General features: G+C 44.1%; 1 protein-coding gene, 3 long non-coding RNA genes and 1 other non-coding gene across 8 annotated transcripts; 3 read left to right on the top strand and 2 right to left on the bottom strand.

Annotated features, from left to right (window-relative positions):
• The first annotated feature begins 113,451 nt into the window (after positions 1–113,451).
• Positions 113,452–113,588, top strand: LOC127690354 (small nucleolar RNA SNORA48). The gene has a single exon (XR_007979074.1). It is a non-coding gene; the product is annotated as a small nucleolar RNA SNORA48 (small nucleolar RNA).
• Positions 113,589–245,493: 131,905 nt separating this feature from the next.
• Cadm1 (cell adhesion molecule 1) lies at positions 245,494–563,878 on the top strand. 3 transcript variants are annotated; one of them, XM_052188418.1, is made up of 11 exons: positions 245,494–245,656; positions 499,658–499,804; positions 501,411–501,563; positions 509,007–509,144; positions 510,935–511,093; positions 521,978–522,077; positions 525,655–525,827; positions 530,523–530,609; positions 541,059–541,091; positions 559,341–559,472; positions 561,448–563,878. In XM_052188418.1, the coding sequence occupies exons 1-11, from the start codon at positions 245,524–245,526 to the stop codon at positions 561,564–561,566; spliced, it is 1,374 nt and encodes a 457-aa protein (XP_052044378.1). In that variant the 5' UTR covers positions 245,494–245,523; the 3' UTR covers positions 561,567–563,878. The 3 variants fall into 3 exon arrangements, with proteins under 3 accessions (XP_052044378.1, XP_052044379.1, XP_052044380.1); XM_052188419.1 differs by lacking the exon at positions 541,059–541,091; XM_052188420.1 differs by lacking the exons at positions 530,523–530,609; positions 541,059–541,091.
• LOC127689122 (uncharacterized) lies at positions 259,008–269,009 on the top strand. Its single transcript, XR_007978841.1, has 2 exons — positions 259,008–259,149; positions 268,654–269,009. It is a non-coding gene; the product is annotated as an uncharacterized LOC127689122 (long non-coding RNA).
• On the bottom strand, positions 361,196–369,696 carry LOC127689120 (uncharacterized). The gene is made up of 4 exons (XR_007978838.1): positions 369,548–369,696; positions 368,966–369,031; positions 368,225–368,292; positions 361,196–364,058 (listed from the first exon to the last, which is right to left on the bottom strand). It is a non-coding gene; the product is annotated as an uncharacterized LOC127689120 (long non-coding RNA).
• Positions 415,093–425,776, bottom strand: LOC127689121 (uncharacterized). 2 transcript variants are annotated; one of them, XR_007978839.1, is made up of 3 exons: positions 425,684–425,776; positions 421,415–422,283; positions 415,093–415,337 (listed from the first exon to the last, which is right to left on the bottom strand). It is a non-coding gene; the product is annotated as an uncharacterized LOC127689121 (long non-coding RNA). The 2 variants fall into 2 exon arrangements; XR_007978840.1 differs by lacking the exon at positions 415,093–415,337 and adding an exon at positions 416,075–416,137.
• Positions 563,879–576,716: the final 12,838 nt, after the last annotated feature.

The following is a 576,716-nucleotide window of genomic DNA, read 5'->3' as shown; positions in this document are numbered from 1 at the left end:
GAAATTGCTTTGTTGACCCGGAAAGGAACAAAGGGGTGGGGGTGGGGGATTCAGTGGAATAGAGAGGGAGTTAATCTTTTCTCTCAGAAAACCAAGGCAGATTTCCCAAGTCTCTTCAGTCTTAATCAGATTATATTCTCTCTCTCTCTCTCTCTCTCTCTCTCTCTCTCTCTCTCTCTCTCTCTCTCTCTCTCTAACTTGGCTGGATAAGGCTTGAGACAGCGGTTGGAAAGCCAGTTGTACCTAAGCCTCTCTATAACAGAAGCTCCCAAAGAGACTGATGGTGACATCTGTTAACAGAAGCCCAGAGTCATGGTGCTGAGGCACTGTGGATTTGTCTTTTCCCAGCAGAGTTTCCTTGAGTCTCCATACAGTGCTAGGCACTATGGTTTCAAAAATCATTCCACAGAGAGGGAGCTGCACCCTTGTGGCCTCCTAAGAAAGTCAGGTGACAAAGTGGCTACACACATGATTCATGTTATAAAAGTATGAAGAACTCTCTGGGACCATAACTCAGAGACACTTAGCATGATGCACAGGGCCTTCCCCTCCTGACATGGCTCTGGGGCCAACAGGATGACTTTCAAAGGACTGTGCCAACTCATATCTCCCTTCCAACCCAGAGCAGCTGTGCTCTCAGACCAGCCCGGAGCCCACAGCTCTGATTTCTCTGCTCATCCCAGAGGAAGAAAAGGCTCCAAAGAGTGGGGTTGGCCCTGCCAGGAGAGCCTCTCCGGCCATGAGGGCTACATCTTCTTTTATATCTCTTCTGTCAGACGTCTCTGGTCTCCTGCCAATTACATACTCTTCAAAACTAAATAAATAACAAGAATAATAATTTCCTTACTGAGGTCACACTGGTGAAACAATGCATACTGGAAGAAAAAAGAAGTTGGATCAGACTAAGTCTTCAGTCATCAACTAGACTTGAGTATTATTGGGTACCATAATCCTCTCTTCAGGATCTAGAAAACAAAACTTACTGAAAAGAGGAAGGATGAGGGGAGAAGACAAAGAATCTGGGTGGACAGTCTCCAAAACACACATAAGCAATCAGAACATTCCCCCAGAAGACCCAGGACGGCTGTGGCAACTCTATTCCAAATCCTAAGAACAGAAAGAGGACAGATACAAATCCATGACAAGGACAGCAAAGGACAACCAGAAAACAAAAGTTAAAGGACCATATGTATGTTAGTCAATCGATTAATATGTATAACTAACATATAATAATTAATATACTAGTAAATTAATTTGTTTTTACTGTGTCTATTCATTGTAATAGTACCCTGTTATATAAGAACATCTTCATACAAGTAAATATTGCATGTTGAATATATTCCCCCACCCTTTCTCACCTTCACCTTTCTTCCCTCCCCCTTCTGTCACATCATTGTCCCCTGATATATAAGCAGAGACACAATGGCCACAGATCAGGGGTGTTTTTAAGAGTACACAGAAACAGATTAAAGAGTTAGCTTGGGGTCCTGCCCCTGACAATGCAGGGTTTTCTGTGTAACTCAAATCATGTTGCCTTCTCTTCCATGCCTTGAGTCTTACCATTCCTCTCTCCCAAACCCTCAAGACTAAGGAGTAGTAGGGCCTCTCCAGGGAATAGTCAAGAACTTCCCTGAGTAAGCCCTAGACTGTTCTGCCCCCTCCACCCCATGAGCCTCATGCTCTTCATGGTGAGGGCTGCAGTGTCTTCTCTGAGGATGGGTCCTATATGCTTCTATCTTGTTGAACTCAAGAAGGGAGGAAGGAGGGAAGGAAGGAAGGGAGGAAGGAAGAAAGGGAGGAAGGAAGGAAGGAAGGGAGGAAGGAAAAGGAAGGGAAGGGAAGAGAGAAAGAAAGTAAAGAGGGAGGGAGGGAAGGGAGGAAGGAAGGAAAGAAAGAGGGAGGGAGGGAGGGAGGAAAGAAGAAAGGAAGGAAAGAAGCAAAAGGAAGGAAAGAGAGAAAGGAAGTAAAGAGGGAGGGAGGAAAGGAGTGAAGGAGGGAGGGAGGGAAGGAAAGAAGGAGAAAAGGAGGGAGGGAGGGAGGGAAGGAGAGAAGGAGGGAAGGAAATAAGGAAGGGGGGAAGGAGGGAGAGAGGGAGGAAGGAAGGGAGGGAGAGAGGGAAGAAAAGGAGAGAGAGAGAGAGAGAGAGAGAGAGAGAGAGAGAGAGAGAAGAAAGCCAGTTGAATTCCTCTGTACATCCTTTGTGTAATCTACATGGAATTTGCCAATTGCCCCTCTAAATTGGGGGAGGATCTGGAAGGATTTGGAGGAACAAAAAATGTGATCAAAATATGTTGTATGAAATATTAATATAAAAGTGTTCTGCTTCCACAGTCTATGATGACACACGCCTGTATCCCAGCACTCTGTGTTTCAAGCAGAAGAATTAGAGGTTTCAGGCCAACCTGGGGCATATAGTAGGGTCAAATATAAATAAATAATTGAGTAAGTAAGTACATGAAACATCTGGAGAATGACTAGTTTGGGCTAGCTTGGTCTATCTTCTGAGATCCTGTCTCAAAAAACAAAAGTTAGGTCTCCAGCCACTACCAACCTCCCTTGCTAGCACTGTCTATGGGTCCTGGAAGATGATTATATACCTCAGACTAAGAGAAAGGGGTATTTCCAGCATTCTGACCTGGTTTCCACTAATGTTCCTTCCTCTGTAGCAACCTCTCATGGCAAACGCAGCAGGGCCTTCAAAGTCAAAGCCAAGACAAAACAACAAAAGCGGAAAGCAAAATGGATTCCACCCAGAATTAACCCCGAAATATCACAATCTTCCGCATGAGAGTGAGGATAAACAGATGCCTCTCATCTTGACAAATGACAGGTCCCCCTCAGACAGCTCAGTGTAATTATTAAATAACTTCCTCCATTTGTTCAGGATCGGTTGCGACCTCATTACCTGGATCTGAAGATAATATCTCTAAGTCCTGGGCATAAATCCAAAAAGGTCATTATTAACAGAAGAGTCCCCAAATCTGCAGGAAAAGGAAGAGTAGCAGTAATTGAGGAGGCAAAGTGCTCCACCCAGACCTTTGCTTCCAGTCACCGTGGCAATGGCAGTCTGTTTCCCTAGAACTCCTGGCTGGTGGACACACAGCCACTAATACTGTGGATTGCCTCTGGCCTTGTGAGCCTCAGGACTTCACGGGCAGGGTACTAAGCTGACTTGAAGGTGATCTCCTTATTGTCATTTCTTGTGAAGTCAGGGCAGAGACAAAGGGTCAGATCACTGGTCCCTTGCACTGACAACTCATTAGACTTTAGGAAGAGCCAGGGCGAGGATCTTGGTTTTTGAGAGCCCCCTGGATCTGGATCATAAACCAGCTCATCCTGAGGCACGGGATTAAGAGGGTGGTCCTTCTCCTTATGCCACCTTGAATTAATCCATCTATCAACAGGCAACTTCGAACTGCTCCTTCCCAGCCGAGTCCAGCTGACTGGGAGCCCGTCCACCCCTAGAGAAAGACTAGACTTCTGCTAACTGTCAGAGGAGAGCCAAGTCTTAGCCTCACTTCCCCACCTTCTGTCTTGCTTTATCCCTGAAGCCATGAAGTACAATAGCAAAGACGTTAAGGTTAGGCTTGGGAGCCAAGCCAAGTAGAACCTGCCACTCACCCACTGGAAGGCTCAGGCAAAGTTCCAAGCCTCCATCCCCCTTCTGTGAAATGTGTCGTCATCTTTGCCCTGCTTTCCCAACAGTGCCAAAGGATGAGCAGTGGCCAAGATGAATGGGCTGTGTGGGACTCATCCATATTTTGACCCTACCTCATCTTCTATCATGATCCTTAATCATCTTCTTTCCCAAACCCAGTGTGATGGCAGCCTGTGAGCTCCGGGGTTTCTGGAGATAGCTAACTAACATCAAACCATGCCATACAAGCAAAACTATCTACAGTCATGAAACATCCTAGAGAAATAGTCTATCACAGCAAGTCCAGAGAGTCATGACAGGGCTCCTCTCAGGTTACACCCATGAATGCATCAGAGGGATCTAATTAAGCTCTGGCCATCACATTATCACTTGCCCCCAAGCACTAGGAGCACCAGCCTAGACCCAGGTTGGCCCCCCAAATGTATCTGATAATTAAAGCAATCTCTGCCCTGCCTGATCCCACGCACACACCATCAATCTCTCCCATTACTGGAGAGGCAAACAATAAATAATTTAATAACTTGGGTCGAGTAGAATCTGGTTCCAAAACAAAGCGTTTTAATTCTCCAGTGTGCTGGCTTTCAGCATTACTGTAATTCCATTTCCCTTCACTTGACTGGGCCTTTTGCTGCTTTTTAGGCTTCTCGGATTTCTCCCCAAGTTTTCCCCATGGGGCCCTGACAGCTGCATTATAGCAGGGCCTGGCAGCCAGCATGACATCACTTGCTGTTCAGATCAGCAGCGGCTGGACTCATTAGCCTAGCAAGCTGCCCTCTTGCCTTAAAGGCCATGAAGACCTATCCATGAAGCAGCAGGCAGGAGGGCTGTGCTGGACATCAGAGCCCTCTTCCTTTCCCATCATCCTCTCCTGACTATTCCTGAGACCTTCCAGTCTCTGGCAGCCCCAGTTATGAGGAAAGGCCTGGAAAGGGGGACAAAGGAAGAAAATACGACCGGTGACCAGTCCTTACCCCCTGGCCTTTCAGAGCTGTTTCTAATTTTCATCACTCTCCCTCTTTGGCTCTGAGGCTTAGATCTTCCTGAGTCTAGGAGACACTCTCAAACTCTAAAGAGGGATTTGCCTTTGCTACCTTCTGGAGATAGCTAACTAACATCAGGATAGCCAGGACTATGACAAACATATACCAAGGAAAGTCTCTCTGCCAGCTCCTCTCGGCCCCACCCCCCCATCCTCCATCTTTTTTTCTTTCCCAGCAGCCAGTATGGAATATGCTGATTCGAGAATCTGGTGCCCTTGCCTGAAGCCAGGGGGCCAAGGAACCACAGCTGCTGGGGAGGAGCAGGGGGAAAAGGAACCGCACCAATGGAGCCTTCGTTTAAATAAAGAGCAGGGGAGCATTGTGCTCCATTGATTACAATTTTTTTTTCTGAATGTTGTGACATTTGCAGGAAGGCTAATTTATTCAAGCATGGAAATCTTTAAAAACTTAATTAAGTTATTTCTGTGATTTTCCATGCCTTATTGTTTCGAGTTCACATTTACTTTCATCCTTGTTAATAAAAAAATAATAATAAAAATTGGGGAGGGAGTGGAGAGGAAGGAAAGAGAAGCAATGATCCCTCCAGCACCTCCCGGACTGTGTTTGATGCTCTGCTCTCCAGCATGAGGCCTCGGAGCAGCAGGGCTTATGGAGTAGGAATGTCTTTTTCTGGGTCAGGATTCGGGCCCGGGTCCCTTGGAGATGGGTGTTGGACCATTGGAGAACCCAGCTTCATCCTGAGGGCATTGGCATAAACCTAGGTAAGTATAAACCATGGTGAGTTTCCGCTGACATCCTGCCATTTGATGGTTGTCCTCTAAAGTAAACTTGGTACTGCACTCTGGAGGGTGTTCTGGGATGGAATGACTCCAGTAGCATGACAAATGGCAAAAGAATGATCCAGGAAACAGGACCCCATCCTCCAAGAGCCAGATGTCATTCATACAGGAGTGACTACAAAGAATTGCTTTTCTCTCTACCCTGAACCCAAAGTCCCTTTGTCCATTCCTATCTCTAGCAGGTAGTGCCAAGGATAACCAGGGGCCCTCCCTCACTGATGGATTCAATGTAGATCCTACATGAGTCACTAGGGGCAGTAGGGATCTCAGATGCTGAGGAAGGTATGGGAGAGAGCCAAAAGAGACTTAAAAAACAGTCAGGATTCCTACCAGGAAAATAAAGTCTATGCTGTCGAAGAGAATAGGTAGCTCTACCAATACTCAGCTTTCGTTTCCACAAAGGCACACCTGACAGGATTCTGGAGTCAACATGGCTCCACACAGGAGGAATTGTGCCAGTGGATTGGCTGGAGGCTGAGTTGGAAAGAAGGCCTCTCTAGAGTTTGATGCTGGGAAAGGATCTGGATAGGTCAAGTGGAAGCAATTACTCTCAGCTGCCAATGCAGAAAGACAAAGGAGAAGTATTTAGGCACCAGGCAATGGGGAGATTTTGGGCTCACAAACCCGTCATCCCTGGGTTTGCGTAGGGAAAACTTTCATGAAGGTTTGAGCAGACATGAATCCAGACTCATGAATCCAGAGCAGACAACATCAGTGTTCTTTACTGGAGGCAGGTAGGTTCTTGATGTCCTTTTCCTCACCCACCCTCACATCTCTTAGAGTTCCCACTCTTTGAGAAAACATAAAAAATATTCCTGTTATCTACACAGGGGCTATGCATTCTGCCCCAGTTGCTAAATGTATTCTCTGCTCTAAGTCATAAGTTTGATTTCCTCTGCTGGGACCAGAACCCAGGTCATCTGTATGCCGGTGACATTTGCATGTATTATTTTTAAGTCATTAGTCTCTGCCTGATATTCTGAGTCAAGGAGTTTAATAGGAGAAATTTATGGCTTGTCTCCTCCAATCAACACAATAATTCATGGTTGTGTTGCGCGTGCTACACTAATGGAGATTGCTTTCAACTGGGTGTAGGGTGTTTTAATCCCCCTTCAATTCATTAGCCAGCTCCTCCCGAAGCAGTGAGAAGAACAGCAGCTATTTCTGTCTACCCAGGCTGGCTGCTAACACAGTGGGTCTCCAAGTGTGGTCCCCTAAGAGGCCTGCAGGTGGTCCGTGTGCTAAGCCAAATGGAAAGTTATACAAAGTGCTTTTTCTTCAAGCAGATCCCCAGAGCAGATTTGAATCTGCATTAAAAAGGCCCGAATTGAACATTTTCAAAACTATAAGCACCTTAATGGTTATTTTTACATTTGCAGAAGTTTCCTGAGATGATTTTAAGGTGTTTGTACAGACAAGAGTCTGTAGGTGTGTAATACCTGGAGCCCAGGCCCTCCGCTGCTGAGAATGGCTGAGAGTGGGGTGTTCAGAGTCTGCCTGTGTTAGGTTGTCTGGGCATTTATCAGCTCAAGAAAGACAGTCAAAGTGCCAGGGTTCAGCTCTCAGTCCCTCCATCTCTTTCTAGGCTCAAGCAGTAAATAAAGCACCTCACCTCCAGCAGACTCAGAGTCTCTCATGGGTAAACAGTGTAGATTTGTGTTTATGGTGTATCACTCCATGCTTGGACATTCTGCATGGTGCCCAAGCTTACCTGCTAAGAGCTTGACAACTAGAAGATACTCTGCACATGTTAGCCTCTGTAGAATTTGCTTGGTGAGAAGGGGATGGGGAGAAGGGATCTATGTCCAAGTCCATTGACTCCCCACTCTCTGTCATGCCCAGAGCTCCAGTGCCATCAACAGCATTCATAAACCCTTTCACTAGATGTTTAGTGCTTGGGCTGGCTCACTGGATCTCAGGTAAACTGTTCTTGCTTCCTACACATTCTGCCTTGTCCCATCCAGGATTTTAGGCCATCTGGTAGACCTCCAGACTCTGTATATTATGATCTCTTCACATTAGAACAAAATCTGAGTCCTTTGTCTTTTTATCTCCTCACCATTATAAGTAAGCTAGACTCTAGAATTCTCCACCATCTTGATTTGACCCCCCTCTCCTTGATTTGACTCCCCAGTCCTCTGTTTTGGTGGTTCTTAAACCATGGCATGCACTCAAACTGTCTAAGGGTTTGTAGAAGCAAAATGTTGGCCTAGGACCAGAGCTGTTGACTCAGGGGGTCTTCGGAAGGACCTAAGACTGTGTTTTCCTAACAGATTCCCAAGTGAGGAGGAAACTCACTCCCTGGCAGGAGTCATGTCTACTCCAGGAAGCTTTTGAGCGAGCACGCTTGCAAGCATTCTTCTGTGTTACACACCCAGGGCTACTGAGGTGGTGATGATCTCCTTATCCCCGGTGCAGAGGGATCCCCCATTCCCACTGAATGTGAGTCAGGCTCGGCCACTCCAAAGCTTCTCTTCCCTCCAGGCCTGTGGCTTTTTGTCTCATCTGTTCCTCCACTCTCTGTGTCCTCCACAGCCTTCTCTGTCTGCCCAATTCTCACATCCAGGCTTCCCCTGGCATCTCTCCACCATCCTCATCCATCTAACCACATGGATATTTACCTTTCTAAAGCCCAGTGTGTTTTCATGGTTCTTCTTCCATCAGCCAAGTAAGGATTTTTCCTCTCAACTCTACTTACAGGCTAATGGGGGTGGGGTGGGGTGGGGTGCTGTCTCCACTGAGGAACCTCCCTTGAGACTGTTTTTTTTTTGGGGGGGGGTTGTTTTTGTTTTTGTTTTAAGAACAAAGAATGGCTGTAGCAGGGAGTGGTAGCAGGCAAGCCCATACCTTTGACCACAGATCTCTCTCTAGCCTGCTTCTTCTTACTCAGGGACAGGCTAGAAAATAAACAGGCCATTTGGTTTGGTCCTATTGATCCTTTGTAATCATACAAGGCTGACTTGGAAACACTCCCAGAGGCCCTGTCATCAGCATTTATTTGCAATTCTTAATGAAAGGGTATATATTATCATATATTCATATATCATATTCATATATATATATTCCCTCCCTGGAGCATACAGCCTTTAAATTTTTTATTTTATTCATTGAGTTAGTGTAAGCTACCCCAAATTCAATACATAGAAAAAGACGAATGACCTTGAATGTTCCTGAACCACCTGCCCCGACTTCCTCGGTGCTGCATCTCAGCAAGCAATAAGCCTTTGATCCATGAGAATTGGGATGATGGACAGTAGAGGTGGAGAATATGGACCCTGATCTGGAGTGAGCCCCAGCTCTACCTGTCCCTTGTGAAGTGTGTGGTCTCATATATGTACCACATCTCATTAAGTTTTAGTGTTCCCATCTACAAAATGGGCATGGTACTCCAATGTCCAGAGAACTAAGTGGAATGGTCACCCAGCACTTAATCACACTCACACCTCCCACATAAATGGACTCAGTAAAAGCTGCATCATCACCCTCCTTGCATGCCATGCCCTTGGAGCCTCAGAGTCTGGGGACAGATCGAGATGAATCACTTTCTAGTCCCCAGACTAGAGAAGCTGGAGTTTCTTAGGTAGTCCTTCTCCATTTTGCTCGGAGCAGTCAATCCCAGCACTTAAGTTAAAAGCTTTGTGCCTCCGGTTTTTGTCTTGTTTTGTTTTTTAAATAGAAAAAAAAAATCCTATTCTTGTCTGTCCAGTGTTTTTCCAGCAAAACAGCAAGTCAGCAGTAAGATTCTCCGTGGTCAGCAAAATGCCTGTTTCAGTGGGAGAAAGTAAGGGACTTGAGGAGACGCTAACAAGAGGGGAAGTGAGGGTTTGCCTGGGTGCTGTCAACTTTCTAGGTTGCCCAGAGATGCTGGATAAATTTCTTCCCTTCTGTGTTCCTTCTTCTTCCTCCCCACAACCCTGTCACCTCCTTAAAGGCAAGCCAAACATCTCCAGGAGACCAGAAAAGGATGCACATGTAGGAAGAGGGCTTAATGAAATCCATTACTGTGTATGCAAACCTGAAAATTAAAACAAAATATTCAAAAATGGAAAAAACAGGACAGGGAGATAGCTCCATCAGTAACACTCTTGTTACACTCGGATAGGGACCCTAATTCAGTCCCTAGCCTTGAAGTTGGAAGAGCTGGGGATGGCAGCATGAACTGTGGCCCTAGCACTGGAAGGCTGGACTGTGCTTAAGGCATGCTGACCAGCCGGCCTAGCCTTACCAGTGAACCCCAGATATTTATGAGAGATCAAAATAAGAATAACAGCCGGGCGGTGGTGGCGCATGCATTTAATCGCAGCACTTGGGAGGCAGAGGCAGGTGGATTTCTGAGTTCGAGGTCAGCCTGGTCTACAGAGTGAGTTCCAGGACAGCCAGGGCTACACAGAGAAACCCTGTCTCAAAAAAAACTAAACTAAACTAAAATAAAATAAAATAATAAAAATAACAAGAATAAAAAACAAACAAAGAAAGAAACCAAGGTGGATGACTCCTGAGGAATAATACCCACCCCCACCTGAGGCTTACAAGCATACACATGCACAAAGAAAGAAAGAAAGAAAGAAAGAAAGAAAGAAAGAAAGAAAGAAAGAAAGAAAGAAAGAAAGAAAGAAAGAAAGAAAGAAAGAAAGAAAGAAAGAAAGGAAGGAAGGAAGGAAGGAAGGAAGGAGGAAGAGAGAGGGAGGGAGGAAGAAAGGGAAGAAGGAAGGAGGAAGGAAGGAAGGAAGGAAGGAAGGAAGGAAGGAAGGAAGGAAGGAAGGAAGGTTGATGCTAGCCATAACCAGGAGTCTCATGGACACTCTGATAGAAGCTGTGCTGTATCTTTGAGACGTTACCTCCCAAGACCTTGTTATCTGACTTCCATGGCAGAGAAAATAAGGGTTACATCACCATCCACCCACGACCAACAGTATGATTTCTGGGAATGTCCTATCCAAAAAAGATTAAGATCACCAGCCACAAGGAGGAGCATAGCGAGCCCTGGTGGCCATTTTTTCACCCTGAGCCAGCCTCACTTGTTTGCTGGCTGTGTCACCAAGACTGTGGAAGCATACAATGAACAGTGTAAGAAGTCTACCAGCCAGGGTAGCTGACTTCAGTATGACCGCTGGACAGCTGGGTCATTCAGGCCCCGGGATTTTAAGTATTCCTCACCTCTTTCTCAGCCTCCAAAGATCGGGACATCAGGCCCCACAGAGACATTGGTGTGGAGAAAATGCAGGTCCTGGACCAGACGGGACTGATGTAAGAACTAGATCTCCTGGTCCGAATAAGCAGACATTTTATTAAATCTCACAACACATCCATTATCTCCTTGAGGAGAAGTAGGGACAGCATGGTGCTTACTTCATCGCATGGTTAGTAGACCTTCAGCCCTAGAGGTCTTTGATCAATGCAGTGTGGCTCTTACCATTATTTTAAATGGCTGTACTGTGGGTAAGTCCATCTCATTCTGAATTCCAGGCAAGGTCATACTCAATGCCTCCAGCACCTTCAGCCAAAACTAGCACCAAGATGTGGAAAGCCAGCCCCAAGTGTCTGATAGCATGTGCCTGTTCCTTCTGGATAATCCCCAACTACATTTGCATTCTTCCGTCGGCGGCGGCAAGCGGTGCATATGGAATACATTTTCTTTGGGTGTCTCGCCATTAAGGTTTTCATTTCTGCTTAGCGTCAGGGACTTTGCACATGGCTGGCCTTCCACTGCACTAAGCCTGCCTTTGTGTGGTCTCACTTTGTTCTCTCATTTCCTGATCAGCCAGGAAGCATTCCTAAGCAAGAGCTCTGGGAGGAGGGGTTTTGCCTGGCAGCTTGCTATGCTGAGTTCTGGAAAATGATGAAGTAAACACCTTCTACCACATAGGTCCCTCTCGCCCTGCCTGGTATCTATGGCTGCCGGATCAAATTCAACTTTCTTTGTCCAGGCTCTGGCTCTCCCTATGGGTGAATCTACTAAGCCCTTTCAATATACACAAATAAATTAGCCTCCGTGTTTGAAGTTTATGTCGTCAGAGAGCTGAGCCTAAATCCGATAAGGCGGTCTTCCTGCCTTGAAAGAATATATAACACAGCATTGGCAAAAGTGTAGGACGGATGAAGTCACTGATTAACAGAGGTGTACATTAGCCTAGCATTCTGGCAGCAGGGCAAATGAAATGCAGAAGAAAGTTGGGGGAGGGATTTGACCAGTGTGCAGCAAGAACCCATAGAACAATGGTTCCATATCTAAGAAAGTACCTTAAAATGCTAAGGGGGGTGGTGGATTCGTAGAGTCTCAGCACTCAGAGGCTAAGACAGGAAGAACTGTGAATTCTGAGATAGCCTAGAATGGTATCCCATAACCTTATGTGCGTGAATGCTTGGCCCATAGGGAGTAGTATTAGGAGGTGTGGCCTTGTTAGAGAAAGTGTGTCACTGGGGTGGGCTTTGAGGTCTCCTGTGCTCAAGTCCACTGTGGCACACCATCTTCTTCTGCTGCCTGAGGATCAAGATGTAGAACTCCCAGCTCCTCCAACCCCACATCTACCTGCACACTGCCATGCTTTTCATCATGATGACAATGGACTGAACCTCTGAAACTGTAAGCAGGACCCAATTAAATTGTTTTCCTTTATAAGAGTTGCCGTGGTCATGGTGTCTCTTCACTGTGATAGAAACCCTAACTAAGACACTTAGCAAGACCCTTTTCTCAAAAAGAAAGAAAAGAAAAAATAAAGAAGGAAAGAAATAAAGGAAGAACAAAAACACATTAATAAAACAATTTAAACTGTTTTTAGAGATTATTATTAAACAACGATGTCTGGATACAATGGCCACATTAATGGTCCAAATTTGCAACTGATCAAAATATGCAATAGAAAATCACTTCGATGTGCACAGACAGACACCCATAGAACTGAAGAGTACGAGACTCCTGTTTAAAGATGCTGTAGAAATACATTGAAGGGTAAAAGTAGGCTCATACTATACTCTTAGGTGAAATGAGACCATCACATATAAGCATGACAAAACATGAATCTTGTATTAGAATGTACACACATAGAAGAAATGGGCTGGTGGCAATTCCTGGAGTATCTACGGCGGTTCCCTTCAGTAGCATAGCTACACACGAGATTTACAGTTTTCTGTAGGTCTCTCACCTATTTTACTACAAACACAACCCAAGAAAGACAACCTGAGCAAATAAATGTGCTTCTTTCCTCTCCGGGGCCCTAGACCATAGTTAGAATAAGCAGGCTCACTCCAGGAGATGCTTCAACGTTAGCCTCACAGGGCCTTAGTACTGCAGGGGAAAGGCTTCCCTGCCAGCTCACCTTATACTGGTCACTCCTTGACAGCACCTGCTCATTCCTGACCAAGTCTGGCTGTGCAGATAGGCAAAGCTTCCTGGCCACCATCCCCAGCAACCCTGCACTTGTGTGAGTCTTTTGTAGGTCTCTATCAGCAGGCTGTTCTCCTGTCTCTTAGGTCAGCACAGATTGATTAATTTCACTCCATTCTGTTTACAATTTGACCTTCTTGAACCTCACTTGCCCCCCTTGGTGGCAGAGCCATGACCCTATAATACCAACAAACCGATGGCAGCAAGCAGAGCACCAGCCCCAATCCTTGTGTCTTCCTGGCCTCCCCAGCAGGCTGCTCACCCCTCTGCTTCCATTCTGGCCTCCTCAGCATCCCAAGAGACAAGGCTGCTTCTTTAAGGAGCTGTCCTTCCCAAGACTGCTGGGTATAGGGAAAGAATATCTGCTTCTTGGCCAATTCAAATTCAACTCTGCACCAAAAGTCATAATTTCTGATCTGGCTACTAAGAGACCCCCCTGCAAGGTCTACTGGGTTTGAGACTTTATTTTGTCTTCCATTGCAGAGAAAACGTTGAGTTCTTGCCCCAGATCACCACACTGGGTGAATACCAGGCGTTAGATGCCCTAGGAGGTGATACCAAGAGGAAGGCTGGAAGATTAACCCTTGGAAAATCCTTTAGTAGCATGTGTCTATTTATGTGCACAACTGTGCACGCCAGAGCTCAAGGGTAGAGGTCAAGGACAACTTCTCAGGAACTAGTTTTCTTTCTACCATGTGGGTCCCGAGATTGAACTCAGGCCATCAGGTTTGGCAGCAAGTTCCCTTATCAGATGCAACATCTTGGCAAGCTCAAGTAACCCCTTCCTTTTAATAGTATCAACTGATCCCCAGGCCTCATACAGCACAGCAGCCTCTCATACATTGCCCTTATTGCCAACGTAAACCCCAAAATTGTATCCACTTGACCTCCAGGCCTTTTGCCCAGTTGGTCCCCACAACTTTCTCTATCATCTATCTTTCTTCTCTCCAACCTGGATCCTTCCCTCCAACATATTTTTCAGTTTCCGCTTTCTAGCCCTGATGATATAAGCATAAAAGCAACTGAACACACAGCGAGAAATGATCCTCATCTGGGATCTTCCATTCCATAGCTAGAAACCTCAGCCAGATATTCACCACCACCATCCCAGTCCCAAATTCCCAACCTGAGAAGAACTTAGTAGTTGCACCAACTGTGGGAATACTTCTGAGTTGTCCCAGTCTGTAACATTTCTCAGAAGCATCCTTCTCCAGAGGATCCACTCACAGGTTTAAGGACTACAGCTACTTTGTAGCTGAGTCCACCCATACTGCTTCTAAATTTCTGCATGGGTTGCTCCAGGCTGGTGCCAGGAGCATTTGTTTGTTTTGTCCCAAGCAGATGCAAAATGCCTTTGAAATGATGGCTATGTTTCTTTCTGCACCTCCCCACACCATATTCTAAATGCAGGAAACAGGAAGGAGAGGTCTTTAGCTCTCTGACTAATGCTACCCCCTGGGCAGACTGGAAAAGGGACTCATTTAAATTTGGTTTCCCTGCCAGAATTGTCAGGCCTCAGTGGCCTTGGGAAATCACCAAGGAGGAAAGTGGCCATTTATTCTTAAACCTTGGCAATCTGCAAGACCTGCCATGGTCTTCAAACCTTTGTCTGGCCCTCTAACAGCAGCAGGAACTCCCTGGTGTCTTTCTCAGGATTATGGTATCTATAGAGAATAGTAGCTCTCTCATCTGAGGTGAGCCATTTGGGGATAAAATGCCAACGTAAACCCCAAAATTGTATCCACTCCACCTCCAGGCCTTTTGCCCAGTTGGTCCCCACAACTTTCTCTATCATCTTTCTTCTCTCCAACCTGGAGAGAGGAGGTTAGTCTAGAAGACCACCACTAGAGAGGAGATGGTTTATAAGTAGGCCACAGGTCTATAAGAATGAGCTACGTGACATTCTGAGAGGAGTAATACTTTCCTGTATGTCTCAGTCAAGGTTTCTATTCCTGCACAAGCATCATGACCAAAAAGCAAGTTGGGGAGGTAAGGGTTTATTCAGCTTACACCTTCCACATTGCTGTTCATCACCAAAGGAAGTCAGGACCAGAACTCAAGCAGGTCAAGAAACAGGAGCTGATGCAGAGGCCATGGAGAGATGTTACTCACTGGCTTGCTTCCCCTGGCTTGCTCAGCTTGCTTTCTTACAGAACCCAAGACTACCAGCCCAGGGATGGCACTACCCACCATGGGCCTTCTCCACTTAATCACTAATTGAGAAAATGCCTTACAGCTGGATCTCATGGAGGCATTTCCTCACCTGAAGCTTCTTTCAATGTGATAACTCCAGCCTGTGTCAAGTTGACACAAAACCAGCCAGTACACTGTGCGATCCTGGAAAATCCATTTGACACCTCTAAGTCTCAGACCACGTTTCTCTTGGACAAAGCTAGAACCCTTTATCTTGCAGGATTACTTGACAATACTCTTGGAGCTTAAATAGGCAGCGTCTTTCATAAGGCTCGTGTATTGAAGGTTCTGTCCCCTATTCAAGCAGTGTGCCAAGTGGGGATTGAGGAATCAAAGCTTTCAGGATAGACTAATCCACTGATGGATTCAAAACTTATTGAGAACTCATGGAAATGTTGGAAGATGCGACCTTGGAGGAATTAGGTTTTGGGAAAATGCCTTTGAAAGACAAATCTTATCTCCCATCCCTTCCTTTCTGTGGTTTCTCTGCTTCCACACTGCCGTGAAGTAAGCAATGTAATTCCACCCATCTCCTTGCTGTGCTGTACCACAGGCCCACAGCAAAGGAGTAGGGCGAGTCCATTGAAAACTCCTTAAACCATGAGCAGAAGCCAATAGTTAATCCCTTCCACTTGTTCTCACAGAATCTCACAGAATTCTTCACAATCATGAAAACACAAGAGACACAGATGGAAACAATAAGGTGAGCCTACATTTATATGTTTAAAACTTAACTTCTCTTTACATATTGTTTTATAGCTATTCAGAAATATCTGACCCCCTTATTACCCTCTTCTTCACCCCCTTCCCTCCCACAAAACCTTATTTTTTGTTTTTTGTTTCACAAGCCACTGTCAAGAGAACTATGTAGATGAGGAAGAAACTGTGGTCTCAATACACAGTTAACACCACCTATGTTCTCCCCTAACTAATGTCATAGGTAGCTCTTGGGTGTCTGATTAAAGTGATCCAACGTTCAGCTAGTTACATGTAGATTGAATAGACTTGAGTTCCCGGGGGGAAACTCCCACCCACATCAATGCTTCTGCAATGTAGAAAACATTCCCCATTCATAAAAGTAACTTATGAGCAAATGTTTGGAACACTGCCCATCCCTAAGTAGGATCCTACCTGTGTTAATTCACCTTTGGAAGCAGATGTTCTGTGCCGACCTGGTGGGCTAATGACATATTTGCAGATCTCAGCATGCCTAGGATATCACAAACACAGGTGTGGTCTCCTGCCTCTTCCCTCACTGAGGGGGAATTTGATAGGCGGGAAGAAAAACAGCAACTTCCTGGGCCCTGGCTTCTGGCACTTTGTGTGAGCTCTGCACCAGACCTCAGGGCTGGCTCCTTCCTTGTAAAACAATGTCTGCAAAAGACACATGCATTGGAGCAATCTCAGGTGAGAGAAAATTTTAGAATAGACACCTACTCCCAGACCAGAGACACAAAAGCAAAGTCTGAATCCTAAAGGAAGCTGTAGGTGGCAGGGGGAAGTATCCAATGACTTCAAGGCTAGCAGTACATTACCAGCATAAGGCAGAACACCCCTGCTAAGTCAGGAAGAATGTGAATTGGGCATGCCAGGTCTGTACCAGTCAACAGACCAGCTAAATATGTGTAGAGGTGGTCAAACATGTCAGCTCAGAAATACCAACTGGACTGCAGTGATAGTCCCCAGCCTCACCCTCCCAGGCAGTCCCGAGGCTCCTTTTTTGTCTTCATCTCCAGCTACCCTGCTCTGTCTACATCTTCTTGGGGTGCAGGGTAAACTATCTACTTTTCTCACTACTATGAGGATCTACCCTCTGCTCACAGAGAAAGGTATTTACAAATCAGAGGAGTGAGGAAGAAGACAGAAGGTAGGATAGTGTAAAGTGAATTCTTGTGTGTGTGTGTGAGAGAGAAAGAGAATGTATCTATGTCCATGTGGGCATGCATGTCTCATGGCATAGCTGTGCAGGTCAGAGGATAACTTCAGACATTGGTCCTTGTTTGAGATGGGGGTCTCTCACGATAGGGTACATGGTCTTCTAGCTTCTGAATTCTCTGATCTCTGACTCCCATCTTTCTGTAGAAATACAGGGATTGTAGATGCATGTCTTTCAGTGTCTGTCTTTGGCTTTTGGGTTCTAAGAATCTGAATCCAGGTTCGAAAAATCAAGTACTTTACCTACTGCACCATCCCTGTTCCCCTATTCAATGACACATTTCTACCCAGCCTGGTCACACCATGCTTACCGATTCTAGTTCCTGAACTCAAACATGTGTGTATATTGTGCCTTTATAATGTACACATGTATGTATGAAGGTCAGATGTCCACATCAACCTTCTTGCTCCATCTGTTTCCCATTACTGGGAAAACTCACCAATTCAGCTAGACTGGCTGGCCAGTGGACTCCAGGAATGCTCCTGACTCTGTTTCCCCGGTTCTAGGACTACAGCCACACACCAATATATCATCTTTTGGTGTAGACATTAGAGATCCAAATTCTGGTCCCATGCTTGGCAAACACTCACCATTTGAGCCATCACTCCTGTCTCCATCCAGCTCTGGATTTTAAGGGCCATGAAGTTGAACCAACAAGGGTATTCGTTTCCAATCCAGTTTCCTTTCAGTGGTTGAAGAGCATCAGCCCTTTGCCTTTCCTTCATTGTCTCCTGCTCTCCATTCTATGCCTAGTCTCGCTGAACTTCCCATCAGAAGCCATTTCTCACCAGTTGCAATGCCCATTCTTAGACAATCGCCCTGGGTCATAGGTGTACACGAATGAGTTCTATTTTTGAATGCATAGTACTGTGCTAGTTGCTAGACTCACATCATTTGCAATGTTCAGAATTGCCATGTCATTGTAACCATTTCCACTTAAAGATGAAAGAGGTGCAGCCCAGCTGGAAGTGACTCATCTACATCAGGCAGTTAGGACAAGGCAGAGTCAGGATGGAGCACTCCCTCCACCTGACATACTGGCCTTGCCCTTTCCACTCTGATGAGAAAGTACAGCTGGGAGTATTCACAGATGTCGTGAAATGCAACTGAAGAGGATCACCTTTTCCCCCAACTCGTATTACTAATAACTAGAAGGCATGAAAAAAGAATGACATAACCCGTTGACAAATACAAAAATCCTTTGACTTCTAAAGCTGAGCTCTGAGCTCCGACTTGGAAACGTGTGTCTTAATAATGACTGAAGAGCAGTGTAAATACCTTAGGAGTCTGGGGCCTCTCTCCAGTGTGTGCTTCGCTAGCACTTCCTGCTTCTGCTTCTTAGCACCCACCAACGTGAACTTATACCATCAGTGTTTGATGAGTGGCCTTTTTCTGAATGCGACTGAAAAACAGCATGACTATTTAACATAGTGTATAAATAGGACCACATCTCATGTAGCTCAGGCTGGCCTTTTAACACCTTATGTAGCCAAGGGTGACTTTGAAATTCTCATCCTCCTGCTGACTGCTGGGATGGTAGGCTGGCACCACCATGCTTAGATTTGGTACAGCTCTGGGGATGGTAACCATGACTTTTTGCATACTAAGCAAGCACTCTATCTACAACCCCCATGCCAGGGACACGTTTTAGAGTAAAACCAGATGCTATCAGCAATTATAACAAGAAAATAACTGGAGCAAGGGTTAACCTATTCAGGAAGTAGGCACCAGTTCTAGGTTGCTCATCATTAGTCTTGGTACCACATTCCATACCCACCATATAACAAACACTGGATAAATAAGTGAGCCGTGGCTACGCAGGAATCTGTGGGCCCTCCATCTTCCCCTTGCCAGGCCATTCATGTTCTTCTAAGTCTTTTAAAGGCTTTTTGTCATCTTGCCCCAGCACATATTTTAGGCTTAGCCTGTTGCATCTCCCCAAAGAGCCCATTCTAGACATCTACAGGGGTCTCTATTTAGCTTTGAACAGTTAAATTGTCATGAATCCATCATCTCTGTTCAGTATGTTCTTCTCTTGCCCCCACCTATCTAAGCCTCCTACCTTTAACACAGTCCTCCACTTACTGCCTCTCATCCATAACCTCCCTCCTGTGTGCACCTGTATAACACCACAACCCTACTGTGTCACCCTCATAAATGAATCTTGGCCAAGACCACAGTAAAAATCTGTTCAGGTTGGATCCACCCTTTCCAGTGTCATATACACAGTAAGTATGAGATAAGTGCTTGCTGAAAGAACATAAGGGGTTGGAAGCCCGTGTGGATGTCAACAGTCAAGTATTAAGAAGGAGTAAGACTTTGAACTCTAAGATGATGAGTTCTATGTGGCTAGGAATAGGTATTTCCTACTAGGCTTGTGATAAACACACAGTCAACCATTGTTCTTATTGTTATGAATTATTCACATTATCAGTCATTTATTTTGGTGTGTCCTTTCACTGTGCTTCCCCAGGCTTTGGCAACACCAACGCCAATTCTCCAATTCTCTACTATTTATTCAGCCTCAGTTCCCAATAGCATTTTCTTCTATTCAACCCAACTGTCTCCTGTCTCCCTGCCTTCTGTCTGCCTGGGCGTACTTGGGAAGGCCTTCCTTGACAGACAAGACATCCTGGCATGTCTCACCATGTCCCTTGAGGTGCCTCTGATACTCCAACTGCTGCAAGACTTCTTGGATCCTCTACCCACCCCTTGGCCAGACCCTGGCTAGTCTTTAAAGACCTTTCACATAGTATCTGTGCTAATATTTACATCTCTGCTTAACTAGGCTGGCCTCAGCTGCCCTGGGCATTTCTTCCACTCAAGCAAGAGGGAGCTGCAATCTTTCCAAGCTACTCAGTTGCTATGTCACCAAAACGTGCTAAGAACTGGAAGTCGCTTATTGTACAGCCTGCCTGAGGGTTGGGATTCATCCAGTGAAAGATGTGCTGGGTTTAGAGTACTTTGATGGGATGAAGATTTATAAACTGCAGGGGGTCAGTCAGCACCCTGTGTAGAATCATGGGGAAGGTCTGATGAAATTTGGGGTTGTGAAAAATGTGGCAGCATCGAAAGAATGTCAGAATGTACAGCAGCTAAAAATGTATTTGAAATTCAGAGCTATGATGGATCCAAGGTGTTTCTGGATCCATCACCCATATAGCTTCAAGTGACTTCACCGCAGCCTGGGTTCTGAACAGATAACATGTGCAGTCTGCATACTGCATGCTGCCCTACCTCACAATGCCAAAGGATGTTACCTGAAAGCCCCGTGGCTCAGATGCCAGACTATTGTGTGCTGTGCTTTTAGTTTTCAGGATACGTATAGCCTTTTCTGTTCTTATAGAAACATAAGGTTTAATTACAGAAAACAAAGACTTTTAATGTTTTCCCTACCATCATTCTTTGCATGCACCAAATTAATGTACCCTCGGATCAGAATACATTAGACAAACAAGCAAATCTGTCTCATTAGGATGCAAATCTGTCTTCATTTTTAATAAGTGGTAAAAGTATATGTATGCCAAAGAATAACTTTAAAATAATTCTTGTTATGGTTTACCATCAGTAAATGCTTGGCTTGTGTGCCTATATACTGTAGGCTATTTAAAGTTTTCTGAGGTAAAACAGGTCACAAATAGCAAAGTCTGAGATGCACCTGGTACAGACAGACCATGGGCTTTGGGTAAACCCCACCATTTGTGGCTACACTTGGCCACTGATCAGCTGTATGTCTAGGACATGATTAATTCTCTCTAGAGACTTGGTTTCCACACATACCAAAAGCATATAAAGGGGATGGAGAGATGTCTGAGTGGGTAAGAACACTGGCTGCTTTTCCAGGGAACTGGGGGTCAATTCTCTACACCCACACAGTGTCTCACAACCATCTGTAACTCCAGCTCAGGGGATCCAACATTCTCAGCAGGCATGCATGTGGTGCACAGCCTCAGGCCATCAAAGAACCCAAATATTTAACTCTTAATAAGAAGACAATAATATTATTTCATAGGATTATATAAAGATTAAATATGACAATGTACAGATAAAGAAGGGCACATGATAAATGCTCAGTGGTATCAACTACAAAAATTATTAAACAGTATCCTATGCCTACTATTGCAGTGCTAACTTCCAGAATTAGAGCAAAGCACATCAAAAGAAGAAAAAGATGAATCTCTTCCCTCTTCAAGTTCAAAATCAAAACTCAGAGCAAACTATGATAAGCACTAGAAGAGATGAAGATGTTGTGGAGGGTGGGGGTTGGGTGCTCAGAAGGCAGTTCTAGAAGGGACAGGCTCGAGCTCAGATTCAGGCCTGGAGTTTGAAAAGAACCTTGGTTGTTGGCTTTGACGAGGGAAAGCTTTGAGAACACAATCATTCGTGCAGAATGTCGGAGGGACTGTCCTATTTCATCTTCTCATCACCAACCAGACTAGAAATTCTCATTCTGTGACACTGAGGAAGAGAAGAAACGATTTGCTCAGGATCGTCCAGCAAATAAGTCTTGAGTGCAGTTTTCTCCATCTGCAAAACCAGAACTCTTAATCACCCTAATTTAGGTCCCAGGTAGAGATGAGTATGGTTCTAGAAAAAAAAAAAAAAAAGAAAAGAAAAAACCAGTGGGGCTGGTTTATAAGTAGCACACATACAAGTGTGTGTGTGTGTGTGTGTGTGTGTGTGTGTATGTGTGTGTGTGAGATTTCACCTGAGTTCATACATGTTCAATACAGGGGCAGATAGCTCAGGGGAAATCAGAGAAGACTTATGGAAAACTGATGAAGAGAAATCTAAAGCCTGTTAACTCTTCTAGGAGGCCAGTTCTCCTGACTTCAGACTAACCCCATCAGGCCCCAAGGGTTATTAATAGTAGCAAAGATCAAGCTAATAATGATCACAGGAAAGCCGGGAAGCACAGTGAGCCAGGATGCACTGTGCTTCCTTCTCTAGGGAGGAAACAGCTTCTCCACATCCTGGTTGTTTGCAGACTTCAGAGCCAGACCTGGACTTCCAAATTGACCTGACTTCACAAGAGAACTCAGCAAATGCCGCAAAAGCAAAATACCCGGAGGAATATATCTCCCCCTCTGGAGTTTTGGCAAACTTATTATCCCAATCAATATCTTAGTAATTACAATCCCTTGAGGGCAAAGGGGCGTGTTTTTCCTTTCTCTGGCCTCTTTACAGGCCTCTCTTATCTGGCAAAAGATTTCTTAATCTACTTTCCCTAAATGCCCTGCAGGTGTGGGTGCTCCGCAGTTCCAGAACTCCCTGGTTGCTGGTGTTCCCTTACTCCTGCCACCTCACCCAGCTCACTGGCAGCCCTTAAAGGGATCAGTTTTTAGCTCAAGGTGCCCCACCGAGTCTCCGAGGGAAAAGCCGAGGAACAGGGCCTGCGGCTATGAAGAATCCGGAGGAATTGAGGAAGTTCCACTTCTCTTCTCCAGAGAGCAAGCAGGAAGGTTCAAAGGGGAAAGCAAACCTGCTGCCCTGTCTTCTATTATTTCTCTGGTGCACCTCACTCACTCCACCAGACTCTGCACCTCTCTCGAGTCCCCAGAATGGTCAGGGGTGAGGGAAGGGGCAGGTGGAGAAGCAAGCAAAGGGAAGGAATTACAAGAAGGAAATTTGTGTTCCATTGTCTCAGGACTCTCAGATTCTCATCCCGTTGCCCCACTATTTGTGGTTGCTTGTCTCCTCCTCCTCCTCCTCCTCCTCCTCCTCCTCCTCCTCCTCCTCCTCCTCCTCCTCTTCTCCTTCTCCTTCCCCTTCCCCTTCTCCTCCTTCTCCTCCTTTTCCTCCTCCTCCCCTCTTTCTCCTTCTCCTCCTCTTCCTCCTTTTCTCCTTCTCCTCCCCTCCTCCTCTCCTTTTTCCTCTTCCTCTTCTTCTTCCTCCTCTTCTCCTCTTCTTTTCTATGCCTATTCCTTCCTTTTTCTCTTCCTCTCCTTTCTAATCTTATTCTTCAAGACACAATGTCATATATCCCAGGCTGGCCTCAAACTCCTTATGTAGCCAAGGTTGATCTTGAACTTCTGATCCTCCTTCCTCTACCTTCCCAGTACTGGGATTACAGGTGTGTACCACAATACCCAGATCACTCAGTGCTAGGGATTGAAGGCAGTGCTGTGTGTGTGTGTGTGCACTAGATAAGCAATCTACCAACTGATCCATTCACAGACCTGGTGGATAAATGTATTCATGGGGTCAGGGTGGGTCTCCAAGTAATCTGTGGGTCTCCAGTAAATCTTCCAATAATCCTATGGAAGTATCAAGAAGGGGTTTCCCTTTGCGGACAACCTCTGACTAGGGATAGGAGGAACAGCAGAGCAGGCATAGGAGCTCAGCCCAGCTGATGTGGTCCTTTCTGTGCTCAGATTTAAGAGGTATCTGCACTCCAGAAACCTAATTACTCCAAAGATTTCTGTTTGGTCTTCTCAGCTTTGCTTTGAAGAGGCCCTTCCAAGAACACCACAGGATTGGAGTTATTTCTTTGCCGACCACTTGCAGGGCTGTTTATTGTATTTTTATGAGAAGAATGCAGTGCTGCCGAATACATTTCCCAGGAAAGCCTCTATAAGGGGCTCCTGGCACCACAGTTTCTGCTAGGGACGAGGAAAATCAATGCTGAGGCATGTCCCCATTCATGTCTACACAGGCATGTTTGCACATGACATGCCTGTCATGTGCACATCCGCAGGAGCACACAACTACAGCCAAATTAAGCTTACACACCAGACAGAGGGGTAAGCAGGCTCCACATAGGCCACCTGGCATATCCCAAAGAGCATTCTAGACCATCCTGTAGAGCCTCCTGCCTCCAGGCAGATGGGTTCCAATTTACCGTAGCCAGCATGGGTCTCTGCATCTTCACAACAGGCAATTTTACCATTCTACTGGAAGGCTTTTCTAGTGTTTAACAGCCCTCCCCCAATAGAGCATTTTCTTCTGGGATTAGTGATATTGAGCTTGAAGGAAACTTGGAAATTCCATAGACAAAAAAATCTCACACAGGAATGATGGGACCTCTACTAGGTACAAGAACAGCCACTCTGTCTATAAGACAGACACTTGTAGGCTAGCAGGAACCAAATACCCTGCAAAGTCCTCCAGCTCCACTGAGCTGAAGTGATAGGGACACTCCTGATCCAGCCCCGTCCCTGTGAGGTCTGCCAGTATTCACAGAAAAATGACAGCCCTACCTCAGGGTGGACAGAGCTCAACAGAGCGTGTTTGTAAGGCATATGGGTCTGTATTTAATTGGCAACCCAAGGATGTCACTTCAGGTATTTGGCAGGGAATGTGGTCCAGAAGTCTGTGCCACACAGTGTCCATCAAAAACCCAGCTGAGAAAAACAAAACAGATGAAAGACAGCCCAAAGGGCATGTGGTTCATCCATCCCTATACAAAGATTAACACCCGCTCTGGGACTCAGCCAGGTCAGCAGAGAGCTGTCCACTGGACCATACATCCCTGTGGTCTCCACACAGCTGTTTGTCTGAGATGAAGTTGGACAGGGTTTGAAGCTGTAGGGAACAACAGCATCCGCCATAAGGTGCTATCTTTAGGAAGTTCCCAGGAAAGAATTTTCCTAGCTGAGGAACAGAGGAAGCTGGACAATGCCTCAGCACCTCCAGGATTCTCTCTTCTTCCTCCTGTCTTTCCTTTCATGTCCTCTTCCTTTTCTGTTCTTCCTTTTTCCTTCTATCCATCTCCCAGATACCTCTTTTTTTCTTCTTCTTCTCCTCTTATATCTACTGTGAACTTTGAGACTGGCTGAGTTGTGTTTTCAAGGTTTGCTACCAGAATTTTAAATTCTAAATGGTAGGCCTGCTTTAAGCCCTACATCCCAGGCTCAGCCTTATTCCATATTTTCTATGGAGTTCCTGTGGTTCTTCTGATTGCTTTTCCCACTTGTTTATAATATACGCATGTCACTGCTCAGGATAATACATATCAGGGTAAGCTACCACCGTGGCGGTTTGGCACGAGTTGTGTAGAAGTTAAGTGCATTAATGACTTAATTACCACTACTTAGACTGTGCTGCACAGAGAGAGTACATTTTCAAAGGAGGGCATCTGCCATGCCAGAGCCAGGAGGCCCCCAAGACAACATGCACCTCGAGCTAAGAATTATGAATATGGCGGAACTGAAAGGAGAACCGAAGTTCTGCAGACTCCTATCCCTGGCACTGTAATCGTCTCATCTTCTCGTTCTCTCCACATCTGTCACAGGTAGCCTTACCCTGCTCAAAATCTCTTCATGAATTTAAAGACACCATGAGAAAATCTGAATTATAACACAGTAGAAGACATACACCTAGATCAATCTGAGAAATCGTTCCATCAGATTCTCTACCTTAATAATTAAAAAAAAAACAAAAAACAAAAAAAAAAAAAAACGTGAAGACCCAGACAAAGGTAATCTAAATTCTGGGCCACTTAGGAAAATATCTGGATGGAGAGCCCAATGGCTCTAGTCTCCTGCAAGTCTGGGCTGGTTGCCATGTTCCGTGATGGTAACTGTGGCCGTTGCCTTACTCTAGGCTTACATCTGCATCCATGTCCATAAGCAAAACAGAGGGAAGGTATCCTAAGTGGTGGCGCATGACAATCATGTCAGTACTCACTAGAGAGGCTGAGGTAAGAGGATTGTCATGAGTTCGAGACCATCACAGGCTACATAGTGAGTTCCAGGCCATTCCCAGCTACAGAGTAAAACCTTAACTCACAATTAGTGAATTAATCAACACAGACAAGAGGGAGGTGGGACTTCCTTTTGTGTTAGTCATTCTGTTCAGGAAGTTGTTCAGGGTTAGGCAAGAGTGGGTGCAATCCTTAAATTTACTGAGTCTTCACTTCTCCTGGAAAAATAGACACGCTAAGGATGTGTTATGGGTATTAAATGAGAAAATGTGTATGAAGACAAGGCTAGCATTAAATGATCACCACATGACTGGCGATGATGGCTGCTCTAGCTCCCATTTCGTAGATGAGAAACAGTAGCCCAAAGAAATATTAAAATACGGCCAAGAAAATGCAGTACAGTCTAATCTATGTACTGTGAAATCTGTGCCCTCAGCACCTGAAATCACTGGAGGGCTAAATTTCTTGGATGCTTAACCTTTCCACCCACTCCATCCCGGGTTCCCCAGTCTTTAGCCTCCTGTCAATTCTGCCCTCAACCTGCTTCTGCCCATCAACTAGCTACTTTCCACTTCACTTCATAGATAACATAGGCACCAGTACTTCAGCCAATGCCAAAACAGAGCTGGATACATGAGTTAATAACCAGAAAAAGCTGAGCCACCTCTTCTGGGCTCTTCTCCCTAGGCATCTCACATGAGATTCTTATCAGATGCAAAGAGATGGATTCAGTTTCTTGACCAAGCTTAACTCCTTCAAGTCTGTGGAGCTACATAATTCCAACCCCCACTAGAAAATTTCCACATAACCGTTCAGGCTACTGTCTCTAATGAGTCTAGTTCCTCTGTGCCCCAGTGTAGGCATCTAGATTTGTTCTGATAATGGTGTTAAGCCCATTCTTCACTATCTTGGAGCTTTTCCTTACACACCAGCATAAACCTCCTCTTTCTTTATATCCCTCCCTCCAATTCCCTGGCCCTGGACACTAGGACTTAGGGGACAACATGTCAAGTTGGTGGAGAAAACAGTGAGGCCACTGCCATCTTCCAAGTTCTGTAAGAACAGCATTGATCTTTAGAGTCAGGAAAGGGGGGAATGCAAACAGGCTGTGACTAGGGCCTCTATGGTTTGCTTCCACTAACATCCACCATCTACTTTCACCCATTTTACCCCTGTGTCTCTCAGAAGCACTGTTTGAGATCAGTGGTCCCTCTTCTAATGGACACACCCATAGCCAGGAAAGTGCCATCCTGTCTCCAACCCAGTATCTACTGTGACCAATAAGTTCTTAAAACTCCAGCCACAGGTCTTATACAACGAAGCTAACCCCAGCATATCTTTCACTGGACTTGTCCCAATCAAGGCCCGGAAGTGATTCTCATGAAGCCACTTCCAGCTCCTAACATGCTTTTCTCTGGCACTCAGACTGGGAACGGTGTGGCCCTAAAGACTAAGACACCATCCTATATGAGTTGACGAATGCCCAGGGCAGCAGAGGCCAGACTAGCTAACTAGGGATGTAAATATTAGCATCACAGACATTAGGTGAGAGGTCTTCAGTGGACGTGAACAGCTGTTCTGGAGCAAGGTAGGAGACACAGAAGCTCAGCTGTACTAATGCCAGCAGGGGCCTCTACCTCACCCCATACCACATACACAAACCTAAACATGTACTAGCCCCGAGATGCTAGTACTGTAGGAGAAAATACAAACAAAGCCTCATGATCCCAGGTTAAAGATTTCTTAGATGTCACACCAAAATCATAACCTCTAAAAGGAAAAAAAATGACAAAATGCATTTTGTCAACACCTAGAAAAGCCTCTTAACAAACTCTGATTGGAAGAATTAGCAGATAACTTAAGGAGTGGTAAGAAGTATTTCCTAAATCAGCATCTAACAAAGAACTCGAATCCAGGACACAAGAATAATCCCTAAAGCTTAGTACTCATAAAGCAATTGGGCTTTAAAAAACAAAAACAACACCATGAACAGGAAACACTTTACCAAAGCAGCCACACACATAGCAAACATGGAAGCTGGTCAGCACCGCTAGGACCCAAACAAATAGGAATTCAGATTACAGTGAGAGATGGTGCCCAAGAGTCGGTGCAGCTGAAATTAAAAAACAGGGGCGAGAAAAATGGCTCAGTGATGACGTGTGCTTGCTGTGTTTGAAGAAGACCTGCAGTTCAGTTTCCAGCACTCACATGGGCGGCTCACACCTGCCTGTCGCTCCAGCTCTGAGGGATCTGATACCTCTTCTGGCTTCTGCAGGCTCTTGCACTCATGTGCATACACTCACGCACAGACACACAAAACTAAAAATAAATCTTTAAAATATGTGAATAAATAAACACTAAAAATAAGTAATAGTCAACTACAACAAAGCTCTGGGTTGCCTATGAGGCAACTGGAAACTTTTGCACAGCAGAAAGAATGCAAAATGATGTGCAATTTGGGGACATAGCTTGGAAGATCCTTGTAAAGTTAAATTCATATGTGTCATATGATGTAACAGTGTGTGTGCCTAAGTGTTTACCACATGGAATGAACTTAGGTTCAGGTAAAACCTGCATGTCTATAGAAACATGCTCAGAACATAGAGTAATTCTGGACATGAGAGGCAGTGATTTCAGTGTGATGTCTACAATCACAAACTCTGGGGTACTTGCTGATTCCTGTCACAGTTCTACTTCTCACTAACCACTGAGCAGTTAGCAGATCCTCTTCATTCTTGATTCCTCCATCGGTAAAATACGGATAGCTCATATATTCATGATCGCCTGAAAACAACTAGGTTGGGCAAAACATGTATATCATAAAGTAGGATCCTACCCAAAGATAAACGAAATCCTGACATACTCAACAACACGAATAAATCTCAAACTGATTACGCTAAGTTAAAAGAGCCAGACTTGAGAGACTACATATATATTCGATTTAGAAGACATTCTGTGAAAGGCAAACAGATCCATGGTTACCAGGGTCTGCAGAGCGGAGCAGAGCGTTGTTAAAGAAACAAGTAGCAAGGTAGGGTAGCAGATTGATGGAAAGACCCTAAATCTTCACTGTGAGCATGGTCACATGACTTATAACTGTAAAACTAGAGTTGATGTTACTGATTATAAATGTTATCTACATTTTTAAAATTGAAAACGTTCTTAGGTTTTGGAAGAGTAACCTATGTTCTATATAATGTAACTTACATTATATATAGTAAGATATATTTTAAAAGTGCTATCCATATTTTATGGACACGGGAATGGAGAACGAACAAGATCTGCTAATGGGTCAATGGGGAGTAAGAAACAAAGCTGTAACAGGAATCAGCCAAGTCCCCCACAGTTTGTGATTTTGGATACCACACTGCCACCCATGTTCAGAATTATTCTATATTCTGAGCATATTTCGGAGCATCCATGGGATTGAAACCAAACCAAAGGTCTAGTCCAAATCATACAGCACCAATTTTGTGTTTCAGACACATCAGTGATACTGAAACATAATGTGTCTTTAAAGCCATTCAATCAAGATGGAAGAACAAAAGCCCCTTCTCTCCTGCCCCCATGGTGTGTGTGTGTGTGTGTGTGTGTGTGTGTGTGTGTGTGTGTGTGTTGCTAAGGCTGAAACCCAACCTGACACGTGCAAATCCAGCACTTTACCAATAAACTCCATTGCTACGCCCCCAAGGTAAGCTTGCTCACAGTTGTTAGTTCATGTCCACTATCTTTGCCCTGCAGGTATATAGTTACATAGGCACATGACTTGCCTTTACAATGACCAGTTTAGAGGCTGGGGTCCTGGTCATGGACAGTAGTACATCATGTAGAATCCAAAGCCATAGGTTACTACACTTGCTTTATCATAGACTAACTGCATGATCCAAAGGAAGTGAAGTCACCACTATGTGCCATTTTTAAAAAAAAATAAAATTCCAGAATATAAATAATGATGCCTATTTGAACAAGGACAGACCCTAAACATGTAATAATACTCTTTAGTCCTAAGGTGTGTGTAATTGAGTTGCTGTAGATGGCAGCCCAGACTGTGACCACCAAGCCTCCTTCCCATTTAGTCAACCCCACTGCACTGAAGGTAAGTCAAACTCAGATCTGTCTGAACACAGCAAAGGGCCCCCTCCCCAAGAAAAATTAACAATGACACAACTAACAAGTGACTTGGATCCCATGCCACTCAAAGCATGACTATAGGAATTGAAAGGACAGGCAATGCTTAGCCTGGAGATGCGAAGGCTCTTCAGGGATGTGAGCATTGGTTTCAAATATTTGAAGAGCTGTCATAAGGGAAAGGAAGTTAGATTTGTTCTCAGTTGCTTCAGGGCAGAGCTGGAATTAAGCTGGATGCAGATTTTGTTATTATGGAATAAATTTGTCCCGCAACTTCTATTAGCCAGAAAAGCAAGAGTTACCCATGAGGCAGTTGGTTTCCACCTCTTCCCAGTAATCAAACTCGAACTCCACAGTCATTTGTCAAGAAGACGTAAGACAAGCCCCAGCAAGCAGGTTTCAGGGGTCCTGCATTTCTCAGGAGATGGGCATACATGTTCAGAATGTATGTAGGTGTGTGGGAAGGTTGAAAGAGGCCAGTGTGTCCCACACATCTTTCATCCTCCTCACAGGTAAAAGGTAAGAGGTTATATCGCAGGGGTGAGCAGTGTCAGATGAACCCAGGAAACCAAAGTGATATTTAATAGATGGTCTTATCTAGTGGTTCTGAATTTAGTTAGAGGGGGGAAAGGAGAGAATGTCCTGCCCTCCAAAAATGCAGACCTATTTAGATCCTCTCTGAGGTCCCTTGGCAGCTGACACACATGCCCATCTGCCATGCTGGCACAGTGCCCCAGCAAGGGGAGCTCTCTTCCTGCTGGTGGGCATAGGTGCCAGGTGGTTGCATATGTCTGCAGAGGGGGCTTCTGTCCGGAGCATCAGAGGGCACTCACAGTTCCCATGCCCATCCCCTGCCATGTTCATCAACCCCACTCCCACCAGAGAGTATGGAGGTGCCCTGGAGCTGTGGAGGATGGAGTCAGAGAAGGCAGGCACTAGAGAACTGGCACTGCCAGATGAACAGGCCCTGCCACATTGAGCCTGTGATAGAGCCAAGACCACCCAAGGCACGGCCAAATGGACTCTTGGAAGGAAAGTCTGGGGCACAAATAATATCAACTCAAAGGGCATTGCAAAGGGTCTGGGCCCTTGACAGTGCAGTGGAGCTACCCACCATGGCTTTTCTCTGTCAGTCTCTAACAATGAGGACAAGCATTGGAGAGGGACAGACTCTCACCTCTGTCTGTGTCCAGCCTTGGTGAAGCACTCCTCTTGTCTATGAGTCTGTGGCCCTCTCTGCTGAATGGCATGGAAGGGTCTCCTTCCCAGCCTGTGAACGAGCATGTCTGGGTATCCCTGTGCATGCCCGGGTCCGAGGCAGGGCTGCAGCAACTGCACATTGCTGATACTGCAAAATCGAATCGAGGCCAACCAGCTAATCCAATCATTCATGCTTCCCTCGTTCCCACTCTTGGATCTGATAGATAAAAACACCCAGGCAAATGACCAGTTTCATGGACTGTTTCCTCTTTTGTCAATACAAGGAATTGTGAGCTGTCATCTTGTCCCTCCTCTCCAGAGAGAGAACTCAAATATTTATGACCAGCTTTTACAACAGTAATTGTATTTCTAATTGTTTTTTCCCTTTCAGCCCTGTTGCTTTGCTCGCCCCAGCTACGATGGACAATTCTGGGGTTTATAAAGAGTAGTTTGTCACAAATGAAATCCAGGAGAGGCTCTGCACCAGTCAGCCACGTTTTCTGCTTATCAGTCCTCCGTTCTGAAGCAGGAGTTCTGGCTGGAGGCCAGAGTCCCTCGTGTTCAACAGCCCTGGTAAAAAAGGACTGGATTGGCTGGAACATCTCCTCCCCAGAGATCTGCAAGTCAGGGCAGTAACCAAGGATGCTTCCTCTCCTCTGGCTGGGTCTCCTTCAACAGCAGTGCACAGCAAGTTTCTGCCTTGATTTCTCCACCTGGGCATCTCCTTCCTCCCAAGCTTTCATTTCCTGATTCTGCTCAGCAAAAGGCCACTGATCTGTTTTGTTAAGATCTGGAAACTGGTTTTAGAATTTCAGGGTCAAAGAATGCACAGGAAGCAGAATGGTGCACTGGGGAGTGGGGTGGGGGGCAGGTTTGCCCAGAAAATGGAGAGCTTGGCTTTCATCATTGAATTATGCATTCATTCATCTCAACCTTTCTAGAGCCTTCTATATGCATAGCACTGATCTACACCCAGGAAAGGGGGGGACCCTCAAATCCCCCGACCTTTAAGCCAGAGACGGTTCTTTCAGAGAGGGTTCTTTCAGAACACCATGGACCCCCCCCCCCCAAACAGCTCACACTAGCAAATCTTTGGCTACTGGGGAAGTAGGTAACCCAAACACTCTTAAGATGTACTCTGACAACATTCCCAATAAAATCACAGAAGAGCTCTGCTCTGCACAGAAAAGCTCTTGTCCCACAGAGCCCAGACTTGCCACCTCCTGCAGATCTTGGTCTATTGCTTTGCAGTTTCAAGCCTGAAAGCTTCAGGTCCATTTTCTTCAACAGTAAGATAGAATTAAAGGTAGCCTGCTTCGTGTTGATTCTGAATATCTGGTGAGATGCCGTGAGCTGATACTGTCTATTAACCCACTGTGAAGCTGTCTTAAGAAGTTCATGTTAAGAAAAAAAAAAGTTAATGATAATCTGAGAATTCTAGAATTCTTTCAGTCTTACCCATTCAGGGTATAAAATGGAATTTTAGGAAATGGGGTTGAGGAAGATGTGATCTCTATTGAATGCCCCCCACCCCCCCCCCCGCTTTCAAAGCAAAGAAAGAAATCTCCATCAAGTAAATCTTAGGAGAACTTTTCCCTTAAGACTTGGGTCAAGCTAACTACAGGTGCACAGGGAAGGGCTGAGCCTCAGCGATGACTATTCATCCTCCCTCAGCATTTAACTCCACACTTTAGGGGACAGCTTTTGGATACTGGTGAAGTGGGGAACCCCAACCTCAGGTAACCTGAAGGGCAACATAGGCCCTGTTAAGGAGATCTGCAGATGATCTCTGTAGAGGAACCATCAGTTAAAGGGATCACCATGGCCACTCTTGAATTATTGTCCCCCAAACAGAAATCCTGAGACAAGGGAGGACTGTTCAGGTGAAGCAGAGAAACAGCCAAAAGGAAATGCTTCCTCTAAGCAGCCCCACTAGAGGTATTTGGGTTTTTGACAGTAGAAGTGTGGAAAGAAAGAGATTCTACAGGATGATTTGTTGGGAAGGCAGATGAGCCCATCCATGGTAGTTTGAATGAGAAAGGATAACACAGATTTGAATAGTCACCAAGGAGTAGCACTATTTGAAAGAATTTGGAGGTGTGACCTTGTTGAAGGAATTGTGTCTGGGGGCAGGCTTTGATATTTCAAAGCCCATGCCAAGCCTAGAGTCTCTCTTTCTCAGGCAGTGGATCCAAATGTAGAACTCTCAGCTACTTCTCCAGCACCATGTCGGCCTGTATATGTATGCCACCATGCATTTTGACATGGCAGAAAAAACAAAAAACTAAAAAACAAACAAAACCAGACCAAAACTCTAAACTCTAAGCCAGCCCCAATCAGATGCTTTCTTTTACATGAGTTGTTGTGACCATAGCATCTCTTCACAGCAATAGAGAAATGCGTAGAATGCCATCACTGCATCCATTGGGGCTGGCTTACAGTGTCCAAGGTTCAGTCCATTATCATCATGGTGGGAAGCATGACAGCATCCAGTCAGACAAAGTGCTGGAGAAGAAACTTAGGGTTCTACATCTTGATCCAAAGGAAGTAGCAGGAGACTCTCTTCCACACTGGGTGGAGCCCAAACATAGGAGGAGACCTCCAAAGCCCACCCCACAGTGACACACTTCCTCCAATAAGGCTAGGCCTCCTCCAATAAGGCCACAACTTTCTAATAATGTTCCTTCCCATGAGCCAATCTATGACCAAGTAAGGGCATCTGACTCTCAAGGTATAGAATAACACATATGACCTCAGACTAGTCTCTTAACATCTTTGAAGCTCAGAATCTAACTAACTGGCAAAATTGTAGTGACAATAATATCTGCCTCACAGTGTTAGATAGATGGTATTAACTGTCTAAATGCTTCAAAATGTGACCTAAAGAAAAGCATGGGGGATGTAAGATCAGAGGACAGAGATTAGGACATTGTTGTTCTAACTGTTATGTGGTCTTGGTTCATTCATTTCAATGCTTTGAGCTTCATCTCCCTGATCTGAGAAATAGACATAATGATAAAGATGGTGGTTATCAAGTGAAGTCATGAAATCCCTTGGTGGATCATGAGTGTCTCTCCATGCTGGTGATGCCACTTTCAAGAAGGGACCAAGGGAGGTCCTCTGACTTGCTCACAGCCCACAAGTACAGCGGACTCTGAGCCAGCTTTGGCATCTAGGGGTAGGAGAAGTCTTTGAAGTCATCCTTTGTCCACAGTGGTTCTCCAAGGAGGAGCTTAACTCCCACTCTCCAGCCTGCTGGCATCCACCCTCACCCTGTGTGGTAGGGGGAATTTTACATCGATTTGTATTCTGCTATCTATAATTGCCTCCTCTTGAGAGTTAACTGAAGTCCTTCTAGCATTGATCAGCACTATCTAGTTTCCTAATGGAGTAAACACAGAGACCCTTGGATATTGACTAGGATTTAACAAATATACCCCTTCCAACAGCAGAACAGACCATAGGATGGGGTGTTTACCCTCATGGCCCACTTCTTCTGAACTCCCAACTGAAAGGCCTCATGTCTTCCTCAGGGAAGCAGCATGTGTGTGTGGATTCTCACACATCAATGGGGGTAGTGTTTAGAGTTTCTCCATTTTTTTTTTTAATTTTGAAGCAGAAGTGGTGAATTAGAGCCCCACTGAAGCGAAGCAAAGGATAAACAATATGGGAAGTCACTGGAGGGTTGAGCTCCTGCCAGCTCCATGTCCAGGCCACCCAGACACACATAGGTCTAGACTCCCATGGGCCCTTCCACCCTCCAAACCCCCTTCCAGGGACTCTTCTGCATATCAGGCAGCTCAGCTGACAGACAGATGCCCCCAACTGACACTGAACCCCTTTTTTATTCCTTCTACTTAGAGTTCCCTCTTCTTACAAGTTAGCCTGGATGTTCCCTCCCTGCCATCCCCTGTCTCCCCTCTCCAGCTTTGGACTGTGCTGAGTTCCATCCAACTTGTCTGCACAGGCCTGAGCTGCCTTTCAGTTGCTTGTTCCTGGAGGAAGCCTCCTAACTTAGCCCTGTTCTCCTAAGAAGACCAGAGCAGAATTGAGGAGAGCTGAAGGCCTGGTGAGGCAAACTGGGGTATCTCTGCCTTGGGCCTTGGGTTTAATCTGCTCTGAAGGGAATTGTCAGATTAGATTGTGGGCGTGGTGGACACTGACCTCTTCAGCAGTCTGAACCAATCTTTTTTCATTATGCTTTTGAGTTGCTTGTGTGTATATGTGAGAGCATGAACATGTGAGCATGTGTGTGAGTATGTGTACATGTGTATATGTGTGTGTGCATGTGTGCATGCATAAGTATGTGCATGAACATGTACATATATGTGAAAGTATATGTCAGAGTATGTATTATGGGAGCATGTGTATATATGTGTATATGTATATATATATGTGCATATGTGTGTATGTGTGTATGTGTTTATATGTGTGTATGTATATGTGTATGAGTGAGCATGTATATGTATATATAAACATTGTATGTGTGTATATGTGTGAGTATGTGTGCATATGTGAGCAAGTTGGTATACTTGTATATGTATGTGTGTATATATGTACATATGTGTGTATGTATGTATGTGTAGTAATTGTGAGTGTGTATATGTGTATATGTATGTGTGTGAGTATTATGTGTATGTATTTATGTATGTGTGCATATGTCTGAGTGTGTATGTGTGTATGCATGTATATGTGCATGTACGTGTGCATGTGTGTGTGTTTCTATCCCTGAATAGAAATAAGTCAAAATAGAGAACATAAAACAAAACAGTAGCAGAATATTGGGGAAAAAATCTGCCTTGACTCATTAACAAAATATAGTTGGCCTAGGAGATCTGCCCTCTTTTAAGGAGCAGAATCCTGTACCCTCACTCAGCTAGCTAAGTCCTTCCTTGCCAGGGCTATCCTGTCCCACTTTGCTGTAAGATGAAAGACCAGAGTCAAGTTGCTCATCATTCTCGAAGGGACCCAGGTATCTGGCCTCCTTCTGTAAAGAGGCCCAGCCTGGAGGAGAAGGGAGAAGGAGGGACACCTGCTGCCAGACTTCTCTGCCTATGCCTGCCCCGTGGGGGTCCCTAGCCCACTTGGGTTCCTCGTCTTCAGGCTCCCAAGCAATCATCCTCCTCCATGGCTTCCTGAGGAGAGGCACAATAGCTTTATTGAGCGGACTGTATATTTCACCAAGGCTAACCGGGGAAGGAAGCAATTACCTTGAAGGAGGCTCCCTCTGGACTGCTCGCCTTCCACCCATCACAAGGGGGTCTTTCATAACTGCTGAGTTTCTGGGCCATGGGTTTGGAGTTCTGAGTGTGCCTTTGTCTACCTCATCGCCCTATCCCTCACTCCACTCCCAGCCCCCAATGTCAAGGGCTGGGCAGCTGCCCCAAAAACAAGCACTTGAGCTCTGAAGAACATTCCATGGCCGCTTCTTTGTTTCACTTAAGTGTTGGCTTCAGCCCAAAATTAAGTCGAGAGAAGAATAGAGAAGAATAAATAACTGTTTCTTGCAGGCTTTTTTAGAGTTCTGGAACACCAGGAGAGGTGGAAGGAGATGGGGGAAGAGGAACAGGGAGGAGGGAAGGACCTTCTTATTTAGGGGAAATGCTGCATTTTCTAATAACATGTCACTAGGAAACAGCTGACCCTTAAAACTTCAGACATCACTCAAAGTCACTCTCTGGGAAGAGTGGGTGGCATGGTAGAGGCTAAGCAATCTAAAAGGAAACAACCAACCAATTGCTCTGTAATTAATCGAGATATTAATATATGAAAAAGCAAAAAGGAGATACGCCATACCTGGTTGACTTTAGAGCCCTGAGTCAGGATCTTTTCTTTGGGGTTAAATGGTTCATGACCCTGAGCTGCCATAGAGCTGCACTATATAGAAAGCACTTCCCCTTCATACCAATCAGCCAGGCTACCTGCTTCACTCCCTCCTGTCCCTCCTGTCCTCGAGGGCAGGACAACTGCATGGGTGGGGACACCTGGGCACTCTTGACTGACAGCTCCAATCTCCAAAGGGACTTGTTGGAAGGGGACTGGACATTTGGGTGCCCCAGGGCTATCAGGTCATTACCCAGCTCCCAGCCCATTTATGCCCACGTATGGGTATTCCCATGCTACACTTGAGTGCTCGTGCCAACTCTCCATGCAACCCTATAGACAGCAGATCAACATGCCAACCCACTGTGCAACCCTATAGACAGCAGATCAATGTGCCAACTCACTGTGCAACCCTATACACAGTAGATCAATGTGTACAGTTTAGGAACACAGCAAAGACTTGTGGAGGGAGAGAGACTGGGGCCTAGTGTCTGCTCATTACCCACCTCCTCAGCCGCTTTCCTGAAGCTCCCCCTTTTCTCCCAATGGTCCCATAGCATGGACCACCGAGCTTTCTGAAGGAATGGGGTCTTTCTAGCTGTGGGCACAGAGAAGACAGCCCTCTCAAGTTAATCCCAGCAAAGAGAGTGACTGTTAGCTAGTTTCTCATGGCCCTCACGTTCAGAAGATAGTGATACCGTATGTTCACAGAAAACACCAGCTGTGTCCTGCCCTGAAGGGCACACCTACAGCACCAGTGTCCTGCACCACTCCCCTTACCCCAGGGAGCTAACAGCTCCTTGGCAGATATACTGACAAACTTGGGGAGAGGCGACTCAGTGTTGAACAAATACAAATGCTATTTACCTTCTAGCTACTTTCCCGACTATTCTTGGAGGACTAACAGAAAGTTGATCTCAGTTCTGATGTGGAAAAGGACTGCAGAACTCTCTCTCTTAAAAAGAGTAGCTCTCACAGCCTTTGGGAGCCCCACCCCAGCGAGAGCGCGTGCGCGTACACATACACAAACACACACACACACACAAACACATTTCCACCACCTCCTGCCAAGAACAAAATGGACTCAACTTTACTAACTGATGTGAAAATTACCAAGCTAGAATTGATTTGCGTAAGATCCCTAGCAAACTCCCTCAATCCCAGAGTTAGGCTTCATGGCAACCTGCACACAACCTGCCTGAACATCGTCCCTTTTCCACCAAAGATGCCCTCAATGTTTGTTTTCATTCGATTCTCCTGGAAGAGTGACACGCGGCAGGGAGTGTGGTAAATTCTGCCCTCCTCTCCAGCTCCCTGCTCAGAAGGGCGTTTGTGGCTAGTCTGCTTTAAATGGAGAACCGGCACACGGCATTTGTTGAAAACAAGGCCTCAGGTCACATGTGCTATGTACACTATCAGTCCCGCTACCACGGTCACCCTTGCTACTCTCACTAAAATCCCTTGAATTATATATAAGTCAAAAGACGAAGAACTACCTAGAAGAGCGCTTTCCACAAGATCATAGAGCGTGAATGACAGAACAAGGACTCAAAGCAAGATTTCTGAGCTCTGACGTTAGAGCTTGTGCCTTAAAAGCAACAGGATGTGGAGGGAAGATGCGCGCAGGGTCTGAGTGACTCCCATGTCAGCACAAGCAGATGAGGCCTCAGACAAGGCTCCTTTCTGTATGTCAGCTTCCTCCGCTGTGGTGGAGGATCTGTGTGGTAGGGTGGCTAGGAGGATGACAGATAGCTGGCTGTAACAGACCTGAAAGGGGAATACACAAACAGATGTCTGCTCTATTTCTCATCATTCGTGCCTCTGTGTGTGTGTGTGTGTATCTGTCTGTCTCTATTAGTCTGTGTGTCTGTGTGTCTATGTCTATCAGTCTGTGTGCCTGTGTGCCTGTCTCTATCAGTCTATGTGTGTCTGTGTGTGTGTCTGTCTTTCTCTGTGTGCCTGTCTCTCTCTATCTCTATCTCTCTGTTTCTGTCTATATCTCTATTTCTCTGTGTCTCTGTGTGTGTGTCTGTCTGTTTCTTTATCTCTTTCTGTGTTTCTGTTTCTGTGTGTATGTATATGTGTATGTCTCTCTCTCTGTCTGTCTTTCTCTGTGTGTGTCTCTGTCTCTGTTTCTTTGCATGTGTGTGTATGTGTGTGTGTATGTGTGTGTGTGCGTGTATGTATGTTCTATGCATAAGCATGTTTGCAGGCTTATGATCCTGCAGGCTCATATGCACAGGCCAGAAGAATATACCCAGTGTGCTGCTCTGTCTCTCCCCATTTTCCTCCTGTGGAACAGGTTTTCTCTCTGAACCTGGACGTAGGCTGGTGGCTTGCATGCCCCAGTGGCCCTGTCTCCATGCTCCACAGCTCTGGGGTTATAGGCATACATGTTGTAGCCATTTCTTACATGGATGCTGGAGATTTGAACTCGTGTCCTCATGCTTGCACTGCAAGCGCTCTTACCCACTAACCTGTCTCCTCAGTCTCTCCACTTACTTTCTATATTTTTACAAGAAGGAAAAAAAAATCAAGGTAGACGTGAAAAGCTGATAGAAATGCTCCAATCAGCAAATATCGCCATCTGTGCTCTCATCCATGGGCCCAGAAACTAGACCAGGAAACAAGACTCAATCAGCACCTCCAGTGGTCACCTCCGGTCCCTCTCCTGCCACCATGTTCCTGCATGGATAACCTCTGTCCTAGTGGCTGAATGATGATGCCTGCTTCTGACTGTTGTGTGGGTTGTGTTGTTTGCTCCTGTTGTAGCCTGGTTTCACACAGCTTAGGAGGCGGCGACACATCCATGTAGCTGAGGCGGCTCTAGCTCACTCACTATCCCCGGAGTCCCCTTTGTGACTGACTCAACTTACTTATCCACTTTACTATTCATGACAACTAGTGGTGGCTTCTATGATTTACCCTGTACAAAACATGCTGTTCTGAACATCTGTGTGTGTGTGTGTGTGTCAGTGTGTATATGTGTGGTAATAAGTATGCATATACTTTTTCTATGATGATCATAAAAATTGCTGGCTTATAAGATATATACATGATATATATTACAAGATATGTAGTGCAAAATATATGTACACTATATGCAAAATGGTTTGGTGGTATTTGCTAGTGATATATATGTGTATATATCACTATGTGTATTTCTTAGGGATACATGTGGTATTTATCATATCACTAGCTAGCATATATATATACTGATGCCATTTATATTTGTACCTTGTGTTTGAGAACTCTGATTTTCCTGTGTTCTCAATACCTGTTCCTTTCACTGTAACCATTTTGCTGAAAATGTAATATCTCACTGTGGTTTAATTCACAGACCTATGATGATCAAAAGGTTTGAGTATTTTTTTCATGTGGTTTTGGTTACTTGGAAGTCTCCCTTTAAAGGGCCTTATTCAAGTCTTTTAGCACATTTTCTACCAACTAAGACTATTTACATGCTCTGAGTGTGACTCTTTTGATAGATGCTTTGTAGATAGGTTTATCTATTCTGTGAGTTTAATGTTTTGCTCTTTAAGGTTTTTTACTCATTTACGTTCTTAATTTTAATGCAATGAAATTAATTCACTTTTCCATTGTGATCTTTGGTAACCTATACATGAAATATTCACCTCCATTCAATCATGAAAATATCTTCCGGCTTTTTCCAAATGATTTTTTATCTCTTATTTAGGAATATAATTTATTTTGGTGTGAGGGATGGATAAAATTCCTCTGCCTCCAGTCCTATTAGCCACTTATACATGGCTAATCTGAAACATGGGTTTCATGTCTGTAACCCCAGCATTTAGGAAGCTGAGGTAGAAAAATTGCCACAAATATGAGCCCCTCAACCCTCAGGGTAACATAGTGAATTCCAGGCCAAACTGGGCTTCACAGCAAGATCTTGTCTCAAACACTAAAATAAATAAAATAACGTCCTATTGGACTGGCATCAATTATTGAAAAATTCATCCTAGGGTTTTGTGTTACTTTTATGATTGAGCTGATCAGATGTCTGGGTCTGGTTTTAGACTATACTCTGCTCACTTGATCTATTTCTGTCTTATCTCTTCATGACGATCAGATTTTTTTTGTAGTTTTTCTAAGTCTTGAGGGTGTTTTTAAGGAAATATTAATGTCTTCCAAATCCAGAAAGTAAGAAAATGTTTCATTTTATATTAGTCAGCATTTTGTTTGGCTAACAGAAAACCTGGTATAAACTACCTAGGAAGAAGCTGACTTAGCTGATGGACTTGCAAGTCCAAATGTTAGTTGTGGTTTGAATGTGAAGCCAACGCCACAGGCTCGTGTGTGCCAACACTTATCTCCAGATGGCTGTGCTGTTTTGGGAAGCTGTGGAACCTTTAAGAGGCGAAGCTTAGCTGGAGGAGGTAGAAGCCGGAGGAGCAGGCCTTGGGGTTATAGCCTCTTTTTGCTTCCTCTCCTGCCTCTGATTCCTCTTGATGATGTGAACAAGCAGCCTCATTCCCTTGCCCTTCCGTTCCTGAGCTATTCCTTCCTCACACCTTTCCCACTATGACGGATGGATGATTCCCTCAAACCATGAGACAAAAAAGCAAGCCTCTCCTCACCTAAATTGTTCCCTGTCAGGTGTTTAGTCACAGGAATGATGGGGAAGTGACTGATATACTGTGGCAAGGGTTGACATTGCCTCTGACACCAATGGAGTTAGGGTTCCACATGCAATCATACCTCAAGCAGAAAGCAGAAAGAACTGGATAGGGCTGGACTTGCTTATTTTACAGCATCCCCTGTTGAGAATGCACGGAGTTAGAGATGAGAGCATGAGAACCCTACCCCCAAAGACCTCCGCTCTAGGCTCCACCTCATAAGTACTTCACCATCTCCCAAGATCATGACTCTGCTGATTAAGCCTTTAACTACACGATACATTCTAGAAGTTTAACTAAACCCTACCCAGACCATAGCACAGTGGTTCTCAACAAGTGGGTCTCCACACCTGGGGGTGGGGAGCGTGTCAAATGACCCTTTTCCAGGGATCACCTAAGATCATCAGAAAATGGACATAATTATATTACATGTCATAACAGTAGCAAAATTACAGTTCTAAAGTAGCGATGAAAATAATTTTAGGGTTGGGCGATGCGACAACATGAAGAACTGTGTTAAAGGGTCACATCATGAGGAAGGTTGAGAGTCACTGCATTGGCACCTTCCTTGCTCCAACATAGCTATATTAGGTGCCCGGCCAGTGGGTGAGAAGTGGTGAGAAGAACCAGGGTGACAAGGGTTCCCTCTTTAGACCAAGTGAGATTGGAAGCTGCTCTACGTTGTCATGACAAGAAGAAGCCTAAGGTACACATCATCAGCTGCACTCAGTGTGTGACAGTGACAGCTGAGTGACCGGAGCAGCCTGATTCCTCTTTGTATACCTCTTCTTGCATAAAGAGAAGGGCTAGAACTACATTCCCATCCCCAGCTCTTCTGTCTCAAAGAGTCTACAATGCGACTCTCAGCCAAGAAGAGCAGTTGTTTATGGAATGGCCCTCTATTAAAATAGAAGCATTTTACGCTTGCAGGATGTCTTAACTGCTTTTCTGCTACTGTGATCAAATGTTGCAACTAAGGCAACTATAAGTGAAGGCCTTTAATTTGAGGTTCAGGGTTCCAGAAGGCTAGCAATCATGACCACCATGGGGAGGAGCATGGCGGCTGGAAGGCAGGCAAGGAACTTTAGCTGTGGCAAAGAGCTTAACTCTTAATCCACAAGCAAGGAGGCAGAGGGAAATAACCAGGAATAGTGTGGGATTCTTTACCTCAAAACCCAACTCCAGTCACACACCTTCTCTAAGTAGGCCTCACCTCCTGATCTTTCCTAAACAGTTCACCAACTGAGAACCAAGCACCCAAACATATGAACCTATAAGGGGCATTCTCATTGAAACCACCAGACGGCCTGTTAGTATTTGCCCCCAGTATGGGAAGAAATACATTCTTCTGAACTGGATGTCTCTTTCCTGATCAGGATAGAATCGCTAATGCCTTCCTCTGAGCTGGGGATTAGCCTGGAGCTAGAGATGTGTTGTCTGGGTGTCAGACAAGCCAGATTCAAATCCCATCTCTCTCAGTGACTTGCTCTGTGCAAGAAGCTACAGAGCAAATCACTGAGAGAGAAGGGAAAGTTCTTGCACCTCTCTTTAGTTGCCTTACATATAAAATGAACCTAAGAATGTTTCCCTTCCTCGTGTAATTTTTACCAGCCTAGAATGTTCTAGGACAATTTACCGCTTGTAAACTGCATGGTGTTGTTACGGGACTTAAACCATGTTGTCAGGTGTCCCCTAGCTTCTCACCTACATGGTCACCTTACTGCTTATTTCATGCTCACCAGCATGAGCAAGTGTCTCAGTTAGCTTGACCGTTGCTGTGTCTAAAGCAACCTGGGAGGAACCATAGTTAGATAACCACAGGATACCATCCCTACAGCAACTCTGTGTGTGTGCGTGTATGTACATATGTGGTGTGTGTCTGTGTGTCTGTCTGTCTGTGTGTATCTGTCTGTCTGTGTGTCTGTGTGTTATTCAGCTTTTGCTTTCACATCACTGTTCATCACTGAAGGAAGTCAGGACAGGAACTCAAACAGGGCAGGAATCTAGAGGCAGAACCCGATGCAGAGGCCAAGGAGGAGTGCCTCTCCTCCCCATGAATTGCTCAGCCTGCTTTGTTATAGAACCCAGGACCACCAGCCCAGGGATGGCACCACCCACAATGGGCATGGGCTGGGCCCTCCCCCATAAATCACCAATTAAGAAAATGCCCTACAGGCTTGCCTACAGCCTGATCTTACAGAGGCATTTTATCAATTGAGGCTCCCTCCTCTCTGATGACTACAGCCTGTGTCAAGTTGACTTAAAACTATTCAGCTCAGTCAGCCAATAAAGTCATCAGCAAATTAATAATTCACCCAGAAATGACCCTAAGTACCACAGAGCTGCTGGGAAATGACCTGGGTTTATTTTGAGCAAGAGCTGCCAGGAGTCTTTGATCCTGGGCACTGTTTTTATGGACAGGACTGAGACCAGAACAGTTAGTACACACAGCAAGAGAAAGAGCCGAGGCCTAGAGTCAGAGATCCTGACGACCGGGATTAGCTATGCACTAGCTACATGTGAGAGCTAAGTGGTCTGGGACAGCCCAATACCTCTTTCTAGACTTCCTCCTGTGCAAAAGAAGGGGCTTGAACAACATATCCTTCAAGGCCCTCTCTGTCTCTCAGAGTCTATACTATGACTCTTGGATCGCTGAGTTCAGGACTGTTGGGAGACTGAATGTGACCCATGCTCTCTTAAGCAATGAGCATAGACATGGATATTACTCCTTCTGATCTGGAAAAAAAAGTGGCAACTTACCTCTTCTGTAGTTAGATAACCACAGGAAGCCAGCACTGCACCAGCTCTGTGTGTGTGTCTGTGTGTGTGTGTGTGTATGCAGGAAGGAGGGTTGGGACCACATGTATGTGAGGTACTCTTGTACACATGAATACATGTTCATGTGCGTGCAGAGACCACAGGTCAAGCTTGGGTGTTTCTCCTCAGGAGGCAATCCATCTTGATTTTTGAAACAACAAGGTCTCTTACTTTTACCTAGAACTCACCAGTTAGGCTAGGCTGGCTGGTTAACAGACCTCAAGGTATTTTTTTTCTCAGTGTTTAGATGACAGGCATGGGCCCGGATGCCTGCCTAGCTCTCTTTAACACGGGTTCTGCGGGTTGAACTCTGCTCCTTGTGATTGCACAGCAAGCCCTTTACCAACTGAGCCATCTCCCCAACCCCAAATGAGTGGCCTTTGATTTAAACAAAACCACTGTCTGCTAATCCTTTGGCTGGAAATGTAGAAAAATAACTAGTGGTGAGAGGTACCTTGTCATTCGCTCCGTGATTCTAGGGGGTCCTTCCCTCTCCTCAAAAAGGAAACAGGGCTCACTGTACCTATACTATTAATGGCCCCTGTGGGGACAGAGCAAGCCTCTGGCCACCAGCCCCTAGCTTCAGTAGGGTCAAAGAGTAGATCACTTGTTGTCTCTTGCTTAATCACTGTGTCCTACAGAGGTGACAGCCTGCCACTCCATGGTGTCTGTGTACTGGAACTGTTCCCCAGACCCAGGCCAGCTGCAGCCTTCTCTGATGTCCTCCTCCTGTGTGGCTGGAGGGGAGCAAGCTGGGCCCTCCATGGGAAGTAGCAGCAGATCTGTGCCTGGCATTCGGTTCCTAGCACATTTGTTTGATCCGTGTCCAGGTCTCTTAGCCATTTGCTTCTAAGCCGAGAGTGGAACATAAAAAGTAGTCCCAAGTGGCTGTTTTCGGGTCTTCAACATCGGTTAGCTGCAGCTGGGAAACCTTCCCATACCCCTCCATGAATTATCATGTTAGCGAGGGGAAGCTTTGGGGTGGTCAAGCCGTGGTAACTCTATTGCTCCTCCTCTGACAATCCATCACCCAAGGAGCGGGTTATTAAGATGTTCTCAGCCTGGGAGTGTGAAACCATCTGCAGCTCTGTGTCATCTCAAAGGGACATGAGACAAAGGCCTCTGGGGCTACATACCAGGAACCACTTCTCCAGTCCACCAAGGAATTCTGTGCCCTAGCCCCAGCCGACCCCCTCTCAAGACTTACCCCCTCCCTGTCACTGACTCTCACACCAGTCCATATGAGGAAACAGTTTTATTTCTTTTTTATTAATTTTTTTTTATTTCATTCGATATATTTTTTATTTACATTTCAAATGATTTCCCCTCTTCTGGCCCCCCACTCCCTGAAAGTCACGTAAGCCCCCTTCCCTCCCCCTGTTCTCCCACCCACCCCTTCCCACTTCCCTGTTCTGGTTTTGCCCTATACTGCTACACTAAGTCTTTCCAGAACAAGGGGCCACTCTGCCGTTCTTCTTGTACCTCATTTGATGTGTGGATTATGTTTTGGGTATTCCCGTTTTCCAGGCTAATATCCACTTATTAGTGAGTGCATACCATGATTGATCTTTTGAGACTGGGTTACCTCACTTAGTATGATGTTCTCCAGCTTCATCCATTTGCCTAAGAATTTCATGAATTCATTGTTTCTAATGGCTGAATAGTACTCCATTGTATATATATACCACATTTTTTGCATCCATTCTTCTGTTGAGGGATACCTGGGTTCTTTCCAGCTTCTGGCTATTATAAATAGGGCTGCTATGAACATAGTGGAGCTTATATCCTTATTACATGCTGGGGAATCCTCTGGGTATATGTGCAGGAGTGGTATAGCAGGATCTTTTGGAAGTGACGTGCCCAGTTTTCTGAGGAACTGCCAGACTGATTTCCAGAGTGTTTGTACCAATTTGCAACCCCACCAGCAGTGGAGGAATGTTCCTCTTTCTCCACATCTTCACCAACACCTGCTGTCTCCTGAGTTTTTAATCTTAGCCATTCTGACTGGTGTAAGGTGAAATCTCAAGGTTGTTTTGATTTGCATTTCCCTGATGACTAATGAAGTTGAGCATTTTTTAAGATGTTTCTCCGACATCCGAAGTTCTTCAGGTGAGAATTCTTTGTTTAACTCTGTACCCCATTTTTAATAGGGTTATTTGGTTTTCTGGGGTCTAACTTCTTGAGTTCTTTGTATATATTGGATATTAGCCCTCTAGTCCACCTAAGTGACCCAAAAAACTCCACTAGAGGACTCCTACAGCTAATAAACAACTTCAGCAAAGTGGCTGGTTATAAAATCAACTCAAGCAAATCAGTAGCCTTCCTATACTCAAATGATAAGCAGGCTGAGAAAGAAGTTAGGGAGCTGACACCCTTCACAATAGCCACAAACGGTATAAAGTACCTTGGGGTGACTCTTTCCAAACATGTGAAAGATCTATATGACAAGAACTTCAAGACTCTGAAGAAGGAAATGGAAAAAGACCTCAAAAATTGGAAAAACCTCCCATGCTCATAGATCGGCAGGATTAATATAGTTAAAATGGCCATTTTGCCAAAAGCAATATACAAATTCAACGCAATACCCATCAAAATCCCAACTCAATTCTTCATAGAGTTAGAAAGAGCAATTCTCAAATTCATCTGGAATAACAAAAAACCCAGGATAGCTAAAACTATTCTCAACAACAAAAGAAATTCTGGGGGAATCAGTATCCCTGACCTCAAGCAATACTACAGAGCAATAGTGTTAAAAACTGCATGGTATTGGTACAGTGACAGGCAGGCGGATCAATGGAACAGGATTGAAGATCCAGAAATGAACCCACACACCTATGGCCACTTGATCCTCGACAAAGGGGCTGAAAACATCCAATGGAAAAAAGATAGCCTTTTCAACAAATGGTGCTGGTTCAACTGGAGGTCAGCATGCAGGAGAATGTGAATTGATCCATCCTTGTCTCCTTGTACTAAGCTCAACTCCAAATGGATCGAGGACCTCCACATAAAGCCAGACACACTGAAACTAATAGAAAAGAAACTGGGGAAGACCCTTGAGGACATCCGTACAGGGGGAAAGTTCCTGAACAGAACACCAATAGCGTATGCTCTAAAATCAAGAATTGACAAATGGGACCTCATAAAATTACAAAGTTTCTGTAAAGCAAAGGACACCATCAAAAGGACAAATCGGCAACCAACTAATTGGTAAAAGATCTTCAACAGTTTTATTTCTAACAGAACATAGGAAGCTCCTGTTCAGGGACAAAGCCTCACCTTACCCCCTACAACCAGTTCCTCCTGCTGCCCTCAGCCTCCGGCCCATGAGAGGGGGATTAGATTGCACAGGAATAAGCAATATTCACTTGGCTTTCTGAGCCTGGAGTAAATCCCCCGAGCTGCAGTACAGAGCGCTGCGGTATTTCCCATCTCCTCTCCACCAACCCCCTCCCTGCCCAGCTCCTAGTCCCTGTGAGGACCTTTCTCTGGAAGGTACTTGCGTGGGTACCTGTGCTAGAATACTACCCTCGGGGCATGGAATTCAGAGTGTGAAGTGGATCCCCAAGCAGTGGCTCAAATGGACCAATGAGGAGAGGCGAGCGGAGAGGGGGTGAGAGAGGAGGTCAGGTCCCTTTGTCTCCTACATGCTTGTCAGTTGCATTGATCCACCAATAGCACTGGGTAAGGTTACCGTGCCCTCCTGAGGAAGGAAATCCTCCAAGGCAGTGGTTCTCAGCCTTCCTAACGCTGCGACCCTTTAACACAGTTCCTCATGTTGTGGTGACCCCCAACCATAAGATTATTTTTGTTGCTACTTTGTAACTGCAATCTTGCTACTCTTATGAGTCATAACATAAATATCTGTGTTTTCTGTTGTCTTAAGTGACCCCTGTGAAAGGGGTCAACTTTCCTGAAGGGGTCACGATCACAGGTTGAGAACCGCTGCTCTAAAACATCTCTTGAGAGTTCTGGCCAGAGCCTGCCCCTTCAAGGAGATCTGGAGAGGTGAGGTACCCTCCTGAAAGGGAAGGTCAGGCCATGCTTTACCTAGCCGTGTTCAGTGCACCTGTGTAAGTCTAGTCCTGCCCCTCCATTTGTGTGAGTGACAAGTTGCTCTGTTGCTGGGAGCCACACTTTCCTCACTCTGGGATGGAAAGTGATGGTCACACATGAGATGTTTGTCTCAAGTCTCAAACCTGGTTCATACTGTCAACAGTGTGAACTGTAGCTACTGTTGTCCCCTCCAGAGGCCTGCTCTTCCCAGGTGGTGCCAAATCCCTACAGGAACACCAGATACTGCAAAACAACATATGCCTTTGATGGAGACAGACCCATGACTGTTCTTTGATGCTTGCCTGGGCCTGGAAAATGCCCATTACCTTACAGGTGTCTGTTGCAGGGCAGGCAACACATCAATTCATGTGGTTTTCCTCAGGGGAATAGGAAAAGGAGGATTTGGAGGAGGAGGATTTGGAGGAGGAGGATTTGGAGGAGGAGGATTTGGAGGAGGAGGAGGAGAAGGGGGAGGAGGAGGGAAAGAGATCAAAGTCATGGGGCAGAGGGAAGGCCAAGGAAGAGTTCACCATGAAGCCAATCCCTGCTCTCCTGACCACCCTTCCCCTGCTCCGGTGCTCCCCACTCCTCCCCTCCCCTCATGCTCCCCACTAACTTCCTCCCTCCACTATTGTGTTCCCCACCCTCACACCCCCCACCCTTTCCACCTGGGCTCTAGGGTTTAAATGTAGCATCAAGCTCAACCTTCTCTCGCAGGTCCCTTCCTGCAGCCTCTCACGCCCACACACCCACCCTGATTCTCAGACATCTTCCGTAGGGTTCTGCTATGAAGTCCTTTCCTTTGTTCTCCACCCTCACTACAATTCAGAGCTTTGACTGCTCTCACCAAAGAATGGGGTCCTCCTGCCTCTGATCCATTTCATGGCCACCCATTCTGTCAGATAGTTCAAGCGGAGCTCCTTGGAGCCTCACTGTCCTGAATGAGGCTCCATTTTCCTTGTCCATGACCTGCTCCACTCTGCCTCGGTCTCCCTGCCTCCTTTACATAGACCCTCCTCTCAGCTTAGCTTCTCCTCTCTCTGCATAGTACACGTAAAACAAATTTCCGTCACAAAGATTCTTAACTTTGGGATACAGCAGCTGCCAATCACAGACAGACACCAAGCACCTTAAGTGGCCAAAGCTATCAAGGATCCAAATTTTATTTCATTTTATTCCAATTTGAAAATGAAAGGAGCATATACCTGCTTTTCATAGTAGACACTTCATTGCTTAGCTAGTTAGTACTACATTTTACTTTAAGTAGAGCTTGGTGTAGTAAGATATTGTTGTGCGGTAATATATGTGTCAGAAGTGAGAGTCACTTCTAATATGAAAAGCGGATCAAAAGTCACTGACCACATTGGTGTCAATGGATTGGCTTAGTTGGAGTCATTTTGTTCTAAGCGCCAATGTACTAGTGTGATGTGATTCTTTAAATATTTTATGTAGATAGCCTTGTTACAATACCTGTTTCTTTTTATTTTTAATGGGTCTACTAGAATATGTACAATCTAAATGTAGCTTGCATTATATTTCCATGCTATCAGCCTGTTACCTCCGGGTGATGACACACTGGGGCTCATTAATATAGGAAGCATGAAACAGGTTCCTAAGAGATGGTCAGGACCACCTGCAAGACCAAGTTGGGGAGCTAGGGGGACGGTTCAGCCAGGAAAGAGTTTACTGAGCAAGCATGAGGACCTGAGTTCAACCCTCAGCGCTCACATGAAAAGCCAGGTAGGCACCAGTAATCCCAGCCCCGAGGAAGAGACAGGCAGAGATCCCTGGACTCTGCAGGCCAGCCAGTCTAGTCAGATTGCTGAGCCCTTGGTTCTGTGAGTGACCCTAAGTCAAAATCAAAGTTGATGGCTGGATGGCTCTGGTGGAATGACACCTGGATTGACCTCTGACCTGTGTGTGTGTGTTCATGCACACAGGCTATCTATGTACTTACATACATATGCATGCAGAACACTCAGGCACACAAAATACTCTCTCACACACACACATGCCGAAGCTGAGACAGTGTGCAGTGGCATCCAACAGCCTGTTGTGACTCCAGGCTCCTGTGGGCCTCCAGCACAGCACAGAAGGCCATCGGTGATGCAGAATAAGAAGCTGGCCTTAGTGTTCAATCTGAAACTAAATTTGTATTTCAGCTCTGTCAACTTAACAGTTGACTTTGAGCCTTAGTTTTTCCATCAGTTAAAACAGAATAAAAACAAACATGAAGGGTGGTTGGGAGAATTTTGCAAATAATACTCTTAAAATGGTGCTTGCAGATAATGAGTGCTCAATAATTGTTAGCTATTAATCAATTGGATTTAATGGAATCGAGGCAAGAGGTATATAAAATTACCTCTGGAGGCCCATTGATTCAGCATCTCTCGGGTTCCCAGCCACGCGGCTGCAGAAGATGACCTTCTGACTTGGAGAGATGAGGTTCATTGTAGCAATAAAATTAGCTCATAGAGAAGTATTTTTGCCCATAGACTCAGCATGAAATGCTTCTCAAATGTCCGTCAACTAACCACAATGACCTGCCCTTGTATGTTTTCTGTGACCGGCTCTGATATCCTCTAACTTGCCTAGGCTGGAATGTGGGACTCGAAACTGCTTCTAGGCAGCTACTAGATGCTGAACTGAATTTGTTCTTTTCATTCAAAATCTGTCAGTTGAAATCCTTAACCCCTAGGGCAATATATTCAGAGGTAGGGTCTCTGGGAGCTGATTAGGTCATGAGATCAAAGCCCTCACAAATGGTATTAGTGTCTTTATCAAAGAAGCCCCAGGGGTCTCCCTCTATGAGGGCACAATGAGAAGAGAGTTGTGTGTGAACCAAGAAGCAATCCTCCCTAATCACTGAATTAGTCTTCAACGTCTCAGCCTGAAGAATTATGAGCAATGCATTTCTGGTGTTTGTAAGTCACCCTGTCTATGGACTGAAATACTGCATTTACCAAAAAAATAGTAATAGAGATGGCCAACTCTCCTCTCCAGACTCCACGGTCATCTGAAACCCAAGACAGGATGCCATTAGTATAGGTAACTATGCAGGAAGAATCCAAACAATTCTGCACCCCACCCATTATTCCCTCCTCATTCTCTGGGAAACTGAAAGAGTATGTGGTTCTTTGGCACTCTCTGGACAGTCTGTTGACCTGGAGACACTTCCGAGGGCCCAGCAGGCAAGAGAGGAGAAAGCAGTTTTACAGTTTAACTCTGAAGTTCAGTTCTTCTCCCAGCATCTCAGAGCAAAGGACAGAAAAGGCAACGATTTCAGACAGGACTGAACAAGCAAGGAGACAGAAACTAACTCCAAGTCCTCTGCAGTGCTCTAAACCCAGGGACAGAGCCAGAGAGCCTCAGGTTCGCAGCTGAAGGAGGAGCTGCTAATGTAAATCAGAGGGCAAAAGGACACCACGAGCGTGAACCCCTATGAAGACTGTGGCCGGTTTAAAGCCTCCAGTTAGCCCACTGATCTGGTAGGGCACCACTCTGGTCCTAATGTCATTCTATGAGCACTGAGGATGCTGGCAAAGATGACAGGAAGCCAGAAAGTCTATTTGCTAAGCCCAGGACGGCATAAAGCTCTCAATGTGTATGAGGAAAAGCAGGGCAACTGTTAATTGTAAACAACAGGCTCTTCTTTTAACAAAAACGAAGAAAAATTGATTAATGGAATTCGTATTATTTTCTACAGCCAAACAAAAAAATTGCAAGGATTCCACGAGAGACCAACAGTTTCTCTGCAGATGGCTTAGCACACACCCCAGAGATTACTAGTAAATGTATCTTGTATTTGTTTTTTCTTTTTTATCCTAAAGACAATATCCATTTTATTCAGGGCAGCAATGGTTCCCAGCTCAAAGACTACATTTCCCAGCTTTCCGTGCAGTGATACATAGCCACCTGACCAAGCTTCGGCCAATGAGATATAAGCAGATTCAGCTAAAACAGAGCCTTTTACTTTCTTTTGTGCTTCTAGCTGCCTAGTATGCAAAGAAATCATGGATGAAGTCTTGGTGCATGGGATAGCTGAGGGTGGGAACTGTGCATTGTGGATGGAGAAGCAACAGGTCAGAAGTCACGGACTCCTGCTCAGTCTCACGTAGTAACCTCTATTCTTCTACTGCATATGTATTCTATTTTGTGTCCTGTCATTCGTAAGCTACAATTTTCTGTTCAAGTGTTTAGGTACGAACATGGGGGCAAAGGCAGGAGGGTCAAATGCAGCAGAATCTGGAAATTTCTCAAGACCTTATTCTATGCATTATCTTGAGGCAAGGCAGTTGCCCACATCCTGGAATAATAATGGATGCCACCCACATTTGTGGATGACAGTGTCATTGCAAAATCCAAACGTTGGACAGCCCTGTTCTATAGGAGTCTTAACCATAAAGGAATCTACCTGGGTTTCTTAGTTCTGGCTTTTTAAATTTGAGAGAAATTCTTAGATCTATATAGCTTTCATGAAATACGAACTAAAGCATCTGTGATTCAGGGGTGTATCATAAGAAAATTTAAGAGGAATGGGGAGGCAGGGCAGTTCTCATGCAGTGAACACTAGCAGAATTGATGAGGAGAAAATAAGTTGGTCAGAGTCTCACTGTGAAGGATCGTAATTGGCCTCAAGGCAAAATGTAGATTCTACACACCCCTTGCACCCAAAGATGCTGCTGAGATGACCTTTCCATATACTTCCAAGGCTTCCATCTCACCCAGCAAAATAGACCCAGCTCTGTACTTAGGATGTGGAGAATACAGGGAAAGAGATAAAATCCACAACAGAACTATGTACGATTGCAAAGCATGAAAGGCACTGTGAACTTAGTGACCCTACAGGAGGGATGGTGCTCTGAAGTCAGGACTGGTCAAAGAGGACGCTGTCATTCAGGGAAGTTTCCCACGATGCTGGCATCAGCCCAGAAGAGCTCCCTTACTGGCAGCCGAGCCGAGAGAACAATATGTTTAGTGGGACCTTTTAAAAGCAGAGCTTTTGATTAGCCTAAAACATTAGTGTGACTTATCTTCTCATCTCCAGTAAATATTTAATTATAAAAAAAATAATGGTGTCCTTTTATATTTTTACCTTTGTGAATCCAAATCACAGCAAGAATTTATTAAAGTTCTCTTGGCAGTGAATGGCATCCTAGTGTGGCATCTTTTAACTGACATCCTATAATTAGAAGGAATTGTCTTTTCATACCACAGATCTGAACTGGCTAATTGCTCAATGAATATTTAGCTTCTTGTGTAGGCAAATAGTATGTGAAGAGAGGAATTTCATTGAGTAAGTATTCAACCCAGAAAACTTCCTAGGTGCCAGCTCCTGCCTGTCTGTTTGACATCTTCTCCAGCACCCCTTGCTTCATTCGCCATCCCTACCCCATCATGGTGCCTGTAAGTACACACACACACACACAGACACACACAGACACACACACACATACACACACATGCACATACACACACAGACACATACACACACATATAAACAGACACACATATACAAAGACACACACAGATACACACACATACACACAGACACACACAGACACACACATACACAAATACACACACATGCACACACACATACACACATGCGCACACACAGACACACACACAGACACATATAGACACACACAGACATACACACAGACACACACATACACACACAAACACACACACACACACACACACACACTACATTATGACCCTTCTAGGAAATACAAAAGGAATCCTTAATTGTCATTTGGTGTTTTGTACTTTAATTTCTTATAAAACACTTCAATAATTCAAAAAATTAAGCAACATGACAATTATCCTCACATCTACCACATAACACATGTGTGTGTGTGTTTGTGTGTGTATGTGTGTGTCTGTGTGTATGTCTGTGTGTGTCTATATGTGTCTGTGTGTGTGTCTGTGTGTGCGCATGTGTGTATGTGTGTGTGCATGTGTGTGTATTTGTGTATGTGTATTGAGAAATAAACCATTATGTATAAACTCCAATGCCCAGATCTTGCATATCCTCCCCTTCCAAACTCCACCTCTGGTATATTCTTTCATCTTTTCGAATATGATTGTCTTGAATTCAGTGCTTATATTCTTGTGTATTAGTCATAAATTCTCCATGGTATTTTTTTCATGGTGCACAGTTTTCAAAAAAAAATACTATGAAACGTTTGAATTTTATATTGTGTGTATATATGTGTGCATGCACATGTGTATATGTGTACCATGCATGCATGGTACATGTGTTGGGTTCAGAGGACAATTTGCAGGAGTCAGTTCTGTCCTTGTGCCTTGTAGGTCTCAAGGACTCCACTCAAGTCACCAGGCCTGGAAACAAGCACTACTACCCACTGAGCCATCTCACCAGCCGAAGGGCAGAATCAGTGGCACAGACTCTATTCTTCTGCAATTTGCTTTCCAGTTCCCTATTGCTTTTGACAGATTCTCACAGGTTGTTATCTATAGAAATACACTATACCTCATTTATTTTTATTACTATCAAGAGTTCCATTGGGGCTGGGGAGATGGCTCAGAGGTTAAAAGCATGTGCTCCTCTTTCAGAGGACACAGGTTCAATCCCAGCTTCCACACAGGAATCAGAACCATCTGTAACTCCAGTTCCAGGGCATGTGGCACCCTCCCATAGCCTCCCTGAGCACCAGACACACATAGGTTGCATAAACTTACATGCAGACAAAGCACTCATACACATAAAATAAAATATATAGATATTAGGAAAGAATTCCGTGAATGAATATGACATAATTTCTGAAATTCCTTTTCCTCTAGATGGACATTGAGGTTGTTTGTTGTTGCTCTTACAAACCTCACGGCTCTGACCCCATGTCACTCTGCGCATCTTTAGGAGAGTCCCCTATACCTGAGTATTTCCTAAGGAGAGTGCAATATAACGGTTTCAGGAAATTGTATCTTTGGCTTTACTAAGTATTGTCAATGTGTTGTTAGTTCAGAAAGAAGAGATAAATCACACAAGAAGAGTTGACTGTTTTACCATGCCTGGTGGTTTGAAAGCCATGTTAGCAGAATTCCTTTCAACTTTCTCCCAGGACCCCAGTGAACTTCCAGGACCTTCCTACTTAGACCCAAAGGATCCTGGGTTCAAAGAGTATCCAAAGCCATACCCACAGGGAAGAGACTGAATTTACTCGCTTCTCAGACAGCCTGCCTGTACTGGCTCCCTCTCACCTGACCCTCAGAGCCCGGCAGCCCTGCCCAGTGCCACTGTGACTACCAAGGATCAGAGACTTGGCTGAAGATTCCCCATAGGCTGGTCAGCTTTTATCAGCTTGACACAAACTAAAGACACCTGGGAAGAGGGATCCTCAATTGGAAAATTGTCTCCATCAAACTTCCCTGTGGGAGTTTGTCTGTGAGACACATTCTTGCTAATAGAAGGTGGGTCTAGCCGGCCATGAGAAGTGCCACCCCAGAGGAGATGGTTCTGAGATGTATAAGAAAGCAAGCTTAGGGAGCCATAGAAGCCCTCTATGGTCTCTGCTTCAGTTCCGGCCTCAGGTTACTGCCTATGACTTCCCTTGCTGGACTATAATCCGTAAGCTGCAGATTGAAATAAACCCTTTTCTTTCCCCAAGTTGCTTGTGGTTGATGTTTTATCACAGGACAAAAAAATGAAAACAAAAACAAACAAACAAACAAAAGAACGATAGCACCACAGGACCAAGCAGGGAGGCCAACGCCTCAGGAAACTCAAGCCAGCCTTTGGGTAAAAACAGATCCCTTCGCTATACCAAGAGGTAAGCTGACTAGACACATCCTGGCTTGAGCTACACGGAGGGATTTCACACAGCGAGAGAGAGACAGAGACAGAGACAGAGAAAGAAGCAGAGAGAGAGAGAGAGAGAGAGAGAGAGAGAGAGACGCAGAGAGAGAGAAACAGAGAGAGAGAGACAGAAAGAGAAGCTTTAGATAGGAGAAGAAGAGGGGAAGAAGGAGGATCACAGACCCACGGAGAAGTCGTGGAATTATTTAGAGATTGGGCTGATTCTGTAGGACACCCTCTATAAAACACCACTAAGTTAACTCAGCATGTGTGAGGAAGGACTCCTGCTTGCTGAGTCAACAATATAGTGGCAGTAATGGCAGCCCCCTTGCAAGGGTCCTGAAATCCCAGGCTGGTCAGAGCATGCTGGGAAGGGTGGCCCTTCCAGTCTATCACAGTCAGGTTCAAGAGATCTAGGGAGTCCAGGCTCCTAGCTCATCCCCTAATGACTTCGTGGGTTATGCTAACCTCAAGGAAGCCTTCCTTCTCCCCAGCACACCAGTCCAGGAGGAAACAGCCCAAACCTGACTGCAGAACAAAACCCTGAGGTCCTTCTTCCTGACTGCCTATCTTTGTGTCATTACCCTCCCCACCCCCCACTCCCACCCCCCTCCCCCCGCCCCACCCCCCACCGCCCCAGACCCCTGGTTGCATGTTGAGAAGCGAGCTCTTCCTGGACCTGATGGCGTCATACAGCTGCTGCTGTATAACCTAGTACAGTAGGGATGCTGCAGCCCTTGCAAACTGGGCATTCCTTTCCAACCAATGCTTTTCTCATCCTCCCCAGAAACAAGACCTGCTCTTTCTGAGGGACCAAGTGGCTCAGAAGAGATTCCAATCCCCAAGCTACATGACCCATAACAGGGCTCTGCCCATTATTTTCAACAAGGTGAAAAAGGTACCCCAATGCTAAAGGCCACAGGAGCCTCTATAAGGGGCCTCATGCATGGCCCCCTAACTGTGCAGTGCCTACCCCCCAACTTAGTTCCAGCAACAATGCTAGAGCTAATTTCATTCAATTCTTCTTTAAAATAGAAAACCCAGGAAATAATTACTTCAGTCAGACATTATTTACTTAAGTAATTCTTTACTCAAACGTCTTTAGGCTTTATTTTACTAATACTACATAATTACGTAATTGTGTAATTAGGAAGAAATTAAATGACAAATGTTTGCTGAGAACAAATGGGAGAAAAATAGATCCTTTATTTCCCGGCACGCCTCCGTTCGGTACACCGCACCTTCCCCTCTTCTTGAGGGTCTCCCTCCTCCCCTCCCCACCCTTCCCCTCATGGGCTGTCTCCCCCCCACCCCCACCCTGTGGAGCATCTAGGACACAGAGTACTTGGACAGGTACTGCACTTTCTGGGTTCCTTAGTCCCAAAGGCCTGTTAGAGTGGACTTGTGTCTCTCTGCACAGCCAGGTCAGCCTTCCCATTGGCCACAGAAGTCAAGTCTCCTGCGATTTGCTCCTTGCTCCTTCCATCTCTGAGGGTCCCTGAGCACCAGCTCACACCAGGCCTGAAAGATGGGGAAGAACAACTGACCAGCCCTAAGACAGTTCTGCTGTCCTTCACACCTACTCCTGCCTGGAGCTGCCAGCTTCCTGGCCAAAGAGAAGAAGGAAGAGTCCACCAGGTAGAGCCCAGGCTCCCATAGTGCCTACCTGAGGAGTCTACCCAAAGCGCAGGCATGGCATACACAGCGGGACTGAGGTACCCATGGGAGGGAGTCATCCTCTCATACACAGCACGGCCCCTCCTTCCTTTCTCCAACCTCGGAGCTTGGAGAAGCCAGCAGAGCTCCCTGCAGCCAAGAAGAAATCAATCAATCAGCCACCCACCCAGCAATCAGGGAGCGTGGCTTTTGTTCAGGTGCTAAGGTGGACGTAAAGCAGGCAGGTCCCAGCTACGCTCATTAATAGATCAGCTGTTTGCAACTTGGATTATAGAACTCTGCTATTCAGGGTAGGAACTTGTCCTAGGCCAGCTTGCCAGAAAATAAATAAATAGATAAATAAATAAATAAATAAATAAATAAATAAATAAATAAATGCAAATATCTCTCTCTCCCTTTCTCTCTTTCTCTCTCTCTCTCTCTCCCTCTCTCTCTCTCTCTCTCTCTCTCTCTCTCTCTCTCTGTCCTCTAAATGTCTCCAGTTTCTAGTAATGACAGGTAAGAGTACTAGTCATGGCCTCAAGGTTTTTGGGGCTCCTCATGACTGTGTCTGAGGTATGGCTTCAAACCCAGCCTTGTGGACAAGAGACCTTTCTAGACTTGTCATTTTGGGGTCAGTTGTAGAAGAAACACAGCTTTCTGAAAGCCTTAGAATTGCTTCTGAAAATCTCTCTTTCTCCAATAAGGATAATAAATAAGACTTCCTCTGATGTCCCTTTCTATAATGAAACTATGACAAAGAAGTAGAGAGATAGAAACAGACTCACACTCGTACAGAAGGTGGGTCTTTGGTTACCACCTTAGGGTGGAGTCCAGGGGCTGGAGAGAGGGTTCAGAGAACATGAACCCATGCTGAACATCCTGAAGTCTTTGGGAAGCAGCTGAGTATTTAACTATCCCAGCTCCCCGCAGTATCTGGACTGGATGGATGAGGATGAGTTCCAACATCATCACACACACACACACACACACACACACAAGCCACTTGCCATTGAGGTGACAAATGGTGCTGTCATTCTGAGCCTTAGTTTCCTTGCTTATAATCAAGTCTTAGAAAAATCATTAAGCTATCCTTCATGAGATTAGTAAATAATAAAACTATTGTGAAGTGCTTAGTTCAGGGGCCCTGGCTTATACTAGGAATGCAATAGACAATAACTCATTTATTCATTATTATCATTATTATTTTATGGAACCATTACTAGGCCACTGCCAAGGAGTAGCTCTCAGCAGGTGTTAGGCTTGAGAATTTAGGGAAGGGGGAGAGGGTTCCACGCATTGCAGACAGCAAGGGTCAACAAAAGTGGGGGCAGTGGGTGGGGAGGAAGATATGAAGGAATTCTGAGGAGCTGCAGAACTGAGGCAGATCAGAGCCAGTGTAAGGCCCGTGGCCAGTCAGCCAAGACTGCTGTCCCCATGCCCTGCTGGACGGAAGGGACAATTAGGCTGAGCGTAGCTGAGAGGGTCTGTGTGAGTCACATTTCCACCTGTTAGGAAGGACATTTCAAACCCCTTTCCAGCCTTCCTCACCCAGATACTCATTTCTAGGCCCCTTGAGGTCTTTACATTATCATCCACAGGAAAACTCTTCTCATAGTCCATGAAGGGTACACTCGGAGAAAGGAGGGTTGGAGATTTCCATTGACAGTGACCTTCATGCCCAGTCACAGTCTTCCCACCCTTCCACTGGGTTCCTATTCCCTCACAGAGCTTGGTCTTTTGTGTTTTATGTTAACCAGGGTCCTTGCTCCAGCATCTCCCCAAAGCTTTCTCTCTGCCTTCAGTGACCCATGCAAGCTCTCCCAAGCCCGGATCAGACTTTGCATCTGCCTAGGTCCCCTTTAGACTGACCTCTGCCCCCCCGCCCCCCACTTTCAAGGCAAGCACGAGACAAATCACCAGAAGGGCTAAGACAGCCGGAATGAGAACAACCCTGTTCCCTCTCTCTAATTTCCATTTAGTTCAGTAAGAAAAATATTTTCAGTGTCAACTTAGGGAATGGAGCTCAGAAACAAGTGTGTGCACATGCATGTGTCTGTATGGGGGGGGTGCTATGATGAGATAAATAAGAAGGGGTTGTTTGGGAGCTTTCTTATTTTCTTTTATTTTTTTTTTCAGCTCATTTCATATCTTTCCAAAGATGAGAATGCAGGACCGCCATGAATGTTCTTTAGGCCACATTGTAGGCAATCAATACCGATCGATGAATAAGCTGAGTTTTTAAGTTCCAGAGTTTTTTCACAAGTTGAGTCCCACGGTCCAGAGGCAATAGCAGTCCCTCGGCCCTCGAGCTTCCCGATAGATCCTTGGTGCTGCCTCCTACAGCTGGTGAGCTGAAGGCCTGTAGAAATAATCAGACCTTAGCAATTAAGAAGGGCCGCTCCCCTCCCTTACCTTAGCAAAGATAGGAAGAGCAGAGCCCACACCCCCGCAGGCCTCTGTTCTGTGCTGTTTGTTAACCTCACAGATTATTATGAGAGGCACAGGGAAGCTAATCACCTCCCTGGTGGACACCAGCTTCCCCAGGCTCCTGTTCCAACATCATCGACACTTGACCTGCCTCCCCAGAAGCTTCCAGGCTACCTACCTACTGGCTACTCAAGGAGTAGCAAAGTGGAGTCCACAGGGGCAGGCTTTACGGAATCATCTTTCCCAAGAGGGTGAACTCTGCCAAGAGCCCCCCAAGGGCAAACAGTGAAGAGGGAGGGGGAAGGAGGGAGCAGGAGGGAGGAACAGACAGAGGAACGTTTGAGAAGCATTGTAAGCTAAGGCTACCCCGGAGCTGACTGGACTCTGGTTAAGAAGTAATTAGCACACCCAAGAGGAAGTACACTGGAGAGGGAGGAAACCTCAACAAGGCCTAGCTCCTCTACTCCAAATCAATGACAGGTAATGGAGGAGGGTAATTAGCATTTCTCCTTCCTTCCCTGGAGACTGAAGAAGAGAAAACAAACTTCAGTTGCAACAAAGGGACTGTTTGTAGCTCCCAGGGAGGACTTTCTCTTCGTGCAGAGGCTCTGTTCCCTTCAAACATTCCCAAAGGTACTTATGAATCTCACACAGCCTCGCTCAAACCCTAAGGCCACCATTGTGTGGGAGACCCCGGACCTGTCAGTGGAGGTTTCCCTCCCGTTTCCAAGGCTACAGATGTCCCCTCCTTGTTCTGACCTGGCATTCAGGTCTGTCCCTCCCCAGACTTTGCCTGCTCAGGGCAGATGTGTTGCACACCCTCCATCCGCGTCACCTCACCCTGGTATACAGTCTAACATAAAGCATGTGCTCAGTAGACACACTTGCTTATGCAGAAAGGCCAAGGAAGAACCGGTGTTCTCGCCATTTGTGGGATTATATCAAAATCGTGGGTTAGCAAGGAAGACAGAGAAGAACGCAAGAAGGCCAGGGCCTAGTCCCTTCCTCCAGACCAGCTTGTTAGGTGAGCATTATGAATACCTTTTAAAAAAATATTTGCAAACAGTCTGACTGTTTGCTTTTCCTTCGCCTCTGGCTAGAACCAAATACCCGACAAGCAACTTCATCAAGAGTGAGCTGATTTGGCTTGGAGCAAATAAGGAAAAAGTAGTTTTCAATCTTCCTAATGCTGCAACCCTTTAATACGGCTCCTCGTGTTGTGGAGACCCCCCCCCCCAACCATAAATTATTTTTGCTGTTGCTTCATGACTGTCATTTTGCTACTGTTAGGAATGTCAATATTTTTGGAGATAGAGCTCTGCCGCCCAGGGGGTCGGGATCCACAAGCTGCGAAGCATTAGTTTAGAGAAGGCGGAATACAACCCACAACAACAGCAGAGGAGGCACGGACAGTCACATGAAGATGAGACAGCTGGGCGCACTGCCTGCTGTCAGAGAGCAGCGACCGACCGGCAGGAACTGAAATCCGATCATAAGCCTCAAGGCCCACCTCACACTGCCTCCCTTTCCTTAGCGGAGTTCCCCAACCTTCCAAAGCAAGGCCAGCCACTCGGGGACCAAGTGCTCAACCGCATGAGCCTGCGGAGGACATAGGACCTTCAAGCCCCAACAGACGTCATCCCCTTCCCTCCTCCCCCCCCCCGCCCCCCCGGACATTTTAACTAGCTGGTGACAGGCAAAGCTGTGGGATGCGAGTGTTCCGAAACCAAAATTTCCTTGCCTGAAGCACTTGCTCTTGGACAGGATAATCTGACTTAGATTAATAATAACAAAATACTGTCACAGAAGGAGGAGAAATGGCAAGTGGGAGGACTCCTAGCCTCACTAAACACCAAGGAAAGACAAAGCCAAGCTACAATGGCCTATTACCCCACGGCCTTAGGAAGGCTCAAAGGAAAGGAAAGGAAAGGAAAGGAAAGGAAAGGAAAGGAAAGGAGGGGGCGGAGATAAAGAGAAGCTCTAATGAGAACAGAGACAGCCAGAGAGCAGAGCCTTTGCCCTACCCTGCTAGAAGGGATGAAACTTTGTATCACTGCTCTAGAAAACAACACAGCGTTCCTCCAAACACTAAAAATAGTCAGCCTAGGATTCAGCAATTCTCCTCCTGGCTATGTTGCAGGAGAGTTTGAAATGGATCTTGAAGAAAAATTACACACACACACACACACACACACACACACGCCCCAGGTTGATTCATAGTCCCATTATTCGTGGCTGATGGGTAGAAGCAAGGGTCTATCAACAACAACAACAACAAAAAAGGCTAAGGAAAACTGAGGCTACTCCTACAGTGGAATAGTGTGAGGCCTAAAAAGTGAAACTCCTGGACTAGGGTGTACCTCACTGACACTGTGCTGTCCTACACAAGACCTTGGGCTCTATGGTCAACACTGAAAATAAAGCAAGCCAAGGAAGGGAAGGAGAAAGGGAGAAAGGGAGGGACTGGGGAGGGATGAAGGCATTAGCAATGTAAGCCAGCCATGCCACACACTTGTGTGAAGTATCTAAAGTCATCAAATTAACAGAGGCAAAACACGGAACACTGGTTACCTGGAGTCAGGGAGTGAGGTGCTGGTCAACCGGCACCGACTCCCAAGCTTTGCAAAATGAAAAGTTCTGGAAAGTGGTTACACAGCTGGAGTCTATTTAACTACCGCCCCATAAATTAGAAGCAGCCTAGACGGTGAAGTTTATGTTATACCGGTTTCGCCACCATTAACGAATGCCTACATTCTTCGAGTCTACACTCTTGCACTCTGGAAGGTTAGTTTACATCCCTGTTGGTTTTCTTCTCCTGGGCCCCTTTTTTTGGTGTGGGGGGGGGGGTGGGTTTTTGTTTTTTTTTTTTCCGAGACAGGGTTTCTCTGTGTAGCCATGGCTGTCCTGGAACTCACTCTGTAGACCAGGCTGGCCTCGAACTCAGAAATCCACCTGCCTCTGCCTCCCAGAGTGCTGGGATTACAAGTGTGCGCCACCTGGGCTTCCTGGGCCCTTTCTAAGAGTGAAGCACTATCTCCTGCAGCCTTGTACCCAGGCCCTTCCTTATGCTTAGCTTCATTCTGGGAGGCAGGGCAGGCCAGCCCTGAGCCTAGCCGCTACCTTTATTCTCACAGGCGCCCCCTGAAGGGCAGTCATGGTAAAAACAATTAAAGCACTCCCCAGTGGCTTTCATCCCAGGAACACCAGGGGTTCTCGGCTCTCTCTAGACACTCCTGAGCAAAGGAGCTGTTGGTTTATCCCAGGCCAGCTGAGAGACATACATGTGCATATACACATGTGTCCAGGGGCATGGCGAGGAACTTCAGAAAGCGAGAGCTAATTTTCCAGCATAAACCACTGCGCACAGCCTCCTCTCTGCAAGCCACCTCATGGTCTCACCTCTCCCAAGACAGCTGCCTGGCGCTAATTGTTTGCTGTCCGGCTGCAAATTTGGCCTTTCCACCACAGTCCAGATGTTGTCATCGGCCAGCCCCAGACGGCTGGGCTGGCCTAGGGTCTGGCTCTCGCCTGTCTGTCTTGACATCTTCAGTGGATAATGGAACGCGAGGATGTGAGAGGCAGAGCAGGTGCATGCTAATGAGGAGATCAATTTTAATTATGATTTTAATTAAACACCCGATCCAGTAGGAAATATGACAAGACCTAGGCTGGGGCTGTGCAACCTGGAAAGAGGGAGGGGAGCCAAGAGAGGAGGCCAGGGGAAAGGTGAGAGCCTTCCAGGCCTCCACAGGCTTTAAAGGAAGTAAAGGCCAGCACTGCTGGGAAAGAATCCTGTGTTGCCGGCCATCCACATCTGGAAACATCTGCCTCCGCGGTGCTTTCAGACATGCAACCTCTGGGAAGAGAAAATCCTAGCAAGGGTCCCTGACACACCCCCACATCCTATGGGGGAAACTGAGGATCACAGAGAACCATGCCTTTCTTTGACCTGCATGTTCCTCCCTCAACAGACTGGCATCCCTCCAATGAAGCACTTACCACACTACACAGCCATGGGCGTATCACCGCCTCTGTGTTTACGGCAAGGGTTCTGAGGTCTGAGAGTTGGCTTCACAATCCCAGCCCCACATGACAAGGCACATGACCCTCACATAGACACCACTGCTGAGCCGTCGTCTGGTGCTTTCTCCACTTCCAAAGAGGGACATGGAATACAGAACCTTTCCCAATGCCACACTCCTCCCACACCCAGAGCAATGCCACACAGACAGTAGTAGGTACTCAGGAAACAAGAGCATCATGAGTAACTTCACTCATTTTAAAGTCCATAACATCTTATGAGAAAGGAGGAACAGTGCCTACTAATAACTCAGTGGTCCTTTCTCATATTAACTTCTTTTTTTTACATGTGTATTTATGCCTATGTGAGTATGTATGTATATATGTATGTATGTATGTGTGCAGGTAAAGACCAAAAGTTGATGTTAGGTGTCTTCCTGATTCAGCCTCCACCTTACATTTTAAGGCAGGGCTTCTCACTTGAACTAAATCTTACTGATTCGGCCAGTCAGGTTTCTCTGGGGATCTCCTAGCTTTAATTCCTGTGTGCTGGGATTACAGGTAGGCCACTCTGCAACCCAATATCTCATGAAGATGCTGAGGTGCCGAGCTGTGGCTTTGATACTTGGGTAGCTTTACTCACTGAACCAGCTCCCTGGTCCTCAGTCTAGCTTGGGTGAAGCAAAATGAAGAAAAATTGGGTATATTTAAGGTGTTTTGATGGCTGTTTCTTAATAAGGTGTACTTTGAGTTGAATGAATTATTAATTGTAATTACCTTGTTGATCATTAGCTCTCTAGAACTTCCTTTTTTATAGGGGGAGGAAATGTATTGTGGGGTGCTGGGGATGGAGCCCAGTGCCTCTTGAATGCAAGGCAGTCCCTTGAGCTATAGTTCTAGTCTCTTAGAACTGAAAGTTTGTACCTCAATCCTACTCCCTGCCCCCCCCACCCCCTCTGTTAAGCACCTTCTTCGTTTCAGTGAATTGGACATTCTGTGCTCACGCACACAGGTGAGATCATGAGACAGGTAGGGCGTCTCTGCCCGTGCCTGTATTAACTCACTCGGTGTGATGTCCTCCAGGGTCATCTGCTTGGTTACAATGGCAGGTGGCTTTCTTGACAAAGATGAAAGGATCCTTGTGTGTCTGAACAATGTTTTTTTTTTTGTTTGTTTGTCCACTGGTGGATGGACCATACCTTCATTCCTCGGCTACCATAGGCTTCAATCAATGTGAGAGCTCAGCTACCCTTGTCTAATGTGCTTGTGATTTCTCAACACTGCCCTGGGGGAAGATATGCATGTGCTTGCATGCAGGTGAGTGAGTGTGTGTGTGTGTGTGTGCACATATGCATGTGTGTGAATGTGTGTGTATGTGTGTGTGCACATGTGTGTATGTGTGTATATGTGTGTGTGCATGTGTGTGCATGTATGGGAATGTGTATGTGTGCTTGTGAATGTGTGTGTGTGTGTGTGCGCGCGCGCGCGTTAGCAGATGCTAGGAGATGATACGAGAGGGACTTCAGAGACTATGGAATTACTCCCATAGGACTACCACAAAGGCCTAACTGGAAGAGATGTAACATATGACCTCTGTCCAACACAACTTGTAGCCAACAGAAATGCTTTGTACCACCTCTGTGTGACCTGGTGACCCAGAGCCACGTACAGCTCTGGAGCATTTGAAATGCTGTACTTTGACTGAAGAGCAGAAACTTTCAAATTTTTCATTTTAATTAATTTAGACATAAGCATCCACATATTGCTAATCACTACCATAATGTCAATGTAGCCAAAGACCCCCTGGTCAAGTTCTTTCTTTGTTCAGTAGATATGTAGCCCTTAGATATTCCCCAACCTTATCCATGGGCTCCTGGAGGTGGCATCTCAAGCCTCCACAGTTTTACGGTGGCCTTTAGGTACAGGAAAGAGTGCTTATAAAAGTTAGCAGAGTCCCTAAGCCCTAAAAACAAAGACCCCAAAGTTCAACCCCAGTTCCCAGATAATCTCACCATGGGAGAGCTGGGAACAGGATCCAACCCTTGGAAAACTGATGTAGCAGCAGCAGCTGCCTCTACTGATGCCCTGGCTGAGTGAGCCCACCTGGTCCCTTCACATAAGCAGTGTAAGGGATTCCCAGCCTGGTCCCCAGCAACTACCATCTTGTCACTGGCACTAACAAGAGAAGCTGAATTGGAGATGGTGACAGAAGTTAATTGGGATTAGATGTGCTAATAACAGCACAGATGCTTCGGAGTCTCATCTCAAGCCAGGCTACCCTCTGCACTCTCTCCCCCCACCCTCTGCTTCCTTCCCACCTGACCCCCAGAAATCCACTGCCTCCAGGTGTCCCCAGGAGCTATCCATCGGGCCTCTTTCTCCCTCCCTCGAGTTATGACTCAATATCAGTTGACCCTTTTTCATATGAACGAGGTCGTTTGTGGGAGGAGTGGAACAAGCAGCAGCTCCTGGCCTCGCTGGAGCGCTCATCTCGCCTCCTCACCTCCTCTCATTTCCTCTCCTGCTCCATTCTTCAGGCTGTCAGAGGGAAAGGTGAAATCAGGGTGGCCACAAATCACAGCCATAGTCAGAACACAAAGGATGTCTCTGTCCGAGCATAGTGTAGGCTCCCAGATCGGCGAGGGATGAAGGTCCCTAGAAAAATTTTCCCAGCATGCCACCATGGCTTCTTACTGTTGGGCAGCTGAATTCCAAACTTCAGACAGACCAAAGTTCTGGGAGCTCAATCGCCAGGAGCATCTTCTTAGAAAGGATGTGTTCTGAATTCTCTGTTCCTTTCTAACAAGAGTGGGACTATGGGGGACAGACACTTAGGCAGTAAGACATCTCCATCTGTGATTCTGAAAGCAATCATGTCCTTCCCATCCCTAATCCGAATGGGTTCCGTGTCAGCTGTGCCCTAGCATGCAATCACATTTCCCCCAATCTCAGACTCAGACTCATATACACAGGACTCAAGGGAGGACAAAGGCAGTCTCCTCACTGTGGGCACAGTCGTCTTCCTGGGAAGGACCCTGCTGAGCCATGCCTGCCTGCCTGTCTGAGACCTGTTAGCTGAGACAGATGAAAATGTAAGAGACAGCCTGCTGACCTCCTCCTGGAGCAGAGGAGAAGTGGCGCTCATGCAGAGTAGGAGGAGGATGCTGGGGGGAGGCAGGCTGCTCAGGGAGGCAGGCTACACACCTACCAGCAAGGGAGTGGGTCGAGCCATAGACTGGGTAGCTCAGCTACCAAGATGGCCCTTCTCACGGGTCTCAGTTGGAAGGATGGAATTCTTTGAAATATAATTGACAAGGTGTGTGTGTGTGTGTGTGTGTGTGTACACGCGCACATGGGTGGAGACCAGAGGACAACTTCAGGAGGTATCCTCCACTGTTTGTTTTTGAAACAAGGTCTCTCATAGGCCTAAAACTTGCCAATAGGCTAGGCGGCTAGCAAGCCCTAGAGGTCCACTTGTTCCTGCCTCCTCAGCACTGGGATTCTGCATGTGTGCCATGCCTGGCTGTTTTGGCGTGGGTCCTGGGGATGGAGCTCATGACCTCATACTTGAAGGCAAGCATTTTAGGAATTGAGCACTCATCCCAGCACGCCCCCTCCCCCAACTCAGTGAATATTTTTACTCTTTTCCTTTCAGAAGGCAACCCGTGTACAAAGGCATCAACTGTCAGGGCTCTGTGGTAGGCGCCCTTGTGCCTTCTTCATGGAGTTTCAGCAATTATAGAGCACCTACTGTGTGCTCCTTTCTCCTCACCATTGACCCTTTGCTAGAGTGATGTCTATTTCTCTAAGAATGATGGCTCTGGATAGTGAAGGAAAGGGAATGGGAGGTACTGGGGGGGCGGGGGGGGGGGACAGAAAGCGAAGAGGAGGCCTGATGGGCACCAAGTCGATGAAGGCTGGAATCCAGACTCTTGCCTGCCATGGTTTTGGCCTCAGAGTTACTGAGGCTCTAAAGACCACGTGCTTAGTACATTTTCCCTCTTTCTTTGTTTCTTTGTTTCTTTGTTTCTTTGTTTCTTTGTTTCTTTCTTTCTTTCTTTCTTTCTTTCTTTCTTTCTTTCTTTCTTTCTTTCTTTCTTTCTTTCTTTCTTTCTTTCCCTCTTTGTTTCTTTTTTAAAGACATGGTTTCTCTATGTAGCCCTGGCTGTCCTAGAACTCTGTAGACTAGGCTGGCCTTAAACTCGGAGATCCACCTGCCTCTGCCTCTGCCTCCCAGGTACTGGGATTAAAGGTGTGTGACACCACTGCCCGGCTGCATAGTAACTTCTAAGATCCAGGAGGTGGGGGCCAAGCTGAGTAAAGGTTTACCAGATCCTCCCCCACACGAGGACACTTGCCACACTTAGTAAACTGCAGGTAGATCCAGGACTCACACAGGCTCCAGATGAGCACACCCACTACATCCAAACGCAAAGGACCCTGGAAGGCTGCTATTTCAAACTGCATGCCCTCACAGCAATCCTGAGCGTGTTCATAATAAGAGAGCCTCACAGCTAAGGGGACCCACATTCTTGCCCCTCAATCTGTACAAACACGTTTCTTCTGATGACTACTTCCCCAAGCCTAGCACTGCCCATCATTCTTTCTGGGCAATTAGTAAGCCCTGACCAATATACAAAGGCTTTGTTAGCACTCACAATATTCCCCTACCATCCAAAGGTCACCATAGATGCTGTAGACAAGAATCCTGTTCTGACTCACTCTCCTTAGTGGGGTTGGGGGCAGGTGGGGTGTGTTGGCTGTTCTTTGTCACACCACTGGAAAATGTTGCAATCCAGGCAAAGACTTTAAGAATAATCTGACAGAAAACAAAACCACTTTGAGCCTTGACATTCTGTTCTGTAAGCTTCTTCATACATGCATTAGAAAAACTATCGGCCAACATTTAGTGAGCACCTTTTACATGTGAGGCATCACAGAAGACTCAAAGACATGTAAGGTGAAATCTTGGACCTCACTTAAGGAGACTTACACCATTTATTTTTATGTAATGCATCCAGGGCAGACTGATAGCTACTCAGATGAGAACCCCTATATAACCATACTGGAGAGCACAGAGGTCCTGGAGGTATTGGCCAGGAACATGTCATTCTCAACAGAGGGAAGTACAGACCAAGTGTTAAGGATAGAGCAGGGAGGGCTGCTGTGTAAAGACCAATGGAGTACTTATTAAATCTAAGCACAGAGGATTTAGTTGGAAAGAAGAGGGTGCTGAAGACATTCTAGATAATTAAGTCCCATGAGGCAGAAAGGCAGTATAGAAAGACCCAGATAAAGCTCACCAGATAGAGAACAACCTAGCTGCAAGGACAGCTGATAGGCAGGGTGGGGTAGGGAGGTGTATACACTGGAACTACATACCTCTAAGATTAAACTCTAACACAGTGTCATGACCCTCAGGTTGAGAACCACAGGTCTAGATGAACTCTTTCCTACCAGAGGATTATGGTCTAGATCAATCAAGGCCTATATCTGGCAACAGTAAACAGATACCCACCCAGTAGGACCAGTGGGGCCACTCCCTTAAAGATAATAATTTGCCCAGTTCTCCTCACAGAGCCACACCCATCTTCTAATATTGAGGAACAAGGCTTTCCACCTAAAAGTCCTTCTTCATTTCCCTACCTCCAACTGTTTCACTTTCTCTTCATCTGCATCCATCTTCCTTTCTCCTTCCCTCCCTCCAAATCCAGTGGGGTGAGGGGCGATCTCCTGTGCTCTAGTTCCTGCCTGAAAACAATACTTTGGGACCTTTGTCCATTCGCTGCACTTTTTTGTTCTCAAACTTCAGATCTCCCTCTTGAATTTTCTCACCACAAAGATCAAATGCCTGAGGAGAAGCAACCTGAGGGAGGGAGTAAATATGGACGTTGGCTAGTGGTTTGAGGGTACATTCCATCATAAAAAGACCACCACGGTGGTGGGAGTTGCTCAGAGCTGGGCCAGCAGATGCGTGAGACTACATGTCCATGGAACTGGAAGCAGGGCTGGAGTAGCAGGCCTGTCTCCTAGTGACTCACTTCCTCCAGCTGGATGCCACCTCCTTTATAAATCAGTGCCACATTCAGAGGACCAAGTATTCAGACATGTGCGGCCCTGGGAGATATTTCACATCCAAACCACATCTCCCAGCTTAAACTCTCTAATCAATTGTTTATTTATACTCTAGAATATCCCATCTTAAAATCAGAGCCTCTCTTGCCTTGTTCCTCCCTCTCGTAACCACCCAGTCTCTGTATGGATGGCTTCCTAACTGTGATGGCTTGTATATGATTGGCCCAGGAAGTGATCCTATCAGGAGGTGTGACCTTGTTGGAGTAGGTTTGTCACTGTGGGTGTGGGCTTAAGACTCTCACCTTAGTTGCCTGGAAGTCAGTCTTCCCCACTAGCAGCCTTCTGCTGAAGATGTAGAACTCTCAGCAGAGGGTGTGGCCCAGATTAAAGGTGTGTGTTTCAATGCCTTTAATCCCAGATGATTTTGAACTCAGAGATCTCCTTGTCTTAATCTTCTAGAATTCATAGCCACTATGCTTCAAGATCTCCATGCCAAGATCCAGGTCAGAAATGTATATCTCTGAGCCTCCAGATTAGGATCATAGGTGAGCCTTTCTTTTTTTTTTTTTATTCGATATAATTTTTTATTTACATTTCAAATGATTTCCCCTTTTCTAGCCCCCCACTCCCCGAAAGTCCCATAAGCCCCCTTCTCTTCCCCTGTCCTCCCACCCACCCCTTCCCACTTCCCCATTCTGGTTTTGCCGAATACTGCTTCACTGAGTCTTTCCAGAACAAGGGGCCACTCCTCCTTTCTTCTTGTACCTAATTTGATGTGTGGGTTATGTTTTGGGTATTCCAGTTTTCTAGGTTAATATCCACTTATTAGTGAGTGCATACCATGATTCACCTTTTGAGTCTGGGTTACCTCACTTAGTATGATGTTCTCTAGCTCCATCCATTTGCCTAAGAATTTCATGAATTCATTGTTTCTAATGGCTGAATAGTATTCCATTGTGTAGATATACCACATTTTTTGCATCCACTCTTCTGTTGAGGGATACCTGGGTTCTTTCCAGCATCTGGCAATTATAAATAGGGCTGCTATGAACATAGTAGATCATGTATCCTTATTACATGGTGGGGAATCCTCTGGGTATATGCCCAGGAGTGGTATAGCAGGATCTTCTGGAAGTGAGGTGCCCAGTTTTCGGAGGAACCGCCAGACTGATTTCCAGAGTGGTTGTACCAATTTGCAACCCCACCAGCAGTGGAGGAGTGTTCCTCTTTCTCCACTAGGTGAGCCTTTCAATTCTTGATTGTAGTTCATTCTAGATATAGTCAAGTTGACAACCAGGAATATCCACTATACTAAGCAGCTCAGACATGAGACATACTTTCTCCATTTTTAACCTTCAGCTGCCCTCTCCTACACCCCCCAACACACACACACACACACACACACACACACACACACACACACCAGGTTGTTGTGGAGCCCTGTGAGCCCTCTCTGATGCCTTCATCTTGCTCAGTTCCTCAATATCACTTAACCAGTTAACCTCTCCTTCCTGACGCTTACCTGTCTCTGTCTGGATGGTGTAGCTGCCCCCTGGTTTCCTCCTAAGTTTCAAAAAGTCCACATTTCTTTCCTAGATGAGAAAACTAAGACACATAGGGAATTGTCTAGGCTACTTATCTAGTAAACTACAAAAGACAAGACTAGGGTAGAGTTTGAGTCCTAAGTCTATGCTGTTAAACACAGTATTACCTCGGGGTATTTTGTTCTTGTTGCTCATGACACTGTTGGTTTGTCTATTTTTAAAACATCATTAGTATAGGACAGGGCAGGGTAAAGTAGGGTAGGGCAGGTAAGGGTAGGCTGCAATAGCATTCTTTGTCAGTCCTAGCAGCTTATTACACTAGGTCTTTGTGCACTGTCCTGGACAGACCTTCAGGGAATGTGTTCAGTACAGTTGCTCAAGAACTCAAGTGACAGAGGCCTAAGAGTGTGCTGCTGCAGGGAGGGGAGAGACTGGAGAGCCACAGGTAGGTTTTTCTCTGTCATTCCTCCCCCTGTTTCCTTCATTAGATCTAGTCTCTCAGCCTTGCCTCACTTCCAGTAGGCAGAGCCATGCTGGGGAACAGCAGGTAGACTCTGCTGAGATGCCATAGGCTCAGAATTACACCATAAGTGCCAGAGTTTCTCCATTGTGGGTTCCAGGCTTTTGTCTTTCCCCAGTTTCAGCGTCCACATGCCACTTCTTACATTTATTTCTTTAGCCCAGTCCTCAAGCTCATTCATTTCACAGCACCAGTTCCACCTATAAAGCTACCTAGCTTGACACCTCAAAGGAGGCTCTCAAATGGTTCTTAAAGGTAATATATTTCAAAACAAAACGCTTGGGGCTCTCCCCTATCACAATTGCCCACCCAACCCATCTCACGTCAGTAAATGATACCTCCATCCATTTAGTCATTTTACTAGAGACCTGGGGCTTGAATTATTCCACCATCTCCCTTCACTTCCTATATTCAACCCACTGCCAACTGTAGATTAACTTATCTTCAAAAGATGTCAAATGTACCCAGTCACTGTCAATGTTGTTATTCTTATCTAAGGTACCTGCATCTCTTGCCTAGATATTACACCATTCTCCTCCCTGCTCTCTAAGATTAGTCTCCATGCCCTTCTAGAACATTCTCTAACTGGTACCAGCCTCATATTTATAAAGTTCCTATCAGATCAGATCACCTATATACACACATCCACCCCAGCCAGTGCCCACCATATTGCCTTGGCTTAGACTCAAAATCCTTAAAGGGTTCCACAAAGCTCCTCACTATAGCCCATGCCCATAGGACAGTCTTGTCCAGCCCTTGGCCATGAATGCCACCTCTAGCCCTTCTGTTGCTTTCACCAAAGGCAGTCTTCACAGGAGAATCTACTTTTCACTTTTTTTTTTTTTTTACAAACTACTGAACAAAGTCCATCTCCTACATGAATGTTCTGCTAAACGCCATTCCCCAATAAAGACCTCCCATGAAAGCTTCACTGTAAATGAGACCCACCTCAGACCTTTGAACTCCAGAACTAGAAGAGTTTGTGTTTGTTAGCTCTTTAAGTGTATGGCAGGAGGAGTGTCCTACTGTGCACTCTCAGAACACCCGACTACTCTCTTGATCCATGGCACAAAGTGCAATTTGTACTGATATACATATTAATATCTTTTTAACATTTTATTTTATGTCTTGTTGTCCTGGAGCCATAAGCCCCACATTGATCCGCCATTGCATGGCCTGTCCAGAATACCAAGAGTACAGAGCCTCAACAGTCAATAATTGTCAAATGAAAGGGCCAATGGAAAACTGGCCCGTTCCCTTCGAAGATCATCCAATACCACCTTTCTACAGAATTTGCTTCTTGTCTCTAATGATCATTCAGTCTCTGTGGACATTTATGTTCAAGTAACATTGACTTTTTACTTTCCAAAGAATGTGTGGAACTGGGTAGCTTAAGATGGAGGCTACTGAACCTAAGGACACTCCAACCACATCTCTCATGGGTAAACTACTCTGGATCATACATTCACTGGATCATATATTCACTGGACCATACACTCACTATCTCTTTGTTCACTTTTTCAAACTAATCCATAAATAGTGAACTCCTCTGTCTGGTTTGCAAGATCTCCACAAGCTGACTCCTCCTGCCGTATACTCGCAAGACTAATACAACACCAACTTACTATCTTCTAGCTCTGGAGCTCAGAAGTCTGAAGTGGGTCTTACCAGGCTATAATTCATGTTGGTAACCCTGCAGATTTTCCTGGATTTTCCTGGCTCCTTGCTACTTGCAGTATATAGAGGACACCCCCCTCTCCCCCCACCTCCATCTCTCCTGCTTCTTTCTTCCCCGCAAGAAAAGCTTAGATTTCTTTAATACAATCCACAAAAAAAACCAAAACTATCTCCCTATGTCAAGGTCAACTAACTAATGACCTTAATTCTGTCTACACCCCTTTGCCTAGTTGAACATTCTAAGGATTGAGACGTGGACATATTTGTAGAGATCCTTGATTTATCTACCACTGGTTTAACTTTATCCACTTCTCTTCCCAAAGAACTTGAGGTTTAGAACCATTTTTTCTTCTCAACTAGGGTGCTAAGAATGGGGATCTGTAGGGGAACCACACCACTTCCCTCTGCAAGTTTCCCAATGAGCTCTTCTCAGTGTGACTCTTCATAGCACAGACCACCATTTGGCACTGCCAATTGTCCCTCCTAAAATGAACTAAGGACACCTGTTGTATGGGTCACAACGTTGATTACACACATGAACATTTGCACAGCAATCTGGGAGACAAGCTTGTAGATGGGAAAGTACTTGTGTCCTGGCTTCCAAAGTCCAGGTTTAAATCTTGATTGCTTAAAACTTAATAACAGTGTGACTGTAGCAGATTATATAATCCTCATAAATTCCCTCAAAGCCATCCTTTCCTGGACTGTGAAGTGGTAATGTTAGAAATAACTCCTCTTAGAAGACACGGCGGGGATCAGATGAAGCAGGTTCTGCAGAGCATTTTACATGCAGTCGTCCATCGATCCATACAATTGGGGGCTGTGGTCATTACACGAGAGTCCCCGATAGATTGCAGCTACTCTGGATTGACAGGAGATTCCTGATAAACTGTAGCTGTCCCTCCTTGCTTGTTGTACTTGACTTCAATCCTTTATCTGGCAAACTCTTAGCTTAACCATTGTGTCTTCAGGAAAACCTTGCCTTTTTCCCCAGGCAGAGGTCATTAGCTTTCCCCACACTGTGTTACTGTAACACTCAGCATGCGTTGCTATTTTAGCATTACTCTATAATGCATCAGGTAGAGGTGGGTTTTTATATGCCAACACCAACACACACGTAGCTCCTCAAAGGCAGGCACCACGTCTTATTTTTTCTATACACGGTACACAGGATTTTGGTTCAGGCAGTGTAATGTTTAAGAAATGTTTGTTGATTTAAAAAAAAAAAAAAGGAGTTCTATGTAACTACTTATAATCTTCCAGAATATTTAATATCTAATCCACTGATTTGCCTAAACATATATCACATTGTTCTATTCCCAGTGTTGCCCTGGGAGTAATATTCACTGAGGACAGAGTAGAACCAGGCTCCTTGGAGAATCAGTCAGAAAGATTCTTCCTGGTATCCATTCCCATTCTGGGAAGAGTGCTACTTTCTGGTCCTCAGACCACCATTCACCTGCATCAGCTTAGGATCTTTGCTTCCTTGGTTCAGCAACTAGACCCCACCGGAAAACTCCACTCCAAGCAGAACAGGGCTGAAATCATATTTTCACGGGATGTCAAACCTCCTCTCCTACCTTAAATGAAAGGTATTATTTCTGAGAGGAGAATGTCACACTCCACCACCAAAATTCTGCTTCCTCGGCAGAAAACCCCGGCAGTTTCTCTGCATGGCTGGCAGCTCTCCACCCAAGGCCAATGCTGGGAAATGCACCAGGCCCAACACAAATCATGAGAGCACAGGCCCTTTGTGATTAAGACAAGGAAAGCACGCTCCACAAACAGCCAAGGTGTGGAAATGGGCTATGGAGAGGAAATGGGGTCTAGGTACCACCCCGGGACCCACCAGAGGTCCATACTCCTCTAGAGAAATTCACCCATCACTTGGCCAAATAAATTCTTCCCAGCTCAGTAACTTTGGGGTCCTTTCCTGTAACGGACAGCTTCCTTGCCTCTTCATCTTCGGTATATATAAAAATACATCCTTCCTGCCTGCCAAAAGGCTGCCCGTCCTTTGTCTCTGCCTTCTTGCTAGAGCCTGTGACCTCCTTCCGATACACACACATTGCAGCTGCCCTGGAATAAAAAGCTTTGCACAGAGCTGTGCAGGTGAGAACGGAGTCAGGCAGTCGCTGCATTTAAATAAATGGGAGACTAACTCCACTTTTTAATGAGGCAGGGCGTGTTGCTCAAGAGAACAGGTCAGAAAGTGACTTTCCGTCCCCTGGCCTTTTTGTTGTTTCAGCCTGGTGTGTGTGGCCTGTAGGCTGATCATGCTAAATTCCCCAGAGTCTCCAGAGCTTGCCCAGCTGTCAGCTGTCAGTTGAGGATACTTGGGCCAGATCTCCTCAGCTCAGGAGCATCAGAGTTCTGCTTCTTCTTTCTTCCTGCCAGTCTGAAGGGTGTCTGCTTCTTGACAGAGATGTGAGCCTGCTCTGGGCATAACCCAGATGATTAGCTCCGGTGTTCTGTGTCTTCTAAGTGTCCTGTGGCTGGCCTCGGCTTCCAAGGTATTCCAGCCTACTGATTTCTGTGTTACAGATTCCATTCTGCCACTCTTGATCTAGGCTGCCGGCAGCTTTGCCAACACCGTTCAGGTGTTGGCTTCGATGTGGCCCTCAAGTTCTCCCGAGAATACATCCTTATCTCCTCGTTGCCTCCCTGCACCCCCAACCCCAGTCTCCCAGCCAACCAGGTATGCTGTACCCTCATAAGACACTGACTGGGTTTCCTAGGGAACTTCCTCTAGAAAATTCACATAGTCCTCCTTATGAAAGATTCTCCGGATCAGGAATCCCCAGCCCTCTCCTCCATCTCCTCTCTGTTGCATGCCCAGGGGCTGTATGCAAACATTTGCTTTGATTTGTAAAATGATCCATATAATTAGGGAAAAGAGTTAAATAAAGGGACTGGTTTCAGAGAGCAGGCTCTTAATGACACTAATACCTGACAAAGGGGGTCATTATGATGGGCTAATGGGCCTTGCCTGGCCGTCAGCTCTCTCAGGACACAATCCAACACACTCAATTATCTGCTAATCAGGGCCATTTTGTCAGAGGTTATTGCCCTGAAGTATCAATTATAGGAACATTATTAATACTTGATGGAGACACCACTCACACGAAAGTGTTAAACTCCCGGGGCACACCCCTCACCACCTGCACCACAGTGCGCAGTCTCCTTCTGTCCCGTTAGCTCCAACCCAGGCGTTTCCCTGACCCATTGGGTCTACTGGGAAGGTGCCAGGGCTGTGATGATGTTCCCAAATCTGTCACCTGTGACCGAGCTGGCAATCCCAACTCTTAATGCCACCAGCTGGCAACAGTGACTTAGCCCAAAGCCAAGGCATTACTGACTCAAGATGTGGGAGGGGGGCAGAGTCATGGGCTACAGGAGCGAGACGTGTGCGTGTGCATGTGTATACTGTCTCCCTTCGGTCTCTCTCCTTCTAGCCTCCCCTTCTTTTCCTTCTCTTTCCTTCATGTGTGTTTGCTCTCACACTTTCCCGCCCCTCAGGTCTCCTCCCTTCTCTCTCTCTCTCTCTCTCTCTCTCTCTCTCTCTCTCTCTCTCTCTCTCTCTCTCTCTCTCTGCCCACGTTTCCTGGTTCTTTCTCTTCCCTTTCTTCCCTTTTTTACCAATGTAGCTAAACCAAGTAAATAAGAAGGAAAGGGAGCCGTGATCCCCTGCTTCAGAACACAATATGCCCAAGACACAATCTACCTTGCCGCCCAGGACTCTCTTAGTGCTGGAGGCTTTGTCTGCTGTGTAGAAGCATCCACAGATAGTAGAGGGACACAGCTGAAATGGAAAGGCATAGCAGGTTAGAAGAGGAAATACGAAAGGGGCTTTGAATCAAATCGACCCTGATTTCGTGCAGTCTTTGTGCCACCCGTGGCTGGCAGCAAGATCTCAGCGAAGTCGGTTAACCTCCCTCAGCCTCCATGGAGACAGAATATCTGGGGCAGGGGTAGAAAAGAGAATGACAGCTTCATGAGGCATATTAGAATGAGGCGTTATTCAGCCTCCTTGAAACTTGGAGTTTCACACGCAGGCTACCAGCTAGCCTTCGCCATATGCTAGAGCCATGATGAAGACAAATGAGAGGCCGCAGGTAGGCGAGACCACTAGGTAGATGCCATTCCCAGAAAGATTAGTAACGTTGGGGTAGCCTCTGAGGGGAAGAAACAGCTAAGTAAAGGCTTGGAGGACACAGAATCTCTCTGTCCCTCCAGACAACTACAAACAGAAGAGATAGAGAGGGACACTGGGCTCCTGCGTCCTGCAGGGCATCATGGGAAGGTGCCAGTCAGTTTGGGAGAAGCTGCTTCTTGGAGATAAATGGAATTCTCACCCTTCCATGGCCCCGCAGGCATGGACTTTCCCATCACCACCAGGGAAACCAACCAAAAGAAAATTCATCCACGTGGGAGTTCCAGGAGTCTGATTTAGAGGTAGAGTCAGATCTCATGAGGAAAAGTTCAGTAAAGAGAGGGAGGCGTTTTCTCTACCACCCACTGGCCACATCCTTGTGGAGAGAAGGTTTAGAAAACAAACAAATAACAGCAACAGAAATGTAAAACATGGCTCTGAGTATGCTCCTACCAACAGGCACTGAGCACATCCTAAGATCTAAGCCATAGGATCACCCATTGTGGAAACGGAGCTAAGAACAGATCAGTTCTGCAGGAGTTTGGTCTGTGTGGTAGTGCACATAACTAGAGCCTTCTGGCCCCCTGATCACCAGAGTGTGCACTATTCAATCAGGGGAAATGAGTCTAAGAAAGGACAGAGCATAAGGACAGGTGTCAGAAGAAACTATCCAAAGCGATAAAGTTCTAGCCAGGAGTCTTACCATAAAAGTAGCATAAAAGGAAGAAAGAGAAACCACAAATGCTTTCCTGAACATCGAAAAAACCCAGCAAATTGGAGGTGTTTATTTGACTTTAGCAGAAGCCAGTCCACCAGAGGATGACCGATGTTCCGTCCTGTAGTTCACCCAGTACAGTCAAAGAGGGGCTGTCACTTACACGCACAGTGACTTGACATCCTGCCTGGAGCAGTTTAGCCTAGGCCTTGATGATAGGAAGAGCTGGCTGAAGGGCTGAGGCCCTCCAAGTCCACCCTATGACCCGTGATTATGGCTTATGAATGTGCTGTTGGGTGAACCTGGGTAATTAGTGTTTGGGTTAAGCAGTTACAGGGTTAAGTGCTACCAGGGGTTTGATCTGGGCTGACAGAGCCTGAGCTGCAGAGTGTGGGGTGGTTGCCTAGCAACAACACCTGTAGCACATTAAGCAGCCAGTCAGCTTTGTCAACTTCTAGCAAGGGCTTTGTAGAACAGGAGATGGGGGTGGGGGCAAGTTGATAGGGCAGAGGGGTGGGAAGCTGGACAGAGGATAGAAGGGGCTCAGGGTGGTGGTGGTGGGGGTATCCAGAAATTCCTGCACCCTTCCTGAGTGGCTTTGCATCATTTGCCTCAAGCAAGAGAAAGGGAGAGACACAATCAGGTGTAAGCCTAGGTAGGTGCTCTCACCCAAGCAAGTGGCCTACTGCTCTTCCTTCCTCCCAAAACCCTAAACACCCTCCCTCTCCTGAGACGCGCTCTCCCGCTCTCCCACAGCATGGGCCTCCAAGTTAGATCCCTGGGGAGGGGCCTAAGGGAGAAGTGCTCTTGTTTTGTTTGCAGATTTGAGAGTCAGAAAGAAGAGAACAAAAGCAGACACCCCAGGAGAGGAAGACTCCGCCCCCCCCTCCGGTGGGGCTTTCCCATGGGACCTTCTAGACATCATCCCGAGTATAGCTGAGACATGGCTTGAAAGAAAGGGGGAAAAAAATAAAGAGAGATCTGGAGATGGGCGGGGTCTCAACAATACCATTGCTACCGCCTTTTGGAATTCATGGCCTAGTGAGCACAGTCTAATGTTTTGTCAGCATTCCCAAACTGCCTCAGATCAGATCGGGTGAAGCTATCTAAATATTGCCTTAACAATCAGAAGGCTTGGGTCACCTCCATGAAGCCTTTGGCCATACCTGTCCTGAGACACAATGCCTTCACCTATATGGTGGGGGATAATCACAAACTGACCCACTTCAGTGATGAGGGGCAAAGGTAGTTATTTTTTAAAAAGCCTCTACAAATGCTATAAGTACTACTGTGTGGGACTGTACCTGTATTACAAAAACGGTATGAATAAGTCTGCTCTTTTAGAATCATCTGAGCTGTTTGTTATTTGCCTCCACACACTGGAGAGGGGAGCACCCACGTGACGTGTTGCTGGGTAACTCAGTGGGGTGGACGGCACTGAAAGAGGCCTATTCATTGATTCTAGTCTAGGTTCACTGGTTCAAATCCAGCCCTGGGCCAACAATTACTGTAATCACTGGGTTTGGAACTCAGAGAGACTGACTTTCAGGAGACCTTCCACTCATCTATGACCCACTGAGTTTACAGCTTAAACTTATGCATGTGGTTACAAGGGAAGCCGAGAGGCCGTGGCACGCACTGAAGCCACAGTCCGCACATCTGCTTACCTCCCCCACACAGGTCAATGCATACTCCCTCTAGACCATCTTTCAAAGCAATCTAGTGACTGAGAGGTGATACTGTTTGCTCTCTGAGCTGGGAAATAGGTCTCAGCATGCTTGGCCATATCTGATACTGTGCCTGCTCCCCCAGCCTCCCTGTCACAGATGAGAAAGAAACTGAAGCTCCCTTTACCACACCACATCTAAGACAGTTCCTCCTCCCACCCAGAAGTCAAACCACATCTGATTAGGACAAAGGTATATAGAGAAAAAAACCAGCAGACTTCATACCCTACCAGGTCAGAGAAGCAACTCACCAACCCAGAATGCCCCAAGACTTCTGGTGTGATTTATAGGCTTTCTGTCTACATGGTTGTGGGGTCTGAGGGTGCCCTGTCACACCCAGGGTGTCACATCAGGGTGTGCATGTGTCTGCCCGTCGCTCGCTCCATGGCTTCTCTACTCTGTGTGCTGTGCTGTTATTTTCATGCTCGGGGTTATATTTAACTCAAGTCATAATATTTGGGGGGTTGGAAGCCTGCTGTTTCACCAAGAAAGGCATTTGAATATTCTCAGTTCCAGAGAATTCCAAGGGCTCTGAGAAGAGAGTGAGGCGCTTGCCCCAGATTTGTCTGACACATCGTGGTCACGTGGACTCCATTAGTGGATGACTGAGGTGTTGAGCAGGCAGCCTAAAGGAATGTTGTAGAAAGGCTGAAGAGGAGCCCTGAGTGATGTCAGGAGGAGGCTGGAGCCTCCGGGTGTCTCAGGGCACTCACCCTACACATCCCTACAGGGAGGGGAGCTCTAATTGGCAATATCACCGGCATAGTTGCCGCCCTACCTCTTACACATCATGCCAGTATAAGGGGGGACACAGAACTAGAGTCTCATGTGACAAGGAGAGGCATACCTCAGCTGATCCTGCCTCTGTCAAGCAGGTTAAAGCTTGTAAATTGAGCCCTAGGCTGTCACTAGGACTAGCCATTTTCCCCAAAGATGCCCCAACAAGGTTAGCATTAGGAAAAACATGGGTTAGGCAGAAAGCAGGAATGAAGACAATATGATATGATTCCCTACGCTGGGTCATCCTTGAGGACAGGTGGGTCCATCTGGCTGCAGATGCCTTAGATGCCCTGTAAGCTCCTCAGTTCTGAGCCTCAGCACTGTCTGAAAAATCTTTTTGAGCTAAGTTGGGAATACACTCTCCTAGGTAGAGGAAGGTTTGGAAACCTTCCAGAATATGTTAAGGTGGGACTGAAGTGGGACTGACGGATAGATGAAGAGTGAGGACAGACATGGGTGCTACATGTCTTCATTTGCTTGAGATTGGATATCAAAATGTAGCCCAGGCTAGCCTGAAACTGGTTCAGGTTCCTACCTCAGTCTCCAAAATGATGAAATTACACGTGTGTGCCACCACATCTGTCTCAACCAAATCTTTCCGTGTTAAAGGAGAGAAGGGATGGAATAGTTAACACTGTCTGAACCCTTCACCAGCAAGAAGGCTAGCTGGGACATGAAGGCTCTTCCTAAAGAGTAGGTCCTACTGATGACAGGAAGGCTCATCCGGGTAGAGGGGCCTGGGAGAAGGAGAGGAGGGGTAGTCCTGTCCCACATACTCACTGGACATCTCTACCTGAGCACTAACACCAGGATTTGCTTCACATTCATGGGAACTGACATATGGTATAATTTTTTTTAAATCTTCCAAGTTCCCTAGGCAGCTTTGACGTGAATATTAATACTAACATAATTTCATGATGATTAGAGAACACAATTAGGGGCTATTAATAATGACACAAATAATGACATTTAAGGCCTCATTTTAATTTGAGTAATATTCTGTCTGGTGGTATTTAAACAGCTCTGTCTAGCACAATTAGTACAGGGCTGGGGTATATTCACTGCTCACAGAATCTACCAGTCCCACCTCACCAACTCACCTCCATGATGAGAGAGAAATATGGAGGCCAGTGACACAATTCTGAGAAGCACCCAGAGGATACCTTCTGCCATAGATGCTTCTTGACACCAAGAAACAGTTGTCCCGGGGAAGAATTTTGGGTATGGACATTAAGAGTCCACAGTGGCAAACGTTGTGGGGCCCAGAGCTCACTAGATAGAAAGCTGTGCCACCTTTATATTCACACTTTCCCAAGAGGAAGGCGTAATGGTTCTTGACCACCAACTTGATTGCATTGAATACTGGATAAACACACTTCCAAGAGTACCTGTGGAAGTGTTGCTAGAGATGACTGATATGTGAAACAACAGGGCAAAGATTTGCTGTGAAGTGGACAGCACCATATACCACACTGGGGGCTCAGGGTATTGAAGCAGAAGGGATAAGCACGCCACTGAAAGGTCACTCCTCCAGCCTCTACTTTCTGTCCCCAGTGAGGTGAGTGTCCTCCTCGACTACATGCTGTTCCTACATAGTTCTTACTCAACATGCATGCACGGGCTCAGAAACAGTGGCGCTAGATGACTGCCCTGACACCTCTAAAGCAATGAGCAAAAATGAATGGTTCTTTCTATAACTCATTTTTCTCGTGTAGTTTTGCAAAGAGGAAAAACAAGTGAACTCATAATCTAAGAAGGAAAGCAGGTTCCATGTTTCTGGTTCTTACAGGAGTCCTCCTGGACACAGAACCTGGCTCCCTAACAAGCCCTAGAAGTCTCTGCTCTTTCCATTGGTGGCTTATTATGTGTTTGTCAGACCACAGCATCCATCATCCTTCCATAATGACCCATTAACATTCCCACAGGTTCCAGGTCCACTGTTGGCTCCCAGTAAATGCTTGCCTGGTCCCCTAATGGCCAAACTATGATGATGTTTGCCCTTCACCTCTTGGGCACTGCTGAAGTTGGTATTCCACCACAGTACCGCACCTCAACCCTCTACAACTTCTGGATATTTACAGTCAACAACAAACATCTTAGAAATGGCTACGGCAAACGGGGTACACTAAAGCAGTTGGGGTATACAAGGAGGGACCATCTGGGAAATGTTAAAAGTCAGCTTTTAAGCAGAAGTCTGTGGCTCTTAGGACCCCAAAGAACCCAAGGTCCCTAACCTAGCAATTAACCATTGGGGGAAATAAACTCTTACTCCTTGGTGTGGCTTGCAAATGTAGAATATACTTGGCAAGGAACAGTAGGTATGACCGGGCTAGATGCTAGATTTTTCAACCAATTCCAATATCTAAAAGGCAGGAACCACAAACATCCTGATAAAGACAGACTGGGTAAAGGAGGAAGCCAGACGATGAAAGGCCGAGAAGAGAGCAAAGGAGACGCCTGTCTGATGAACACTGATCATGTGCCAGGCACACGAGTGGCTGAACACCCACCATCTTCTTTGATCTTCGCAATAATCCTTAGAGCTGTGTACTGTTGTGATTCTCATCTCACTATTAGTGAAGCTCAAGAACAAAGAGCTTAACATCACGTGCTTGGTCACACAGTGCTGTGCAGCTGGGCCAGGCCACAATCCCAGGTCTGTCTGACTCCAAAGCCCAAGACTGTCACTGCACACGGCCCTGTGTGGGGGAAGGGTGACTGAGAAGGATTAGGACCATGTTAGCATGTTTGTGCCATGAGAGGAGGTTGGCCGCCTCCCAAGGTACATCATAGAAGAGGCAACCTGTTGATGTCCCCTCCCACCTAAGGATCCTGCCGTTGGGCCTGCAGGGGAAAAAATGGAAAGCCACTGGCCAAGGGCCAGCACTGGGAGCTCCAAAGCTGATGAGGGCTGGAGGCTGGCCCCCTGGAACGGGTGGCATTGGACCTGCCCAAAGACAGAGTTGGCAGGCAGCCAAGTGCAGCACAGGCTGACGGGCTTTGGCAGAGGCCAGTGAGACTGTGGAGGACAGGGCAGGGCCTAAGAGCTTCAGGGGACGTTAAGTGGAACCCTTTCTGGGTAATTGACTCTGTCTTCCCGTAGGACCCCTGCCAAGCCCAGGCAAGCCCAGCTTGACACGCTACAACCTGTCTGGAATCTGCTCTGCAGACACAGAGTGCCTGGTTTACAGCAGGCTGGTAATTTTCTTCTAAGACTCACCCCTTAGGTTGCAAGGCTCCTTTTGTCTGAATCCCTAATGTGTATTAACTCAGGGAACCATCTGAGTCCTCACCCACCCACGTAGATGTTGGCTGCAGTAATGGAGTCAGCAAACAGAGCGGCTGTGAATGGAGTATACGCAGAATACCGAGTCTCCCATAGGGGTGGAGAGTCCCAAGGGCACTGGGTCCCCAATCCAAAGACTCTCATGGTAATAGGACCCTTAATAGCCCCAGAACCCACCATATTCTCTGATCAAAATATGACTCTTGTTTTCCACAGAGTGCCTCTGTCCTTCAAATCTTTCCCTCTGCCTACTCTTCCCTTCCACCCAGCCCACCTTAAGGCAACGAGAGGAAACATTAGCTGCTGAGATGAAGAAGCCCAAGGTTCTATGCCATGACCATTTGAGAAGCATCTATGAAGTCATGCAGGGGGCTCAGGAGGGGTAGCAGAAGGTGGGACTTCCTGGGACAGGAAGCAAGTCCTGAAGCAGACACAGAAGCAAGCCCAGTGCAGGACCACACTGCCTGTCCTCTTTGTCCCCCATTGTACACCACAAACTTAACCAAGCTCCTCAGCTCCCCACTTACCTGCAGCCTTTCTCAGTGGTGTCAATGCTGTGAGGCACTGTTGTCCTTACCTACAGTTATCTGGGGCAACATGGGAATCTACCTCCACCACCAATCAGAAGTACTGTAACACAGATTCCATCCCTGAGTGTTTCTTGGACACCCATTCCCCCTAGGTAGACCACTGTTATGACAATTTTTTCTCTTTAGCCATTCTATTTCCTCTAGTCTTAGCAATGACCATTGTCCTCTTAATGCAGGGCAGCCATGATTACCTGCAGGAGTTCTCATGTGGTGAAGTCTATTAAAACTTCTTTAACATGCCAAGTGTGGTGGCTTATGCCTGTAAATCTGAACCCTTAGAAGACTAAGAAGGAAGATTATCTACTTTGAAGGTGTCCTGGAATCCAAAGTGAGTCCTAGGACAGCCTGGGATACAGAGTGAGATCCTATCATTGAAATTTTTCCTTGTGGAAGAAGTGGGAGAGCTTACACCATCCTTCTGAAGCCTCTCCCAGCTCCAAGATTCCAATCACCTCCATGAAAGATGGGAACAGTTGGCTGGGGTGGGGCGTCTTGGTGATGGAGCTGTTGCCAAGGGAACTCTTTGCTGGCACAGCTTTTCATGAGCAGCCAATGCAGTGGTGAGACTCCTGGGTGGAATAGATAGATGCCTCTAAGCTGCCCAGAGGACTGCTGTTTTTGCATCCTCTGGGTTCCTACAAGTGATCCCAATAGACTCATTTCACTGATCTGTTTGTTGGTGGCCCTTCTCTGTCTTGGGGAATACACATTGCATCTTCCCAGGAAAAGCCATGCAACAACCCCTCTTACCCTTCTTGTCTAAGCTATTATACTGGACTTCAGGCTAACATCTGAGACTCCTATCTCTTCTGTCTATACACACCATTAGGAACTAAGTTCCCGATAGGGAAAACTATAGTCAACATCTTCATGAAGAGCTGGCTATGTGCTAGGCCTTTTTCTATATACTTCACATGTGTTAATTATCTAATCTGTACAACTCCAGCAGGAACTAGACCTACCCTTCTCCTATGAGAAAAGTCAGATTCCTAGTTCAAGGACACAGTCCACCACACTGGAGAAGCCGGGGCAGCAGGAACTCAGCTCACACCAATGTTCAGCTCGGCTCCCTTTCCCCATCTGTGCATCCCAGGATCACAGCCAAGGAATGGTACCACCCAGAGCAGGAAGGTCTTCCTACAGCAATGAACGTCAATACAAACAAGACAATGGTCCATAGTCCTGCCCAGAGTCCCATCTCCCACTAACCAGGCCACATAGCGGAGAAACAACAAAGCCAAAATCCCAAATTTTCATTCCTACTTGTAAGGCTCACAATGATATGATATTTGCTTTTCCCACAATACTTCAAGTGTCCTTTCAACTCTGTCCCACCAGAACTCCAAACTCCTCAATATGCTGTGCATCCAAATGCCTGTCCTGACCTCCTCCTATTCTCCAGCATCTCCACCTTCACTTTATAGCCCAGCCCAAAGGGGTCACACTTTCTCTCCCAGGGGCCACCAGCATTAGTAATTTTGTTCTCTACGATCCTTCCCCTGGTGACACCAAATGCTACTCTTGACCCTTTTAAGCCTCCCCAGGAAAGCACTGCTAGTAAAATCCAGGACACATAAAGTCACTACAGTCATTCTTTCCCCCAGGCTCCTATAAGTGACCTCACGTGGCTGTATCACTTGAGAAAGCAAATTCACCCCTCTAAGTATCAGTATTACCACCTGGAAGTGACAGGACTTACTTGCATGAGCTGTCTGGATTAGGAAGTCATTGCAGGGGAGTGTCTGGATCCTAATGGATTCTGAATTGAATGTGATGTCCTTCCTCGCAGCTCCTCCTACACAGCACTGATCACAGTCTCCCTGACAGTTGGGCTGTTGGGGTCCTCCTAGAAACCATATGTTACTCAGGTGTATAATGAATATGCCCAGCCCTATCCACCTCCATGATCCCTAAACACTTTACTATGTGCCAAATATTGCTGGCACTCAAAATGCATTCTGTGTGACTCCATCCAGGAACCTGATGAACACAGTGTTAAAGAGATAAACCCAGATGATTTCTGAGTGTCCTTCAACCCGAGAGTCTAGAACTTGAACCATCAGATGCCTAGAAATCAGTTGTATGAAACAGAACTCTGCCTTGCCCTTTTTGTTACCGACAATATCAGCTTGAGGTCGTACAGACTCTTCAAACCACCCCTAGCCCCTCACATTTTCTTCCTTCCAATTATTTTTTCCAGGGGCCTGGCATTTCTAGTCCACACCAGGAAACTGAAGTTCTCTGGCAGCCCCAAACCATGGCTGCCACTGGTGGAGAAGTCAAACTGGCAAATAGAAATGTCACTCAATCATTTCCCAGTGCTTTCCTCTCGTTGCCCTTCCCCACCGCATATAATGAGAAATTCTTTTTGCCCAAATATTGTTTGAATTTCAAATACACAATTTCCCTGGGGGTGACCAGATGAAAAGAGAAATCTGGTTTGCAACATAAGACCTCTATGCGGAAGTTGCATTGAACGAACAGCGAAACGAAATTTTTATTGAGCTCCTTGAAATGACAGGCACATCAAGGAAGCCAGGCTCCTTCCCCCACTGTGGTATGCTTAAATTATTTTAAGTGAACACCAAGGAAGCACCCCTCAAGGGGTGAGAAAAGAAGGGAAGAATTTGAAACGCAGCGGGCAAAATGATAAATCGGCTCCTGGCATCAAGAGTCTTCCTAGAGTCTGGACATCCCCACTAGTCTTCCTATACAAACTCTGTCTGTCCACAGCTGGGGTGCTTAATGAGAGGAGTTTCCTAGGAGCCCCCCACCCAGCCCCCGACCCCGGGGACAATGACTTTCTACTGCATTCAAACCAGAGGGTGTTCTGACCAAAATACACTGATAACTCCACCCTGAACAAGTTGGTCTGTACGTATAAGTCTCAGACTTGAGAATTGTGTTCAAGAGCTTACAGATAATTCAAATATACATCCAGTGTTGGGGCTGGGCATAGATTCAGAGTGTATCATATGCTCCTCTAACCTGGAAGGTAAATTACTGTGTTTCCAAGCACAAGTATGCTTTGTTGATGTTGAGGCAAAGGACTTCCAGTAGGGACTTGGGTAGCTAAAGGGTACACTCCACAGCCATGGATGATCCTGAACTACTTACTGATCTTTCTGCCTCCATCTCCCAGGGGACGGAAACTGAACCAGAGACCCCTGAAGTCTAGGCAAGCTGTCTACCAGAGCTACATCATCAGTACAGGCAATTCTTTAAAATACCCGCAACCTAAAACGAGTTTTAATACTTGGCTTCCCTCCAGCTGGAAAACAGTACACTTCTAAAATGGAGGTATTAAGGGTTACTTGTGAAAAAGGCAAAACAAAACCCAGGTCTTCAGGGCCTAGAATGTTCCTTCTGGAACTGGAAGCCAGGTAGTTAAGAATTTGTTGACAGGAAAATGGGCAGGAAGGCTACAGATTCTAGGAGGGGTTAAAAGACCTGGCTGAAATTCAGGGTGTGGCAGTCTTGCTGGGGAAAAGCCAGTGTAAGTTGTTCCTTCAGCTGTCTAGTCTGTGACTCAGCAGATAGCTGTGCCCTGATTGGCTCCTGACTCCAGGCAAGAGGAGACACATCCATGGTAAGCAGCGATTGCCCACAGTAGTAGCTCATCCTGGGAGCCCCATCTTCATGGATGATCGATGCACCTAAGAACTACCTTGCTCGTGTGTGCTAGAGAAGCTAGAGAGAGACAGACAGGAGGAAGACTGAGAGATGGGTCTAAGTTCCTGAAGGATGTCCAGAAGACTATAGAGGTCCCTTAAGAACCAGAAGCACTACTGGGGTGATACCTGTGCAAGCTGAAAGGAAAAGGAGGTGGGGGAGGGAAAGTCATCCATCATCCTCTGCCTCCAGGCACTGGTGGACAATGTGTTATGAGTATTATGGGCCCACTCACTGACACACCTCCTTCTGCCCTCCAGGAGTTTGAGTTAAAACAACAAACAAGACAGGCCTGCTTATGCGCTGCCCTTGCCAAAAGGCAAGAGGGCCAGCCTTGGGCTTCCCAGCCCCAAGTCAGCTGCCGAAGTGCTCAGTCCTGCTTATGAAAGAGTCCCCTCTTCCTCTCTGAAAGCCTCACGCTCTAATTTATCCTTCCCTTTGATAACCAACTCCAAACACATTCCGCAGAGGCCGGGCCATCCATGCACAAAGGCCTGTGCTCTTGCGACTGAATGCTGCTCTTCACTCTTGGGGGGATTTCTATAGAAGGCAGAATCCACCAAACAAGCTATTACACTTAAATCAGACAATGCCCGAGGTGGCAGCGAGGAGACCGGCGCTAATGACTCCACCAGCAGTGAGCTCCTCTGTTTAGAAGCTCCACCTCAGCAGGAGGGAGCAGCTGGCTGCCCTTCCCGGCCTAGGCCAGATCCCTCTTCCCCTGCCTCCAGACTAGAAAGGCAAACTGTTGGCTCTCTGAATCCTGTGGCTTCCCCCAGGCCCGCTCCACTGACTCCTCATTCCCTTCTCTGCCTAAAGAAAAACAAAACAAAACAACAGATTTTAAGTCCTATTAGCTCCTGTTCTCTTCATTCTAAAGACAACGAAACCATGGTAACTATCCAAAGTCACAGAGTCAACTGGTGACAGCCAGGACTAGAACCCCACTCTCCCTGCTCACATCATCTCCCTTCATTCATAGAAGACCTCATATCAGTAAGATGATTTGCATACAGAACTCTAGATAATCCCTGACACATAAATGCCTCCCAACAAATGCCAGGTGTTATTATTTATTATTGTTGTTGTTGCTTTCCTACAGTCTATTCATCTACCCACAGAGTGCCCGTTGTGAGGCCTGCAGGTGTCTGGCCTGAGTCAGTGAACAGAGACATGAACAGGGACATGGCCTAGCTCTGTCCTCTGCAGCCTCTGTGGTATGCGGAACCATTGGAGACCATGGACCGGGTATCTGTTTCTGACTTTAGGACGCAATGCAGAGAAACTGGCATCTGAAGATGAGCCAAAACTAACAAGGGGAAGGAGTGAGTGAGGAGAAAGGGAGAGCACAGAGAGTTGTCTAAGCAAAACCCTCTTTTTGCTTATGTGAGCGAAGGTGGGCTGCATCTAGCGGAAGAAAATATAACGTTGTCATGCTCAGTGAGATGGGGTGTCATCCAGGAAAGTGACAACCCGCACACTCATCTCATTCATGACAGACAGGCCATGCAAAGGAGTCCATACTTGATCCTGAGGAGTAGGGGGTAAGGTGTGGACCTATCGAAGGTCACCAGACCTCCCGTGGGAATGTGATTAGAGGGGGGCTGCAGCAAGGGCAGGGTCGGCCATTTGTTACATTCTGTCACATTCCGTAGTTCTCATCTTGAGTCACCAAATAAGACCCATGAGTTAATAGAACTCATGAAGGAGAAAATAAGATGGGAAGGAGAGCTACGGCCATCGGAGCAGAGGAACTGAACAATGGCTTCCCCTGGCCACTTGGGTCATTACCCAAAAGGCTTGCAGCACCGTGTAGCAAGATGACGATCTTAACCACTGACCAGATATGTGACCTTGGGCAACCTCCATTTCGCCATCTGTGCAACGAGGACATTTACTAAGTAATGGGCAGGCTGCCTTGAGGGGGCTCCCATTTCGAGGCTTCCATTACTTGAAATACATCTCCTCCACAATGCTTTGCTGTGCCTTTTAATGTTTATTAAAGCGGGACAAATTGTTCTCCTCTTATGGCTGAGCAAACACAGCACACCAAAACCAGGTATCCTGCACAACGAACAAAGACACCTTCTCTTTGGGGTTCTTGTCAGTGAATCCAAGAAAGACCTGACTCTGAAACCAGCCGGAGAAACCTAGTTGGGAGGTGCATTCCTGGGCTACTCAGACCATCACTGGCAGCCTATGGAGGGCTCTAATCTTCAAGCACTTCCGGGAAAACCCTTCCCATCCTGACCCCAGGCTCTCTGCTCTCAGGCCTGCAGAATTAAACTCACTAGAGAACCCTTGTGTGCTGTCTTTATCCAACAGCTCTTGGGGCTGGCTAAGGGACGGGAGGGAGTTCCAAGGGTTTTGGGCAGGTGAACAAAATAACAAATGAGGGTGGAGACGAGCGAACCTTAAGCCTGAGCTGGTTTTGGCTGGGAAATGCTCTCCCATCCATGGCTTTCAGAAACAAGCCACACAGCATCCAGAGGTGCACAGCTGCACCGAACAATTCAAAAATTGCCTTGTTGGATCGCAACGTGCCAATTTTTCAAATCCAGAGCCATTTTCACTATTACAGTGTGTGCAGCCTAAGCCTGGAGAATTTTCTTCTGGGAGGGAAAATTGATGCCGGGGTTACCATTAACCCCCATTATCACAGCACGCCCCATTCCAAAACTATTCTTGGGAATCAAAGGGCCTAGAAGAAGCTATAGAGGCCCATGGTGAGGTTGGTGCCCAACATCACAGGTGCTAACAGCCAAAGTCCATTAGCCCCAAGTCTCAGAAGAGAAGGAGAGAGAGTGACACTGGGGGAGAAAGAGAAGCAGCATTAACAGGAAGGATCTGGGCATGTGTTTCACCAGGAATTCCTAGGCTCTGCATGTCAGCCTGCACACTGCACTTCCCTGGGTAGAGGAGGCACTTGTATGAACTGAATAGTTGGAGCCAAAGCAAAAGACCCCTCTGTTCCAACATGATGTTCTATCCAACAGGAACTACAGAATGATAAAAGAAGGTCTAAGGACCTGGCTTAGAGGCTACCTATCCCATTTCCACTCCTTCATCCAACTGACAGGGTCTCTCTATCTCTCTCATCTAGAAGGGACAGCAGTTGTCTGTCTACCCAGGGAATTCTAAATAGAAAGTAATTCCAAGCAATTATAAACCCAGTTAGAGCCAGAATCATAGCAGGTGCTATGAGCTCCCTACTCCCCAAGCCCACCAGCCCAGCCAGAAGGCGGTGACAGTGCAGGCTCTTGCCAAACAAAGAATGACAACGATATGGTTAAATTAAGGAAGCCAATGAACCACAGCTGTGGTGCCTTCAATAAGCTGTCCATCACAGTCTCAGGTATTCGAGTACCTGGTTCCCACTTGTTGGCACTGTTTGAGGAGGCTTAGAGAGTGTGGCTTTGTTGGAAGAGGTGTGCCGCTAAGGGTGGGCTCGGAGCCCTTAGAGCTTCCTGCATTTCCGGTTTTCTCTCTGCTTCGTGCTTGCACTTCAAAATGGAAGCTTTCAGCTTCCTGTTCCCGTTGCCTTGTCTTTGCTCTAGAATCATGGACTCTGAACCTCTGGAACCATAAGTCCAAATAAACTCTGCTTTCCATAAGATAGCTTGGCCATGGTGTCTTATCACAGCCAAAGAAAAATAACTAAGACACCCACCCACCCACCCGCCTCATGAGCAAGACTTTTCTATTTCCTGATGGCCTTAGCAGTAGCCACTGGGCCTAAACCTAGAAAACCCAAGTCTGACCTCTGGCTCCGTTAATTCAACCTTGTACTTGAGATTGTCTGTGAGCTTCGGGTGTGTTTGTTTGTTTGTTTGGATTTGTTTAGTTTTGTTTTGTTTTTCCTATTACCTGGAAGTAAAAGCAAACACCCCACACAGTTGCTTGTGCACATTAAATGAGGTCACATAGGGAAGTGATACACAGTCCTCAGCACATCATACACACCTGAATATGGTATTGTCCCTGCCAACGAAATGGTATAACCATCTGTGCCCTCATATACAAAGATAGGCTTATGATGAAATTTTGATAGTTATCACATATATTACACACAGACACACACACACACACACACACACACACACACACCTAGCATCCATTCTAAAATGTCTACTGTTTGTAGACTGATGCAGCCTCTTTCCATTGGGCATAAGAGTTTGCTTCAGTTTTGGGTATTGCAGCTGCACTGTTGGCTAGGCTAGCTCTGTGTGTGTTTTAGTTATAGGATACTGTATAGGTAACAGTATCCTATAGCCCCAGTTGGTTTTGAACTGCAGATCTCCCAGTTCCTGTCTCCAAAGTTCTGGGGTTACAGGCCCAGTGCTACCCTCAGCAACAACCTGCAGTTTTAAAAAAGTTCTTCTCTCCCAACCTTCACGTCAGTTCCTTCTCCAGTGTCACAAGCATACTCTCATCTGCTAAAGGACCACATCGTCTTGTTCCTGGCTTCTGGAAGGCCAATGGGAGAAAGGCCACTGTGGTGCTGAGGCCCTAGAAGGGGAAAAACATCCTGGGGAGAGGGGGGGGAGCAACTACCTTGGTCCTAGTTCTGTGCTAGACCCTGGGGTAAAGGTGAATCAAATCCTTCAGAGTCCTGCCCTCTAGGGGCTGCCATTGAGAGTGGAGGGGGAAAGGATGCCCTAGTGGCAAAAGGACGGGTGCATGGGAGGCACAGGACAGATGGGGGTCACTCCGAGGAGACCCAGAGGGACCCCGCGGAGCCAAACAGTAGGTACTCCGATGCCCACTCACACTGCGAAGCTGACCTCTCTTAGTCACCAAGTATTTAGTGCCGGAAGGGAGGGGAGGAGAACGCAGAGCTAAGTGCTGACGGGACGTCCCTGTCAACACAATGTTCCGCCTGGCCGGGCCTTCATATATAAAGATATTTAATGAATTAGTTAATTAATGAGAGGAGTTTGATTGATAGATCATATGGTGCTCGCAGCAGGGTGAGTCTGACCCTGCTATCGCCGCCTAGGCTGAAATCCGTCCCCCTCATTGGTCGGGAGAGTGCGGTGGCTCCGGCAATTTGCATGCATTTAATGTAGCTCTTTAATAGGATGTAATGTTAGCGAAAGCCAAAAGCGCAGCAGCTGTAACTTAAAAGACAGCCCCATTACTGCAAGCCTTATAATTAGGGTAAGAGGGAGACTCGGGCTGCCATATGTTAAACTCTTTTGAGGTTAATAGCTCTGTAAGATTTTTGCAATTTAAAAAAATTACACTTGAAGGATGATGACAAGGCTCATCAATGAAGCGACGTTGCACCGGAGGGAAGGGACAGGAAGATCCCATGGCCCCCAAGGCCCCTCTTCCCTGGGCAGAGCAAGGTGGCTCCTTTTCCCGACTCAAATCCCCTCCTTTTGCCATCTCTGAGCTTTCTCCACCCCAGCTCCATTAGGACAGAGCAGCGATCTGGCGTCTTGGAGTCGGGTCGCTATCTCCACCTGGCTCCCAACTTACCCAGCTTCCTCCTGTCCTCCGCTTCCCGCCCTGGATGGGGGAGGGGAAGGAGGGGCAAGTCGCGTGCGCGCGCACCAGGTCGAGAGAAGCGCAGCGTGCGCTTACCTTGCGAAGTCCCAGGCAACTCCAGAGCAATTACGGGTCCCCGCAGGTTACCTGGCATTGATTGCACAGCCGGGCCGAATCAGGGAACACGCAGCAGGCATTGCCCGAGAGTGGGGGTGGGGGTGAAGGAAGGAAATGGAAGGGAATTTGCTTGGTAATTATCTGGCATAGGATCTTGAGGGTGTTTGTCCCTTTTGTGCCACAGCCTGTGTGGCATGGGGATGTGAGGCTGGATCCAGGACCTGGGGAACTGAGCTTAAGTCCCGGCACAGCACGTGGGCCCCTGCTCCCCGGTTACAACAGATGACAGGGAGGACTCTTTCCTACTGGGTCTCCGAAACAAGATAGATCCACCCTCTCAGCCCCTGGTGCCTCCCGCCATGACTCCTTCCTTCTTTGGCCCAGAGGAAAGGAGGTTGGGCAGCCTCTGGAGCAGATCTCTGGAGGCTAGAGCAGCCTGCACCCGCATATTTCCCTCAGACCGCCTGTGCTTTGGTGGAGGAGCCTGACAGAGCTGTCCGCTTAGCAGCTCCTCTCCCCCAGGAGTTCTGTTTCCTGCATCTTTCCCTTCCTCCTCGCCACCGTGTGTGGGTGTCCGACCAAATTTCTTGTGACACTCCAGACAAAACGACAACATAGGGGGAGGGTAGAAATCCCTTTTATTTTATTTTTTAAAGGGGGCTCTTGTTGGAAAATTACAGGAGGGATAAAATTACTGCTAATTGCACAATTATCTGATTATCTCTGGTACCAAAAATAAATGAGATCTTTCCCTCCTCCCAGCCACTTATAGAAGTCTCAGGGCGGCTCTTAGAGGAGAGACAGGTCTTTCTTATCAAAACCTGCAGGGACCAGAGATGAGGACCAGAGCTGGGAAGGGGAGGGAGGATGGCAAAGTGTGGGACCAAGGACATAAAGCAGAGAAACGATTGTTTAGAGCAGGGCGAGATAGACAGGGCTAGGGAGAGGGATGCAGCAGACGAAGGGGCTTGGGAATTCTGTAACCCAGAGTTCAAAGGGTTTAAGTGATCTGCTAATTCAAGCACAAGCTTCCGGTTTACATGTGAGCTCTGTAGAGGTTAGGTCTCTTGTAAGCAGGCTTAGGAGCTGCCAGGAGGGTGGTGAGAAGAACACTGGGGTGCCCGGGCAAACCCCCATCCCTGCTAAATTCTTACCCTGTGGTAAGAGTCACGTGTGTTTCCAATTAAAAAATTAAAAAGTAAGTTTGGAGAGAGGGAGAGAGAGAGAAAGAGGAAGGAGAGAGAGGGAGGGAGGGAGGAAGGAGAGAGAGAGAGAGAGAGAGAGAGAGAGAGAGAGAGAGAGAGAGAGAGAGAGAAACCTGTTTGCAGGCTGGAGGGATGGCTCAGTGGTTAAGAGCACTGAATGTTCTTCCAGAGATCCTGAGTTCAATTCCCAGCAACCACTTGGTGGCTCACAACCATCTGTAATGGGGTCTGGTGCCCTCTTCTGGTGTGTCTATAGAGAGCAGTGGTGGTGTACTCATATGTATAAAATAAATAAACAAATGTTTAAAAACAAAACAAAACTGTTTTGCTTTGGAACATCTTGATTTGAGGTACTGCTGATAGTGCAAAAATATGGCCCAACAACATCAGCTAACTTTTGTTAGTGCCTTGGGATTTAAAACACCTTCCCAGCTATTTTCCTCTCATCATCATTGTCTTACCTATCCCGTTCTGTCTCTATCGCTTCAAATGACTCCAATCAAGAGCCAGAAAATGAAGAATTAAGCCTTGGGACATCACCCCTTCTGTCTGAGACTCCACGGCAATGCTGTAGGCTCTTCTAGAGGAGAGGACCGAGGGCTTGAAGGATGCTTCTGCACAGGGCCAGTGAAACAGAAATGGCAGCCCCGAAACTGTGCGTCATGCTTTTCTTAATCTGCAGGGTTTGGGTAACTCGCTAGCCCAGCCAGGCTTGCTTTCCGCTTGGATTTGGCCCAGTATTCTGGAGCTACTTTCCCACGGGAAGGCACTTCACTTGGTAGCCCACAGTGAAATGTCACTTTGGGGTCAGAAATAACACCTCAATCCATTACTGTAAAAGCCATCAGAAGGCCTTGGAAACAGAGTCCGCAGCACTTCCGGTTCCGCCTCATCAACTAATCAGGATTGGGAAAGAGGCCTGTGCTCCTTTCCCCTCACCCCCAGGCTCCGGACGCCATGAACCCTGAGTGTGCTATGCAAGGCTGAGGACCTCGGCAGCTTCACAGACACTCTTTGGCAGTCCAAGCCACTGCCCCACAATCACCCTGTCCTCATCGTGTGCCCTCCTGCGGAGCAGCGATGGCTGCTTCACAATTACCATCCACAGATCAATATGGGGGCGATTACTGGCCTTGTGCAGACAGCAGGGCTCATTCTTGAGGCGATTGAAGACACATGTACAGACATAGGTTCCCGTCATTACAGCAGCTTGGCCCCAGGTGGGTGCAACCCAGGGCCAGAGACTCCCAGGACTGGAAGCCAAAGCCCTTTGTGATCAGAGTGAGCTGAGGCTGGGGGAGGAAGACTGAAGCCGATTGATTGTCAACGAGCAGGCTCGCTGGACCTCTTCTCTCCTAAACAAGCTCCACCCTCCTTCCTCCTACACCCCAAGCCCACTGGAGACAAGTTAAGGAAAAGTAAACAAACTGCCTTTTTCCCACCAGATTCTCCATAATGGGAGGTCCCTTGGGCAGAAGAGGTCAATGCCCAGTCAGGCAGGGTGTGTGGGACAAGAGTAGAACTCGGGGCTATCTCTTGACAGGAGCTTCCTAGACTAGAAGGAAACTCCCTAAGACTCAAGCACTCTACTTACTCTGAAACACCATCCTGTGTTGGAGGCGGAAAGACAAATCAGACTTAGTCGCCAAGGAGTGTATGGCCTTGGAGAAATGATACGTGAGTGCACACTAGATTTATAGACTATTAGACATCTCTCAGTTCAACACTCCAGGACCAGAGAGCGGCGAGACTTGAGCGAGACGGCACAGCATGCCAGTGACAAAAGGATCAAGTAATTGCACAGCCAGGTCTCTCCATTGCACCACCACATGAATTCAGTACTTGTTACTCCATCACTTGGCCTGGGCATAGCCCTGGCAGACCTTTGATGCCTTCGTCTTCTGCTTCTTCCTTGTATTTCTAGTGCATTAATATTGGTAGCTACCCTTTCATCTTTCCAGCTAAATCAAAGTTCTGAGGAGAAACTGATACCATTTAGGTTATTAAAGTGAAAGAGAAGCATTCTCTCCAACACCATCTGTTGTCATGGAGGCGGAGCTATGGGCTAGATAGATGGAGAGGAGCTGAGGACAGGAAGAGAGGGAGATCCAAGTCAGGGCAGTGAGTGTATTCGTTACTTTTTTGTTGTGATAAAATACCCTGACAAAAGCAACTAATGGGGAAATGGGTTCACTGGGGCCTGGTATTCCAGAGAGATGAGAGTCCACCATGGCAGGAAAGGCACAGGAAAGGCACGGCACCAGGCAGGGTGAGCATGGCTGTAGGATCAGGAAGGAAGAGAGCGGCCATGTTTTCCAGCCTCCTTGCTCTGCCTCCTCATCTTGTATAGCTCACAGTCACAGCTGGTTGAGCATGCAATCTAGTTATTCATCATGGCTTTGTGTGTATGTGGCACCACTGTGGTACTTTCTAGAAAGCAAGCACATTATGTGAGAGTTCCGTGTATCCTCTTCAGTACCTAGAACACCAGTAGTAGACAGCAGATGCTCAACAGACACTAGGTAGGTGTCTACTTAACATTTTTATTGCTGTGATGAACAAAATCACAACCAAGGCAACTCAGAAAAGAAAACATTTAGGCCTGTTACGGTGGCACATGCCCTTGGTTCCAGCACTCAGGAGGCAAAGGCACACAGATCTCTATGAGTTTGAGGCCAGCCTTGTCTACATAGTGAGTTCCACAACAGTCAGAACTACACAGAGAGATCCTGTCTCAAAAAAGAAAGATAAACAAAGAAAGAAAGAAAGAAAGAAAGAAAGAAAGAAAGAAAGAAAGAAAGAAAGAAAGGAAGGAAGGAAGGAAGGAAGGAAGGGAAAGAGAGAGAGAGAAAAGAAGAAAGGGAGGGTGGAAGGGAGAAAAAAGGAAAGAAGAAAGGAAGGAAGAAAACATTTACTTTGGGTGCTCACTATTCTAGAGGGCTAGTATGTATTTATTGAATAAAATAATGAGGAACATGGCAACACACAGGTAAGCATGGTTCTAGAGTGGTAACTGAGAGCATATACCTGATCCACAAGCAGTAGACAGACAGACAGACAGGCAGGCAGACAGGCAAGCAGACAGACAGACAAGCAAAAGACAAACAGACAGACAGAGCTAACTGGGAATGGTGAGGAAGTTTAAAGCCTCAAGCCCTCCCCCAGTGACACGCCTTATTTAACAAGGCCACACCTTCTAATCCTTCCCAGACAGTTCCATGAAGTGGGGATCAAGCATTCAAATATACGAACCTATGGGAGTCACTCAAATTCAAACCATCACAGGAGGTAAAGGCATAAATTGAGTAATGAACTGAGAGTATTCAAACAAGAGGCTGAGTGAAGCCATGATGAGTATGAAGTGACTTAGAACTATCAGTTTGTGATGAAGAAAACAGAGGTGAGAGTATACAAAATTGGCTTTGTGGAAATGACATTCAAGCTAGGTTCTCTTCCCTTCTCTCTCTACTTTCCTTAAACACTTTCATATTACACAGTTGTTCACTTATGTATTCAGAAAATACATATTGAGCACTCATTACTAGTCACTGTATCAAAACTCATTTTATATTATTACCAAAACTTAAATTATCAAAAGAATCATTATTGAGAGAAAAAGTAGAATTTTGTTTTAATTTGTTTTGTTCTGTTGAGATAAAGTCTTGCTAGCTAGCTCAGGATGGCCTAGAACTCAAGACCCTCCTGCCTCAGCCTCCCAAATTCTGGGACTAGAACCAGATGCTAGCACATTCAGCTGCCATAATCATCCTCTATGATAACACTGAGCACCATGCTTCAGATACTTCAGTAAGCACTTTATACCCTTGTCTTTTTCCAGCTCCTCAGTATGATCCTTTCCTCATGCCCATTTACAGGCAATGGAGTTAGAACCCAGTGGTTGAACGGCCTGCCTTAGTTACAACACTGGAGAATGAAGGCAGCCACATACATTCCTTTGACCTTGACTTTTGTCCTAAGTTTCCTTATCTCGATTTTTTTTTCACTCCTCATCTTTCATTCCCACCTCTGGGACCAAACCAAAAGGGCCACCAATGTGGAGAAGAGTCGGCCAAGGTCACATATCCCCTAGCCCTTTTGAGGCTACACTCTCTCGCTGTTCCTCTGACCAAGAGCCCTTGCAGATTCGCTCCTCACCCATCTGCTCCTTTACTCCAAGGCCCACGCTCTGAACACTGTTCACGGTGGCTGCTGTGATTCACTGCACCAAGATGGGTCCCTAGGAAAGAGGGCTCATAAAACCTTACGGCAGTTTTATAACGCATTTTTAGCTTTTACAGGCATGCCGGGCAGCTGAGGCTGCAAACAGCCAAGTGCCTTGGGTGGATGGGTGACTCCCAGACGCAGAGTTGGTAGGAACAACTACGGGAAGAATATGGTCATGTGCTGCCTTCATGGAGAATGCAAAACCGGAAGTGACTATTTCTCTGCATCAGACAAGTGCTGATTCTATAGACAGAACCAGCCCAGGACTCAGACGTGTATGCTCTTTGCTTTCATGAAAATGAGGTCATGGCAGCTTCTAGATATGGTTGAGGGTGTTTTGTTTGTTTGTTTGTTTGTTTTTACTGTAGATATGAGGGAGAGAACAGCCAGAGAGAGGCATCTGAGAGGGTCCAGACAGAATTGAGCCATGAATGAGGGTTGCTGGGAGAGCAAGACTTTAGGAGGGGAGGGGAGGGGGGGGAGGAGAGGAGAGGAGAGAGGAGGAGAAGAGGGGAGGAGGGGAGGGGAGGAGGAGAGGAGAGGAAGAAACATGAGGCCAAGAGTGTGCTTGGCCTAAATGACTGGATTATAAAGGAATCAGAAGCTGGGGAGGGGAAGCCCAGGCCCTGGGCTGAGGAAGTTTAGAGTAAGGGGCAGTGAGCAGGGTAAGAAGTGCTGAGAGGAGCCACAGGCACTGAGTGGGCCTTGTCCCCGGTTTCGTTTCTTCGCACCCTCAGTTGCATCAGTGCCAGGTGTGCGACAATCACATGAGAACACTGCTGTCACCTTTTACGGGACTTCAGTCCAGGATCCACCTATCACCAACATATCCCAGGGCAATCTGGGAATAAATACCTCTGCTATAAAAACTCCAGGACTAAGGTAAGCGATTACCTACTCCCCCGTGTGTGTGTGTGTGTGTGTGTGTGTGTGTGTGCGTGTGCGTGTGTGTGTGTGTGTGTGTGTCCTGCTCAACTCTTTCCTTTCCCACCCCTCCCTCCCTGACTCCTACTCTGCAGACTACCCTTACCCATCACTTCCCACCCACAAGCATGTCAGCACTCACCATGCTGGCCTCCTGACTGTGATTAACAGACACCCTCTTCCTTATTGGGACCACTCCTGCATTCCTAATCTAAAATAAGCAAAGTGGGTCTTGCCGTCCTTATCTTACTGATGTAGAAGAGGGATCAAAGAGCTCTAGCAATTTGGGGTGTGTGAAATAGCTTGTCAGTGGACAGAATCAGAATCGAGAGTCTTGCCTCAACAACAGCTCTTCCCTTCTCTCTGTGGCAGGCTGCTTCTTGCTGTTCAGTTGGACAGAGTTTCGATGAGGTCCCCATTTTCTCCCTTCCTGAATGTCTTAGCTACTGTGACCTCAACTGGTGAGAGCTCAGGACTTTTCAAGTATGCGACTGGGTGGCTCTCCTTAGCTATCCAGTGTCTCATCCTCCCCTTGGGAATACATACAGTCAGCATCTCTCAGATCTCACATAGGCTCAGGCTAACACCAGGTTAATTCTCCAAAAGCCAGGACCCCTTGTCATACATCATAAGTCTCAGGAGATACCCTGGTCCTGACTAGTTTTGTGTCAACTTGATACAAGCTAGAGTCATCTGAAAGGTGGGAAGTCCAACTGATAGAATGCCACCACCACTGCCACCACCACCACCACCACCCCCACCCCCACCCCCCACCCCCGTTGGTGAGGGAGGGTACAGCACATTATGGGTAGTGCTGTCTCTGGGCTGGCAATCCTAGGTTCCATAAGAAAGCAGGCTGAACAAGACATGTGATCAGAGCAGAAAGCAGCACCCCCGCATGGCTTCTGCATCTAATAATGAACAGTGATGTGGCAATATAAGCCAAATAAACCCTTTCCTCCCCAAATTTGCTTCTTGGTCATAGTGTTTCATCACAGCAACAGAAACCCCGATGAAGACACCTGACCATCATTTGGTCTCCCTTGACTACTGAAACAGCATGCTAACCATGGAGCAAAATACCCAGTGTACATTAGACTCATCTTTCTCTGGATGTTTCCCGGATGTGGCTCTACCACTTGTGCCCTGACTCCCTTGACATAGGGACTCTGTGCCGATCTGGACCTCCTGACCTTGGGTTCTCCTCTCTCTCTGTGGTTCGAGCCTGCCAGGACCCCAGTCGCTATCATCACCAGGGTACATCCCACCTTTTATCTACGCAGACTGCTTCTCTGCCAGGAAGGACATTCCTGGAACTGGTAGATAACCAAATGCCTTCATATCTGTCAAGGGACAGTTCAGCTGTCGCCCCCTCTGCAAAGCCTTTCCCTATGTGCATCCATCTCTTTCTCCATAGAAACTCTCCACAATACAGCTCTCTCTGGTCCTAATTCACATATAAGCTGGGGGTGAGGGTTGGGACAGGGACGTAGATCAATCTGAGCAACATGCTTGCTGTGCTTGCATGAGGACCCAAGTTCAGATCCCCAGAAACCTTGCAAAAAGCCAGTAGGGGCTGCATACATCTACAATCCAAGCGCTGGAGAAATGGAGACAGGCAGATAGCTGGCATTCATTGGACAGACAATCCAGCCAATCAGTGAGCTCTAAGTTAAATGAGAGAGCTTTTCTCAAAAATAAGGTAGCGAATCAACCAAGGAAAACATTCAATGTTGACCTCTGGCCTTGACATACACACTTGAACATATTCTCTCTCTCTCTCTCTCTCTCTCTCTCTCTCTCTCTCTCTTTCTCTCTTCTCATGAGAATGAGAATTCACATGCATAAACACATACATCCATACAAATGCAGATACTACATTTAGCTGGATCTGAAAGTTTTTTAGAACAAGGATGTCATTTTCCTGCAAAGCGTTTCATAGGACATAGTCTGCTGTTGCGAGCTCTGTGTGCCTCACTGAATCCGTTCGCACATGAACAGACGAGCAACTGGCTGTGTGCATATGGAAAGAGAAGAACATTGCACCGCCACTGAGCTTAAATGGCGAGAAAAGGCAAGGCAAGTAACGTACTGTTGTGCTCTGAATGCGAACCGATCCCCAGTTTCCTTACCGATTCGAACACTTGGTTTCCAGCTGATGTTGTCATTTCTGGAAGGTTGTAAACTCTTTAGGAAGTGAGTCTTCCTTGTGGAAGGTGGGCACAGGAGGATAGGACCTTGAGATTTTATTTCTGGTTCCATTTCCTGCCTTCTCTCTAATTCCTGACTGCTGATACAAAGTGACCAGAGGCCTCATGCTCCGGCCACCATGTCTTCCATGCTATTGTGGACTGTATCCCCTTGAACCATAAGTCAGTTAGTTAAGGCTGTCTGCCCTTGCCAGGTGGTCGGTGGTGGCACAGGCCTTTAATCCCAGCACTTGGGAGGCAGAGGCAGGTGGATTTCTGAGTTCGAGACCAGCCTGGTCTACAGAGTGAGTTCCAGGACAGCCAGAGTTATACAGAGAAACCCTGTCTCGAAAAACAAACAAACAAACAAACAAAAAAAAGGCTGTCTGCCCTTAAGTTGCTTCTTGTGTCACCATTGGTCGCAGCAACAAGAATAGTAGCTAATGCAATATAAAGAAACATTCTTTAGTCTTACAAAAAGAATGCCAGTGGCCAGGAAGGACAGGGAGAAAATAAGCCAGGTGTAGAAGAATAAACTGTGAGATACTACATATATAAGGGACCTGAATCAGACAAATCCATGGAGACAGAGTAGAACTTCCCCAGAACTGGAGGCAGAAGTGGAGAGGCTGTGCCCAATGAAGACACAGCTTCTGTTTGAAAGGATAACAACGTTCTGCAGATTAACGGACAGTGGTGATGGCCATCCAACACAATGAATGTCCTCACTGCCATTGAAAAGACCTGATGAGGGGGTCAGGATGGAACACTTTATACTGTCTATACTGTGCCACCATGTACACCCACTCAGTGGACCGAGGTCTTATGAAGGTGTGGAACTGTGGCAGGTTCTCATTACTCTTTGGGCCTCTTTGGCTTGATGGAGAGAAGATCTAAGAGAGAGAGAAGGGAACCATAGGAGGGAGGGGGGCGGGGAATAAAGTTAAACACCTTGGAGCATTGCATACTTAGAGGACAGAAGCAGTCTTTCCCAGAACCCTTTGCCTTCGTGAAGCCACTACTCAAACTTGCACCGAGCAAGCCCAGGGCTTGGTGGCACTCATTGAGAGAGTGGCTAGGATAATTCAGGCTGTGTGTACTCCAGTCCTTCTATTTCCTCTGCAGAGAGGGGGCAGTGAGAAGGAAGGCCCTGACATTCCAGCCAGTGATACCCTCACATTCCCCACAGCAACCTGAGGAGGATGGGGCTGCTGTCTGGTTGCCCAGTTTCAGGGAGGTCCTTGAAGTTTCCTGAAATCACACTGGCCAGTGCCAGATTATGGCTAAAGTCAGGTCAAGGTCATCCCTCGCTGCCTTTCGCATAGACTGTGCTGTGTATCAAGGTACCCAGCCATTGTCTGTTGGGGAAACAGACTCCAGAGAGAATATTTTGGTTCCTCAAATTGGTGGGTGTGCACCTGACTAGAGTGGGGGCGGAGAGAAATTCTGCTAATTAGACAGAATGGGGCCCAAAGTCCCTGACGCCTTCTGTGGAAGCCTTTGTGGTCGGCCCCTCTTCCTTAGCCAGAGAAGCACATCCCAGTGAAATTAGTTCCAAACCATAAACACACACACACACCTTCCCCAGTACAGTTATTGACAAGTCACATGTCTGCTATCTCACAGAACAGTGTCTGAGAGATACACACATGCACACATTTTTATTCCTTAACATGCACAAAAGCACAGCTGTGTGTTGACCTGCAAGCTTTGCATTTCTGGGCCGCCCTGCTTTGTGTATCCCTTGCCCTCTCACCCACGGGGTTGCGGGAAAAACCAAAACGACAGCAGCATGCTTGCCCAGAACCTTGAACTCTTAGCAGGGCCTCCTATCCTTTCTCCAGTGGGAGCTAAAGGGAAGTGGGCAAGCCTCTTGCACACCGTCTACAAAGAAAGCCAGTATGATGGGGTCTCTTTGTCTGGGATGAGCCAAGATGTGGGAGGATATTTACACCTGATCACAATGCAACTAATTGTAAAGGATGTTTATCAGGTGTCGTTTCTGCCAGGCAAGCCTGGTGAAGAATTCCATAGAGTCCTGGAAGACTCATTTAGTGAGCAGCTAATATCCGCACCTTCTTGGCGGTAGGTAGGCTGTGGGATCCTCGGCAGTGCCTACAGCCTAGCAGGCACCTGACAGCTGACAGGGACACAGGGCAGATCAGAATGTTAAAAGATGCATCCCAAATGCTCTAAGAGTTCAACAGGGTCAGCAAGATGCTTAGACCCTAGCACCCTCTCCAGCCAGCCCAGCCCATCAGCATGAGTAGCCTGGGGACTGCACTTCCAGGAGCATTTGCAGCAGATTGAATCTGTGACAGGAACCATTATTCTTCTGAAATAGACGAGGCTGCGGCTACAGACTGTCTACTCCTGCCCAGGCAGGCAGCTGGGGTTTGGTCAAGAAAGAAGACACTAGTGCCCTAGCTAGCCTGGAAAACATCCACAGGCTGGACAGAAACTGGCCAGCATCAAAAGGTCTGGCCCTTTTCTTCAGAGCTGTGTGGCTTAAGGAGACATGTTCCAGCCGGGCGTGGTGGCGCACACCTGTAATCCCAGCACTTGGGAGGCAGAGGCAGGTGGATTTCTGAGTTCGAGGCCAGCCTGGTCTACAGAGTGAATTCCAGGACAGCCAGGACTACAGAGAAACCCTGTCTCGAAAAACCAAAAAAAAAAAAAAAAAAAAAAAAAAAAAAAAAAAAAAGGAGACATGTTCCAGTCTCTGAAACTTGGGTTCTCCACCTATGACAATCCTCCCACCAGAAGGTTGGAACAGTGACAAAATAAAGAGGGAGGTGGAAGCTGTGTATCTGATCCCAGCACTGGAGAGGCTGAGACAAGAGGGTCACGAGTACAAAGCTAGCCTGGTCTATATAGCCAAAGCATTTCTGAAGGGATGAAAAAAAAAAAATTGGTCTGGGAAGTTGGCTCCATCAACTAAGTGCAAGCATAAGGATCCAAGTTAAGTCTTCAGTACCTTCAGAAAGAGCCCAGCAGCGTAGTCTGCTCTTGAAATCCCACTGCTGGAGAGGCAGAGACAGGGCAACTCCTAGGGCTTGATGGGCAACCAGCCTAGCCTGTTCAGTAAGCCATAGGTCCCAGCGAGAGACCCTGCTCCGTGAAAACAAGATGGCGAGCATCCTCAGAGCAACAGGAGTGACACTGGATGTTGACTTCTGGCTCCCCTGTGCCCCCTCAAAGTCCTGCACACAGATGGACACACACCCAAAGAAAGAAGTGGGGAGAGAGTTAGGGAAGGGAGGGAGGGTGGGAAGGAGGGAGGGAGGGAGGAAAAAACTTTGACAAAGGCCTCTAGTGCAGCAAGTGCTCAGCAAACAGCACATGGACGTAGTGTTGTTGTTAGTACTGTTATTGTCTCCAGGAGTCGTGTGGATGCACCAGTGGGCCCCTGTTTGATTCATTTGGTGTTCAGGTAGATCATATGGACTTAGAAATCTAAGAAAAGTGATGCCATATTTTGTGAGCTTGGTACATTGGTTAGGTTGCCTCATGATCAGTGATGCACTTGATCCAGGGCCGGGGTGGGAATTAGATGAGTACCTCACAAAGACTGGCATGGAAGACTGAGAAGGTGGAATGAAGTCAAAGCACAAAACTGGCCATGGTGATACATGCCTGTCACCTCAGTGCCAGGGAAAGGGAGGCAGGAAGATCAGGAATACAGGATGATCCTTAGCTATGTAGTGAGGTAGTCAGCCTGGACTACAGAAGGCCCTGTCTTTAAAAATGGAGAAGGTGAAGAGAAGGAAGAGGGGAGGAGAGGGAGGAGGAAGAGAAGGGGGAGGAGAAGGAGGAGAGATAAAGAATTAAAATTCTACAGGAAGACTGGTTGGAACCCCAGTGATAAATGCTTTTTTAAAGTATGACCCTGAGCCACTTATCAAAGTTCTCTATGACTTGGTTTTCCCCCCTGTGGTGGAATGGGACAGGAACGTAGCCCTCACCAAGGACTTGTAGGCTCAGCAAGGGGCATAGACACAGAGCATACAGGAAGCCTGGCCCTCAGCAACCGGTCAGTGCTGTATGGCTTGGGTATAAAGTCCGGTATTGGTGTGTCTGTAGTTGGCCTTGGATTAGAATCAGAAAACCCAAGTGGCAAGAAACAGCGGGAGATACTCTGTCTCAAAAATGCACACAATAGTAATAAGTAAGATAAAAGAAGTTTTAAAAGAATAACAAATGAAAGAATACAGGTGTGGTTCAATGGGACAGCCCACTTTTAATTGAGGAAAACCAGAAGATGAATATATTCTTCACAGAATTTTATTTCATGAAAATTTGTTTTGGAGAATAATTACTAGGACCTCGCTGATGACACGGAGTTTGATATTTTATCACCTTAAATGCCTCATTACTATTTGTAATTTGGGTTGTTTGTTTGTTCGTTTGTTTGTTTGCAAATAAATTTGGTTTCTACTCATAACTTAAAGCCAAAACAGTCTTTTCCTAAAATATATTAACTCTTAATAAATTGCCTAGAGCTTCAAGTACTGTTTTTTTGTTGTTGTTTTGTTTTGTTTTCTTGACCTTAAAATCAAAATGAACAGGCACACGTCATTTCCCTTTTATCATTCTTGGGTTGTTTTTTTTTTCCCCAAATCTGGAAAAATGGGAAAATCCTTCCCTTTCCTCTCCCAGCTTTACAAAGCTCTAAGGCAGCTGTTCTCAACTTATGGGTCAAGACCCCTTTGGCAAACTTCTGTCTCTCAAAATATTTACATTAAAATTCATACTCCAGCAGCAAGTTTACAGTTATGAAGTAGCAATGAGAATAATTTTTATGGTTGGAGGTCCTCACAGCATGAGGAGCTGTATGAGAGGCTTACAGCCTTGGGAAGGTTGAGAAAGTCCCCTCTAGGAGGAATAAGTGATGCCCACAGAGGGAAAAAAAGGGCAGGGGGAGACAAAACAGAAAAGAAAAAACAAAAAACTGAAACCAATGTATTACCTCAAACATCAAATCATGAGCACCAGTGCCTGTCTGCGGTTCTCTGTGGATCCTGAGACCCAGTTCATGGTACATTTGAACATTTGAGGTACTCAAGAGTCCACACAAGCCAAGCCTCCTCCCCTACCATAAAGACTTCCAGAAGGACCAAATCCATGATGTGATAGACCTGTGCTCAAGGACTCTGAACTAGAGCAGCTCTCCAGAAGGCCCCTTCTTACCCAGCTGCCCCTGCTGTTCCAAGAGGAGGGAGGTTGGAACCCAGGCTGGGAAAGTGCCTTGAGCCCCAGTCCTTCCTCAGCCCTCCACCTCCCTCTCTACTATAGAAGGCAGTTGCTCTCCCCCAGCAGAGATGCCCTGTGTGGTCTGCTTTCCCTGGCCAGCAGCTGCTTGGTATGCATGCCATGTCACCTCTGCCCCCATTAGGAAACTTCTCCTTCTGACCTCTCCATGTGCCACTCAGCTGCCTTCTGGGGGGGGTTAGGGAGGGAGGGAAGGAAGAGAGAGACTTCTCAGCATTTACCTAATTAGCAGTAATTAGAAGGCAGGGCCCTGGTGCTCTCCTCACAGCTGCTCCGAAGGACAGAGCCAGAAGCAAGCAGCACACATTGGCTGAGAGACCCCAGGCTGTCCTCCCTCTTTACTGCCATGTCACTCCCTGGGAAAGACAGGCATCTTTGTCCCCAAAGTCATTTCCCCCAGGTGCTTTTTCTCGGTGTGAGGATTGGGGATATTGATTCTCAGCCTCCAAAACAGTAGCCTTGAAATAAGTCAACCAAACCCCCTTGGGGGCCATGTCCAGATGGCTCTGCCAAATAAAACACTGGTTCCCATGGCAACCCAAACCACACCCACAGGAGAAGGCGACTGTCATTAATGGGTATAAGCCAAGCCTTCCCAGAGTCCCAAGAACTGATTCTGAGTTAAGCCTTCATCAAGCTCAGAGCTCTGCAAAGTCAACCAAGGCCACCCCTCTCTCATTTGGGTCACAACGCCTTGTCAGCCATTTTGAGCCCAGACTAGAGGGTCTAGAATCATGAGACAACCATCAATCTTCTGGGATCTTATGGTCAGCACATCAGTGCCTCCTGGGGCTCTCGCCTCAGCAGATAGAGTGGAATAGAGTACCAATTTTTTTTTTATCAGGAACGTGGCCTGCCCTGACCCCAACATCAGACACCAGCTGTTTCGTTCTGTCCATCCTGTTGTTGCTTATTAATGATTCTGATTAACCTCTATGGAGATCCATTATCTCTAAGCCAGGAAGATACTATTAATTCCCATCTGTGCCGGATTACTTACAGTTAGTGGTTGGTACTTTTCCATGGTCTCACAACACATCTTAATCAGATGGTGAGTGGGTTTAATTAGCCGAAGTATAGGTTTTATTTTTTTTTATTCATATAACTACTTAATCTAATGGAAGCCTATTATCTGTGGCTTTTTTCCCATGCATAATTATTGCCGTTTTTAATTGATGGTGCATCAGGGGTTGAGGCTACAATATGGCAGCTGGAACGAGAGGTTGCCCGACTCCCGCCCCAGAACGAAGGTTGAAAAAATGAGTTGTCAGGGATGCATCGAGTCTCTTGTTTGCATTGGGATGTGGGCTCCCATGTGGACACTGCCCAGCTCTTGCCAAAGGAAAGAAAATGTGGTACTCAGCTGGTCGACCTCTGGGTTTAGCTACTGCTAAATGCCCTTCAGGAGCCCTGGGGTTGGAGCCAACTCTCGAACAGCTGGGAGAAATAGCTATTGGTCAATCCAACCAGATCATAAGCAACCCCAGGGCAGGGACTGAATCTTTCTCTCACCACTCCATCCCACAGGCCCTGCGTGGATGGGCCCTGACACCCCAGGTGTGTCCCACTATTGTGCTATGGACTGAACCCAGAGCTAAGATGGAATAAGGGGACCTGAGCTCTCTCACTGAGGATCATTTGTCTCTAATGTGAAGATAGCTCAGAAACTTCCCCCACAAAGAGGGATGTTGGCCTCCAAATCTAGGCAATGGCTTTCCTCTGGTCGTCCTCACGGCTCCTACTTACAGTGAAAGTCCTGATGTCCAGCAGGACAAACTGCCAAGCTCTCAGTGACCACAGGAGATGGAGTGAGACCTGTGAGATTAAGGGTCCATTCGCCCAGATTCCTAAGAGTGGGAAGCAGATGCAGGGACTGGTTTTGGCCAGAAGCATAAAATGTCAATTTTCTAATACCGTTGAAAGCCTGGAACTTTCTTAGTCATCAGTGACTTTGAGCAAAGCTCTCAGATGAATGAGAATGAATAGGACTCCAATACTTTTAGTCAAGATTCAGAGATCATTGGCCTAAGCAGGCCAGGAAGCTTCCCTGGCTCCTGGTGAGGCTGAAGGGTCAGGGTGTGGGGACTTCCTCTTCCTTTTCTTCTCTTAGGGTTTCTCGTCAGACCAAAGCACCAGTCAGAGAAAATCTGCACAGCCAGGTTAAAAGGCTTACTCCCCTTCCCATATGTGGCATAGAAAGGAGACAGAACCGTGAAGGAAGGGTGCCAGGGATTTCTGGTTCAACTGCCTTCTCCCAGACAAACTTAGTTCCTGAGGCAAGACAAAAGAACTCCCACCCTCAACCCACCGCCATGGTGGACTGTTGTTGTCGACGGTGTTGGGTTTATTCCTTCCTTCCCATTTTGAAAAAAAAAAAAAAAAAAAAAAAAAAAAAAAAAAAAAAATTTGTACAGAGACTTCTGAGCCTGACCCGCAGTCAGCAGCAGACAGGAGCCCCGGATTCCCCTTGCAGCATTTTCCAGGGTGACGGATCAGATAATGTACACTTAGCGAGTGCGCAAATAATGTGAATCAGGGTTGGCATAGTGCAGTGAGGTGTAAAAAAAGCAATTTGAATTGTTCTAGGGAAACGCTAGAGCCACTCTGACATGCCTGCTCTCCATCGCTCTGCCCTTGTGCCCCTGCAGTCGGCTGAGCTCCAGGCTCTGGCTGGAATGGCGACGCGGCTGCCCAAGACTCGGCTGCCCAGTGCCGCTGGCTCCCGAAGCTGCCCCGCCCCGCGGTTGGAGAGATAGGAGAGGACACATGTCCCTGAATGACAGAGTTCTGCTTCCCACTAGGGGGGGGTGACTCCACCTACTGATCTCTTCAGACTCTCCTGGGAGGAAAGAAGGAGAGTTGAGGCGATGAAGCCTGTGTCTCTGGACATGACCACACATTAGCAGGGGCGTCGGCGAGGTACATGTATCTACTTGGGGAACGTGTGCTCTGTTCTCTTTGGACTTCTGAAAGTCATCCAGCCTGTCCCCCTTCTTCCAGACAATAGTCCTGTAACAACTCTCCCACACTGCAAATGGCTTTAAGAGTTGTTTCAGACTCTCTAAGGGAAGATTTCTCATCCTCTCTTAGTCACCTGTTCCAGGATCTGGCTCACCACACCCACTCTCCGGAAGTTCTCCCCACTCGGCTGAAATTTAATTCTTCAGGCAGCCGCAGTGCACACGTGGTGGTGGTTGGGGGGGGGGGGGTCTGGAGACACTGGACAGGCTGTCAGCACCATGCTTTTATGTGCCTAAGCAGTAACCTAGCCGCAGCAGAAGCCCCTCCAGTTGAGGGGTGGTTATGTAAGGAAATAGCCAACTCATTTCTCAAGTCAGCATCCCACCCCCCATCCCCCATTCTCCCGCCTCTCACAGGCCTCTCCATTCAGGATGAGCCACGAGCTTGCTTTGTCTGGTTCCCACCACCTTGATGACATTCTGCAAAGGGACATAGCAGAGCTCCTCCCCGTGCAAGCACTCAACACCCTTCTTAACCCTCTTCTTTCAATGAAGCTTGTATGAAGTTCCTTTTCCAACTCAGGAGACAGGCTGTTTATCACTGTGATACCTGCCCAACAGGCCTACCTTGCAAAGCCAGGAGCTTCTGCAAACCTTCCAGGCCTGCCTCCTCCATCTCCTACCCCTACCCCCACCCCACCTCACCCTCACCAGCTCTCCAGGGAACCAGAGTTGCCCACACAGAAGATAGTCAATTAAATGATTTAGATTTATTTTCCGGGAACCAGAAGCAGATGTGGACACTTTCCTCCATCAAAGCCCTTCATCAAGTCATGGTCCACACCCAGAGTTTAGAATCTGGGTGTTTTCCAGGACCTGGCCATAGGGAAAGTGGTAGGAAATCTCTTGATTGTTTCAAATGAAAGCCGATTATTGTGAGAGAAGGAGTTTTCTGCTGGCTTGGGAAGCCGAGAGGTTTCAGGATAATGGATGACCAGCCTGCTGCCTGCCCACCTGCATTACTGACCTCGTAGTGGTCAGGAAGGGAGCCCAGTGCAGATTAAGAACACAAACAAATGGGAAGACAGGACAGGCCTGGGGACAGGCAGCCTGCTGAGGGACTAGCTAAAGACTCCAGATTTTTTTTTCCCTCATAAAATCTAGGGACACATTTCCATGTTGTCTTTGCATAAATTTATGTGGTGATTTGCATACATTTGCATTTTTGCCTTCAAAACACCCAAACTCCCAGAATATAAAATAAAATGCAATTAATTAATTAATTGGTAGGATGGATGACAAGGCTAGCCATATGGGATTGGTAAGGGGCCCTGATCAAGGGACAGATTTTCTGGGTTGTCCCCCTAAGCCATGGTGGATCTAGGGACACGGTGCAACATGTTCTGAAGTTGTCTGTCTCCTCCATTAGACACTGGGCCCTTGAGAAAAGAAAACAGACAGAGCTCTTTGATCTCCATATCCCTGGGCTCTGGCACCAGCTCCTCACATATGAGACTGTTAATCACTATTTGGAGAATAAGCAAGTCAACGACTTAGCAAGTTATTGGCTGTGCTCTAAACTTATGGTTGCAGTGCACATCAGACTCCTAGGACCCACCCAGACAAGATTTACTGGACAAGGGTCAGACGGTCTCATAGCGAGAAGAGCCCCTCCCAGACCGGCTGAATAAGGGCACGTGTGTCTTGGTGCCCAGTGGACTGGAGGGCTAGAAAGAAGTTGTAGGGCTAGCCAGCCTAGGGACAAGGATGCTTGGACTTGAGAAAGCCTGACTTGAGATCAGGACCTCAACACGGCAGGAAGCAGAGAGGAAAGTAGAGGCTGTGCATCTTCTTCCTCTTGCTGCCCACACCAGGAGGCTCAGTGGCCCTCCGAGCCTGGAAAGGACTGAAGAAGTGACCTTCACACTCTTTCCATGCCTAGTACAGGGTCTTTCTCTGAAAGAAATCTCACCAAACTTAGGAGAGGGCCTTACACAGGACACCGGTATTTGCCTAACCCTCCCCCCAACCCAGGGCCCTACTCCTCACTTGTCATTGCCACGTCTCATCCATGAAGAATGACCTCTCCACCCTGGTAATGGGCAGAGAGACACCTTGATGCTGGTGGTGTTCTTATATCAGTCAGGGACAGAGCAGGTCCTTTGTTCATCCGAGCTTGATGCCTGGCTTGGTGGCCAAAGCTGCCTTATGCCTAGGACTCAGAAAAACCAAATCAAATTCAGGCAGCGCAGAGCTGGAGGAGGAAGACAGACAGAGCCCTGCGGACCTATACCACCCTCAGACCTGCCCATCAGTGCATGCCATAAACACCCACTTGCCACCGCACCACGAAGCGTGGATGAAGGATGTCACCCAGGGGCCAGCCTGCCTCATGGCCAGCCTGCAGCTGGAGCCACCACAATGTGCAAGTGTGTGGTGGTCAGATGGGAGAGAAAGAGAAGTGGAGAGCATTTTGAAGAGATGGAACCAGAGACTCGGAGTGTGGAAAGGAACAGTTTGTTGTGAGCGGGCAACCCTGCCACCTGGGGCCATGGTGACGTCCCAGCCTGAGCTGCTGCTGAGGGCCATGTCTGAGTCCACGGCTACCCAGTAGCAGGGGTTGGTTTCAATGTCCATAGCTCATATTACCACTAGAGTACACGGGGATGTCCCTAGTTGGAACAGCTGCTGGCAACCTATGCTCATGTCCAGGGGCTGTGCAGAACTGGTCCCACCCCTTGCTGGATGCCAAGCTTTGGGGAGCTGTCCTCATTTTTCACCAGTGACATCACTCAGAAAAGCAGGCCCTGTACCTTGTCTGGGCAGCACAGTAGAGCTGACTCTGGTGGAGGAATGCAGAGGACGAGAGAGCTGGAGAGCTCGGAGCTGACACTGGGGTCATGAGAACAGGTGAGCTAGCCCTGCCTCTCGCTGGCTGCAGCATTCAGAAGACTGGCCCCTGTACCTTGCCTGGGCAACACTGTAGGACTGGCCCTGGTCAACCCCTGGGGGTGAGAACTCAGGAAGACTGACCCCAATGTGAGGTGGTGTGGGTGCAGGGACGGGATGATGTCCTCACCCCTCACCACCTGAGGCAGTCTGGAAAACTGACCCTGCGGTCATGAGAGCAGGTGAGTTGGCCCTGTCTCTTGCTGGCTCTGCACTTCATCTGGGAAACACAGTTGATCTGGTCCCGATGAGGAAGGCATGGGTAAGCCAGTTCCAAGAGTGGAAGTGGGAGAGTAGGCCCAGCCCCCTCACAGGGTACAACACTTAGGAGACTGGGCCCCTCGTCTTGACTGGGCAGCACAGTGGAGCTGGCTCAGAAGGCATGGGTGCAAGTGAGCAGTCTCCAAGGGCATGAGAGCAGGAGACAGCTCCCCTGCCTTCTGTCTATGGTGGCTTTGGGTGACCTAGCCAGAGCAGTGCTGGAGAGCTCATCCTGGAGGTACACATAAGGGAGAACCAGAGGGCCGACCAACACGGATCCAGGGTTCTGAATAGGCCGATCCCAAAGTCTATATCATCTATAAATGTTTGAATACATGAAAGGGTCAATCCTGTCATTCCAAACTGCAAGATCTCCATGACACAGGACAACAATAGGATAAGCAGGAGGAGTCCTAATGAAGATCCAATATTAATGTCATCACAGAAACCAGAGATTGCAAACCAGACCAATTGCAATAAACATTTGCAAGTGATGATGTGGGGACAGAGAGATATACTATAGGGACACACCATGATATGCCACAGTGTCCACGATGAGATGTTTTGTATGCTTTGTTCTTGGCGGCAGCATTGGTGGTGGTGGTGGTGGTGGTAGTGGTGTGTGTGTGTGTGTGTGTGTGTGTGTGTGTGTGTTATTTTGATGGGGGAGGTTGCAAGGGCAAAAGGCAGATATATGGGAACAGGGAGATGAGAGGGACTGGGGTGCATGTATGAAACCATGAAGACTCAATAAAGTTTTTAAAAAAAAAAAAAGTAAGAAAGGAAAAAGAATGACATCTGTTTTCTGAAGACCCCAAGAAAGCTACCAGTTGGTAGCTGACATCTTTCCCATTTGTAAGATGATGCAAGCTGTTTATTCTTTGAAATAGGAAGCCCCGTTAAACCCCACTTGCTAATTCACATCTGCTTTCACCCCAAACTTGGACAGCATTAAGGACCATTGCCCTTTATCTTTCACACATTTCCCTTCTCATGAGGCATGGAGAAAAGATTTGGGAGCTGTGTGGTCAGGCTGGACCCTCCCTCCACATGTGAGATATGTACAGCTGGTATAGAGACTGAAACTATGTATACAGAATGCTTACAACAGGTCATGACGTTGTAAGCTACCCCAACAGTAACTGCTACCCCAACGGTTAGTTAGTACTTCTTATTATAAAGAAGCATTGTATATGACAACACCTCACCTTGGCTTCATAGCCCAAGACAACTTCATCAGGTGACCGAAAGTTACAGAGATATGGGAGAAACCTGTCACCAAGGTGACACCCTAGGATTCAAATAAAAACATAGCAGTTTTCTTTTCACTATACAACCCCCAGGATAGACTCCCAAGGTAACGCTTAGCTTGCAGTCAGGGCTCTGCTTAGGTAAAGAAGTAAGAGGTACTCAGCATTAACCAAACATCTTGGGCAGGCAGGCTGGCACAGGTCTCCTAATCAAGTGTGTTGATGGAGCAGGGGATTTAGTGATGTCGACCAGGCTTCAAGGATCAAACTGATGTGAAGCTGAGGAAGGACAGACAAGGAATCAGGATGGGGAGGAGGACGTGAGGAGGGCGGGGCATCTTCAGGCTGAGTGTGCTCTGCACTCAGGAAGATGAAGGAGAGAAGCTCTCAGTGAGAGGAGGCTGCGGTGTGCCAGGAAGGAGTGCCACCACAGTCAACCCTCTCCCCTCCCCTTTCCTTCATTCAAAATGGACTCCAGACATGTGACCGAGAAAGTAGAAAGGAAGAGAATTGGCCAAAGAAAGCACCAGCTCAGAGCTCGGAGCTGCAAAGCTTTCCTGGGGTGGTATAAGAAGCAGGAAGAGGGAAGAGGGCAGGAAGGGACATGTGGGGGTGGGTCCCAGCTGTGGGCACAGGGCTTTGGGCTGATTTTAACTATTCCTTGCCATGACTCTGAGACATAGTTGTTGTTCCACTTTACAGGTCCTGTAAGAGAGGTGATAGGCTTGAAAAATAAATTAAGTGAAGAAGGGGAAGAGATGGGAGAAGGCATGGGGCTGTGCAGGAGCCAGGCTCGGGCTGTGTATCATGAGGAAGAACAGCACAGAAGGGGAGAAGGAGAGGGACTGAGGAAGGGAGGAGGGAAAGGGATTGATAGGGTCTGGGGAGACGTTGCATGGATCTGACATTAGGTGAAGAGTATGCAAAATGAATATGTGAGTTCTCTGTAGCCAATCGCATGGCTCCTTTTGGCGAGATTCTAGCACAAGGCACACCTCCCCAAGGTGAACAGAACCCACGCTCCAGGCTGAAGTCCCCCGAGACTTTTCTTTCACAGTCTCCCTGCGGCTTCTTTTCTCCCTCCTGTTGCCCTCAGGTCTTTGCCTTCACCAGCCTTCCTCAACCTTGAGTCTGAGGCCTTTCATACCAACACCTACCACCCAGATACCCCAAGGAAACAACTGGTCTCCTCTCAGGTGTGGAAGGAGTCTTCCAAGTTGTTTACGTACACCTGTACTTAAATAGATGGCTTGGTTCGCCTCTCCCTTCTTGAAAAAGACATGAAAAAAGTGGGCTAGCCCTTTGAACTAGGCCAACATTTACCCCTTATCCACACCTGGAACTTCTTGGAAGGGGCAATTTTAAAGCCCTGTTGCTGGGGTACATGTCTATTCTATATTTTGTCCTTGGTGGGGATGAAGAATCCATGCTTTAATTTTCATAAGCAAAGAATAGGGAAAGGGAGAAGATAACCATGGCCATATAGTGTTCAGACACTTGTAGACTAAATACTGGGCCTTTGCTTTCTCTGTCTGCTTCGGCACCATAGTGTAGTGGTCCTAGAGACCTTCTGGTTCCCAATATGGGCAAGTCATGGAATGTTGGAAATGCAATGATCTCTCTACACTTTGTTTTTCGATGTTTCCCGGGGGAGTCTGGCTAATCACTTTGTTTTTGAAGGGCCATTTGCAGGATGGACTGACTGTCTGTGGGGGAGGCAGGGATCAGGAAAAGGCAGTCTCCGCTGGCCAGAATAGTCTTAGGAGCTCACATGGCACATTCAGAGGCTGTGTTCTTTGAGAAGCCTCTTTCTCCTCTCCTAGGGTCTGGTTCAGACTCAAGAAGCAAGTACTAACCGCATAATAAATGTCAGCAACTAGCCTTGCCATCCTTGAGAACATTATCTCTAAGCCCTAGCATCACTGCTGCTTTGAAGAGAGGCAACTTTATCCTAACTTGACTAGGAAGGACTGGAAGGTCGTGGCTAATTTAATACTCCTTTTTCTCTTTGGACACCTTAGTAATTAGAAAGTCCTACCTGGGGTTTACTTAAGCTCTTTAACACAAGTTTCCTCTTGTCTTTGGCTCTGGTTGTAGAAATCCCAAGCTTACTAAGCTTCAACTACCATCCACAGTTAGAGATGGCTGAAAACCTGACCCTCCCACAGCCACCTCCAAACACTGCATCAAGCCAGACACTGGATTTGCCATAGGCAGTTGCTGGTAAACTGGTGTGGGTGTGTTTCTTCAAGTCCAGAGGAAGAGAATTTGGATCCGACCTCCAGGCTACAGCCCTTAGTGCACAGAGCCCAGGCTTTCTGGTGTAGGACAAATCACTCTGGGCCTATCAGACAAGGCTACTCCAAGGCCACCATGTCTCTCCTCTGTTTCGGTACTGTACTAAATCGTTTGTCTAGATTTTCACCGGATCAGGACATTTAGGAGCAGCTAACTCAAATCATATTTTATATAGCAAAATGTTGAGGACCAAAGAGGCCACATCGTTTCTCAAAAACCCCACACCAAGCCCATGACGGAGCTGGTGTTCTCTAAAATGTCCACTCCCCTCTCTCCATCCTCTAACAATCTACTGAGATCTCCCCAGGCTCAGACTGGGTTAGGGTTTTGTGGTGGATGCTTTGTTTTTGTTTCTGACCCTGGGCATTGAAGCTAGAGCCTCACACATGCTAAACACAACCCTTACTACACGGCCATGTCTCCAAGCCGTAACTGCTTGTTTTTAAATTTACCAATCTATAAAGGTCTCTTTCTCCTTTTATGTTTTGAGTTGTTTGTTAAAGGGTGGTTTTGTGGAGTTGTTGTTGTTGCTGTTGTTTATAAGATCCACATAGTGTAACTCAGGATGGCTTTGAACTCACTACACAGATCTTACTGGTCTCAGACTCCAGGTCCTCCTGCCTCCCAAGTTCTGGAACTTCCCAAGCCTGCCTCGTGGGACTCTCACAGAAGTGACTTAGTGTGTTTACCATCTGCATCATTCTAACACCAGCTCCAATTAAATTATGTTATTCGTGAAATATTATATGATAAAATACTTTTGATAAGAAAAAACCAGGGTATCAGGTCTGGAGTGGAGGCAGACTCTGTTACAACTCTCTGCATATTTTTCAACATCTAAAACATAAGTGGTATCTGGTAAGTGTGAATCTATGGACAGATGGGACAATTGTATGAATGCATGATAGGATTTTAAAAGTTCTTAATAAACTTAAACAAAATAATAAGCTAATTATTTCAAGTAGTTAGAGAGAAAAGAGAGAGGAGAGAGGAGAGAGGAGGAAGAGGAGGGAGAGAGAGAGAGAGAGAGAGAGAGAGAGAGAGAGAGAGAGAGAGACAGACTACCTCTCTCTTGGCCATGAAAAGTATCATTTGCAGTTCTAGCTGAGTCACAATGACACAATGAATACATGGTGTGTGTGTGTGTGTGTGTGTGTGTGTGTGTGTGTGTATCCATCCTTGTGTCCATTTTTAGGCCAAAGGGCAACCTCAGGCAGGGTTCCTCAACTGTTGTCCATAATGATTTCTGAGACAGGCTAGGCTGGTTGGCCAACAAGCCCGAGGGGTGGGCCTCTATCTCCCTCCCGGCTGCTGGGTTTCAAACCACCAAATGGCCTCTTCTTTTTATGGACTCCGGGATCCAACTCTGGTCATCATGCTTGAATTTTACCATGCATGCAAGCATCTTACCAACCCAGCCATTTTTGTTGTTGTTGCTCCTTTAGATGAAGGGATGGGCAGGAAGTGAGTCCACAGAGGATAAAGCAGAGCTCCTCTGTGGTAGTTGTCAGGAGACTGAGGGGAATAATGGCACCACTTAGAAAAAGCAAAAGACCGACATCTCCAGTACTTCTTCATAGTCGGAATTATAGGTGTGACTTGGGGATATTAATTACAACACAGCCTCATTATTTGCTTATGGAGATATTGTGTTTTGTGATGGTTAGTTTTTTTTTCTTAATATTGTTATTCTGTAAGTACCTGTAGCAAATTTTAGCATTTAAAAAAAAATCACTCCAGTCAAAATTATTTACCAGCGTGGAAATTCCTTCTGTGACAACTCTGGAAGTCATTTTTTCTTACAGTACCTCCAAAAGAGTAATTGGCTGTAATTAGCAATGACTTCGCCATCCCTCTCAGAGCCTGGCCTCAGCATCCTTGTAACAGCAGATTCTCTCTCTCTCTCTCTCTCTCTCTCTCTCTCTCTCTCTCTCTCTCTCAGCAGGGACTTCTACAAGTGCCATCCCCCTTTAGAGAAAGGAAAAGGAAGGTATTCCCCTGTGGTGGAATCTGTCACCATGTTGCAGAGATGGAGGAGGCTACAATCAGTGGGCCAATGGTTCCTCAGAAAATAGTATAAAAGGTAATTGGTAATTGAAATTAAATGAACATAAGGAAAATGAATGGTGGGGTTCATGTCGGCACACATGAGAGGAATCGCTTCAAGCCTAATCTATTTTCTTTTCCTTTCTTTCTTTCTTTCTTTCTTTCTTTCTTTCTTTCTTTCTTTCTTTCTTTCTTCCTTTCTTCCTTTCTTTTTTCTTTTTTCTTTTTTCTTTTTTTCTTTTTTTGGTGGGTGGTCTTTTCAGAGGGCAAGGTTTAAATGCAAACAGTTATAAGGAAAATCTAAAAAAACAAAACCCTTACTGAACAAGTTGAAGGTTGAAAAACAGTGGTAGGCCTGCATAGCTTTACGGTGGGACCAGAATCTGCCCTAGCGGTTCCCAGGACATTGTCTGTGCTAAAGGCCAACTCCTTCACCCTTGGGCCCTGCTGGCAAAATGTCCTTTGTATCTCTATACAGACACTGAAAGACTGTCCTCTCTCCCAAGCGCTCTCCATTCTTTCCCTCCTCCAAGGTCCTGTCTGGTCCCACACTGGCATAAGTCAGGGTCAGGTCATTTCAGAATCTACCATCTGCCCTGTCCCTGCCAGCTCAAGTGCCAACCAAACTGTATTTGCCTCACACCTTCTAGCTGGGACTCATTATACTTCTATTTGTTAGTGACATTTGTCTATCAGGGATACTTCTTAGGGTAGAGACAACAGTTCTAACGGTAGCCTTGCAGGACGACAAAGGAGCAGGAAGACCTCTTACTGCCTTTTAGACACCGCAAAGATGTTCTCTTGACTGCCTAGGCTTTGCGTTCCCATGTCCATTCCGTGAAGCTGTTGTTTAGTGGACATTGTTCTGCAAATAGTCCCGGGGCTGTGAAACCTTCCTTTTTAACACCCTCATTTCTTCCCTCTGGCCCGAACTGCACAATGTCTTATATTCAGTATTAGTTAACAAGGCACCTATACAAGTCTCTGGACGTCTGTAACATGGAAGCTCAGGGTCACACTGGTCCTGGCTCTTCTAGGAAGCCATGAGAGGGCACTGGCTGGCCAACCCCACACACTGATCTAGAATAGACACTTCTCTTACGGTGATAGTGTCAGGGATACTCAACTTTTCAGAGTTTGAGGGACACTGACTGGGTTTAGAGTTTACAGGATTAGAAGCATGAGTCTCTAGCCATTTAAAACACCCCTTCCATATTTTAAGTTATTATTGTTATTATTACTATTACCAGTATTATTATTTTTTGCCTTTACTCTTTTCTTGATGTGGGAGGTTCCACTTCCCACTCCTGGGGCTGGGGATGGGGAAACTCCCCTAGCCCCCTGGTTTGACTTTCACTCTTCAATCCAGGAGATAAAACCAAGTTCTGCAGGGACTATGACCAAACCAAAGATACTTAGCTGCTGAAACCAAGCAAAGACAAAGAAGGCCAGCCTTCTTGCTGTCCAGCCTCAGCTTTCTTGACTCTAAAATGAAAGGACCTGGAAGAGAGACACTCCGGGTTCCACATCCTGTGGTCACCGTCCTTGACCCCTCTCTAGCACCACACCCTCAAGCTCTCCTCCTCACTCCTCCCACTCTGTGACTTATAAACTGATTTTCCACCAGTGAAGAAGAGGCTCAGAGTCCAGGCCTCAGCCAGCTTCACAAAGGAGCTCTTCAGCAAACTTCCTTGGCCTTGACCAAGCGTTTAGAGCTGGAAAGATGACAGGTGTCTCTGCTCTCAGCAGACTGGGTGCTGGAGAAGGGGGCAGGATGGAGGAGTCCAGATTCAAGGTCTGGACGCAACACAGTTTACTGGGTCCTGGGAACGAGGTACCCGGTCTCTGGGAGCCTCGCTTTTCCAGTTGTCATGATAGGGAAAGAATGACACCAAGGACACATAGGTCACAAGGTCCTCATAAGACGTGAATGAGATCATTTAGGTGACCAGGGCATAGGAGTGCTCAGCGCATGGTAGCTGGTAGATTTGAACAACTTTTGCCTAAGTACAGAACTGCTCCTTATGAATCAGCCTGCTCCTGGGAATCTCAAAACCTTGGATTTAAACTGTATGCTACTTTAGCCAAATGATGGAGATGATGATGATGATGATGATGATGTGGATGAAAAGTCTGGAGTGGGCTTAAATGGTAAGAAACAGAGAGAGTCCTGAAGCTGAAGCCTGGGTCCCTGCCTTCAAAGTTGCTAGTTAAACCTGGAATTCTCATTCCTGCAGGTTTCCCCCTTCACCCCCCCTCCTCTCCCTTCAATCAAACACTTCAAAGAGATACTGGGAGAAGGAGCTGTGAATTCTTTGCTTGCTGGTTTTTCATGAGAGGAAACCAAAGATTTTTTTTTTCCTTTCGAGACGTGTCTACTCCTTCAACCAATTTTGCTAGCTGGGAGGACTTGTGTTCTGAGGCAGGCCAGGACTGATAACATTTAAATGCAAGGCTGCAGTGTCAACAGGAAGATGAGGGAAGCCCTGAACAGTCGCAGTAAGGCTAGAGTAGCGGAAGAGTGTGGTGAATGAGGAAGAAAGGGACAGCCAAGAAGAAAGGCAGATGGAGAGAGAAGAGGAGGAGACGGGGAGAGGGCTCAGGGGCGAGCAAAGAAAGCTTGCTGTTGAAGCGCGAGGATCCAACGTTGGGGTCTTCAGTATCCTCACAAGAAGGAAAAAGCCTGATGTGGCGGAGCAGTGTCTATAACTCCAGTTCACAGGCGGGGCAGCAGCGGGGCTACAGGGTCGGGGCACAGATCTCTAAGGCCTGCTGGCCGGTCAGTCTGACCAATCAATTAGCTCCGGGTCAGAAACAAATCTTGTCTGAAAAACTGGGGGAACCCTAAGGTCACTTTCTGCCTCTATACTTCTACCCAGGAGCACACATACCTGGACACACACATACCTGGATGCACACATACATACCTGGACACACACATACCTGGACGCACACATACATACCTGGATGCACACATACCTGGACACATACGTACCTGGGTGCACACATGCACGTGTGCACATGCACACACATTTTTCTCTTAATTTGAAAAAAAACATGAAAGAAAAAGTCTCAAACAAACACCCAACCTGCTTCTTCTGGCAGGAAATGTTCATCAGCTGAAGGCATTATTAGGACAGGAGATAAGGAAACCACAGAGATAGGAAGTAATTATTTTGTATCTGTCTTTATAAATGAAAATGAAGAGCATTAGCGCATTAGCGGGAATAGGATTTAGATACTCAGGAACAGAGGGGAACGAATCAGGAAGTAATCCTGACAACATAGGAAATGTTTACTAAGAGTTCAGGAGTGGGTATTGAAACTAGCAAGGTCTCCTAGGCTAGAGCAAACCTCTGCCCTGCTGCAGAGACCAGCGAGGGCACTCAATTGGCGGGGTCAGGAGGCTCCTACCTGTTTGAGATAACAGCTCAGTGGGGTGCATGCTTCACCCCAGGGCCTGGCCTGGGAGTTGGTGACCTAACTCAACAGGTGCAAGCAGATGCTCGAAGCAGCTGAGGATGAGTCCATCCTGGGTGGGCCTAAGCTCCCAGGAGAGTCTGAGGAATCTGATGGTTTTGCTTTGCCCTTTCCTCAGCCCGGGGGGGGGGGGGGGGGGGGGAGAGGGGGGATGTGGGGCATGGAAAGGCTGGATAGGACGGAAAGAGGAGAAGCCACATCAGCGATAAGGACCCATCAGCCCTAGGATCAAATCAATATTCTAGCTCTGCCTACTTCTAGCCACTGGCCATGAGGATTAATGTTCATTAATCTCAACTTGAACTTTTTGAGATTTAAAAGAAAAGATCAGTAACCATGCCCCTTTTGTAGGGCAGTTGGAAGGATTAGGTGAGATTGTACAAGAAAGTTCTTAGAACAATAAATATAGTGAGTAATACCGCTTAGTAATTATAACGTAGTGACCAGAAGCATTCTGGTTTACGTTTAATTTGCAAGCATGTTCTGACTTGTCTAAGCTCAGTCTCTCCGGCTGCCATTTGAGCCTGTCCTGATTGAAAAGAATAGCTCTTGAGTTCTTGGCAGACATGACTCTATGCCTCTTCAGCCCTGTCTATATCAACACCATCAACACCCCCCACGAAGGCTGGAGAGGGAAGAGAACTTTTCCACAGCTGAAGGCGGTGTAAGCCACTTCTGGGAATGGTTCTCACAGATACGATCTGCGGCTCGCGTTGCCCTCCTGTGCCCTGTGTTCCCATCGCTATGTGGTTGCACAAGCTCGAGTAGGCTCTCTAAGCCTCAGCATTCCACCTTACGGTAAGCACCACCCAAGGGCACAGCTCCACAAGGCTCCTCTGAGGGTCCTGAAGTCTGAACTCTCCCTGAGGAGATGGGACTGTCTCTTTGGACTCTCTGAACGCTCCATGCTGGCAGGATCTGATAATCAGCTAATACTCACCCTGCTGTGTCCTGAGCCAGGAACAGATGCATTACAATGTCGGTCAGGCTATCTTCTAAGAGCCTTAGCTAGCCCGCTTTTACCTCAGAGCATGTCTGCCCTCAGTAATTATTCCCAATTCATGCCCACAAGAAGGGCTGAGCAGCCCTGCCCTGCCACTGTAATTCTCAGGAAAGATCTCACACCGGCTCCATCAAAGGGGCAAGCTGGGTCCCGCCTTAAACCTTCTTCCTTATCCCTTCTGAAATCCTTGCACCGGCTTTTCCTACCAAGGGATGTAAGTTCCAAAGAACTCAACTCAGGGTGACAAGTTGGCTTGAAATGGACAAAAGCCAGAGCCAGGCTAGGGGTGGTAATAAGGGAGACAAGGGAGACTGTCCCTTGTTAGGAACCCAACCCTTCACAGCATCCTGGCAAGTTATCATCATCTCATTCCTTCAAGTGAATCTAGAACTCTTTTCTGCTTTTTTGGTGACATTCTTTCATTTATTTATTTGGGTTTGTATGTAGCCATGCCTAGAACTGACTATGTAGACCAGGCTGACCTAGAACTCACAGAGAGCCACCTGCCTCTACTCCTTGTGCACTGGCATTAAAAGGATGCACTACCACACCCAGCAAGGACGTAGAACACTTGCCAATGGAGTAGAGGGGGCCCAGGGGCAGTTATCTTGTCTACCAGCCTAGCAGTGTCTTCTAGAAGTGACAGTTTGAGGGACATTAGCAAGCCAACTCTTGCATCTGTATACAAAGTCAGCAGAGCTCTCTCCTAGTCTAGATGCTGTCTGAAGAGTAAAAAGAAAGAGACACACCTGGTTTGGAATCCCAGCTCTTCCTCACCTCTCTGTTGCCTCCAAGATTTCATCCTTAAATAGCAGTCCTGACCTGACTGGGATTTCCCTAAAGAAGAAACAAACAAATGTCCAGAACATACTGCCAGTGCACTGTGAATGTCTGTGGCTCCAGACTCTTTGTTGCGTTTTTAATGAATGGAACCTTCTACATGTTACAAAGCATTTTCTGCGGATTAACTAACTCCTTCCTTACTGCACCAGGTACAGAAGCCATGATGAACTCTGAGTTGTAGGGATGCCACAGGAAAGCTTACACATGTCTAATGACTTGCCCAAGGTCAATAATTCATTATTCAAGACTGTGGGAAAGCGGCGATTGCTTGCTTAGGGTTTTGAACATTCGCTTCAAGTGTCAAGAGCACACAGCTACTGAGAACCATCCTCCCCGCTGCTTGCAGTGTCTTGTCAAAAGAGAGCGAGCAGTTGAGGGGTCTCGCTCACCTGGCTTGCCCTGTGGTGTCCCTGAGCCAGGCCAGAACATGGCCCTGTCTGCTCCATCCTGGCCTGTGCAGGGCTGAGGATCGATGCATGTCGTAGTGCGGCGTTTCAAAGCCAGCTGTATTCAGGACTCTGTTGTAGCTCAGTGGAGAGAGGAGAGAAAGGGTGATGGTGTCACCCATGAATAATGCATGGAGGGTGCCCGGCTTCAGCTTCTGCTGGATCCAAATGCCTGTTTCATCTTTGAGTCCTCCTGCCTGGGCCATTCCCTATAGCCACTGATCCCAGGGACTTCTGCTGGAGCGGGTGGCTGCCTGCTAAATTGGCTGTTCTGGATAGTGAATAGAAAGAGGAGGGGGCTGGGGCCAGAGAGGGGAAAGAGATAAGTCGAGGGGAGGGATTCGGAAAGATGAAAGAGGACATGAGAGAAGGAAGCCCTTCAACAGAACTACTCTAGCTCCGACTGCTGAGGCCCCCAGAACTTGGCGAGGTTTTGTTACAGACGAACTTTCCTGGGTTTCTCACTGGGAGTTTGGCACAGACTGAACTCCAGTTTGCCCCAAGAAGAAGCAGTGATGTAGGGCCCACCCTGCCAGAGAGGGCACCAGATGATTAGGTCTGATGGTTTGCAGGGGAGTAGAGATCACAGGGCTAGATGCTTGACCACAGAGCAGAGAAACTGTTCAGCTCAAGTGCAGCTTGATGGGCCAATGAGTTTGTTGGGGTTCCGTTTAGGAATGTAGGTGAGGGGATTTCACAAGAGCATGGTTGATTTGGGCATGCGTCGTCAGCGGGAGCACCCGGCATGAGTAACACTTCAGGGAAGCTGCATCCTTGAAGGCCTCCATGAAGGGGTCTCCTCCCACGCCCAGCAATTGTTTCTTTATAACCTGGGAATATGGGGTGGAGAGTCCCGTCTGTTTCTTATAACTTTCTTGTGAGTTTTTGAGCCTCACTCATCCTTCAAGAGAAAATCTGTGTGTGTATGTGTGTGTGTGTAGTGAGTACATGTGCATATGTGTGATTATGTGTACATGTATGTATGATTATGTAAACGCGTGTATAGGTGGGTAGGCATGATTATACATGTGTGTGCACAGTAGGACTCTTTCTAGATTGATGTGTACATTATTCCTTTCAGCACTGGATTTAAACCCCAGGCCTTTTGTATGCTAAACAAGCAGTTTATTACTAATCTACCCGCCCCCCCCCCCCCCCAGGAAGACAGGGCCTCTCAGCTAATCTCAGAACTCTTCACTTCTGCTAGTGTAGCTGACCAGCTTCCTCTGGGGACGCCCTGTCCCTGTCTTATGAGCACTAGAATTACAAGTGGGACACCATACCCACCTAGAATTTATGTAGGTTCTAGGGATCCAAACAACAATGCTCACACTTGTATGGCAAGGGCTATACTTGCTAAACTATCTCCTCCCACTCCCCCCCACTCCCCACCCCCCACCCACCCCTACCCACCACAAACCCACTACCCACCTCACCCACCCCCCAACCCCCAGACCCCCAGATCCCGACCTCCTCTGGCCCCCCCACCCACCACCCACCACCCACCACTGTCCCAGGGAATGTTTTGACCTGGGGTAAATAATTACAGTATACTTGGTTCCGTGCAACCCAAAGACCCACAGAAGGTGCTGACATGACTATAAACGGGGAAGCAAATTGCTTTGCAGCAGCTGCAGATGTGGAAACTAATGAGGGCTATAAACCCCACCTGTTTGGTTTAGCCAAAGGGTAGATCCCACAGCCACAGATGTCGTCCCTTGCCATGACTGCTTCTGGCTGTAGAGGATCTCTTGCTCAGTTGTCCAGGTGATGAGGCCTCTTTAGGGTCAGGGTCTAAAGCAACATCAAAGAGAAGGAAAGACCCAGATAAGAAAATGTCACACTCAAGGGGAAGGGGTGACCTAAAGGGATGTGCTGAAACCAAACCGATCACTGCAACCAAACCCATCGCTGCTTCAGATATTTCTCCACCAGCTGTGCCCCTCTTTCGATCAGAAGGTAGACTGGCTGGGTACAGCAGCAAAACCCACCAAAGCTTTGTTTTCTTTGGGGCAGTCAGCTGAAGCAGCCGCAGCTGATTTTAATGAGACGGAATAATATTCTATCAGTTCTGTGAGCTGTAGACTGAGCCCACTGAGGGAACCTGCTCAACCCCCCAAATGATCAGGCTTGTCAAAATAGGATCATTTTGTTCCTTATTATAAATGAAAAGAAGTTATGATTTAAGTGTCATCCTCTGGGTATGAGAGCCGGATTCCCATAAATCAATCATCCCAAATAAACTCTTTGGAATGATTTCACTACAAATATGCTGCAAACAATTTCTTTAAACAAAGCATAAAAGTATTACTGTATGTCTCCCACATCAAACGGCTTTAGACATGCATTACTGGGTTACTGGGGGTGTTTTATTTTTTGCTTAAAGTATGTTATTTACAGTTTTGTGCCTGACAGAAGAAGTCTCAGTTGTGGCTCCCAGATGGTGACCTACCTGCTCACAGGTCAGGACTCCGCCATCAAAACGGTAGAAGAGAAGGGGGTCTCTAACCTTTGCAGATGGGGTACCAGGCTTTCCCAGACTGACTCTGACTGTACTGAATGCTAGAGAGTACATACTTTCTCCAAGCATAGCCCCTCCCCACATTCAAATGGGATTCCCCGGTGAATCCACACTGAATGTGGAGAATTGTGTCACACCCCCTTTATGTTAGTGTTCTGTTCTAAAACAGGATAGCTTTTGGCTTTGCGGTATGCATTTAGAACCCCAGCATTCTCAAGGTTAAGGCTGCAGGTTCTCAAGTTCAAGGCCAGCCTGGGATACATAACAAGGTATTATCTTAAAAACAGACCAAACCCATGGAGTAAGGGAGAGCGGTGAGCTCATTGGGTTGCTGGGAAGGTTTCTGCATGACTCAGTCACATAATGACAAGTAAGATTTGCTTGTTCTTTGTGCTGTTATCAATGAAACAACCCAGGGAGTTTTCTGTTCCCAAGGAGGCACCGTGGAAATCCTGGAATCTGTCTTAGCCTTGATGTTTCCATTTAATTCCGGTCCAGAGAACGAGATGTTGAGAGGCTGATGGGCCCCACTCCGCATGGCCCTGGAGCCTCATGTGCCTCAGAGTGGTCAGGATTAGCAGCCCCAGAAAAAGGACACAGAAAGTCACAGGAGGAGGAAGGTATTATGTCCACCTTCCCACCTCTCTCCACTTGCCTCAGAAGATGCTTTTTTCTCATCACCCTTTTGTAAAGTCCCAATCTTTGCACGTTTTAACAAGCTGTACCTCTTTGAGATGGAGTCTGCAAAGTTTAATATTGTGTCAAATGAGAGAGCCAATAAAACTTGACATTATTAATATGATGTCAATGGTTTTTTCCCCCCAAATGCTTAGGGGAAAAAAATACCACTGTATCCCACTAGGTCCAGCTCCTTGTTCTGAGAATATTAAGTGACTTTTCAATGACAACCAGCTGGAACTGTTCGTTCTTCTTCATAAGCACCGGAGCTGTGGCTGTTGAGAGGCCAGTTGAGAACCTTTTAGGAGGATGCTGGATAAGGCGGAGGGACCAGAAAGCTTTTAAGTGTCCCTGAGATCCCGCAGCAAGTGGGGCTGAGTATGGGAATGGGCACATCAATTATTAAAATGCTTAAATACATTTGACCAAATGTGCCTGTGCCGGCGCTCTGACACTCCCTCTACCCACGAGTCCTCAAAGGGTTGGGTAGCCTCCCACATTGACTTAGTGTGTATTACAAAACAAGGCCGAGTCCCAGAAAGAGGCAACAATAGGGTTTCCTCTCCCTGCCCACTGCCCCCTTCCCTGGCCTTCAGTGGCTTCTCAATGGGCACACAAGCTGCGAATGCTACACGCTGCATTGTTCTGCCTACAAGTGAAGTGTGTAAGGGCCCACAGCTGCTCCTGGCTCTGTCAAGATGTTGAAGGAGGCTGTCAGCAAGCTGGAGGGAGCCTCTGTTGCTGTTGGCCTGGGTCCAGAGCTCTTTCACAGCACGTGGCTTTCCATGTCAGAGTCCCTTCCCAGGAAGAGTTCGAGACTTAAAATAAGCTGGCGTAACCCATGTCTGGGTTGGGAGATGCCTCGCTAAAGTGTCGGCTTTTCAGGAATGTGCAGCTAGGGCAGCTGAAAGAAAGCTCTAGAATCTCAGGCCTGGGCTTCCAGAGAGCCAGGTGACCAGTGGAGAGCAAAAAATGGTTTCCCCTGTTCCTGACAGTACAGCTGCCCAGAAGCCAGCATCTCCTTTTAGTCTCCCTCCCCATCCCGACTCCCCCACATCTCATGGGAAGAACTTTAGGCAGCATGCTCCCTCTTCTCCACCCCATCCTAACACCATTCAGCTGTTCACCCCAGTGTCACAGCACCTTCACTCTCTCTCTCTCTCTCTCTCTCTCTCTCTCTCTCTCTCCTCTCTCTCTCTCTCTCTCTCTCTCTCTCTGTCTCTCTTTCTGTGTGTGTACATAGATACCATAAGTTAATCTTTGTGCTTTAAGCAAGCCACTTATTACTATTATCATCATTAATGACAGGGTCTCTCACTGGCCTGGAACTAACTTTAACTAAGTAGGCTGGTTACACAGGGAGTTCCAGGGATCCATCTCTCTCCCTAGAGATCCACACCTCTTCCACGCTGGAATGAGGCATGTTCTTCTACGCCTGATTTTTTTTAAGTGGGTGCTGCAAATCAAACTCAGACCCTCATGCTTTTAAAGCAAGCACTTTCCTAACTGAGCTACCTCTTAGCCCTGGATCATCTTTATAGTTTCTAGCTGTGACCCCTTTAAAGAAACACATCTGCATTTCCTGTGTCAAGAATCCAGGGCAAAAGAGCCCCGGCTTGGTGCTTATTTACATAAGGCTGCGTATTTGTGGGAGGGCCGTGTTCCTTTGGAGAGATCTAAAGGAAGAAGACACAATGGTCCTCATTTGGAGTCTTCTGATGTTCCAGTTGCCATCCTGCCCTCTTGCCCTTTGCCCTCACCCACCATACACCATCTGTGAGCTTGTGACCTCTGGGGCCAGCAGATGGAAGACAGCTTGCTCTTCTTAAGTTTCATCCATCATTTAGGGACCCCTGGAGACAAGGCCCTTAAGCTGGCTCCGTCTGGACACCTGGAGCCTCCATACTCCTCAGAATTGGAAGAATAGGCCAACAGCAAAGGAAGGCTAGGAAAACATAAGTCTTCTTCAAGTATCATGTAAATGACTGTAGCTCCTCTACACGCCCTCTATCCTCAGAACAAGAGGAAGGACAATTATTAAGATTGCTCGGTGGGCTTGCTTCAGATGCAACTAATGATCCCTTGGTGGCCAAGGTGGTGGCCATGAAGAAGCTGTGGAAATTTCTCCCGTGTAGTTGATGGCTTTACTTGGAACTCTGCCCTCCACCTGATCTCGGCTCTGACAGAATCTACTTTCCCCTTTCTGGAACATGATGTAGAAGATTCACAGAGCTGACTTGGGATTCAAAGTTGTAACTCCAAATAAACAGGAAATACTTTGCAAACCTTGGATAAGGATGGAGTGTAAGCAGGTCTGTCTCTACACCTGGGGTATGACCAGATGTGGGACAGGACGGATGTGGAGAAGGGCGGGACACTGAGTACAGGCTTCCACACTCTGTGCAGGAGCCATTCCCCTCTGTGCTCTGGCCTTTAGTGACCTTAAGTAAAGCTGAGGAAGTGAAACCTGCCTACATCTCGGTTAAAATTAGTATTAAGATCAAATGAAATAACTCACACATGTCAAGAGAATATATCATTCTCTTGTAATTATAAAGGAGTATTGTTCTCATTGGACCCCCTCCCGCTCAGAGATGTCCTTTAAAGCTAAGGCAGAATCAGCTGTGGAAGACCCTTTCCCTCTTAAGAGTCTGCTGGTGCGCTCTGGCTCCCACTACAGATTGCTCATAACAGGCTTGAGTAGGCAGGGCAAGGAAGCAGAGTGTATGAGCTGGAGATTCTCCACATATTTAGAATAAAAACAACAATCAAAGACACATGTTACAGCATGAACTTCAAAGGCATATGAGGTCAAAGGAAATTAACCTCAAATAAGATAAACACCGAAGCCGGGAGTGATGGCATACACCTGTAATGCCAGCATTTGGAGGTGGATACTGGACGCGCAGGAGTTCCAGGTCATAAACAATGAGTTCAAAACTAGCTTGAGGACTCTGTCCCAACACACACACACACACACACACACACACACACACACACACACACACACACACTGTATGGTTCCCTATATGTGAGTTCCCTAGGGTTGTAAAATGGCCTGGAAGGATTCAAAGGTTTTTCTTGGGTTTTTTTTTTTTTTTTTTTTTGGTTTTTTTCAAGACAGGGTTTCTCTGTATAGCCCTGGCTGTCCTGGAACTCACTCTGTAGACCAGGCTGGCCTTGAACTCAGAAATCCGCCTGCCTCTGCCTCCCAAGTGCTGGGATTACAGGCGTGCGCCACCACCGCCCGGCTGGAAGGATTCAAAGTTAGCTTAAGAAAATAGAAAGCATTCTGGACATGGGTGCTGGTGATGATTGCCCAAACCTGTGAATGAACCTCAATGTCCCTGAAGTGTATACTAAAAAATTGTTAAAGTGGTAATTTTACCCTTTACATATTTACCCACAATCGAGTACACTTCAATTAAGTAATACATTTCAGCATAGGCAAGGACTAAGGACTAAAATATACTTTCTTGTGCCAGAAAGATGGCTCAGTGGGGAGAAAGGTGCTTGCACAGAAATCCCGGTGATCCAGGTTCGAGTCTCAGAACCCACACAAAAATGAACAGAGAGAATCCGCTCCACACGGATGTCCTCTGGCCTCCATATTGCTCGTGTACACACACACCATACACACGATCATGCACAATAATTCAAAATAATAATGAGCGTTTAAGGACAGCGTGCTATCTTGCATAAGGAATTGGCCTGCCACCGTCCACCATTGTGTGTCAAGGAGACTCCCTATTTACTGTAGTATTGACGATAGTAGCAAAATGATTCCCATCTCAGTGAGGGCCTGTCAAAGATACCCACTGTACAGGCTACAAAAGCTGGACTTCTAAGAAAGCGAGAAGTGTGAACTATCCCACACAGGATAGTCCAAAACCATGCCGAGGCGCGGCAAGCAGACTGACTCTCCAGAGTGCAGACAGGAATTGCTTCTCGCCCCTCTTGCTGCCTCTCAACCTTCCTTCACCTTCCAGTTTTAATGTCTTAATCAAGTGGCAGATGAGAGGAACTGATCCGTGCCGAGGACAGAAGCTTCCAGAGATGTGGAACCCACAGCCGCTCTCATCCCCCACCCCACCCCCACCCCGGAGTCACCGCCCTACAAAGGGGAAAGACAGAGGAGATGGAAAAAAGCAAGAGATTTTGTACCCTTAAGCCTCCACTGCCACAGTTCAAAAGACCAATCTTTACTGAAAATAAATTTAAAGGAGAATTTTTGATGTATATTATGGTCTCTGGTGGTAGACAAGAGCGCTGCTGGCAGTATATGGAGTTATGCAAAGCCAAAGTGGGATTACTTAAAAGTGTCTGTAGTGCTTTGATTAAGTGGTGTGTATTTTATTTTTTATATGACACAATCACAAGCTACATTGATAATATCTTGCATTATTCTTCAATGCTCAAATCATTTTTTTTCCTATCACTTGGAAGGAGGGTTTATTCAGTCTGGGGCAAAGGGCAAAAGGTCAAGATGATCCCCAAAGGGTTAAAGATGTATATCACCCTATCAGATTAGAATAATGTATGAAAACCCTGGATCTTCAGTGAAAAGCTGAGAACAGGTAGCTCACACATGATGACTCCAGGAACCAGTAAAGTGCATGGGTTACAATGGAGCAAACTGTCTTTCAGGTTCCTGCTGTCTGGGGAGCCAGGGCTCCTTCTCTCTGTCAGTCTGGGGACAATCCCCCTCATCAATGCATCCTCCAAGAATAAAGCCCAGTCGGTGTTTAACCCTAAAGCTGCCTTTCTACTTCTGCCTTATGATGCTGGACACTGCCTGTTGCATTTCTCCATTGCCAGATGGTGGCACCTGTTTGGTCCTGCAGCTAGGGAATGCAGCAAGGGTTTACGCTTTCCATTCAGTTGCTGCTCCAGGCAATGCCAGGCCAACCCAGCAACTCTGCTCCCAGTTTCTAATCTCCATCTTCCTAGGTTTCCCAGTATCAGCCCCAAAAGGTCCCAGTGGCAGCCAAGGGCCACTTCCTCCTTTGTGGCCTAGGAGGAAGGCCTTTGATGCTTACAGTCTTTAATAATCGCACGGTCTCCCCTTTGCTTGCTCAAGTCCAAGCAATAAACTTCTGTTTAAAAAATGCTCCACGTACAGACGTTCCTGTTGAGATGCTTAAAGAGGGTTCTGGTGTCTTGACACAGAGGTTTCTGGCAACACAGTGGCCTCAGTACTTAGGACCAAGTAGGGAGACATCAGTGAACTAAAAGCAAAGACGATGAGAACTTGAAGTTAGACCAGCTACATTCCTGAGATTCACAGAGCCTATGTTATCACCTCACAGGCAAGGGAGAATTCTATGAGAGGTGAGGGCACCCACTTCAGTGGCCAAGCATCTTACAGAACCCTATAGATCACACTGAGAAACAAATGAATGGCAAAGAAACAAGAAAATCCACTCAATCCTTTACATTCAGAGCCCTTCTGTCAAAGACATCACCACTGAGATGGTTGGAGATGGTTGGAGAGGGCAGAGATATTTTCCTTACTGCCTGCCCTCTCCCCAGCTCCAACAGCCTGTGGGGCTCTATGGACAATTCGAGAATCTTTCTAAATTCAAGCACCAATATGACTCTCCTTAAACCTTAGTTCTCTGTAGACCCTGTTCATGACCCCTGACATGTAAGCATGCGTGTGCACATGTACACACACACACACACACACACACACTGAAGAACCAGGGGTCTTGTCTAAAGCTTGGGCAGGAGAAGTTCATGGTTGATCCATCACTCTACCTGAATCTAATAGCAAAAGCCAGAAGCATAAGCACACACTCTAGGGGCCACAGCCACGGTCCCTCTTCCTACCTATTGCCCTGGGGTTAACCAGGGGCTTTCAAATGTCATCTCACTTCTCCCTTAGCCAGGAGCTCTGTCTGAGCTTCCTCTAAACATAGCCAAGAGTTTCTACTTTTCAGCCACGACTGTGAATTCCCTTAACCTTCAACTCTGTGTTTGTACCTCTCTGTCCAAACTCCCTTTAGCATAGTGAAGTCAGAACACTCGGCTTCTTATCAGTTGCATGACTTTCTGTAAGTCAGTCCATTTCTCTAAGTTCCAATTCTCTCCTGTAAGAATCTAGGTAAAGACCAGCTTGTTGTGAGGGTCAAATATGGTAATGTATGTTGAGAGCCTTTTGTGCACAGTGGAGTCCTGTGCAAATGGGAAATATTATTGCAGCTGTTGCTGGTCCAAGCCACTCACTTCATTATTATTATTATCTAAGTCTGCCTTCTGGTGCTTTAAACTCATTTCTTTTTGCTCTGTCTGGTTGGGTAATGGTTGCAGATTTCTCCCTGGGGTTCCCACTGCACAGATGAAAGAAGGCTCAGGCGGCCGTGTGTCTCCAGTCCTGATTCTAAGAACCCCTTCCAGACTTCTGTCTTACCAGGCTCCCCAGTGCATGGCCCCAGCTGTCCCTGGGGAGGGGATGCATCTTTTTAGACCTGAGTAGCACCAACTGTGGAGCCTTCTCAGATCAGGCTGCCGGCAACCCAGCCAGCATCTGCATGAATCATAACTGCCCATGGCCCATTATGCAGGTCAAGAGGGTGGCCAGAGCAGGCCAGGCCCTGACCTCAGAGGTCTCTGGATAATTGATTGCCTTTGGCTTCATGGGCTAATTTGGGCTTTTGCCCAGCCCTGGGGATATGGCTTCACCCTCTCTCTTCCCCCAAGGGTGAGGTAAATTCAACACCCTTCATTTTTTACCTCATAGACATAAATGATGGGAGCCAGAGAGAAAGGGAGAGAAAAATGTAAACATGCCCATGTATAATGTCCTATAGTAATAAGTATGCATGCCCTACCCCAGATGGGTGCTGTGAGAGCAAATACCTGGGATATGCAAAGAATTTCATATGGAATTCCCATTACATGGCTCCAAAGCCATCAACCATTTCTGGAGTACATACATGTATACATATACGCATATACATATATGTAATTACACACACACACACACACACACTGTGGATACAGTGATCCCCTTACAGTCAGTAACACAGATACTAAACAGTTGGTGGGGCCATTATATTGTAGAAAGGATGAAGAAAGGAAAGAGTTAGTTAGAAACTACTCTTTGGAGAACATCCATCCTCCTCACTTTTTGAAGAAGCATTTTGCTGAAAATTAGAAAATGAATAAATAAAAAGAAGAAAATAAAAATCACCTACAATTCCCAAAGGAAGATAAGCACTAGCTACAGTTTGATATATGTCCTTTTGGACATTTTTCGATGCATATATTTATATTCATACAATTTTAATAAAAATCAAATTATTCTGGGTGTACTACTTTATAACCTACTTATTTCACTTAATTTCTTATGTCAATAGCTATATATCTTCATTATTGGTAATGACTACCAGGTTTCCTATTGTATGAACATAGAAGGAAATGTGTATTTATAGATTCAGGGATTTCCACTTGAGTGCAGTGGCTGGGTCTAGTACTTTCTTCTCTCTGCACATGTACGATTACTTCCTTAGGATAAACCTCTACCACTAACCCTGTGGCATCAAAGAATATATTTCCAGGGGGACTTTATTATGACCTGACCAGTTTCCCATTAAGTTTTGCACCAAGTTACACTTACGGTAAGAGAAGAGTAAGATCTAAATTAGACTTTGAAAGTATGGGAAGAGGTGAGTTGAAAAGCAGCCATGGAGACAGGTGTGGACTGGAAGGGTGAGGTTTAAACATTGAGCTGGGGTCTAAGCAAGCCACTCCTTTATCCATTGGCCCTGACCCAGGCACCATGGTCGGCTGTGAGGTTTGCCGCGGGCACCATGCTCTGAGGGCTCTGAGGTGTGCCCTGGGCACCATGCTCTGAGGGCTCTAAGGTGCGCCCTGGGCTTGCCTCTGGTAACTCTGCTATACTCCTCTTTTCACCTCTATGAAATGGGAACAATGATGAACTTTACTTCTGAACAGGGTCATGACCACTGAAAAAGTTAGTAGGTGTGAAGATTAAAATTCAGACACTGCCAGGAATACCAGAAGTGATATGGAGATATTAAATAGGGCTGAGAAGACAAACCCAAGAATGGAAAGTGGAAGAAATGTGGAGTGGGGAGCAGGAATTAAGAGGGCTCCAGGCCTTGGAGTGTGGCTCTGATGGCAGAGAGCTTGCCTGGCATACATGAAGCCCCGAGTTCAGTCCCCAACAGCGCATAAGCCAGGTGTAGTAGCACATGCTTGTAATCCCTCATTTGGGAGGTACAGGCAGGACTAAGGTCACCTGTGCTATATAGCCACAGCTCAGTCACTGGGAATGTACAACCATTAACCTGGGTATATAATTTGACTTTTAGAGCTCGTTTCTTTAGCTCTAATAAGGGCTTATGATCACTACTCCGCCTGGAGTGGTGAGGGCTTCATCTGAAGCATCCTTCAAGTGGCTCAATAACCACCAACCGTCATGGTGTGTTGACAGGAGGTAGGGGCTGGTGCAAACCTGAAGAGATGTCATGCCCCACACATACTTGACATGGTGACAAGTTGGCTTGTGACCAGCCCAGCCCATAACAGCTTTGGGCTCCTTTCATAAGGACTGCAAGGGTTGCTGGGGGGTGACCCAGTTGGCTCCATGAGAAAATAGACATAGAAATATGCCTGATGGGAAAATGGGTGAGCCCAGCCCCAATACCAGCATCCATGAGATTCTAAGGCAAGGCAGGCAGCTCCTCTACCCCAGCGTTCCTATGTTTATTGCTTACAATGACCTTCATGCCAACCTTGTAATGGCCTCACTAGAGGCTCACAGCGAGTCTCACACAACAGGTACCACTGGGCGTCTCTGTGAGCCTATGATCTATTTGTCCAGTGACTGCCTGTCAATCTCTTTCAGTGTCACTTCCAATAAACAACTCAGGACTACACCTTGATACATCAATTCCATCTGAGATTGCCTTGACAGGCGGCCCAGCTCCTGAATCATCTGTTTGATTCATGGCCCAGCAGAAGCACGAACAAAGATCCTAACATGTTAGGTGGTGTCAGCCCACGCCTGTCAGAACAGGCCAGCTTTACTGCTCCCTGCCCACTTCTCGGGGAGAGAGGAAATGTAGCTATCCATTTATCCATTCAGCAAACACATCTTGGTCAAATCGAGTGCTCTAGGCTCACAGTGGAGGGAAAAGGACGGAAGGCATTGTCACAAGGTCTGGGTTCTGAAACTGCCTCTGTCAGCCGTGTTCCTTCATATCTGAGGCTGTAACTTAATTTCTGTTAGAATAGCTGCAACTTTCCCTGCTCCACAGGTAAGAAGAAATGTCAGACAACCAGGATATGACCTCAAGGGAAGATGCTCCCAACCACCAGGGCTCACTTTATCTCCATGTGTGGAACTCATGTGTCAAGAATCTGTACCAAGGTCTACCCTGGTGTTGGGAATATTCCAGTTGACAAACTGACAAAAAAAATTTCTTCATCCCTGGGCCTTTTATTCTCATGAGAAGTCATAGAAAGTCACCTTACTAATTTGGTAAAATATATGGTATATGAGATTCTGATAAAGAGTTGGAAGAGAAATACACGAGAATGAATATGGCCAAGAGGATCATATTCCAACAGAGATCTGGAAGAGATGACAGCCATGCAACATGCTAGGGAAATGCATTCTGGCAAAGGAAACCAGAAGTGAAAAGACCCCAAGGTAGGAGCTGTCTGGTGTGTGCCTGGGAAAGACTTGAACAGAGTAAAGGGGAGGTGTGGTCTAGATGTAAAGTCACACTGGAGATGATAAGGAACTGTGCACTTCACGGTGAGGGAAAAGAAGGAGGTCCTGCAAGATTTTTGGACACACCAGTGCTGAGATTTATTTTGTATTTCAACACATCCACTCTGGTGCTCTAGCCAGGAAAATAATACTGTCAGTGACACTGTTGCCTTCATAGCACCTCCTGTGACACAAGGACTTTAAGTTACATAAGCATACTAAGCATATTAACTCATTTAATCCTCACAACAAGCTCCAGAGTCCATTGCTGTCACTATTTTATAGATGAGGACGACACAGAGGCATGATGACTTGTGAGGCTAACACAGCTGAAAAAAAAACAAAAACAAAAAACAAAAAAAAAAACCAGTCAGCTTTGAGTTAAGTCGGTTTGACTCCAAAGTCTGGGATTTCTCCTACCTTGCTCTGTTGTTGAATGATGGTCAGTGTAAAAACAGCTGGGAGCCATGACAGTGGCTGTGCTGGTAACATAAATATGATTTATGGGAGCAGAGAGTTTGGCTGTATGTATAGCTAGGGCCAATAGGTTTCACAATTAGACCAGGTATGGCATGAAAGAGTCACACTGTGTTTAACCTGAGCAGGCAGACAACTAGAGTTGCTTCACTGGAGTGGGGAAGGCCACAGGAGAACAGGAGAGGGACTGGTTTGGGGTACACAGAAGTGTCGCCAGAGCATTTATACTGTAGGGAAGAAGGAGAACAAAAATGCTGGGATGCTGAGTGTCCCAGAGGCAGGAAAATGGAAACGGGACACAGTTGGAGTCGAAGCAGCACCTCTGTTTTGTACATTCAAGCACCTATCCATTCTCTAGGAAGGGGACAAGTCTGCTATTCTTCATCCACTGCCACCAAAGAAGTCATGTGCTGGTGCCAGAGTGAGGAGCCGTCTTTCTTTCTGTCTGTGCAGGAAAATGGAATGGCCACCTCCAGAGTCTGCGGTGAGAATGGGTGTAGAAGGGGGGGGCGGTAACCTAGGTGACCGTCTTCCCCATCCTGTGAGAGAAAGGCAGCTTTGTTATTTCTCCGGGATCAAAGGGAGGGACCCCAAGACCTGTTGGAGCTTAGGTGTTGGCTCAATTCTCTGTGAGATGGTCAATTGCTGGGGTGCTGAGGCGGCCCCTGCCGGGGAGCCAGAGGGAGCTGCTGGTGTTTATTTGGATGGTGAGATGCTATTTAAAATCAGGCTTTGTTTCTGAAAATGAGACAGCTGGGGCTACATTTGGTGGATAAAGACATTTTGTTGAACTTTCAAAATGGGGTATTATTTTCCATTTACACTTATTTCACGGAGAATTGTAAGAAGATGGAATTGTAGACGTGTCTGCGATATGCCGTAATGAGTGATGGATCTTTGAAGGTAAAAATATCTCTAGAATATTTCTTTTTCTTTCTGTTTTTTTTTTCACTCCTCTCTCCCTCCTCTGAGCGGCAGGTTGGATGGATTTAGGTTTTGTTTTGTTTTGTTTTTTAATATCGAAATTGAAGAGTGTCTCTACTGGGACTGTAGCCTATGCTCTGTTCAATGTTTGTCTTAATAAAGGTTAAAAGAAATGAAATCATATTAAAAAGAATCCCAGGAGACTGGAGCACCAGATGTCTTTGACTTCCTTTGTTGCTGGGGAAGGAATCAGGAAGATAAAACTGGGGGCCTGGGGGCCAAACAGAGCCACTGACCCTTCCAGGCCATTCACCCCAAAATCTAAGCACAAAGGATGGAGGGAAGGGGGCAGGGGAACCAAGACTAATCCCAGTTCCAAGATGGCTCCCCAAGCCTCTCCTCTCCTTTCTCTCTCTCTCTCTCTCTCTCTCTCTCTCTCTCTCTCTCTCTCTCTCTCTCTCTCTCTCCTCTCTCCTCTCCCCCCCCCCGCCCCCGGGATGGCCACTAGGAAGGGTGCACATCCCAGAGAGGTCCGGTTCAACATCGTCCCAATGAAACTCTTTCTTCTCCTGATTACCATGAGAGATAACCAAGAGAGGAGATAGCAGGAAAAAGGAAAACAGTCAACTGATTTTCTTGGAGAAGAACTTGCATAAGGCTGGAGTTTATTAAATAAATACATGAGTTAATCATTAACCTATCAGCCACTGTGTCAAAGAATCAATATATGAATCAGTGGATGAATTAAGGAGCCATGAATTTCTTATAAACTCTCAGATGTCGTAACCTCTGTTACAAAAGGCAGATATTGACAAACTTTTGTGACCTGACAAGGTCACTATCCTATACCAAAAAAAAAAAAAAAAAAAAAAAAAAAAAAAATTCATGAGGCTTGGTTCCTAGCTCAGTCCGTTAACTGCTTACTGTCCAAGTGTGAGGACCTTGTTTGACCCCAGCACAGAAAAATGCAGGGGATGGTGGCATGTAGCACATATCTATGATCCCAGTGTTGGGAATATGCAGGCAAATGCATTCCCTGGGCTTGCATGTATGTATTTGTCATGTCTTTCACTGGCTTGAGGCTCACCAGTTTGACTAGGCTAGCCTGCAAGCCCAAGGTGAGTGGCTCCTGAGTGATAACACCCAAAATTAATCTCTGAATTCCACATGTATGCATACATCCTGTGTACCTATGTACACCCAAACACCCATGCAACCATACATACACACACACACACACACACACACACACACACCATAGACCACCATTATCAAGTCTTTCACCCAGCTATGTGCTAATAAAAACATGGGAAAGTATGGGAACCAAGACTAATCCCAGTTCCAAGATGGCTCCCCAAGCCTCTCCTCTCCTTTCTCTCTCTCTCTCTCTCTCTCTCTCTCTCTCTCCCCCCCCCCCCGCCCCCGGGATGGCCTTCATAGAGTCCTTTGTGCACACATTGGACTAGTTAGTAGAAACAGTTTCTAATATAATGAACTCAAAAACTCTGGATATCGGAGACTAACCCAGCCACAGATTTAACAGTTTGAATCATAACTTTTAAAGCCCGGTTCAATTATGTTTTTAACACTTCACACTGTTTCAGGTGCAACTGTTCTCCAACTTGCATTCCTATCAGGGTGGTGGTACCCTTCTACTGAACACTTCTGGGGGAAAAGCCTGTGTCTGTGTTTGTTTGAATCTGCTTGCATGTCCAGTTGCCTGGACCACAATAGGAGCATAAAAGCCATCAGTCGATACCTCTTAAATTGAGCCCAGAGCCATCATGTTGGACATGCAAGCTTTTCTCCCAAAGACCATGTGTTAAGAATGTATAGCAGGTGTCAATTGCTGGTCAGTTGCAAATAGCAACTCTATTATTTAAGGCTCAAAATGGCAGAGTCATCCTTGACCTCTCCCCAGGACATAACTCATAAATTCCACTGGCGTTGGGACTGGAGGAGCAGGCCTAAAAGACACAACAGTGATTTGTCAATTAACTCTTACTAATCCCTTAGAGTGCTGTGAACTCGGACACAGAAGGCTCCTTTGAGAGACAGTGCCCCACATTCAGAGTTGAGGGCAGTGAGATCAGAAGGAGCAAGAAGGGAAGAAACGTTTGCTTGTGAGAGTGTAATTTATATTCTATAAATTGAGAAGAGCCACCTGCAGATTAGACACTCAAGAATGGAGAAGGAAGCCAAAATAAACTGTCTTGGGCTGGAGAGAAAAAACGTATGTGAACAACACAAGACGTGCCAGCCACTCTGAGCAGCACAGAACAGATGAGATCAGGCTCTGAAACTGTGGGGGTGGAAGCAGTCTGCATCCACTCCCTGTCCTGGTGGCCTGAGAGATGAACAGGAGTTAGACAGCTGAGAGGCCGAAGATACTGATGCCTATGAAAAGCATATAGTAACAGGCTCTGTTGTAAATGACATTTAGGCTGAGCTGACACCCTAAGAGGATGTCCTTTTCTGCCTTTCCCCAACACTGCATGATGTGCAGAGTTAAATGGTGTCTTGCAGATGGGGAATATCAGAATGTCAGGAAAGGGAGGGAGGCGTTCCCCTTGCCCAGTGGCCCTGTGTTGGGGCGGGGCATGGCTGTCCTGGACTCGACCTGGAGTGTTCTGGATTCTTCTTGCTCACCTATTCTCACCAGGGAAGCAGATGGTGACAAAGAAGAGCCTGCCACCCCCTGCCACCCTTGGGGTCAGTTTGTTCTTTCTCTCTATCACCTTACCAAGGAAGCTTGGATTTTGTTAAGACCACTTCCAATCCTGAAAAGACTGAAGACTCCAGAATGGAAAGGTCACTGGGATGAGGAGACTAACTCCCAATGAGGAGTTAGTCTCTCTAACTGGGAAGGCAAGATTAACAATAGAACAATGGCAGAGGCTCCTGGATCACCTGCTTCCTTAACAGCACTCAGGAAGCCTGTTAAGTAACCTGCCCACCCCCGAAACTCTGGGCCACACAGCTATTGATCTGGGAATCTATCAAACTCCTTCAGTGATCCCCAGATCCCTAATCATGTTCTGAGATCCCTGAACTAGAAACAACTGAAGGAAGTGTGACCTCTGACCCGGTGCACAGTTGTCCATATAGGAGTGGGTTTCTTTTGTTTGTCCACAAGAAGGAAAAGAAAGTACCCATTCAATCCTCTGACGTATATGTTGTGAATGAAAACAAACAGGACCTAGGAATTAAGGAAGGCACTGAGCTTCTCTGAAGATGTTCAGTCTGCCCCAGAGTTTTATGAATTTGAGATTTAGCATTTGTTCTGTCATTGAGCCCTGTGGGGAAAGGCTGGTTTGAAATGTACTCTCCTGTGCTCTCCAGAGTAACTTTCTACCCTCCTGTCCCTCTTTGACAGCCCAACCAATACATAAACCTCATCAGCTCAGCCTCATGCTGGACCGGCCCTTGAGTTAAAGCCATGCAGGAAGTCATCATCAGTAATTGAGGATAGATCTTCTAGATGAAGATGCACTGTCACCAAGAGGGAATAAATCACCTGTTCTACCCTCCCTGCCCTCGCTCAAACCTGCATCCAGTTCAAATCAAACTGTACCTTCTTGGTATGGCACATGTAGGTTTCCTGTTTCCAATAAGTTCTTGTCATAATTGGCATTCCTTCATTGTGACTATAGTGCAACCATTTGCTTACCTTTGGTGTGGTGTGTGTGTGTGTGTGTGTGTGTGTGTGTGTGTATACACGTGATGGGGTTAGAGGACAGCCTTTGATATGTCTGTCCTCAGTTCTACCTTGCTTAAGACAGGCTATAGCTATTGTTTACTGGGCATATGCCAGACTGGCTGGTGTGAGCCTTCCAGGGAGTCTCCTGTTTCTGCCTCCCGACTGCCCAATGAATGCTGGGCCCACACACTACCATGCTTGGCATTATGTGGGATCTGAGAGTTTGAACTCAGATTTCCATGCTCGAATGGTGAGCTCTTTACCCACTGAGCCATCTCCTTAGATCCTTAGTTGACCTTTTAATTGTATATTATTTATTTATTCATTCATCCACTCAATGGCACAAGGGATTGAACCCAAGGCCTTGTACCTTCTAGAACGGTGTTCTCCCATGGATCTATATCTCCGAGGAGCATCATCATCATCACCACCATCATTATTTATCTTGAGACTGGGTCTTACTAAATTGCCCAGGCTGGACTTGAACACACTCAGTGTCCTACTCATGCCTTCTGTGAATCTGGGGTCATCCTGACTCAGTTATCCGAGTGGATGAGATTACAGGTGTGTGTCCTGTTTAACACTTTTCCTGTGCATAGAAGGCAACCTAGCCCCTGTCAATGTCTCCTGACCATTTCATTTCCTAAAATCTACCATGGAACATTCCAGAAAAGATAAAGAGCAAAGCTCCCCAGTTGGTAAATATCAACCATCATGCTTTTCTGCAGTAGCCCAGGGTTTTACATGCCCCACACTATTCTAAACTGATAACACAGATAACCCATCTGGCCATGGCCTGCTTTCCCTCCCAGGGTGGGCAAGGGATTAGAGCTGTTTTAACGCTGGGAGACTCCGAGGTTGTAAAAAGCCTTGTGCTCTGAACAGAGGGACAGTTACATAAGTCCACAGAGCTCCCGCTCTACAGGACAGCAGGCTCCAAGTGGCATCTAATTACAGGGAGGCTGATGGTCGCTGTTGAAGATCCTGTCACAGGACCCAGGTCTCAGCCCACTGATGTCCTGCCAGCAGTTGCACTAAAACGGAAATTAAGCGCAGTGTCATGGCCATTTAGGACATTAGGAACGGAAGGCGCCTGGGAGCTGCTTCCTGGCCCCTCGCCCATGTTATTAACAAGGTGCAAACGAGGACCCAGGCTGGGAGAGGGAAACAGCTGGAGAAAGGAGACCTTCACAGCAGGTGGAGATATGAGGAAAGGAAGGGGATGCAGAGAGACTGTCCCAAATCACCTTGGCTGAGGAGAAAATTGGCTTGATAAATGAGGAAAAGCCATCCATTTCTTCACGCAACCTTTTTTGGAACACTTTGTAGATTGCAAAGTTTCTCAAGTCCCTGATTTTCTGTGCTGGCTTAATACAGCACACACACACACACACACACACACTTCCCAACATGGGGAGGAGGGGAAGGCTAGGGCCGTGTGACATCCACATGCACATTTGTTGACACCCCACTGCTCATCATTTATAATTTGTTTGAAACCTTCAGGCTAGTGGCTCTCTGTAGAGTGTCGCCAGACTGCCAAATTCTCTAGCTCAGAATCTAGGGAAATCCTGGCCTTGGCCTGGGTCCAGCTGTGGCCAATGCCAGGGCTATTTGCTAAATAAAGAACACAAACCCGGGGCTGGAGGAGGGTCTGAGGGTTCTTTGTTTTGCAGCTCATTCACCCCTGACCCTACCCTGACTCAACACACCACACACACACACACACACACACACACACACACACACACACACACACAGACACTGCCTGACAAGCCTCTTCTTAGGTGATTAGGCTGAAAGACTTGGTTAACTCAGCAAAGAGACAAAGCACCATGGTCCCCTGTCTTGCTCTTCATCTGTTCCCACTGGACTGTGCAGAGGTGAGGAGCTTGACAACAGAGCTAGAAGATCCTTGGAATCCACACAGTCATCCAGAACCTTCCCTCTCATGCAGTGCTCTGCTGTCTTGTTTCTCTGCCGACAGCTGTAGCAGAGGTGAACTGGAACATGGGAAACGCCAGCCCCTTTGCCTGGGGGGGGGGGACTAAAAAGCCCGTTTTTCTGTCCTGTCAGGTCTATTTAAGTATTTAATGAGGTGAGATAGCACCAATAAATTTCACATGGCACAATAACTCTGATGATGCAGGCCATGGACTAATCAGCTTCCATCCTGGGGATAGAAATGTGTTCTTGCCTTTGCTAGATCTTATCGGGTTTGATTGCTTTGTTCAGATATTAAAAAGGTTGAGCAAGGACTTTCGGGCGCTGCCACAAATCTGCCCGTATCCTCCCGGCCAAGATAGATTGAAACCAGGCTGCAGAATGCAAGGCTGTTTATTTTAATTGACAATCAAGAGGAGGGGAATTGGTAGCGCGGAAGGTGAAGAAGGAGGCCACAGGGCCTGTGATTGGGTGGCTTCTGAGTCTACTTTCCTCTCTGCAAAGCCCACAGCAAGGCTGCTGGTCTGAGCAGCTTTCCCATGGAGTACTAGCACCTGAGGCTTTCAAGAGTCTCTTCTTCTCTATGCTTGTCCTGAGCACGGAGAGAGCCTGGTGACCCTTGTGTCACCTGCGATTTTTGTCTTTGTTTTTTTGTTTTGTTTTGTTTTGTTTTTTTACGGAATGAGGCTGGCTACAGACATTTCCCCCGGCACTCGTGTCCGGCCCTGTTTTCTCCTGCCACTTGCACAGCATGTGCATTCTGCCCATGGCCCCTGCAGGGGACAGTCCCTAAAGCTCTTTGAAGCCAGAGGTCGCACAAACTATAAGAACCCCTCACCCGACACACGCAACACAAAGCGGAGATCGGGTTTTCTGAAGTGTGTATGGGCATACATGGGGGTCAGTGACATAATTCATATGGCATGCAAGCAAGCAATTATCAGTTGATTTGTAGATTTATATTAATATTTGTTGTACCAGTAAATATAATTTATATGTCATACATGATTCCATAAACATTATTTCTCAGGATGAATCCAGGGTAGACCAAAGGTTCTTAATGCAAATTAAGTCCAGGTTAATTATTATAAAAATCTGTCGATAATGACAGAGAAAGTAGCCACTAAGTAAAATTTAGGGAATGCTCTATCAGCTCACTTGCTAATTGATTGGCTGTTTGGTTGGCAAATTATTAGCCTTTCAATGGATGGGTTTATTTTCCCAATTTTATTCTTTAAAAATTATATTCTTTAAAAATTTTATTCTTTAAAAAAAAATAAACTCAAACACAGCAGAGAAGCTGGGAGAATGTGGAGAGGTCATCCAGAGACCCATGTCCCAGGCTGTGTGGTCAGCACCAGGTTACGGTCAGCGCCACGTTACGTTCAGGACCACATTACGTTCAGCAAGTCTCTTTCCAGAGCCATTTCTCCTCATCCTACTCTGTGCCACTTAGACTTTTAGATTCATTTCAGATGAAATGCAGTCATCTGTGCACTTTACCCTTAGACACATATCATTAGAGTTCAATATTTGTTCATGGCTTTTTAAGTATGACATATATGCCACAAACCACACACATCTTAATGTTATCGTTGGAAGAATTTCAATGACTGCATGCACTTGTGTAAACTGCACACCCGATGGATTGTGACCAGCATCCCAGAAAGCTTTCTCATAGTCCCACCTGCTCAAACCCCACTCTTGTCAACACAGACCACTGCTGTTGTAATTTTTGTCAGAATATATTGAGTTTTCCAGCCATGGAAGTTCATGGAGATGGAGTAATGCAGAAGGTAATCTTTGTTTGATATAGTCACCTGTATTGATGTATGGATCACTAGTTCATTCTTTTTAAATACTGAGTAGAGCTTCTCTGTTTGTATCCAATCTCCTTTGTGGGACACCTGGGCTATTTCCAGGTTGGGGTTTTTATCAGTAAAGCTGTTAAGAAGTGCCCCCCAAATCCCTTGTAAGTGTATGCTTTCTATTGGGTGTGTTACTAATAGGTGTATTAAGTGTTCATAGGCTAGGCGTATGTTTAGTTTTCACAAACTTTCCAAGCCTTTCTTCAAAAGTAGCAATATGCTTGAGTCCTGTTACCAGGGATGTCTGAGAATTACAATTGCCATGGCTGGGAAGGTGACTCAGTCAGTAAAGTGTCTACTATGTAAGGAGCTTACACTGCAGTGGTAAGGCCACATGTTCCCAGCCAACTGCTTTAATGTAATGAAAAACAAACTGGAAATCTATCTGGGGCATCAGGAAAGGTACCGTTGAAGTCATCTGAATCGGACCAGGGGAGAGAGGAAGGCTGCTCCACTCCCACTCCAAAGTATTCCAGAATAAACAACACCTCTGGGATAGAGAAGACCAAATCTCTCAAAGCTAAAGTCTAGATACACAGCGCCGAAGCACCCACAGCATGTACCTGTCATCTCTGTATTAAAGAGGCAGAGACAGGCACATCCGTCCCGATGTTTGCTGCTGGGAGCCTTGCTGAACTGGTGAGCTCCAGATTCAGTGAGACGGCATGACTCAAAACATACGGTGGAAAGTGATAAAGGAGGACACTCGGCATCAACCTCCGGCCTCAACATGCATGTGAACACAAATACATGCATCTCCACATACATCACACACTGCACACTCTCACATACACAAAGAATGACCATGTCCCCTCCTGTGCCATTGTCTCTATCTGAGTCACTCTAATGGATAATTTACCAGCATCTCAACGTGAAGCATTCTGTTTCATGTACTTATTGACTGTTCATAAACTATTCCCTAGAGAAGTACTTATTGAAATCATTTGCCCATATATATACATATATTTGCCCATATATATACATATATTTGCCCATATATATATATTTGATTATGTTGGCTATTTATTTATATGTACTGGATTTCAATTTTTATAAGTTATGTTTTAAAAAAAAAATTCTCTCCTTGTCTGTGACCTGCCCATTCGTTTTCTTAATTGTGGCTCTTGGTGAGCAAAAGTGTCTTGTTCTGATAAACCTACTCCCTGTTTGTTTGGTTTTTTTGATCTTGTATTTATTGTTCTCACTCTCCTACCATGTCACTGCCACATCCCAGTCATAAAGACTCCCTAAATGCTTCCTCTAGAAGATTCTACCTTTCACTTTTGGCTTTGGATATAAGGTCTGGCTCAAAAATACTTTTTTGTGTGTAGCCTGCGGTAGAGGCCAGGGTACATTTTCCCCATATAAGTATCTGGTTGTTCCGAGGACAATGGTTGGGCGGCTTTTCTCTTCCTGCTAATGATTTGGCGCTTTCGTCAGGAATGAAATGATTACATCAGTACAGTGTCGCTCTGCTCTCCTGCTCTACCCTCATTGATTTTTTTTTTAAATGGATTCTTACAATGTTGACATTAAAAGAAAATTTAGAACTTCTATAAAGGTTCCTGGACGACGGCCCTTTTTAAGTATCTGATAAATATTTTGGAAAGAAATCGCAGAGAAATATAAAGGCTTGCATATATTTTAAGAGAGAGCCCATACCCTTGAAGCTTTTATTCTGACCCCAGTGTTTTTTAGAAGACAAGATGGCTCCTTAAAAAGTTCAGAGAAGCCGGGCAGTGGTGGCACACGCCTATAATCCCAGCACTCTGGGAGGCAGAGGCAGGCGGATTTCTGAGTTCGAGGCCAGGCTGGTCTACAGAATGAGTTCCAGGACAGCCAGGGCTATACAGAGAAACCCTGTCTCGAAAAAAAAAAAAAAAGTTCAGAGAAACTATGCGATTTCTCACAGGCTGCACCTTGACCTGGTGACAAATCTAGAACCCAAGGCCTTCTACTCTCCTAAACCAGACTCAAAACAGAGTTGGTCCTGTGACTCATCCTCCTGGGCAACACTACAGTGTATTCATGAACAACTCCATTAAAAAATCTTAATATAATAAAAACCAAACCATGGTGCTGGAGAGATGGTTCAGTGATTAAGAGCACTGACTGCTCTTCTAGAGGTCCCCAGTTCAATTCCCAGCAACCTCATGGTGGCTCACAACCATCTGTAATGGGATCTGATGCCCTCCTCTGCTGTGTCTGAAGACAATGACAATGTATTTACAGATGTCAAATAAATAAATCTAAAAAAACCCCAAACAAGCAAACAACCAGAAGTCTATTCTAGGTATCAGGAGGGGCTCCATGGAGAAGGAATCATTTGAATTGGACTCCAGAGATGGGGAGGGAGAGTGGGCCCTGATGAGAACATCTGTGCAGCAGGAAAGACCAAGTCTCTCGAAGCAAAGGCTAGGTCTAGGAGATATGAGCCAAAAAGATACTGTTTGTCAAAATATTTTGATTATTACAACAATATTCCTATCCTTCCAAAAGAAAAAAAGAAAGAGGAGAGAAAGAAAAGAAAGAACAAATAACTGCAAAGAAACCCTGTGAGTAGGTTTGCTTTCCACTGTCTCACCAAACCAATTACTACTAAAAATGTGAAACTGTGTTTCTCAGCACCTTTAGAAAGGCTGCCTGAACTGCCCTCTGGTAAATAAAAGAAAATAAAATAAAATAAGAAAGAAAGAAAGAGAGAGAGAGAGAGAGAGAAAGGAAGAAAGAAAGGAAGGAGGGAAGGAAGGAAGAAAGAAAGAAAGAAGAAAGAAAGAGAAGACAAATAAAGAAAAGAAAAGAAAAGAAAAGAAAAGGAAGGGATTTGTGTAGAAAGAATTTATAAGTTCACATTAGCAAACCTTGAATTCAGATCTGTTTCTAAATTTTACTAATTGTATGATCTTGCATAAACCGGGAAATCTTTCTGACCTTTTGATTCCTCATTTGTAAAATGGGACTAATCATAACTCTAACCTCGATGGTTGCTGTGATGGGTCAAAAAAATAAAACATGCGGAGACAAATCACCCTAGGCAAAGAAAGAGCTATGCAAAGGGCAAAGTTTTTATTATTTGAAAGGATTACTGTGGATCCCAGAGTTTGGGACACCACACTGCTGGGGCTCAGGGTGCCACACTTGCTGGGGCTCCGCCATGTGTCAGAGAAGCAGTTAATACAGGAGGACCAAGGAAGCTATGCGTTCAGCCAATCTGTGAGCAACACTTTCCTCCCCCAAGGGCAAGGTGTCAGGAGGAAATTCTAGCTTTATAGACATCTCCAGGCATCATTTGTAATGTGTGCTTTCAAGACCCGTCTTTCAAATGTACTGACTTGGACCTGTGTCTTTAGGGATTCTTAGGACAGGAAGGAGAAAGAGATGCCTCCCGTTACTATTTCCCTAGACTACACTGACTTTATAAGTCAGAATAAGGTAGGTTACTCTGGAGTACCCAAGTCTCAGCCATATTGACTTATAACGACAGCACAGAAGCACACAATATGCTGTAGGATGGAGCTAGGGATCCTCGCCCTTGGTCCAGCCAAATGGAGTGACAACTGTCTCGGCATACCCAGTGACTTCCATAAGAAAAGGTGACGGGGAAAAAAAGCTGAAAGTAATGTAAAGAATTCTTTTTTTGACTTATTTTATTTTTCAGTGTGTGTGTGTGTGTGTGTGTGTGTGTGTTCTATGTCTTTAATCTCTATTCCCCTAGTGTGACTTAAGGAAGAAATAGGAGAGTCCCTGGAAGCTCATGGGCCAGCTAACCTGACATACATAGTAAGGAACAGCAAAATTATCTCAAGCAAAATTAAAGGCAAGAGCCAACACCTGAGGTTGTCCCCCGACATCCACACCTGCATGAATGCTCACACATATATGTGTATACATCACACACACATATACTCTCACACACACACATACACAATCACACGCAAGTACACACACGAATTCCTATTAAGACATACCTCTTAATACTGCCTGGATGTGCCCTGCTGCTTCACATTTGGCTTTGTGTGTTTCCTTGTGTGTTTAGAGTGCTATTATCTCTTCCTGGAAAGTACCTATTCATCTTCTAAGACTCATTCAAATGTCTCCTGCTCTTGAAGCCACTCCAGAACCCCTTATCTGACAGAGCCCAGTGCAAGTCTGAGTTTGTCTATTTGTTTCCTTACTACACTGAGGACTCCTTTAGGCAACAAAATAAATGTTCATGAGATAAATGACGGAATTCTGTTATTCCTTGTACATGATAACATGACCTGAGTCACCCACCCCATCCTACCTCCTGAATTGTACTGACTATACAGGAAGGAGCAAAACAGATTTTTGCCATACCTTTCCCCAAAGTCTTTACTAAAACACAGCCCCAGATTGAATTTACCGCCCATGAATTAAGAACTGATTTTACCTATGTGAAAGCAATAAACATTCTGTAGAAATGGTACTTTGAACTGAATGTTTTCCCAGGCTAGCAATCAGATAGTCTCTCACAATGCTGGACAGCCCCATCACAAGGCTAACGGACCCAGGGTCTACAGAGCACTGTATTGCTAATAGGCTGCTTGTTCGGTGGGTTAGGTGTATCACATGCATTTCACACTTAGGATGTTTCCTATTTATTATGGGTCTATGGGGATGTAAGCTGAGAAGCATTTGCAGTTAACACTCAGCAAGTGCTTTGTAAGGGCCAGGCACAATGAAGGGTTCTCAACTAATCCTCACAAGGGGAGTAGTAGAAACTCTGTGATAGAGATTACGGTATTGAGGTTTAGAGAGTTTCCATGATCTGCACAAAAAAAAGTGAAGAAAATGTTCCTGGACCTATGTTTGTAGGAGGCTAAAATCAATGCTCCTGGAGCAGAGATTTAATAAGGAAAGCCCTTGTCAAATAAACCAGATTACATACATTTGAAGACCAACACCCACATAAAGGCTAGAAACGATAACACGCATATTTGTAATCCCAGCAAGGCCCTACTTTGAGATGCAGGGTCAAATACCAGAGGATCCATGAGAGCTCACAGGCCAGATAGCCTGGCACACATAGCACTCAGCAGTAGACCCTGTCTCAAACAAGATAGAGAGCAAGGGGAGGCAGCATAGGTTGTTCTCTGACCTCAGATAATGTGACCTGGCATGCACAGATTCCCACACTCTCTTACACACACACACACACACACACACACAGAGAGAGAGAGAGAGAGAGAGAGAGAGAGAGAGAGAGAGAGAACACACAAGTCATGATTTTCTCACGGGCTATAGAAATTGGCCACCAGCACTGTTTTACTCAAATGTCTCCAAACACAAAGCTGACAACACAGATGGGGAGTTCCTCTATCCACAGTCCCTAAACAAATTCTAGAGAGGTTTGAGAGCTTGAGGTAGAAGCCCTTCCCCACTGCAGCTCTTTGGGCCAAATGATCCAAAGCAAAACTCATCATGGAAACCAGGCTGTTCAAGCCAAGACAAAGAGAAGTCAGATGCAAATTGTTCTTCGGATAGAATTATTTAGATTTAAAAAAAAGTAAGAGTTACTTCAGAGATGTTGGTTGATGACCAGATGTTCACTAAATCCACTGAGGATAAAAAAAGACATCACTTAAAATTCAGCTTTGGGGATTTCAATTAGGCAGCAAGAAGGCTTTCTCAACAGTGAGGAATATTAAACATCTTTGACTAATGAGCAGTGATAGAGTTTTTCTTTGAGCCTCGGGTCCCTACTCAGTTATTTATACCTTTGTGTATTATGCCACTAACTCGTTCTCTCTTTTCAGCAGTTGATTGTTAGCCTTGCGCTATGGAAGGTACTAAATATGAGTAAAATATAATCCTCCACCCTGGAGACTCCCTTCCTAGAATCTTATTTTCAAGATGTAAATTTCCTTGAAAGATATACTAACTCATAACACTTCAATGTAAGTAATTTTTCCATTTCCCAGGGGGACTCTGTACTGCATGACGTTTCCTAAGGAGACATGACCAAATGTCTTTTTATACCAGATAGGGTACTGAAGGCCAAACAAAGGAATAATCCTGACCTAGTCAGAGTTGAAGGCCCCTTACAGAAGCAGGAGGGAGGGAGTTACCTAGGGGAGCAGAGGTGACTTGGCTACATCACCCCAAAGTCCACCCCAGCGTAAGTGATGAGCATGATGCTGCATCTACTGTCAACAATTTGCATCCTTGACCAACCTGGAGGAAGCTCCACCGAAGAACGACCTCTCTCCCAGCAAATTGCTCTTGTAACCTGGGAGGGGGGCCTTGAGGCTCTTAGACCTTTTCCGTACTTGGGGAGGCTTGTGAGTCTTTCGTGAGTTCTGAGAGGGAACGTTTCAATGCAGAGGAAAGACTTCTGCAGCATCCTGGTTCCCAGGCATTTGTAGATTGAGTTGGGATAACAGAGGAGAGGTGCCAGGGATAGGAAGTTGAAGAGTTTAGAATTCTATAGGTATTTTATTGATGCCTTAACAACATCAGTGTGTAGCTAAAGGTAACACCCAGAGGGCAAAAGTTTTGGGTCTGTTTATCAGGTGGTGTCAAACTCTACGTGTCTGACCAACTCTGGAGGCTCTGATGGTGGCTTCCCCAACATTTTCAAATTCCATCAGCTGCCTCCAGTCTTTGGTTTGTGGCCCCTCGCTCCATCTTCGAACCTCAGCCTTTCTGTTCCCTTCCCTGTCATGTGTCCCCAAGTCTCTGAATAAGACCTCACCTGTTTCCTTCTTATAAGAGCTTCTGTGATCACATCAATGCTTCCTCAGCTCAAGAAGTTACATAAGAGTCATACAAGGCAGCCAGGCAGTGGCGGCGCACGCCTGTAATCCCAGCACTCTGGGAGGCAGAGGCAGGTGGACTTCTGAGTTTGAGGCCAGCCTGGTTTACAGAGTGAGTTCCAGGACAGCCAGGACTATACAGAGAAACCCTGTCTCAGAAAAAAAAAAACAAATCCAAAAACAAAATAAACAAACAGTCATACAAGGCAAATTCACCAGAATGAGAGAATCTTCGGGAGCATACTTGGGGGGCCATTATCCAGCTTTTCACAATGTCAGAAAGACCTTGCAACTTCCTCTGTTTGTAACTGTTCCCAGAGCTGGCCCTGGCCTTCTATATGGCTCCAGGCCATCAAAGACTTTGGGTGACTGGCATGTCAATGTCATACATGGCACAGGCCATCGTAGACTGTGAGAGACTGGCATATCAATTTCAGATAGCTGTGTAAGACTGACAGAGTCCTGAGCTTACTCTGCCATATAGCCAGACCTGGGAGACAGCAGGAGGGGGTAGGGTGTGTCCCTGTCCAAGGCAAGAGAATGGACAAAACAAACCATTCACACTCAATCCTAGTGAATCATTAAGGCCTTCATGTGTTTTTGTTTCTATCACCATAAGCTGAATATATGGTCTTAAAAATATCAAATCATCACAAAGGCTCACAGCAAAGATTCCCATGCCTCCCTCCCTTCCCAGACATAACTTTCCCCTTTCTCGATTCTTAGTGATTTCTACTGTCTTTACTTCTGATGTTTGAAATAGCATGTTCACACTGCTATTTACCCAGGCATTAGTTGTAGACAGTTTCTTCTATGTCGCTAATGCAGATTTTTGAGAGTAGAGGGGGTCCCTCTCATCCCAGTGGGCTGACCCAGAGCTGGATGATCAACAATTACTTCAGAGTCCCTGTCTTAAAGGAGACGGTGGCTCTTGGGTGTTTTATCTCATACTGAAGAGGGAAAAAAAGATGCAGACACAGGAGAAATAAGCAAAGCAAATGCAGATTTTATTTTTTTTTTTTAAAGTGAAAGACCCTCTGAGAGTGGGAAGTGTCCTAAGAGAGGGAAAACCCACTGAACTGCTTGTCCAAGGGCTTTTCATAGGACATACAATACAAAGTAGAAAAAGATTGCGGTGGATTTTATTAAGAGTAGTTAATTCTTTGAGCATATGACATGTCATGACACATTAGAATATATTCTCTGGGTATATTCCTCCAGTCCAAACACAGAAATAATCACACACTGTCTGTGCATTTCTCATTCAATTGGGAGGCAGGATCACTCAGTTCATGAAGTTCACAGTTCACTCTGTCCACCTTTGACTTGACCTCTGCCATGTAAGTTCCTGAGCTTGGGTCATCTGCTGTCTATGGCCAGCCTTGACCAGTGTTGCCAATCACTGACCTTGCAAGCATTGCTGGTCTTTGACCTTGGTTAGTGTCTTTCTGGCTGTTAATTAAACTATGCCCTCTTTCTTCTCCTATTTGTGTGGCCGACTTGTAGTTTCCACCGTGGGCCTTTCCCTTTGCTGTATATGAGAACTAATTGCCATTCCATCACCCTCTGAAACACTGCTACTACTATCCTTTACTCTTCTAGTACACTTATACCACTGTTTGAGTCAACGGTCTTGCTAACACTGTTATGGCTATAGACAGGTTCGTTGCTGAGCCAGGTGGTTTACTAGGGATTTGCTTCATTTCTTGAAGTTTGTTTTTCCTGGAGTTTATAATTTTATGTTTTTACTCTTTATTTTCAGTGAATCTGTTTCTTTCTACCACCATCATCACCACCAAAATCTTTAACTGATTAGTCACTGAGTAATAACTGTCAAAACACTTAGATCAAATAATCCATTCATTAATTTTTTTTTTACCTCATAGTATTCACCCCATCATTCCAGTCTAAACTCAAGACTCGATCCTAGCTGTCATCCCTGGGCTTTATTTTTGGTAGTTTTCTGTACTGAATGAGCCAAGAGTTCATGAAGGCTACTTTTTAGCCCTTGGCTTTGAACCCAAATTTCTCTACATCAAAAGTTTATTCTAATTCATTCTCTCTCTCTCTCTCTCTCTCTCTCTCTCTCTCTCTCTCTCTCTCTCTCTCTCTCCTTTAAGTCAGAGTTTCTTTGTGTAGTTCTGGCTGTCCTGGAACTTACTCCATATACCAGGCTGGCCTCAAACTCATAGAGATCTGGCTTCCTCTACCTCCCATGTGCTGTGATTAAAGGTGCGTGCCACCATTGCCCAACAAACACTGTGTATTTTTAGCCACTAGACATGGCTTCTAGAAACTAAGCCTCTTAAAGGTTCTCTCTAAAGTTTGAGTGAGACATGATTATCACTTGAAGGTCATTACTGTTAATGTTAGCACTGCATTAGAGCTGTTCATGGACACATACTTTCAAAGCAGGCAATAGCTCTCAACGTTGGGGATTTGCCCTTAAAACAAACAGAACTTTAATCAGGGAGATTGTGAACTTCACACATGTTTCCATAAGAGTCTGTCGTCATGTGGGAGGAGGCCTTTCTATTACTCTAAGGCTTTGTTCAGAGGCAGCATCTCATGGCTGTGGGGCTTTTGGTTTACTGTGTTTCTATTTATCCTGTTTGTTTATTTTCTCTAATTTTCTCTGAAATCTGTGTAGACTGCCAGGGGGCAAACAGCCTACCTACCCAAACACAGGGGCAGTACAGAATAATTTTTATGTGAACCATGCATCCATGTACACATCCACCCTTTAATTAGCTACACACACACACACACACACACACTATCTCTATATCTCTATCTCTCTTCTCAGTACTTAGTCGTAACTTCCTGAGTAGGAGAGAAGTGGGTCAGTATGTCAGAGATGAGTTTCATGAACTTGTTTGGGCTGGAATTATGAGGGCATGAGGGTGGAAAGAGAGGGGAAGTAACAATGTTAAAGCTGTTTCAGACAGGGATGGAGACATGGCTCAGTGAATAAGAGTACTTGTCACACAATTGTGAGCCCTGAGTTCTAATCCCCAGCACCCATGTAAATAAATGCTGGGCTCCAGAGGTCTACCCATGATCCCATTATGTAGGAGGCAGAGGCTGGGCTCACAATAGGAAGTTAGCTGGCTAGACAAGCCAAATCCAGGAGCTCGGAATAAAACTGAAAGACCCTGGCTCCACACATATAAGATTGAGGGTAATCAAGGAAGACATCGGACATGAGGCTTGTGGGCACACATACACAGCACATATACATAGGTGCTCCCTCATACACATGCATCACACATATGTGAACACACACGCACACCACATATAGTTTTAAAAATTAAATACAGCTATTCTAAACCTTTCAAGGGCTTCTTTGTATCTTTACCCCGTTCAATCTTCCCAACTCCTCACAAACCCAGGCATATTCAGAACTTCTGATCAGATTTTAACATGCACCCAGATGAAAGCAGGGAGTCCCAAAGGCTCTAATCTGTTCGGAAGTCACGCCACTAGAGAAATTCCACTGAAGGCATCCAGCTCCGTGGCTCTCCTACTTTCTACCCTCCCCCCTTTTCTTCGTCTTCCTCCTCCTCTTCCATTTGTGCCTCATTCTTCCTGCCTTGTTTCCCTCTGATGTGTCTTTAAAAAAAAAAAAAATCCACAACACTGCCACCCTCTTGTTTATTTGCTTGAGCTCTGTGCAGGGAGCTCGGGGACCTCCCCAGAATAGTTTATTATGGCGTTTCTGTTTGGCTCAATTGCAGCATAGCAGTGGTAATACACTCGCGTCTCAGCCTCGTATGGTCTCGGAGGCTGACAAGCAGAACAACCTCTGCTTTGTTTGTTTTTACTTGTGGTGTTCTGAAAGCCACGTGGGGCTGCTGTGTGAGGTTCCTCCCACAGGACAGATGAGAGAAGACGCCAGCTTGTGCTGTGTTGTCTGTCTCCAACACACACACACACACACACACACATACACACACACATGCATTCACACACAAGAACACAGACACATATATACATAGGCACACACACATACAGACACACATACACTCTCACATACAGAGGTGCACACACATGCACTTGTACACACACATATACATATACATACATGCACTCATACACACCCAGGCACACACACATGCATACGTATGCACTCATACACACACATGCACTCATACACACACAGGTACACACCCATGCCCACAGACATACACACACACTCATACACACATAGGCACACACCCATGCCCACAGACATACACACACACATATGCACACTTGCACCATATACACACATGTACACACCCATGCCCCCCCACATACACAAAAATGCACTGATACACACAGGCACATACTCATGCCCACAGACACACAAACATATACATACAAGCACTCATACACACAGGCACATACTCAGGCACACAGACACACACACACACACACATACACACACGCACTCATATACACACAGGAACACACCCATGCCCACAGACATACACACACACATATACACATAGGCACACACCCAGGCACACAGACACACACACACACACACACTTACACACACACACACATGCACTCATATACACAGGCACATACCCATGCCTACAGACACACACACATATACATACATGCACTCATACATACAGCCAGACATCCCACACTCGCGCACAAGTGTGCTCACGCATACACAAACTAACAACAATAGTAATCCTTTAAGAAGCTGAACAGACAACAGACAAAGCATGGTCAGACTCACTGATCCTGGATAAGCCTGAGCCTTTTCCATTCAATTCCCATCCAACAACATGTAACAGCATGTAACAAAGAAGAATCAACAGCAGTTTCTAGAACTTTCAAAATTCTGACATACACTCCACAGGAAATAGTCACACTAATTGGGATTACGAGTGTTCCCCACTCTAGCTGAGTGTGATCATTCACTCTCGCCTAGTTCTTGAACCAACTGATTGTTATCTGTGCTGTTGTAAACAGCCTCTGGCATGCAGAGGCCATCAATAAATATTGGTTGAATGAATCAGCACATATTCCCAACACTAAGAAGCCAGCCCTGTGAGGTTTCAATGTGCCCAGGGCACGCACCAGGGAAGCACTGAGAGCCTTGAGTGGGCCTGGAGGTCTGGCAGTCCCCCTTACTCTTGTTCATGGACTATTGTCCACAGCCTGCATTGCCACTGCCGACTATAAGCCTGCGCTGAACCATGGAGTTCAATGTACAATTTGAAACATATGACCTTAGGACTGGAGGGATGGCTCAGTTAATAAAAGAACATGCCAGACAAACATGAGGACCTGAATTTGAATTGACAGCACCCATATTAGAGTCAGGCACAGTAGTAACCTTAGCCATGGGAAGGGCACGGGGAGACAGGGGAATTCCTGGGACTTGCTAGTCAGACATGCAAGGCCTAATTGATGATTTTTATATGCAATACGACTCTGTCTCAAAAATAAGGTAAAGAGATACTGAGCAAGACACCTGACATTAACCTCTGGCCTTCACAGGTTTGTGTGTGTGTGTATGCGCGCGCGCACACACGCGCATGCATGCATGGCATTTGTGGCTGTGTGTATGAGTATATGTATGTGTATATGTGTGTGTCTGTGGGCATGGGTATGTGCCTGTGTATATGAGTGTATACACACACACACACATGCACATATACACCAACATGCACAAGCACACACATCTCACACATGGAATGAAACTCACGACCATGCCTTATATAGGAAGACATGACAGAGGGATAGAGGTAGACAGAGGTGCTATAAGGGAAAACTGCAGAGGACACAGCAAGAGCACGAATGAAGGCTGGCCTAGCTCTGAGGGAGAGGTGAGAGATTCCACTGAGAACCCAGGAAAACCGATCCATGCTGTGGACACCACCACCGCAGGGACCCCTGTGGAGTCTGGGCATGGGGAAGTAATCCATGACATGAATTTCTCTGCTATCCGGATACCAAGCCTTGCTAAAGAAATGTCCTGGGGACTGGAGAGATGGCTCAGCAGTTAAGAATTCTTGTAGCCCTTGCCGAGGACTCAGGTTAGTTCCCAGCACCTACACGGCAACTAATAATCCTTCTCAGCCCCAGCTGGATCTCAACTTCAGTGGATCTAATGCTCTCTTCTGACCTCTGTGAGCACTGCAATGCTCACATACATGTACACATACATACATGCAGGAAAACACACAGTGTTCAATTCTCTCTTCTCACCATAGATCTGGTTGCACTAGACAGCTTGGCACCCATGTCTAGAAGCGACAATGGGTTTTAGCTGTGGCTGTGGTCATGGCCACAGTGTTGGTAGCATGTACAAGCCAGCACCAATGTGCTTGTGACTTCATATGTGTTAACTCCTTCATTGATCTACTTGATCCACTATATGAACCTCACGCTGGAGAGTGAGAAAACTGCTGTGTTAGAGTTCAAGGTCATATAGTCAGTTTCCAGTTAGGGGAAGTGTGTGTGTGTGTGTGTGTGTGCTTGTGAGTATTGTATTGGTAGGGATGTGTAGTATATATGTGTATGTGGCATATATGGCATAGTGTGTGTATGTGATATATGTGGTATATATGGTGTGTGTGTCTGTGTACATGTATGTGTGTATATTTATGTGTCTGTATTTTGTCATTTAGAAGAAATTTGCTTTTTTAAAAATCATGCTCAGGAGCTTGAACACAGGCGAATATAGGAAGGGAGGGTCTGTTTCTTGCCTTGGAAACAGTGAGAGTCCAGGGTGGGAGCTATGGATATGAGCATCTGTATTTTTTAGTACAAAATAATTGAGCCACCTGATTCTCCTCCACCATCTGTCTCTCAGACTCTCTGTCATCCTCTCCTCCCCCCTCAGCAGCCAGTCACTATAGCAGCTTAGAGCTCAGAATCCTCCTTAAGTTCCCCCATCCAAGAAGTGACTCCAAAACAGAAAGCGTGTGGCACCTAGTCTGACCACTCACTGGTATGTGTGTGTGTTGGGGAGGGTGTGTGTGTCTGTCTGTCTGTCTGCCTGTTCCCATGCCTGTGTCTGTGTGTCTGTGTTGTATTTTCGTGGGTGTGTGTGTATATGTACATGCGGATGTACCCAAGGAGGCCAGATGTTAAGTAGCTTCCTCAGTCCCTCCATAACCCTGGAGCTCATTCAATCAGTTGGGTTGGGTAGCCAATCAGCTCCAGGGATCCATCTGTCTCCACCTCCCCAGCTACGAGATTACAGAAGCAAACCTCCACGCCTGGATTTTTATGTGTGTGGATTGGAATCAAAGTCTTCATGCTTGCATAGAAAGCATTTTATCAAGTAAGCCATGTTCCCAGCCTTCAACTGATCTATTCCTATTAATTCAGTAGGTACCAAGTGCTAGGGACTTTGAAATTGCCTGAGCAGAAGAGAGAATAAAGCAAATCTCTCTCTCTCTCTTTCTCTCTCTCTCTCTCTCTCTCTCTCTCTCTCTCACACACACACACACACACACACACACACATACACAACCACTCACCCACAAGAAAATCCCATGTGCCACAGAACCCAGAAATAAAGACATCCCATAGTGTTCCCTCAGAAGGGACCTGTGATCCCTTCCTGCCATCACTTGCCCTTCGCTCCTCAACCTTTGTTACAAGATTACCAGGCCACAGGGCAGCCACTCTCCAGGAGAAACCCGGACCTCTGCTGCCCTGGCAAACTGAGCTCTTGCTCCTTCGTTGGTGTACATCATAAATGTGTAATGCCAGTCTGCGAAAACCACCCAGCCCAACCCGCTCTGCCTTGCATCGCTAACAGCCTTATCAAAGGGTTCCCTTCTGAGCGTGGAGAACAGAGAGCCCTCTAGGTTTTGATTCATGGCAGGTGAAGGATGCACGTGCGGAGAACTGATTGAAATCAGCGAGGTCAACAAAGTACAGCCGAGAGCACCCATTAATTGGGAGAGAGGCATCGCTTCCGGGTTGTCGTGGGATCCCCCTGTGCTTTTAGGCCCCCACTTCTAAAAGGAAGTCTTTGTTTTACACACTTCATTGCACTGGAATATGCTCTGTTTTTATAAACTTGAGATTTTGCTGACCCATCTGACCCTTCACTTTGTCCTGTAAACTGTTTAGCCGTCGGGTGGCGCAGGGTGAGGTGGGGGTGGAGGGAGGTGACTGGAGATTGAAGGGAAGGGATCTTGGAAACTGTTTTTGTTGTTGTTTTGCTTTGTTTTGTCTTGTTTTTATGGGGGGGCACAGCATCCCACCTCCGAGTGCCCACTCATTCACCCCATGCACACATGCACCCTTCCATTTTGTTGCGTGAGAGGAAAGCCTGCCCTCTAGCTCCACAGCTCTTTGATGCAGACAGGAGGACTGCTTTACAAAAGAAATCTAAGGAGTTCAAAGGAAATGACTGCATTCTAGCCGAACTCCCAATTCTGCCTTCCACATTTTTCCATCCTTCCGTCCTTCCGGCTCCCTCTCCTTCTCCCTCCTCTCTCCCACCCCTTCCCTTCATTCCTCCCTGACCCTCCCTCTCCCCTCCCCCTTTCCCTGTGTCCCTTTTCTTCTGCCCAGTTCCACTCCTTTTATTCTTCCTTTAAGGAGGTTCTAGGCTGCAAGTTCTTGGAAAGGAAGCATGGGGCTTCTGTTCCCTGCACCCAGAGGACTTGGCACAACACAGCGCATGGTTGGAAGCTGGCACCGTCCCTAGGCTGAGAGGAGAGGGAGCTGAGTAACTGTCTGCTCTGTGTGGACAGGAAGCACATGGACAGGAACCTCATGGAGAGGAGAAGCCCTGACTGACCCAGGGCCTCCGAGAACACCATCGAGAGAGCAGAGGCTTCCACAAAAAGTCTGGAAGAGCCTTTTCTGAGTTGAGCTTTGGAGGTGTGGCTCTGGGCTGGGCTTCATTGTATCAGAAGGAACTGAGTTTTATTTTCTATTTTTGCTGATTGTCACCCAGCTCGGAGCCCTGTCCTGTGGGTAGCATAACTCCTTAATCCTTGTCACACAGGAAGCTAGGGAAGTCAAAGCTACCACTTCCATTCTCCAGGCCTGGAGAATATCACTTGTAATAGCCAAAAATGTAACTCTTGGATTGAATTTTTTTTCTGCTGGTTTCAAAGAGTCTCTAAAGGGTATGCTGCCACCCATGGATGCGGAGAAGAGACTTTGTCACAGTAGGATCCTCACCTTCACATGTAAATTCAGAGGTTCACAATCAGTAGTGCCATCAGCAAGGTTAGCAGTTATGCCTGCTCCACTGTGGCTCTCTCTACAAGAGCTCCCTCTCAGAATCAACCTGCCTGCTTACCCTGCAGTCTGCTGCCCCAGGAGCCTCCTGAACAAACAAATATGACAGATAAGAACAAGTTTTAATAGAGATGTGTAGCTACGGAAACCTTTGTACATTACTGTATAGCTATTTGGGGAGTTTCTGACTAAAGTAAGCAGACTATCTGATCCTACACTTCCATCCTCCAGATAGACACCTGTGACAAATGCAACCCCATAGAGCATAGAGGTTCGTTCCCGTAAAGCATGAGTATTCATAACAGCAATATTCAAAACAGACAAATGGTGCAAACAAATCACATGTTTACCAGCTAATTAAGAGATTGGAAAAATGTCCTTGGCCGTGGTTGACAATGGAACATTATTCAGCCAGGAAAAGGAATGAAGCAGTAGTCAACACCCTAACATAGGGAAATGCTGTGGAGAGAGAAGATGTCACAGAGGGTCATATGGTGTGTGACTGCAGTTATACCAACTATTAGACTAGGGACAGCTACAGAGAAAGGGGACAGTCGTGGTTCCCTGGGGCTGGGAAGAGCTAGGTGAGAGGCATGGAGCGTCTACTGCTAAAGGCTCTGAGACTTCTCTGGAGTCGGTAACAATGCTTGTGGGCACATGGGAAAATCCACTGAGATACATCACTGTGTGTTTCAGTTGGGGCCACTCAAATATGCAAGTTACGCTCAACAGCAGTAGTGCTTATGCTCCCAGACAGAAAACTCACCCTGTCCATTCCCCTGCCAAGGGGCTTCTGCTGTTTCCCACCAAGCCTGAGACCCTCGGCCCCTAGAGCACTCAGCTTCCTGTTTCACCTGCTCTGCCGAGCTTCAGAGTCTCTTCTGGAACTCTGTGCTAAGCCTGCTGAGGTCCTCTGGCCTTTGCAGTGCCTGCCCGGGACCTGGAAACACCCCCCCCTCATCACCCTAATCTGCACCTGCTGAGTGTGTGTCTATTCTTTATAGGAAAGTATGATTCTCTTTTCCCTTCCCCCTCTCCCACCCTTCCCTCTATCCCTCCCCCTCCCTCTCTCTATTCATCCCTCTCTCTCTCCCCCTCCCCTCCCCCCTCTCTGTTTTCTCTCTCCGTCCCTCCCTCCCTGTCTCTTCCCCTTCTCCCCTCCCCTCCCTCTCTTCTGGGCCAAACTATGATGTTCTGTTTAGAGTCTACTCTTGGGTTTGTCACCTGTCTAGGCAGCATGTTTCACACTAGCCTGGGCCATGTACATGTTCTGGGGGGAAATCTATGCTTTCTTTGTGTTGGTGTCCTTCTCTTACCCAATTCCCACTACATGCTACTAGCTGCATGGGAAAGTGGGGGGGGGGTGAGGAAGACAGACAGCAGACAGACATACACACACTCCCCACAGGATGGGGGAGTGAAGGAAGAAAAGAGAGAGGGGGAGGGAAGGGAGGGGAGGGAGAGGGGGAGGGGAAGAAGGAGAGGGAAGGGAGGGGGAGGGGGAGGGGGAGAGCTCACTAGCTGTGGACTCACCCCTCACCCCTCCTCTTCACAGACATCCCTCTGCTTTCCCAAACTCATCTTTACTCTGCACTCCACCTGTGGGAGGGAGCAGATGAGATTTCTCTTCCAGCGCCTGGTTCACATTGCTCAACGTGGTGAACTTCAGTTCCACCATTTTTTCTGAAAACAGTGATGTGTTTCTTTTTTATAGATCTCTTTCAAAACTCTATTGTGTACAGTACCACAGTACCACGTTTGTCTATTATACAGCTGTAGGGGCCACCCGAGCTGCTTCCATATCTTGGACACTGTGACTAGCACTGCAGTAAACCCCCATGCCTGTGTACCTCTCTGGTGTGCTCGGGTGCCTGTGGGCAGACGCCCAGGAGTTGTCAGTGACATTGGACCATAAGGCAGTTCTACTTCCTGAGAGTTCTGGCGAGGAAAGTCCAGGCTGGTCTCTGCAGTGGCTATACTAATTTATATTGCCACCACTCATCAGCTAGTGGCCTCATCCTCCTCAACATTTGATGTTTTCTTAACAATAGCTATTACTGGGATGAGATGGAGTCTTGACACTTTTCTGGTATTTCTTTCGCTGATGGCTCCAGTCACACATTTTTACTGCCTGTTGCTATCTTCTTCATCACTTTGTTTCCTAAGCCTCTAGAGTCCCTCATGGTCCTCAAGTTCAACCTCATTCAGTTTCCTTGCTTCCAAACCAAGAGGAGGGGCCAAGAGTCTGAAGAAGATGTGTGGTCTCTTTATGCCCAAAGGGGTATGTGAATTCTGTCCTTCTGAAGATATGCAGAATGTGTATATGTATAGATGTGTGTGGGATGTATATATGTAATGTGTGTGGTGTATGTGTGTATAATTATACATACGTGATATATACATATGTATGTGCTAAGTATGTGTGAGATGTATATATGTATGTACAATGTATGTGCTATAAATGTGCGTATTATAGATGTATGTGAACTATATGCATCTATGTGATATATTATGGGATGTGTATTATATATATACACATGGTGTGATGTATGATATATTTTGTGTATATGTAACAAATATATGTAATATATGTATGTGTGTAATACATTGTGTGATGTGTGTATATATTGATATATATGTATGATACGTGTATATGTGTCTAATAGAAGCACATATCTAATACATATATGTGATATGTAGATGATATATGTATGTAACATATGTGTGTAATATATGAGTATAAATGATATATATGCATGATGTATGAGTGTGTATGATGTCTGTGTGTGATATGCAAGTGTGTAGGATGGATGGACGTAATGTACGAATGTGTATTATATGTAAATTTGTAGGATGGATGTGTATAAGTAGATATGATGTATACATGAGTGTTCTCAAAACAGTCAGTTAACTCGCTCCCATCTTCCATGTTCACTGTGTTTGGGGGAGCAAAGCCATGCATCAGCAAGCACAAAATTTTTATTATATTCACATTTTTCAATAAAATATCAATCGCATTGGAACAGATATAGTTTACTAGAACAGCCCTCACATTTGCACACACAGTTCAAGAAGAGCAAGGAATAAAGACAGATAGGTAGATTAGCACTCAGGCCATGTCAAGGCAGGACGGCGTGTGCCTCACTGTTTATTATATGGGCACTGCAGCTCTCTGAACTGCTGGCTCTATGCTGAGGGTGTTTACCAGCAACCATAGGGGACATTTCGCAACAACTCTAGAAATTTTGGGTTGCCACAAGTGTGGAGGTTGCTGTGGCATCTAGTGGCCGGGCTCCATGCTAAATATTCCTCAGTGCTTTCTGTACTCCCAGAATAAAGAATGAGCTGGCCTAAATATCAATCCTTTGAGAAAGCCTCAATTACTTTCTCCCTCCTGGCCTTCCAAGATTGGAATCCTGCATGGGTGGGGACAGCCACAGTGCTGGGAAGCCACCCATGGCTGGCCCCCAGGGGACCTGGATATTTGTTCATGGAGTGACCTCCTGTCCAGGACTTGTCCTCTATGCCCTAGGCAAGACCACTGAGATAATTAAGTCCAAAAAAACCTAGGCTATTTCCTGAATACCAGTTGCTGTCTCAGCTGGGTGTCCCCTGGCTGGAGGGGTGGGGGAAGGGGGGGAAGGATGACAGAGAAAGAAAGATAAACTCCAGATCAGGAGGAGAAGTGGCTCAGACAAGTCAGTGCCCAGGAGGTATGAAAAGTGCTACTCCCCACCACCACCCTGCCTCTAGCCCGCAGAGCTCCCGTTTCCACCAGCAAATGAGAAAAAACATTCTCATTACCCTTCTTTAAATCAAGCAGCGGCCACACAGGGATGGCAAGTGTGATTGGCCTTGGGTAGAGAAGTAGAAGCCATATCAGAGGAACGCAAGTCACAGGAACATGACTAAGTTCAAACCCTTGTAGATTAAAAGAGGTAAAGAGGACAGGGAGAAGGAAGGCTAAGGGGCTGAGCATATACTCTACTGTGAGGCTCAGGGTACAGTACTTGCTCAAAGCCCTTGGGTTTTAACCCCAGCATGGTCAGAGAAAGAAAGGGAAGGAGAGAGGGAGGGAGGGGGGAGGGAGGGAGGGAGGGAAGGAAACAGATGAGCTGTGGGAGGAGAATTCAGGACAAATAGAAAATCTTTAAGATCAACAAATGTGCTGTAAACGCCTATTCATAGTTGGGAATTGGGACAAAGGTCAGGAAGGAATGCTCTCTGGTCCCAACCTTTCCTGTGATTGACAAACTGACAGAAGATGCTGTGGCTTAGCTCTTCCTTTTCTCTTTAGGAAGCCACAGAGTGGGTGGGAGTCAGCCTCTGGGGGCCAAGCAGGAGATTTAACAGCAAACAGTTTGGGGGCGACTCATGACTGATCATCACTTCCTAAGACTAGATATGCAAATCTTCTTAATTTCGGGGTTCCACATGGAGAACTCTTGTTGCTGGGCTCTGAGTCATATCCTCTAGTCTAGCTTCGATTAGCCATTAAGCTGGCATTTGGAACTCTGGGCTGACTCATCTGTCTCTCCTGTAGTTGAAAGCTGAGCTGAGAACAGGTTTGTCCCTTCTTGGGCTGTGACACCCTAAGATGTTTACCTTGTCCTGTCATCCTCCCCCTCTACTTTTTGGTTGATTCATGTGTTTATCCATCTCTTGCCTGCCCCCATAAAACCCCTCCCGCTCCTAGCCAGCCCCTGCAGACTGCAAACTTCTTGAGACCAGCAAGAAGTCTTTTGTTCATGAATTTTGTGTCGACAGCAGTGTTGAGCTAAGACTTAACTACTAAGCAGATATAAAAAATGATATTTGAGGCTGGGGAGATGGCTCAGCCATTAAGAGTACTGGCTGTTCTTCCGTTAGACTGGGGTTTAATTCCCAGCACCCACGTGGCAGCTCACAACTGTCCGCAATTCCAGTTCCGTCCAGGAAATCTGATATCCTCACACATGCAATCAAAATACCAACGCATATAAAATAAAATTTAAAAATAAATTAATTTTAAAAACAACTTTTTTTAAAAAAATCATTGAAGAAATAGACTGATTAAAAGACTTTTGGTATTACATAAGACCCCAGGACCTTCCTACAACCCTAGGAGAAAGAGTCTCCTTGACAGAGCTTACACATCCCATGTTCTCAGAAATACAGGAACTGAAATATTGGATTTTGGATGACTTAGAGAAAATTTTTTGTGGCCAGAATTGTAAATGAGAGTCTTGCTCATGAATAATGATTTAAGATGGGGAAACTGAGGCATGTCAATGATACCTTTTTCCCTGAGGATTCCAAATCTTTGGGTTTCTACCATTTCTTCTATAGTCTTCTTTAGGGGCCTACAGAGACAATTTGGTCCCTGGGACTCCTTCATAGTGACAGCCACTGAATATTGTCCTCTCTCAGTCCCTATAGTTTTCTGTCACATTCAGTCAGTAGCCCTGTAGCCACATACTAGCCGGAAAGTGTTGTTGGCCATCATGTCTCACTATCAAGTTAATTTATCTTTTGGGCAAATCCATCTACCCTGTTACTGCCCATGCCCTGTTACTGTCCAGGAAGGTAGTTGGGATCTTGCCTGAACATCCAGCCATCTTCCTCAACTTCTATCTCCTTCCCCAGACCCTGCTTATAAATCTGATATATGAAACAAATATTTCCTACTAAAACCACATAAAGAGAGATCAAAAAGCACACGTGTGCTATCTCTCCTGCAAAGGCATAAAGCAGAAAATGAGTTTGGATTTTCAACACTCAAGGTAAAAACAGCTGGGTAGATCAGCAGTGAAGACTCATGGCACCAACCTCTGGCTTCCACATACATATTGATAAATAAACAAAGGAAAAGCATGAGGAAAAATCAAAGGATGTGTTTTGGGGCAGACTGGCAGCGCCGTTATCTTGAGTCTTTCCCTAAGCCTCAACCTGGATTAGACCATCAGGTGAGAGATGAGGTTCAGCTAAAATGGGGGACCAGGAAAGGCTTTATTGATACAAAATAAAGGTATGTGTTAACTTTTCCATCTCCTGACCTCAACAAGGGGAAAGAGCCAGATCCCCGTGCATCTTAACTACCCATCTTCCATCTCTTCCCCATCCTCCCCCTAAGTTCCTTGTCCTTTGTCTAATAAGCGATCTGGAGGTTTATGTTCTTTGCTTATTGTATTTAGCTCAGAAACGCATTTTGGTTTTCTACAACCTTAGGCAAATGCTCTGAAATCCATTTGTTTGCCTGAAAGCACTCTGACATCCATTGGTTTGCCTGAACTGCCGCCATCACACCTAATGTCATTTTCTAATGAGCTTCAGACGGGTCACTAGGCACAGCAAGAATGTCACTTCTTGGTGGATCCAGTGCTTACAGCCTGGTCAACTCCTGTCTTGGCCAGCAGTCTTGTCCCAGCCACAGTGATAGGCCTTGGGGACACCTAAACAGTTCCAAGGTTTTATTACGCTCATTTCTGAAGTGACTCTAGAATCCACCTGAGACTCTACTCCATTCCAGGGAATTTATATCTCAAAAGGCAATTTATCTGAATGTCAGTGGACCAGAATAAGTGACTCAGAAGTTATCTGTATCTTATTTATCTCTGCAGCAGAATCAACACAAAGATATAAGATACTTCCTTTCCTTCCTTCCTTCCTTCCTTCCTTCCTTCCTTCCTTCCTTCCTTCCTTCCTTCCTTCCTTCTTCCCTCCCTCCCTTCCTTCTTTCCTTCCTTCCTCCCCAGAACCTCCTTCTGTCCCTTCCCCAGGCTTCTGTGTTTTTAATGGTCTCCATTTCTTCACTGAGTTAGTAATAAACCACTTACCATTTCTTCACAAGCAGGTGCTGTTATTTTTGTTCAAACATAGGGACAGTTAGGAAATTCAATTGTTTATGCAGAAGAGAGACCCTGGGCTATAGGATCTAGAAAGGCAAGGGGAACATGCCTCGGACTCTGAAGAAGCTGGTGGAGTCCTGAGGAGGATAGGAAAAAGAAGAGGACCTGCCTTTCCCAGAGAAGCAGCAGATGCCTGCAGATGTCATTTGCTAGAGAAACGAAGGCCTTGGCCCACTGGAAACATGCAAGGGAAGCAAAGAGGACAAGCTCTCCACACCATGGCCTTGGTTGAAGGCCTCCCAAACAGTGCCAGCCCATGCTGCCAGAGGACTGCCACAGGCTGAAGAGACTACCAGACAGCTAGCTCACTGTCACCATCGGAGAGCTGAGTGGTGCATGTTGACTAAAACCATGTCAACACTGGCCACAATGTAGATAGTTACTGAGTTCTGTTTCTGTTTCCATTGTTCACTGGTGGTGCCAAGAACCAAACCCAACGTCTTGCTAATGCTAGGCAAGTGGTCTTCCACTGAGCAATACTCCCAACTCTCAAACTACTTTAAATTTGGCATAAGTGAAGAAATGTCCCAGATAAGTTTCTAATATAAGCTCACCACCTGAGTTGGTAACCTTTTCTCATTGCCATAATAATATATTTGACCGAAGCAGCTTCAGAACAGGAGGGTTTATTTTGGCTCAGTCCCTCATGGCAGGCAAGTTATGGAAAGACTTAAAGATGTAAAAGACATTTCCTTTCCTTCTTCCTTCCTCCCTTCCTTCTTTCTTTCCTTCCTTTCTCCCCAGAACATCCTTCTGTCCCTTCCCTAGGCTTCTGTGGTTTTATGGTCTCCATTGGTACAAAGGGCCTAGTGTTGTTGTAATACAGTCAGGAATTAGAGAGGTGAATGCTAAAATAATGGTGCTCCCTCACTTTCTTCTTTTTATTCAGTCATCCAGTCTGTTGAATGGCCCTGCCCACATATGAAGTGGGTCATCCAGGGTCAACCCAACCTTGACTTCCCACAGCCAAGCTCAGAGATTTGGTGATTCACTTTGTCAATATTAACATCACATCATTTTGGAGTAGAGGTTGCTGGTCTTTAGAAAATCTGGCAGGAGAGGGGGAACTCAGGGGGCAAAAGTCAGATGTGCATTCAGAGGTTCACCCTGGCTCCCAAAGGGTTTCCAAAGCAGGTCTGCAGTCAGAACTCCCTGCATTTTGCTAGACCAACTGCTGGGCAACTGTACTGTTTCTGAACTGTACAGAGTAAAAACATTCCACCTGTCAATAAAAAGCTGATTGGCCTGCAGCTGAAGCAGGAAATAGGAGATGGGATTTCCTGTAGGAAGAAAGGATTCTGGGATCAAGAGATATCTGTTCCTTCCTACCCTAAGGAAGACAGATGCACGGAACCTGAGCAGAGGTAACTGGCCATGTGACTTACCTAAAATAAGATAAACAGATTATTAAGTTATGAGCTAGTTGGGGAACATGTAAAGCTTTGGCTTGGGAATTTGTAAATATATAAGAAGTCACAGAGTCATCATCTTGGAGAACAAAGTGGACAGATGGGAAACCACAAGGTTATATATGGCAAAGGTAAGCACAAGTACCCTTTAGTCTGCTGGATCTCACCAGTCACTGGCCCCCTCCAGACCTACTGCAGACTCTATGGCTTTGTTCCCTTTGATCTGTAGCTCCCATTTGTGTCTGTGATCCTATTACCTCCTAGGTGGGTGTTGCTTTGACCCTGGCTTCACCCTACTGGCCTTCAGGAATGAATACATTCTTGTGTTTTTGATCCTGCCTCTGTGCGATTTTAGCTATTCTCATTTTCAGCCCTTGGGGCCATGCTTCAGGCTGGAACCAGTAGCTTCCCTTCTTGAGCCTTTCGAGATCCCATACCCAACTGCAATGCAGCCTGACCACCACCACATACTGACCTTGATCACACCCCACGGACCCTTCTAGACTTTTCCTCCAGCTCACAGGTCATCGCACCAGATCTCTAGCATCATCCCAAATACCTCTAGTCTTCTGGAGGACAACTCAAATGAAATCTCTCAAGACTTGCTGTCCTTCGTTTCAGCCCATGTAACCAGCATTTCATGATCCACTCCTGTCCTCCTGAGAGGCCCTTCTGCTTAAACAGCCCAGGCTCTTACCTGCTCATATGTGGCTCCTTCCTTACAACTTCCAGTCTCTCAAGCTCTGCCCATCCTCAGTTAGCCAGATCGTATGGTCCATCCTTTACCTGTGAAGTCAGCTATCTTAGGTGGGGTTTTATTGCTGTGAAGAGACATCATGACCAGGGAAACTCTTATAAACAAAAACATTTAATTGGGGCTGGCACACAGTTCATTATCATCACGGCAGGAAGCAGGGATGTACCCAGGCAGACATGGTGCTGGAGAAGTAGCCGAGAGTCTACATCTGGATCAGCAGGCAACAGGAAGAGAGAATGCCACTGGGCCTGACTTGGGCTTCTGAAACCTCAAAGCCCATCCCCAGTGACACACTTCCTCCAATATGGCTATTCCTACTGCAATAAGGACACGCCTTCCAATAGCACCACTCCCTCTGAGCCGATGGGAGTCATTTATTCAGACTACCCTATCAGCCACGTGACCGTTTCTCCAATAACAGAGCAAACATGTAGCATCACATGACAGTTCTCAAAGGACATAGATGTCTATCACCTTGTTCAGCAGTGTCCAGATAAGACTGAGAAAGTTGTCTAAGGCCTCTAACCAGAGGCCGTGATTTAACCAAGAACAGTGTATAATTTCTGGATACCTGTGGCAGGATGGAGAGTGGTGAATCAGAGTTCCTTACTCAAAACCCAAAGAAATCTACCCTAAAATATTGATATGTAAAACTTTATTTGAAAAAAATACCTGCATATATATATGGATACCATGTGTATGCCCAGATCCCCTTAAACTGGAGTTACAGGCAGTTGTGAGCTGCCATGTGAGTGCTGGGAAGGGAATCTTGGTCCTCTTCAGGAGCAGAAAATTCTCTTGACTGCTAAACTGTCTCTCTAGTTCCTAAGATGTCTTTAAAATGCTGTTTGTTTGTTTTACAAAAAACCAGAGAGATGGCCCAATTGTTGAATCACTTAGTATATACGCATGAAGACTTGGAGTTTGGGTCCCAGCACATATGTAAAGAGCCAGGTACTGTGGCACGCAGCGTCTGTCATCCTAGTGCTGGGGATGTGAAGACAGACAGACCCCTGGAGCTTGCTGGCCATCAATTCTAGCCAAATCTGAACTCTAGGTCCAATGAGAGACCCTGTCTCAAAACATTAAACTAGAGTGATTGAGAAGACATATACACATATATCATGCACATTTAAATAAAACAGTAAAAACTATCCAAGTGTGGTTGACCACACCTTTAATCCCAGCATTTGGGAGGCCGGGGCAGGTGGACTTTTGAATTTGAGGCTAGCCTGGTCTACAGAGAGAGTTCTAGAAGAGCCAGGGCTACACAGATAAACCCTGTCTCAAAAAGATAAATGAAATCTTGCATTACTTACAAGACACAGCAGGAGTAAACCTCATTCTAAGTCAGGTTAAAGTTATAAGATACTATCATATATTTTACTTTTATTTTTATATAGTGCAATGCCAGCTTTAAAGGCAAATATAAGCACATCCCACACACACAGAATCACAGAGAGTGGACAGCTTGCGCATACATTTGTATGTGTTCTTGCCATAACAGGGAGAGTTGTCACAGCTTGGTTTTCTTTGGATTTTTGTTGTGCTTGCTTTCCACCAGCAACTCCTTCCGCTCAGTTCGGCAGTGAATAAGGAATGCCAAAAGGAAAGGGGTGATGTGACACCCTACTTTCTCCTGTCCTCTGCCTCATCATGTGCATCATAAATGATCTGCTGGTGCAGGAAAGCACTGAGAGCAGAAAGGCTATCCGTCAGGTTCTTTGATTCTCTGTACTTCCTAGACAGATGTGCACAGAAAGCACGTTCCGGCCTGCTTCCATTGTGAGCATCTTGCTCCTTCAGTGATTTGACACATGCATGCAGAACTCAGTGTGCATGACCCATGATGTCTGAGAACTTAGCATAATAAACATCAGTTAAGTGTGGATGGAGGCTGTACGCTGACTGTATTCCATACCCAGGCAAGACTACCAGGTTCAAGGGACACACAGATGCTCTGTTACCCCTGTTCATGTGCATGCTGCACGGTCCTATTAGATAGGGCCAAAGTCAAGTTCAAAACCAAGATTATTAAGGCTTTCCAGGGAATACCAACAGGGATCTCAGACTAATGCAGGACCCTTATGAAAGCAAGGAGTCAGGTGCCACAGCAAGGGCTGTGGCCTTGCTGGACATAACACTTTTCAACTAAGGTCATTCTAAAATAGAGGATACACCTACCCATTGGAGTGAAAAACCATGCAGTCCTAAAGGGTAGAGGAAAGAGGCTCAGGCCTGCATTCAAAGCACTTTCCCTCTGACCCAGAGTGGATGCTCCCTTCTTTCTGGACAAAGCCGAAAGCACTGTCCCTTAAACTCCTTCCTTTCCTTCTCCCCTCAATCAAAACCAGTTGATTATCCCCTTTCCTTCACCTCTTCATTTGTTTTTGCCTGATGATGGCTGCTTTAACAACATCAAAAATATTCCAGTCTCATATTTATTTCACTTCTGCCTCAACCAAGAGCTACTGTCTTCCTACCAAGATTTCTCAAAGAACAACCTCCAGTTTCTCTCCTGTGCATTCTCCTAAGCCAGGCATCTAACCACTGCTCCTGCCACCTCGCCTGCTAAAAGCGTCCCAACCTGCCCGTTATGTATGTCCCGCCATTCCCGCTTCCAACTATGGCTTGGATTACAGTACAATGTAGCCTTTTTTAAAGAGTTTTGATCAATTTCGGTCTTGGTCAGAGGCTACTACTTGTTCTTGTCTACCTCATTTCCTCTAGTCGGTACTACTTGGACCGTGTCTCTGGATCTCCTTTTGTCAGCTCAACAGTTTTGTATGCATAGGTCTGGCCAGCCTTCTGCTTTCTGTCTCGACCTGCCCCTTCCTGTGCCCCACCCCCACCACACACACACACATTTAATCTCCTCTCCTTTCACCTATAAGCCAATGATTTCCAATTCTTCAGCTTCGGTACTCATCAACTCCTTTCATTTTGTAACAGTAATCTTGATCACCCAATACTAAAATTTTAAATTACTTTCTAAAATTATGCAAGTAATACATGGGTTTTTTATGGAAAAAAATCAGAGATAACAAACAAAAAAATCTAAAAGGCAAAACGCTGAATTTCCACGTTCTAGAAAGAACCTTTTAGAATTTTCCTAGGAAAATATACTGAATTTTGGACCAAAAATTCATCTCTTTTCACTAAATTTTTGATCCCACTTTGAAGATTAGTGGCTAATTCTTTTTTGATGTGGTCTTCCCAAATCACTAAAGATAATTCTATATAATTTTAATGGCTGTACAACATTCCATTTTTTCTAATGTCTATATATTAGCCTTCTTCCTATATTTAATCTTGTCGTAAACATAGCAATGAGCATGCTTGTGGCTAACCTGTTGAGTTCAGGTGGGTAAACATTTTAACTGTCAGATTACCTTCAGAAACTATTCTACCTGCCTATATTTTGACCAGCAATGAATGAAAATACCAGTTTTCCCAAGCCTTTATAACAATAGTTATTAGTGGTTAAGGATGTAACCCAGTTAGAGGAGTGTTTGCTGAGTACAGTGAAGTCCTGGGATAGGTGCCCAACACTGCAGAAAATAGGCATAATCCTATCCTTTGTGGGTAGAGGCACAGGGGAGAGGCCCCAGAAGTTAAGAGTTTGTGCTGCCATTTTAGAGGACCTGAGTTCAATTCCCAGCACTCACATCAGATGGCTTACAACTGCCTATAACTTCTGTTCCTGGGAACTCACTGTTTCTAACCTCCCTGGGCAACTGAACTCATGTGCCAAGAAGCACATACATACATAATTAAAAATTAAAATAAATCTTTTAAAACTTAAAACAAAATAAAAAACATTATGGCTTTTTTTGCTTTATTATTTGCATTCTTGTTATAATATATTTTCTTCTTTTAAGAATGACATTTGTTTTATCTATTTTATCCTCTAAAAATGTTCTTTTGTTTAACAAACACCTACAGTTCCTGAGTACTTATAATTAGATCTCTCCTAGAACACTTCAATATAAAAATTTATAAATTTGGAGAGATGGCTCAATAGTTGAAAGCACTGACTGCTCTTCCATTGGCCCTGAGTCCAGTTCCCAGCAACCACATGGTGACTCTTAACCATTTGTAATGGGATCACATGCCCTCTTCTGGTGTGTCTGAAGATAGCTACAGTGTAGTCATAATAAATAAATAAATAAATAAAATTTACAAATTATGATTAGTGATGGTAGCTCACACCTTTAGTCCCAGTACTTGGGAGGTTGAGACTGGTGGATCTCTGAGTTCAATCCCACCCTGGTCTACAGAGAGAGTTCTAGGACAGTCAAGTCTACACAGAGAAACCAAACAAGAACAAAAAACACAGGAACAAAAACAAAACAAAACAAAAAAACAAAAACAAAAAACAAAAACAAAACAAAAAACAAAACCCCACAATTATTGTCTCCATGCAATACGCTGCCCTGTCTTTTCTTTATTTCTCATACCCAGTCCTTTCAAGGAAAATGTTTGAGAAATCAGGGAGTCTCCTCCCTCCCAACTCATTACAAAGTCTTGTCCATTGACTCTCAGAGAACCCTCAAGTCTGTCATCTGTCTCCTCTTATCCTTTGAGCCAATATACAGGCTCCTATTGATCTTTTGTCTGAAAATATTCCTAAAGGTAGGCAGTCTCCTCTCCTCTGTTTCATACTTATACTAGCCAAGAATGGTTTTTCCCAAAGAGCACATAGTTGGTCATGCCTGTCCCCACCTGAAAAACTTCAGGGGGATCCTGGTGACTTTCAGTTAAGATTGGTCACATTCCTGTTGCATAAGAATCCCCATGGGGATGGAGAGATGGCTCAGCGCTAACTGCTCTCCCAGAGGTCTTGAGTTCAATTCCCAGCAACCATATGATGGCTCATGACCATCTGTAATGGGATCCGATACCCTCTTCTGGTGTGTCTGAGGACACCTACAATGTATTCATATACATTAAATAAATAAACCTTTAAAAAGAAAAGGAGGAGGAGAGAAGGAGTGGGGGAGAATAGAATAGAGGGAGGAGGAGGAAGAGGAGGAGAAGGAAGAGGAGAAGAAGGAGAAGAAGAAGAAGAGGAAGAAGAAGAAGAAGAAGAAGAAGAAGAAGAAGAAGAAGAAGAAGAAGAAGAAGAAGAAGAAGAAGAAGAAGAAGGAGAAGGAGAAGGAGAAGGAGAAGGAGAAGGAGAAGGAGAAGGAGAAGGAGAAGAAGGAGAAGGAGAAGGAGAAGGAGAAGGAGAAGGAGAAGGAGAAGGAGAAGGAGAAGGAGAAGGAGAAGGAGAAGGAGAAGGAGAAGGAGAAGGAGAAGGAGAAGGAGAAGGAGAAGGAGAAGGAGAAGGAGAAGGAGAAGGAGAAGGAGAAGGAGAAGGAGAAGGAGAAGGAGAAGGAGAAGGAGAAGAAGAAGAAGAAGAAGAAGAAGAAGAAGAAGAAGAAGAAGAAGAAGAAGAAGAAGAAGAAGTCCTATCCAGTGCAGCTCTGCAATGCTTACCACATTCATCAATGCTACTCCAGCCTCTGTACCACAGCTTGCCCTGCTGAAAATGGCTCCCCCCAATGGCAAATCCCAATACTGTGGGATTTTTTTTCTTTTGGCCTGGAGGTACCTGGTCACCACTCAAGACTTCCATAGCACAATTTCTGTAAATGCCTAAGAAACAAGTCAAGTATTTGAACTTTGGAGTTTTAGCTAGCTGGAAACAAAACTTTAAAGTACTAGTGTGGGAGGGATGGTCCAGCTGGTGAAGGCTCAGGCTCATGCACAAAGGGTAAGAGTTTGGTTCCCAGCACCTACAGGAAGCTCTCTAGCTTCTCTTTCTTGCCTCCTTGACACTTGTACACAGGTTACACATCAATAAAAAGAAAAAGAAACAATTTTAAAAGTTGACACACACATACCAACCCTGCTGCTGTCAGGGCCCTTGAGAGATGGCTCAATGGTTAAGAGCAGTTGCTTGTCTTGCACAGGTTCCATGGCCAGCACCCAGTGGCAACTGACAACTGCCTTTCCAGGGCATCTGATGCCCTCTTCTGTTTTCTACCAGTACTGCATGCACATACGTGCATCCCTGCATGCAAAATACTCACACACGTAAAATAAAAATAAATAAATCTTTAAAAAATATGTTAACCCCTGATAGCTAGGAAACATCACCCAAAACATAAGCGATGGAATCTCCTCAACAAAGCATGAGATCTACAAGACAGACGAGCTGGTTCAAGCTCCATCTTGATATTCCACAGTTCTGTAATTCAGGGCAAGTTACTTAACCCTCTGTGTCTCAATTTTCTTATCTTTGAAATGGTGATCGTAATTATGGATCCTTATAGGTTCTCATGAATTAATATATGTAAAGCACTTAGAAAAATGCCTGCCATGAATAAGTTATTTAAATAGATGATATATTTGGGGTAACTAATGTGGGTGCCATCTGACTATATCTGAGTGGCTAAGTAGATAGAATGTCCTAATGTGCGTACAAGCTCTTTGCAAAATTCAGCCCACTATGGCATCACTACCATTCCTGTAATTTGAAGCAAGATGAGTTTCAACACTTCTAAGAAAATAGATACGGTTCTGTAACTTGGATGATCGCTATAAAGTCGAAAGGAGACTTTTAAAATAATCGTATACCCCTCGCTTCATTCCAAAGTGGTTTTGAGTAAATTCAATCCTGAAACTTGTACAGACTCAAGACAGTGTAGCAGTAAGAATACACAAGATTAGCCATAGCAGAGAGTAAATGCAGGGTCTCCTATTTATTAATACAATGACTTCTCCAAGACCCAGAGATACTTATAAAGTGGTACCGGAAATGATCATTATTGTCATCTGGTTGAAAGAAGAACACATCAAGGCACTCTTGGCAGGAGGACTGAGGCAGGCATTTGGAAGAAAGATTAAAGGTTGAGTTGTATTGAGTTAGTTCAGAAGAACTGGAGGACAAAAGAAATCCTTCTCAGGTAGCCAGCGGCTCAGCCTGGACTCAGCCAGCCACAGATTGAATCTCCAGGCAGAAGTCATTTCAAATGCTGCTATTTAGCTCTTATTCATTCAGCCTTCTATCATAGTTAATTATTTCTGTCTGTCTCCTGCATTAAATTGTGTCTTCCTTACAGTCTGTGACCTCATCTTCAGAAACCCAATACCTGCACAGTACTTGGCATTCAGAGTCAGGCCTGGATAGTTATGAATGAACGTAAGAACAGACTCCATCTACTCAGTGAACTCTTAGGGACACGTGAAGACCCTGTTCCAATATCATTTTTCATCAAAAAATGAGCTCAATTGAAAAAATAATATAGATTTTTTAAAAAGAGAGAAGTAACAAGGGACCTGGGCAGAGAATCTCAATCTTAGAAAGCTTTCTAGAATAATGGAGATGTATGAGTATCACCCAAGGAAACTGCATCTGCATCCACAGTAGGACTTGTGTGCTGTGTTGCCCACACCCATCCTCATGGAGAATGGCCATTGGAAGGAGCTGCCTTGTTGGGAGAGCCAGTGTGAAAGCCTTCTATGGGTTGAACATGGCTGTCACATGAAGCTGGCAGCCCAGGAGCTAAAATGACCCCAGAGACAGGCCACTACAGTTGGAAGGAGCTTGGGGGACTCACTGGGGTCCAGCAGGAGGTGAAAGGGGGCTCTACTAGCCCCTCTTGCTCTTCTACCACCTGCTCTTTGTGATGTCATCTACAGTTTCACGTCCCTTGGACATCTGATTTCTGCCTCAGGAAGTTTGAAAGGATGGGAGTTCCAGTTGCTACATCCTGACTTCCGGGTACTCCTTTCTCTTCTGCTAATGTGGTGTGGAGACTGGAGAACAACTCAGATGTTCTTTTTGAATTAGGGTCTCTCTCTGGCCTGCAGTCCACCAAGTGAGATGACCAACCAGCCAGCAATCCCCAGGGACCAGCCTGTTTTCTATCTTCACAACACTAGGATTACAGGGGCGGGTGACCAGATTCAGTATTTTATCAGAATTTTGGTCCTCTCTAGGACTCATGTTTACAAGGCCAAACAACAGAGCCACATCCCACAGTCCCTTACCTGTGTGTTTTCTACTAACCCTGTCCAGCCAACCGCTGACCTGCCGAGATTTCGTCAGTGCTCAGAAGCAATGTTGTTAAACAACAACTGGTGACTGAGGCAAAGGGTTTGCGTGTTCATGGCGGGCAAGGAGCTTCCCTCACATCCAGAGAGCATGCGCCCCTTGCCTGAGCCATCAAAGCATGGAGCAGGTTGTTCTAAACAGAGTGGGGGTGACTTTAATGCCACAGATGGGTTTAGAATGCCAGCGTCCTCCTGGGTGTTTACAGTGGCTTCTAGAAGATATGTCTCCCCCAGGAAGCTCTGTGTAGGTAAGGGCATTCCCCTGCAGAAGAGTGGAATGCCCTGGAAAGCTTGCCCGGACTAGAGAGAATGGGAGCCCAGACCCACACATCCATGCACGGGGCCGTCTTTTCCCTCTCTTCTTTGTTCCTTTTTCTCTGTGAATATTTGCTTTCTTGGACCCGGGAGGAGTTGAAGAAAGCCAGCAAACTGTTATTTCCTCCAGTACTGTAGCTACTTGTGTTCAGATTAGGCCTGCTGGCTTTAATCAGAGGCATTTGCAATTCCTGAAGCCTCTGGGTCCTTGGAATGCCAACTCCAGATCTCATCTCTGCAGTCTGCTGGTCTCTGTGGAGAGTGTGTCAGGACAGGATGGGGGCAGGGAGCCATATCCGAGGGTGAGCTGGAGGAGGGAGCCACACACAGAGGACTTTTGTCCTAGGCTGTGTGTTAAAGCAGGTACGATGCGAAATCAAAGCTCAGATAGAAGGAGGAGGCTGTGCTATGTCCCGGTGTGAACAAAACAGTCTGCTCTGAAGTTATCGCGGCTCCGGAGACAATGTAATTTCTTCTCGGGCGGTGCTCTGATAGCCTGACCAGCAGGAAGGGCTGGAAGCTTTGTGCATAGGCCATCCAAAGAAGAGGGCGGGATGAGCGCCATACCAATGCGCAGGCTTCATTTTCCAGTCCTCATTTGGAGCACACATGCCGCACTGGTGCCTACATGTCGGGCTGAACCCAACTTCCAGCCAAACGTATCTCTCACCTTCACCCTACCTTGTCATCCCAAAGACCCTTCCTCCCTTTTCAGGACCGTAAAGATTTCCCTAAGCCCACAAGCTAATACCTGAAGTTATACTTTTCTGCAAAAATGAACCAAGGTGTTGCCAGTCGGGGAGTTCTTACCAAGACAGTTCTGTCCTGGGTAAGCCTCCTGTCTATCGTCCCCTTCCCAAATCTGGGTCCCCCCCAGTTAGGAAAGCCTCCAGAGAAAGCAGTTTGTATATACAGCTGTCCTTCATTCTGATGTCCACAGACCCCACTATAATCTTCCTAATGTCATCCCACCACTGAGCTGCAGAAGTCAGACTGCCTCCAGGACACAGCCTTTCTACTGTCTTTTGCTGGAGCCTGGGAACCTAGGGAACTGAGGTAAACCTAGGCACTGATATATGCAGCCCAGGACTGGGTTGCTTAGTGAAACTTGAACTAGACTCAGTGGGTCATCTAGGCTCAGAAAGGCTTATTTTGGGTATCTAGGTCGTGATGTCCAGGCAGCTATGAGAAGTGACCTTTCTGTCCCTGCCAAGACATGAGAGAGAAAATACGGTGCTGGCTGTGTCTCCAGGTGTCTGAATGGGGACAAAGGGAAAAGACTTAAATGTCCTTTCCCAGGCCTGAGCCTTAGAAGACGGGTCCAGTTATGACTCCCCACAGGAAGTGGGTTATGGGAATGTAGGGAGAGAGAAAGGGGCGGGGCCCATTGTTTCTTGTTACACATTCCCTGAAAGCTCTCTGTCCGAGTAAGGGAAAGGGCTGTGATGTGAGGGTGAAGGACTATGGGGCTGAACAGACAAGGAAGGACGGATTGGCCATGGGCAGTCCACAATTTTTCTTAATTAGCCATGGCATCTTGCCCATCATCGAAATAAATAACAGGTGTCCCCTAAGGACATCACATGAGAGGCGCCATTTATCGCACTTCTGAGAGGAAACTGACAACGTGACGGGCGACACAGCAGAAATAATGAAGAAAAATGGCAGCGGGGGAGAAAGAAGAGGCCCCATCAAGGTAGCCTTGCAATCCTTCCCCAAAGGGAAGCTCCAAGCCCCGCCCTCCTTGGGAGAGCAGCACCTCCCACGTGGCCCTGCTCGCCAGGCACAATTTACCTCTTCCATTAGCACTAGGCAGGTACCATGCGGTAGCATTTTAGGGTCACTGATTACCATCACCGCTTCTGTCCCATCACGGGTCACTGTGAATGTGTGTCAGAGCCCCTGAAATGCCACTTTCAGAGTTTCATTATTTCAGACATTTCAAGTTCAGGCCACCCTAATTTGTCTTTGTGGATTGTCTCTGCCAAATGTTAGATGGTAGGCTCCTGATCTGCCGCCCAACGGCCTTCCGGTCCTTCTCATTGTCTAATGATTGGTTGCTCCATCTAGTTTAAAGGCAAACGGGGGTCTCTCTCCTGTCAGAGGCTGATCTTATCACTTGTATTTGGCATCCACTGCCCTGCTGCCTCATGGGAGTTTCTCCCACCGATAATCCTTTTCCTACCCTTCCCTTGTGTACTTTCTCTGAGAGTACTATTCAAGTCTCTTCCATGAAAAATAAAACAATCAAACTGGCTGTGATGGTTAATTCTGTGTCATTTTTTTTGACCAAGTTGAGAAATGTCTAGACATCTCATAAAATATTATGTCCAGGTGTCTCTATGAGGACCTTTCTGGAGATTAGCGTTTGACCTGGTAGACTAATAAAGATTTTGCCCTCAGCAACATTAATGGTCAACATCCAATCCATTGTGAGTCCAAACAAACAGAAAAACAAGGCAAAGGAAGGCTAGATTTACGTATTTCCTTGAGCGGAAATACTGTTCTCAAAATTCAAATATTAAAGACCAGGTTCTCTAATCTTCAAACCCTCAGAATTAACAGGTTCTAAGGGTCTCAACTCTTTGGCTCTGGCCTTGGAGTTAGCCCATTGGTTTCCCCAGCTCAGCCAGCTTTGGATTCAGAGTGAGGGACACTTTCACAGGCTTTCCTGTGACTCCACCCTGCACACACCGTATTGTGAACATGTTTAGCCTCCGGGAATCAAGTAAAAACAAACAAAACCTCCTATAATAAATCGAATGTGTGGTCAATACACACACACACACACACACACACACACTCACACTCACACACTGTTGGTTCTATTTCTCTGGAGGACTCTGGCTAGTACACCTGATCTCCTTGTGTTCTTAGCTACCGCCCTTACATACTTTTTCACGCCAACATTTTCCCAAGTGTAGGGGTTTGAATGAGAAATGTCTGCCGTAGACTCAGGCATGTGAACACTTGGTGTCCCATTGGTGGTGCTGCTCGCAGAGAAGGGAGTGGAAGATGGAGCAGTACATCACTGGAGGCCAACTCTGAGAGTTTACTTCCTTGGATGTTTTCCAGTTCTCTTCTTTTGTTTTGTGTCTGTGGTTCAGGATGTGAACTCTTAGCTTCCTGCTCTGGCTGCCATGCCTACCTGCTGCCTACACATCCCTACCAGGAAGAGGAAGCCAAAACAAAGTCCTTCTTATACATGTCGGCTTGGTCATGGTGTTCTAACACAGTAACGAAGTAGCACCTAACCTCACCCTCGTCTGTGTTAAGGTTTACATGTAAAATGCCCGCTTAAAAGGCTCATTGTCTGAACCCTTGGTCCCCAGTTGGTAGCAGTGCCCTGAACGATAGTAAAGCAGGACGTGAATCACTGGGGGTGGATTTTAAAGATAGGACCTCAGTATCTGTCTGCTTCCTGGTCAGTACCGTGTGAGAGAGAAGCAGCTGCCACCAGCTCCTACTAGCCTGGTGCTTCTGCCTCGATGTACCATAGATATAATGAATCCTATAGTGTAGCTAAAATAAATCACTCCACCCTTGAGTTGATTCTGCCAGGTATTTGGCCACAGTGATGAGAAAAGTAGCCAGTGCAAACTCCAGAGACTACATGGATAACACCTGCTGGGCTTTTGCCCCAGAATGCTAAAATAGCTCGTTCCAGAGTCACCAGTACCATCTGCAACTACATCCGATGTGTAGTTTAAGCTGTTACCTTATTGGCTGCTTCTCATTCTTGAGGTTCTTTTGTCCCTGGGCTTTGAACAGGCTGCTCTCAGGAATTCTTCCTGCTCCTGCCAACATTTCTTCTCAGACCCTGTCATATTTTGGATATTAGTTATCCCTCCAACCCCCCAAACAATCCTGTGTTGAAGGTTTGTACTTAAGATGTAGATTGTTGACCAGTAGCTGGATTGTGAGTGGGAGAGCAGTGCTAAGATCCACAGAGTCATACACTTCTGAGTTTGTAATATGGTGACATCATTCAGAGCTAGAGGAAAGTAGATGGGCCCAGTCACTAGGAGTGCCCCAGAAAGATATACTTGGTCTCTAGACTTTTCCCGATGTTCTCCAACACTTGGCTTCTGAGATGGCAGGAGGCGTGTAAGTCCATTCCACCATGTCCTTGTGCTGTGACGTTCTTCCACACCACAATCCCAGAGCACTGGAGCCACCCGACTACCACAGACTGAAACCTCAGATGGCGTGAGCCAAAATTAGTCCTGTTTCCTCTCAAATTGTTTCCCATCTGGCACAGCTGTGAAACCGACAACCGTAAGTTCCACAACAGCCTTTTCTTTGCTTTGGTTTGCTTTTATGATACTTTTCCTCCCAGGCAGGCGGTGTCACACTTGTGTGATGTGGAGATGTGGAGGTCAGAAGACAGCTGTGGAAATTGGTGGAATCTTTTTCCATATGAGTCCCAGGGATTGAACTCAGGTTGTCGGTCTTAGCGGCAAGCGTTTACCTACTGAACCATCAGTCCAATGGCAGCCTTTTCTTTTTCCTTTTCTTTTTTTGATTGGGTATTTTCTTTATTTACATTTCAAATGTTTTCCCCTGTCCAGGTCTCCCCTTTGGACATCCACCCTCCACCTGCCTTTATGAGGGTGCTCCCCCACCTACCCGCCCACTCCCATCTTCCCTCTCTGCATTCCCCTACTGTCTTAGTTAGGGTTTTACTGCTGTGAGCAGACACCACAATGGATACAAGTCTTAATAAAAGACAACATTTAATTGGGGCTGGCTTACAGGTTCAGAGCTTCAGTTCATTGTCATCAAGGTGAGAACATGGAGGTATACAGGCAGGCAGGATGCAGGAGAAGCTGAGAGTTCTAGTCTTCATCTGAAAGCTACTAGTGGAAGACTGACTTCCAGGCAACTAGGGTGAGGGTCTTAAGCCCACACCCACAGTGACACACTTACCTCCAAGGAGGTAAGGCCACACCTCCTAATTGGGCCACCCCCTGGGCCAAGCATATAAAGACCATCATACCTACACTTGGACCTCAGGCCCAAGGGCCTCTCCTCCCACTGGAGTCAAACAAGACCATCCATCGCCACATATGCAGCCAGCGCCATGGGTCCTTCCATATATACTATGTGGTTCGTGGTCTAGTCCCGGGAGTCTTTGGAGGTCTGGCTTGTTTACACTTTTCCTCCCTCCATGGAGCTGCAAACCCCCTCAGTTCCTTCAGTCCCTTCTCTAATTCCTCCACTGGGGACCCCATGCTCAGTCCAATGGTTGGCTGCGAGCATCTGCCTCTGTATTTGTCAGGCTCTGACAGAGCCTCTCAGGAGACAGCTGTATCAGACTTCCATCAGCAAGCACTTCCCAGCATCCACAGTAGCGTCTGGGTTTGGTGGCTGTTTATGGGATGGATCCCCAGGTGGGGCAGTCTCTGGATGGCCTTTCCTTCAGTCTCTGCTCCACACTTTGTTTCCATATTTCCTCCTGTGAGTATTTTGTTCACCCTTCTAAGAAGCACTGAAGCATCCACATTTTGGTCTTCCTTCTTCTTGGGCTTCAGATAGTCTGTGAATTGAATATTGGGTATTCTGAACTTTGGGGCTAATGTCCACTTATCAGTGAGTACATACCATGTGTGTTTCTTTTGTGACTGAGTTACCTCACTCAAGATGATATTTTCAAGTTCCATCCATTTGCCTGAAAATTTCATGAAGTCATTGTTTTTAATAGCTGAGTAGTACTCCATTGTATAAATATACAACATTTTCTGTATCCATTCATCTGTTGAGGGACATTTGAGTTCTTTCCAGTTTCTGGCTATTATAAATAGGGCTGCTATGAATGTAGTGGAGCATGTGTCCTTATTACAGTTGGAGCATCTTCTGGGTATACGCCCAGGAGTGGTATAGCAGGGTCCTCAGGTAGTCTATAGCAGCTTTTTCACTCACCTCTGGCTAAACACTGGGAGTCTTCCAGGATCAAAATTCCACTGTTACTTATCTGCAAAGTTTTCCTAGGAAGAGTCATGGACTTAATGACCTTGCATAACTTGGTGGTGCTAATATCTATGCTTGTCACTTAGATAAGTCTCTTGAGTTTTACCATCAGGTAGCTAACCATCTGCTGGAAAACCTCTCTGGGTAGGTTCTATAAACACCCTACCTTTGCATCATCTAAAACTGGAATCTCCTTTGTGTCTTTCTCACGCTCACATGCATTTACACATATGTGCACTCAGCAAAATCTAAGTGCTTGGTCATTGCCCATAACTCACCCTTGTAAGGGACAGAGAAGATAGCCACAAAGCATTTATACTTTTCTAGTTCCCAATGCTCCAAGAGCAACTAGGAAAAATCTGTCTGGCTGATACCGTAGAGAGGGGCCAAAGATTCTAGTGTGTCTACACTTACCCACACCAAGTTAAGGAAGGAAACAAGGGCCTGAGTAATTCTAAAGTTCAGAGGTCTGATGAGGCCCAAGGGAAGAGAGAGCATTGACAGTCTAATTCCTATACACCAAGATATTTGCATCAGGCAGAGGGGACCATCTCTAGCAAAGAAGACAAATGCATTTCCTTGGTGAGTTTAAAGCAGCAGTCTCTACCACAAAAGGCATGCTCATGCCAAGCATGAAGCTCCTAAAATTATACAGTGAGGAAAAATTTCTAGTAGCACATCGAGGTAGAAACGTTGACCTGAAGACTGAAGGATAGAAATCCAAGACATGCTCTAAGACATTTCTCAGATACCTGGACTTCATGCATGCATGCTAAATCCTGGGTCATAGAGAACACAGCTTACTTCTAATTCCCACTCAAAATGTGGAGGGCAGTTCTGATGTCAAGCCTAAGAGTCTGAGAAAGAAGAATAGGCATTAGCTTCCATTTGAATCTCTTCTTAGATCTGTATCGTAGGAGGCACATGGAGGATAGCAAATGAGAGGGTCTGAGGGCCCGTTTTCTACACAATGGCACATCTGTATCAGTAGGGGTCAGCTCTCTGGTGAGCCAGTCTCTTCTCTGGGTGCAATTTTGTTTGGTGCTGCATGTTTGGGCAGGCCAGGATGGCCAAAGGCACTTTGTGTGGAGCAGCACAGTAGGGTATTGTCCTACCAGAAGTTTAGGCCTTAGACACACTGGTAGAGCAGAAGACATTCCCTAGTGTTTCAACTGAGTCTATTGAAGACAGGAGTGGGGGAAAATAGCCGTGCTGATGTAATAAATATATGCTGCATGCCTGCTAAATATAGATTCAGAGTGGGTCTTAATGAATTGACTAAGAATATCTGTTTTTAATAGGGACAAGGCTGTGCCCTGGCTTTCAGGCTTTCATCCTAATGGTAACATGAAGGCAAGTGTGGAGAGGTAAAGATGGAGCAGAAGAAAGAAATAATGTTGTTTACTAAACAGCTACAGAGCCAAGCCGCTGACTTGAATGCTAGAGAAAGAGTCTCCACTCAGGAGAGTTCAAGATTGGTGAGACCAGACACAGTGGGCTACTCTAACATTGTAATGTTGCAGACACAGCAGTGGGGGTAATGACGATGTGTGGCATGGCCTGACACTCACTCACTACAGACCAAGCACCATGTGAAATGCTCTATAACATTATGTTCTGAAAACTCTGAATCCTATGAACAAGACACCCTTATGTCCATCTGACAGACAAGGAAGCTAGGGCTTCTGAAGGTAAGTTAGCTCAGCTAAACTGTGACATGTAGACCTTACATAGGCCCCTCTACTTGCTGCTTGTCTAGTGAATACAGAGGAAGACAGGAAAGGGACTGATCAGTCATTCTCTAAGAGCTCAAGGCTGGATTCAAAGAGCCTCCATTACAAGCTGACTCCTGGTCAATTACTAGGAGAACATGGAATAGGAAAAGTGAGAAGGAGGTGCCAGGCAGGAATAGAAGTGTGAACAAAGGCAAAGTCTGCCTGTAGAGCTAGTTACCCTGTATACCCCAACTGAAAAACACGGCACACGCTTGCACATACATGTACACATTCACATATTCCTTTACTCATATATCCATGCACATATACATAGAGTCAAACCCTCCTGATCCACATACACATACTTATATCATAAGCACACCCACATTATCTGGTCTGTGGGCTATCTCCCTGGAAGGCGTGTTCATTCCATTCACCTTCTGTCTTTAACTCCAATGATCTAATCATAGTAATGGTTTCCCACACTGAGTGCCTCCGAGTACTGTTTACTTGTCCTACCTGATCCTTAGTGCTCACAAGAAACCAGTAAGACAGGTACAGTGGCTTCGTTTCAGAGATGTGGTTTCAGAGCTTCATCCAGGCCCCACAATCTTGCATTCCACATCAGTCGCTTGCCTCTCTTTCTGAAGCTTGAGCTCTTGGACCCATGAAAATACTTTGGCAAATTCTTAAAACTCCCTGGAGCAGAGTTTGGCCTAGAAGGGACCAGTCATACTGGTATGCACTAGATACCAGCAGGTTAGAGCTAGGACCACTGTGACAGCCGCAAGGAAGCATCCCTTTCTCCTTGTAAGTCATGGAGCCTTAAGAATGGAAGCCAAGACATGGCAGAGTCAATGAGTGAAACAGAAATTCTTCCCATCACTGTTCTGACAGATGCCATGTCACAGAACCTCAGCTTTCAAGCTCACCTTAAAGGATAGGGAAACAGAGGAACTAGCCCAGAGATTCAGAAAATGGCCAGTCCAGCCACACCCCAGGCCTCTCTCCTTATCCACCATACTGCCTCCTAATCCTGAGGGTGCCTCGTAGAATTCTTCTTCCAGTGGGTTTTAATAATTAATTGCAGTGAGCAGATAGGTAGGGTTTGTATAAATGGCACGGTGGAATTTGTTCTGTTTCTCTGCAAATGCTGTAGTTTCCCAATTGCAGAAAGCTGAGGGGGAGCAGGGTGGGATTCCACCTCAGCAGATGGCCTACTTGTATCCCTGAGGGATTAGCTGGAACAAGAAGCTTAGAACTGCATCTCGAAGATGAGATCCGAGATCCCCTTTGTCCTAGATCTTGCCCTGCTAGGATGCTGTGATTTTATCTTTCTACGTTACTTCCTCAAAAGATCACCAAAGCTTCTTCCTCCACTTTCTGGGTGTTAGACTGAGGATTGTATCCTTCCTAAGTGGCTATTTTCTTTACTACTGTATCCCTTTCTTGATTTTTCCCACTCTACACCGAGCTGATTTATAGGCCAACATCGTCCCCTGGGCTGGGCAGAAAAATAGCAAGGAGACAGATTAATGATCCCCTCAGCATTGCTCAGGAAAATGCCAGTGGAGGAGCAAGAGTGTGGTACAGCAGAGGCTGCAAACGCCTGCATCCATCTCCTGTGCAGAGCCCGTGGTGTTGAGCTAAAACATGCTCAGCTGTGCTCACCGATGCTTGGAGCAGGGAGGAAAGGCTTGGGATGCAGCTAGCCATCCAATACAACTACTGTTTTCCTTTTGACTGCTAGAATGGAGGGTCTGTAGGAGCCATAACATAGAAGTAGAGAGAGAGGGTAATACAAAAGGATTTCCTTGAGAATTTGTACCCCAGGAGAATGCATACTTACATTTATCAATATGAACTATATATGGATTACTAAGGAAAAGCATGAGCTCTTGGACTTAGTTCCTCCCTGGTGCTTAGCATCGGGCCCAGTGTGTTGACAGGGTCTGTGGTAGGGAAAGGAAAAGAGATATTGAAACCTTTGCAGCCCTGGGTCCCCAGCACGCAGTCCCAGCTCCCTCTGAAGCCCTGATGGACTAGGCTGGCTCCCCTCCTTCCTCCATTTTCTAATTATGACGGGCCCCAGGGGGCAGAGCAAAGTAGGGAGGGCTGAGAGACATTGCAAGTGGGAAAGGAGGGCAGAGAAAGGAGGAAGGGAAGCAGAGGGGGAGGCAGCTGCATTTTCTCTGTTATGGGAAAATCAAGTATATGGCTAGACTTGAAGGAGGCCAGGTTGAGGGTAAGCACACACTTATCTCCTTCCTTGAGGCTCTGAACCCATGAAGACACCATTCCCATGCCTGTAGCGGATCAGGTCAAGAGCAAAGGGAAAGACATGTTAGATCTGAAATTACAATAGGAGGCTGATTTGTCTCCACACTATGGCCGGGTATGATATCATTTATTGCCCTCCACGAAGGCAGCAGATAGTAGGTGGGGGTTGTCATTATAGTGTGTGAAGGGGAACCTGAGGTTTTAGGTCAACTTAACTCAAGCTGAACATACGAGCCTCTTTGTGTTTAACCTCTTTGTGTTTGTATTTATCTTGTAATAAGATATACATTTTATTTCTCAAAAAAGGACTGGCTTCTGCTTCCAATTCCTAAGGCTAAAGGACATTAGTAATAACTTCTCCTAGGTGACCAGACAAAGATGAACCCAAGGAACTTGCAAGCTTTTAATTTAACTCAACAGATTTTTACTGCAGTTCTTCACATAGGGCCCTATGCCTAGGACTGAGAAGAGGGCATGAGTAATTCCAAGCCTCGACTCACAGACTTCATGGTTGAGTAGAAGAGCTGAGGGGACGGTAATAAGACCGTGTTATTTCATGCATGAGTCTAAGAACCCTGTTAGGAAAAGGACCATGAGAAAGAGGAAACCTTCTGCTTACTTGTCAACCGAAGAGAGAAGGATAATCCCGAGGCAGAGGAAGTGTCCATGTCATTGACTTCTGGCTCTCTCAGCAGCTCCTGTTTAATCCAGTTTCCCAGGCTTCTCCTCTGCAAGCCTCACAAGGAAGCTAAAATGTCAAGTCCTTTTCTCCATGGGGTAGAATTTCTTCTTTCCTCAGATCTGTTTTGTTAGGCTTGTGAAGACTGCCCAGCCAAGGAGTCAAGCTAGCAACTATTCTAATTCTGTAAAATGTGATTAAAGGAAGTACCATAGCCCTTCACATGCCCCTTCCACTTAATTCTTGCCTTGCAACCCTTGGTTGGGCTGACAAGCATAATAGATCTACTTGATACATCTTGTGCTAAAATAAAATGTCTAGTCAAAAGTGCTTAGGATCCCTCTAGGCTGGGGTTGGCTAATGATGTCATTACTCCACAGGGCCTGGTGCTATTTTTAGGATGGCCATTTCCTCCCACATTAAGACTCATTAGGACTTTTGTCCCCATGTAGTACTCTACCCACACAATAGAGGTCACACAGAGAGGAGGCATGGTGTGGGCCTTCAAGGCTTGCTCACTCTGACAACTGAGTTCCAAAAGAGAACATTTGAACAGGAAGGAAGTTTATCTTGAGTGGTGAAGATCAAATCAAGGTCAATGGGCTAAGCCTATGTCAATATAGTTGGTTTGCCCATAGGGTGATGGTCAGTCTGATAGGTCAGTCTGATATTCTCTCGTACCCAATCTACCTCTTGATTGTTTATAGCTTGCAGCTACAAGGCCATTTAAGACACAATGTGGCTGGAATTGCCTTGCAAATAGTCTATCACCCACAAGACAAACTGTTTGAACTCCAGCTCAAGTCAACCTCTACTGTGCCAGGAAGAAACCCAAAGCCATTTTTATCACTATAGATTTTGCAATCAAATGAATATAAGTTCAAATCCTAGGGTGACTGGTGCCTGCCTGTGTAACCTGCAGGTAGGCTGTATAATTTCCCTAAACCTTGGTTTCCCCATCACTAAAAGGGAAATATTAATTCTAATATCCTAAGACAGTTAGAGGATAAATATGAACATCTATGGAAGGCACCTAGTGACCCTAACACAAGGAAAGTGATTAGTAAATGAAACGGTTACTATTTATCATTATCTCTGTTACTATTATGAATCAACCGGGTGCAACTTTAAACTTTAAAAAGCTCTGGATACTTAAGACATTTCTTTTATGACTCATTTGGCAACAAAACTGTCCTGACCTGAATTTCTTTGTAGACTTCATTTATCCCAATTAAAAATGAATAGCTTCCACAAATATCTGATTTTTTTCTCTCATAAATTAAGACCCCTGACTTGGCATCGTGTACACTACTTTTGATTAGTCTTCTAAAATCTGAAGAATTCTGAATTCTAAAATAAGAGTTGAAAAAAGGAATGTGTCTGTACCCTCTTCACATCAAACTAATCCCACCAGGCCTGGTTTAGGCCAACATCCTCCCTTCCTGCCTAGATAAATACAAAAAATAAAGAGTGTTTACTTCCCCCCGGCTGTGAGGCAGCCAGCCACCACCCTGATATGTCACCTCTCCCTCTCCAACCCCCGCAGCAGGATATCACCCTATTTGGCCTCAGACACCAAATCTGTTCCTGAACCCAGATTGCTAATCCTTGGCAATTTTAGCCAGAAAGGGCAGCACCAAATAGCCAATGATCATGTTCTCGCTGAAGCTGTGACCCTTCCAAATACCTAACCTCAATGTTCCCAGTATTGTTGTGTGTCCGCTCTATTCAGATGATAGACTCTACAATAATCATGGTAGAATTCTTTTTATCCCCACGTCACAGATGTGTAAATGCTGCGAACTCAGAAAAACTCCAACCTGATTTCCTTCCGCCAGCTTGCTCCTTCCTCTAGAATGCAGCAGGCTGGCTCCTGTAAAACCACAGATGAGGAACAAAAAAGACCAAATGTATTTTTCTATTTACTTTTTATTTCACTGAGTGTGGAGCATGATTTGTTTTAAGACCCAGGCCCTGTTGGGATCGATTTACAAGTCTGGGAAGTGGCAGCTTTGCCAGATGCCAAACATACTCTAAGTGCTCGTCCTCTCAGAAATTGACATCGAACTATATTACCTAGCATCCTCTTCCTTTAATCCTTCCTCCATCTCTTGTAGCTGTACAGGCTGGGTGGAGTTTTAAGATGGCCGTGGTGGCTGTGAGCCCATTTGTCTTCTTGGGAAGCTTGTTTTGAGGCTGTTTGCCTGGTTTGATCTTCTGAGATCCTCCAAGTAGGAAGGTCAAGAAAGGAGAGGTGGTCACCTTGTCCCTGAACTACCAGTGAGTGATTAGGGTTAAGGCCCCTGCAGCACACAGAAGTCCCTCCTGAGCCCCACACAAACACTTTGCTGGCTTCCCGGGAAGCACAGACTCACAATCAAAGACAGCTAAAAAAGATTAAAAAGGACATAGCCAAAAAAACAGGGAGAGCAACTCATCCTCCCTTGTGACACCCGACACCGGATGAGACAAAGACCGGGAAGTTAAGGTGTCAGTGCAGCAGGCAGATTAATCTGCACTATGCAGAAGTGGTCAAAGCCTTCCTTTCCCTCATAATAGGATGCCTGGGAAGCCTCACAATGAATGCTTCAGTCAACAAGATAGCAAGAACTCGGCCTGGCTGCCAATACATTGTTTAGCGGCCTCCTAGGGCTCTGAACTATGAAAAGATGTTTGAAAGAAACTTTGTTATCTCCTTGTGCTTCTGCAAGCCACCACTCATTCCTGCCAGTGCCACTCCTCCTAGAAACCCCTGGCTTTTGAGGATTTGAGGATGTGACTGCTCCCCAGAATGACAGTAGGTGGCTTAAACCCAAAGGGTAGCCTGCAAAACAGAGGTGCAGCTGGGGCTACGGACAGGCACTGGTGAGTTCCAGGCAGCCTGCCAGGGGACATGGCTGTCAGTGATCCATGAGCCCACCAGGGTACGAATCAATGTGGGTGGTATCCGTGGTTGCATCCACAATAGAGATGGCTCTTATAGTGTGTGTGTCACAAGCCTGTGAGAAGGTGACTTGTCTTAAAGGGGGTCTCCTATCTATCTATCTATCTATCTATCTATCTATCTATCTATCTATCTATCAATCATCTATCTATCTATCTATCTTTCTATCATCTATCTATCTGAGTATCAAGCCTATTTGGGAACCTCTGATGGTGCCTATGAAAGTGGTTTAAATTCTGACCATATTGACCTAAATCTCACCTCCACCTAGGTCACAGATCCCTAAGGCTGTTCCCTGCCCTGCTTCCTCAGGGATCACTTACAGATAAGTTACAGATTAGTGCTAGAAGAATCTTAGGAATTATCCTGACCAATCGCCTCATTTTACAGACAGGGAAACTGATGGCCAAAAAGAGGTAGAATTTCAAGGTCACAGATAGACAGGATTAAAAAAAAGACAGAGGCCCTTTCTAATCACCACACAAACACGTTCCTTACCCACTCTTCCCTCAGAAGCAAAGCCCCCAGAGTGTTTAATCCTAGAGGAAACAACCTCAAGAAAAAACCTCCTCTAGAAGGCTACCAACACCAGCAACTACAGCTGACTTAAGTGTTGAGATAGCATGATACTAACAAAATCAAGCGCTTGGAGTCACCGACTGTGATGTTAACAGACAAGTCTATGCAATATATTTTTCATGAGCAAATGAGGGGATATGAAATATACATTATGCAAGATGGTGTTAACATCTCATTTATTTGTTAGGCAGCAATCAGATTTCCTTAACATTACAGGCTCTCTTTGACTCAAGTTGCGATTCTCAGAAGCTCGGAGTTGTCGCCAGACTTTGCATGGATGGGATTGGAGGCCTGTCATCACCCTTGCTGCCCCTCCCCCTCCACCAAAGGATGATTTCAAAATATGAGACTTCATTTAACACACTGATGAGCAAATAGCAAATCTGCCTTTCTCTTTGGGTGATACCACCTGACACGTGGCTAGGTGGCATTTGGCGTTGGTACCTTTCCCAAGGACCCCCATAACCATACTCACACTTTCAAGTAACTCAATAACGTTAGGTGTCTGTATATATAGCACAAATCAGCAATGAGCATCAGGTTAGAATTCTTGCACCACACAGACCTCCTGCCTCAGGTGGGAGGAGGGGCAACTTCCGTTCATTTGTTGAGGTCTTTGGCAGTGGCAGCAGCTCTCTACTAGGATGTCCCTCTCCATGTCTGGCACGGAGGAAGGCAAAGTTAGACTGACATCAACACTAACAAAGATTAATTCTTGTGTCTGATGAGAGTTAATTTCTCTGATTAGAGGATTCTCAAAGATGTGCAGCGACTAAACCTTGACTGGAAATATTCAAATGGCATAACGGCCAGGCAAACAGCCCCAGTCACACACCCCAGCGCTTTCAGAGGATTTCTGTGAGATCAGGAGCAGCCTTAGTCAAACCAATTCAAGGAGTAAATATCCAGGGCAGGCAGTTCAGGTAACCTCCATATGTTAGTATTTATCTGTTTCCTTCCATTTATTTATTTGCGCTTTCCCCCCCTTTTCCAGGACTTTCTGGAAGGCCCTGTCAGGAAGAATAAGCATTAGGGAAAGAGCAGTAGGAAGAAGGGAGATGTATTTTTTGATGGAAGCTGTGCCCCAGGGCTGCTATACTGCTTATCCACCAGTTCTCAAGAGAGGTGCTTTGGTCCATGGAAATTCCTAGAACCGGATACAATTGGGTCAGTCCCCTTTGAGATTGCTATCTAACAAAGGGCATGTGCACATGGTGAGGGCAGGTGGTAAAGACCATCTGTCTAAAAGTTTGATGTCCAGAATGGCAGCCTTCCTGGACTCTTGGTCCAGAGGGAAACAGGAGGAGGTGTGGGAAGCCAGCTGACTCACATTTGAATTCTGGTCTTACCTCTTACATCTTTAGAAAGCTTGGTGAGTGAGTGAGTCCTATGACTTCTGAGAGGTTCTACTACCTACTCCAGAACATGGAGACCATTCCTGTCTATGCTGAGTTGCTGATACCTACCTCTTACAAAACTGCCTGGCATTGCTTCCCATCCTCCGTCCTCTTCATACCAATTCCTCACATTTGGTACCTAACAAGGGGAGGGTCCCCAGCCATCTTCTGAAGAAGACACGGGGCATGTCTTTTGGTGTCTTCTGCTTGAAGAATTCATCAAGGAGGGGTAGAATGAGCAAGTCAGTTTCCTTTTCCTGTACCCCATTCATTCTTCGCAACCCCCACTTGGACCTGTCATCCATCCACCTCATAACTGTGTATTACAGACTCACCAAGGACTGGGAGCCATCTCAAAATGTGGCACTGCAGCTCCTTTTAGCAGATGACAACCTCCAGACTTGTTCATCACTTCCACAAACATCGACTGAGAGTCTATTTTGCCACATGCTAGGCACTTGGTAGAAGAGATGGGGTCTCTTTTCTAAGGAGCTCAAAATGTGTTGATAGAAATGAAGCTGGCTTTGGTCAGTCGGTTTGTTTGGTGGGGTTCAGGATACGCGTGCCCAGCACTCCCCTCCCCTGCACTGGGCTAGTACAGATGTAAAGCCGCAGTCAGCACACTGCTAATGGGGCTTTGAAAGTCTCTGCTTTATTAGGGCAGCCAGGAAAGCCGATTTCAGCTGCAAATGCCTTCATTGCCTCCCCAGCAGAAATGGCTAATACCTGCTTTCTGGGACGTGCTCATCAAAGGAGACTCTCAAAGCCCCATTAGCAGTGTGCTGACGCTGGCTGTACATCCTGAAAGGGCAAAGTCCAGCCGAGTGAAAGGAATCCAGCCTATTTGTCAACACAAGAATGAGTCAGATCTCCCCCTCACCTCCCAATCAATGCCCCCCTTCCCTTTCTCCCTCTTACCTGGCCCACAGGGCTGGGGAATTATAATTTCTTAGCAGAGGCTCTTCAGTCAACCCACACACACCCCTCCTTCCTCCACGCTCATCTTCCCTTCTCCCCATCACTCTCTGTTCTCCCACTGGCAGATGCCTAAAACTCTACCTCGGTGCTGAAGACCTCTCCACTGTCACTTAGATGGCACCTGGAGAAGCTTAGTCTCTGCTATCAACAGAATGGCCACCTGGGAGCTTACCATCTTAAATCTGAAAAACTACCCTAAGCTCATCTGGCCCAGTGTGACAACCAATAGTTTATCACTGTCACCACCAATCGCAGATCACATGGTATCCCAGAAGTAAAGATAGTCATTGGACCTGAAGAGGCTTCCTAGACATATCTTGGGCCCTGCAACTGCACACTGGGTTATCAGGAAGACTCATTACCCCTGCCCAAAGATGCCGTGGAGACCAAGAGGAGGGTTTCTAGCCAGCTCTCCTAAGACATTTACCACCTAGCTACCTCTAGCCCATACTTAATGGGACCTCATCTTAATTTCTTCAATGACTTAGTCTCAGCATAAAATGACATTCACCACCAAGAAGTCCTTGCTTCCCCATTCCTTAGGGTCCCCTACCCTAAGAAGGAAGGGCAGGGCAGGAAATGAGATTCTTCCAATGTTGTTTACTGTCTCTTTATTCAATAGACAAGAAGGGTAAGGTGCCACCAAAGGCCAGAAGACAACAGTGTAGAAGCAGAAATGATACTTGAGCAGCACTGAGTAAGGCCTGCTGTGTGACACCCATGTGACAGTCCCCACCCAGTCTATGATGCTGTATATCATAAACTTCCTCCTTTGCATTGATGGTTGATGGGTGGCAAAGAAACAAATAGGAATTCTATGCAGCTGACATGTGCTTCCTTGGCCATGGGAGCAAAGGTTGTTTTTTTGTTTGTTTTTGTTTTCTTTCCATCTCTACCCCATGTTCCTAGGTCACTTGTGTTAAATGCTTCTCCTTTCTCAGTTCTCTACCTACTTGTCCTCTGACTTTCTTTCTTCCTGGGTCACAATCCTGAGTTTTCTGAATTGATTTCATTCCTCCTGCCCACTCCCTACATAGTGGTAGACCTTAAAGTTTCTATTTCTTTCCACTTTGCTGATCAATCTGCAGCTTACAATCTCTCAAGAAATTTGTCTCTAGGCCTGGATCTCAACAAAAGGCTGATGGACCTTAAATTCAAATCTTCTACCTGGTCTCTTCTTGAGTGACCACTTCAGCACATCTACTCTTCAAAAGAAGTCCTTCAAACACTATGTATGATAATATTCAAAGCACTTTATAAAGAGCAGCCCATTTAATCTCCAAAATGACAGCTCTAGGAAGTAGTTGCTGTTATCTTTGTTTGACAATGAAGGAAATAAAGACCAAAAGAAGTTAAGTAACATTTCTAAGATCATACAGTTTATGAATACCACAGCTGAGCTCCAATCACAGATGATCTGGTCCTGGGAGTTACCACTACAAGCAGGCCCTCTACCCATGCCTATTACAAGCACACAACACATATAACAAATATGAATTTGGGCTCTTCTCTCCAGGTCTGCTCTAACATTTGCACAACTTAACCCTTCACCTTTGTTAATAACATCTTTGTCTAAGCTCTAAGCAAGTTCCTCAGACATTAAAAAAAAAAATATATGCAGGGACGTTTCTGAACTGAACTGTTGGGAGCTAAACTGAATTGAGGCCTAAAAGTCACTCAGGATGAAAATTTTCATGATGGAATTGGGGGAGATCGTCAAGAGGAGGCATTGGTGTAAAGCAGGATCGAGCACACTGCACAGAGCCTTACAGTTCAGTACTGAGAAGGACTTGGATGCTAGGTCGCTCCATGAGCAAAGGAAACAGACCTTGAGTCTGGGTCGGCAAGGAAGGAGGCAGTTGGGGCACAGGGAATGAATGCTACATCTAGTAGAACCAACAAGAGTGGGGGAGATAAATACTGTCAGTCATTAAGGGAACCCAAAATGAGGCAGGGTCTGGGTCAGCAGGGAAGGAGGCTGCCGAGGCTTTTGCACAGGGGATGCAAAGCCTGGTAGAGACAGCGGGGAGGACTGGTGAATGAAACGAGCCACTAAAGAAGACCTCAGTGTGGACAAGCCTAGTGCCTAGTGGAGAAGTCCAGTTCCTTGGATCTCAAAGGTGGTTTACACATGGCGGAACAACCAGGGGCATAAACTTTTTCCAGATCCTTGCTCTCAGGTTATTCCACAGACCTGTTAAATCAAAATCTGCCTGGTGGGATCATTTTCTGACCCTTAAACTTTAAGAAGTATTGTTCTAAGCTCTATCTAAACTGACCAAAGGACACATTGTTTAAACAGACATGTAGAATCCAAATACGTCTGTCCCTCTAAATGGAAGGAAATACATCTCTTTCTTGCTCTGTGCCCTTCCTTCACTATTGTTTTGTTTTGTTTTGTTTTTTGAGACAGGGTTTCTCTGTGTAGCCCTGGCTGACCTGGAACTCACTCTGTAGACCAGGCTGGCCTCAAACTCAGAAATCTGCCTGCCTCTGCCTCCCAAGTGCTGAGATTAAAGGCGTGCGCCACCGCTGCCCGGCTCTCCTTCACTATTTCAAGGGGATTAAGATAAATTCTATGATTCCAGGCACACATATGTAAAAGGCCTTGTCCTTAGAATATCAAAAGAGACTTAACAACATTGGTAAATGTCCAACAGTTTGTTTCATTGAAGGGCAAGAAGAAAGAAGATAGCTTTGTTCATGTTATAAATCTAACCCAAACACCTGAGTTAGTGAGACCAAGACTGTTTGGGGTTGGCAGTGGAAAAGACAGAGTTGTTTGACTATCAAAGCCAAGTGTGGGATGGAGAAAGCCTTTTTTCCTGTAATCATAAGATGAGACAGGCCTCCAAGTGGCAATGGAAAAGGGATAGAGGTTTGAACTTTGTCTGGAGGTCCAAGTGAAAGAAAGCCAAGACGCTGAAGTCTAGTTATCAAGAAAGGAGTTTACTGAGGCATGAGGGGTGATAGGTCTGGTATATCTCACAGTGGAGGAGGGCAGTAAACACTATTAGCCACCAAGGGACCATGTAAAACTACAGGCTATATGTATGAGGAAAACGTGCGATAAAATAAGACAAACTTTATCTGTGGCTGAGAGCCATTTGACAGTTGGACATAGGATGCAGCCATAGAAGAGCTGCCATGGAAGGTGAAAGAAACCCCAAAGTTAGTTTCTTCCCATCTAAACCTATGACATTCAATAAAAGCCCATCTACAACATCTGGGAAAGACATTCATGGAGATTGTGCAGAGGCATTTTATTACAGAAGGAATTCTTTGAACAGGTTGGTAGCGGAACAAAATTGTACCCCCTGAAATTCCTGCATTCACACGAATATGGGTGAAGCCAATAGAAACAGAAGAAATAGCTATAGTAGCAAAAGACACACAGAGACATCTGTATACTTGGGGAGTGAACAGCCATAGGCACACTACAGTTCAGCACACACTACAGTTGGTCTATCAGGCAAGGAAGTCATGGGTCCATATTATACTCAGCAGGAGCTGAAGAAGGGTTTTTATTGATCAGCACTGGTCCAGCAAGGTAAGGAGAGGGTACAGAGAGTTTCAAGACCAACTGTCTAGGGGAATCTTGCCCATAACTGAACCAGAGTACTACTGGTATACCAAGTATAGTAATAAGCTAGAACCATGTTGTTCATTAACCAAGCCGGGTGAACCATGTAGCATTTGAGGAAAGAGAAAATGTGAAAAAGATCACAAGGGAAGAAAAAAGACCTTAGGAGAAACTGAACTGAGAACCTCTCTCATGGAGAAATGTGGAGCTTATAGTTAAGAGTTCTTTGGATATTAGCAGGGGGTTGTGAGTACTTAGATGACCAAGATGGTGGCTTGTATTTACAGAATATCTCTTCTGCTCACAACTCCAACTTCCTTCCACAGCCCACCACATCTCTTCTCATTCTCCTTTTCACCTTCTTCTGACTTGCCTGGCTACAGTGAAGCCTGAGTCTGTGCTTTATTTTTTAGTGCAGAGAATTTTTTGTGCTGTGATCTTAGCTTAGAAAATGTGCAAGTGTAACAGCTTAATTATTTATGCATTTAAATAGACTAACTTGAGTTTTGTGTTTTATGTATTTGCTCACACAGCCTTTGCCCTAAAAGATGGGTATTCTTTGTGCCTAAATGGCACCACTCCAGGTCTGTTCATCATTCAGTATCATGAAGGCTGTTTACAGAGAAATTGTGTTGTGAATTGCTCCTGTGCTTGCCTGGTAAGCCTAGCCCTTCAGAAGGTATCAAAAAAAAAATCTCTTATCTGACACAATGGACTGGGGATAGAGCCAAGACATAAAGATAGACAAGTCATATAGAGTTTCACCTGTATCTATTGCTTCTGGGCTATCTGTTTGAAGGCCACAGAATTCCTACCTGCTCACCTCTTAAATCATGTGCTTCTGTCTGCAGGAGGTGACAGAACTAAAATAGTCATCTTTCAAGGTTAACAAGGAGCTACTTAGAAGCCCCAGCATGACTGTCAATAGCCAATCAAAGGGAGCTGTCAGCCTCTCCCCTGAGGAAGGGCTTCAGCTAAAGCATGAGGAGCACTGGGGTGACTGCATCTGGAGAAGAACCAGCTGCTTGGCTTCTGTCTTGGAATCCAAAGCTGAGGGTGAGTGAGGTGGGGTGGTACCATTCTCTGAAGCAGAACAGACCAGAATGGTCCCAGTGGGATGCCTGCAACCAGGGAATACCTGCTGCAATCTGGGGCTCATTCCATGAAATCCATTGTCCTCTCCCCATGAGAGGGGTTCTCAATTAAATTTCTCCCGAGGTCCTTTTACTCCCCTAGTGATCTGTTTCAGGCAAGATTTCTTTCTCCTCAGATACTGCAAGGTGGAGTTAAATGAATATTCTAATTCTAGTTTGGGATTGGATTTAACCCCACCAGCTACTGCCAGGGACTTTTGTAATGGAGAGAGCAATTGAGATATATTGGTTACTTTTCTCATGGCTGAGTCCAAATAGCTGACAAGAAACAACCTAAGGGAAGTTGATTTGGGCTTGTTTATTTCGAGGGGCTCTGAGCATTCACGGTAGGGGAAGCATGATGGTGGATGGCACCATAGTGGTACAGGTGTGATGCTGAGTCCCTCCCCTCCTCACATCGCAGTGGGACAGGAAGTAGGGGCCCATGACAAACCTCAAGGCCTCCTCCAGCCCCAGAAAACCACTTCCTCCAACTAGGGTACCACCTCCTAAGGTTCCACAACTTCCCAAGAGATGTCCACTAGTTGGCAGCCAAATGCTTAAGCACATGTGGACATTTCATGTTCAAACTGTGACTGGAGACTTAAAAAGTAGAAAGGTTCTGTTCAATCCAATCCTCTACCCTCCTCTAGGGTAATGTAAGAATTAAAGACAAGGTTACTATTTGCAGCATATGACTAGATGCTACGGGTGCCATGGAGCAGGCAGTTTCCTAAGTCCTATAACATGCATGCTGTCCGCCAACAGAGCAACAACAAGACCCCTAGTTATCCACCTAGGAAACAAGAAGAGACTCAGGTAGGAACCTGAAGAAGCCCATGGTGGATGGAGAGATAGACAGAACTGCAAATGAGCCCAGGGCTTCATGCTCCATTAGGATACATTGTCTCTCAGGCAGATGGGACTGTGGAGCCAGTCTGTAATCCTGGGGAAATCACGAAAAAGAAACACCACTGAGAGACTGGAGATAAGCAAGTTCATCCCAGTTGCTAGAGTAAAAGTTACATTTTGGAAACCTAAGCTGGTGAGCATCATAGCAGCCTCTACAAAAATCTAGGTTGCAATATTAAAGAGACAGTTGAAAACACTTAGGAAAGAAAAACAGGAATCATTGAAAGCCAACAGTTTATAAATACAAATTCAATCTGAAATAACATTCTAATATATTAAGTTCAGAGAGAAAAGCAAGATTTTTAAAATATGTATGCAAAGGGGCATGTGTTTGTGCCCACACTCACATGCATGCATGACTCTGTTTGTGTTTGCATGCCTGTGTGCATGTATGTATGTGTGTGTGCACTTGTGTGTGTGTTTGTGCACATGAATGTATTTGTGTGTCTGCTCATGTACATGTGTGTGTACACATCTGTGTGCATTTGTTTATGTGAGCATGGGTATGTATGCATGTCTGCTTTTGTTGTGTGTGTGCTTGTGCACGTGTGTATGTTTGTGAATATGCATGTGTGCATGTGTATATGTGAGCATGTGTGTACATGTTTGTGTGCTTTTGTGTGTATATGTGTGTGTATGTTTGCGTACATGTGGGTATGTATGTATTTGTGTGTGTTCACAAATGTGTTTGTGAACATGTGTGTGTACAGGTGTATATATGTGAGCATGTGTTTGTATGTTTGTGTGCTTTGTGTGTATATGTGTGTTCGGGTGTATGCTTGTGCACATGTGTGTGTTTGTGCATGTGTGTGTGCATGTGTGTGTGTATATGTGTGTATGTGGGTAGACCACAAGTTAACATCAGGCATCTTCCCCCATCATTGCCTTATTTTTGAGACAATGTCTTTTATTGGACTTAGAAGTCATTAATTTGGCCAGACTGGCTGGACAGTGAGCTCTAGGGACCCACTGTCCTCACACCATTCCCAGAGCTGGGCTTATAGATGCAAGCCTCCAAGGCTGGCTTTTCACACTGATACTGGGAAATGTGAAGTTGAGCTCTCATGCAAGATCAGCAGGCACTTTACCAACTAAACCATCTTCCCAGCTCCAAAGCAAGATGTTTTAAAGGTACCTTTCATCAGAAATTGTATTTATTTGTTTGTTTTTCTCTACAAAGATATAAGCTCCATCTGGGTAGGAATTTCAAGGAGGCAAGTCTTTTGTTTAGTGCTGTGCTTATTGTAATGTTCCACAGAAAGTAATGGATATTTTTAAGAAAATGAATACATGTGCACAATGAAAAATGTCGAGGAAAAAATGAACTGAAATCTCTAAGTGGTCACATTCAGGGTGGTTTCCATTTTTTTCTCTAGATTTTTTTCTATCTTTTCCACATTTCCTATAATTAGCATTGGGTTTCTTTTATAATCACAGAAATAAAGTACTCACTTGTTTGGTTTCTTTTCTTCAGAAAAATGAGTAGACAGGTGGGCCGAGGGAATGAGAGTTTCCATGAAGTGTTTCCAAAAAACCTCTCATGTTATCCTTTGACCCAGATGAAGGGTTGGGAGCCCGGAAATGACTCGGGTCTGTAGCTGTGTTGAAGGACTAAACCAAACAGTACTGATTAAAAGATCAATGCCAATGTCACGGGAAGTCTCTAGTGCTGTGACACAAGCAGTCTGTCTCATTCAGCATGTTCTTCAGAGGCCCGAGTCAGGACAAAGAAGATCTACTGACTTAAGTCGTAGCTTGAGTAAGTATAACACAGAGCTGGGAACCCTGGCTAAGAGGGTGGCATGCAAGATTCAGCTAAAAGAAACTATCTCAGCACTCTTTAACTGTAATCCAAAATCAATTCTGTTAAACTTCACAGGCCCTATATTCAAGTCTCCCAAATGTCAACAGCCTGAGCATCAAATAGGGAATATCTGAGTATTGATAGTTAAATGGAAACAAACCTAAGCATTTAACCAGACTAAAACTCCAGTGAGTCAAAGAGTCACTTAAATAGTGCACATGACTCAGGAACAGCATGAAGGGAGTTCTCATAGCCAGAATTAAGGTTGATTTGAGATTCAGCATCCTAGGATCTATAACAGGGTTCTATAAAACATCACCCAGACTGTTTCATGCACCTTTGGGCATTAGATCATACTTACTTCCTCTTACAGAGATGCACAGTTCATACTAACATATTAGGCATCCTCATCTGGCTCTGGATAAAGAAACTTGTTTGTTTTTTTTAACACGTCTTCCCAAATTACTTGAGTAGGAAATGATTTTAGTTTTCCAGTTTATTTTGCTTTTGCTTAACATCTGTTCGAAGATGCGCTGGGGAAATACTGCTCCGCCACAAGCTACCCTGGGCATGAAGAATATCCCCACATTCCACCTCTGTCCTCCTCAGCAAGTGGAGCAGGGCAAAACACAGGAAGAGCCTCAGCCCAGGCCTGCTCAGAGGAATGAATGTAAATATCCCCCAAAATACCACAGTGTCATTAGCTCTTCAGATCATGTCATGAAAAATGTATGCAAGTAATTGGCATGTGTTGCAAAAAAGAATAAAGAGAGATAGTCCATTTGGATCCTTGGTTTTCTAAGGGAAGTTAGAATGAAATCCTGGACAGCAAGAGCATGGGTTGGATTTAACCTTGGCATGGAGAAATATTCACCAAGGGGGTGGGGACAGACTATCGTGAGATATCTATCTTATGATAGATATCCATAACTATCATGGTTAAGTTCCAGGACTCACGATTCTGAAGTATCCTGATCAAGAGATCATCTGTCTGCTATTTCCCAATCTTATTCACACATATTAACTCCTTGCATTGTATTAAAGATGTCAATATTTGGGCCCCTTCCTAGACCAAGTAGGTTAGGATCCCCAGTGGTGTAGCTTTGGTACTGGCAGGCCTGGAATAAGAATGAAGCAAGGCAGGCTCTTAGGGCACATGATGTATGGAGATAGTCACTCTCAGCATCGTACGTGTACGAACTGCCTCCCAAGAGGGATGTGTCATGTTCTCATTCTACCATTTACCTTCCACTGCTCATGTTGAGGTTTGATCTGTTGATATGTATTATAATGCTAAGTGCAGGCCCCCAAGACCTGCTTGCCCCAGAGATAAGAGAGTCCACATGTAGACCCATGTGATACTATGTGACATTGACCTCAAGTTATCTCTGATTACTAAATAAAGATACCTACAGCCTTTGGGCAGTATTGAAATACGTGGAGCTTGGTGTTCTGAGCCTTGGGTGGGTGGGGAGCACAAGGAGAGGGAGAAGAAGGCAAAGAAGGAGGGGAAAGACTCAGTGAGTTATGAGTCCAGGAAGCATGACCCTGAGGGCTGGCCAATTGGAGGTAAGAACAGCCCAGGCAAGACATAGTAAGTATTAACTTGGGGTTATCAATAAGAAATAGATTTTAATAGCATAGGAGGTAGATATCTGCCCAGCTTATTAAGGCTTATTGTAAATAATAGATGCCATGTGTCCTTTGTCTGGGGACTGAATGATCAAAGGCAGGGTAGACTGCCAGACTGGGAATAAATATTTTTACAACACCTCATCCGCAGTGTGGATCCTAGGATAGATACAGATCCAATATAATGTTTTCCTGAAGTAGCTTCCAAGTTGAGTCTAGTCTTTATATCCAACAATACACTCATATCCATTCAATCTGCATGCTGCAAAACAGGGAATCTGAGGTCATGCAGGCAGCAAGTACCCAAGGCAAGAGCAGAGTGGAGTCTGACAGCAGGCAAGAGTCCAAGGAGGCTGTAAGCACAAGGACTTGGAATCAAATATAAGGTAGTCATCCACAGGGACAACGTTTGGCTCCACTCTGAGGGATGCTTTATAAGGTAAAACAGGGTCCCAATTCAAGGCACTGATGCCAGTCAGGAACTACAGAAGAAATCTAAGTATGTGAGAATAAACATGGTCCCAACCACAAGCTGGACCTCACACACTGAGGTCTGTTACCATGAGCCGAAATGGCTGGTGATAAGGTCACAAGTTGTATAGGAGTAATACCAAGCCTCCCCTCTATGCAGGGGCCTCTTGTGTTTTTTGGGGGGGTGGAGGGGGTCCCAGATCTGTTGTGTCTAAGCTGACAGAGCAGGGATCCATAGCAGAGAGGAACCCATATGCACTGCCAAATCAGATGCCAAGTGGACATCTTCAAACATAAAGATGGAAAGCCCAGGGGAAAAAAAAACAAACTAGATTTACTCAGAGATTTTGAGAGGCAAGACTTGAACCAATGAGAGTAGTTACAACTTTGCTTTAATATCGGTCATTTGTACTAATGGCAGTTTCCAATAATGGGGTAGGCTAGGGCTTACCCTCTAGCTTGAAGACTGGGGGATAGTAGAGGTATGTCTCTGGGAGGGGGCTACTTTCTCTTAAACTAATGCTCTTGCCCTTCAAGCTAAAGACTCACAGTTCCAAGCTGGGGTAAGGGCCCAGCAGGCAAAGCACCTGCTGTACAAACATAAAGAGCTGGCTTTGGACCCCAGAGCCTACCATACAGCCAGATACAATAGTACATGTCTATAATCCCAATACTCCTACCCCTGAGTAGAGACAGGAGACTCCCAGAAGCTCTCAGGCCAACTAGCCTGGCATAAACAGCTGCAAACAACAAGAGACTCCGTCTCAAAGATGAGAGAAGGTAAGGACTGACACCTGTGAGTGCCCTCTGACCTCCACATATGTACCATGGAACAGGGCCAGTTCAACCCATCCCCAAAAGAGCAGGGTTTGAGCCTGAGACTTGAGGTGTGGGGAGGAGAAGACTCTTCCCTGGCCTAGCAGCTCTTTATTTGCAGATTGCTAACTCTGGAGCCAGGGCAAGAATGTCATAAAGCTTTTCCTGAGTGGTCTAAACAAACTGGAGTCAGAGGCCCAAGGGAGTCCATTCACTTTCTCCAGAATACTCCAGAATAATCTGGGTATTCAAGATGGTAAAGAAGACAGACCGACCGCAGGAGTATTTGCGTATATAAAAGATTTAGCTTTGAATACAGCGTGTAGTCTATTTACGGATAATTTACAGGTTAAAATTACATCACCATTCCCTATAGTCATCATCTTTTGATTTCTCACTTCCTGTTTCTCCTCCTGTACCTATTTACATTGACCCTGATCAAACCTAATCAAGTCAGTTAATGTCTGTGCTGAGCGTTCCCTGCGAGTCAAGCATCTATTGTGTGAGGTGCAGATGCCCTCATGAATGCAGGTCCAGGGAATTATGGTGAGGAATATGATGGATGCTAAGGCCTTGGGCAATCCTCCTCCAGTACCCAGACACTCACTGCCTAACCACTTAGGCTCAAAAGTATAGAATTCCTCAAGTACAATCCCTATAGCCTCTAGAAATTAAAGTCAAGACAATGTACCATAAGGCTTCCATGACAGGATGCAGCAAAGGGAGATTTTCAGGATAAATATGTTTAACAATTGGTTCCTGGGTAGCTATCATGAGCCATGCTGAGCTCATATGAAAGACTTAGAAAAGCACCTGCTGACCTCAGGGCCTCTGTCTATAATGCTCCCCTGAGCCAGAAGCATTCCCCATGCACCCCCTCTCTTCCCTTCCCAGAGTCTCTTTGTCTTGCTGCTTCTGAAGGACAGCTCCAGAAAGCACTCTCAAATTCACTGGGAGGAAGCTGGCACCTTTTTGTAGTGTCCGCAAGCTTGCTCGTGTGCCCAACTGTACATACCCAACCACTGTGTCTGTCACTGACATCCCTTCAAACTATAATAAGCTCCTTGGGAGAAGAGAAATTGAAAGAATAAATCAATGAATAATCAGGGCAAGGAGGGAACCCAAAGCAGATAAACTGAGGCACCACAAAACGGGAGGCTTGTCATGAAGGGAATGGAAAAGGAGATGGTAAAGTTAAAGCCTAGAGCAAGACCAAGGAACAGAGAGGCTAGCTGATAGGACAAGGCTTGTCATGAAGGGAATGGAAAAGGAGATGGTAAAGTTAAAGCCTAGAGCAAGACCAAGGAACAGAGAGGCTAGCTGATAGGACAAGGCTTGCAAACGCTAGATTTCAGCATTAGCCCTTAGGGATAGGAGAGGTGTTCCCCTCTCCGGCACAGTGCCCCTTTCCTCTAGGGCAGAGGGCTCCCATTAGATACCTTTGCATCCAACACAAGATAACCTTCTTATGGCAGAACTAAGTATCCAATATAAACTAGCATATCGCTTTATGTGACATCTGTCCCTCAGACCACAGGGATTTGGGATCAGTACTTGGCAAGGCTACCCTGTCTTACATACAGCTGCCCTGGCCTTCTGTTGACAGGCTTGTTGTTGTTGTTGTTGTTGCTTAGGGTTTTCTTTCCCCACCAACTGTAGCTAAGGGGACTCCATCATCCCCCTTTTATACCCTAGAAGCTCTAATGTCTTCTTGATTATAACCGAGACCTTGTATGTGGTGTGTGTGTGTGTGTGTATGTGTGCAGGATTTGAAAGAAGACAGAAAGACAAGGAAAGACAGAGTCCTGTCTTGGAACAAAGGTGTGCATGAACTGATTAACGGCATTAGGACAGGAAAGACAGTGGGAGTTCGGAGGTCTGGGATTAGAATCTTCTAGTCAGATGGAAGAGGATGATCTGGATAGGAAGAGGAGCACAGTCACTGACAGGAGACCACAAGCAGGGGGCAGGGGGCAGGGGGCAGGGGGCAGGGGGCAGGGGGCAGGGGGCAGGGGGCAGGAAGTTAACTTCAGGACTTCAGTAGAAAACAGTGGAGGTCATCTGTAAAGGGGCCGGAGACAGAAGTGTGTGTGAGAAATAAGGCAAATGTTGCCAAGGATGTCTGTTTGCAGGTAGCAAGAAAGGGAAAGATGTAATAAGGAGACTAGAGGTCAGGCCAGACCAATCATCTAAGGAATGTCCTTAGATTCTCAAGTCCTGAGTACCAAGGAAATAACTAAGGCAAGGACTTAGAGACAGAGGTGTATGTCAGACTATCCACTTGTCAAAACGAGTCACGAGATTAGGGACAACAAGCAAGCAGTCGGGTGACAAGACTGAATCAACACCGCTGGACTGCAGTAGCTTAAATCCTCCCTGCCTGGAGTTGAAATTGATCCTAGAGCCTGGGGCCCAAGCTGAGCCTGCAGATCTGGCAGCCAAGGAGATTGGGCTCAGGGAGACAAGGGGGCAAAACCTGGGAACCAGGTAAGCGCCTGACAGACGGACACAAATGAGACCCGGTTCTGCTCCAGCTGTTTTTGATAGCCTGACTTCTTGCTCAGAGGTCCAGGAAGGATGAAGAATGAACCGACATGGGCCTCGGAGAACAGCTGCTTCTTGCTAGGAATGAAGAGGAGAGGGGGAGGAGGTGTGTGGTGGTGATTTGCAGAGCATACCTGAGAGAGTGAGGGGACTTCTTGGTGGAAGAGAGGCTTACTGTCTTCCATTTGCAGCCAAAATTGGAACCTCGCTGTGAGGACTCGGAAACCCCTTCTCATTTAATGTATTCATTGTCTATGTGGTCTTGAGGGTTTTCCTGTGATTTTCCAGCTGTCCTTTTCCTTATTCAGGGCCCGTTCCCCTCTGTGTCTTTGTGTAAGGAACAGAGAGTGTATCAGTTACTTCTCTGTTGCTGTAATCAAATGCCACGACCAAAAGCAACTTATATGCGGAAGGGTGGATTTGGGCTCATACTCCACATGGGAGAGACCATGATGACAGGGAAGGCATGCAAGCAGGTGACCAGGGAGCTGAGAGGTCACATCAGCATCCACACACTGAAGGTCAAGGAAGGCAAGACTATAAACTCAAAAAGCTCAGGCCCAGTGATACGCTTTCCCCCCACAAGGCTTCACCATCACGTGAACTTTCCTAGCTAGGAACCATAAGTTCAAATCTGTGAGCCAATGGGGCATTTCTCACTCACACCACCAGTGTGAGGAGCCCCAAAGTGTTCTTTGAGTGAATGAATTCTTGAAGAAGTCAGCCAAGTGCCTCATGGTCTTACAGTTACCATGATGCGAACTCCCTCTCAGGATTTATAAGAAAGGGATGGCAATGTGACTCAGCATACAAACGCACTGTTGTACATGGATGACAGTCCCAGTTCTATCTATGGGACCCACAAAAGCGTAGAAAGAGAGAACTGATTCCACAACATTGTCCTCTGTCCTCCACACAGGGACAGGGAGGTACACACCCTCTCCCCCCACATCATGCACACAAACAGACTCTAATGACAAGTTAAATTTGGAAAGGGTTTGTGTTTCCCAGGAGGCAGCTGATTGCCAAGCAGCCTAACAGGTTTTTTAGAAGTGGATCCCTGTCCTCACCTATCTAGCTACCCTTTAAGCAAGGACATCAGGGCTCCCATCAGGTCAAGTGTCCCCATGTTCCCACACTGTCTTCAGGGTCTTGAGTTTCAGTTCTAACTGTCTAGGGATATTTGTGAGAACCTGGATCCAGTGAGGAGAGAAGCTGATGACCAGTCAGTGGGCAGGACTGGGTGTGTGTGTGTGTGTGTGTGTGTGTGTGTGTGTGTGTCTTTCAAGCTCACATGTATGGAGGTGTACACAAACATACTCATTCATTAGGAGGTCAAAGGGAACTTAGTACTTTGAGACAGAGTGTTTCCCTGAGCCTGGAGATAGGCTGGCAGCCAGCAGGCCACAGCAATCCTCCTGTCTCAGTTCTCCACAACTCTGGAGTTGCAGACACATACAGTCATGGCTGGCTCTAGGAACTAACATTTCATGAACTCCATGGCCAGTCAACACAAGCTAGGGCGCCTAATTCTGAGTGATGGATTTGAGGATGATTTATCATGACTTGGGAGAGCCACTACTGTTCATGAAGTGTCCCAAGAAAAACAGACACATAAAGAGTAACAACAGCAGCAAATCAGAAGTCAGAGGTAGTGATGGAAAGTCACTGACACTGCTCATGGTGTGAGGGCAACTGGGTACAGCTGAGCAGCAGGGAAGAGTAACAGAAGCTGCTGTGCAGGCAGCAAGATGCTAGCTGTGCCTCACCCATTTGCTGAGCCCTCACTGTGACCCCAGGGTGGGGCCAGATGCTAAAGACATAACGACATGCCAGGCAGATCCAGTGTATGTGATGCATATAGACCCCCCAAAAGGTAAGCAAGCGAGGAATGAGGGGTAAGTGGGTCAGATCATGAAGAACATTCAAAGTCTTCTAAAGACCTTAAGGCATTTGCCAATGTGAGGCAGCAATAGGAAAAGGTGCGAAAGCCCAGTACAGTGCCTTAGGGAGAGCAATGTTCTCAGAAGGATCTCCCTCCACCGTCCTTAGAAAGGTTCTCTGATAACGCATCAGGAGAAGCTGTCTTCCTGTTTTTTTTTTAACAAAGGTGTCCCTCAAGCTTTCCATGGCAGGGACACTGTGCCCACCGTCTGTGTTCCTGGTGCAGTGCCTGGCACTTAATAAATACTCAACACACAGATGCCCGTCCCTTTCAGGAGGACCACAGCAGGATCTAAATGGCAGAAAGGATGAGTCCCTTGCCATTGTCCCCTCACCTCAGAGGCATGGTGGGGAGGAGGCTGGCATCATAGGGATGGCTCTGGGGCAGTAGAAGTGAAAAGACTCTGGCTGTGTTTGTGCCCCGCTTGGGGCAGAGTTTGACACATGCTCATAAAGCACACTTTGTTTTCTTCCTGGGTACACAAGTGGGTGGCCTTCTCCCCTTCTCTTGAGAATGCTGTGTGACTGACCCTCAAACTGAGCATAGGCCAAGGACAGAGAGCTTCTTCCCTTATAGACCAGGCCCACAAAAGTCCCTAGACTAAGTCCACATATTTCTCTCCCTTCTTCCCATTGAATGAAAAGGAGTTTATAGATTAGAGGAAGACAGACAATAGGGTACGAAGAGTTTTAGTCTCTGAGTAGACACATATAAAGCCATAGGCCTAGAAAAGCATCACCAAGGTTAATGTGAGGAACAAATTCTGTTCAGAACTCTGGGGGACCTGTGAGGAGTGGGGGGCATCTCTCTGTTAAAGTAAGCAGCCTTATTTGTCCTAAATAATATATGATATGCTTAGCTCTGCCTTCAACTAGTTTATTCCATAAAGCCCAAACCCAAAGTTCTATCTCACCCAAGCTAAGCCTCAGGTCATGGGAGAAACAGGTCAGGCAGAAATGTAGAAATGCAGAAAATGCCAATCTCTCTCCAATAGACCACATCCTGTTCTTGGGAGAGAGAACACAGATCCTCCCATGGAAACCAGTTTCAAGCCCTTGTCAACTGTTTAGATGACTCATCCTCAAGCTCCATTTGTGGGATTAAAAATATAATCTTGGGCAGGAGGATGGCTCAGTCAGACCTGACGTTGATCCCCAGCACGCACATAAAAGCTGGGTGTGGCAGAGTCTGCCTATAATCTCTGTGCTCGGGAGGTGGACCACCTGTCAATCTAGCTGAATCCACAAGCTCCAGGTTCAGTAAAAGACTCGTTTCAAAATATTAGATAGAAAGCAGCGAAGGAGGAAAACTGGCCTTAACTCCTGGCCTCCACTCACAGATATGCACATAGACTCAATCATGACATACACATGCAAAATAAAATTCCATCATTTTAAAATCTGGATCCTTCCTACAGCATACATGATCCTGCACTGATGTAGTCATGAACGTGTAATTATGAAAGGGATCAAGGGAGTAAGGTGGATATGGTCTAAGACTTCTCTAGGTGGCAAACTTTTCTGATCACTTCTTCAATGAGAGATTCTCTTGTTACCCACCAAATTGGGGGAAACTATGAAACTCTTCCCAGGGCTCAGAGCTCTGAGAAAACACAAAGCAACAAGACAGAGACAAGCTATGGTCTATAAAAAGATAATGTTCTTGGGGTTATATGTAATTGCATAGAAAATTCATAGAGCGAATACACAAATGGTTCAATATTGCATGGGCCTGCACAGTAGCTATTATAAACAGCAGTAGCTGGAGCTGCAGAAATACAGTTAATGGAGAATCTGTACTTAGCGAGGAAACTTTAAGAAATTGCTGCCAGAGAGACTGAGAATTTCTTACAATTAGTTTAAATGGAAGCAACCATTGAAAAGTAGGTGTGCTATCCATAACAGCAGGGGGTTTGGTGAAAGATACAGAATTAAGAAGATGAAATATGAGTTCAGACAGAAACATCGCTGGCTCTGCTGAACGTCTTCTTAAATCCCCAAGTGAGATGGTAGCAGAATCTGAACCACACTGGATATGACACGGGTTCTGGTGTATCTGCACTCTACTCTATCAGATGTCAGTCAACACAGACACCTGAACGAACAAAGCCTGGTTCAAAACTGCAGTCATGTTTCCTATATGCCACAGTGGGGACATGAAACACGTGGCCCTCAGGAGAAAAAGAGAAAAAAAAAAAAAACCCTGCAGATCTAATAAGGTTTTATTCTGGGAGTATGTGTGCATTTTACAATATTTCTTAGAGAGTTTCTTGGCCTCATCAGAGCTTCTGCACCCACAACCCACAACTGTGGTGTTCCCCTTACATGCCCAGTCGACAGATGTGACTTAGGTGAACTCTAAATTCAGGCAAAGCCACCAACAAACCGTCATTCATTTTGCTCTCTTTTCTGGTTGCAACCAATCCAATCTCAGACTCTCTTGCTGCCCTGCCCACTCAAGTTTTCCGCTTCCACGAGTATTTGCTGTGATGAAACATCATGACTAAAAGTAAGTTGGGAAGGAAATGGTTTATTCAGCTTACTTTTCCTAGCAGGGTTCATGACTGAAGGAATTCAGGACAGGAACTCGGACAGAAACAGAAGGCGGGAGCTGGTGCAATAGCCATGAAGGAGTGCTGACTGGCTTGATCCAGTCTTCTTTTGTAGTATAGAACCCAGGCCTGATGCCACCCACCATGAGGTAAGCCACCCACATCAATCACCTCTTTTAAAATACTGTATAGACTTGTTGAGGTTCCTTTCCCTGGGATGACTCTAGCTTCTGTTGGGTTGGCACAAAACCCAGCCAGCAAAAGTCACTCTTCTTCTTTTTCTTCTTCTTCTTCTTCTTCTTCTTCTTCTTCTTCTTCTTCTTCTTCTTCTTCTTCTTCTTCTTCTTCTTCTTCTTCTTCTTCTTCTTCTTCCTTCTTCTTCTTCTTCTTCTTCTTCTTTCTCTAGCGACTAGAAAGAATGAACACAGAAGCTGAGCATAGTGATATGTTTTTGCTATCCCATTTCTAGGAAGGCAGAGCCCGGTGAAAGCCTGGGATTCTGCAGGCTCTGCCTAGCCAGCCATGCCCACGTCACGAGTTCAAGGCCAGTGAGAGATGCTGTCTCAAAACAACGAACAAACAAAAAAGGTGAATGGTGCCCAAGTTTATTCTCTGGCTGCACATGCATGCACACACACATACCCACACCACACCACACCACACCACACACATACACTCCCCCCAAACACACACACACAAGAATGAAGCTAGGCTGCTAGCCTACACTGAATTGAATATGTCTTCCATCTACTTTCCCCCTTATTAGCATCTTTCTGCCTGAAGAGGATAACTGTCCAGGACAGTACCTCCTCCTTATGACCTCAGCCACAGCTTACAAGAGAGTACATTTTGGCATCACAGGGCCCAGCGTGTGAATACCAGCAACTCAGCAGGGCCCCAGAAACACTGAGGAAAGTTGGCTGCTGTCCTAAAAAAAAAAAAGAAAAGAAAAGAAAAAATAACAGCTTATGGGAACAGAAGGAAAAAGCAAGAAGGAGGCCAGGGAGACTGAGGGGAGGGGTCCTCGTGATAGAACCTTGCAGAAACAGCAGTTCTTCATAGGTGGAGAATGACCCTCCTCCGAGCTTGAGGATACGGGGAAGCTCTGGCCCTTCCTTCTACAGCAGAAGGATTTCCACACTATCCCAGCACTTCAAAGCCACCTCCAGTTAATTACTATGGAGATGTGTATTAATTGGGTGGCTTCCACAGCCTCTTAATACTCGCTGTATGGCCAACTTAAAAAACAACTCAGAAAAGAATCCAATTGTGTTCAAGGTGACTGGGGGCAGAGATGGGGGTGGTGAGTTAGGGCTGTTACCAGCTCTCAACGCATCAGCAAAACAAAGCCAAACAAAACAAAGCCAAAAAGTCTTCCTTCAGAGTGGACCTATACTAACATCACTGTGGAAAAAAATGGATCTAACAAGTTTTCTTCTGTTTTTTCCATATCCTTCCAGCGTCTCAAAACCAAGTCTCCTGAGGTGAAATAACAGACACAAAAGAACCAATATTACACGATTTTACCTCGGCCAAATATCTGCACTAGGTAAGCTCATAGAGATACAAAGTGGATTATAGATTGCAGGGAGTTGGGAGGAAGGAGGAAGGGGAAGTGTTGCTTAACTATCACTGCATGTGAAGTGATGGATACTTGTGGGAGATGGATGGATGGATGGATGGATGGATGGATGGATGGATAGTGAAGATGGCCGTGTGATGCTGTGAACATAATTAATGCCAAGCACGTAGGCAGAAATGATTAAAAGGTTAAAATTTCTCCTACGTACACTTTACTCCAATTTTAAGAATTAATAATGATATGTTATTCCAAAGCCATTGAGTTGTACACTAAAATGGATGAATTATATAACTGTATATCGATTAAATTATCTTTAAAAAGACACTAAATCTATTAAGGATCCTTACCCACAGGCAGTTTCAAGCCTGACACATCTTTCCTCCCTGCTTACTGAGAATCTTCTACTTGGTAGGTATCTGCAGGGTCGGTACTGGTGCAGAGTAGGCACGGCAAACCTGGGTAAGGGGCCTCAGTCTTTCCCCTCAGTCATCTGCTCATCTCAGCACGGAGCATCATTTTATGCCCTCTCTCAGGTGTACTCTCTCAGTGCTGAGCCAGAGCTACAAGGCTTCAGCTTGCCCCAATGCTCTTTCAGTTGTAATGCTAAGTCTGGGTTCACAGACAGCTCCTGATTCTGTTCACAGACATCTCAGTGTTAAACTCCGCCCTAACCTCCGGTTCTATTAGCTTGACCAACATGCAATTGTCCTGGGAGCCTTGGCTTTATAGTAACAGGTCTTTTTCTAAATAACCTCAGGGCAGTGATTCTAAACAAAATTCTATTGCCCTGTCTAGGAACTTGACGCCTCCTAGAGACTACGTACCCTCTGACCATCTATCTGAACTTCTGGTTCCACTTCCCCAAACTCACTTTAACTGTTTTCAATTTATCTTTCCCTCCTAGCAGATCAGTTTTACAACTTTCTCATCTATGACCTATACCTCCAACATTATAAATTTCATATCTGTGCCACAGCTCCAAACCCGTCCTTTTGCCATTCTTGCAAATGGGTCCACTTCCCCATCAAGTGGTCCAAGTGTAATCCTTGTTCCTCTGAAAAAAATAACCTCAAGACACGTCAAGCACAGTTACTGCTATGTCTCAAACACATGCATATCCCTTCCTAGAGCAGGAAGTCATGACCAAAAAAACACAGCGAATTCTAGACTGGAAACATGCGAGAATCACTGGGGAAGGTCTTCGTAAAACACTGACTCTCTACATTTTACACCTAAAGATCTTGACTTAAGGATGGGATAGGATCTAAGTGTGGGAAGATTCCTTAAAGTTCTTTGGTGACTCCAAAGAATAAGATAATCTGTTCTGGTTGGCTTTCTGTTGGTGTAATAAACACCAGGACCAAATCAACTTGAAGAGAATCATGAACGATATTATAGTCTATCCTTGAGAGGAAGTCAGGGCAAGGACTCAAGCAGGAGCTGAGGCAGAAAATCAAGGGAGAAAGCTGGTTCATGTTCATCTAGCTTTCATACATAGCTCAAGGCCACCTGCCTAGGAACGGTATGGTCCACAGTGAGCTGGGCCCTCCCACATCAAGCATCAATCAAGACAGTCTTGAGCAGTTTTGGTCATAGTATGACCATGATTGAGACAGTTCTTCCATTGAGGTGCTCCCTTGCCAGATGATTCTGTGGTGTGAAGTTGACAATAAAAACAAACCAGCACAATATCTAATGGTAAAGCTTCAGATGGGGATGAAATGTATTGAAAATGAATAGCGGTGCTGGTACTGGTGCTGGTTGTCAAACGTTGTGAATATAAATAATACCAAACACACACACACACACACACACACACACACACACACACACATATACATACATACATACATACATGTGCACACATGTACATTGTTATGTATATATGTATATTAAATATGGTTAAATTGACAAGGTTTTATTATACACATGTTAACATGACTTAAAAAAAAACTAGTATCTGTATATTATACCCCAAATCACTGAATTGCATACTTTTAAAGTCTATGGTATATGAATTACAAATATAAAGGAATCTACTCAACAGGCATCTACTCCAACAGGAGCACAGCATCTACCATGCACCACCTGAAGAGTCTAAAATGCCCTGAACAAATCAGTAATAAGTCCAACTTGTGAACCTCAAGGAGATTTGATCATCCAAGGTGATGCTGGTTCACTCTGACCTGGTTATCTTTCACCTTGTCCAATGAGTCAGAACAACCCCATACATAACAAGTTGTGTGAAGCTGCTGTAATATTGGTGGTGAGGAATAATAGAAAGCCAGGATTCACGATTAGCCAGTTCTCCAGGGTTTGAGATGGAAAGTCATCTGCAGACACTCCAGTGACACTACAACTAGGGTCCTGTGTGAAATACCCACCCTGGGTTTTTATAGCCCTAGGGACTACATGTTGGGCTAAAGCAATGAGAGTCATTTGCTTCTGGGAGGCTACAAGAAGCTGGAACAGAGTCCAGGCTCCTCCCGTCGGTCCTTGGCTAGATCAGGATGCTATGTTCCCAGCATCTTCTATAATTACTCTTGGGAACTAAAAGAGCTACAAGCAAGAAAAGGGAGAATAGGGTTGAACTAAGGCTGCCTGCAGAACTATCTAGTAGATGTTGAGTAATGAAAATGAAAGTAGAGGAGAACAATGGCTAAGGTCAGAGCAGGGGTAAGGTTAATGTTTCTTAGGGCAGACATAGTGTCAGGACCCCTGGTAGAAGTTTTCAGAGCTTGTGAATCCATAGCTGCTAAGTGCCGTTGGGATCAGCTGGATCCCACAGTATTCAGAGTTTGAGAGCAGGGACAGGAGAGACCCTTCACAGAGTTTCTTTCTCCATGTCTTAATGAGCTTGAAACCATTCATAAAACCAAAGTAGTAGTGGCAAGGCCAAGTAGCCTTGCTTCTGTGGGGAGCAGGGATCTCTTGGGAACAGGACTTTTAAAAAGGGAAACAGGATAAACAGGTTCAGCCAGCCCAGTTGTAGAAGGCAGAGGAGATTGAGCCCTCCACTTCCATCTTTCCACAGTCCACACCACATGGTCTTTTCTTGCACTTTGAGCAGCTAAAGAGGAGAACAGATATGGAGGGAGCAGCACCTCATTGTTCCTGCCCTGAACTAGTAGGGTTTTGTATAGTGACCCCAGGAGAACCAGGCTGATTCAAACCTGTTTGCCTTAAGCCCAGAATGAAGTATGGTAGTATAGTACTTCACAAAGCTGTAGGTAGCAGGTCTGTGGTCAAACATGGAGCCAGTATCCAGGTCTGCTGTGACTGCTTTGGGAAAGTCACTGCTTTAGGGCAGGGGACATTTTGGTGGGAATTGGCTCTTGGAGTGTCCAACAGAGCCTAGTGTATTTGCAAAGAAGTGACCAGCGAGCCAAGCAGCGAGCTCTTTTAGATGATATTTTCAAGAAAGCTTTTTCTAAAGGAATGACATTTGGGAAGGGACCTGAGTGAAATAGAAGAATGGATTCCTAACTCCTAATAAATAGGTAGGCTAGAATGGGTACAAGGCTGGCAACCTGGTTCAGCCCCAAGAACCCACATATTGGTGCAAGTAGAGAACATGGCAAAGTTGACCTCTGACCTCCAGAGTCTCTGTGGCGTGTGACCTCATCATGCATTTTATTATTGTTGTTGCTGTTGTTACACATGTAATAATGAACAGAAATAAAACAAGACTAATTCTCCAACTAGCTCTGACTCAACCCTCTTCCCAGGACATCACCTTCTAATGTCTCTGGTGATAAACCAGTGGGATCTGGGATCTTGTTACTGGTTCATTCCTCCCTTCTTTAGTAAACCAGTGTCTGCAATTTACAATTCCTGCTGCTGATTCGAGCTTCCATTTAAAGTTGCAATGCTTCAACCTGAAGCCATCTGAGACCTCAGGCCAACTTTTCCTGGAATTTATGGAAGCAACTAGAAACTTTTTTGAAAAGTGCTTGGTTTCATCCCGTGTCACATGTAACTAGGGCAGGCTAGCTTCTTAGCAGTGATCACAGTCAACCTTTAGGTTCTTCTACAAGCCTTGATGGATATAAATGGGATGGGAGGACGGCAGGGAGACCTCTAGAGACAGCCATCAGACCGGGTAGATGAAATTAAGGTCCCTTCTGTTCCCTGTGTGGACTGATGGAATGTTCTTCTCTGGGCTTGTTCTAAGTCCCTTCTTCTGATATCACTGATCCTATCTTTGCTCGGGGTTCAGCAATGAGCCAGACAGGTAAAGGGAGAGGACTTTCCCAGACAACATTCACCCCCAAATTTCTGCTTCTTCCATTAGCGAAGAACAGACTCGAGTGTTCTAGAAGAGTAGGGTAGTTCCAGGTCACCCTGCTGCCTCTTCCTGCAACACACGAGTCCAGGGCTGGTAGGAGAGTCACTGCCAGAAAGATGATAGAGACAAATTGGATAAAACTCAGGAAAGAGAAACATACCAAAAAAAAAAAATGATGAAGAGGCTGGAGGGATTGAATGATGAGGAAAGATTAAAAGAACTAAATATGGGCAGACTTACTAAATGCCGATTAGAAGCAGCGATCAGAACTGTCTGCTGTATCTGCGCGCCAGCAGGCAAGAGGGGCCGCCCTGGCAGGTGTGGGGTCAGGCAGGGAGGAGGGAAATGGGCTGTGAGTAAGTGAAGAGGAGATGTTAGTGGCAAACTGCTGGGTGGTAAAGGATCCTGTATTAGCAGAAGAGGTTGGGGATGTCGGAGGGGGTTGAAGATACAGGGCACGGAAGGAGGGACTGTTTCCATAGGGCTCTTCTTGAGACTTTGAATAGACAGTGATGTTGAGAGACGCACCTCACAGCCCTGTGAGGACGTAAGAGGTGTGCCCTAGGAGACCCTAGGTGTGTCACATAAGCTATGTCCTTAGGTAACATCTAAAGCCATCACAGCCAGTTCCTACAGGCCCAGAGCCAGGATGGCGAGAGGTCAAGAAACCTAGGGCCATCCATCAGAATGTGGGGATGACAAGGATCTGGCTGCCCAGCTGCTGTTGACCTCTTATGCCCCTTTTTGTTTTAAAAGTAAAATTCTGGCTTAGAATTGTGCCTCCTCTCCCCTTCTGCAGAGAGTGAGGCAGCTGGTCAGCTTGACAGGCGGAAACTGCAGCTTTCTTGTTAATGTGCAAGCCTGAAACGGTGATGTATGGCCGGTGATAGATCATGTTGGGTTTCCGGAGAGCAAGGGAAGGCTAAAGCCGGAGCCTAATTCATGATGCATGAACGCATTGATCTTCTTGGCTCTGAAAATACAGTGTAATGAACCCCCGCTAACACATCATTTTTATTCCACTGCACCTCGCTAATATCTAATGATTTCACCTTCTACTGTGATCAAACATAATTGTATGGGAGTTTCAACTTTGTTCTTTGATACAGGGACACCACTGGCCAGCACTGTTTTGTTCTCTCCTATTGGTAGGGCCAGTGTGAAATTTATACGTATGATAATTAAAATCCTACGGGTGACCCATGCTGGGACCTTTGGAGGAGCCCTGTGAGTTTTCATGAACACAAACATGTAGAAGAAGGGAGTAAACTCAAGCATGTATGCATTCATTAAGCCAAAAGCTAATTGAAGGCAGGGAAGACGCCTCAGAGGCAGGGATCTCCTCTGAGCAGTGGCTGCGCCTTCTCCCATCAACTGGCTCCTGGGAAATAGCAATTACTTAGAATAGAGATTACCTTGTAAATGTTATTGTTTGCAGACTCCCATCTGCTGATGGAAATCACAGTAATAATTTGGTTTGAAGTCTGTGAACCTTCCTGAGGGCCCCTTGCCTTGCTGTCCTTGACAGCATCCCGTCCTGTGCGTACTTCCCGTCTCTTGGACAGAGCTTTCCACCGCACTGCTTCGTTTTCCATTCTGAAAGAGCTTTTTTGGGGAAAAAAATTAATATTAATTTTATAACTCTAGCCATCTGGCCTGAAGGTGGTTTGTTTCTGACGAAGGAACAGGCATTGCCTGTCTGTAGCTGAGCCTGAGCTCGGCTCTGCCAGCTCTCCACTCGGAAGCAGGGCGCTCTGACATTAGCTGTGTGACCTTGGGTAAATCTCTTCATCAGTGCCCTCACCCGGATCTCTTTCTCCAGCTGATCAAAAACTATGCTGTTTTTCTTTGTCTGAATGCAGGCCGCTGAATCAGCCAGTTCTTTTGAGCGAGTGTGTTTATTTATTGTGCGTGTGTGTGTGTGTGTGTATGTGTGCAGATGCACATGCACTTGTGTGCATGGGTGTGTGGCAGCCGGTGGACAATCTTCCTCAGTCACTCTAGCTTGTTTGTTGACATGGGGGTCTCTCACTTTTCCCAGGGATTCAGGGACTCTGCTAGGCCCTAAGGATCCACCTGCCTCTCTCCCTAGCACTGAATTCTTTCAGTTGAACTCAGATCCCCACTTTTGCATGGCAAACACTTTCAGATGATTTTTTTAAAAAATGTCCCCTACCACTCAAATGATTATGACTGTGATAGCACACACACACACACACACACACACACACACCCGCCACCGCCGCTGCCTTTTTTTACTACTGACTGCCTGAAAGCCCTTTTATTCCTAGTGCCTGTAGAGTTGGCATTCCTTAAAAATCCTCCCCTTTCTGCAAGAGCACAACCTCACAGCTTCAGTGAAGAGACAGATTTGCACTTTGATGCCTTTTTAATTTTTTTAATCTTAGTCTTTATTTTTTTTTTTAAAAAGAATTATACATATGGTTGCCCAATTACTTAGATTCTTTAAACAATCTGTAGCAATATTAACTGAATATGACACTTAGTGCTCAGGGTCAAGCTTCAGCACAGTTTAATAGGTAAAACTTTGACCCCTGTCCAGGCCTTTGATTTTGGCCTATGCTCTGTTCCATGGGGAGACGGTGGGAGGTTAATACATAAAAAGCCAGTATTCCAGAGAAATACAGTCCAGAGCTTGTGATGCAGGTCATGGTACAGTATCTGACTGCAATCAATATGCACTTAAATATTTGGATCATCTAAACCTCCGCTTGGCACAGAGGATCTCCAGAGAGACCTTTCCTGGGAGCAGAGAAATTACTCTTCCAGGTCTTATCACCCATTTGTGTTTCAAGGGAGATGCTGGTGAAAGGGGCAGGGAAGGTCCCTCGGGGACAAAGTGGCTGAAAGTAAGCAGCTTGGTTGGGGTAGACAGCCTTGACTGTGATCCTGGCCACCACTGCCGAGGACAACCTGGCCCAGTGCCTAATGCTAACTCTATTTTCTGCCTCTGCAATGTGGGTAATTATTGTGATGTGTTAACAAGATATGCGGAGACCACTAGATGGAAGGCAAATAGTGTTTATGTTCACAGACTTGACAGGGATGACAGAGAGAGCTTTGAAGTTCTAGCCACCCATTGTTCTAACACTGAAGCTGCAGAAGAATGGAAATGTTATCTATTTATTTAATCTTTGAACTTCCAATCCTAGTCATTTCATAGTCATGGCTGCATCCAAATTCTTTATTTTAGCTTCTAACCAGTCTTAATCCAAAGCTTCTTTAGAACAGAGTCTTTTTTCTTATTATTTGGCTAACTTCTTGAGACATCAGAAATGGACAGTATAAAAGAAGCAGATAGGCCCTCCAAGGAACTTGGAGCCGGTGGACAATGCTGGGCAGCAGCAATGCAGAGCTCGGCTTGTGGCCGAAAGAGGGGTGGAATATCAACTCCTATTTGGAAGAACAGAGCACAATGTATGTTTGATGTACATATTGCCTGTAGATTTCAGCTCACATACACCCTTAGAAGAGTAATATGAGGAAGAAGTCTGGTTCTGAGGACACCTTAGCAATAGTCATTATTCCAGGAAAGAGCAATGCTGGTTGCAGGTGATTTTGAAAGACAAGGGCGAACTCAGTGAGTGACAAGGTCTTAAACTGTAAGGCAAAAGTTGGATAATATATAAGGCTAGTTTACTGGTCTTGCTCAAATATTGAATAATACTAACTTGAGCAACTGATGAAGCCGCAAGTTTCTCCAAACAAATGAAACCAAATTACCACCAACAACAAAAAAATAAACAACTCCCCAATATCCCCCTACCCCCACCAAAACTGTCTTAGAGGATCTAGGAAGATGGCTCAGGTAGGTAAAATGCTTCCCATGACCTCAGTTCAGATTCCTAGCACTCAAGTTTAAAAAAAAAAAATGGGTGTGGGTATGGACAACTCTAATTCCAGCACTATGTGGCTTCTCTCCTGGGGCCAGCCAGAGGCAGAAGGTGGGGCTTGCTAGCCAGTTGGGTTACCCAAATTAATCAGTGAGTTCCAGGTTCATTGAGAGACTTTGTCTCAAAAAAAAAATTGAAGAATATCAGTGTGGGCTTTTGGCCTCCTGTGCACATGTGCACATGTGTATACATACATGTGCACATGTGCAACACACACATGAGCACAGAGAATTTTCAGAATGAGATGCCCATTCCTGTCAAGTTTGTAAGTGTTCTTACTAGATAAGCAAGTGATCCGATGAGCTCCCTCACAGAGTCAGTGAAGGTTAGGTCTGGGCTTAGATATCTGAATTCTTTTGGTAGGTTCTCTTTTTTCCAGCTACACATCATTTGGCTTTTAATATACTTTTACTCTACAAGAGTACTAGATGCATTAAGGAAAACATTTAAATGTTAATGCAGAACCTGAGGTGGGACAAAGGATGTCAAACAGCTAAGTAACACTCTAGAGGCATCCTATCTTTACTGAAGGATTTGACCCCCGTAATCGAATTTGCTTTGAATTTGACATGATCCTTCATTCTCTTATTATAAGGCTCCATGTCGTTGGCTCATAAAGATTACAATTTCTTTTCTCCCAGTCGTAATAAATCTAGTTCAAGCACCCTCTTGACTTGGAATTCATCACAACAATATGCAGAGGGCAAGGCTCCCCAGTGTGCCTCTCTGGGGAGGACCTGTTCTGCTCCTCCACTAGAGAGAGAGAAGATGCAGAACTATAAAGTAAGACTACCTCCCTTCCCTGCCTCCCTCGACCTCAATATAATCTGAGAAAAGAATACTGTGTCTAAATTATGGCCGATTCCTCATTATCCGGTAGTGAAAAGGTTTGGCGAGCCAGGAAGCCAGCCTTGCTGCAGCTTTAGGTTTTATCTTTCCGCCTGGGAACAGTCCGGTTTCTCAAATCCATTTGAAAACACTTCAGCTCATTTCATCCAATCTAGGGATTTTAACCTTTTTCTTCCATTCTTTTCTTCTGCTTTTTGAAACCGGCAGCTTAGAATTATAACTGACCAGCCCCATAGCCCACTTATCTGTCTATCTGTGTATTGATCAGTTATGGGTCTAGTGTCTTAGAACAGAACTTGACTTTTGGATAACATTTGCTATTGATTCAGAGCTAAATTGGATAGATCTTTGAAGGACTCTGTTGTACTATTGAGGACTTCTTGATTGATATATCATCATGATAATTACAGTACTTGTTATGAACTTAGCAATCATGGGGTCTCTGACACCCAAAGATAAATTTTTGACAGTTAGTAACTATTGTGGCGAGAATGAAAAACTTGAGCTCCAAACTCCCACAGTTGATTACTTTAACAATATAAAGTTAAAGAAGAGCCCGAGGATGGCAAACAAAAGACTAAGAATGAATATGAGTGCTGTGGAAAGTGTCTCTCATCTATACTATATAGTTTAGCTTACAGGCACAATCATTACTAACAAAGAAGATGCAACTCATTGGCAAACTTCTAAATCATATGCATCACTACCAGACCTAAACATACACAGATAGGTCTATAGTTATACCACCTTCACTATGCCTGATCTCATCTCACTTGGAAAGCTAAGCAGAGTCATACCTAGTTACTACTTGGATGGGAGACATATACAAGCAAAGAGAATATGTAGACCAGACAGTAGAGAAACTAGATAGACCCTAGTATCTCTCATATATATGTATATATGAATATATGAATAGTATTTATAAGTATATATTCAGATATATGTATAACTAGAAAATAAAGACAAAAAGGGCTGTAACTAAAATAGTACTAAATACCACACAAACCACACAGAAGTTGCCTAAATAACAAGTAAGAACTTTAAAATTTAAAATGCACTATTTCCATGATGCAGAAGGAAGCGGGAGTTTGGGAAAGAGAGACTAATCTTATGAGAAGACAGGCAGAAGAGAAGAGACAGCACCCTAGCTTGGTTCTCAGCACGGGCTATGCTTTAAACACATCTGTGGAACTTTTAATGCACTCAAAGTTTTCCTTCCCAGTTGTTCCTAGTCAGGAGGTCTAGGAGAGTCTCCCTCCACTAGAAACTGTGATGCCCATGTAGGGTAGGCAATCAGTTCACTAGACCAAGAGGAATGATGGAGCAAGATCCGCCCCCTCAGCATGGCACCTCTGGTGATCAATGTCGAGCTTCGCACATGTAGCATGCAGCAAAGTTTGTTTTACTGACTGGATAGCAGACTGGGAAACAGGTGAGAGAACATTTAAGTGTCTGTGAGGTGAAGGCTTGGTCCTGGGAGTCTTGGAATTGCATCATCACCACTCCTGACGAAGGTGATGTTCTGCATACTCAAAATTAGAGATGGACCAGAGATCGCGCCCTCGGTTAAAGAGCACTTGGCATTGTTTTAGGGAACACATTTGGTTCTCAGTACCACCCCTGGAAGGTGCACAACTGCCTAGAGCTCCTCTGGCCTTGGTGGGCACACTAAATAAAAGAATCTATAGAATATTTGGTTTGGTTTGGTTGTAAAAAAAAAAATTGTAGAGCCCAAGTCTCATGAAGGCTAAGCCACTTGTCCAATTTCATGTGCTAGACTGAAAGGAAGAACCTAATCTCTAGTCAAGTCAAAAAATAAAGAAGGAGACAGGCTTCAGGAACATTGTCACTATTGAAAGTGCTAGGCTAGGAGTTCAGATACCCAGGACACACGTGTGCATAACTACAGCTCTAGGTTGAGCAGAGACAGGAGGGACCCTGAGGCTTGCTGGCTCTCAACCCGGCTGAAAAACATGAGCCTGGGTTCAGGGAGAGACCCTGCCTCAAAAGGATGAGGTGGAGAGTGAAAGGAACCTAGTTTCCTCTTCTGGACCCCAGCATACACTCACCCTTACAAGTAAGTAAGCAATAAGTAAATGAATTAGTCAAAGTTCTCTAGAGTCACAGAACTTAGGAAATGTTTCTATATTAAGGGAATGTATTGTAATGACTTAGAATGTAGTCCAACTAACCCAGCAATGGGCAGCTGTGAATGGGAAGTCCAAGAATCTAGGAGTTGCTCAGTCCCACGTCTGTTTCACTTGGTCTTCTGTATAAGCTGGAATGACAAAGAAGTAGGTTCCAACAGATGTGCTAGCAAGTAAGTACAAGCAGACAAAGAAGAGTTAGCTCTCCTTCTTCCAATGTCCTCATGCAGGCCTTCAGCAGAAGGTGTGGCCTAGATTAAAGGTGTGTCCCACCACACCTTGATCTGGAACTTGCTTTGTCCCAGGCTGATCTTGAACTCAGAGATCTGCTTGTCTTAGTTTCCCCATGATTAAGGGCCTGTACTACCTTGCCCGGGCCTAAGCTTTTCATAGCCACTATGCCTCAAGATCTCCATGTCAAGATCTGGGTCAGAGGTGTGCCCTCCATTTCTGGACTGTAGCTCATTCTAGATGTAGCCAAGTTGACAACCAGGAATAGCCGGCACAGTAAGTAAGTGAGTGGGTGAGTAAGTAAGTAAATGGTCTTTTTAAATAAAAGAAGAACATGACTTGGGAGAAAGGTGACAATTCCAGGTTTCCATAAATAAAGGGTCTGGAGATGGCCCTCTGCTAGATGCGGTTTGATGGCTTGCCATAAAATTCTGTTTGTAATCGATTTCCCTTAGATATTGACTTGAAAAGTTCTGTGGGGTTGTCTGTGGATGCTCTGGGCAACCCTCCTCATACCCTATCCTATCTATTCCCCAATAGGTCACTGGCATGGAAGAGTTTGACAGTCCAGATTTATCCTCCTAATAAATCAGGGCAAAAAGGAAGATATCCGACGCTTCTCTTAACTTCCCTCATTTTTCTCTGCCTTCCCAGATAATGCCCAAGTTTTACGTTAATGAAGAAAAACTATTAGTTCCATAATTCAATAAAAAGGACTTACAATGCAGTTGTGATTGCATATTGGAGTTCATTTACACTCATGTCGACCTATGAGTACGAAAGAATGACTAAGGCCCGCTTATGCAGACTAAAGGAGGGAAAGAGGATGCCTGACTTTTGCTATGGCACGGGATAAAGGAGTCTCAGACTTTGCAGATTTGCTCAGGATGAGCCCTATTCGTATCCATCTTGGAAGGAAGGGACAAATAGCTCAGAGGTTCAAAGGGTTTTGTTGTTGTTGTTGTTGTTGTTAACTTTTGTGTGTGGGGGGCAGATGTCCTGGGGAGCTCTGAATACATGCAGCTTTCCTTCAAATGGTTTGTGAAGAGTTTGTTGTTATCGTTTTTTGTTGTTGTTTGCTTTTAAAATGTGGAATAAAAGAGCTCCATTCCTAGAGACTTCATTAATGCAGGTACCACCATCCCTGAAGCTGCCTATAGAATCCGCAGTGTGCTGAAATGGTTCAAGGAGAAATCCACACCTGGAAACTGAGAAGTTAAAGGACTGGAAGCTCAGCTCTGCCTCCAGCAGATTGGGGGTGGGCTGAGCAACTCCCTTGATTTATATTGTCTTCTCTATATAGGCGGAACAAGTCCATGTGGATATTTACCAGATGTCAGCATGCAAAGAGTTTTTCCTTTATCACCTCCATGAGCTTTCATCACATTACCACGAAGAAGTCACTCTTCTTTCCAGCATTAGAAATAAGGAAATGAGTCCTAGAGAGCTTAAAACAAATTATTCCAAGTAATAACACTAGCATTTGGATAGTTGGTTATTTCAAATAAGGCATGTCAGATCTTGGAGACCACTGTCTTAGATACACTATGGTACCTGTAATGAGGATGAGATTATATGTGTGTGTGTGTGTATGTATACACGTATATATATGTATGTATATATATATACATATATGCATATATATTATATTTGTGTGTGTAAATGAATATGCTTCCAACAACCAAATATCCATATGTACTAGATACATGTGTATATATGTGATATATATCTCCCATTTAACACTGATATATGCAACCCAGATTTAGTAAACATTTGATTCTGTAGGTATAGCAATCCATTTGTTAATATCCACGGTTTTGAAAACATCCTACCCAGGACAGCAATACTTGCATCACAGGGGAACTGTAGAGATTTACAAATGCAAATTCCAGAGCTCCGCCCCAGAGGACTGAGCCAGAAGCACCAAGGTGGTGCCCTAAGTAATCGGTTTTGACAAGTCGTCTGGGTATTTGTGCTGCATGTTTGAGCCTGAAAGCCTCAGAGTAAGCTTGAGCTAACATGGTAGAAGCCACATTCTCATCCACTGACTAGAAGTGCCAAACTGCAATGCATTCAGCCACCGAGTTCTGCATTGTCCCAGCGGGGGGAAATGAGAGCTTTTCTTCCTGATGATTATTTTGAAGCTGAAGAGTTCACAGAGAAGCAGCCCAGGAAACAGAATTGTAGACTGGTGGATTCTCTTGTCTTTTTTGTTTTGCTGTTATGTAGCATATAATAAGCGTTAATGGATCCTGGGCAGGTTAACCAATGCTTCTAGGAAAAGTGGTAGAAAAAAAAGTGGAGGCGTGTTATAACATCTGCAGATCTGAAGAACTATTATAGAGATCCATCTCAAAGAAAAGGATACTGAGGAGGGAGGGAGGGAGAGAGAGAGAGAGAGAGAGAGAGTGAGCGAGAGAGAGAGAGAGAGAGAGAGAGAATTATTTACTATATAGTTGACACAAAACACTGACATTGGCTTTAGTCCAAGTTCCTAACTGATTTCTAGCAGTATCTACCACATATTAAGGGTTACCTTGAGTAAATTATTTATTATTTTCAACCCACAGTTTCCTTGACTGAGGAAGATGGACAAGAACACGGTCTTCCCATTACAGAGAATATTAGATCTGAACCTTGTCTTGTGATGCTCAGTGAACATTAGTGATCATCAGGAGATGCACTGGGAAGTACTGGTCATATCCTTACATGAAGAAAGTGAATTTGAAAAGATGAGTTTTCGCTCTAGTTATCAGAGAGAGGAGAAGAACACCTCATAGAATGCGCAACAAGGCCCCAGGAGTAATAAAGGCATAATAAAAGCTGATGTATGTCTTTTGTGCAAAAGTACACGCTTTTAATAACATCTTCCTCTTCTCATGGCTTGCTAAACATGGCCTCTTTCCTTCCAACCATTCATGAATGGTTGGAATTCACCATTCCTAACGTGTTTGCCTTACTGGACTTTCCAGCCCTGTTTCATTTTGGAAATTTTTTTTTTTCTCTTTGTCTTGCCTCTGCTCTCTGATTCCCACTATTGGTTGTTTTCAATCATGTAGTCAGCAAAGTCTCTTGAGATTTTTAAAAATAGTGTCTGGGATGCTGTTGGTGGCATCTGAGCATTGATGCTTTGGTGGAGCTATCCTCTGGAAGGCTGTTTCTGTAGGAGAAGCCAGTTGGCTTCTGTTCTCCTGGCATCCCCTGCGGGGCCCCTTCCATGAAGCTCTCGGGCTCCCTCCATCTGAGTTTAGCCCTATACAACACAAAACTCAGCATTGCATTGCCTTGTGTACTATTGGTGCTTAAAGAAAAAGTATGGCTTGAAAATATCTTGTGGGTGAAGGTGGGCATGGTGGCACATGATCTTAATGCCAGACAGAGGCAGCAGATCTCTGAGTTCAAGACCAGCCTGCTCTACAGAGCAAGTTCTAAGACAGCTGGGATCCATGAAGAAACCGTATCTCAAAGACAAAATAAAATAAACCAACAAAAGAAAAGAAGGAAAATATCTTGTAGGTATTTATTTTTTTAATAGAACATAAAGAGTAATAGGTAAAGAGGCCAGTGTTGGAAATTGGGAAAGAATTCAGAAAAGAGGAGGTACCAAGAACGATGAAGGAGACAAAATACACTCTATCCAAAGCTTTTACATGTCACAGGTAGACACCCAGAAAGGGAAATACCAGCTCAGCAGACGATGCTGGTATCCTAAAGCCTGTTCCCTGATGAAGGCTGCACCACTAGGGTTCGGATTGGGATTTATTATTTTGGCAGCTCTCAGTGTGGAATACTCCAGGGAAAAAGTGCAACAGGGCACACCTCCCAGGCTGGGGCGGAGAGGCAGCAGCTCTTCAGTCTTCTGCCAGTGGTGTCTGGGCAGCTGGCATCCCCTCCTACCATGCTGTGTGTTTGCCCGACTTCAAAGCCAGGGCAGCCATCAAAGCAAAGAAGGAAACAGAGACAGGATTAACTCCCCCATTCCCCACCCCAGCCCCCCTTTCCATCAGAAAACTTCTCTTACCAAAGTGTTAGCTAGCAGTGCACACTGTATTAGTATCTGTATGGTGATAGCAGTAACCAGGAAGATGTTTTCACTCTAGTGCTGAGTTATGGTGTCACCAGGAAAATAGGAGACAAGAGATATTAGCCTGTACCATGGTAGTGACTCCCTTAGCCAGATTAATACCCACAGGAGGGCAGGAGTGTTGAGTTTGGGTTTGGTTTTGTTTTTTTTTAAATTAAGATCTGAGAGTCTGTGGCAGATAAGTCTTCTGAGAACCTGTCCGGCCTGTAACAATGACAGACAGCCATACACGTACACTTGAAGGTAGTCATACTTCATATCAGCCTGGGTTATCCTAGCCCAGCCCAAGCAAAAGGTGCTAAGAAAATAGAGCTTATGTAAAGAAGGACTTAAAGAATGGGCTTCAAAGGCAAAAGCTTTTTGCAAATTACTGCCCTTTTTGAGTCCCAAATTCCTAACAACAGTTACGGCAAGAATTAAATGCAACATCTTATACAGAAAAACTGGCTCATGGTGGATGATCAATACGCATTAATGTCTGTATTTGTTTCTTGAAGCCACTCTATCAAATCACTGCAGAGGAGGAGCTCTGGTTGGCTACTTCCAGTCTTGAGCAGCTCCAGGAATGTCTTCATCTGTGGCCTCATCATCACAGCGTTCAAAGCCAGCGTCTTTCAATTGAGTCTCTCTCTCCATAGCCTCTTTTCCTCTGTGTGTATGTTAAATCTCTCTACCTCCTACTCAGGGAGATAATTGTGATTATGTTTAAGGCCCACCTGGGTAATCTCCACAGCGAAAGATCCTTGCTTTAATCACATCTGCACACACTTCTTTTCCATATAAAGCAACATTCGCAGGTTCTAGAAGTTGCATCCTGGATATTGGTGCTTGTGTATGTGCAGGTGCATGTGTGCACGTGTGTATGCCTCTGTGTGTGTGTGTGTGTGTGTGTGTGTGTATGTGTCTTGGGGCAATTCAGATTGTGAGACTAACTATATGTGTCCTTTAGAGAGAAAAGGATAGGAAGGCACCTTTCCCCACAAATATAAATCATATGCAAACCTAACACTGAGTTTTTAGATTCTTTTTTTTCCAAGTTGACAACTCTGAATTTGAAGTCAGCAACATAAATAGCATATTTTTTTGGATATAGAAATACAGTTATTTTTTTTGAAAATTTGGTTATATTTATAGTGAATTGGTTTGTACAAGAGCTTTTGATTTTATTACTTTAAGGGATTTAAGCTGGCTGGACATAATTATGTCTTCAATATAAGATATCATTGAACAGATTTTAATATATTTGCATAGCTTCTCCACCACTACCACATGCCACATACCATCCACTTCTCATACACAAGCTTCAACTGTTATTTAACTTTTTTACAGATCTTGTCTTTAACTGGATTATATATTTTTTGAGATAAAAGATCATGTCTTGTATTGCTTTTATCTTTCTCTGTGCCTACTGTAGTATATTGGTCAATAAATATTTGCTTGACTGATTAATTTTAAAATGCCCAAGAAAGCAATTCAGAAGGAAGATGAAGTCAGGCTGTTCACCATCTGAGCTTCACAGAGAGAGATATTAAGAGAAGTATCTGAAACCTTGGGGAAAATATTGATGCTTTTCTCTCTTATGCCGCACATCTCAGTTCTGATTAAAATGTGCGTTACCTTTGTCAAAATGCATTTCAGAGTGACCACGGAAAATAGTAGGAAAATAATAATATAGTATTTGAATACAGATCCGATCTCTCTTATTTCCTTTATGCACTGAAGTAGTCAGACAATTTGGGTCCCCTCAGCAAAAATTCAAATAATATCCCTTTAACCTTGTTTAGGATCAAAATCAGCCGATTTCAATTTCTATTTTTTGCTAGAAATGAAAAGACCTCTCATATGATATGCCTGTCGGTAGAGAAACAAAAGGAAATGCTCCTGAAATTAAAAAGTTATGCACTGAAGGCAAGCAAGCCCGTTCCCAGGCACAGTGTTCTGTATACATTTCTGCTCAGTCTTTTTGTTTCTAACGCCCTAAGTAAACATGGTTAATAATCAACAAAACGAACCACAAACTTGGCAAAATGATAATTCCTTCAGGAGCTGAGAGTTTAACCAAAGTGCAGTGATTTTTAAATAATACATTGTTACAAAGGATTAGAGACTTAAAAAGATCTCCTAAGAAAACCAGAAAGCCAGAGTCTGTTAATGGTGGGTTTATGTGGTAGAGGGAGGGGGCTGTTGTATCAGGCTCGCTCCTGTGGATTCTGGGCTGTTCTCTGCATGTCCAGTTAGTGATTCTGACTTTTGGGAAAAAATATTTATTTTAACTCTCTCTCTCTCTCTCTCTCTCTCTCTCTCTCTCTCTCTCTCTCTCTGCTTTCTTTCTCTCTGCTTTCTCTCTCCTCTCTCTCTTTGTGTGTGTGTGTGTGTGTGTGTGTGTGTGTGTGTGAGTGTGTGGGTGTGGGTGTGTTGGGAGTGTGTGCATAGGAGTGTAAGTGACCACATAGAAGAGGGCATCAGATTCCTTGAGCTGGACTTTGATGTAGTTGTGAACTGCCCACCATGAGCTACAACAGAGCACAGGTCCTGTAAAGAGGCTGTGTGTACTCTACCCACCGCGCCATCTCCCCAGCTCTGCTCTTCAGGGGGTGTCAGAGAGCAAGGATCTCAAGTTGCCCTTGAGTCTGTGTCTTTCCAGGAAGTTTATGTATTTTATATTCATGTGTGTGTTTATTTACAACATCTTTCATAAGAGAGAGGGAATCTTTTGAAAATGACAAGATTGTGGATTAGCCATGGTAACCTGATTTGGCAAGCCAGTTTTCTATTGGGTGACTTTTGCCTTGCCTCTGAGAAGCAGAAACTGGTCCCCGGGCGTCTGTAATCGGGTTGAGTTGATGTGTGCCGGATGTTGCACATTAGCTGCAGAACCTCCTGCCCTCTGAAGAGTCTATCTCTTTTTTTTTTTTCAATTATTCAAAATAGATAAATCAGTGAGAATCTGAAAAAAAAAAAAGAGGAGGAGGAGGAGCACTAAGCATAACAGAAGGGAGTACCACACCCTGCTTCTGTACTGAGAGCAGCATGTAAACCTCAGAACTCTCAGAGCAATTGTAGTGAGGGCCAAAGCCCATCTGTATGGCTTGGCAAATTAACTTTGAACATTTGAAGATAAAAAAGGCTGAGTTCCTTGGAAGGGGCTTTAGAAATCACAATCCATGGTGATCCAAGGAATTGATGGATAAAGGACTAGTCTGGTTTTTTTTCCCCCCAAATACCTTTTCCTCATTGGCTTTGAAAGATAGTGGCTCTCTGTAAAATATTGTCAATTGGGAAAAGAATCAGGTAATGAAGAAATGATGTCTCTAAGATGTCGCATCTTTAAGCTCCAAGCGGGATTTCTCCTGTATCAAAAGACTTTGTTTTTATGTCTGCATTTGAGGAAGGAAAGGAAAAAGAAGGAGGGGGGGAAGTTATATCATTTTCTTTCTTTTTCCATCTTCATAACAAAACACATACTGAATAATGGCCTCTGGATGAGCCGCAATGCAAACCCAGAGGGTGGAGGAGATAATTTTGTAAATTGTAAATTAAAAATTCTACTTGTAGTAGGTGCCAAACACGTGTAACTTAGCAGCCTAACACTGTTACCCTGAATGTAAGTGTGACGGATGGCTTTTAAGTTGGAGATGAGGGGACAGAGTTGTTTAAATATCTAGTATAATGTTTCTTTTATACTAGGTGTTGAGGTCACATTTTAGCCTCTTTGGAAGGTCATTTATGTTAGGGACACTGGCATGTTGTTATTGACTGAAGATAGAGACTTGGACAAATGACCTGAGAACCCCTCTTGGCTTGTTTCAAAATCAAGCAACTATGGAAACAGAAATGAATTGCTGGCATCTCCTGTTCAAAGGATACTTCAACGTGCCACCCTAGAAGACTAAGTCACAGCCACCTGGCCACCTTAGCATGGTTGATTCCGACTCTGAACTGACATCCAGAGACTTCTCTCCACCTTCACATTAGCAAGCAAAACACATCAGTCAGGTTGGCCATGTGAACGGAGAAGCCATACAGTTGACTCTGGTGGGAGGCTTTGATTGGATGACATGGAGTAGGATCAATGCAAAGTCCCATGGAGTACCTCTCCAGGAAGAACAGCCAGCTCGGAGGTCCCGATCTTCATTTCTCTTTCTCCTTCTAGTGCTCTAAGTAGAGGCTGTGTACTTTCCCCAATGGCAATGCTATTTCCGGGCCAAAGCTGATGCAGACAAGAGGAACACTTCAGACAAAAGATAAATAACAATTACTAGAAATCATAAGGGCTCTTTTTTTTTTTTTTTGTAATTGAAGTCACGAACTGTACTAATTGCCTCTGAAAGTATATGCGATTTACTGCATTTTATTAACTGCACTGTAGGAGAGTTTTCCCCTTCTGTGTATTGGCATCTCCTAGATATATTGAGATTTTTGCATAAATGTGTTATTCATCGTGGACCAAGCCACATAAATAAAATATATAGAGAAATATTAGCACTGTAACGAAAGTCTTAGAGAAATAGCTTAGCATGTGACAATGCTATCAGAGAGCATAAAAGACTGAAATTAAACCTTGCTTTTCTTCAAAACATGATACTTTAAACAAACTGCATTCCAGTTCTTCACAGTCTGGGGACAGGTACAAGAAGATATTCAAAGTACCTTGTGGGGTTCCCGCTGGCTAAGAGAAAGGCATCCTTGGAGAGTAGCGATAACTTTTAAAAGAGAGCAGGGTGGTTGGAGGGGTGACTATTTAAAACTGCAAACATGTAAGATGATCACTCCATCTCCAGAACCCTTTTGACAAACCCCTGCATTTTTAAAGAGTTACAGGGGATTTACTAAGACTCTAATGTATGTATGGGTTGCACCGGGAAAATTAGACACAGACTTTTTGAAATGTAGGTTTTGCTGTCTGTTATAGACCAGGAAAAGGTTTGATTACTTTAAAGTATGTATGTGTGTGTTTATTTATTATTTGTGTGCGAATGATATGCCTGAGGGCAAGTTAGCTACTAAGATTCAGGTCACTAGGCTGTTACTCTATGCAGTCACTTCACCTGACAGAAATTCAAGAAGCCACAAATATGGGCACTTTGTTGTGAAAATCCACATCTCCAATTCCACAGGCAGGGAGCAGAAGGAAAAAACAGGAATGGACTTGCCAACTTGTAATGCAGTTGGGAAAGGTGAATGCCATTTGACACGAACAAAAAAATTCAGGGCCACCCCAAGAGGCCACCCAAGACAGCCAAAGTACAGGCTTTCTAGAACATTCTACAAACTTTTCCTCTTTGAGACTTCAAGATGGATCAGCAAGAGAATTTCTATTCAGAACGTGTCCTGTTTACAACCCATATTATAAAGAGTTATATTGCCTTTGTCATCTCTGAGCAGTACAGGGGATATCATCTCATATTCATAGTGTGGCCAGTTTATATTGCAGCTTTATGAAAATCTATAGATATCAGGGTCTGCTTTTAATGGATCTTGCTGAAATCCCATTGCCTGGGAAGTTATGCTGCATGGAATTATCACAGTGCTTCATCGGACAATTATGATATCATATCAGGAAAATGTGACTTCTAAAGTATGAGAGAAAACTTTTGCAGCACCAGAACTATTTTTTTTTTCAAGTTTGGAAATAAAAACTAAGGTCTATATGTTATAATTAGCTGAGTTACCTCAGTTCCAACAATCCCTCTATCCCACCCAAGGCTGTCTGTCAGTGCCAATGAGATTGAATGTCAGATTGGAAACTCTAAAACTCTTTCTCCATATTAGAAAAGCTTCAGAAAGTTACATCTTCCTACTCTGCTGACAAATAAGAGAATCTTTTGCTATGTCAAACTCTAATCAAACTGTTTATATGGATGCTAGGTTAGCCACATGCTGGGCATCACCATAATGGTCTTTTCTCTAATGCCAACAATCCAATAACCTTTGACCTGGTTGTAGTGAGTGGCATGGGTGGTCTCTCTCTTTTTTCTTTGCCTTCATTGCTTTTCATTCTTTTCCTAACCCATGTCTTTCAGTCTCAGGGTCTACCCACATCGAAACAATCCATGTTTGTCAATAGTAGTTCTTTTGATTTATTTTTAAAAAGGCCTCTGTCTTTGGGTTTCTATTGCTGTGACAAAACACATGACCAAAAAGCAAGTTGGGAAGGAAAGGGTTTATTTGGCTTACACTTCTAGATCATAGTCCATCACTGAAGGAAGACAGGACAGGAATGCAAAGAGGGCAGGTACCTGGAGGCAGGAACTGATACAGAGAGGCCATGCTGCTGCCTTGCTCCCATGGCTTGCTCCGCCTGCTTTTTTATAGAATCCAGGACAACCAGCCCAGGGATGGTACCACCCACAATGGGCTGACCCCTCCTCCACCAATCATTAATTAAGAAATTGCCTTACTGCTGGGGAGGAATTGAGATTCCCTCCTTTAAGATAATTTTAGCTTGTGTCAAGTTGATGTAAGACTCAACAGCACATCATCCAATATACCTTTATCGACACTAATTCTCTACTCTACTACTTCCCAGTTCTGTGGTTTCAGTCCCTACCCATGATTCCACTTCAAAATGGCTCTCTGAGTTCTAGACCATCATTTCCACTGTCATATTGCCTATTGATATTGTCCTATATCCAAAAATAAAACTATCATCTTCTCCCCGGTGTCTGTCACCCAGTGAAACTTCAAAACAAACCTGAATTTCCTGAGTTCCTGTCTTCAGGGATTGTCATCAATACTTACCACAGTTCAACTCTCAAAGGCATTTATTCCAGGAGTATAATCTTTCTCGAATACAAATCTGACTGTTCAGTTTAACTAGTTGAGTGAATTCCCATTACTTAAAAACAGCTTACCAACTATGACATCGTTTGACATGTATGTGTGTGTGTGTTTCCAGTTTCTTCTCTTGATGATTCTGTCAACCTATATTTTAGCCATTCTATTTGTGTGTGAGTGCAGATGCCCAGGAATAGCTATTCTATTTATAATTTTATAAATATACATTGTATTCTCTAAGACTTTTGAAACTTACAAAGGACCCTTGTCTCTAACCATGACTTCCCTTTACCCCAACAGATTTCAGCTTTAGTCCATTGTATGGGGTCATAATTTTTAAGATTCAGCCAAAGAGCCTTCTCTTACTAGGATGTTCTGTTGATAGGCAGGCATTCATGCTTGGTTTCTGAATATGTTAAGGCCTTTCTTTTCTGTCTTGGTAGAGCTGAGTATCCAAATTATAAAAATAAGTTTGTTAATAGTTGTGCATCTGTTTTCCCTACTGATTTGTGAGTTACTGGTTACTAGATTTATCTTTTCATTAACTTATATTTCCAAAGTATAATGAACTGTTTCACAGAGACACTCTGAATGTTCCTCCTTTGCTGGGTGTGTATTTGGATCTGACACTGAAACCTGGGTGTATGCCCACAGTATTGAGTGGAACAAACGAAGTCTTGGGTGGCAGTGGTAAGTTTTCCTTCTGTGGGGGCTGAGGCTGCTCCTTCACCCATTTATGTGTAGTTTTCTGAAACCCACTTCACTACTGGCTTTTTTTTTTTTCTTGCCAGCTTGCAGTCAACTCTTGATATTCAAAAGATTATTGTCAACTCTGATTCTAGAAGAATAAACTTTTGAGTAAAGCGTTAAATTACTCATTTAGGAATATGGATTTAACTGGCTTTGGGTTTCATAAAGATTCATAGACTCATCCTCACAGAAACAAGCTGTTTAGTGCTTAGTCTTAATCTAAGACTATGAAAGCCGTAGGGCCAAGGGTTTATCTCGTCCAATTTGCTGCTAACTTACATTCATCTGTCAAATACGTTCCTGTAAGAAGTTGGCATTAAGGATACTTCAATATACCTTTGATGAGGTGCCAGATTGTTCTAGTGTACCTGGAGAGCTAAGACAAAATACTAGAGGCTATAAAATACTAGAGGCTAGATGGCTTAGACCAGGACTTCCAAATGTTTTCTGCTTGTGATTTCTATTTGTCCAAGAAATTTCTATGCAGCCCTAGGTATAGAAATATACAAAACACATAAATGAATGTGGTTTTTATTGATAAAAAGCATAAATAAAAAATTTTAAACTACTTCTTTGGTGTTCATATTGTGTTACCATTTGTTAAAGATGAACACTAACTTGCATATGAGATGAGTGTGCTTATCCATCTTTAGATAAAAACTTGAACTTTGACTGAATATTTGATACTGGAGGATACAGGATTCAATACTTTCCTGAGTTGATTGGTAGTGTCAACTAATAATCGTCAAAACAGAGAATGCTGGTTTGTAAAGAAATGTAGCATAAAATGGCAGAAGCCTGTCTGGGGCTACTTTGTAAATTATTAAAAATTCTGTCCCAATCCCAAATTATTTGAATGATTTTAAAATAATTTTTTTCTTTTTTTAGTATAGAGTTTATTCAGGGCAGAGGATGGGAGTTAATGGGGTAGTGGAAGTAGAGAAAGGCAGAGAGAGGGAGAGAGTAGAGAAGTAGAGGCCATTGTGGAGAGAGGGGGAAGGGGAGGAGAGCCCAAGAGGGGCAGAGAAGAGAGAGGTGAGAGTGCCAAGCTGTAAGAAAGGTAAGAGGTAAGAGCTTAAAATAAAATTTTAAGTTATCAATTTAAACAGTAATTTTCAAAAACAAACATTATAACCCAGAACAATCCAAAGATGTACTAATTTGAAATATGCTGAGGAATGAAGGTAGGAAAATGTAAAAGGTCTTTGTTTCTCAATCTTAAACCCTCATGCTTCTGTAAGTGCAAAAAAGCAATGCCCTGTAAGTCGTGGCCTATGATGGTTTCGAACTTGAGCTCAGGTGTTCCTGGCAAAGTTTGCTGACATTGCCTGGTGTGTGTGTTGTGTGTCAGAGCCAAGGTTGTGGTGATGTCACACAGGACAACAACAGTAAGAGCTGTCGGAAACATCTCAGATTTATCACTTTTGGATTTTGAGTTACTTTTTGATTGTTGCATGTTAAGAAAACTCACTGTGGCCAGTTTTTAAAACGACCTCCATATAACTCCATAGAGGCCATAGAACATAATTTAAAAAGCTAGAGCTTGAAACAATGCAACAAATTAATTTTCCTTCTACTCAAAGTCTAGACCAATCCTCATCCTTCCTAATGCTACAATCCTGGAATATGGTTCCTCATGTTGTGGTGACCCCCAACCATAAAATTACTTTTATTGCTACTTCACAACTATAATTTTGGTAGTTATGAATTGTAATGTAAATATATGTGTTTCCCAATGGTCTTAGGCAACTCCTGTGAAAGTGCCATTAGACCACCTCCCCTCCTGCAAGGGGGTCACAAGCCATAGGTTAAGAACCACTGGTCTAGGGGTTTCAAGTCTAAATCATGGTGCCAGCATCGCTCTGCTCCGGTGAGCATCCTCTTCTTGATTTGCCAAGCCAACCTGTCACCGTGAGTGTGCCACAACCCCTTGGTGTATGCTCATAGAACTCTTTTGTCTCTTTCTTCTTAGAAGCCTTTAACAGCATCTTGGATGCCTTATCCTTATGATCTTAACTAAGCTTAATTACCTCTCAAAGGGTCCACCACCAAATAGTATTTTCTGGCGCTTTGAGTTTCATTGTAGGAAATGTGTATGTTCTTGTATATGGGTGTGTGTGTATATTTGTGTTCATGTATGAATGTGTGTTGGGGACCACCATCTGTAACATGGATTAAAACACTTTTCTATGCATATTTAAACAATCCAGTAGCTGGGCAAATGCTGACTCCAACTACTGTTTTCCTTCTCTTAATAATTTGAGTTGCTCTTATACATGGGTATTAAAATAATTAGCATTTTAAGAGGCAAGATGTTACTAGTTGCCATTAATTATCTCTGATATATTTCCACAAACATGAATCTCCTTTAATGCTTATTTTTTATATATGTTTATCCACATTTCTCAACTCTTTTGGTGATGGCAAACAATATTCTCTCTCTTCTCTCTTGTTTCTCATTAAGAGAGAGAGAAAGACAGATAGACACAGAGACAGACATACAGAGAGACATACAGACACACACAGAGGAGAGAGAGAAGAGAAGAGAAGACAAGAGAAGAGGAGAGAGAGAGAGAGAGAGAGAGAGAGAGAGAGAGTGAGACTAGGACTTTGGTACTTCTGGCAATTTCGCTCTAACACAAGTTGTGCCCAGATTGTAATTCTGATAAGTATTTCAGTTCTTTCTTGAAAAAAATTAAATTCACAAAACAATTGATTATCAGTTATAAATGGCAAAAACACCATCTGGTTTTTAAAATTGGTGCAATCCATTTAGCAAGGGAAAAATGCTGGAAGTTGGTTGTTCCTGGCGATGAGTTCTAGTCCGCGGAGCAGAAAATGACGCGTTCTACTCTGAGAAAGCCAGGCTAGTCATAACTTGTACTTAGCGGCTGTGGGAATCCGATGCGCTCCTCGCATGTTCCATATGTTAAAATGCTTGGCGACATCTTTGGTGTGAAAGAGCTGGGGGATGGGAGGGGCTGGAAGGAGAGCGTGGTTAGGGACTAGAGGAACAACAGCTTGCTTTGTCTAGGAGCCTCACCTCTGGATCCCAGAAGATCCTGGTGTGGAAGGGGCAGTCTTCAGTTTCCATACCTGGTGAAACTGGATGTGCCAACTTCCTCCAATTCTGCATGGCAGGTGGCATTTCTGAGGGAAATTTTAAAGGCGTTTGCATTCTTCCAGTGAGGTAAGCCACACAGCATTGGCATTTCCTATAGAAATGTCCCATGTTGCTCCTTGCCAACTGGAAATTTGAGTAGGTGTTCATTTGATGTGCCAAGAGAATGAAGGGAGATGAAAACACTCCACATCTTCCAATGTCCCCATACTGCGTTCTGAGAGTGGGAGGACTCGGGCCTGGCTAGATTCTCTGGGCGCCTCAGCCTCATGAAGAATGCTTTTCCTTAGGAGTCTGCTGCAATCCTGTTATTTTCAAAAACGGTTCTGGGTTGCTGGCATATTTTCACCTAATGTTAAAAATACAGCTCTCCTTTGCTTATTATTCAGGCATCATGATGTGAAATTTATTCCTTCATTTAACACATATTTACTAAGGCACAGTGCAGCACAGTGGTTAGTTGTGAGGGTTCTGCTTCTCTGTCTGCAATGTAGATATTGTGATTTTTTTTTTTAAAGGCTAGTGTTTAATTTTTGTAACCATGCTGTATAAAAAAAACGGGGAAAATAAATAATATCTACTTGTAAGGTAGTTTCAGAGATTAAAGAAGATTATGCACAAGATTTTCTTGATAAGAACTCAAGGTCACAAGAGTAGCGGTACTATAACAAATAGTGAATATTCATTCTCAAGTGCCCGGCTCTGTGCTGTTGTGGCTGGAATGTAGGATCTGACTTTGCAGTATATTCCGTTGTCAGAATAGACAGCCTCTGAATTTTTCATTCTGATTTTGGTAGAAATCTGCTTTGTAGCAGGTCTAATCTAGGTAACTTCACTTTTGGCTTTTTCAGACTGGGTATTATCCTGGCGGTCACATGGTGTTGTTTTTCTGCCTCATATACTGTGATTTGCTTACTGGAGCTTTCTGTACTTCTGGAGGACTGCCTGCAGTTCGTGCATTGGGGCCTGTAATTACAGAGCAGAAGATCCAGGGATGTGGAGACAGGGCAGTTTCGAAAATTAGTTTATGCATAATGGATAATATGAGTCTGCTTTAATGTGTAACTCATTTGATGGGTTGGCCGATCTTAACTTCCTTTTTGATATTTATTATTTTTTTTTAAATTTATTTGCAACATGAGGACAGAGGGCTTGGTACAGATCTTCTAGACTATAGTTCAGATTCAGCAATTTACATTCAGTAATCTCTTGGTCATTTAGCCACATATAATTTGTCATGGTTTGTTTTAGCTGTTGTGATATTGATATTTATTATGCAAATTGTATTTCCTACATCTTATTGTTCTGCATCCTATGAATACTTAAATTATTATAAACCTTTACACTTAATACGGCTCGTCCTTCAATTTGATGCTTGAGCAACAGAGGGTCAGAGCGCACACAGTCTTCTAGAGGGAAGGAAAATAAGTAATTAAAAGGCAGACAAACAAGAGAGCCGGCTGCCTGGTTGAAAAGAAAGCAAAGACAATTTCGGGGAGGGAGAAAGTGTGTCCAGAGATGCATGCAAGTCCCGTCAGAGGGAGAACCTCTCCCAGACACAACTAAAGCGAGCACCTGTTGGTCTCTAGATGCCTTAGAAAGGACTGGACGCATAGGAGAGAAGGGAATTGATTCGAGCCCTGGAGGAGGAACTCGACCGACTCCCTCTCATTGCCGCCGCACTCGGTTCCCTACCTTCTCTTCCCCACAGACCTGACCGGTAGATTTTTTTTTTTTTTGTGTGTGTGTGTAATCTTAAATATATCATATTACTTATATGCTATAATCTATTAAACACGGGAAAGGACACTTCTAACAAGCTGGGAAGCCTGAGCATACCCACCTTGATTTACCTTTCCCCAGAATCTACAGCCAAACATCCACTTGAAAATCCCAGAACCCCGACTGCACAGCTTCAGTCTTCCAACTATCCCCTCGTCTGCCGCTAGGTTGTTGAGCGTGCTCTCCTGCTCCGCTGGACGTGCAAAGCACGCATGCACTGCTCTCGGATTGTTTTGTCAATCCGGGGACCTGCATTCACACTCTCCACTCCCCGTTTTCCCAAAGATCTTATTCCTTCGTGCAAGGTGAGGGAAAGGAAAATTTGTAACGTATGATTTCCACAGGCCGATGCACAAGCAATGCCCGGGCCCAGGAGCCTCGCGGTCAGACTCTCGGAGCAGGAGTCCGCCGGGGCGAGAGATGTAAAGGTTCCTAGTAAAGGTGCAGGAAAGCTAGAGACCTGCCTCCTGAAACCGCAACCCCCTCCCCAGTCACCACACTAGGCGCGGGGCAGTACTGATTCCCCACCTTCAGGGAAGCGAGGCCGAATTTTAACGTAAACATATTTGCATAGGCCCCTCCCCTCGGCCCCGCCCCTAGGTGGCGCGGGCGCGCGGCCGAACGCTAGCGCCAGGGGGCGGGTTGGGGGAGGGGGGCAAGTCCTCTGAGAGCCGGGTTGGGCTCGCGGCGCCACGATTGGTCGCTCCTGACTCCGCCTCTAGCGCATCTCATTGGCATCTCATTAGCTGTCCGCTCGGGCTCGGGAGGCAGCCACCGCCGCCAGTCTGAGGCAGGTGCCCGACATGGCGAGTGCTGTGCTGCCGAGCGGATCCCAGTGTGCGGCGGCAGCGGCTGTGGCGGCGGCGGCGGCGCCTCCAGGGCTCCGGCTCCGGCTCCTGCTGTTGCTCCTTTCGGCCGCGGCACTGATCCCCACAGGTAGGTTGTGGACACCCGCGGCTTGGTCCTGAAAACCCCCCCGGGCACCCCCAGGAGCCGTAGCTATGGAAGGGGGGACGTTTCCATGACAACCTTCCCCCACTTCCTAAATTCAAAGCGGCGGGAGCATGGCAAGGAAAGTCGGGGCTGCGATGGAAGGGGCCGAGGGGTCGGCGCCCCTTCTCTCCTGCTCGCCGGCTGCGGATGGGCGCCCTCAGGGATGGCTGCACCCACACCTCTTCTTCCTGGCGTAGCGCGGGGTGCTGAGTGGAGTGGGCTCGGGGCCGGGGGGTAGCGCGTGGGGGGAAGGGGAGCCCTCGGAGGCGCCCCGAACCTTCCGGACCCTCCGAAACTCGCTCTCCTCCCTGGAACTTGCAGGTCCTCCTGTGTCCCCGGGCTTAGCTCTCGCCCCCTCTGTTACAGCTCGGACCCCCGATCGATTCTCTATTCCCCGAAGCTTTCTCCTTCGTGGGTCCCCAGGACATCCCCACTGTCGTGTCCTTTCCCCCGTTTGCCCGCGCTCTGCAGGCAGGTCCTCCGCCCGAGAGCTGCACGCCTCTCGTGTTTCCCTCCAGCCGAACGCTGCCCCTCGGCCCCCTCCGCTAAGCTGCGGGTCGGCTTGGCTGGAATCCAGGCAGGGAAAGTTCCCGGCTCGGGGGCGGCCGCTCGTCGCCGCCACTGCAGGAGGGCTCCTGGAGCCCGCAGCTTGTCCGTGCCACCGAGGCCTCTGCCGCGAGTAGGGATCCGGGATTTCCCGACTGCGCGTCCTTCGGGCAAGCGGCCCGCAGGTGGTGGCGGGGGCGTTCGCGGCCTCTGCGGCCCCGCGTGCGCCCTGCGGGCCTCGGGGCGCTCCCCGCGTGGCCGGTGTCTTGAGAATCTGCCCGGGTGGCGGCGGCTCGGCGAGCGCCGCGCCTTCCCTGAAGAAGCTGAGCGCTTGGCAGGAGCCCCGCATGTGGCTGCCCCGGTGCCGGGCGCGTTGGCGCGGTCGCGAAAGAAGAGGGCAGTGTTTGCATTTGCTAACAAAAGGGAGTCGGAGCTCTTCCCCACCGGAGAGGCCGGCCGCGCTGCGCCCGCCTTCCCGCCACCTCGCCGTTCTTGCTCGCCGCACGGCGTCCCCGTGCTGCTGTACCGCCTGCCGCTGCCTCCTGGCGACCGGCGTCACCGAGCTGCACCGGGCGGTGGCGAGTGGGCTTCTGCGCGAGGGGATGCGCTAGGGCTCTGTGTCTGCAAAACCCCTCGCAGCTCCGAGCTGCAGGACCTGGGAGCAACAAGTGGTGGAGGATGCCGCGAGCTCATCCCCCACCTGCGGATCCCCCAGCCCGGGAGGGTGCAGCGCTGGGCCAGCCAGCCTGCAGTTCCGGGGGCGCCTTTCTGCTTGGATTGTGTCTTTTGTTTACACGCTAGAGGACACATAGTTATGTAAACACCGCAGGAGACATGCTGTTGGAGGGGGGGGGGGATGCTTGGGAACACTAGCTTCGGATTTTAGGGGATGCCAGGTTGGTTGATTTGACTCCCCCCCGCCCCCAATTCTAAAATAGGCTTGTGGAGAAACTCGGCTTGAAGGTTCTAAGGGTGGGATCCTGGCAGCACCTTCCATTCCAGCTTGAGAATTTTGCCTTCCATGCTACGTTCTGTCTCCGGATGTTTATATGTTTGTCTTCTGCGAATTCTTAATTTATGAGTTACAAGATAATTAGGTTTAACCGAAGCCGGTGTGGTTACAACTTAATTTCTGGAGATGCCACTGACTGGAAGGGTTCGATAGAGTGTTCCCGAAAGAGATCCCTCGTGCTGCATTGTAAAAAGCACCAGTGTCAGTTAAACGTGAGCGTGAGTAAAGGCTGGGTAACTGGCGCATTACAGAGGCAACAATAGACTTGTATTGGCTGCAGAACCAAGTGTGGGGGAGGGAAGCTCTGGCCCGGGATATTGCTTCTCCACTAAAAATGGGAGCCATGCAATGCCACTAAACCAGCAGAGTAGAATTAGATTATGCCTCCCCTGTCAAGCCTGCTCAATGAAGGCTCTGGGTAGTAACAACACTACTATATTTGTACTATCTCTCGAGGAGAAGTTGCCTTCCCGGCGAGGGATGTGTGCTGACTTAGAAAGGAACGGTCTGGAACTCAACCGTGCATGTCAAAGCTACAGGAAGATTCTGTTGCCAGTTACCATGGAAGCAGCTTCTTGCTCGCGTGTACATCTCTGTTTGTTCGCCGCTTATCAGATTGTGTTCAAATTAGAAAGTAATTGGGTTTGATTTGTAGTGAGGGGATGAGATGACTTTCTTTAATGTTGTGAGTGCTGTGTGTGTGTGTGTGTGTTTATGTGTGTGTATGTATGTATGTATGCATGCATGCATGTATGTATACAGTTTGAGAATCTTAGCAAAGCCCTAGATTCCTTACCGCAGGGATCAATTTCAGGTGGACACCTTAGGACTTCTTTTCCTCAGATGTTAAGTTAGAGCTTTCTCAGGGGGCTCTGCTTCTCGTTCCCTGGATTTAAAGAAACCTGTTGGTGCTGCCTTCTAACTTCATTTGTTTCATTTACATCCTGGCTGAGAGAGCCAAGTCCCTCTATTGTGTACTGGGTTCCTGGTTCTGTTTGCCTCTGGAACTGAAGCCATTCTCTCTGTCCCCCAGCCCTCACCTCCAGCCCAGAGAAAATCTACTCCCATCCCTCCTGTCGGTGTTTGGATGAAACAGACCTGTATGAAAATGCATCGAGAATAGGATTGCTCGCACATTGTTAGTCACTCCTGTCATGTTTAAAGTGCTGCTGTTTGGCATCCTGAAGGAACCTGTGGCAGACCAACTCGCTCTTACTCTTTTTGGGATTAGAGAAGATGGCTGGTGGGTGGGGGATTTGTGAAGGTGGCAGTTAGTCCTGGCTTGCTGTAGCTGCCAGGGCTTGCATACCTACCGGGACAGGGACTTTGTAAAAGTGACGCCCTGCTATTGTTGCCGTTCCTGCATCAGATTGAATAGTCACAGTAGGGACTTGCACTAGCTTCGATAAAATATCCCTCATTAATGCCACTTTATATTTACAGTGTGTCACTGGAGACGCACAAGGCTTCATTTAGTGACTTGTGTGACGAGACAAGCTTGCATTATTTGCCCGGGACATTTTGGAGGAACAAGAGACCCATTGAGCAATCTTTTGAAATGAACAAATACGAAAAAGGGGGGAATAAAAGAGCAGGCAGTTCTCCGGAACAAAGAGCTTTATTCATATGGGTGTTGTACATGCTTTATCCAGTTTTCCCCAGTGGCTTCCCTGGTAAAGGGGTATCGGGCAGGGAAGATGATAACAGGCAGGGACTCCGCTTCCTCTCTTCCTGACTTCCTATTCTTACCAGAGTCAGTCCCTTACTTACTACCTGATTCTCTGCCTTTCCACTCCCTCCAAAACCCCAGAATGTAACAGGCTCTCAGGTTTCAAAGGAGATTTTTGTAATCTGTGTTGCCATTGTTGGCTCTCTCTGGACGACACGGCTAGATAGCTACCTGTTGAGACTGATCTACATTGGACAGTGCACTGAGCGAAGGGAAAGAGATTATTTTTCTAGAATATGTGTCAAGATAATGTCAGAATAGTAGGTACAGATATCTTGTAAATATCATGTTAGTCTAACTGTTTATATTTAAGGGCATTTTAAAAATGAAAATCCAGATTTTAAAAAAATCATCATTAATGGTTCTCTAGGATTTTATTTTTAAACGTTATCCCATCCCTGGTACATTTCTACTTTATACATAAGAGATTAATATTATTGCAATTCTTCAACCTCAATTAGTAAGTGATTTTTTTTCTTTAAAATTGATAGTACTATTATGAAAATCAGTGCTATGAGATTCATTCTTATTGGGCCTGTTTTTGTGACATTTTAAAGCTAGCCATATAGAATTTGTATTGCATTTTTAAATTTTTGAGTGTGTATGTGTGTGCGCGTACGCGCATGCTTGTGAGCATTTAACAAAAGGGCCATTTTTATGTGAGGGTATTTCTTAGAAGGGGCCAAACTAATTGATACTGTAGTTTGAATAGAAATTGGCCACATAGGAAGAAAATTTAAAAGAAACAAATCCAAAGGATTAAAACGCTGTATATCTGTCTTTGGAAGAATGCTACTGACCATTATGCTGGGCATTTTTAACAGAAAATCCAGCACAGAAAGGAGAAATCACACAGCGACATCTGTTGCAGAACTGAAAATTTGCCGCTTCGAGATGGAAGCAATTAGCCCGGTGTAAGCACCTAATAGTATCAGTGTGTGTGTGTGCACGCGTACTAACACAAATATGAACCTGTGTACATTTACATTTGAACATACACGTTATACAGAAGTTTACATATTCAAATAAAAGCACTAGAATATATAACAATGGAGTACCAACATGCTTTTAAAAAATATTAGAGATTTTCATGAATATAGAACTTTTGAAAGGAAAGATAACCATGATCTTCTTAGACAATTCCATTGTCTTCAGGTGAGGCTACTGGAGCCCAGCTGAAAGGAGTCTGAGTTAGCTGTAGAGTGGATGGAGACAGGTCCCTTGATGTCCAGCCAGTGGACCTTCTGTTCTTCCTCCTGGCAGGGATACCCAGAGATACGGATCACGGGGAGGATACTTGGCTCCAACTATTTTGTATTCTGAAGGTAGCGAGATTAATTGTTTGCTCTAGGTAATAAACCCACGGATCAGAAGGAGTGACCTCTGGGAAAAAAGGACCAGCTCTTGGTACCGTTGCCTTTGGTGTTGACAAATAATTCTGCAACCTCTGGACTTTATCTGGCAGCCACCGCGCGGATGTCATCCAAAGTGCCTTCATGTGGGAGACTGCAGGGCTGTGCTGCAGTAAGCCACATAGGCCACAGCTAAGCTTCAGGAAGCTCATGTTTTGGTTTTTAAGATTTCATTTTTCTTTTCTTAAGTCTAGAACAAGAGCCTTCCTCGGTTTTCTTTGCAGGTTCTCCTTTGTCGTCTGCAGAGAAAAAGCTAAAGGGAAAATTTTCTTTTTCTTAAAGGGAAACATTTTTTTTCCTAGGATGACTTTGATATTGGCCTTATTTTCTCTCCTTTCCCCCCACTTGGTTGTGGGTAATTTCAAATATTCACAAAAGCAGAAAGAGCGTCCTATTAAACTCCGCGTGCAGATCGTCCAGTTTCAACAGTTCACCCACCCTTCCTTCATCATCTGCTCCTCTGTGCTTTCTATTCCTCCTGGATTATTTTAAATAAATCTTGGACATCCTATAATTTTTCCACAGTTACTTCAGAATGAATTTCCTCACTTATAATTACAGTATCATTATCTGAATTATACAGATTCTCAACTGGATATACAGAATCTTGCCTGCCCCTCCTGCCTCTCTGAGGAACGGAATGAAGGGTTGTCTCAGTGGGTAATGACCAAGCAGGAACTAGAGAAGCAGAGTGAACGCCTGCTTGTGCTGAGGAGACCTTTCTTGCGGTTCAGTTTATTTTGAGCAAGGTTTTGTTTGGATTGGATAAGATGAGTTTATTGTTGTGTAGATATGGTTGTATAAATATGCAGTAATTGTGGTTAATCTCCGATGTGGTCTGCACTCTTGGTGAAATTGTCCATTTCCAGTTGTTACCATAATGATTACCCTCTATCCACAGACTTTTGTAGGGAAAGCTTATTTTAGTTTGATGTCTATGAGATACCCCATATAGATGTGTGTGTGTGTGTGTGTGTGCGCCCTCCACTCCTCCATGGTATAAATGACATTGCATTTTGTGCATATATTGTTTAACAGAAAAAATGTCTTTTTCCATTTCTAACTGGCTAAGTGTTGATTTCAGTCTGTAATTGAAGTGATGAAAGTCCCTTCTGTGGCATGAGACGCCCATGCTGTTCACAGTGAGTACTTTAGTGTTATTCTTGTAGTGGGGCTGGGGGGAAATGGGAGGGAAAAGGCTCTAACTTTATTCTCAATATTTGCCCCCATTCATTTAAAAATGATATTTAATATTTCAGCTGGAAATGTTGGACAGCCTTACTGTTCATTTCTGAAATTTTTTTCCCCCAAGTTGGTTCGGTTTTCCAAGGTTTGTGACATGTGATGTTGCCAATTCTCACCTCTTCCCTCTGTCTATCCCTTTTTTTTTATTCATTTTCATAAAACATTTATTTTATGTATATGAATTTTTGCTTACATGTGTGCTACATGCACCAAGCGTGTGCTTGGCACCTACCAAAGTCAGAAGCGGTGTCATGTACATTAGAACCGGTGTTAGTGATGATCGGGAGTTGCTGTGTGAATGCTAGGAAGTGACCCAAGTCGTGTGCAAGAGCAACAAGTGCTCTTAACCTCTGACCCGTCTCTTTAGCTCCTTTATTTTGATTTTAACAAAGCTCCTTCTTGAAGGTTTCATCCAATGCAGATATAAATCTGAAGCTTTTTGTTGTTCCCAGCTGAACAAGACATTCTATGTCTTGGGGTTCAGGTGGCCCTGGCCAGGTGAAAACCTGTCTACTGATTTGACCATTGGTCAAGAAAATACTGGGGAATGTCACCAAAATGGTATAAAAAACCTTTTGTGTGTCCGGAAGCCATCGATGAAGGAAGGAACCCACTGGAATGTTTGTAATCATAAGTATGCCTCCTGGTTGGAATTTCAGAAGCCGCAGTTTCTTTTCCAGTGATTTAAATTGCAGGCTCTAGGCAGCAGCTGCTGTTGGGGTTAATGAACACTCTTTCTTTCTTTCTTTGAAGGTCTTCCAGTGCTCATCCTCCAAAGCCCTGGGGCAGTTGTCCATGGACTAGGGATACACAAAAGGGAGATGTAGGTATTCATGTGGCCAGAATGATGCGCAGCCTTGATGGTTATGCATAAGAGAAACCTCGTGTTAAAGGTTGATAAAACAGATGCCGAAAGAGCCTGTGTGTGACTCCTGGGGACCTTGAACAAAGGGGTTACCTTAAGGAAGAGCTGTGGTAGATTTTTAAAAACAATCTCTTAGTAGACGCTGCACTGGAATCTAGCTCTTTAACCCAACATTTTGATGTAGATATTTCAGAGTGTTAAGCATGAATTGAAGGCTCCTCAGGGTTTGAGGTTGGGGCTCCAGTGAGTGTAGCTTTCTCAGTGCCTGTCTTGATCTTGGCAGAGTTCTTTGGGAAGGTAGACTGTCTGATTCCTCCTCAGCTCTTTAGCACGAGACAGCACCACCAAGTTAGAATTAAGTTATGCCATCCCTGGAGAGGTGGAGACGAATCTGCTGGAACACAACGAGCTTGCCTGCCCGGGGTCTCTCCCGTTGTCCGCATCCTGTTCTTACATGGCTGCCATGGCTTTTCTGAAATGGACTTTTCTTTGTTGTGCTGCTGGTAACAGCTTCCTTCACAGTCATCTTCATTATTGGGAATAATACCGCTGTCACCCAGCCCCCGTGTCCCTAAGTTTGTAGCCCTTTCTTCCTCCTTTACTTTGTTCATTGTTATTATTACTGTTTGAGACAGTTCCCTAGGTTTCCAACGCTGGCTAAGGACTGGCTGTGTGGTCATCGATGATGTGTACCGGCTGAGCACAGGTTCACAGGTGCCCGTCAGCCGAGCCCTGCTTATGTGGCTCTGGAGACTGAGCTCAGCACTAAACCTAGGGCTTCAGGCATTTCAGGCTTAACCAAGCGCATTTCCCAACATTGAAATTAAATATGCCACCATTTATTTGTCCTTCATGACACTCTAGAAATTTAGTGCCCACCGTGTGTTGTGCTTTCCCAGTAGAAGGTACCTAGCCACTCCCCTCCCCGCATACCCTCTCTGCTTCTCAGAGGTAGCTTGAGTCTGTTTGCTGCAGTTGGAATCCCTCTCAGGAGAGCATCATGAAGCTTCCCTTTCAGAAGCCTACTCTCAAATTCTTGTTTCTTGCTTCAATCTCTGAGCTTGAAGTCAGTCTCTGAGCTGCTTTGTCTCTCGGTGTTCCTTCCCCAGTCGCTCTCTCGTTTCCTCTCTAATTGCCTTCATTTCTTATTACTTTTCAGCCCAATCCTGATGGGACTGGAAGACTGATGATTCTGCATTGAACCCGAAGAAGAGAGTGGTTCTGCCCATCAGCATCATCTGCTCGCCACGGCATAAAACGGCTCTGCTTTTCCTTTAACTGTCTGTCTTGGCTCATAGGTGAAGGATGGCTGTCTCTCCTTGGCTCCTTTGAGAGTAGATACCTTTACCCTTTGACTTTCATTTTAACCAACCTGCACTTCTCTTAAGAAGGCCTCCCTTTTCCTGTTTTACAGGTGTGTGCGTGGCTGTGTTTCTTTATGCCAATTAGAGATTGTGACGAAAGTTGTCAGTATTGCGGTCATACATTTCCATGGAATGTTTAAGCTTCCGAATATTGAAACCGCATTTTGGCTTTTTGGTGGAACCTGTTTGAATATTTATTCTAGCTAAAAACAAATGGTGACTTAAATGACAGTGTGTCAAAGTAACGCTTTGAGCCCCCAAGTGATGCGTTTTCAAAGGAGGACTGTTTCACAAGGGTGTAAAAGCAAAATCAAAGGTTGTTGTGTAGATCTGGCTTGGTATGAGATCAGCCGCTGAGAGGTGATCTGGGAAATGCCACCTTGCAGATGGCATCTTGATGCTTACATCTGGTGCATGTAGTTACTAGGAAAAACCCACCTGAGAGATGGCAGGAGAGTGCTCCCTGGCCTCGTCAGTTAGTGTTCAAACTTGGTTTGGGAGTAGAGCTGCTTAACTCAACACAGTCATACCAGCTTTGCCAATTTTGTGGCAGCTCTAGTTGCTTTTTTCGGGAGGATAAAAATAGAGGACAAGTTATCAGTGGCTCAATAAACAAAACCCTGGAGTTCTTGTTTCTCAGTCTCACTGTTGAACTTGCTGTCTGAGGGATCCTTTCAGAGGATCTGGTATTGCCATCTGCCATACTCTGTCTGTGCCCTCTGTTTTCCTTGTCTGGTACAGTTCTTGCTGGTATACGAAGGTTAGCACTGTGGTGATACAGTGGTGCAACCGTTCATTGTCTTCCGATGTTTGAGGAGTCTTGAGGGTCAGATTGTGATTGTGTATTTGGCTCTTTGCCGCGTCTGCCTGTGTTAAGTCAAGCCACCCAGTCCTTGCAAATCATCAGCTCCAGTCTTCTGAATAAAACAGGAGCATTGCCTGATTTCTCTTGCAGAAACCCTTATTTAAACAATGAAAACTTTAACGATAGAGAGAAAAAAAACCAAGTTAATTTAGAACTAAATTACTGCTCAAATGGTTTTATCTCTTAAAAGGTTCAAGTAGAGATTAGCTCAGATGACACCCACTCTCACTTTTGCTTATGCCTGTCTTCTGAGCGTGCATCCTCGTCAAGAGCCTCTGGCCCTGTCTCCAGCGTTGTTACTGATCACGAGAGTGTTAGCTGCCGTTGCCCTGTTCGCTCCTGGAGCAGACCTCTCCATCCTTGGGCTTAGCGAGTGGAAACCTTGCTTCGGGTTCTACAGAAGGAATGTGAGGAACAGCAAAGCAGCCTGCCTTACAGAATGACAGCAGTGGAAGCGGACCACACACACGGGGGGTGGGGGGGATGTTTACGCTGGAAGTATCTATGTCTATCCATCTCTTTATTAAAATATCTACCTAGTGGCGGTGGGTGATGTCTACTAATACATAATCATTTGTAAATCCCTTACATATTAGGCAGCATTGAAAAAGTATGTTGAAAGGATTAATTCAAGATGTTCTCAGTCTGCTTTGAGGAGAAGCGAAGGAATCAAGTGAGTGGAATCATGTAGCATCAGAGAAACAGCGTGATCATAATCTAATTATCAGGCCTTTAAACATAGACTTTATTATTTTAATCACCCTCTTATATTGTATTTGCTATATTGAGTAAAGACATGGTATTGCTAGCCCATAAGGCAGCTGGTAGAGAAGAACAAACATTTGATTTATGAAAATGATTATTCATTTGAATATCTGTTTTATGCCAGATACTGTGTTGGGCATTTTTCTATCCCTCAAGAAGGTAGTTATATGTGTTTTTTGATATTTGGGTTTTTTCCTCCCGCCACGTTTTTGTTTTGTTTTGTTTTGTTTTTGAAAATTTCAAAATCTCAGGGAACTTGAAGTCAGAGTACAGTGACGATGCCTGTCTGTTTCTACCCTGGAGCTCTCGGCATTTTGACCATTTGTATGACTGCCGTCTCCCTAAATAATATGTAAACATGTATTCCCAGTTTTTCTATTTCTGAATCCCAGGAAAATTGATAACAAGTATGATATGTGACTCTTGAGTATTCGCCATGGAATTCCTGGGAATAAGGTTATTTTTATGTGCGGTATCAGAAACAATTCTATGCAGTTGACAAACATCTACTATTATCTAGTATCTATGCCATAGTCTTTGTTCCATCGGCCCATTAACGTTGCTTTATTCTGCTCAGTATAGATCTTGAAGTCACCAGCAAACACACATTGGATTCAGTTTTCATGTCTCTGGGAACTTTCAGTGTAAAACCATTTCCCTCTTGTCCACCCTTCTTTCTTCTTCTTTCTTCTTTCTTCTTTCTTCTTTCTTCTTTCTTCTTTCTTCTTTCTTCTTTCTTCTTTCTTCTTTCTTCTTTCTTCTTTCTTCTTTCTTCTTTCTTCTTTCTTCTTTCTTCTTTCTTCTTTCTTCTTTCTTCTTTCTTCTTCTTCTTCTTCTTCTTCTTCTTCTTCTTCTTCTTCTTCTTCTTCTTCTTCTTCTTCTTCTTCTATCATCATCTTGATATTGTTACTACTACTACTACTACTACTATTATTTATTTGTGGTTCTAGGTATCAACCAGAGCTTCTTGTATGGTGGACTAGTACTCTATCACTGGCATGCTCCTCCCATCCCATTAAAAGGATTTTTTCAAAAAAGAGCTGTCTTTCATGGCCCTGCCATTTTAAGTCAAGATAGGCTGTTTTCTAGCATGTTCTATGGTTGCACCTTTCTTTCTGGTTTGGCTCAGATCAGGCGTCTTTGGTGAGAACACTAGATAGCTGAGCTGATGTCATCTGAGCTGATGTCATCGTGTAGCTCCTTCCCAGGTTTTCCCTAGCTCTTGGGTAAACATACCAAGTTAATCACTTAGTTTAACTAGATCACCAGTTTCCATTGTTGCCCCTTTGTGATTAATAACGAAGTCTGTAGGATAATTTTGAGAATGCCAATCCTTTTCTCATACAGCACTTGCCATTTTCCAATTCTGGGATTACCATATTCGGTGGAGATATTGCTGTGTTGAGAAGAGCTTGTTTCTCACAACTCCCTTTTTAATGGATTTTAAAAAATAGAAATTCCATTCCCATCAATGGTGGCCCTCTGAGAGCATCTCTGAACTCTGCGGTCTCACTTCGATGCAGCCTTGCTAGTTAAAAGTCTTTGTTACATTTTTCATTTTGTGTACGTGAGTGCACCTGTCTCTGTGTGCATGTGCATGCTCTAGTGTGTATGTATTGGTCAGAGGACAACTTGGAGGAATTGGTTCTCCTGTCGGAGGATCTTGGGGATTGAACTCAGGATGTAGGGACCTTTATTCACTGAGCCATCCTGTCGCCCATTCTTCCAAGTCTTTTCCACTACATCATCAGTTCTAGGCTTACCTTAAGTGAATTCTACCCTGGAACTGGATCTAGTTATTTCTCCAAGGAATCCTGTTTCCTTTTTGTGGAGGAATGTTTAGTAAGTAGAAGAGAGTTGTTGCACTCATTAGATTTGTGTTGTCCTTGGGCAGAGGTAGGACTTTTGTGACCTTCCACAGCCGCACCATAGTGTATACACCCAAGTTACTGGCCTGTCTGTCTAATATTTGTTCAGCTCAGCCATGACACGTAACACAGGTGCCTTCTGCTCTAGCCTGGCATCCAGGTTATCTTTCTCCATCTCCCATTCCTTCCTTATATCCTCCATATCAGGTGAGAACCCTAGGTCCCAGCTCCATTCATCTCTTATAACTAATATGGGAGGATTTTGAAATTACTTCACCAAAACCACTGTGGACCATAATCTTACCAACTCAATCTCAGATCTTCCCTCCCTCCCTGTTCTTTTTTTATTTTTTTAATTTTTTGGTTTTTTGGGTTTGGTTTTTTCTCGAGACAGGGTTTCTCTGTGTAGTCCTGGCTGTCCTGGAACTCACTCTGTAGACCAGGCTGGCCTCGAACTCAGAAATCCGCCTGCCTCTGCCTCCCAGAGTGCTGGGATTACAGGCGTGCGCCACCACCACCCGGCTCTCCCTGTTCTTTTTAATCATTAAAAAGATCCTACTTGTCTTGCTAGTGCTGGCATGTCTTTGATCCCAGCCCAGCATATGAGAGGCAAAGGCAGGTGAATTTCTGAGTTCGAGGCCAGCCTGTTCCACAAAATCAGTTCCAGGATGGCCAGGCTTACACCCTCCCCCCCCCCCCCAAAACCAAACCAAACCAAACCAATACTACTTGTGTAGACAAAACATGGTGTTAACAAGTTTGAGCCTGCATGTGCTCTCTCTCTCTCTCTCTCTCTCTCTCTCTCTCTCTCTGTGTGTGTGTGTGTGTGTGTGTGTATGTGTGTGCCTGTGTGTGTGTGTGTGTGTGTGTGTGAGGGGTTTGATTTTGTAGATTTATTTTTTGGGTGCATAAATCAGCCACATAGCTTTAAAACAATCCCCTACTTTTTCTGCTTCTTTAAAAATAAAACAACCTTCCAATTTCATTTTTATTAATGCTTCCTTTTTTTTTTTTAAACAAAGGGTACTATTACCCTTTTAAGATTGTTAGTGTATCTCTGTGTTCTCTTTATTCAACCCACCCTGGCTGCTTCCCATGTATTTAAATGATGTCCTGTCATTCAGCTTTGTTTTAGAAATCAAGATAGATAATTGTTTTCTTGGGTGGAATTCTGTATATATTTTTAATTTCCCAATTTCTTTCAACAAGGACTGCCTTTTTATATTGATGTAATGTGTGTCTGATATTTACCGGTTTCTGGAATGTGCAGTCTTATAGCCTCTGACATTTGACTGCATTTTACTTAACTTTTGACAATCATTTAAGAAATGCCTCTCCCCTCTAATAAGTTGTATAATTACCGCACAAGCGCCAACTCTTCCTTCTTTTTGTTACTGTTAGTTTTTAAGGAGGGTCTTGAAATTTTAGCCTGAAGCTAACTTACTGTTTAGCCCAGATTGGGCTTGAACTGGAGGTGATCCTTCTGCCTCTGTTTCCTGGGATCACACGAGCACACTACCATATCCGAATCTACTTTAAAAACAAACAAACAAAAAACATAGTTTAACCTGCACTAAAGTGTGCAGTGCATAACCAGGTACCCTTTGTATTTAAAGCTCAGACCATATTTTAAAGAAAAAAAGAAGCCTGCCTGTTGGACATCTCCATTACAGAGTCCGCATCATCCCAACGGCGAGAAGCGAGAACAGCACGTCTGAGCCGCTGTCACCCTGAAAGTACTTACTCCTGTCGATTTCTTTTCCAGGTAGGAACTGAGAGCAGGAGGAGAGAAGAAATATAAACAGAAAAAAAAAAACCAGAACCAGGACACAAACTAGATCAGTCTTCCAGCTCTATAATTCTAAACATACAATTATATGGTTTACAAACCGTGATGTCTACAGCCAAACCTCCCCTCTCCCTTCCTCTGCCTTGGATGTCCCTGTGAAGAATATTGCATCCACCCTGGAGCTTGACTGAGTGTGGCCTCAGAGTGCCACTGTCCCTCTCCTTTGCCATCTTCCCTCTAATGGTTTATAAGTCCTCAGCTTCCTTTGGCAGCTGAAGAAAGTAGATTTAAGTTGGTCTAAGGGTGCCTTAATTGGTCTATTTGCTTGTAGCCCCCTTCCCTGCAATGCATTTTTAATACTGTTTCTAGGTGGGTGGCCACTTTCTAGCTTAACGGTACCAGACCTGAGCCCCTGACTAGCTTCCTGAGCAAAATGTGAAAAAGCATTGGTATGTTCCCTTATACTGGGTACACAGCATATAGATGTTCGCATCATTCCTGCTGTGGTGGGAACTCAGTCTGGTGGGGTTAAGACCCTTAAATGGGTTCTTGGTACTTTTAAGGCAAGGCTTGCTCATTCCGGGAGGCCTGCAGTGTCTTTTATCACCTCCCGTCTGTCTTCTGCTCTGACCTCCTCCCAGCCCTCCCTCCTCACATGGACCACAGGAGTAAATGCAATCCTATTGCTCCTAGCTTGGTATGCATTATCAGTCTCTGCCTGACTCTTGTGACCTGAGACTTCAGCTCAGCACTGGCTCCAAAAGGAAACTTCCCTGACCGCTTGGCTTGGTTAGGTTGTATTTTTTGGTTCTCCTTTGTACTTTGCCTGTTCCTCCCCATCTGACGTCCTTCCTGGAATCCAGCCTCCTGTGTGCACTTGCTGTATGTTTTGTTTTTCTCTGGCTTCTTTCTATGCAGAGCAGTGTCTCATGTCTCGGGGATAGCAAATTTAAGGGACATACAGAGTGGCCGCAGTCTGCTGCTTTCTTTTTCAGGTCTTAGTAATTTCCCAGGCAGATTATAATATTGTCCTTGCAACTTTTACTGAGATGTCTCTGATTCTTCCATGCGAGCTGACATTTTACTTTCTCATGTGTCCATGTGTCTATGTGTCTTGAATAGCAGGGTGATTTCTTATTTGCATTGATACCCTTAACAACACTGGACGCACAGGCATGTGTGTAACACATAGTCAGTGTGAGTGAATTGGATATTAGGTGTCCATTACAACTTTTCTAAGTCTTTTCAGTATGCACATGAACAGGGAACACAGTGACACTAGTTCAGAGTACAAGACCAACTTGAAAGTGAATCATTCCAAAGGGTGCATTCATTCTCCAGTTTCCTATTACACAATTGAATCTCCAATAGATGTGTGTCCAACCCTTCACTCGTGAATTCTCCTAGTTGGGATATAGAATTTGTCCCAGGCTTACTCTTTGTGAATTTAACACAGAGCTAGCTTGTCCTATCACATCTTTTAGGGTTCTAAATCTTGGATGTTTGATTTTTTTTCTCCTTGTGGATGAAGAACTGAAGAATGCCCGACCATTCCGAAGCTCAGCGGACCAGCTTCTGGTGTTTGTTTGCACTTGTTGGGCAATCACTGGAGAGACTTAGACTACCAGCCCAGATAAGAGTCTAGTCCCGTTTATTTAGTCACACCACAGTCCTGGAATAGCTGGACTTTGAGTCATTGCTAGGTTGTAACGGCAAAACCAAGAAACTTATCTCAGAGGTCATCTCCTCCTCTTCCTGTCAGCTTTCAGAAGAATCTTGTCTTAAAACCGAGATATATTCTTGAAAGAGGTGGCGAACATAGGGAAATTTAAACCTCAGGGTAACAATTTTCCCTGTACTGTAATAAAGATGTATGTGGAGTCAGTGGCTGCAGAATCAAAAAATAGATCACAGTAATCGGATCACACATGAGAAATGGCTTGTTGCTGTGCTTAAAAACATGGGCAAGGCAGCACGTTTTTTCTGGAGCCTTTTCCACTCTGTGAGTACATTGTTGGTAGGAATTAAGACTGAGACAAAATGAAGCTTATAAAGTTAATTGCCTACAACTGGTCCCGGTTTAAACAGAGAGATTTCCTTTCTGTTGCCTTGGAAAGACGGGGGAGTCTGTGCACAGGAAGAGAGCAGAGTGCTTTCGATGTTACCTTGTAATTCAGGGGAAGTTTGGAGTTGGGTCTTTGCCTTGAGTGTAGAGGTGGAACCACACTAACTGGAGTTTATTGCTGTAATATTTTTTAAGTATATTTGTAGCACTGATGTACTGTGACCTTGTGAGGTTGCTGGAGAGGAGGGGGTGGCCAGCTCTCTTTCTCACTGTCAGAAGTGATGCACTCACTAGCTTTACCTCCCCAGCAGGCTGGGAATGGGGAGGATTTGTTTTTTTATGGCTTCTTTCTCCAGCACTGTCTTCATAGTTACAGCCATCCATCCAGACCCCTCTTCCCCTGCCTGAGGCTTGCATCCAGTCTAGTCTGAATCTGGTGCTTTAAGTACTTTGAGTGATGAGGATCGTAGTATTTTACGGATGCTTCTCCTGTAGCTGCGTAGGTTACACAGCTTGTGTTGCTTGGGCACTGTGAGTGGATTACACAATGAGCTGAGGCCTGGAGAGGAATGACACTTTCCCTTTAGTTCTCTGCCACGCGCCAGGCTCTCCTTCCCCGTAGATGTTTTTTTTTTTCAGGATTGCCCTTTTGAGAAATCTTTTAAGTTGAAGGCATTAAACCTTCTTTTTCTTACCATAATTCTTCAAAGACATATCCTTATCAATATGACCTACTGTCAAGTTAATAATGATTTGATGGCAATATCCAAGAAAAATGACACCTTTGTAATACAAATTTGGCCAGTGTATTAATGCATGGTATATGGCTGGTATTATCCAAGAAGAAAAGATGAGTTAATCAGTTTCGCTTTTTTCTGGAATTAGGTGGTGAATGCTTCAAGTATCTTATTTTAAAACAATTGCATCTAGATCCTGCCTGCAGGATTACTTATTTCACTGTTCTGGTCATTTGCATGAAAACAAGTTGATGATTTCTTAAATAACCTGTCGGTTCCATTTTCTTTTCACCCAGGATTATTATTCCTCGAGTGCCCTTATCCATTTCCGAAGAAGTGCAAATCAATCAAAAAACTTTGAAGTAGCAACAAAACTCTCTACTTGGAAGTAGAGTGAGGTAGCAACAGACTTTTTCTTCACCTATTTTTTGGCCAAAAAATATGATCTCCCATTTTCATATTAATTTACCTGTGGTTTACATCTCTTTATCCTCCCTTCATAAGGTGAGAGCAGACAGAGATATATTTTAATAAAACATCTTCCAAAGTTTTAGGCATTTAAAAATGAGGTCATCATCTTCAAAATTTTGGCCTGAACAGCTAGCGAAGTAAAAGAGCATGAAAGGAGAGGTGGGGGAGGGGCTTAGTATGTAATGTCCTCATAATGGCATAAACGATCAAAGCAAAATTCCTTTATCAACATTTATCTGGTGCAAAATAATTTGATCTTCGAATGAGAAGCCCTCTGTTCCTATATATGTCAGGTACTTCCTGGAGAAAGTACACCTTGCTTTTTACTTGTTTGTCTTGTTTTATTTTATTTTAAAGTTTCATACCAGTTGTTTAAATGAAATGATGCCTTCACATTCAGAACAGCAGGCCAGAGAGAGCAAAGCTGTGTACTGGGCAATCATGCTGTCTTGGGTGTCTCCTATAGGCAGCAATGCGGCGTGTGTATCTGTCGGGCATTATTTCTCTTCCTATTTGCTGTGGGCTCCCAGGAGATGTTGCTGTGGCTGCAAGAGAGAGCTAGAGGGGCTGAGCGTTTCCATCACTTGGCATGTGGGACTTCTCATTAGAAGGGAACTAGTTGGGAGCAGGAGTGTCTCAAAGGCTTTACATTGAAATGAAAGTTCAGGAAATACTTTTAAAGAGTAAGATGCTTGAGGAAGACCATGCGGCTAAAGGCTTATGGGTAGAAAAGTAAAAATGGCTAGTAAGAAATGAGATTAGCGAAAGGTAAGGTGGGGGTGTGGAAAACCTTGCAGTCTGAGTTTAGATTAAATTTAGGAAGCCATTTGGAGCTAATGAAAGCTTTTTGAATAGTGAAGTAAAAACAAGTTTCACTTAGGATGTGGATCTGAGAGTGATTAGAAATGGAGAGATTTGATTAGAAACTGAGCACTGGGTTGGGGAATAATAGTTTAATCCTAATGAAGGCTTGAAGTAGGGCAGTGTTCAGAGGTGGGAGCCAGAAATGACTGGATTTGGTGTCTTGAGTGGAAAGTAGGAATTGAGAAAAAAATAAAGAGCAGAAATGAAGGTGGACTGTGGTTCTGAATTTGAGGGACTAGGAAAATGGCTGTTCCAATTAAGATACAAAAGTGAGCTGTTGAGGCGAGGTAAGCTCGGCTTGAACATATTAGCTAAGCTGTTACTGACTCCGGGAGAAGTGTTTAAAAAGCAGTTTGAAAATAAAGGTTCTTGAGTTGGACGATGTGGATTTGAAAAACCCTGTGAAGAAATTTATTAAATATTCCTATGTGGATCAAATAATGTTAAATGTTATAGATAGGACAGGAGTGTGTGAGCGAGCCTGAAGGAGAATGGCGTGTTGAGGACAAGAAGAAGGCTTGGACACCAGAAAGGACCTGTTGCAGAAGGGAGGACTGAGGCGAGCTGGGCGGGCCTCATCGAGATGGAAGTGTCTTTGGTAAAGTGTGTGCAGTTATGCAGGTTGGTGCCATTGAAGGAAAGGCTTCACCAGAGAGAAATGCATTGTCTGGGATGTAGAGGAACACTGGAGAAGGTTGTAGAAAGGAATGGAATGAGACCCAGGGGCCTTAGCATACAGTTTGAGTGTGGCAAAGCCAGAAAGAACAAACAAACAAACAAAAAAACCAAAGCAAACAACAACAAATAAGAACTATGGAAAGCCTGTGCGGCCTGTCTGTACCCCCAGAGTGAAGTAAGAGTCTTTAGGTTGTGGTGTTGGGTAAAGGACAAGTTGGGAAGGTCGCAATTGCATTTTGTGTGACGAATGCCAGCTTTGGCAGGAACAGCATGGAGGGTGGGTGGGTGGAATCTTTGGGGCTGCTTTAACAACCACAACCAGAGAACAGAAGCACCCTGGTGTAGCCTGGGAAGTGTCTCTCACTGTGGCAGGGGGCTCTCGGTCATTAGCAGCAGCTTCCGTTCTTTAGGTAGATTAGTGTCTGCAACTCTAGTTTTTTGGCTTGTGCAGGAGTGGGAAAGATGGCTCCCATCTCAGTGCATTTTGTTGCGGTGACAGTATCCAAAGATGGGTAATTTATAAAGCAAAGAGGTTTATTTTGACTCATGGTTCTGAAAGGCCAAAAGCATGGTGTTGGCAGCTGTTGAGCTGCTGGTGCACACTCCACTGCTGGCAAGGCACCCAGTCAGAAGGAGGTAAACACATGAGGTAATAGGGCTGTCAAATAGCTGACTCTCCTGAGACGTAATCCATTCATGAGAGAACTAATCCGGCTGGTGAGGAAAGGCATCAGAGAAAGATACTGACTCCCAAGACCATTATGTCAGCAAGCCATTTTAAATATAAACTTTGGTGATGAGAACCACTTCTAAACCATAGCAGTTCCTTAGTAAGTGCATTGAATTGGCACTTTGAAGCAGTTTAACCTACAGTTGAGAGATGTAGTAACAAGCCAACTTGCAGCCTGAATTTCCTCCACATATTATGCATATTGGCAGGGGTGGTGATGTAGACGGTCAGAGCACTTAGTATTCTTACAGAGGACCCAGTTCGGTTCCCAGCACCGAGACTCACAACCACCTGCGACTTTAGTTCCAGAAGATCAGTCACTGCTAGTCTCCGAGGCCACTTTGCTCCCCCCTACCCCCACACACACACAGTTAAAATAATACAATTAAATCTTTTAAAAATGATATTTGTGGATATTTCCTGATTTCCTTTAGGGTGTGTCTGGTCTAAAAGTGGCTTTATTCAGCGGCAGGACTCTGGAACCTGCGGGCTAGTCTTGATTGCTTTTTCTGGCTGTGCCTTTCTAGTGCTGTTCCGTGGAGCATTCCGAGACGGTGGACATATTCCCTGTCTATGCAGTGTCGTGAGCCACAGCTAGTGTCCCATAACCATCAAGTACTGAAAACTGGCTTAGTTGCATTTAATTTTAATATAGATCAGAATAGCATCATCATGTTACCATATTTGACAATACCCTCCCTCCCCCCAAATAAAAAACAACAATAACAACAACAAAAATGGACGAGATGGGTTTGGTAAAGGCTGTGCTGCTGTACAGTGGTCACTCCAGATGTGGTAGGTCTCATTCACAGTTCAGCCACTGTGTGTATGTAAAACTGAATTTTTCTTGTTCTCCCCCTTTTTAGATTAAAAAACCTCTGGATTATCTGCATTGTCTTTTCTTCGTTTGAAAATTATCCTTTTTAGCCTTAAGAGGGGTGTAGGTCATTGAGTTCATGGATTAACTGCATCAGCTGTGTCCTTAGGAAGCTCATCTTGGAAAGTCACCGTTGTGTGACTGTGTGACCATTCGTCAGTTTACAGTGTGGGTTTTCCCCTTTTCTTTTCTCTTTCTTTTTTTTTTTTTTTTTTTTTTTTTTGGTGCTGAAAGTGAGTGAAATGTGAAAGAAACATTATTCATTTTAAATAGTTTTGACTGCCAGGTTAATGCGACTCTTAAGCAGAGCTTCATGAGGTCTGGCCGTAGTAACTGCTTTTAACTTGATTTAAAGTTCTTAAACATTCTGAATTGCCTCACCTAATCTTTTTATACTGAACGTACAATTTTCAGGCTCCTTTTTATTTTCAAATCCATAACTGACAGCTGCTCAACACCTCATTCAAATAGTTTTAAGAGTTTTAGAGAAAAGTTGGGACAGTCTGGATTTACTGACATCAGTTGGATTGAGATACTGTGGATTTAAAGATGATAGAGAGGGAGAGAGAGAGAAGGAAATAATTATTGCATGTTCACCGCTTGCCCAATGACAGGGATTTGGAACCTAATAACAGAGAGCCAAGAAGTAGAAGGACATTTGGGCAAACTTTCAGATCTTAACCTAAAAAGGGAAAATTCCTTTGAAAAACACAATTTGCTTCAAGTACTGTTTGTTTCATTACATTCAAACCATAAATGTTAAGAGAGGTGTGAATTCCAAACCTGACCACCCTCTCATTTCCCCCTGGCATGTAGCTCACAGATCCTAGCTAATTCTTTGGGGGATTCTGTGGGATCCAGTGGATAGTGTCTATTTCCCAGATGGAATTAAACATCGTAGAGGATTTCATCGGACCAGGCTCTTCCACCTCTGTTCCCATTCACCAAGGGACTTGTAGCTCCAGAGTGTGCTGTTTATCCAAGATTTAAAACAAACATGACAATTTTGTTCTTTTCTAATTTGATTTGAGTGGTTTGTGTGTATGCTGTGTGTGTGTGTGTGAGTGAGTGATTTACTGTGTGCTATATATTACGTTGAGTACTAGTGCAAAAATTAATTGTATGGACTCTATTCCATGCAGAGACTCACTTTGGAGTCTTGTATACTAATAACCCTGTGTGCTTGGCAGCACAAGGCACAAGGCACAGGGAAGGCTGTCTACCTAAGGATGGAGATTCAGTCAGGGAAGACTTCCAGAGAGACTTAGATAGGATAGTATAGATTGGAGTTTTTCTAGGTTGAGAGGTGATATGTCAAAAACCTTGGAAACATAAAAGGCACAGGAATTCTGGAAGCTACATGTACTTTGTTGTTTTTAAATTACTAGATCAAGAGCCTGGGGAACAGTATGGTTAGGGAGTGACAGAATGAGGCTGCCGAGGGAACCATACAAGGGCACACAGTAGTCAAATCATGAATGACAAACTCATGGGTCTGTTTGGGGGGTGTTTATTCCAAGAGATACCTGTATGGGAGTGAGAGGTGTAGATTGGATAGGGAGAGTAGTGACCAGAAATAGTTAGCAGTTGCAAGAGGCCAGGGAAGATCAGCTGAAATGCTGAGAGCCTTGGCTAAGGCACTGGCTGTGCTGCTGGACGATGAAGGGTAGTGGAAGACCCAGAATTGTGGGTGGAGATGACTGCGGCGGGGGGGGGGGGGGGAGAGGACCTGTCAGGTAATGTAGGAGTTTATCCCATGGGAGATGTGTCTAGATGTGGGGTTCAGCTGAGGTACCCTTGGAGGGAACTCAGAAGATTGCAGGGATACCAGCTGAGGTTGGAAACTTTACGCTCTAGTTTCTCCAGTCTTTTTGGTTATTGGTCGTCCATGCCTGTGCAGTGGACCAGCCCCCTGTTGCCAGGTTAGGAGGCTGCTATTGAAACCCTCTCTTCTTTAGAAGAAAGGAGTTGCTTTAGCTCTTCTTTTTTTTTTTTTAACTTAACATTTGTTCTGTGCTTGAGTATTTGCCTGCATGTGCACGTGTGCCATTTGGTTGCCTTGCGTGTGTGGAGGGCAGATAGGGACATCCGATCCCTTAGAACTAAGTTACAAGCAGTTGTGAGGCTCCTTGTAGGTTCTGGGACCTGAGCCTCGATCCTCTGCAAGAGCAACACGTGCTCTTAACCACTGACTCCCCTCTCCAGCACCACATTAGTTACTTTCTTTTGACTGTGACCAGTGACTTGACAAGTAGTGCTGTAGCAGAGAAGAAGCATTATTTAGGTTCGTGCTTCCAAGTGCAGTTTGTCGTGGTTGGGAAGGCATGTGATGGCTGGAAGGAACAGCCCTCAGCTCTGACGGGTGTGAGGATGCTTTTTCGCATGTGTGCCGCCCAAGAAGGAGAGAGAGAACTTGAAATGGGTGCTGGTTCTAAGACCCTAAGCTCCTTCCCTAGTGACTCACTGCCTAGGCTCCACTTTCTAAAGTCCGTGAGCCTGGGGGAGTGCATTCCGCGATCTCCGTTGATAGCCACCAGTATCACAGGACAGGTAGAACAGAGACTCGAGATCACCAGGGCCAACCTTCTTTGCTTGTGGATGAACAACTTTCTCAGAAAAATGAGTCATCTATCAAATAAATTCAAACCAGGTCAAAGATCCAGCTGTGCCTTGTAGCTGAGTTCTCGCTGTCCCTCTCTTTGCTGTCTCATAAGAATTACATCTTGCTAGTATAAATTCTCTTTAATTTATATTTTACCCTCAGTGATGTCTACACAGTTTTCTTTGTTTTCTAGTTTTTTTTGGGGGGGGCAGGTTCAAGCAGGAATAGCTATACTTTAGTATTCTAAAAATAAGTAAACCTATGTTTTTCCCAAGAGTAAATGGCATCTGATTTGATGAGAATATTATTGAAACTTAAAATAATCCAGATTACATACTGAAGTGTGTGAGGTTTCTCTTGTTTTAAACTGCTTTATTTCAAAGTCCTGTGGATTTATTTATAATTTATTAATTTTGACTTTCATTTATTCTGTATTTCAATTGCTTCTCTTTCAAGAGCATCTAGTATGCCGCTGGGGTCATGATGATGTAAGCAGAGTGTATTCCCTCATCTATCCTGTTGTCTGCTGAGAAATGCCACACAGAGATATACTCCTACTACCTGGGATCAAGTTTAATATCTGCGACCTGTGAACTTTCTGGACTCTGCCTTCCATGCCCTTAGCCCAGACAAGAACCAAGAAACAAATAATAGCATGGCTGCTGGATAAATAGACTTTTTTTTTCAAGGAGCGATTTAGTGGAGCAGGGGACCCTCAATTAATTATCATTGTTTATAATACATTTTCTCCTTTGTCTCTAAAAATGAGAATAATGCAGCAATATGATTGATAAATAAAACATAAAAGGTCAGTAATGGTTGCCCTGGTAACTCTATTTCTCAGCAAGTATTTTGTTTGCCATGAAATGTGTCCGGAGTGATTTACTGGATTTCAAATTCTGAATGTCATGACTTTTTGTATTTAAATTTTGTATGCACTCATTCGCGGAGGGAATGACAGTTTTGTAGGTTATTTTTGAGTAGAGTTCTAAAGCTGTATGTGTTGTGGTGTGTGTGTGTGTGTGTATGTGTGTATGTGTGTGTGTTTGTACCCTCCTTTTTTTTTTTTGAAACACAACTGAGAATCTGTGATTAAGGTGAGTCTATTTGAGATTAAGGAGAAGATCCAGGTCTATAGTAGGCCTGAAGAACACAGCCATGAAACACAGAACTCCATTTTGGTCAGTGTTGAACTGTATATATGATGGTGGCCCCGTAAGATTACAGTGGAGACCAGAGATTCCTGTTGCCTAGCGACATTGCTAAGCACATACAATTATGTTCAGGTCATCATCTTTGAATAAACAAATGTTTAAGGCTTACATGCTTATTGTAATACACCTTTTATTGTCATTTAGGCTATACTACTTAGTTCAAACATTCGGAACAATTTTTCTTTGACTTGATTTAGTCTCCCAGTTTTCTTCATCACAGCCCTAGGATGGATAAGGTGTATTTTTTACACACACACACACACACACACCACACACACACACCATCATAAACTATATAATTCGAATGCCTAATAGACCCCACCATATAGGTTGTTGTAAATTTTAGCTATGAAATAGAAGGATAAAATTAGTTGATGTATTAGTTACTGTTTCTGTTGCTGTGATAAAACACCATGATCAAGATAATTTACCAAAGAAAGTTTATTTGGGGTTACAGACCAGGGAGATAAGGTCTGTCCTTAAAGAGAAATGTGGTAGCAAGCAGGATGGAAGCAGGAGCAGGAAACTGAGACCTCCCATCTTCAAATTGAAAGCACTACTGGGCTTTTAGTATCACAGCACCCCCCCCCCCCACACACACACACCAGTGATATACTTCCTCCAGTGAGGTTACGCCGCCTCAGCCTCCCTAAATAGCATCGCCACTCTGGGGGACATTTCTCTTTCAACCACTGTACTGGTTAGTTATATGTGTCAACTTGACACAGGCTGGAGTTATCACAAAGAAAGGAGCTTCAGTTGGGGAAGTGCTTCCATGAGATCCAGTTGGGGGGCATTTTCTCAATTAGTGATCAAGTAGGGAGGACCCCTTGTGGGTGGTACCACCTTTGGGCTGGTGCTCTTGGGTTCTATAAGAGAGCAGGCTGAGCAAGCCAGGGGAAGCAGGCCAGTAAGAAACATTCCTCCATGGTTTTTGCATCAGCTCCTGCTTCCTAACCTGCTTGAGTTCCAGTTCTGACTTCCTTTAGTGATGAACTGCAGCGTGGAAGTGTAAGCTCAATAAACCCTTTCCTCCCCAACTTGCTTCTTCTTGGTCATGATGTTTGTGCAGGAATAGAAACACTGACTAAGACAACCACCAAACCTGAATATCACATTTCTTAAAACATATTTCTCTTGTCCATGCCTGTATTTGAATATTTTTCTGATAACATGAAATTTCTTCAAACGGGATTTTTTTTTTTTTATAAAAAATGTAGTATTCAGGCAGAGGACACTTTCTAATAAGTACTCAAATACATTAACTGATACCTTTTGACTTAATTTCTGTGCAATTACTTTTGAGTAGCATACGTTATCAAAAAAGTGTTAAAGCTGAAAATCAAAATAATTAAGCAATTAGTGCAATTGCCATCTTCTTGAAGATTTACAGTAGTATGAATTAAACTGAAATGAATGATTAAAAAAGTTTATTGCGTTCTTTGATCTCTGCAACAGCCTACAGTAATAGTTTTTACAAGTGCACAGATATAAACCTAGAAACTGTGTTGCTCTTAATAATAAAAATTGGAAATAATCCAATGCCCATCAGGAGAAGGCTGGTTAAAGAAACTATGCTCTGCCCACAGAATGGAATATTTTGTAGCCTTTTAAAAGAACGTGTTTTCCTATGCCCATTGACAGATCTCTAGGCTGTCTCAGTAAGTGAAAAGACCATGCAGGGGCTGGGGAGATGACTTAATGGTTAAAGTGCTTACTGCTCCAACGTGAAGGCCTGAGTTAAGACCCCATGAAAATGCTGGAGGGGTGGGGTGGGGGTGGGTGGGGGTGAGGGAGCGGGGGTGTGAGGGGGTGGAGGTGGGGGGTGGTGGTCCACCTGTGGTTCCGGCTTTGGCAGGTGGTGACAGGGATCCCTAGTGCAAAGCCAGCTTGCAACACCAGGCACAGCCAGTCAGTGAGAGCTTTGGGGTTTAATTGAGGTACTCTGCCTCAAACAATGAGAAATCGGGGAGGATCCTGGCATTCCTCATCCTGGGGTTTTCACATGCATCCATATGGATAGATGTCCATGCATTCCCTTGCACAAAGCCATGCATGCATATATGCACATACTATGTACACACATTAGAAAATGGGAAGAACATGTTACAGAGGCTATTGTAGATATAGATGATGTGTGTTGTTGTAATTATAATTTAGAATGGCTATTTAATTGGAATATTCTTTTAACATTGGGAGAATGAACACAGTCTCTTAGCATTGGTTATCTCTGGAGAACAGGATTCTGGAGGAGACTTCTGTTCACAGAAGTTATATTTGAATATAGTTGAAATTTTGTAATGAATATGGGTTAGAGAGGGTTAATGAATATGGCAATTAGAGAGAAAGAAAAGATAGAAAGAGCCGGCTGCTTAAGTCGGCTAAAATCCAGCTGACAAGGTGCTGCCTGGCGGCCTGCAGCACCACTTTCTGTATTGCTCCAGTCTGCATGTCCAGAAGGTTGGAGATGTGTTTCTATTTACCTCTCGGGCCATTGTACTGAATTTTAAAATTACATGTGTTTATAAATCTTGGGTGTGTGTGGAGACAAGAGGACAACTTGGGGATTCAGTTCTTACCTTTTAACCTGTCAGTCTTGGTGACACGTTCCTTTACCTGCTGAGCTATTTCTCTGGCTCCGTGATACTGATTTTAGAGTCCTCTGTGATCTGCTGTTTCTCTCTTTCCATGCTGTTTGCTTTCTAAGCATATCCTTTTCTTTAGGTTTTTCCTTTTGCTGACTAACCTGCTTTACTGACATTGCTTAGTTGCTACCCAGTATCCTTTGATGTTGGTTGCTTTTGGTTTAAAGTGTTATTGACTGACTACTAGCTTTAGTTTAAGACGTTATAACCTCTATATATCAAGGATCCAGGAAGAGAAGTTGTGGCTCAGGATTCCATCTGGATGTGAGTTTTCTAGATTCTGACTCTTGGACTGAATGTTTTAATTCAGGTTTTCTTTTTCATGTCTGTGTGTTTAGACTTGAGCTGTAAGCAGAGCAGGTCGGAGGAGAAGCAGCAGGCTGGAGGAGAAGCAGCAGGCCGGAGGAGAACCAGCAGACTGGAGGAGAAGCAGCAGGCTGGAGGAGCAAGACCTCTCTGCTGCAGCCAGTTTCTCTTTGCAGAGCAGTCATTGACACAGATAGGATCAGAGAGAAAGTGTGCTTGGCTGGTGGTGATGGCCATTTTCAGCCTGTGAGCTTGTTTGTTAGCACAAGGGGTGGAGCAGAAACAGTGATTTTAGCCCCTTACTGTGAGCTTTCCTCTTCACTGTTGTGAGATCTGGATTAGGCCAGAGCTGCAGCCTGATGAGGGCCTGGGGTCACAGTGTTGACACCCTGGGTATATTTCATGGATCTGCAGATGCAATATGCATTTAGACAATGGCTTTACATTTACAAATTCCCCCCCCCTCTATTCTGTCTACTAAACTGAGTAGGTAATTCTTTTTCTTAGAATTAGCTGTTGGAACCTTGTTCTTGGGAGGAAGATGGTAAATGCTCTTAAAGGTGGTTTCAATAGGGGCCTGCTATAACCTATATAAGATTCAAAACAGTGGGTTTTATGTTTTCTTGACATCACAATACAAAGCTAGGCATAATAAATTTATATGATGTATTTATCTTTTATGTGCTCATTGCACCTTGGCTTTTTTCTTCAGTGTGTTCTCATAATTTCTTCCCCTTTCCTGTCATCCAAACCAGTTCATTTTCTTTTTGTCTCTTCCGTGCCCCCTTCCTGCCCTGTGCCGCCCACCCCACTCTGTTCTGCCCTATCCATTTCTATTCTAGTTTATTAGAAAGTGCTCAATGGGAGCTAGTCACATTATTTCAGGGTACAACATTTAAAGATCATGGCTAGGAAGGGTGGCAGATTGTTAAAATTAAAACTACCAAAATGTCTTTGCTTCTGGATTCATTTGAGAGTTTTCTTGTTTTCTGCAGAGGTGAGTGTGTCATTACCTTGAGTTAGGGCCCATGTCCCATGGCTTGTTCCTTTTCTTGGTAGGCTTCGGGGACTTAAAGCACATCATTGTGAGACACGGGGAGTGCCAGAAAGCCATCTTTCTTTCCAGACAGTTTTGAAGTAGGAAGTCTTCAGCAGGCTCTCTTACAACAGTGTCAAATAGTCTGCCAGAGTAGAACAGGTGCAGGGTAAACTTGCAGTGTCCTGGTACAGCTTAGCACTACTGCATGTTCAACTCCTGCTTCCTTTCCTCAGCTCTCCCTGCAGGCTCCTTTCTCCCCACTGCAGCCATCCACTGATGTACCTGCAGAGAATGCGCGCCCATTGTGATAGAGGCCTGAGGTATGGTAAGCCTGTAAGGAGAAAAAAAGAAAAAGCAAGTAAGTCACTAATTAGCCAAGTTCATTTACAAACACCATGGAAATTATCTTGAGTATTTAGCCTTGACCATTTTTTTTTTAGTTTTGATAAATTAGTATTGGTTTGTTCTTAAATATGTCTATAATTGAATTTTAACTTTCGTTTTTGGATTCATATAACCACATATAAGTTATATTTTGAAGACTCTTGAGAGTACAGCTAGTAAAAATGTCTTGAATTTACTGTGGAAGCCAGCTCTGCAACCAGGACATAATTAGTTCTTGATAAAAGTATTGATTTGATTTGAATGTGAATTGCGTATTAAAGACCGAGGCCACAGTAATGCCTCATTAATTCAAATTATTATTCTTTTAGTTTAATGAATTGGAATAGCAAAGTTAAAAGAACAGCACAGAAGACAGACAACATAAAAAGCATGTCGTACTTGCAGGAGACCTGTGCACGTGTTGCTAATGGCGGGTGTCTACGGTACGAAGGCATGTTTCCTTAGAACATTGTGGTAGGTACACTTCTGGTTGTTATGGAGCTGAACCTGCTGAAACTTGTTCGATGACTTGTTTCACTCACATTAATAGTCTGTGCCTTCAAGTTTGTGTTAAAGATCACACAAAGGCAAAAAAAAAAAAAAAGAAAAGAAAAGAAAAAAAGAAAGAAAAAACCCTGCGGTCATGTAGTTAGTTACCTTTGACTCCCATGGAAAATATGCACAAGGTGCAGAACTACCCACAACAGGAAGAGGGGGAAAGAGAACCCTTTTATTTGTTTGTCTTGGGGATGTAGACATGTCTGGTCATGGTGGATCTTAGCACACAGATGCCGCATGCTAGCTGACATCTTGGGGAGTAATGGTTCGGGTCAGCATGACTAACACACGGGCTCGTGCCTCCAGAAAGGTCAATCAGATAAGCCTGTCTTGCTCCTAGAAAGCATAATAGCTGCTGTCTGAAGTGAAGATCTGTAGAATTCCAGAGAAATTGCTAGGGACAGACACTGGAAGGGTTGCTCAGCAGTTACCAAGTTCAGCAGACTCCTGGTAGCTTTTATTTGAGAGTAATGCAATACTAGGTAGGCCCTTGAAACGTTTCTCTATCCTTTGAGTAGAGGGCACTCTCCTGGTCCTAGCTGTTGTAGCCAGTTACTGTCTGGTCAGTCTGTCAAACCTTGTACAGCCCTCCTGGAGTGTGTTCTTACCTTGGAGCTGAGGTTCTGTAAGTTGCAGGTGTGTTAGCGTGGGCCCTGAGTGCACATTGGGATAACTTAACTCTATCGAGTGCTTACTGGGGGCAGGTGACTGTCTCCACCCACTGAGTTCACACAGCTATTCCAGAATAAATTTAGTTGGGAAGTTTTTGTCCAGTTGCTATTTTGAAGATTTTGTTTTCAAATCTTCTCAAACAAAGCTTAACTTTTCTTTTTAGGGGTGGGGAGTAGAATTCTGTGAGTTTGGGGAGTAGATTTAAGTAGCTAGCTCATGGCAGCATGACTGCTACAGTTAGCACCGCTGTTCTTCATTACCAGATCTCTTCACGCAGTCCCTGGAGGCAGACCTACCTCACAGCCTTCCCCTGTGGTAGGCACCTCTCTTGTTCTGCATTCTTACCATTCCTGATTTTTCTGAAACGCCACAGAAATAGACCGATACTGGATGTAGATGCTGTCTTTTGAATCTGGCTTTATTCACTTAAAATTTTATGTCTAAAATTCCTCATGGGTATTTTATGCATGAGTACAATTCTGTTGTGGATGTACCATGGCATCGATGGAGGGAGACTGATGTTGTTCCCAGCTTTTGGCATTTCAGATAACATAGCTGTAAATATTGATGTGCAAGTTTATATGGGCGTAAGTTCTCTCCTTCCCTACCCAAATGCCTAGCAGTAGGTTGCTGAATCTATGTAACTACAGTAAGTACATATTTAATTTTAAAGAAACCATCAGATTGTTCTTGGGGGGGGGCTGTAACATTTTACATTCCATTTTGGAATTGAACCTTACATCTTTCTTCATAAGCATTGAATATTGTCGGGTGTGGCTGTTTAATCTTGGGCATTCTGATAGATGCATTGAGATGTCTTTATGGGTCTAAGCTGCTTTGTTATCTGAGTATCATGGTGAAGTACCTATTCAAAGGTTTGGCCCATTTAAAAAAAAGCTTGTTTTTTTACTATCAAGTACTGAAAATGGTGGGCATAAGCCCTTTGTCAGATATATAATTTGTATTTGCTCAGTCTGTAGCTTGTCTTTTCATTTTCCTACTAGTGATATCTTTTGGTGAGAAAAAGCTTTTGGCTTTATGAAGCCCAGTTTTTAATTTTGTGGTTTATGGATTGTACTTTCCATGAGGTGATTTAGGATATCTTGCCTAACCCAACCATGAAGAATTTGTCCTATTTTCTTCTTGGAGTTTTCAGGTGTGTCTAGCCTTTTTGACATAGTAATTCAATGTTGTCATCAATAAAGTTCATGCTAGAAAACAGTATTGTTCAGTTACATACACAAACACACTTTCCAAAACAAAACAAAACCCTCAGTGTTTTAAACAAGTTTCTGAGTTTGTGTTGGGTGCCATTCATAGCTATGCTGAGACATTGGTTACCCTTGGACTGCATTGCGCATGTTACCTCATTTTGTTTTTGACTCTGTTAACCATTGAGTTAATTTTTATATACTTGTCAGGAAGAATTTGAGGCTCATATTTGGTATACAGATGTCCTGTTGCTTCAAAAATATCTGTTGAAAAGACTATCCCCTTTGGCTTTCAATTGACTCCACACCTTTGTGAAAGATCAATATCTGTGTGGTTCTATTTTTGGACTGTTTCTTTTTAATCAATGTGTCTATCTTTTTGTCAATTGAAGTAGTTACTTTTCAAGCCTCAGATTACTGATGAGGGAGCCTAGTCTTAGCCAAATTAAGCCTCTTGTCTAAGGTAATTCAGCAACAGATGATTGAGCAGAGCCTCATGCTAGGGGAGGGCTGTCCAGTTCCCAAGGCTGTGCTAGTTTGGGAAGTAGCTTTGGCACCTGAAATAATCTTAGTTATTTTGTTTTTGCCTAAGATGTTTGCCTTTAAGGAATGTCTGATGTCTGTGCTTTCTGGAGCATAGACTTGATGAGCGGATCTCACCGAGTCATCTGATAAGTGTGTTTGAAGTTCTTTTCTGCTTGTAAGACCATTAGTTAGTAGACTTAATTACTGTCCAGCATTTTTAACAAGGTATAATATGCTTTTTAAATATACAGGCTCCATATACCATTTTTTTTCCTTTAAAGAGAATGGTAGAAATATATGTTCTTGTGTAGCAAGGAAAAGATGTTTAGGATTTGTGAATCTGAGAACACAGATGGGCCAAGAGTGACTTCCATCCAGATGGCTTATGCGAGAAAGTTGGTAAGAGGTGAGAGAGAGCGGCGCTAGCGTGGCAGTGAATAATAAATTAGCGTTTCAATATTGGCAAACTGGAGGATTTTGAAGAATGCCATATTTAGTTAGCTTTTGATGATTATAACCTAAGCTCATGTATTTAATCTCTTAAAAAGTAGGCCCGTGTGCCTGCCTTCCTCCTACTCCTCCCTATACCTATACATATATCCACACACACACATCATGTGTGAGAGACAGCACTAGTGAGTTCAGCTTAGACAATATTGCTGCTTTTTAAATAAAACATAACCCCGGCTGTCCATGAGTGTGTATTGTCCTGCCGTTACCTCCCACATCCAGGGATTCCAGGTTTAGACTACCACACCTGGTCTATGTTAGTCACTTATTTAATATCTTCTTTCTTTGAAGTGCTGGGGACTGAACCCAGGAACTCAAAGCATGTTTAGGAAGCTGCACCCTCATCTCTATGTCATTCTCATACATACTTTCTAAAACTTTAAATCATTTCATCTTCTTCAGTGTGTATGGATGTTTTCCCTATGCACCACATGTGTGCACTTCCTGCAGAGACCCAAAGAGGGTGTTCGATCCTTGGATCTGGAATTACAGCTGGTTGTGAGTCTACTTATGGGTGCTGGGAATCGAACCAGGGTCTTCTAGAAGGGCAGCCAGTGCTTAACCATGGAACCATCCCTCTCAGCCTTCATGTATATTTTTTTTTGAGACAGGGACTCACTGTATAGTTTTAGCTGGTCTGGGACTCCTATGTAAATCAGGATCATACAGATGCCCCTGTCTCTGCCTCATCAGTGCTAGGATTCAATGGCTCCCTCGATAAGTACTTTTAGTTGAAGGAACACATTTATTGATGTAGTTCAACTCTCTTCAAGAGACAAATTCCAATCCCATATCTGTCCTCCTGTGCTGTTTCCTGAGGCTTGGATGTTTCTTAACTATTAAATATGACTCCTGGAATTACTTTTTGGTACTAGGACCTTATACACAACACTGAGCTATTTCCTCTTTTTGTTAACAACAAAACAAACATTTCCAACTTCCCTCTTTATTTCTATGACGGGCATGCTCTTTATTATCTCACAGTTTTTGACATCTCCCCCTGGCCCCCTGCTTGGTGACCGAATCCATAGGTAACTTGTGGTTGTTAGTTTATGAGGCTCCCCTTCCAGTGCTTTCTCACCCCTCCTTTCAGTTTATGCTTTCTCACCCCTCCCTTCAGTTTATGTCCGTCCCCTTAGCTCAGTGCTTCCCTCGACTATTGCAGGCCATACTGTGTCTGTCTTGTCTCATGCATTGTGCTTTCTTCCTGTTCTGCCCAGAACCTGTCTCTTGCCCACTAGTAGTTTTGCAGGTTGGAAAATAGGGCATCAACTGCATCCCCTCTTTGAATCCCTCAATGCACTGCAATGAACAAGCTCCCTGTTTCCTTTGATCTCTGAAACAACCTGCATGGGGTCTGGGCTGGCAGCATCAGCATCCCCTGGGAACTTGTTAGAAATACCCCACCCCAGACCTGCTGAAGCATGAGCTTTGGGGATGGATCCCAGAAACCTGTATTTAACAAGAATACTTCAGATTGTTCTTAGCATGCCAACACCCCTGTGAAAGCCACCTCTTTCAGTCAGATGTGTAGACCAGCTTACCTTTTACTATGTACTAGGTTTGGTTTGGTTTTTCATTCTCCACAGCCATCCATTTCTCAGCCATTTCTAATTCTTTGTTTAAAATAGGCTCCAAATTCACTCCCTGGAGGAAGACCTTCAATTTATTTTTCCTAAGCAACAGTCATTTGCTTTAGACTGTTCTCATTTCTAGTAGATGTTACTAAGGGTGGAGGTTGATGGCTGGGTGTTCTGTATTTTCAACTGGTAGAGTGATAGAATGTGTCTTTCAACCCAGTCCCGGGGATATATTTCATACAAATCTTGTCAGTTTTAGTAGCAAATTGGAGGAAAACTATTGAATGCCAAACAGTAAGTTTATCCTCAATCGAGGTATGTTCTGAGCCCAGCAGTTTAGTGGCCGAGGTGCCTCTGCTTGGCTTTGGTTGTTCCTGGGGTGACTCGGGTTTCCTAATCCCTCTCTTGAGGCATCAGAGGCCATCTTGCTTAAGAGGCCTGCAGCACTCTCGATGGTAAGGCTGGGAGTAGAACGGGCAGGCATTTTTGACTGTCGGTCCTTCATTTCTTGCAGTCATTAATTCATACTTTTGGGTCTTGTGCTATCATTTGAAAAATTAGGAACCTATGGTCTGTTTCCTACGGTTCTTCCTGTGCAAGGATTAAATGAGATTTCAGGGGAGGTCCTTATACAACCCCTGTCCTATATTCAGTGTTCTATAAATGGCACCTTTAAGTACCAACACCACTAGAACAGCACATTTAAAGCAAAATCTCCATGGGCCTAGTCTAGTCTGCTCGTAGAATGCCTTTATTGAATGTATTGCTCATAGATAAGAAATTTCATAGCTCTGTTCTGTACAGACATCCTCGTTTTTACAGAGCTTCAAGTTTTAGTGCTTTATAATTGTTAATGAATGCTAAGAAATATTACTTGACTTTTTGACAAATCTGTGCATTTCTTAAAATTTATCCATTCAACTTTAGTTTTAATGGATGATAGCTTACTTTCTAATAGTATCTGAAAGGTTTTTTTTATAGTTTTTTTCTTAGTAGAATAAATTAGGCTAGCTAAATGGGCTCTTTGACACAGTGCCCTACCAAGACTGTTGTTTCATTGTCAATGGCTGGTTTAATCAGTATTATTTGAAGGTAATTTCAGACTATTCTGGCATTTGGTTCCTTATTTAGTTTGTGCTCTTTCCCTAACACATCTAATTAATGGAACTGTCCAGTGGTCTAACGTTGAAGAAGGAGAGATGACATTGTGAAAGCTTTAACCATTGTGATAGCAGCTGACATCTGTCTGGCTTGCTACAGTCTGCAGAGTTCTTTAACCTGCATCACACCATAGTGCAGAGATCATGTGGAGCTGGCATTGCTATTTTTGTTGTTGTTTATTAATTAGAAAATCGCTGATTATTGACTCTCAACAAAACTGAGGTAAAACAAGGGACCCTGAAGTTGAGGACAGTACAGTTATAAAAAGAGCTCCAGTTCTTGGCTGATGATGGAGCTCTGTACATAGAATTCTTTCCCAGCCTGGCTGAAGCCCTGGGTTGGATCCCTACTGTAGCGTACACTGGGAGCGCTTGACATAGGCATGAGAATCAGAGGACCAAGGTCATCTTCGCTACATAGTGAATCCGAGACAAACCTGGATCCATTAGACCATGTCCAAAACAAAAGAAAATTTGTAATTCTTCTTGGGTTAATACACAGAGGACAGAGTACAAATTCACGTGATTTGAAAGTGCTGCCTCCCACAGTCCATCATGGGGTACAAGAGATAATCTGCTTAGGTTCAGATTTTGGCTTGGCTTCCTTTCTTGTGACAGACCTAAGATAATCATTTCATCTTCCTGAGCAGAGCTCAGGAATAGGGATGGGGAATGCGGAAGCTGAGAGTGTCGTCAGCCCAGTAGACAGGTAAAGACAGGCACTCCTGAGATGCAGTGAGCACTCTGCAAGCATTCGCTGCCACGGGTGTGGAGGAGTGGATGAAGTGCCTCCTGTAACATGTAAGTGATTGTACTTAGACATAATTATAATTACAGAAGTGCAGACCAGAGCGTCTGTAAGAGTTCATTCTCACACACAGGTTTACTTCTTAGGCGGGGCACTGATACGGTAAAGTATATATGTCTTTCTGAGTTTGAGTTTCCCAATTGTCTTAAGGACATTTTGGTAGTCTAGTTTAAATGAAAAAAAAAAAAACAAACTGCAGCCTGGGTATGATTTCTATTTCTAAAAACTCAAAACCAATGTCAGGACAACAATGTTCCATCTGGCAGAATGAATCATGCACACGTCGTCTATACAGAGGCGTTCTGCTGGGGTCAAAGGTCCAGGAGCCTTTTCCAGGAGAAGGGAGTTGGTGATTGTCTTCTTTAGAAATTGTAGTTTTCCTATTAGGATTTTCACGAGTGAGACAAACATCCTATTGGTGAAGCTCAGTGGTTTTCTTGTAGCTTTGGCAAATCGCCTGTACCAGGAGCCCCTTCGTGATTGCACAGAGAGCTGAGAGTCTGGCTGCCTTCAAGCTTTTCCCTTGCCTCAAAGCTTTTTTCCTGCCTCATCTCACAGGGTAGGGCTGAGGACACAAGATTGACATAGTGCTGCTATAGTCTTCATAAGTTTCTCTGCAGCTTGATTTTTTTTTTCCAGCAAGAAATGCGTTTCTTTAAATGTAGAAAACCTACTAAAATGTTGGTAAATACTAGAAACGGGATTAAAGTTTGCGGCATTTTAAAATAACATTAAGACGTGGCTATGGCTCGTCTATAGACGCCATGTGTAGAATGTTCTTGTACTCCTTGCGTCTGTGCCTCTAGCTCACAGAATCCTGGCTTTCATTATGAAATTCGTGTAGCATCTCATTTTTCTTTGCTTGCATTCCTTCCACACATTTCTCTCTCTGTCCTCTGACTCCCCCTCCTCCTTAGCGAGTTTTCTTCTACTTCAGGTATGTTACCAGGTAGGAGGAGAAAAGTCCCTTTCTCTATTAAAACCACAGGCTATGTATGACACTGCAATGAAATTAGGTACTCAGAGGAATCTATTCATTTTTAATTTATTGATGGCTATAATCAACATAAAAAGCTTTTCTTAATAATTAATGTTGGGAATCATGAACTTTAGATATATTTATGACTTCTTTCCAGAGAATGTGTGGGTGTGACTAGACTTAGAATTTTGAATTTTTTAGGCCCTTTTGATTTCTTCCCAGTATACCTATAGACTGTTCAATTCAAAAGGTGTGAGACTATTATATTTCTATTTCAGAAAAGAAAAAAATATCTAAATGTGAGTTGTCTCAGTTCATATGGTATGGTTCCCGTCTTTTCTATGCCCAATATGGCCCTGGGACCCTGGATGTGGCCCTGGAAGAAGAATTGGTGACTAGCCACTCTGTGTGTGTGTGTGTGTGTGTGTGTGTGTGTGTGTGTGTGTGTATTCCTGGATATGCAGGTGTGGATGTGGAAGCTTTGAGTGTCATCCTCAGAAATGCCCTCCTCTGAGGTAGGGCATCTTTTTTTATTTTTTTATTTTTTATTTTTTTTTAGGCATCCATCTTTGAGCGTGTTTATTTCTCTCTGCCTTGTTATGATCAGCACATGTCAAAATGGAAATGCCTTAGAAAGCTACCTCCTTCTTAGGTGGCCCCACAAGCATTTAGGAAACACTGTGAAACCCTTTGTGGTCACCTTAAAAAACAAACAAAACAAAACAAACAAACAAACAAAAAACCCAAAAAATAAAAAACCAAAAAAAAAAAAGACAAAAACAAAAACAAAAAACTGGATCTGGTGTTTGCTCCAGCTGTGAGGGTCATGGGGTTATAGCTTTCCTAAGGAAAGAACAACTTTACCCTCAGAAGTCTTTTACCTTCAGTCAGTTGGGTTTGCACGTGCTAGTCCTTTCCACTCTGTGATTGATAGCTCTGTGTTAGGTACCCATTCTGAAGCGTTTCATACTGTGTGAAAGTTCAGAGTAGTGAGTAGTTATTAGTGACTGAAACCTAATTTAGATTCCCAGATCGAAATCGTTCTTGAAGAACGCTGCCCCTCCACTGCAGATGTCTTGTGCCGATGACGAGTGTGCTCATCAGAGAACAAACTCTCACCCTGCCTTTCATAATATAAAAGCGGTTTTAATCCTTCCAAACAGGTGCTGTCGCAGTTTATTTATAACTGATGCATTAAAATGAAAAATACTGAAAGGGCCCTAAGTGGAAGGCGGCTTTTGAAATATTGCCACATTTAAATGATAGGATTTTGTCAGGCTGATTTGTGGAAAGGACCAGTCAGTGCTGGCTGGTAAGTGTGCACCAGCCTTCTCTTAAGTTCAGGCTCAGCTTTCTGCAGTGAGTGCTGTGTAGGCTGGCCCCTGCAGTTAAAATGGTTCCTCTCTCCTATGTTTATAAACATTTGGTCGGCTCCTTGGTCTTTGACATTTCTGACCTTTGTGGAGCACGCCATCTGGTAGGCTTTCTTGGCTTTCCACATTTCCTGCAGCATAAAGATGTGAACTCTTCCTTGAGGTCAGGTTAGCCCGTTTCTTCTCAGTCCAAATTTCATCTCACACATGGGGCAGGTAAAGATGTTCCTTCACACTGGCCTGAACCTGTTGATCTGAAAATGTCATGGGTTTTACATTTCCTCTGCGTTGTGCTTTCCTGGGAGAGCCGGCCAGAGACTCAAGTGTAGTTGGGTTGTATCAATGGGTGTTTACATCGTCCCGTGACAGCTGCTTTCACTAATTTGTTTTTACAGGGCAGCTTATAGTAAATGAATGGCCTGCTGAATATTTTACTGAGATTTCAGATTATCCGAAGAATATTTTCCGGTTTACTAATTGGTAGATAATGCTGAGTACATTGGTGTTGACATGAGCAAATGGATTTAAAATGATTTGAAGTGAGCTTCATTAAAAGATGCTGTAATCCCAGGCAGCAGGAAATGTCAGACCTGTTTCTCTGTCACTGGCTAGAGTGGACCAGGAGCTGTTGCAGACTTTGGGGGGTGTCAGCTTTGCTGTTTTAGTGTTGGGATGTCAAAAGGTTTGGGTAAGAGATGGAGGTTTTTTTCATTTCTTAGTATCTTTACCAGAGAGTAAATACCATACATTTCTAATTACCTGAGTGGATGAAGGAACATTTCTCTGAGAATTACAGTGAATTCTACTGCGGGAGTCTCACCATCCACTAAAGACTGAATACATGGAAATCATATTTTCTGCCCGCTCTGTACTGGAAGCTAATAAATTATGTAGTGCTCATTCCAGCAGAAGCCTGCTCTAGAATTAAAGCTAACTAATGTGTTCTTTGAAACACCAACGAAAACATAGGCAAATGCAACAAATTCCTAGGTGGATGCTTATACCACTCGCTTTACCTTTTACTTTTAATTTATTTTAAATGGTATGCAAGCTATTTGATCAAAATTGACCTCCCTGAAAAAAAATCGTAGGGTGACTAATACAGCAGTAAATATAGCAGTGAAGAGGGCAAGTGAGGAGCAAGGCTCCTCAGGCTGCAGATCCCTCTCTCGCCCATGCCAACTGTGTGACTTTTTTATATAACCCAGCTAGTCTGAGCTCAAGTTTTTTCCACTTCAGTCCTGGAGATAACAAGCCAGGACCTTGCACAGGCTAGGCAAGTTCTTTGCCAGTGAGCTGTATCACCAGACCTTTCTTTCTTTTCCTTTTTAATACAAAGTATATAAAATCAGAGATAATGATGTCTTTCTCATGTGATTTTAGGAGTATTTATACATCTTTTTCCACAGGATGCTTTTCAAGGACAAAGCAGCTGGCAAGGGCTTCATCAGTGCTGGTTCTTGACCTAAGTGAATTTATTTCCTTCTTTCAGGAAACTAAAGAAATGCAGCGGGTCTTAGTTGCTAACACATTAACCAAATACCTTATTTCTCCATACTCAAGTTTTGTGAAGGCTTGCCATCTCACTCAGAATATAGCTATTTAGAACATGAAGAGCTCTGTGAAGCAATGTTTCAGAACTTGGGATATGTCGAGACTATCCCAGATTCCTGCTGTAGGATTCTGGGGGTGATTACTGCAGTCTTCTTGCCTTTCTGTTTGACAACTATCAACTCAATTTCTCTTCCAGCCCCGATGTACTATGCTAAGGTGCTAGCCCTTCCAGGCAGTGATCAAGGGCTCATGGTGATTTCACAGTAAGACTACTATGATACAGGAGTTTATATAATGCTAATGAAATCCACTACCTGGCAAGCAACATGTTCATTTCAGGCTGCTCATTAGCATCGCATTCACCTAGATGCCCTGTAAGCATTTGTACAGTTTGTGTATCTTCTAAATAGCACCAGCATGGGTCAGCTTGACATACCAACAATCTAGCTGGATGTGCAATAGATTCAAATGCCTCATGAAAGTCACCAGAGCACACACTACCCGAGTAGAGCTAATAGAAATGGAGTCTACTGAAATGGAGGGAGTAGGTTCTGGACTACCCAAAGAACACGATTAGGTAACCACAGTTCTCAATTCAGAGCTTCTGGCTGTACTGCCAGAACAGAAAGGGCCTCCTCATCTCTTAAGTCAGGGTTCTGCAAGACAACTGTGAGTTAATTTTTTTTAAAATTTTTTCCTGAACACCTTGATGCACTTTGTCGTGAGGAGAAACAAAACAAAACAAAACTAAAAATCTTCCCACTCAAATGATCCTACTAGCTTTTCTGTGTATCCTGTAAGCCATGCTGGAAATGTGGCTTTGGGTGTGGGATACAGCCTCTGTTGACAAATGTAAAAAATGGCCCAGCAGACTGCAGATGTGGTTTGTGGGTTAGAATGGACTTCCCTCATCAATGGGGAAATGGGGCTTAAGTCAGGCTTAGAAAATGAGAAAAATGCTTAAGGGACGTGGCTAATGTCTCCAATGTGCACTACGCTACATAAACCCATTATGTGCTTTAATTTAATGTTCTCCATAAAGATTCAGGACCTGTCAGTGGAAGGAAAGAAACATGCCATCCATCTTCAGTGAATTGTGAATAGGGTTTCAGATTTTAAAAATACACATTCACCTCAACATACTTTTTCTTCATTCAGTTTTCTCCACATCTTGCCCTTCCCTTCCCCTCCCTATCTTGTAGCTCTGCTACTTTGGCTGCTCCAGAATTGTTTTGTTCAGTGAAAGTAGACTAATGTGTTGAATATTTAATATCGCTAATTGAGTCAAGGTAAAGGATAAAGGACTAGATGCAGATGGTTCGAGCCCCTGGCAGCAGTGCTCAAGACTGCAGAACAGTGTGTGTGGAGGAGGACCCATCTTAGGGGAATGAGGCCTGTGGGTAATGCAGCATTCCTTGTAGTTGTGATTGGGCCAAATTGGTGTGTGTGTGTGTGTGTGTGTGTGTGTGTGTGTGTCCCATGGTGCGGGGAGGGAGTTACCTTACACCTGGAAGCTAGAAAACTGTTTAATTCCATAGAGGGTTTGCTCCTCCCTGGCCCCCAAGCCTTTTACTTTCAGGAGTCTGGAGTAGACTGGAGATGACCAGATGGATGTGGTATTTTAGTGATTTTATGTCTTTCGCATGCTAGGAGTGTTAGCACACTTACCGCACTTCACTAAAGCTAGCCAGAATTTGTCGTGATTTTAATTGATGAGAGAGGAAATAGAAACGGCACCGGGTCAGTGTAGAATTTTCCATTATGAAAACATAACCTTTCACAGGGCACCCAATGGCAGTGAAATGTCAGATATTTAGGTTCCTCTGCACCCCCTCTCAAAGGAAAGAAAAGTAGAACTGCATTAGGCCTCCTATAATCCAATTCTAGAATGTACTTACATACCCCATTCTCTTTTTAACTTGTTTTGTTGGCTGATGTATGTAGGTGGTAGGTACTTCTGACATCATTTTTTCCCTTTCTCTTTTTCTTTTTTCTCTTTTTGGCTTTTGCTTCAAATTGTTTTAAATAGGAGAAGGCTAGTGGTGGGTTAGGAAATATGAGAAAATGTAAATTATGTTTTAGCAATTGTAGACAGGTAAGGCTTACCTATTCTTTTTTCCCCGGGGACAGGGGGAGAGACATTAGTAAACTGAGGCAGGGACAGAATTGTTTAAAGGATTAATGAGGTGTGTACAATGCTATAATGGAGTTTGATGAGCTAGCGCTGAGGGATCCGAAGGGTCAGGGTGGACGTTAGGGTGCTTGTGTGTCCCTGGGGATTACCCGGTTTCCCTTTTCCTGGGAGGGCCTTGTTTTTATTCGTTCTGAAAGAGACTCCAGTAAAGCCACTCCCACCGGCTGTCTCTAAGCACCTCCCCTTCCTGCCTCATTGCTGTTCTCTTTTCCAGTCCAGTTCCTCTCATCTTCAGTCTCTCTTCCCTTCTCTTTATCCGCTTTATCCTCTCCTCCACTGCCTCTAGTAGGCAACATGTGTTTTGGAGAGGATGATCTCGGTGCTAGCCATTTTGACTCTCTATACAAACCAAAAGGGTCTTCCTTAGACTGATTGGCTCAGCCAAGGGAGAGCCTCTAGGTCTTGTGATGCTAACCCTCTCCTTGTTGATAACATAATGATGGTTTACTAACTTCCCATGCTTTACTCCCTCCTTCTCCTCTACACCAAAAATAAATTACTTGTGGAATATTTAATAGGTTCGCAGGGCTCTGCTCTGGTGTTATCTGTTTTAATTCCTTCGGAGATGAGATGCAGCACTTGTCAGCAGAGGTGGCTGATGATGTCGGTACACCTTGCTGAGCACAGGTCACGGTGGCCTGAAAACCTAAATTGGGTGGTTCAGCGGAGGAAGCCTCCTGCTGCTGAGCGGGAGGACTGGATGCATAACCTCAGAGCTCACATGTAGCTGCTGGGTGTTATGCAGATGTTCTGCTAGGTTTCAGGCTCCCTGGCTACCTATTGCAGTGTCCTGGGCTGCTCTTTGGTCATTCTGTGGTCTAACAGAAGCAGTCAGCTTTCTGAGAGCCGTCTTGCAAAATGATATTTTTGAAGGTCACCAAGCATTGGTAGCCTGCAGTTAAGCATTATCTGCCTTGCCCGCCCTGTGGTATTTGGCACCATTAACTTCTGTTTCCTTTTACAAATTCCTCCATTTGTTCTGCGGCACTGCCTGTTTTTGGACAGCTTTATTTGGTGGCACTTGGGCTGGCTTTTTTCCCCGTTCTCCTACTAGCTAACTGTTTTTCTACATTTTATCCTTGGCCGTTTTCTTCCCCTTAGCCTGGATCTTCTGTCTTCTAGATCTTATTCACCTCCCCAGGGCTGTCTTGCATTCTATCAACCTAGACCCTGTCCCTCTTTAAAAATTTCTAAAATGCATTGTCAACTGCCTTCTGTCCCTAGGTCCACTGCCTCCAGAAAATCCTGTTGTTTAAAGCAGAATTTAGGGCTGGGAGATAGCTGTCTACAAAGCACTTGCGTTGCAAGCACGACCTCCCGACTTCCTCACTCCCAGAACCTATGTCAAAATTCCCGTAAACCAGGCATTGGTCAAGATTATAACCGAAGTGCTGGAGAGGTGGAGACCGGCAGATCTTGCTGACTGCCTGATTGGTGGGTTATAAGCAGCAGCGAGATCTTGTCTTTAAAAAAACAAGGTGGACAGCTCTTGAAGAACAGGTTGGCCTCTAGCCTCAACACCCCCCCCCCCACAAATAGAGATCACAGTTCCACTTTATTGTTCTACCCCAGTTTCCACACAAATACACATGCACACCAAAAGGCTAAAATGAGAATTGAAGGTATTGCCTCCATAGGCGCTGCCCAATGCAGACCACTGAAGCAGATGTTTCGTGTTTCTTCCTCCTCTTTTTTGGGCTCCTGATCCTGAAAGCCTCCAGACATGAATCCAGAGAGAGTCTTCTTTTTATGTTATGTGCATGTGGTACAAGGTCTTCACCTTGATGACAGACTTTCTCCATCAGGACTTCCCATTACCATCCTTAGGTCAGCTAGCGATGTGTTCCTCTAGAGCATAGACTATCCACATCGTAAAGACGGATTTGTCTTTCTCAGTCTCTGTTATCACCGCTGTCTGGGACCACAGGCCAGTTTTCCATCAGGATTCCTCACTGCTTTCTCTCCAGTGCAGATGGGATCTCCCAATGTAGTCAACTGCTTTCCACCTCTCACTCTTAGGAATTTTTTCAGCATCCATTTTTTCCCCATGTCTATGCTGTGCTACTTATAATCCTATTGGAAGATCAAGTCCTTCTTGACCGCCTTTACTTTATTGGAACTTTGATCCATGCTCTTTTTGGTTGGGGAGGGAGGCAGGGTCTCCTATAGCAGGGGCTCACTTTGAACTCGTTTGTTGCAAAGGATGACCTTGAACCTCTGATCTCCTGCCTTCACCTTGCAAGTACTTTGGTTACTGCCCTCACAGTCTAGCATACTGAGGACTGGACCAAAGGCTAAGGGTGTGGCAGCCAGGCACTCTTCCAATTGCGCTCCATCCTCACCCCTTGATGTTCTATTCCGTCTGAGGTTTGTAACTTTCACTTTGTGTAGCATTGCTTCCATTTCATTGCTCAGCTAGGCTGCAAATACTAAGGGAGTGGAAGCTTTCTTTGCACACACTTCTCTTTCTCCATTCTGTATGCCATCCAGCACAGTACCAGGTAAATGTTAGGAGCCCAATAAATATTTATTGAATGGATTAATGAACACCTACACTGAAATTCTACTTAGGTTAGCAGGCTAACTTGAAGGAACTTAAAGATCTCTTCCCACTAACGATCTTTTGTCTAATTGTTTTGCAACCTTTCTGCTTAGCCATGCAAATTAGCATAGGTTCATGAGCCCAGGGCCTGAAACAATCTGTAACAGAAAGGAACCAGGTTGTAGGGGTACGTGGTTTTAGTACAAGAAAAATCGGAAACATGGTGCCTATGCATTTCCCTACCCACCTTAAAAAGAAATATTTTTTCCCCCCAGCCCTTGGCAGTACTAAGATTTTCTTACTTCCTACAGAGGCCTGAAGAAGCGTGGCAACAGCAGCACAGGTGGATAGGAAGAGGAACTGGAGACAGATAGAAACTATGATGTCTGACCATGTTTATTACCCAACATACAACGTCATTATTATGACTGTTATTAGCACTTCTGCTTTCACCATTTATCATCTTGAAACACTGGTGACATTCTATTTTTATAAAGGTTCCTAGGGAATTATGTACACCCCATAGTAAAGGTTAATACATGGCATCTAAGCCTACAGCACTTGGTCACCTGTGGGAGACGGATTTTGTCAAACCAGCAAAGCTGTGTGTAGTTGAGATGTATTGTTCCGGGCTATTTGTAAATACTGTATTGTGTGACACACTTCTAGCACCTGGAAAAGCCTGGCCTCTGGGACTGATCTGAAGAGCTGTTTACAGCTGTGGCAAGCCAATACCATGGCCAAAGGGAAAAGGTCTGCTTTGAGAGTGGACCTCAACTGAAGGGGGATTGTGTAGCTCCCTTAGCCCCCTCCGTGGAGCCTGGCTGAGTGCAGCAGTGGCTGCTGGGAGGGAATGCTGGGAAGCTTCCGGGAGCCTGATGTGGTAGGGGAGGCTGCTCCGGATACAGCCTTCTTTCTAAACCACCTGCCAGCTGAAGGGAAGAGACACCAGGCGCTCAGGTCTGCTCGCAGGCGCATACAAAACGTAAATCCTTTCTGTGGGAAGTCAGTAGAGGGTTTAATAGAAGGTTAAACAAATTACACATAAACACATAGAAGTAGTCTGGCCCAAGTATGGAAAGGCCAGAGAGCTGGAGTGTAATGGTGAAGTCCTAGAGGTAATTTATTTTTAAAATTTATTGAACCCACTGAAGCATCCGTGTGAGGATAAGAGAAACCATATGCGCATGTGGTCCAGAATGAAATTCTTCAGATGCCTGAGGTGGTTACAACCAGTGACTAAGCCATTCTGAGTCTAGTTCAGCCCTCTCCAGTGCTGCCAAAGGGTGCTGAATGGCTGCAGCTGCTCAGTGCCACCCTCCAGCCACACTGCAAGAAGGAGACAAGGCCTTCGGCTCTCATCCCTGCACCGGGCATCTCTTGTCCAGTCTGTCTCCTTCCCCTCTGAGATGGGGGTGGGTTAGGGGGGTTAGGGGAAGGACTCCTGCAATTCTTTTCTTGGGGGAGGGTGGGTCTGAACAAATTTTATTCACTATGGAGTTTCTCCCCAGAAAAAGGGTAATCACACTGTTGTACACCTCATGTTCAGGAAGTACACAATTAAGCCAGGTGTGGTGGCACGTATATGCAATCTTGGGACTCAAGAGGCTGAAGCAGGAGGATGGTCACATGTTCAAGAGGGACAACCAAGCTTGTAAGGGTTATGAAGCAAGGCCCTGGTTAAGGGGAGAGGGAGTACAAAATTATATCAGAGGGATAGATCTCTTTTATGTGCGTGTGTGTGTGTGTGTGTGTGTGTGTGTGTGTGTCTTAAAGTGATTTGTGAAATTTGGGCCTTATTGATTAAGTGGGTACATGAGAGTAATCTACAGTGACATCTCATCAGAGGGAGAATCTGAAGGAATCAAACCGGAGACAAATCATGGGCTTGAATACAGAAGTGCATTGTGTAGCAGTAACGTTCCTTTCCATTCATTATTGCAGTTATAATTATGGAACCCAACATATTTAATTGGCACAGTGTACTCTCCTCTAGTGAATAGGTTGCATTGTTCCTGTTTAAAAAAAAAAACCACAAAACCCTTATGCACTTGAATCCCTGCACATGTTGCTCTTTGGCTCTCTAGAGGTTTCTTTGTTTACGTGATGACTGATTAACTGAGCTGCGGAGCCTCATGGCTCCTCCTGTGTAAAACTGAAGAGGAAGCTCTGCTCTAACTTGGAGAGGCTTTGGGTGATTTAAGAAAAATCTGTTAGATCTTTGGGAAAATATATGTTCTAACTTAGAAAGACATAGATGAAAATATCAGATGAGTCCGGTAGGTGGGCTGGTCTCTTCCCTCATTCCAGAGAACCTGATGTGTGCGGAGCGGAGAGGTTATTTGCGTGCATGTTTGAATCTGAACCTCCGTGGAGTCCCTGAAGAAGCTTCTGGCTCAGAAACTCCAGAAATGAGAGCAGTACTAAATGTGGTAGAAAATAAGGGGGCTCATTCATATAGGACTTTCTAGTTAGCATCAGAGATGATGTGCACACGCTGTAGCATAAGGCTAGCAACCGTCACCCCTAACTTCCAGAATGCCTGCTGCCTCCCAAGCCCTGTACTAAAGCACACATCTTCCAGTCATTGTTTCCAATTCCCTCAACTCTCCCAGCGTTCCCTCTTATCCCCAGGCTGTGGCTCCATCGCACAATTTTCTGGTTTGTTGAATTCTCAGCTAACAGAGCTCCGGGATGTGATCCCAGTGGCCTTTTACCTGCTTTTTCTGTCTGCTGTAGAAAGACAAGGCTCATTGTTTCAAAGCCTTCCTTGTCTTACCTGTGTAATTCCTCACGGCAAGTATGCATCTACATGCATCTGAAAAGTTCTGTCATTGGAGATTTTCTGGAGGAACAAAGATGCCCCAGAGCATAGGCTGTGAGGTCGAGAACGCAGCCAGAAACCCCGTCCATTGGTGCCACAGGTAGGCCTGCTCTTGGATGCAGAAGGCCTCTAGTTCAATTTCTTGCTGGAATGGATTCTTGACAAATAAGAATACTCCTTCATTTGCTGTTTACTCTCACTGATTTCTTCTGTATTCTGTACTGTCCACAACAGGCTTTGCAATTTTTTATATATTCTTGCCAGAATGCACTTATTCATTAGCTGTTTTTATTAGTGTTCCGGTTGAGATGCCATTTTCCATTCAAAACTCCAATTTTCAGTGGCTTTTAATTTTACAAAACAATTACCTACTGGGCTGAAACTCCTAAGGCTTCCTCTCCTCTTGGGGAGGAGGTCTGGGGGGAGTCTGTTCCACTTTCCCTGGCAGCCTGGGCATTTATATTCATGCAAGTGCTCTTTAAATAAAGTTGCAATTGCTTAATTATTTAAGCAAACGGGAACTGAATGATTTAGGGATTTTTCTAGCAGGACCAAAGGCTCTGGATTCCCTTTCTGTCCCTCACTCAGATAGTATGCTTTTGTGCCTGCCAACTGAGAGTGAGTGTCTCACTTGTGCTTTGGTATATTTACAAACCTGAGGCTATTTAATTTGGAGCCAGCCTTCCTTCCTTCCTTCTTTCCTTCCTTCCTTCCTTCCTTCCTTCCTTCCTTCCTTCCTTCCTTCCTTCCTTTCCTCCCTCCCTCCCTCCCTCCCTCCCTTCCTCCCTTCCTCCCTCCTTTTTTTCCCCTTCTGGAATGTTCTCTGTAGCCCAGACTGGCCTCAAACTCAGAGATGTCTGTCTCTACCTCCCTAGTGCTGGGATTAAAGGCATGCATGACCAGGCTTGGCTTAATCAGGCTAAACCAATGGATTTTTATCTCTATTACCAAATCCAGGGCCTTGAACATGCTAGCCAAAGAGGCTCCACCACTAAGCCCTTACTAAACCCATGAATTTTGGAAGTCAAGTTTGAGTTTTTAGTTTATATCTAAATGCTTATGTTGAATAATGTCTTCTTAGGTGTATCATAGATGATGTTTAAACTTGTGTCAGCTCCTTGAACACTTACTGTGTGAAAGGGGCACACACTGTGTGAGTCTGAAAGGCCTGGCCCTTGGTATTGCCCCCTATGTGGCTGCCACCTTGCTTAGGGATTTCTCCGCCTATCAGTTTCTCTTGGGTAGCCCACCTTACTTATTAGGGAAATGTGTGTGGAGTCTGTCTGCAGTACTTAGTGTTCCTAAGGAACTGTGACTGCACAGCCTGTCCAGGCACCATGTTAACCAGAGTTCTCAACTTAGTAAGACTGGGTCCCCTCTACTTACAGGGCCAATGATCTGGTAAGGGCAAAGCATTTCCAGAAGAGGGGACAGCACAGAGAGGAGTCTGTGAAGCCACAGAAGTCCCTCGGCTGTTTTGGGAACCGTTAAATGTTCCAGCGTTTCTAATCTAAACAGTAATATAAATGCAGCTGCTAAGTGGAGGGTCCTTTTGAGGTTTGTAACATACATGGCAGCCGCTATTTCATTTGATCTTTGCAAACCCCTGTGTGGCCAACAGGGATCACCACCTCTATTTCATAAGGGATTTGAGGGATTTACCCAGAATCACATGGCTGGTGCAAGAGCTGGGATTGAAGTCCAGGCTCTGTGTTTCCTGTCCGGGGCTCTGCTCTGGTATCACTCAGAGCCATTGGCCTTATCTACATATACAAGTGCTAAGCCTTTAATGGTAATTTAATGAGACTTTATAATGTTCTTTTTACTTAAACATTTTTACTTAAACTCATCTGATGAGATAAAATTATATAAAATGAAATTGAGGTTATACATTAGCTTCTCTATATATGTCACTGGTGGCTGTAATTAAAAAAAAATATTAAAGTGTAGTTATTTTTTTCCCTGAGTGTGGAGACACCAAATGTCACTTCCTCATTGCATTGTGTGGTCTTTCTTCTTTCTTCTTTTTTTTTCTTTTTGGCTTCATTGTCTTTCTTGTTTTATGGAATGGAGAAATCACACCCACTTATGTATCTTGATTCCCTGAGTATGCAATTCAAAGCCCTGTCTATTCAGGCCTTCATTAACGAAAAAGATACATTTGGGGGGAGATGTTCTTTTTCAGGATATATATATATATACATACACACACACATACATATATTCTTTTTTACTATTATTTGATTTAAACACATTGGTTTCTTGGCAAAATTATCAAAGATTATAGCTTTTTTTCTGTCATTTAAAAGCAGTGTATTTATTGATGAGTGTATATGTATCGGAGTTTAGAGGGAACCCTGCTGAGGTCCTTCAGGGTTCTGGAGATCATGCTCAGGTAGTCTCACATGGTGGCAAGCAGTCTCTCCATCCTGAGCCCCCTCACTGACCTGACCGTCAGGTCATGCATGTGTGTATGTGCTCTCACGTGTGTGTGACTGACATGTGCCTTCCATGGTATGCATGTTGGAAGGTCAGAGGTCGCCCTGGGTGCCTTCCTCAATTACTCTCCACCTTAGTTTTAGCAGAGTCTCTCAGAGAATGGGGGACATGCCTTTTTGGCCACACTGGCTGGCTGTTATCCTGGAATCTGTATCCGCCCTCGGCAGTGGGTCTACTCATGGTGACAGCATGCGTGGCTTTTGTGTGAGCTCAGGTCCTTGTGTGCATATACCAGGCATCATCTCCCTAGCCTACCTCCTTGCCCCATTTCAAAGTCACTGCTTGAACAAGGAGCCACCACCTTCCTTCTCTTGTGCTTCCAGACCCACGTCACTGTGCTGTTCCTAAGGTAGTCAACAGGAAGTGCCGAGGCCCAGTTCCACTTCTCAGGGAGTACTCAGTGAACCCCGGAGTTGTTGAGTCCTTCCAGTTGCCAACATTTCCAAATGAGTATGCAGGGCATGCCTGTGCTTTCAACTTGATTTCTGAATACTAAGTTGCTGGGCGAGGAGAGAACTGCTAATGTCCCGGCGATCTGTGAGATGCTTCTTCTCTGTGTTAGGTGCTCCACAGATCCACAGGTTTGGTTTGGTTTGGTTTGGTTTGGTTTGGTTTTATTTTATTTTATTTTATTTTATTTTATTTTATTTTATTTTATTTTATTTTATTTTTTGCTCCCAAGAAAGAGTGCTTGAAGGGTCCATCCACAGTCTTTGTTTTCTGCAGGAACAGTCTTTTAAAGTTCCTTTTAGATCCACAGGAACTTGGGTCTCTCCTCTGGCCTCATGTGTGGCTTTTCTGGAATATTCAGAGAGTTTCCTGAGGTGCTTGATTCTTGGGCACATGTCCATAGTTGAGAGCATCAGTGAACATTCCAGGGCCCTTTCACACTGGGATTCTAAGTACGTTATTATTTAAAGCTGCAGATGGGGATTTTCTACCAGGGACTGTATTTTTTTTTTTTTTATCTGTTTGTTCTGTTTATGTTTTTTTCTTTGAAGTCTTTCTATTCTTAGAGATACTCCCGCTCCTCGATGTTATTTTGTTATTTTTTATTTATTTTTTTCCTTTTATTCTTTTTCCAAAGCACACTGAAGAATTGTAAAGAATTGTCTGTTGGACTTTTCAGTCATAGTTACCTGTAGTGTTTGGAGCTTTTCTGTTTGAGACCTTTTGAGTTCTCACTTTAATTTTGCAATTGGTTGCAAAAAGGGGGAAAGAAATATGCGGGTGGAAGCTGAGGTCCAAGAAGCACTAGTTAATAAGAAGAATTTGAAGAAGAGCGTCAAGAAAGTTGACCTTTGCTCCTGAAAGACTTTTCCCTTGCCTCACTGGAGAAGATATGTCCATGAACTGCAAGGATAGTATGGGAATTCCTCTCCAGCTCTTCAAGAAAAGGGTCTTAAAAAATTTATTTATTTTATGTATGTGAGTACTCCATTGCTCTCTGCAGACACATCAGAAGAGGGCATCAGATCCTATAGCAGATGGCTATGAGCCACCATGTAGTTGCTGGGAATTGAACTCAGGACCTCTGGAAGAACAGTCAGTGGGTGCTCTTAACCGCTGAGCCATCTCTCCAGCTGGAAAGGGGATTTCTTATGCTATGCCTGGGAGGAAAGCTGACATAGACAAAAATGCTTGCTGTGTCCTGTACCAGAAGGAGAAGGTAGGGACCAGGTTGTCACTTCAAGATGGACAGGCAGACAACAGACAGACTGGTACACAATTCTAGAACCAGTTCTTAGACACATCTTTGGGCACGAAATGTAAAGGGGTGGCCTTTGACTCGTGCATAACTACGGAGGTGCTCGTGAGGATGCAGCCATTGCCTTCCCTGAGAACAGGGCCTGGTTATGGACAGGTGAAGAGCTGGGTCAGGGCGCCTGTTGGCAAGCCTGAAACCTGAGTTCAGTTCCTGGGATAGACCATAGGGGTTTAAGAGAACTGAGAGCTGAAAGCTGTCCTCTGACTTCCTCATACACACCGTGGTAACCATGCGCCCCTCTCCCCATGTAAATAAGTGAGGAATTGATGCTAAGTCCCATCTCCTGTGGGAATATGTCATTTTACATGGAGATCTAGGGATTTAGGAGGTAAGCTGTGTGGTCTTTTTACAAGGCTACAGTGAAGCTGTCCCTTGACCCTGTGTAGAAACTAGTTCCTTAAGGGTTGACTGTGTTTCAGTAGCACAAGGCTGACCTGGAAAACATCGCCTGCCAGAGAAGTGTCTGTCTGGCCTACTGTGATGCCCCAGGAGGAGCCCTCTGCTTCCACCTTGATTTACCTGGCAGGAGAGGCTTCTCTGCCCACTCCACTGCAGTTTTCCTTAAATTCCTCCTCTTTGTGTTGGGTCTCTGGGAGCCATTCATCTTTGTCACCTGCTCCACTTCTGCTATTTTTAGCCTGGTGCCAAAGACCTTACAGCTTCCTCAAGCTAAAGGATTAAGATCTGTTGTAAACAGAGACTCACCCCAGCCCCCCTTTTCTTTGGAATCAACTTTACTCTTAGAACCTGGAGCAGTCTCTAGGAGAGGGACCTTAGTCAGTTTTGACTCCAGAGGCCTTTCTCCTTCATAAGAACATCCTAGAAGAAAGGAACACTTAGTTGTTTGGTTTTTTTTTTTTTTTTTTGAGGGTTTTTTGTTTGTTTGTTTGGGTTTTTGTTGTTTTTGTTTTTGTTTTGGAACCTATATTTTCACATCCTAGTGTTAATGCATAAAATAGTAAAAAACAAGTTTTTTTTTTTTTTTTTTTTTTTTTTTTTGGTCTTGTGAGTCCCATCTGTGAGTTCATTTAAGAATGTCCCAGTGTTCGTTTAGCTCAGTCAGTTACTGTAGCATTTGACTTTGGATTTCATTGCCATAGGCGCTCGTGTACCTTATTTTATGAGAATTTGCCTTGTTGACCTTGAGTACTGTCTGAGTCCTTATCCTTTTTTGATGCCCGTGTTTGTGAAGCCAGACTAACCAGACAAGCCACAGTTTAACTTAACTGTTCAGTTTCGCAGAGCTAAGCCTAACTAGCAGGCTAGCAGGCAAGGGGGCGGGTGCCCTCACTTGTTGTTTTTGCCCTTCAATAAAACAGGGATGCTCACGCAGTCCTTTCTTCCACCCCTCAGGTCTCTCATTCCCGCTGTGTTCCTTAGAAGTTGTCTTGGCGCTGTCCTTGTAAGGCAGAGGCAGGAAGATCTCTGTGATCTGTGAGTTGGGAGCCATGCCTAGTCTGCATAGAGAGTGCCAGGCCAGCCAAAGGTCACGTTGTGAGACCTTATCTCAGAAGTTAAAAAAAAAAAAAAGTTTTGGAGACTGAAATGTGGTAGATATTTTCCATGATGGCAGAGTTCACAAGTATAAACTTTGTACCTAATTTTTAAAGATGAAGAAAACTTATGGTAAATTATCGTATGTTTTATTCCACTCTTCCAAGTTGAGTTTTGCGCTCATTTTATTTTTACCTCTCCATCTATGTTTGCAGGGCTGCCTGTTTCCCCCAAGTGTTAATGTAAACACATTTTATTTTGAGACAGATCAGCTCACTTCCCTCTGGAAATCCTTGCCTATGATGTGGTAAACCTCAATATAACTCTCCGGCCCGAATGACATTTCATAACTGTGTACAAATCAAACAGACTGTTGATATTAAATGACAACATTTAATGCCTGTGTCAACAATTCACTTAAGTCTCATTTCATTAAAATACTCCTGATCTGGGAACGGTCGCTTGTCTGGGTAGATCAAGCTCTTGACCCTCACTTCTCGTTTCCAGGTGAAAGTGTAGCTGGTGAGCCGTTAGCTGTTAGTCAGGTGGATTTTATAGGTTCTGGCCTGGGGGATTGGTACAGAAATCTAATTCTTATGATCAGGGGAGGCCCTAGCTTGTCTGGTCAAGTAAGCATCAGAACCAGCGATTCCCTTACCCCCACTTTATTTACTTCCTTTGCCGTTCAGTTCTTTTGGGTGATTCCCACATTCAAATTTTAAGTTTAAGCTAGGAACTACCATACTTTTACTCTTCTTAATTTTAACTGACTCATCAGTAAATCAATTAGGGGACAGGGATTTTGTAGCTCTGCCTGGCTTGACCGTGAACTTGTGACCCTCCTTGCCACCTCCCATGTGATGGGCTTACAGGCCAGTGCCACACCTGGAGTGTTGGACTGACTTCCTGGCTACCGGCTGAGCTACTTGCCTCTTGGAGGTTTGAGAGCATTTTAGTTGGTGGATGCCTCCTGCAGACTCTTTTTTTTTTTTTTTTAAACCTATATGGTTTGTTTGTTTGTTTGTTTATTTATTTATTTATTTATTTTTCTGCAGACTCTTTTGATGACTCTGTGGAGCTGGTTCTCCCAGAAAAAAATTATTAATTGATTAGTTATTTGGTTGATATTGTGTGTGTGTGTGTGTGTCTGGGTGTACATATGTGTACCACATGCCTGCGGGAACCTTTGGAGGTTAAAGGGCATTGGGTCCTTTGGCACTGGGTTCTAAGTGGTTGTGAGTCATCAGGTGTCTGCCAGGAGCTGAACCCGGTTCTTCGGCGAGAGCAGTGAGTGCTCTCAACTGCTGAGCCTTCTCTCTAGCCTGGGGGACTGTTCTTCCTGGTTTCCAGACTGTAATCCTAATTTATGCGATCGTCTTTTATAGGCATTGACTCCTCTGACTCCCTGTAGTTAGGAAAGAAGGGCAGTCCTGCTAGGAACCTCCTCCTAGGCTGAAATGATCAAGGGTGGTGTTTCCTGCATTTCCAAGTCAGGAGTGTTCCTGTCTTAGATGAAGGCAGTAAGTAGTCTCTGCCTGTAAGCGGCCAGCTTGGATATTTGAATAAAAGGATTATCTATTATAACCACAGTTGCTGCTGCTCCTGTGATGGTCTCATCCTGCTTCCGGCCCTGGTCCTGGTCACCTAGTACATCTTCCTGCATTGTACCTCTTGTATTGTGATCCCTCACCAAGTTCAGGGTAATATTGAGGGAGGATTAGTCTGATTGGCATCTCCGAAAGGCCACAGTGAGAAAATGCTGGCATTTTTGCTAGATATTTATATACTTTGCTAAACAGGGCAAAACTCTGAAATGACATCCTTTACCATAATGCCTCAATGGAACTGTGTCATTTGAAATAAGTGACCACATGTGTGGCTTCTTTCAGGGCCTGATAATGTAGGGAGGGCAGGTAATTAATACAACCAAGATGACAGTGGGCTGTGATAGTCAGCACACTATGGAAGTCAGACACTTCTTTTCCTTCTCAGTCTGGGAGAATTGCTCCAGTATGGCACTGGAGAAGGCAAAGGTACTATAGCAGTAGTTTCGTTTCTAGATGATTCTGAAAGCTATTTAAAAGTCAGCCCAGGGCGTGCTTCACAGAGGCGATTTCATGGCTCCTTTAGGTTTTTTTGTGTAAACCCAGATAACCAAAATGTTAGCCCTGATTGATTATTGAAAAGGAAGGAGCTACATCAAAGGTGTGTTGAAGCCCGGCTGTAGGATAATGGCTCTGGGGCTGGGGTCAGGAGCCCACACTAGTTCGTGTTCTTTCATAGAGTCTGTTGTGATTGGGAACGTACGGGCATCAGAAAGATGCTCGTTATTTGAGGGCTGTTTCTGAACTCAACTGTACTGGTTTGGCGCCCATTCACACTCACTGGCCGTGAGAGCGGTTTCCATTCCATGAGATCAGTTTGGAGCCTCAGCATAATTTTATTTCTGCTTCACAGTTCTTAAAATCCTGTTTGGAAATGTCATTAGGAGGATAAGGGATGTAATGAAAACTACATCTCCTCATGTACCAAATCAAAGTGCATAGTTATGGAGCCGGCTATCTATACTGCACAACAGTTAACAAAATGAATTGGCTGCTTCCTGCATTTGAAGTTGCATAGTGGAAAATTCAATGAAACATTCAATAACTGGAAAGATCACATCAGAACCAAAGACTCATTTAGCAGGAGTCCCCCCATTGTATTATAAGGGTGGATGTGTGGTTTAGAACCAGGCTGAAAGGCTGTGAATGAAGTTAAGGACTGTGGGAGGCCTGGAGGTGGGAGGATGAGTTAGAGGCACTGTGCCTGGAAACCCGAGCTGGATGCCAGCAGAAGGAGGCTGACAGAAAGACGGGCCTCTGGGGACCAGTATTTTATAAGAATGGCGCTCCTGTCAGTACCTTCCATTGGAGGCTGAAAGTTATTTTTCGAAACTGTCATCTGTCAGGCACTTCCCTAGGGCAAAAGACCTCAGGTTAGTGGTTGAACTTGCTTGGACAAATCCAGTGAGTCTGCCCAATCCTCGCGCTGTGTAGAAAGACACAGGGTGTGGTGAAAGGTGACTTTTTTCCTCCATAGTTGGTAATAGTGGGGATTTATTCTGTAAGTAAATGAATTGACTCTGTGAATGAAAATATAAGTGACAAGGCTTGCTTTCTTTTGGAGAAGTTTCACTTGCTGTGAAGAGATTTATCGAGAACTTTCTTTCCCTGATATACAATGAAAAATAAAATCCAATAAAACATATACTTTAAGGCATATGTGGTTGTGCGCATGTGCGTGATTGTGGTTGCCTATAACATAATGAGGCTGTTAAACTCACTAGAATGGGCAAAACCGTAAAGTTAAGCTTCTTTAAAATACTACTGTCACACACCGGCTTAACAGAATGCATGTTTCCTTATAAAACATGGAGAGCACTGCGAGATGGCATTTCGAGGAAGTGCTTTGCCACCCCAAGCAGTAGGCACACCTTTCCAGAATGCAAATGTGCAGGGCCTAGTGGAGCAGCTTACATATTCTTGAATTTTCTTCATCCGAGTTTTAAGTAGGTTGGTGGTAGGAAGGGGCTGCTTCTGATTATGACTCTTTCAGGGGGGAAACACTGACCTTAAGTCCAAGATGGAGAGTAATTCAGAGCCCCAAGGGGGCTTAGGAAACGAAGGTAGCTTATTGGTTTTGGCAGCTAAAGGGTTGGCTGGAAAGGCCATTGAGCCCCTTAGTTGACAGACAATGCTGACAAGCTGAGCCGAAAGCATGTGTGCCGTACTAAGCACAGTCATTATTTTCATTGGCAGAGTGTATTGCTCACAGTTTTGGGTAGTCTGTCCATTTTGTCAGTAATTTAATCTAGGTCGGAGAAGGCATGTGGTATGAACTGCTATTGTCACACATCCCCGCAGGCATACCTGGCAGGTTCCATTCCAGCTTTTAATGAGGAGCCTTGCTTTATGTTGGGGGTCCTGCTGGTGGCTTGCAGTATCTTTTCTGGGGTGTTTTAAAATGGAGGTTAGGTCTTAAATCGAACAAGGTGTCTGCAGGAAGTTAATGAGACCCCACCCCCACCCCCACCATATTTCTGCTCCTTGTAAATTTGATAATTAGTGAAGATTTTGAGACAGACTTAAAGTATAGATGACACAGGATCATGTATGTCTAAGGGAATGGCTCTTCTTCAGGGGTAGAATACCCTGATTTGCAATAAAGATGTTGACGATGGAAACTTCATACACTTGGAATGCGCTGTATGTTTGCCGTAGATTGATTCCACAATTTGTGCAGCACACGGTAATTGTTGGCACTGTGCATCATGGTGTTTTATACTCCTGCCCCAGGGAGTAGGCCGAGGAGGGGCATGTTGACTCCGCCCCATTCTCATCCTTCCCTCTCTGGAGCCTTCGTCTGTCTTCCTACGCCTCTCCCTCTTGCACCAGCCGTTCTCATCTGTGCTTTCCGTGATTTCCTCTTAGAATTGCAAAATGAGAATGGTTGCTTGAATGCAATCCTTTTGTATATTTTAACAGTTTTAGGATACTTTTGGAAATATTCTTGGAAAGAAAACGCAGGCATTTTCACGTTTTGGCATTCTTTTATTTTCATGCTTTTTAAATCAGCTGAGGAATGTGCAGGAATTTTTTTGAGCTGCATGCTGAATTAGTGAACAATTAATTGTGAGGCCCCCCCCCCCAGTCAGATTTTTGGCAGCAACTGTTAGGGTGTCTTTTTCTTTATTCATTCTCCATTCATAGAGGGGTTTTTGTGTAGAAATTGTTCGCTCTCCTGGTCAACATAAGGATGAGTAAGGGATTGCCTTTAAGAGTAAAGAAGACAGGAACCCAGTCACTTATAGTTATTCTAATGATGTGCTGTTCATTGAACATTAACCATATTCCAGGTGATAACCTAGGAATTATTAATCTATGTCTCTTCCAAAGGGAGAAATCAGACTGCAACAGAACAGGGACACTGAACATGGAAAACATAAGAGCTTGTTAACTGCAGCGAGGCAGCGGACTAGTGAGGTTGGGCAGCGTAAAAATAGACTAGAACTCTATATAATAGCAAATGCAAGAGGCCACCGCTGCCCAGGTGCTGAACTAGAGCACAGGGACTGCAGTCCGGACCATTGTTGGAGAGACCTCGGCTGTGCTCACCGAGCGAAGACGCTGCTCTGCCGTGTGAATCTGCTGCAAGGCAGCCTTGCAGGGATTTAGGGGAACTTTCCTGAAGTTGTGATTTTGGAGACTTGGTAGAACATTTTCTGTAGTGGGTGAAAGGGAAGTTTGCCTGGTGACCCAGGCAGTGGGGACCCTGTCCCTGCAGTTGCTGGATGCTAGAGTTATATCCTGCAGTGCCCCTCTGGCGCCCTCTATTGAGAAGCCTTCACCTGGTGCTAGAGGATAAAGGAAAAACAGTTCAAAGGACCCAGAGCCATTGTCACAGAATAGGCAAAGTAAAGGAGAATTGGTGGTTGAGAGGCAACAGCGTGACAGCTGGCACAGGAGTGACTGCTACTTATTTTTGGACCTCAAAGAGAACCAGAAATAGTGAAAAGGGGGTATTTCCCCGATTCCATTTTACTGGTGAAAAATATTTAAGCTCGGGTAGATGAGTGATTTAATGCTTCTCTCTCTCTCTCTCTCTCTCTCTCTCTCTCTCTCTGTTTATCTATGACTAGGTTTTTTTAATGACTTTTTTTTAAGAGAGAGAGGAAAGGTTTGTTTTTGCTCCTGGGTTGAGGGCACAGTCATGGCGAGGGAGGCACGGTGGCAGGAGCAGCCAGCTGGTCACTGTCTCCACAGTCAGGAAGCACAAGAGAGATTGTCTTACTTAGCTTCCTCTCTGCCTTTCTATTCAGTCAGTATCTCCATTCCACAGGGTGGTGCTGCCCATTTGGTTAGGTCTCTGCTCGGTTAACCTTTTCCGGGAAGGCCCTCAGATTTTCAGAAGTTTGTGTTTCAGGTGATTCTAAATTCTGTCATGCTGAATTTAGACAGGGCCATGTGACAAACGAATGGGAGATTCACACCTCAAACTCAGATTTGTCAGTTTCTAAGGCTCTGAATTTTCTCCAGAACTTCTTGAGTTAGATATACCAGCAAACCCTAGAAACTGGCCAAACGTTTAGGTCCCTTCTGCCTGGTCCGACAGCTGAGCAGAGCTCTGAAGATAATGAGTGCTGTGTTTTTACCACAGGCTATCAGCGTATGAGGCATTCACGAATGTGTAGTGTTCATTTTAGTCAGGTCCCTACCACCTCCCTTTACCCAGATCTTGGCTGCCCTTGTATCAGTCACGGTTTAGGCTCCGTATCTGTTGTCCTCTCAGCGTCTCTCAGAGGCTTCCAGCTAGATTCATTGGGTTGTAGCGACAGGAGATGTTGGATTTTAGATCGTGTAAGGGTGTACCTTCTCTCTCTCAGACACCCCACTCTCAGCTGCCCCCTGATTGACACTGGGTGTTCAGCATTGCTGTCAGAACGTTTTTGGTCCTGTATTTTAGTTTGCTTTTCTTTTACTGTGATAAATACCATGGCCAAAAGCAATTTAGGAGAGGAAAGAGTTTATTTCATCTTACAATCCCAGGTTTCCTCATCACTGGGGAAAGTCAGGGCAGCAACGAAGGTAGAAACAATGGAAGCTGAGGCTCACATAGTCATGTGCTCTCTTACTTGCTCCTGGCTCAGGCTCAGGCAGGCTTTCTACTACCCAGGGCTGTCTGCGTAAGGGATGGTGCTGCCCTTGGTGGGCTAGGTCCTCCCACAGCAGTCTTCAGTCAACAGTCTTCCACAGACATGGCCAAAGGCTAATCAGATTGAAGCAATTCTCAACGGAGGTTCCCCTCTCCGAGAGGACTCTAGGTTGTGTCACCTTGAGGATAGAACCAACGATCAGATCTTGTTAGCTATATATGTTTACCTCATTTTGAGTAACAGACTTATTCTTCATATTTGTGTGGCATGTCTCATTTTCATGCTGATTGACACTATGCTTTTTAGAACTACTTTATCATTTGACCTTGGGTGAGTTACTTAACCTCTTCGAGACTTAGTTCTTTTCATCCATTCTTTAATCTATAAAGGGGACGGCCTTTCTAAAGCTCTGCTCATCTTAAAAACACTCAGTGGCTATTCCCAGTTTAACATCTTTGGCAGCAGTTCCACACAGGGGCTCTCACTTGCCTGATCCGGTCCCTGGCAAGTAGTTGATGAATCACAAATAAATGGAGGGCAGCGTCCGTGATGCACTCGTGAGAATGTGACTTCTGAGTCAGACAGAAGAGGGCTTGCAGCTCAGTGTTGCAACTTAGTAGTTACAGGGCCTTGGGCGTCTGAATTGCTTTCCCTTGTCCCAGTCTTTCACTTGGTGATCAGTGGCTTCCTGCATTCTGATAAGCAGGAGGGGAAATGACTCAAGCACAGCTGGCACGGAGCCAGGGCTCGGTCAGTGGTAGGGAGTGTCCCTGCCCATCAAGGTCTAAGTCCTTTGATGGTAGAGCCTCTCTTCTTTCTAATCATGCTTGAATTGCCTGTAGTGCTTGGTACCCAACACATACTCAGTGATGTTGCCAGCTTAAACTGTGATGCCCCTGTCCACTAGAGGAGGCTTCCCAAACTTAGTTTCTTTACAAAGTAAATACTTGCCACATGAGTAATCACCCTGGAGTTTATCTTACATTTTGATTGTGTGTATTCTTTCTTCTGTCTCAGAGTGGTGCACTGGTATAGCTTTATTAGATTTCTTGTAATTTTCTGACTACATGGTTCTTTGCTGTCTTTTAAAATCATGAATACATGGTGTAATAGTATTTGTAACAGGACTAAGGATTTGATATATAGTAGCCATTATTCCAGGTGATATACACCAACCAGTTCTTTAACATTCACAGTGCTCTTAGTGTCTCCATTTTGTAGCTGAGAAACTAAAACTCTAGCAGGCTAGTGCTGCTGCCCTAGGGCATGAGCCGGGGTAGGGGAGCAACAGCTCATCTCCAAGGCCACTGCTCTTGGCTGCTCTGGTATTGCTTGCCTTCAACTCTAGTTTTATAGTACTTTATCCCAGGCCACTGATGGGAGTCAGTCAAGTTCCAATTAGCCCAAGTCTAAAATTACATGGAAGGCATATGCTTCACGGTGGGTTGACCCATATCTTCTAAAGCTTTCTAATACGTTTGGGGGCAGGGTGGGGAGGACAGCGTGTCCTTTTCTTGAACTTCAGAAATGAGGAGGAGCAAGAGCCAAACAGCACATTTGCAATGTAAGACTCGAACAGGTTCCGACACCGGAGTGCTCTGTCATAGCCATCCTCAGGCCGCTTGCCTGCGGTGCCCTCAGCTTCTTCTGACGCCTTCTCACACGCTGTCCCTTCAGATACAGCAGCAACACGAATCTTAGCAGCGTGCATTCCCTGTTCCTCACATGGGGGAGCTAAGGCTCTGCTCTCCCTTTAGTGTCTGTCCTAACTCTAACTTTACCTTGGCCAACTTTCGAACATGAGTGATCGAGCACTGATTTTCTATTAATATGTAGTTCTAGTGACTTGGTTTTAAGGTATGTGTAAGCAAAGCAGTGGGCCCAATGATGAATTTTCAGATTGCATGTAATAAGTCCCAGAGGTTGTCATCTGGCACCACCTCGACTGCATGGGAGCAGACAGAGCCGCAAGCCGCGGGACTGGAATGAAGTGTGTGTTCAGATGCCAACAGTTTATTTCATTTCTCCTTTTATTTCAGTAACAGCATTATTTTCACTGTTAGGAAAAAGATTGGCTTGGTAGACTTTAGGAACCACTTTAGTCAGTGTGGATAAATGAAAAAACACAAGTGATCAGCTTTCATTGTGACAAATGGAAACTGTCATTTAATTTTTATCCCCAATTATACAGCTCTGGGACCAATTTTTCAGGTGGAATGTTGGAGCCATTAAAAAGAAATAAGTAAACTATACTATATTCCATCATTTTTCTGGCAGCTAACCAATGATCTGTAGCCTTATTACATGTACGCCTTTATAGAGATATTTCTCTTAAGTTTGCAAAGGGCTTTATTAACTCTTTCCTGATTGCTTCTGCAAAGCATTTTTTCCCCCACTTGAATTTTATTTGCTTTCTTTTTGTCACCAAGTATTGGCTGGGATTTACCATTATTCTTGACCTAGTGATCCAGCATTTTACTAAGTTTCACTTTTTAAATATTCTTTGGTTATTGCATGTAGACCTAATGGTTGGTGTCTTTTTAATTCCAACCAAAGATATGGTAATGGTGCTGATGTTGAGGACAGTAAGGGTTTATTGGATTTCAGTTTATTTTAAGATGCTCCGCATATATAAACCCCAGCTGCCATCTCTTTTGCGCTGCTGTGATTCCGAGAAAGGTGGACATCTCCATAAAAAGAGCGCTACTGTAGTGTCGGGTACGGTGTCCTAGAGAATGAGCAATATGTTTTCATTTCTGATCTGCCAACTGTCCTCAGTAAGTTGATATTGTAGGTATCACCTTTTCCTTCTCTTGTCTTTACTTCTGGTTGTAGGAGTTAAACCTAGAGCCTTGGGAATGCTGGGTGAGGGTGAGATTCTTACCCCTAAGTTACACCCTGGGCCCGTTATGTGCATGTTTCAGTCTCTTCCATTTACCATTGTACCCACAAACTTAGAAAAGGACTTGACATACGAAGCATGAAACAATATCTAATGGCTTGTCTACTAGTTTCTATTTCCAAAGGGAATTAACGTAGTAATAATAATAATTAATAGTAACAGTATTGAAATTCAGGGTCTTCTGAGGACAAAATACAATTCTTTTAGTTGTGTGTATGTGTGGTCATTTTTGTATTATCTAGAAAATTTGCCTGTGTCAGTAGTTTTCATGGTAGAGGTCAGAGAAATTCAAATCAAGGGCTGTTATTAATAGGAAGAATCTTGGAGAGCATCATTGTTGCTACCAGAATCATTGACGTCTGTCTTTCAAGCCTACCCTCACTACGCTGCTTTGGGGCTCTGTAAACAGATTGCTCATTCTACCAGCACTTCATCACTGAAAGCATCAGTCATTTCTTTCTTGGAGCCTGGCTAGTGGACGGGGTCCATTAGCTGTGTACGTCTACTTATGGGAAATTGTTGCTTGGTGTTTGCATCTTTGCCTTTTCACCTAATTAGTTATTCTTGGGAGCCCTTGGCTCAAAGCCAAGGGATGTTTGCATCTCCCTGGCTTTAGCATCAGAATGGTTAAACCCAGTTTTCATTAAAGAGGTACTGGAATGTATTATGACCAATAAGGCACTGTTTTCCTCTGATGTGTGCCTTGGCATCTGCTCAGAGGAGGAATGATACCCTGTTGTATCTATTTAGAAGACTGTCATCTGGTACTATCACTATTCGAATATGCAAGTAAGCGTCTAAACATGCTGATGAGAGGATTCCTGTTGGCTAGGAACCTTGTTAAGTAAGAGATGTTAAATCATGTATCCAGTCCTCAGGGGTGATGGACTAAACAGCTGCACTTATCCTTATTAATGCCTGCAGACTCTTGCTTCAGGAGCAGCAAATGGCCTTTGCTAAGAGTCACTACACTGTGGAGAGTTACTCTGAGGCAAGTTCTGCATGGGGAATATGCATATATTAGTTTGGTCTTGTAGATGTGGGTGGAGGGTAAAGAAAAGCACCAGCAAATTGCATATTTCCCTAGTCTTTTTCTTTACTAGTTATGGAAGGAGTAAACCCAGTGAGCTGATGTTGCTCACGATCTGTCATAACTAATTGCACATGGTACGTATCTCTTTTTAAGGCTACATTAGGTCTTCCGATGGGAGGCAGAATGTTCCTATTTGGCTAATGTACCTGCACTGATAGAGAGTTGGTGGCTCTCCTTTCTTGGACTCTTGGGTTATAAATGAGAATGTTTCCTGTGTTTCCTTTTTTTTTTTTTTTTTTTTTTTTTTTGGTTGTGGCTGATATGGTGGGATTGGAATTGGTGAATAAGAATTTCAGAGGTGGAAGGGACTGTAGATAATAATATAGATCTTAGGTTCAGTATAGAACACCCTGACTAGTAGCTGTAATAATTGAATGTTTTTTTCCCCCTTATCATCCTTGCATTTGCTACTCTTTGTAATGTCCTTTCCCTAGAGTCTGATCCTCTGGTCGCCAACCATGAATGACATTCCTGACTATATCATCTTATTTTTAGTTCTTTTGTTTTATTAAATTCTCTTTTCTCTGCCTTTGTATATTCTGAGTCTTCAACCTTCTTTGGCATCCAACTTACTAAACCACTCACTATATAACATGTATCCCTCCAGGTGTGACCTCTCTCCACTCTGGTAGGAGCCACTCTCCTCTGTCCTTTGACTCAGTCTGCTTCCCACTGTTGCCTGCACATACTTGTGCACCACAATCCTTTGTGTGTGCTGGCTGTGAAGGCGATCTCTGATCTTAATGCATTGTGGAGTTTTGGGTGCCTCAGACAGTGTTCAGTCCTTAAGAGCTGTTCTTGACCAGATGCCTAATGTTCTATCTTATGGCTGGCTACCAGTATGTTTTCCCAGTATGTTTTCTGTGTATATGTAGCTTTTAGGTTGTCTGATTATACACTCTTCATTGAACTCAAGATAATCGAAACTCTCAGGGCTGTCAGGGATGTCTGATTTAGGGTTTGGGGGACTGTGAAATAATGAGAGAGGTGCTGAACGTGCCACAGAACAACTTGTCATTGATTTCAGAGTCCATATTTCTCTTTGGAAACATTCGCCTGAGGCGTCCAGGTGATTGGAGTGAGTGTAAGTCAGCACCTTACTCATTTCTATAAATTTTGATTGTGTACTCATATCTTGGTAGAAATGTAACAACATTATAGTTTTTTTTAACCTTGTGTCTGTCTTACAATACTGTATTAGTCAGCTTTCTATTACTATAATAAAGTACCCAAGGCAATTAACTTATAAAGAGAAAGGGATTGCTTTGTCTCATGGTTGTGGAGGTTTCCACTGGTCAGAGTCTCCTTCCCCCAGTTTTTATAATCTCCGGGGTTCCTATTTTTTAAAAACTTCATAAATACCTTTTACTTCTTTCTTGTTTTGAACTTCCCTCCTTCCTCCACGAGGAAGTGTTTCAGTTTAGAGGAAATCACTCTGCAACACTGGGGACCAAATCTTAACACATGGGCATTTGGGGGTCATTTTGTCCAAACTACCACACTATTCATTATTTCTGCAGGTTTTTTCCATTTCATATTTGAATGGTCAAACCTGCAAGACTATTGAGACCCAAGTCATCATTTTCATTGAAAGTATTCAATTCTTCCTGTAAGTTATAGCTCACCTTACCCTTTCTCCATGATTGGAGTAATGCTCAGCCACATACATGCACATGATTTCTGAGCCCACAGGGTGCTCTGAAAGGCCAGGCTTCACCTCACTGGATGTAGCCATTTGTTTTACTGTTTCTGTTTTTTTCCCTCCAAGGAGACAGGAATAAAAGAGACACCATATTCATGCTACTAAGAACAGAGCTTACTAAAATCTTGAACCAAACTTGGCTTAAATTACTGTATTTGAAGAAGGAAACCCAGAGCATCCTAAGGATCCAGTTTGCTCAGCAGCTGGGAAGGAGAATGTGGAAAAGCAGGATTATTTGCATCATTATTCTGATGATGACCTTTGGGTCTCTTCCCCAGATTCACTGGTGTGTCCTCCAGACTTCCCTCTGCTTTCTTTACATAATGAATACCCAGATATTTAACTTGTATACATGGAAGAGCATTTTGTGAGTACACTGGCTGGTTTTGTGTCAACTTGACACAAGCTGGAGTTATCACAGAGAAAACTTCAGGTGAGGAAACGCCTCCATGAGATCCAGCTGTAAGGCATTTTCTCAATTAGTGATCAAGGGATGAGGGCCCCCTTGTGGGTGGTGCAATCCCTGGGTTGGTAGTCTTGGGTTCTATAAGAAAACAAGCTGAGCAAGTCAAGGGAGCAAGCCAGTAAGGAACATCCCTCCATGGCCTCTGTATCAGCTCCTGCTTCCTGACCTGCTTGAGTTCCAGTCCTGACTTCCTTTGTTGATCAACAGCTGTGTGGAAAGTGTAAGCTGAATAAATCCTTTCCTCCCTAACTTGCTTCTTGGTCATATTTGTGCAGGAATAGAAACCCTGACTAAGAGAGTTTACTGGTAATAGTGTCTCTTTTTGTACTTGATGTGTGTGCGTGTGTGTGTGTGTGTGTGCGCGCGCGCGCGCGCGCGCGCGCGCATGTGTATAGGAGTAGCTCTCCAGAAACATTTGTGCTTAGCCTAGAGGAAGACTCTCTTCTAGCTCTGTCTGCCTTACGCCCTTGAGACAGGATTCATCACTGAATCTACAGCTCACTTAATCTAGAGCGTTCATTTTTTGGACTAGTATGTCAGTCTGCAAGCCCCCATGGACCTCTGGTCTCCACTCTTCCCCAGCCACTCCTGGTTATTTTATATGAATGGTGGTGATCCTAACTCAGTTCTTCACGATTGCCCAGTAAGCACTCTTACCCACTGAACCATCTCCCCAGCCTTGATGTGCTTTTTTTACATTCAGGGTTTCAGCAAGTGCTTATTGAGCGTATGTCACATGCCAAGCACAGTGTTGGCCACTGGGAGTACGGTCAAGATGATGGATAGAACCCTTGCCTAAGGGCTTAGAGTCTATTGGGAACACAGGCAATGAAACTATGACAGGATCTCATGTGTAGGAAGCACAGAGGATGAAAGGCTTCTGTTCAGCATCTTAGTACAGCGATTATGTATCTAAAAACTAAAGACAGCATGCCAAAGAAATAAGATTGTGGCCTTTTTTTAAAACCAAAAGCTAAATATGAATAGAAATATCAAAGATACCATTTGGGCATTCAAGTATATGCATATCTGAGACCTTGCAGTGATTTAAGAGTACAGGGGGATAGAATGTTTGGAATCAGGTCTGCCATGGCGAACCTGAAGTGTTTGCTCTACTTCATGGTCCCTGCCACTTGTAGAACTGAATTTATGACACTATTAATATAGGGAATGGGTTTAAATAATTGTTAGCATATAGTAAAGGCATACCAGGATTTATTAAAAGACTGATTTACTTTAGACATTCTGAGCCTCATGCCAGTGCTTTGATGGGGAACCATAAAGCAGAGAGGAGGAGTGATTGTTCATGTTCTCACTGCAGAGATTATTGAAAGGCCTTCTGTGCGACTGGAGTGTTATGGATTCCTTCTCTCAAGCCACCACTTGGCTGTGCTTTGTCACTCGAGGTGATCTGACAGCTTCCTATAGATAACTCTGAAATGAGCTTCCATTCCTGACTTTGCATAATAATTGTATAGTTTTAATATTGCTGAGGTCAGCGCGTGGACATCTCTGCAAAAACATTAGTTAAATAATTGGTCCTTTTAAGTTGCAGTCTTTCAACAGACTGCGTCCACTGAGGCCATGAATAGAAATAGGCAATGATTCCGTGTGTTAGTCTATGCAAATCAGAGTTTCACAGGCCAGCAAGGACCAGGAGGAGTGGGAAGTCAGAGATGTCCTCGTGACCAAACGGTTCCTACAAGAGTGGGCTTCCTGATGGACATACCCCGCTTCAACCACGACCCTGGTGACGATTGGTCCAGGATCTTTGTACACCACTGTGCCTCATCATCCGAGCCTGTCTTTTCTTGTAACCAGTACCTGGTTAGCTGTTAGGTATATAATCATTCACTAAAAGCTCTTGTGTACGGATAGATGTGAGGGCTGGTAGATGACATGTGTGACATATCCGTGTGGTTTGGGCAGTTGTGCAGTGTTGTGAGTGGCAGGTAGAAACCCCCCCCCCCATGACTCATGGCAGCCCCTCCCTCCCAGAGCCCATTCTCTGCTGGTAATGCTTCACCTTTAAGACTGCTTGACAGGATTTAACCACACATGCAACAAATCAATGTGGTCTAGAGCACAGATGCACTTGATCTATATTGTTTGTCTTCTTTTGACTGATGCGGGCAAAAGAAACCATCAGATAGCTGCTTGGTTAATACAGCTTTGTTCTGAAGGGGGAAAAAAGGAGAAGCAATGTAGTTGGGATGTAAATGACCAAGGCCTGGAATGGCTGGAGACTTGCCCACCTAGGGGTGGGGAGGATGGTCAGTGTTTAGCTGAACCACACTACAAAAAGAACTAGCTCCCCTGGGGTAAGTGACATTATGTAAACGTTCCCTAATGCTTTATTAGTATCATTGGAAAATACAGTCTACTAAAAATTCTAACCGATCATTTTAATGAAAGCCGTGTCATTTGTGAGTGGCACTTGCCTATAAATTTTTCCAGAGCAATGAAAATAAATTAGAAACAAGGCCTATGGTTGCTCTTTCTTCTTCCCTTCCTTTTCTTTCACCTCCTCCCCAACCCCGTGAACAGTTCTGACTGATTTGTTCCATCGCTTATTTCTACTGCCTGTAGAACATCTGTTGGAAAATAATGCTTGCCCTGTTAGTTTTCAGAATCGGCAGCAAAGCCAATGTGTGTGCACAAGGTGGATGTCAAGCATTATCCTGCTGCTGCCACAGGCTTCTGGAGATGGGAGGCAGGATCAATCCAATCTCGGGAAGATTCATCTAAAAAAAAAGGTCCGGGTACCCCTATTCAGGAATGGGAAGCTTATTCCAAAATGCTCCGAGCAGAACACCAGCCGAGATGTGATTTTGAATGAAAGGCACAAATTCGGGATGATTATTGCCTCTTATTTAGTGGACGATGCTTTGTTCTGAGACTAGGTTATACTCTTTTGCTGGAAGCTCACAACAGATCAATAGTAATTTTGTTATGGGCCAGATGTCAAAACAGAAATGTGCTCTCAAATCCCACTGACTTGCCATGACAACTAGTATGCTAAAATCAGCATCAGGCATCTCAACAAGGGTCTCCAAAGCTCCGCAGGCCTGTCTGCACCCATGTGTCTTAAAGTTGTATGCCATTAGTGGGCATTCTGTTTTGTTTCCCTTTTTTTTTGTTACATTCTTCTTTTGACTGAAAAGAGAGACACCTCGACAAACCTTCCCCCTTCTCCACCTCTGCCATGGAGTTAGGTGAAATCTCTACTGTAGCATCCAGTTACAGAGGTCATTTTGATACTAATGCATAAATCAAGTTTATAGTAGAAAAATAGCTCTAAAGAAAGGCGAATCACCAGGTAACTTTTTATTTTAAAAGTTCCACTGTAATTCAACTTTGGCATTTCAATTTTGCCCTGTGTAGGGTTTAGGAACTAAGTCTGTCTTTATGGAAGGTACGTTTATGGGGCATTTGCTTACCTGTTGCTTTAGTGCCTTCCTACAGCTCCTTTCCTGTGAAACTGCAGTTACCCACCCTAACAAGCAATTCGCAGGAAGAAGGTGTCTTCCTGGATTGATTTGTCTGTGTAGAAAGATCTAGAATAAATCTGATGGGAACAACCAGGAGTCTGGGGCAGATGCCGCTTGGAACTGTACTTTTAAGATGGAGAGAATTCAGTCTTGGTCTCATGTTTGTCTGGGCCTAGCCTTCTTCTGTCTGTCATTTCCATCCAAAAGCAAGAAAAGCAAAAAATGAGAGCATTTCCAATCCATCAGCCCTGGAAAGGACCTACTATGCTCAGACTAGTAAAGTGTCATGCCATTGTCCTTTTCAGTGGTTGGGTGGGGCTGTTGCTTTTCACCATTACCCCTCCTGTGAACTGGAAACATTGTCTACTTGGGAAGAACCATCTACTTGGGAAGAACCATCCCTTGTTCTTGCCAAGGGTGCGTGCTCTTGTAGGAGCTGCTGCTCTGCCAGGTTTTGTCTTAGTCTTTGCGGTTCTCCATTTGGTGTGAGGTAGGAGGCCATGTAGTTATTGAAGCTATTGTAGTTATTGGGCCACACAGTTTTGGGAGCTAGTCAGCTGACTCCAGTAGACATCCCATTCACAGGAAGAATTGCTTGGATGCTGCTGTTCTCATGTCTACTGCAGTGCTGTGCAGAGCATAGGATAATAGGAGCAGAGCAAAGGAGAAAGGGCTCAAATCTGACCAGGACCCTTCTGAAGCCATTTATCCATGACTACTGAAAGGCCAGAGCCTACTCTACTATAGCACAATAGGCTCCATGTTAGAAGCCTGAGGTAGAGCCACAATGAATAAGCCAGATCTAGCTCTTTTAGAAGCTTTGTTGTGCATACAAGCATTGCTTCTAGACCACAGCAGTGAGCTGCAACCGAAGATGAATTTGCAAGCACCATCTTCAGTTTTTTAATTGAGTCTCCTGATAACTAAGCACATAAATTGCCGCATCATCAGTCAGAGAAGCTAAGCCCTCCGAGGATTAAGTTTAAGACTTAGGCTCATGGGATGGAACTAACCAATTATATGCCTCGCCATCTTACTACCTCAGTTGTATTTCAGTTCATAGGAGTGAACGAGCGTGACAGAAGAACCTAAAAGAAGATGCTAGGTAGGACTCCCTCCCCCAAACAAAAGCAAGAACCCCAAATCCAGTGAGGGTAGGGGATGTAGAGGAAAGACAGAATTACTGGTTGAGAACAGACCAGACAGTCAAGAAAGCAAAGGGAGTGACCAGGGTTCTAGGAATGCGTTTGGGACCCCCTACCCATCTAACAGTGTTAATCTAAATCAAATATGATTATGAGGAAACACACACACACACACACACACACACACACACACACACACACACACGTGCTCACAGTAGGAATGAGTTAGTGACTAATATGGGGAAATGGGTGGGCACTGAAGGACTGATCACTGGGCTGCTTACGTGGGATTGGCTGCTCTCCTGGATCCAGGTATGGATTGCTTTGTAGCTAAGGGAAGAGGTGAGGTGAAGTGAAGTGATAGGACCACACTGGGGACTAAGGAGCAGTATGCCTCTATTAGAGATTCAGTTGAACCTTGTTGTCAACTTCTGTCTGATTAAGACAGACGCATTTCAAGCTAAAATGGAGTAATGACGAATGAAAGTTCAGAGAACGTCCTCTCCTTAAAACCAGGGCAAATCCTAGGCCTGGAGAACCCAGTGTGAAGGTCCTTCCTTCTATGCTTGTGAACTCCCATTTGATGGTGAAGTGTCCTGTCTTAGAAAGCCAGAGGAGATGTTCCTTGACTCATTGCCAGTCCTTTACTTAAACTTAAAAGATCTTTGCATTAAAATTGCGCATTTGAAGTGCTGGCAAGCTAATAAATTCAGGGGGCTATCTTAAGCATTGTCGGTCTACAGTGTAATCCTGTTAAAATAATTGAGTATTTTCTGAGTGGAGAATTCCCTCTCCTCCTGTCCACGGCTCACAAGAGAACAACATAAAAGGGATCCTAGGATGTCCTCTGAACATCATTGAAGCCACTGATGTGCTGGCACAAGGTAATTCTCTTCAGTAAAGGATTTCCTTGGCTCTATCTCTTTAAAAGGCAAAACCCGACATAATGGCCGGTTTATCCTAATAATGGGAAGTGGGGATTATATTCGGAGGGGTACCTCATCGGTCCTGGGAACGCATGGTCTGTTAATTTGTGCTCATTTCAGTGTGTGACTGAGGCTCCCACGCAACTTGAAACGTTTGCGTTTTCTTCCTTCTGTTCATTTCTTGGGCTCCTTTTCATCCAGCGGCTTGGGTTACCTTGAATTAAATTGGTTTATGGCATGCCGTTTTCGGTAAAACTCTGCAAAAGAAATGGTCACATAACTCAGAAAGGTTTGCCCTTGGAGTGATTTAGTCATGCTGGATGATAGCTGAGGAGGCTTATTGACTCTGAGCTCCCTTTGGAACCAAATTCAGAAAGCTGTGCACTTCTGTGGTACCTGTGAGGCACTCACTTGAACAGAGCCATGGAGCAGAGTGTTGCAGTTATTGGCATTTTTCCTAATGCATTTTGTATGTGTCTATACCACAGGGAGACATGTGTGGTTATTGTTGAAATATTATCTACATGCCTTTGCAGAAGAAGAAGAAAAGCTACTGCGCAGCAGTCAACAGACTATATCCTGTAGTGTATGGGGTCTGTATGTCTGTCCCCCTAAAACGCCCACATAGATTTGTGGCTTCACGACTTGGATAGCTCTATGTGACTCACCTTGAGTGTGACAAGGTGGGGATTGGGGAGTGTCATTTAAATGCCAGCTGTTCTTTCTGTTCACCTGGCTTTGACTGGGAAGAGAGGCTTTGATCGGCTGCGTACCTGTGCTGTGTGAATCCAAGCTCAGAAATCAAAGTCTCTGAAATGTGCAGGCCTTAATTTGCTTTTCCTTCTAAACAGGTAGGCTCCTGTCTAAATAAAAATTTGTGTGGATGAATTTTCATTTTTTTGTCATGTGTGTAAGTGGGGCATGTTGCGTTGGTCTAAGGGGAGCAGCTCTTAGTTGCTGGATGTGAATACCCGCAGGCTACCAGACCTACCTATTCATTTCAGCAAATCCCCTCTCATCTAACAACATTGCAGGAAGTTGAGGTAATTGATTCTCCTGAGCAACACAAATAGTGGAATTCTTAATCACGCTAAGGTCCAGGAAGAGAGGAACTGCTTTTATGCTTTAAGAAATTTTGTTTATTAGTCTGGTGTGCACATTAAACAATTATTGATGGGCAGTTAGTTCAGCCTGTGCCAGGCTCTAGGCTTAGATGCTGAGATGCCAGGAGGGAAAGAGGCAAAAGCTCTGACCTTCTCGTCCACTGAAGAAGACAGGACCCAAATGGATAATTATTATGCATGCATTCATTAAGTCAAGCGTGTGCCAGGGTATGGGGACTTTCAATAGGAAGGAGAGAGATAGAGATAACCAGAGACAAACTTAGTCCTCATGCTTCCTACAGCCAAGGGATATTACTAAATATCCTTTATAGTATTTAGGATTAACTATAAAACAATCCATTTGTCATGGATAAACCTATGGTGTAAGGCAGTCACACACTAGGATAACCGGACCTGCTGGAGAAGTCAAGAGAGGCTATCTTCCAGAAGTCACAGAGAGACAGACTGTCATGTGACCTAATGAGTTACCCAGGTTAGGCTGGACCTGAAGATCTTTCTAGAGGGAGCCACATGCCTTAAAAAAATTTCCGGGCCATAGGCTGCAGTTAGTGACTTGAGAGAGAGAAGGGACAAGAAGCATTGGCTTCTTTGGGGGAGTGTTGAGGACAGGAGAAGGTGCATCAAGGAATGGAAATGTATTTAGAAGGTTAAATTTCATTGTGTAGGGACTGACTTAGATTTCTGTAAGGGAGGCAGATCCAAGTGAGACATCATGGGCTATCTTGGAGCGGTGGTTCCCAACCTTCCTAGTGCTGTGATTCTGTAATTCAGTTCCTCATGTTGTGCTAACCCCCAAGTTAGGACCCCATACGTTTATTTTTATTGCTACTTCGTAACTGTAATTTTGCTATTATTATAACTCATAATGAAGATATCTTATGTTCAACCTGTTGGGGTCTCAATCCCCAGGTGGAAAACCACTGTTCTGGAGTGATGTTTAATGCTGACATTAAGTACCATGAAATAATCCTCATCTTGTTTCTTCAAGACAATTTGTCTATTGTTACTGTAGCTGTCAATTTGTTTTCTAATCTGAGACCCCCTATTTTTGATATTGGAGAAATTGCCATTCTTATCCTTTCTGTCCCCTTTAATGAAGACAGTAGATGTTCTCAGTTATGACTCCATAAAGGAATGTCACAAGAACAGGCTCGAGCAGAGGACAACATCGTAGTGAAGGGCTTCCAGCCACTTGGGCAGCACCTGAAGATGTCATCAGAAATGAAGCTCATGCTCCTGCCCTCCCTGCCCATTTGAATTCAGAAAACTTAAGTGATTACTTTTCATATCAAAAGTGAGCGGAAATACTAAGGAGCCTTTCATTTATAAACTCAATTCAGCGTAATTTATTTTATATGGAGGAGAGCTTTAAATTAGCTGTCAACTGGGCTCCACAGGTGGACGGGAACTCCTGAGTGAAATGACCAAATGTCCAGTCCCAAGGCATTCATTTTCATCCCTGCTTCCTGTTGAAAACTGGGAGACGTGAAATGGCGAGATAATAGCTCTAAACTTCCAAGTAATTGCTTTTGTTAGCTCCATTCATGTTTACCCCTATTAATTACTGGAATTTGATAACCCCTTTGTTTTCTACTTAGCGTGACTCTGAATGCAGAGGACAGAGCCATACATCAGGTGGGGGCTTCCACTAACGGCAGGACTCCTTTGCTTTGATGTTGACAGCTTAAGGCTAATTCTCCAAGCTTGATAGGTTTATAATTCAGGAAGATGTGATTTCATGTTAGAGGAATTTATATTCAAAAGTCTTTAAAGGAGAAAGGCATTCTAAGTAGAAAATGAAGTTTTGAGCTAAATCTTAAGCAGACAAAGACTGTCAGGGTTTTTAGACGCCTGGCATTGGAGAGCTCAGTAGGACACTTGTCTTCAACCTTTAGCTGGAAGAAAATACTAGACACAAAAAAGCCAAAGCAGACAGAAAGTGAGGGAGCTCTGGCACCCAAGGAATGTTCCTAGGGTGAAGGACAGCTACTTATTGTTTTTTCTTCTGTTTCTGACTTTGTCATTGCCTATAAACAGTAAGAGTATTGCATTCATGACATACCTTAGACGTTTTTGATATTTAACCTGGACTATATTGTCTTTGGGTTTGCAAAAATGCCTGGAATCTATCCCTACCCCTAATCTAGGTGTTTCATAAGATTCTACAAACACCCGGGTCCTCGTCTTATTTACACTGCTAATGCTGAGAGGCTGAGTTTTCATAAAGTGAGCATGCCCACAGCTGCTCTGGACAATTGGAAAGATGGGGAGAGGCCCTTCATCAGAGCCCGCAGACATACACACTATTTAGGCCCTTCCTCAGCTCCTGCACACACTATTTAGGCCCTTGCTTGGGCACACACTATTTAGGCTTTCCCTCATAGCTGGAGACACACTACATTGTTTAGACCCTGCCTCGTAGCTCACAGACGCACTATCCTCCCACCTGAAATCACTTGATCTTTATGTGTTTTGTTTTGGTTTCTTCATGACACTTGGTTGTGTTCAGCAGACAAATTTCTTGCATGATGTCTGAGAATAAAATGTTCTAAATTATAATACATACTTTTCTGCCTTTCAAAGACATAGTATATTGAATTCAGGCTTACTTAAATAAATGGCTTTGGGATCTTTTAGCATACTAATTCGTTTTCTTTAGAACCTGAAGTGGAGTTGGTTGTTTGCTCCATTCTGCACTGAAAGAATGCTGTGCGTTTCATGAGTTCTCCACAGCATTTTAAAAATAGGTATTCCTCCTTTGCTTTCAGCCTTTTATTTTATTCTTGAAATTCTGGTTTGATTCTTGGACAGGGTAGGAATAAAGGTAACTAAGCTTACCAGTAGTCAGAAGTATGCACAGATGGTACATGATCACAGCCACCGTCCTTTCCATGACTTCACCAGAGACTGGACTGTGGCATCTGGGTGACTTAGACACTGTAGAGAGCTGGGCTTACTGGATACTTGGTGATCTAGACGAGGAGTTTTAGAAACTGTATGGTCTGAGGTGTGTTCCTGTGAGAACCTTTGCTGTAGTGACTTCTGGTGCACTGTGAAATCCTTCGCGGTAGTAACCATTTGTCTTTTGCAAGTTTTGTGTGTGTGTGTGTGTGTGTGTGTGTGTGTGTATGTATGTATGTATGCACACATAAGGCACTAGCTCCCTCCACAGCTATACGTCAATGACTGGAGTCTTTAAAATAATCTGTCTCTAATCTGTCAGTTGTATATTAAGAATTATAACAATGTGAGGAATTGTGAAACTAAGAATTGAGAGCTCACAGACAATTGGTAGGCTTCTAGACTAGATACTAGATTACATGAACACACAACATATTGATTTGGTGACGAAAGGCTATATATAGTGCAGAGTCGGGCTATGACAGATGGGGTTCGCTAGCAACACATCCATGACTTCTAGGCGTCATTCCAAATTCTGAGACAAATTCACCAGATGCACGGCCTCTTGCCATTTTTAATGAATTCATTTTTATATAAATGGGAAGCATTTATATTTATATTTCTCCTATGGCCAAATACCCTGAAGGCTTTATAAGAACTTTTATTTTATTATTATTATTTTTCACTTAATGGATGTAGTGCCATATATATTAGTAGGTAGTTACGTTGCTAATAATAGGTTTTTTCAAATGGAACTGAGATATCTAGATATTTAATACTTGTATTAGATCATACACACACCCAATAAATATCTGTAGTTTTGTCTTAAAATTATGTTCAAGATGAACCTTTTAGAGGTGGTTACTCTCTTAGCTCCTAGGAGAATTCTGGAAGCTCATATCTGTGTCCTTTAAGTTTTGATATTATTTCTTTGGACTGAAACCCAGTTCATTATAAATATAGTTCATTTTTAATTTCTAATTATGAAAATAGTATATGAATATAATTTTTATCTAAAAAATGCTTTGGGTTGGGGATAGAGCCCAGTGATAGAGTGCCCACTTGCCAACCATGCATGAGGTTCAGTGATCAATGCTGCAAACAGACAAACATACATGCATACAGACATATATGCATGCATACCTTTCAGAAAACCTGGAGTCCCCATTGATGACTCTCCATCCATCTCGGCTAACACCTTTTCCGTTTCCATTTCCTTTCCCTTCTTGGCCTGCTCATTCTGCTGTCTGTCTATTGTCACCTCTTCATCTCTTCATCATGTCAATCATCGTTCTATCCTGAGGTGGGTAGAAATGCAACATCTGTAGAAACCCCTCGGTTCCTGCATGAATGTTCTATTCATGGTGGCATACTGTCCCCATTACCCTGTGAGGTGCAGCTTTTGACATGCAGTGTCCCAGGAGCTCCGCCATGTTGCATTCAGACCTCTATTTAAAGACTGGATTCTACCCCACAGCACACATTCCTGTTTATTTAGCCTTTCCCCCTGTGTTCCACACAAAATCCATGGATTTTGTGTATTTTCTCTATTTTTCTTTTTTTTTTTCTCTAAACAGTGCTTGGATGAGGTTTCTTGTACATGCATCCACACCTGCATGTGTGAGGATTCCTTTAGGATGTAGATCAAGAAATTGTGTTACTGGGCCATAGAGTTTAATTGATTCAAGTTTAATTCATAGAAACTGTTCCTAGTGCTGATCATTTTAAACTTTCTTTTAGGAACTTTTCCTCTATGAATTTATCTATTCACCTTACATCCAGATCACAGCCTCCTAGTGCCCCACTCATGTGGTCCCTCCCTTTACTCCTTTCTCTTTACCTCTCTGAGAAGGGGGAGGTCCCCCCTGAGTACCAGCTTACCCTGACCCCTCAAGTCACTGCACGACTAGTTACATCCTCTCCTACTGAGGCCAGACAAGACATTCCAGTTAGGGGAACAGATCCACAGGCAGACAACAGAGTCAGGATAAAGTCCCCCCCCCCCCCCAGTTGTTGGGTGATACACATGAAGACCAAACTGCAAACCTGCTAAGTATTTGCAAAGGGGCCGAGGCCCAGCCCCTTTCTGCTTTTCCTTGGTGGTTCAGTCTCTGGGAGCCCCCATGAATTCAGGCTAATTAACTTTTGGTGGTCTTGTTGTGGGTTCCTCAATCCTTTCCCCAACTCTTCTACAAGAGGAGCTCTGTCTAATGTTTGCTGTGGGTTTCTGCATCTGTTTTGGTGAGCTGCTGGGTGGAGCCTCTGAGAGGACAGTTAAGCTGCTAGGCTTCTGTCTAGAAGCCTCACAGAATATCATCAATAGTGTCAGGGATTGATTCTTGCTCTTGGGATGAGTCTCAGGTTGGACCAGTCACTGGTTAGCCATTCCTTCAGTCTTTGTCCCTGTAGTCCTGATAGGCAGGATGCATTTTGGGTGGAAGGATTTGTTGGTGTGTTGGTGTCCTTAACCCTCCATGTGGAGTCCTGCCTGGCCACAGGAATCCCCCACTGCTAGGAGTCTCAGCTAGAGTCATTCTCATAGACTTCCTGAATTGTCCCCATCCCAGGCCTGGCACATCTAGAGATGCACCCTCACCCTTGACTGCCCCTCCTTCTCCTAGCCGGCTTTCCCTACACAACCTCCCTCCTCATCACCAGGACTTTTTTTTTTTAAGTGAATAAAGTTGAGCCAAATAATCTCAGAACAGAAGTAAAGATGCTCTCCTCACATCTTCCTGTGTTCCTATATTTTTCCTGTCTGCCATGGAGTTTTTAAACATAAATATTTTTATTACATGTTTACTTATTTTCTCCCTTTCTCATTCTCCTCTCTCTCCCATCCCCCCATGTACTGCACACATCCCGCCTATGTAGTCCACACATCTCGCTGCCCCCTGGAGTTTTAGAGCAATGACACCGTGTTTATGCTGCTTTGATTCTCACCCCGTCCATCCTGCCTCATCTCAGTCTGTCCCTGGGAACAGCAGACATGTAGTCCTGATATTTCAACTAAAATAATCCAGATTTTGAGAAGAAAAGTAAGTTAAAGTTATCCAAGTTGTGGAAGAACCCCGAGAGGGCAAAGGAAGGAGGGTGGAGAGGCGAAGGAGAAGGCATCCTGGTTGAAACCCACTGGTGTAGTAGAGACCACAAGCTCCTGTCTCAGCTCACTATGACTAGAGCAAGTATATCTAAGAAAAGACCTGGACGCATAGCCTTTCTGCTGGAGCTACAGTGTCGGCCCCACCCACTTCAAACAAGCCATAGAAGGGAGTGTCAGCTATACTCTTGTTGCATTGAAACTTGAACAGAGGGCCAGACAGGAGAGCCAGAGGGCCAGAATCTGACCCTGCTTCTCAGTACTATTTTTTTTTTTTATTCTTTTGCTGGAGTTAGTTTCTTCAGTTTTATATCACTGGTGAGAGAGACCATTTTATTAAGCCACATAGTAGGTCAGGTGACAGAACACTTTTCTAGCATCCACTAATCATATTCTGAAAGCTTCACAGAAAATTCATGTTTGGAAGATGCCCGGTGCTGCTTGCTAAGATTGATTTTTGTTTGAAAATGTCAGTGTCTGCTGCTGTTCCCGCAGGTGGCCCCTCACCTCCTTGTCGCCAGAGTCCCTCATTCGCTCAGGCTGGGGCTGCATCTGTCCCCACAGAGCTCTCCTTTCCGCCAGCAGAAAGCTGGTTTGTTTGGCTGACAGATGGGGTTCCCGCTTTGGCCCGGATGCGCCTAGTTAAAGGGTTTCTGTTCGAAGCCTGCAGGGGAAGCCCAACTCCATATAGACCCCTGCTTACCAAGTTCCCTTCATGGTCAGGTAAAGCAGTGAGGAAGTTTTTAATTGACATTGTCTACTGTTAAGAGGGCAGAGTACGGGCATCTTTGGAGAGGTTTACTTTGTCTTTCTTTGAAATGTCAAGCTATCAATTTATTGGATAATACAGTGGGCTTACTTTTGGGCAGGAGAGACATCTACTATTGTAGTTTATCTTTTCCAATCTGGGCACATTAAAATCTTCTTAAAAGCAACAATCCCACAAACCTATGTCACAGTCTAAACCAAAGCTTAAACTGCTTGAGTGATAGGTATGGTTAAAATAACAGTATTTAATGCCCAAAGCACATCAAATTTGGGTGAAGAGGATGCATTCTGCATAATGCCTGGAGATGTCTCATATGGTGTGGTTACCTAGCAACAAGTGGAAACTGTATGAAAATGAGGCGCTTATCTGTTTTTGAAGTGGGTGCAATGAAACTTATTACGCCAGCCTGCTTTGCTTGGCATGTTATTAAAATCACAGCTAATGTGGAAAGAACTGGAGCCTGTTCCCATTCGATACAGAGGCAGTGTTAAATACAGCTACTGTAAAATGTCAATGCTTTGATCAGGGAAATGAAACCCACGGCCTCCTTAAACACTCAGCATTGAGATGTTAGAAACTGATTTGTATTATGGAAGATTTATTAATAATGAAGGAGCTGACAGGATCTGTAGTGGTGACTTTAGAAGCTGCTTGTTATTCAGATTTTTAAAAAAAAAATGCAGGGAGCCATTTATAGTTTTGTCCATAAGGGTAGCTTGGTAGAGTTCCGGATCTCATGGCCAGATTGTATTTATCTGTCTGCTGAACGTATCGATGGATTCTAACCACAGCTTTCTTAAGTTTGTTGAATTTGCTGAACTCCAAAGTATGGGCTGGATCCATAGAAATTCTATTTTTATTTAGCTGCCTAGAAACAAGCTTCTAATCTTTTATTCTAGAAACTGCCACACACTTTGATGGAAACAGAAAGCTCCTCGCCCTTAGTGTTGCTCTTGCTTATGTTTTAGAAAAGTGAGATTTATCCTAGGCCTGCCCTGCCTTTTCTTTGTCTGAAGTTCACATTGCAACTTCACATTGAAGTCTTATTTCACACTTTATAAAAACAGAAAGTCACACCTAGAACTCTACCAAAATACCCTCTCTGGTGGCTGGATATTCTAACATGAGCTAGCACTGGCTCGCCCACAGGACAAAAAAGTTCATGTGCTTTCTGTGCTCATCAAACACCTGTGATGACACACGGGAATCTGGCACACGGGACCCAGCTCCGTTAGTCGCATCCTGACATTGCTTTGGGGGTTTGGAATGTGTTTCTGTGTAGCAGATGGAGCTATTAGTTAGCCGAGCTATCTTGAAGAATTGCTTTCCCAGGTAATCAGCTCTGCTCATTTAGGATGTCGTCTCCCTACCTCGCTCGATATGTCAGCTCAAGAAGCAGGAATGATTAATCGGTGCAAGTGGACAGGGCACTGGAATAACTCCGTAAGAGGAGCCAGCCCTGGCGTCCCCCATACAGTGGGGACTTCAGAGGGCTGTGAGGCAGCAAACAAGATGGAAATGATGACCAGGGAGCTTCCTGAAGCTTACCTGTCCCCATGTAGAGTTGCTGTGGCAACCTGACGGATTTGCAATTCAGAGGCAGAGTAGATCTAGACAAAACCTTAAGTCATGGCTGTCATTACAGTGGAAGGGGTGCCACCAACACCTGGCAGTCTCTATTACTTCAAGTTGTCTCTTTTCACGCTTGGAGGAATAAAATACATAAAAGATTAATATGCATAGTAAACCTTTCGGTAAAATATGTATGTGTTCTGCATTTTAGATGAGTTGAAACTTTAAGAGTTCTACTGTGCTCAGGTCAACAATAGGTAATAATATGCAAAATGACATTTTTGTCATTGTGTCGATAGAGTAAGAACTGGGAACCAAGAATAAGCAAACCTGGATGTCTCCTCAGTTAAAAGTCCAAAGAAGGAATTGCTGTGTGGTTTTTTATTTTTTTATTTTTTTATTTTTTATTTTGGTCCCTTCTGGAAAAGCTCGTAGTTTGTTAGTGTGTCTCTTTTGTGATCTACAAGGAAAGTTCTGAAGCTGGTCAGATCTATTTGAAGGGTGGTTTTGCTTGTTTGTTTGTTTGTTTGTTATTTTCCCCTTGCTAAGTAATGGATATTTTAGGTTTGTCCAGGTGCAGTTATAATCAATGGAGATGACTGTTAAAATTCCAGTGAAGGATTCTCTTTCTAGGGGGAAGTCAACAAAGCCACTGTCATTCTGTGCACTCTGTAATGTCACCATTTAATGGAAACCCAGGCTCTAAGGTTAAACTCCCATCCTTGGGTCCTCATGGGAGCGCTGGAGGCTGCTGCCTGCAGACCTCAAGGCCTGCCCATGGCTCAGCTTTCCGATTTGCTATATTAAAATACACAATTTTTTTTTTTTTTTTTTTTTTTTTGTTAAATGAGCAAGCCCAGCTTATAGTATTTTGAAGACGTGGTGTATTTAGTAACCAGTTTTCTTTTCTTTTTTTCTTTTCTCCTTTACACAGTGTTCTGCAAGTACATTTTAAAAGCACTTCCAACCAACTTTGGAGTTTTCTTTTGAAGATCTGTTTCTGAGTGTCAGGAACAAACACAGTGACTGGAAACATGGCAGTCAGTTTGGAATTAAATCTAGAGGACTGCTGCTACAAAGATTAAATATTTAATATTACAGATCAGCTTCTAATTTTTCTGTCATCATTTTGGAGGTCAGAGCAAGCTGACGATTCACTTACAAATGTTGCCCTTGTCCAAGGATTTATTCAGTTTACACCAGGATCCCCGAATCTGGGTTATGGCTAAGAGGATGAGAAAACAAAAAGATGTGCTGAGCTGCCTCAGCTGCCTGACAGCATAGCTGCCCTGGCCTTGCACAGCCCCGGTCTGCGGCACCTGACCTTCTCCCCACCATGGTGGTGTAATTGGAGTCAGTCTTCTTGAAGATGGAGCCTTTTATTTCTGTGGCTTTCTGGGGAGTTGTAATGCCTACCTGCTTTTCCTTTTAATCAGATGTCTGAGAGCTGCAGCTTCGGGTCAAATGAGCATATTTACTCCTGGTCTTTACAGGGTTTTCAGAGACCGGAGAATTAGGTTTAAACGGAAACCTATCCTGAATAGTCCCATTTCTGTAAATGACCTGCCCGAGTACAGCTCTCCAGCGCTCGCTGGGCTTAGAGAAGGTACTGACACCTGTAATTTGTAACACAGTTAAAATTGTTTATCTGACCCGCACACACCTGTAGTTAAAGGGAAAACAGCTTATTTTAAGTTTAGCTGTGGAATTTTGCTTGTATGCCCAGATGTCCCTTAATTCATTTGGTGGAAACTAATAGTAGTAGCAAGATTTCAAAGTTAATTGGCAGCTGCTGGTGGAGAGTCCTGTGACCGGGCTGGAGGAACACCCTCGGGGCACGGTGCTGCGCGCAGATGCATGGCAGAGGACTAATTTCGAGCTCACATAATCATTGTACAGAAATATTTAAGATGGGGCTCTATCAAGTCTCATCTGTTGAGACGTGATCCTTTTGTGTCTGGCAGGCCTCATGCCACAAATTTTCTTTCTTTTAAGTGATCCCCGAAGCTGTCAAGTTCATTTGAGCGAACCAAACTTGAGGGAAACATGCACAGTGTCTCTGGCGATGGCAAGCTGCTGATGACATATTTTTAGAATTAGAATTTTTTTCTCTTCCCCCACCCTTGGAGAAACTGAACTTTTATTTAAGCTCCCTGCTGTTAACATTGGAAAGAAAAGTTTCCCGTGCCAATGTTTGCCCAAACGGAGGAAAATGTTTGCATTTCGTATGCAGTGTTCATAGACTTGATGAGTCGAACAGTTTGGCACCGCTGGTGAGCATGCCTGCTTGGGGTTCTGAAGGGCAGGCAGAGATCGTGTTGTGAAGTTCTGCTGCGACTCTATAGTGTGCCTGCACAGCTCTGTTCCCTTGCGTCAGGCTTGTACTCATAACTGATTTGCAGGGACTTGGTCAGTTCTTAGGACAGAGGTGTCTAGTTGGCTACACACTGGTGACCCCAAAAAGACATCCCTTTCCTCATTTACTCAGGGCAAGGTGAGTTCAAACCCTGAATCAATCTCATTTTTCTTGGCAAGGTTGTAAGGTAGAAAGGACCTTGAGCGTTTCTCCCAGGTGGCTGCAGTAGTGCCAACTTTGCCAAGATGAGCTGTGGTCTTTAACTCCTTCATTCTGGAAGTCTGTGCCAGCCAACGAATCCATGACATGTGGGAGACTGGTAAAGTGCTCGCCTGCCATGCATGGAGTCTAAGGCGTGTTCCCAGCGCTACTACACCCTTGGATCATGTCCATAGTCCCACCCTTGTAAAGAGAAAGCAGGAGGGTCTGAAGTTCCAGGTTATCTTTAGTGACATACTGAATTGACTGCTAGCCCGGGATACATGAAACTTTGTATCAAAATAGAAAGTAAGTAAGGTGTGTGTGTGTGTGTGTGTGGTGGTGATGTAGCCAGATGTGGTTATATACACCTAGAATCCTAACACTTGGGAATAGAAGCAAGAACTTCCTGAGTGAAGGGTTACCCTCAGCTACACAGTGAGTGTCTGTCTCAAAAAGGAGTAAACTAGCACCACCCAATTGCACTTTCACTGAACAAAATAAAAATGTTTCTATACGCAAGGTAGAGGTCAAGGAATAAAACATGTCCTGTCCAAGTACATGTACCACCGAGAGATATTATGACAGCAGTGGGCAATTCTCTGATAAGTGTATAACAAATGACCTAGACAAGAATCTGAGTGACAATAAATTGTTCCAAGAACCAGTGCAAGGCGGTTTAGGAAGATACACTTTTCTTTGGCCTCTCTCCCGCAGCATCATTGAATCAGGTAAATGATTCTGCTTTGGCTTGGTTCGTCATCGGTAAGCCAAGAAGAACATGGCATGGGTCATTAAGATTTACAGCTCAAATGTAAATAATTCAGGACCCACAAACAATAATTAAAAACCAACTGTGGCACTATGTGCCATTGGGTCCTCTGGGTCCCTTTGAACAGGCACCTTTTCCATTTTGGCTGGAGACCTGTCCATCTGGGTACAGATGGTTGTACTAGCGTTTTAATGACCTTTTCTAATGCCAGTGAACGTGTCTTTAGATACCATCAGAACCAATGGTTGAGGAGGATACAAACGGCAGGGTAGTGGCAGCTGAGGGAGTAAATGTCCTGAATTTGTTAGACATCTGTAGAAACATGCAATTTGTTGGGCAGGAAATTGTAAACAAAACAGACTGCATCAACTATCAACACACCTGTGGCACCCTGGGATGCCAGCTCCGGGAGTGTAATGGCAACTTTCAGAGTCTGTACCTGGAACAGCCTATTGAACACTGCATGAGTGCCAGCGCCCTTGGATGTTTCCTTTGCACATGGGGCCAGAGCTTGGCTGGCAGCATTAAGCAGTCAGACATGAAGAAGTTCAGCCAGCAGGCAGTAGCTGCACTAAGTTTGCTGCAGTGGCTTGACTCTGTCATCATCTCCTGTGTGGCCCTGATTTGTAACAGTAGTGTGTTGCTGAGGTGCTTAAGGAGCCAAGGAGCTGGAGAAACATACCCTAGATGTAGTGTAGGACCTGGAGATGTTCCCCTTTAGAGTTCTCCAGGTAATTCTCAAGCACACATCTGTTGAGAAATACCCTCCTGAGTATTTCAAGGTGACCCTGAAGAGGATGAGGTTCCTAAAGAGACCATGGGAAGATACTAACTGGATTTCACATTCAAAACAGCAGCTCATCTTGTAGATAAATATCCTTCAGGACATGGGCACAGTGGAGATTCAAGTGCTAAGGACAAAAATGTGTTCACTTGATGAATCTCTGTAGAAGAGCCAGCCGAGTGACGTTGGGTTTGGATGTAAGCCACTTCTGGAGTCCAGCATCTGTTCCTAGCTCTGGGTCTTCCCATTTAAGGTCCATTCTGTCATCATGCTCACCCAGTTTAACTAAGCAGATTATTGAGTCTCACAGGCTCATTTTCAGGTTCATGGTCAAAGATTTCTTAATTCTCTAGAGGATTCCATTAATTTCCTACTTTAAAAGACCAGATGGGGTATTGGTTTTATGAACCTGAACACATAGCTTTCATTAACTGGGACATTTTTGCAAACTGGAAATCTCTGGTGATCACAATTTATAATAATTATCATATGAAGTAAGAATTCAAAAGGGATATTGTCTGTTTATGGTTCATACTCTAAGGCAAGAGGCACACAGCAAAGGGAGCACAGGACACATTTCTTGGATGTTCTCTTGGGGTTGCAGAAGGCGGGGAAAGATGGCTGTTGCCCAGAGTTCTTTGTGTCTTCTGAGTGTGAGAGATTAAAGCCGGGCAGCAGAGGACATGGAACCCAAGCCCAGTGGGAGGAGTGGTTAGAAATCATCTAGGAACCAGAGAAACAAAACTGGTCAATGAGGAGTGCTAGGGCTGACTAAGAGGAAGGAAGTCTCTTGAGATAAGAGCTTCCAGAGGCATGTCTGTGAGGTAGGGTGTGCCGCCAGCAGCAGGCACAGCAACAGCAGATGCCGCTTCGACTTTTTGTTAATACATTCATATTTTCACCCATTATTTATCTTGTCTCTTACCTTGGGAAAGACAATTTTCTTTGGGCATTCAGTGATAGGCCTCAGTTCACTGTGCCCTCTCCTTTCCTCATCCTGTAATGTTTGTATTCTAAATTATGATTGAATGGGTTCCTGAATCTTTTATCTTTAGGAGATTATAATGTTGTATAGTTTATGTAAATATTTGTCTGGAGGTGCCTTAAGTACTGGCTCCTGTAAAGGCTCACATCTGAATTGTTTTATTGCAGTCACTCTGTCTAAATTAAGCCCTAATCTCTTCAATCCTACTGTCAAGGCCTCACTCTTGGCTTGGGTTTAATGGAGGTAAAATTTGGTTAGTTCCTTCATGTGGTATATTTAATTTGATTTTCAGGTAGTGATAAACATTGGGGTTTGGGCTATTGGTTCATTGGCATTAATATGTAAAAGCCTTGATCTCAAGTATGGAACAATTTAATGCACTCTGCAGCAGAAATGTTTTCAGATGTATAATAGTGTGTGTGTGTGTGTGTGTGTGTGTGTGTGTGCGTGTGCGTGCGTGTGCGTGTGTGTGTGTGTGTGTGTGTGTGTGTGAGCGCATGCGTGTGCATGCGTGCATGTGCGTGCGTGTGTGCTTGTGTGCGTGCTCGAGTGCCTGCTGCTGCTGATTCTGCTGTGGCTCTCAGCTGAAGCAAACACCCAAATGGCTCATGCTTTCTAGAGGCTAGTACTGATTTTTTTTTTTCAGTCCTGGAAGGTAGCAGTTTGATTTGTATCTTCCAGTTCTCATGTTCTGTAGGAGTTTTCTAAATATAGCAGTCTCCAACATACATAGATCACATGATGCCACAGAGATTCGACTGTCCATTTTTGTTGAGGCTAATAGTCCTACCCACTTGCACATGTCATTCCTCTCACACCTCAGGGCTATGATGTTGAAGGAATTTTGTTTTTTTAATGGATAAGAAAAGCATACAAGCTCAGCTGCTACAGTGCAAATGACTGGCATATCCCAGGACTGACAAGGCGAGTGTTCCCCGAAGATTTTACTTTAGTGCTGCAGTAAAGCCTTCCCAGTGTTTGTACGGTTGGAGCGGAGGGGAAAAACATTTCTGCACATCAAATTCAATGTGTTTGTAAGTCATTAGTGCAGTTTCTTGCCCATTTCTGAACCAGATATTGAAAGAGTCAGATCCATATCATGGTATACGGTAAGAAAACTTACAGCATCTTTTTAAATACAGATGTTCTCTGCTTTAAGACTTGATGTATTGACATCTGAGCTGTGCCTGTCAGGGATGCTCCAGTTGCTTTAGCACAGTAACGAATGACTTTGCAAAGATTCTCCACAAATTTCCTATATACAGAGAGCTCCCTTAGTCATGTAATGCATGATTCAATTAAAATGTTTTGATTTGCATTTAACTTTGCAGGAATTGACTGTCAAGGTGATATAACAGTTTAATGAGCTGCTGGGGGGAGATTGTGCAGTCTCCAGCCAGCCGCTTATCAAGTGAGTTGAGATATGTTTTCCCTTGATGGTTAAAGAAAGATAGGTACTGGGCCATATTCCTCTTTAGTGTTTCTTTTTCTCCTGTGTTTCTGTAAACACACCAATGCATACAGCTTGGATGGTTTTTACACGTCTCTTTATACATAATAAATGGCCACCGCAAAGCTTCTCAATCTACTGCAAATGCCTTTGAGTATATTGTTCTAGAAACTCCACCCCTATCTCATCTCTGCTCTCTTATTAAATCACATTTCTCATGGCTGACATGATTGGGTCTAAACGGTAACTATTTTAGTTCTCCAAAATATTAAAAAATTGCCCAGATCATTTTCTGATTTTATTACTTTCCCATTTTGATGCCCAGGGTGGAGCTCAGGACCTTGAACATTCAGAATGTGGGCTGCGCCACAAAGCTACACTTCAGCCCGATGGCATTTCTTCTACTAGCTTTTCTTATTATTGTTTGCTTAAGCTTTTGGGCTATGAGTAGAGAATGTACCCCCATCCCCAGCTCCCCAGCCCCACGTGTCTGTAATCGTTGCAGTTAAGCAGCATGGAGTTGGTCTGTGGCTATACACTGTCTTGGAGCAGAGGCTACTGCAGTATCTTAGGACTAGAGTTATGTACTGAATCTGAAAATGAGACGTTTAGTCCTGGTGCGGGAACAGAACATAGTGCCGGGGTCCTAGAGCACAGGATGAATTTAAATAGTGTGCTCTGCTTTATCTGTGGTTGTTGCTCCTAACTGTCTTTGCTGCTTAAATACTGATAAGGAACAGCTACAAGAATACTAGATGTGATTTGTGCTACTGGAGCTTACTGTTACCCGGCAGATTTATGCATTCCATGTTTACAGTGTGAGCAGTTCGCTTCATATCAGGCTTTAGTGATTCTGATGGGCAGAAATAGAAGTATCATTGTTTCATATTTTTTCACTCTGGAGATTTAATACAAGAAAGCAGAGGACAATTGGCCAAAGATACACAGCTTTGAATATGATTCCCGCTTTTCACAGAAATATGTCTTTGATTATCTCTTCATAAATGCATGACCCAGAGCTGAAGTTTTCTGTCATGGTCTTCAGTGGAGTTGAGTATTAGCGTGACTTGGCATTATCGTCTGGGATACTGTGCCATGGCACTACTTAAAATGCTCGGAGACCTGGCAGCTGGCATGGCAGATAACAGTGGACTGAGGGGTTTCATTCACAAGCCGCAAATTGCTGTCCCACCAGTATTTGTGTTTGGGGGCTCCAATTTATAAGTAGAAAAGGGGCTGGGGTGAGGCAAACAGTGATGTCTGGCTAAGTTCTTCAACCCTATGTTCATGCTGCCCAAAACCTACCCTGTTTATATCACTTGGATCAGAATCAGAGTTTGATCTTTTAATTTCTTTTCTTTTCTTTTCTTTTCTTTTCTTTTCTTTTCTTTTCTTTTCTTTTCTTTTCTTTTCTTTTCTTTTCTTTCTTTCTTTCTTTCTTTCTTTCTTGTTTTTTTTTTTGTTTTTTGTTTGTTTATTGTTTTTTTGTTTTTCGAGACAGGTTTTCTCTGTATAGTCCTGGCTGTCCTGGAACTCATTTTGTAGACCAGACTGACCTCGAACTCAGAAATCCGCCTGTCTCTGCCTCCCAAGTGCTGGGATTAAAGGCGTGTGCCACCACTGCCAGGCTTTTCTTTTCTTTTCTTTTTTTCCTTTTTTTTTTTTTAAGATTTATTCATTTATTTATTATATGTAAGTACACTGTAGCTGTCTTCAGACACTCCAGAAGAGGGCATCAGATCTCATTACAGATGGTTGTGAGCCACCATATGGTTGCTGGGATTTGAACTCAGGACGTTTGGAAGAACAGTCAGTGCTCTTAACTGCTGAGCCATCTCTCCAGCCCCTCCTTTTTTTTTTAAAACAAACCTTTTATGATCTATTTGCTTGCTCTGCTAATTCCTTTTGCATATGTCTGTGCTCATAACTTTTATAAGCTTGTAAAGTGGACTCTTGAATGCCACACACTAAGGGTTGAGCTATTTGTAGACAGAGTGCAGGGGATCTAAGCGTAAGCAACAATTGGTTGTCTGCAGACTAAAATTGCTCTTCCGGGTGTCACCTTGTTAGCTCTCCTGGGAGTTATCTCCTAACAGTGCTGTGAGGTGGAGGGAACATTCCACTTCGCAGGTGTGAAAATGATCTGAAAGAGCCTAAGAGACCTCCCCGAGTCACCGCAGCCACTGTGGGATTCAGCTGGGATTTGAAACTATTTTCCAGACTCAAAATCTCTCCTTCATTTTCACTGTGTTAGAAGAGGTGTAATATGTTCCTCTTGAAATTCTGAAGCTGAAGTTCCCTTTAAAATGTAGATCTTGTAAGGGAATCCTCTTTATTAGAAGATAATTGATGTGTAAGAAAAGGTCACCTAAGTGAACCCACTTAAATCAGGTATCAGAAACTTCATAGTAAATAGAGATAAAGAGAAGTGAATTAAACTTTACTGTGCTGAATGAAATCCAAAATTAAAAATGTTATTTTTATCTTATATTTAGCAACACTGAAATTTTAATTCCACCTCTGTTAGTTCTTACACCAAGTCAAGAGGTGGTTGTTCCCAGGGCAGCTTCCCTGACCCAGGTGGGTGGCGGAAAGCCAGCACAGCCCCTGACTTAGTCTCTTCCTGCCACTGTGATAAGGTGACCTGACAAAACCATCTTAAGAAGATGGCCGCTTTGGCTCGCAGTTCCAGGTGCAACAAGCACGTGAGGGTTGGGGAGGTGGCAGCGTGCATTTACAGTAGAGAAGCACAGTGGATGTGTGCATGCATGCCAGAACTTTCCAGTTCAACACAGCCCCACCCATAGAAAGCTCTCAGTGAATGGTAGGAGGGCTGGCAGGGTGGTCCTTCAGTGGGTAGGAGAGTATGTGGTTTCTGAAGAAGAAAACCTGTTGGAAACTGCTGTAGGCTGGGACCAGAGCATCACAGCTCTCTGCTGTTAGCATAAATAAATACATGGCAAAAATGAATAAGTAAATAAAACAAGTAAAGGAAAGATAAAATCAGAAAGAGTTGTTTCTCTAAACACTTAAGTTTGTTGTTGAATGGCATGTGAGGATTGATTACAGTGCATTGGCACAAAGAGTCCCAGACCTTACAAAAAGACAAGTATTGTTTTTCTGCTTATGTATAGTATTTCTTCCCTCTCATGTGCTTTTGAATCTTCCTCCATAAGTAAACTACATCTTTCTTTCTTTCTTTCTTTCTTTCTTTCTTTCTTTCTTTCTTTCTTTCTTTCTTTCTTTCTTTCTTTCTTTCTTTCTTTCTTTCTTTCTTTCTTTCTTTCCCTCCCTCCTTCCTTCCCTCCCTTCCTCCCTCCCCCTCCCTCCCTTTTAAACACAAACCTTCCAGCCTCTTGAGTGGCTAAGATGGTAGTTTTAAACCTCTTTCCTCATGTGTAAATACAGTGTCTGTCCAGTGAGGATTTATCCTGCAGCTACTTGCTTTGAGTTGTAGGAGTGACGGTGACGGATGAACGGTAATTGAGGTGTGAATAAAATTTTGGAAAAGATAAATGATACCATTTTCTATGGAAACTGCTGCACTCTTCCATTGTGGGGCAAGGCTATTTATTAGCTCTCTTAATGGGGCAGGACTCCTGATGGTTGCAGCATAACTGTGGTTTTGAATGAACTCAGAATATGTTGGTGGTAAATGATGTTGTTGAAATAGAAGTCTAACTGGATTGACCCTCAGGTGGCATTTGTAACTCCAGTGTGGTAGTTAGCCCCCTGTGAATTACAGGAAGAAGCCTGGTCTTGTTGCTAAAATTTGTCTTGTCCTGCATTCTCTAGTTCAGAACAGAACCTGCTAGAAGGCTGTGTATTCTTCCTCCTATGGAAATGTGATTGTAAATCACTGTAAGAAAGCAACCTCAATATAATAACAATTAAAAAGATTCAAGCTTGCTTCATAAAGCTGCTTATAAAAGCAGGGCCAGCATTTGTTTCTTTAATTGCTGGTCTGCTTCATAAACTTGTTCACAGGCTTCCTCATCTGCTTCCTTCAGCCTCAGGGTCCTCCCCACCCCCACACAAACCTGGTTGGATTAAACTAGAGTATTTCCAGGCTTTATGCTAAAACCTTGTGGCCTATTGCTGAAAGTTTTATGATTTTTCTTAAATATTATACAAATACTTAATAAAAAAAATCAGATAATCAAATAAAGGGACCTCAATATCTTCCTTTAGTTACTGGGTTGGAGCCCTTGTATTTTAATTGACTTTGTATTTTATCAAATTCTGACTCTTTGCAGAATTGGGTCTTCAGGAGTTCCCACTGCCTGTGAAGGTCTATGATACCATAAGCAGCAATAACTTCTTCTTCTTCTTCTTCTTCTTCTTTTTTTTTGGGGGGGGGTTTGTTGTTGTTGTTGTTTTGGATTTGGTTTTTTTCGAGACAGGGTTTCTCTGTGTAGCCCTGGCTGTTCTGGAACTCACTCTGTAGATCAGGCTGGCGTCGAACTCAGAAATCCGCCTGCCTCTGCCTTCCAGAGTGCTGGGATTCGCCACCACCGCCCGGCTGCAGCAATGACTTCTTACAGCAATGAATTTTGTCCCCATGAGTTTTCCAAAATAGAATTCTCCTTTCTTGGACCAAAAAAGAATTATGTGTTTTCTTGACTTCTTAAGGGGGAAAGTAAGTCAGACTATTTGGAGTAGCCAATGAGTGAGACTCCTCTGTTATATAATGTGACATGACAGATCCTGTAATGGTCATCCCAGTTATTAGCATATTCTACTATTTATTAAGCCTAAAAACGTAAACCTTTCCTATCATTCTGTAACTAAATATAGCAGTGAAATTTCATCTCAAGTCAGGAACATTGTCCAAATCAGATTTGATGTGTGTAGGACACTGAACAGTCATTGAGTGGTACAGATTGTGTTAAATGGGCCTGAAATAATGTTCAGGAAGGAGAATCACTTTCTATTCTTCTTGACACACAGTTTGTCACACACATGCATCCCTCTCCCCGTCTTGTTAGCGTAGTTGTTACACTTTGCATTACAAGTTTTATTCAAATCGTCTAGTTTTCCTTGATTAGGTTTACGTGAATACATTGCAATTACAGACAAGGTATTATTAATATATGCAATTAAACATGTAATTAATATGTGTAATTACACAGTGAGAGGCGTGCCAGAGCTGGGCTCTATGCTAATTTATTGTCTAGGTATTGCTCACGGAGAGACAGGGTTTTATGTGCGCGGCACTTAACTCCCACTGTAAATCCACAGTTGTCTATATCATCAGAGTGGGAGCCTTTTCATGCGAGTTCAGAAAATCATTTTTATGGTTATGCAAGCAACTGGATTATGGTTGTCCTTTGCTGTAACTACATGAAATATCCCACCCAGAGAATTCACAGAAGTTGCGTGTGAAAATGCATGGCTTAATTGTTTGTGTATTTAATGTTTTAGTTTTCTTGTTGTATTCATCTGTTAAATGACCTTTTCCTCGTCTGACTCTTAAGCCTTTGTTTACTTTCTTTTTTTAAACAACTGAAAGAACTTTTCTACAATTTTTTTAAATGATACTGTCCCTAGCCACTGGATTTTTACCTATTTCATCTTTGATCACTTACAGCTTTGTAAGTACGCTTAATCTACTCTGCTTCCCAGAAATTCTATGACTTCCTCACTCTGTTCCCAGGTCTACCTCTTGCCTGTGTTTCTTTTTCTTAGAAAAGAGTTCTGAATTGAAACTATGGCAATCAAAGAAAAACAGCCAGGATCTATACCATTGTACAGTGCTGGAGGGAGACAGGAGCTACCTGCGAGAGTTCATATCTGAGGCAATCAAGGTTCACACTGTGGTTGAATATAGGTGCTGTCTAGTGAGCTTGGCTTATGAGGGAGGAACCTCACACGGTTATAGGAAGCACACTTATGCATGGCTCCACTAATGCACAAAGAACTCCTGATTATAGTTGATTCCAATGCGCTCAAAGCATGTGCAGCGTGTCGTTTTCAGTGTCTGGTTAGGGTGTTGAGGATGGTCCAAGGGCTGGCTCAGGAGCTATATAATTTTGATATAAAGGATTAAGTTGATATACTTCCCTGAAAAACACAAGCACCGAAGTTTACTGCTATCCGTATAGGCATGTTTCCAAGAGGGACCTGCGAACAGATGTGTTGTCTGTTCTGAGTACACTGGGATCCGGCCATGCTTTGCTTCTTTGCTTACAGACCCCTGTCTGTCTGGTGCACTCTGCCCTCTAAAAGCTTCCTGAATTGCTTTGTAAACAAGGCAGCTACTACAGCTGCAACTGTTGGAGTTGGACTTTTGCCAGCTTGAAATTTATCCCTGCCCCAATGCTATATATCTGGGAGCCGGGGAAAAAAAGGGAGATTTAAAAAAAAAAGCACATGGATGCTTTCCCTGAAAAAAAAGATTGTGTTGAAGGTAATGCAGTGCAGATCTCTTGACACTATGGGCACTTTCTGGACTATTTTGACTTCTTATTCTTTGCCACTGGCTCAGGTTTCAGCACTTCTCATGAGCTTGCTTTCGCCCACTTACTCAATTGGGCCATTGCTTCATTAAAAAACCATCATTCCAGTGTCCTTTTTATCTTTTGGCTTCCCTTGGCTCAAGAGTACTAGAGTCAGCCCTTGAGTGAATGAATGGAGATTTTTTTTTTTTCAGAATTTCTCCCTTCAGCATGCCAGTGTTTAACAATTAAAGAAAGAAAGAAAGAAAGAAAGAAAGAACGAAAGAAAGAAAGAAAGAAAGACATAAAGTAGGGAATAGAATTGCTTAAGAAATCTTGTTTTCGAATTGTCCGACCTGACAGTTGCTTTAGTACCTGTGTGTGTGGATTCCACGTCCTCTTTGTACGTTATAGAGAGGTGTTGAGTGCCTTCTCTGAATGTCAAAATACCAGTATTTTTGCAAAAATTGAAGTTGGATTTTGCTTTATTATACTCTTGGCTTGTTGATGAGTTGGCACTTGGCCACCTTCTTCCTATCTAGCTATTGAAGTCTCCCGCACAGGTGCGTTCCTGAACGCCTCCCACTGCATGAGGATTACAGTCCATTGTTCATCTCTGTGTGCTTTAAGCTCTTCAGGCTGCTGCATTGACCTCTTTGGACTGTTGATGTACGACATTGTGCAATTAGGGTCGGTGTTACCGATTTTGTGTGCTCTTAGTTTGTTTCCGCATTGCCGGATTAGAGCTAAAATCATTTTGTTTTAGTAGCCACAGAAAGCACAAAATGTTGAATTTCCTGCCAATGTTCTTTTTTTGGAACAACATCAAATGTAACTTTTCTGTTGGAATAAGTATTTCCTGGCCAACATTGCTTCCTTCCCTCAGCTTCCATTGGCTTCTTTTATCACAGGGTTTCAACCGTTCAGGAGCCCATCCACAGAAGAAGGATGGCTTAACTATCTTTCTGGAGTAGAGCTGGTTATGAATAAGTGCTTGCAGCAAGAACGTGTGGGCTCTTTGGCATGTAGTACTCCATGGTAAAAGGAGGCTTAACTCATTGCATAGGAGCATCACTGGATGCCTCCTTCCTATGTCCTGAGACTGTAGATCACCCACCAACACAGTTGTGAACGTCCCTACAGCTTTTGGCCACCCCACAGGAGTGCTGGCCTGCACAGCAGCAGAGAGAACCAGGCCCTCCTTGATTTATGCCTTTTGGTTTCTGTCCCAGATCTTGGATCGTGCAGGGATTTCAACTGATGGGTTCAGCCAACTAGCTGTAGGCTGAAGAAGTGAGCTATTGTGTCAGAAGGAAAAATTGTTGTTTGAGGAATTTAAAATGACACTTTTTTTGGGGTAGTCAGAGTTGCCAATCTAATATCGGAGTGTTTTTATTTTGCTTTTTTAAAGGAAGACATCATTTATTTCCGTTCTCATGTAAAAGTAAGAAAGAGCCGGCTTCCGTCTGAGCTGTTGTCAACATTACCACTTCCTTTAAGGTTTTATTTTTTTTTTTTAAAAAATGGGTCCTGTTTTAAATTTGTTTGAGTTTGGAACTTCTTGTTCAGTTTTGGAGCTCACGGGGAAGGAGAACACTCTTTAGAAATTTGATAATTGAGGGTCCTATTTGCCCTTCACACTGGCTTACCACACTGCTCTTCAGTACACAAAGACTAAAATGCTGTGACAGAGTTCAGTTTGAACAACTTGCTCAAGTGATTACGTGGGGGAGCCTCGAAACCTTCCTGATGTGGAAGGCCCGATTGGTGGAAACTTGTTGGGCCGTGTCACGAGGTTTCACAAAGTCAACCTAACCTCTCCATGTTGATATGCTGCCACGCTCCCCCATGACCCCTTCAACAGTCAGTGTGTCTGCCCTACTTCTTGAAAGGTGGTCTAAATGAACATGGCCCATAGAGAGTGACATTATTGAAAGGATTAGGGCATATGGCCTTGTGGGAGGACATGAGTCACTGGGGGTGGGTTTTGAGGTTTCAGAAGCTCAAGCCAGGCCCAGAGGCTCACTCTGCTGTCTGCTGATCCAGAATTGAAGTCTCAGCTACCCCTCCAGCTCCACGCCTGCCCTCCTGATATCATGCTTCCCGCCATGTTGACAGTGAACTAATTTTTCAAACTCTGAGCTGTAAGCTAGGCCCGGTGAAATGCGTTACTTTATAAGAGTTGCTGGTGTCTCTTTGCAGCAATGAAAACTCTAAGAGGTAGAAAACAAATCTTTTCATCCTTATGGGATTAATGCAAGAGCGGAGGCACACTGAGATCACTGGCACCATCCAAGGAACTGCTGATCACTGACACGACGTTCAGGAGAAGGGCAGTGAATGGGGTCTTTGTGGTGTGTTCTGAGGAGTGTGGACACTGCCATGTCTGTGGCTACTGTTGACCTTTCAGATGGGAGATCATGGCACTTGTTCACTGTGAAAGTCAGCAGTCAGCTGATTTAATTCTCATAGAGGAGAACACCCACCTTACATCTATACCCAAGAGTATTCAATTTTTTTTTTTTTTTTTTGGTTTTTTCCGAGACAGGGTTTCTCTGTATAGTCCTGGCTGTCCTGGAACTCACTCTGTAGACCAGGCTGGCCTCGAACTCAGAAATCCGCCTGCCTCTGCCTCCCAGAGTGCTGGGATTATAGGCGTGCGCCACCACCGCCCGGCTCAAGAGTATTCAATTTTGACTTTTTATTATTATTATTATTATTATTATTATTATTATTAGTAGTAGTAGTAGTATAGTAGTAGTAATAGTAGTAGTAGTAGTAATCATGGCTTCTCAACTTACTGTATACCACAAAGCACATGACTCTCACAGTGATGTCTATACTGATATTCGTCTCAGGAAATGTGACTTTATTTGATTATATTTAGGCTTTGTTATATTTATTGCCAATTATCTGAGTTTTGTTACTGTTTTGCTTTTAAAAGCAAGCATCTTTAAAATTTAACATTACCAGCATACTCAGAGGTCTGTAGCTCACTTAAGGAGGATTTGAGTAAATTTCTTCTCAAATAGAAATTCTTATTGATGTGACTGAATATATGAATAATGAGGAAATGTCTGAATGTTTTTAAGGAAAGAAAGAGGAAGCTCTAATTTTAGAGTATGGGGTCTAAAGATATTCTTTATGTTTACACACACACACACACACACACACACACACGTGATTTTAGGGGGAAATCTTGATAGGAAAATTGAATGAAAAAAAAAAACCGCTACCAGGTTTAAACCCAAACAGCTGAGGAGTCCTTCAGTGAAGGCAGCTGTCTCTGATTCAGATTGTCACGGAAACCTTTCCCATTTGTAGAGAGGCCTTGTCTACCACAGTAGAACGCACCGTCACACTTAGCTTTGCCATATTGTAATGTGTTTCTGTCTTCCTCTGTCTTGGTCCTCATCCTCTTTTAGGGTTAAGCTGTGTGTTCTGTTACAGGGGATTGAACTCGGGCCTCAAACATTTGAGGAAAGCTCAAGGAGAGCGCTGGGGTATATTCCTCGCCCTGCCATCTTCACACAGTGTTCACCAACCCTGTCTCTAGTCATTTTCCTTAAAAAAAAAAAGTTTTAGTTGTGTGTGTGTGTCTGTGTGTCTGTGTCTGTGTCTGTGTCTGTGTGTCTGTGTCTGTGTCTGTGCAGGTCTGTGCACACGAGTGCGGATGCCTGCAGAGGTCAGGCAGCTTTGGAGTCCCTGTGTAGTGGAGTTACAGATGGTTGTGAACTGCCTGAAGTTGGTCTGGGAGCTGCACTTGGATCCTCAGTAAGAACAGCCAGCACTCTGAACCTCTGAGCCATCATTTCAAGTCCCTAGTCATTGTAAGCATTTGCATCTCTATACAGGTGGTATTCTGCATATTATTTAAAATATTAAACCAAGTTATACACGCTTCTGGGCTAGGAGTATAGTGTAATATGGAGTGCATGCACTCTTCCTGTGCACTGACACAGTACCCTGCTGCTATATTTTTAAATTTGCTCTTCACTCTCATTTGTGTGACTTGCTCATCTTAGTTCATGCGGTTATGATTTTTAATTTTCATTGCTATATGGGAGAAGAAATATAGAAAAAAGGTAGTGTGGGCTGCCCGGTAGGTCATTTCCAGATTCCGAGTTCATCTCCAGTGCAAGGATAGCATGGCATGCGTGCTTCTGTGTCTCTTCTCCTTTGACACGTGGAAGAAGTTCTGCTGAGCGATCCCTAGATCCCAAAGTGTGCACTGCTTTGTGGATGGCTTTGGGCTCCCGTGGCTTTCTTGGATAACATGACTAGGCGTGGCATGTTCCTGGCACTGTGTGGCTGTCTCATTGCTTCCTGCTTCCCTCATTACTGCGATTGCCCAGGTGCTCATTTGATAGTAGTTCCCAAGTTCTGGTTTGTATTTCTCTGACTTGTGAGACCCAGTTTCAATGCACATTTTTGGACTGTTCTGGCTTTCTCTTCTGTCAATTGCCTTGTCAGATCTGCTTTTTAGGCCGTTCTGTGTTTCCTCCTGATGTGCAGAGGCTGGCTCTTCATGTTCTGCACACTAATCTTTCCTTACCCATATGCATCTCACGTTTGCGGCCTGTTTCTTTACCCTGTTTATGCTATCGTCTGTTGAACAAAAGTTTTTAATTTGAATGCAGGCAATCTTGTTCTTTTCTTTCATGGTTTGTAGATTTTGTGCCTCCTTAAAAAAAAAATCCTCCCTTCTTCCAAGGTCATAGAAATGTCCTCTCTGTGTCTTATTTTCCTCAGAACATTTCAGAGTTTTTGCCTTTTGCTTTGAGTTAACTTGTTGGGCCTTTTTATGTCATATAGGAAGAATCTCTCTCTTGTTCCCTCCTCCCCCTTCCTCTTTCTTGTTTCTGTTGTCTCAGTTCTACACTAAGAAAAGCTTCCCTCTCTCCCTGCCTCCCTCCCTTTCTTCTTTTTCTGCCTTAAACATTTTTGGAAACATGCCAGAGAGATGAGGTGGCTCTGGCCTTGAATCCCAGCCTTCCTGATATATGCTGAGCTCCAGACTAGCCAGGGCTACATAATGAGACCCTGCCTCAAAAAGAAACAGAGTTAAAGAAAAGATAGAAAGAAAAGAAAAGAAAAACCAATTTCGTTCTGATTTTAGGCTTAAGTGAGAGAGATTGTAAAATCACACTAAACCTACCCATAGATTGATCGTCCAGGTTGTCCAGATGTTACCATCCTATGTAACCACAACCAGAGTGTGAACAGCAGAGAGTCACAGTGGCGCAGCACTATTACCTACTCTCTGGGCTGTATTCAGATCTCACCAGGTCTTCCCCTCATTCCCTTCTGCTCCTCTGGGATTGGAGGACATATTGTACCTGGCATATTGTCATTTCCCACTCACCAGCCTGTGACCTCTTCTCAGTCTGTCCTTACCTAGTCAGATGTTTTGAAGACTGTCCACAATTTGTTCTTTTCTGATGTCCTATAGGTAGATTTTAACTAAATGTGCGTCTGTGTTCCTCGTGGTATATTTAGAATTTGGTCTTCAGTGCCCATTGGTCCTAGCTTAATGATGATCCTTTCATTCTCTTGGTGTGGTGGTTTTAAGATGCTTGACCCTGAGAGGGGCACTATTAGCAGCTGTGGCCTTGTTGGATTGGTGTGTCACTGTGGGTGTGGGCTTTAAGACCCTCATACTAGCTGCCTGGGAGCCAGTCTTCTCCTAGCAGCCTTCAGATGAAGAGGTTGAACTCTTAGCTCCTCCTGCACTGTGCCTGCCTGAGTACTGCCATGCTCTACCTTGATAATGGTTATGATATCTCTTCACAGCAGTAAAACCCTAAGACACTTGGCTTCAGTGGTATGTCAGTCAGGGTTCTTTCAAGAAATAGATTGTGTGAATATGCATGCGTCTGTGTTGGTTTGTGTCTGTTAAAAGGGGATTTATTACAGTGGTTTATAGGCTGTGGTCCAGGTCGTCCAGCAATGGTCATCTCCTGATGAAAATGCCATCATTGTTGAGTCTGTGAACCTGAATGTCTCAGCACTGATCCGCTGTTAGAGGCCTCTCTGGATTCCTTGAGAGGGCTTGACTGTAGGGCTACACTGGAATGTTGAAGAAGTAGTTCTTACCTTCCACAAAGGATATTTGGGCTAGACCGAGGGCAGACAGCAAAGGCAGCAGCTTCCTTTTCTCTGTCCTTCTGTGTGGACGGTGTGACCCAGATCTGGGGTGGACTTTCTCATTTCAAATGATGTAAGCAGGAAAATCCTTAAGGAGTGCCCGGCTGGTTGTGTTTCATTTGATTCCAGATGAAGTCAATTCAACAAACCAATACTGGCTCTCACAAGTGTGCACCACACCACTTTCCCCTCTGTTGTGTTAGCATCTATTCTTGCCCATGATATTTGCCAAATGGCTTGCCATTTTCCCCTCCTTTTATACCTATTAGCTGGAGGTCTATCAGTGTTATTGAGATGCCCATACTTATCTTCTATTGATTTACACATCTGCCTTTACATCTCTGCTACCATCTGCCTTTAGGGCTTTGCATTCTTGTGCCTACTTGTGAGCACCAGGCAGTGGTGTCCTCCTCACCCCAGTCTCACCAGTGGGCTGTGCTGTCAAATGTCATTTCATAAAGCATGCTTGCTTTATGAAAACAAGTGAGCAGATGATTTTCTTTTTGAGTCTTGTTGGCCGTGCTTTAGACTTTTTTTCCTACATATTCCTCCTTGTTCATAACTTGTGTCCACTTTTTTCCCCTGTAGGAGTGCCTTTCCTATTAGATTTTTAAGGAGCACTTTGTATGTTGCGCATGTTATCCCTTTGATATGATGCGAACATTTATTTTTGTAAATACAACATTTTTCTTTAGCTGATGGCGTATTTTGAGAGTTATCACATAGATGAAGTTATTAATCTTTCCTTGTTGCTAGATCTGTGCTTTCAGTTCTCAGTTGGTAGTAAAATCACCCATTTGCTCTCAAGAGTTTTATAGATCCTGGGGTGTTGGGATGGGTTTTATTTTTAAGAGACTATGTAAAATTAAGGGAAAAGTAAAGATTTTGTGTCTACACACAAGAACAGCCTCCCCCTTTGTCAGTATCCCCTACAGAGCTGAATGTTCGTTAAAAAGGGTAAGCCCACACTGACACCTAATTATCACCCAGTTTTTATGGTTTATTTTAGAGTTCATTCTTGGACCTTGGAGTGATGTTTCATCACTTTAGAACACCACAGAGTGTTTCCATTGCCCTGGAAGCCTTCAGTCTTCTGCTCCTTCATCCCACCTGTTATCCGTCCATCCCAGGAGAACACAGATCTCTTCATTATCTGCACACGGTTACATTTTAAAGAATGATACAACCAACACTGCTATTTTTGTTTTTCTTCACTCGTTTACAAATACTTGGGTGTTTTCCTTCATGGCTTGAGAGCTCATTTGCTTTCAGAATAAAGCTATGGTAAACATCTAGATGTGGGTTTCTGTGTAGATGCAGCTTCCAGCTCCTTTGTGTATACCCAAGTATACCCGAGGATGACTACTGGGTGGAGGTATTTTCAGTTTTATAAGAAGCCGTCACAGGTCACAGTTGTGGCTGTTTGATCGCTGCACTGACAATGGCTGAATACTTGCTGCTTCACATCCTCAGCAACATTTGGTGCTGTCTGTCAGTGTCTTGGATGTGGACCATTTTTAAAGGTAGGCATTGATATCTTATTGTTCCAATTGGCATTTGCTTAATGACATGATGCAGAGAATCTTTGCAAGTGCTTGATACACACACACACACATGCTCGTATATGTACATATGTATATATACATATGTACATATACACATATACACACATACATATGTACACACATGTATGTATATATACATACATATATACATACACATACACACACACACACATATATATATGTATATACTCATATACATATACATATATGTATCCATGCTATGTTGTTCCATGGCAATCTGAATAGTTTGGTATATAATGTGAGCTGTGAGAGCAACTTAATTTTGGAGCTTTTCAAATTATTTGTTAAGGTCTTTCCCTTACCGATAGAAGACATTGCCCATCTTGTACCAAATGTCCATGTTGGTTTTGCTTAGCCTTTAAGCCTTCCTGTTGTGCCACGGTGCATCATTTAACTTATACAACTAAGCCACACTATTACGCTTGGAGTAACTCCATACTGTGGTTTAATTAAAAACAAATTTAAAATTACTGGAGAGATAACTCAGTGGTTAAGATCACTCAATGCTACTGCTCTTGCAGAGGACCTGGGTTCTGTTTACAGCTCATAACCCCTGTAATACTGGGTCCAGGTGCTGTCTTCTGACCTCCTAGGACACTAGGCACTGATGCAGCATACTTATTTATATAAAGATGAACACTCATATACCAAAAATAAAAACAAATTAAAAAAATACTTGTTACTATTTTGTTTCTCTTATTTATTTGTATTAGATATTGTTTCTATCTCTTCTATGTGTGTGCTGGAACTTGTAGTGGAAGTCAACAGAATACTTTGTGAATCAGTTCTCTTCCACCATCCTGGGTTTCAGAGTTTGTCAGGTTTCATGTTTGTTCAACAAGTACTTTTACCCTCTAAGGCATCTTACTGGCCTGGTAAGGCTTGCCGTGGTTCCACTGCAGTCAGTCAGTCAATCTGTCTCCGTGTCTCTCCTCTCTCTCTCTCTCTCTCTCTCTCTCTCTCTCTCTCTCTCTCTCTCTCTCTCTCTCTCTCTCTCTCTCCTCTCTCTGTCTCTCTCACACACCCCCACACCCCCACTCCCTCCACTCACTCACTCACTCAGCTTTTCTTGCTTAGGTTTTCCTAATAATTCTTTTTGAATGCTAAAACTAATAGATTTAGTTGGTGACCAAATCCTTGGCTTCCTCCCTCCAATTTCTAGGGCCTTTAAAAATCCTATTTAGTATTGATCACGTTTTTTTTTTGTGTACATATCATATCTGCTTAAAAAGACTGTATATTTTCTCTTTGCAAGGTACAAGATTTTACATGCGCACCATAGGCTTTTTAGGAATTTAAAGGTGTATGTGTGTGTCTGTCCATACATGTGCATGTGTGTGTGCGTGAGTGTATTCCCGTGTACATAGGGGCCCAGCATGGATGTCCCATGTTTCTCCTCAGTTGTTCACCATGTTTATTTTTGAGACAGGGTTTCTCATTGAGCCTAAAGATGATGAATCTGATATTCCCTTTTCCCGGCGTGCCTCAGGGGTCCTCCTGTCTCCTGCCTCGCCCAGACTGGGCCACAGTCCTGCTCCGCCATGCTGAGCTCTTTATGTAGGCCCTGGGGATGTGAACATTGTTCTTCCTGATTATGCAGTAGGTGCTTTACTGATGCTGGAGCCATCTCTCTGGCCCAGGAACTTAAGGTTTATGTGGGTTCTGAAGTAAATTTGAATTGTATTGTACATTCAGAGACACTCCTCTCCTGTCAGACAGGTGTTCATCATAAGGTCACTGGGTAGACTGTGGAGGACAGTGAACCACAGAACTTACATGGAGAGAGGTGTCTGTGTAATTTTCTGGACAGAGGATTCATCAATTTTTAAAAAATGTTCTTTTATCTCAGAAAGATAAAGGCTGTTCCAGGTTAAAGTGAGAAAAAGAATGGAATTTAAACACCTAGCAACCGAGAATGCAAAATTTTGAGATATAAAAAGCCAGCTCTTCCTTGGCCACTGGGATCAGGGAGTACTGATTAGGAAATGAAGGTGTCTTTTAATGTCTCCAGGAGCTGCAAAGCCTGCGAGGAGTCACTGTCTACATTTACTATAATGGTGTTTTCTCTCCTTTCTTTTAGGTAAGTGACAGTTTAAAGCTCGGTTACTACAGTATCAAGAATGGATGCATGCTTAAGACTCCATGCCTGTCTCTGCTGCCATGGTAGTAAGTTCTAGTCTCATGTGTGTTGTACTGCTGTGGGTAAGGGGCTGACTTGCAGAAAGAAACTAGGTCATTTCCTGCAAGCAGTTTCCTTCTCTCCATGACTTGTTTTTGCATGTCTTTGTTTTAAGGGGGCTCTGTAAGCCACTCTGCTGAGTTTCTGTATAGGAGGAAAGAGGCAGGGCTGTCGGGCCTTAAGGGAGGTGCAGAAGGATCTTAGATTTTGGACCTGGGTTATTTGGAACTCTGCTCCCCAGTGTTAATTTCATGGAAGGTCAACTGTAGCATTTTCCTTTCTCAGTTTTTCCCAGTTTTAAGTAGGAAGTGATATAAGCGTTATCCCAGGAAGATTAAATCAGGGATTATTTATGCTTGTCCCGGTGTTCCAGAACACAGGTCCAGTTCCTTCTTCCTTTCCAGCTCCGTCTTTTCATCAAGATGCCAAGTAACAGGGAGTCTGTGATGTGGGCAGAGGAAGCCTGACTGTGTACCTGGTCTCTCAAGTGTCTTTGTCTGAGATTTAGAAATCTTGGAGACCAGGCGCCGAAGGATTTTGTAAAGGAATCTGTAGTGGGTCTAAGGAGGCACTTTCAGGGCAGCAAACATCTCCTTGAACTTACTAGCCACAGTAGAGAAGCCTACTTGAGGAAGACCTAGGTCCTGTTTCACAGGTTGCCTCAGAAAATCTCTGAACATCCTCGAACTGCATGTTGGGAAACATGCCTTTTCCCAACATGCCTTTGTTTCATCAAGAATGAGATTCAAGCAAGCGAGTGAAGAGTGTTAAAGCCAAGACTGTTTATCTCACGCGGGTCTTTAAATACTTGTCACGTTGTTGAGTTCAGAATTATCTAGTACTCTGTCCTTGTAAACAGATGGGCACTGTTCACCAGGAAGCAGCAGCACACTCAGTCTGATTTTGAAAGTGGAAGTTAGTTGTGCCCAGTTGGAAGACATGTAAGTCTGTAAAAGGTTGGGGAATTACAGTGCTTTAGCTTGTGTGGTTCAACCCAATGGCAAGGTCCCGAGGAGATGCTGAGGCCAAGGGAGACCACAGTTCATTGCACATTTAGAGATTAAAATATCTCCAAATTAGTTCCAGTGAATCATTTCAAATTATTTTAAAAGCCCTTTATATTTTAATCAGAGTCTATTCAAGACCAGTTAATTTGGATAGGACGTTCTAAAATTACTTCCCCCAATGATGTTTTGTGCCATTGCGTAGAATGCAGAAAGCCCACAAGAGAGGGGACTGGGGGCATCAGTGAGTGCCGTGGAGCTGTTGATCTTAGTGGAATGCTTCCTGGCTTAGCTGGGATAATGAAGAGTGCTCTGTGTAGAGAGAGTGGCTGATTTTACAGGATATCCACATTCTACCACATATTCAGGGGCACCTGGGTGATGTGACCTGGCTCTTGTGTATCTGAAGCTAGCCTCTAGCAGCCTGGTTACCTCAGGATCTTTGTTCATAACTTTGTCCATCTTCCCAATTAGTGATGAAGTCCCTACATAGTAAATGCACAGTGCTTCCCCCCCCCGCCCCCACTCACGCAATCTACAGAAGATAGTGACTTCTTGTTACTTTAGAGGAAAAAAACGTTCTGGGCTATGTGGATCATTTGATGGTTTAAGTTGAACTTTCTGCAGTTCGCCTTCAAAGATGGTGACACTCAGTGTCTGTGAAGAAAAGCCTGCATGAGGCTGCTACATAGTGATGTGTGGTGGGTCCAGGCCCTTGCTTTGTCTTCAGCCCCACGTGCCTGGGGAGAGGCCTTGTGCTTAGTGTCGGCATCCTGTGTCTCCATGTTCAGACCCTCCATTGTGGAAAACTGGTTTTTCTCGGAACCTAGTCTAATGTAGCAGGACCAGGAGTGCTCACTAATATGTGGTCAGAAGGTAGCAGCATCCATTTTGGGATGCTGTATTACCTGCCAGTTACCAGCCTTCTGCAGGAAAAGACTTGGGAAAGAAGGACAGGATGGGCTTTCCCATTGTGCTACTGAGGAACAACTGCTAGTCAAGGGCTTTTTGGCAGTTGGCTAGAATCTCATTTTAAAGCAAGAACACACTCAGAGTTGTATTCAAACAGTGAGATAAATGCATCAACCTAAATTCATGGGTTTTGTTTTTTTCCCATGTAGCTAATTATTGAACATAACGAGGCTTATTCATAATTTCTTTTCTCTTGCTTGATAGCCGTAATCCTGTATTTGTGCTGCTGTCATTCCCATGGTAACAGACGAATGTCTGAAGCCCAAGATTATTAAATACAGAGCAGTACATTAAAATAATGTGAAGGTTCTGACTTACAGAGAGACTTGCGCACTGGGGCAAACTTCAAAAAGAGAATACTTACACAAAAAGCAATTTACTTGGCCAGTAATGGTTGGTATTCACATTGCTATTATGGAAGAGATTTGTTTGAATTATAGCCTCTTTCTTCCCAGACCATCACCTCCTCTGGCTTTGCAGCCAAGTCTTAATCTGGTGTTTATGATGTCAGCCAGTTGCCAGGGGAGTTTTTCTGTCACAAATGTATTGTGACTTCACTGCATGATAGAGGCAGAAGAGACTGGAGGATGGGAGCGAGCTGCCAGGCTAATCTTGGGTGGGTCTGTTCTGCAGTGGAGTGCTTTCTTTCCCTTGCATCTGCTTTAGAAAATGTGTAGCCAAGCGATGCTTCCAGAGCTTGGCCCTTCATAAATGGTGTTGAAATGACCCACAGTGACAAAAGCCAACACTGAGGAAACTGTGTCCCACAGGCTGCCCATACCACTTTGAAAGTGCTCATAATTTAACCCCTTGCTACAGTAACGAAGCATGCCCATTTTCGAGGCACATAAATTGGTAGGCCATTCCCCCTTCTGCTTTTCCTGTTAAGGGATTTGCTGGGTTTTAGTCGAATACGATTCCAAATACAAGCATTTGCTCCCTGCTTGTACCCTTTGCCTAGACCCCTGAGCTTAGCCACACCCTCACGGTCCCACCCATGGATGTGGAAGCCCTGCCATACCCAGAGGTGTCTTTGAAGCCAAATTTTGTGATGTTCATCAGCACATTTATATTACAGTCTCGGGGGCTCCCAACATCTGCTAACTATCTGGTATATTCTCCCATTTGGATGGCATAAAAATAATCTTACTCTTCTAAAAGGTAAAAGATTTCTGTAGAATTAAGCTGAGTGCACAGGGGGTGCTGTGCATACTAGGCACACTTGGACTGCCATACTCCCAGCCAAGTGGGATGCATATACCAGAAGTGGTTTTCAAAAGCATGGAAGTGGAAGAAGAACCTGAGGCACGAGAAAATGCTGTGTGGTGAGGAAGATACTTGGGCCATGCTTAAAGAAGACCTGTAATTAGAAAATTGACTGCACCAAGTCTTTATACCGACAAAGCTGAAGTCACAGGGTCTGGGAGCTTTCTGCCAACTCCCTCTTTTTCCCTCATTGAACTCAATATAAGGTTTTAATGACCTTTGCCTTAATTGCTTTTCAAGATTTAAGGTCTGGCCATGGGACATGTTTTCCTCAGTGTTGGCTTTGGTCACTTGGGGTCATTTACACATACATGAAGCACCAGCCTTTGGAGAAGTATTACTCAGCTAAACATTTTCTAGAGAAGATGCAAGGTGAAGGAAATACTGCTGTGTAGTGGGGTAGTGGAGGCTGAGCAAATTGGCATTCTTCAAACACCTCTTTCTAGTTGCTGCCAATTTGTCACCTTGGAGCCTGCATACGCTTGTTTTGGGTTTGTCATAAGACGCCCTTTCTCTTCTGTTCTCTCTCCCAAATCAGCATCGTTCTTAAAGAGGCGCGTGTCAGCACGTGGTGCTATTGTACTGTACACTGCACACAGCATACTGTACCTTCAGAGCGATCTTCTCAGCATTTTGTTGAGCAAGCTTCGGAGAGTGTGCAGTGTGTGTGTGGAGAGAACAGAGATGTTACATTCAGCTGGTGATTGTTTACTTCACTCGTTTTCCTGCTCCCTTTAATCCTCTAAACTCACATTTATGTGAAGATACCAACATGAGGAAAATTTGTTTTGGGGGGAGTTTTAAAATAATGGGACTGAGTCTTGATTTCTTTTCAGAAATTGTTAAAAAAAAAAAAGAAATTGTTATCAAATAGTTTGTGGGTGCTTTGTCTGGGCTTTGGGATTTAAAAGTAATCTCCAGGTGACTCTAGTATGCAGATTAGCTTGTCCACTTGCAGGTTTCTGTGTTGTTATGGCTGCCACGTGAACTCGGGGAAAGGGAACGTATCCTAGATGCCCTGGAGTTTGTGCTTTGGCTCTGACCCTTGCTACTTCATGGAGAATCTTCCCAGAATTTCTGTTTCCTCTTTCTTGTGTTCACACCATGGAAACAATCATCCAGTGATTCTGACATGACACTTTTGTTTTCTTGCTTCTGGAATATTAAAATAAATGAGCATTAATTCTGATTTCCTCCTACTTTTGTCTTTTTAAAAAGTGTTTTTAAATTTTTAGAAGACTGATTATTAAGGTTGTGAAACAAAACAGAAATCAATAGACATGCAACAACCACAGACCCCACAGGCTGGGAAGGGACGGCAAGCCTGGATTCTGTGCTGATGGCTGGGCTAACAGAGGGGACTGAACCTTCACTTTCTGACAATGGCTTCCACACCATGAAGCTCTCTGTAGTGTGCTCAGCCTGCATGCAAATTGTTTTCCTTAAGCTCTTTATAAATGGTATGATGACATTAAAAGAATAGTTTAATCATGTTTTGTTTTTCAATGTGTAACGCTAGAGGAGACAAGAAAAAAGTAGATTTCTTCATCTCATAAAACCAAGTCCATTGCAATAAAGTTCTGACTAAAACTTAGCCTAGCGGTTTTTCATTTATCTTGGTTATTGCTTTTCACGTGTCTCGTGGTTCTTGTAAACACAATTTTCCCTCTGGAGCTTAGATACAAAGCAGAGGTTATAAAGAGAAGGGTTGGGATCTGAGTGTCTTGCTTCTGATGTTTAGCCTTAAGAAATATATTTGAGCTTAAAAGAAAAGTAATAGGTTTGCTTGAATTTTCTTTCGTTGGTTTCAGAGTCTGTTTTGCCAAATCTATGGCTAGCCCTAAAAGCTTGATTTAGACAGAGATCTGAGGTAATTCCAAGAAGCAGCAGTGTCAGATGACAGCGGCAGATGTTCTTGCTTCTATTGACACTGCCTTGTACCCTCAAAGAGCGTGTGCAGATGTTAAGTCTAGATCAGGATCCGAGAGCCCTACTGGTCCTTAACAGTGTTTGCATTTGCTCAGAGCCCTCCGCAGGACCACTGTGTGAAGAAGAGCCTCCTTGAGCTTGCTGGGGTGTTCTCTCTCCACAGTGTTATCTTCCTGTCTCCCTGTCAGTTCAGTCCTTTCCTCATGGATGATTTATCTCTGTGATTGGTGACTTTTGCTAGCTGATTTATTGATAAGTTCATTAATTGACACTGATTTCTGGTTTATATTCAAGGCACAGATGGTGCTAATGTCACAAATGCTTTAGATTTTCTGTTTTCTTTGTATGTTTCTGCATATGCAGGTGTGAGTGTGTAGAGGACCAGGAACAGAATGCTACCATATTTTTGAGACTTGTTATTTACTGGCTGGGGAAGCTAGACTGACTGGCCAGTGAGGCCCCTCAGATCCGCTCCTCTGTCTCCCTAGCTCAGGAGTTACAGAGCTAGGTGCACACCACCTTGTCTGGCTTTTTATGTAGGTCCTGGGGACTGAACTCAGGACCCTGTGCTTGCTAGAGACAGTTTCTGCACCAAGCCAGTTCCCCAGTGCACACCCTGCTTTTCAATTTTGTTCCTCCTTCATGGATGTGTTGGTCAGGAAGTAAAACTAATAAGATTCCCTGTCTGCAGATTTCCTGTCAGATTTTGTATTGAATTTGAAAAGGAAATCTTAATAATTTGATTCTGGTTGAAAAGAATCCCAAGAAGCTGTTTCGAGCTGTCTTACTTTCTGTTTTAATTTAAGGGGAATGAAGTTTTCTGTTTCTTAGGACATGTCTAGTTTTTCAGATACTGCTAACATTTGCACCCTCCCTAAGATTTTATTTTCTAGTCCTTTTCTTGCTAATAATGACAACCTTGAGAGTATATTTTATCCTATGTATTCTATGATATCTTTAGCTTTTCTCATTATAAATAAACATGTTACTTTAATTTTTAAAATCTATAAAAGTAGAGCTTAGAGTACAGAATTCACCTATAATCCTATTTACTTGAAGATACAAAAACATATATATCTCGTTATATGTGTTTGTGCATATATGGATTTTGAGACATAGTCTCATGTAACCACAACTTTCCTTTTAATTTTTTATGCAGGCAAGATTTTTTTCTCCTCTTTAATAAAGGGGGCAGAAGCAAACAAACAAACAAACAAAGGACACCACTGCGTACCCCTGGCTGTCCTTGACCTTGCCTGCCTTCCTCTGCCTCCCAGGCCCAGTGCTTGGACTGAAAGGCATGCCTGCACATTTGGAGACTTTGAGCTCCTGACTGCCGCCCCCCCCCACACCCCCCCCCCCCGCCCCCCGCCCTCCGCCTTCCAGACTTCCCCTGCCCTGTCCTATGGATAGGGACAGCTCCGCTCTCCGTACACGTATGGAGAACACGTTTCACTTTTGATTAGTTAACATTGTATTGTTCGGAATCATCTATCTCTGGAGTAACGCCCTTGGCATAGGTCTCAATGTGTGTATAATTAATTTCCTGATGTATACCAATTTATTGTACTACTTTATTTTTGAAGCTGTCGATCTATCCCCCTGAATTTTGTTCCTGTAAACAATGCTATGGTGAATATCCTTGACTTTGATCTTTGTCTGCGATTCAGGTATTTTGTTAGAGTAAGTTTTCACTATGCACACTCCTCATTTCTTCCCTTGCCTGCTTCACTGTCGAAGTCCGTACTGCCAGTGGCTGGTGTTTCGTCCCTGGCATAACTGTTGGGGTTGGCATATGGTGCTGTGTTTCCAGGTCATTCACATTTCAGAACGAAGCTGAGTTGCTTTGCCATTCATCACTCAAGTCTGAAAGACCATTGTAACCATTTTGCTGACAAAGTGTGTCCACGCTCAGAGGAACCTCAGTAAACTACCCAGCCCGAGAGTTGTGTTGCCTTCAAAAGAAGCACGGGCTCGTAGAGATAGATGTTCTTTATTTCATTCATCCCCATTGATGAATTCTCTAAGTTGTATGTCTAATTGTGCTCATTTTTGTTTCATATCATAGTGCAGACAGGTTGTAAGATTTTTAGACACTAATGCACAGTGGTTTCCTTTACAATTTTGGAGACAATTGTTGATTCATAAGACTCGACAGGAACTTTGGGTAATTGTCAATTGTATGGCTCTGCTATGCATTCCTATTGCTTTGCTATCGGCAGTCATTAAAGGGATTCAATTTGAAAACTGAATGAGAAATTAGTATATTCTTATGATTGTGCCTCACATAAATTTTAAATGAAGCGTTTGACTTTTGAGTCCAAGTTGGCAAAAGAATTTTAATTATTTCATTGGCTGAGTTTATGAGATTCAGTTGAAGTTGGAGATTCCTCAAACGAGAGTACATTAAGAAATAAATATAATTAAATGCTTGCAGAGGTATGTGTCTTCAGCAGGAACTGAATTGTAATAATTTTTAATCTAGAAACTTCCTCTTTTGTTTTGTTACTTGTGTCACCTGGCCCTTTCCTCAGTGACAGTGGGTGGCCTCTGTTTCAGCTTTCCTTTCTGTTAACACGACACTTACATCTGGCCACTGCCATCTACTTTAATAAATGATTTTCACCCCCATATCCCCACCCACCCCTGTCATTCTCTCTCCGTCTCTCCTCCCGTTTCCTATTTCGTTCTTTTTGTCCCCTTGCCTCCTTCTTTCAATGAATGTCACAGTGAATGCTCTGTGGAGACAGGTGCTCTGGGCTTCTTTTAGTGTCATAGGGCTGCACCGGTCCACCTGAGGAGCACCATGCCTCCCTGGGGATGATTGATGAATTTTAGTCTGAATGTATATACTTTAGCACATCTGAGCAGGAACAGGCAGACCAGGATGCCATGAGGGATGCCACCATAGCTTGCTCCATTCCTGGAAGCACCCTGCTGTTCTTTTCCCCTTCCTGTGAGGTGGGGACCCACAGGTGGGGACCCTATTGTCCTCAGCCTAATTTCAAGAGACCCAGGACTGGTATGACTGACAAGTGATAGTGCCTTCTGGCCAAGACAGGGATGTGGCACCCATGAACTCTTAATACTATGGTCAGAATCAGAGAGGCCTCACTAGGTGACATGCCAACATGGGTGGAGAAAGATTTCATGAGGTCCCATCTCTAGGGGAAGAGTTGCGAGCACTCTGCGATTGCTGAAGTGGGGGAAAACCAGTTTGTTTGTTTGTTTGCTTGTTTTTGTTTAGGAGATCACTACATTCGTAGGTGGTTAGCACCAAACACATGCAAAACGGGAATGCTAGTTGAATTCAGAAGTGTGTGTGTGTGTGAAGTATAACAAGGTAATTATAGAAGAAAGGGAGCGGTTGGGGGACATGAGAGACATTGGAGCAGGGAGAGGAAGGTTGATCTAAATGCAGTGTATCTTCCTGAAATCCTTCAGCAGATCAAACATAAAGGACAAGATTGAGGAGGAAGCTTGTCAAGGTGGAATCCACATCTTAAATGACTACTGAGGTGAAGTCAGGTTCCTAGTGTGGCCTCTTTAGCTGCCTTGTTTCCTCTGGTTGGGACTTTAGTAGCTCAGAGCAGACAGCGGGACAGCCACAGTCCAGCTGGTTATTGGGCAAAGAGGAACTTCTTCCTGTTTATTTTCTGAAGTAAGTTGATGGTTTTTAAGATTGTAACATTGTTTAGAATACTGAGGGGGGCTGTCCATTGTTTTGACTTACTACCTTGTGTTTCCAATTGTGATTAGTTTCTGTAAACATATCTCAACACTGCTTGGTGTTTTGTTGAATTCACATAATACAGTTAAGTTTTGTTCTTATCAACTAACACTGTGCTAACAACAGTGTCTAACATTGCGTCTATTTACACACTTGTGGGATGGTCACAGAAACAAGGTTGAGATGAGCAATGCTGTGGGTGTTATTCCACAGTCTCTAGGCCATGTGGGAGGCGACCTTAACACAAAACAAAACTTTATGTTTCAAACAGTGGTTTTAAACCCAGGGGATGTTGCAGCAGTAGTAAGAGTCCCTGAACCATTTGAGAATTAAGTTGTGCATCTCTACCCCCTCCCCCTTGCCTACAAATATTTCAAAGTCTATTTCCAAAGAGCAACATTTCCTCCTATAGCTACAGTACAGTTATTTGCTTTGGGCACTTTAACATAAAAGTGATGGATTTTTTTTTTTCTAATCTTCTGTCCATACATCAGTTTGGCCACTTGACCTAATGCCCCATACAGCATAAGATGTAGTCTGGAATAACATGCTGAAACTGGTTGGTCATCTTGGCACTTTCTTTTATTGGAGAACAGTTGCTTTGACTTGTTTCATCATATATGATTTTGCCATAAGAATTAGAATCTATTCCTCATGCCTTTGTGCAGAAAGTCCTCATTTGGGTTTAGTTGATGATTCATTCTGAACAGGTCAAGTCTGTATTCCCAGTCACACTGCTGCTTACATGGGGGTATCCTTCTAAATGTCTTGTGTCAAGAGGAATGAGCATTCTTGTGGGTTGTGATAGGGATTGTAGTTTTGTGTCTCTTGCCAGGGCATCATCTGATTTCTCACTGTGTGTTGAACATACATTCTCACAACTGATGAGGAAGCGCATGTAAACACATTGTTCCATTAAGATTTTCTCCTTAGATTCATGACAGTCCTGTTTGAACTTTTCTGTCCTGCAGTCATTTTCCAATGGTAGCATCCATTAGCATGTACTAGTCAATAGTGACCAGTCTTTAGTATTGACACACAGGGGACACACACACACACACACACACACATACACCACCACCACCGTTTTACTTTTTCTTTTTTGAGTTCGGTGTCTAACTATATACTCTCCAAAATGGTGGGAAGCCAAGCATGTGCTACCACGTGTAAGTAGACCTCCCGTTTTAATAATTCATATTTCATGCTACTAAAATTATTTGGGTAGTCAGATGCGTCTAGACTGAAGGAGCAGGAAGCCCTTGGTTTTCGTTCCTTTTTTGACCGGCCCTTGCCTTTTTTGTAAGTATAATGTTTTTTTATGGCGAGAAATGTTCTAGACTCATCTTGTGCCTTGTCTACTGTGGTTTTGCAATGAAACATTATCTGAGGAATTTTGGTTCCCTTTAAAGGAGAATTGTATTAGAAACCATCGTTAGGGTACTAGGTGTGTTATTTAACTTGGGGTTCCTATTTAGGTTTTCCCAAAAGTCAGTAAAAGTAATGTATTCATACACACATGAGCACATTTTAGGAGTCATAGACCCACACTAGTACTTCTTTCTAGTCTAAATTATTTCTACAGGGACTTTTTTAAGGTTTACTTTTATTATTTTTAATTATGTGTATATGCGTGTCTGTGTATATATATGCATGTGAATGCAGGTGCCATCTAAAATCAGAAGAGGGTGTCAGATCTCCTGGAGCTGGAGTTACAGGCATTCTGAGCCTCCAGATGTTGGTGCTGGGATCTGAACTTGGGTCCTCTGCAATAGCAGGATCTGCTCTTAGCTACTGAGCCACCTCTCCAGCCCTCGAAGGGGGTCTTCTTATATTTACTCCGTCTTCCTCAGTGAAACCCCCAGCTCCTTACAACTTTATTCAGCCTTGAATCACAGGCAGTGATAGGCTCAGAGCAACTTTCCCTAGGCCCCTGCAGAAAGGCAGCCTTTTAACGCTGGGGTGTGTCTGCCACACTCCCTCCTTCCTGGAGACTGTAGCACACACTTTTGAAACCTGACTTGAGCCCCTTCACTTCTCCCTTGTGGTTGGTGATTCATTTAAAGCACATTTGTGTTCATTTACCTCCTCTTGCTTTCAATTTTAGGTTGTTATTTTTTCCCAATTCTGATTTATTAGTTTTGTTTTTTTTTGAATATGGAGATGAGTCACATGCTTTGCAAGGCCTGTATTTATATAATAAAAATGTAGATGAAAAATCCTGAACAGATCTTACTGCTGAGATTGATGGCTCATTCTCAGAGCTAAAATCATGTCCTTCCTCCGTTCTACTAGGTCTTTCTCTGTTGTTCCTTTCCTTTCTCCCCATTCCCTTTCTCACCCCCTTACCCCTCTCTCTTTCTTCCCTCAGTGTACTTCTTAGAACCTGAAAGACAACACTTGATTGTTGCAGCTAGACTTAGATTCTTGTCTCTGGCTTTCATTGTTTCCTATCCCTGTGGTTTAACCTTGCAAACATCTCTGAGTGGTAGACATAGCACGCATGTGCTTTTTCCAGGAGTCAAGCTCTTGATTGTATCTTTTTAAATACTAAGACATAGAACAGTTTCACACAGAAGGCCATGATATACTTTTGTTCCACCTGAGTTGACTTTGAGTCATCATGGGATCTCTGTCTTTGTTATATTTGGAGTTGGTGACTATTGCCCATGTGATTATGAATATGTCTGCTTCTTGTTCAAAATTACGGCTAGGGCTTATGGAATGAGGGCCTCACAGAACTTAGTCTGAAATGCTGAATGAGCTGCCAAATGGCTCACTGCAGTGGCTCCAGGAAAGACAGAGATTTGCACAATGAGAGACGTAGCAAACTTCTCCATTGCCTTTTCCACCCTAGCCGGTAATTTCTTTAGTGGTAACACATGCAGTCTTAATAACTGAGTGTTCCCAGTTTTATCTTCTTCTCTTCTAAACAGTCTCAGTTTAGAAGAAACTGAAACAGAAATAGGTATTTATTTATTTATTTATTTTTTTTTTATATGTTTGTTTATTGAGACAGGGTTTCTCTGTGTAGCCCTGCCTCTCCTGGAACTCACTCTGTAGACCAATCTGGCTTCGAACTGAGAAATGCACCTGCCTCTGCCTCCCAAGTGCTGGGATTAAAGGCATGTGCCCCCACTGCCCAGCAGAAATAGGGGTTTATATACCAAAGAGAATTTGAATATGTAAGGAGGGGTCTACCAGTCAGTTTTGCTTGTGATTCCTCTCATAAACAAAAGAAATCAGGCATGCATATGAAAGGAGGTCATCTTGGAGTAGCTAATTAGACGGTCAGGGTCATCTAGCTGTAAAGTCAATGCTTTATCTGTGTATTTGGGAATTTTCTGGACAATTGTATACTTTTTTGATGCAGTTACCCACTAGCTGTATGGATGCCTAGGGTGACTATTTTCACTTTCTGTTTTTACATTTTCCTGCTCATAAGCAATTACAAATTATTCAGGTTTATAGCAAATCGACTTTGTATTCATTCCAAGGCAAACATTCAATATAAGACACAGTTCTGAAAATGTATAAGAGAATAATTGAGATGACCTTTAGAAGAACTTCCCTTAGGAGGGTCATGTTGGCGACATTGGCTGGCCAGCACACTTCCCTACTGCCCAGGTTGGTGACATTGGCTAGCCAGTACACACCTCTGCTGCCCCTTTCATCTGTGACAGACATTAACAGACAGAGCCCTGAATTAAGCAGCCTCACATACAAGAAAAGCTCTGAGACAAATCTTCCATGTTTGATTCAGGAGCAGCAAATCCTTTTTCCACAACGCAGTATTTCCAGCCTGTCATGTAGTGATCCTCTTTCCCACCTGAATTTAATGTGCCATTTGTTTCTCCCCTGTTCTTTTGTTAAAAAAAATTTTTTTTTGTTGAAATTCCTTTTCTTTCAAAGCACATTTAAAGAAATGAATATATGCTTCTCAGTTATGTGGGAGAACGGGAAATGAGTATGAATGTGTGTTTTTTGTGAGGGCTCTGAGCACAGTGATAGGACCTTTTTAAGCTCTACAGTGCAGGGAGGTGAGCTATCCATCAAGGCACAGCCTTGGATTTGGGTCTTCTATTTAGATTAGGAATGTTAAGAAAGATGGATGGTAAATGTCTTTTAGCTGCGTTGTCCACAAAACATGAAATGAAATCTAAAGACTCTCAAAGAAGGTTTCAATTACACTAGCAAATGACTTGAACAGGGATTGGGGAAGGGGAGGTCATGGGCCAATGGAATGCCAGTTGTGGATTTATATTGTTCCAAATGAAAACATTATTTCCATTAACCCCTTTCCTCTAGCGCCTCCACCAGAGTTATTCTCAGATTGTACGTTCGTAGGTGTTAGTCACACTTGACGGAAATACCTTATCACCGCGGTGGATTGCACAGCCTTTCCGTAGCTGGGGGTTTTTCTCCCTGTCCAACCCACAGTCCCAGCTTGCATTTGGCTAATCTTCTGGAGGTGCACTGGAACGCTTGTGTTCTCTGGGCTCAATTTGAAGATGCAGCAGTGAGCTGCCCAGTGGTGGAGGGCATTTCTAAATCGTGTAGTTAACACCATTCTAAATGCAGTCTAATTGTGGTTTTCTCGAATAAGCTAATTGATGGCCAGATCACACTGGGAACTGGAGTTTGAGGCAGGGAGGGGAGTGATTTCAGGTTTAAGGGTGACTCTGAATGAATTTGCCCCTTATCTGCTAGTGTGGGCTCCAGTGTGGTTTTTGCCCTCTCATGGGAAATAGAGGAAAGAGTTGGTAAGCAGAGGGTGAAACCTTCTTGTCCTGAGCTGGCTGTAGTATGCACTCAGGTAGGCACTTTAAAAGAATGCCATTAATTTGAATAAAACAGGAGAAGGTAGGTACTTTGTACATCCATAAAGCACTGAAGGGGATAAATCCAATTATCTGTTCAATATTTAATGGCCATAAAGTTAAAAATTTTAAAGGCAGTACCTTGGAGACTGCTTAGTCAATTCTGTCCATATTATTTTTGACATTCAAAAGTCAAGGTAGAATAGCCATATCGGCGGCTGCGTTCATCGCAGTGCTCTACTGGTTTAGTGGCAGTGACCCCGGCTTTGTGATTCTCCAAGCAGATGTGTTGCTTGGTTTGTGGCTCCCCGCCCCCAGTCCGTTTAGGGGTGCAGGGTCTCCTGAGCCCCTGGCATGCTCCTTTTCTTTCAGGCTCTTGCTGCTGTCTCTTGCTATGAAGTGTCGCTCAAGACAGCGGGCAAACAAGTAAAATACAAAAGTCAGGGTACAAGCCCACAGTCTAGATTCAACTACAGCCTTTAAAGAAAGTAGGATTTCCTTAATATTTCAAACGTTTCCATCTGAGAAAGTCTTGAAAGTACCATTAAACCCCAGTTCTATCTTTATCGATGTTTTATACACCTGTGCATTTTCCGAGCGAGTGGTGGGGTAAACAGTTAATGTATTAGTTCCTCCTGATACAGGTGGGCTTTGCTCTAAGTGTGGTCCAGAGGCAGCTGCAAGGCAAAGCTTCTAAGGAAATCGATGCAGTAGCCATCATTGGGATGTTTCTCAATATGACAGAGATCTTAGGACATGCTCTTCTTTCTCCTTGCCTATTAACTAACATAGGAACCCAGTCAGCCATTAACAGGCCCTCACCTCCAGGGTAGAGACATGGCTCCCGCATTGCAGAGAACTCATTGCATTCTTCTTTTTAAAATTCTGATTTGTGCTTTTTCTTTTGAATCATCGATCCTTCAATCCCCTCCCTCCCCCAGCCTCTCTGCTATTTGCTTGCTGGGCATTGGATCCTTTCCATGTGGCTTTGGTTATTTTTTTTTTTTCCTGGTAGCTTTTTGCTATTTACTTTTAAACTTATACTATGTATAGATGAATGTTGACATGAGACAGGTGTACTGCTAAAATGTGCTGAGGGAATCCCACAGAAGGCCACTCTGAGGGAGATTAAAGAAGCAAGTTAGTATACTGCATGGATTCTGAGACATAAGAGGCCTGTTCTGTCTTAAGATGTATCAGGCTGTGAAGAAGGGCGTGTCTCTGTGGGCTCCTTAAGCCACCTGTGTTTTTCCCAGGGAATACGCATAAAGTCTTTCTCTTTCTTTTCTATTTTGCTACTCATTTCCCTTGAAAGGGAGTGTTGCTTTGCTCTGCTCTATTTTCAAATGCAAATTCAACTTATTCCTGTCACATGCAAGGTCTCTCAGGATGATACTCACTGAAATCTAAAGCCATTTAGCTGTCCTGGATCTTATAGCTTTAAGTAGATTGTTCTATGTCTTGCTCCAAGAGTCTTGAGTGATTTGGCTGTTAAAGCAGCAGAAACCTTTGTTTTCTCAGGTTCCTGTAAAGAAAATGAAGGTGAGAAAATAATAATTTCCAGGATAATTCAAAGAAAAGATTTAACATACAAATCCCTAACATGCTACTGCACAAGGACTTCCAAATCAGCTTATGTCACACTCAGCATGACAATTGTTAAACTCACTTATTTTTAAAGAGCTTTTATATGTGATACCCTGAAAATGTCCAAGAGGAGTGGGACATAGCACCACACCTCTGGACCGTGCCACAGAGCTTTCTGAACTTGAGCTGAGTCCCTTATTTGTTTATTCTTGATCTACATAGCCCTTGGGTGGCCAGCTTTGTGAGCGCAGGACCCCTTCCTCCTGCCCTTCATACTCCCAGAACATAGTGTTTTTCCCGAGTTTCCCTCCTGTCTTTCTATTGCCATTACCATTTATACAATATTTCTCTCTTAAGTTGATTGATTTTTTTTCCTACTCAATCACATCTAAATTGGTATAGGCCATGAAATCACAGATTTGTCGGGCTGTATTTTTTATATGCATTGAAATTAAAATCCCAATTATTAAAACTTATGAAGCTTATTTATGTGCCACTTCAGATCCACTCCTGTGTATCACACTGGAGAAACACTGTCATAGCATGCTTTTGCAGTTTCAAGTTTGATGAACATTGGTGGGAAGAACGGGGATAAAATTCATTCTGGGCTCTGTGTACCAAGCCTTGCTTTCAGTGGTTTATATGTCTTTTTCTTTAATCCTTATGACTCTAGTGAGGAGAACGCCCCTGATTTCACACTAGAAAATACAGTTGTGATTGCTCTTCACTGCACTGGGTTGCCTGAGGCAGGAAGATTTTTGAGGTCAGCCTGGGCTACATGAGAAGTTCTGGGCCAACCTGGAGTATCCCCAGTGAAACCCTGTGTTAAGACAACACCAAGGGGAGGGGGTGGGGGAAACCTGAAACACTAAACAACTGAGTGACCTTCTCAAGGTCAAATAGACTGCTTAGTGACAATTTGAGCTAAAACAAGGGCCGGTCCTCGGAGTTCCATGTGCTGTCTTTGGTATGTGCTGCTGCTTCCCAGTAATTAGTGAATTAACCATGTGTATTCCTGTAGCAGTCTGCTCTGCCTGTGTCAGTTTTCAGCGATTGGAGGAGTGCCACACGACTGGTATTTATAGTCTGTGATTTGCCTCTGGAGCTGCGTTTCTCACCGTGCTGAGCTGTTGCTACCTTGGAAGGCTTGGATGAGAGAAGGCCTCTTAGCACGTCTGGGAGCTGCAGATTCAGTTTTGATTTTTAAAAAAATTTCAAAAGTTTCACACAGTTATTAAGTGTGCGCGCACACACATTTGTTTGTAAATTCTTGTTCCTATGAGTGCTTGGAGGCCAGAGGAAGATGCTAGTGTCTTGCTCTGCCATCTCTGCCTTGTCGTCTTGAGGCAGTGTCTCTCTGAACTGGGATGTAGGCTGGCAGTCAGCAAACCTCATTATCTCCCCGTTCCTGTCCCTGAAGCACTGATGTTACAGGTACAAGAGGCCATAGATTAGGCTTTTTATGTGAATGCTCAGGGCTTGAACTCAGGTCCTCATGCTTGCACAGCACAGAGCCATTGAGTGTGGTGTAGATCATCTCAGACCTTGAACTTCGATCACATTCTCAAGGATCGAGGATGTGAGTCGAGTCACCATCTTATGCTAAGTGGACTCAGAGACCCTCCTTATAGTCCTTTATTTAATTACCTCTAAGGAGTCTCACTACACCCTTTTAAATCGCTTACTCCAAACTATCATCTTTTATGGTTGTTTTGTTTTGGTTGGTTGGTTTGTTTCCCCCTTTTCATTCTCCTCTTCCTCTTCCTTCTTAAGACAGTCTTGTGAGCTTGAACTCTATGCGGCCAAGGTTGATCTTAAAGTCCTGGTCCTCCTGACTCCACCTCCAGTGACATGCCACCATGTTCAACTGTCACGTTGTCAGGGGACTCGATATTTCCTTCAACTTAAGCTTTTAAAAATATTGTTTCCCTTAAGATAAATTTAGCATACTCTTTTGCCCTTAAATCATTTGGTTCCCATCTCATATAATCATTAGGCTTGTGTTTTCACTCGGCCGGTCGGCGTACCCGAGACATTTAATGGGCCCACTTATGCTGATGGATGGTGTAATATTTTGAGGATCGCACACAGTAGCACTTTTAAGAGAATAATCGGAACTGGCACGTGAGGAATGTGGCTTGCTGGAGTTGCACACTGAAGCCACGGGAGCTCAGTTTTGAGTTAACTTCTCTTTAGCTGCCAGCGGACCTTGTTACACTTCCCTTTCCCTTGATTATATCGTTCCTGGTTTCCTGTCTGACTTAATTGCCAGATTTACTCTATATCTTCCAATTCATGGGAAATGGGGAACTAGGCAAGCTGCCTGTCTTTCGTTTTTAACTTTAAGGCTGCTTGGCCTTCAGTTTTGAATAGAGAGGAGCAATGAAACCCCTCTCAAAAGTCATTGCTGAAACCCAACATTGTCACAGGTGACTTTCTGTAGATCCTTCCCATACCAACATATCAGTGGGCTTCTGATATATGGCCTATACTACAAGGGGAAGAAGAGACTACAATTTTAAAATTCTTTCATTATAAAATTAATTGGTGCCTCAAAGAAATATTGATACTATATTTTATGACATACCAAAATGGCAGATAGTGGAGCTGATATCTTGTGTGTTCATGTTAATAATCTCATAAAACCTGGAGAATGAAATGAGCCATAATCTCATTTTTAGTCTCAAAAGGTGAAATTGATTAGAGGTGGTGACCACCTAGTCCCCCAGTGCTGCTCAAAAATAAATAGCGATTATGTCCACACAGTGTTCCCTTCCTACTCTCAGGCATATTGCAGTCAAAAATCTAGTGCAGCATTTTGTCAGTTAAAGAATATTTGGAACATCTTTATCTTGCCCGTTATTTCCTCCCTTGCCCAAATGCATGAGCTGTTGCTATCACAGACAAACCGGGCTATTTTGGGTTCTGTGAAGTGTGGCAGCACTGTCCCCATGTGGGGCTGGCTTTCCTTTTCCTCTGCTGTTTTCCTCAGCCTCACCTTTCCGTTAGAAGGAATAATAAGTTAATTGTCGCTATTGTGAGCATTTTAATTGAAGATAAACACATTTTCTTTCTAAATGTCTTCAGTATTACATATCTTCGGTTTTATTATCCTAATTTCAGTAGATTGCCAAAGCCAGATAGGCTTAGCAGCCCTAACCTGATTCAGCATTCATTACTTCTGCTAAATCAAATAAGATCTGGCTAATCGAAACATGGCTTGTGGAGTCCTTCTCCAATTGAATTAGAATATTGCATGTTACGTTGGGTTTACATGTGTATACCAGGCACAGAACTTTGCCATACAATTTGGAAATGCTCACTCTGTACCCTCCAGTAAAAGATATTTATCATTTATTGCAAAAGTCTCCTCTTTGGGGGAAGTCTGTGAATTATTAAATAATAGAATTGCTTGAAGGAAGGGAGATGGAGTTAGCTCATTGAATGTGCCATTGAAGGTTAGGAAATTAGGTGTCATCTCGCAGATTGGCACACTTTTTCTATAAAGGGCACATAGTAAATATGTTAGGCTTTGTGGGCCATACGGTCTCTTTCACAGCTCTTCAACTTTGCTGTTGTGGTGTGAAAGCTGCTGTAGACAATATGTAAACGAATGAGCATGGCTGTGTGCCAATAAAACTTTATTTATAGACAGTGAGATTTGAATGGCATAGGATTTTCATGTGTTGTGATCTATTATTCTTAAAATTATTTCTCAACTGTTTAGAAATGGGAAACTATTCTTAGCTCATGGACTGTCCAAAAGCACATGGTTTGTTAGGTTTGGACTGTGAATCTTATTCTGCTGGCCCCCGTTTTCGAGAGCCCCCCTTCTTACTGTGCCAGAGTATTCTGAACTGCATGCATGCTCTTAGGTTTATATCTTTTGTGTAATTTCCTTTTTCCTCTCATTTGTTCAGTTCTTCATAATGTAGGAAGCATGGAGGCAAATGAATACTTCCCATCTCTTTACTGTCTACCCATCTCTGCTGGATGTGACAAAGGAGAGTCAGGAGTTCAGAGTCCAGCGAGAGTAATTTCTGCTAACAGTTGGTAGTTGCTGCTTAATTCTCAAGATGTGACAAGGCAGTGGAGTAGACTTACCTCATTTTCCCATGCTGGGAGATGATCTGTTAGTCCCAAGGATATCGTCAGCTTTCCAGTGAGTCTCCCTGCAGGGTCATTAATAATATTAGATTCCATAACTTGACCCTGGGTTTGAATGAGGACTTGTTGGCCCTGAACACTCGCTGCACAGACTTGCTGTCAGTGTTGGCACTGAAAGAAGTAGTCTAAGGTCACTTTCATTATCACACCTAACCACCTAACATGTATGTCCTCCAGTGTTCAGCTTGTGCCATAAGAGGGTTCTTGTTTCAGACAAATACCAGACATGACACCTCAGTAGTTAAGGATATGGTGAATCATGCATACTGGAGGTTGGCAGTGTTGTTGTTGTTTTTTTTTTTTTTTTTTTTTGCAAAAATGTTCATCAAGGGCGGAATTGATTCCTCAGCCCCATATTTTGAGAGATTTGTTAGTTGCGGAAGTTCAGTTTGTAGTTCATCAGTGGGCGCTCTGTCATCCGACATTAATGGGGGCTTGCCTTTTCTCATTTAGGCTTGTCAATGACCATGTATGCAAAGCGGATATACTTCATAGGACAGTTTCTAAATTCACCTTAAAACTATGAGAATGCAGGTTAATGTTATCTCTTGAGGAGTGAACTCTAGGGTAGCTTAGGTGTGTGAATTTTGTGACTGGCCATTCTGATGATCTATTCAGCTTCTGTGATTCTAACCCGTTTATTTCTTGAATCATTTACTCATTAAATAGAGGACTTACCAATTATGTAACCTTAGCTGAGTTCCGATCACATGACACCGAGTTTTCGTTTCTGTTTTCACCACCCTGAAAGCAGATGTTTTAGTCTGGGGTAATTTTGTGTGAACCTATTTTACTGGTTTTGTGGTTTTGCACTTGGAGAACCTGACCACCTCTTTGAAATGTTCTTTTTTTTTTTTCCCCTCCCAGTGAGCAGCTTATTTGCAAATGGCTTGGAAATCCTCCCAAGCATTGAAGCTTCCTCAAGGAACAGTGTTTTTGGTGGTACACAAAGTTCTGTAGGTCAGCTTGAAATCATAATGCTTGCAAGGAAAAAAATTGAAATTGACTTCAAAGGACAACTCTGACACGGTCAATTAATAATTAAAACAGTTTTTTAATGAGCTATGCAATTACCTGTGTGTCCCTGGAGATGATGGTTTATGGTATTATTCTAGTGCCCTTTCTTTAGTCATGGCGCATGACATTTGTAATTTAAAGCCGGCTAGACATTAAAGTGACAGAACTTTCATTAACCTTGTCTAAAGTTTGCTGGTGACAAATGACTTATAAAACATGCTGTTGTCAAAATATACCACATACCTTAAAAGTCTCCTGGGCTCTGAAAAACTGTATTCCCTGGGGAGGCCAGGGCCACCTGAGCGTCTGCAGGAACTCCCTGTGAGGACCCAGTGTCCGCATGGTCTCTGCCTACTTCAGGAAGTGATATCTGCTCAGCCAAATCTGCTGACTGTTTCATGGCTGTCTGGTTCAGGTGGCTTTCCCATGGGTTTTATACCATGTGACTTTGTTTTTAACTAGTGGTTTATGACCATTGAATATTTTCCTCCAAATTTGCCTTGTCATGTAAATTTTCAATTTTAGAAACATTTAAAATAACAACAGGTTGAAATTACAGCATTTTTTTTTTGAGTTGTTACTGCTTGTTTTTCAGATTCTCAACTACCCAATTGTGCTATGGCTAAGCACTTGCCTATCTATCTATCTATCTATCTATCTATCTATCTATCTATCTATCTATCTATCTATCTATCTAATCTATCTATCTATCTATCTATCTATCTATCTATCTATCTATCTATCTATCTATCTATCTGCCTGTCTACCTATCCATCTATCTATCCATCTATCTATCTATCTTTCTATCTATCTATCTATCTATCTATCTATCTATCTATCTATCTATCTATCATCTGTCTTTGTTAAATTTTTCAAGTTTTTTTTTGAGAACCCTAATATTTTGTATTTTGTATTCTCAAATTTTAAGAATCCTCTAACTTTGCTATTTTCTTCATATTTCCTTTAGAAGAATATTTAGAAATGTTATCAAGGAAGATATTGTACTAGGATATCCTTTTGAAGTATTATTTTTACTTAGTAGTGCTTCTATTTGTAGCACTACTATTGGTAACACTATGATCATTCTCTGTGGAAGACTTACAACTAAGGGACAAATGATGGCATTCTTGTCCTCTAGGTGAACTTGAATTCAGTTTCAAGATTGACTGATACCAAAGCTTGTTTCACAATACTGAGAGATACACTCTTTTAGTTCAATTTGCTTTGTTCCACATAACTTGAATTATTTTTTATTACATTTTATTTAATTTATTAAAAATCCAACTAATTTCATCTTTATACTATATATCAATACCTATAAGTACATACGAGTGTAATACCTTTAAAGTCAAACAAGAAAAGCTAGGCCGGCCATGATGGCATATGCTTTTACTTTCAGCCCTCAGGATGCAGAGGCAAAAGGATCTAAAGTTAAACTAACCTAGGTTAAATAGTCAGTTCTTGGACATCCACCAAAACATCGTGAATCTCTCTCTCTCTCTCTCTCTCTCTCTCTCTCTCTCTCTCTCTCTTTCCCCTCCCTTCCTCCCTCTCTCTCTCTTTGTCTCTGTCTCCCTCCCTCCCTCCCTCCCTACTTCCCTCTCTTTCTCTCTCCCCCCCCCCCCCGTCCGCCTCTCCCTCCCCCTCCCCCTTCCTCCATCCCTCCCTCCCTCTTCCCCCCTTTCTCTCATGAGGGGGGAGGGAGGCAGAGAGAGAGAGAGAGAGAGAGAGAGAGAGAGAGAGAGAGAGAGAGAGAGAGAGAGAGAGAAAGAGAAAGACTAATTAAAAGACCTGTTAAAGGAATTGGTTACCATCTTTTGACCCAGCTATCACATGATAGATGCTCCCTAAGTATTTGCAGCCTCTAACGTAATATCCTACATCTTTTGCAGCCTCTAACGTAATATCATCCTACATCTTTTGGGGCTGTTTCTCAGTTACCTCCCATAAGGTTAACGATTATAATTTTCATAACAATTTTTTCAAAGTCTCTTCATTTCTAATGTGAACATTAAACATTATGAAATGTTAAAGACTCCTATATTGTTGAATAAATCCTCATCTTCGCGTTGCCAAGTTGTATTCTAGACTTCTGTGTGCTCAGGGAGGGGTCTTCATTGAAACAGAACACAGAAAGCATGGTATATAAACACACCCCTCAATAAGAAAGCATCACAAAGTAAACACACAAGTGACCATTACTCAAATCAAGAAATAGAACTTTACCAGCTCCCCAGAATTCTCCCTCATGGCCTCTTAAAATTACTGCTTTTCTTCTCTTTCCAAAGATAACCCAGACTTGAACTTTAATGCTACAGTTGTGTGTTTTTGTTTGTTTTTGCTTTTGACATTTTAAAATTTCTTATTGTGGAAAATGTCAAACATACAAAAGCAGAGGGACTTGTATATTGAACCCTCATGTTCCCATCACTCAACGTCAACAATTATTAACTCGTGGCCAGTGTTATTTCATCTATAATATCACCTGTTCACCTACCACAGGTCGCTTTACAAAACTGCAGACCTTAGAGCATCTCATCTATAAGTATTTCACTATATACCTCTGAAAGAAAGACTCTGTATAGAAGGTGACCACAGTTCTTTCTTCACAAGTAAACAAACATCATCTCTGTTCATGCCAGCATCTAAATTTTTATAGTTATATCATAATTATTGATCTGAAGACATACTTTTGTTTGGTTGACTCAAAAGTCAAATAAAGTCCATAATTTTTAACTACTGATAAGTATGTCAGGCCTCTTTTAACTCCATTTTCCTTTTCCTTTAAAATGTATTTGTTCAAGAAACTGGGCCTGTCCCGCAGTGTTGCACGCAGTGTATCCTTGCTAAGCTGTTTTGCATATTTCTTTATGTTTTGATATCCTGCAAATCAGATGATTATTAGATTCAGATTTAATTTTCACTTTAGTTTTTGGGAAAGGGGTACACGAAGGGTAATAATATTCCACACAGAGCATACCCCTGTACATTTTTGCATGGATGATATAAGTCACTGTTTGAAGGTTATTGCCTAGATTTGTTGTTTTAGTTAGGGCTGCAAATGGTGATAACTGTGTCATCACTTCAGCATAAAGGGCAATGGCCTTGCTGTGTGATGATTGTACATAAAAGGTTATAGAAGTGATTCTACCCACTGAGCTCCTGGTTTGCAGGATTAGTTGGATCTCTAAGCCATCAGAAGTGATCGTGGAGTCTGTGGTTTGCTCTGTTTTTAGTAGAATGCATTTTTTCCCTTAGTGGATACTTGCAATTGGTACCAGCATCCAAAGATAAATACTCAATGTCATAGATCCCTTATATTAAAATGTTTGCATATACCTATGTACAATTTTAAATCATTATCACACACAATACAAGTGTTTTGTAAATAATTTCCATATTTTGTTTATGGAATAATGAAAAGAAAATATAGTCTGTGCATGTTCTGTACACATAGATTTTTTTCCTTCCAAGTATTTTTAACTTGTGGGTTCTTAGAAGCCGACAGAGAAAGCGCCTGTATTGTAAATGCAGAGCTTAAACGGTCTTATGTCTCAACTCATTGCAGTTTTTATTCATGTTGATTTTAAATTATCCTGATTTTGACTGTGGTCGTCTCTTCACTTTAATTTCTAAGACCTTTTAGCATGACTGCAGAGATTATGTTTATAACCTTTTCTGACATGCCTGTCTTATGAATGGCTTTTGTTTTACTCTTGCTTTAGACCTGAAGTCAGCTCTTTCCCCTAGGAACTCATTTCTTTCAATAGGAAGTGTGTTTAGAACCCATAGTCTGGTTATAGGGGATGACTTTTGCGGGGAGGAACGTTATTGTACATTTTTTTACTATAGAGAACTAGGAAGTATACCATCCTTGTGTTGAAGTTTAAAGCATAGCACTTGCCTTGACTCTTCAATTCAAATGAGTTTCACTTAAAGCCCTACATTTGTGTTTTCATTTGTTCATATAGAATTCTGACACGAACACTACAGTTTTTACACATTCACAAGCATGCACATACATACACTCATGCATGAAGGTGCACATGAGTGTGGACACATAATTTATGTAGTTTCTTAGAGATGAAGTTTGGACCTTGAATTTTTAACAAGTTGTATGGATAATTCTGATGCCCCACAATAGATGGAAACCACCTGCCTATCTACCTACCTACCTGCATACCTGCCTACCAGCCTGTCTACCTATCTGTGTGCTTGTCTGTCTGTCTCTCTATCATCTTTCTATATTACTGCTCTTTGTTACTGAATCTTGAACCTTCCATTTCCCTGTAAGAATTGTCCTCCTTGATGGACTGTATCCATCCATGTTCCATCTGAATTGTATTTCTTGTTTAGCTGCCAGCTGTCTATATACCTAACAGAAAACGCTGTAGTCATTTCAGTCCCATGGAAAGCAGGCTACAGTTACCTTTGGCCACTTGAGTGCTAAAATTCAGGTGATCCTCACAGCTAAAGCTGTGCCTGAGGCCAGAGAATCTTCCTTGCTTTGAGCGGAATGCCTGGTACAGCAGTAGATTTGCTCAAGGGCAACTCTGCATTTGATTAAATATCAGAGCAATTTATGTCCTTGTACCCTTGTTCCCTTTCTTTCCTCCTATGCAGAAATGTTAATTGACAATCAAAGGAATAACAAGTGCATACCTGAATTCACAAGCCTTTGGGGCCCATCTTTAATACCTCAGCGGTGCCAGGCCTGGTTGGGGTCATGCCTTCTCTTATCCCCACTCATCTGAGAGTGCCTTGTTCCTCTTCTGCATCTAGAGTTGGAATATCTGATGCCAGCTTGTTCTTTTATGGCTTTTTTCCTCATAACAGACTACAAATCTACCTTGTTTCACCAACCTTTTTTGACTTAGTGTTGTTCATGGGGTAAAGGGGAGCCTGGAATGAGTATATCAGACAATCAGGTGTTAGTTCAAGAATATAGTAACATTGATTCTGATAATTATTTTAACTTCATTTGCTATTAGCTTAGCTTTGTTATGTGGTTCACGATTGCCGTCATTCTTGAGAGCAAGGTTGGGTGATCAATGTTACTTTCAATGTGCTGTGTAAAATGGTACTAGAGAGCAATTATGTAACTTTGGTGATGTAGGTCACACATCTTGTAAGCAGTGAAGCAAGTACTCATGTCTGATTTTTTCTGTTATATGGCCCAACTCTTTGGGAAAAAAATAGCGTCCAATATTACAGTACAAGTAAAATAATTTTAGAAAAGGTCAAAAACCAATTAAAGAAGAGAATGAGAATTCTGCTCAGTGCCTGGTTGGATTTATTCTTAGATTTTTGGCACTGAATTTAGCTTTGAGTTTTCTGTTGGTTAGCCAAGACATAAAAGGAAAACTTTGGCTTGGGTAATGCTTATCTGATTAAGGAAAGCACATGAATTCACATGGAATACAGACATTTTCTTGGCACTGAATTCTTTGAGGAATACATTATATGATTCTACTAAGAGATGTTCGTAACAATGAATTATACCTTCAACAGCAATTTTATAGGATATAAACTTCAAAAGGACATTTTTCAGGTTCTTTTTAATCAGTAGTATGGGAATTCACTGACAATGTTTTCCATGTGGGAGAATATAGGTACAAGACAGCAGGTTTGATGGAAGCATTTGTCCTAGATTGCAGTGTGGGTGCATCAAGCCCATGTTTTTACTTTTAACCTATGTGCTTTTTATATTTAATGTAACTTCCTCATAATAAGTGTTCTGTTTGGTCTTGGATTTTGCTTTTCCAGTATTGCAATCTCTGTATTTTTAAGGGTATTTAGAGCATTTACATTTAATGTATGATTAAGACAGTCACATCATCTTGGGTTTTTCACTTTCCTCAGGTGCTGTTCTCTTTTCTTCCTTTCCACCTCTGTTTCGAGCTAGATTATCTCTCCTGAAGGTTCACTAGCTGTAATTTTCTTAAAACATATTGGATATATCTTTAGCTTATTAAGTCTGTCTGCAAATGAATGTGTACTGTAGTAACTTAAATCTGTATATTGTTTTCCCCCAGCCTTTGTGCTACTTTTCTTCTACATATTTATTTTATATATTAGAAACCCTACAATTTATTATTATTGTTATTATTGTTATTATTATTATATTATGTCAGTGACTTATTAAATAAGTATATAAAAGAGGTAACAGTCATTCTGTGTTTACCATTTGAATCACATTTTTTATTTATTTTAGTCCTTTCTAGAGTAATTTCTCTCTGGTATGTGCTTCTTTTTTACTGAAGGCACACTTCCCTCTTTCTTTGGTAGGTTTTTGGTTAGGTTCCATGCTTCATTTGCTTTAATCTTTTAAAATTGCTTCAGGTGGCAGCCTGTATTTGGTTCATGCATTTAATACTCAATTGGGAAGTGAAGTCTATTAATTTTATATATAAGTTTAATTGTTAGTAGTTCATGCTGAATTGTTTAATAGCCAAGACATTAGCATTCACTGTTGGTTCTTCTGGCTTTCCCTTCAGAAGTTTATATGTAAGAGTCAAGATGAAGAATGTTATACCTCAAGTTGTGAGTCCAACTGTATTGCTGTGCTGGAAATGCTGTAACCAAATATTATAGGCTGGATAGGTTAAACAGCAGACACTGATTTCTTATATTCTAGAGATTGAGGAACAGAAGATGAGCATGTGGGAAAGCTCAGCCTCCCCCATTCCCTCAGCTGTGGGTAGCTACCATCTCGGTTTCTATCATCTGACCTCCTCACTGGCACACTCACACACACAGGTGGGGAGAGGAGCTCCCCGCTGCCTGCTCTCCGATACCTCTTATTAGGGCACTAATCCCCCATAAATGCTCAACGACCAGGACCTTATCTTACCTACTTTCTTTCCAAAAGTCCCATTCCACATATCATCACGTTGTTAAGGACTTCAGTTTAAGAATTTGGGGGTGCACACACATCCACAGTAGCTACCTTAAGCTCTGGTCAATGTGCATCACTCTAAAAACCCAAAATATTCCTCCTTAGGAGATGTAGGTTGAGAACTTGAAGAAACACTTTACTGGCTCGGTAGACCAGAGGCGTGCCTGTGCTTATCTCAACGGAGAATCTGTATTCCTGTCATTCTGGTGGAGGTGCCAAGAAGTTACTTAGTTCCACTGTATTAACAACAGCCAGATATCTGTTTGAATCAGGAGCATCTCGAAGCAGGAGGGGAGGGCCAGGAAGATATGTGTTCAGCATCTCCTAACATCTAAGTCTTAAGTGACAGGTTTGTTGCCTGGAAAATGGAAGTGGATGAAGAAAGTGCTGCGGCCTCGCTGTGGAATTATGCATAGGAGCTTGTGCTTGACCGAGTCTCCCCAGTCACTTCCAATTAGAGTCAGAACCTTGCTCAGATGTAATGCTGCCTTTTCTTCTTAGGATATGAGGTGGACGGGAGCGGTCCACTGGATATCAATGAGGAAAAGTGTCACGTGTGTGAGGCAGGTGCGTTTGTGTTTTTGGTTTAGAGGGTATACTCAAAGTATTCTTCTTTGATTTCAGAACTGTAGGGTCACAGGATGCCCTGAGGTTTTTGCTCATTTCCTGTGAGATCAGGATTTTATATTTTAATTTACTCTGTTGCTTGTTACACACCTAAGACGTATTTTCCCCAGTGATAAAATGCAATGATAAATCAAATTGTGACAATATTTGTCAAGTTAAACAAGGTATCTCTGCTAGGATTCTTGCAGTAAATAGGATTACGAAATTCTGCATTTTCAGTTGATACGATTGCTTGCTTCCAATGACTGACCACTTGTATTAGCCTCCTGGATGTGCCTTGTGTTTACACAAGGTTTCACAAGGAGGTCTTGGGAGAAGTTGGCTCAGATTTCAAGAGTTTTCTCTCTTACAGTAGCAGTTGTGTTAAAAAAAAGATATTTTAATGCATTTTTACTTTATATGAGTGTTTTGCCTGCATGTACATATATGCACCACATGCATGCCTAGTGCCTGAGAGGCCAGAGGGTGCCAAATCCCCAAGAACTGATCTGCGAGTTGGGAGCTGCCATGTGGCTGCTGGGAGCCAGACCTCTTCTGGAAGAGCAGCCAGTGAGCTTCACCCTGAGCCATTTCCCCAGCCCGGACAGCCACAGTTGGGCAGCGTGTTAGGGTTTTGATGTCATTTTGATTTTCTTGTGAACCAAAATGCTGCTTCCAGACCCCCTGCTACCTTCCCTAAGGAACAGGGCCTCCTCTTGTTGGGAATCTCCAACAAAATTTAATCACTTAAACATTTTTTTAAAAAAGAGGATTCTCATTACTCATAGGCACTGGGGTTTTGCAAATGCACAAGATCTCATTCCCTCTCAATCAGCTACTAAATGGGATTGCTACTGACTACTTGGGGCCATTTCAATGGAGCACTAGCTGAAAACTCAGTTTCCTGGGGACACTGGCTACCTCATAAGTGCTCCATTGGCTGTAGGTGATTGGTGGCTGCCATGTTGGACAGTACAGGATAGCAGATTTTTTTTTTTTTTTTTTTACATTGCAGAACCTTTCTTGTGTGTAATACTAGATATAAAGTATTCAGATTTATGTACTCTGTAATGTGTTTGTTGTGGTAGCTTTCAGTCATGTTAACCCAAAGATGAAATGGGAAACAAAAGCATGATACAAGAAAATTTCCTGTTGGGTATTGATGTGTTCTTCTCTACATAGTTTCCTTTAATATTAAAGTATTCCTCACTGGGATATTATCCTTCATAAAAAGAAGCCATTGTATATAGAATTGAGATTTTACAAAGGCTCTAATATTATGGGTAATCTTTCAATTACTTCACTTTGAACATCAAAATGGCCTCCCTGAATGCTTGCATATGATGCTTAAAGAAGTTACTTGGCAAAATCTGAAAAGGAGGGAGAAAAATTTAACACAAATTTAGTCATTTTGACATTCTCTCAAATCTACATACGTTGGGCATTATCATAAACAAGCTTTGAAAGAATAGATAAAACAACAACACAGAGTCTATGCTGTGGAGAATAGAGATCCCAATTATGTGTCGGCAGGACGCGCAATAAAGCGGCCTGCTATTTAAGTGAATTGGTGCTTGTGGTAAATGTGTCATTCATGAATTTTAAAGAAGTGTTATACCGCAGACAACCTGGATGAGAAAATGATTTGCTCAGGAAGGTATCAGAAGGAAAAGTGGCTGCAGCGACAATAAAGGCACTTTTGTGCCTGGAGAGTTCTGAGTGGAAGAAACAGAGTGTTTCTGTAAATTAAATATGCGCTATAATGGTGCATGTCAATCTGACCATGCCTTGGAAGTAAATGGAAGAAATACAGTGCCTATACCTTAACTCTGTCTGTGTCTTAAGAGTCATATAAAGAGGTTGTGAGGAAGCCAAACTGGGCAGCAGTGAGCAAAAGAGCTCGCTGCTGACAGCTGAGCGGTGGAAGGAGGGACACACCTGCAGCTGGTCCCCTGACCACCACACGTGCACCTGCAGCTTGTCCCCTGACCACCACATGTGCACTGTGGCCCTTATGTTAACCACCCCAGGCCACCCAGTAAAACAAATAAATGTACATTTTGAAAATAAAAATAAAATATTTTGAGGGGATTATTTCATATGGAATATTGTGGATTTTTCTGGTAATCAGAATTACCTTAAATTTGGATGCATGGACTGTTTGCTTCGGGAAATGTCTTAACTCTCACTCCCTGGAGAATTTGTTAAAGTTTGTAGCGTTAGGGCAGATAAAAAATTTTAATCTATTGAAAATGAAGCATGGAGACGGCTTGAGTTACCCATTAATAGGAAGAACATATAGAATATGTACAATTTTATGAATGTAAATACTAGCCATGTACAGGAAAATACAGTGGAGGAAAGAACAGCATAGCAGCGGTGCTTAGCAGCAGCTGATGGGCTGCGGACAGGTGTGGCTCCCACAGTCCTTTATTCCTTTCTGTTCCATTTTTCTAATGAATATGCATTATTTTTATAATTAGAATAGAAGGAAAAGTGATCACTTAAAAAGAACATGTTCAGGAGAATCCTTGATATGATTTATAGGTCTGCACTTACAGGTTAACTCAAGTAAATGGAAGTGAACTCCTCGGCACAGACGCTGGCTCCTGTGGGCACTGGATAAGAGAACCCATTGTCTCTCTGCACATCTTGTTTCACCCATCTTTAGCAATGCTAGAATGTCACACCCAAGATAAGCCTCGGGAATGCTTCCATACATTATTAAGTAAGACCTGTCCTCTTCAGCGTGCATGCGTAATATGTGGTTCATCGTAGGCCTGGAGTATTCTGACTTCCATCCATCAGTGTGGAGAGATTTTGGACACTGGCATTTAGCATGGAGGAAACCCCTTAAAAGTGCTCAGCCTATTTTTAGCCCAATTATTTTTAATTCTCAGTGAAATAATGGAGACAGATTGTTTTAGAAGTAAAGGTAATTTCGGTCTGTTTTTATCTTTTTGGCATTGATTTATAATAACCTTGAAATATATGAATATATGTAATAATAGTAATCAAAGAAAAAGAGGCTATCAATTAGGAAGGAGGAGAGAAGGCTTGGAGGGGGAGAGGATTGGCATGGGACTAGAAGCAAGGAGAGGGAACGAAGAAGTGATAAAATTATATTTTCATTAAAATGCAAAAATAGCATTTGGTACCTTAACTGCTTATTTTCAGTTTTTTAAAATTATTTATTTTTTCTGGTAAATGCTGGACATTTGGAAGAAGTAATATTCTGAGAAATTTGAACACTAGGCTACCACTGGCATGCTATTTATTTCTTTTCTCCAGTGAAGCTTCTTGTATCACAGACTGAGCAGTTCATGGGCTTATTTCTTCACTTGAATGGCTGAAACGGGAAAACCGTAGGAACCTCCTTCGTTTAGAGGCTTCTTGAGACACAGGGGTGGGGCAGGGTATGAACTCACCAACATTGGAAGACCTGCCCCCACTGCTACTTTCTAAAGTCCTGCACTAATGACTGCCTGTAGACTGCCCTGCTTGTAGCTCTGGCCATCTGACACTAAAAAGCCATGTATTTTGTATTTTTGCATGTCTGAATCTTAGCCAGAAGAATTAAAAATAAATATTTCAGTAGGTCCTTGACTTTTCCTAACACGGAGCCCCAAGTCGGGCAGTTTGCTCAGTCCTTTCTGTTGGCCTGTGATTGTGCCGCACTGCGATACCTAATGTTTGCTTCTGATGACTCCAGCGTGCCTGCATTGTGTGATCAGCACACAGAAAATGCCAGCGCTGTCTGTGGAAGGCTGTATGATAACATGCGACCCTAGTGACAGAAATAAATGGATCCTGGGAACAAGGAGCCATTAATCTGGATAAAAATATTACCACACACTGGGCAGATTAATCCTGGCAGTTTAATGGTAGCAGCCTTCATTCGTAAAACCTACTTTGCTCCCACAAATGCCAGAGAGACAGGCAGACACCCCGATGTTCACCGAGACTCCTGTGGGACACTTGAGTAAAATCTTCCCATATTAGGGAGACTGAACTCCCAACTGCTCCTGTCCTGAAGTGTTCTGGCCTTGAAAATTGATTATTATTTCAAGCAAGGTTAGCATATAGGCTTGCTTTGTTTGTTTGTTTCCATTTTATTGCTTGATGTTTTGGAAAGCTTCACAAAATTAGCCACAGTTGGTGAACCCCAAAGAAAAGAAAAAGTAGACTTTTCTTTGCTTCCCTGAGTTCTCTTTAGCTGACATATAGGATAATTAAAAAGTTGTTGTAATCTGGAAGCACTGCCTCACACCTGTAATCCCAGCATTTGGGAGGTTGATCCAGGAAAATCATAAGTTTGAAACTTGTTTGAGCTATATGTTAAATTCCAACTTGGTCTAGGGTAGATAGAAACTCCTACAATAAAAATATTGTAAACGTTTTATCCAGTTTGATGTCAGTAGTCTCTTTATGAAAAATGTTAAAGCAAATTATAAACACTTTCTACTCTTGCTTTTAATGTCTCTGCCTATATCTGTCTATATAGGGCAAACTTTGGTATTTGCTAATATTTGATTTTAGATCAAGGCTTAATAAGTATGTCTTACCATGGTTTTTCTGTCAACCATATTCACAATACATCTTTTATGATTTTCATCTATCCATGTATGAACATACATATATACATAGTCATATATATTCTATGTATGCAGGCATGCGGCGTGTGTTTGTCTGTGAGTGGTTTTTGTGTGTGTGTGTGTTTGTGTGTGTCTGTGTGTGTGTGTCTGTGTGTGTGTGTGTGTGTGTGGTGAATGACACCTCTTAAAAACTGTATTCCAGATTAACTGAAAGTCTAAAAGAAATGGGTAGATTTCTAGACACATCTGACCTACATATATTTAATCAAGATGATATCAATAATTTACAAATAGACCCGTAACAAACAAGGAGATTAATGTGGTAATAAAAAAAATTGAAAGTTTGTTAATAAACTCAACTGCCATAAACAATTTTGAGAATAAACCCAAGAAACTTGTCAGCCTGTGACTGAGTTGGTGGGCTTCATAGGCCCCTCCACATGCTAGTTCATCTGGACGGAGATTCATCTGGAGTACCCTAAACATCACGTAGCAGGCTTTCCAGAGAGAATAAAAAGCATTGTTGAGCCAATATTGTTACCTTTCCCTGTAAGCATATATAAATAGCTACAGCTGAAAGCTGATAAAAATTTAATTTTCACAATTGTTCTCTGTTTTCTTCTTCTAATGAAAAGCCAGAGATAGTTGAGTAAATACTAATGAAACTATTATTTACTTTGGTACATGCTAGCATTGATCTATTGTACTACTCTGTTTATTATGTGTGTGCTGGGGTGATTGATGGTGATGATTTTTAAAAATTTCCAGAGCAGAGAGCAATTGCTCTCAAATGTGAGGTGAAGTTGGAAAGACAGACAGCCACTGAGATGGTGCCACTTGAGTACCATGCTGATAGTGACAGGCATCTAAGACTGTGTGGAATTACCAGGGTGGGTCTGGCCCTATTAAAGAATTTCAATAAATAGAGGCCCATTCTGCATTTTTCCCAGGCAGGTTCTGATGTGTGGAGCCTATACTGGTCTCAGTCATCAGGCTATCTTCTCTCCGTAGCCTCTCATGTGCTGGGACTGCAGGCCTCTGCTCCTGACTCCCCTCCCTTACATCATTTTAAAAGCTTCCTGAGCTTTAATGGGATCTTAGGTAGCCCAGGATGACCTTGAATCCTTGGTTGTAAATGCTGCAATTGTTGGACATTGTAGTTCTCATTACAGGAGATTGTAGTGTAGCTTAGGCTAGCCTCAAACTTATAGTTCTCCTGGCTCCAGCCTCTAAGTGCTACAATTACAGGTATGCACATTTCACTTGTTCTGTTTTTCTCTATTCTAGAAAATTTTGTGAGGGCTTTAAAAAAAATGGTGCCTGCCATCTGTCACCATAATAAATGTGTGCTTCTACCAAACTAAGTATAGGCATTTCCTATAATGGGAAGGATTGATTTAACCAAATGTTTATTGAAAGTAAGTGGTGTGTGTGTGTGTGTGTGTGTGTGTGTTTGTGTGTGTATGTGTGTGTGTGTGAGAGAGAGAGAGAGAGGGTTACAAGACAATGTTAATTTGTAGGATTTCAGAATGGAGTACAGTTAAAATATTAGGACCACATTTGAAAGTTGGCTTAGAAATGAGTTTACAAACTAAACCATGGAAAAGCAGAAGATTTTTGAGACTGAGGTGAACTTGTAAGAATATGGGGCATGTCTTAAATTTTACTAAGCAGGGAGGGTCACAGATGTATTTACAATGCTGAGCTGCTGACCCAGGGTCATTTGGTTCTGGTCCCAGTGAGAAGTGGAGATCAGCCCAGTTACCAAGCCTTTTCCTTTGCAAGGGGGGCGGGGAGGGGGCACATCCTTCAGTCTTTCTAGTTGAACTGATGCCATGATCAGTGGAGCTTGAATGGAAGGAAACAAATTTCTGTTTATCTTACAGCCTCCTCTATTGTGCTTCCACATGCATTCATCTTGTTCTTTTCATTATTCTTAACTTAGTCATCCAGATTGCTGCTTAAGAAGGAAAATTACCCTCAAACAGACTTGGCAAACAAACAAATCTATCATTGTCCGGAGTTTCTGGATCCTTCCTAACAGATCTCTTGTGAGCAGGAGCTGGTTTCCTTCATGCTGAGAAGACAGTTCGTGGAGCACCCCTAAGCATCCTTGGTCCCTAAGTTGAGTGATTCAACAGAATTTACAGGCTCTTGGCATGCAGAGAACAGCAGCCAAGTGTCACAAAAACAGTAGGAGATGGGAATCATGACCTCCATTTAAGGTCACTGGTGCCTGAGTGCTTTCGGTATGTTGGCACCAGCTATGCTATGTCCTGCTGATCCTGGAAGTGGTGCCAGCATACTCTAAGGGGTCAAAAGAATTTTGAGCACAGTGACAAGAGGTTAAAGAGTCTGAGCCCCTTGCCTTGTGCAGTTGATCCTTAATGGAAGATTTATGTAGACTGGGTGAGGCTCTGGGACTTTGCTGTTGGTAGGGACTTGAAATCAATGAATTAGACGAACCCAATGTTCAGGTACTTAAAACAACTCTTCTCATGCTCCTGTTACCTGTCTCATAGTAGGTGTTTGTTGGAGAAAAGACTGTACAGTTCTGGCTAGATAATTTCTAGAATTATTACGGGAAGTAGATGTGTATGTAATGCTACTGCTGGTACACATTGGTGAGTAAGGATCACTTTCCTTGAGGTTATAGACACAGCGTAGTCAGTGACCTCACAACTTTATGCTACTTATTCTTGGAAAAGGATTAAGTAGTATCTTGCCTCTTTTCCTTCACCTTCCATCCTTTCTTGTTACATAGAGGTTTATGCCATCTGTCTTTGTCAAAACTTGCCAAGATATAAGACACCATATAATTCAGATTCTCTCTATATTATACGGAGCAAAAAATCAACTCTTTAATAATCTATTTATGTTGTGAATTATCCAAGCTTCTTCCTAAAAACAGATTTAAGTAAATGTCCTGCCAACCAAAACACTATTCATTAAAACTATTTTTGTTGCCTAGGTCTCAATACTGTAGAGGCTCTGGGATGCTACTTAACTGTCATTTCATTGGGAGATAAGATAGGAAACAGGAAATCCTGTCAAGTTTAAAACGTAAAATACGAAGGTGTCGGCTTTCTTATATCAAGGTACATTCTTTGGAGAATGAAGATTCCTCATGGTTAATCTAATTAATTCTCAGTGGCACAACACAGGGCAGAGGAGATTGAAGGTGCATGGTACTTGGCTTCCTTATGTCTTATACCAAGTCCTTCTTAGGCAGTTATGTCTCATCAGTAGTCCAGAGGCATAGGCATCATTAACCTTAGTGAAGAGTTTATTAGAAGCCATTGTTAGAACTTGTTTTTGAATAATATGACTCCAGTATTTAAATGAGTCATTAGCTGCACTCAGGCCCCATAGGCAGCAGATAAAGAGAGCATGCAAGGATAATGTTTGAGTGTGTGATTTAGGAGCAGGAATTTTATACACTCATGTCATTTGGGGTGTGTCTGTGCTCCCCTCCACTGTATATAGTGGGAAGACATGAGGCTAGCCTCTCACCACCAGAATTGCTTCTTTTTCCAATCAGATGCAAATGTTGTAAGGAAACTTCCAGTCATACTTATGGCTGGTAGAGGTCATTCAGGGACCACGTAAACAAGACTCAGGTCAGTCCATATATCCACACAGCAAATGTGTATTCGCAGGTACAATGTAAGTTAAGAATTTTGACTGTCTGCTGATCGATAGATAGGTCAGCTGTGGTCTGGGCACAGCTTAAAGCCTACTTCTCTCAGACAGGAGAGTATCCATCCTTACATGTCCCCAAATCTGTCAGTAGCTTCAGTTTAAAAAGCCACATCTTGTTAATGTCCTCTCCCAGACAAGCTGCTCAGGGTGAGTCAGTGTGGTGTGGGGGATGAGCTTGGCCTCCTAGGTGCTGGCTCTTCTGTTTCCTTACCCTGGCCTCTGACTCCTCTTACCCTAGTCCCACTGCAGTGGCTCTTCTGCTGTTGCTGCTTCCTCTTCCTCTTCTTCTTGTTCTTGTTTGTTACAGGAAGAAGTGGGGCATTCTCAATTATAGTTTAATTACAGGTTAAAGCCAAAGCTTTAGAATATAGAATGACTGCTACCTTTGTACTCAATAAATAATGGTAAATATATCGGGTAACAATCATTTGCTGTTCAATTAGAACACCTCACCCCAACCCCCCAGCCCCCTCCCAAATCTCTCTTGGGTCTTTTGAGCAGGATGCGAGGGATCTCTGTAAGATTCTAAAGCAGGACAACCTTTAAAGAAGGCTCAAGGTCACAGTTGTCAGTCTTTCTTTGAAAGTGTGTGAATTGCCTCCCAGACACTTTTATTTTGCCTCAAGACTGCAACTGAGGTCTGTCTTGAGGTTGTGCTGACAGCGGTTGTCATTCTGTGCAATCAGCACAGTCGGAGGTTGCAGAGGACGCCTGTGTCCTTTAGGGTTTAGTCATGGAATGTAAGGGATTTTCAACAGGAAATGGACTCAGCTTTGAAAGCTTTTCATGTGCTGCCGTTGCTTAACCTGCATGCCTTTTGGGTGTCAGCGTCTCATCCCTGCCTCACCCGGGATGTTCATGTGTAGCTCTCTCCCTCCCTGGACTCACCCATCGGATGCTGTTCATGTGCAGGTCTCACTCCTGTTCGTCATCACGTAAGCAGTGTTAGCTCGTTTTGGCAAATGCTTCATTTCATCTCTACCCAAGGCCTTGAGACTCATCCGAAGCTTAATCTGCTTTCACTGTGGCATTCTGGTTCTGCTGCAGCCATAAAGCCAGCAGAAAGGCCGGGTCGCTTTCACATGGTTCATTTGTACTGTACTAACACTTAGATGAGTTGGCTACTTTTAGACTCTTTAATAACAACTGTAATATCAATGTCAGCTTTTGAGTATGTGACTTAAGCAAATGTCAGAGTAGCAGGTGTATTATTTCATTTCCAGAGAAAGGCTTACTTACACCCTCTTCTATGTGATTAACGCTTCTGGCCAGCTGACTGCAGAATTTGACCCAGCAGTTCCTGGCAGATAATAAGCGTACAGTGAATGGATGCAACCGGCATTGTCGCTGTTATTTAAGGCTCTCAGAAATATATTTGAGAAAAGGACACTTAGAAAACGAAATGTCAGGTTATTGTGAGGTAAGTAAAGAACAGTGGGCGGAGCCTGTGGGCTATGACCTGTGGGCTGTGACATTCTGTTATTTCCATGAAGTTCAAACTTAACCTTCATAGGCAATGTTAGGTGTGAGCTTTCTTGAGACTTCTGTCACATTTAAACTCAATAAACTTAGAGCATTCAGCAAAGATGGGGCTGACATCCCTGTATCTTTCTCATGTTCTCAGAAGTCCTGGTCCTATGGTGAACACACTAAGTTCTGTGTTTCCTTCTAATGCTTTGGATTTGTGGATGTGTGGTTTGTTGATTGCTGATTGAAACTGCAGGGTATAGTGTAATTAAGGGAGGAATTTGTTTCTGTGGTGACGGTTGTGTTTAGTTTTGATCATCTCTATCCCTCTCTGCCTCTTTTATAAGGCTCGACCACATCCAGGACATTGCAACTTCCTCGGCCTTTTCTAATGAAGCTTTCAGTGCAACTCCATCATGTCAAGTCTTGGTCTTAGGCTAACTGTCTATCAAGGATACCACTCTTGTTCTGTTCTTATTGAAGTCCCTAATATGCGCCAACTGTTATACTTTGTGTTTGATGAAGTAAGATTAGTTAGAAATGTAAGAAATTTAATATCAAAATAAAAGAAGTTGATTTGTTTTTAATTATGTATATGCGTGTGTGCTTCTGGTGTAGCCACATGTGTACACATGAATGCAGGTTCTTACTGAAGCCAGACAAGGGTGTTAGATCCCCTGGAGCTCAAGTCACAAGGAGTTGGAGCTACCCTTTATGGATTCTGCGTCCTCTGCAAGATCACTACCTGCTCTTAACTGGTGAGCCATCTCTACAGCAACGCTCCCCGCCCCCAAAGACTTTTTATTCAGCTTTTATATCCCGAAATTGCCTAGTACTCTAGTAAAGGGAGTAGCATGCCTTGCCATCTGCACTGCTTGTCTACCAGAAGCTCATGCCTCTGAGCAGTATCCCTGGTCACTCAGCTGGAAATCTCAGTCTCCACAGGAGCAATATTTAGGCCCTCCAACATCTGCAGAACAGTTTCTCAAACACTTCTACCATCTTCTGACAAGCCACACAGATGCGCCTCTCAGTTTGTAGTATATTTACAAAGTGCGGCACACATCCATATGCATATACACATATGCATTTATCTCGAGGGAGGGAGGGAGGAAGGAGAGGGTGAGGATGGAGAGAGCACTCATGCACGTTATCCCAAAGAGACTGCTTTGATGATTGATTTGAGATTGCTCATCTTGGTTTGTTTGCTTGATACGGGAAGTACAAGGTATTTATCTTTATGCTCTAACGATAGACAGAGTGCTTGGTGTGAAGTACTTAGTGGGGATCAGAGGCCGTGACGGATGTGGAAATGGCACTTAGCATGATGTGTTGTGAGGCTGGCTCTTGGAGACAAGGTTAACTTCATATTTATTCACACTCGGTGGAATTCATGGGCATAAGTTTGGCTGGAGAGATGGCATCTGAGTGGAAGGCCTGGGCTTATGTGTGGTCAGATGGATCTGGTGATTGTTACTACTCTTTGTGTTGTGAAATTATTGATGACCTTTATTAAGCAGAGTCAAATGAACCTGATGGAAGATGCTGTGCTCTGCAGTTCCTTTCTGTCACATCCTCTCAAGTGGCGATTTGACTTCCAGGGAGGCCAGGTGTGTCTGGTGAGATGGGGGTGTATGTGGGACAGTGGGGCTCCAAGTAGAGCTAGACTTTGTTGAGATGATGATAATTTTTAGCATCTTGATTGTGATTCTGTATGTATATTAGAAATTACTAATCTTTTATTGTACACAGTTGGGGTTTATACACCAGTAATGCTGTTACAGTAAAATTTTGTGTGTCTGGAAAGAGATGCCTAACCAGTGTGTGTTGTTAGTGCATAGGGCCAGAATCTGGTTCCCAACACCCGTATTTGGATGCAGACAACCACCTGTAACCCCTCCTCCAGCCACTCTGACTCCCTCTTCTGGACTCTGTGGGTACACAGTGCATATGTACATAATCATTCACCCCACATAAAAAAATTTAAAGAACATAATTTTGCATAGCATTAAGTAGTTAAAATCAACTGTTTGCTCTTTATCTCAGTACTAGACTAAATAGATGCTCCAAGAAGACTGACCCCTCTGTTGTGTTCTCAGTCGTCAGCCAGTGAGAGGTCCTTACCGAGGATTCGGCAGTAGGTTGAAGAGATAGACAGACACATAGCTAGCAGGTATAGACAGCTACTGTGCGCTCACCACAGACCACAGATTATACTAAAAATATTTTATGAATCATCACATTCCTAAGAGACATTTTTATTACTTCTGTTTGGTAGAAAAGGAAAACAAAGCCCCACACAGTAAACGGCATGCCCTGGACCGCCAGCTAATAAGTGGCGTGTAGACCGTCAGACTCAAGGTCCACGTTATTAACCTCTGTACTCAGACCTGTTTGCATTTCTTTATGGTCTATGTGACAGGGACTTCTCTGAAGCTGTGACAGGAAAATCTTCAAGGATATAAGACTCAGTTGCTAGCACCCCTCTTTCTACCTGAGGAATCAAGGAAAGGGGAAACATGCAGGACTGAGCATCTTTAGGGAAATCCTTGTCCTTTTATTGCCATTCCCAGGAGTTTAGTGCAAAGTTGCCTTATCTTGAGTGGCTCCCCTTACGCAAACTGGGACCTGAATGTGAAGCAGGGTAGGTTAGAGCCTTGAATAGCATGGCTTTCTGCCAAGAGACCTAGCAGAACCTTCTGGAAGCCCTGAGGGACATTCTTTCTCCTCCCCATTGTCACTTTTGAGGTTCCTGTGCCAGGAGGGGAGTGAAAAGAGCACACATTTCAATTGTTTGTGCAGTTGTGGTATGTTTCGGGTCCCCCCAAAACAGTATTTTTTTTAATAGACCAATATTAAAATTTCACACAGGGATTATGAACTATTTGCATTGTGACACTGTAACACAGCTGGAATGTGCTCCACCTCCTTCTGCTTTCAACACTGTCAAGAATGATGGAAGAGGAAGAATGTTTACACTTCTGAAAATAATACTTGAGGTGTTTTCAGCAGGCAATTGTGTTTTTCCTTAGAAGCTGTAAAACATTGCTTTATCTCGTCTGTTTAGAGTTATAGAACATCAGACTTAAAAATCACAAATACGAGTTATAAATTTATCTGTCTTGGTTCCCCATTATTTTTTATGTATGATTATTTGGATGTCACACTGGGCTTTGTACCGACTGCTGTTTTTCCTATAAGTGCAACTTTTGAAAAATAACTTGGAATACTTCACATCTTTCTTTTTAAAAATCATTCGTAGGATAATAGAATATGCCATTGATTTTATTAGATTCATCACCCATTGATATTGCTCTATTTGCTTATTTGTTCAAAAAATTAAGTCTACACTGTGTGCTGCGTGTGTTAGGTGCTGACAGCCCAGGAAGAGCATGTTTTAGAGGGAACCTAATTAATGCTGGGAATTGGGTCTCTCCTGTGGCTTCGCTTGTAGACTTTTATAGGTAGACCAGAGCTGCTAATGCTCTGTAGGTCTGCCCAAATCTCAGGTCCTTAGATCGGCTTCCTGTCCTGACTATCCTCACTCCTTCCCTGTGTGTGTGATAAGTCTGTTTGTTCTCCTGGATGTAGGCTCACATGAGTATGGATTCCCGTGCATATGGGAATGGAGGCCAGAGGATGGCAGTGGGTGTTGTTCATCACCCTGTGCCTGATTGACTTCTGCTAACCTTCAGAGCTCACCAGTTAGGCTAATCTCACTAGCCAGATTCTTCTGGGGATCCCCTGTCCCTGCCAACTCCGCCATCTTAGGTTGCCCATACCCACTCAGAGATCTGAACTGGGGTTCTCATCCTTGTACAACAGACTCATAACACTGCCCTCATTCCTTATTTTACAAAATGTGGTAGCTGTTTCTTATCTTGTGTGAGTCATATACAGTGTTTGGGGGCTAAATGTGGGAAGGAAGAGAACAGTTCAGTGATGCCCCCCACCCTCTGTGTGTGTGGGTGGGGTGGGGTGTCTGTCTGTCTGTCTGTGTATGTTTGTGTGTTATGGGGTGGGAAGTATTTTAAAGTACAACTGAATTTAAGACTGGCTTATGTTTTGATTTGCAGGTAGTTTGCCTGTTCCTTGATTTCTCTTGAGATGACTTTTGGATTAATTATTTTCTTATCTTTGTGTTCTGACTTGAAAATTGGGAAGGTTCTGAGTTTAGAAATTTGATAATTTTTTATTAATGTCATTCTAACAAATTAAACTTCTCTAAGATATGGAAGCATGTTTTGTTCAAGTAACAGGAAAATGGTCTTGGACAGAACTCCTTTTAACAGGCATAGGTAGGTGCACTGATGTTTAGGGAAATTCTCCACAGTGCGTTTGCAATGAATAAATTGAATGCAGAATATTTTATAATTAAGATAATTTGCTGAGGGTCCTTTTCTACTGATGCAGAGGAGCACTCTGGAGACCAAGTTGCTTTTCTTTAGTTTCAGGACGGTTGGAAACTTCTGGTTATTATCCTTCCATAGCTTTTTAGACAGTTTTTTTTTTTTAAATATAAAGTACAGAAACTTTTATTTTCACAGAATTTGCTATGCGATTGAAGGCTCTTGTTTCCTTATGTTGTAATTAATCTGGCCACCTGCAAAGCCCTACAAGTCAGGATTCTTGTACTGAAGTTCTATCTCCGGTAGTTTGGCCAGCACTTTCAGAAACTGCGTGATAGTGGGACCACCTCAGCCTCCTACCTTTCCATGATCCTTATCCCTCACTCTGCTTTTGTGTGCTTGATTGCCAAGTTGTGACACTTAGTGTCCCAAACTGGCAAAGACCACTGTGTCCACATGGTCCCTAGACAGAGTTGACTGTTGTGTCCACTTGGTCCCTATACAGACAGTGCTGTCTACGTGTTCCTATACAGATGTAGACTCTGTGTCCACTTGGTCCTGAGACATATAGAGAGCACCATGTCTACTGGCCTCTCTTTTAGCCGTGTACCCTTGAAAAACTCATATTTTATTGGTCCTTCAGTTTCTGAATTTTGTTTTATTTTATTTTATTTCATTTTATTTGTTTGGTGGTGCTGAGGTTTGAAACCAGTGCCTCATGAATGCTAAACACATGCTCGACCACTAAGCTACATTCCCAACTCTAATGTCTTAGTTAGAAATGAGAATGTAATGTAGAACTCCATGAGAACTAATTAAAAGAATAGCTAGCATGATGATTCAGATATAGTAGGTGCACAGTAAATTGTACTTTTCCTGTAATCTTAACCAATGGCTTTCATATTTTTAAAAACCCTTTTTACTTCATACTAGATTATTATAATGGCTTCACTATCTTTTCTGACATTTTAAGTTTCTCCTGCCTCTAGGATAACTTTAGATATTGCAACCAGATTAAATATTTATAAAATCTTTACTGTGTGTTAAGTACCCGGCCTTTTCTGTCCTGTGGTTTAAAATAATACAACAAGCAAAGAAACTCATCACGACTATGGACCTAGAAAGTAAATAGACACTTGGTTGGCAGTTTCGCCATAACCTGTTTTGTGTGCCCCACAGCCCCCCACCCACCCCAACACTTGTTACTCTGCTTTTTCAATAAAGAAAGCGCAGAAGAGCCAGCCATGATGGCTCCCACCTTTAATCCCAGCACTAAGGAGGCAGGCAGGTGGGGCTCTGTGAGTTCAATGCCAGCCTGCTCTACAGAGTGAATTCTAGGACTGCCAAGACTATACAGAGAAATTCCTCCTGTCTGAAGGAAGGAGAAGAGAAGGTGAAGAAGAAAGAGGAGAAGGAGGAGAAAGAAAAGAAGAGGAGGAAGAAGAGAAAGTTGAGAAAGACCCTTGGTTCCTAAGCAGGGCTTTGATAAAGGCTGCAGTCTGCCAGGGGGTCCAGCTCAAATTCTGTTGGCGCTTTACCTTCTCTCAATTCTAAACCCCGTGTAGAGTCTTTTTTTGATCAATTTCAGTCAAGATTGAAGCTTTAAAGAGCAAAAGAGCAGAAGAGCTGTTAGCACACCTGATGCCGGCCACTAAGCTTCATGGAAGACCCTGAGAGTGAGGGGGCAGTTATCCTAGGTTAGGCATTGCCTCGTCCTAGTGCTGTGGCCGAGGAGTGGTGCCTTCTCCAGAAATCTCTTTTACCCCAGTGGCAGCGGCAGCAGCAGCCGCAGCAGCAGCAGCAGCAGCAACAACAACAGCAATAACAACAACAACAACAACAGAGTGGTCATGCTTCTGAAGAAAGTGAGCAAATAGTGAGGGCTTATGTCCACATGTGAGAGAGAAAAAGAAGAAAACTAGCATCTTTCCCAGCTAGGGAGGATGGAGTCTGCACCCTTGAGTGTATGGTAGTTAGGGGCAGTCTCTTTCCTGGAATAGACAGGGATTTTTTTTTTTTTTTAGAAACCATCTTTAGCTACAACTCAGGCTGCTACAGTTAGTTGCAGGGATGTGTATAAAGGTGCAAGCACTCATGAAGTTGACACGTTTATTGGTCAGAAGGGCAACAGGTACCTTGCAGATGCTCGTTGGTGGAGGTTCTTGAAGCAGGCGAGAGCTCCATTGGTGTGCAGAGGTCTGTTCTTCCCCTTAAGTGGCCAGCGTGGTTCGCTCATGCCCAACCACATGCCTGTCGTCGACTTCCTTGGTGTACTCGATATGACCATTAAAACCCTTCTCATTGTACCTCAGGCTTGGTTCCACCATAACCCTGGTAGCAGAGGCTGCCAAGATGCAGGGGTTCAAAAAAGGACTAAAATGTGGGTTCAACCTTGGACACTCCAGAGTCTCCCACTTGAACTTTCAGTACCTGGTGCCTGTGCTTTAAAAGTTCTGTCTTGGCTGTGCAATGATGGCACACGCCTTTAATCATAGCAGAGAAGGCAGGTGAATCTCTGAGTTCAAGGCAAGCCTGGTCTACCCAGCAAGTTCTAGAACAGCCAGGGCTATACAGAGAAACCCTGTGTGTGTGTGTGTGTGTGTGTGTGTGTGTGTGTGTGTGTGTGTGTGTGATTTCCTAGAGAGGAGTTAGCCAGTGTCTAGGAAAGCCTGGAACAAAGTTGCAAGACAGCTTTGAACAAATGAGATGAAAGTCCCATTTTCCATACCCTAGGTAGTCATTGATAATAGTAGCTGTGTAATCTTCATTTAAATTTCTCCTTTTCCATTTCAAAAATGCATTAACCTACTTTTGAAAACTAGAGTTTAAAACATTGTTATTATTCTAAGTCTGTGTAGACGGCGTATGACAATGGAGGCCGGAAAGTAATCATGTGGAGCTGGTGTCCTCCTTCCCTGGAGAGTCCAGGCATCCAGGCCATCAGGCTTGCATGCATCAGTAGTCTATCCACTGAGCCATCTTACCAGTCCAAACCATGAGTCCTTATGCCCCCTAGAATTTCTTCCTAATTCACCCTTTATTTCTGTCCCCGGTCATTTCGAAGAGTTCATATATAATTTGCCTCCATTTCAGCAAATGGAGCTGCTATTTCTCTTGATCACACTGCTTAAATTTCAGTTGAGCTGGTGTTCAGTCACTGCTTGCTGACTGTGGGTGCTGTGCTTAATGTCCAAGAATTGCCTCGCCCAAGTCCTCATCCCTAACCCATGGGGAATTTCTGTGGACATAGAAACACAGCACTGTGAGGAGCCCATTACTTCCATGAGACAGACTGTAGCAATAGGCCACAAAGAGTGTCCCCAGACTAGTCACTGCTGCCTGGCTGTGACACATCAAGGGACTTGAATGTGTGTCTTATGGAACACTGAAGGACTTTAAAGTTACTCAGACTTGAACTTTAGGAACGATGCTTCCAGAGTCTATGTGAGGTGGATCTGAAGAGCATGATAGTGGAAGGAAAAACAGAAATTTGGTACCATGATCTAAACAAACAAACAGACAAAACGATGGGCCCCAGTAATAGAGCATATCTTCAGAAACAAGAAATTCCTTACTTAAGTGCTTGTGTGGAGTAAAGAAATTGAGAAGGAGGACTCTGAGGAAAGATGATGTAGTGTGAACTATGTTTCCCTATATTTAAGTCTTTTGAAAATAAAGCTCAGTCACTTGTCCCTTGTTCTGCTCATCCAAATATTCATCTGTCTATTGACCACTTCTTGGACATAGACTATGTATTGAATATTAGACTAAATCTTTTCTATATTACATATACAGTGTTGTTATTGGCATTCTTACTCGTGTCTTTTTATTTTTGCTACCATCTACAGTGAATATCTAGTTGTAATTGTTTAATATTTATATGAAAGGTTTCTTGAAACTTGCTTCAAAAATCAGACTTTTCATTGGGGTTTTAATGATATTCTGCTATAGTCATATACTCATAGCCTTGCATACATATCATCAGAGAGGCTTTATCCAGCAACTAACGGGAGCAGATGCAGAGACCCAACAGCCAAACATTAGCCAGAGCTCTGAGATTCCCATAGTAGGCAGGGAGGAAGGACTGTGGGAGCCAGACGGGTCAAGGACATCCCAGGACCCCGCCCACAGAATCATCTAAGCAGGGCTCAGAAACTGAAGTGCCAACCATGGAGCCTGTATGGGTCTGCACTACGTCCTCTGCTTTTAAGTTGTGGTTGCATAGCTTGGTACTCTTGTGGTACTTCTAATAGTGGGAACGTGGGCTGTCTGACTCTGTTGCCTGCTCTTGGAGCCCTTTTCCTCCTACTGGCTTGCCTTGTCTGGCCTTGTTATGACGGTCTGTGTCTAGTCTTATTGGATCTTTTTTATGCCGTGTTTGCTTGATATCCCCAGGAAACCTGCTCTTTTCTGAAGGGAAATGAAGAAGGAGTGGATCTGGGGGAGAGGGGAGGTGGGGTGGGACTGGGAGGAGTGGAGGGCAGGGAAACTGTGTTAGGATGTAATATGTGGAAGAAGAATAAATGATAATAAAAGTATGGCTTAAAGTACCTGCTAGGGCCACCATCCAGCATCCTTCCGCCTCAGGGGCATGTAGAAGGGCTGAGTTCTTCACTTTTACAAAGCTCCCTGTGGTGTTAGGACAGTCCTGGAGCATTGTTCTTCGAAGGGCCGTGGCTTTATTCACCCACATACTTTGAGGTAAACTGTTAACGCATTTCCTGAACTTTGACTTGTCAGCCCTTAGATAGAAAATTTTTTGAGGTGACATGTGGAACGCATCTTGCATCCTATGCCAAACAAATGACTTGTGTTCTAGAACTAAAGTTAATTTAAGTAGCAACACACGGCTACTTAAATGTAAAACTTAGGGTCTGAGTGTGGTAGAACGCTTGTTTGTCTTGCATAAAGGCATGGGTTCAGTTTCACACCACAATCAGTCAATCAAACAAACCCACCCCAAGCCCTCCTCTCCCTGTTGCACTGGCAATACTCTAAATTACTCAGCTATGTGTGGTCTATCTCAGACACTGCAGATCCAAAGTGCCCACCCTCGCAGAATATTCTAGCAGACACTGCCATTCTAACCATGGTGTTTGTTAAAAGCAGACTTCGGCCTCATGCTGCCCAGCTTCGAAACCGAGCTGCAGATAACTGCTGACTGAACCCTGCTGGACTCTCCTCTCAGCTGTGACTTGGGGGTGATGCCAAGCACCTGTGTCTTACTTAGGTTGCCATGGTTACATCTGGTAAATAATAGCCTGCAGTGGTCAGTGCTGTTAAACGCTACAGATCCGCAATCATCACCACTACCGCGCCGTCCATTTTCTTAGGAGCACATGTTCCCCATGTAGGGAAGAGAAAGGAAGTTATTTTGTTCACTCTCAGTTTTTTTTTTTTTTTTTTTTTTTTTTGTTCTTCTACTTCCTGGAGATTAGGTGGATTCTGGGAAAAGAAGACATTTCCCTCTTTATCCTGTACTTTGTATAATCTGGCCAATTCAATAAAAATGTCAGTATAGTTTTGTTACGGCTTGTTTCCGAAAGCTATTCCACGTAAGTGGTTCTTCTAGAACTGCATGCTTCTTAGGAGAGAGCACCATGTTCATTTGAGATGGGGATCCCCAAGAACCCTTTGCTGAGATGGTCAGGTGAGCTGGCCACTGAATTCCTTTTTTGTAGATTTATACGATTTTTAGACATTTTGGGTATGGCGACTTGGGAGCTTTTAATTTGTTTTTATTAGGTCGTTTTCTAGACTCTTAAAGCAGTGGCCTTTTCAGCAGGACATACACACGATTTGTTATTGTAGTTATGGGGAATTGCTGGTGTAAAGCATCCTGTGACTTCAGGGAATATTAATAAGCCTCTTAAAAATACTTGTTCAATTAGATCTCCTGACCTCCTGTCCAGAGGTTGAACTGTCATTAACAGAGAGAACTCTTTCCCCAGTTGAAGTGACAATGGAGGAAACCACTGTCTTTCTTCTCATTTTTCCCTAGCTTGTTTTCCATACTTTTTCTGGACCAGTGGGGGAACATGATGCCCTATGTTAGAACGCCAAAGGCCCATCTCTATTGTGGACAGTAAGAGTTGTTTAGGTTTTATATTACTATTGTGCCTACTTTTTATTAAAACAAAAACCCCAAACAACCATTTGCTGTATCCACAGGTTGGAAAGATAATTTTCACTTGTGTGGAGAATTGCTTCTTTCTGCCTCAAGCAGCAGGGTCAGGGGTGCATAGTTTTGTTTGCATAAAGTAGGAAGTGTTTTTCTAAACTCACAGAGAGAGGAATCTGGGGACTGTAATTGCCCATTGGCCTGTCATCAAGGCTGGGCCCTGCGATCAGCGTGTCTAGGACTGAAATACTGGGTTTTGAAAATGACACCACATCTGTACTGTGTGGGGCTCCAAGTGGCCATGGAAGTCTTGGGTTTTGTCCGCTCCTCGTGCCAATCTGTTGTGAAATTCTCTTGCTGTCAGATTTGTAGTTTCTCTCTGAGAGTAGGTCATCTGATTTGGAGCATGAAGGGACTGAGCCTCCTAAGTCTCTGTGACAGAAAGATATCCATGTAGAAGGACTGAAGCCAGAGACCAGAGGAGCTGGCAGGAAATTGCAAACATGGTGGAATTTCCAGAGCTTTCCATTTTCTGAAGTCATGGATAATTTAAAAAGTACTGGCTTTTACTTTTGTTTGTTTCTGTTCTGCAACCACGTCTATCTGCCAACCTTTCTAAAATGTCATGATGTAATTATTTTAACAGGCACTGTATGCTCCTTTATTTGGGGGATATTAACCTTTCTAAACAAAAGGAATGTTAATATACACTGGAGACACAACTAATGGGATTTCATTTTTCTTGTTAGGCAAGAAGCTTGATTTTTTTTTTTTTTTAACTTCTTGCAAAAGAATTCGGCGAGTGAAATAATTGCCTTAAGCTAATCCATGATAGCGATTTTTAAACGTGACTTTCCAGATCACTTTTATATGGCTTAGAAAGAATAATGTGATTTTCTTGTTTTTGTTTGCTTTAGCTAAACACTATTGAAAAATGATATAAATTCAATGACTTGAAAACAAAGGAAATGCTAATTTCTAATGTGTTGAGTTCTTTTAAGGCATGAAATATAGTGTTTAATTCATTGCTTACTTTTATATAGATGTAGTTAATTTTTTGAAAGTATGGGATAAACAGAATAAATTAGCTAGCTTGCTATTTCCTTAATCACTGTGTATTTCTGTTTGATATGTGTATGCTTTTGACCTGAATATCCTATGGCATATAAAGCACACTGGCCGTAGCCTCTTGGCAGGGTGGCCGGATGCATGCAGGATTCTCAGGGCTCCTTCCATCCCCATGTCTTTCTTTTACTCTCTTTCTCTACCCTTCCCCCATCTCTTTCATGATAAATAGACACCAGACCACTTTTTCTGGCCTTCACGACTCACTTTTGACCTGTGACACACATTTGCCATGGTATATATAAGGCAACAAAATACTTGAAAACGAACAGTACCATCAGGCCTATAGCTTGGACCTTATTTCCTTGAGCGGTGGTTTTGTAGACACCTCCAAACTGAGCAAAACCAGAATCATTAGTCGCAGCTGATGGCCTTACCCAAAACACTGAGGTTGGGAGGAGAGGGAGGAGGCAGCTGTGGCACTGAGCCTCCATCATCCTCTGCGTCGGGCGCTCGGACAGCTTTCCCTTTAAGCAAGCAAGATGACGAGGTTTTGTGATTTCACATTAGTGTGAGAGTATGAAATGGCTCCCTTTTCCTTCCAGGCAAAAATACCAACAGAATCTGAAAGTGCTAATTTCATTTCGTGGCTTTCAGGCTTGAAATATGGGCTCGAACCAGAACTGTGCATTAGTCAGCCGAGGCACACAAGGTTCTTTTGACAGTGCTAATTATTATTTCACGACAGGCATTTACTTTATGTTGTCTGCTGTCTCCACCCCAAAACTAGCCATTGTTTGGGGGAAGGAATCAGTTGGAGTGTCAAGATTCTTTCCCCAGACAAGTCTTGCTATTTTATGAGTATAGACACTGTGCGATAAAGGGAGCTTTATTGAGAACAGTCTTGCACATGAAATGTAATCTGATTGAATATTAAAAAATACAAATAGGTTTATATTTTAGTGTTGATTTTTAAAGTATATTTTTGACACCCCAATTACATTGTTTTATCTCCATTAAATTTAATCTGTTCTTATTGGGATACAACTAAATTTTTGTTACACACATGGACTTAGGAGTGACATATACAGTTAACAAATAAATACAAAATGAAATTGAATATAGCCTCCTTGATATGCAGAGGAAGATGAGTGGAAAGAGAGAGTTGATTGCGTGTCTGGAAGCATATCTGCCTGATTTATGTCCTAATTTTAGTACTGAGTTTCCTTTGTAATAGTAAAATGTCACATTAGCATGTCCCTTTTAATAATCTAATATGCTACCAGTGACAATAAATACATGCACCAAGTCTAGCTCAAGGTATCTCTAACTTCACAGGCCTGTGACCCTTCCTCGTGTAGTTAAATCGCCCATATGACCCCGCTGTCATATATTTTTAATTGTAAAGCACTTGAAATTAATCATGTTTTATTTCTTTTTAAATAAGCACCTCAGGAGCAGCAGTGCGCAGTTTTGCTCCCGGCACTTATCCACTCTTAAAGAAAATTAAAGATTGGAAAGGGTTCGTGTCTCAGAGGCAGCAAAGGGAAAACACAGTGGATGAGGAGGACGCGTGCTAGGCCTACGCCCAGTCTCGTGCCTGTGCACTGAGTTAAAACTGGCGTCAGTGCACATAGCAAAGTAGAAACATTTTAAATTATTACTGCAAGTCATCAGTGGTCATAACCCAAGGTCTCCAGAACCTCAGTGAGGACGGGGGTTTCTTCCACTCCGGGAGGCAACAGAGTGCCTTTCCTTTCAACTACGCACAGCTAATCTTTAGGAGAATTGGACTCTGCCTCCGAACTAATTATGATTTACAGAAATTGATAATTTGTCTTCGGCATGTGTCTGCAGGAAGAAATTACTATTAAATTTGATTAACAAATGACAGATTTCAGCCCAGTAATTTACCGTCTTTATTAGCAAACTTAGGAAACTTCTCATAGTCATCCTGCTAGTTCATCCCGAAGTACCATGGATACCTGCAGCCTGGGCACGGAGCTACCTTCCTGTGAACAAACATATCTCCGTGTGGTTTGTCTTCTCCATCCTTAGGCACAGGCCATGTGTTCAGGCTGATTTCCCATGAGAGGTGGAACTTAATAATATGTAATTAACTTCCCAAAATGAAGGATCTGGCCTTCCAAATACTCTCTCAATGGGCTCCCTCAGAATATTGAGGCTCGTACAGGAGGTAGTGGTACTTCTGAGCCACCATAGTTTCTCACCCTCTACTTTGTCAAACCAATGTTTTTCCTTCTTTTTGAAACAGATTGCAGACCGTACATTTGTTTAAAAGCTGAGTCTTAATATGCAGTTGACATTGTGTGTGACGCAGAAGCCTCTCTTGCAAGCACATAATTGAGCCGTGGAACTCTTGTAACACAGCACCAAACTGGATTTTAAAAACATTTTTCATGCGAGTAACATTATTTTTAAGTGCACTAACATCCATGTTTTTATATAGTTGAGAAAATACTCCATTGGACTAAGCAATTGTTCGGAATCATCACTGTGGTAAAACATACCCTTCCTTGTTTTCCCATCGGGAGAACCTTCTTGTCTGTGTAAAGGGAAAATTGAGAGGCTGGAGAGAGGGCTCAGTGGTTAAGACCATTGCTACTATTGGAATGGACCCTGGTTCAGCCTCCAGCACCCACATCCCCAGTTCACAATTGCTTGTAACCCCAGTTCCAAGAAATCCAACACCCTCTTTTGTCCTGTATGGGCACCTGCGTGTACATGGTACACATTGCACATATATATGAAATAATCCATAAATAAATATTTTAAAAGATAAATTGAATAACTGGCCTTTAAAATTTTATTTTACATGTATCAGTGTTTTGCTTGCATGTACATCTGTGCATCATCTGTGTGCATAGTGCCCTAAGAAGAAGGTGTCGAATCCCCTAGGAGCTAAAGGCAGTTGTGAGTCCCTACGTGAGTGATGGGAATTGAACCAGGGTCCTCTAGAAGAGCGGCCAGTGCTCTTAAACACTGGGCCATCTCTGCAGCTCCCAATTAGCCTTTTAAGAAACCCGAAGCAAAGCTTAATTTTATAATGACGTGAAATAAATGTTCTATTATCTAATAGTTCACCAGCAAAGTCTGCAGCAGCCTCCTTACTCAAGGATGCAGCGCGTGTGCGCGCGTGTCTGTGTGTGTGTGTGTGTGTGTGTGTGTGTGTGTGTGTGTGTGTGTGTGTGTGTGATGCTAATATTCAGATGAACCTGCCACAGTGAGTGATGGGAGGCGCTAATAACTCCAAGTGGGGAGATGAAAACAACATATTGCACACACCTGCTCCCTGCTTCATGTCCGCCTCATCATATTACTGAGTGAGTGAGCACAGCTCTGAATGAGGAGAGTCAGAGGCCCAGCAACAACAAGGCATGTGTCCTGGGGTCTGGAAGCCTCACTCACTGTGGTCCACTCTTGACCTTTGACCTGGGGATGCAAAAGAAGGCAGAGTCTTTACAACAGTCTCTTCTATTGCGTATAGGTGATGCTGAGTGTTCTATTAACCTGTTTTTAGTCTTTCTTAGTATTGCATCTGGCATGGGTGTCTATGTACTAATTTTGTTTAACAGTCTCTCATTTTGTTTCTCTTTGTATTTCCAGTGTTCTTACTAAAGTAGGACTGTCCATAATCTAAGCAGGCAGGAGGGCATGCTTTAAGCAGGTAACTAACCTTTGTTGCTGAAAATGGTCAGGTTTCTAAAGATAAACAGTTTAGCAACAAACTAGACAAAACCCTGGGATGGACCATGAGGTAAACCCTTATCAAGCGTGATAGATTCTAGAGAACTGCAGATAGCTCGTCTGCCTTTCACCCAACAGAAACCTTCTCCTGGCAATTTATGTTCATTTAAAAGCTAGGGACACATTGAGGTCCAAAAAGAACACCGTCCAGCCCAGAAATGTACTGAATGAAGTTCCTGAGATGTCTGTCATCTGTGCATTTCAGAAGCTCTCCAGACTTGGTTTGCTTATTCTCGACCTGTTGTTCTTTCTCAGTTCCTAAACGTTGTACTTTGAGTCCAAGCCACACCATGTAATGGTGGCAAAGTGAGTCAGTTTAGGACCAGAAGGATGTGTAACCAAAGTGGACCTTTGAAAGATGACTGCATCCTGTCTGTTCTGAAAGCAAACTGAAGATCTCTGAGAAGAGGGACCTTGAGAGAGAATAGAATTTACACAGAAGGGTCCACAGGGCTTGTGATTTCTGTGGAGCCACAGCAATCCTCAGGCATTGCATAAGCTAAAAGGATTGGACTTTCCCAAAACCCAACGGAGAAAGTGTCTTCAGTTTAATGTACTTTCAGGGAATCAGTTGGGCGCATGCATGTTTTTTCTTTTAAATTCAGAGTCTCAGAAGTCAAGTTGAACCACCAACCAAAATCGAGTGAAGAAATGTTTGAACACCTCGGGGGAGAAGCAAGAAAGTCCTTGATAGGGGAAAGAACGCTGAAGTTTAGCTCCGACAAGTGGGACCCCTGCCACTAGGCTCTGTCAGCCCAAAGTGCTTCTGGGACGGCCACTAATAGAACAAGCAGCATGTAAACATCAGCAAGTTAAGTCCTTGCCAGCCCAGTGGTTAGGAGTGGAAGGCACGCTAAAGATTAAAGACAGCCTGACAAAATCCTACACGCAATCCAGCTGGGCTTTACACATTATGAGATGTGGTCAGACAGAATGAGGGTGTTTAAAAAAATGATTGCTATTATGCAGCTGGAGGGCAGCGGGCTGAGCTGGGTGTGTGCCAGGGGAACTTGTGCTGCTTGTGTAGATAAACTTGCAGGGCTCCGGCTTTCAACCCCATCCAGTTCTTTCTGTCAGCCTCTCTTAACCTTGTCCTGTCCCTTGCTGAGCCCTGACATTTTCAGAGCAGAAGAAAATCATGTTAAATTTATGTATGTATGAGGAGGGGTACGCCTGTGTGTTGCTGGACTCGGGTTTTAAGTGTTCGGGCTCTTTGGATTAGTTCTGCCCTTGGTTTATTTTATAGTCACGGAGGAACTTATAAACCAGTGTGGAGTAAGAGTCCTGATGTGCAGTTTCTTGTGTTCTCGATCAACACAGGAGCAGGTCTTTGTGGGGGCTCTGCAGAAGAGGCTTGGCCCACTGAGAAAGCCAGGTGAGCTCATGCTGTTTGCCTAAGTCTGCTGGAGCCCACAATGCTGGTTTGGTCAGTGACTTAACTGGGATTTTGTCCAAGATTTTGTTTGATGAATGAATTACAAAATGGATGATGTTAAAAACTTCTGATGGAGAATTGTGAGCACTGGGCTTGTTGGTAAAGAGGATTTGGACCAGACTGTAGAACATCTGGGGCAGCTAACTGAGGAGAGTATAGTCTTCTTTTCCCTTTAGACAGGTAGTAGGATGGCGGTGAGGATGACTGAGAGGTCCAGAAACCATGTGGAAGAAGGATATCTGTGTCCAAGTTGTCAGGCAGGAGGGCTGTTGCAATGGACTAGTAGTGTGAGCAGTGGTTTCTGTTAGCCAGTCAGTAGTAGTCTTGGGAGAACCGTAAATGTTGCCTCACATTCCAACCCCCAAGTGCCTGTCTCCCTGAAGTAGTATGATAGGAAGGATCTGTGTTTCTTTCAGACAGGAGATAAGGCCGACACTCTGTGATCCATTAGTTATGTCTGCAATGGGTCAGGATGGTGGCTCCTCTCTATGAAGATGTTTACCTGGTAAACACACTCAGCAACACTTAAGAGAAGTTTTAGGGATTAGTGGCTGACTGAATATGGAGAATCAGAAAGGTTGGAGGAATATTATGATGGCTAGTACTGAAATCTTGACTGACCTGACTTAGCAAAATGACAATTAAAAGATAAATATTCAGCAAACACTGTTGATTGAGGTTAGAGCCAGAGATTTGGACTGGAAGTGGCCAACATTACAAGACTACAACAGAGATCTTTGTGCTCTTGTAATGGTGGACTGAAGAGTCAGAAAGGACTGCTAATATTAAGAAGAGATAGTCTGAAACCGTGGGACCCTCCTAGTTCCCAAGCCTGACTGTATGGGCTTTCCCCATCTTGAGTCAGATTGCAGAAAGGAGACCAGGAAGTGAACTTGGCAGGTAAGTTTGGAATCTTGGGCTTGTCAAGATTCCATTGGTACCTTTTATTTTATTTAAATTTGTAAATAAGATTTTATTTTCTGCCTATAGGTGTTTTCCTGCATGTGTGTTTATATACACTGTGTGTGCCTGGTGCTAACAGAGGCCAAATGAGAACATGGGATCCTTTGGAACTGGACTTTTTTTTCAAATCGTTATGAAATGCAATGTGGATATGCCAGGAATTGAACTCGGATCCTTAACAACAACCCCAAGTGCTTTTAACCACTAATCTAACTCTAGCTCTTGTTATTAAAATTCTTAATAAGCACAGATGTAGTAATTACCATGTTTTAGTGTCTGCTCTAGCTGTGCCGAGATATATGGAAGATTAGTGGTAAGAAGCTAGTTCTCTGTTAGGGAGAAGATGGACTCAGAGGAGTTAAGACTTCACTCTGAGTCTCACAGGTAATAAATGTCAGGATTGGGTCTTAGGCTTTGGTCTGGTGGTTGTCTTCCTGTGTGCTTTCTCTGTTATCATATGCTATCTTCTAGAATATATATGATATAGAGATGAACTTTATATATAGAAATAAAGGATAAATGATGTGCATAATCTGACAGAATCATTTGGAGAAGTGGAGATGCTGACAGTACCCAGCTTTTGCCCTTTACATTTTGCCTCTGCGTTCATACATTCATAAATATATTTAAACCTGTCTCTGAATATTTAGGTCATTTCTAGTCATTTGCTCTTATAAATAGGAAAAAGATGGTATAAATTAGCCAGACTGCCTAGGTTTAAATCCAAGCTTCACCACTTCTTTCCAATGAAATCTTTGGTAAGTTCCTTAACCTTTGTGTCCCAGTTTCCCTATTTGCAAAATGGGATGATAATGGCTTGCCTCATCAGGCTGTTGTGACCGATGCATGCAGACGGCTATGTAAAATACTTAGCATAACAATTTGACACATGGCAAGCTCATATAGGTAAGAGCATAATTTTGGGGGTCAGACTTCTTTGGGTTTAAATTCCAGCTCCATCTTTTTCTAGTTGTATGACCTTGGTCATAACATTAGCCCCCCCCTACACCCCCCCCCAGCTTGTAAGCCCTTTTATGGTTGCTGGAAGTTGGAGTTAAATGAGATAATGCAGAAAAGTTGCTTTCATAGTACATAAACAAAAGGACACAATACAAGATCATTGTTTTCATTATTACTGCGGTAATCGTTGTAATTAGGACTAATGCCACAATGAACATCGTGTACATCAATGTTTGTGTGTCTTTGTGACTGTTTCCTTAGGGTAAATCCTTAAAGAAGAATTGCTGTGTTTCTTTTGACTTTCAAAAAATATCGAAACTACGTCATTTTGTATGTTGAAAATGTTAAGTTTTTACTGAGTACATAGTCGGTAGCCCTTAGCAACTTGGATGCGCTGAGGCGCCATAAGGAACCTCTGCATATTCTGTAGTGTGAGAGCGAAGAGCGGAAACTAACCATGGTAAAGTGTGATGGTAATTGTCAGTGTCAGCCTGACTTGGTGTAGATTCAAAATAAGAGACATCTGGGTGTGGTTTTGAGGATTTTACAAAGACACCTACGGGGGGGAAGGAAGGTACTGATAGTGATAACACACCTTGCTGTGGATTGGGAACCCAAACTGAATAAAAGGGAGACCTCATAGTCCTCTCTGCCTCTGACTGGGTAGAGTGAGGCCAGACACTTAGCGCTCCCTCAGCCTTGCCTTCTTCTGCAATGCTGGACTGTATTCTCTCAGTGTGTGCAGCGAAGTGAGCCACTCTTCCTTCAGTAGCTTCTGTCAGGTATTCCATCACAGAGCGAGAAAATCAAGTATACATGAAGGTATGTGTTGTGAGTGATGCTTTCAAAAAGGGATCCATCAATTGGAGAAAAATAATTGGGGCTCAGGGAAATCAGGTTTCAGAAGCGAGGTGGCAGCATTGGCTCTTGGTGACATGTGGGTTTCTGGTAAATGGGGGAGGTGTCTCCGCATTGAGAGCCTGTACCATGACTGTTGCTAGAAGGCTTAAGTGCGTGGAGCAGGCCTTGGCTCTGGAGACCTTGAGACTAGCAAGGCGCTTATCTTGTCCTCTCTGCTCAAGCTGTCCTCCCAGAGTCTCTCTCTTCCTTCCATCTCTTTCGGGCCGCAGCCAGTTTTGAGATTTCCTGGTTTCTCTCAGAAAGGTGATGCTGTGTGTGTGTGTTACTTAGCATGGATCCGAGCTACTGTACACACGTAGTTCTTGAGTTTCTACGAATGGAATTTCTTCCTAGGTTCTCTGATTACTTTCTTTCTATCTAATTTCTTTAAAAAACAAAGAACAAAAAACAAAAAAATCCCCACTAATCCCTTGTTACACTCTGACGGCAGAGCAATGCCCGCATAGCTATTTTAACGTAGTCACAATTCTTAAGGTAAGTTAAAACCTTTTCAGTTGTGCCTTATTCCTCAGTGACAGTTATGACAAATAGCTAGCATAATTCATTTTTTCTTTGTAGATGGTATAACTGGGAATCATATGTAGCGGTTATGCATTTTTAAAAGGAATTTATGAAGTTTCAACTTAGAATACTGGATTAGATGTTAAAGCACTTTTGTTGACAAGAATGAAGTAAATTGTCTTCTGATCCAGTCTGTATAATAACGTACAACCCAATCCTCTAAGTTCATATTGGGACCTCGGCATTGCTGTGAGTCGGAAATCACATATATGAGAGTTGACAGTCCTTCCGCATGGCTCAGACTTGAACTCCAGAATGCAAAGGAGATATTGTACTCCTTAGTTGCTGTTTTTTTTTTTTTTAAGTGGGGACAGGATCTTTTTATTATTTTTCTCCCACATGCCATTTTTAAACGCACAGTTACTCCAGGCTGCCGTTAGTGAGAGCTGTGAGCCTCTCAGGCTTCTTGTTCCCATCAGGGTTCCTTGTGACAAATTTATAATTTTGTGTCTTATATCTGGGTCAACAGTTCGATTAATGTTTTATCTCCTGAGCAAAAGCACAGCACTTCTTTGTAAACTTTATCTCACTCAACCTGAAGATTGCAAAACAAAGGGTGTTCTGGTTCTCTGCGTCCTCACGTGCAGCGGCAGAGCTGAGCGGGCCTGCAGTTTCCTTGAGTCCTCCTGTGGAGCGAGCCCTCAGCTTCCCTGTGCCTTGACTCCAAGTCCACCGAGCTCTAATTTGCTGCACGTGGAAGAGTCTCCTCTTTAAAGCTTTCAAACCGTATTAATTAAAGCGAGTTAGTTGTCATTACTGATCATTTACTAACTTTTATTTATTTTTGCTTCATTATAGCACAGTAGGAGACCATTTAATTTAATCAGAATATTGTATACCTAGTTCTGGCCACAGAAAAGCACGTAGTGATATTTGTTGAGTGAATAAATTGGTCATGTATCTTACCTAACAGATATTTAATCTTTAATATTTAGTATCTTTAGTACTTATTTTATTTATTTAATTTAGTTTTCTTAAAGTTAAAACTCCCTTGTGCGTCAGGGTAGAGATTGAATGCACGGCCTTGTGCATTTCCTCAAATCACCAACTACTGACTGAAACACCCTTGCCACCTTCAAACAAAGTAAATATTAAACAGTTATTCAAAATATGCACATCATGCTGTCTGAGAGCTGGCAATTATGGGCATTAGTTTTTTCTAATTGAAGTAGTAGGACTGAGGTCTAGGTCTCTCCTTCTCCTCCCCCCTTCACCCTCACCTCCTCTTCCCTCCCTTCCCCTTCCCTCTCTTCCCCTCCCCTCTCCTCCCTCCCCTACCCTCCTCCTTTCATTTCAGCCTTGCTGTGTTACCAGTCCTTGAGTAAGCATGGAGACTCATTAGTAATATTTTTGAAATATGTTACTTATAATAGGGCATATATCAATATTTTCTTCCATTTGTGCAGGCAGATTTATATGTTTGGTGACTTGAATCACAGACTGGGGAAATTTTATTTTAAATAGATCTCATTATCCAGCATGCATTGCAGTATAACTTTTTTCCACAACTCCCCTAAAAAACATTTCAAGCCTTATCATTAAAAATTCTCTTTAGTATTGCCAATCCTGGCTATTTCCTAGAATGTTCCTAAAAACCTCGTGAAAGGAATAGACATAAAAGGTTTTGAGTCCTCATAGGAACAATGGCCCGGATACCATAACTTCAGAAGCCAACCAGCTCTGTTAGCCTGCACCGCCTCCTGCCTCTGTTTTCATTAAGTGAGCACGTTAGTTAGCCACGTGCAAATTTGATTTTTACTTGTTATGTCAAGAACATTTTTTAGTCATTGAGGAACAAAGACTTTACTGGAATGGCTTGAGAGGAACCAGAGATGTCACCATCCAGTGTCCCAGAAGCAGGCTGTAATCCTCGCTCTCAGGTGGCTTCATAATTTGGAATCCTGACTTATTACCGAGAGGTGCTGGCCTGGGATGGGTGAGCAGACTTGGTGAAAAGACTCATTTTAAATGTGATCCAGGCACTTCAGCATCTTATTGGAAACAAGAATACAATTTAGAGTGTGCAGAAGGATCAATACTTTATCTACTACCTTTTTGTAACTAAAATATTATGAATCTCACTTGGGCTTGCTAGGTAGCAGATTGAAGAGGGCTCATGTCTAAGCTCTGGTAAGTTAGACTTTGGAGTTGATAGCCTTCTCTTTATTGTTTATGTCTTGCTATTAGATAGCTGTGTGTATGGTCGTACATCACTGAATAATGGGGCATATGCTAAAATGAAAATTTGAATTCTCTGGTAAGGTTAGTGAAGAGGCAGAGGCTAGAGCGCCCTCTCTAGAGCAGCATGAGAAAGGTACTTTGAAAACTGGCCCAGTTTGCTTATCTTTTAGCATTACAGCATCTTTAGTTACTTAGACGCTGGGACAAAGCTCCCTAAAGTAGAGGCTGTCACATGGGGCCTTGTGACGAATGAAGCATGCCGTCTTCGGCTTCCTTACAGTCCTTACCAGGAGCAGTGCTTACATATTTGGAGAGGAAGCAGTGTGTGGCACAGTCGGCTGTACCTCAGGGGACTTGAGCCATGGCATGTTCTAGACTAGGGCGCTGAGCGCCACCAAACGAGCAAGCACAGCCAGTGCTTGACCATAGCCTGGATTCTACACTGGGCAGGGGAGCCATTGCAGGCTTAAGTGATTATGGTACTTGAGCACATGTTGGGCTCATGGAACTAGAATCCTTTTTAGAGAAAACAGTAAGTGCAGGTACACCGGTATGATTTAGATGCCAGTGGCTCTTTCTTGTCTTTTTCCAACTTTCCAAACTTGGAGACATGAGCATTAGGTTAGGCAGAGGAGGGAAGCACCTCAATCGCATTGCAGCTCAGCTCCGTTGCTGATGTGTGAGTTATTTTAGGCCCATTTCTTGTACCTTTCTGCCATTTATTTTTCTCATCTATACAATGCAGTTGACCATGGTTCCTCCTTAGTCACCTTTGTGATTACTCAAGGACCTAATATACACAAAGTGCATACGATAGTGTCTAACACACTGTACACACTAGCAGTGATGGCTCTGGTTGTGTTGTTCACCCTGTTGAACATTTGTAGAAATGTGAGCTTTGCCCCAGTCCATTCATTCATTCATTCATTCACTTCCCGAGGAAAGCCCAAACTGTAGACTGGTATTTTATAACCCAAGCTATTACACCGTACTCCAGGCCAACAGTATGCCGCAGCTTTGTGCCTAGCTTCCCAATCTCTTAGAACAGAACTGAAATTCCACTTCAGTGCAGAGCTGGTAATTGTTTTTTCCTGGTCATCTCGGGTGATTTATGACCAGAAGCAGCAGTGTGACTCTCTCATAACATTTTTATCTAAGTTCCCCGAGAAGTGGATTTTTAATAAACCATTATCAAACTGGCATCATTATCACCACTCCGTGCTGTGTTAATTCAACAACATTTGTGGGTCTCAAGTTTATATAAAGGACAGTGGTACAAACTGTGAGAATGCTAAAGAGGGTGAAAAATGAAGAAAGGATAATTTTGCTTGGGATGATACAGGACAGGAAGAAGAGGAGCAAGAGCAGAGTGGCCTTGCGAAGGGACCTCCGCAGCCAGCCCAGGCAAGCTGATCTCCCTAGATTAGCCTCCTTAGAGCTGGAAAGGCGTGTCATACTCAGAAAGGAGGCATGTGGCTGGCTGCATGGTGGAGGAAAAGCAAGTGGCATGTTCAGAGCGACACAGCAATGTGGGCGCTGGAGAAGATCTGTGTCCGAGGGCAGTGGGACAACACATCGGCCAGCCAGGCACTTAGCAGTTGTAAGAGGCAAATTCGTATTTCCGGGGACTGTGTCCACAACACATCTGCGAATACAGGCACCAAGTGGGGGTTATGCAGCCTCTAATTCATGGGATGCTCAGAAACTAGAGAACATCTATGAGATACCTTCAGGCACAAAGCAGAACTGCAGCCCCAGGAGCCACTTGAAAAGAGGAAGGAGTTAGGGAATTTGTCTCTGGCGTCAGGGAGGGCTAAGCACACTTGGTTTTACAGTTTCATTCTGGTTGTTTTAGTGAACAAAACGATGTTCCAACCCTCGATCTCCTCCTCTGTAAAATGGTGCTAATATTACTATTAGACAGTTCGTTCAAATGTGTGAGGATGGAAGAAATGAGGCAGAAGGTGTGTGTGTGTGTGTGTGTGTGTGTGTGTGTGTGTGTGTGTGTAGCTTTTCAACATTCAAACCTCTCCAGAGTATTTAATGAATGGTTATTGGGAATAATAGTGACGGAGTACACGTCAACCTGTTAGAGCATCTTCAGTTCGCTGGTGCTGCTTTCCATGAGATGCTGTGTGAATGCTCACTGGTGCCGTGCTTCTGTCAGAAGTGGGAAGAGCACTCCCAGACTTATTTTTAGCTTCAGAACTGAAAGCACAGAGCTTCTCCTTCTGTTGGTGAGATCTACTTATCTTTGTAAAGGATTAAATAGTGATAGTATCTCCACACTTGTTTTGTGTGTGTGTTTGTGTGTTTGCATGCCACTTCCATGTTCTCACTTTTATTTGTTATTTAATAGAATGTTTTGTCAATCATTTGAGGACTTCATAGAGTACATCTTTATATTCACCCCCCACTCCGAAATCTACCCCATTCTTCCTATCCTCCCATTTCATGTTCCCCTTTCCTAATATACACAACAATTTTTAAAAAAAGGGTAGAATCCAAGAGTAGGCATGGAGCTTCAGTGAGAAAACTGACCGGGGAATCTCATTAAGCAGGTGTTTAGAAACGAAGGCCCCACTGTGCTCAGATTCCCACTTGGTCCTTCCCCACTGTTGGCTCTCAGGTTTTGTTTCACATATTGGCTCATTCAAATTTTCATACAGAGCAACAGAGTGAAAAGAATACAGATTGACCAAAAATCCTTTCACTTTTCCCTCCTGCCATTTTCTCACCTAAGGTTCCTTGAGAAATAATCTTGAGTGTTGCTTCTGTGAAACAGGTACAGTCAAGACACTGTCTATGCAACTCCAGAGTATGCGAAATTAGGGGACCTCTGAGCCGCACTGCCCCAGAGCACCCAGAATCCTCTCAGAGAACCCATGAACTCAACCTGACCCTGACACTCTTAGTGTGTGTGCCTCTGTGCACAAGCAGGGCTACATAGAATTTACACATCATTAACCCGAATCATCTCAACAGCACCAGTGTCCTAAGATACCTGTGTTCTTCACACAGTAAAAATGACTGTCCTAATGAAACGGAAGAGAGTGGGTAATTCTGTCAGCTCTTGTCCTGTGTGCTTCTAGAAGTTTGTGAAGGTGAGGGGACACGGGGTTTTCTGGTCATCCGTGGAGGCGTGCTGATGCATCTACGTGGTGAACAGACCACCTTGGTATTCCATCGAGCGTCATTTACTGTTTCTCAACAGAATGATAACCAAGCTGTCTATTAAGGCTTGGATGTTAGGCAGATGTTTCTGGAAAATAAAGTAAGCCCTTCATTTCTAGGGAATGACTGGCAGTGTGTCTTGTCAGCAGCAATAGTCAAGCTTTGAATGGAAAATAAGAATTATTAAAAAGCTTCACCGGCTACTTCCCACTTGATAGATTTCCTTAGACCTGGAGATGACTCTCCTGAGAGAGCCATAGTTGTTCCATGAAGCTGAGGTATGGAGCGGGCCGGAAGAGCTGTGCAGCCCAGTGGGTGGCTGATGGCTAGGTGACTATCGTATGATGCTAAAATTCACAGGTGGGTAAAGATTCATGAATAGAGGTGCAGCAGTGGCCAGCTGACTTCCCTGTGACTGCATGGAACGTTCCTTGCCATGGCTTCAGGTTCTCCACCCTGTCTGGCCATTAGAAAGCCCACACATGCTGATTTTGCTATAGCATCAGTACCCATCACTGTCACCAGGGGCTACTGAGCTCTTTTCCCTGTTCCATCTACATAGCTGTGCGAGGCTGGTGCATTTTATATTGTGAACACAAACAACTCATTACAACAGGCGAAAATGGCAAACATGAGAACCCAGGTGGCTTCTCGTAAACCAAACATTAAGAGACTTGCCGAGACTTCCCTTCTCTAATCTCACCCCTTGGAAAATGGAGTTATTTGTGCTCAAATGTCTTTGATAGCATGTAATGGATTTGTTATATATTAATTGGATTAATAAGAATCAATTTCTTGTTTTGATTTCTAATGTGATGACAGTCTAAATTCATAGCCCAAGTAAACAAAATTTCTTTGAGGCCCTCAATTAACTTTAAATTTAAAAATGATTCTGACCCCCATGATGTGCAAGCCACGCCTCAAATATAGTAGTTAGATTTATGATTGTTCTGGCCTACCAGTGCATGAGATTGCCATCTGCTGTCAGAATAGGGAAGTACAGGTACTTTTGGAAAAGCTCAGCTTGAAGTCTTTTGATGATTTCTGAAACTTCTTGTTGGAAATTTATCAAGAGAAAAAAAAAGACATCAACTCAGATGTCCAAAGGGATATGTCTTAGAATATTATGAACCAAAATATTAATTTTCAGAATGCAAGTAAAAACAGTTAATGAAATGGTTATTTTAAAAGGCTTACACAGGCTGGTGTCCTTTCTTAAGTAAGTTTAATATTACAGCGTTCCTAATCTATGGTGGTGCTCTGATTGTCTGACACACGGAGAAATGTGGTGTTTTACTTAAGTGGTGTTCTGTCACCTATGATTGGCTTATGGTCAGACAATTGGCAAATTCTGTACAATGTGTCGTACACACAATCAACATGCCTCCCTCCTTCTTCCTTGAGACCTGACACATGCCGTGCGGGTGCACAGCCCTGTAGAAGGACATACAGACAACGAGGCTTAGCCAAGCTGTGAACGATGCAGCTGCCAGGAGCAGGCTCATGAATAACGAGTGTGTCCGCTATGGAGCAGCTTCCGAGCGCCTGTGTTTGCATCCCTGAGCTCTGTGAAAAGGAAGGACCCTCGCTGCATGTCCATTCAGTTAGAATGAAGGCCTACTGGCCAGTTTTTTGATTCAATTCAGTTGATTGTTTTCAAAATAACCTGTTCTTTTCAAACAGTTGTGCGTTGGGACAGCTGCACTCAGATGAAATGGCTGAGTCTGTATGCTAACTACTGTACTAATTTTCTGCCCATCTTCACTATGTGCCCAGTGACCCTGCTGATGAATATTTTAGACAACTGCATGAATAATCAGACTGCCCACAGGAGAGCCAATTGCGTGTTTGTGGGGCTGGAATGCTGTTGAGATGATACTGCAATTCTGTGTATCCATGCGAAAGTAATGTGTACCAAAGTAAGGCTTCCTAATCTGGATTGTCTTTGAGCATCCATACATGCCCTGAAATTGGCTGCCAGACTTTACTTGTAGGTAAAGGCATGTGTTTATGCTTTTGGTAAGGCCCTGGAGCTTTTATCAGACTGTCTGAAGGACTGCAAGCTCATAAAGGCTAGGAACCATTGACTAATGGTTGATAGTTTCGAAAACACCTCTTGGCTTTCGATCTTGGGGATCCTCCCAGTGGTTTTGGGAGGCTTTTAACACATCATGACTTGGAGCTCATGGAGCTCCCAGTAGGCCCCATGGAAAGTTTTCAGTGGGGAAATGATTCGATGTGGCTGGGTGTTTTGTTTTGTTTTGCTTTTTTGTTTTGTTTTGTTTAGGAGAGATGGAGCAGGTGTGGTGTGGAGGGTATGTTAGGTAATGACTAATGGGAAATCGGGTGAGTAAGATGCTAGTCCCTGAGTGTAGAGGTCAGAATGGAAGAGAAGGAATGGATTTGCAAACTAGTTGTAATCCTTAGGGTTTGTTCATCGGTGGTAATGGGGAAAGGGAGAAAGTAGAGTCCAAGCAAGTTTTACAAGATGGTGTTCTGGAGTGAGTGACCAGGTAGACAGCAGAGGAGAAGGGAGACAGCAAAGTCTATTTCTGTGGTGTTGGTTTGGAAGAGCTGATGGGAGACTAGGCCAGCAAGCCTTGGGAGTGGGAGCCGAGGATCAGCTGAGGTGAGGCACAGAGGAAGTAGAGTGTGCACAGAGGAAGTAGAGAAGGCTGGGGAAAGATACTAAGGTATGGAGTGGGGTTTGGTGTGGGGGTGATCTGAGGGGAGAACAGGCCCCCAAGTGGCAGGGAATGCCATCCCTTCTTCTACTCCTGAGCTGAAAAGTTGGGGTATCTGTCTTTCATGAGTCTCCTCATTTCCTCTCAGCTCATTTCCTCTCACGTCCCTTTTATTTCTCAGTTGCTCTCACTTAATTACTCTTAAAGAAATAACCAGAGTCTACCAGCAAGTTGTAGTGGGCAGCAAGCAAAGGATGGCTTAAACGTTTCCTCCGTTGAACTCTAATAACCCTCTTCCTAATTTTGGAAACTGACAACCAAGTTACATATTTGCTTTCCACTCTTGTGACGCAATGGCCAAGAGAAAGGTCTAAGGGGGAAGTGTTTATTTGGCTTACAGTTCGGAAGCGTCAGTTCACTGTGAGTTGACCACGTTCCTTTGCAGCATCAGGGCTGGGAGGGATGGCAGAAGTCTGCCTTGGAAGAAGAGTTGGAGTACTGATGTCCTCTTCAGTGGCATGTCTCCAGTGTCCTGACTTCCTCCCACAAGGCTCCATTCTGAAGGTTCCATCTTCCAACAGAGCTACATGTTGAGAACAAAGTTTTAGTACAGGAGCCTTTGAGGCGCTTTCCAGGCCCAAACCAGAGCAGGACAGACACTCCAGGCCTATCAGCTTTTTTTTTCCCCACTGCCCGTGCCCCTTCCTAGTAAGAACCATGGAGCCATAGTTGCCTCCAAGTGGTCTCACCCTGTTCCCTAGGAGTCACACAGAACCCTGAGAATGTGTCACATCCCTTTAATGGCATTTCTAGTACTTACATCCAAGTTCTCTGACTCCCTCATCTCAAATGACCTTCATCTTTATCCGACTTCAGCTGTGCGCACACATGCCACACCTGATAGATCTGCTCCACTCTCGGCATTTCAAACTCTATTAGCTTCTCTTTGAAGCAGCCTTCCAACACACCCGCCTGTGTTACCCTGCCCCCCTGCTTCTCTAGAAATGTCCTGTCTTCCCCCTTTTATTCCTTGGTCTGCTCTTGTTTTCCATGGCGGGGAGATGAGAGGGCAGAGGCTGGACAGCTCCTTCAGAGAGACCCAGTGTCCCACGGTGGGTATGCTTGGGCCCGTACATCTCTTTGCACAGCCTTCTTTGAGAATTTCCAAACTAGGTCCTTCCTTTGCCATCTGTTTTCCTCCTGCAGCTTTGAAGTCACTGAACATTGTTAGAAAACTTTACAAAAACTGGGGCAATTGGATCAATAAATGTGTTGAATAAGGGAATTTGTCAGATTCATCCCCGCTCACCTGGGAGAAAGGAGCCTTGGAAAGCTACAGGCTGCGCTTCTTCTTCCTCACTTCTTTATCCCCAGCAGCTCTGCCTGTGTGAATATTTGTGAATGTCATCTGGTAGTCCTCAGAAATTTGGGGCCTTCTCAACTTAGCATGCTTCTATTAGAAAGCCATCCTTTGTGCCCATTTTTACCTCTTTAGAGTTACAGACTTGATAAAAGTCTTGACAAAAACTTCCCCTAGACATTCACCCTTTGCGGGTTGGGGACTAGGCAGTGTGAATGCCTTTCTCTCGAAGCAGTGAGTGATATTTATTTATTTTATTTTTGTCAGTTGTTTCCATGGTTCATGAATTCTTTATTACAGTAGGAGTCATCAGTTGGATGGAGAATCATTGAAATTGTAGGTTTAGGACATTAGTTGGAATAACCTGAACAATGTGCTTACCTTTTGGGCCCTTAATTTAATTTAAAATTAAATGGGTCTTATGATGGCAAGCTTCACAGATCTGCCTGAGGGCCTTCTGAATGGAAATGTGTAGCTCTGTGTAGGAGGCTCTTTTGTTCAGTTGGAGAGTCTAGAAAGTCTTTGCCTAAAAACACTTATTGTTTGGAGAACACAAATAACTGAACAGAATGTTAGTGAGAACTTTCACTGGAGATTGAACCGCCGACTTCCAAGAATAGAGCAGAGTGAGAGGAAGCACAGTGAACAGTGTCTTCTGTGTTTTCCTTAAAATAACCATGAAATTATCTGAAAGGGTGACACATCCCCAGAAGTGACCACAGGGAGCCCCCAGGCTTGGAGCCCATGCTGGCTTCTGGGAGGAACTGTCTCATTCTTCTCTCTTGAAGTCAGATCTCAGCTTCCTGAGTCAGCATTCCTCCCCCAACCCCACAGAGACCTGCGCTCCTTGTCCTAGCCTGGTCTTGTTTTATCTCCATAAGGCTGATGGTTTCAGTTGATGGGAAATAATTGCTAGCCTGCTCCTTCATTGACGTCCTCAGTTTCTTCATGGTATGCAGCAGACAGCTGCTGTGGTTCTGCCCATCCCTCGCCCCCAGGCAGGTCTGTGACTTTATTTGTTCAGAAGTTGAGACTGGAATGTGACTGCTAACCAGGCTTTGACTCTGCTTTAGGCTTGAGGATATCTGCTGGGGGGGGGTGGGGGGGGCTCCTTATCAGTCACTAGTGCCAGGTAACTGCCCCGACTTCATGTTGGTAGGGACGGAAGAGTGGGCTTTAGAGGTACATTCCTGCCAATTGATGCTCATCCTAAGAACAGTAGCTGGCTGCCAAGTGAACAGTGGATTATCAAATTGCATTGTGGGATAAGTAGTCTTCAAGTGTAGTACACACTGAAGACCAAGGTCAACAAACTGAACTCAAGTATGTACAAACAGGACGCTAAGCCTACTGTTAAGGATGGAGAATTAAACCAGAATTCTACAGCTTCAAAACCAGACTGAGGAAATGTAGCCCAGTCTTTGTTACAGGCTTGCCTTAAGACATGAACAACACAGCCCAGGATTGTGAACGCATAAAATACCTAAACATAAGACTGTCTGCCAACAGAGGACTGACAAGGAGCATCCTAAGACACCAACTACAGTAACTACATAACTGTCCTTGTGAACAAAAGACCATGAAGAAGAGTAAACACAGGGAAGAGATGCGCAGGACACAGGTGACACACACCCAACCCAGAAGTGACCAGGATTATTAGGGAAGACAGATCAAGACAAATGAACCAACTGTGATTCAGTTTTCAGATGTGAGGGGCCTGACCTCAGGTGTTGAGAGATGAAACTCTGCCAGGCAGGGTTTCGAATTAGAGATTAACACTGAAAAATGTTGGATGATTTCTTTAAACTGGAACCTGGCAGGGGCAGTAAGGGAAAGTGCATGGACTGAATCGTGAGTCTTCCATTGTGATCTTTTGGGGGGGCGGGGTTATTGCAAATAGAGTGCTTGAAAGTTATTGATAGTCTGTGTAATTGATACATTATACATTGATGAACCTAGAGCTTGGTAGAGAAAGCAGAATTTTGTGGGAAACCCAGCTCCCACCCAGCTGTAGGGAAACAGTACCTCCATGCTCCTGCCCCTTTCCCTTCACTGCCTGCAGACACACGTCTATACCTCATTAGCATAGTACACTTAGAATTTAGGAGACTGAATTTGAACATATGAACCATATATGTCCAAGAAATATTTAATTTAATTGGTCCTTAAAACAAAGTGTGTTTATGATCATGTGATACCTGTTTACTGTGGCACATGGTAGATATTAAAGTAACTATGCAATGAATGATAACCTAGAAAACTTAACTAAAACTGTAAACCAGGGGGAGTGTCATTCCATTCACCAATAAGGAGTCGCACCATTTCTTCCTAGTTATCAGACAGACAAACAGACAGGGTCATGCTTATTCTGAAATCTGGACCGAGCAAATGTTGTGATGTAGCACACTGAGGAGATGCTGAGATAGAGGTAGGCAGTGGCGGGGCGCTTAGAGATTATGTTGGAAAGGCATAAAGTAGAAGGGATTTCAATGAGTCCTAATTTTTAGGCTTTTAAGAGGTTAATTCCAATTGTTATTCTGGGTGTCTTCCTATCAAAGAGCTTTGGCCAATCTGGTAAGAAGCAGAGGTCAATAGAAATGATTAAGCAGCTGGAAAAATCAGCTCCAAAATGGGGGCTTAGTACAGCATTTGTAAAAGAGACTCCGAATCTCTCAAAGTCTACGGAAACAGGAGGATAATTTAGTGTGATTTGGAGAGCTGTGGAGCCAATGGCAGAAAATTGAGTAGGAAAAAAAATACTTGCTGAGTTTAAGACAGATCTTAATAGAGAGACGAATTAAAGAACTGTAGAGCAGTCCAGAGGAAAATGTTCAAGATGTTTTAATAAAACGTGTATCCCAAAGAATGATAACAAGCAGCATTCCCGAGCACACTGTGTCCAGCACCCTGTGAGCACCCTTTGCTTTGTTCTCCTCAGTGATCTGTGAAATGGGACTGTCACATTCTGCTTCCTTTACATACACAGACAGCGAGCGGGCTGGGGCGGTCTTACGAGGGTAGTAGGCAGTGGCATGCTTCATTTGGAACTTAAGTCCTGAACTCAATCCCAGTCATACACGCATGCTTTCTGTGCCAGGCAGTTGGTGTGCTTACACGGTAACCCACTTGGTTTCCCACATGCTTAAAGAAACAAGACTCGCAGTATTGAGTTATTCCTCATGCACTTGGGGGTGGGGGGGAAGCATGTGCCAGGGTCCTTGTTCCCTTTTGGAGGGAGTATCCAACAGGGTCAGGATGTCGGCAGCATGATAGCATGCAGCAGAGAGGGGTTGTGGGGCTCTTACTTTTTACAAACGTACTTGTTAGCTCAAATTAGTCACCTGGCCTCCATAGGGATAACACCCCCGCAAAGCAGAGAATCTGATGCGATAGAATGTATGTAAAGAAAAGTATGCAAGTGTGTAGTGCATGTATAAGGTCCCGTACTGGTGGTATGAAATTGGAGCATGTATATAAAACCTGTGTGGGGGGTTGCGTGTGTATGTGTAGGTGTGCAGTCCTCCCAGATTGTAAACAGTAAAAATTCTGTCCCCTTTGCACAATGGGGGAATTCACAAAAGGCTTTGGTGTCATAGATGCAGTAGTTTGTTCACTGCAAACTCAGTGTATGACAAACTTGAGGCTTGCTGTGCTCTAATACGTTAGCAGGCGATGCTTGGCTTTAATATTCATGGTCTCTAAGTGCTGCCGACTGACATTCGGTACTAAATGTGCAGATATGGGTGCTGAGCGAAACACGGCTAGGCGGAGGACTCGCTAATTTGTATTCTAGATGGAAATCTTAAATTAGTTTCCAAGATTTTTAAATGGATTTTTAAATGCCGGGCACATAGGAGATTGAGTTCATATTAATATTTATAAGGTTTGAGAAGATATTTAGTGAAATATTTGTATAATTTAATTTTGGTCATAATCAAGAAAAAAAAGCCAGAACAAGAAGGACATTGTACTTTAGTTTAGTGACTCTTTTGTGGCTCAGAGTTAGAATTATTTTTTTCTGGAAGAACTTCTGCCGACCTATGCATGTTTAAAGAGCACTTCTTTATTTCTACCCAGAAGTTAGAGGTTATGTGTGTATAAATTCCTTAAGTTGGATTGTTTTATGCTAATTTTATATAAGCTAATTAATTAGGAAATCAGTATTGATAATGTTTTTTAAAGCCTTTATTGACAGTCCTGCAAAATTCCATAATCTAGCTGCTTTTATATTCTGTAGTACAGGGAAGAACACCCTGGGTTCACAGGAAACCTGCTTCCTGTGGTTTTGCTTAGGGCTAATTGAGTTTAATGTAGTTTTGTGTGCAGAAGGTATTGACTTGTGCATAGTATTTAATTTGTGTAAATATGTGTGTATGTAATGTTTGGCCCCTCTGAGTTTTATTTTAAATGTAACCCTTGAAACTGGGATAATAGAAATTCGTAGCTTAGGCCTGCTAGCAATTGCAGGTGCCAACGGTTTAAACTGCTGTAGAAATACAATTATGAGCAGCCAAGAGCAAATCTTGTTTTAAGGTCCATGTGTAATGAATGCCTGTTAGTATCATAGAATACAATTAAAAAGAGGTTTACCTCTCCTAAGCTGTGATTGGTTCTTTCTGATGGAAATGTAGAGTCCCCTGAGTAGAATGTGTATTCAGCTCTCCGTGATTTCGACACCAGCGAGCCTGGCCTCCTGCAGGCTTGGATAAATTCAGGGCAGTTATAGTCAGGCAGAGATGGGGGAAGACTGAAAGATTAATGAGCGAGCTTAAAACAAAGCTTCAAAAACGAGAGCAGTGCTCGGTCTTATATAATTGTGCAGAAGAGAAGTCGGGTTTGGCGGCTGCTGTTAAAAAATTTTAGGATGCTGGCAGAAAGTGTTTGTTTGTTATAAAAATCGGATCTAGAGAATGCAAGTGAAAACCTGGGTTGAAATATCCAGTTCCTGCTTGGCTGCGGAGTCCTCAGAGACACACCCTGCTTGTAGCCTCTTGCTTGAGCAAGCCTCTTCAGTCCTCCTCACTACCACACCACTGGGCTTCCCACTGCTTCGTGATGGTGAGGGCCAAAATCCCAGTTCTGGCTACCATTCAGGAAGTGCACATCTGGGTGGTGTTCCTGGGGGCCTCAGTGGCACTCTGGAGTGCTGACCGGACAGATTCGAAGCATACAGAGGCAAGGTAGCCCAACTTACCTGTGGATACTGGTTTCTGGCTGGTGGTTTTAAATAGCAGCTTTGTGACATTTCTTTACTAAGACTTAGCACAAGGGATCCTAATGGCTTTAAAATGCTCTTTTACCTTTGCCAATCTTTTTAAGAGACACCACAAGGAACCTTCCATTTGCCCAACACTGAGGATCTCTGCCGTGGAGCTGGTCATCCCGTAATTCGAGGCTTGCACTCAGAGGGAAAGGGCAGCTCATAAATAACGCAGTGCAGGTGAACCACTTCTTTGATCCAGAGCTTGCCAGCACAGTGAAGAAGAGCTGCCTTGGAAGTGAGACTGCCAACAGGGAAGAGGGTTCTCCAGTCAGTGTGTCTGTCAGTGTAGTAGGCACAGCAGCAGCCTTTCACTTTGCTTGTCCTTTTCTTCAAGGAGTTTGGCGCCACCTACAGGAGGCAGGAAGCGTGGTACCCTCAGCTTCTCATAGAAGCACCTGACTTCTCCCCTTTGTCATTCCTCATGTTTAGGGTTGTTGTTGTTGTTGTTGTTTTCCATTCTCATATCAGTTTGGTCACTTGTTCAGCATGTAGTATTTATCAAGCCTCTCTTTGGCCATGGGATGATGCTGAGCTCTATGGGAAGAAAGGTTACGTCTGTACTGTTTTGGCAGAAGATTCCTCACCCGTAATTGCTTGGTAAGGTCTCTGTTTCTGCTGCCATGAGCCTTTTCCTTGGACACTGCAGACAGAACAGTTATAAATGGGTGCTGGAATGGACAGCCCAAGGGCTGCTGACTTCACGCGTGGCTTTCCTTTGCTTCTTGTGGACAGAGTGGCATCCAAACCATTATTTTTTTGTTTGGTTCTGTTTGTTTTCTTTGGAAAGGAATGTTAAGTTTAACAAAAGGTTGCGGGGAACTCCAGTCGAGAAAGTTCAAGATGCATGATTCAGTTTGGAGACTTCAGGGGAGACAGGTGAATGCTGCTTCTGGTGCATTAAAGGTGCTGAAGAGATAATGAGGACCAATTATTTTCATTCATCAGCCTTTCATAACTATATCACTGAATTAAGCTCTCCATTGTTCCAAGCTGGAGGGATTTGGTTTGAAAGGAGTTAAGAAGGGAGGGTTCTGCTTGCGAGTGAATGAGCACAGCCCTCCCCGCCCCACCAGCATCCCTCACCCAGACCTGTGCCTGAACTCTGGCTTCTTTGTGTCACCTTGTATGGCACCCCTGTCCCCGCCCCACCACTCTGCTTCCCAGATCCACCGAGGCTCACATCAGCTTCAGCACGCATCCCCTTCTGTCCACTACAAAAGCCACAGTCATGTAACCTGCCCTCCTTAGTAGTATTTCTAGCTTTTCTTTTCCCCCTCCTCCAACTTCTGGGCAGATGACATCATCATTCATTCAGGGTTCTGGGAAATAATCTTCCACACGTTCCCCCAGAAGTTCAAGTAGGTTTTGAGCCTGTCTCCCTACCTCTAGAGCATTTCTTAAATGTCCTTGTTTCAAACTGAATGTCTGTTTTGCTTTTCTGTCATTTCATCCTCTCGAATTTCCCGTAACTTTGTATTTTCTAAGTCGTTTGTCTTCTTTAGAAATCCTTACTAGTTGGCTTCTAGTAGATTTGTGTAATGGCCTGTTGGCTAGAGAGAGCTGTCTAGTCAAATGAAAAATTTCCCACCAACTCCCATGTTAAAATATACTGCGGAATTTGGACATTTTTCTGGGTTTAGACACTTAGGTTTCTATTTAAACATCAAAAAGAATTTACAGATAAGAAAAACATGTTAGTTATTCGATGGGAAAGGCCACACATTGGAGCTGAAATGATTTTAAATATAGTATTTCATATGTTTATACCCAACAACTGACTAAAGGCTTCTAAAAATAAGTATTTAGAGCATCTTCTAAGCTGATGCAGTCAGAGCACACATAAAATATATTTGCTGTCATAGTCACCAGAGTAATGCAAATCAAAACTGTGGTAAGATAACTACTTCACCATCCACCAGGATGGCTAAAGTTTAAAAAAGATAATAATTGTAGGCAAAGGTGTGGACAACCTGGCAACTGGTAGAGATCTAACATGATGGGTCAATTTGCAGATAGCCTGGCGGTTCCTCAAAGTATTAAAAATAGTTCTGAGAGGCTCCACCAGCTCCACGCGTAGCAATGTACCTGAGGATGAAAATGTGTCTCCATAGAAACATGCCAGAGAATGTTAATCAGTGGTATTCAAAGTCATAAAAGCCAGAAACAACCCAGATGCATATTACTTAACAAATAGATAAGGAATACGTGGCATATCCACCCAGTGGAATATTATGCAGCCTTTAACAACAGCACACACCACAGCATGGATGAGCTTAAAACAGCATGCTAAGTGAGAGAATTTATTTGAAATTTCCAGGGAAGGCAAAACTATAGAGACAGAAAGTAAATTACTGGTTGCCAAGATGGACGAGAGATGAGAGAATGACTGCTTGTGGGTGTGAAATGGTTTGGGGATGAAGGCGGGGTTCATAGCTTAGGCATTAGTGACGGTTACTGGGCCCTGCGAGCTTCCTAGAGATTTCTAGCACCTTCTAGAGACCACTGAACTATATATTCCAAATGTATGAATTATCATCTCCTATGTGCAGTAAAGCTGTAGATGGTAAAGTCATTTGCAACTGTGCTTGTCTGAGTGTGTGTTTGATGCATCTTCATATCATCCCCAAATGCTTACATAACACTTGATAAGCAACTGAAGAATAGATGAGTGAGTGAATGAATGAATGAGATCCTAAGAATTCTTGTTATAATGTACAAGCAGTTTCTTGGCAAGTGCTCTGGGGGAGATGTGAAGAGTGATGGCCAGGCATCGAACCTCTGTCCTTCTAGTCATTCATTTTGATGAGGCAGCTGTCTTGTCAATTGATCTGATGTCAAACCGATGGAATCATGCTCTGCTCTGACGTCAGTGGGATGGGGGCTTTCTTTTTTCTCTTGAATGATTTTGGCAGCACACACTTCAGCAACTGTACACTGTGTGAATGGTATGTGATACCAGTGCTCTGTTGTGACCTTTATATTTTTATGAGCTATGAGAATTAAGAACCTACCAGTTTTAGTTTAATTAAGCAGCAAGGCACAGCAGATGGTGCATTTGTGGGGGATGATTGCCTTTCTTTAGTTTCCTCCAGCAGCTCTCTAACCCTGTGGTATGCTATGCCTAGAGTGTCACACCACTGTGACAAAACTGCCAGGAAGAGGGGACACGTGGCAATGGTATCATCAGAAAATCTTGGAGGACCTGCACACTGCCGCGAACTGCACTGTAGTGTGAGGAGGAAGAAGCACTAACTGGGTGGTTATGGCATATTCCCATCCATCCATTTCAATATTTGCAAATAAAGTCTATGAAGGTTTTCATTACCCTGGTGTTGTTTTGTGTAATCTGGGGCAGGCATTAAAAATGCATTGGAATATGATTTGCATGTTTTAAAGTGCTGGGAGAAGATTGGCTAGATAGAGAAGCACTGATTTTTATGTCAGGTTGGTTTAGAATGTTTGCTTTTAGTCACTCTGGAGGGCCTAGCTAGTGTCCTAGGATAGACATTTCCCCCTGGTACTGTGTGCTTACTGTTAGAGTGTGTACTCCAGAGGATGTTAAAAGTATCCCTAGGTGAGCAGAATATGGAATGAATCCAGTGTTTCTCTCTGATTGTACAGCCTTCCAGGAGGGAAATCTAATTGTTGAGTAGAAGTACTTTAGTTGTTAAGGGAGACACTATCTGTCTAGCTCAAACTCTTCCCTTTACTATCTTTGAAAAACTGAATTACTTGAAAGCTGGCATAAAACTTATAATTGCACAATATTTTAGATCCTAAGATAATATGCCTCGATTTTTTCTCATTAATGCAATATATGAAATCATCAAAATGAAATACATTCACTTACTGGCTGTAATGTTGTTAAAAGCATGAACTATGTGGATCTTGTAGAATATAGCAATAGTTATTTTAGATGGAATAATCCATTTGTCTCATCTCTGTGTTACAGAGGCTAGATTGGAATCCTGGTTAAATCATGAACTTCAAAATTAATATTTTAATTAGAGTGTGTAATTTCTCTTTCGCTAAAGCCCACATTTTATGTTGGAAAAAAAAGAACCACTTCTGAAATTCTATAAAGAAACTCTTTTCTGTGATTTTCTAAGGGTGTTGTAGACCACAAAGCACATGACTTCTTCATCCTTCCAGAAACCCTGCTTGGCAACCCAACTTTCATATTGAGCTGAATGAAGCTTTTCTCTTTTCTCTTCTGGATTCCGACCAACCACAGGAGACATGAGCATTTAAGATAAAGAGGAAGGCAGAAACATAAATAATAAAAGATAGTTAGCTTTTTACTTACTGTTCACCAGCGTGTAATGAAGGGACACATGTGCATGCACACCTCTCTGCAGACGAAATGCAAAACAATAGCGGAGTGCAACCTACAAATTATTAAAAACTTGGGCGAGAGAAGTTAAAATTATTTTTCTATGGGAACAGACTTTATTGCAAAATCATTGGCATTTCATTTCCTTGCAAAGCTGGGTTTCCTTCTAATTAAAATAGATGAGGGGAACTAGACTGCTTCCTGCTTCCTCAATATATGGATGTCTTGCCGCTCCTGTTCAGGGTGGACGGAGGTGTTGGCAAACAACTTAAACTTACGTCTGCTAATTTTAGGGTGATAAGGAGTATTTATTCTAAAACCAGTATTATGTTAATCCTCCATAGTCACCTTTCCCATTTATATTTATCTACTTCACACTAATTTGGTCTTAGAGAAGAATCATTATTTAACCAGTAGTGGCAATACAGGCCTTGGTCTGTCCTAAGCAGCCAAACTCTTGTACAGGAAAAACAAAGGATTTTGAATCAACAGTTTGTACTCAGATCCCAAGTGCTACATACTTCTGTGTGACTGTGTCATTTAAGAATTCCTCATGCCTCTAAAGGAGCTCTCCCAGAGTGATTTTTTCCCCCCTGTGTATGTGTGTACATGTCTGTGTACATGAATGCACATATGTGAATGCTCACAGAGCTTGACACCCAGATGTCAAGAAGGTTGGAATTGCTGTCTTTGCTGGGGACAGGGTAAAGAGAGAGAGGGGTTCTGTTTCCAAATTTGCTAGGATAAGTGCTCGGCATATAGCAGTCTCTGCCGTAGTGACCTTAGGCAGTTGAATCTCATTGTCTCTCAACTTTCTTGTCTCTAAAACTGGTCATAAAAATAAGTTCTAATTCAGGAGGCTGTTGTTTGTGCTCATCATTGGAGTTATTGAATCAAATGCATGCGCCCAATGCTAGGCATGTAAGAAGTAAGCAATGAATGCTAATTATTCTTATTTCTTTCTATGTCTTCAGCAGCTCTAGGTTAACATTGTGTAGACCCTTAGAACATGAAGCATTCAGCTACATTACAGATTCTTATTTATTTCCTCTCTCCACATTTGCCTGCTCATACAAGGGAGGAACCTCAGCGCAGTCTTATAGTACATGTTTCTAACATCTCTGAACCTGACGATCATTGAATACAAATGTACTCACAGGATGGCCCGTGGCCTCCTCTGTCCTGTGCCTCTTTGTATGTTCACTATTTAAGCAAAAGCTGCCTCGATCTCTTGCTTCCACAAGTCTTCACTATCTATCAGATAATACCCAAACTTCCTACAGCAATTCTTGCCTTGCTCTCATCTCAATATGGTATTAAAAGCTTTATCTTAATTAAGCCACATCTCTAGCCCCCATTTCCCACATTTTTGTGCACTTTTAACCTCATCTAAAACTCACTATTCTCCAAGCAAGGTCTTGTGGCTCTAGTTGTATCCTTAGGGTAAGTTTTTATGAATTTTCACATTGAAACAGGAACAATGGAGGGCAGATGGTTTTCTGCCTACAATTTGTAATGTTTGGTTGTAGTTCTTATGATTTTGTTTCTGAGACCTATAAGTAAGTAAACCAGCACTCTCTCATAGCTGAGTATACGTGTAGATATGAAGGGACAAAGGATTCAGAAGTAGAAGACATGGTTGAAGGGGCGTCAGCCTCCTGACGGATCATTCGGTTTCTTCAGCAGTTCTCAGAGAATAGGTTGAGAGCCAGAAATTCATTATTTTTACTCTGCAAGACAACAGCATTGCTTTGGATACTTTAATATGAATGTTGTGAATGCATTTTGCTTTCATATAAAGAACAGAAAAGGTTGGCTTCATTTTATCAGTGTGTGTGTGTGTGTGTGTGTGTGTGTGTGTGTGTGTGTGTGTGTTATAATGGGCTGTGTAATATAATTTCAGAGTCCTCTGATGCAATATTTTGAAACTAAGTTGGTCATACAATTAAAACATATCTTTGGTCATAGATTGCTTGGCCTTATGCCATCTTCATAGGAACTGTCCTACTTACATAGCCTGGATTGGCTGAGAAAAATAATTGCTGCTATGAAATAATTTTGCAATTACCACTGTAATTAAGGGCAGTTTGTTAATGAAAGTGCTTGGTGAATAATGACTGCAGGGCACTCCATCTTGCAGCTTCATGCCAGATGATTGGCTCGTGCGGCAGAAGCAGTTAGGGACTCAGCGACACAGCTGTCATGGTTACAGGATGGATGTAAATATCCTTTGCAGTTGATGATGAAGAACAGTCATTAGCCTCCTGCCCCTTGGGAACCGGTCAGAAGAACAAAAATAAACTTAACACATGATGGTGAAAGCCATCCTTATGTCTCCTTTTCTTCGTATGAACAATTAACATTCTACTAGAAGCCACCGGGAGCGCGTGGATAAACCCTCTCCACGTTTTAAGCATGTTAAGGTGATGGATGCTCCTCCTCGTAGGGCATTGGTTGTTCACAGTTTATAACCGCTCTTATTAGCTTATAGGCTAGTTTTAATCTGCTCTTTAGAGACCCATGGGCCCCACTGAAATTTTTCTTGTTCATGCCCAGGTGTTGTGTATTTATTTCAGCCACTTGAAGAGCGCCCATGGAGAGATTGTTGCATGCCTTCTTCATGGCTGCAGGGGCAATTGAAGATCAGTGTTCTGTGTTTGGGCTTACTACCTGTATAAGCACTATACTGACTGAAGAAGTGCAGGCAGCTGCTGATCCCACTTTACTGTAGACTGTGGGGGGGAAATCACTGTTGGAGGTTGAGGGTTCCCCTGCAACCTCTCCCTCAGGTGTTTAAGTGCACTTTGTATTTATATTCATTGCACCTCCTTGGTGTTTTGATGTTGTTTTTCATTGTAAATTTGCTTAAGCAATCTTTTGTGGAGTAATTTCATAACATGCACACACTGTGGTTTTACACTGAGATGTTCGTGAGCTGCAACTCATTAACTTTTGCTGACTAGTAAGTCAGCAGAGCATGTTGTATTTCTTCGACTTTGTCTTGTCATACAGTCCTTTTTACTGTTTGTTAAAGGTCCTAGTAGGGCTGGAGGGTTGCCTCACTGGATAAGAACCCTTGCGGCACAGCCAGGAGGACCTGAGTTCAAATCAATAGAGCAGATTGTAAAAAGGTGAGCATGCTAACCTGTAATGATAGGACTGTGGGTGGACCACAGGAGGATCCCTGCTGCCTGCTAGCCACCAGCCTAGCTCCAGATTCAGTGGGATGTCTCAAGGGAATAGATCCAAGCATGATATAACTGGACAACCTAACTTCTGCTCTTCCTGCCTCCATGCTTACACGGGCACAAGCAGGCGTGTGCATACCATGTGCATCACCCACCTCCAGGAAGTAAACTGGACCTGACGAGTAAAGAAAAGGGCCTAGCAAGTCCCGTCTGAGGGAGGGAAGCACAGCTTCTCATGCTGTCTGTCCTGATGGAGAAAGCTGAGCTGTTTCTTCCTGTAGGAAGAAGAAGGAGGGTACCCCTCACTAAAGGAACACACCCATCACAAAATGACTGAAGTGTTAGCACGGGTTATGGGAGGGCTTGTTACTTCCTGCTTCTGCTGGGCAGTGGTCCTTGTGTGATAAGAGACACTTAGTGTTTCTGTATCCTCTTGACTTTAGCAAGAACCGATGCTGAGCAAGAGATGGACATTGTGTCCCCGGGTTTTATACAACCCGTGTCCCAGACCTCTGACTCTTAGGCACAGAGGGATTAGAAGGCACCATCAGGCCTCAGGGCCCCAGAAGCTTTGTTCTGCTGCTCATAGGAGCCCTTCCCCTTCCCCTTCCCCGCAGAGCCACTCTCTCAAAATGAACTCTCTGTCTCATTGACCACAGATGAGTCACTGTGTCATATGACAGTGTAGGACACAAGTCAGCTCACTTGTCCTTAAAAGCTACACAATGTAGCAAACCTTCCACACTAAGCATTAAAATGAGTATTTTATTTATGATCATGACTGGTGGATTAATATGGGTTCTGAGAGAACATAATTTTCCAGGGACTTCGAAGAATTCCGGGGTTCAAAAAAAAACTGGATACATACAGTGGCTTCATAATAAAACTACAAGGGTAATTGTGTGTGTGTGTGTGTGTGTGTGTGTTCAGAAGTATGAGCTTTTGTGGTAGGTCAAAACTCCCAATAGAAAATATCATTGTATTTTTAATTGGTGTTGCTCAGGTAGAAGACACAGGAACTATATCCCACTTTAGGAGAGATGGGACAATTGCAATATTTATGTAGTCTCTTCTCATTCCTGTTTTGTTCGGTGGCATTTTGACTTATTTATTTTTTGACTAGCGTGAGATTTGTGTTTGATGTTCCACAGCATCTGTACAGGTGCCTTAACATGGCAGAGGGGATTAAGTGCTCTCAGATGTTGGGGGGTAGGGCAATGCACATTCTTAAGTGAGGCAGAGTCCTCACGCACTGCCCACAGGATGTGTGGACCCGAGCTGGAGCGTAGCTTCCACCCAGCACGGCCCTCGTCTGGCTCCCCTCATTTTCTCAGAACAAATCAAGGACTTTTGGTAGTTCTCCAGGACATACATGCATCGTGTCCCATTTGGTCCTATTGTGGTCCTATCTGTCACAGCAACACTAATTATAAAAATTGAACGTAAATTTGTGCTGTTTAATAGGTTTGGGTTTAATTTTGCCTCAGTGGGAAGACATTTGATTAAAAGAGTCTTTTTTTCCCCTCCTCCTTCCTCCTTTTTTCTTTTCGTAGAACAGTTAGTAGAGGCGTAGGAAATTGATTTCAGTGTCACAAAGGACATTTCTGACAGGAATGTACTTTGAAATGATTCAAGGCATCTGTTTCTCTCAAATATGCCCGACACTGCTGAGAGCTGTACCTAAATTAAACTGTTTAACGTGTCAGCTCAGGATCCGATCACAATTTACATCCCAGTGGCTTGGCTGGAATTTCCAACATTTCATGAACTCCCTCCCCTAATTTACTAAACAAGTTCTCGCTCAAAGTGACCATTTGTTCTAGATGCCAATATGTCACGGTTGGAATTGATTTAGCTTTGGAAGCTATTTGCTTGGGTATGGTCACTTTGCCTATGAGATAGAATCATCTCTCTGGCATAGCTTCTCCTGGCATGTATTGTGAGTGACGGCCTGTGGGCGTTTTGATGCTGTCTGTCTTTCACTGCTGTGATGTCTGTCAGTCGAGCTGGCTCTGGGAGTTTCTGTTGAAAGGCTTTCTGAGCCCAGGAATGATGTGCACTGTTTATGACTGTTGGTGGCACCCAGCATCGTACCTGGGAGTCACTTAAAGTAAATTTTTCATAAATGAGCAGAGAGGAACACTTCCACACGCCCATGCGTGTAACCCTGGTGTAGACAGCACTGAGAGGGCTCATTTGTCTGCCTTGCTGTGTTTCTTAGAAATCAGCGCTGTTCACTTCTATTAATTACACCAAGGCATGTCCTTTGAAGTTGGAGGGCTGGGGCAATTATTTTGTGTGTGAGAGAACTTTTTATATTCATAGTAGAAATAATTCCCTGGGGATAAGAAGAAAAAGTGTCTATGTTGAGGTATAATAGGAACCTGAGCTCATTAAGGTAATTATTTAGTGGTTCTTTACCCTTCTTCTCCCCTCCAGTGTCCACCCACGTAATCCTCACACACAATTTACCAGGCAGTGGAGAGTGAAGAAGCCAGGGGGAGGCTCCTTCTATTGCCCTGCCTGTGTTTATAAGTCTGCGATCTACTGAGACAGGCCTGGTGTTTTCATGGGGCGACCCTAGAAGACTCTTGCCCTAGCAGAGTCATGTGGCCGACCTCCCTGTTGAGCTGGCCACAGGTGACAGGCAGCCGAGGGGACTCTCCACAGTACCGTGATCTCTGTCTGTAGTTCTTTAGGACTTCTTTGGGGAAGAAAGAAAGCATAGATTTATAGTGGCTTGAGTTAGTGATTTATCTCGTACGTGTACAGATGCTAGCTTAGCCTGGGTGTTCCACATATCTGGTTACCTCAGCATCACCCAGCCACCTAATAATCAAAGTTTACTTGGGTGCTAGCTTCTGGAGCCATCCTGGCCACACCATTTCAGCTTCCTGGAAAGGGGAGAGGAAAGGCAGAAGGGAAACAGCCTTCTTAGCCACCATGCTCAGGCAGGCACCTGCCTTCCTGCACATCTGGGAAGGAGCTTAGTCACCTGACTAGTCTTATGCAAGGAAGGCGAGGAAAGGAGAAAGGACCTCACACAGCATCCCTGGGGCTGGGCTTGCGTGGAAGCAGAGATGGAGTCTTGAATCTCTCAGGCTTTCTTAACCAGTTTGGCGCCTACCATCTTTGCTTTGTCAGTTTCACAGTTGTTGTGAGACTGTATACAATAGCCAATGCTGCCCTTGCTAATCATCCCTGCTTTCGCTTTTTGAGCTGAAACTGTTTGCAGAAATGATTGTAGAAATTGGCAGTTTAGCTCACCTTCGTCAAGTTAACTACCAGGACTGGGAGCTTTGCATACACGCTTTGTTTCACTTTAAAATTGCTGTGTACGACTGTCAGGCAAATGTTTACTGTCGTCCATTTGAATGTTTCGATTCCTTCTGCTTTCGTGTTGAGAAGCATGACAAAGTAGGGGAGATGGTAGATTTGTGATTTCTTTGGGTTGTTTTTGTTTGGTTTGTATTTTTGGTTTGTTGCTGTTTATTGGTTTTTTGTTTGTTTGGATAGCTGGTTGGTTTGGTTGGTTGGCTTTCCATATGAGAAGATATTCCATGTACTGCTGGTATGTTAGTCATTACACAGGAAAACCCAGAAGGCTTAATTACTATGGCCTGCACATCCTCTCACATAGCTTGTACAGATGGCCACTGACTAATGCAAAAATCAGGTTTCCATTCGTGATCTTTCTTCACAAACAGTTCTTGCAGTGACTTGAAAGATGGTTACCAACGTTACTGCCTTCTGCTTTTCTCCTGTCTTTCCTCTAAGGAGCTCAAAAATCACCAACAGCATGTTTTCCTCTACTATGTGTGATAGTTTGAATGCCGTACATAGACGTGGTAGGGTGAAGTATGTCCAGATCTCTGGGACCTAGAAACCTGCACTTAGATTCACTTTACTGTCTTCTGCTCCCCTCTCCCAAACAAAGCATTATCAGAGTTCTTGCTGGGCAATAAATGTCACTTTTAAGGTAGGAATTAGACGGTATCATCATTTGATTGTCTAAATATGAGCAAACTTTTAACTTTCGTTTTAGATGAACAAAAATCACCTTGAGTTTTCTTACATTTTTGGCAGAGAGGGACAGGGAGTGAAATTCAAGTGTGGACCAGGCCAAGCTCAGTGCACACCATCTGCGTTCTAGGTAACTTAACCCTGACACAGCTTTAGTGTTTAGTGTCAGTGCACACCCTCTGCTTTCTAGATAATTTTACTCCTGACACAGCTTTAGTGTTTAGTGTCAATGCATACCGTCTGTGTTCTAGGTAATCTTACCCCTGACAGCTTTAGTGTTAATATCAATGCATACCGTCTGTGTTCTAGGTAATCTTACCCCTGACCCAGCTTTAGTGTTTAGTGTCCATGCATACTGCCTGCGTTCTAGGTAATCTTATCCCTGACACAGCTTTAGTGTTGCTATTGTACAAGATAGGAGTGGTTTTAAAGTGTTTCCTGAAACTGAGTCATCTTATGCTCATATATTAGCTGCATTAAGCCTACTCAATAAAGACTGCAAGTTTCAGCCATGAGTTTATAGAATGCCCTGCCCTCCCGCAGTCAACACGTAGGGTGCCTTGGTGTCAAACTGCTTGCTAAAGGTGAGAGGAGGGAGCACATCTTGTAGTGATATTAATCTGTTTGCAATGTCTTGCAAATAAGCACAGTGTCCAGGGCACATTAAATTGAGTTATCAAAAATAGAAATTCAAAGCGGCTTTGAGACAGGAAGCGGAGCATTGCCTTTCTGATGGTGGACCTGTCCGCATCTCACTTTCCTGGCTTGACTCCAGCATGTCCTATGGCGGTCACTGCAGTGTCCAGGTGCTTTGTGACTTGTTTCTCTCTCTGCTTCCCACACCTCACTGTGAGCTGCATGAATAGATATGTTCTATTCATGCAGGGACAGTCAATCAATGTTGGGTTAGTAAACAATAAATAGAGGGTGAATAAACGCCTTAAGGGAGCAAGGCCTTACCCTCCCTCGAGGGTAAAGCTAAGGACACCCTGATTTCGCACAACCTGATAGTTTTGTTTGCTTCGCGCAGAGAATCTTCTCAATACTCTTCTCTGCCATTTTATTATGTGATCTGGATTTTAAAATGGAATAAAAAGTATGCATTATCTATATTGGTCTAAAGGGCTAAGATTGTTTCAGTTATCTAGTTGTAACACACTATAACCAGTATATAACCCAGCTATTCCACTCCTGGGTTTATTTCCAAAGAAATTAAATTAGTGTTCCAGAGATATATGTATACCTGTGTTTTTAGTAACTCTTCTCAGTGGCCAAGATACAGAGAATCAGCAAGACAGCCATGTGTGGATGAATGGATAAAGAAAGTGTGACGTGTCATGTATTTATTCTACTATAAAAAAGAATGAAACCCTTTCATCTGTAGTACAGTGGATGGGGTTGGAGGACATTGTGTTAAGTGAACTAAGCCAGGCCACAGAATCCAACTCATATTAAAGCTGAAATCTAGAGGCTGGAAGAGTAAGGGCTAGAACTCCATAGGGCCTGAGAGATGGATACCAGACCACAGATGGCCAGAAGGAATCTGTTCTTACATCCCCTGCATGGTAGAGCGCTTCATAGCAAGCAGTTCTTATGTAGCTTAGAAGGAGGTAGAAGAGAAGAGTTATGGAGTTCATGACACAAAGAATGATTTAATTATCATTCGTTTACATATTCAATGTTCCACAATGCAGCACCATGCCAATTACAAGATTTTTCTTCCCATAATTAAAGGGAATTCTCTTGTGTGAGATTCTTGGGTGCCCAGGCAAGGTCCTAGACCATTATAAGCTAGTGTAACCACCCATGAGTGTGTCTGACTAGTGGGACTTAGCCTGGGGTCTCTTGTGAGTTTCAAATGAGATACTTGGTATGAAGAACTTGACCCAGTCAAGGTCAGCCAGGTAGGTTAAAGTGATCTCTGTGACTTGTTCCTTTCCCTGCGGTCAGCCATGTTCAGTCAATCTTGTACTCTTAAGAAGGCCCTTTGGCTCTGTGTTGACAACCGACGTGCAGGCACAGCTCTGCATAGTCACAGAAAATAGGAGCCTATACAATGGTCCTTCTCCTTACTTTCTAGGGTTGTTAGATCGTGGGTTAGTTGAGTCATGTAAAGTGACAGCTGTTTGTTTTTTCCAGTATACAGTGTGTGTGTAACTAATAGAATCCTCTGCTATTGGATGGTTCTAAAAGTTGCTCAGGGCATTGTGATGTGATACGGCTCTGCAGACGGGTGTGTCGCCCGAAATATTTCTCTCCTCCTTTCCTCCATTTAAAAGTGTGTGTTTCTAGGCCAGAAGCTGAAATGTATCCAAGATCATCTCCCTGTCCCCGGCCTTTTATTAAGTGACTATTTCCTATTCTTTCTAGGATCTAGTGATGTGGAATTCAGTTCTGCCTCACTTATCCGGGGGAACTAGGTATCAAATAACTTCAGCAATTTGGACCACATCACACACATACAGACACACAGACACACACACACATACACACACACACACACACACACACACACACACACACACACACACATGTATACCCGTACATAGTCACATTCAGTTTAAGAGAGCTAGTCCTATAAGCTTTGGGAATATTTTCATCAATATAATTTATGTTTTATTTTCTATACCGTCTGATTCCATATAAATGGTGAATTCCCTTTTTTTTTTTAGTTATGAACCTTCTTTGGCCTTGTACCTACTTGTCTTTGTATTTATTAATAAGTTATCTTTATTTCTGTGCCTGTCCCCAGTACAAAAATGACCTTATTCTTACCTTTGAAGGAACTTGTATTTTAGACAACAGAGACAATTTGATGATATAAAATGTAGAATTCATCAAAGCTTATGTCTTTAATTTTCAGCATGTTACCTCAAACTAACTCTTTTCTCACATAATAATACTAATCACCACCACCACCAGCAAACATCAACAGGTGCATCCTGTAAGTCATTGTTCACAGGTAGATCCACCAGCTTACAGTGGGCAAGGAGCCTGCCTGGAGTCCAAGCTTCTCACACACGAAAATATCCTCTTCTTATGAAAAAAAATGCATTTGACATTGTGGTCTTGTGCTGATGAGGTTTTTTTTTTTTTAAAACAAAATAATCAGTAGATTGACCAGAGAGCGGGTAGAAGAGCCACGCCACACCACGTGACTGACAGTGCTCACCCATTGCTCCCTTACTGTCTCCAGGAAAAAATGCCTTTTGACCCCATTTATGGATGAGGGTTGGTATGGATGGTAGAGGGTCAGAAAGTTTGAGGGCTTTCTCAAGTTACTCTACCTAAGGGTAGGTCCAAAGTGGCACTCTCGCCTCACTGAGTCATAGATGCTCTAAGTTTGTTCTGGTCATGTGACTCACAGGTCAGCTGCCTGAGCAGTTTAACACAACTGGTTTAACTCTCGGGTGGACAGTACTTACAAGAGCTGAGAGCTGGCTAGGCACAGTGGTGCATCTGCAGGAGGCCTATACGGGCCTTGAGCTGCATGAAGAGACCATGTCGCCAGCCAGTCACCCAGACAACCCACTGCAGATTTGTGTTTCATAATTGATAAAAAGACAAATTTTAAAAAAAGGATTGGTTAAAAAATGACTTTTCACAACTGAAGTGGCACATCTATCTCGCTAAAAACCCAAAGCTTAAAGAACAAACTTTCTCAAAGCCCTGGAATTTCATGATGTCTTTCCCCCTTCATCTTCTCTTTTATTTTCCTTTTCACTTTGACAGAATTCTTGGTTGTGTTGAATTGAAAAGCCCACTGGGTTGAGGCCAATCTGTATGTTTAAAATTATGCACTGCCAAGTCCTCCTCTGGTGCTCCTTTTTAAAAAACTTTGTTTTTTAGAAGGTTGACAACTTTAAAAGAAATGGCGTGTTCCTTTAACCCCTAGAACATTTTATTTAAATTTAGTCATTGGTTTGGAGAACGAATAAACAGAACCTTCACTTAAATGTTCCCATGTCTTAGAATGAATGGGTGGGTAGTGATATGATTTATAGCTAGTTGGAAGAAAAAATAAAGAAGATAAAAGAGAATTGAAACCCCAAATTATTGGTTTCTGCAGTGCGTTTCTGATCTAATTCTCAAGTGCAAGAACAGTTTATGCCTTGCTTAATGCTTCTTGCCAGACCACGGAAGCAAATCTCTGCCTTTTATATAACTGCAGCTTAATTGAATGCTTATCGGCTCCATAGCAGTCTGAAGTGGAAAGGGGAGATCATCATCTATATTTTTACCCAGCAGTGTCTTCATAAATATTTCTTAATTGACGAAATAGAGGAATGAATGAATTTTATTCAGAAATTTATAGGATAACACTGTAGGATTTGTATTCTGTGTAATACAAATGGTACGTATGTGTGTGATGAAGTTGCTGGTACTGTTAGCAAACTGTGTTTCTTGCTACAAGAAACACACCACTGTGGGAGACACAGCAGGAGGCTTTGTGGGGGAATTCATGGTCGCACCGCTGTTGTCCACGAGGGCTCGTTGCATTAGCTTGCTTCTTAATGCTCAGAAGTATATTTTGGGAGTCAAAACACAATTTTAGAATGGACTTGTGGTTCTAGTTTCTGAATGTATGAAGCATTACCTGTTACCTGTTACTTCACCTCTCATGTCAGCCACAGGTTTCTCTAAAGGTACTTCCAGAACACAGAAGTAGATTTCTTCAACTCACACTAGAATGCTTCCTACCACCATATTTCATATTAAACCTTTGGTTGTGACATTATCTATTTGGCCATATTCTATAAAGAAGTCCAAAAAGAAAAAGAAAAACATAAAAACTTTCTGTCTTTTACTTTTATAAGGCCAAGGAGGTAGGCTTGTTTGACTGAGGGTGTATTTAGCAAAGCCTGTTCTTATGACTTGCATTTGGATAGCCTTTGTTCAGACTTAGCAGCAGCCGGTCTTTGTTCTCTATGGTAATTTATTTAGGACTGAGCCATTTGAAGTTGTTATACACCTGGACACTGCAGTTGAGGATTTCAAACAAAAGAATCCTGGAACTAACTCTAAAGCGGAAGTGCCAGTGTAGATGTAACAGGTCCACTGGTTTGTAAGGGAGGGGTCCGAGGAGTAATTGAGGGTGTGTGGAGCGGAGCCTTTGACAGAACATAGCTCTTCATTGCAGCTAGTGCGAGGCATAATTCCACTGTAAACTTTTGTCTTTCATTTCATGACAGTTCTAACCTTATTAGTTTAAAGTCTTAGTATATATAGACTCAAAAACTGACAAACAATCTTAAGACAAGAAAATCTCAGTTACTAGGGACCTAGTTATTCCTGAATCAACACCAGCCTCAGCATGAGACAGTAACTGGACCCAAGTGTTTTCTTCTTGGCTTAAGTATGGGGACTGGATTAAAAATGTCCCCACAACCTTTTGTTCTTGTTCATTGGTATTGTTCCCTCTCTTTGGAAACAATGTGACTGCTTTGGTGGTGGTGGGGGGGGGTAGCCATGCAGTCTTCTCTACTAATGGAAGGTAAACCTTTTGAGTTTTAGGATCTAGCTATATATTTTTTTCTTTGCAGTTAACTTTTTCCAAAGGAAAATAATGTCAAAGAATATTTAGACTCTAGTTATCTTAAATACTTCTGATGAAGTTCTTACCAACTTTCCCCCACCAAAAAAAATACTTTTAGTAGGTTTGAGGTATATCTATAGCATATATTCCTACCATGTGGGCAATGCAATCTGCTCTCAAGTTCGAAAATCTGGATCAGTAGATGAGCGCATTTAAATCACTATTACATTCATATGTTTGTATAACTATTACATTCATATGTTTGATTAGCCGGAGATACTTTCTATATGGATGAAATGCAACCTCAAGATGGAAGTCTTTGTTATTTTTGACTGCATCACTCACTCCATCCATCCTGCTGTTCCCCTCCTTGAGGCATTGATGGACAGCTTGAATGCATCTCGTTTTGGAAAGTGAAGCACGGGCAATTCAACAATGCATCCATAAGTCGGTTACCACGTTTCAACCGAGGCCCAGTAATGAATGAGAAGTGCATTAACCAAATTAAAACTCTGACCTGGCCATGCATTTGGCTCTCAGCATGTTTGTGGATCTTCCCACAGAACAGCGTAGTCATGTTCATTAAAGGGCCTCCAGCAGTTTCCCCTGTCCTTGAGGGTTAGTTAACATCTAAATAACATCTAGTTATGTTGATGGACATATCTCATGACCTTTCATCTTGATCGCCCAGTTTTCAGTTTATTCAAGAAAGTGGAGTATACCTAACAGTTCTCTTGTACTGTGTTCAGTACATAAGCGTTTCCTCAAATTCTGCGTTATAGAAGAGACTATGAGTTCTTTAATAATACATCTCCATGTAGGTGGGCGGCTATTCATCTTAGTAGATATTGTGTGTGAAGTCTGTTCCCTGACGAATGAACCTTAATTAAAAATTTGACATTAAATGATGTTTCCTGGACAAAAGGGGGTTGATGTATAGGAAAGCATGTAGGCATTTTATATCGACACCACAGTTATGGTTCATACAAGTTTGTGTTGCAGGGCTCTTAGACTTTTAGAAGAATCTGACAAGAATGAAATTTCTTGGAACAAGTGACTGGCCAGTCTGATTCCAACGCTTTCCAGAGCCACTAATAAATTAACAGGGGCACAGTGTGCATACCTCTTTGAACACTTCAGAACTGGGATGTTGCCTATTCCCCCACACCCTACAAAAGAAACCCCAAGCAAAGATGTCAGTTTCCTATTAGCTGCAGAAAACACAAAAGGGGGAGGAGGCTTGTGGTGGCAGAAGGAACTTGGTTTTAATAGAACTTTAAAGAAACTCTTCTTCCATTGTGGCCAGCTGATTCTCTATTTATCCGTTCTCCATTGTGCTGCCAGCCTCTAAGCTGGAGAGGAGAGAATAGATTGATACTCAAAAGCATATAAGTAGCAGAGACCAAAAGAACTGAGCAGCAGAACCTGACTAGAGGAAGCAGGGGCTGAAAACATGGAAAATGAGAGGAATTTCAAAGTCAGTGTTGGACAGTTGCATGTGGAGACGTGAGAAAGTAGAGTTCTTTGACAATGTAAACTGGGTTGAGGTCTGTGTGCATCATCAGAGACTTACATAAGTTGGAAGGTACCCAGAAGCAGAATATAGATAATCTTCTGACCTTGACGCCAGGGTTGGGGGGCGGTGTAATCTGGCACCTAAGGCTAGATCTATCTATCTATCTATCATCCATCTATCATCTATCTATCATCTATCTATCTATCTATCTATCTATCATCTATCTATCTATCTATCTATCTATCTATCTATCTATCTATCTATCTATCTATCTCAACATTTTCTCCATTAAGCACTTGTCAAGCAGTGCCTTAAGGTTCTGGGTGATTTGGTTTCCCGTGCATCTCTAGAAGTCAGTTTCTTGTCTTGCTTGCATGAGTTCGTTCAGCATCTGAGCTTCCTCCCTTTCATACCTCCTCTCTGGGTGTCTGTCTACCATGGTTGAGACAGTCTAAGCAGTCTTGGCTTACAGGTCTTTCCTCCCCATCCCTGCCCAGGATGGAGGAGGAGGGGCTCTACACTTTGTCTGTTAGTATCGCGTGTGGCTACCAACAGGGGCAGTCTTGTTGTCACTGGATCCCGCGGCCACTCCAAAAACAATGGCAAAAACTACAAAATGAAAGTGAAGCTTGTCACGGTTTCTTTCCCTTGAGTCTGAATTTGGATCTGTCTTCCTGACTGTCACCCATTTTATTAGGATAACTGTGTGTGCAACAGGATTGATCACAGGCAGTTTTAATTCTTTGTATATCTGTGTACCTGTTTGATGTATGATATCCAATCAGATTAATTCTTTGATAACTCTAGGTTGAAATAGATAGGCAGTGGATGTGTCGCTTTTAGCACAATGTCTCTATTTAAGTTTTCTTTGAAGCCAGGAAGTTTGGGCGTAAGCTGTTTATTATGCCACACTTCTATGTCCCCCCAAAGAAAACCACCATTGAATTAACTTTTGCATAGTGTATTTCTATCAAAGCATTTGATCCTTGTTTCTGCAAGCTAATCCTAAGAACTTTTTATTTTGAGAATAGAAGACCATGATGGATTTAATTCATAAAGGGAAGCCGCTGCAAGGAATGTAAATGTAAGCGCTTGATAAGGTAGGATTTCCTAGTTGCTATGGCAACCTTTGGGTCATGAGCCTGAGAAAATATAAAGTAAGTCCTGGAGCTGTAAAGATGATTATAAAATTTAACTGTCATTCTTCATTTAGAGTTGATGGCAAACATTATTTACTTAAGTTTATCTCAAGGCAGGCGAGGATCTGGCTTTGGAAATCTGAGACTCGGATCACAAATGAATCCATGTTGTACATGTCTAACATTATAAAGCATCGGCATTTATTATTCTGAGCAGACTGTTTGTATATAACGTCCCTGTAGATTTAGTCACCTTCCTATGGAAGCCAACAGTGCTCATCTCGTGAATTCTTAATGAAAACACTGGAATGCAGCTGTATATGTTGAGTAAATTTGCAAAAAACGTGTGTACTTTCCATGCCAAAAGAGAAGGCCTAGGGGATCGTGTAGGAAGGATGGTTTTGTGCCTTCCTTTCAGGTTCACATATAAATAGTACACTGTTTTGAGTGGACAGGTGCCAAGATGTCCATAGAATTGCGTATTTCCGATCCATACCACAGCCCAGTGATAAGAAAGGTGAGTTGGCATCCATTTCACTGTTGTACCCACTTTCCTCAGGAGCCCAGGGGCGAGGGTATGGGTGGGGAGACCCAGTTTACCACTGTGGGGGAAGGGATTGGGAGATGTCAAGTTCCAACTTGAAATATGATGTGGAGCTGTGCATTTTGACAGAGCACCAGTTTTTCTTGCTTTATCGTTAACAGGCCTCTCTTAGTCTGCGCTAATGACCTATGAGACCCACTGCAAATTACCCAATCTTGCAAATTAGAGAGTGTGTGAGCAAACACTATAAAACTATCAGATACCACATCAAACAAATGTAGTTTATTGCAGGAAGAAAAATAGACTTGCATATTGAGAGGGGATGTCTTTTCACGACCAGATAAGTGCTTTCCTGCTTGCCCATCAGGGAGCGTCAACACATTATATGGTCTGTGTCAGCCAATGGCTCGCTGGCTCTGGAGCAAAAAACATCAGTCTTTAAAATGCAGGCACAGAAAAGCTCATGATTGCATGCATGCTGGAATCTTGCACTGAATTGTTTCCCCTATCCGTTGCCTTTATTTAAAAAAAAAAAAAAATCCTTTGCAACTCTATACTCTGCATCTTTGCACTAGAAAAGAGACCAGAATTTAGGGTTATTAAGAATAGCATCTACTTTGCTGGTGTTCTCATTCTGCACCCAGTTGAGTCGGAACCTGTAGGATTCTTCCACCCCTCCTCTGCCAAGGACGAGGTGGAATCCAGCCCACACACCCGGCAGCACACACTGCTCATCAAAGCACTCTTCTCAGTTGGTTTGTTTTCGTCTCTAGCAGCAGAAATAGCTGCTCTTTTTCTTTCCCCCCCTTTTTTTCATTCCTAACATCTTGTAATTGCAACTGGTAATGTGTTTACTTCTAACCTGAGACTTGCCTAGGGATGACAATATCTGGACTCCCTCCCCACAGTAGGACTTGTGTCAGGACCCCAGTAACTTGTTGACGGCACAGTATACTTACCCCCCGCCCCGCCCCCATATACTGAGAACCTTACCTGGGCCAGCCAGTGCCCCCACTATTTCATATCACCCTGATTAGGTCATTTTACCTGGTCTCCTAAGTACACCTTGGTAACGCGCAGTCTGGTACTTAGCATGTGCTAAGCACTGTGGTGGTGGTGGATCTGTGTGTGTTTATTCAATATCTGTTTTCTTTATCGGTATGTATATATGTTTATCTCATTTAAAAACTATCATGCAGTACAATCTTGTTTGTTTCTTTTTCATGTATGGTTCTCTATAAGTCTTGCTTTAAAGGATGAGTATATACAGTCAAGTGAGGACCGCCGGTTCCCGAAACCTCCCCTCATGTGGTATGGTGAGCCTTTGTGATACACGTGCTACCCAGTCCTCAAAGATATGAGACTTGGACTCTTAGTTCTCTCTTGTCCAGCCTTACTTTGTTTGCTTTTACAGTGTATGCAGGGGCCCACAGGCACGGAAGAGCGCACGCTTCAAATCTTCTGGAGCTGTAATTACAGGCCATTCATTGTGTGAGTGCTGGGAACTGAATCCTGGTCCACTGTGAGAGCAGCACCAGCTCAGAACTCACTCGAAGCAGCTTTCCAGCCATCCATTTTCCTTTTGCTTATTTTGAAGGAACAGGAGGACTTGAGAGAACTTACTCACTTTGTCATGGTGACACACCCGCTAACAGGGAAGCCGCTATGGCCATCCTCAGAGCTCAAGCTGTCCTGAGTCATTTCATATTGCTGCTCAGTTTCGGTGCAGCTTCAGTGTTGGTTTCAGGTGATCCAAACATGATAGTGCACCTTGTCTAGGATTACAGGGTGATTTTCTGAGATGTGCTTTAAAGAGATAGTAAAAGACTGGGGGGCGGGGTCCTTTGTTGTTGTTGATTGTCATGTTTGGGCTTCAGGTATGACTGGCACTAAGTCTAAGCTGAACACCACTGGGGGTCCCCTGGATACCCTTAGTACTCCTAGAGCCAAACTCCCTGAGCTCAGTCAGACACAAAGCCAGTGATACTGGCCTTCCCTGTTCACTGTGGTCAGTGCATACTAGTCCATCTCTTTTGTGAAAACTCAGGCCTCTTTCAGGAGCTGTAGGCCCTTCTGTGTGCATGAGTCAGCCTTTGGAATAAGAACCAGAATCTTTCATCCTGACTTCCCCTCTAATGTGCTGACACGTACACCATCTTAAATATCAATACAGAATTATGCTTTAGACCAGGATTCTTCTGCCATCTCTCAGGATAAATCCCTCTGACAAGCAAAAGAAGCTATGAACAACAATGAAAGTGCTATTGCTCTCTTGAGAGGGGCGTGGAGTGGCTACAGAGGTGCAAATCGCCTCCTTCGGGGGAAGGCTCTGTTTCAGAAGTACATTGGGAAGCTCTCTTTACCAACAGTGTGCAGCCCCATCCTAAACTGGATGTGACTAAGATCAGATGGACTTTAGGCCCAGGGACCACATACACATTTGAATAGCAGCCTCCTCTCTTCAGGGGCCCATGATCAGCAGTGTACCACCATGGTAGGGGACCCGTGAGGAGGCCGCCCTCTGTGAAGGCTGCCCTCTGTGAAGGCTGCCCTCTGGATTCATGTCTTACTGACCTTTGTTTCTTTGTTTAAATGAGAACCCGGTCCAGGCTATTACGGAGTGTGCAGCTGAGGTTAGCACTCCAGGTTGATTTGGTTTCAAGGGTTCTTTAGTAAAGAATTTGGAAAGCACTTGTTTTGTGTGACAAACTGATTGATAGCAGCCTGAGATGTAAAAGCCACCTGGTATTGGTCTGAAGAAGGAAGGAACCAGATGTTAATATGAACTGTTGCTTTACATTTTTAATTTTAGTCCCTTGATTTAATCCTTCATGAGGGAGCATTGTAGAACCTCCCTCCTATTCAGAAAGGTATCCGTGTTTAAAGACAGATGATGGAATCTACTGAAAAAAAATGGTTTGGTTGTGTTCTGTGTTAGATGGGTCAGAGCATAAGAGTGTGTGCTGCTCTTGTAGAAAACTCAGATTTAGTACTTAGTACCCATGCTGAGTGATCACAGTCACATGTAACTCTAGGTTCAGTGGGATCTGGCATCTTCAGCCTTGGTAGGCACACACACACACAGAAAGACAGGGAGGTAGAGGGGGAGAGAGAGGAGAGAGAAGAGAGATTTACACATATAATTAAAATAAATGTTAAAAAATTAGGTAGTCCACAAAATGATGAAATTCATTATGAAATTCTCAAATATACACATTATCCCTTGCTTTTATCCACCTTCCCCGCCACCCTCCCCTAGTGTTCTCTCTTGCAAGTCCTCTCCTCCCCTACCCCACCTACCCCCGCCAGATAATCCCTTGTCTACAGTCTTGCCATCTTCATATATAAGCTATTTGTGTGTTGTGTGCGTGCGTGCGCAACCTCCCACATACATGTGTTCCATGGGAGAGCATATTTGCATATTTACCTCATTCTTGCCCAGCTCTGCCTTTCAACACCCCCCCCCAAGTTCAGATCATTTTAAAGAACACATGCCTGATGCAGAAAGACAAGCATATTTCTCAAATATGTAACACACACACACACACACACACACACACACACACAAAATGAAAGTAGAAGAGGTATGCTTTCAAAGTGGCCATGTGTGAAATGTATAAAGTTGGGACTGGAGATGGCACAGGGTTAAGAGCACACACTGCTCTCAGGACCAAAGTTGGGTTCCCAGCTCTAAAAGTAGGCAGCTCCTATAACTTCTGCTCCAGGGGAATTGGAGTAGCTTGACAAGTCCTCTTCTAGGATCTGGGTATCTGTTGTCATATGCATAGACACACAGGTATTTACATATAACTGAAAGAAAAATCTGTAAGAAGTGTGATGCCGGGAAATTTATTTCTTTATTGTACTCACAGCACTGTTTGTAGTGAAGCAGGAGGAGTTATTGCCATAATTTAGCTAACAAAGACCACCAAATTTTTTTCTCTTGAAATGCACAGCTGAAAGTTGTCCCAGTCAGTATTGGGCACATTCTAGTACTGAGTTTGTTCCAGCTGTTTAGGTAATATTTTTCTTCTCTTCCTTTTAATGTTTTACTTTCCTGTTTGTTGTCAGGATTGTTGCCTAATTTAGTTTGGATCAACTAGAAGAGTCAGTTGCATTTGCTTGTTATAATAACATTTAGAGTCGTGAATCTAAAGTCAGCTTTCAATCAGGAAGGAATATTGGATGCCTTAATGGAAAGATTACCACAAAGTCCCCACCCCTTTGTGATTTAGATTCCTTGAATTCACCTCATTAATGTTTGAGCATTGAATCGAATAAGGTATTTCGCCGAGTTTTAAACATTGAAAATTCAAGGCAGAGGCCTCTCCTTCTGTCTTGAAATGAATGAGAAAGCCATCCTAAAGGAAGATGGCGGCCGAGGTGTCACTGCTCTGGGTCACCTCTATCAGAGAGACTGATTACACTGTTGATGGTGATTCTCCAGGCCCTCGCTGTCTTGCCTCTGCTTCTTAAGAATGTATAATGCAGTCCAACCTTAAGACAAATAGGTCAAACTGCAAAACTGCAGGAATGTGAGGATGAATCTCAAAATAATAAAGCAGCCCAACTTGGAGATGCGCTGTACTTTATAAATATCTCCTGACTGAGAGGAAGACTGTTCCAAGGCTTTTCCATAACAGTGTACACAGGTAGCCTGACTTGCCATTCCCATGTAGTTCTAGCTGCTATTCCTAGACTTTATTAGGAGCTACTGATGGTTAATCTTTAATGATGGTTGACAGGGGAACATATGCATGCATGGTGTCTTTTTTTTTTTTTTTTTACTCTTTGGTATACTCTGAAAAAAAATTGTTCTCCTATGGGTTAGAAAAATAATATTTTTTTGAGGATATCCCATCTACAGATAAAGTCATCGGCCATTTTTTGGCCTTGTCAAAGATAAAAATAAACCATTTTTGACTGAATTAAATACCATACTTGGGCATAAGGGAGAGCACATTTGTCGTGTTTCATTTGTCGGCCCAGTCTGCACATTTAGCACTGCAATAGCAGTGAACTTCACGGGCAGTCGGGCCCACTCTTTCATGTTTCCTTCCAGTTCTAAATTGAAAATATTTTTTTTTGAAAAGAACTATGACAAAAGCAATTTGAGTTAGTGATATCTTGAAAGAGAAGCCAATTTCAGATCACCTTTATGGCTGGTCATTGTTACCTACAGCAGGCAGATGTCATGGTGATCTTCTTGATATTAGTATTCTGAGAGAGTCTGACCTGACAGTGTTCGGGTGACATCACAAATGGAACTGTAATATTGAGATTCCAGGTTGTAGAGCAAAGGGGCTGCCTGTGGAAATCCAGGGCAGACAGAGACACTGTTGGCGAGAAGCGTAGCCATTCCCCTCATTTGCCTCTTGTTTTGTACGGTGTACAATTGTGGTTAGCCATGACTACATGATGCTAGATGACTAATTAAAGCATGTGCTGAGAATAGACTCTTCAGTAACAGAAAATGTAGAGAAGTGTTGCAACCACAGTGATGACTTGGCTGACTTTCAACCTGTAGCTGCAAGCGTTGTCTCCATCTCTACATCCAAGACCCACCACCCTGGTCCTTCTGAATTGTGCCGTTCATTTGTAACAAGGTTGGTGATTCACGAGCACACAAGGCTAAAACTCTCATAAGCCCAAATAATGACCCTGAAAGGAATTGTAGTAGTTCCAAAGGATCATCTGTCTCCAAAAGTGTGATTTACTAAGATATCCATGTCTACTCCAGCCTTAAAAATAGGATCCAATGACTAGATCTCTTCCTCTTTCTCTCTCTGCCTTCTGCCCTTTCTCTTCCTGCTCAACCTAGCCCTGGAGCCAGAATCAGTCCACAGATTCTGTAAGAAACCATGCCACTGTGAGTCATATTTCTTCTTACAGCATCGCAGCTCTTCTCTCAAAACTTTTCTAGACAGGTAACAAGTGTTGGGTTGTTTTCGAGTGAGGAACCCGGACCCGGAGGTGCACTGATATGCCCAGCACAGAAGGCTGTCAGGGCCACTGCTGAGACTTGTGCTCAAGCCCCTTGTTGTGGCTTTATTCCCAAACAAACCCCTAATCACGGCCTCCGGCCTTATCGGCTGCTGTGTGGCACCCACATCTGCATTGCTGGTGACTCTGTGACGATCCATGAACTGTACATTCTGCCTGTGTGTGATCTGAGAAGCCAATCTGTGCTGAAATGAAGCAAGGGCCAGCGTGACTTCTAAGGGACCTTGCAGTGCACTTCAGAGTCAAATGTGAATGATGTTTAGGTCCGACATGTTAGCTCCTCCATATTAGTGTGGCTTTCTCCCCTTCTAAATAACTAAGAGTTAATTATTCTTAGGCCCCAGTGTCCTGCCTACTGCCTTCACAGTTCACCTGATTTTCTGAATGTACCATCCTGTGCTGTTAGGCATTTAAATCTGCCTTGGTGCTCTACTCACCGTCATGTTAGTAGTTGCCCTGGGGAATGTTCTGGATCACATCAGATACACTATTGAACAGAAATTAGTTTCTTGATCCCAGTAGAGCAACAGATACTGAAACATTTCAGAAAGATGTATTCTGTAACGATTGGGAACTGTACACCCCGCCTGTGTCAGAAGCACAACACGTATGATTTTATTTGTGGCTTAATCAACAGGAAGAAATGCCAAGCAGCTTTGACTAGCTGGCAGTGGATCTGTTTGTGTTTGCGGTATTTTCTCTATAAGACACCTGCTGGAGATGAGAGCCGCCACAAACACCGAGTGGGTATCCAGGGCTTCATTATAGCGGCTTCTCTAATGATCAAAGAAACCTTTTTATACAATCTTGTTCCTGATCATGCAGCTGAACATCTGTCTACCTGTCTGTCCACCTTTTAATTGCATCATCCGGGTCCCTCTGATCCTAGACAGCTCTGCCGATGCTACTCTGCCTCCCTCTATTTCTGATCATGGCGAACACAAAATTTTCCACAAAGCAAAAAAAAAAAAAAAAAGAAAGAAAAAAAAAGAAAAAGAAAAACCCAGCAACCAGTAAAACATAGTGCTTTCTAATAAATTTGAATGGAGCCATTTTTATAAGAAGTTAATTTTCGATCCCATACCCAGTGAAGCCCTTGTGCTAATTTATTCTTCAAAGCCACACTCTGCACGGTGAGGAGTGGCGTGTGCTATGGGAATACTCAAGGTATTAGGCACGTGAGTCAGGAGAACTTTGTACTACTGCTGTTTCACGATCTGCTCAAAGTTGATTTGTATTTTCAACAGGAGGCCTGTAATAATTCGGGAATTAAACTCAAATTTTATTCATTAATTCATTTGATAAATACTTATCCACACCAATCTGTTATGTTTAGGACCATCTGCATGATTTAAAAGTGAGATACCATACCCACTGTAAAACGATCTTTAATAGAAATGAATTGATTATGAGACCCATGGCAGACAGACCTCCAGTGGATACCAAACTCACTTCCACTTAGGGACACCCATAGTGGCTTAAGGATTAGAAGCTTTGTGGCTGTAAAAACACAAAAGATGAAAGTCTCCTCCTCAGTGCCACAAGATGAAGTATGGAAGCAGAAAATCCCAAATCATGCCCAGAAAATGGTAGTTGTAGGTTAGTTTGATTAAACCCATGTGGAGGCATCCTGAGGAACCGTGCTGCAGATGTGGATCGTTTTGGGTCTGTGGGCAAAGATGTGGATACAGATGTTAGCGTGGCTGTGATGCGATATGAAAAGCAGGTGGGCTGCAGAAAGGAGAGCCTTGTAGGCTATAGAGTGGCCCCATAGGCAGTATTCCAGCCATGGCAGGGTGGATGCCCTGGGAGGTAGGTGTGATGGCCTCCAAGGCCTAGAATATACAAAGGGCAAAAAGTAACCCATGAAAAGAGTCATTTTGACCGTTGGAGGGACCAGGGAAAGAGGCCCATGATTGATGGAGTAGATCTCGTTATTGACTTGCCCAGCATTCATCGATGTACATGGAAATAGAGAAGGCTTGCTTCTCCGTGTGGATGGGAGGGTGGGTGAAGTGCATCAGAAGTGTATACCATTAATAGTTAAATTGATAACATCTGGCGAAATGTCTCCAAACAAAGCACATTTATTAGGTAGCAAGCTTTGCTGTCTCCTTGAGATGTCCCGTGTCTGTGGAGTATGAAGCCTCATAACTAGTACACTCTGTTTGATCATTCAAACCTTTTTACACTCATCTGAGAGTCTTCTCTCTGCTCTCTTCTTTATGGGGACAGAAGAGTAGGAAACGAACATAAAACCTAAATTAGCTGGAGATGGGAAGAAGGCTGGGAAAGATGAGCGCTCCCACGGCTGAAGGGAGCGTGCCTAGGTGCGAGTGCTCAGCCGCCTGTGGATATGTGTGAGCTTGATGTAGATGAGGACAGACTGAATGCATCCAAATGACAGACAATTAATTATGCTTCCCAGGAGCCAATCTCAGGCCTCCTTTCTCAAATGTCTTCCCAGGAGAGAGCTTCCTGGTTCCTCGTGAGGAAGCTTTGCTGGGTGTCCCAGTGATCTCTCTAGAGTCTAGATGCTATGTTTTACAGTGGCCTGGCTAATACTCAGAGTCTGGAGGTGTTTTCCCCTGCTTCTCTGAGTGGAGCCATGGTGGATACCAGAAACCGTTGTGAATTCTCAATATGCTGTGCTTCTAAAGGAACTCAAGCTATCTTGTTTTCATTTTCTTACATACCTCTTTAAATAAATACTTTAACAGGCCTGTTGACTTACAGGGGGAAAGAGTTGCTTTGAGTTCAGTTACAATGCCTGGAAATGGGACTTCAGTAGATGGACTGTATGTTATAAATTCAATGTGTGAAAAATCCTGAGCCTTTTCTTAGGTAAAGTAGTACTGTAATAAAATTACCGCCAATAATATTATTAAGTGAAGATGCATTAAAAACTGCTATAGTAATCTCCTAAGCACAGGACTCCAGCATATTGTATATATGTAACCCTTTTTATGTATGCTTCAAATGAATAGTTCAGGATTTGGTCAGACAATAGGATAGAAACCAAAGTGGCATTTGGGTTTGGTTGTTCACAGGGTGGTGTGGGAGAGCTCTGTAGGGCAGAGGAGTCATCTTTAATCTTCTAGCTGTAAAGAAGTCACTGGAAATGTTGGTTTCTATTCTCCGTCTTTAATGTTGTTTTCTCACAGTAGCTTAAGTGAAGGCTAATTGCTGCAGCATTTGGTAAATGTCATATATCCTACTTTTCTAAAGGCACTGAAGTAGTGTAAACATGTGGCTTCTTTCTTCAAAAGATCCATCCCATAATTATCTTGAAGGCTATTACAATATGCAAATAGCAAGGGCCGTCCTTGTCTCCTAAATTAGAATATCAATATTGATTCAACATGTGCAAAAAAGAAAACAACATTTCTGACAAATGTTAATTCCATTTCGAGATAGGCGAGAAACCTCCTGTCTTGTTATCCAGTTGTCAAAGTGTTGGTAAGTTGAAGGTCCAGTCTGCTGAGTGTACCCAAGTAGCATCTGCCACATTGTGGTCCCCCCCTGGGCATGGCAGTGTACTTGGTTCACAAGACACACCACAGAAGTATGAATTATTGTTATTTTAGAAGAAACTTTGTCTTTCCTGAGTTATTAATCATCACTAATGTAAAATAAGCATCTGATTTGGTCCAGCCTCCAGAGACTCTCAATTGGGAGCATATAAGGATGTGTCTTGTCACCACCCACCCCCTTTGTGAGGAGAACTGAGGCACGCATAATTGACTGCTTTGGGTTTTTGTTTTTGTTTATTCTTTTTAAATATTCATTTCCCCTTGTATGGAAGTGAGGAGCCTGAGACCCTTAGTGTACATTAAACTGGATTGCTTGGCATTAATCCCGAAGGTATCGGAAATGAACTGCTCTGCACAGAAACCAATAATCTTGCACGTGTTTGTATGCCAATGTAAAATGAATGTGAACACGGGAGCCTCGGTCTGCTTGGCTCATCTCCCCATCTGGGTGTGCCCGTGTGTATCTGGAATCTCTTTGACTTTACACTTGAACAAGGTTGTCAGTGGCTGCTCAGAAACCCGAGTCTCTGCTGCCACACCAGGTCGGTGACCTCTCCAGCTGTTGTTTCAGTGGGGGGCAAGCAAGCAGAAGACAGGCCTTGTAGTCTTCATTACTCCTAGATGTGAAGACTTTCCCTTGGTTCTGTTTGCCATCGCTTTCCGATGTCCAGCTCGCTCCCCAGTGCCACCCAGGCGCCTCTAATCTCAGAAATGCCACTGAAGGGCTGCTCTGCTGTCTCAGAATTCTGTTTCCAGCTGAAATTGTCAGGCCAAATTTAAAAGCGCCAACATGCAATTAAATATTCATTTTTAACTTTTTTTTTCCTGTTCACTGCTGCAAGTCGCAGGCTTTCCAGGCTGTCTCCGGCTGTGGAGCCCGGTATGCTGCACTGTGTTTTAGTGGAGTTACTTAATACTCCTCTCTAAGCCCAGGTAACCGTAAGGGAGATTTAGGTGGGCATTTTGGCAAAGTCACACTAATTTATAGGCCCTATCGGGAGTATTATAGAAGTGTGTAATGATACTATCAGAGCTGCATTTAATTCCTGAAGAGGAGGGAAGGCCTGCACAGGAGCCCCAAATCTGCTGTTCTCTTTGTGAGTGAAAGGTCACACTGCTGAACGCTGCGGGGTGGATTGGTGAGAAATGAGCTCCCGTTTGCTAGGAATTAGAATGAGTCTATCTGATTTTCCTTCACTCATGACCTTTAAAGATACAGCTTTTAGATTGATAAGCAGGTGGATGCTTTGAGGAATCCAATGCAGAATTTGTTTCATATGAAAAGACTATCTTTGAGACACCAAAGATATTGCTTCCACAAAGGGTTATGTTTTTTTCTTTTCCTTTTCTACAAAGCCTCTGAAGGGAAAAAATTCAGTGATTTTTATCTTATCACACAAAAAGAAAATTCAGAATTACTGTATGTTCATTTAGAATGCCCGCCACCCCCAGTGTTAATCATTTTCTGGAACACACATCCTCTAGTGAAGGATCACCGGGAAGGTTTGAGAGTCGGCACTCCTGCTTCCTCTCTGCTCTGGGTTTCCTGCGGCACTCCAACCAGCCTCCTCCATGCTGATAAAGAGAGCTTCCCGCGTTGCTATAGTAATCCTTTCATGTTGGGCACTGCACTATCTTGAAGGCAATCAGAGGAGAACAAGGGGTGGGGAGTAGGATGGAGTTAATGTCAGGCAGCCGAAGGTGATCTGTGCTTTATATTTAGAGATGTTTTGGTATGCTGAAGAGAGAAAGCATGGCAGTCAACACAAACCAGTGCCCACTGGGGGCCCAATTTGATTCTTGGCTACTTAAATATAGTTTCTTCTTCTTCTCCCTCTTTTTTTAAACAGTATGTATGCATTTCAACTCAGCCTTACGTTGCAGATACGTTTGAAATCGCTTACTTCCCATTGCCAAGAAGCCCTGGTCCCCCTCCGCCATCAGTTGGTTTCAGATCCTAATTACATCATCTGTCTTATTTGTTCCAGTCCCCTCCTTTTCTTTCCTTATCTCTCAGCCATCAACTGTACAAGCCCATCGGCGCAGCTGTTATTTTGTCAAGTTCTGGAGGTTTATTGGGGCTTCTCTGTGGTTTCTTTTTCTTGTTCGATATTCGTCCCTGATAAAGCATCACTGATCAAGTACAGCAGGCCCTCATGCCTTTCCTGTGTACAGCTTTTAATTTCCTAGTCAAAATCACAAATGAGGTTAAAAAATTCATTCCTCCCATACAGTGTGCCTGATAGTTTTTTTGTTTGTTTTTTGTTTTTGCTTTGTTTTGTTTTGTTTTGTTTTGTTTTTGAGATGTTTAGGAAAAGCAGACATTAGGAGAGTTACTTTCACCCTGTCAGGCCTCCTGCAGTGGTCTATGACAGGAATGCTCAGCTCTGCAGAAGCAGCCCCCATGGGCCAGAAAGTTTCCTCTAATTTGAAAATATTCTGTTTTCTTTTGTTGTTGTTGCTGCTGCTGCTGTTTTGTTGTTTATTGTTTGTTGTTGGGTGTTTTTTTTTTTTAAGCCTACCACAGTAGCTTGCTGTACAGACTACAGACAGACATTCTCATCTGAGGTATCTTGGGGCCAGCAAAATGACTCAGCAGGTTCACCTGCTTGCTTCCATCCTGTTTGAGCTGAGTTCAATCCCCAGGACACCATTTAGTGAAAGGAGAAAACCAACTCTCTAACGTCCACATATAGCACACAAACTTACACACTCTCTGTCATACACACTCACAAGTTTCAGAGGCAGGGCTTGACACCATTCAGGGAGAGGTCACACCAGTATCCCATTCTGAATGGGATGAAATGGAGTACACTTGCAAATCCATTCCAGGCTGGATGTGATAGGGTGTGGGGCGCACATAATCCCAGCACTCCAGAGGCAGGCCTTCCAGCTCCTGGCCAGACTGGGCTACTTACTATGTAGCCACACTTTGTCTCAATGAAGCCAAAAATGTCAGCTTCGCATTGACTCCAGCTACATGTGATTCAAGTGCTGAGTAGCTGCATGTTCTGTAGGCGCTGTTCTGGATAGTACAGGTATACAGGTAGAGAATATCTTCCCCACCCCAGGAGGCTCTAGTACCCAGTTCTACTCCTGAGCATTCACAAAGGAACAGGAGACTTCCTCTCCATCTCTCAGCGTCCTCGGTTCTTATATAGTATGAAGATCTTTTGGGATGGTTGTTTTGAAAGAAAGTGTCAATATACATTCCAGGCTAGCCTGAAATTAGCAGCAATCCTCCTGCCTCAACCTCCAAGGAATTATAACCACCCTGCCCAGCTTAAGAAAAGCTGCTTTAAGCAAATAGCTGTTATCACCTAGGGCTACCCAGATCAGGAGTAGGACGTTGCCTGTGACTTAGGTGACCTCTAGGCTCTCTGGGTCTTGTGTCTCTTTTGTGGGTGTAGAAAAGAAGGCCAAGCTGGGAAACGGGAGCCATTTCCTATTTTCCATTCACTCTTTCCACCTGGTAGACCCTGGGACGCTATTGCAAGGATGGCAACTAAAATTTTATAGCTAATGTAAGAATCAAAGGTCAGACAGTGACAGGAAGCCTTGTAAGTGCCAAGGCATAGGCATGCATGAGCTCTATGGGAGTCAGGAAGGAACAGTACCAGACTTTCTGAGAGACAAGGAAGAAGTAGAGAAACAAAGGAAACTCCCCAGAGGACCCTAAGCTCCACCAGTCCAGTGGTTTTGTCTTCACTGCCTTCCATGTGCCTTCTTCACTGTAAACTAGTTCAAACACATGGCTTTTAGAGAAACAGATTGTTAGCTGTGGATTACATAAAATATGCAGTCATAAAATTCTTGACATAGAAGAGACTTATAGTAGTTTATTTGAACGCTTACCATAAAACACGGTTGTTTTTCTCTCCTGCCTCCTAGTGTTCTAGAGGGGAGAATTCTTTTATCTCATTCCACCTGTGAGTTCCTAGATGGTAAGCCATTCTCTCGCTCTGGCTGTTGCTGGCTTCCTTGCTGTTCCTGGCACTCACCAAACTCGTTCTTCCTGTCAGAGCCTGGTTTTATTGCTCGTTTGCCTAGAATGAAGCACACATCCCCCCAGCTGTCCATCTGACTGCCTCATTCCAGTCTCCCAGCTCTACCAGGATGCTGTGTCCTCACACACGCTTGCCGACTGCCCTGTGTGACCCACCAGCCTGCCCACACTCTCCTATCTCCACTTGACCTGCAGTGGGTTTCAAAGCTAGCATGGTATATGTTATCGAAGTTATGGTTGATTCCCATTTCTGGAATGTAAGCTCTCTGATCCAGGACTTGGACTTGTTTATGATCTTATGCCCATGACCTTGAAGAACAACCAGTGTGGTAGGTCTTGGGTGATTGGTAAGGACTGGATAGGTTCTGTCTTTATGCAGAGGAATGATTAGATTAGCCATTCTAGTGACGTAGTTCATTGTTCCTCTTGAATAGATAATTGGGATTTGGATTTTAGGGCACTGTGTCATCCTCAGTGGCCTAACCTTAGAGAGCACCCTCACCTTTTCAGTGCCCCTTCACTATTCTTTTAGCTGCTGGTTTGCTGTCCACTAACCTGAGATGTCTACACCACACTGGGTTCGCCATTTCTCCCTGGTTGGATACAGCATTCTCTGTGTCGGGGACCAGTGTCACAGCAGTCTCATAGGACTGTCCTGGTTTTCTGACCTTTGCCCCTTTATTATTTGTTTTCAAAATTGAAACTAGGGACCTTCCGTCACTTCTCGGCCATTTGCCTATGATAAACTGGTCGCACCTGAGCTTGCTTTTCTTCTTTCATCTCATCCTTTCTTCTGTCTTCCTTCTGTCTGTCATATCTTTCATTAAAATAGGAAGAACTAGTGATGGGATCATTCCTGTGGAGCCACTGTTAGGGTCCAATCCCTAGCCTTCCATCTCCTTGTTTTCTGAGCTGGAAGTTCAGCTTATAATCCTGAGATGAAAGCCTTGCTTTAAGATCCCAGCTCCTCCCTTTGTGCTGTGCCTTTCTTAGCTTAGCCAGCACACTGTCTCTGCCTCTCTTTGGCAGTTTGGTCTTCAGTCTAACTAGGAGCCAAAAGGCAAGACAGTATTTCCAAGAGGCAACGATTAGGAGACGGGGTCTGGGAGAGAACTACTTCCCTTGTATTGATCTTGTGAAAATTGTTTGAAGAATGATTCAGCATTTTGGGGTCTAAAAATAACAGCTTTGAGTAGTTGCTTTTCAATTAGGGGAATATACTTTGTCAGAAAGGTTCTCTTGTTCCTTCAGTGGACTCTCCCTTGTTCCCTCCAGGGTTCTTTAATCAGCTGTGATGTGACAGGAGGGACAGCAACTCCCTGAGACCCTTACTCTCCTCCCTCTCTGTCTAGGAGGCTGAGGCTCCAACAGAGCTGATGGTCACAGTTGTTTCTTAATTGGGGGAAGGTAGCTTTCTGAAGACAGCGCCATCAGAGCATGAGTTGGATTTGACCAGAACACATGTTTTTACCTCACTTAGCTTTTGTCTGTCACTTCTGCCCCAGTTCTTCCTCATATTTCCATTCAAAGTTATGTCTTCTATCCACTTGCCATCACAGACATTATGCTTGTAGCTCCCTATCAGTGACCTCATATGTCACCCCTCACCCTCTAGGCGACATAAGCCAGCTGGTAAACTCATTGCTTCAGTTTCCTCCCCTGTAAAAGGAAGCTAGCAATACTGCCACCTTTTGAGTTGTCAGTGAGGACCTAGCAACTAAGTATCCGGCATGCATCAGACAGTCCCTGAGAGTCAGGTGGTACAACACAGATTATGAGCTATATACATATACAGGTGCATATACATATACATTGCTGCTTTCTCGATTTTAACATTATAAATTGCATTCGCAATAGCCTTTGCTGTAAATTACAGTGAGTTCTATGGTGTTTGATCTGATGGGAAACCCGCAAGGTAAGATGATACTCTCTGGAGCTTCTGGACTGCATAAATCAGAGGCTGGCAGTTTTGTTCTGATGCTTTGGCATTGACTGATCAACATTTGGTTCATTGGTGAACATTTAAGAACCACCAGTGAGAGCACAAGAAATTAGCAATCCTTCATACTGTCAGGAAGCATTGAGATTGAGCTGTCAGGGGCCGAGGGTGAACGCTTCATTGGACTGAGCCACCCAGTTGCTTGGATTCTTTGTCTTTCTTGGTGTTCTTGGACAGAGTCCATTGAACTAGGAAGCAAAGACGTTGGTCATTCCGTTTAATAGAAATGAACTTCAAAAATTCTAGGTTAACCACTTAGACATATTAAAAATAGGAGAACATTAGTTATTGATTAAATGACTTTAAAAATAAATCAGAACAGTACTGAGGCACAAAGTAATATAGGCGTAAACCATGCATTTTGAGAGTTAGAAAAAAGTTCTTTTCTTTTTTTTTTTAATTCATCACAATGGCTGCATTTATGAGCTACTGGGCCAAAAGTGACAGAAGAAAGTGAAAAAAGAGAAGTTGAATGTTTGGAGTGCACTTAGTAACAAAAACTTTTGTGATTGTGTTTTATTGTTGTTGGGCTGGTTTGGTTTCTTTTTTTCTTATTTTTTCCTCCGGGTTTTTTTTTTTTTTTTAATGTTTAAACAAGCCTTGTTTGACTGACTCTAACCTTTAAATAATTGGAAAACTGGAGGAGGGATACTGACATTAACATCTGTTGAAAGATGGAGGGAGGGAGCAGTATTCAGCCAGTTGGTCTGACAATTGTCCCCTCTTTTGCTGTGTAGAAATTACTTTTGTGCAGACATTACTTCTCCTTGACTGGCAGCATTGTCAGTTAGTGGTGTGTAAAGGACTCACGTCAGTTCCTGGTGTTAACAGTGAGTCAGCTCTTGGCCCTGACACAGTTGACCCATTTCTAGGAGCAGAAAGTCATCTCACTCTACATACTCATCTGACCATCCATGTCTACTCTGCTGCTCTCATGCACGTGGCCGTCGGTGCTTGTCACCCTCGAGGCTGTTTGGCAGCTTCGCGTGGTGGAAGGGCTTGTCCATCTCAGCAACGTTCTGACCTTTTGAACCTTAACCAAAACGTAGCTCCCTCACTCTCCCATGGCATTCGGTCCAGGTCGGTAGATGTGCATTAGGTACTTGGCCGTAAAGCGATGGACTAAAGGATAATAGGCATGGTTTGTACGCCCCCAACCCCAACGACTCTGGGATAAGCTCTATGATGTTACACAGCCCTCGGTGAATAGTAAATACTCTAGAAATACAATCTAAGTTGATCCCAATGCATTCCCCCACCCCAGCCTCCAGTTTCTTCTTCTCTCGTCTTTGCAGGTGGATGGTTTCATCTCTCTGCTCCTTTGATGTCATCCATAAAGCTGGCCTGTTATCTCAGCGATATCATAAAGCTGGCCCATTACCCTGGCTTATGGGTCATGAACTCTAGCTACTGATAGGTGCTAGCTATCCTCTGGCCCTCCACTGCTGAATAGTCACTCACCTGTCTTCCGCTACCCTGTCCTTGTTTTTCTAGGCCCCCATTGACTCCCCCAGTTATATTCATATTTTCCAGGCTCACAGCTACCATCTTCTCCTTCATATGGGTCTATCTATACTGCTTTCCTTTTTCTGGTCTGTTTTCCTAATGAGGGCAGAGTATAATTTAGAGGCTTAATTTTAGTGAAGTATATGAAGCAGCAGACCCATAAAACGTTATGATTCACGACCACTTGTTTTGTTCTCGTAATGCAACCTAAACTAAAACACCATTCATCAAAGCTGTAAAAGCCGTTCATGGCTGTCTTTAGTATATCGTGTAGAGTGTAATTCAGTCCACAGAGAGATGAGAGATGGATTCATGGGGCTGTTTGCCTTGGTGTGCATTAAAGGGCAGTAATTTCTAAGCTAGAGAGAAGACCCTCTTTTACTATAAGTCTTGCAGTCTTCCTTAACCCTATTTAGTTCATCTTTCCATTTTAATATCAGCATATTCATTCTTATATACAGACTTTCTTTATTGGTAAATAATTCCCAAGTACCTGTCTTCTGCCTCATGACCTTTCTGATCTTGGTGGTCTTCATCTGTGCAGGACATTGGCATATGAGGGTGTGCTAGCTAAAAGCCCAGGCATAGATTGCATATGGAATATCTTGGTAATCTGTCACTTAGAATAATACTTTAGGAGAGCCACTGCTTCTCCCTTCTTTACTCCCCAGAGGGGAAATTACCAACATTTTCCTTGAAATGAGTGAAGGAACGCAGCCTTGGGTAGCCGCAGCTATTTTTCTATAGCATGATTAGAAAGCGATAGTGATAGTCAACCTATGTGGTTAGCTATGGTATCCTCAAAGGTTGAGGTGTCTCTTGTATTGTGATTTGTGTCTGAATACTGAGGTCTGCCCTTTCACATTTTCTCATACTCATGTATGTAGGTCATCACACATTAGGAATTATGTAAGATCCTGTCTGAGAAGTGAAGATCAAAGCCATAGTATAGATCAACCTTTGTTAGAACCCTGCCTAAGACAGGCTGCCAACTTTTCAGTTTCCTCATCTGCAAGTTAGTCAATGTTCTGTAGGGCTCCTGGGAAGACAATATGAGAAAAATCTATGTAAGCCACCACTTCACTAGTTATCTCCTGCTAATTGGAAATCCTTCCTTGAAAATTATGACTTTCTGTTAGAATCTACATTGATAATAATGATGCAGTTGGTGATGAAGAATGCTTACTGAGTCCAGATAAACTGAACGGTCTCAGTAGAGGTCCAGAGTGGGTGACATTGACGCATGATTCGCTTTGTAAAACTAGTCCAGGCTCTTTTGTAAATACAAGTAAAATGAACCAGGTATTTAACACCGTGATTAAGCACCAGCTACATGGCATTTTGTCTGTTTTGGTTTGCTGTTGAACACAGCATCAGGACTTTGGCCTTACCTTTTGTGCATTGGTTGCTGAGCTGAAAAGTCAATTCTTTTCTGTGCGAGGAGCTAAGCTTTGTTTCACCATAAACTGCTGCAATTGGAGACAATCTTACATATTCCCACTTAAGGCGCACCTTGTACTGTATATTTGCACTGGATCCCAATATCCATCTTTTTTAGTAGACTTTTTTTTTTTAAACCTTGGGAAAGTGAATGATTTCCTTGAAGAACAAGCTTCATGGTTTGGCAGATGGATCCGGCAGTGCCCATTAGGAATCATAAGCCGGGTACTTTTTCAAATGCTCAACAACTTTGATCATAATTTATGCTAGGAAATAGGTTAAAATGGTTTGAGGATTGTTTTGAAAATATCATTGTCCTCCTTTAAAAAACAAAAACAAAACTACTCCCCTTCAAGATGTAAAAATAGCATTTATGAGGATGTTCTTTCAAGTGTAGAGCCTGGAAGCAAGCTACCCTCTAGAATTAAGCTTTTGCTTTTGGCTCCCGTAATGTTTTCTCTTGAGAGTTCTTAGGCCTTTTCTATAACTACAAAAGGCCTGTCTCTGGTGCTCCACAAATATAAAATAAAAAAATATATTTTCTTCGATGTGTATATGTGTGAATGTCTGTGGTCATGGCTTACATATGTGCTTTTTTGTGCAGAGGGGTGTGCGTGGGTGTCCCAGGGGTTAACACCAGGCATTAGCCCTCGGGAGCTATCTGTCTTGTGCTTGAGATAGGGCCTGTGTGGCCTGAGGCTCTCTAATTAGGGATGCATGCTGGCCAGTGAGCTCCAGTCCTGAGGTTAATAGTGACAAGAGGCCCACACATTCTTCTGTGTATGTTCTAGGGATTGAAATCAGATTGCCTCATGCCGGCAGAGCAAATACTTTCCAACTGAACCATCCTCCAGTCCCCAAAGAAGTGCCTCAGTTCTGTTCAGAATAGCCTATCCGAGCTCTGGTCAAAGGTCTTCTATGGCAGGTGGCTATAGAAAGGCACAGCCAGTAGATACAGCCTATTCTTTTGGCTGTTTGTTTATCTGTTGCTCCTGTTGTCCTTTTCCATAAAGAGAGAAACACACTGTGTCTTGAACTTGTATGGGTTTTCCCAATCCTCTGGGAGTCCAATCCATTTATAGCTAACATCAGGTCAAGGCCAGAGGGGCCATGGCCCCCGCAGTTGTCATTAGTGAGCTCTTATTTCTCTTCCATAGAGAAGCTGGAATTGACAAACTGTCTAGGGAGATGCGCGGCTCTTGACTGCCTGTTTTTAAGCAGAACGCATTAAGGATAAGTTACTTGTCAAGGTAGAATTCTTCATCATTAATCATGGAGAGACCACATTCCTAGGTAAATAAGCTCCTTGATAAAGCCACATCTTGCTAGAAAATATCCCTTCTTGACACCTTCCTGCCTGCCTGCCTGGCCACCGTGTGCTACCCACTCAGGGCAGGCTGCCTCCATTAGTTGGGATGGGGTGGTGCAGTGCAGATCTGTGAGGATCTGAGCCTAGGAGGCTATGTGAGGCCTGCTTTGGTATGTGTACAATATGAGTGAGTGTCAGTGTATTGGGTGTGGCATACGTTTTTCACATCAGTGCCTACAGTGGATCTATTCTCTAGCTGAGTAAAGTTTGTTCTGTGAGACTGATAAGTAACCCCATTTCTTTTCTTTCCCTGCCGTCTCATCCAGTGGTTATATTACATACATATTCTAGCAGTTTTCTTTCCTGTTTCAAATAAAGCTCTTCAGAGATGCAAGCAATAGAAGTCATATTTTTATAAGCCTTCTTGGAAGAAGATGATTCCATTTTAGTGAGAAAGGACATTCCATGTTGTGGTCATATTAATGTCTATTCAACAAGCAGTGTTGGGAGGTGGGTAAGCACCTGCACAGAAGCTCAGAAAAAATGGCCTATTTGTTGCCATATTCCTGATGTGCACGACTCCTGTACCCACTACCCAATCTCAACTGCTCCTCTTGTTTTGTAACCTTGAAGGCAGAAGCAACCTAGGCATGGATGTAACTCACCCACCCTTGACAGATAGCAAGTGTGTTACTAACCTGGGCCCAGAGTTAACTGGATTGGTTCCAGTGGCTTCATGCATTGGGGCCAGGTCCCTTGTCCCTTTAAGAAAAGGAAGTTAGTTTTGTGCAGCCATGCAGTATGCAAGTCACGGGCTCATTCTAGGGTACATTGCCGCAGGAGAGCTTGGTAGGAACTAAATGTTTCAGATTAGAAAGGAATATAGTTCTAAATTAAGCTGAATATGATGCCCATGGCAAAATATGTGCTTAATATATTGAATATGTGCTAGAAAATTACATGTGTTTTCATGAGTTGGCTCCTCCCCACTTATATCTTTCTGAGGGCTATTGTTTGGATATTGATTACCATAGGAGAATTATTTCCTTATTCATCTGGGATGCACAATAAATGCTGGGGAACCATAAGGTCCACTGATCCGTAAGTGTTTCTCCTTGGGAGAGAAAGGTGGGGACCTGGAGGGGGTTAGCGGAGTGAGAAACCATGATCAAAATATATTGCATGTTTTTTTTTCTTTTTGTCTTAGTCGCTGTTCTGTTGCTGTGAAAAGATGCCATGATCAAGGCAACTCTTATAAAAGAAAGCATTTAATTGGAACTTTCTTAAACTTTCAGAGGTTTCGTCCATCATCATTGTCTTAGGAAGAATGTGAAGAGTTCCATTGTTTCCTATATGTTGTACTAAAAAGAGCCAGTGTTTGACTCTTCTAATCCAGAATTCCTGGTACAAACCCCTGCATGCTTAGCTGGTTATCATTTTACAAAGAAAGGCAATTACCTCCTCCCTGCCCTTGAGCTCAGGTCTGACTGTACTCTTCCACACTCTTTGAGTCGACTGTACTGTTACACACTGTTCTAGTCATTGTATGGATCCCCTACCATCCTAGCCCACTTCCTTCATCGGCAAAGCCTGGCCCTCCAAACTCAGTCTTATCGTTTGTCTTCATTCCACCTCCTCCACATTTGCCTTTCTCCCAGGCTGTATCAACTGCCTTTGTCTTCTAGGGCATAACCTTTTCTGCTCATGTCTCCCAGGTTCAGACAGCACTGCTCTCTCACCCATTCTCCAGGAGCCTCCCAGCTAGCCATTCCACTCTCCGCTCCATCCTCTGCCACAAATAGGATGCATGTTAGCATCCTGTGTAATGTAGTCCTTGCTATACAGTTGGGTTGCACACAATCTCTCCACCTTGTTCTTCCATGCTCATTTCTTCAGCATCTAGAGAATGAAGTCTTTTTCGTAGTCCCCATTCAGAGCCTCTCTCTCATCTTAGCATCTCCTACTTCGTTCATAGGTATTCATGTAATCCGTACCATACCTTGTCCTTCACCTTGCTTTACTGAAGACCTTTCTCACTTGCCCTATGAAATCCTAAATAACTAATGGGCATTCTTGCCTTTTTTTAAAACCTGTTTATGTCTACTTCATATAATTATAATAAATTATGACCAGTATTAATTATAGCTAACATCTACGGAATCTGTACTGTATGATCATTACTATTTAAGTCCTTTACACAGTTCTTCTTATGTTAGTTCATGTGATAGCCATCCTTCCTTTTGTTATTTCCATTTATAGCAGTGCACATAGAATTCAAGAGGTAGAAGAGAGCATGTCTATGCAACATAATCAGACACCGCTTCATGGCCACCCACAGGGTCTAGGAGAGAGGGAATTCATTATAGAGATGGGCAGTCATGAGATCGGGGCTGGAAAATATGGCTGGGAGGGAGGAAGAATCGCTGAGCAGATAGAGATTCGAGGGCACTGTGAGAATGGGGGCAGCAACAGCAGACACTGGTGACAGGAGCGCACCTGCATCCTCTGAAGTCATGGAAGGAGAGGAACATGGCTTAGTTTGTGTTTTCAGCGTTCAGTGTAGTAACCTGTGATGATGACTGGGATGAAGAATGGTCCAGCCTTTGTACTACTCCGCAATAGAAAGTCCTGTAATCATGCATGATAGCTGGAACCTATTTGGAACAGGAACTTATGGAATATAGAGAGGGATTCTTGGGGTACAGAGTGGGATTCTTAGTCACTCGCTTTGGTAACTACACTGTTTTATTCTCTGGCTTCAAACAGTATAAAATGAACTGATCCTGGCTAGTCCAGGATCCGCTTCTGCTTAAGTCCTTGGGAGAATAACCACCCCACTTTTAACAGACTGTAGCACTACTGTGAGCAATCGTAGTAGTAGAGTTAGTTTTCTGAAGATTCTTTTCTCATCAAATTAAGGGAGAAAGCATGCCTTGTTGTTTAACACATGCTTCAGGGAGCCCTAAGCCCAGGGCGTTTTTTGTCAGGCCCTGGCTTCCATCAAGTCTAAGTAACAGCATCGGAGCTTGGTTGATTGCAAGCTTTGGGGTGTCAGTCAGTTCTACATAATGATCCCAACAGGTGAATCAAAACAGAAACTTAGCAGGGCAAGAGATGTCTCTGCAGCAGATCTTACAGTGGGGCATCGCATTGCTAGTCAGCAATATGTCCCTGTCTGCTCAAGCCAGAGATTGGCTACCAGCTGTGAGATGTCCCCTTGCTGACAAGCCTCCCCCATCCTGGACTTTGCCCTCAGGCTGGCAATTTACTGCTTGCAATCTCGTTGAGAAAATGTGGTCTTTATTAGTGTTCGGCACAGATCGACTTTGCTTTGTCTGGATCTGCAGAACTAGTTGGAAGCTTGGTGCTGGGAAGGAAAAAAATGAAAACAAAACAAAACAGGACAGATGACAGTATGAGGACAGGAGCGGAGGTGTTTTTAGGTATTAAGAATCAGAGTGCTGGCCTTGTGTAGATGTCAGGCGAATGAGCAGAAATAGCTAGAAATAGGTGGTTAATACCCACAGACTGGGCATATTCTGATCAACAACTAATCGTCAAAGAAACGCTCTTGATAACAGAAGTACGGTGTTTTGGTTTCAACATATGTAAAAACAAACACCCTTAAGTGGAAAAGATAGTTCTTACCCTCCAGACATTGATACCCCACTCCCCTATCACAGGTACGTCCAGCTTTCTGTACATTTCCTGTGTCATTGTGAGCAGATATGCACATATTCTTGGGTCTATTTTCCCCTCTGTCTCTTCTTAGCTTTGTCTGTTGACTTGGCTCCATCTTCCTGGTCTAATGTATTCTACTAAGGGATTTGGGAGTGGCAGAGCCGCAGCTCCTTCTTCTCCATCTCCCATATGCTGTCTCTGTAACAAGAGCCCGATGTGTGGCTTCTTCGCCTCCTGATCCTGTTGGTGCCTATTGTTTGAAGCAGTTCTTTGGTTCATAGATGCTACCGAGTCGCTTTTTAAGCACAAACACAAATGCCTTGCCAGTAGAAACTAAATGCCAGAGTGTAGGTAACAAATATAAATCATAGTCATTTAAAATAGTCATTTTGTAAAGAACTCGAGAAAGCTAGCCTGGGCATTAAATATTCACTGTCCACCTCCTCTGAAATAGTAAAATAGCTTCATTTTTTAACGATGGGTAATAATAAGACACATCAAGTTTAAATAACCTTCCTTCTTCTCTCCCTCCTTCCAAAGCTATGACTTGGCAAGTTTGAAATTAAACACAAGTAAGGGTGATAACTAGACTGCCGCTAACTGGTCTTGGGCTAGACTCTTCTCTGCCGTTTTCTGGATGCTCTGTGGCTATTTGAAGAGACTGTTCAATTGGAAATTGCTGCTAATGGGATCATCTTGAATTTAAAGAAAAAATAGATCTCTGTTAGTGAAAACAAGTAATGTGGACCCTTAAGTAGCAAGTGTGTGATTATCCTCTAATGCATTCTGATTTGTCTCCCTATTAAGTCTCACTGCGTCCTCTTGGAATAGTTAAAACAAACCTTTCAGTAAATGTTTGCCCACTCCTTCCTCCCTGCAGAACACCGTTAGTTCAGCTGCACTTCCTATGTTCTCAAACAAGTTACTTGTAAATACAAGGGTGGGATCAAAGAGAAAATTACATATGTTGAATTCATATCACCCTTTGTTATCAAAGAGCTGTATATACCTTTTATCTTCAGTCTTATATGCAGCATGAATTACCTTGACAGTGAGTTTTCTCTTTATGCCATACATGGGTCATACTGAGGCAATGTTTCTTAAGGTCACATCATAAAGCATATCTCCCCTTGGATGGAAGAAAGCTTGTTGTGTCTGGCTCTCTCTAGAGAGAGTGGAGTCAAAAATCATAGCTAAGCTAGGATCTGGAAAATAAGTTGACATTGGGCAGGCAGCAAGGAGTAAACAAGAAGTGTAAGAGGGGTTGTTTGCAGGGCACAAGGGGATGAGTATACTCTAGCCATCAGGGAGCTGACGGCATAGCATGGTGCCCTGAGTGCTGCTGGTTCTGGGCAGAGATGCCACATGAAAGTGACTGGTGGGCCCGACCAACCAGAGTTTTCTCCCTGTTTCCTTTGTAGTTCTCTCTTGAGCTGGTTAAGGAAATGCCAGGCAACCATTTATAATGGTTGAAATGTAACCCTAGCTGAAGGGAAAACTTACTTCAGCTGGAAAGGTTTGAGGGGACAGAGTCTGGAGTCAAATGTCTGGGAAAGGGTTTTAGAGAGGAGCCACGATTCAAGGGACAGTCAAGACAGTGACCAAGGGAGGGCTGCTTGAAGTGAAACCAGGTCAGATCTGGAGATAAGCACCAGCTCTGCACTTCCAGTGTAATTGTTGGGTCCCTGGCCAGCATCCCCACCTAGTGCTGGTGTTTATGGAAGCCTCAAGCATCCAAAGAAAGGAATAATGAGGTCATTGCTAACCTGGGGATTGCATAAAACAAAATTGGCTCTGGTGGCTTCGCCCTCTGCAGCCTGTTCAGGAGATGTTTACTATACTTCCAGATTTTTGGGGGTGCTGCTGTTGTCTTTAATTCTCTCAAATTTTAGGTGCTACAAAGGACAGGGGAAGCTCTGACGACAGACACATTGCCAATGGCATTATTGCCCTGGATCACTGTCAAAAATTTTATATTAACAAGTTGTGTGAGGTAGGAATGGGGACCAGGGAAGACGGAGACTTCTGAAGCTCAGCCATTTTGTTTTTCAAGGGACAAATCTCCCTGGGCGATAACTACCAGATTGATGTGGGTAGTGAAACGGCGCTCACAGAGTAGAGCTGTTAACACAGTGTGCTGGCAGAGCCCGGCACTCGCGCCTAAGCACCTGTGCTGTTCTGTGACTCCGAGCAAGAAATATGAAACAAACCCCCGGCGTCTAACAGGAACCTGGCAGGAAGAGTCCCTGGGTTTCCATTTGAACAGAACTCCATTAAGAGATTACCAAGAAGCACCAAGGCTGTGGCTGAATAAGCAATTGAAATCCAACCCTAAAGCTCATCTAGTTGAATTCACACAGTCCTCTCTCTGCAGAAGTTGGCTGGAATTATACACACCTTATGTTGGTTTTTAAAAGCATGGAGTTGGAGGTATGGGGAAGAAAATAGGCATTGAAGCCCCACCAGAATGTTCTGTAGCTGGGTCCTTTTCTAGAAGAGAGGATGCCTTGTGCTACATGGCTGTGAGACTCCAGACCACCCCTTAACCAAGCCAGTGTGTTTATGGTGACGTTCCTTTTCATTCATTTCAAAGATGGTATTGAATTTGTCACAAGCCACAACCATCTCATTCTTTCTCCAGGCGATGTTTTTTGATAAATGTTGATGAGTTTATAACTGTAAAACCAAATGACATTTCTAGTGTGATACACGATTTACTCCTTGCATAATTATATCTAATGGCTTTGCGTGTAGAAAGGCATTTACCATTTACTTTTGTGTAAAATGACAATCTAAACCCCCAGGCCCGGGTTTTCAAATTTTTTTTTTACACGAAGATAAAGACTTAATTAAAAACCAAACACAATTTATTTTTGTAACTAGCATTTAAGGTACCTAGTTCTTTGGTTAAATATGTGATAAAAATCACAATGCTTTCAGTAGCAAAGATCAGTGAGTTTCATTTTCCCTCTGTCTTTGAAACACTGACGAACCCATTTAATTATCAAACTGATATCCAGGATGGCTTCTTGTTTCTCATTTCTAGTTAAAAGAGCTTTTTTGAAATTTAGCAGAGAATTGAATAATGTGTTCAGTTAATGAGGAACATTTAAGAGATGTTTCTGAATTCAGTGTGATAGCCAGATGATAAACCACCACCACCTAGACAGTCTGCCTACAGACTGTCATTTCAGTCCATTGACCGAGGGCAAGCTTAGTTTAATTTTTTTTTTCCTTTTTGGTTTTATATTCTGGATATTCTATAATGTGGTGTAGAAATGGTCCTTTATATATTGTGAGGTGTTTATTGTCATAAAGTAGACGGCTTCCTAGATTAAAATAGTTCTGTTCTTTAGCCTTCCTTCTTGTGGAGATAGAGCCTTATAGTCTGGTAAAGCCAGTACATGCTCAGACAGACATACAGCTGGATGGCTTTCCAGACGGAAGCCTGCTGTGGCTCTAGGTCTGCTACTGGCTGGTATCAGGGAGAAGTTCAAGTTCTCTGTATTTCGACAGGAAAAGGTCCTGGTGGTGTTTCTTTATTTAAGAAATAAGACTAGATAGCTGGAGAGACAGGTCCATGTGTAAGAACACTGACTGCTTTTGCAGGGGACCTGGGTTCGAGTCCCAGTACCCACAGTGCAGTTCAAAACTGCCTGTAACTCCAGTCCCAGGAGACCCTACATTCTCTTCTAGCCTCCAAGGTCACTGTAAACACATGGTGCATGGACATACATGGACATAGAATGCCTATAAATGAAAGAATGAACAAATTTCTTAAGAAAGAAAGGAGAGAGAACTAAATCTAATTAGTCTCTTCTATGGAACTTGAAGGAATTTTCTTATTTTCTGTCTCAATATTTCTCCAAAATTCTTACTGAATAATTGTCAGCATCATGGGGTCTCCTTTTCACACTGATATTAGGAAGCAGAATTTGCTGAATTTTTCGGAGTTAATGGTTTGGTTTGGGGGTTTGTTTTAGGCTAACCTATGACATTATAAATTCACACAGGAAATATTAAGCGGCTTTTTTTGAGACATGGTCTCAGTGTATAGTTCGGGCTAGCCTCCAAGCCTTCATCCTCCTGATCTTGTTCCCCTCCTGCTAGCCATGCACCACCACACCAGACTCCTGGTTCAGTTCATTTGACTTTGAGGTGGGGGTTGGGCATTGCTAGTGATCAAACTAAGGGCCCCAGGCTTGATAGATACATTTTCTAAGACTCTGCTACACTCTCTGCTCTTACTTCTAAGTGAGCCTTTTAAACTACGACCAAATTGTGGACATCTGACCACATCCAAAAGCCAAGGAAATTATTGGTAAGGAAGAAAAGAACAGGGAGGGGAAGCAGGGAATCTGTTATAGTGAGCACACAAACAGGGGTACGTAGTTCCCTGACACCTGAGCTGGGTTTCAAAATTTGCAGAAACACTGCAGCCAGATCTAATCCATGGGTTTTGAGGTATGAGAGATGTGAGGCGTGCACAGGCTTATAATTAAAATTCTGGGGGGAGCTTCTGGCTTCTATCTCAGGTCGAGATTTTAATAATGCATCTGTGAACTGCTTTCATTTGCCTTTAACAAAACCATGCAGCCATAGTCACTGCAAGTTTCTTTTTAAAAATCTATTACGAACCAGTGTGTGTGTGGGGGGGGGGGGAGGCGGAGGGGCTGGGCGATGTTAAACTAACATTTAAGACTTTTCAGAAGGCCTGCAGAATGTATTGGAGGATGACATAGAGTCACTTTATGTGGAAGAGTGGCTAGGAAGAGGCATTTTCATGCTTTTAGGCTGCGACAGGTGGTATAGATTAATGTTGAATACATACAGAATCTATTGAGACTAATTAAAGATGCATATCCACATGGAGTACCACATCTCAGTGGTTCTTTGGCAGCTAGTCTAACCAGCACATGGAATGTTTATACCAAGCATTTTTCAAAATTAGCCAAGAATGGGAGCAGTGAAACTCCTTAAAACTGCCCTAAAAGAATTCTTAGTTTCTTTGTGTTATAGAGAATCCCCTGAGAGTCTCTGCCTCTTAACAGCACTTCTTAGACTAGAAAGGGTTATAATGTCTGCACACCTCTGATAATACGGTGATGTGCAGCAGCCTTTAAAATACTACACAGCAGTACAGAGCCATGGCTTCCTGTATCCAGAGCTTACATGCAGAACTCAGTTTAGCTACTTAGCATTGACTTGTAATAATGGATCCAGGACCTTTTCTTCCTAGGAGGGCATCCATCTCTAACCCAATGAGGTGAGATGGAAGGGTCCGCCACTGGAGTTTCACTCAGGAGAGTGAATTAGCACGTTGGCTACTAGCCCTCCATCCCTTCCCTAGGTTGACTGAATACCCTTTGGTGACTAGAATGTTTCTCACCAATGCTAATGAGCAGTTCACTTTGACACTGTAGACAAACACAATCTGGTGGTTGCGTTCAGATGTTTTTCCTTCCTGCTAATGAATAAACTCCCAGTGGCTCACAGTTAGCTGAGGTAAGCAGTGACTCGAGGTGTACCCCCCAAAATGATTTATTAACTGCCATAAATGGAATGAACTGGATTTTAGAGAAAGTACAGTGTTGTCTTGACCTCAAAAATCCATGGCAAAAAGATAATTTAAATAAATGAGCTTAATACTTTTAGAGCATGTTTCATATCAAAGTTTTTATTTAAGACCAAAGATATCACTCAATGGTACAGCACATGTGTTGCACATTGTATAGCCCAGCACCACAGTAAATATGTATGTGTGTGTGTGTGTGTATGTGTGTGTGTGTATGTGTGTGTGTATGTATGTATGTATGTATATGTACTTTGAAGTGGGGATTGTAAAATTGAGAGTAGGAAGTACATACACAGACCGTAAGTATTCCTGATTTTCAACTGTCTGAAGAGGTGTCATCTGGACAGTTTTCTTTTTTAGTAAGCCGTGACTTGAGCTTTGCTGGGCCGCCAGCTACCTGCTCTGTAAAAAGAACAAGGCAGTTTCTCGATTCTTTTTAAGATTTTAACCAAAAAAGCAAATCCTATAGACGTCAGAAGAGTGTGTGTATGGGGTGTGGGGTGTTCTGGAAGAAGTGAGAGGGGCCATCTAGAATTTACACCAAAGAGATTAATATTTATAGACATCAGCATTGGTCTCTCCCCAGCATTTATTACTCCAGCAGTGGCAGATTGAGGGCTGAATCAACATTTCCCCCCTCTGTAAAATAATAAATACTGTACAGTAGCTCTCAGAACTGCCTTTACCATAGGATAAGTCAGGACAGTTTGTGTTGCAGGGGAGACTTAAAACTTATAAATATGTGCCCTTTAGGCCACTGTTCATCAAATTTTCTGATATGAAATCTAGACTAAAGGCTTTTGTTATTGTGTGTCTGCTTATTCTCTTTTAGAGGTATAAATTGGAAAGAGCACTGTCATTTTGGTCATACTGGCCTGCTGTGCTACTTAAATGCATGTCCCTTTTGGGATGAATTTGAAGAGAAGGAAATAGTGGGAGTTGACGACTACACACTTTTATACAAATCCTTTTGGTCGCCTAAACTTCTGTAGTGGAAGGCATAATTTCCAGCAGGAAAAAATACAGTAAATAACTGCTTGACAAATGATCTATTTTACTGCAGCCGACTTTCCGAGACACTGGAGTGGAGGTGTTGTTCCTTAGAGGTCCCATCTGGGTTCAGAGGGACCTTGCTTTTCTCCTCAGTCACCAGTGAGGACAGCCACAGTTCTGCACAGGGGCAGTTGGGCCAGGCTTGTGACAGCTGCTGCAGGTCACGTGGCTCTGTAGGTCTCAGTGCATCTCAAATCTCACTCGACTTTGCAGTTCTGCAGCTGAAGTTCCTGGCTTCTGTGGTTCTGAGTCAGAGTTGACGCTCAAGCGCTCCCCTGTGCTCCCCTTGGAGCCTGTAGCTGTTGAATGGCATATGGTGTGTGGAATCACCTGCTGTTGGGAGGCCCCCACAGAGTATGTACTAAGCAGTTTTCCTTTCTAATGTGTGGTGCGGCTCCTAGTTTTCCAGAATAACTAATTGGGAGCATAAACCTCACTTTGCCCTTGAATGGTTTGCAATTTAGGAGACCTGAATAATGAAAGAAGAAGACCTGCAAAGCAGGCAAGAGGCCCTGCTGCAGCCTGAGCTTATTTGCCCAGTTGGGCAGGAGGGGCTGTTGGTGGATAACTACCCTGGGAAGAAATGGCAGCTCTTAGGAGCTTGTGTGCTGGTGACCTGGGGGAGTCTTGGGAGTTGTGGAGGGACTCTCATGACCACGTGAGGCCTACGTCTTACTATGTCAAGTTATACAGGAACAAGACTCCACCTCCTGGTTGATTCTGTTTAGATTTGTCTGAATGCCATTATGTGGCCATTAGAGTGCCAGAAAGCACTGCTTATGTCCATGCATAGAAATAATCCTTGACAGTCCAGTCTCAGGGGCCTGGCACAGTGGAGAGCTGCTTTGAACTAGATAGCTCAAGAAGACTCACGCCTGCCCCCTCATGCCCAAGCATTTCTACCTCTCGCTGGTCAGTGCAGTCAGCCAGGACAAGCAATGTAGTGACCTCAACTTCTACCTGCATGTGGCTTCAAAGGCTGTGGCCCTGGAGCTCCGCTCATCCTGTGCCCCGCTTGTCCTGTTGAGGTGATGGCAGTTTGACTTGCCAAGTCAGATTTCTTGTACTTTGTACAAGTCAGAATGCACAACCTTATCACTAGTAACTGACTCTAAAGAGGGGCTCAGAAATGGGAGAGCGCACAGGTTTTCTCTTTATCAGATGCCTTGAAAGCCGCCTCGCATCCCTACGATGGCTAACACCATGATGAAGACTGACAGTTCCATCAAGAAAGCAGGGTGGAAAATCTGCGGACAATAAGTGGGGGCTGAGCTTGGCTCTGCTCTGTTTCGCCTCCATAGTGCTTCCTGGACGCTGAGCAGGGAGCTGGGCCCTTCCTCACGACTCCAGCTCTCGGGCCTTTATTTGCTGCCCTTTGTGAGCCACAAAGATAACTTGAAGACTTCCTGAGTGAAAAGCTCGGGAGAGTTGATGGACATACCTAGTGCGTGGCGCTGGTAGCACCATACGTAGGGGATTGGGGTGTATGCTGGCCTTTCCTCACATGCACAAGCTGCCACATTTGCTCGGCCTGTTTTCCTCCTGAAATCCATTTCAGACTGTAAATATCTTAGCAAGCAGCTCAAGTGTAGAAATCAAGCATGAATTTGTAGACACAGAACTTCTCAGAATTGTTACCAGTCACTTCTAGCTTGTGACTTGGCCTCTGGTTTCTCTCTTCCCCCTCAGTCAGCAGCAAGCGAGGCTGGTGGTCTGTGAGATCCCATACCATGCAAACCTTCCAAGGCCACTCAAAATTCTAGTCTTTCCTTGACTTAGCAGGGATCAGTGGAAATTGTTGGTGGTGACTGAAGGGAGAAGTGTGGTCCCCAGAAGTGAATCCTATTGCTTACAGTCAATCTTCCCTTGAGGTCTCAGTTCAGCCCAGTGACCCTGTCATAAATGAGATAGTGACATTCATGGAGCCTTTCCTAACACTCCTTTTGGAAAGTGTCCTTCTCACATTAGGCTTCCCACCAGCCCCACAGCCTCACAAGCATCACATTCTTTTATAGAAACAAAGGGGAGAATTGGATGCTTCAGGAAGGAGCCTTTGCCAAAGAAAGCAATTCTGGCTTAGTTTGTGTGGTAGCCAAGGAAATGTATCGAGCAGGGTAGAACATGTCTGTTGTTCACAGAACCTACATAATGCTTCAGAAATGTGTGATTTCCAGTGTGTGTTAAAATAAGAAGTGGTTGTTTGATTTATTTCCCACAATGGTATGGTATTCTTCTTCTAAGTGGCATTTCATTTGCAAGCCAGGCACTGTAAATTTAAACCGAATAAGTAAGTAAACACTCCTTAAGGAGATGGCATGCTGGCTGTCCTAGCCAGAGAAGATGTTATAAAAATGAAGCATTTGGTTTGGGGGAAGGATTCGGCATTGGAAGTACTTTAGGATCCAGAGGGGTCGTGGCAGTTGCTTTACCAGCCAAGCAGGCTCAAAGTTAGTCTGAGCCATAGTTACAGGTGGCCAGCCATAGTTACAGGTGGCCACCTGCAAGAGAGTAGTCTTTGGGTTGTAGGTCCCACATTTGCCCTCCAGCACTCAGAAGTACATTGGAGCCTTAGAAGTTTGCTGTGAACTTCATGTTTGGGGGACACTGCCTGGCTGCACAGCAGCCTGGTGCCTTCTGGTTTTTACGGTGGCATCTCTACATGGCAGTGACAAAGGCAGTGACAGTGTTTTATCAAGTCCTAACAAGATTGCCTCCATGCATAATTGTTAAACTAAAGAGCTGTCGATCCACTGATGTGGAACAGGCAAGAAACTTAAAGAATAGAGAACCTATAATCGCAGAGTAACTTGTATTTCTGATTTATTATTTATCACATCACGGTTAAAACAATTTCGTACAGTTTTGTGTATTTTTAATATTATTTTGACATTGAATTTTCACCTAATGCAAAGAAAGGTTTCAACAACTTTTTGAGCATTTATATATGCAGGTAGTTAGGGGGGCCGAAATCCCTTTTTTATTAAGATACAGGATGCATGTTTATCAAAATTCATCTCAGATTCCATTTAGAAATAGAGATATCTTGGGTTTGAAAGAGCTTACTGAGCTGCGAAAAATGACAGATATTACTGACAGAACAAAGTTACGAATGATAAAAGAGCCCAGCAAATGCGTATCCCCGAGTGGCTCTAAATTAACCAGCAGAAGAAAGAGTGGTGTTGGTTGGTGGGCACAGAGCAGGCATTAAGTCGGTGCACGTAGGAGGGAATGCCTCGTGAACATCCCTGTAGCTTCTTGTGGAAGTATGTAACCACTTGGTAGCCCAGTCCTGCCTGGTGGCTGGCGTGCAAGCCCACGCTGCTCTGCTGGATTCCTACCACCAGACATAACAGAGCCACAGCCCTAAAGGAGGCCACAGCACAGCAGCCACACAGTGAGTGGGTCCTGCAGAGAGTCCAGCTCAGAAAGTCCTACTTCCTAGAAAAATGAAGGATGTAAATGTTAGCTTAGGGTTCAAAAATGTTAAATGTTGCCGCTCTGAGCAGAGTCTGTCAAAACTTCTCTGAAATAACAGTTACCAAACAGGAAGACAGAGCTGGCTAATGTCACCTTTATTTTAAGCACAGTGACTCTCCCCAGAACAATGGGTACAGTGTAGCCATTTGACAGACCTTGCTGGTCATACCCATTGCACACTGGATGGAGGTGGGTAAGGACTACCTTTTCCACCCCTGCAGCTCCCAGACTCCTCGAGACCTCAGCATCACCTGGAAGGCTTATTCAAACAGATTGCTGTCTCCACTTCTACCGCATCTATAGTCAATATGTTTCCTTGTGCTGTGAGCCCGGGGTAATCATTTGGGGACTTTGTTGAGCGACAAGCATACTGAGTTGATTTTATTGGTGCACAAACTATTCTAAGATTTGGACTTTACATCAAAGGATAAGGAATTTTTTTCTCCCCCTGATTCTTCACTTCCATCATCGCGAAGAAGCCTGTGATCCTCCAGCGACAAACACATCACTGTAGACAGCCTGTGTACATGCAGCACTTAGGATAGAGAGAGGGACAGGCATGGTGGGCAAAACCAGGAGCAGGTAAGAATATTAGATAGACACTGGCACCGGAAGTACTCTTCCCGTGGGTAGAGAAAGAACTCAATGGCCAACTGATGAAAAGTGGGAGAGCGAGAATTGACTGGCCATGGCTCGGGCGTTGACCCAGTCCTCAGCTCCCTGATACGAACCTGACCTCTCCCCACCCCTTGCTGCCTTGAAGACTTTAGAGGGAGGCACGAGTTAAACACCCATATTGCTTCCCTCTTTGAGGTTTAGGTCATGGGTCCCCTCTCCCAACCCCTGAGAAATGCAAAATTTCAGAAATGGTATTGAATTCCTAAAAAATAGAGTGGTAGACTTGTGTGGCTTAGCCAATAGACAGAGCAGCTCTGTGAGGTGTGATCCGGAAGGACAGAGGCGTGGAGGGTTGCAGGCCATCTAGTCTCCTCTATTTCAAAAGCAAGTGTCAGGTAATGAATGTTCTTAATTTACTTAAAGCTGACTGACCTGTCCATACTCTCATATGTTTTGCCTGTGTACTGTCCTCCCAAAGAGATGGAGAAGTCAATTCTCACCTCTCTGGAATTCCTTTCCTGGTCAGCAGTAGACTTTCAGCCATATCCCCATCTAGTCCCGCTAACTCTTGTTTTTAGATGTGGAAACTGGATAAGAAAGGCAACTGTTAGCATAAAATGGCCTGCATTTCTGAAACCTTCAGAAGGTCAGTACATTCATTGTCTCCTTTAACCTCCAAGTCAGCCATCTGGAGCCGTTCTTAAAGTCTCAGAGATGACGAGATGGGGGTGAAGTTAGAGGGTCGACTCAAGGTCACAGAGCCACATAAGTTGGTCCAGGGTTTAAGCTTACCTCCAAAGGCCTGTTAGACTTCCATTGGTCCTGGGTGGGAACAGCCTTGCCTAGGAACCTTCATTGCCTCTAGAGAAAAGTGAGAGCCGGAAAGCTTGATTTTGCAGAGCCTGTTTGTCTGTTATCTCAAGGTAGGGGACACCTGTCCTTGGTCACTATAGTGAAAGACAGAGATGGAAGTGACTGTTTTAGACTTGAATGTGCTATCCCTCTGCCATAGAAAGGAAACATTTTTTTTTGAATGTTTGTTTTTCCTAATTGTGTGTGTTAAGTAAAGTGATTGGACAAACAGCCCTCTCCTCCTGCCTGGTGATCTGTCATAAATCAACCTTCAGATGTTAATAAAACAAGTCAGGACTGACAAAGGAAGTTCCATTTCTATTTTCAACTCCCAATTCATCAGGGTCTCCTCCTTCAGATCTTCTGTGAGAGTGTCCTTGGTCTTAATGTAGCTGCAAGATAAAACGCAGATAAAAGAGCCATTGTCTCAGAAGAGCATTAATAAAAAATGAATGTTGATCCTAATTGAGGAGTATTTAAACATACGGGTGGAAGCAGGAGTCTGTGGGGAGCATCTGAGCCAGTTGGAGTTTGACTGTCTCGTCCTCCTCCTCTTACTACCGTGCCCTCACAGTGCAGTGCAGATACCTTCTGACACAATAAGCTGTCACAGGGAAACTGGAAAGTGCGTGCGTGTAGTGTGTGTGTGTGTGTGTGTGTGTGTGTGTGTGTGTGTGTACGTGTACACTATTGCAAATGGCCAGCTTGACAGCTCTTGTTCTTATGCCTAAAAATGTGCTGTTCTCCTCTGTCTTTTCCTGAGGTAACCAACTGACTCATCTTCTGTTTCCCTTTCCACCATTTGTCTGTTTATATCTGTCGCTATAAATTTGGTTTTGAGTTTCCCTTACATCTGTTTGGCTAAATGGAACAGAGCAAACTCCTAGGAGCCAAGGGTAGGCCAGTCTGTATAATAACATCAATAGTGAACTATAAGCCAAAGAATAAAATAAATACCCAGGAGTCTACATTGGTATAAATAAATTATTGGATAAATAAATAGGAGAAAAGCCTCATCTTCAGAAGAATTTCAATTAAAGATGTAAAAGGATTTTTTTCAAGATTACTACTTGAATTCCATTGTATTATTTGCTATCTGCAAGATCTATCAGTGAGTGTTATATTAATGAGTGCAAGTTTAAGGAGAGGTATACTGCCCAAGTATCTCCACCTAAATATATATTAATTACCTAGAGGTTCTGAGGTGAGCACATAACCACACTCTGTGATGCTCCTCCCTCTGGAAGATGGAGCTAAATTCTGCTCCTGGGGTGTGGACTGGACTTCAGTATGTACCATTCTAGCCAGGAGATTCAGGTTCATATCACCAATAAGAAGACTTTGGTATCACACAGGCTGTTGTATGAACAGTACCTCTTCGGACCTCTCCCCCTAAGTCTATCATCTCAGTCTAACCTGGAAAGCACACAGAGCAAACCCAAGTGGTTGGCACTAGTCCAGACTCCTCTGATTGTCAAGGTCACGCAGTGGTGTGGTGCCTGGGTTCATTGGTTTGTTTGCTATGTAAGTAAATAATGTCAATGTTAGAAGGGGGACACAAGGGTTAGGAGAACTCGCTGCTTGCAAGTTTTTAAGTCTGCATTTCAAAATCTTAAAAATAAAGTGAAAAGTAAGACCCTTCAAGGACATAAGATAGTTTAGGCAGAGCAGAGTGGAAAGTGGGTCCTTTACGTCCACTCACTCCCTTATTAATTGGCCCATTCATTCATTCATTCATTCATTGAAGTGGTTCCTGTGATAGCCCACCCGCCTCTGCAGCACAGTGGCGGAGAGAACCAGCACGGGACCTTTCTCTGCAGCACACTCTACGGTGCCTGCTTTGGAGAAGACATCTGATCACTGCTTGCTTTATTGATGCCATAGCTGAATGGGGCAGGCTTCTCCATGGGCTGAAATAGGGTCAAAGGGTGCTTCCGGAAGCATCCAGGAGGTAGGGTTCACCCGGTTATTAAAAAGACCAGGATGCACTGCAAGAATCTGCCTCTGTGGTGTAAGCCAGCCCACTGTTCCTTTGCTTCAGGTGGTCAGTGCTTTCTGTGAGAATGCTGCCTTCATTACTTATATTTTCAAATTCTGTTCACTCTAATGGCTTCCAAATACTTTAAGAATACTGTTGAAATGCTTCATGTGAGCCTCAGATCCTGAAAGTTTTAAGGGTTTTTGTTGTTGTTGTTGTTGTTGTTATTGTTTTGTGTTGTTTTGACTAGAATTGTGGTTATTTAGAATTTTGTATGGCAATAACAATGTCTAAAGCATGTTAATAGCAACTGTAGTTTTTAAAACAAATTGACCACCAAAAGTAAATTATTCTTATTAGAGTACATGAAATTTTGATGCTAATTGTCTAACTCAAACCAGAACAAATATTTACATAAAAGTTTTTTTCACAGTCAGCCATTGGTAGCTCCTGCCTTTAATCCCAGCACTTGGGAAGCAGAAACAGGAATCTCTCTGAGTTCACGGCCAGCCTGGTCTACAGAGTTCCAGGACAGCCAAGGCCATAAAGAGAAACTGTGTCTCAAACAAACAAAGCAAAACAAAAGCAAAAAGAAGTCTTTGAGTGACTGCACCCATAATGATTCTGAACACTTGACCTGACCTAGGCCATCAGGTACATGGGGGACACCTGATACCAAGGGCTTAAGAGTTAAGTCAGTGACAAACCAGAATGGGAACAACAGTTCTCAGTGTTCCAGGCTCTGCCTGCTAGGCGATTTGGTTTTACATGGAACTCTTCGGGTTAAGTTAACCTGAGACAGGACATCGAGGTCAGAACATGTCACAACAGCAAGAGGGAGGAGATGGTCACCAGATGAGAGATGCTGGAGAAAAAGTCAGGCACAAGGACACTGGAGCCTGGCGTGAGCCTAGTCCCACGATAAAATAAGGTGGGGAGAGGGAGTTGGCATGCACAGAACTTATAGGGTTGGTCTTGGGGGGAAGGTACCCCTCCTTTTTCACTTCCTTTAGGTTGTATTCAGTTGTAGCAAGGTGTGCTCCTAACCCTCAATCCTGATTGTTCTGTTTTCTTAAAAGAAAATGAGAAAGTTGACTTGCTTGCATGGTCTTTTAAAATTAATCACTCAGTGTCTCTTTCTTAATGTCTTAATGTATATATATATATCAAAAATTAGGACTGAAAGATAGTTCAGTCCATACATGACAATGTGACTTTGACCCCTAGAACCCACAATCCAGTGTCAGAGAGGTGGCACAGCCAGACTTTGAGCCTACTTCGTGAGACCTTTGTGAGACAGGACCAGAGAGAAGCCCTGTCATAAGAAAAGCGAAAGGTTTAAAAGGGCCGGGAGTATGTTCTCTAGCCTCTGCACACCTGCACCCACACACCAAAGAAACAAACAAAATGTGTGCATCTTCTTTACCTCCCCCCCCCATCTCGGGGTTTTACTGCTGTGAACAGACACCATGACCAAGGCACCTCTTAAAGGAACATTTAATTGGGGCTGGCTTACAGGTCCAGTCCATCATCATGAAGGTAGGAGCATGGCAGTGTCCAGACATGCATGGTTCAGGCAGAGCTGAGAGTTCTACATCTTCATCTGAAAGCTGCTAGGAGAAGACTGGCTTTCAGGAAGCTAGGGCCGAGGGTATTAAAGCCCCCCCCCCCCCCCCGCAACACACACACACAGTGACACACCTAATCCAATAACGCCACACTTCTTTCAATAAGGTCACACCTCCTAATAGTGCCTCTCCCTGCCCCAAGGATATACAAACCATCACACACACCCCAAATTATGACTCTTCCTAATTGAAATCTGGCTGAAATAAATGAATGAATAGTATTACCTGGTCTCCTTAGATTTTTGATACTTGCCTCCAAAATCTCAAATAGGAGCTTGATCCTTAGAAATTATATAATACAGATAGAACTTTGCCCACATGGCATTACCTCCCCGGGCCCTCAGTAAGGGTCACCAGAAGTAGTGTTGCTCCCCATATAGATATGATCTCTACATCATATGACCTCAAACTGAGACCACTGAGAATCCAGCAGGCCTGGGTTCTGGAGTAGGTCAGGAAGCAGAGCAGGTACACCAAGCACCGTGGAGTTCTGTCTGACCTGTTCACGGCCTCTCATTGAGCCTTGTTTACCATGCTTTTCTTGTGGTTTGTGACAGATAAGAACTGTATTGATTCCCAGCATCTGCTGGCAGTAACCTTTGAAAGGGCAGGCAATACATCACCACCGAATTTTATCTATCAATATCGGAGTCATAGAAAGACAGGAATGGCATCTCATCACAACGGCACTGGCAGATCATAAATCTGAGCTGATACGGGACTGGTACTAGGCAACAGGGAAAAGGGGGACATGGATTAACATCCGGATAAAGTCAGGGGGACAGGCTAGGGCATTTGGATGGAAAGGACAAGACCTGGCTTCAGCAGAAGTACTGAATGGTGATAGTCATGGTGCAGGGCCCACCATGCTCAGTTTTGACAGTGGCCAACAGTAGGTCCTCCTTCCAGCCTTAGTCTGCTCATCCATAAAACTGGCTTAACCATGCTCTATGGTACTGTGAATGTTTGGGGAAGGTGGTTTTGCTCTCAATGTGTAGTCCCCCTCACTTGGAAACTCTTTTCTCTTGAATTTCAACCCTCTTACTGGGCTGAGACCCAGAAGACAATCACAAGGTAACCCTGAGCCAATCACAAGCTGGTCTGTGGCATAGAGGTAAGCTTCAAAAAGGTAGCATAGAGTTGATGATTTTTTATTTCTGTACTTCATTCCACCAGTAATGCCAATCATCTACCCTGTGGACAATCCTCATCCCTCCAGCAAAAGGAATGGAGAAATTAGTGGTGAAAGCAAACACCTTTGACATGTAAATAATGTCATAAAATTACGTACACTGATTCCTGGGCTAGAAAGACAGCTCATCGGGCAGAGGTACTTGCAGTGGACCTAGTGATCTGAGCATGGGGAAGGGGAGGAGAGGTTCCCACTAGATGTCTTCTGACCACTGGTTGCATGCCATGGCATGCTTGCACATACTCCCACATCTATACATGTATGTATTCTCTATAGATAATGTATGTATGTATGTATGTATGTATGTATGTATGTATGTATCCATTGATTAAGGAAAATGTAACAATAATGTGCCTGTCGATTCTTGCACTCCTGCAAACTTCAGGGTGGTGTGACTGGAGGTTACGTTCTATGTGTGCTTGGGACATATTTAGTGCTTTTGATATGTCAGGAAGCTTCCAACCTGGACAGTGAATAGTGCTACAATTTAATAACATACGTAGAGTCTGTCTGATTCTGCAAAGAAACAGCCTTCCTTGGGGCCCAAAATATATAGTCCCTTCTGCAGTTACACTCAACGGTATTTTTAATCATTTCATGTTTTTATTATATCATGAGTACAAGGTGCTACAAAGAGTCCCTGGTGCTGGCAGTCACTCAAAAAAAAAAAAATTTGACAAATCTAAAATGTGAGCAGAACAGCAAGTAGCCCATTAGGGCTTTCCTTTTCCTTTTTCTTTTCCCCCTTTCTTTTTCTTTATTTAAAAAAAAAAAAAACTTTTTAAAATGGAAAAACTACCTTATAACATTGGAAGGGTTGAATTTGGCATCTTATCCATGAAAAGTAGTTGTAATAAACGTCCCCAATTGTTGGTGCCTTCTCTGCAAAAATTATGGCTGTGCACAAGTGTGAGGGTTTAACTGTTTCCGTGAAGCTCGTAATTCAGCCTCTAAATGTGCCGAGCCTGACTGCCCAGAAACCTAATGACTTTTTTAAGAGACTGGAATTCAGAACATTATTCTTTCTGAAACTGCACTTTGGTAACCCAGCAGAAGACTGCTCAGAGATCTGCTCCTGCTGTAGTAAAGGCATCTGGGCATGCCAATGGCTTAAAAAGAAAATGCTGAAATCTCTTGTATAAGAACCGATTTGTTAGAGGAATGATGTGTGAGCCGATTGCAGTTGCCACATGAAAGGGAAGAGAAGCCAGAATCTAGGGCATGGCAGTGAGGACGTGCCGCTCCCTCAGCCCCGAGTTAAACACATTAGTAAATTTACATGGAACTAAGGCTTTGGGTACGTGAGGTTTCAGAGTGACAGGACAGATGTCCCCAACCTGTGGTTCTTACTTTGGGTGACATCTTTGCTTTCATAGGAAATGACATTTCCTCCAGAAACAGTAAGTAAGTGATTAGCCTGCATGCACGGCACAGTTACTTCAGAATTTGAGAACAAGCCAGAGGTCCAGAATCGTCTGTGGATGTTCATTAAGAGGTGGTGAAAGACGTGAAACCATTGTTTATCTTTTCTTCCCCTGAGCATTATTCTACTAGGCTCTCTGTAGACCAGATTCTTTTCTGCCTCCAGCCCAACACTCTTATTATTTTCCTTAAACTTCTGTTTCTGCTGTTCCCTGTATTTTTGCAGCAAATTTTATCTGCTAGGCAGAGTGAAAAGGCCTACTGTAATGGGTACTGTTGCTTTTATTTTTTTTTCCTCCCTCCAAATCATAGAGTTGGATTTCATCCCTTGTAACAAACCTCGGCAGCCTCTTCAGGTTTTGTTTTGGGCTGTTTGCTTTGTTTCTGGATTTACTGGGTTTTGTCTTCACTGCCTTAATGCTCACAAGCACAGAACAGACAGGTAAACCAAATAAGCAAAAATTTAACTAGGGTACTGCAGCCTGTGAACTGACAAAACTCACTATGTGTGACAGCGCTGACTACAAGTGGGTGTTTTTGCAGCTAAGTGCACAATAATCTATTTGCTCTGGTCACAGGCAGTTGCTGGGGGAGAGGAGTTTGTATTTGCGCAGTGGTGGTTATGTGCAGGTTATGTGTAGGATGCTGGATTCTGCTACCTCCTGACTTGGTGAATGGTCTATACCAATTTATCTTCTTTCACATCTGCTTTGCTTTTAACCATGTCTCTTCCTGGAAACTGACTTCACTTAGTGGTGGGGATCCTGTCTCTGTCCAGTGACCTAGTGAGATATGTTGGGTCCTTGAAACAGATTGTCTATGCGCCTCCTCCTAGGGTCTGCCTTGCCTTAAGCCAGTGGTCTCATGTTGCCTGTGACATCTGTTTAAGGAAGGAATGACAGTGACAGCTACAGCACTCTAGCCATAGACTCTCAAACCCATATGGCCCTAGTCTCTTGTTAAAATGCAGGTCCTGACTGATAGTTCTGGTATGAGTTTGGATTTATGTATGTTTTACAGTCTCTGAGACATTATTAATACTGTTGGTCGTCCACACAGAAGACGTAAGACACGGGAAGGGAAGGAAGCTGCACTGTCTTCCTACATTTAGGTATAAATGGATGCTATGAAAAGCAGATTGCATCTCGTGGCTCCTCACGCATATCCATGAGCATCTATCTATAAGAGCAGTATAAACCAGGCTTAGTGGATTATTTCAAAAAAAAAAAGAGGAACATGAAATTGACATGGTGGATCTAGGAAGAGTCAACTGGAAAAGGGTGAATATAGTCAAAATATATTATATACATGCATGGAATTCTTAATTAATAAAAAGTATATTTTAAAACATCTGAGTCATCACTGGAAGGTGGCGAAAAGTATGTGTCTTTTGCTTTCTGACTTTTTATCTATCGGTGTAGCCTGTCTGGCCTAGAACTCCCTTGTAGAACAGGCTAGTCTCAAACTCAGAGATCCACCCCCATCTGCCCCCAAGTACTGGCAGTAAAGGGGTGCACCGCCACACCCAGCTCTCAGACCTCGGTAAAGTTAGCTCTTTGCTGGTCTTTCCTTAAGGCAGGAACTGGCATTGAGCTGTATGACTTAGGAGAATGGAGCACGGGGCCACTGAGCCCTTCTGCTGAGTTGGCCTCATGCCTCTCCTCTACAGACCTGTCAGTCTGCCCTGTTTCTCAGATCCCATCTTTGCTTACTGCTCCCCAGTCCTGCCCTAGGTCTTACCACCCTTCAGTAGTTCTCATACTGCTCTGCCTTCTTGCGATTCCCCTCCCTCTCCTTATAAAACATCTTCCAAAGTCCAGGTGTGATTGTATCACTCCCTGGATCCAAATCACTCCCCGGCTCTGTATTAATTACAAGATAAAGTATAAACTGCCTAGCCTACCAGATGATGTCCTTCTGTAGCCGGCCTATGACCGCTATGGAAAACATCCCTTGTGCTCTCTCTTCTAGACACCAGAGCCTTCATGGTGTTTTAAACAAGCCAGGGTCTTGTAAGCATTCCCTCTCTGCTCATGTGAGCTGGGTCTACAGCTCTCTGATCACAATGGTGATACACTTGTATGGGGTGGGGAAGACAAATATTAGCACTTTGGGCTTTATGTGTGTGTGTGTGTGTGGGGGGGTTGTCTGACAGTCTGTCTTCCTCGAAGCAAAATTGTGCAGTATAAATACATCAAAAGTCCTGTTTGCTTTCTAACCTTATAAAAATCCTTGATTTATTTTTATTTTAGAATATTCTATTGTAAATCATTTCAAAAGCAAAAGTTATAGAAATCCTTTTCATAATTTTAATTTAAAACCTAAGTGGCACATAAATATATCTGAAGATGTTTGGACATTATATGGACTGATTTCTAAAATTGAGAGAATGTGAAATCCTTAGACTCTCATTCAATAACCTCAGGACGGCCAGTTACTGAGCACCTGCCACATATGGTGACACTGGGCTGATCTTAGGAATTCAGAGAAAAGTAAGGTAACAGTTACTTACAGTAACAACACAGGTAAATCTTCAAACACTTTTATTTGAAGATACACAGGAATTACATACACATTACATACATACATATTACATACACATTATTAAAATAATATTAAGTAATTTTGGGTGTATACAACTCACATTAAGCTTGCTGCTCTATCAATCCATCAATTTAGCTCAAATATTCAAATAAAATCTACTGGTTTTCAACATAACCTGGTAAAGGAGCCGTTTTCATGTCCTGTCTGCACGTGGGGAATTGTGAGACTTAGAAACCAAAGCAATTGGCCCAAGGCCAAGCTGGTAAGGGCAAGATAGGACCGACCCCCTCGGAAGACAAGTGCAGGGCAGCACCCTGTAAACAAATGGAACAGTATGTATGCATAATGACAAACGGGGCTGAGTGCACACTCAGTGTGTGCTGCAAGTAACGAAGCACAGGTCAGTCCAAGAACCCACAGAACCTATATGAAAAAGCTGGTCTTGGTGCCAGTATTTTTGTACCGCCAGCACTACCAAGGCTGAGACATGCAACTTTCTGGTGCTAACTGGCTAGTGAACCTAGCCAGCTTCATGAACTCCACACCAATGAGTGGCAGCCTCAAAAGCCAAGGAATAGCACCTCTGGACAGCATGCGCACTCCATGACCGTGCCCTGCACAAACACCTGCAACAGTAGCCTCACAACCTCACAAAACAAAGGCTCGTAATCACACTCAAACAGGATGGGTGAGGCATTCCTCCAGGTCAACTTTTCTGCTTTTATGAATAGATTAGTGATGGGGGGGGCATGGGTTGATCCAGTGATAAAATAAGAATTTAATGCCAACAATAGCCAACTATTGTCAGACATCAATTATGTATTGATTTGTTCCTTTATTCGACGGGTGTATTTTTACCTAAGACTATCTATTAGTGTCAGGGAATAACTGTCAAGCTAAATCATATATTATTATTAAATTTTGTCTGTGATCTTTTCTTTCCTCCGGTGTCATATGGAGGGGGTGATTACACCCCCACATGCCACAGGAGAGCAGCACTTAGTGAAGGTTGTATTTCTAGAGACCTCAGACATTACAGACACACCCACTAACTCATTAGTAAGCAGGAAAGGTCTTCATGCTTGGTAGATTTATCCCAAGCTCTTGCACTTAGTAAGAAAGGAAGAAATTATGTGTGAGGAGTGACAACCTACAGTGGCCAGAAAGAGCAAGGAGGACATAGAGGAACCTAATAGGCTGTTAGCTAGAGAGGGGTCAGCCATTCCTGCTCATGTCAGTATTTCATGGGCCCTTCCTGTGTTGAAAAAATAGGACAAAAGGAGTGACCAGTTTGCAAGTGTTGAGACGTTTTTGTTTCGTTCCATTTAGCCTTAGTTTTGGCATTTAGAAAGAATCAGTTATGCCTAATTAGTCTGCCAGGTATCTGAGATGTTGATTGTGAAGTTTGCCAAGGAAGATGCTGTTTTGTATTGCCAACTTGATGCTGTCTACCCCTTCTCTCCTGGGAAGATGGAAGTTGCTCTCTGGACTTACAATGGGTTTATACTGAAATGGAGAGAGCCCATAGAGTAAACCCTTTTTGAATGTTGTACATGTGTCTCATCCCAGTGTGAGCCCTCTGCCCACATCTGCTATGTGCCTTTTGCTTTTCATATGTAAAGCGTTGAGTATGTAGTTGGACATAAATGTTTCTCAACAAAGATGTTTACATTTTCTCTCAGCTTTTCAGGTAATTTTATAATAGCATAAGGTTGACAGGACCTAGAACCATTTCTGGGAATGCCTATGGGGCCATATTTTTTTGGTTATGTTCATTGATGTGGGAAGACCCATGTTAACTATAGGCAGGACCATTTCCTGGACAGGAGATCCTGAGCTGGATAAATTAACATCACAGACTCTGACTTGTGCTCATCCGTCTCTGATTCCTGAGACTAGATGCAAGTCTAGTCCTGATGGGCCGCTTCAAGTTCCAGCGCTTTGACTTCCTTGCTGTGACAGACTGTGCCTTGGACTGTGTGGCACAGTGGGCTCTTTCTTCTTTAAGTTGTTCAGTCAAAGTGTTTTAACATCATAACAGGAAAAGAAATTAAGAGAGGTGAATAACATCTAAAATTCTAAAGCTTAAAAATTCCAACAGAATATGAAGATGTTAAAAAGGTCTTGGTAATATAGATGGAGCTCTTGGGTGGGGGGTGATGATTGTATGACTGTGGAAAGATTTGAAGGATGATATAATCTTTTATTTAGACTTTTCAGAGTTGTCTTTTCTACAGCACACGTGCGCGCGAGCACACACACACACATACAGAGAAAGAGAGAGAATTCCTTCACTCAAGTCTCCTTATAACCCTGTTAGAGAGATACCCTTTACCCAATTTAAATCTGTAGGAAAATTCAGAACTATAGATTTGCATCACCAGGAGTCTCTGAACCATAGCAAGGATCCCTGTTTTCCAAGTCTAATGCTCTTCTCCTTTCTCCTCTGCTGCCCCCTTACTCCTGAAAAACAAGTCATGAGTAATGAATGCCCTTATCACTTATCTCTAATTTCAGTGATGATTAATCAGCAGCCCACACTTGGATGATACTAATCAAGTTATTTGTATAATGGCACCAATTTGGATCGTTACTGTGCATTTGTGCCTGACATGGGCTTGGCCCTAGGCAATCAGCAAGCTCGAGCATGGAATCTGGAAGGAAGTTCCTTGGGCTGTAGCCTCTCTCCTTAAGAGATCCCATCATCAAACTCTGGCTGAGCCCAGCTTCCTGAGTCAAGCCTGTTTCCTTCAGACCTAGCTGAGAACGGCTCAGAGCCCCCAGAGCTTTCAATCCTAAGCTACCCACCGTTCGCTTGCTGACTGGCAGGTGATATAGTGAAGAACTCACCAATAAGGGCCAATTTTCCAGAGAAAATTTGTTGTTTCATGTAATAGTCCAAAGCTGCTTGGTTTCCTGGTAGGAGGTGTAAGTTGAATGTTGAGCATTATTCAGCATGATGATTATAGTGGATTTACAGCTGTTTCTCGAACAAACCACATTACACACACTCGGGATACTCTAGAATAAGAATGTGAAACATCTCTCTCCTCTCATTCCCCCATTTTCTGTCTGGAGTAATGTCATTTGAAGCTGACATTCACTTAGAGTCCAAATCTGATGTGCTCCAACTGATAGCCATACTTGCTTGTCCTGTCTTCTCTAAGCTTTAAATTTGGAAGGTTTTCAGTAGCTCTTGTTGGCAGGGGAAAAAATGAGCAAAGAGATATGAGGAGAGACTGGCTGTTACAGTGATATTTTGGTCACATAGCCTGTCGATACTAATGAATGCCCTTGAAGCAGGTACTGTAAATGCCTGAAGCTGGGGCTGAGCTGCTGAGCCCGGATCAGTCTGTGGAACATCTGTCTCCTCCTTAAATACTAAAGACCTGGTTAGTAGCCCCTGGCTGTGGGGCTGGTTTTATCAGTATCACATGTTGGAGCTCCAATTGCCGGATAGATTGACAGCAAGGATCCACATCCCTGGGTGTGCTGGGCATGTTGTTTGGTTTTATTCCTGAGTCATAAATGAGATGTCGTAGAGTGTTCCACTAGTTCCCACCATTCTTCTAGCATCATAAAATGCAATGTCGTTTTAGCTACTTCCCGGATACACGGGGCTGTTAGTAGCAGCAGATCTAAGGTGAAACAGACTGGATCAGGTCCAACCACTTCTTAGTATCCTTGTGCGCATGTGGGGTACAGTCAGAAGACAGCAAACCACGTGGGAGTATAGTGGGGTTTAAGTGAGATCACAGAATTTAAAAAACATCATACCTAGTACATTGAAAAAGAAGAACCTTAAAAATAAATTAGCTTTGGTTTTCATGCAGATGACTTGAATTATGGCCCCTCTAGATAATAGTGGGAGTTGTCCTGATGCTAAAAAATTAATAGTAATAAGCACTTTAGAAAATTATTTGGCATTTTTTGCTTCTAGACATAAAGAATAGCCGCTACTTCCCTTTTCTTCCATATATTTGTAGAATTACAATTCCTTGCAATAACCTTGTGGTTTTAAATATCTTACACTAATTGTTAATCTTTTAACCCCCTAGAGGCAAACATAAAGAGGGGGAAAAAAAAACCTCAGCATTTAGTGAGTTGAAGCAAAAAGCAACAAAAGTTCAATCATGGTACCTTTTATCAAAGGGAAAATGCTACTGAGCCGGGTGTCGGAAAGCAGGGATATATGCATGTGCTGTCTCCATTGAGGCTAGAGGCTGGAGTTCTACAGAAATTCAATTTAGAGAATTCTGTTGAGGCGTAACTGGTAAGGGCGAGTGCTGAGTGGTGCCTGTCTGTGCTGTGCTTGCTGCTTAGGGGGACAGGAAAGGCATGTTTCCGTACCACTGACTGCATACCGCAGGCAGCCATGCCCATACTCTTAAAGTCTGTCCTTTTTATCTAGTTAGGAAATGTTAACATAGAATCTCTATTGTAGCCCAGCCATGGCTATTGTTGTGCATATACTAAATAGTTGGCCATGGAGTTCTCTTCTGGGTAAGAGGAAAATCTGTACAGCAGCAACAAAACCCATTGCTTGTGGCTTGGGGTGATTGTCAAGTGCTTTAACAAGTAATTTGGATCTCTGTCATACAAACCCTCTATTTCCATTGTAGATCACTGTAGCTTCAAAAGTAGAGATAGTTCTGTTACCGCAATTAAAACAGCCATTTCCTGTCATCTCAGCCTTCAGCTAATCTGGGGGCTCAAGTCACAACCCCATAAGATGTGCTCTAGCCATACTCAACTGCTTGATGCTCCACCCATCCCTTTCGTGTGATCTTTATCCCCCCAACCCTCTCGTGGACCCTCATGCTTTAGGACAGCAGGGCTTGCACGGCCCACTGTCACTCTGCAGAACCGTCCCTTAACAGTTCCAGGGAACAGAATATATCTTATTATCAGTTCATTAGCGAAGTGGCTGACACAGGCGATCAACAGTTGGCCTTCAGCACAGCTCCACTTTGTCTGGGAGAAGCATAATGCATTTCGAAATGCTGGCATAGCAGCCAGCCTTGAGTTGGACGGAAGCAGCGCCATCTAACACTGTCCTTTCTTCTTTAGCCATAAACGCGCATTGCAGAAGCGAGCCCATTGAGGAGAAATCATTTGCTCTGCCAACACAATTAGTTTTATAAAAAGCCTCTGTCTTCAGATTGTTCTTCTCCAAAGTCCAAGTTGGATGACGGTGGTTATTTTTTAATTAATATTTGTAAGAGCCACCCTCCTTCTCCCAAGAGCCTCTAAGCAGATTTAACAGCTTAAAGGGACTCTTTCACAAGGTAACTTCAATGCCATCTCCCAGGCAAATAAAACTCCATTTGAGGGCTCTGTTTTTCTCCATCTCTTTTTAAAATTGTCCATAAAGCCTATCCAGCGTGGGGAGTTTCTCTTCAGGGTGAGGCAGTGTCCTCTCCAAACAACAACAACAAAACACATCATCTTGTTGCTGAAAGGTGAGCCCACACAAGCGGTGCAGTGGGAGCAGAAGTGGGAATGGGGGAGGCAGGGAAGTCCACGCCCCTCCCCCTTCCACAGTCGCTAGTAATCTTTCTGGTTTGTTTTCATATTCTCGGTTTGTTTGTTGCTGTCAGTTTCTTTGATTTTTACATTTTAATTGAAAAGCTAATTCAGACCTTTGGTTTTCACGGCTGGTACCACTCCATAGATACATTCAGTGTGGCAGCTCACACCTCCTCCTTTTGGGGATCAGACAAGCTTAGACCTTAAGCGTCATAATTGGCTTGGCCTTTTTAGTGGTGCAGGCCTTGATTAAAAAGTTATTGAATCTGGAGTCTTTCAGAGGGAAGAAAGCTAATGCGATGGTTGAAATTGAAACAGCGTAGACACGCATGCTCTATAACTACTTCCTTTGTCACTGGCTTCCTTGAAAAGAGTTTTCATGTGTCTAATCAATGTTTCCTTGCACAGAAGAGATGCCCATCCCATGTAAATTCAGCTTGTACTGTACTTGACCCCAGTTCTTCGGCCTCCATGCTAAAAACCAATAGAAGAAATGGTAAAAATAGCGAGGTGTGTGTTCATTTTTAACGTCGAGACTCTGGTCACCTTTAGTTTGGCATGGTATAAGGATCATTCCCCCTGGGAGGGATAGGCAGAAATAACTCTTCTTGTAGCTGAGATTAAAGAGTTTCATGGGGACAAGAAAAACTTTACATAATTCCTTACAGTAACTTTTCTCCTATTTTAAAACACAGACTACTTTGCAGTTTGTAAGGTCAGGGTAGAATTATCAAAAATCTCTTCACTCTGGAAGATGTGTGGGCCTTAGATCTATGAAAACCCTGGTGCACGGGCTGTGAAGGAGAGGTCTTGCTGTGCTGTTTCATAGCTTCCTGCACCCCAAGGAACTTCAAAATACAGGAGATAGGAGAGGCGAGATTTACAGACTCAGGCCTTTGTGTCCCTTGGTGTGGCTGGTGCTCAGGGGGACCTGAGCTGCATGCACTGTGGCGAGCCACCTCCTCGGGCATCTGTATTCTCTGCTGGGCTGCCTTCCCTTGCTTGCATTTTGAAGTTAAAGGTGAAATTCCATCTTTAACCCCCTTGTGGTTGTCTGAGCTGTGATTAATGAACTAGATGTGATTCCCGGCACAGCTTTCATACGGTGGGTGAAAGATAAAATTTCAGCCTTTAAACAAAACAAAACAAACGAAAAACAGGCCTTTTGCTTAATACCACTTTTAAAATTAATATCCCTTTTTGAATGCCAAGAAAACAAAGATTTCTCAAAAGTGTATGCAGCTTGCCACAATAGGCCTTAATTGGTGTCAAGGAGATGTTAGGATGAACGAGGAAATGCCCATTTAGCTGATAAAGACTGAAAAGTGGGACCTTGTTATGAGCTGTCATCTCAGCATGTATTTAAACTATAGCAAAACTGAAACATATTTGCCATATAGATCATAATGACTCCAAAGGAGCCATTATACTCTATTATGTAATTACATAATCAAAGCATGCATAGTAATCAGCTTTTGGAATTCAATGCTAATCAAACATACCTATACTATGTGTTTAAGCTAAAATAGAGAGCGTTAATTTGCCATTAGTCAACTAAACAAGAATGTGTATACAGAATATTCATGAATAGCTTAATGTTGTGTCAGATACTTTTTGTTTTGTATGCAGGGGAAATCAACAATTTTAATTGAAGAAAAACCAGCATCGAGGAAGAATACTCTTTAGCTCACCGTTCAGAAATCTGCCTCACCCTCACCTTTTACTGATTGTAAAAGGAGATTAGCGTTAATTCAATATTTTTTCCTTCTATAAGCTCAAATGATGCAACAGTGATTATAGAACAGTAGATGCTTAGGAGAGTAGATGCTACGCTCTTTGCATAGGACACAACCTGGCTAAAACCATAGCAGAGCCTTCGGAACAGCAGCAAACCATGAGCCTATATCGTTTTTATAATTAGAAATACATCAATGCATGTTATTTAGAAACAGGAGAACAGAGTCACTCCTTGAGGACTCTGTCACAGATTATCTGGCCTGTCTTCTTGGAGACATTGGCACTCGCTCTGGGGTCTCTGCTCAGGGTCTAGCTCTGTCAAGAAGAGTTGCTCTTGGAAGTCTCTTTAGCTTCTTTGAATAAGGAAGGTGACACAGAGTGTCCGGGCCAGCGATGGAGTCAGAGTCATTGCCACTTCAGTTACTGTGGCTCTGTGAGCTCATGGTCACATAAGAACCCAAAACTGGTCCTTGGAGCAGACAGTCTCAACACATCCGTTCACTTTAGGGTACAGGAAAACATGGGTAAGGATCAAAGAAAGGTTAACAGAAGCTTTGTAATCCATACATGGGTTTGTACTTTTGATTTTAAATTAATATTCAAGTATTCAAGAAGGTTAGAATATTACCTTCCTTAAAATTAAAAAATTGTATTTGTTTTGAAGAGGTCATCTCCTTAACCTTTAATTCCCAGGTGACGGACCTCTCTTTTGGGATGTGGCTTTTGCTGTCTCTCGTCAGTATGTGGCCAACTCGAAATGTTACTGTCATGTTTAAATGGGACTGAATTCTTTCATCAAAAGCTTTCGTGGCTTGAACTTCAAATAATTTATTTTCAAATTACTTTTACTGTAATTCTTATTAATTCAAATAGGTTTCTGATTTGATATAAAACTCTGTAAATGTAGGGAACAGTTTAATGAATTGAAAGATAGGATTGAGTCTTTTAAAGGAAATGTACAAAATATGCTGACAATAATTGCTTAGATAGAAATCAAATCTTAATGGCTTTGTTAATGATTTGTAGCGCGCGTGGTGTTTACGTCGACTTGAGGGAGCATATGTAGTTAGAGAGATTTCTCCCTCTGGGTTTCAACAGAATCTTAATTTTTCCCTTTCATTTCTTTCCCTGGGACATGCTCATCCAGCTCCTGGAAACTTCATCTGGGACTGCAGTGCCTTTGCCTTTAATAACAGTTCCACTTGGTCAGGATGGGCTTTCTTCTTCTGAGTTAGGCACATCTTTAACAAGGTAGTAAAAATAGGATCCAATAGAAGGGAACACGGGTGACAAACCAGGGCAAGCTTTGGGGCACCTGCAGGTTTCCAAAGACATGCAGGTGTTTTGTTTCTTTGATAGTTTCAAACTTTGATTCCTCTTGGGCATTAACAATGTATAACCCTGAGTCTTCGATTACTCTAACGCTTCCAGAATTGAGCCTGAGGAGATGGTGGTCAGCCTGAGGTCTTAAGTCTGAACCTTCATAGCCCACATCAAAGCTGTGTGTGGCTACTCCTGTCTATAACCTAGTGTGTGTGTGTGGGGGGGGGGGGGCCGTGGCCAGGGAGAGATAGGCAGTCCTGTGGGCTCACTAACCACCAGGCTAGCAAAATCACCGTGAGCTCCAAATCCAGTGGAAACCCTAGTACCCACGAAATGGGGCAGAGAGGCAGAGCAGGGCACCTGCCATCCTGCCTTCGCCTCTGTACCCTCTTGCAGTGACACATGTATCTGTGTGCGCACAGCTACATTCTTACATGCACAAAGAGTTGCAGAAGTACACTTTCTAGGACTGTAGTGCGGGTTTTTAAGTGTTCCCTGAGTTTGTTATCAGTAGCATGGGTTTTCTGTTAGCCCCCTGCATTTGGGGCTTGAGTGCCTCCTGTTTGGACAAGGAGGCCAAGTTGGTGTTGGGGTTCAGCTTTTCCTAGAGCAGGGATGTGGACAGAGTTTCTCTTATATGATCTAGCTGCTGGGGGAGCAGGCCAGGGGCTTTTTGTGTTGCTCCATTGGGCAGACTGCCTGCCCAGTTAAATGTGGTGCTACCTGGTCCCCCTCTGTGTACGTGGGTAGGTGGGAGTTGCCATAGCTGTCACCACGTAAGCTGAAGTCTGTTTTAATGCTGACTTGTCCTTTTATTATGGACTGGACTGGGGAGCCTACCCCAGTATAAATGAAGAGTTTTATTTGTTAACAGCCAGGCAGCAAGGATGAGAGCTCTGGGCACTGGTAAATACGCACCGTGCCCTAGTAATAAAGGCTTTCTCTGGGGGTAGAGAATGCTGAGTGCAGGAAGGAGGGGGAGACAGCAGTAAACAGGTATTTTACATTCAGGACGGCCTCTCTCTCATCTTGAAGTGTGTAATTGTGTTCAGGATAAATTATGGAAATAAAAAAAAATCACAAGTTGCTCATAAGGAAATAACCCTCTTTAAAAACAAGTAAAGTTTTGAAGATACAGCCCAAGGGGCCTTAGCAACCAGTCCTGAGCTGTTGGCTGATAAGCAGGGTGTGTGGGCGTTGGGGAGTATTCCAGAACCAGGTTCTAACACCAGCTCAGCTCACCCACTTAGTGGGACTGGACCAGACAACTTCCTTCCCCACGTCAGTCTCTGCAGTCCAATGTTTATGGCAGAGGCAGTGAAACAGGTAAAGTCTGGAGATGGGGAAGCAGCCAGTGCCCTGCCCAGCACTGGGGAGACCTTAGTTCAGTAAGGACATGCTATTGATTGAATAGACTTGATGGAGTCCAGCATTTTATACAGTGCCATCTAAAGGGCGTGTGTAAAAATATGGGGTTTGCATCTCGAGCAATTATATAACTGAAAAGAGCTAATAAGGAATTTATGTCCCTATCCCACACCTAACATGGGGCTATAATGGTCACTGGTAGTCATCAGAGTCAGTTTCACCTTTTGGAGACAATAAGCTTTCTTGTCATTGTCAAGAAATGCCTGGTTTAATGGAAGGTGCTTGCTCTTTGACTCGGGGATTTGTTTTTAGGAATTATAGAGCAACTCTGAAAGTTACCCAATGTAGTTGGGTGTGTCTGTAATCCTAGCACACTTAAGAGCGATGAAAGAAGAGTGCCATAAGTTTTAGGCTAGCCTGTGCTCCATAGCTAGTAGCAGACCAGCCAGGAGCACAGAGCAAGACTGGCTGGAAAAACAAACTACAGGGCTCTCATGATGAAATAGTGAACAAAGGCTGGAGCTCACATGGTAGAAGGAAATGACTGACTCCAGAGAGTCATCCCCTAACCTCCACGTGCACATGTGCACACATGCACACATGAATAGATACATAGAACTATGCTAAGGAAAATATAAAACAAACAAACAAAAAAAAAAAACCTAAAACTTACAGGAAACAGTCCTGTATCACAATAACTTCTTGTATAAGTTATAATTCAGCTTGATTCTGTCTCCCAAACTTCATCCAAATATACCAATTAGTGGTCAAAATGTCTACACACGCCAACCACTTCTCCACCCTTAAAGTATTACCTGGCTGTTAACAGCCTGGTTTAATCGCTAGATATCCTACCTGTTTGATTTCTGTTCCTCAGAACATGCACTGTTCCTTCCTTGACAGTATGTCAGCTAATTGAGTTTTGGAAAACTCTGAAGGATTCTTTAATGCAGTCTTTAAAAAAAGATATCGAAGGTGCATGTTTCTCTTCTGCTACACATGAGATTGCATTTTGTGACAACCTAATTGTCTCAACATCCATTTCAAGGGGGAAATGTATCAAGTCCTAGTATGTACCCTTCTGTTTGGAAGACATATTTGAGGATGTGAGCAGAAATTATTTTTGCATAAAGGCTTCAGGCAGTGGAGTACTGATATATATACTGTATTTTCCTTGCTGTCACTCAAGTCCTTTGCCTCAAATAAATAGGTCATTATTATCCCATTGCATCCATCTATGGTGCCCCAAAGTATAGGGCTCTGTTTAATATAACTGTCGTCCAGCTGACCCGTGTAATTTATTGGTGATTTTTAAAGAATGGCTTCCTTGGGCCACTACCATCAGCCCAAGCACGTTGATGTCTTTCAGCCAAATATTTCATTATCACGTAATTTTTTTTTTGCATTGATAGAACAACTATATTAGCATAGCTAGAAGTTGACATTTCTCTGAGACACTGGATTTCCAGTTGCTTTTAACTAAAAAATAATAACTCTGTGATGTTAACATCACCATAAGTCTTCTGAGCAACACAGAAAAGGCAGAAGTTTACGGATGGCCAAAGTTTACCAGAGTGACTTGTTCTGTAGTGACATGGTAAACGGGCTGGTCATGTAACACCCTGTTTTCAGTAATAATTAGGCATATGTGTAATGTGTGTTACAAACAACTTTGACTTGATGTTGTCACTACTTTTGTTCTTTATGGAAAACCATGCTCTTCTCCTTGGCTTCTACCCCCGGGGCATAAAGGCTACTATGAATATAATAAAGGAGCCTCCTCTCAGAATATACTGGCCTTAGGACTTCCATGAAGGACTAAAATTAAAGCCAAGTTATTTCTACAGAAACTGTCTTATTAAAACAGGATTAAATTAGAGGCTGCTTTAAGTCTCCGAATCTTCAAAATAGTAGTTGGTATCCAAAGGGATTGATGCCTGGCAGCTCACAGCCTCTGCACATGTACCTGCCATGGGTTGAAGAGTCTTGTTTGTGTTGCTAATAAACTCCCCGCAGATAGAAGAAATCCCTGCCTGCCCCCAAAGGTCTTATTTGATATCCTCATCTCCTAAAGGCAAGCCCATGGTCCGACACGGCTTCCTCCTCGCATTATACACTGTCATTTCCCTTCATTTTCTTACCTGGCTAGGGTACCCGGCAAGCATCCCCTGTCTGGTATGCTCCTTCCTAGTCACTCTTATGCAGGGCCATCGGATCTACCTGGAAGAGCTGGTTTGGTTGGCAGGAATTTCAGTCACCTTGTTTTTAGCTCGTGCCTTGGAATAACCCATCCCTTCATGCTGACTTCTGAATTCTGTGTCTCAGTAATTACAGAGGAAAAACAATAAACACCCACATCACCCTTTCTCATCACTTTCTTTCACTTTGCTGTTAGTCTGTAACAGCGTTCAGCCCCTCTAAGCTTCCCCAGGACTGTCTTCCTCCTTCCTGCTACACAGGCCAGTGTTCGCACAACTGGGGTCATTCCCTGGCAAGGGTCAAGGTTCATTGGGGTTTGCTGTGCAAGCACCAGGCATTCTGTTTATCTGCTTCCCTAATCATTCCTCCTCTTATTCTTCTAGTTTCCTCTCTTCTAATCTTCTGCTAGGGCCTGATCTATTTCTAGGTAGATTTGGCTTTGAGCTATCTTAGACACCCCATCACATTTCCCCACTGTGTCCCGCCAAGAAAGGATCCTTCAGAAGATATGAGATCGCAGGTAGAAATCCTCCATTTATTCTAATTGTACCTCTGTTTATGCTGCCTCGATATTTTTTTAAAGTAGCATTTATCTTTGACCTTTACTTCTTGATGTGACAACATTTCTTCAAGGAGGGAAGAAGCCACCTAAGCTGCTACATTCCATCACACAGAGAGCACCTACAGAGCAGGACTCCTTAACCCGCATTCTCGCATTTGTTACTCCCCATACATGAGAATGGCTTAATACACCTGAACACACGTGGGGACTTGGGGACCGAGAGAAATGAGGAGGGTGATATGGTGGTGGAGGTAGTGCTGGTAATGATGATGACCATGATGGTGATGTCTAATACTAGCAGTTACCATCTCTTTAGTTTGACAAGAAGCTAGACACAGTGCTAACTGCTTGGTGGGTATGACAACTCTGTTGGGTAGCTTTTAATTACTACCCCCATTTTGTAGATGGGAAACTGTCTTGGGGACTTTACATAAATTTCCTGATATAAGAGCAGTCTGTTTTTCCCCCTTCCTGACTGACTGTTATATCTGCTGCCTTTTGCTTGGAAAGTAGAGATTTGGTGTCTCTTTTACCTGCATCTCCGCTTCTTAAAGGCTAGGAGAGTGTCCCAGACTTCCCTGTCCCCTGTTATGCCAACCACAGAATCAAACACATCACAATTCCTTATCTTTTGCTTCTAAATTGAACTTCTGCCTTGTGCTGTGGATCTTTTCACACATTTAGGAGATGCTCCGGCTGCTGGAACAAATCTTGATGCTGCAAACTAGAGCAGATACAGAGATAAGCCTTGTATCGGCAGAGCTGAAAGCTCTCACATTTTGACATGTTCTGGAAATTTTTTCGAGGCTGAAGGGGTGTTCTGAAGGGAGGGTGGTGAGCCCGGGGCTGTCTTGAGCTTTGGCTGAGTTATGAAGGTGTATTTTTGAGAGCTGAATCAGACTCTCAACTGTAGGCCTTCTGGTTCTTATTGAAGTCCCAAAGAATTATAGGTAGATTGGTCCCCACTCTCATACATGACAAAATGGACTGCATGTCCATTGGGAATGTCAGCATCTGCTAATTAGACAAGGTCATTTAATGAGTCTTCTTGTTTCTGCTTCAGTAATTGACCCATGAGTTTAGCTTGGATGAAGGACTTGTGTAAGCTTGGACATACTTTCCCTCCTTTAGATGGGAGAGCCTCCGTGTTCATAGCAGCTAGTCTGCACTGGTCATTTTGGTGCCACGGTGGCACACTGCTTAACAGTTCAAAATATCGGAGGTTGGGACACCAGCACACTTCCTTTCTTAGAGCCACATCAACTCTAAACTTAGTTGTATCTTAGCCTAGATCTCCCTCAGTTTGATGACTCATTTTGTGAACCAGGGAGAAAGTATTTAGGGCCATATCAGACATTAGCTTTGTAATGTGTTTCCCACTTTACTTTTGCTTTGATGGAGCTGATGGAAGAAAATCCAAATCATGGGACTTCTTTCCATATGACCTTTGTCTCTCTTTTCTTAAAGGTGATGGACAGAATCTGTTTACTAAAGACGTGACGGTGATTGAAGGAGAAGTTGCAACCATCAGCTGCCAAGTCAATAAGAGTGACGACTCCGTGATTCAGCTCCTGAACCCCAACAGGCAGACCATTTACTTCAGAGACTTCAGGCGTAAGTCTCTGCCCACTGTATTAGACAGAAACTTTTGCTTACCTATGTGTTGTCTTGATGAAGAGATTGCCAAGGCCACCTCTTTCTAATTTAATGTCAGATGCTTAAAGTTTAGTCAATTCTTTAGAGAGAAGAAGAGACAGGCAATCATAATCTTTCTACTTAATAGAAACCTTGAATGGTCCCCTTTAAAAGTCTTACTTTGCAATAGGAATTGATTGTAGTAATTCAAGGTGAATTGCAATCGAGTCCCAAATACTTAGCTGACACAAACAACTCAAATAGGGTAAGGCAAGGAAAATATAGCATTCTGATAAGGCATCTGTTTGGTTTAAAGAGTGGTGTTTCCAAGGCAATCTATACCTGTAATGACAGGACCAGAGCCTTCACCATAACCTCTGCTGTACAGAGATAGCCATATGCTGAAATTCCATTTAAATGCAATTTAACAAAAGCCAGCCCTTGAAACTGAATTGTATATGACACCAAAGTCCCATATGGTTGCCACAGCTTGACAAGATACCTTACTCAAGCGAGTATCTATCATGCCTGTTTTAGGCTACTCGGCCTCCTGCCCCCTCCTAGTATTTTGGCCCACGCTGTGGGAAAAGTTAATACACAAGGAACATTTAAACAGACTAAAGGGCCCATGACATGTCTGAGGCTACAGGTGCTTATCTCAAGGCTGACCTCCTGAGTTCCATTCCAAAACCCACATGGTGGAAGAAGAGCCCCAGTCCCACTCCACAGGCTGGTCCCAGATTTCACATGCATGTGGTACTAATAGCTTTTGCTGAATGAAGAATGCTCTGAAAAAGACTTCTCATATTAAATAAGAAGTCCACATACAGTACTTTGTGATGGTTCTAATTTCCTTTTGGGTGTCTGTTTAGTTTTTCACTGTGAGGTGGACCTACCTAGAAATCTCTGTGACCAGCTCCAGCCTCTTAAAGCTCTGCCTGAGTCAGGCTTTCCCACCCAATTCATGTCCCCTAGATTCAGATGTGGCCAAGTTAAATGGTCTCCTAAAACATGTTTAAAAATTGATATTTTACATTTTGCTTTGATTTCACGTTTTTAAAGTTCTCTTTCATAATTTTGACCAGCTTGTTTTTGTTGTTTGTTTCATTATTGTTATTGTTTTTGTTCCTTTGGTTTTGGCTTTGCATTTTCGTTCTAAAAATACTTTGTTTCTGAACCTCTGCTGTTCACCTGACATGTCCCCGCAGCCTGCTCCTTCCTTCCCACTTCATTTTGCCTGTCTCTAACAGGAAACCATAGTTTAAGTAAGTGTTGTAGAGGCACTGTGCCTGGAATTGTCCCAAGTAGGGGGGCAGTGCTCTGTGTGTGTGTGTGTGTGTGTGTGTGTGTGTGTGTGTGTGTGTGCACGCGCGCCTAAGTTTCCTTAGGATAGGTCACCAGGGTTATTTGTCTGCATGCGGCTACTGCAGAAGCTTAAAATCATACCATACAGATACAGAAAGACAAAAATTGTTTCCATTCTGTGGCTGTCTTTCTAGCATCTGATTTTTTTCCTTTGGCTAGTTAAGGAAAGTAGATGGTCGATCATCTTTTGCACCATCACTGACTGTGTTTTGTTTCACAGCTTTGAAGGACAGCAGGTTTCAGCTGCTGAATTTTTCTAGCAGTGAACTCAAAGTGTCACTGACAAATGTCTCAATTTCGGATGAAGGGAGATACTTCTGCCAGCTCTACACGGATCCCCCACAGGAGAGTTACACCACCATCACAGTCCTGGGTAAGAAATGGTTGTTAGTCCCAGAGCCAGTGGGATGTCGCAGGCTACCAAATGGCTTCCAGTAGCAAGGAAAGGGTTAAGAGTGGGTCTCACTGCTGCAACTTGTTTTAGGGAGAATCACCGCCCATCTCGCTGAATTTTAAAAATAGCCCATTTTACCAAATGCTCTCAGGAATAGCAATCAGCTGTCTGTATAGATTCCACCTGCTCTTGGGTTTCAGCCCTCAAGCATCAGAAGCAAAGATCAAGAAAGAGCCCTCAAAAGAGTCACTCACCACATGAAATGGCGTCAGTTCTAACTACCCTGAATTTTTCCTTCTGGGCACAAGAGGCAAAGATGGGCTCCCAAATCTACAGCCATAGCAAAGCTGGGCTATCTGGTGATGATTTTCTGTCTGGCATTCTCATTTGAATATGGTCCATCTTAGCTTTATTATTTTGTCACCCATATTATTACTAATAGTGCAGATCATGCTTCAGAGTAGAAAGTCACACCCAGGAACACATTCCTTGCCACCAGGTGCAGGCGTCAACGTGAGACAGCTGAGAGTGAATTAGCAGGGAACAACAGAGAACGGTTGGCAGGCTGGCAGGTTGCCACCACTGGGTGACCATTGTCATTTGTGGTCCTCAGATTGTGCTTTCACTGACATCCCAGTGGCCAGCATGATATGGTTGTGCATTGATTCGGTCAGCAGGTATTTCTCTGCTGAAGGGTCTGAGTCTGTCACAGTTTACACAGACATAGACTCTAGTTCATAACAACAGCTGATCCCAGGGTTTTGGAATTGAATTTTCAAGGACATGGCACTACAGAGTGAGGCCAGATCTCTGATTTACACCTTCAGGAAGATGATGAATCAGTCTATTTGAGGCGGCAGGCTACAACTCTTTGGTGTAATGATGTGAAGATTAAAGAAGAAAGATAAATATGAAGGTCCCTTTCACTGGGTGTGTGCACACATGTGTATTTATGAACATGCATGTTGAGCTGCTTCCTCATTACTTCATCGAAACACAGCTATAAAGGGAAAAATAGTTTTAACTCACTAAGCCAAAGTGTGTGCCCAAAGCCTGTGTATATTCTTGATGTGGCCAATTATGCTTTTAGAAAGTTGGACCTAATGTCCAGCTACACCGCTCCTACCATGGTCTGTGTATAGCTTTCATGTATACGTCACTTCCTGATTTAATCTGTATGAGATCTGCATGGAAAATTCTGCTGGAAAAAGTATTTGGATATTGTGCAGATAAACCAAACTTGCCAGGGGGCCCCTGAGGTTTTCCACCTCAGCCTGTCTACACATGTGTAAATAGACCTTTGTGAAGTCGAGTGTGTGCAGTGACCGTCTAAATTTGAGCCCCCATCACTTGCAGCATCTCCGCAAGAGTGACGACAGGGAAACAGAAAGTACCTGTGACATTTTGAATTTTCAGAATGATTTTTACTATATTAGCCTTTAGGTTTCTACATTTTAATTTCAGAGACACTCTGCCAAGGTTATAGTGCACACAATAAGAATTAAAAATCCGAGGACCTGGGGGAGTAGCTCAGTTGGTGAAAGGACCAGAGCTCTGTCCTTAGGCTCTAGACATGATAGCATGCTTTTATAACTCACACATTAGATAAGCAGGGGGATGGTCCCCTGGGGCTGACCAGCCACCCTAATCTATTTGGAGAATCCCAAGCCAGTAAGAGACTTTTGTCTGTGTAAACAGGGTAGATTTACCATAGGAACAATGTCTGAGGCTTAGGTTCTACATAGATAGCTATACATGTGCACATGTATGTGTTGTACATGAACACAGGAACACACACACAGAAGTTCCATTTCTGTAGCTTAGCATTTAGTTTTCAGGAGCACAACTTTGGGACCATTCTCAAGGCATGACTACCTGTCAGTTGTTAGGGTCTCAGTCACTGTCCTGAACCAGTTCAACTGTGCACGTACCCTGTGCTTGAAGTCAACTAACAATATGTAGGCTTCTGAGAGCCGTCGTGCCTGTAATCCATTTGGAGGTCTCATTATTCTAGAAGTAATAGGTTCCTGCTTGTATTTCATCGAAGCATTAACTTAAGTGTACTTGAAAGTAATGCTAGTCAGTGTTCTTTTTGCAGATATTATGCATTCATTTAATATTCTTCCCACTGAAGTTACTCTAGGATTCCTTGACAGAGTAAAATTGTTGTCATCAGTGTGAGAGTCTTTCATATTCCAAAATCTGACAATTTCCACTGATACACATTCAAGCCTTTCTCCTAAGGTTTGGAGTTTTAGATATTATAATGAATGGAGAATGATGGATTAGCATCTCCGTTGCTATCTGTGGTGCTCTGAATAGGATTCCATATGTACTCACACAGCTGTCAAACTCCTCCATAGGTTGAAGCTGCGCATTTTAGTGTATATGACTATTAGTTATTTAACGCATTCAGCAAAAACTTTAGCATCATTATAAGATGCAAAAATGACTGTTAATGTTTTCTACGCTATTGAATTGTGTTTAGATCTCATCCATGTGTAAACCAAAAAGCCTCCTGTGATGGTTTCTGTGTGCCTTGTGGGCCATTCATTCAGTCCTTCCACTTGTGACCAGTTCCTGTCCTCATCCACGCACTCAATCTAGGACTCTTTGAAGACAGTATGCAAGATGGATGCACTTACTGTAATCGTGGCTGATATTACTACGGCCCCATCCTCCTAAGATTAGTACTCACTCTTAAGACTCCGGGAACGCGAGAACCTAATTATTTGAAGGGGTCTTAGAGTGAAATTTCACATACTGATCAGCTTTATGACTCCTCCTTTGTGGTAATTAATGTGACTCATCTTGATATTGCTGGTATTTTTTCAATGTTGTAGGAGTAATGTTTATAATAAGCACTCTTATAGGTTTGAGGTTAGCTAACAGGAACTTTGACATTCGGGGCTGTATTCCTGTGTGTGATTTCATTCAGGTTTTCTGCGTGCTCCTTCTCAGACAGGTCTGTGCTTGTTTTCACTGCTGGCTGCAGGCAGCTCCTACTGGCTGTATCTGTTTACTGGATCAGATCGTGTATATGTGTTCTCTGGCTAGCAACAGTTTGAATTCATTTTTCTAGAATGGATTTCATGCTTTACCTCTTTTGTATTAGAATAGACATTGTGAAATCAGGATGGAGTTAAGGAGAACAGTGGGATAGGATTAATAGGCCAGAATACATTTTTCTTCTCTAACCGTCTGCTTTCACAAAGGCGAATTTAAATCACCTGATCTGTATTATCCAATTCTTTGTTGCTCTTTAAAAGTCCAAGAAATGTAGACTTCTGTGCATGTATCTAGTTCAAACTAAATAAGAGTTTCTACATAGAGGGGGTATAGTCCGAGAGAAGTGTCTTTTTAGCTAGCACCAAAAAAAAAAATATATATATATATATATATATATATACAAATTATCAAACCTTATACTTATAACTAGACAGCCCTCACTCCACTTGCCTCTTTCCTCCTTTGATCTCAACCAAGAGGAGCAGCACTGCTCACAACCCTGAGAAAACTACTTGTGGGCTTGGGGAAATCACTGAGCTACTACTTCTCAAAATGATGACCTCATCAACACGCAAGCCCATTGCGTTTCTACACAGGGTATGTCTTCTGGCTTTTGGAGTTTTCCAAACGATTCCCTTGCCTTAAGGTAAAGAAGATGCCAGCTGCACGGGAGGGTAACCCTGGGAACCAGAATTCCTCTGAAGGTCACAGGGACATACAGTGTACCATTTACAACAGAGGTAAAGGGCACACAGCCAAGACCAGCAGTGGAAGAAGTCAAAGAGGAACCTAACCCACCTGTCAAGCCTTCAGCCCCCAAACAAAAGTGGAAAGGTGCCTGTCACCTTTTCCTGTCCTGCACACCAGTCTATTTTTATTTCCTTACTTTGGTCCTGAACTCTTCCTTTCCCCTCCCATCTTCTCTCCCACCAGTTCGCTCCCTCCATCTGCCTCTTATGACTATTTTATTCTCCCTTCTAAGTGAGATTCAAGTATCCTTGCTTGTGCCTTCCTTGTTTAGCTTCTTTGGGTCTGTGGAGTGGAGTGTGAATATCCTATATTTTATGGCTAATATCTTCTTATAAGTGAGTACATACCCTGTATGTCCTTTGGGGACTGGGTTACATCACCTCAGGATGATATTCTGGAGATGCATCTATTTGCATGCAAAATTCATGATGTCTTTGTTTTTAATAGCTGAATAGTATTCCATTATGTAGAAGTACCACATTTCCTTTATCCATTCTTCAGTTGAGGGATATCCAGGGTATTTCCAGTTTCTAGTTATTATGACTGAAACTGCTGTGAGCATAATTGAGCAAGTGTCTTTGTGAGATAGTGGAGCATCTTTTGGGCATAATTCCATCTTACACTGAATGGCTAAGATCAAAAACCAAAGTGATAGCACATGCTGGCGAGGATGTAGAGCAAGGGGACACTCCTTCATTGCTCCATTGGGAGTACAAACTTGGACAACCACTTTGGAAATTAATTTGGTCGTTCCTCAGAAAACTGGGAATAGATCTACCTCAAGACCCAGCTATACAAAGACACTTGCTCACCTCTTTCCTTACTTTGAATTAGAAAACATTTTTGGTGATGTGGAAGGAACAGACACCATCTTTAGGACCAAATGGAGGCAGTAAAAGTTTTCCTTCAAGAGCTGCCATCGGAGATTGTTATGTTTGAATGTGAATTATCTGTTAAGGCTGTATGTGTTCTGGGCTTTTTTATCAGCTGCCATGCTTTGGGAAAGTGGTTAGATCCTGAGGTCTCCCACCTAATCAATGAATTCATCCTGGGATTGATTTGTAATCAATATGTAATATGATAGGATCTGTTAAAGAGGGGACAGGACCTCCCTGCAAGAAACATGCCTTGGGAGTCCTTGGAGCTGCGTCTTCCTGCCCTGGCCCCTTCTAGGACCATCTCCTTGCTTCCTTTCTGCCAGGATGTGGACAGCCTCGTCCTCCACTGCTTCATTGTCATGTTATCCGGGCAGGGATGGTCCCAAGACAGCCCCGTGACCAAGGACTTCTGAAACTGTACTGAAAGGAGCAGGCCTGGCCTTCGGAAAAGTAACTTGGAATGAAATGAGTGGGCAGCAGAGGCTCTGAGAGGGCTCAGGGGAGGAGTGTGGGTGTGTTGTCAGACCTACCATAACAAATGAGAGTCCAACAAGATGTCCAGAGCACAAAGCACAGCAGACAGACAGCATCCATATCAAGTGCCCCTGAGACTTAGAATCCGGGTGGATTCTCAGCTTCCCCCGGATCTGTTCCTGCTAAGAAAGTGCCTGTATTCTCTGTGCCCACGACCATGTTTCTCCAGAAGTGGGAGAAATACTCCATTCAGGGGGATTCCAGCATTGTTGGTGTGGCTTTCGCTGCTTGCCCTCTCTTGTATCCTTGGCGCCATACTCCGACAATGACATTAGTGCTTATTGTTCTCGTCAGGAAGTGCCCATTGCATTGCTGCTGTTATTTCCCCGGGGCCGCAAGACCCGCTGCCTTTTCTCTTCTGGGTCCTGGTTTGTTTGTGAGGACCCTCAGTGGCCTTTGATGCCCTGGTCTCTCTCTCTCTCTCTTGTATCCCTCTCTGGTGCTGTCGCTTTCCAAGATCTTTGTTCCTTATGCATAGTCGGTGATTTCCAAGAGCATCTGTTGCCACAGGAGCATGTCTGCCTCCATCGTGGCTACCACCCTGCATGCAGAGTGCAGTGCCTGCCTCTTCCCACCATGCTCTGGCCCTGGCAGACTGTGGCCTACCTGCCTGTCATTGCACAGATAAACTATGTAAAGGACACATTTAGCCAAACCAGTCCAGTTTCTTTGTCACCCCCTTTTGGGTCTCTAAAAATTGCATCAGATGTACCTGTGTATACTGGATGTTAAATTGTCTCCTGCTTAGTTTTTAAAATGAAAGCCAGGGTATTCTTTGCCACAAGTAAGTAAATTCTCATTTGGGCCAGAGCACATTAGCAAGCCACCTGATTTGAGCAAACGTGTTTTTTTTTCTTGTGCAAGGGGAACAGAGCAGGGCGCCTGCTCCAGCAGCTGCCCCCTCCCTGCCACCACAGTGTGCCATCTTGCTGAGAAACATATGCAACAAATCATTTTGTTTTCCCCCTTTTCATCAGCCCCTATAAGACTTTTCAATCGCTCTAATTCAGTATGAAAGTCTTCCTGTGGACAGAAATTTCACATTGGACTGGAACAGTTGGAAATCCCAAATAACATGGTTTAATCCCATAATTTATTGAAACAGTATCAGAGATGTATTATTCAACTTGATGGTCAGGATGGCATGTTTATACATATTTAATTTCTTGTTTCTTTTCTGAGTTGAGAAACTTATTAATCATAAGTCCCAGCCCTGTCTTTGCTTATTCATAATGGCCAGAGCTCATATTCTTAGGCTCACACTACTGAATTCTGTATTCTTACTGATTTTTATTTCAGGAGGCTCAGTCCTGAGGTAGGATGACACATTGTATGAAGTTTCACCTTCAATTCAGTTTCATATTTAAGAAAAAGATAGGTCCAGTCATTGTCTTCACTTCTGTCACACACAGACCCTCGATTGATGGTCCGTGTGTCACCTCTCAAGCCTTTTGTCTTGACTGTTTTATTACAGAGATATTTAATATGCTTATAGAAAAGTGTTTTAATTCTGATATCCGAGTGCCTTTCAAGCTCTTGGGAATCTCTCCTTTAGTTTCCAAGTTCTAAGCATTGGAATTCGGAATATGGTAAATGCCTGCACACACGTGGCATTTCCTGTATTGCTGGGTCTTCTTTCCAGTGGTGCTCTGCTCACTGGAGGACAGGAGTGTGTCCCAACTTCTTTCAGTCCTGGTTCAGTGGAGCTGGCTCTGAGGCATACTTTTTCCATTGGTGTTTGTGGTGAGTGGTTCTTCTAAGGGACCCACGCTTTTTATCTTTGTTAGTAGACTTTGATGTCTTTCCTATGACGATTGAAATCCAAGGGTTGAGTTCAAGGAGAATTATTGCTTTCAAGGGCTTCCAGGTAAGGATATTGATTTCAATAGTGTCTGCTCCTCTTGATTTTATACTTGTTTCCTTATGCATTTTCTTAAGACTAATGTCTGGACTATTAAATCTCAGTCGGTGATAATTGAGGACTTGCAGAGAGGTCACTGGTCACTAACTAGGAGACATTTAGGAAAGATAGTCTGAGTGAACTGATTATGCCTGATCCACCTTACATGACATTGTCTCTCCAGTTCTTCCCCTCCTCTGGCAGTTTTATTTTGTCATCTGAAAGTGATCCCATCAGCAGTGTCCCTTGTCTGCCTCCTTATTGGTAACAAAAACACTGATTCCTAAGGAAGAAGAGAGTCTGTCCATAAACTGTCCCCGTGCTTATAAAGCATCTGTGTTTAATTTGTAGTCCCTCCACGTAACTTGATGATCGATATCCAGAAAGACACGGCAGTCGAAGGGGAGGAAATTGAAGTCAACTGCACTGCAATGGCCAGCAAGCCGGCTACGACCATCAGGTGGTTCAAAGGGAACAAGGAACTCAAAGGTATGATGAAGACCACCCAGGCATGAAGCAGTTAGCTGGCACTTGACTCTAGCAAGTGGGCCTTTGTGAAAATTACAAACATTGCTCCTGAACCAAAACTCTCCATTTAGATATGGCTTCTAATCAATTAGCAAAAACATCTGAGGCCAGAACGGATTGGGTTTCATTGCCTTCGCTCATATCCACCCCTCTGTGGTTTGAGAGTTGGTGGTGAACCAAACTGTAAACGTGAACACTTCAGATCAGGAAGAGCCTGTGTCAGGGATATCCCGAATTCTGAGGCTGTCTCTGTCTGTGCCTCAAATTTCGCTGCTTTTACCCTGTTTTGTGGTGAATTGATGGCTCAGAAACCCATGTCTTCTTGCTGTGCACTCATTCTAGCATTCTAGCACTGTCAATCAGCTGTGGGCCTGTGCTCTCCTGCAAGACTGGGTGCACTGCAGACCAAGAGCTTATGTTAATTATGAATTTACAGAGATGACTTTGCTGATGCACATGTAATTCTGGTGCCCAGTTTGCCATCCTATTCTTCTGCAAAGTCTCTGACTTCCCAGTGGCCCTACAGGCAACTTTTATAGCCCTGCCCCTATTTGGCCATTTTATATTGCTTATCCTGTCTCTCACAGTGGGCAGCCTTTGGCTCTGTTTCTTTTCTAGGTTGCCCTGAACAAAGGGTTCTGGAACTCCCTCTCTTTAACAGAAATACTTAGCCTTGTGCCTCAGTTTCCTCTAAAAGTGGGACAATAATCCTAGGTTACTATGAAGATGAAATGAGTGAATATTTACAAAGCATTGAGGAAGTGCTGGAAGCAGAATAAGTGCTATATGTGCGCTCATTAAATAAATAAGCAGTGCAAGGAAGAAAATGGCCCTTTTAGGAAGGTGGCGTGGAAGTCTATATCCAGAAAAGGAGACCAGCAAGCCTCCAAAAGCTCGTTCTGTCTTAAACTACTTCCTAGGTAATGCTTTTAGAAGGAAGGAGTTTTTTATTTCCCCTCTGCTTCTGTCTAAGTGAATTGAGCCATTAAACGTAGACTGATACTTACAAAACACTCAAAGAAAGTTAATGGTGTGCCGAGCTTTGGGAGTGCTGGGTGCAGGAAGGGACTGCCTGGTCCTGTCCACTCCCTCCGGAAGCCTTCTCCCTCCCTCCCTTTCTGGGTGTTCTTGGACTTCTTTCCCATCTGGCCCAAAGCCCTCCATTTTTCTTTGCTCTAGCTCACTGCCACTGCATTTCTTGTGGTCTTCCAGAAGTCTCAGAGTTTAAACATTTCAATTACAATTTCAATTATATAAATCCATTTAGTTACTTTTCCTCTTAATTGTGGATAATGGGGGTAGGCAGTGGGGCTTGTGTTTGTCTCCACTGCTGACGGAATTACTTAGGGGATTTGGACTTCACCCTGGGTTTTCAGAGGCATGACAGCCCTGTAGATATTTCAAGTTCTCATGGTTGTAGAAGTAAAAAGCTTTTTTTTCTTACGCCTCTTAATGCCACAGGCAGCCAAGTGTCAAAATGGCTGAACCTGTAACTGACTTGGTAGGAGGTTCCAAGAAGGAGTATACATAAAATATTGGAATTAAAATAATGTGTATTGCTTAGGTTTGGAATACATCTGAACCACTGTTATTCAAGGCTGAAAAGAAAGAAACTAAGGGAAATAACCATTTTATAAGGTCTGTGGCCCCAGATTGCCCTGACCTATGACATTGCCATCCTGGTACCTAAAATAACACTGTTGGGGGCGGGGAGAAAAGAAGAGGATCGCGATCTGTTTTATCTCCCACAGGCAAATCAGAGGTGGAAGAGTGGTCGGACATGTACACGGTGACCAGCCAGCTGATGCTGAAGGTGCACAAGGAGGATGATGGGGTCCCAGTGATCTGTCAGGTGGAGCACCCTGCAGTCACTGGAAACCTGCAGACCCAGCGGTACCTAGAAGTGCAGTGTGAGTAGCTAAGCATCTTGTTTTGAGGCCAGTGTGGTGTAGATGGGTTTTTCCTCTGTTGTTTTGGTAGAAAAGTAATCGAAAGACCATTCTGCTGAAATGCTACTGTATTACCAAGTGCCAATGAGAATGTAAAGATACTGTGTCTAACTCAAAAGTGAAGCTACAACAGTGCCAGTCTGCTTTAATGTGACCTGGTGTTGACTGTCCTCATTCCCAAGCCAACCAAGTCTTCAGTGATTCCCCTTCTCTCTTTAATTCATCATAAACAGTGGATGTTTACATTTTATTCCCATTTCGTACCAATATTCTGTTCTAAAGTGCATGTTCTATTTAGCTTTAGTTAGAAAAAAGACTTGAAAGTTAAAGTTCATCCATAATGCTATACTACCGATAGTGTGACTGTCCCTAACCATCTCCTGTAAACTAAAGAAGAAGTCTCCTTGTCTTCTCCTCCAGACCCTTCTGCTCAGTTGCAGAGGATGGAGTGATCTTTCTGTCCAAAGCCATGCTCCCTCCAAGACTGTGACCAAGTGGCCGTCTTCTCGAACTGTTCATCAAAAGGTTTCTTTTGTAGTCTGGCCTGTGGAAGTCCCAGGATGCAGTGGGATATGTCTAGTGGACGGTGCTGCGAGGGTTTGGGTGGGTAAGCAGTGCCACAGGCCTGTCCCAAAACCACAGAGATCCACTCACAATTCTAAATGCCAAAGGGGCAAATCAAGGGCTCCTTTGGACCACCTTCCCTCCAAGACCTTAGAGGGGTCCTTTCTGCTTCTTATAGGGCAAGTGATCTGGGAGTTCCCCCAAGGGATTAGGGCTGCCGTTCTTACCCTTCCTAGTGTTGTGACCCTTTATGTTATTCATGTTATAGTGACCAGCAACCATAAAGTTATTTTCGTTGCTACTTTATAACTGTTAATTTTGCTCTTGTTAAGAATTGTTATATATGTATGTTTTATATATATATTTGTGTGTGTGTGTGTGTGTGTATGTATGTATGTATGTATGTATGTATGTATGTATTTTCTGATGGTCTTGGGTGCCGCTTCGTAGCCTATTCCCATCCCTTAGCAGGCTTGTCTGTCATAGAGACACACTGTCACTGAGTTTAGGGCCCAACCAGGTGATCCAGAGTTTTCTCATCTTGAGATCTTTAAGATTGCACATGCAAAGATTCTTTTCCAAAGTAGGCCATATTCATGAATTTCGGGAGCTTTAATTTGCCTTTGGAAGCCATTTTTCAGCTGATACCCTTTTTATTGTGTATTTAAATTGTCCAAGTAGAACAAGTTGTAAACTTGCTTATAAGAGACCATCTTGTCCCAACCTCTTCTTGCCCTGCGAGCATGGCTCAATTTACATTACAGAGTGCAGGTTTTTCTTGTTAATTCATTTCCTCTACTTCATTATATAGCTTCATTATGAGCATCATGCTTATAATTTTCATATCACTAAAACTATTGTGGTGTAATGTCCTTATAATGGGAAAACAGAAATGATCAGATATTATCTAAATTGGCAGATACTAGATTTCTTGTGACTTTGTTAATATGTAATTCATTTAAGCAAACTTAATATCCATTAACGTTCCTTGTAGGGGCCCATTAGCTTTAATAATACATTAGCTCCTTTGTGAGTCCTGAGTGGATATCCACCCAGTTTCCACCCCTAAACCCTTTAAGTAGTTTCCTGGAGTATCTTTTAAATGGAGTATAGCCCCTCCCTCCTACAAAATTACATTCACTGCCAAATGCAGAATATTTCAAGCAGTATACCTCCTACTCCTGGAAAATGTGGTAATGATTCCTAGCCTTGTTTTCATTTTCTGTAGACTCAAGAGGGATTTGTCCTTCCAAGAAAATGAATACAGCTCTGTATCTGAATCCATTTGGCTCCAATCTAACAAAATACTGTGGGCTCCTCCCTTCAGGAGAGTCACTGTACACCTTCAAAAAATGAGTCTACAGTTAGTGATCATTTCACCATGACAGCCTTTTAAGGCTGATTCTGTTCTTCCCTCAACTAAAATTATATAAACATTATATTCTTGATGCTTTTGATAGATAGATAGATAGATAGATAGATAGATAGATAGATAGGTAGGTAGATAGATGAAAACGTGTTGTATAAAGGAATGTATTAGATTGCAGCACTTTATATAATTCAGAAAGGGTATTGGGGGGCTGATTTGTAATCTTAATTAAGACTCTTAGAACTTAAGAAAGGGCCACCTGGCCCTTCATTCTATGAAGACCACTCCATTCCCAGAGCTGTGCTGACCCTTGTGAAGTCAGCCTGCAGTCTTCATTCCTAACCAACTTGAGTCTCCTTGAACACTAGTAGCTCTTTCCTACCAAAAGCTTCCTGCCCCCAAGACTGAAGGCAGGTGCATTAGGCCCTAAGTCAGCTGTTGGCCAGTGTGGGAACTCAGCTCCAGTCCCTCACAGCCGTTCTTTCTCGGCAGACAGGCATCACTGGGAAGGGATAGGATTCTTCGTCTGTGTAGACACCGAATCACTAGAGATACCCATGAGGAATAACAGTGTGCTTCTCTCCTCCACCCCCCCTTTTAAGTTGACTCAAGTCCCTGAAGTTATAACCCCTAAAAACTCCTTTGACATCACTATACTGTGGTGGGAGGTGACTTCAATCAGTCACCACATTTGCTTGCTTTAAGGAGTTCCTCTACCCAATAGAGTTTCTAATTTCTTCCATCACTGATAAGACCTATTTTCCTTAAGCCTTTTACCGAACTATGATCTATATGTTAAAAGCCATAGAATTATGAATTTTATTCATTATATGATTTAATCTAAAACTTTTAAATATACCATTTCCTTTAATGTCTTCTCATTTGTAAGCTAAGAAGATTTCTTCAGAATATCATCAGGAATCAACATGTAGTTACCAGGAAATAGTGAACTCCTTCACAGCCCAACATTACATCTCAAGTTAGAAGGCCTGGAGGGCACATCGGTCTGAGTATTCTTATTAGCCTCAGTTTTCATCCTGGCCAATTTAGGACAAGGAAGGTTCATGGGATGAGCTCTCTGCCCCTCTAAGATGATGAATGCCAACCAGGCCATGAGCAGGGCTAAGTGACTGGTGGTAGAATCCTATACAAGTTAGGTCCAGCTTTACAAATGGCATTCAGAGAGAAATGAAATTTCTATCACTGTGCTGTTGACCATTCTGCTTGAAAGGAGACAGAGGGGGGAATGGTAAAAGAAAGGGAGGAATGTATTTCTCCCTTTAAAATGGAGTCCTCCATGTTGCATAGTAGACAAGGTTTGACTGGGCCCCCCTTGTTTTGTCTTGTGGATTCAAGTCCTAATTAATTGAACCAGTATTTGTAGTGTTTGTTTGTTAGCACCTCTATTTGTGGTACCAGGAGAAATTGTTGTGCCCAATTATGTGAAAAATCAGCCAGATGTGTGTGCTGTCATACTTTTAATAACCCTTAAATTTTGGTGAGTACAGATATTAATTGTGTAGTATGCATTGAAGTGATTAACATCAATGTAATTTATCATCTGGAGATTTCTGAACATAAATAAATGAGTTGTTTTGTTCAGCAAGGTGTTGACCCCTCCAGAATCAGTGAATTAAAGTCCCCCCTCTTCTTTTTTATTATAAATATGAAAGGCACCACAATCAGCCAAGTGTTCAGTTATTTGATTTTCTGGGGCATTAGCTGCTCCTGTTTGTGACACTCTCCTGTGGGGTGCTCGTTTGCAAGCTCATTAATAAGGTTTTCTCATAGGAGCATTGCTGGGAATCAAGAACATACAGTAGGGCTCTTAGTTTGCTAGCTTTCATTCTGAGGCCCAGCAAGGGTATAGCAGCATGCAGCTAAATGTTTAAAACAGAAAATAATTATGTTAGCACAGTAGAATTCAGAGTTCCTTTTTCTTAGAAGCTATGCAGAGAACGCTTGTGCCTTTTGAATATGCCGAGCTGTATGACCCCTAAAGTCCTTCTGTGCTTTTTTTCCCTTCCCCATCTTGCAAACGCCTTATAGGTGTGTTGACCAGGTTTACACCATGGTTGATCAGAGCAGAGTGTGATACAGTTGTAGCACCATTAGTTCAGCTCCAGATCTGAGGGAATGCGCTCCTGTCACATAGCAGCCTGTTTAAATGAGACCAGTTCACTGACTGCGTGTTAAAAGAAAACTGTCTAAATAGCATCAAGGTGGCAACACATGGCGACATAAGCTGGGATTTCAAAGGGAAGCTGTGACCCCCGGTTTGGCATTCTGAGTGCCGTGCTGACGGAGAGAAAGCGGTGCTCCGGAGATGGGTGCCTTCCATCTTCCCCACCTCAGGCTTGCTCTTTAGAATGTTTTGCAAGACATCCTCATTTTGTTTGGGTTTTGTCCGTTTATAAAAGGAGAGAAACAGATGAAGGGCTGAGTCTAGAAGGGAAAAGTGAAACAAGCTATGGTATTGGAGCACCTCCCCTGCCCAGACTACCACCTGACAGCTAATCGCATACGTGGGCATGGATCTCAAAATGAGTTTTATTGACTGGATGCAGCCAGGTATTTTATAAATCCATATCCCCATCCATCCAAGGTCTAGAGAAGGGTAGGTGGTTCTCCCCGCACGCCTGCCTCCCATTCCCTCAACTAGAGGAAAATTGGGCATTGGAGAGATGATCAAAATTTGTTCTTTATCTGTGACAAAATGAATGTTTCTGTGATATTGATAGCGCCCTGTGGTGATGGAGGATGAAAAACCTGGAAATTGCGAAATCTCTCCTGTTTGGACTGGAGGAGAAAGCTTCCAATAACAGCTGCTCTGCTCCTCCCTGCTCTCCCAGGTTAATTCTGTTCCCAGGTTGTGTTCTTAAAGTGAAACCTGCTGTGTTCTCAGCTTGGGCCTGTTGCTGTCTGGTCTCTGGGATCTGTGTCCAACAGTATCCAGTGTCTGTATAGATCAGTGATCTAGGTTTCAGAGAGGTTATTTCCGTGATTAATAGTCCTTATGAGAAACAATCAAGGCAGAGAGACCCCTGATTGAAGCCCAGTTTCTAACCTAGCATTCTTTGTACAAGTCCAGCCCAGGAACATCTCAGAGTTCCTGAATTTTCCTTTGGGTTGTGGATAATAGAGCCCACAGGACCAAAGCAGCCAGGATTGGGCATGTTGAAAATGACCCCTGGGAGAAAGGCCTTTGCCCCACAGACAGCGCAGTGCTGCTCTCACTGAGCTAAGTGGATGAAAGATGGCTCTAGTTTGTGTACAGATGCAGTTCTTACATAGTGAATGAAGCGAGAGGCTCCTAATGTGCGCTCTGCCTGATGGGTTTTAGCTCACCATAGGATTCTGATTCTGCGGAAGGTCAAATGATTTAAATTTAAAAAGGATAGTCAAGCAAAAGTCTTCATAGTATCCATAGAGATGCCAGAAATGCCAGGTAGCAGTGCCCAAAATGCAGGTTTGACAGTCAAATTACCTGGGCTGATCCTCAAATTTGGGGAACTGGTTTGACCTTCAAATCAGACAAACCCACAGATGACTTGTGCATTTGTTACTTTTATTTTCCTCTGTGGTAGAGCTAGCACAGAAGCCATGACCTAATGCTTCCTGCTTTTCTGATTTTCCTCCTGATTTAGTCACTCCTTTTACAGATACATTGTTAAATGTCTCCTGTGTACCAGGCTGTGGCACTCTTGTAATTGCCTGGGGTTTAAAAAGAAGACAAGATGGCTGGAGAGGTGGCTTAGTGGTTAAATCAGTGATTGCTCTTTCAGAGGACCTGTGTTTTCAGTCCCCTGTTGTACCCGCATGACAGCCCAGAACCATCTGTAACTCTAGCTACAAGAGATCCAACACCCTTTGTGGGCACTAGGAACATATACAGTGCACAGACATCTGTCTATGCAGGCAGAAACCCCTGTATGTGCTGTATTAAAAGCCAAGCAAAATAAAAGCCCTCTCTTATCACAGAGCATCATTGTTAAGTAATACTTCTGATCCTGAAGATTTCTTCACAGCTATGCAGAAGCATTCTGTGAATATGGAACCTATTGTCAACAGAACTATGTTTCTCCAGGGCATGGAATACAACTTGATTCTGTGGTACTGATCAGTAATTTTAACATCCACTAAACACCTAGTAGATTCTTCAGGGGGAGATGGCATTTTCTGGCACTGCCAATGCTCTAAGCAGGGTTGGTTCCTGCCCGTCTTAGTCTCTTATGATAGCCCATCCCCCTTCATGAAGTGTAATTGGTCGTTTCTGTCTGTCCGTCCTTTCTTTTCTTTCCTTTGTTTGTTTGTTTTGAAGCAGATGTCTTTCTCAGTAACCCAGGCTTCCCAAAACTTACTCTGTAACCCAGGCTGATGTCCTGTCCACCTCATGGAAATCCTCCTGCCTCAGCCTCCCAGCTGTTGGGTTACAGATATGAAGTATGATTTTAAGGGCTGCAAACCATACCAAACACATACTTTTTACCCAGAGAGTAAACAACCAGCTGGGGAAATTGTCACTAATGTCTCAGGCCATAGAAAAGCAAACACTTTACAGTGTGCCCCCTTTTCCTTCTTTGGGAGCGCTGTGGACCTTCTCCCAGCCAGGCGTGTGTAGTCTCCTTGGGTGCCCTCCATTGCCCTCTTCTCATTACAAAGCTGTCTTCCCTGGGCACTTTAGACAACCGAATTGTAGGGGCTGATTTTGGCTTTGCGCTCAAACAGCTTCTAATACGAACCAAATCTCAGGTTAATCTTTGCATTGTTGTTCTACTCCAAACTGCAGTAATCCTCCATGATTGACAGACTCCTCAGTCACCGCTTCCTGCAAGCTCCAATGCACAGGGACTGACCCAGACCCTCTCCTAGCCAGACTGGTGGCAGCCTTACTGGTGCTGTCCTGGGGGTGGGGGCTGGAAATGTGAGCCCTTGATCCGCAGGCATCAAACCCCACACCCAGGATGTTTCTGAACATTAGATGAAAATGAAGCATGGAACTTGGAGATTTGTGCTCAAACCCTTGTAGTTACAGGTAGAGATTTCATGCAAAGCCCTTGGGCCTGGTTGTAGTAGCCATGTCAAAGAACTTTTGATGTCAGCATGCCCGATTTAGAACTTCTGGGGAAAAGAGGGAAGGTTGCAGGTGCCCCTGGGGTAATAGATCGCTTGCTGAGGTATCAGGACACTCCTCCTGGCCTCAGTTCTTCTGCTCTCTGCCACGTGGAAAAGATGGCATCCTGGTCACACAGGGTGGGGATGACAGACCTGATAGGCTAAGGTCCGGCTTCTGAGAGGAGTCTGCCTCTTCATTTGCATAGGAAATTGACATACAGGTTACAGAATCTTGAGTTTCATCTTTTTAGAAGATCACAGAACAGAGTTCAAGGTCAGACTGGCATGAAATCAATTGTAATCTGCCAGCCAGCCATTCAGACCGCTTTAAGAGTTTCCTTTTATATTCCCCCTTTATAGAAGGGGAAATGTACATTTAAGGAATGTCTCATCAAATCAGAGTGTCTTCCTAAAATTATTTTTTTAATTGGTTGCTACTATAGTCTGCCCTATGGCCTCCTGGTATTTAACCCTCTGTGCAACTTCAACTAATGAACAAATGTCTCAGCTGTAGCAGTCTTGCTAAGTGTATTGTAGAGTGTTTAAAAGAAATTACAGTATATTATGAAAACCTCAGATCTTTCCACCTAATTGATTGGCTGTTGCTGATGCCAGCTAAGTGTAATGCTCCTTAAGTGCACAGCCTATCTGTTTTCTTATTTTTATAGAGCAGTTCCATTTTATAATGACATTAAGCCATTCTGAGCGATATGTTGCTGGACAGTTATCGCACTTGGGTAGAAAGTGTCATCTGGCTTTTAGCCTCGTGCCTGATGACACCAACCAAGGCGTAAAATGATTCCCCACAAAATATACTACCTCATTACCTCATTACTTAAAGATAAATCTTGGAATCTGGTTCAATTTCAGAGAAAATTTTGTAAGTTATAACATTTGATTTATGAACATAATTAAAACATAAATGATGAGCCCTGGCTCCTCAGTCAACAATCTGGATCGTTTGACATTTTGACATCCTCCTGTTGTAGCCAGGGTCTTTTCTGGGAGCACTCAATCGTCCTGAGGCATTGTTAGAATCCCCAAGTTTCTGTCCCACCTGTTGAAGATCCTTAAGTTCCTCAGGACAGAGAAAGGAGAAGAGATTTGCCCTTAAGTTTCCTATCGCCTCAGGGACAGATCTTAGTGCTTAGGTCTTCTGTTTGGTTTATAGGGAATGAAGATAGCTCAGCTGCCCAGGCCCAGATAATATACCCATAAATGTTGCGTGTGTCGATGGAAAGGGACCTTTTCTATATAATAGAAGCAATATTGATGTGCACTTTTCCTGCTAGCCATTACGGTAACTGTGGCATTGTGTCCACACATAACATGGCAGAAGCTTCCCCAGGGTCCTGAGCCATAATTAGAGGGAAAAAAAGTTATCAAAACTGAAGTGTTGTTCACTTCAAAAGTTTTGTGGCTTAAAATACAAATTTTAGGTATGACAAGCCCTTCACTTATTCTTCCTGATTGGTGTGTGATTGACAACTGGCACACGTGTTTTGTGTGTGTGTGTGTGTGTGTGTGTGTGTGTGTCTAATAAAAACAAACTCACTGGTGCCACAGAGGCAGGGTGGATTAGAACTTTTCGTGCTCTTATTACAGCTGGAAGCTGAGCGTAGGAAGACCCTGGTACATTCTTTGAAAATCCACTCTTCCTGTGTGCTTGTAAATTACATGGAGGAGAGAAACATGGTCTGATTTTGCATGCAGACCACAAAGCCTAGACCAGCAACTACAGACCAGAAAGAAAGAGCCGCCAGAGCACATCAGTAGACACAAACCGGCCAGTGAAGGCCGAGAGCCAGAAGCACGCTTTGGCAAGCACAGGGAGCAAGTGCAGATAGCTGCTGTTCTCTCCTCCTCAAGGAAGGGCTGCAGTCAGCAGTCGTGGACATTAACCTAAAAACAAATAGTGGGTGCTGCCCAGCTTTGGGGCTCTATGTTTATGTCAGAAGTCCCCTAAGCAAGAGTTCTTGGATGCTGTTTGGTTTCTGAGTGTGAATTATTAGACAGGTCTTTTGTTATCTGTGTGTCATAACCTCACATTCGTTTCTCTTCTTTTAAAACACAGATTTCATCAAATAGCTATGTGCCAGGCAGAAGAACTTGTATCACTAAAAAATAATAGTCCTGCAGCACACTTCAGGATTCTGCTTAGTCTGAGATAGGATCTAGACGTGGGTGTCCAGGAGCCTGTGCTAGCTCAAGGTCACCCTGTTTATTCTATGCAAACATTCCCTCCCTTCTCTGATAACATTTATCAGGATCCTCCCCAATTTGTTTTACCAGTAAGTCCAAGAAAAGGACTGTGTCACATGCAGTGGCCTTCTGGGCTTTATCACCTTCTGTCCTCTGACAAGTAATAGTGTTCCTCAGAAAGCAGCACCGGTTCCAGTGGGCAGTGCAAACTGGTGGGTGTTCAGGAGGCTCTCTTCAAAGGGTCATAATATCTTGGGTGACATGGCAGAAGGCACGTGGTAGAATCAAGACTAGAATGACTAGCTGTCCTAGGTGAGCTGTCCCACGTGATGACTTTCCTGGGCAGCGACCATAGCTGCGTGAGGGGGTGAGGTTGGCAGAGTCTGGCCATATTTCTGTCTTCTCTCGTATTCCATAGGAGGAATACTAATGAGCCCAGCACTACCGCCTGAAAGGCTGAGGAGCTTCTGTTTAGGTGGTGTGATTGGGAAAATAAAAGTATGGTAATTGTTTTGACCTCTCAGCCAACTGATGTCCTGCCCTCTCACACTTGGTACCCCTGGGTCCCTTTCCAAAAGAGCCACAGAATTAAATGAGGAGCATAGGAAAAGATCAGATTCCACTCAGGTTCTGTGTATGAATCATGTGTATCATCCATGTTGATTCGAAGTACTGCTGCTTCCCTTGCTACTCCCTGAGCCCCTCTATCATTCATCTCCGATACCCACACATCCCCTCACCAGCAATCACAGCTTTAAACCACTGAGGGAAATAAAAATAACTTGTGCCGCTTTCTTGAATGCACACTTGTGTTAGAAAGATATACTCAGCTTTAATTGTGGACTGCCATTGAGAAATGCACTTCAGAACCAGAACTCTCCCCCACTCTATTCCTCGGAGCTGTCTGGTATTGAGTTATCTCTGAAACCTTCAACTAGCTACATCATCGTATGAGTACCAAAGTTGTCATCATTAAAACTCTTGCTTATTCTGCTGTGGTTGCATGGAAACTCAGACAGTAGGCTCTGGATGAACGTCAATTCCCTTTCCTCTGTGTTTATGCCAGGATGGTTTTATTTGGGACCACCCATCTCTCCTGGATCTTTTCTTCGTAAGGCTGTTTGAGCGGAATTCGGGAAACAGTTAGCTAGAAAGAGCATAGAAGAGACAACTTATTAATATGCAGTGTCAAAACACATTGTCACATGGTAATATGTGATATATGATAAAATGTATCAATTTTGAACACCACAGAAATCTGCAGCTTCTCCTCAGCATGAAGGCAAATGAGTTTCCCTTAGCTTGACTGAGTTTAGAGATAAACTTCAATGTAACAAAATGTATTTCATAGGAATTGTTTGATGTGCCACAGTTGGCTTAGGAATCTCTTATCTAAGCAAGGTTCACTCCTTAGAGTTATTAGTCAATTTAATGTGGACAAATGCCAGGATTACTAACTAATTAGAAGGATGTTGCTGACGGCATGTGGATGGGGACAGAGTAAGAGCTGGCAGTGTGGGATTTGTGACAGGATGTGAGTCTGATCTGCCTGATGCTATCGTTTGCTAAACATCACGCTTTGTGTTGTCACACAGACAAACCACAAGTGCATATCCAGATGACGTACCCTCTACAAGGCCTAACCCGGGAAGGGGATTCGCTTGAGTTAACGTGTGAAGTCACCGGGAAGCCCCAGTAAGTTCTGAAGGCCAAGGTTGGCAGAGGGTCGTGAGCAGTAAATGTCACAACATGAAGATGTGCATTCACAACTCATTGGCCTGTCACCTGTCTCCTGCTGTAAAAAGGATGGGTGATTTTTGAGAAAACGAAGAATATTCAGCGACGGGGAATAAATATCAATGCATAAATATCCCAGCACCCAAGTCAGACAGCTCACAACAGGCATATGTCCCCAGCTCCAGGGACCCAACGTCCTCTTCTGGCCCCCACAGATACCCACATACGCGTGCACACACAAAAATTGTCTAAAATGTCAATATAGCCTCAATGCACTATAATGTCTGCTAACAGTGGTGCTCTTGCTACATACAACTGGAAGGTAAGGTTTTCTAAACTTTGATGTACAGAGGTTAGGACCAGATGTAGACAAAAGAATTTGCTTCCAAGGAAAGCACAGTACTCAAATGAAAGATGTAGGAATGTTCCACTAGGGGAGTGTGACTGTTCTGCCTAGGAGGAAAGGAATGCTGACAAACTGGTGTTCCTGAGGAGTGTGATGGAGACGCTCTGCATACTCCACACAGTAATCCAATGTGAGTCAGAAGAGCAGCTGGAGATCTAACACCACCTACAAGCTTTGAGATCATGCTACTGCCAATACCTCACAGTCTACTTACACAAGACAAGAGCCTTTCATCTTTCTAGTAAAACAAATTGTCTTTAACTGTTTTTAAGGGAGGGGGGAAAAAACCCAGTTCACACACTCATGAAATGGAGGACAGGTCAAGTTGGGATTAAGGTCACTCAAACTTTTAGTGGTACCTATCCAGAAACACAGCCGTGAGCTCCCTCTGCTGTCCCTGTGGCATGATTTCCTGTTCCCTCACAGTTCAGGTGAGCTGCATCTTTGTGATTTTTCATATACAGACCTTGGAGCATCTTAACAGTGCTTCCTTCCCACTCCTTAGACAGCACTCACCCTGTGATGGCTACAGAACCAAAAGTGCACTGTGTTAGAGGGGAGCCTGGCGATGACGAGTCCCTTGGCCTGCTTCCACTCTCCTTTATCCATGGGCTAGTGCCTTCCCTTGGGAGGAGGGAGAGCTGTAAAGATGACCTTTGGAGGGAGGTGGCTCTGGTTCTCTTTGCTTCTTCTCTGGTGCTGCTGGCTTATTTGGCCCCAGCTTTGACATTTAATTCTTAATTGTTAGAAAAAAGAGGGAATGCCTTCCTAATCTACAATTCTAGTGAATTCTGCCTGCTTTATTGTCGTTAACAGGCTGATCAGGGCTGTTTTCTCTTATATAAAATTTCAACATACTGGGCCTGGAAAGATGGCTCAGCAATCTTCCTGCTAGTGTAGAAGATCTGAGTTTGCATCCCAGCACCCAAGTCAGGCAGCTCACAACAGGCATATGTCACCAGCTCCAGGGGCCCACCGTCCTCTTCTGGCCCTCACAGATACCCACATACACATGCACACACATTTTCTTTTTCTCTTGTAAGCCCTTCAAAAAGATTCAGATCATTCTTTTTAATAAACTGATTTATGCCCTATTAGAAGTTTCCCTTGTCTCCCAAAAATCCTATGGATGGAGGGGAACCCTTCTCAGGGCCTCTGACTGTTTACAGCAACTATATTCAACAACCTAAGTCACATTTATGCTGTTTGGCTTGCTAACCTATATTTTACATCTGTAATTTTTTTCTCCTGAAGAAGGTACTATGTGCGTTTTGCCTGTGCCACAGGGATGGTAAATTACATGTTTCCTTCAGGACATTTTTGCCAGAAAGGGTATTTGTTCGTTCCTCTCAAATTGGAAAGGGCACGTGGCTGTGTGAGCAAGCAGGCTTTACTCTGCAACTATCCCTCCTCGCATATTACCTATTTATTTTCTCAAGAAATTGTATACAATAAAAATGGTAATTTAACTTGCCATTAAGTGTTGTGAATATTCTCAGTGCTTACCCCCACTGATTGTTTCAGCTGTCAAGCAGCAGGACATGAGGCCTGATTGCCAGGCAGCTCCGTTTTCCACTGCCTACAAGGAGGACATGTTCAGTACTAGCTTCAATAATTCACCGCATTCTGTTGACAAACCCATATGCAATTAAAGAGAATTGTAACTTCACATCTCGTTGGAACAGTGGAATGCTACTCAATAGGCCTCACTTGAGTATCAGTGTGTCGTTTATGCCTGGGTCTCTGCCTATATCACTGCTCCTAGAGGTAGTAGTAGGGACCAAAAGAGGACTGCTCATGTGTTCAGGCCAGTAGCATGCTTCTTGTCAAATAAAAATCAAGACTAAAGCTATAACTTGGGGGTAAGTGCTTGCCTAGCATTCATCAGGCCCAGGGTTCTGTCTCCAGAATCACACACACCACACAAAAAAATGATTTTCAGGCACTCGAGGTATACCCTTGGTTTTGTAGGAGGATGAAAGAGGCACCTTGAAGAACACAGGTTTCAAGTTCAGTGAGTGAAAGGTGTTTGGTGTGTGCGCACTCTTCTCTCTAGAGCATCTTGTCAAATTTGCTTTTCCCTAATGGCTATCGTAAGATATGTGTGGTATTTTGAGTCACTAAAACTTGTTTTTGATAAGCAAGCTCCCTTGTTGGACCTAAAGAGTCTATTTTTAGATGTATTCATTCATCATTAATCCACTAGCCAAATGCACTCACAGGGAAGGTCCAAGTATATCTAGGCAAGAGGACCTAATAGAGAGGGCCAGTTACTGGCCAGGGGCAGGTAGCAAAGGTAGTCAGCGCCAGTCACATGGCATCTCAGGTGGGGAGAGTCAGGCTAAGGGGAGAGGAAGTGATTGGATCTTTCCAGAATCAAAGGTGATTTTTCCAAACACAGACCAAAACAAAGCTCTGTTCAAGCCAGGGCTGTAATTCCAGCTGCTCTGGAAGCAGTCAGGAAACTCACTGCAGTTTCAAGGGCAGCTTGGTCTCCATACCAAGTGTTATATATAGACTGGCTAGGGCAACCTTGAGAGGAAATAGTAATAAACAAAGGTCAAGGATATAGTGGTAGAGCTGGCATGTGCCAGTATCCCCCAGAGAAAGGGAGGGACGAGAGGAGGGCTGTCCTGTTGTCAAAGTCCATTTAACCCTCACACGTGCCTTCTGAGCAAGCAAACACTTGGAATTAGTAACCATCGGATTGATGCATGCACTACTAGCCAAGACCTTGCTTTTTTTTTTTTTTTCTCCTCTCTAATTATTGAGATGATTAACAATGGGTGAGCTTTGGCCTGCCTTTGGTGTGAAACTTCACAGCTGGGTATGTGAGTTGGGCACGTTGGCTTATTTGCTGACTTATTGAAAATGACTTAAAAATCATAGGACTCCAGCTTATATCAAGTCTTGAAGGTTTATCAATACCTGATTTTGTTTTTTAAGAATTATATTGTAGATGTGTTTGGCAGTTGCACAGTCTTACTTTTATGAATTTAACATCTCTCCTGTGGGTCCAGTTAGTTGCCTCACCCTGCATGGGATTTGTTTGCTGCATGGGTTAAGAAACTGGATACAGATGCCTTAGTGGGAAGTGGCCCTCTGACCTGTCTTTCTTGCCTCCCACAGGCCTGTGATGGTGAATTGGGTGAGAGTCGATGATGAAATGCCTCAGCATGCCGTACTGTCTGGGCCAAACCTGTTCATCAATAACCTAAACAAAACAGATAATGGTACTTACCGCTGTGAGGCTTCCAACATAGTGGGAAAGGCTCATTCGGACTATATGCTGTATGTATACGGTACGTGAGAAGATACAGTGCTCGCCCACTCACTCCTCTGCATGTAGCTGCTGCCTGGGCTTCACCCCAAAGCCTTTGGTCAAGTTGAAAACCAAAAAATCAGTTGGTATCCTTCAGGAACGTAAAGAAGCCTGGCCTGAGGTGGACCCCAGTGGTCCCCACCCGGGTCGACAGTGACTGTTCTTCTCTCCCTCTGATGGTGGGGGTTTCCCACAAGATCACAGTCTCCGGTCGTGCTGAGTAGGAAGGCTGTCCTCAGGCACAGGCCGTGGAGATTATGTTAGAAGTAGTGTCTGAAAAATTCAACCTTACCAATTAGTGGCTTTCAGCTCAGAAAGTTTATTCCCAGTGGTTTTTTTTTCCTATGATGCCTGGGCTAGCCTTCCTACTGCTTTGATGAGCAGAGCTATCTTCTTTTCAACATGAAGCCATTAACTCCAGAAGACTCTGCAAGCCAGTAAACACTCCAAATAAATATAAGGTTCTTGGTAGTTGCAGAGACTACCTACACCTTCTGTTTTGTACACAAATGCCAACTTTTTAAAATGTCATGTTTTCTTAACATCTTTCTACAGGGTTATTAAAGCATATTATCGTTAATTTCATTTTGGAATCAACAGATATGTATAGAAGATCTATGGTACTAGGCATTTCCCATTTATATCTTGCTGTTGATTTTATATACTGTGAATATGCTCTATTTAGTTGAGAAGTACACTCTCTTTATAGTCTTATGCTATCAAATTGAGTCTCTTCTGTCCAATTGAACTCTCTTCTCTTCATTCTATACCAAGAAATAGTCATGCACTGGCCCAACATAAAATGAGTACCCAGAGGCAAAAGCAAAATCCTAATGTTATAAATATTTGAATATGGGGACTGCATGTCTGCCTTCATATTAGATGTGTAAACAATCCAAGTTAAGTTACATGTGTACAAGTATAGGCATAGCCACATACATTATACATATGGAATAATATTTACACTGCAATATCTCAAACCTGGGGATCCTCCATATGTAGGAAGAAAGGAGAGAGGTATGTTTGGACAGAGAAGCACCCTTTATACCATACATAAATAGATATGAAATTATAATTCTTAGCCTATACTTGAGGATTTTTTCCCCTTAGCAGTGCTTCTCAATCTTCCTAATGCTGTGGCCCTGTTCTACAGTTCCTCATGCTGTGGTGACCCCCAACCATAAAGTTATTTTGTTGCTACTTCATATTATAAATTGTAAGAATATACAGGATATCTGATATGTGACCCCCAAAGAGGTCGTGACCTGTAGGCTGAGAACCACTGCCTTAACATAATATAAAATTAAAAGATCCTTTCAAATCCCTGTATTGGCAAACGTGAAGCCTTTGTCCAGTCTCATTAGTGATCCATACACAGCTATGTTCCCACACACATCTCCTTCTCCACTGTGTAGATGAGAATGGGCACAAGGCACCCAGGTTCAGCTGCAGAACTGCCCTGTTGCACTGTCTGGCTGGGATGGTAGATAACATTCCTCTCTGTGCTTTGCATATACCCTTCCAATCTGAGATTTCACCCTCATAGGAGGACCTCTGACATTAGTGCCCTAGTCTATAGACATCAGTATAGCTTTTTACAGATTTCATCCACGTTCTCCCAGTCTTTGATGCACTCCAGAGACTAGATTATCTGGAAAAACAGTTCAGCTTACAGTACCTACTATTCCTACAGCTCAAGGGGAGAAGCATTTTGAGGCTTTGTTGGGCAAACATTTGCAAATTTTGAAAAATTAGCTTACAGCCAGCGTGTGTTGAGCATTCCCTTTATGCTGTTTCCGGAATTGACAATTTTACACGATCCTATCTGATGTCCAGGAGACCGCCATGATATGTGCTTCCTTTCCATCCCATTTGACATATGATACAGTGACGCTTCAAAAGATCATACAGTGTGGTCTACTTCACAATGTCCCCAGACTGCTTAAGGCCACCTACTGTAAACCCAAAGCCCAGTGCAAGGTTGGTCTTTGCAATCCCCTTATTCTCACAGCTTTTCAAGAAACCACGTCTCTTTATATCAGCCTTTTTAGATTAGCGTCCTAGATACCATTACATTATTTGAAAACCAAGTATTGTAGGAGCCCACCTACACACCTGTATCCAAGTGTATCTCTGATCCAGGATGATCCATCCAGCCTCCTAGGGGTTCTATATCTCTTGGTCCCTGCTCAGAGTGCCATTGGGATGGCAGGCTAGCATACTAAACTGAAGTCTTGCTAGTCTAGTAACAAAACAGTCTGACAATTAGGGCAAAGATGGGCAGATTGCCTTTTTAAAGCAATATAATGTGATACTGCAGCAATTTTTGAAGGTCTCTGTGAACTAAAAGTTGACACACTTCTAAAGCACTTAATTCTCTGGAAGTAGTTTCTCTACTTGAAGCTTCTCAGTGTCTCCAGCCCAAGTCCCAGTTGGGTTTGTTCTTCTAGCATTGGTTTTTCTAGCACAGCTTGTTTAGCTTCTGCTCTCTGTTTCTACCTGTTTGTTGTAATGCTGCGTGTTGATTTCAGGGCCTCTGCATACTGGGTAAGCACTCTGATGCGCTGCATCCCAGGCCCTCTGGCTTCTTACACAGTGGCCTTGTGTTGCCCTTCTTACTGAAAAGGACCCCAGCAAGGATGTTTCACCCAATAATGGAAAATGGCTCATTCAAGATTCCTGAACCAGGTGTGAAGGACAACAATCGCCTAGTAGCGAAGGAGATCACTGAACATGTGCCATTTGTACATGAGAGGGACTGTGCCCTCTCCCTGATGTCTATCCCCTCATCATCTTGTCTGCTTTTTGGTTCATAATCATGTCTTCCAATCACATTCACACTCATTCTTACTGTGTCCTACCATCTTGAGCTTTGGGCCATTGCATTTAGAAATGGGTTTGTAATAGCATTAGAATATGGCAGGACCAGGCTTCGAATGGCGGTACTGCTGTTCAGTGGCAGCCCTATAATTGAAAACCACATTGTTTCCCTCCTGGAAGGTCGGGAGGTGTCTCTGGACAGTTTACTTGTTGAAGGAGGAGGCAGTATCTCAGTGCCAGCTAGAGTCTTGGGGCACTAGGTTCATCTGTCTCTGAGTTGGCACCTGTCATTGGTATAACTGTTCAAATAAGTTGCCTAGTCACACACACACAATAACAACAACAAAGCACTTCTTTACCTGTGACTTCCATAAACCACACACCAAAGGGCAAAACGGCAATGATGCTCAAACATTTCTTATCCTGTTCTTTCAAGAAGGTAATTTAAAATTTAAATTTCATCATTTCAACTTCCGAGAATGAGATTTTAACATGGAATCTTTTTTTTTTTTTTTGAGGCTGCAATTAAACAACAGTTTAATTTGCTTGTTTCCACATCTTCAAAAAGTCTCTCATAAAACAGAACCATTTGCTGTTGGTTCTTCCTTACGAGTATGATTGTATGTGAGAAGCGGTTTGTGAAGAAAATGAAAACCTTTGATTATTGATCAATGATAGTCATCATTTTATGCAGACTTTGCAGCCAAGCACCAGAAGAGTCATCCATCAACTTCCAGGAAGTTGTCCCAAACCCAGTAAAGGTGCAATATATAATTAAAGTTTTGATGTATTAATTAGACAATCCGAGAGCTCACTTGAAGATAAAAGGACACCAGATGTGTCAGGGAGAAAAAGTTGACGTGCTTTAGATAAAATTTAAAATCAAAAGCCTTCAAATCGTCTTATGCTCTATTTTAGCAGAATGATTGCTTAGTTCAAAGTCTAGCTGACAATTTAACATATTCAGTTTGATCATCTGGGCTTAGATTTTTTTTTCTTTTTTTGCCCTTTCCTTATCCCCAAATAATTTTTGAGACACTGGAAGATACAGCACATCAAGTACCAGACAGCTGCTTCCTATTGGGCTCCTGGTTTTGAGGGTCAAACCTCATTTATATTTAGCCCACTTGTTTACAAGATGGAAAATGTCCTTTCATTTTTTTTATCTCTGTGGTCCACTTAGGTCAAGTTTTTAACATGAGCAAAGGCAACTTATTAATATTTATAAGGTGTAAAAATTTATTGACTTAAAACATAACATCTCAGTAAAATCTCACTTGCCTGGAACCTGGTACTCAGTCCGTGGTGACAATCTCTCTTCTTTGTACTTGCTGTGGATACAGAAGTGGTTTTCCTTCCTGCTGGGATGTATTGATGGGGAATAATGAAGATAGCATTTGCAGGGAGCTTGTGTGTGGTGCCACATTCATCCTTGGCTGATACAAGTCCTTTAAATGCGGCAGCTCCTTCTCCTCTTTCCTCCCTTCTGTGCACTAGAAAGGAAGGGACAGCCATTGTGCTTTCTTGGCACTGAGGTGACTTAGCCTTGCCTTTAAGGTCTGGTGGGGCACTGGGGGTATCCAATATTTTAGATTTTTGTTTCTCACCTTTCCATTTCTCGTTTCATTTCTGATTCACTTTGTAAATAAAAAAGCTGTTCTTCTTTTCTTAGCTCTTCCACCTAAGGCTTTCGGTATAGTTTCAGACCTACATCTTTCAAGGGGAAGGAACTTGGTGGTGTAAAGAGGGAAGCCATCCAACAAACATCTCAATGTCTCCATGCTTTTGTTTGTCATTACTGGTCATTGTTGTGTTCAGCATTGTGGGTTTGATTTTCCTTTTTTTTTTTATCCAGATCCCCCCACAACTATCCCTCCTCCCACAACAACCACCACCACTACCACCACCACCACCACCACCACCATCCTTACCATCATCACAGGTATGGTACCTTCATTGCCATTGGAAATGTCCTGAATGTATATTGTCTTTTTGGTATAATCAAAAAGAAGACTAGCTGTTCCCTGGAAGGCCTCTGAGCTTAACTGTTGCTCTACTTTGGAACTCCAGAGACATCCAATACTATGTTCTTGAATTGAGTCTTAAGGACCCTGGAAGAACTTTAACATCTGAGCTGTTAGCAGATCAGATGCTGTGCACCTTATCTTGAGGGAATTCTTTATGAAGTGATCACTACTCAAAGCAAAAACACTAAGTTTTCCTGGCAGCCTGGCTCCTAGCTTGGCCACAGCTGGTGAAATGGTAAGTACCAAGGCCTGGGCCACATAACGCCCTGGTCGAAGTTTCATCTTAATCCACATGAAAGAAATAACATGCACCGAATTTCAGAATGTCTATGTGGGCCACATATGTGTCATCCTCCCTCTTCTGACAGGTTCCTGCTGGCATGGTAACTGCCCAGGCCTCTTGTTGCCTGAGAGATTGCAGGAATCAGATGGAGTCGTTATCTTTTCTAAGCCGAGCACTTGAATGCCCACCTCTTTTTTATATATGTATCCTCCCTCCTCATCCTGGTGTCCAGTAGATGTTAACGGTTTGAGGTTTTATGACTTGGAGTTCCTTCTGGCCTAACAGTGTAAGTCACTGCATGCCTGAACCATACCAACTCAGTGTGTCAGGCTTGCTTAGATGGAGCCTTCCTTGACAACCATTTCCAGGTGTCCACTCTAAGGAAGGAAGGAATCTTCTTGCAAAAGTGATTTCTCCTCTGAGGAATGTTGCTCCTGAGGATCTTGCCCCTGGCAAGTGTCTGAACCTTTGAACCATGAGTGCGGTCCCGAGTCCCTGGACCCCTTGATACATACTTGGTGCTCTTCCTTGTTCACATCTTTAGCACCCAAGATCTAGCAGCCACATGCTAGGATCATGTTAATTTTCTGAAGGCATTTTATTTTCCATTGGCACAAGAGTTGATGACAGAAAACAATGTGCTCCCTAAGAGAGGGAGGCCCCATAATAGATATTGGAATGGACTGGCTAATCCAGATTTTCTTCACCTTTCAGCTATTACAAAGAACTCTGCCATAAGCCACCATTGAGGGGCTTCCTAAACACTGGTTACAAACATGTGTGCCTATACTAAATGTTAACTTTTCTGAAAATCCATCAATTGATGTGATATCTCGCTCCAGTTCTGGCTCCCTCCAGAGAATCTGCTTCCTAAGTCTTGCCTGTGTTTCTGCTTGAGCTCTCTGTCATTTCCTTTTGCTTCTTAGAGAACTGAGTTTGGAGCATAGTGGAACAATGCCTGCCATCTTCTGTATCATCCATTAGCATATGGAAGATGTCCACACAGCTATCGCGTTAGTGCTTCATCCTAAGAATTCACTTCCTTGTCTCTTACCGAGTTAGTAAAACTGGACTAGGTGTGTACTCTTTCATTCTGTTTGTTTGCCTGGCATTTCGGGTGTGGAATCCAGGGCCTGTAGAATGCTATGCCAGGCAAGCTCTGTATAGCTGAGCTATATCCTCCATCCTTTAGGCATGTGCTTGTCTTACCAGGTTTCATAGTTTCCTGTGAAAGAAAGACCCCTTGGATGTCAGAATAAATACCCAAACTGCAGATATCATTAGCAGCATGTTCGTCTTTGGAGAAGTATGTCACAGCCTTTATATCTCGTGTGGTAGAAGATTCCATTTAGGTATCTGTAAGGGTTTATATCTGAAGGCAATAAAGCCCTCTCTCATTCTGTGAATAAACTCCCCATTTCTCTTGAATGTGGAGCAACACTTTTCCTGTTTGACTGGCTTCATCGCTTCAGCATTCCCTGACTCTTCCCCACCACCACAATCCTTGTCGCAAGTCACCTGAGACACTCTAAGTCACTGGCTCTTAATCCTTTGCTCCCAAAGACCTCCTTCTCCTGTGAGCTCCTCAGACATGTACAACTCACTGTGATCACAGTTCTGACTGCAGAGACACTGTCTGGAAAGAAATTCTTAGAACAAATGACACCATATTTCTGGCCACATCAGAGAAGACTTTAATTGGAACATGTCTACTTCTGTCTCTACTACTGGCCTCTCAGTTCAAAATAACTCAGGATCTCACAGGTGCACTTTGGTCTGTGGGTGTTAACGTTCCAATGCTTTCTACAACACCAAATGCATCTGTGGTAACGAATGCTCAGATCTTCACCAGCACACCCAAGAGTCATTAAACTAAAATTGCTACTGAAACAACGTTGTGGAATCCGTCCCCTTAATGGATGTGATCTTTCAGGCTTACTGTGTCTTAACAAGCTACCTTCTATATATTTATCTTGCCCAGAAAGCAACTTGTAGAAGTTAACATTTGCCCCTTTCTCCAGACAGATTAGAGGTTATGGTCTTGAATGGTTCTCTGTCCCATTTTAAAGGTCCAGGCTATCCTCTAGATTTAGATTGGTTCCTAAAGAATCTTCCAGACGGAATCCTGACAAATGGATAGCTAAATTAATTTCCACTCCTCCCCTCCTGCACTGTTTTGTCCATTTACAGCCACCATTAGCCTTAAAAGCTTCAATAGCTGAATCTAATGACAACAACATAAAGCTAGGTCTCTAAAAAGAAAAAGTAGCTGCCCATAGCCAGCTCTATCCTTCCTCCTAGTCAACGCAATAACTGGAAGCCATTCCCCAGGTCAGAGTTTCATTACTAGAAAAATGTACAAATGCAATAGAAAAATATTTTTTAAGCTCAAAAGGTCCTAGTTGATTTCTGATTTCTCCTAAAGAAGCATTGCAGAGCTATCTTCTATCTTCCCTACCCAGGGTAATGGAATTGTTCCCTTTGTTAGGAAGACATTCCGTCCCAAGCACCTGGCTCACAAACATGCTGCAGCTCCATCCTGGAGGCGCCTGAAGGAATCAGATACCCCCCCCCTCCAACTCTTCTTTGTCCCCTCTCCTCTCACCCCCCCCCCCAAAAAAAACCTTAGATTTCCTACTTTCCTAGGAGAACAGTGGCCTTTGCCTGCTGTCCTCTCCACTTAAAACAGATTTGGTGACATGTCAGACACACCAGAAGGGTAGCCCTGTCTAGGGAAATTTTTCTGCAGTGTGAAAAGATTATTCAGGCTGAGCACAGGGTTCACACCTTTAACCCCAGTGCTTGGGAGGCAGAGGCAGGTGGGTCTCTGTGAGTTGGGGGACATCCAGGTCTACATAGAGAGGCCTTGTCTCAGAGACAAGAAAGGCTGGAGGGAAGGGGGCACGGTGGAGAGAATATTCAGCATCTGTTTGCTATATCAGCAGAGATGTAGCTTTGCAGCTGGTAAGCCATTGACATTATTCCAAGACTTCTCCACATAAAAAACCAACTTGAGGATGGAACTGAGTGAGAAACCATTTAGAACCTCATTGGTGTTTGCCCTAAGGTTCAAAGGCTCTCTCATCTTTCCTGCTGGTTGATGCTATGATTGGTTCTGTTCAGTTCTTGGCCTTAGGAGGCCCCCTCATTCCCACCCTTACTGGTTTATTTTTTTTTGTCATGTCAGGTTTTCCATGGGGTTTCTTCAGTTGTGGGAGTTTATGCCTCAGCACAGAAAAGCAAACCAGATGAACTGTTTGAACTTTCTTCCCAGTCAACTTCACGTTTCAGGGATAGTAGCAGCTCCTGTCTTTGTGCCTCTGTGCTTGGAGATAGTGTTAGCCTCCTCCTCTTGATTGGGTCAGGTGTCCTTCCTGAAATTTTCTTGGGAAAGCATTCTATGTTTCTCCCTTTAATTAACCTGGACATTGTATTGTTCCTGCCTGGTGGAGAGCACCATGACAAGTCCTCAGCATTCATCTTCTGCCATACACACCTTTAACAGTTCAGATACAAAATGCAGGCCAGGAGATGCTCAACCTGTAAGTCACACTATACACACAGCTGCCATAAAATAAGAAATATAAAAAAATAAAAAACAGCTTTAGAATAAGAATGAATAGCTAGCTATAGGGCCATATTGTGAAACACATTTAAAAATCCTTTCATAAGAATGAAGGAGGTCATTTCTAAATGAGTTTTTCTCTTTTTTTAAAGCATGTATTCAATTAAGTATTTTGTATTTCTTAGAAAAGAAAATAGCAAGGTTTCTCTTATTGGTGTCAAAGCACTCAAAAGCCAATAAACTTGGAAGGAAGTGACTCCTAGCCTCAGGCCCTTGCATTATTGGAGTTTTTCACAGCTTGATGTCCTAGTCTTTTTTCCATGTTAATGTGAGTTAGATAGCGTACAGAAGGCATACACAGCCTTTTCCTTCAGTGGTATTTGGAGGGCATGTCAGTAGGTGAGCATGCGCCAAGCATGCATGTCTTATGTGTAGAGGAAGGACACGTGTGCTTGACACTATGTTGATGGTGTGGCCAGGTAGATAGTAACAGCTTTACACCACACACACACACACACACACACACACACACACACACAGCTCTCAGCTCCCCAATGATTCCGACCCTGAGCTGCTGGTATTGGCAGGGTGAAAAGGCTATAAGCTGATCTGTGTTTCAGTATGCATTCAGCAAAGATTGAGCGTCCATAGTATGTGTAGAAAAGGACTTTTTAAACCCCATCCTGTGTCATGGAGAGAGGCCATGCAACTGGAGTGCTCATACCAAAGGCAATGGGCGACAGGGCAGCATCACACAATGCTCAATGCCATCAAAGACTGGATAGAATGTAGTTACAAAAACAGGCATGAAGAACCAATAGTGCTTCTAGCATCTCTCTTCAAGGCGTGTGTATTTATGTTGCCTAGAGTGAGTCCCCCCTTTCTCTAGGAAACACGCATCCTTTATCCTAGCATAGTTCTGAGTTGCCTCCTTCCTAGGATTACCATCCACTCCATTAAGACTGTTTTCCCTTACACTGAACACTTACAGAGCATGCCTGAGATCCCAGTATGCCCAAGGACAGGGATGTTCTTAGGGCACTAGTTAATATCAGTTAATATCTTTTTACCTAGTGTACCACCTTCACATGTCCATCTCTTTTCATATTGTGATGTTACATTTTTATTTTGCCAGTAATTGTAAACCCACTACCTGTTGCCTCATAGCCAACCATTTTTTGGCCCATGCTGGTTTAGCAAGGAACAGAAGAAAGTAATGCTACAAATATTAAAAGTCATCAGACTCCACCTTTTTTTTAAACAGTGAGGGGTGAAAAGTGAGGTGAGACATCTTTATTCTCCTACTTCTATCAGAGTTTTCTGAAGTGTATGTTCTTTTTTGAAAAAGAAAATTAATCCTGGAAGTAGAGTTCCAGGCAGTGTCCATACTCACCATCTGCCAGCGAAACACATCATGGGGAGTCGTAGGAATTCGGATTTCTTGGGATTTTAGAAATGAAACCTGGAGTTCTCCCAATGAGAGGAAGATGGGAACGAAGGGCCCGGTCTTCCAGGATCTCATGAGAGGAGTCTTAGCCTTGCAGAGCCCCTCCCTCCCCTTCTGCCCTGACTACCATCCTCCCAGTGTCACCCCTACTCCCCTCTCTGGTCCCTCCCACCTCGTCCTTCCCTGGCTCATCTTCTGACCCCTCGGTCCCATTCCCAACAGCATTCAGAAACAATACCATAGGGACTGTTTTCCTTAGTAAAGGAAACCACTCTGTAGATTCAGATTATTGTACAGAACATCTGGTTTGCAAATGAGAAGATTCTCTGGGACCTTGGGCTGCACAGACTGAACAATTTTGAAGAAGCTCTGAACAAAACTTAACATTGCTCAACAACAACCAGGAAGCCAGCTCCCCTTCCTGCTGTTCTGGGGCTCACAGTCTCATCACTGTAAGGGGAAGGTGAGAGAAGATAATCTAGGGCCGGTAAGGGGGCTCCTTGGCTAAAGAGCTTGCTCCTCAAGCAGGAAAGCCTCAGTTAGGATTCTCAGCACTCACTTGGGAGCCAGGGGTAGCAGTGTGTGCTCAGAGTCCCTGCACTTGGGGGCAAAGACTCCTTGGGGTCCGGGCAGCTAACAGAGTAGATGAAATGTGAGCTCCAGGTTCAGTGAGAGACTCTGTCTCAAAGAAATAAGATGGAGAAATAGTTGAGGGCACCCTAATGTCAACTGCTTATCTTCACGTGCACCCAGGCAGGGGAGTACACACACTAGTATCACACACACACACACACACACACACACACACACACACACACACAGGCTTTCTTAGGGCATAAGAGTTTAGGCCTTTTTCGATAAGCTCTGTTCTTGGCCACTTTCTCCATCATTAAGGAATGATAGGTTAATTAGGTAGAACATAGGTGGCAAGGCAATTAATTGGAAAACCAGTAGAAAATACATTTCAAACTTGAATTTTCCAGCACTTATTTTTTTTCTCTTTCAACAGATTTCGAATAAATTGAAAGGGGGAGGGGGAGAAGAAAAACACCCATATTTAATATATATTGGCAAGCACAGCACGGCTATGAAGTAAAATTGTCAGGGGAATTCTTCGCCTGTCCTGGTGCTGAGATTTAAAGCCTCTCCATTGCAGAGACTGAAGAGGAATTCAATTAAGAAAGCCCGTTGGTTCTGTATTGACTTTAGTTAAGAAAATAAAGTAGGGAAAGTGTATTAAAATGTTGCTAGGCTGCTTGTCCCACTTCCAGCTGAGCTTATGGTTGGCAAGATGGGGGCGTTCAAATTCCCCACAGCTAAGCCTGGCTCTAGGGCAGGCTGTTTTCTCCAGGTTGTAGCCACAGCATTTTCCAGTGTCCACCCTGGTCTCACTTAGCCGCATGCTGCCCTACAGTGACTCTGTATCCTAACACAAGAACAGCACAGGTCAATTGGTAAGAAACGTATTTAAGGTTGGGAATTTAATTTTGTTCTTGGATTTCGTTTATGGCACCCGTTGTGTTTGAGACCAAGGACTAATTTATGGATTAGTTTTAAGCCCCCAGTCTGTCACACTCAATGAACAATTCTAAGTTGGAGAGAATCCATCTGAAAGGATTAGAATGAGCCACAGTGGGGCTTACACATGACTGTTTCAACTAAATAGTGCCCAGCTGCCACTCAGGGGCTGAGGTTTCCCCCTCTACTTGGCTACTTGGTTAAATGGCTACTGTCTCCAATCTCACACATTGTCAAAGCCTTCTTATTTCGTAAATATCTTAGACCTCAGCATGAAATATCTGTGGTTGTTTCGTTTGTTTGAGGCAGGGTCACATAAATGCATGCAGGGCTCCGAGCCTAAGAAGAGAAGTCAGTGTGGAGTGAAAGACTGTCTTTCAAGTCAGCACAAGGCCTGTGTCAGACACCTTCTTTTGATTGTAAACTCAAAACAGCTAAGAAATGCCTAGGAAGACTGTACACTCACAGCATTTGTGAGAATGGGGATTGGCTTGGTTTTGTTTGTTTCATTTATTTTTTAAAATGGCATTGTATATTATTATAAGATAATATACAATACATTTACCCTCACCATAATTAAAACTAGAGAGAATGGCTTAACTTGGGCATTTTGTATATTATAACCCAGTGCTTCCCAATCAACTTTTTGTGACCTATTTTTCTCGTAGGCTTAGCTCAGATTTTTTTTTTAAGACAACAAAATTAGTTTTTAAAAGCCTTTCTGGGGGCAACAAGACACTATTTCTCAAGCCAATTATTGCATTTATAACTTCATTTGAAAATACTTGCATTCAGCCATACAATTAAAATGTTAAGAAATACTCCATTGACCACCCCAGAAGCTGATTCTTGAGGGATGGGCTTGTGTTTTTCTCTACTTCCTGATGCAGACACCCTAATTGTGCTTCACAGCTTTGGACTCACCCAGAGCAAAGCTGTCTGTGGTGTCTGCATGGTGTCATAATGCAATTACAAAGGAGAATTAGATCCTGTCCTAGTGTCCCTGTGGGGAGCACACAGTCACTTGTAAAGCATTTTCCCTTCTCTCTTCACTTGAAATAGCCTCTGTTCAGGTCGCATACCAGATGCTCTCTGAGAAACAGAGTCAATAGCTCCCCAGACACACTCCTAATCCTGATTTAAACCCTGTAGCCAACCCCATAGCTGCAGCCTCTCTCCCAGTGCTGCCAATGGGTTTGTCATTTCCAGCTGTAATAATCATGCTGTTTGACTAGAGTATGTGTTTGCTTAACTGTTTTAGAGTGTTTTCCTGCAATGTCCCTTTTTCTCTTCTGTTGGGTGCAATTGATGGATTTCGCATCCCTGGAGGTGGGGCGCAAAATGCACTATGGCTGTGGCTGCATTTATTGTCCGATGCCCGTGTAAGAGCTGACGCCTGGCTTCACCTGGTTTAATTTTGTCATGAAGCTGACATAATGCCCTAATGTAGGAAGACAGTAAATTGGGGTCATTGGTCAATGCTCAGATCTGACTTTTGAAACTTTTAACTCCTTTCTTTCCTTTTACACTAATGATTTACCTGGTTCAAAACAAAAACAAAACCCAAATGCACATTAGAAGTGCTACCACAGAAATAATGAACCTAAGCTGTCATTGCTTTTCCTTTTCTGTTTTGGAAACGAGCCAGTGCCTGCCCATAAAATGTATTACATGCATATAATAAGTGTTTCTACAAATGTGCTTTAGATCCTGCCCCTCAAAATTAAAGTTTCTCAAACCAGTGCTGGACTCAAATGTCTCAACTATGGAGATGTGTCTGTCCCTTTAAGGATCTAGTGTAGGGTTTGGTTCAACTGTACAGTTTTCGGTGTTGTTTTCACTGCTATGCTAGGCACACAGACTTGACTTGGAAGTAAGTATTGTGCTCTTCTGCAGTGTATTTTATGATTTTTCCCTCCTTGCTCCACTCTGGAGAAATTGAGTGCTTGGTTATACCAAGCTGCACTGGCCTCTCAGAGCTCTGGTTAATCTTGGCTCCTTAGAAGGGCTCTGAGTTCTTTATGACAAACCGGGTCCCTCTTGACCCAGAAAGCATGCCAACTGAAGGGGAACACCGGTGTGAATTCATGTGTCCTATTTATACATCAGAAGCTCCAGGCTCATTGGACCCCGCCTTCTTAAAAACAATCTGTCTGGTGCATTTAAACATTGCCTGTGTCAAGCTCTTGAAAGTCGGTGGAAACAGTTGCCAGCCAAAGAACTGCATTGTAAAAATGGCAGGGATTACTTGTGATTTTTTTTTTAACCCTCACTACTCCACTTCACCAGCAGCAGCTTCTGACTAGAGAGGGCCTGGTAGGAGAAACACATTTGAAAACTGCAGAACTGAAGAAGATGTCGTCCTGGTGTGACGACATTAGGATGAAGTTGGTCAGAGTCTGAATTGAGCATCATATTGCTACTTATGTGCCCCACTTCTATAGCCAAAAGTAAGGAAAACCCATGCCTCCAGTGCCTCGCTTGGATTTTCCTGTGAGGAAAAGCCATTGCCACAACCTGATAGGAACACACTTGAACAACATCAAAGATGAAGAAAGAGACAGGCTACAGCGGGAGAGCAGCGGTTCTGTCTCCTGACCAGCCATGACAGCAGAATCCTGACCACCAAACCTGGGCTGTGCTGCTGAACACAGGGATGACTGAGTACTTGAGGCTTTGAGATTGACAAGTAGTGTTTGGCAGTTGTGTTAACATGTGTGTTATTGTGACAGGCCTTGTAGATCATAACATCTGGTAAAATGGAAGAATCAGAGTGTGTGTCGTGTGCGCTCGAGCGTGTGTGTGTGTGTGTGTGTGTGTGTGTGTGTGTGTGTGTGTGTGTGTGTGAGTGAGTGATATGTGTGTGATATATGTGTGTGTGTGTATGTTTGTATGTGTGTATCTTGAGCATGTTCACTCCCACGGCCTCTCTGTGAATTGAACTTGCCAGCTGTCGTCTGATGAAATGACAGAGTGGATGGAGAACCTGAATCTAGGTGTTGTACATTCACCTGTAGCATCTGAGCTTCAGCTGAAAAAGCATCTTCCTAAGTGTGGAGCTGATTCCTGTGATGCTCACTTGCCAATCAAGGAGGCCCAGTACCCCTGGTGGGTTGGCTTAGCACAAAGGCAATGTTTGAATGTCTGACTCCATTGTTTAAGTGGCCTTCCGACTGAGCTTTTCTGTCGCGGTCCTGAGCTTCGATGCCTTAAGAACCATCTAGCAGTCACTGAGTTTGCACTGGTGTTTCTCATCACTTTGCATGTGCCCCTGACTATTGACTCGCAAACACGTGTGTCCTGGCAAGACCCGCAGAACCAAAGAATTTACTGTTTTCCTCCCTGGCTCGCAGCTTTGAGCTCAAGGCATGTCTTAAAACAGTGCAACTCACTTCAAATGCTTTTTGCTTTTCATTTATTATTGCTTGTCACGCGGTGTTCTTCGAAAGCTTGCTCATATATTATCTGTTCCATTTTTTCCATTCTCCCTTTTTTTGCATGCCGTTCCTCCTGTTTCTTCCCTTCCTCCAATCCTCTGTTCCTGTCTGTAGACACCACGGCGACGACAGAACCAGCAGTTCACGGTTGGTACCACATTACTGTTAATCTACTTTCTCAGCGCTGCTGAGAGGCAAGGCAAGCCTGGGAAAAAGAAATGCAGTCTTCAAGGGAACTCATTCTCCAAATAGACAGATCTCATAAATGCACTGTAATTGTTTTAATGCTTGACATTATGCTGAGTCTTGTCATTTCTGTTGTGAGTTCAGTGGCCAGTGGTTGCAGTCTGAGGTGAGGCCTTCCCTCTGGTGGCAAACGGGGCAATGTTCCTCCTTCTGTATAAAACTCCACCACACCTTGGAATAAATGAGCCTTCAAACATTTTTTTAATTAAAAATTTAAAGAGTATTTGTCTACAGAGCTAGGATCACTCACCAGCTTTTACCTCAGGGAATTGTGAAAGGGAGTTCTTTGTCCCTCAGTGTTTGAGACAGGATCCTGGAAGATCTCTCGTTTGACCCCTGAGGAACAGAGGAAGCCTGCTAGTCTTCTCTAGAGAAGTCACGACTTCCCTTTTATCCCACTGGGCACTTAATCTACCCCATCATCCCAGTTCCTCTGAGCATTGAAGCGGCAGCTTCTTCACGCGGAAAGCAGCTCCCCAGGAATGTTGCCCATGTCCATTTGAACAGTATCAAGTACGGTTTTAAGGAAATCTTTGGTGTGTGGCACTTGGCAAACCAAATAATAAAAAGCGTATTAAATTTCTTTTTAGCCAAAAGGTGATTAAAAAACCGAGTGCATAAACTTCAGACAGGGACATCAGGACTTCCTTTCCCCTGTCACCAGTGGGCTACAAAATGGGGACAGGTCTGTTAACTTTTTGTTTTGTTTTTTATTCAATCAAAAAATGAGATTCCTGTTTCATCTCTATACTATTTTATTCCTCAGCTCAAATCTGACCTTGGCAAGAGGATACTTAGAGCAGATATCTTAGTTTAAAGGGGACTGGATTGTAATGAGTGAAGCCAAGGGAATCATTCGGTAAAGGATCTGCTTTGTATGCTGTGCAGAGTGAAAAGCCTCAGTGATCAGCCAGCCCCGTAGTGTCAACTCAGTTGCTAGAATAATATCTGTCCCACACTGACTTCCCTAGACAACGATGTCTGAGAATCTGAGTAAAACCTGTTGGGCTGTGCTTGGTCAAGATCAGCCTGGAGCCCCTTCTCCCTCTCCTCTGCTCTCCCGTTTCCCCCCTTTCCTCTCTTGTAAAGTAACAGACACAGACGCATAAGTCGGAAGCCTAACCTACCCCCACTTCACTGTCCTTCCTGCCATTGGGACAAAGGAAAAATGCCCATGCAATGAGTTAGAGGGGCCAGGTACACTGGACAGCCTTGAGAAATCAATTAGGTCTAAAATGTGCATTTCTAAAGTAGTGTCCATAGAGCTGCTACATCTCACGCAGCAGCCCCATTAAACTTAGTTGTTGGTGTGCTGGTCCATACCTTTATCTTAGCACTCAAGAGGCAGAGTCAGATGGATCTCTGTGAGCTCAAGGCCAGTGTGGTCTACAGAGCTATGCATTGGAACCCTGTCTCAGGGCGGGGTGGGTGTTGGGATGGTGCTTCAGTTGTGTGTATGTTTTACCTATAGTTGAGTAACTCCTGACTTTTATCAATTAACCTCAGGGCTTTAAGTTGGCTTCAATGTAATTCAAGAGATTTTGTTTTATTCTTTTTAAAGTACTTTTAAGTTTTGGGCTTTCTATAATTAACTTCAGGGTCAAGTATAGTCTAAGATTCCCAAAATTTCTGCCCTCTTTAAAGAAATAGTGACCATTTATTTCCCAAAGCCCCAAAGTTCTATGTATGTTTTAGTCCCTTGAGAAAAGTCAAGCACTTGCACTTCTGAGGCCTCCTGAAATACCCGGACAGGGGTGCAAGCTAGAGAGCTTGTCCTCAGGCCTAAGTACTGAGACATCAGCTGAAAGCCGCCTCTTATTTGGGGCTGCTCATTTTAATTACTCTGTCTCTTTAGAAAGAGAGCAAAGGAGAGTGGAGTCTTGGACATGAGGATTGGGATTATTGGGATTATTCTGTAGCATTCTTACAGCAGGACATAGGGTGAGCTGTGCCACGAGAAAGCCACTGTCTTTCTGTTTGGAAAGAACATCAACCTGGGTATAAAGGGTGAGATCAACCTGGTGTGAGATGTTTGTGAGAGAAAGTAGCCTCTACGCCAGGTATCCCAGGTATCCCTCGTACCTTCACTCAGACTCCTTAGCAGCAGAGAAGTGCTGGGTAACCCCAGCTGATCCCTGTATAATGTCTTTATAAATGCACTCTTCAACTTGCCCATGATCCTCATAGCTTCTTCTCAAAGGCTCTCCCACTGTTTTGACCAACTGACTCTCAAGCCCACAGCCGAAAACTCTAATAAAAACTACAATAATATCTGGAATGTTACTTGATGAAAAGGGAAGACATTTTTTCTCGAGTCAGTTGTAAAAGATAACCATGTGGTGGGAGCTACAGACCAAAGGGACAAAGGAACAAGGCCACCAGACCATAGAGTCGGTTTGAACCTAGTGCTGGAGGCCCAGATTCCTCAGTACAGCAACCACAGGACAGATTCACTTGATGGCCTTGAAATGGTCCTTAAGGTGATTTGTCCCTAAAAAAAAAAAAAGTTCAACAGCTTGATAACTCAGCAACTTAAATGACAAGACATCCTAAGTCAGACAGCTATGACCATCTTGGTGGTCTCAAAAGTGTTACACTGGATTTTCCAGGTGGCTGTTTTCTTTGATTTAAAAAAAAAAAAAGACACTTTCAAGATTTCCCTTTGAAGACTCATTGAAATATTTTATTCAAGCTTGTGTTGCTAGAGTATGTATGAAGTTTACTCTAGTTGTTTATGTATGTTGACTGTTTGTTCTTACCAATAACTGATTGGATAAGCATGTACCGGAAGGTTGGAAGTGCATGGGCATGATCCGAAACCAAATGGATTTTCTCCAAAAGAAAACCAAGCAACAGTCCACCACCATATGTTTTTAAGGATCTCACTTAGAGTAAAGATTCCTGTGAGTGGAAGAATGGGATGTTCACGCAAGGCTGACACAGGGGGTGGGGGGTCTCTTTGAATAAGGATCTTGAGCATTGTGGTTTTGTGGCCTACACAGGAAAACAAACAAAAAAACAAAAAACAAAAAAACAAAAACAAAACCCTGTGTTGTTGTGTGCATGTTGAACGATGCAAAAAGAAAAAAAAAAAAAGGAAAAAAAAAAAAAACCACTGCCAAATCCTGATAGCTCCTGGCCAGAGGCTGCAGGCAGACATGCATGGGTGGTTAACGCACGGGCAGTGTTGTTCGTCGTCACTATAGTTATTTGGTGTGTGGGTGTGTGCTTTTGTCTTTCTGTTTCACTGTGGACGCTTCTCTGTCGATGTCTTGTGCCTTGTTCTTTTCTGTTCTGTGTGCCCTCTCTCCCTTTCCCTCCCCTCCCCCACCACCCCCATGAGGGGCTGGGTGACAGCATGCCCACGGTCTGGAATAGCGCTTGTGCCTCTGTTACACTGCAGACAGCTGGCTTCTGGGTTGGAGGTCTCTTTTCTGTCTGTCTGTCTGTCTATCTATCTAACTATCTATCTACATACCTACCTACCTGTCTACCTCTTCCCATTCCCCTTCTCCTGACTGTCTTAACTCTGCCTGCCTTTTCTACCTGTTGAGACAATGGAGGCTGACAATCTCATGGATTTTCTTATCCCAGATAATTTTTAATTGATTTTAATTTATTCCAAAATAGAGAACCCCCTCTGACACATTTTTCATTTTCTATTTTGGTTTCCAAGTATTTGACCAGTGCTAGGTAACAAGCCCACACCCCCAGACCACTGCCTATCCTTAGGTAACTGCCCCATGAGTCTCCCTTTTCCTGATTTATGGCTCATGCAGACCATGATGGAATGCTAGAAGCACTGTGTTATGTCCTTACCTTACCTGGTATTCAGTCGTGGGGAAGTTCTTAGGCCCATTTGAAAGAAGACCAGCCGTCAGTGCACACAGTTACAACCGCTATGTCCACCGTTTGTCTGTGCCTCTGTGTACATCTCTCTGTATGAGTGCATAACAGCGGCATTCAAAGGCTGTCATTCAGTCAAGGGACTCTGCAGACCTTGTATGCTCGACCCAAGACCAAAGCTAAAGAGGTTTACGAATGGCTGCAGGACCTGAAGATTGCGTTGCAGCCTTGATATGCAGTTTGGAAACTGTTTAACGGCGTGAACCAAATTTCTGCTAATGGGAAGAAGGGAAAACCTCCACAAAAGCTGACAAAGCAGGAAGAACAGGATGACTGAGCTTTTAGATTAAAACTACCGGGGGCGTCTGAACTCTTATGGCTGGTGGTGGAAGTATCAGTTTCCACGACATGGCCAAGTGATCAGATGCGTGCTGCGTAGGTAAGAGAGAGACCGTCGCCTACTTTGTTTCTCCTAATGGGAATGGTGCTAGGCCACTGGGCCAAGGTTTTGCTTCCTAGGGATTTTGTTTCATTGCTATTTTTTTAATTTTCTGTGAAATATTTATATTATAACCTGATGAATCGAACCCAGGAACCTTTTTAGGTATACTTGATTTTCACATTTTTCGAAGTGGCTAGGATTTCTGACTACTTCTGATTCTTTGGGGTCTTTTTTCTTCTGGTTTAAAATTGCCATGTCAAGAAGAAATTACAGCTTCCAAAGCATGCAGCGCTGTGCCACAGCACCTGTAACACCAGAAAAGACCAGCCATGAGTCTCTTCAGAAGAGACCTCCATCATGCATAAATTATCATATCTGCACCTAAGGACTTCCTTAATTACTCCAAAAAAAATCCCATATGCAACAAAAGTAAACTTTCGTTTGTTTAACAGTGTTTAAAGAAATGCATTCCATGCATTTTAATTAGAAGAGACTAGAAAGAGCCTGAATAGATGATAGGAAATTTTGAATAGAAGAACCAAGAAGTAATTTCCCACTTATTATTCAATCACAATGTTTCCTTTTGAGAAATATTCTCTGCTTCATAAAATGTATCTCTGACATTTTCTTTGAGAAAATGAGAGGAATCTAATTTTTAACATGAAAGAAAAATACCTAAGCCAAAGCAGTTCTAGGGGTAAATTTTGTTTTTCCCCACTATAACTTAGTGCTATGGCAAACTCTCCTAATTATATTTATTCAGAAATTATCCGGCTATAACAGTGTGCTGTAGATTCATTTAAAAAAAATCAAACTGGAAAGACAAATTTAATGCCACTGGTCTAAATGGCTTCTCAGTTTGGAACATAATCTAAGCAGGAGATTCCAGATGATTTGGTATATTTTAAAGTTTATGTCATTAAAAATGACAGTTTCAGCTTTAATGAGGTATATATCAACTGCCTGTGTCTTCTTAATAGAAAACTTTGCATATCAATGATATTTCATAAACATATTTGTCTTTATTTTTTAAAATTAGCTTTCTAGTACCCTCCCCAAGGAAACAGGCCTTCAGCAGCAAAGATGCCTGCTTGAAACATCCTTGTTTAATGCGGTTCAGTGGGCACCAAGCACGGATGTAGGACACTCTGATATTCATCAGGCCACGTAGAAGTGAGGGATTAGCCTTCTGAGAACCGCAAATTTATAATTAACTACAGAGAACTACTTTATGTTACCCATTTATAACAGTTATTCAAATAATTGTATTCATCAGTCTTTATTCAATGGATAAAGCCAATTAGAAATAGAAACACTTTCAGCCAATCAGATTTCAGGACAAAAGGCTAGCCGTTCTCCTCAGCTGCCTGTGTAATTTATCGCATTGCCACGTTCCCTTTAGTGGCCTGGTTCCGTAGCTTGGGGACACCTGTGAACTCCGAAGGCTTTCATTTGGGTTCAGCTTCTACTCTGGGGCATTCGGTGTCCAGGGTTCCTGTGAGAAGCGTTCCTCTCCTAGGAGTAGAGGAACAGCCTCCTCACCACTCAGCCAGCTCTCCAAGTTCACGTGGCTTCTGTGTCAGTCACCTCAGAAGTTTCAAGCTTTACTGACCACTCATACAAACTTGTCTTAGCTCATTTGATATATGTATATATGGCAACCAGTCAACCATTATGTATTAATAGAGCATTGTTTCGGTTGCCGTAAGGCTCTGGTAAGTAACTCACCAAGGATGACTCTCAAAACATTCATTCAGCAAATACTTACTGAGAATATACTTTGTGCCAAGCTCCAGGGAGGGAAAAGATACAAAAATAAGCAAAATTCGTGTCTCTCTCCAACGTCCTTGCAGCTCAATTAAATCCATACCATCTTCAAGATGACAGATAAAGACTATAGAACAATTATTGTGGGGATTTGAGTTTCCCAGGCAGTAAGTCGGATCCAAGGGGAACAGCAACCAGTAAGCGAAGGGCCCTGTGTCCATGTTAACATTTCACGATGTTTAATAAACTCCCTTGAAAGATGAGCTGAGGAAGAAGCGTGAGGAAATGGAAGCCATCTCTAGCTGACCCTCCCCCAGCTCAGCCACGCTCCTCTTCACCTCTTAATTCACATCGGAGCTGGCAGAGAACCACCCCAGCTGGCCAACACTGGGGTTCACTGGGATACAGGCACCTCAGGCCCCACTTGATAATCTCCTGACCTAACTGCTTTTTCAGCTTTGAGTGTTTTATTTTTCCAGAATGCCATTGATTTATAAAATTCTTTTTTAAAAAAATGGGTTATAAATCACATTTTTCTGATGAAGGCATGACCTGCAATATGCACTTAGCAGGTGATGGACCATTTTGAAATAATGTGATCTAAAATGGTGCTAAATTGATAATGTACTGTGTTTGTCAGTATTGGCAAAGGATTTCAATTTTCAGGGAAATGAAAGATAAAACTTACATACATCAGTATGTGGCATCTAAATACATTCATATTTAAGAGATCTATATCAGAGTGTCTACAGATAACTCCAGCTTTGCTTTTCCCTTTCTGCATGCTGTTTTGAGTGAGTGATTTTTAAACATTCACCCTCATGTTTCATGTGCTTTCCACAGTGGAGGCTGAGGACTCCTTCTGCCTCAATTATATATCAATAACAAAATTACATAAAGAAATGAACATATGGATTAATATATTCTAGCTCTCCAAAAGAGTGAGAGATAGCAAGAGATTTGGCTCATGTTTTAAAAAAAAAAACCAAAAAACAAAAACAAAAATCCCTCTTCAGTTCTTAAGTGTTTTGTTTATGTCCCTGGAGGAATGAAAAGAAAAACGATTTGTTTTTACTTGTAAGGCCTTACTCAGTTGCCCAATTCCGCAGAAGAACTGGACAGTGAGGATCTCTCAGGTAAGGGCTAGTCACTAGGTAAGGCACTGCAGTGTCCCACCTGTGGGTGGCGTCGTCCACTGTGACCAAATGGCCTCTTGGTGTGCTGAGCCATCAGCGTTGAATCCTGACACCAGGAAAGGAATGAATTTGAATTCGTGTAGCTGATTCTCCATTCACTCACCCACCTTTCCTTCCTACGGTAACAGTGTGTCTTATTTCGGATCAAGGCCCGTGCCATAAATACAGTAGAGAGCGAACGCCAAGGCCACTATGCTCCACGGCTGGAAGTAATGTGTTCCTCCCTAGATGTCTAATGGCTCAGGACAAATTTGGGTGTATCCTAGAGCAGCAGTTGATGTTGGATTATGTGGCACAATCGGAAAGTCATATTGACCATCTACTGTGGAATAGACAGAAGGCCCTGCTAGAGCACTTGGGTGGGGGAAGCAGGCCAGGGTCAGGGGTGTTGTCACACCCGGCTGTAAAACTATTTATCCACCTCAGACCTTTTTCACAGCATACTGAGCTCTTGCAAAAGTAGGTTTTATGCCTGATTCCAGGATTTAGGTGTTACTAATCCAGAATAAGAAGCATATCCTAGAAAAGGCCGGAGGAAGGAGATTTAAAGTGGTCAGGGCTAAACAATTATATGAGCTCCCATGATGTCATGAGACTTCAGTGTCAGCTACCTCCAGCTTCTGAAGCTCTCTGATTGGTCACTTAGTGAATCAGTAAGCAAGCCCCTTGACACTGCATTGGAGAAACCAAAGCACACATATGGTTACTTCCTGGAGCCCACAGGAAAGGAGGATTCCATATTAACCCTTCCCAAACAGTGTTCACTCTCGTCAGTTTGAATGGCTGGTACTTGAAATGCCATCTTTAACACAGCTAGTACTCCCTCCCCCACATCTCAGGACACATGGGATTTATTTCCAGCTGTGTACTTTCCTCAGACCTCAGGGACGCCCTCACTCTTCTTCCCTGTCCCTTGTGTGAGGGTGAGCCAAGCTGTTGGGAATCCCCAGAGTAGGAGCTTCTAGGAGGCTACAGGCTGTGCACCTGTCTGACAACAAGCAGCCAGCTAATATTTTCAGAATAAATGGACTAATTCTAAATATTAGCAAATTTCAGTAAATAAATTCATTCAAAAGGAAGCTACCCACTAGCCACTCTTACTTGTGATAGATATATTTAAATAAATTGTAAAAGCATGCAAAAAATATCACATTATTTTCTTTGAAAACAAGAGTAGGTATGACCTACCTGCCAGTAACACAACACCAGAAGAAAACAACTGCTCACCTCCCTGGGAGACAGTAGGCACTGTCTGGCACGCCCACCCCCAAGCCCTCCCAGAAACAGAGTAGCCCTCAGTTCCAGTGATCCTGCACAACTGGATCTTTCAAGAATCCTGGGTTCCCCTGGGTTGACCCTGATTTTCTTGGCACATTTTCCAGACCAGGATCACTCAGACAGGCAGAAGGAATCTTGTCTTCTTCAGGAAAGCATGAATCAGCCAGGTCCCTCTCCTCCCTACACCATCAATTAGGACCACCGCAGGCCTCAGCCTGCGCGGTGGTAGATGGGCCCCCACTGCCGCTCTATCAATCACCCGAGTCAGGAGCAATAAACCAACAACCATTTGTGTTCATAATAATTTGGTTAAATTAATAATTACACTGAGCCCCCATTCCCTCCCTGACTGAGGCACCCCTGTTACTGGGAGTCATAAGTCATGTAGAAGGCTATGAACTGGCAGGCTGGGGCAGGGCCGCCTTTGCATCTGGTTTGATGAACTAATCAAAAACTGATTAGCACCTTTGTTCAAAGGGGATGCTGATTAATCAATTACTATTGATTGTGAGCTTGGCTTCTCTAGGCAGCGAAGAGACATCTAAAGGAAGAAAAAAACAACCAATAAAAATTGAGCAGCTGTCATAGTGCTTAAATTTATTAAAACAAAATACATTCTTTTTTATGAAGCTGTCTTGAAATGGGTCACTGAAGGGGAACATATTGATTGAGAAAGGATGAACTTCTCAAATTTCTGTAGCCTGCAGACTGAATTCAATTATAATACAAGACAAACAGGTTAACACCCGCCTTAAACAGCCCATCGATAAATTAGAGTAGGTGTTGCCCATTTAATGCTAAACTGTGATAATGAATAATGTTACCCACTCGCTGCTGTACTGGGCAGAAAGTCCATCTTTTCCACATTAGGGATTAATGTTTTCACACTTTTTGGATCTTCCCCTGCCCTGCCCCCACCTCCATTCCCTGGTGCCTGCCTCAGTTAATGACAGTTTCATAGGCAGCATATGGTATGCCGCCCTCAACCAGCAAAGCTGGATGCCTGGCTGATCCTCCTTCGTAATCTGCATCTTAAAAGAAAAAAAAATTCAGTGCCTACTTCACTGATTTAATTATTAGCCAACTTGGGGGGGGGGGGGAGGGCTTCTCCGATTCTTTTCTCGAACCCTTTTATTTACTTTTTGGGTGTTAATTTTATTGACGCTAGATCCACACTAGTTTTGAATTGTTTTATCAATTACATCTGCTGTTTCTCAGTGACAGCTGGTGGTTATTGCCACCCATGTGGAATAGAATAGCTTTAAGCATATTTATCCTTCTACTTTATTTTAAAACTTTAACAAAAATGTCTCCAACTGCCTTCATCCCTTCAGCAATGGAGGGGCCTCTGGGAACTGTTCAGTGGAGTGAGGTGGTAAATTGTGTGCCAGAGAATGGCCCTTAGCACCAGCGGCAGGGCAGACCATCCATCCTCAGCTTTGTAGGCAGAGCACCAACAAGACATTCCAGCACTGCTTTCTTGTTACCTCAAAATGAGAAAGTGATCTGGGAAAATCCTCCATGCCCTTCACAAGCGCAGAAACATACTGGGGAGTGGCAGGCTTCTGCCTGATTTCCACCACCCCTGTGTAGTTGTTGGGAGCAATCCCAGTGAGCCAGTTCTTGGTTCTCCAGGTGGATTACAAAGGAAGCCCAAGCTGTATATCCTAGCCTTCAAGTCCAGGGGTTCTCAGGCAGGGTGCAGTATACGGACTCTTGCACGTGTGCATCCACACACAGGTGAACACATTTGTGCATACAAGCCCACACAGAGACACTCAGTAGCCACTGCATTTTGGAGGAACTCTTCAGTTAGCACCACATGACGTATGACCCTGGTTTGGAAAACAGGTTGTTTAATTTCCTTAACAGACAATATGTCAGGAGGAGACGTAAAGAACGACTCTACCATTAAGCAATACTCCTGGCCTTCCTATATATTAGCTAATTTTTATTTTACAAAAGCATTTGAGCACCATTTGTGCTTGGCTCTGGGCTGGCCCCTACTACACGGGCGATAAAATAGGACCCAGTAGGAGTTGGACCAGCCTGGATCTCACAGGCTTGTCCTGCCACCCCATAATAATTTTCCACTGGGGAGCACAGACTGCTTACCCAAGTTGATGGTGACTATGGAAAAGTAGAACCAAGTAGTTATGGATGAAGAGCTAAGACAGGAGGAGGAGGAGACCAGTTTAGAGAAGCACCCCAGAGAGCTGGGACAGGGAGGCCTGGTGGATGAGATGGGCCGCAGCTGCAGGGGGTCCTGGAGAAACTCCTGCAGTTAGTTAAGGGAGGGTTGATGAGTGAAGAGAGCAGGCAGCGTAGGGGCCCAAGCAATTTACACGGACAGAATTTAAACGTGGGTCCTCTGGTTTGGCGTTCCCTGCCTCAGAACACCACATCGTCCTTCACTCGGCCGTCTCTTGAATTCCTCCTGGCTCTTTTTCATTCATTTCCGGGTGGGCGTCAGGGAACGCGCGGGGAAAGCTGGGCTCCGAGCAGCCTATCAGATACACAGCCATGTGTGCTAACTGACCTGGAAACTTTATCTTAATCATTAAATGAAGTGCCTTCCCCTTCTGAGAAGACCCATCCTGCCCTGCTCTGGTGTTTTCAGTGCAGCTGCCCCAGAGACTTCCCTAAATGAGGAGATTCATTTCCCCCTGTGGTGGCCCTACATGCCATTATGAACTAATGCCTGAAAAGAGTTAAGACATGAAAGTTTCAGTCTTTAAATTTGAAGTTGTGCCCCCTGGTGCATACCTTGACATCAGTGCTTGGGGGCTGAAATAGAAGGATCTTAAGTTTAGTGTAAGTGAGATCTTTTGAGAGCTCTCGTGAATCCCATGGTCAGTGACTTTGCTATAATCCAACATGCTACTGTTTTAACTGGGGAGCAAGGTGGTCATGGCCAAATAGACCAAACTTTTCCTTGAGACTACAAAGTTGCTAGCCACAGTGCGAAGTGTGACTTCCAGTTCCACAGGTTGGACACTGCTTTGGGGTGACTTCACCACATTCATGATTCCATCCTCCTCACACCCCTAAATGCCTGAGGCCCACTGAAGCATCCATAGAGACAGATTCTAGTGGGAATGCCGGTTACACTCTGTCCTCTTTACCAGGTTCCTATAAGGAAAACCCCAGTGTCATCCTCGGTGCCTCCCCTTTGCTTAAAACAGAAGGCGATCCCACTGTCAGTGTCCTGTTACAAGATGAGTGAGTGGTGCAGGATCCCTCTTAAACACCTTGGGATTGGCTCTGCTTCCTGGAGCCATTTCTGCTGATGGTTAACATTAAACCAGGTGGCTGGAGCAGGGAGAGAAGTCAGCATTTTCAAAGACTGATCCTGACTTTTAGCTGTGGAGGGTTTAACATTCCAGTCCTTAAATGGTAAACCATAACGTGCATCCGATGGCCTGGTGTTTCCTTAATCACCGTGGAGAACAGCAAAGCCATCAGCTACTGCACGTGTCAATTCTGTATAAGTGAAATGATAGCTTGGTGACCCTCGTTCCTAAAGAGCTGACAGACATTGGTCTAGGGTCAGTAATAAGAACCACAAGGTTCTTCCTCGGGTTTTTTATAGAATGGACTGATACTCAGGAGACATCAAGTCCAAGCAGCCTGCTCTAGCCTGACAGCAACTCTGGCTGAGTCTCACTGGGGCCAATGTCGAAGAGTAGGCATTTGACCTGCCTGAAGTCATGCAGGATAGAATGAAGCTCAGCTTTTGGCCCAGGTCTGATGGCGAGTGAGCTCCTATCCCGTCCCTTGTGCCTAGGCACTGGCAGGCAGGGAGAGCCTGGGTCCTGGTCACTGTCTGTGCACAGTTGTCATTTAAATGAGCATGTACTGAGATCCAGGGTACACACTGAGGACGACCTCGGGTTTTCTTTGCAGTGGCCTCAGCACAGCCCCTCTAAATGTCAGAAGAGCAGCATGACATTGCTAGACTCGAATGCAGCTCATGGCCGATGCTGGCCGCCTGGCATGCTCTACGGGAATCTTCATGATTTTCTTGCCTACGTTGATGCCTCCCATTCCCTTCTCTGAGAAGATGGAAAGGGAAGGTTATGCTGCATAAAGGCTAGTGTGCTCCAATATATATTAACATCTTAATGGGAAAGCTGTGCATGTACTGTATACATTTACTACTCTCTGACAAGAGGGAATTAAATGTCAGAAGGATTTGTAGCATCTATAATTGAATTGGTGCTGAGAAAAGCAAATCTTAAAAGAAGAATAACATATTAGGATTAGCAAACAACGTGGCGTTTTGTCAGCACTTGCCATTCAGTGTGTTCCCCTCCAGTAATAAAGCTGTGCTTTTAAAGCACAAGCTCTGCTCGCTTGCCTTCCGTGAGAGCTCCCATAGGTGATGAGAACAGGTAGCTTCACCTTTCAGATAGTACAGTATGCATGTGCGTGTGTGTGTGCGCGTGTGCGTGCGTGTGTGCGTGCGTGCGTGCGTGTGTGTGTGTGTGTGTGTGGTTCCACTGAGGTTTTGTTTTTCATTTTTGCTTCAGCTTTGGAATATGTACCACCAGCCTTCCCCTCCCTCATCCTTAGCAAGAAGCAGCAAGTGACATCACAGTCATTAAGCCTTTTCTTAGATAGACTAATCCGTCCAGCTCTAGGAAGCCGGAGGCAGCATTTCCATCATAAACACCAATTCTAAGAGTTTTTAATTAAACTGACTTGTCCAGAGAGACCTTCGCTGCACCAAGCGACAGAGCTCTTGCAAAATGTCAGCCTCAGCTCAGGCTCCAGTCATCCCTGGGCAGAAGAGGCCCCTGGGGGAGTGGGAGGCCCAGAATTGCCCCCACTTTAAATGAGACCCGAGTGAACAAATCAGTGGGTGCTGGAGCAGTGTCTAGCCTGCACCAAGGAAGCCTGAGATGTGACGGTACAGCAGTACAGTTACGCCCATCATGCTCAACACTGCAAGCTTGTGTTCCACCTTCTCCAAAGCAGAGGGCTTGGTGTCCTTTAGATTCTGCCCCCCGGCTTTCCAGATGGGCGGCCTGAGGTTGCCATGAGGGCTTTCTGCTCAGTGAGTCCCTCTGCCAGTTCTTTCTTGCCAGGAGTTTACCAAGGACATCCTAGCCATTCCCTGGTTACCCATGCGTTAGCAGCACAGCCAGCTGAGGCTGGGGAGTGCTGTGTGAAGGAACTGCTCCATTCTAAGGGTTTAAGGAGTGTATTCAAGTAGAAAGGGAGAGGTGGAGGGGTAGGAAGGAACTGAGGGTCCAGTTCAACCTTCAGAACTATGCCCGTTCACGTTGCCCTTGGGTCAGGTCAGCCGGGCTGAGTGGCAGAAAGCTGAGCAGTTTGGAACATCCCTGGGTCTTTGACGAAAATATTTTTGTTTTTCATTCTTTTATTGTTATTCTGCGATTTCTAAGATACTAAAATCAAGACCAGGGCGGTTGAAGCTATAGCAGAGCGTTTTGTTTTGCTTTTGTTTGTTTGTTTTGTTTCATCTTGTCATTCTGCAAGCAACTTAGAAACCTCGCCTGGAACCAAGTCGTCTCAGCTATTTGCCAGAAGAAAAGCTCGCTCACAGCTGTAACCAGCTCGTGATGTATCTGTCACCCTTAGAAGTCACCCATAGAAGTGGTGCGGGATGGGACAGGGCAGAATAGGCAAACCAGGTGTACTGCAACAAAGTGTCGTCTCGCCCAGCGTTTGGTGTTGTCTAGTCTAGATTTACATCCAGCTCACTCATTTATCCGAATTTATGTATGGAGGTTAACCACAAACAGACCGTGCTCACCTGAACCTAGACATGACTGGTTTTGTATATGCATGTACCACACATGTATTTGGCATTCCTCCCCAGGACAAGAGCACACCTTTATCCCAAAATAGAAACACACTAACACTGGAGACTCTACAAGAGGAAGAATTGTTGCCTCTTAGGAAGCAAGAAAGCAGAGGCTTCTCTGCCTGGAATTAGGCTCCGTTATAAGAGCTTCACACCCGCACATTTACTTCCCTTGAGAAGCTGCAGCGACGCAGACAGCAAAGGGAATCGGACCCACGTGGATGCATGTACTCCCTCAGGAGCAGGACCTTCCGCTGGTGGAGACGGGTGTGCATGGCCTTCCACCTAGGAACTTCTCAAGACCCAGTCTTAGTCCTCACCTCATGAGCAGGATGGGAGAGCTGGAGGCTGGCAGACTTTACCAGGGATCCTCCCACAGTCTCCTGTTTCAGTCCAGCGCCTGTCAGCAAAGTGCATCCCTGTAGCATCGCATGCTGCTGGCTCCCCAAGGTGCCAGCTATGGGTACGGGTGGTGCTCACCCCACGGCAGATGGCCAGTGTCGCACCTTCAGCCAATCCACAGCACTGCCGGAACCGCCTCCCATCCCACAAGAGGAAACGGAAGAGACAATGAGAAACAACTGCTCTCCACAGGGGAAGCCAGACCGTGACAGGCACTTAGGAACAGTCACAGCTCTATTACTACCTCCCATGGTCAGCCAGGGGTGGGAGTGGGGCGGAGGAGCACACAACCAGCAGTGTTCCCTGTAAATTAAACATCAGTTACCCTCTGTGTCCATCTGCCGTAACTGAAGGTAGGAAAAATGTCTTGATGATTAACTAGCGGTAGTAAACTTTCTGATCAAAGTGAATATAGAGAGATTATGCTTATAAATATCTGAAAAGAGTTTGTGTGTCCTTGAGGGTGGGGAAGATAACTCAAACAGGTATTCAGTGTGGACTATGTATGGGGGATATAGCTTGACTGAGCACACTTGGGAAGGAAAGGTCAGATGAGTAGTTGGGCTCAGGTAAGGAATCCCACAGATGATGGGTTTTACCCTCGTTTTGGAGTTTACCTTCCTTCCTTCTGTATTTCTCCCCTTCCCGCACCTACCCCTCCCAAAGCTCAGACATACCATCACATCTCTCTGGAGATGGAGGAACTGGCCTTTTAATAGTGGACAAGAATTGCCTGCCTCCGATGGCCGGGGACTGTCCCAAACAACTTCTAGAAATGCCCATGTAGTCTCACTTCCTTTTACGGCGGCTCCTCCCTCTTCCTTGCCTCTTGTAGTTGTTTTCCCTCTTCCCCATCACTTTGTCCCAAGTCCCACAGAATTCGTTGAAATAAAGTAAACTTCAATCGGTTTGAAGCAACTGGAGATTAGCTGATTCATTCCCACGAGAGAAGCGTAGCAGGCAGTCTTGCTATTACTTGGTCCCTGGGAGTGTTTTTGTGGTGGCTGTGTCTCCTCGATGTAGAGGGTGAGCCTCCAGCAGGCACCAGGATCCAGTACACCCTGTGATGCCTCTCCGTCATCAGCTTGACTGGCTTTAGGTTCACCATGGAAACACATTCATGGATGTGTCTGTAATGATGTCTCCAGAAAGGTTTAACTGGAGAAGCTCAATCCTAAATGTGGGTGGCACCGTCCCATGGACCAGACTCCAGACCAATAAAAAGAGTAAGCCAAGTGCCAGCAGCTGCCTCTTCCTGCTTCCTGACTGGGAATGCCGTGTGACCAGCCGCCCCACTCAGCGCTCCCACCTTGCTTCCCTGCCATGATGGACTGTGTCTTCAAAGTGGGAACCAAAGCAAAGTCTCCATTATGTTACTCGAGGCTGGTGTTTTGTCCCTGAACAAGAACAGTAATTAACAGTAAGAACAGTACCCCACACACAGTACTTTCCACCAACCCGCTGTTTCTTAAAAGGCAAAACATTTCCATGATCACCTTCTGCCCCGTGGAAGGGACTTTCAGGACAGTCAAGGCTGCATTGTCTGCAGTCAGCAACACTTGGGCTGAGGCAGGAAGGAGATTCCTCGCCACCACATCTCAAGTGGAGCTTATTAGACACGTTGCTGAAGAGGCTTGCACATCACGGAGTAGACTAATTGGCTGCAGCGCACTGCCTCCAACCCATCTCCATCCTCCAATTAAACTCCCATCATCCTGTTGTCCAGGCGACCTGCTGCTGCCTCTGACTTGGCATTTCTGTTGGGGTTTGAGGTTTGAGTTATTCCATAGCCCTTCCAAAGCTAACTCCATGGAACACTTTAAATACTCCACGTTTAAATTGAAACTCTTTTAATTAAAGCACTTTCCATAGAAGCCACAGTCACGAGTTATTTCTCCACATCCTTCCGTGTTTAGTCTCCAAGCAGAATTGGAAATATCGATAGAAAGTGTAAGCCCTGCCCTCCCGCTGAATGCGTTGTATCAGGTTTCGGCTCAGAAGAGTACCATTACCTTTAGCTGTCACGGATCTGCACACTTGATCGATAAACTTCAAATATTATTAGAGGTGGAGGCTTCAGAGATTTGCTCTGTTCTTTGGAGAGAGTCAGAGATAAATCTTTCTTAGAAATTGACTTGAATTTGCACTCTCGGTCTTCCCGGCGAAACGCATTTCTCTTAGGCATCCAGCAACTACAAGGGGGGCAGATTTATAGGCCATGTGCTTCATGTACTGAAAGATTTAAATGGTAAATCCTTCACATATGACTTCACAAATCATGTAAAGTTAAAAGATTTTTACCGTTTCTGTTGCTGCTGTGCTTAAATTGTAAGGTACAGCCAGTAAATCATTTTAATGGAGGTGTCGCACTTGACTCAATAAAAAAAAAAAAAAAAAAAAAAAAAAGACAATGGTTTAGCTTCCACTCCAAAATGTTAATGTATTAATCAACGGGAGAATAATTGTTTTTTACTATGTTATAAATCTCAGGTGCCATTAGGATTTCAGCAAAGGGTGATGTAGCCTCATTCCTAAATTACAATTGTTTACCCTGCCATGCATCCATTCTGCATCGCCATAGCTCATTCTGCGTTCATTCTGAAGTTGTTCCCCAGCCAAAAAGTCAAAGGGGACTCCCTGAGGGAGTGAGGCTTATAAGAGAAAACTAATTACATTTTGAGGGGTTAAATAACATCAAAATCATCTGTGGTGATGGACAAGTATTCCTTTCCACCATATATTTTTCTCTCTTTTTTCTTTTCTTTTTTCTTTCTTTTCTTTTTTTTTTTTTGTTTGTTTTGTTTTGTTTTTGAATTAGGTTTTAGATTGAGGTTTTCTCCCTCCTCACGCCTTGAAAATGTGGCCAGCATATCGTATGCCTTTAGTGTTGACAAGCCTGTTATCTCTGCACAACCTTGCTTCCCTATATTTGTTCTTCTAAGGAAGTGAGCTGTGGGCCACTGTCATCCCCCCTGCCCTCAGTTCCTAAGGTAGCCTGAAGGTACCCTCCATGGTGTCCATAAATAGTTAGGTCACCCTCCTTAATTATTAGGAGTCATAAGCTCCAGGGCGTGTACAGTGGACACTAAGAATAGGTGCGATCAGGCAGAATCCAACACCTTTCCTCCCCCACAGCTCCCTAAGTTCCCTTCCCATGCAGTGGCACTCCTGTGCTGCCTCTAAGGAAATTGCCTTGTGGGGAGAACAGATCAATTCAGTACTGGACAGGTCAGTCGGTTCCCTCCGTGTAACTTGATCCATCTGGTTTGTTCTCTCTGACTCCTCCATTAAAAAAGGTGACCTTCTGACCCTGGAGGCAGTGTCCCTGGGGCTCTTGGTGTCTTGTCATCCGTTCTACATCCCTGTCCCTCTTGTGATTTCAACAGATTCTCGAGCAGGTGAAGAGGGGACCATTGGGGCAGTGGACCACGCGGTGATTGGCGGCGTCGTAGCTGTGGTGGTGTTTGCCATGCTATGCCTGCTCATCATTCTGGGCCGCTATTTTGCCAGACATAAAGGTAAGCAAGGGGCTCTGGCAGGCTGGAGCAGTCCCAGCCCTGGCACTGGGGGGCCTCGCAGGTGTCATTAGTAGTCAGCTCCGTGTAAAGGCTGGTGCAGCCGATGTGGTTCCCAAACATGGGGAGAAGGGGGCTCAGGCAGGTGGAGAAACCTTAGCCACTGCTGCTGAGGATGTTTGGGGGGAGCGGGGGGGGGGCTTTGGATTCCCTCTAAATACAAAGCTGTATGAGTCTGTGGTTCTCCAGTCTACATTTGGGGATAGAGTCAGAATGGTAAGGCCGGGACTGGTGTGACAGACAGGCCCGAGCCCTGGAGGACTGGATGCTTGGAAGCATGTTCACCGCCTGCTGGCTTCCCAGGAGGCAGGACGACCGGCTTGCTGCCCCTGAACTCTGAGTAAGCTGGTCCCCGGAGCCAGAATATTTCCTTCTTGATGTGATATGCCTGGGCTTTGTTGGTTTTTTTTTTAATCCTTTGCCTTAAAAGCCACATAAATATGTATTTTTTAAATTATCGGGGCAATTGATTTAAATTGCCATTAATCATCACACTTACCAACTGTGCAGACTGGATGGGCAATCATCTTTGCCAATGCTCTTCCTCTCTGCCTCACGCTGCTCTGGGCCTCTTCTCCCCTCCTGGTAATTTAGTCTTCCTTTTCTCTGTCGGCCCTTGTCTTTCTCAGTTGTTTTTCTCAAGCACTGTGCACTGAGCTTTGGGGCGGAAGGGGAGGGGGGCATGTAGACGCTTGATTGTTACTCCGGTTTTGGGAGGGTCCCTGGAGCCCAGCAGTGGAGGTCCAGGGTACTTAACCAAAACCTTTAGGATCCAGAAGTGTCTGTCCAGAGCACAGAACAGTTGAGGAGCTCTGGAGCTGTGTGGGCCAGAACCTCTGCCTTTCAGTGCTTAGCTTGGTAAAGTCAGAAAGTGGAGCGGGGCGTACACAGCATCTGTGGAGGATCCGGGGAGGGGGAGGGGAAACGTGTGCACGTTCTCCACAAGAGAGACAACGAAGGAAGGGGCACTTGGCCACCTGAGTGCTAGCTTATCGCTTTAAGATCTGAGAATTCAGCAAAATGTCCAAGCTTTTTTTTTTTTTTTTTTTAAGAATAAGAATCTTTAGAGTTCGAACATAGTGCTAAGAGGGCTATCAGATTACACCAGGCAGTTTGAGTTCTACCTGCCAGCTACTCCAAGGTGAAGTCTTGTCTCTTTCCATGTAAACGCCTGGGATTTGGTGATAGAAATGTCACCAACTTAGTTAATGTTCTGTCATTATAATGTGGCTGTGGCAATTAGCAAATCCATGAATCCGGGTCCAGGCTCCAGTCACGTGATGAGGAAGAATCCCTTGTTCATGAAGACAGAGCCCAAGCCTCCATTGCAGCCCTTAAAATGTCCACTTCCGTCCTCCATCCGGTGCCCCACTCTGAAACGGAAGGCACAGGGAAAACAACCCTGGCACAAGCTCAAGCGCAGTCTCCCCTGTGGGTAGCCAGTGGCGGTCCACGAAGCCAGGGCACTATGGCGGGAGTAACTGGCTCGAGATGGCGATAGAGGCATCCACGAGGCCCTAATTCATTTATTGGCTAATTGCTCTTCCTTGCTCTGGTCTTTAACCATGTGCGAACATCTCTTGTCATCGGCCTTTGGTGTTTACTGTCAATGCGTTAGCCAGACGCTCTCCAGCTTTCTGCATTCTAGCCCCCCTCGCATCTTCTCTGGTCATAATCACTGCTCTAATGTCTCGTTTGCTGAATTACATCGCAGCGGCTCAGTTGGAGTGGTTACCTTTGCAGCCCGGGATTCCCATCTGTCTCACCCACCCCGCTCTCTTCTTCCTATTGTTTTTTTCCCCCTCTGCTGCCTGCACACCACTTCAGCTGATGATGGCCATAAAGCAACTTGCCATCTCTGTGCCACTTCACCAGAGGCCACCAGAGAGTCACCGTGCTTTACCCCTTCATCTTTCAGGTACATACTTCACTCATGAAGCCAAAGGAGCTGATGACGCAGCAGACGCAGACACAGCTATAATCAATGCAGAAGGAGGACAGAACAACTCTGAAGAAAAGAAAGAGTACTTCATCTAGATCAGCCTTTTTGTTCCAATGAGGTGTCCAACTGGCCTGTTTAGATGATAAAGAGACAGTGATACTGGAACTTTCGCGAAGCTCATGTGGTTTTTTTTTTATGAGTGGGTGGAGAGATGCGAGACTGGGAAGGCTTGGGATTTGCAATGTACAAACAAAAACAAAGAATGTTCTTTGAAAGTACGCTCTGCTGTTTGACACCTCTTTTTAATCTGGTTTTATTTTGGTTTGGGTTTTGGTTTTTTCATTTCTGTTTCTTCCTACCAAGTCAAACTTGGGTACTTGGATTTGGTTTCGGTAGATTGCAGAAAATTCTGTGCCTTGTTTTTCATTCGCTTGTTGTGTTTCTTTCCCCTAGCCCTTTTATGCATTTATTTTTCCCAAAATCAAATTTGTTTTTCCCCCTCTAAAACCTCCCAATTTTTTGGAATTGACCTGCTGGGTTTCCTGAGATTTCCCCCTCGTTGCCAGTTTTTTTGTTTTGGTTTGGTTTGGTTTGCTTTTTTATTTGTGTTAATGGTGACTGCTTTCTGTTCCAAATTCAGTTTCATAAAAGGAAAACCAGCACAGTTTAGATTTCATAGTTCAGAATTTAGTGTCTCCATGATGCATCCTTCTGTTGTCGTAAAGATTTGGGTGAAGAAAAAAAAGAAAAAAAGAAAAAAAAAAAAGAAAAAATGAAAACTCTTTGCTGCTGCCCATGTCTTAAGTACTTAGAGCAGCGAAGACTAGAAACGTAGACTGTGACCCAGAAGCTGTCGTCCGCTGTGGATCCTCATTACTGTACAGGGTTATCTGCAAGTGAGGTGTGTCGCAATGAGATTGAATCTGTCGTTAATTCTTTATCTGTAGGCGGCTCAGTATAGATTACCCCGCGCTGTGCAGAAAGTTTTTGGAGTGGAAAGGTCTCCTCCTTCCTTCCTTGTTGCCCTAAACAGACCCGACAGGTGAGGTCTGTCTGTTTTATGTAAGTGGACAAATTTGAGATGCCACAGGAGGGGAAGCAGGGAGGGGGTACGACAGTTCTGCTCTGGTTATTTCTACTCTCAACAAGTCCATCCGCCTTTCCCAATTGGCCTTACTGCTCACGAATGCAGGAGAGAGAGTCCGTGTGTCGTGTGAGTGACCGGAGGGAACAGGCTTTGTTAGGTTTGGGTTTTTTTTACCCCCACTTTTGTTTTGGTTTTGGGGTTGTCCCCCCCCCCCTTTTGTGCTTACCAAGGATGGCAGTGGGATGTGTCCTGTGTGCACTGTATATTACAGACACTGTCCTGCTGGGACACTTGTCCTGCTGGGATTTCCAGCTCCAGTCCCCGCTCCCGCTCTCATTCCTTCAGAGTTGGCTTGACAAAGGCTGGAGGTACAAAAGAAGGGCCAGTATTGTTCTGGAAAGGTCAGAGCTGAGGTGGGAAGGCAGCAGGTAGGGATCGTCAGTTACTAAATCAAAACTCAAAATGTGAGTGTTTCTATCTTTTATGCACTAGCCCTGGCCTCTTTCCTCAGCCTTAAGAACCATCTGCCAAAACTCCCCCCACCTCGCATGATGGCAGCCAGAGCACATAGCTACTGAAATAAAGTTTCCATGAACAGACCTTACACCAGAGCCCGAGGGGAAGGTGGAGGAAGGGAGGAGCCCGTTTGCATCCTCCAAAGCTAAGTGGGGGGTGGCACAAGTGCTGAGGACATCTAGCAGAAGTCCTGAAGGACAGAACCTAAACTCTTACCGCGCATGTCGGTAAGCTCCAGACTCCAAAACAGTCCCTCTGGAAAGACGGCATCAGAAAAGATAGATCTATCTATATATATAAATATATAAATATATATTATATAACATTTTCAGTCAGTACTTTTGGATTTTGCAAGGTGCATTTTTACTATTGTTACATTATGTGGAAAACTTACGCTGATTTATTTAAGGGGAAAAAAAGTGTCGACTCTGTTATTTGAAAGCGTATTTCTTTTTCTTGTTTTTATTTTAACTTCTGATAGAACCACTGCAATATGGGGGCCTTTTGGGAACGGACTGGTGTGTAAAGGAAAATTCATTACAGAGCAGTGTTTTGTTAACCCCTCTCCTGCCCCTAGGCACTTCACCAAGACAAAAAGCCACAAGGAACATCCCTTTTTCAAGAATTTTATAATGTGCATCTATTCCGAGCCCTTAGCACCCATCCTGACCATAGTGACCATATCAAAGGGTGACGACCAGTTAGCATGTCGTTGAAAGGGTTTTTCAGCTGTTCTTTTTAGAAAAAAAAAAATATAAAAAGTATAAAAAAACAACAAAAAACAAACAAACACAAAAAAACTACCATTGTTCACAGAATTGGCATCTCATTTTCGGGACCGCCCATCTTTCTGTTTTGACAAGTGTACAGTAGTGCGGTGTTCTGATGTAACTTTATGGCTTACAATGTTGACATGTCTCAGGTTCCTGTGTTTCGATTGGTGTTTTTCCGTCTCAGGTAGATTGCAAAGTGTAGGCCCCACACATTGGAAAAATAATAATAATAATAAATAATAATAATAATAAAACAAAGCAAAAAGCAGGAAATTGCGGACTTTAGTTGTATATTGGTTTATGTATTTTTCTTAAGTATACAGTGCACTGTTTGAAATGTATTGTTGAGTATTACTTTGTACAGGTTGATCACTTTTTTAGAGTGAAGAAAGAACAAACTTGGGTTTTTTGTGTTTTTTTTTTTTAAGGAGTATAAAATAATGAAGGATGTATAATTGATGCCAAATAAGCTTGTTCTTTAGTCACGACGACGTCTTGTTTTTCCCTCTAGGCCAGTTCTGTTTCTAAGGTGTTACAAGGGCCATGTTACAGTGTAAGAAACTCCACATCCGTGTGTTCCCATTCGCATTTTGTATCGGTTCATGTATACCATTTTTACAAAAAGAAAAAAGAAAAAAAAGAAGTACTATAAAATATCTGTCTTCTTAATAAAAAAAATTAATGTTACAAGTGATCCTTTAAATCTCTTTCTGGATTCTTAAAACACCCGGCCTCTGGTCCCGGCTTCCTCTCCTAGGACCTTGTGTGTGTGGGCCCAGAGCACTGGCAGTGGTAGCTGGGAAATGGCTGCAAGCTGGGTCTCTCTCTCTCTCTCTCTCTCTCTCTCTCTCTCTCTCTCTCTCCTGTTCATCCTTGTCCAATCCTCTTCTACCCCACAGTAGACAGCAGAGTCCGGTGGTGTTCGGCTAAACCGAGTGGCCTCCAGTGAGCGCAGCAGTGATTTGTGCAGGTGTGCAGGGCCTAGCTGCCTGGGATGGCACCTCCTGTGGATATGCCCGCCACCACCCTCCCACCTTCACCCACCACCCACCAACTTCCCTGTGTTGCCTGCTCCACCCGTCTTTTTCTTTGGGATTCTGTGTCTTAACAATTCATATTGCCTTCTTCCTTTTGAAATTCTCTCCTTTCACTAAATGAAGAGGTGAGCGTCTGCCCCTGCTGCCTGCCTGCCTGCCTGCCTGCGGACTGTTCTCGCTTACCATTTAGGTTTTGGAGACTTCAGGCCCGGGTGGCCTTTGAGATCCAGCAGCATGATGAGATTCATCATCCTTGCCTTACAGGCGACATTAGCGATGATCACGCTCGTAAGCCACGAGCACAGATCTGACCACCCCAAAGTGCCCTTTCTTACCATTCACTCAGCTATTGCTGAGTTCCCCCCTCTGTCTGTCAGGTAACCAAGAACGTTTGGCAGGGAGAGACAAGGTAAGCTCCAGAAAAGACAAAGGCTGGGCATGTCATTTAGGGCTTTCACGTCAAACATCACCAACAGAAGCAGTTATGCAGTCACTGAATGTCTGGCACCTCCACACTGTGGGGTTGTTGGGGACACAGATGTGTGTAAGTGGTCACAAGACACTGGCTAAGGTACTGGTTACCACAGTGAAGTGACCTTGTTTGTAATTGCCACACCCTATACAATAATCCAGACCAGTAGGGATTTCTCAAGGAATGGCAGTGAGCAGATAAGTCTGCTCAGTGGAGGAGCCCGGGAACCTGGCCGGGTTTTCAAGGACATTGGAGAAGAGAAGTGAGTTAAGGACCGAGGCAAGTGAGCCCAGGCAGCAGATGGACATGTGAGGAGTGAAGTGCTCGTGAATGCCTTCCATCCTGTGCCTGTCCTCATAGGCTACCCAGAACTCTGGGAGTGCGTTAGCTTCTCCCAGCCTTTGCCAAAAGGCAAAGATCATCTGGGAAGATGACCCACCACATCTTGATAGGTCAAGGGCAATGTAGGATAGCTCTGGAGAGCTGGAGTAAATCAATGTTGGTTTTAAATAATTGCCCCACCTTTACTATCTGCGTGAAGCTTCGGGCACATTACCCTAGGCACCTGATCATTGTCTTTTCTTGGGTAAGGTAGGATTTGTTATAACCTCGGAGGTCATTAGGGGTCAGAGATTAGATAGATGAACAGTCCTGGGCTGGGAGTACAGCTCAATGACAAAGCCCATGTTTAGCAAGCCTGGGGTCTTGGATTCCATCTTCAGCTCGCCAAAAAGATAAGAAATTGGTGCTTAGGCGGTATAGTTGCCTAGTGGCCGACAGGAAGGAAGCAGTCATTACATGTCCTTCCTACCATAATGTTGATTTAGAAGACAAGGTTGCCTGTTGCTATAAGAACTGGCCACTCCTTGGAGAAAACTGCATGGACTACCTCTGTGAATTTTTGCATAGAATATGTAAGGACTTCCTCGGTGTGGTTCATCAGTGTATTTGCTCTGAGTCACGCTGCATGCACAGAGACCCTACTCATCTCCTTGCCTATACCGAGGCTCCAGATTCAACCTGAACACACAGAGCGGGACCCTGCTGGTGGGTGAACTGAGGTGGTACCTTGGCTCTTGAAGCACAATAGGGCATGCAAATGAGAAGATGCCAGAAACAGCTAAGTTGGTACATTTCCTGTGTTTACCTCTTAGCATAGCACAAAAATATGGGCCTTGCTTCCTCTAGAGGATTCTTGAAAATGTTTGGCCTGGGCCTGTTCTCCAAATATATCCACTGGAACCCCAAGGTGATATCCAGGTGTTAATTGGTGCAATCTTTCACTGTACTCTGTCTAGTAGAAATGTAACTCTTATACCGTGGACTTGCTCTATAGAGAGCTGTTCCTCTAAGTCTGTCATCAGACCTTAAAGCAACCATACAGTTACAATAAGTAGAAAGACCCTCCTTAAGTAAGACATTTCTGTTGCATTATAAAATGTGGCCTCCGATTCCTGATGCACCTGTTTGCCCACATGCCACAAATATCTACTCATAAAGAACTGGCAACCAGATTCCTTCAGTGACTTCCATGTTCTCACAGATAGTTCAGGAAAAAACTCCAAGATGAAACTGAAATGACCTGTCCCCAGCTCAAAGCTTATGGGAAAAGAGGTTCTTCACTGTTGTCCAGACAGGCTCACAGCCACTCTATAAGGGCTTAAAGGGCCAGCAGTCGAGGGCTGGTTGCCTGACTCAGTTTTGTAGGTTTAGTCTCTATTTCAAGGTTTGACTTTATAGGTCCATCCCCAACTAGGTAGCCCCTTGTGAGGCCTTGAAGATGTGTGTCTGTGTGCCCCAAGTCTAGCATCCTTGGTCCATCTGTCTCTGAGACTGGCTAGCACTGGTATGTGTGTTCCTTCTTAGGGGGAGGAGGATCTTTTTGGTAATGCCTATAAGGTAATATTGACACACCACAAGGGCCCTTCAGAGTAAAGTCCCACAGGTTAGAAAAATTCAAAGTACACTCTTTAGCTGGTGTGAAGGAGAGTTTGGGCCCCAAGATAAGCACACCCCAAAGTCCATTCCCGAACATCTAATGCTTTTGAGTCTTATTGACAGCAGCACCCAGGCTCTCACATAATAGAAAACTGCATGCTTTGGTAAGGGTGATGTTTTGTTTGCTTATTTGTCTGCTTAGGAGTTTTTTCGCTTTTTATTCCCGAGAGACTCTAATGTAAATCCCATGTTGGTCAGTGTAAGAACTACAAGTCTTGGTTATCTAAATGCAGATAGAATTCATTTTAAGATCACTACATGTGCGCTCACACGCGCGCGCGCGCGCCGCGCACATACACACACACACACACACCCTTACTCCTGCCTTTGCTCCCTCCTAATCCTTTAAAGTATTGCCCTGGGGAGTCAGGACCACTACCGAGGAGCAACCCACACCCTGGGCCAGGACCTCTCTTCCATACATATGCTGGCCATGCTCATATTTCAGACATGCCTGCCTTAAATCTTCCTTAAGTGCTATCTTCTCAGGTTAATTAATCACCAGGCTTAAACTTGCTGTTACCAGCAGGAAGTCCATCCTGAAGTCAGCAATGTTACGATTGCATCTTCTAATACTGTTTATCCTGCATTAGTGTTTACTTAGGGGGAAAATTGATCCGTAATTGATATTTCAGTCTTCCAGAGCTGGTGTTGGAAGAGCCTAATGCAAGCCTTTAATAGCAAGCAAATATTTAAATCCCTTAATGGTTGCTGGATATTGAAATGTGTGACTTTATTACTCTTTTCGGTTTGTTTTCTCTGTAGTTGTGTATTTCATCCCTTAAACTTGCAACGGATGCTGGCAGGCTCCAGTCTAGCTAATCCACAAAAGCTGTTTGCCCAGACACAGCAGTCCTGATTAAAAAGTATTGCTATGGATGGGGGACTTCTACACTAATCAGTCTCTGTTAGCTAGTGACGAAATACTATCCATCTCTCTCTCTCTTTCTCTCCCTCTCTCTAGGCCTGTTTTCTCTAACCTCCTCTCCCAGAATAAAGTGATGGGGGCAGCTATAGTGTCGCAGTTAGGAGCATGAATCTTTTATCGTTTGGACAAGGAAGGGAAAATGCCATTACTGTCAACTGAAATGTCCTACTTGGGTTTTTGCTTCTACTTCGCTGCCAGAGCCCGTTTCTGCTGCTCACAGCTGTTCTTGGTGGCTTGATCCTTAACACAGCCAGAAATGCAGCCGGGAGACGCTTAAGACAGTTTATGGAAAATAATAGATTTCCTTGCAGAGACACCAAAGCCTCGAGAAGGGTCTGGATTCGAGTTAGACCCAGCCAAGATCACCAGTTCTCCCCCTTTCTGGCCTCAGTTACCAAGCCTCTTGCTCAAAAAAAAAAAAAAATGCGCAGGCCCTCCCTCTTGAATTCTGTTTTCCTGGTTGGTTTCTATCTGCACCCGCAAGTCTCTGGCTCTGGAGTTCTTTGTCTCAGCACTTGCCTGCAGCGAGAGAAGAAACAATATCTCCACATGTGGACAGAAAAGATGCTACGATGTGGAAAAGAAGTCCTAGGAAAGCCAGCCGAGGTGAGCTGAGACTCACCTCACCAGCCCTGGTGCCCCAGAGGCTATATTGGAGGCTAGCACTGCCCTCCCAGCACAAGGGTGGGGTCCTTCCTTACCCGTGTGGCCAATCAGGAAAGCCAAGAAGTGGTGTAGTTAGCTCTGCTCCCTTCAGCTATGCAGACCCATCACCTTGCCAGCGCTCAGCCAGCCCTTAGTTAGAAGTCTCTGGGAAGGATGTTCCCTTGGGCAGCCCAGAAGGGAGAGGCTTCAAATACTGGTAAAATACTTGCTTTAAAAAACAAACAAACAAAAAACTGGGAAAGCTGCAAGAACGGCAAGACCCCAGGCTTGCAGCTTCCGGACTGTTGATGCAAATTCAGGTCAAAAGCCATGGGTCCCCTACAGTGCCTGGAAGTGAAGGTAGAGGGGTGTGGCCGGCGGGCACCAGCCCATCTCTGCCCCTTTCCCTCTCTCATTGCAGTAGCAAGCATTCCCAGTTCGGTGCCACCACTCCCCACTGTTTTATTCTCAGCTCCTCCTAAATGGAAACCATTAATCATACTAAATTGTGCAATGATTCCACGATAGGGAGACTGCTGATGGCAAAAATCATTCTCCTTTGTTGTGCCAGGCAGGCAAAAGGCAGAAGTATTCGTTTGTCTTTTTTTTTTTTTTTTTTTTTTTTTTTTTTTGCAAGAGCCTGGCTCCTTGCGAGTGCTGACCATGTGTTTGCCCAGGCAGCTGCCTCTATGTGCACAGTTTATTTTAGCATCCGGCTAAGGCACCCCAACTGTTGACAGAAAACAAGGCTCCTAAGCCTCCTCCCCCTCATCCCAAGGACTGCCAGGAATACTTAAATCTGTGGGTGCCCTCACCCAAGGTCTTTCTCATCTCAAGGTCCTCAGATTGGGGAAGAGCTTAAGTGAAAAAAATCCCAAAGGTGGTCTCCTCGGGAGGTCAGCTGGCAAGGTAAGCAGTCTGTCTGTCCACCCTCCCCCCATAGCTCCCCTTCTGCCAGCTGGATTGCAGGAGAAGCCAGGTGTGGGTACCAAGGAGCCTTTTTTTTTTTTTTGCCTTTTCAGAATTTGATGTCTGCTTCGCTCTCGACAAGCCTTTTTGTAAGCCACCCCTTCTGAATTAGAATCATTTTCCAAAAGCTCTTAAGCTATGATTAATGCCAGGGCTGTTTTTAACAATCATCCTGCCAGTCTTAAGCTGTAGTCATTTTCAATAATTTGGAGCGCTCAAAGGCGAGCCAGGAGTTTGTTGACAACAAAACCCAGAAGAGCACAGTCAGGCAGCCACAAAAAGACGGAAAAGCAAGGGGACCACTTGGGCTTAGCTGGCTTTCTGCTCCTAGAGTTTCACTGCTAAAAGTTTGATTGAACACTCACAATGCATTAAGGATCCAACTGTGAACATGGCTGGGCGAGAGGGATGCCAGCCTGGCTTTTGTGCGAACAAACCGGCAGCGTGTTTGGAGGGCTTCTGGTTTATCTATGGACACGTGTGGTTCATTCATGCTGTCCCCAAACCAAAGTGCCCTCGTTTGTCTTCCTTCTGCCAACCTTGAAGACCGAGAGAGGAGCACCATCCCTTTTGCTTTGGAGGCTGTTGGCTTCCCATGAATGCCGAACAGATCTCTGGTTAGGAGTTGGGGGGACCGGCGTCCTCCTGGCCACTGTGCGAAACGAGCGCTCTCTTTTTAATCTCGGCAATTTCATGCGAGAGTGTCCACCTTTTTTTTTTTTTTGGTTTTGGTTTTTTGTTTTTTTTCGATACAGGGTTTCTCAGTATAGCCCTGGCTGTCCTGGAATTCACTCTGTAGACCAGGCTGGCCTTGAACTCAGAAATCCGCCTGCCTCTGTCTCCCAGAGTGCTGGGATTACAGGTGTGTGTGCCACCAACGCCCAGCAAGTGTCCACCTTTTTTGAAGCCCGGACCAAACTGGAGCCGTTGCAAACGGCACGTTGCAAACGGCAGCGCGATCTCAGGTCTACCTAGCTCTCAGACTTCCACAGCAGTTCGCAGCTCTCTCCAGTAAAGTGTCAGCTCTAGGCAGTGCTCTTTAACCCAGAGAGTTAGGCGTGATTGGTAGATAGGGGTGTCTCTGTTTAACCCGCCCCCAGGGTATGTGCCTGAGAGTAGACTCCCAACAGAGCTGGCTGTGTTAGGAACAGATTTCCAAGACTTCCTTCAACCATGACTAGCAGCAGGGTCCCGGACCCTCTCCCAGCATGGGCCTACTCTTTACCCTCCTAGATGCTTCTCTCTGGGGCCCAGGGAATGGATAGTGGATGGTCTCTGGGGCCATGTTTATGGCTTAGCTAGTACTACTCTAAAAGGTATCAAAATCTGCCAGAGACGTTCCAACGCCTTGTTAGAGTTTCTGTAGGGCTTCCTGTCAAGTTTTCAGTGGACACTCCCCTGCTGTAGTTAGCCTACCAGGGGTCCTGAGCCTTTGGGGAAATGGGCATTTCCCGGAGAGTAAGTCTTCCCTCATATTCTCTGCCTCTGTTCACTAATCAGCCACTTCCCCAAACTAGAGACCACATACTCCTGCCCATTGTCCTCTAACTGCTTCCCCAACACCCCCTAACCTTGTTATTTGCACGTTGTTTGCATTTCACCAACCCTGCCCGCCTCTCTGTGCCTCTGCAACCCAAAGAGCAGCCTCTCCCCTGGCCTCCTCTGCCCACCCCACCCCCATCACTAGACCTGAGGACCTCTCTAGGTCCCTCCCCTGCTCAGGCAAAGCTCTCGATTGACTTTGGGCCTACCCTCAACTCAACTGCTCACCACATGCCTTCCCCTCGCTCTGGCCCTCAGTCCTACTCCGTACCCCGCAGCTACGCGTCCAGTGCTGTTCTATGCACCCAGACTTCTTCAGCAGCCTTCCCACCTCTGTGCCTTGGGAAATGGGGGATGGGTGGGGGAGGGGAGATCGAGTCCCTCCTGGGGGCTGATTCAGGATTTGTCCCTTCGCCTTTTCAGTCCCTTATTCTTACCTCAAGTTCTGTCCTTATCGTGTAACTGGACTATTTACTTTTCTGTCTCCCCAAGTAAAAAAGTAAACTCCCTGAAGGTAGTAGACACAGATCCAGCTCCAAAGCTAATCCACTTTCCAAAGCCAAGTGCTGGCTCTGTGCTTGAAAACCACTGGATGGGTCTGCTTTACCATTGGAGGGTATGGCCTAGTCCCTCCTTTTTAGCCAGCAAGTCTAAAACATTTGCAACTCCTCCTGTGTGCTTTAATAAATTTGAATTTTGTTTCTTCCTATCGAGGTCAAAGTTGTGGGCTGTTTTTATTTGTTTTGTCTTTCCCCTCTTGCCTGTTATCTCTCGAGGCTGATTCCTCCACAAATTCAATGCCCCGAGGTCCATATGTACAAGGCCCATAGCATAGTGACTAACACCTCCGGGCCCTGCGACCCCATTTGATGCCTGAAAAAGAAATAAATAGGAGTCTCAAAATCCAAAGGAGACAAGAAAACTGCCCCACCAAATGTGCTGAGCCTTCAATTAAACACCTACCAAAAGACCATTGTCAACCAAACAGCAAGCTGAGGAGAAACTAATTTAAAAAAAAAAAAAAAACAAACCTCAGGCCTGCAGTGTGGGCTGCAGGCTCTCACAGAGGAGCTGGCTTCAATAGCATCTTGAGGTTCCAGGCCCTGTAAAGATTTTCACACCATCCCCACTCCCCCACCTCCTTTCTTTCCTATCCCCACCTCTTCCTTCTCATCCCCATCCCTTGTCTCTTTTTATCTTGTTCTCTCCACCTTATCCTTCTCTCCCCCCCTCCCCTTCATCCCCTCTCCTGAATCTCCCTCTCCCAAAGTATATGAAACAGGCTCTGGAGGAAGCCAGCCAAGGGAAGGAGAAGCGCTGGTACTTGGGGCAGCTGACACTTCCCAAGGCCCCACCCCCACGCACCTGAGGGCTCAGCGAGCAAGCTATTCTACTCCAGATATACACAGAACGCTTGAGCTATATTAAGTGTTCAATTAAACACCGTCATCTTCAGCCATTGATCTTCCCTTGGACAGCAAGAGCGTTTGCAATCAGTACGTATATGTGGCTTGCACACCCAAGTTTCAAGGCTGTAAGGCAAGTGGTGCAGTGATGCTCTGGGCTTTAGAGGCCAACTGTCTTCTGGGCCCCACAGCTGTGGTCCAGTTCGGGTTTGGTTTGGTTTGGTTTTTGTGCCTGGGTAGAGGGGTAGGGTGGTGCTGGAGGCCTGAGTATGTTTCCGGCTGGACCTCAGATTCAGCCTGTGACCTTGGGCAATCGCTGCCTCCCTGGGGCTCTCCTGTAAGGAGCCTCCATCTCCAATGGTTCCCAGTGCTTTGTAATTGTTTCCAGTGCTTTGACAACTCAGTGCCAAGGCACACCCAACAAAATGCTGTTGTTGTCCCAGGGCACTGAGAACCCTGATACAATGTCCTGCCTGCTCTTGGGTTAGAGATTTAAAAGCTGTAATAAGTGATGACTGGTCCCCATTGTTGTTTCATGGTGTCCTTGGCATCTTGGGGTCGTCCAATTTGGGCCCCTTTTCTTTACAAATAAATAAACTCTTTTTGTGAAAAAAAAATGGTTTCATTTGCACATAATTTTGACTTGTATAATTACTTCTGTGACCTCTCTCCACAACTTCACCCAGGTGAAGAAGCCCCTTCTCCCCACAGCCCCTGCTGCAGTTCCCTCCGTTGTCATCACCGATGCTCTGTAAAGTAATTGTGCAATTAGGACGGAGAGACCAGAGCCCCGTGTTTCTCTACATTGTGTGTTGGGAGTCTGACTTTGACTCTGGCTTGCTGGAGTGGGTGAGCCGGCCCGTTATTAAAAAAAAACAATTATACTGTTAAGAAATCAGGGGCTCCACAAGTGAAGATCATCGATTGGCAAGAGCTGGTCAGTTATCACCAGAAGGTCCTGACAACACACTAATAGGTTTTTCTGAAGATCCAATCAAATTTTCTAGGCAGAGGCTCGAGGTGTTCCACATGGGATAATGCTTGTCCTGTGCGGTATTGATTTCAGCGCGTGGTTCTCTCCGCTCTCCGCTTTCCCTCTTACAGACTCCCGCTTCTGCTGAGGCTACCTTTTCTCTCCCTCTCTCTCTCTCTCTCTCTCTCTCTCTCTCTCTCTCTCTCTCTCTCTCTCTCTCTCTGGTAATAAAGACTTGAGCTTTGTAGCCCGTGTTAACAGTGGGATGAGGGAGGGGGGGCCTCAGACACCTCCTCCTGCCCTTTACTGGGACCTCCACGAGCTAGCGCTTTTGTTAGTCCACCCTTAAAGACAGCACATCATGGCTGTTTCTGCTCTGCTTCTCCCTGACCTTGTGGGCTGTGTTCTCGTAGCTGCTTCCTGCCTAGCCAGCAGCTCTCTTAAAAGATTCAGTCAGAAAGTCTACTAGGAAGGAGGAAACAAAACAGTGGGAAATCACAGAGGTTTCCTATCCCATCACCACCATCAAGAGAATAAATAACTCAAAAACACAACATGGGAATAGCCTTGACCCATGCTCAGGGGTGTTGGGGTGTGGGGGTGTGTGGGGGGATGTGGGTGTGGCTATAGATGGTGAGAGGGACACAAGGCTACCAGGTACAGTCATACAGACTCTCCTTGACAAGGGTGTCAGATCACAAGAGTCCATGGAGACAGAGATGAGGCTCCTCTATTAACCACGCCCCATGCCCTGACACGGTGACATCATCTTTTTGTTTGCTTGCTTGTTTGCTTTTCAAGACAGGGTCTTGCTGGATAGCTCGAGCTGGCTAACTCACTCTGTAGAACAGGCTAGCCTGGAACTTTTTATTAGTCCCCTGCCCTATTTTCCTGAGTGCTAAGACTAAAAGTGTTTATCATCACACCCAACCAACTCACTATGTAGACCAGGATAGCCTGAAACCTTTCTTGGTCCTTATTTTCCTATTCCCTAGGGTGACAAGTGTTTACCATCACACCTGAACCAAGTACATCTCCAAAGGAAGGAGTCTGGTGTGGTGTTGATTACTAATGTACACAATATAAGTTACCCTGCCGCCTGCTTCTGCTGGATCTGAACTCTTGGCCACCTCCAGGAGCGCCCTCAGATGCAACAACCATGTTGGAATTTCTCACAGCCATTCTGTGATCATTAGCATTAGCTGGGGCCTCTTACACCTATTCACCTCACCTATAATAGTCCAATTCAAGAGGGTCCTCAAGGCCCAGGCAGGCTACCTGGAGCGTGTCTGCTGTCTCTTTCGCTCTCCTTACCCAACCTTTTGACCAACACAGGCTTTGACTGATATTGATAGAAGCTCAACTTCTTATGACCATCAACTTGAGACAAGTTTGAGCCTGTTTCTTCATCCCAAAGCTATTCATCTCATACCAGCTGATGGGGATGGTACAGGTAAGAACGCCCTATTGTTATACAAATATCCGCTAACTCAGAGCCTTGAAGCCTCACCTCCTCTCAGGACCTCCTCCCCCGCCCCCACCACTGCTCACCACGCCCCAGGGTACCCCCTAACCCACTCAGGTCAATTAGCACATGACTGTGTCCTGACACATCCCTCCATGCCCCCTCACTGTTTCAAGTGTGTGTTTCCAGTGCCTGTATTCCTACAGCCAGCCAATGGGCTGAGCCTACCATGGCTACATGATAACTCCTTGATTTCCCTGGGCATTTACCATCATGAATTTTTTAGTGTGAAGCTCTTCCCACCTATGAAGCGGCTTAAATGGAATCTGTAGCTTTGGTTGAGTTCATCCATTCATACGCTACAGAATGTCAGGTCTGTATGTCAGTGCCCCAGAGCCCATCCAGTCCAACCCCCTCAATTTACCGACTGGAATACCGGGTACCAGCTTTGGAGATGTGCTACCGACCTCTGCCCTCCTCCAAACAAGACAACAGCCAAGTTAAGGAGGGCAGTGGGTCAAACAGCCAGAACACAGACCTCTTTAACAAGCAGTTCCTCAGCCCCACCCACTGCCTCTGACTGAAAGCTCTTTGGGTGGGACTCAGTAATCAGCTTCTCCTGGAAGTCACAGAGTAGGTACTAAGTGTCCATTCTACTGTGAGCTTTACCGTCTGTCCTATTAGAAAGGAACTGGCTTGAAATTCAAAAGCCCCGAGTGCACAGCTAGGGGCTTCGCTCTCTGCCGTCGTCAGTGTCTCCATTAGAAAGCTCACCTCACTCAGCTTTTGTGTATTCCCCACTAAAGGACACACCTGGCACATAGTAGGCACTTAGGATCTGTGAGCAGCGTTTGAGCTGCCACTTGTCTGGGGTGAGTGGCTGGATGTCTGATTGCGAGGCTGATTAGAGGACTTGCAAGTTTCATCAGTTTCATCAGGAAAGACAAATCTATTAAGTGGCTAAACGCATGACATTCTGTGAGCGACGTGCAGAACGGGGGTGGGGGTGGGGGAGTGGGGGAGGGAAGCTTTCCACGAACTGGGGTAGACAACAAGATGCAGCACAAAGGCCAAAGGTTCTGAAAATAAAAGGATCATGTTCTGGGGGTCAGTCCCAATCCAGCGAGCTGGTTTCAGGACCTCACAGACTTACAGTGACTCTCATCTGCTCTACAGATACGTCAGGGCCTCTACTTCACGCCAAGCAATGTGCTAAGCATAGAAAGCACACAGAGAAACCAGTTCCCTAACACCTTGTTGCAGCCCCCTGCATCCCAGCCCCTTTCCCAGTAGGACAGGATGCAATGCTAGCTCTCAATGCTGAGACTGCATGGTCCCCACTCATGCAACAGTCTCCGGCCTCTCTCTTCCCTCTGTTACAGTCTCAGAGGGGGCCGGGTGTCCTACTTGTGGCATCCACAAAGGGCGGAAGCT

This window comes from Apodemus sylvaticus, chromosome 7 (genome assembly GCF_947179515.1).
Source record: "Apodemus sylvaticus chromosome 7, mApoSyl1.1, whole genome shotgun sequence".
Taxonomy (NCBI): Eukaryota; Metazoa; Chordata; class Mammalia; order Rodentia; family Muridae; genus Apodemus; species Apodemus sylvaticus.
Note: the sequence above shows the minus strand (reverse complement) of the source record. Positions and strands in the feature narration are given on the sequence as shown.

Coding starts and splice junctions, on each gene's coding strand:
- Cadm1 (XM_052188418.1), top strand. CDS start 245,524: ATGGCGAGTGCTGTGCTGCCGAGCGGATCCCAGTGTGCGGCGGCAGCG. Junction 245,657..499,657: donor CGCGGCACTGATCCCCACAG/GTAGGTTGTGGA, acceptor CTTTTCTTAAAG/GTGATGGACAGAATCTGTTT. Junction 559,473..561,447: donor CTATTTTGCCAGACATAAAG/GTAAGCAAGGGG, acceptor TTCATCTTTCAG/GTACATACTTCACTCATGAA.